We start from the raw sequence: 531,233 nt of genomic DNA, 5'->3' as shown, positions 1-531,233 counted from the left end.
CTAAATATCTTTTTTGGATGCATCAAACATTTTTTGAAAAATCGCTATTTTTAGCGAATTCCAAAAATGCGATTGCTTTTAAGGAATCGCAAATTTGCGATTCCTTAAAAGCAATGCATGATTGCATTTTAAATTGCGAATTCACAATTAGGGGGTGCAAATTACCACGAGGTTGAACCTCGTGGTAATTTGCGAAAAAGTTTAAAAATGCTCAAAATTGCATTTTAAACACTGTAATGTTACAGACACACATGTCCTTAGGACATGTGTGTGTGAAACATGCACTTAAAAATGCATTTCAGGGGTGCAGGGGGGGGTCATTTGGACCCCCCCCTGCACCCATGTAATGCATTAACATTTTGCGAATCGCAAATAGAAATTCGCAAAATGTCAATGCCTTCCCATTGATTCCTATGGGCCTTTTGGCCCATAGGAATCAATGGGAATTGCAAAATCGCAATTTAGAATTCGCATGATCCTTGCGATTCGGTAAAAATTGCGATTTTCACAGAATCGCAATAATTATGCGAATAAATTAATGCATCACATTTTGCGATTCCTTATTTGCGATTCCCTATTTTTCGCAAATAAGGAATCGCAAAATGTCCCGATGATGCATGTGGCCGATTGTGTGTAAAAATCATTTAAGGAGCTTTGGGGGGCAAGAAATGTTAACAAAAATGAATGTTAATTGCAAACTTTTATTTTCTATCAATGTGTATGGTAGAAGCCCTGGTCTTTCTTCTTGCCAGCGCCGCGTGCACCCTGGGAATCCCTGTGGGCAAGTGAGCGCCCTCAGCACGCCTGCTGCTCCACAGTTTGAAGACCGCTGCCCTGAATTCACACGGGGTCCTGAAGGCACTAAGTTCCCTACACTGTACACAAATCCCTCACTCAGTTCTGCTTCAGTCCCTTGGTGTGAGCAGCATGATGTGCTAGGTACCTCTAGCTTCTAACTTCAGGCACATCACTCCCAACTTTCTCCAGGTGCTGCCATTTTGATGCTAGGAGTAGGCGAAACTCAGTCTTAAAAATTGCAAAAAACGTTTGACGGGAATATTGGATTCATGCTGTGCCTGAATGAGCGAGACCGCAAGGGCAATTCTTCGTTCCCACTCTGTAAAAATTGGTACTTAAGTAGATGTCGTTAAGGTGGATTACAACGGGGTAGGTGAATGGGTCTACAATCCCAAGGACTAGGGCTAGACTTTCTTAGAGAGAGAACGACGACATTGCATGCAGGCCAATATTGTGTCCTCAGACTTTTGGGAATACTTACCAGTGAGCAGTGACATTTGAGGGATTTTGGGTCATGGGCAAGACAGGTTTTTGGGCCCTCTGATTGAAACCACTTTGAATCTTTATCCTGGTTTCAGCTAAGGTAAGCCTTTGTGATGCAGACACTATTGAACTGTAACTTTAATTGCTGTATCTTTGTAATAACGAACAATCCCCCTTGACAACTGGCATTCTTACAGCAACAGTAAAAATCAAAAGAATGTGCTAAGGATTTTTGACTTTCCATTTGCTTCAATTCTAATAATTTTCCTCCCTGCCTTTCATGAACGTCAATTCACCAAATGCCCGAGGTAGCAGAGGTGACATCACACGACATTTAACCTTTACTTTCAGTCATACACGCAAGCCTTCACATACACATACATTTATTCAGACACACTTGTTCTCACACACACACACTCTCACCCATAAGTGCGCACACAACATACAACACAGGAGTTTATCCCTCTGATCTAAAAAAGACATTACTTAAGCCGCTGCTGAAAAAACCAAACCTAGATAGGAACGAGCTCAAAAATTACCGACCGATTGCCAATTTGCCTATTTTGGCTAAAGTTGTCGAGAAGGCTTTAAATGTCCAACTCTCAGCCTTTATAGAATCCCATCATCTATTGGATGATTCTCAGTTTGGTTTTCGCCAACATCATGGGACGGAGACGGCCCTGATCAAGGCCACAGAAGACATCAGAATCATTTGTGATGCCGGTGGCACAGCAGTCTTGATACTGCTGGACCTGTCAGCAGCGTTCGACACGGTCGATCATGCTATTTTGATCGACCGTGTCGAAGATCTGGGGATCAAGCACAAGGCCAAGACTCTCCTGGCATCCTTTCTTGCCGAAAGGACTCAGGTGGTCACCATAGGGCCTTTTTCAGTCCACCACCCTGTCCCTGCCGTGCGGAGTACCCCAAGGCTCATCCGTGAGTCCGACACTCTTTAATATATACGTGTCGGACCTTGCCAATACCATCAGAGCTCACGGGATGAGCCTTACATCCTACGCTGACGACACCCAGTTGGGCTTGGCCATCAGAAATGACGGCCAAAAAATGGCCGATAATTTCAATCTGGGCATGCAGGCCATAGGGAATTGGATGGCCTCCAATTGCCTTAAATTGAACTCGGATAAGTCCGAGGTGGTCATCTTTGGAAACTTGTCCCCAGACTGGTCTTCCCGCTGGTGGCCACAGTCCATGGGTTCACCCCCCACTCCGGTCAGCAAAGTGAGGAACTTAGGTGTCATGTTTGATGACCGTCTCACTTTTCTCCCCCACGCAAATCAGATTGCCTCCTCCGCATTCTACAAATTACGAATCATTAAAAAAATCCTCCCTTTCCTTTCTACTTCAGCTGGCAAAACCCTGATTACGTCCTTGGTCTTATCCACCTTGGACTACTGCAATGCTCTATTCCTGAATTCCCAAGAGAAAGTCCTCAATAAGCTGCAAACCATTCAAAATGCTGCTGCCCGACTGCTGGGTGACATCCCCACATTTCAATCAGTCTCAGGCACCATCAGAGAATTGCACTGGCTCTCCATCAGGAACAGAACTAAGTTCAAGGCTCTGTGCATTGTCTATAAGGCGTTGCACAACCAGGGACCAGCCTTTCTCACTCAACAACTTGTTCCCTACCGGCCTACTAGGTCCCTACGGTCTTCTGATCTCCTCCAGCTGGAAGTACCCCGTACCAAACTGGTCTCATGGGGTGACAGAAGATTCCTAGTTTCAGCACCCAAGCTCTGGAATTCCTTGCCACTATTCATAAAGAACAGCCCCTCCTTATGGTCCTTTCGAAAACAACTCAAAACGTGGTTATTTGACCAATAATCACATCCTCCTGTAGGGCTGAATTTGGCAGATACTAGCGCCGAGATGCCCAAGGGCCTTCGTAGCGCTTTACAAATGTTTAAATAAATAAATAAATACATTAAAAATAGTTTTTTTACTCATCTCAGCTGCCAGGGAGGGTCATGTTACTGCAAATTGCAATTCATTCTTCATTGCAGTAATTGTGAATAATAAAATATTATTACTATTAGCCTAATGAATAATTGACAAGAAAAGTGTAGCTGCCCTTGTGGGCCTGGCACTCATTATGCCACCTCTGAGGCCAGGGGTCGCAAGGGGAAGCCAGGGGTTGCAGCTGCGACCCCTAAATGAAGTCCATGCTAGCTTTTGCCTCCTCTCCTCTTTCTATGTCTACACTTCTCAGACTAAGCAACAGCCCACAGCTTTGTTCAGTGAGAGAAATGGAAACAGGAGGGCAAGAAACATGAGAAGGACAGACGGGTAAAGAGAATTGTATCAAGAGAGGTGAAGAGGGAAAGGGACCATTGAGCTAAGGTAGGGGAATATGGAATGTAGAAAGAAATGTACGGTAAAGAGAGAAAGGTGAGGTAGCCAGAAAGAAAGGAACAGAGAGGAAGAGATAGGAAGCAGTAGGTAGAGATCGAGAGGAAGGCAGATAAGTAATCGGAGTGTAGTACGGAGACTCAAGATAGGGGTAAGTGTGAGATAGACCAGGAGGTTAGGTAGAACAGAGGTGAGATACACGTAGACGTACAGAGAGAAGTGAGGAATCAGGAGAAGCATAAAGAGGGAAGGCGGAGAGAGAGAGCGGTGACATAGGGAGAGGGGTGAAGTGAGGTACAGAAAGAGACGTCAGGTGAAAGTGAGGCAAGGAAAAGGTAGAGAGGATTGAAGAGTTGAGAGAGAGATGAGCTGTGGATTGAAAACAAGTGAGTTAGAGAAAGATGTAGGATTGAAACACAGGTAGAAAGATAGGGTAAGGTGGAGAGAGATGTCAGATAAAAGATGTATAAAGAGAGCCGTAGAGAGAGGGGATGTAGAGAGACGTGATGGAGGGGGGTGACTTAAATAGAGAAGGAGGTACAGACCAAGGAGAGCGAGAGAAGGGAATGATGAAGAAAAATGTTCAGAGGCAGTGAAAGAGATGTAGAGTTGTGGAGACTGAGAGGCAGAGAGTAGGTATGAGGCAGTGAAGGAGGTGTAGAGTTGTGGAGACTCAGACAGAGAGTAGGTATGAGGCAGTGAAGGTGGTGTAGAGTTGTGAAGACAGGAGTAGGAATGAGGCGTGAAGGAGGTGTAGATTTGTGGCAACTCAGATAGAGAGTAGGTATGAGGCAGTGAAGGAGGTGTAGAGTTGTGGAGACAGACAGGAGTAAGAATGAGGCGTGAAGGAGGTGTCAAGTTGTGGAGAATGTGAGACAGGAGTAGGTATGAGGCAGTGAAGGAGGTGTTGAGTTGTGGAGACTAAGAGACAGGAGTAGGAATGAGGCATGAAGGAGGTGTAGAGTTGTGGAGACTGGGACACAGGAGTAGGTATGAGGCAGTGAAGGAGGTGTAGAGTTGTAGAGACTGAGAGACAGGAGTAGGAATGAACCGTGAAGGAGGTGTAGAGTTGTGGTGACTCAGACAGAGAGTAGGTATGAGGCAGTGAAGGTGGTGTAGAGTTGTGGAAACTGAGAGACAGGAGGACGTATGAGGCAGTGAAGGTGGTGTAGAGTTGTGGAGACTAAGAGACAGGAGTAGGAATGAGGCGTGAAGGAGGTGTAGAGTTGTGGCGACTAAGAGACAGGAGTAGGAAGGGGGCAGTGAAGGAGGTGTAGAGTTGTGGAGACAGAGACAGGGAGTAGGTATGAGGCAGCAAAGGAGGTGTAGAGTTGTGGCGACTCAGACAGAGAGTAGGTATGAGGCAGTGAAGGAGGTGTAGAGTTGTGGAGACTCGGAGACAGGAGTAGGTATGAGGCAGTGAAGGAGGTGTAGAGTTGTGGAGACCGAGATACAGGAGTATGTATGAGGCAGTGAAGGAGGTGTAGAGTTGTGGAGACTGAGAGACAGGAGTGAGAATGAGGCGTGAAGGAGGTGTAGAGTTGTGGCGACTCAGACAGAGAGTAGGTATGTGAGGCAGTGAAGGTGGTGTAGAGTTGTGGTGACTCAGACAGGAGTAGGAATGAGGCGTGAAGGAGGTGTAGAGTTCTGGCGACTGAGAGACAGGAGTAGGAATGAGGCGTGAAGGAGGTGTAGAGTTGTGGCAACTCAGACAGAGAGTAGGTATGAGGCAGTGAAGGTGGTGTAGAGTTGTGGAGACTGACAGGAGTAGGTATGAGGCAGTGAATGTGGTGTAGAGTTGTGGAGACTCGGAGACAGGAGTAGGTATGAGGCAGTGAAGGAGGTGTAGATTTGTGGAGACAGAGACAGGAGTAGGTATGAGGCAATGAAGGTGGTGTAGAGTTGTGGAGACTCGGAGACAGGAGTAGGTATGAGGCAGTGAAGGAGGTGTAGAGTTGTGGAGACCGAGATACAGGAGTATGTATGAGGCAGTGAAGGAGGTGTAGAGTTGTGGAGACTGAGAGACAGGAGTAAGAATGAGGCGTGAAGGAGGTGTAGAGTTGTGGCGACTCAGACAGAGAGTAGGTATGTGACGCAGTGAAGGTGGTGTAGAGTTGTGGCGACTCAGACAGGAGTAGGAATGAGGCGTGAAGGAGGTGTAGAGTTGTGGCGACTGAGAGACAGGAGTAGGAATGAGGCGTGAAGGAGGTGTAGAGTTGTGGCAACTCAGACAGAGAGTAGGTATGAGGCAGTGAAGGTGGTGTAGAGTTGTGGAGACTGACAGGAGTAGGTATGAGGCAGTGATGGTGGTGTAGAGGTGTGGAGACTCGGAGACAGGAGTAGGTATGAGGCAGTGAAGGAGGTGTAGAGTTGTGGAGACTGAGAGACAGGAGTAGGTATGAGGCAGTGAAGGAGGTATAGAGTTGCGGAGACTGAGAGACAGGAGTAGGAATGAGGCGTTAAGGAGGTGTAGAGTTGTGGCGACTCAGACAGAGAGTAGGTATGAGGCAGTGAAGGTGGTGTAGAGTTGTGAAGATTGAGAGACAGGAGTAGGAATGAGCCATGAAGGAGGTGTAGATTTGTGGCGACTCAGACAGAGAGTAGGTATGAGGCAGTGAAGGAGGTGTAGGGTTGTGGAGACTGAGAGACAGGAGTAGGAATGAGGTGTGAAGGAGGTGTAGAGTTGTGGAGACTGAGAGACAGGAGTAGGTATGAGGCAGTGAAGGAGGTGTAGAGTTGTGGCTGTAGCGTAGTTCCTATTTTCCCAATAGGCTCTGCGCATTGGAATAACATAAACAGCAGTGTAGACGTAGGACTGAGGTCATCTAGGTCTCTACTGACTATCTTAAGCTTAATTTAGGTTTGCGCCAGCTAGCTCAGAGGTCACTGGAAACTTTCTTGAATGAATAGGGAGGGATAAGCTTCCCTGGCTCAGACAAGAAGGGATTCAGTTTCAGACAACCGCATAAACATGACAACTTTGCTCCCTCAGAATAAGAGTGTATCTCTAGAGTTGTGTGAAAACAATAGACAGCTATTTCACTCAGTCAGCAGTGCATACTTAGTTTCACCAGAATGCAGAGAAATAGAGAGACGGGCGTTTTCAATAAAAGGTGTTATTTATTGAGAAGTCTACTCTCTCATGCAAGAGAAATTAATTGCCACAATTGCAATATTTAAAGTAAAGTAAAGTGTGTACAGTAAAAGTAGTATTAGGAAATAATACTGTAAAAGCATTGATATGGTTTCTTAGCCATATGATACTTTAAAATGGATAAAATATATACATACATAAATACATTGACTAACGTACTCAACTGGTGCTTCTAACTAAGCCTACCCCGGTGTACCTGACCTAAGCCTAATACTTGGGATGGGACGAGTAAGTAGCAGTTTAAGTTAAGTTGGTTAAGATTATTTTGCCAAGAATCTGCATCAAGAATTCTCTTATGGGTTTAGTCAGCTCCGTACCTTGGTAATAGAATGTGGGAGGTCTGGTATCTCTTTCCTCAGGACTCGATATCCCAGCAACCCGCAAGGGTAGGCTGGAAACACCGGAGCTGGATTTTCTCGGTTGTAGAAAAAGACAGCGTCTCTCTCAGTGCGTCAAACGGGAGGGGCGGCTTCAGTGGGCTCTCGCATCAGCTGGGCTCTCGGGCAAGTAGATAGCCGCTCTGCTCCAAACCACCGTGTGTTTGCTTAAGGCAACTGTTTGTATTTTATACCTGGAAGGTGCCGGGTTTGACGTAAGGTTAGACATGAGACGTCACTAAGAACTAACAGTTCTTTGTGGACTTCAGGAGTTCTTGTTCAAATCAAAACAAAAGCAGGGGGGATTTCCCGGGCTGCTGGAGGCTTGATTTGTTTAAAGAACGCGTTGTGCTTTCTAGGAGTCAATGAGAGTAGCCGTGCTGTGCTTTGGACTGCATGGGCTATTACTGAATATGGATGTGATTCTTATGCCTTTATCAGGATAATATTGATTATAACCTCACAAGGGCATAAATCGGGAATATCGAATTAGGGTCCTAGATATAAACACGACACCCACTCCACGGATTGATGTCCATCATTACTAAAAAACTAAGCAATAGTAAACATTCAACAATGCATGTGTGTTTTCCGACCCACTCCAAAATACATATTTCCCATTTGAAATGGTATAAGGTAAATACACAAAAATTAGTGTTGGTACTGTACGCTTTTCAAGCAGTGTCATCATTCAGATAAATGCATATATATATATATCAGCTGAATGAATTGCGAAAATTACACATGAAATGGCTCTAAATATAGAAAAGAAGGTCGAGACCATTTCATCACATATTTATACAAATTGCTGTATATGTGCTAGAGGCTGAGGTAAGATATTGTCTCTAGTATCCTAAAAATAGAAGCTCTGTTCTCTAAGAATAGTTCTACTTTAAGCAGAGTACCGTGCGCCAAAAAAAAGTAAATATTTTGAAAAATGGGCAAAAATAATTTCGCTTTCAGGGGAAAATGAGTTTCAAATATTTTCTGTAGTTTTGTTTATCAAAAACTGAAGGCCGAATTCAGAGTTCAGGGAACTCTGTGTGCTCATTGTTTTTATTAAGAGTTATTCTCGTTGATTGGAGAGAACATTATTTCCGACAGACCCGCAAACAATTGGTCTACCACATCAGGTGAAAGTTCGACCAACTTCGAAAATACTGCAACTGTGCAGTTCTGTGCATGATTGCTATCATCGATGGTTGGATCAGCAATGCTCACAGAAGGCTGTGCCTGTTTGGTGCTGCTTTCCTCTCGTACTTCACCGCCACCTATTCGTAGTGGTGAAGTCTCAACGAATGCCGTCATCAGAATCGGTAGCCGCTGGGGACAACACGATGCATGAGTCGTTACAGGACCTAGCAAAGTATCAATATCCATTGGTACTGCTGATTGTAGTGTAAGACAGACGTCCAACACACATTCTTCTCCGCATAGCAGACATCGAAGCACAGGTATGATGCAATCTTGCCAGATCGGTCTGAATGAAAGAAACCTGGTTGTACTCAGATCTCTTAGCCGGGCCAATCCGAGGACCTTAGTGATACGGTCTCGGTATCGTATTGCTAGGATCGTTTCTTCCATCGTTGCTAGAGTCTTGTCTGGATTGGCTTGCCATATCGGTGCAGAAGGAGCAAAAATAAAATTCCTGCCACAAGTCCCAAGATTAAGGGTAGGCCGGCAAAGACAGAATGGACAAAATTCGGGAAGATGCCCAGAACTGTTTCAAAGGGTGCTAACAGTCCCGAAAAAATTGTCTTAAATACATGTGTGATGCCACTGGTATCAGACATGTTTAAGATTTGGCTTAGTATTTCTACGAAATGCACGGGGCAATTTGTCGATAAAAGGGAATGTATCTCTGCCGATGTCCTTGCCACTTGCAGATCATACATTTCTTTTGATGACGTTAAAGGCACAGTTGTCTGTAAAAGAATAGACTTCATTCTGCTTAAAGTATCAATTTGAATAGAAGAGATATTCAACCGAGGCCATAACGCAGCCCCCATATCTGGATTGCTGTGTGGATACAATACTTGCATACAGCAAACGGCCCTGGAAGTTACAGTTGTCAGATAGGCTTTTCCTGGCAGCATGCCGCAACAGCTGTGGTCACTTATTAAAACGTAACTGCCGTTAGAAAGTGGTCTAAAAAATGGCTCTATCCGTTTTGCAGGCGTGCCATGCAGGTGACATGAAAGGTTATTTGAAGACCCTTTGCAGGCTCCATGCAAATTAATACCTTGACACAGAAGTGTACCATTTAGTGATTTTTAAAAAATTTTACCACTAAGAAATACCTCCTTGTTCCCTTCACTATAACATCTGTGTGTATAAGGTTAATCCCAGGTTGATTTGATGTATTCTTTACCCAACCTTTCATACTGGCCTACAGGTATATACTCTTGACAGTATTTAAACGGGAAAGTTGTTATCGGAATTGTAATCGTTCCATGTATTATCCATTCAATGACAGGTCTCTCTGACATTGTCAATGGTAATCTCTCGAGTTTTTCAATGCTCAGAATCGTATAGTCTGCTCCTTTTTGTGCCAAACTGATTTGTTTATCAGTAAGGTTAAAGATACCGAATAATGACGTTGTGTTGATTAAACGCCATGGTACCTAGCCTGAACGCAGATTTTGCAACGTCCAACCAAGCTGTACAATAGAACGTAATTGAGACTGACCATGTTGTAACATTAGGAAGTCCTGCTCTATTATATCTAATTTACAAAAGGGGGTGGTGATGAACAGAGTGTCTGAATTGAGCAGACCACTCTTACCCAGTCCAAAGATCAGGGCTTGATCCATCACCGTTATTTATCTCACTGCCCCATCCCAGCTCAGAACCTGGCTATATGCAAATCAGTCTGTCCCTGGCCCAGTGCATCATGGGAACAGGGCAGACTAAACTACCAAGTCAATTCTTTACCAGAAAGGAGACAAGCTACCGGGGACCGGTTTCTGGCATTTCAGCCTCTTCGGCCCGGCTTGCTTGAATCCTGATGGAGCAGTGAGAAAGGGACTCATGTCTGAGTATACCCTGCCACACCTATAGCGGCCAAAATCGATTTACAAAAGGGGGTGGTGATGAACAGAGTGTCTGAATTGAGCAGACCACTCTTACCCAGTCCAAAGATCAGGGCTTGATCCATCACCGTTATTTATCTCACTGCCCCATCCCAGCTCAGAACCTGGCTATATGCAAATCAGTCTGTCCCTGGCCCAGTGCATCATGGGAACAGGGCAGACTAAACTACCAAGCCAATTCTTTACCAGAAAGGAGACAAGCTACCGGGGACCGGTTTCTGGCATTTCAGCCTCTTCGGCCCGGCTTGCTTGAATCCTGATGGAGCAGTGAGAAAGGGACTCATGTCTGAGTATACCCTGCCACACCTATAGTGGCCAAAATCGATTTACAAAAGGGGGTGGTGATGAACAGAGTGTCTGAATTGAGCAGACCACTCTTACCCAGTCCAAAGATCAGGGCTTGATCCATCACCGTTATTTATCTCACTGCCCCATTATATCTAAAGCAGATGATACAATGCTGTCCAGTGAATATATTCTGGAGGACAGAGTCGTTAACCCATTGTCCACAACAGAAAGTGATTTTTCCAAATTTATGCGATCAATTTCTCGTATATTTTCTGCTGTTTCAATTTGCATTACTTTCCATGCTTCGTTTGTACGCAGCGTATATACCGGCCGCTATGAAACGTTTTTGACGCTGTTTGCTTGGTCCCATTATGAAATCACGCAAGTAAGCACCGTCTTTAAGTAAAGTCAAGTGTTGCTTAATTTCAGCCAGTGTGGATTACTCTAGCCACTCAAGGCATAGTTTCCCTACACTGTATGTTGTAACTATCCCTGGATGTTGTCTCTGGGAGTATCTAGGGTCTGGTCTGGTCATTTTGAACCCCTGTATTTTGTTCAGGAATCTATCTTGACAGTTATTCATGTCTGTTGGCCAGATCAACCACTTTTTCCAATCAGGATGTGTTCTGTTTTGGTGTAAAATATGGGATACGTCTATCTCCATATCTGTATTGCTGTCACTATCAGTTATGGGTTTCGGAATAGACGGTGTATTTAAATCTTTTATCTTAGCTAGGCCAAGACAAGTAGTTTGTTGAATTGTGTCATTCATGAATATCATTTGTTCTGGGATCATGCATGCCCTAAATAATGCTTCTAGGCCTTGTACTTGCCAATCTTTGTAACCCCAGATCGTTTTTGTTTCAATGGTGTTTTTCCAAAATTTGAAACCAAATGTAGACATTTTGTCATAAAATGTTTCAGAATAAATCAGTTTAGTATTTGTCAACATTGTTTTCATTCCTGTCCTACTTAACATTTTGAAATGAAACGTTTCTGGACCACTGTTATTAAACCCTGAGAAGTATTGGAATTTCTCATAAAATGTTTTCGAACTGCCTTTTGGTGTAGTTGGACAGTGTTTCCACTGGTTATAAGATAAAACATTTCTAGGCTGAGCAGTTTTATGCAAATAGTGATCACCATAATAGTTGTAACAGTATAACTCTTCATAATTCAATGAACCCTGTAAGTAATCATGTTCTGTAAATTTGGCTGACATAACTAAATCTGACATCATATTATTAATGTTTTCAAAGTCCCAGTCATCAGAGAAGGTACTTGGTGTCACAAAGTCACTTAATGAAACCTTGAACTGGTGTGGATACTTCAAGAGCTCAACCGGGCCAAAAATGTCATAATCAGTTCTGTCCCATGCTACCCCACCGGGTATTAGTTTGGCTGAGATGTTTACAGATGTCAGTTCTCTTTTCTCGATGTGAGAGGATGTGTGAGGCTTTAGGACCAAGTTGATGTTCTGACTTGCTGTGTCCATTGTACTATATTTTCCATCAATGAATTTTCCCAAACAGAGAACCATGATGAGCCAAAGCAGGAGAGTAAGTACACCTAACACAATCCAAAATTCAATCCATGGTGAAATCAGATATGTTTCTTTTAGTTGGTGAAAAAGTTCAATTACTTTGTCTTTGAAAGTTTTTGTTGGAGGCGTTTCTTCATGCTCGCTTGGATCTTCAGAGAAGTCGTCAAAATTGATGAAGTAGCCAGATGCAGTTCTGTCAATTGTTGGAATTTTTTCCGGATTTTCATTTGCTTTTGCATTTTTCTTTGTTTCATTAGCATAGTCAGAAGCTACATCATTGTAGACTGGTGTTTCTTGACGAACTGTCGTTATTTGGGTTTCAAGAGGCACTAGTTCCATGGCATTATTGCATAGTCCTTTGTTATTCACTGCAGGTTTATCAAATGTGATTAGTCTCTCCTGCCAGCCCGTATTGCTGCCGTACCTGCAACCAGCTGATCCCTTGTATCCACAGAGCCTCGCAGTTTGTCGCGGACCCGCCCGCCAGTCTCCCGCTGCTCCCTCGCTCTAACACCAACTGGAGCGGGAGCCGCCGAGAGGAGACGGCGAGGGGCGGGACCACAACTCCCAGAAGCCCTACTGGGGTCCGCCTCATTCCTAAGCGCCAGGAGACACATAAATAAGACACTACCATCATTGAGAGTGGGAACCCCTGCCAGCCCGTATTCCTGCCGTACCTGCAACCAGCTGATCCCTTGTCTCCACAGAGCCTCGCAGTTTGTCGCGGACCCGCCCGCCAGTCTCCCGCTGCTCCCTCGCTCTAACACCAACTGGAGCGGGAGCCGCCGAGAGGAGACGGTGAGGGGCGGGACCACAACTCCCAGAAGCCCTACTGGGGTCCGCCTCATTCCTAAGCGCCAGGAGGCGCATAAATAAGACGCTACCATCATGAGAGTGGGAACCCCTGCCAGCCCGTATTGCTGCCGTACCTGCAACCAGCTGATCCCTTGTCTCCACAGAGCCTCGCAGTTTGTCGCGGACCCGCCCGCCAGTCTCCCGCTGCTCCCTCGCTCTAACACCAACTGGAGCGGGAGCCGCCGAGAGGAGACGGCGAGGGGCGGGACCACAACTCCCAGAAGCCCTACTGGGGTCCGCCTCATTCCTAAGCGCCAGGAGGCGCATAAATAAGACGCTACCATCATGAGAGTGGGAACCCCTGCCAGCCCGTATTACTGCCGTACCTGCAACCAGCTGATCCCTTGTCTCCACAGAGCCTCGCAGTTTGTCGCGGACCCGCCCGCCAGTCTCCCGCTGCTCCCTCGCTCTAACACCAACTGGAGCGGGAGCCGCCGAGAGGAGACGGCGAGGGGCGGAACCACAACTCCCAGAAGCCCTACTGGGGTCCGCCTCATTCCTAAGCGCCAGGAGGCGCATAAATAAGACGCTACCATCATTGAGAGTGGGAACCCCTGCCAGCCAGTATTGCTGCCGTACCTGCAACCAGCTGATTCCTTGTCTCCACAGAGCCTTGCAGTTTGTCGCGGACCCGCCCGCCAGTCTCCCGCTGCTCCCTCGCTCAAACACCAACTGGAGCGGAAGCCGCCGAGAGGAGACGGTGAGGGGCGGGACCACAACTCCCAGAAGCCCTACTGGGGTCCGCATCATTCCTAAGCGCCAGGAGGCGCATAAATAAGACGCTACCATCATTGAGAGTGGGAACCCCTGCCAGCCCGTATTGCTGCCGTACCTGCAACCAGCTGATCCCTTGTCTCCATAGAGCCTCGCAGTTTGTCGCGGACCCGCCCACCAGTCTCCCGCTGCTCCCTCGCTCTAACACCAACTGGAGCGGGAGCCGCCGAGAGGAGACGGCGAGGGGCGGGACCACAACTCCCAGAAGCCCTACTGGGGTCCGCCTCATTCCTAAGCGCCAGGAGGCGCATAAATAAGACGCTACCACCGTCTCGCGGGACGCGAGCGGGACGGGCTAAGCCCGGGCAAAGGGCGGGCCCTCTTAGGCCTGAGGAGACTGGACTGGGCCATACCCCCTGGTCGTGGGTCTTTAATTTGAGTAAGTTGTGCAAATTTAATATACTCTGGTGTAACACTGCCACTGTACTACAATGTCCACCATCGTGCATAGTCCGGCCATCGCAGTTTCTGATAAAGCAGGGGGCCTGACAAACGGAACCCTATTTTACTAAAGCTGCTTGTGATGGTTCGAAAGACTTAACCTTAGCAGAACGGCGGGCTGATCGCCGTCGTTCTATTGAACGTATTAAGAACAGGACCCTCTCTGAGCCCATTCCCGTTGTTACCCTGGACAACGAGCTTTGTCCCAATACTACGGATGCTACATCACCTGAGGCCAGTGTGCCCCTACTGCTTAGGGATTGTTTAGCACCCCCCATCGGTCTAACTCAAGCTGAAGCTGATACTATTCCTCTTGACTCCTCTAGTATACCTAAGGCATCAAAGGCCATGATTTCACCAACACCCAGGCGTGGGAAGGTAGTAAGAGGAATAATTATGAGGTCTCTGCCACATAAAACCTATGGCCCTCCGCCAACTAGAAAGAGACGTAAGAGGATGGACCCAACTAAGCCAAAGCTGAGCCATTCTGAGTTTGGGAAGAAGACTAACCTTATTAACACCGAAGCTATGGGAGCTATAGTTGTTAAGGAAGCTGTAGGAACAGCGCTAGATCCTCCTACACTCTTACCATCATCTTCCCACTCAGTTAATGAGCTTAATACCGTACATGATCTAACGGCTGAAGAGTCTCAAATAGCTCCTACCAAAAAACTACTGGACAGCATAGAACTCATTATGAGAAGCTATACACTAGCCAAAGTTGAAAGACTAAAAGGAGTGGAGCTAAGACTAGGGAAAATAGAGGCAGATCTGGCAATGCATGGAAATCCTACTAGGACCTCAGGAAATAAAGGGCCAATAACAGCACTAATCCCTTCTCAAGCCTCTATATCGGCATATATTCCTTCAACAGACGCAGTTGTTGCAACACCCTCTATTATCTCCTCATATAACAATTTGAACCCAGCTACGTCGGCCACTACCAATCATTTGACTAGAAGTACATCATCTATACTTAAACATCCCCCCAATCCTAACACAAACCAGCCAAAAATACCAACGACAAGACCGACCACAGCATTGAATCGCATTCCTGATACTCCAGTTAATAATCTAGCAAGGGAAATGGCCAACTCATTAAATGGGTTACCGAGATTGGAGGAGAAAGAAGCTAGATACACAAGAGGGGGCCAAGGCAGGAGACCACCCACTGAACTCCCGCCGGAAGCCGTACCGTATGTGGTGGTACTCACAGGGGTACCAGAGCTGTCAGGAAATAAGTGGGAAGGTTTCTTCCAAATAAAAAATAAAATAATGCACTGGTTGACTTCACATAGACCTATAGCCAGTAATATTAATGGCGAAATAGTCCATGTCCGACGCTTGCCATGGCTAGGTGGAAGACCAAAAGACATAGGGGGAGATGTGGTTGTAGTAAATTTTAGGGACAAAAATGCAGTACAATACATACTGAACTGGCCACATGGCAATGCGAATAACTGTATTATACCGCGCCCATTAACCTATTTTTATCCCAGATCTATAGTATTCCCACCCCAATCGGTAATCAGTAATGCCCTTTTTGATAACCATTTTTCCAATATGGAGATTGCTAGGAACCCTTTTTATATGTACCAATCAGCTTCAGCCCCTGTTTCATCCGGGTGGAACACCGTACCCCCCAGACACAATACTGGCGAATACAGAAGAATGGCTCATTTAATGCCATTCACGCCTTTGGAGTTATCGAATAGGTTTAACGTATTTAGTGGCCTGGATGCTTGTGATTGAAGCTCAATGAACAGGGAGGAAAAAAGTGGTGCTGTAAACATCTGTAGTACTGTTGGAGTTAAGGAGGAAGAAGGGAACAGATCCCCGAGGGCAGAAAATACTATTACTGTAACAGGCACTGGGACTAATAGTAGCCTGTCTTTATCTACACTTTCAGGCAACCGCGGGTCAAATGAGGGGCCCACTTTGATTTCATTAGTCTCATGGAATGTAGCAGGAGTGCGTGCAAAAATATGTGACCCTGACTGGAATACTTACATGAACACCTTTGATATCTGTGTGCTGCAGGAAATGTGGGCCACGGACCAGGTCCATAGAGTTGGTTATAAAACATACCAAATAGAGGCTGTGCCTTCATTAAGAGGACGAGCCTCAGGAGGTCTTTTAATATGGATCAGTGTATTTATTAACATTGGCATAAAAATTCTAAAAAGTGATTCCCTAGATATACTTGGTCTGGAAATAACCACAGAGGATAAAAGGGTGATTAATCTCATAAATGTGTATAACAGTCCTCATCCATCTTACAAGGAGTCACCATGCTTTGAAAAACTGGAGATTTTTATGGACACTCTAGAACCAGATGCAAGCGTAATCTTATGTGGGGACATGAACTGCAATTTCGAACTGATTATGGGCATAGTTAAATTGTATGAAGATGAGGATATCGCTAATGGGATACCTGCTTTGACTGACAATGGAACAGTTGCTGGTACCACATTGGCCCTTCAGATTACAAGGTTGCTCACAAGCCACGGTTTGAGGGCATGTAACGGGCGCATGCCATCTGATAGCCCGAAAGCACCCACTTTCAAGAGGGGAGATTGCGAAAGCAAATTAGATTATGTCATTGCTTCTTTTGACCTATGGCCATATATAAATGATTTAAAGGTCAAGGATAGATTCGGCAGTGACCATTATCCACTAGAAACTAGCTTTCTCCAAAGCTTATTAAAGGGGCCGGGAGTCATCGAGGGAGGTCACAGTCAAGCACAGCCACCAACAACAGATAATATCATTCTCAGCAACAACCGAAGGGCTGTTAAATGGGCATATATATACTAGAAAGAGAGGACTTATTGGCCAACATTTACTGTACCTTTGTAAAGATATTTGGAACATATTGTCCACATAGTTGTGATATAGGAGAATTTATCAAATTACATAAATCCCTTTTTAGTAAATTGCTAGATCTTCTTACAAAAAGACCAAAAAAAGGGACTGGTACAGTAAATGCGAAACCAGTAGGTAAACCATGGTACAATAAGGAATGCCGTGTTGCTAAAACCATTTTGATTGACGCACTTAAAAGAAAAGGTCCCACAGAAATTAAAGACAAAAGGAAATCATATAACAAGATAATGGTAAAAGCTAAATCTTCTTGGGATGAGGAAATATGGTCCAGCATGCTATCTGCAGCCAAAAACAAGGATCAGAGGCATTTCTGGGAATTAGTGACTATGGGAAACAAACGTGAGAAAGGCTCTAGAGAGGTTTTCTTAGATGAGGACACGTGGGTAAAACACTTTACAACGTTGTATGCAGCCAAATCTATCGAGGTAACATATATGGATGAACCCACCTCTATCCAGCCAGAGAAATCACATCCACTGGTACTCTTTGACCTGCAGGAAACCGAGTTAGCAATCACTTCTGTTAAACAAGGGAAGGCACCTGGACTTGATAAAATTCCAGGCGATCTTTATCTGCACAATATTGATGTTTGGGCACCCTATCTAAATCATTTATTTAATGCTATTGCGGCTGGTGTCCAAATCCCGGACACATGGGATGGTGCAGAAAATATTAAAATTTTTAAAAAGGGGGATCGAGGCGATCCAGCCAATTATCGCCCCATTAGTCTTTTAGACATAACTCAAAAGATATATGCCAGGCATATATTAAATAGAATAAACACGTGGTTGGATGAAGAATTAGTTTTATCAAAATATCAGGCGGGGTTTAGGGAAAAAACTGGGACCATAGATCAGGTATTAAGGTTATGTTGCTTGTATTGGAAATATGTCATCATTCGCAAGGGCCACTTGTATGTGACCTTTGTAGATCTACGAGCAGCATTTGACCTAATTCCTCGTGATCTACTCTGGAAATCTCTGGAAAGGCAGGGACTCCCTGGAGAACTATTAAAATTGGTGATGGGCCTTCACCAGGAGAACTATGCAAAGGTTAGGTGGGGCCCAAATGGGGAACTTACAGATCCAATCCCCATAAAAAGTGGAGTACGCCAGGGATGCGTATTGGCTCCCACACTTTTCTCCCTTTTTGTTAATGATATTGCAGCTTATATGGAGAACTGTGATAATGATTCGCCTCGATTGGGGGGGAACGAGTACCGTCCCTCCTCTTCGCGGACGATACGATCCTCAATTCACAAACTCCTCGGGGCCTCCAGATTCTACTAGATAGGTTCCAGCAATGCTGCACTTTAAAAGGGTTAGAAATCAATATAAAAAAAACGAAATATATGGCACTAAACCCGCACAAAAGTTTTAAAAGAAATCTAACGTTAAATGGTCAAAAACTTGATTATGAACAGAGTTTTACTTATCTAGGGGTATTACTAGATTCGTCAATGGGATGGAGACCACAGCTAGAAAAATCAAAAATAGTGTTCAAACAAAATTGTCTTCCAATACTAAAAAGACACAATAAATGTGTGAATAAGGCAGTTACCCCAGCACTAGAGATCTTTAGGTATAAGGTCCAGTCAGCCACTTTGTACGGGGCAGAACTATGGGGACCGGTATGTAGGAAGACCTTTGAAATACAGGAGAATAAGTTTATCAGGGGTTTATTAAAAGTACCCAATAACACTCCATTGATACCTTTATTTCTAGATTTAAACCTTAAAACCTTAAACATACTGACCACCATGCAATAGACTATGGACAACCCCCGAATTGATTGATTATAAAAATGGGTTGAAGGAAGTATTGGACGTAGATAGCGGCAATAAAATTTACTGGTTCAAGCACGTAAGAGCTTGGTTAACCAAACTAGGACTAACCCACTTTTGGAGTGAGCCGGAGTCCTTAAGCATGACATCTAAGAAAATTGTTAAATTGTCTTTCTGGTCTTACCTGAGCAACGAGTCAGCGTACATAAGAGCGCATGGACCTTTAACCGAAAAATTTCTAATGGTTAAAAACGTGGCTCATTTTGAACCATTTCTCGATGAGATTCAGCCACCATTGGCCAAAACACTTTATTTGAAATATAGATACGGGACATTGAGAACGAATGCCACTGAGAAAAGTTGGGGGAAGACAAATACCGATTACTGCACTTTATGCACAAATAATATAAGGGAAGACGTCCTACACATATTGTTTTTTTGTCCTAGTTATGGTAACGCAAGGAAAAAATGGATAGTGCCACTGTGTCACAACATGTATGTATAGGCATTTATATAGCGCACTACTTACCCGGAGGGTCCCAAGGCGCTTCGACCGCTGCAAATCCCTTCCTGGCTTCCCTGAGAGATGGTCCCTTAATGGGTATCTCCAGGGTGAGACCAGGCATCCCCGGCGGTCTGGTGGGGCCGTTAGTGAAGATGAGGCAAGCTAATGCCCAGAGTTGCCGAGTGTGATCGCTGATCAGAGTGGGCACCGAGGCGAGAGAATTATCGAGTCCGCTGACCCTGGTCCAGAAACCTGCCGCGCCGGGAATCAAACCCTGGTCCCGGGCCGTCCTCTGCTCTCGTAAATTTCTTCTGGCTGTAAACTTCATTAGACTGAAAATGTCTCTCCCTTTTTAAACTGCATACCCTATGGACCTGTACCAACCACGAATTATGTATGTCTTCTTTTTTTTTTTTCTTTTACTTGGATTACTAATTTAAATTTCTATGCCTTGGCTGTTATAAATTCTATTTAATGATTCTTTTTAAATTTGTAAATAATGTATTTTAACCTTTTTACACATATTTATTTAATATTCTGTGATAATCCTAACCATACCAGTGTGTCCTAAAATGATGATGTGTAGCATTGATTATTGATTTTTTGGTATTGTATAAGTACTTTTTATTGTGTATCTTTTATGTTGCAAAAAGCAACGAAATAAAGATTATTGAATTGAATTGATTAGTCTCTCAGTATGAGCCTCTTGGATTGTAGCAAATTTCGGTATTCTGCTATTTCTTGGGAGTCCACTTGGCCTACTACTTATTATTGGCCACATGATTTTGGTTTTACCAGGTCGATGGATACAACTCTGTTCTCCCTTTTACCAGCAAGGGGCGGTAGTACAACTGATCTTGTTCCGCTGATAGCTAAGACAAGTACTGCTTTTCTGTAAGAAGGCCCAAATTCCTTCTTTACCGCGATCTTTTCTCTGACCAGATCCCCAATCTTTGGAATCCAGACAGGTCTTGCTGGGACAGGTGGTTTTTCTTCAGTGGCTGTTGGCTGTAGTTTCAACTTCATGTTACTCAGGTTTTTTCTTGTTTCATTTAAATCCTGTAAAACAGCCAAACGATCTTTGATATCAAAGGATTTTTCTTCTACCACTGAAGTATGACTATCAAGATCCTGAATAAGCATTCTAGTCCCAAACAACAGTTCGTATGGAATGAGACCTTTTAGAGAATTTCTTGGCAGATTATTAAGACTACGTTGGACACTTGTTAAATGTTTGAACCACCCATCACCCGAACCTAATACCCTCGCCGTTATAGATTGCTTTATGTTCAGTTTTTTTCTTTCCACAACCGCATTTCCCTCAGGATGGAAGGGAGAAGAGTACCGCAATGCGATGCCCATGCTGTTCATGGCCTCTTTGTAAGCTCGAGAGCTAAACGCAGGACCCTGATCAGAATGTAGCAGGCCAATTGCGTATATGCCGATATAGACTCGCAAATCTTTTATAACAGTTCTGGCGTCAGCCGAGTGATAGGGCCACATCCAAATGAATCTCGTACAGGAATCCACTGCGACCATGATATATTTATAGTTGCCATCCCTTTGTAAGGGACCACAGTGGTCCAGGTAAACACATGCTAATGGTTTATCTGAGATTAGAAGGGGCGTCTGTGCTGGTCGTTTTACTGTTGATACTTTCATTCTTTGGCATATTTTGCATTCTATAACACAGTTCTTAGTTTGCTTCCTAATACCCGGCCACCAATATCTCTGTTTTAATAATGATGTTGTGGGGGAAATACCAGCATGTGCAGAAGCTAACCCTTTGTGTGCCGCTGAAATGAGTCCTAATCTGTGTTCCATGTTTGGAATTGCTCTATCCCCCACTCCAGGGATTCGAGCAAATGGAACATTGTTTGCATCAGTTATGTATGAGTACTTTACTGGAAAGCCTTTCTGGAGTGTTTTTCTGTCATCTTTTATTGACGCACTGACAGCTTGTAGTATGTCGCTGTCTATTTTTGTTTTTGACCGGGTGATTGCAGCTACGGAAGCCGTTTGCACAGCTGCCTTCGCGGCTTCATCAGCCAATGAATTCCCTGCAACGTGAACGCCATCACGTTTATGACTCAGTGGGTGTATCACATTAGTCTTTCGTAGTTCTTTCTTTACAAGAACTACTTGTTCCCAAAGCGTTTTATGCTTTATTGTAGCACCTGTGTCATCTTTGTAACCGTTTTTGATCCATGTCTGCTTGTCACTGTTGTATGATTTGATGCAGAAATACGAATCGCACACTATTAGTGTGGGGAATTCGCGATCGGCATTTTCAAGCGCCATCTTTGAAGTTCTTATTTCAGCTCGCTGAGCTGAACATTTCTTGAGTGATTCAGTTTTGGTAATCATTGGTTTGAATTTACCAGAGCGCCAGCGACCTTTAACAATCGTGCACGCTGCATCGTAGGATTTATTTTCTACATCGTAGTGTTGTGCGAATCTGTCCATATACATTACGCAGGTATATTGTTCTAGAGGCAGAATTTCAACTGGCAGAGGATATTCTCGTTCATATACTAGATCATCTAGTTTTTTTCAGTTTTGGGTCAAAATAGTATTTCACGTCTTCTGTAGCAAAAGAATTTTCCCAAAAGAGACCTTTTATTTTCCTAGTTTTATCTCCCTCTATACGTAATGTTATTTCATATAATTTATGGGGCACACTAACTCGTGTGTCTGCAGTTTCCACCTGAATGTACTCATTCGTGTCCACTGTCTCCAGAAGATTCATCAGGATATTGCGAGCTGTGATCAATTCTGCTGTGCTGTCTAGCATTGTCTGTGCCCACTCTCCGTTTTTCAGTTGTGTCCTCAGAATTCTCGGCATGTTTAATCTTAATACTTGCTACCTTCTTTCTTTGAAATTGTAATTTTTTATTTTGATGAGCAGGTTCCTTGTCTTTGGACTTGACGTGCTCTTCTCTGTGTTCTGACCGTCCTCTTCTTTCCGATTTCTGTGAGGAAGATCGAGAAAGATTGAGTGAGAAGGATCGAGAGGGACATGTATCAACATCTTGATATCTGTCTGGTTTTCTTATTTTATCCCTATCTCTAAGGTTATATCTTTTTTCAGAGGGCTCCCTTTGGGGAGACTTGTCTTCTCGGCCTGGAGATCTCTCTCTACCCTAAGGAGACCTTCCTCTGGACTGGAAATGCTTTTCCCTGTGAGTGGATTGTCTATTACCATCCCAACTCTTTTTTGGAGTTTTTAAATTATTTTTAATAAATGTTTTTTCAGGATTTTCAGTTAGTTGGGGTTTTACCGGTTTCCCACCCAAACTATCTCTTCCTAGCTCTTCATAGGATTTTTCTATGATTCTGGCAAGTTCAAATGGTTGGTCTGCTATATCTGTTTCCTTCAATTTTTGGCGGATCTTTATATCATCCCTTGCCAATTGAACTAATTCTCTATATGCCTTTGTTAATTCTTTTAGTTTAACTAGGAGTTCTTCGCTTGACATTATTTCGTAGTCTGGGTGTGTTGCATGATTGCATAGGACCGGCCCGTTGCTTCTGGTCTACCTAGTGGACCGAGCCTGGTGATGTGATTATTATGTTTTAGGGCGCCATTAAACCAGAGCAGGTGCTCTTGGTAATTTAGTGGGATTTCAACGTCCTCGAAAGGAGTGTATTCATCCAGAGGTTCCTCTATTTTGTAATAGTGGAAGTCTTTTGTCGTAGCGTGTGCTGCTGGAAAATTTATCCATGAATAGAATACCTCTGTCTGCCAATATTCATGTGCCCCTACCACGAATATGACTGTACCACCTCGTGGTGTCAGTCCGTTTTCTATAAGTTTAAGAGTTATTGTTCTTCTTATATTGACCGGAATGATTATAACACTCGGGTCATTTTCTTGGATGGTTGTGTCTTCCTCTAAGAGTCGAGCTGCTAAGGCTTCTCTTTCTCTCTCTTCGTCACTTTCTGACATTTTACTGACTGAAAGTTTTCTGTTGCAGATCGAGTTTCAAGGAAACAAAGATTAGGTGCACAATATTTTGGAACACTGTATCCTTCAACGTTGATCAAACCAAAAACTAATACATAGGATTCTCATCATACTAAGTTCTGGCGGATATTAACCTTTCACCCACTCCAGACGTCTATTGGAGTTTTTACTGGAAAAAGGGGTCTGTGTGAAAAAGCACAACTGAGTTACTCTAGTGTCTTGCGTTAGATTAACGCCTTACCAAACGTTGGGCGCCATGTAGTGTAGTTCCTATTTTCCCAATAGGCTCTGCGCATTGGAATAACATAAACAGCAGTGTAGAGTAGGACTGAGGTCATCTAGGTCTCTACTGACTATGTTAAACTTAATTTAGGTTTGCGCCAGCTAGCTCAGAGGTCACTGGAAACTTTCTTGAATGAATAGGGAGGGATAAGCTTCCCTGGCTCAGACAAGAAGGGATTCCGTTTCCAACAACCGCATAAACATGACAACTTTGCTCTCTCAGAATAAGAGTGTATCTCTAGAGTCGTGTGAAAACAATAGACAGCTATTTCACTCAGTCAGCAGTGCATACTTAGTTTCACCAGAATGCAGTGAAATAGAGAGACAGGCGTTTTCAATAAAAGGTGTTATTTATTGAGCAGTCTTCTTTCTCATGCAAGAGAAATTAATTGCCACAATTGCAATACTTAAAGTAAAGTAAACTACGTACAGTAAAAGTAGTATTAGTAAATAATACTGTAAAAGCATTGTTATGGTTTCTTAGCCATATGATACTTTAAAATGGATCAAATATATACATACATAAATACATTGACTAACGTACTCAACTGGTGCTTCTAACTAAGCCTACCCCGGTGTACCTGACCTAAGCCTAATACTTGGGAAGGGATGAGTAAGTAGCAGTTTAAGTTAAGTTGGTTAAGATTATTTTGCCAAGAATCTGCATCAAGAATTCTCTTAAGGGTTTAGTCAGCACCGTACCTTGGTAATAGAATGTGGGAGGTCTGGTTTCTCTTTCCTCAGGACTCGATATCCCAGCAACCTGCAAGGGTAGGCTGGAAACACCGGAGCTGGATTTTCTCGGCTGGAGAAAAAGACAGCGTCTCTCTCAGTGCGTCAAACGGGAGGGGCGGCTTCCGTGGGCTCTCGCATCAGCTGGGCTCTCGGGCAAGTAGATGGCCGCTCTGCTGCAAACCACTGTGTGTTTGCTTAAGGCAACTGTTGGTATTTTATACCTGGAAGGTGCCGGGTTTGACGTAAGGTTGGACATAAGATGTCACTAAGAACTAAGGGGCACGTGCATCAACCTATTTAGGAAGTGCAAACGGTGCGAATCGGTAAATTCGGCCGTTTGCGCTTCCTAAATACGTTTTTGGGATGCATGAAACAATTTTTCAAAATTCGCTTTTTTTTTGCATTTCCTAAAAATGCGAATGCATTTAAGGAATCGCATTTGTGCGATTCCTTAAATGCAATGCATCAATTTTTTTAAAAATGCGAATTTTGAAATAGGAAGTGCAAATTAACACGAGGTTGACCCTCGTGTTAGTTTGCGAAATTCTTTAAAAAAGCACAAAAATGCATTTTGGAAAGTGTCATGTTACAGACACACATGTCCTTAGGACATGTGTGTGTGAAACATGCACTTTAAAATACATTTCAGGAGTGCAGGGGGGGGTCCTTTGGACCCCCCTCTACACCCTTGCAATGCATCAACAAATTGCGAATTCCAAAAAATAGAAATGCAAAATGGCATTGATTCCTATGGGCCTCTAGGCCCATAGGAATAAATGTAATGCCATTTCTTAATTGCGATTCGCAATTAAGGAATCGCAAATTCCGAAAATTAAGAAATCCTAAAAAAATGTAGGATTTCTTGATGCATAGGAATTTGCAATTCCTAAATTGCGATTCCTTATTTTCGCAATTTTGGAAATGCAAATTCCTACAATGATGCATGTGCCCCTAACAGTTTTTTCTGGACTTCAGGAGTTCTTGTTCAAATCAAAACAAAAGCAGGGGGGATTTCCCGGGCTGCTGGAGGCTTGGTTTGTTTAAAGAACGCGTTATGCTTTCTAGGAGTCAATGGGAGTAGCCGTGCTGTGTTTTGGACTGCATGGGCTATTACTGAATATGGATCTGATTCTTATGCCTTTATCAGGATATTATTGATTATAACCTCACAAGGGCATAAATCGGCAATATCGAATTAGGGTCCTAGATATAAACACGACACCTACTCCACGGATTGATGTCCATCATTACTAAAAAAACTAAGCAATAGTAAACATTCAACGATGCATGTGTGTTTTCCGACCCACCCCAAAATACATATTTCGCATTTGAAATGGTATAAGGTAAATACACGAAAATTAGTGTTGGTACTGTATGCTTTTCAAGCAGTGTCATCATTCAGATAAATGCATATATATATCAGCTGAATGAATTTCGAAAATTACACATGAAATGGCTCTAAATACAGAAAAGAAGGTCGAGACCATTTCATCACATATTTATACAAATTGCTGTATATGTGCTAGAGGCTGAGGTAAAATATTGTCTCTAGTATACTAAAAAAATAGAAGTTCCGTTCTCTAAGAATAGTTCTACTTTAAGCAGAGTACCATATGCCAAAAAAAAGTAAATATTTTGAAAAATGGGCAAAAATAATTTCGCTTTTAGGGGAAAATGAGTTCCAAATATTTTCTGTAGTTTTGTTTATCAAAAACTGAAGGCCGAATTCAGAGTTCAGGGAACGCTGTGTGCTCATTGTTTTTATTAAGAGTTATCCTCGTTGATTGGAGAGAACATTATTTCAGACAGACCCACAAAAAATTGGTCTACCACATCAGGTGACAGTTCGACCAAGTTCGAAAATACTGCAACTGTGGAGTTCTCTGCGTGATTGCTATAATCGATGGTTGGATCAGCAATGCTCACAGAAGGCTGTACCTGTTTGGTGCTGCTTTCCTCTTGTACTTCACCGCCACCTATTCGTAGTAATATAACCTCACAAGGGAATACATCGGGAATATTGAATTAGGGTCCTAGATATAAACACAACATGGCGACTCAGACAGAGAGTAGGTATGAGGCAGTGAAGGTGGTGTAGAGTTGTGGAAACTGAGACAGGAGTACGTATGAGGCAGTGAAGGAGGTGTAGAGTTGTGGAGACTGAGAGACAGGAGTAGGAATGAGGCATGAAGGAGGTGTAGCGTTGTAGAGACTGAGGGACGGAGTAGGTATGAGGCAGTAAAGGAGGTGTAGAGTTGTGGAGACTTAGAGACAGGAGTAGGAATGAGGCAGTGAAGGAGGTGTAGAGTTGTGGACACAGAGACAGGGAGTTGGTATGAGGCAGGGAAGGAGGTGTAGAGTTGTGGTGACTCAGACAGAGAGTAGGTATGAGGCAGTGAAGGAGGTGTAGAGTTGTGGAGACAGAGACAGGAGTAGGTATGAGGCAGTGAAGGAGGTGTAGAGTTGTGGTGACTCAGAGACAGAGAGAAGGTATGAGGTAGTGAAGGTGGTGTAGAGTTGTGGAGACTGAGAGACAGGAGTAGGTATGAGGCAGTGAAGGTGGTGTAGAGTTGTGGAGACTCAGAGACAGGAGTAGGTATGAGGCAGTGAAGGAGGTGTAGAGTTGTGGAGATTGAGATACAGGAGTATGTATGAGGCAGTGAAGGAGGTGTAGAGTTGTGGAGACTGAGAGACAGGAGTAAGAATGAGGCGTAAAGGAGGTGTAGAGTTGTGGCAACCTAGACAGAGAGTAGCTATGAGGCGGTGAAGGTGGTGTAGAGTTGTCGAGACTAAGAGACAGGAGTAGGAAGGAGGTGTAGAGTTGTGGCGACTCAGACAGAGAGTAGGTATGAGACAGTGAAGGAGGTGTAGAGTTGTGGAGACTGAGAGACAGGAGTAGGAATGAGGCGTGAATGAGGTGTAGAGTTGTGGAGACTGAGAGACAGGAGTAGGTATGAGGCAGTGAAGGAGGTGTAGAGTTGTAGAGACTGAGAGACAGGACTAGGAATGAGGCGTGAAGGAGGTGTAGAGTTGTGGCGACTCAGACAGAGAGTAGGTATGAGGCAGTGAAGGAGGGGTAGAGTTGTGGCTACTTAGAGACAGGGGTAGGAATCAAGCAGTGAAGGAGTTGTAGAGACTGGGGGCAGGGAGTAAGTATGAGGCAGTGAAGGAGGTGTAGAGTTGTGGAGACTGAGGACAGGAGTAGGAATGAGGCAGTGAAGGAGGTGTAGAGTTGTGGAGACAGACAGGGAGTAGGCAGCAAAGGAGGCGACTCAGACAGAGAGTAGGTATGAGGCAGTGAAGAAGGTGTAGGTTGTGGTGACTCAGAGACAGGGAGTAGGTATGAGGCAGCAATGGAGGTGTAGAGTTTTGGAGACAGAGACAGGAGTAGGTATGAGGCAGTGAAGGAGGTGTAGAGTTGTGGTGACTCAGAGACAGGGAGTAGGTATGAGGCAGCAAAGGAGGTGTAGAGTTTTGGAGACAGACAGGAGTAGGTATGAGGCAGTGAAGGAGGTGTAGAGTTGTGGGGACTCAGAGACAGGGAGTAGGTATGAGGCAGCGAAGGAGGTGTAGAGTTGTGGAGACAGAGACAGAGACAGGAGTAGGTATGAGGCAGTGAAGGAGGTGTAGAGTTGTGGGGACTGAGAGACAGGGAGTAGGTATGAGGCAGTGAAGGAGGTGTAGAGTTGTGGTGACTCAGAGACAGGGAGTAGGTATGAGGCAGCAAAGGAGGTGTAGAGTTTTGGAGACAGACAGGAGTAGGTATGAGGCAGTGAAGGAGGTGTAGAGTTGTGGGGACTCAGAGACAGGGAGTAGGTATGAGGCAGCGAAGGAGGTGTAGAGTTGTGGAGACAGAGACAGAGACAGGAGTAGGTATGAGGCAGTGAAGGAGGTGTAGAGTTGTGGGGACTGAGAGACAGGGAGTAGGTATGAGGCAGTGAAGGAGGTGTAAAGTTGTGGCGACTCAGACAGAGAGTAGGTATGAGGCAGTGAAGGAGGTGTAGAGTTGTGGCGACTCAGACAGAGAGTAGGTATGAGGCAGTGAAGGAGGTGTAGAGTTGTGATGACTCAGAGACAGGGAGTAGGTATGAGGCAGCGAAGGAGGTGTGAAGTTGTGGCAACTCAGAGACAGGGAGTAGGTATGCGGCAGTGAAGGAGGTGTAGAGTTGTAGAGACTGTAGGACAGGGAGTAGGTTTGAGGCAGCGAAGGAGGTGTAGAGTTGTAGAGACCGAGGGACAGGGAGTAGGTTTGAGGCAGCGAAGGAGGTGTAGAGTTGTGGAGACTGAGAGACAGGAGTAAGAATGAGGCAGTAAAGGAGGTGTAGAGTTGTGGAGACTGAGAGACAGGAGTAGGAATGAGGCAGTGAAGGAGGTGTAGAGTTGTGGCGACTCAGACAGAGAGTAGGTATGAGGCAGCGAAGGAGGTGTAGAGTTTTGGAGACAGAGACAGGAGTAGGTATGAGTTGTGGGGACTGAGGGACAGGGAGTAGGTATTTGAAGAAGAAACTGAAAGAGCTCAGAGTGAGTCAGGAGTTGAAGTGTAGTAAGGAGAGAGACATGGAACAGTAAGAGATGAGGAAGATAGGTGTGGCAGGGAGAAATCACAGATGTAGATAGAGGGAGAGGTGTAGATGGAGAAGTTAGGTAGGAGAGAAGGGTGGGGATTTAGTGATTGGTAGGATGGAGATGAGAGGTACTAAGAGACAAAGGGGTGAAAGGTGATGTAGCAAGAGGGAAATGGCAGAGAGCAAGCATGAAAGAGAAAGGTAGTGTGAAGAGAAAGTTAGAGGGAGCTAGACAGGAGAGAGAGGTTCAAGAGGAGTGAGGTCAGGTGGATGGATGATAGAGACAGGTGGGGTAGAGAAAGAAAGGAAGGGAGAAACAAAGGGACCGGTGAAGTAGGGATTGGTAGAGAGAGAGGGTCACAGGCAGTGGAAGGCAGAGAGATGGAAAGGGGTCCAGATACAAAAAGAGACAGGAGAGGGTCAGAGATGGAGGGGGAGAGAGAATGGGTAGGTAGATGTAGTGACCTGCTGGTCACTGGTCTAGTTGTTGTGCCAGCCACTCCCTGCGGGCTGGCTTACAGCCCACCCCACACCCATCCAACACAGGTGTCACAGGACATGTGACCCTGTTAATAGAAGGGTCCGGGCACACGTACCCGTGGACAGTTCTACTCACTAACTACCTGTATCTGTGTCGTGGTCATTACTGCATGGGGGCCTAGGGCCCTATAACATTACATTGGTGATGAGCGGGTGGAACCGCATGTGTTCCCGCCTTGATGGTGGTTGAGGGGGAGAGTGTAGCCCTGTTGAGGTCACCCCCTGCCAGCGTGCGTAGGAAGCGCCTGACGGCCCACGAGGCATGTGAGGAGCCCGTTGGGAGAAGGTGGTGATCGGGAGCCCGCTCACACCTGATGGGCCCGTAAATGTATGGCAGCACCTGACCGCAGTCAGAGCATGTGGCGAGTGAGGGAGCCGGTGGCGTAACCCCTGCCAATGACCTACAGAGGCCCCAACCGGAGTGAGAGTGGTGCCGGACTTCCGAGGTGCTGGCCCACCACCGCATCCTGTGGTGCGAGTGCTAGCCGACCCGGTGGGCATGAGATGAGCCCGCGGTTTAAGGGCTGCCCAGCGAGGGGGTGTTCCCCCGATGAAAGGAAGGGTGGGTGAGACCTCCCTATGCCCATCTGATACGCCCCAGCAACTGCTATCCAACCAAGGAAGGATCGAGAGGAGCAGGGTGAGTGGAGAGACCTGCTGCGAGTGGAGAAGATGTGGAGGCAGCTCCAGCCCCGTCAGGGGCGGCTCTAGGCTTATGGCGGCCCTGGGCAGGGAGCATAGGTTGGGGGCCCCGGAAGAGCGGGTCCTGGCAGGGCGGAGCACGGAAGCCAGTGAAGAGGGGGGAGGTCAGGGTGTTTGGAAGTGGAACAGAGCCAGAGGCCGCCAAATCCCTGCCAAGGGCCGCCACGCAAATATGTATCCATCCTCAGAGGATTGTTATATTAAGGATATATATTGGCGTGGTGGCCCCTGGGGTTTGGTGGCCCTGTGCAGGTGCACAGCTTGCACATGCCTAAGGCCGCCCCTGGCCTCGTGCTGCTGAGCTGGTAAGAGAAGCTGCTGCAAAGAGCGTGAGGGCCCCGCCTGGAGGAGGGAGGTCTGCTGAGAATTGGTGCTGAGACAGGCGAGCAGTGCTGGTACTGTCAGCACGGACAATGACGTAAAAGGGCTTGAGTAGAAGCCCTGCCTAAATGGTGTGAGGCCCCACGTGGCGCTGATAAAAACACAAAACAAGAGAGTTAGACACTTAGCAGGACAGCAGGAATGCTACTGGCAGCATGGTGAGTCCAGAGGAGGTGCTGCCGCTGGGTGAAGACGACCTGCTGCACCAGCACAGTGCGAGACCCCAGCGCAGCCTGTGAGGGTGAAAAGAGTGCTGCGGGCGACAGAAAGTACTCCGACGACAGCCCGGCCAGGCAGAGGCTATGGCCTGGAGGTCGAGAATCAGAAACGGTGGCAGTGTCACCTTAAGGTCGCAGAAGGCACTGCAGCCTGACATGAAGTCAAATTAAATATTTTAAACAGGCAGTGCAAGGGGCATTAGGGCAGCTCAGGAACAGCTGCTGCGGTTTAAAGTTGATGGTGGAAAATGCAATTGCTTAAACAGAAGTGGCAGACCCCCTCAATACTCCGTCTTACTATGGGTGGAGAAAGAATCACAGCATCAGTCAGCAAGTGAGTCTATAAGGAAATCTCAAGAAGACAGGCTGCCACGGCTTGTGTGGTTTGCAGTGATATCTACTGGCCAGGGGTGGTCACTGCAGCAGTGATTAAATCCGTGAGTAATGCACTTGGACGGCAAGTGTGGTACAGGGCAACAGCCCCAGGCAGTAAGTCCCTGAAGGACTGAAGAATGCTCAGTGGCGAAAGGACACCACCACCAGTCGAAGAAGTGGGTGCGCAAGCCGACCGACGCAGGAGAACCATCAGACGAAGAAAGGAGAGCGCAGGGTTAGGAGTACGCCGAAGATCGTATCCTAGACACCAACGGTACGGGCTGGAGCCTGAGAGCGAGAGGGTGGTGAGGATGACCAGTGAGGTTAGAGAATATGTCCTGCCGGAGGTCAGAGAGAGGTGACCTGCCACAGGTCAGGGAGAGGATGACCTGCCAGAGGTCAGAGTGGAGATGACCTGCCAGAGGCCAGGGAAGAGGTGACCTGGGAGAGGTCAGAGAGAGGATGACCTGTCAGAGGTCAGAGAGAGGATGACCTGCCAGAGGTCAGGTAGAGGTGACCTGGGAGAGTTCAGAGAACCCATGACCAGCGAAAGGTCAGAAGGTGACGTGTGAGAGGTCAGAGAAGATTGACCTGAAACGAAGGATGAAGACTGAGTACAAGTCATGAAAGGTAGAAGGCTGTGACGAGTGGTCTGGCCACTGATGGAGGAGAAAGCATTGTGCTAGGGGAGGAAATGGCCCGGGAGACCCATGTGAAGTGCACGTCACATGGAGAGGCCTGGTCAGAGAAAAAGTGGAAGACAAGAGGTAACCAGACTGCGTCGTGAAGTGAAAGAACAAGGGAAAGAAAATCATGTGGCATGAGGCCACCGCAGAAGAAGTTCAAAGAAGAGAGGAGTGTGTGAGAAGACACCTGGCACACCTGAAGATAAAGAAGACAAACAAGTGCCAGAACAGCCGTAATGGAGCACAGTACCTTGGTGACATTTATTTATTTGAATGGCACAATGAGAGCCTAGCTGTCCAGGAGTCTTGGTGACTGCAGATGTGAGTAAGCTGGACCATTTGTGACATCCACCTTTAGGGCCGCACAGGAAACTGGGCGGTGAGACTGCTCAGACGTCCTGAGTGACTCGTCTGGGGGGTCTAGAAGAGGAGCAGACTACTCCACACCAGACCGTGGCGATCCAGGGGCAAAGGTGAGAGTGGGCCCCGCCACATGAGATGTCTGCAGCCGCTTCTCTGCAGGTCCCAGGAAGAGGAAGATCTTGTGCTGTAAGCGAGTTCTTCCAAGGCCATCCTTTGAATGTTGGTGCACCAGAGTCTAGGTGGCAGGAGTAATCCTATCAAGAAACAACTACCCTCCAGCTGGAGCAAGGGACATGAAGGTGGGACTTGTAGCATTTCCTCCACAAACCTAGAGGGTGGAGTTGTATTGACATGGCGAAGTACACCCAGTCCAGTGGAAGCCTAGTGAAGAAGGCCTCCAAGACATCCCGTGAGAGGGGAACACCCAGGAGAGGAGCATCCTGGTGAGAGAGGGATGTTTGTAACTACTCCGCCATTCTGTAGCAAGAAGCACTGCTGCCTCGGCGAAAAAGCAACAACAACCAGGACTGATCTGGGAAAATTGAACATCTACTAGATTCACTATCACTCCACCTGCACCGTCATGGCGAACTGTACATAAAGAGACTTTGGTTGTCAACTTCCATGCCATGAGTCCAGGGAGGACCAGATCAGCAGTGCACCACTAAACTCTGCTAGTTAGAACTGGTGATCCTACATGCAGTTGTACCATTGTCTTAGACTCAGTGGAAGTTTCTGTTATTGTTTTAATCTCTCCCACAGGTTTGGACTTTGTTGCCCCAGTTTGAATAAAGCCTTGAGACCCTCTGGGTAAGTAGTGCGCTATATAAATGCAATGATTGATTAATTGATTGATTGATATAGTGACCTGCTGGTCACTGGTCTAGTTGTTGTTGTGACAGCCACTCCCTGAGGACTGTCTTACACCCCACCCCACACCCATCCAACACTGGCGTCTCAGGACATGTGACCCTGTTAATAAAAGGGACTGGGCGCACATGCCCATGGCCAGTTCTACCCACTAAGTACCTGTGTCTGTGTTGTGGTTAATACTACATGAGGCCTAGGGCCCCATAACATTACCGTAGAGATAGCTGTGAGGATGAAACAGTGGAGAAGTGAGGTCGAGACAAAGAGTTTAGACAGAGAGAGGAAGAGGTGAGGAAGAGAGTAGTGAATTGGAAAGATGCTTAAGGTTGATACAGGGGAGACAGCACTAAAGGTTAGCTAGAGTGCCAGCAGAATTAAAGAGGAGCACCTTTTAATAAAAACTGTACAAAGTAAGTGTTTGTTCTGTGGAGTGTAATATTGTATATGTTGTATAAAACTATTTTATTCAGGAAGGTAAAAAGGACAGTTTGGGCCCCTTTTCTGCACCATCTGACATATATTTCAATCATGTAGTTCCACAATACATGTTGCAGCTGCGAGCCGTGTCCAGCAGGGGGCATTCACTCCATCACTCCATGAAGGCCCAGGCTACAGAAACACACCTGGCACAGCCCCGCTCCGGACCCTCCCCATTCCTGGCCCTGACAGAGGCAGCTGTGAGAGAGCTGAGGAGACCCCAGGTCCTGAAAAGATACATTCCAACACCCTCTTCCAATGTCAAGGGGGTGTGCTTACAAGAAATGACACTGCATGCCAACAACACATCTCAGGTGAATCAACCAAAGAAGCTTTGTGACTTGGCTAAAAAAAACGCAATTGTTGCCAAACCCTTAACACTACAGGATCATTTCATACAATGATGGACACAGAATTTACTCAGATGTTTACATTTCCTACAGGCTGGGATGTGGTCCATGAAGTGATTCACATATGGCCGCTGCCTCAGAGGTAGGTTCGGACTCTGGCTCGACAGAAGACCACCTCTGGCTATAACCCCGTCATAATGCATCTTGCGTGCTCATTACAGTACTGGACTGGTAGTGGTGGCTTCAACAGGTGTGTGTTGCATCGGAACCAGGAGATGGTTGAACTGACTGATTACTAAAGGTCACAGCCTTAAATCTCACCAGGCAAATTCTGAGTTTCATCCTTCCGAGGCTACCATTGAGTAGCACTAAATGGGGTAATGTATTTCTTTTCAACAGTATACATCTCATCTTATGCCGTGAAAGATCCCTTTGGCACTGACAGGGTGACAGTGATAGTAAATATAACTCAACAGATGCCAACCGACCTTGCTGCCCCCCCCTCCCCAGAGTGCTGCCTGCCCGCTCTGTGATGTAAGCAGTGTTGTCTCATCTTTTTCCAGCAGTCCCCCATCCTGATAGGACGTTTAGTGCCACAAGCGAGCTTAGTCACCTGATCTGATCAGGACCAGGAGGCCACAGCCCACACTGTGGACATGTAGCAGCACACCAGTGCTTAATTTGAGCAGGTGGTTTCCGTGCTAGGTACTGGCACTTAATTGTCAGCATTGGCACTTGTGATAGTCTGCCAGAAGGTGGCGCTGCCTGGCTAATATAGCAGTGACCACAACAACAGCTGGTTAATAATTCAATACACAATAAAAATGACTATTACCTGCAGCCAGGGCACGAGTCCTAGAAGTAGAAGTGGGTCGACTAACCTAGTTAGGCAGTATGTAAGTGACATCACGGCGCGCTACATCACGCCGCATAACATCACAGTGCACGACATCATGGTGTATGACATAACGGCGGATAACATCACACATGGCATCATAGGAATTGACATCATGGAAAGTGGCATCACACGCCATGACTTTACAGTAAGTGGCATCACAAGAAGTGATATCCGATCTAAAGCCCTCACATATATGTTTAGCAGGTCTATTGTGTGTACGTTTGAGCGCATTGCGAGGATAATAGCACAGTGAGCTATGGAAGGGGATATGTGACTTCTACACCTTACAATCCCCCAGTTTTATGTAACAAATCCTGTACATTCATGTACAAACTTATATAATTTATTGTACATGTAATATGCACATGTTGATGTAAAGTGCTCTGACACCCTGCATTGGGATGAGTAGGGCTATACAAGAAAAAAATAGTGGTACTTAAATTATTTCAACGCCTCCTTAGGAGAAGTAAGCTCTATATAAATGCAATTTGCATTGTGTAAATACTGGGAAAGACCAACACATCTGACATTGGGTATCTCCTAAACAGGGACTGCAACAAGTGAAAAGCTGCCTCTCTTAAGTTTATGTGAAGTGCAAACAAGGTGTTAGCCTTTGAATCAGGTGTGAGGCTCCTGACTGCTGCCAGCCAGGAGACTCAAACAAAAAGAGGCCTGGTGGTGACCCTTCAAATTTGGGCTTTGTTATGGGCCCAGCAGGAGTCTCAAATAGGAAAGCCCCGTTGTTGCTTGTTGCAGATGGAAAGCAGACAACGTGCAGGCGCTGCTGAAAGTGTCCCGGTGTTTGGAAATTACACCGGGACGAGTTCAGCACATTATTCAGTGGGGCCCAAATTCTTGGGAGGGTGTACCCCGAACTCGTGCCCTGCCTGCAGCCCAAGCTATGGGGGCCTGAAATAATCCAATTTGCCACACTTTTAGGAGTGTGATGGTCAGTGGTTGTATTGGTACTGTCATTGGCAGCATGGCAGGGGCAATGTGTGTTGCAAGCTGCAGTGGCCTCCTGCAGGGCTGGATTGGCCGTTGCGGGCACCGGGCAATCCCCCGGTGCTCTGCAAGGATGGGAGCTGGTTTTGGGCCCGGCCCTGTAACAAAATCGGCCGAAAACCGGCCCCGGCAAAGAGCTCGGTCTCACCCCCAACCTCCCCCCGGGGGCCAGCCGAGCACTTTGCCAGGTCCAGTTTTGGTTCCCAGTCCGGCCCTGGCCTCCTGACGAGAGCCCTGGCACTTATTGATTTTACAAATTAAACACTGCACACACGAGTCACCGCATGCAGACACTAACCCAGCTCTGCTGGGGGCCTGTGCTGCCGGCCTTAGCAGGTAGGTATAAGCTGTACAGGAAGTGTTCAGGGCCAGCCACCCCAACTTCCACCCTCCTGCTCTTAAATTAAAAGAAAAACCAATTGTTACACACACTGTTATTACGGTGGGAGTTCTGATCAAGGTAGAAGGCATCAAAATAGCATTCCCCACTTTGAACCACCCCCTGAATCATCTCTATTGACTGAGTGAACAAAGAGGCTGGCCAAAGCAAGTGACCACAGCTGCGCCTAGTAGGTTTCTGCCTTTCTACTTTCCTGTCACAGTCTCACTTTTATTTCCCACTTGTTTCTTTCTTTTCATCTTTCTTTCATCCAATATTTATTTGTATCCTTCTTTTTATTTTTATTTTCCTCTTTGTTTCAGTCTTTGTTTCAATTTTCGTCGTATGGTTCTGATGGAGCATGGACTCGTAGAAAAGAGACTTGCTCGGACGCAATCCTCTCAAGTAACCTTTAATCTGTATTAACCTTGTATTGTGAAAATTAATATTCACAACATTACATATACAAGAAAGAAAAGCTTGCCTATGTGTCTTACTAACCAGTAACTCGAGTAAGATTCTAAAATGGCCGCTAACTGAAAATATTTAGTACGCATGCGTCAACTGCATCTTCGTAGTATGATGTACTTTTGCTTGGAGGGAATTTCTAGCACTTGCGCAGTTGCTAACAAGATGGTGTTATGAAACTCACATGCTTGGCAGCTGCTTTGCTGAAAACGAAAACAAGTTATTTACTAATGTTAACGCGGGGAAAGCATTAATAAGTAAATGGGGTTAGAATAAAGATAGGTGGTATACAGTGAAACCATTTATTTTTTTAAATAACATTTGTTTTTCTGACTTTATTATTAGTACGTCTTTGGGCCTCCCAAGCTTGACAGAAGTAAGCAGAGTCACATGTTTGAAAGGTTTATCTGTGCATGCCCATTGAGAGTGAATCTGGAACGATGAAACACATTTGAATACAAGCCAAGGCCACTGAGTGTCCTGGCCTGGGAACCAAGTGGTGAAGCGTTCACCAGGATGGAAGAAACTGTGAAAGCCATTATAATTTTTGCAAAATAATGTGAATGCGAGTGGGAAATAAAGTTTGAATAAAGAATTAAGGGGATGGGTTTATTAACAAAGGGCGAAATGAAAAGCGTGATATGTAAGCATGGTGTGATGATCACCTACCCTTGCCTGTCCAATCAGAGTTAGGAGTTTCATGATATTGAAACATTTTTGGGAGGTATGTGAATATTGTAGGGTATAATTAAAGTAGTTGTTAGTTAGTTAGAGAGCATTGAGAAGCACTGAGCCAGAGAACGAGATGCTGCCGGAGTGACAAGAGATGCTGAAGAAGAATCGAATTACAGAACCATTAATCTTAATTAATTTAGAAGAAGATCGCAGAAGAATCTCGAGGCGGAAGAGAGTGTCAGAGAGGGGTGCTACGCAAGCGTCAGTGATAGAGAGGTCATATGTCCTGAAGCCTTTGGTAGCCAGATCTTTCCCCCGGGATCCCTTCCAAGCCCCTTGCCCAGGGGGTTGGTTTTCACACCATACTTTGTAAATATAAATGTATGTTCATTTATGTGCCTAAGTTCTTTTCTCTCTATCCTCTCCTTTCATGCATCAACATTGCGTAGTAAAATTGAATGTATTTTGTAATCGATTTATTGAACCATCCTCCCATAATTGAACGGAGACTGTTCTGTACTCTGTAAGTGATTCACATAAAATTAATCTTTTAGATAAAGATTTGAAACACTTCCTGACTCTGCTATCATTATTTACAGGTAAATTGATCTATGTCATTTCACCATCAACTAGTTCAACTAATGGTCCATCGACCAGAGGAAATAACTTTTTGATCAGTGAAAGATCAGTGAAAGATTAGTTAGGAGCCAGAAAGTAACTAATCTTGAAAAGGTAAGAAATTCATAAAAACGTGACCCCAGCGGTTATTGCCAGGTTATTGTGAATTGCATGTATGGGCCCAGGTGAGTATATAGTGTTGGATTATCTGTTGCTTGTAAGTCGCTGGATCAGTTCCTTCCATATTCCCTTGTTTTCTTACATCTTTTCCCCTTTTCTTCCATCTCTCTTTCCTTCTTTCTTCTATCTTTGCTCCATCGGTCTTTCCTTTATGCTCATATTTTTATCTCTATGCAGCTTTTTCTTCGTTCTCTACATGTTCAGTCTTTCCTTCTTTCTTCTTCTTCTGCATTTCTATCTCTTCCACTTCCTCTATTTTTTCTCTTATTCTTTCCCTTCATTTGCCCCATCAACGTCGTTTTTCTTTCTGTTTGTTGTGATTTCCCCTGCAGCTTCTTCCTTGATCACTGGATTTGGCCACTTTGAAACAAGTAGCCCCTTATTCCTGTCATGAATCTTCCAGTTTCTGAAGAAAGAACAGGCCGTAATGAGAAATTATCGTCATTTAACATCACAGAATGGCCATGGAGGGAACGCCCTCTCCAAGCAGCCGCTAATGAGGGTGGTTCACAGAGCCCTTGTAGCTCACTTTCCTGATCACTTTACCAGATGGGCCCTTGGAATGAGGGGGACTTGGCAATTGCCCACTCTGCCCATGTCTGCAAAAGTCAATCCAAGTGAGTTCTGCAGGAAGTTGGCTTTTTATATTGGGTACAAAAATAAGGTACACTATGAAGAAAGTCTGTCTAACCGTTATTGTCTTACAGGGCTCAAATTAATAATCCCAAATGCTGTATTTTGGGTTTGTGTGGGCAAGCCTTTTAGGCTTATCAGAGGGTGGCGTTAAGTATTTGTTGTACACACAGATTCAATAAATGAGACACACACTCAAGAAGTAACTTGAGACCCATTTAGAAAAGTAACAGGTATTTTTTATATCTTTTTTAACAGCAAGAACTTCATAATTGGGTAACTACTTTCTGAGCAATCAATTTTTACAGTTAAGCAAAAATGTCACACAACTGTGTTTTTATGCGGTAATGCTTTCCTATATCAAAAGAAACATTTACTGCATATAGGCATTTGCAATCGTATTTCAGGGGTCCCCTTTAGGACTTATGGTGCTAGGGGGTCCAGGTCACAAGATCCACCAGCGGTTCAGGCTTACTTGCCCTGGAGTGTCCCGGTGCAGAGGTGATGGATGGGTTGACCAACTCAAGTTCGGGGGCTCAGTCCGTGAGGGTCCTGGGAGCGGGGGGGCACAGTCGGTGCTTTTGGACTCAGGCTGGGTAGCTCGGGTGCAGAGGGTTTCGGCCCGCTGCTCCTGTCTGTCAAAGGTGCTCTCGGTTCTCAGTAAGACCTGTGGAGGGGGACAAAACAGGACAGCTAGGCCACTCGCAGTGTTGGCCTCTGCGATGCTGACGCCCCTGGTCGGAGAGTTAAGAAATCAAACATATGAAGCTGCTGTATACGGGAATAACTAAACCCCTGCCGGTGCTTTTGATTGCGGCCATAAAAATAAAAATAAAAATGGAATGGGGATGTATGGAGCTATTTAAATTGTTGCACAGAGAATAGAGTGTAGGAAGGTTTAAAGGAGAAGGTATGGGAATAATCCAGGAGACCTAAAGTCAGGGTCAGACCAGCTGATAGGGCACTCAGGAAGTGCCCAATGGGCGTGTCTGATTTCAGTGTGTGGAAGTTTTTTTTTAGCAATTTGTGGCCTGTTTTATGGCCAGGTGGGCCGGTTTTTACTGTTGATTTGTATGACATTACAACATGGATTGCCTGCCGCAAACACAAATGCAGCGCACGTACCTTGCAAAATACCCGTACAGCGTGTCTTTACAAGTTAAGAACTGGCCTGATTTGTAAAGATGGGCCACTTTTTTAGCGATCTTGGTCACTAATGGGGGCCACTTTTGTTTTAGTGTCTGGGCTATTTTTCATCCCAGTATGACCCTGCCTAAAGTGCCTGACACAATAGAGAATTGGTCAGGGGCTTGTCTTATATATGCTAGTGTATATTTCAGAAAATTAATTGAGTGGTAATAGCTGAGTAGTATAACATTTGTTCTCACTGTTCTTTCCCAGGTAATGTTGCTGGGCCAGCATCACCGGTTACTTCAGCACGGACATGCGGGCATTTGATCGCCAAATGGGCAGCTAAACAAGCAGAGCAAAGGCACTTTGGCAAACAGTTAGGATTTGATGCGATGAGGATGCAAATTATGGCGCGATAAAGCGGCCTGCGCTGCGGAGTCATCGGCAATGCTCACAAAGCTGTTTCAAGGAAGAAGTTGTCACAAAGTGCTAGTGATTCGTTTGGGGAAGAATGATTTGGTGCAGCTTAAAGGCCTGACCTTATTAACCCATTCGATGCTCATGACGAGCTCAGCTCGTCATGAACAATGGGAATAAATCAGGGTCAGCACCAGGAGGGGAATACCATCAGCATTGATGGTGTTAAAATGTATGAAAGGAACCTCAAGGAGATTAAGGGCCAAGTTTATCATAAAGCTGAGTCGCCCTTGCACCAGGCAACGGGGCACAAGGGCGATGCAACACTAAAGTTACATTTATCAAGTCATGCAACGCACCTTCCGCGGCCCTGAATGGCTCGATAAATCAGAGTAATGCAACAGAGCCAAAGCACTGCCTTGTGTCACTCTGCCCGTGAAGGCCTTTCAAGGGTGTAGAGTGGGGGCTCCCACACATCCACCCATGGATTTTGGCGCATCCCCAGATTGACCATGAGTGGTAGATCTGGGAATGCGCCAAAAAGACGCGCCTTCTAAAGGCGAGGCATAATGAGGAGAGAGTGCTTTATTTCTCCTTGTTTGTTCCTCTTTCAGCGTGCAGCGTTCTCCGTCACACATAGAAAGAAGAGCGTTGTTTTTGTGCAGGAAGGTGCGTCCTTCCTGCACAAAACAATCCTGCATGCACGGAGGGCCCTTGCACCACGGTGCAAGGGGGCTTGCATTGGCGCAAGGCGGCACATTGTGAGCCAACGGAAGAAAAGGCAGGAATGCGTCTATAACGATGAATAAATTCCTGCCCTTTTCCTTTCACGCAGGGCAGCGCAGCGAGGGAACGCGTTGCGCTGCGTGAAAGATTGATAAATATGCCCTTAAGGGTTTTGGGGCTGGCGTTATGGTTGTTTGGGCAGAGCTGACTTCGAGGCTAGCAGGGGAGGGAGCCTTTAACCAGACGTCGAATGATGGAGCGCGCCTCTAATGGGGAAAGGGGCAGCAAGGAGTGAGCAGGCACTTCAACCATGCAGACAAGAGAGACGTGTTAATGACAAGCAGTATCCTGGGGACGACGAGTGTTGGACTTGGTCCTTTTTGCAGGGTCATCCTTGAACTTGTTGCCTTACTCCTGTATTTTGTCTGACCCGTTGTTGGCTGTTTTATGACTCTGGGCACTTTACCACCACTGACCAGTGCTAAAGTGCATATGCTCTCCCTATTGTAAATTGATGTATGGATTAGTGACTCCATGATTGGCTGCATTGGTTTACTTGTCAGACCCTAGTGCAGCGCACTGAGTGTGCCCAGGGCTTGTAAACCAAATGCTGCTGGTGGGCTTGTGAGGCTAGCGTGGGAGGGGGCAGCAAGGGGCGAGCAGGCACTTCAACCATACAGGCAAGAGTAGGGTGACCAACCGTCCGTAAATTTCACGGACCGTCAGTCATTTTAGTATGATGTCCACAAGTCGTCCGTATTTGGGGATCCTAAATTACGGACGCCTTACAGACATCATACTAAAATCGGAATGGGAAATTTCAGTAAGGAATCCTGTTTCCCATGCGAGAGGCCCCGTGAGTTTAAAAGATTTAACTCGGGGCCTCTCGCACTTAGCTTTAAAAACGGACCTGGTGCAGACTGTGGCCTGGCCCATTGTCCTTCTGAGACTGCAGCTGATTAGCACTTATAGAATGACAATGGGCCCAATTGTAGTGACAGCATGTGGGGTGCCTTCTCCTGCATGGGACTAGGGCAAAGCATTTTGCTTTTGTCTTGGCACCATGCTGGAGAAAATAAAAATAAAATAACTAGCACCATTTTCACTATACATTTAAAAGACAGATTTCAACATACAAATAAAAAAATACTATTTATTAATCTGTATTGTTACTAGCACAAATCTTGATTGCAGAAAGGACCCGATGTCGCTTTGCAAAGTTGCGTGAATACTGAAAAACTGTGAAGTGCACGATTGGCTCAACCTTATATAAACTTATTTTGACTTGTATTTATTTTGGTTGTCTATTTACTTACTTATATTTTATTGTGCCACCTCCTCCGATATGTCTGTAAAACGTATGTTTTGTCCCAAATTTTTGTCCTGAATTTTGACCTTCTGTCCTGAATTTTTGTCCTGAATTTTGACCCTTTGTCCTGAGTTTTTACACTCACCGTCCTGAATTTGCAGCATGCCAGTTGGTAACCCTAGGCAAGAGAGACGTGTTATTGACAAGCAGTATCCTGGGGGGGGGAGGGGGCGAGGGGTTCATCTGTCCTTTATGGGCGTGGAATTGTACCTAATGGGGGTGTGGGGTACCTTAAAAGCATTGCTGCTGAGCCGATCCTAGGTCGCTGCGGCAGCCCCCCACAGCCTAAGTAACTCTGCCCTGCATAGGCGCACAGTGAAGCGGAACGACAGTGCCATCGCAGAAGTCCGAAAGCATGTATCGCGCGCAGTGCGCACAATGATGCACTTAGAACAAGCCTTGGCACAGACTCACATAGGAATTCACAAATGTTTTCCGATATTTGCAGGTTTCCAGGAATTCTCTTGGATGATGGAGACTAGTGAATGTGCATACGGGCAAAGGAGGGAATCTGAGGGCGCGGGTTTGAAGTTTCCAAATGTCTTGCCAAGGGGCCCCTGCGTTTTCTTTATCTGTGAGCGAGAACAAGTACTGAGGGCGCGCTCTCAGCAGGCTGCGCAGTTTCAACATTTGGCAATAGCGCCACCTTGTGGATGATACTAGAAATGTGTCAAATGTAGATAACAGTGATGAGACATGTAACATACACCTCTTTTTTATTCTGCGTCACTAGGGAATGGCAACTATATACACCTCAAGCACAGCTGCCAAGGTTTCAGATCGCTATGTGTGACATTTTCATAATTTCAGTGTAAATATGAGTCACATTCGAGGTTTATGAGTGAGACTTTCTCGCAAGCAAAATCAAGCAATGAAGACGAGGGAAACATATAAATATCAGAAACACCAGTTTGAGTAACACGAAACTCTAAGAATATCTTAAAACCGATGGAAAGCACCAGAAATGGAATGGCACCACGGGGCAGATTTATGTTAACTGGCGCATCCCCAGGGATGCGCCAGTTAACGTGCGCCACAGTGCGCCACAGCTCCGCCACCCATGGTGCGCCGCATTTATAATGCGGCGCACCATGGTGCAAAAACGGCACAGATGCGTGACGCATCTGTGCCGGAAATGTGGCACATTGCTGGAGTTGCGTCGCAAGCGCGACGCAGCTCCAGCAAGGCTCGGGGGTACGCCTGCATCAAGAAGGCGCAGGGTTTTGACGCAGCATTGCCCTGAAAGTTACTGAGTGAAATCTCATAGATTTCACTCAGCCACTTTCAGGAGGCGTCCCTGCGCAGGAACGCCCCCCCCCTGCGCAGGAACGCCTCCTTATGGCGCAGTGCTTTACAACGTGACGCATCTCCTAGATGTGTCACGTTGTAAATATGGTGCATTGTTTGCGCCGCAGTTGCGTCAAAAAAAGTGACGCAATTGCGGCGCAAAGAGGCGCAACGGCCTCATAAATCTGCCCCTTAGTGTCCAGTTTACACCGGCTCAGGATCATGATGCGCTAAAAGTAAATTAAATAAGGATTGGAGAAGGTATTAGAGACACTTACTAATCTGTAGTGAGCAGCACGTGAGTGGACAGACAATAATCAAACTTTGCAGTGAGTGTTAAACCCCTTCGCTGCGGCGGCAATTCCGCCGCAGCGCTGGGCGGGGGGGGGGGGCGAGCGGCGCTCGCATGCTCGTGACGGAGCCGCTCCGTCACGAGCCGCGGTTGCGCTGTGCTCATGACGGAGCGGTTCCGTCATGGCCCCGCCCGCTCAATAGGACGCGAAATCAGAGCCGCGCAGGCGCGGCGGCAGCGCCATGATGGAACCGCTCCATCATGAGCACAGCTCAGCCGATGCTCATGACGGAGCGGCTCCGTCATGAGCATGGGAGGAGTTAATTCCTATATCACCCTGGCCACTTATAGCTGCAACGTTTTCAGATTTCATATCTGTGACATTTTGGTGGTTTCAGTGTGTGCATAAGTGACATTATACTGCCAAATGAGTGACACTTTTTTACAAGTTAATCAAAGTAGTAACTAGTATTTTTGTGCTTCTCTGTAAATTTTCAATCCAGCTTCGGTAGTTAATCAGTGAAAACCAGTCGATGCCAAACAACTGGAAAACCTTGCAATACGAACAACTCCTCAACGTGTCCCTGATGACAAATGCATGAGATGTAACGAAGGCAAGCATGTGTCCCTATTATTATTATTATTATTATTATGTTTCTTATATAGCGCCAGAATCGACCCCCGAAGGGGTATCCCCGGCGCTTGCCTTGGGAACCCGTCCTGGCTTTTCCCTGTGAGATAGCCCCTACAGGGCATACCCAAGGTGAAAGCCAGGCATCCCGCCGCGGGGGGGGGGGGGGCCGTTGTGGAGATTAAGCAAGCTTAATGCCCAGAGTTGCAGAGTGTGAACCCATGATTAGGTCAGGCCCCGAAGCGAGAATTATCGAGTCCATGGACATTTGAGCTCAAGACCCTGCCGCGTCGGGAATTGAACCCTGGTCCCGGGTCTGACCTCTGCTTCAGGGTCTGCCTGCTCTAACCAGTGAGCCACACTTCTCCTATGTTTGTTATACCTAAAGTAGCCTTCTCGTAAAATGCCCCTGGGTTGCATAATTTGATCTCCAGAAAAACCCAGAAGTTCCTTCCACATAGAAATGACTAAAGGGTTGTGTTGAAAATAAAACTGCCCACCCGACCTATCAGGTGAGAGGCGCCAGCACGGATCTCAGCTGGCAGTATTTATTAATAAAGATTAGAAACCATCTGAAGTTTGGTAAAGTGCATCAGTCGATTCTAATGACTCATCCAAAGTACCATGACTAACATCCTATCAACCATGCACCCAAAGAAACCTCGTTGCAAGTATAAGCGCTATATAAGCACTATGTAATTGACAAAGGGGCACCTACGTACTCATCAATTTAAAAGTGCCCTAGGCCTATCATATGGAATGTGCTACATAAACTAACATACTACTTTAAAAAATCTATATTAACACTCACTTCATGTGTTATCTCTTTAATAGGCCGACAAGCCTGTGACCTTGTGCACATCTTTGAAATCATGCAGCCTGAACTGGCAGTGGAATATCTGAATGGAGGCTGCCCTCTTCTCCTCTTTTAATTGTCTCACCTTGACTGCCCCACCCTCTGACCCAGCCTCAGCACTGGAGTCCCGCACTTTACGACACCTCCAGCTTCTTCCATAGTCACACCCTGTTCACATCGACATCTTTTGCTTTGGGGGGGCTCACCGCGTGGGCTTTGCATTCTGCCCTCTCAGGCTACCAGTCACGCTGCCAGCTTCTGTCCCTCCCGCCGCCGCACCTGCAATCTCCAGCGGCCGCCGTGTGGAGGGGGACCAGGACCCGTGGACTACAATCCCCAGCCTGCTCAGTGGCGGAAGCCTTCACCACCAGCATCTCTCGCGCCAGGAGGCGCATAAGACGCAGCGCAGCGCCGGTGGAGCGGGCGACATCTTTTGGTTTGGGGGGCTCACCGCGTGGGCTTTGCATTCTGCCCTCTCAGGCTACCAGTCACGCTGCCAGCTTCTGTCCCTCCCGCCGCCGCACCTGCAATCTCCAGCGGCCGCCGTGTGGAGGGGGACCAGGACCCGTGGACTACAATCCCCAGCCTGCTCAGTGGCGGAAGCCATTACCACCAGCATCTCTCGCGCCAGGAGGCGCATAAGACGCAGCGCAGCGCCGGTGGAGCGGGCGACATCTTTTGGTTTGGGGGGCTCACCGCGTGGGCTTTGCATTCTGCCCTCTCAGGCTACCAGTCACGCTGCCAGCTTCTCTTCCTCCCGCCGCCGCACCTGCAATCTCCAGCGGCCGCTGGGTGGAGGGGGACCAGGACCCGTGGACTACAATCCCCAGCCTGCTCAGCGGCGGAACCCGTCACCGCCAGCATCTCTCGAGCCAGGAGGCGCATAAGACGCAGCGCAGCCCCGGTGGAGCGTGCAACATCTTTTGCTTTGGGGGGCTCACTGCGTGGCCTTTGCATTCTGCCCTCTCAGGCTACCAGTCACGCTGCCAGCTTCTCTCCCTCCCGCCGCCGCACCTGAAATCTCCAGCGGCCGCCGTGTGGAGGGGGACCAGGACCCGTGGACTACAGTCCCAAGCCTGCTCAGCGGCGGAAGCCATCACCGCCAGCATCTCTCGCGCCAGGAGGTGCATAAGACGCAGCGCAGCCCCCGCGTCACAGGATCGCATGCGGGACGCGCCGGGAGAAGCCTGGGACAAGGGAGGGGCCGTCTGCGGCCGTCCTAGGCAGACCGAGGCAGGGCAGGGGCACCCCCTTTACATGTGACATTTTGGACCATCCGTATTAACAAGGTACTGTGCATATTTGATAAGTTGACGGTCTCCTGACATATAAGACAGTGTGGGCCACTTTTGTGTTGTGTTGTTGCATATTGCACTATCTACTTGGATATTCTGCAGCCAGCAATGGGCAAAAGAAAGGCAATGGAAGGGGCGGGGGGCCATGTTACCACAACGAAAAAAATGAAGAAGTCAAAAAAATCGTTACATGCCGCCTCGAATTGTGTAATGTCAAGCATCAAATCTATTGTTGAAGACTGTGAGGACATTTTACTGATGGCCCCTACCCTAGGAAACACGGATAACCCTGACCCCTTGGTCGAACGTTTAATGCAGAAAAAGAGCAAAGTTATCCCAGCCATTTTCTCTAAGAGAACAAAATCCAATTGTTCTGTGGTTGAAATGCACCTTAACCCTGTTAACCCAATTGAGGCAAATGTTACAGAGGCACTAAGAGGGGTAAATATGAGTGTTAATATCGAACTTTCGGCTACACCAATTGGAAATATAGAAACGTCCTCGCAGACAATAGCATGTGACATGGGTATCACTTGTACTAACTGCTTTTCTGTATTGGAAGGGGAATCCAGGGAACTGAGGGGCATATTATCAAGGGGGTTTATCTCCGCTTTTTTGGCTTTAAAAGCCAAGAAAGCGGAGATAAAATTATCTCCCTATTACCAAGCTGTCGCTAACACCAGTTAGCGACAGCTAGTAGGAGATAGCGACCATCTTGGGCCCCACTTTGCATGTCAGTGATATTTATCACTAATGAGATGCAAAGTGGGCGTGCCAAGATGTTAGAGACTGAAAACAGTCGCTAACATCGCTATCTCCTATTACCAACTTTTGGAGATATTCGCGCTAAGCGGGAATATCTCCAAAAGCTAACACCTGCCCTGAGCAGTTCTTAGCCATGTTATCCAATGGGAGGTGGATAACATGGCTAAGAGCATTTGCTCGATAATGCATGAATATCGCTGACTTTTCAGTGATATTCATGCATTTCGGCCGTTTTTTATCGCATTTGCGATAAACCTTGTTAATAGCAAGGTTTATCTGCGATAGGAATCGCCGATGTGCGGCGATAATTTTTGTCTCTAAACAAGTTAGAGACAAAAATTATCGCTAGTTGTTGGTAATATGCCCCTAAGTGAGGTTTTATCACAGGGGCCTAGAAAGGCTGCTGAAGCTGTGCACAACCCAGGTGAATGCTCTAGATGTTCTAATTTTAATAATTCGATCATGATGAAAATGGAAAGCCTGGAAAGGGATATAGCTTTCATTAAGAAAATCATGATGGATTTTACAAAACGGGAGGAACAACTTACAACAAACACCACACATCCAGTGTTAGTATCCGTCCCGGTAAAAACCTCTAGTTTGCGAGCGGCCCCACTAAATCAAACAGTAGGAGTGGCCCTATCTAAATCGAACGTACGAACAGCCCCACCATGTGTTTCTAAAACCGTAGTAGAGCCATGACCTAAAATCCCAGCTCATAATCCCCCTGCTAAAACGATCCCTAAGCAAACCACCTCGGGTTCTTATGCTGAGGCAGCAAAACGGAGGGGGCCAACACTACAATGTAGAAACTTGCAGGGTGATAAAAAATATCATAGCAATATGGTTGAACCAACCAATTGGAGTAACGAGCAGATAAATACACTACACAGATCCCCTTCTGGTATTGTCTCCCTGACTGGGGTCAAGAAGCTGGGAACTGTAAACACCTACGAGAATAGCGAATCCATACGCAATAAAGCCATTCATTGGCTTCACCACGTGAAAGGGTGCCGATCAGTTATTAGGGAGGACATGATTAATGTTAAAAGACTCTCTTTGCCTTGCTCACTGACAGACTGTATTGAGATACAGTTTGCCAATATAGCAATTGCAGATAATTTAGTAGCTTTAGAGTACAGGACATGCCCACCCAGGAACTCTAATATACAAATTAGATACGCACCCCTATGGTCCAAATCTATGCCCGAGGAGGTATCGGGCCTTAATAACATAGACTGACCATTAAAGGATAACTACCCGAATAGTACTACACAAATATATAATATGCACAAGCCCTAGTGTCAGATCGATTCCATCACAAGTACACTAGATATGGAGGCTACAAAGACTAATGATGAGATTGCCCCTCAGGTGGAGGAAAGTCCTAATGAAGTGGTCAACGCTCGATATCCCCTAATAATAGCAGCTGGAAGGCCAGCCTTAGAAGCAGTGAACACAGAGAGGACTTCTAACACAAATATTATTAAATTGCTTTCCTGGAACTTAGCGGGGCTTCAAATAAATATGGCAAATCCAGAATGGAACGAATTTATAGACATGTTCGACTTCTGTAAGTTCCAGGAAACATGGAGTATGTCTTCTCTGCATAAAAGTGGATATTCCACCCATTTTATTCCGGCAACCAGCTCAGGGAAAGGTCGTCCATCAGGAGGACTGCATGTATGGTTTAAAGTGGCTTTAAACTGGGCACTCACTGTGCATACCTTACCATCGCAGGACATATTATATATCTCCATCAAGGGCCCCCATAATGGAGGCACGATGGAGCTATTTAATATTTATGCTAGAGGCTCCCCAGGAGATCAAACTTCACCTACCATAGCCTTACTTGATACAGCACTAGCAGGTACTCCCCCACTGTCTAGCGTTATTGTAGGGGAAGATTTTAATTGTACATATGAACCCCTAAACGAAGAAGACCTCTTGGGACTAATTGAAGAGGATTCTAGACAGTCTATCCCACCTCTAACTATAGCGTCAATCAGAAAATGGACGCCAAGAGCGATCCAATTAAACGCACTAACGTTAGAACATAACCTTTGTGCCCTGAATGGTAGGACAACCTCAGATCCAAATGGCAAAATGACTTATAACCGACTTAGCTGCCCATCCCGCATTGATTATATTCTGCTCGATACTAGTTCCTGGAGCAGACTAGTTGATATGGAAGTCAGACAGTCACAGGATAGTGATCACAACCCACTCTGCATGGAAATAAGATGGGAGGATGAGAGAGAAGCATCAAATGGCCCACTTATGCTTACAAAAGAAGTAGTCCCATCTAATTGCGAACGAGGATTAAAGTGGAACAGGGCGATGTGCCAAGAAGATAGTTTGACTTATATTAAAGAATTAGTAGAGGCAGAAACTAGGGAGCTCCTATCCCATACCCCTGTTCAGTCACCGGAACAAAGTCTAAATTTTTTAGACTCCTATAAGAAACTAATAGAAAAAATGGGCTCATTTTTCACTATAAAAGACACCAGTGGGCCAAAGAAGAAGAACCCAATAAAAAGTGGCTCTCTTTGGAATACGACAGGATGTAGGGAAAATAGAAGGGCTATAGCAAATGCCATTAGGAGAAAGGACGCCATAGCAGTAAGGACTGCTAGAAAGGAATATAATGATTGCATAAAAAGTGCAAAGAAGGAATGGGAGGAAGATTATTGGCAACAACTTAAGATGGCTGCCGGCCAAAAGAACTCCCCCCAGTTTTGGAACATGATAAACAAACTTAACAGGAGAGGAGTAGAGCCCCTCCCTAGCCACATAACGGAGCAGCAGTGGTTTTCCCATTTTTCAAATTTGTATTGTGGCGAAGATAAGCTAGACCAGTCATGGAGGGCACAAAATGATTTCATTAATGAGGAATGTATATCTGCAGAACGCTTTACAGCTCGGGAAGTTTCTGACGCTATTAGGATTATAATCCCCTCCAAAGCGCCAGGCCAGGATGGGTTACCGGGCGATTTGTATATACATGATCCCAAGCTGTGGTCTGAGTTTATTGCTCCCCTAATGTACATAATACTCTATGGATATCCGGTCCCAGACTCGTGGAGGGGTGCTGAAGTTGTCACAATCTATACGAAAGGCGATAAGGAGAACCCTGCCAACTATAGGCCGATTAGTTTAATCGATGCAGTTCAAAAAATAGTTGACAGGGTCATTATAAATAGAGTAGGTATGTGGCTAGAGGAAGGGAATATACTGTCCCACTTTCAGACGGGTTTCCACCAAAATGTGGGTACAATGGATCAGGTCTTTAGGTTTTGGGCAATATACTGGAAATCAGTTACCATCATGAAGGGGAATCTATATCTGGCATTTATAGACCTCAAAAGCGCCTTTGACTTGGTGCCTCGCGATAAGCTCTAGAGGGTGTTGCTGGAAATGGGGTTTCCGCATTACCTTCTGGAGTTTATAGTCAAACCTCACCAAGATAACTATGCCAGAATTAGATGGGGGAATCAGAGGCAGCTAACAGGGAGGGTGCCAGTGAATAGGGGGGTACGCCAGGGCTGTGTAATGGCCCCGACATTGTTCTCCCTCTTCATCAATGGGGTGGTAGACCATTTGAGGGAGGACAATGCCAATGCCCCGGTTCTGGCAGGGGAGAAAACACCTACCCTCCTCTTCGCAGACGACACCCTCCTGCTGTCCAAAACCCCTTCGGGGCTGCAGAAGCTCCTAGACAGATTTAGTCTGTTTTGTGATGAACGTGGACTGACCATTAACACATCCAAAATTAAGTTGATGGTGCTGCCCCCCTCAAAAAAAGCTAAGAAAATCAATATTATCCTTAATGGGTCGCCTCTTGAGGTGGTGGAGGATTTTGACTACCTGGGAATCAGAATTAACAATAGAATGAAATGGGATTCCCACGTTGCCAAGATGCTGTTAAATATCAAGAGGGTCTCGTGAGCTATCTTGAGGAGTCAACGTATATCTGTTAGTAGGCCAATAGCCCCGGCTCTGGCTGTATATGAAGGAAAGGCGCTGTCCTCTGCAGTATATGGGTCGGAATTGTGGGGATGTGAAAATGTAACTGATTTGGTCAAAGCTGAGAATAAGTTCATTAGGGCAGGGCTGGAGGGGAAGATGGCGGCCGGGTAGGACGCCCGGTCGGAGAGCTCCGTGACCAGACTGTAACCCGCAGGAAAGTAAGCGCCAAACTACACCGGGAGCACCGTAATCAGCAAAGAGAAGATGCGGTAAGGTACGAGACGGTACTGCTCGATATCGACATGTTCCAGGGAAAATAGGATGGCATAATAAAAAAAAAAAAAAGACGATACTGCAAACGCGGCGTAACGCAAAGGCGGGATAACGCTTTAAAAGAGGAAATACATGCAAGGAATGTTTTTTTACCTTGTATCCAGCGAGATCCCTCAACAAGGGGAGTGTGAGGAGCCCTGCGCACAAGTCTTGAACCGCGGAACGGCGGTTTGCGTGGGTGTTTGGGAGGCAGCAGGGAGAGCCAGAACAGCACTCAGGAAGGCTTCCGGGAGGCTTGGTTTTCAGTTCCGGGGGATAAGTGGCAGAAGCGACTCTGAGCAGGCTCTTACCTCTTGGGGGAAACACGAGCAAATAATTGAAAACTGGAGAGCCCCAATCTCAAAATCATACGACATTGGCAATATTAAAAGCACGAAGAAGAACATTGTTAACCCCTTAAACGCCTATCTTACAAACAGAGAAGAAAATTGTTCACAGCCACAACACATGAGCGAGGCACTGAGAGAGAGAGAGGAGGAGGAGGGAGGAGAAGAAGACAAGGAAGGTGTGGAAAAGTGGGCTGAAAAGAGTGAAGAGGTAAAACAAGACAAAGAGCAAGATATGGCTGAGGTTCCTGTTACTAACACTGAAACTAAGAGCTTGGTTATACAAGACACAGGAATTAAAAGGGGAGCAGAAGGAAAAAGGGGCCCCTCGAATATAGTACCCTGCTACAGTCTTAGGACCAGAAACTTTTTGAAACAGGAGCAGTATCCAAAGAACATTACTCCTAGGCAAGTTAACAAAAGAAAACCTCGGAATATCAAGAAGAAAACTCAAGAAGCCACCAAAAATATTACTGTTAATGGGAAACAAACCGCTGAAGATCAAACCGACACAACCTTGAAAATAAAACCTAAGATTACGCCTTCACTAAGAACGTTTTTTAAGGTTCAAAAACAGCAACAACTGCATACGGTAAGAAATAGAGAGAGTCAACTTGATCCCTTATCAGAAAGCCCTGAATCAGCATTAACGCAGTTGCAGAATAATCAATCCCCCATAACAGCAATCGCGACTACGCCTCAAACAGAGAGTTTTAAAGAACCCTCCAAGACGCAAAACATCGGCACTGACATAGTTGTGCAAAAAAAACCCAAAGACAAAATTCACACCTACACTCAGCCCATAAAGAAGTCAATAATTCTCCTTGTCTCGCAAAAAATGGCGGAGGCAGCTGCAGAAAATAGTACTCAAGAAAAAGCTAGCAACGAAGAAACAGAAATGAACGGAGAAACTATACAGAAGACACAAGAGGCTGAAAAAGAAAAAGAAAGTCCTAAAAACCAGACAAACGAGTTTTTGGAAAAAATATGGACTGAGATGAGAGATAAATTCACCATATCAGAAGCAAAACAAGACAAAATTCAAGAAGTATGTGAAAAACTGGATGGGAAATTAAATGCACTAGGGGCGAGAGTGACAGCTGTGGAAGGAGAAGTAAATGTCTTGAATAGAAGAGTGGAGAGTAATTGGAAAGAGCTGAAAGCATTAAAACAGGAGGGGAAATATTTAAGCGACAAGGTGGAATCGCTAGAAAATCAAGCAAGGAAAAATAATATATACGAATTCTAAATGTGCCAGAGAACGATGAAGGGAAGGATATCAAGAAGTTTGTGGCAGAACTGTTAGTGGAACAATTTCCCTGGATTGATGCAGAGCAATTAAAGGAGGACATGCAAAGAGTTCATAGAGACCCATTCGGAAAAAATAAAGAAAGGAAAACACCTAGAAAAATACTCATTAACTTCAAAACCTACACACTAAAAGAAAAAATTCTCGGAGAGGCGCTGAAAAAAGGTAGCTTCAGTAAAGGTACATGGTCCTTCAGGATTAGATCCGACATGTCAAAAGCTTCACAAGACAGGAAAATTCATACCAGAATTACAGTCGTTAGGCGCCACAGTGCAAATGAAGTTTCCACCCTCTCTAAGAATAATGTGGCGAAACAAAATGAGGAACATTAGAGATCCTGAAGAAGTAAAGAATCTCATCGACCTAATGAAAGACAATATTCGAATGGAAAATTCCACATGTTAAAGGGAAGTATCAAGATGAAGTTTAAAAAAACCGCATATAAGTAAATACAAAATAGATCGGTGTAGAGCGCGATAAGTTAAAAAAAATTAATACACACAGTCTAGAGTCAAGGAGCTACAAAGGGGTCAAGATGAAGACCCAGAGAAAAGAAAATGGAGGCTTCCCCAGGGAGGGCAAAGACAAAGCACAAAAACAAAATACACAAAAAAACACAGGAAACAAAAAATGGGTGGGGAGCATAATAGGGAAAAAAAATAAAAAAAATAATCCTCAAATATCGGGAAAATGGAAAAAACAAAAAGTAGAAGTCCCTATCAGAATATTTAATTTTCATAACCAAGATACACCAATAATAAACACGAAAGATGGGAGAAACCAGTAAAAAAATCAGAAAACTCTGCTGGAATGTAAATGGTATGAGGACCAAAAGTAGGAGGAGTAAAATTCTTGAATACCTCAAGACTACAGAAAGTGAGATCATTATCTTACAAGAGACACATGTTCTAAAGGAAGAATGGGATCAGGTGATGAAAAACCTAAATTGGGTGGATATGCATGTCTGCACAAATCAAGGGTGTAACATTAAAGGAGTATCCATTATCATCAAGAAATCATTAAAAGCAATTTTGGAATCTTCGGAAGTTGATAGCAAGGGTAGATGGGCAATAGCTAGTATAAAAGTAGGAAACATCCCATTCACAATAGCAGGGTATTATGGTCCTTATCTTGATGACCCCGAACCACTTCAAAAACTATATACACACCTGTTAACTGTCACTACTCCGGTAATCCTAGGAGGAGATTTTAATCTTATACTAGATCCTAGAATAGATAGGTCCCCTCCAGGAAGACAACCTAACTTACCAAAGATGAGGGAGTGGATTGGGATATACAGAAAAGATTTAGACTTGATTGATGTATGGAAGGAGAAAGGAGATAAAAGTCACCCGTATACATTACACAATAAAAAACTGGGACATAGGTCAAGAATAGACTATTTCTTGATAGATAGAAGCCTAATAGAAAATGTAAAAAATCTGACTCACATACCAGCCCATTTATCAGACCATTCCGCTGTGCAGCTAACCCTCCAATTTAGCATTGCTCAAACACAAAAGCGATATACAGTTGAGAGAGCTATGTTATTAGATCAACAAATCATACACGAACTCAAAGCAGAAACAGAATTTTTTTTTTTTTGAAGAGAATAAATTAGGCACAACTAAACAAGTCACCTGGAATGCATATAAGGCTGTAATAAGGGGCAAGCTACTTAGTTTAGGAACACATAAATCTAAGAAAATGAAACAAGAGATAACAAATCTGGAAAAGAATATAAATACCCTAGATGCCCAAATATGAACAGAAAGAGACCCAGATAAGAAAGACTACCTACTAAAAGAAAGACAAAAACAGAAAGATTCCATAAGTGATATTCTCGAGGACAGAGTGCGTACGAAGTGGGAAGCAAGTAAGCTGGCAAATCACGAGTACGGAGAAGGCTGCGGAAAATGGCTTGCATGGAAACTAAAAACCGACATTGCAAGAAACAAAGTGAAGGGCCTACACAAACAAGATCAATCAAGTTTGATCACAGATGAAGAGGCAATTAGAAGAGAATTTGCGACTTTCTTCTCAGAATTATATACTGAAGATATTAATTCATCGGATGAACAGATAGAGGAGTACTTAAGAGAAATATCGTTTTTAGCCTTAATGGAAGAAAAGAAAGACGAGTTAAACAAGGAAATCTCAATTATTGAAGTAGAAAACGCAATAAGATCCTTGAAGAAAGGTGAAGCCGCAGGTCCAGACACATTGCCAAATGAGCTTTACATGACTCTGATGGAAACTCTATCCCCACACATAACAGAGTTGATAAATCAATCTTTCAAAGAACATCATAAACTGCCTGATTCCTGGAACGACGCAATAATAACAGTAATCTTAAAGCCAGGGAAAGATCAAACTTAGGGGCCGATTAGGATGGAGGATTTTCCGCCTCCTCCGGGCCGGCGGAAGCCACCTCCGGCCCGGAGGAGGCGGAAAATCCATTGCGGGCTCACCAAAGACCCACCGCCACATTACGATGGCTGGTGGGTCTTGGTTTCTGTCCGCTGCTTTTCCGCCGCGGTCGGATTACAACCGCGGCGGAAAAGCTCTCATTTGGCTGGCAGTGTCTATCAGACACCGCCGGCCAAATTAGGAAGCATTTGAAAACATGCTTTTCCGCGGCGGTTTTTCCGCCGTGGAAAAGCATGTGTACTTTTGATTTTGGGGGCCCGTTGCGGGCCCCCAGGGTGTTGGTGGGTGGGGGGTGCACATGGGGGGTACCTATGGTACCCCCCAGCATTTACATGCACAATGCGGCAGGCACCGCGCGGTGCCTGCCGCTTAGTGCATGTAAATGTTACACATGCAATTTTAACATTGCGGCGGGTGCTGCTTCAAGCAGCACCCGCCGCAATGTTAAATATCCAGGATGTGACCGCCAGGGTGGCGGTCACATCCTAATCGCACATGAGGGAACGCCGCAGCCCATGCGGACGTTCCCTCATACTCTGGGGTCGCGGACGGACTCAAGTCCGTCCGCGATCCTAATCGACCCCTAAATGTGAATCCTACAGCCCGATATCTCTGCTTAACGCAGACTACAAAATATTCACAAAGATAATGGCAGCTAGACTGGGAAGACTCATGCCTCAGCTCATACACCCAAATCAGAAAGGTTTTATAAAAGGAAGGCAATTACATGAACTTACACATGAACTTTTGAGTGCCATAGACATCGCCACATTAAATAAGATCCCTCTAACGATACTGACTGTCGATGCTGCTAAGGCATTTGACAGAGTAAACTGGGCTTTTTTGAAAGCAATAATAATCAAGAATAATCTAGGTAATTCCTTCCTACATGCTGTAGAAGAAATCTATAAAACTCCAAGATGAAAAATATTGATAAATGGAAACCTCACAAATGACATTAAAATACAAAGAGGTACCAGACAGGGATGTCCCCTTTCCCCCTTGCTTTTCAATTTATATATTGAGCCCTTGGCAAATAAACTCAGAAATAACAAGGAAATAACCCCCTTCAACCATCTAGGCTGGGAAAAAAAGATTGCTCTTTATGCAGATGACCTGATGCTATTTACTGAAAACTACGCCAACTCAAAGTCAATCATAGAAAAAACCTTAAACAGCTTTGGGAAAGTTGCAGGATATCTAGTTAACCATTCCAAAACTGAAATAATGACATGGAACACAAATTTCAATAGCCCAAATGTTAAACAAGAGATAAAATATTTAGGCATCTTAGTGAATCAAAATTTAGAAAAAATTCCACAGAACAACCTCAACAGAGTAGCACATCAGGTAAGGAAATTATTAAAAGTATGGTCTAGTCTTCCCTTAAGTTTTATAGGGAAATCTAATATCATAAAAAAGACTGTACTACCTAAATACACATATCTCTTTAACAACATTCCGTTAGAATTTAAAAAAGATTCACTAAGAAAATTGCAAGGAGAAATCACCAGCTTTATATGGGCATCTAAAGGAATAAGAATATCAAAGAAAAAACTTAGGAGAAAAAAAGAATACGGGGGGATAGCAAGCCCAGACCTGATAGAATATCATAGGGCATTTCACTTCAAAAATATGAGAACACTCTTAAACATTCAGCTATACTATCCAGAGCATTTACAGGCAATGACAGCAGACGAAGATCACTTTCTTTTCAAGTTTGGACATCAAAAGTACTTTAAAAAAATCAAACTAAAGATACTAAAGGAGGCAGCTAAATTATGGCTTCAGATCAGAACAATTCTAAATATCTCATATTACAGCACATTGGCACCGGTATGGGATTCACCAGGAACCCCGGATTGTTTAAAAGACGCTATGGCTAATCCTCTGAAAAAAGCCGACATCAAATATTGGGGCCAACTTTTAAACGGAACAACACTAATCTCTTGGGAAGATTTACAAAAGATTTCCTGTGGAACGGTATCAAAATTTAAGTTCTACCAACTAAGTAGCTGGACAAAAACATTACCGGCACAGGATAAAGACAGAACTGAGCTTGAAAAAGAAATGATAAAAACTTTACCCATAAATAAGGAAATTGCAAAGTGGTACTGGATTTTTATAACGGCAGGAGACGAAAACATCCAGATTGAAGAGCAAATTTGGGGGAGAGATCTGCCTACGTTAGACCTAGAAAGATTATGGGAAAAGTCTCTACAGTTGTGTTGGTCCACATTAAAAACAGCTGCCTTGAAAAGAAATCATCTTTACACACTACACAGGGCATATTGGACGCCAAAAAGACTAGCAAAATTTAAAAATGCAGGAGTGAAAAAGTGCCCTAAATGTGGAGAAGAAAGAGCAGACGACATTCATATGTTCTGGAACTGTCCATCGCTGGAAACATTTTGGAAAGAAGTTGGTAAGACTTTAAGCTCGATCCTCCAAAGACAACTGAATGTAAGTACAAGTCTTAATCTTTTTGGGATTGGTAACTTAAGAGAGGGGCATGAACTAACAGTAAGTGAGACCAATTTACTTTTTGTATTAATGGTGATAGCAAGGAGGGAGATTTGTATTACATGGATCAGACAATTGCCTCCAACACATGAAGAGTCGCTGAATTCAGTTATTAAGATTAATAGACTAGATAGAAGAGGGAAAGCTAGCAAAAGATACAAATACTGGGAAATCATGGAAAACTATTTGACCTCTAACAAAAGAACAGAACATGCGGTCCCATGATTAATGCGAAAACATTTTCTGGTTGATGAGTATAATACTCATAGAGTAGCCAGGTTGGCTAGCTCCCCTCCCTCCGACAACAGAAATGTCAATATGTAATGGTTTAAAGGGCTCCTCTGATACATCCAACGAAGGGAAACTCCCCAACCAAGAAAGAACTAGGGGCAGTGAAAGCACCAAAGTACAGAGGTAGAGACCTGAAATTCCATACACATAGAATTTTCGCAATATGAGGATAAAAAAAACAAAAAAAAAAAGAGAATAAGTTTATTAGGAACTTAGTCTCTCTCCCTATCTCAACACCATTAAAGCCCCTTTTCCATGATATGGGCAAACACCCGAGTTTAGACATAGGTCGCCTCTGCCCTGTGCTGTTCTGGGTGCGCCTGAGAAGGACCCCAGAACTAGCAAATTATGCCTTGGTGATGGACGAATTGATAGCCCTGAATAGTGCGAACAAAATACAGTGGCTAAATAAATTGAGAGAAATGGTCACGCAATTGGGTCTGATCGAATCCTGGACCTCACAATCCCCTCCCCCTAAGCAAGTTGTTAAGAAAATCTGTTGGGAGTGGGTCCACACCGAGGAACAGAAGAGCACAAAATGGGGAACTCTAACCTCACAATTCTTGGAGCATAAGCCCACTAGAAAATTTGAACCCCTATTAGATTTTATTCAAATACCAAGAGATAGATCAATTTTCTTAAAAATGAGGTATGGGATTCTACCCCTAAATAAATTTACCAAGGGATGGAATGGAATATGGGCCTCGGATGGTACCTGTCCAAGCTGTCCATATGAGATTGAATCCCTACCACATTCCTTTTTTGGTTGTAAAGCATACAAGAGGGCGAGATCAAGATGGCTGAAACCAATATGCAGGGAGTTGGGGGTTAGAGATTTCAGGGTTGCCCCTCCGCATTCTCTTAACCGATACAACATCTTTGGTTATTGTATGCGGAGTTGCAAAGTACCTATCTAGTGCCTGGTTTACTCGGACTAGACTGCTAACTGCTATAAAAGAATAAGTAAAAGAAGGGGGTTCCCCGATGGGTTTTTAAGGATATAGGCATGCCATAGGGGGGAGAAAACTGAAAATAGAACAAAAGAAAGCACCCTGCCTAGGGATATAATGGTCCTAGCTAGAGGATCCAAACAGTATATAAGGGGTGATTCGCCTAGGAGCTGGCACTGCACATAACAAAAACAAAGTCAATCCAAGTATACTCAAGAGAAAATTATTAGAGATATATATATATTTTTATTTTTTTATATTCTTTGAGTTGAGGTAGCAAAATTGTACAAAAATAAATTGCATTTTAGATCCACATGATATTTTTAGAGCATAAAAAGACATACACTGGTGAGGGGAGGGAAAGAGAGGAAAATTCATGCTACATTAAGACCTACCCAGTACCAAATCACACTTCAATCATACTCACATACTCACTATTTTCGATTTTTAGTCTACCTAATATTCTAACATTCAACTTTCATTCTTCCATTCATTCTTCTAGTCCTGGCGTGTGCAACATATAGAAGGTCAATTTGTTGCATAAATCAGGATGTTATTCCAGGCAGGTGACATTAATACGGGTCCCGATGTAATAGGACAAAGTGCTGTATTCCTGGAAACACAAGCCGACGCGCGTTTCGGTGACAGGCCAGTGAGGCCACACCTTCGTCAGGGCTGGGAGTTGTATACTGGGAGGGAAACAAGTGTAAAATCTGAAAGGTCTTAGTAACGGCTTTTTGGTGGTTGTTAAAGTTGGTTACACCTCAAAGCACGGGGAGATAATAATTTCCAGAGATACTTCCTGGATGTATTAGCTATCAAGTAGCAATGTCCAACGAAATTCAATCTGAGAACGTAATGTCGTGGGAGTGGCCTGAAGACGCCGTGTTTCTAGTTGTTTAAAAAGGCAGGTAGCTATCAATCGGAGTTTTGTGAAACGAAAGGGCGTGACACCGCCGTATTCTCTGCTACGAAGGAGAACGGATAGCTGAGATTCCTTAAAGGATTAATCAGTCGTCCTTAGATGGGGTTCCGCCGACTCAACGGGTCGACCTACTGCAGCGGGAGACAGGATTCTCCTACTGCTACTAAAGCATAGACCTTGCCTGTACAGAAAGCCCATATGTACATTACTGTTGTTGCACCCTAGTATAGTCACCAGAACTGTTCTTTTAAATGTACATAGTATTTTAATTTTTAACTGTATTTTATTCTATGAAATAGGATATATTTATCATATATGTCATTTTTTACTAATTTGAATGTATGTATGTACTTTTATGATATGACTATATCGAATAAAGGTTGTTGTTGTATAGCTTTATTTCGAAATATTTCATTTCATAAAAGCGTTACAAAAAAGATAAGATAAGAGCAAGCATAAAAACAGTTGTACAACAAGCTGACAAAATCACAGATAAAATACTTAAAATATGCCACTTGGTAAGAGCAACTATTCTAAAAACATTAGTGCAAATACATAATTAGCAGCTTTAGGTGTGCATAATCGGAGGGGACACGTACAGGGAAGGGCCAGGCTACTGGAATACCAATTGGGATCCTTACTGGAGGACCATTCTCCTCACAGATCTTATTGGGATCCTTACTGGAGGACCATTCTCCTCACAGATCTTATCCTCCATGCCCACCCCAGGAATTTGGCCAGGCCACATGCAAGCAGTGGGTGAGGATCTGTTCTTAGTAACTGTAAGGCCTCCAAATGTGACCGAGTGCCCAGCCTCACGCAGAGCGGTTTCAGCCATCTGCGACGAGGAGCAGCATAGGCTGGGCACTCGAACAATAAATGAGGAATGGATTCATCCCTGGTTGGGCAGAAGGGGCAAGTTGCTATGGTTTGCCATGGTGGTTTCCATTTTGATGTCCTTGTGCCTAGGGGCAAGACCCCTGCCCTGAATTTAAAATACAGCGCCCTGTCTGTTGTGTTCAGAATTACATCCAGGTAGGGTTCTCTGCAGGGACGGCATTTGGTAGTCAAGAACTCCTCTGCTGATCGGCACAGATTTGGATGGGACACTCTCTCGCTATCTACCCATGCCCAGAATAATTTCTTCAGCAGCTGTTTGGGGGGTGATGACCTGCTGGCCCAAGCGTCCTCCAGGCCTAGATCGCACAGAAGGCGTTTTACTCCAAGGAGCCAACCAATCTTATTCCAGCCAGGGGTTGAGAGAAGTTCGTTTAACGCATCCGCGTAGCTTGAAAGTTCAGGAACATTCCATATGCGGGCCCACAAGAGGAGGGGACGTAACTTAGCCTGATCATCTATGGCTCGTGTTCCTGTGTCTAGTAATAGGGGTATGGTGGGCGCACTGTAGGGGAGCCGCATTAAGTCTTTGTGGAACTTATTTTCCAGTTGAGATAGAGTGTCAAATTTCTGGATGCCCCACAACTCGGCCCCATACAGTGCCGCACTCACAGCTTTTGCCTTATAGATGTCAAGTATCACCCCGATTGGTTTGAGGGGTGAGGCGCGGTGTTCTTTTAGGAGGGCGCCTGTCACCCTCCTATGAGTCAAGATGACTTTCTGACGGTGCGCCTTCCAAGACATGGAGTCGCAAAGCCTAATTCCTAGATAGTCGAATTCCCTCACCCTTTCTAGGGGTACGGCATCTATAGATGGAGGGTGGACTGTTTTCCTGGGGGGATTCAACACAAGGAACTTGGTTTTACCAATATTGATAGCCAAGCCCCTTGTGTCACAAAAGCCCTGGAATCTTGTTAGCAGGGTTTGAAGGCCCTTCGGGGATTTTGAGATCAGCAAGGTATCATCTGCGAACAGGAGCGTTGGTATTTTTCTGCCCGCCAGGGAGGGGGCATCTGCTGGTAGTTGGAGAAGATGCTCAACCACTCCGTTTAGATATAAAGAAAACAGAGTGGGAGCTAGCACACACCCCTGGCGGACGCCCCTGTCAACAGGTATCCGAGATGTTTTTTGGCCCTGCTGACCCCATCTAACTTGGGCGTAGTTGTTTTCGTGGAATTTCATGGTTAGGGACAGCAAGTACGCAGGCATACCCATGCCCTCAAGTACAGCCCACAGATGGTTGCGTGGGACGAGGTCAAAGGCAGTCCGCAGATCGATAAAGGCGAGATACAGACTGCCCTTGCCCAGAGTGACCACCTTCCAATAGAGCATTAGGAAACGGAATGTCTGTTCAATCGTGCCGGTTCCAGATCTGAAGCCGGCCTGAAAGTCAGACAAGACCTGCATTTCCTCAGCCCACTGCAGGATCCTGCCCAGAACTACCTTCCCTGCTGCCTTCTGGGTGGAATCAAGCAGGCTTATGGGTCGGTAGTTGGCAGGATCGTCCCTACAGCCCTTTTTATAGATGGGGACGACTTCCGCCCCCCTCCAAGAGTCCGGGAAATCGCCACCCATCATTGCCTCATTCAAGAGTTTAGCAATGAATGGGCTCCAGACCTCAACGTTGTTACGAAGTAAGTCACCAGGGACTCCATCTGGGCCTGCCGCCTTATTGGGGACTATAGACCTAATTGCTTTTTCCACCTCCCTAGAAGAAAAAGTGGGGCCAGGATGAGAGCTGTTGACTGACACTTTGTAGCTGGATACCCTTCTTGGACCCGGGACCCCCAAGGGATTCGAGTTGGAGTAGAGTTTAGAGAAGTGGGCTAGCCAGGCTTCCCCTGTAATGTTACACGTTAACAGGGAATCAACGGGCCTGTCCCTGCCTCTAATCAGGGCCCAGAAAGCCCTTGAGTCCTTTCTGGAGCCAGCCTCCATTAAATCACTCCAAAATTTGACTATATCGAATAAAGTATTACCATACCATACTGTTCACATCGGCCACACTGTTTTCTTGCTCTATCTGCCCTCATCATCCCTTTCCCAGCAGCGCAGCCTTTCACGTGAGGATCAGGGCTGTGCTTTTAGGCAGATTATGGCGGTGCTTCAAGCGGCTGCATGAGACCCCGCAGTCGGGCCTCTGGGGTGTGCGCTGGGACGGGGGGCGAGGTGGGGAAGGGACATCATTGCACTCAGAGCACTTCAAGCACGCAGATAGCAGAATGAGGCTTTTACAGTAACTGAATTGAGGGAAGTGGATTCCCAGAGGTGGTGCTGGTTAGGGACAGTAGGTAGGGAGGGGTGGCCTTGGCAGAGACGTAGGTGTAAAGCTGAGGCTCTTCAAGGATTGCTGTGTGAATGGCCAGCACATGCAGCTAGTCTTGACTTACTCAACCAGCTCCGTGTAGCCTCAACGTCTTCCCACAGCACAGTCCAGGTCAGGCACTTAGACCGACTCACACGGCAGCGGCATTTGGCTGCACTGGTCTGAGCATCACTCTCCAGCCGCCGTCCGGTCCAAATCATTACGACGGTGAGGCAGGTAGTATGAGCTGCCAAACAACTTTAAACTTTGCCTTGTGCGCCTGCTCTCGCTGACCCACCTACGCTGATTGGCCAATTGCATCATGACACTGAAGCCCGGCGTCCTGATGTCAGCTATTGCTGCATTATATGGTAAAACATTGTAGCCAGCTGCGAACTAAGCCACGCCCAAGCCTGAAGCATTCTGATAGCTAGGAGCTTTGGCAGTCAATAGGTGCTAACTTGCAGCGCTCCAGGTCAAGTCAAGTCAAGTCATAAAATTTATATAGCGCACTACATACCCAGAGGGTTTCAAGGCGCTTAGGAAGGGGAGGAGGATTATTTGTCAAAAATCCACGTTTTAAGCTGCTTTCTGAACGCTAGGTGATTCTAGCAGACAGCCGAGGTGCTATGAAGGCGTGACATCGTATTTCTCTGCGGTGATGCCGACCACCACACTGAAATGCGTTAGTCTAACACCTGATGTGTGGTACTTGGCTGCTCAAGCGTACAGTCAGTGCTTCATTTGTAATAAAGTAAGTGCCAGGGTCCTTCTCGGTAGGCCATTGAAGCCTACACAATCCATTGCCCCTGCCAGCGCTGCCAATGACAGTGCAAACACAATGACCAATCATCACACTCTTACAAGTGTGACAATTTAAACTATTCCAGGCCCCCAAAGCTATAATATTGACCTGAGTAGTCAGTATTATTCTTTTTTAACGTAAATTGAATTATCAAACACTGTGTATGTTCTCATCTCAAAATTGGACAGATAGCACCACCATGTGGCTCACTATCCCTAGAGCAGGTGCTGACAATTAAGTGCTGGTAGCGAGCACCGAAAACCACCGGCTCAAATTAAGCACTGACAGTTATCCCATTCAGGATGTGCCACGGAAGAGCAAACGGCAGGGTCGTGGGTGTCCTAACGCTGCCATCTTTCCTCTTTCTTTAAGAAAAATAATGACCATTGTTCACTTTTTAAGATTTTGAGAAGACACAGATAGGATGCCTAAATAGGACTTCATTTTTAACCCGTTCCGTGCCCGTGACGGAACCACTCCGTCACGAGCCACGGGCGTGCTGTGCTAATGACGGAGTGGTTCCGTCACCCCGCGGCTGGTCCGCCCACGCTGCATCAATTCCGCGCCTGCGCGGCTGAATTAATGAGCGGGCGGGGTCGTGACCGAGCCACTCTGTCATGAGCACAGCGCGCCCGTGGCTCGTGACAGCGTGGTGCTGTCACAAGCATGGCGGCGCCGCATGACCCCCCCCCCTCCCAGCGCCGCGGCAGAATTACTGTCACGGCCAAGGGGTTAACATGTCATTTCCTTCTTTGTTTACTTTCATCATTAGTCAGGGATCAGAAAGGCAAGTGACATAATGAAATGATAGAGTTCCTCTGCAGAATGTGATGATGGAGCCCTGAGTAGGGTGACCAGATTTTTAAAACCAAAATCCGGGACATTTCACAAAAAGAGAAGTAGGACTACAATTTCACCCGGCAGAGGGGCGCTGGATGATTTAAAGACAGCGCTCACCAACGTAGCAAACACAGAGGGACCTACATTAAATACAGGTATTACACAGACTATCATATGTGCAAACTTATTAAATTGATTTCTGAAAAGACTAGCAGCTCTTTCTGCACTGGAACTCACTAAAGCTTGTTCAGTGAAGTCTCGCAAAAAACCCGGGACAAGTGCTTAATTTACTGAAATCTGTCGGGACAGATAACCAACAACCAGGGCTGTCCGGGCAAACCCGGGACGCCTGGTCACCCTACCCCTGAGCCTCCCATAGCTCATTGATGTTCTTCGAGCGTGGACTGATTAGGGGCCTCAAAGGGCTGCTGGGCCCCTGAAGGGGTTGGGGCCACAATGCACCATAGGGATTTGTGTTATTCCCCTGATTAAGGTAGCTACAGGCACTTCTTAAAAGTGCTTTTTTCTTATATTTTCTGTTTACATTGTGTACTGATTATGAGAAAGAAATGAAGTGATTCTCCAAATTTTTATCCCAGCCGTGACATTGAAATACCAGCCGTGCAGGTAAAAACGATCCAGCTGGGAACCCTATCAGGGTCACAGAGGTGAAGTTGGAGACACTGACCCACGAGACCAATCAAGTTTGGAGTTTGCGAGAGTAGACTCAACCATGACTCCTGATCTTTATCCTACGTAGAGGTGGGCGAGGGAGACGAGAGCCGAGCCAGGGCCCAGCTCTGCAAGCCTTGAACGAGCCGAGTTATAACTTCTTTTTATTGCAGTGTGCTCAGACAACAATACATCAAGCATACAATGTCAACGTATCTTCTGACATGCCTTGATTTTTACATTCAGCAGTTCACTGGGTAATAAATGGATAATCAACATAGTCAGGCAACAGTCTCCCCTTATTCCTCGTATCCCCACCTATAGCCCTCTGTAAACCTGCCAGTTCCCATTTCTCCGGACACCCTCTACTCAAATATATTGTGTGTTCCGCTTACCAGCACCAGTCACGATCCTTTTTCCAGTCCTCCACTTTCGGCAAGGTGGCGGCTAGAGCAAGCCACCGTTTTGTACATTTAAGCCTCACTCCCGGGATCAGCAATAGGAACCACTTCGGCTCTACTGGTACCTCCAACAACAGCCAGAATCCTCCCAATTGCATTCCAGTATTGCTGTGTTTCCGGTCAGTCCCACAACTGGGGGTAGAAGGTTCCCTTCCGCACACATCCTCTGTTGCATAAGGCGTTCTTCACATGACCTAGTCGGTGCAGCAACATTTGGGGTAGTATATTCGATGGAAGATTTTCGAATGAATGAGGCGGAATGGGGAACGTATTGCTACCTCCCTCGGGTCCTGTATGGCCTCTGCCCACTCATTGTCCTCTATGTAGCCCACACCACTCTCCCAAGCGGCTCTCAGTGGCCTTCAGGGGTCCGGGCGTTAATGACTATTTTCTTGTTAATTAACAATATTGCTTTCCCCTCTAATGGGTCAGTTAATAGCCGGTCCTCTAGGGGGGATGCTCCTGCCAGGTCCCCCCTGTCATGAGTCTTTTTAGCATGTAAATCATGCAGCAAAGTCTCCTCAAAATTAAAAAAAGGATTTCTTTCACATGCTGAAGCGTTTCGCCTTAGAACACCAGATTCTATTACTGCCTTGAGAGTTATATATTAAAAGCAGGGCCGGCCTTAGGTATGTGCAAGCTGTGCACTTGCACAGCGCCACCAAACCCCAGGGGCCACCACGCCAATATAGATCCTTAATATAATAATACTCTGAGGATGGATACACATTTGCGTGGCGGCCCCTGGCAGGGATTTGGGGGCCTCCGGCTCTGTTCCACTTCCTAACCCTGACTCCTCATGAGCTCCGGGGGGCTCAGCCCCGCCCTGACCCCCTCTTCCGCGGCCCCCTACCTACGCTCCCTGCCCAGGGCCACCATGAGCCTAGAGCCGCCCCTGTTAAAAGGGATTGATTTTAAAAACATGAATTAAAAATATTCCAGCCTCCCCGCCTCTGATAACGTTAGCATTAGTGAACTAAGAGGCAAGTCGGTTATGATGTCTACCCCATATGTACCAACATTCTTATTATACATGTAACAACATGGCAGTCTTCTAAATCATCCACAATAGGTTTTTCTACAGCTCAAATTCTGACCTCACATATTTGACTCTGCTCTTATATGTAGTAATCAATTAAAAGAAGTCTCAGTAAAATAGAATATTCCCTCTCTCTCTCCCATTGTACATCAAACGTCACTGCTTTGTCTTAAATTCTTTGCGCTCAACATGGCAGCGTGGGTCGCCGGTAGAAGCCACACGAAAGTTCGGCTCGTTCAGGGCTCGAGGATCCAAGAGGACTTTGAGCTGAGCCAAAGCCAAGCAGCTAGCTCAAGCTTTCCGTGTCTCACCCACCTCTTATCCCAAGCGAGAGCTGTGAAGCCCTGAAGGGAGCCCACGGGGTCTCAGTGCTTGGCTTCGCTTTGTCCTCACAAGTTGTTCTCCAAATTGGCTACAAACAGGGTCGGACTGGCCTATAGGGCACTCAAGCAGTGCCGCTGGATGGACTGACAAGTCAGTGGGTGGGCCATCTTTTTGGGCTGTTTATGGGCCAGTTTTATGGTCTGCTGGGCCAGCGTTTACTGTTGATTTCCCTAATATGAAAACAAACATTGCCTGCAGCAAGCTCAAATCCATGCAGTCTTCAATACCTTGCAAAACATTTGTACAGGGTGTGTTTACAAGTTCAAAACAGCCCCAATTTGCAAACATGGGCCAATTTTTAAGCTATCTAATTCGCTCTTGAGGGCCACTTTCATTGTTGGCGCCCGAGCCAAGTTTCTGTCCCAGTCAAACCCTTGAAACAAAGAGTGGTAGTGGGACAAATAAGAAAGGCGCCAAGGTCTGAGATCACGCGGGCCAGGCCCCCACCAGAGTTTTATGTAAAAACTCAAAGATCAGGCAAGGAGCCTTCACATTACTATCCTGACTGGACCTGTCCAAGGCTCCATGACCTGGAATCCTGCCAGGCGCCTGCTTGGTGAGAGACCAGGTGTAAAATAAAAACGATTAGTGCTTTTAAAGGCTGCTGGGTGGAGTCGGAGACGCACACAAATCTGCAATGGAAATCTTTCTCTTATTTATCAAAGGGTTACCAACAAAACAGTCATATTAAATGTCTTCTTGTTGAAAAGGGTATTTTTAAATGTGGAAACCAAATGTACAATCCCTTTGTTGCATTAAAATGTTGTGACTTTGAGACGGATATCTCTTTAATATGCAGAAAATATGCATGTGGTTTTCAGTAGGTAAATAACATTACATATTATTTTTTCTCACTTCCATTTATAATTTCAAATTTGTCTTTGCATTGCTTACATGGGGCTGATTCAAGGCAAAAATAAAAGCATAACATGTTCACAAATTTAAGAATCTTATATCTAAAGCTGTACGCATGCCCCATGGCACGCTTTCTGTAATGTGTCACAGATGAGTGTAACTGATACTACATCATCTAAATCTATATTATCTAAAAAAAAATATATATATATATATTCCATATATAGTTAGTTGCACTAACTATATATCGCGCACCCGCAATCCACTGCTGATGATGTCACATATTACATCATTCATGACATGGTCAGTGACATCACTGATGACATCACTGATGACATCTCAAATGACATCACTGATGACATCTCATTTGACATTACTGATCACATCACTGATGATATCATTCATGTGATAATACGATGAACCTCTTCAGACTCTAATATAACCTTAGATACAATCAGTGTAAACAGACACTCACAGACTGTCACTCATCCATGGAGTTACTCACACACCTAGTCAGTCATGCAAAGAATCAATCACACCTCCATTTCCTCAACTATACAGTTATACAAACTTTACTTATTCAAACATATACTAACACATATTTACTCTCTTATACAATCCCTGATACAAGTTCACAATGATCCATACAGCCACTCACACATTCACTGGCTCTTATGCACAGTTATTTATATATGTCAACTCTCACATGTACTGTGTTTTACATATGTACTTACTTTGACATGTAGCACTGAGATATCCATTCACTCACCAATACACTCATGCACACAGTCAACCGCCCATACAGCTGTTTCCACATGCACTTTTGAAACCATACATCTAGTGAATCAACTGCTCACACATCTATGCACAGAGTCATACACCTCCCAGCCACCCACACACACACTCAGTCTCCCATACAAATACTTGGGCAACCAATCAATAACCCATATAGTTACTCATATAGCTACTTATCAACACATGCAACAGTTTACAGAACAACAGACATAATGATGCACAAATTAAGACAGTTTAGTCACTAACCCATGCACTCAGTGAGACACATTTAATCACTCACTCATACAGTCAGTCATGCACCTACTAAATCCTTCATCCAGACACTTATACATCCACTCATTCTTCAATATGTAAGACATATTTTAACTTTACAGAAACATACAGTCACTGGATGTTTTCATCAGTGATGTCATCAGTGATGTCATTTGAGATGTCATCAGTGATGTCACTGACCATGTCATATGTGACATCATCAGCAGTGGATTGTGGGTGCGCGATATATAGTTAGTGCAACTAACTATATATGGAATTTCAATGGTTTTGTGTGAGTAAAATAAGGTTTTGTAAATGCGAATTCCTAACTATATATGGTCTATAACCTATGGTTTTTTCAGTGAATTTTCAAGGTTTTGTAAATGCTAATTCCTAACTATATATGGTCTATAACCTATGGTTTTTTCAGTGAATTTTCAAGGTTTTGTAAATGCTAATTCCTAACTATATATGGTCTATGGTTTTTTCAGTGAATATATATATATATACATACATATATAAACATATATCATCTGCATATCTATATAAATACAAACATAAATGCATGCATACATATACTTATATGCATACAGATGCATGTTATTTACATGAAAGTTGAAAAAACACTAATAAAAGCAAAGCTAAAAAGCCACCTCATTACAAACAGAATGGCTTTAACTTAAACAAGGGCGAGATCTATTGCATTTTCAGTGCTTGTTTACTTTGGTTCCATCAAGAAGGCATTCAGATGTGTCACACATTTGCCATAAATTCTGAATGTTAGCACTCTAGTTGCACATTAGATCACTGTAGTAAAGCTACTGCTCACCAGGGACGTCTGCTGCTGGTATTCAAAGTGCATGTTTCAGTCTGCATGTCACAATTTTTTTAATGAAATAGAAGAGGATTTGAGAAGTCACTCAAAATGATCCCTAATTTTTCTTTCTGAAGCACTAATCATACTTTCTATGGCAAAATTAACCCCCTCATGTTGTTCCTTTTTAAATTGAGTGTTTTCAGACTTACCACTTCATTCCAATCAAGATGGCTTCTGGTGTGCCATACTTTTGTCATAAGTAAGACTGTTAGCGCTCTAGTTGTTCTTTAGAACACTCTGGGACATTCTGTCATTGGGCTATACTTGGGGTACATCTGGGTGATATTTGGGCTACATTTAGGCTCTTTTGTCTCTGGTGGCCATCTTGGGAGACTGTATGTCAGAAATTTTTAATGAAATTGAAGAGGGTTTGAGAAGTCACTCAAAATGTGCCCTAATTTTTCTTTCTGCAGCACTAATCATAATTCATATGGCAAAATATACCCCCTCATTTTGTTCCTTTTTAAATTAAATGTTTTAAGAGTTACCACTTTATTCCAATCAAGATGGCTTCAGGTGTGCCATACCTTTGTAATAAGTAGGACTGTTAGCGCTCTAGTTGTTCTTTAGAACACTCTGGGACATTCTGTCATTGGGCTATACTTGGGCTACATCTGGGTGATATTTGGGCTACATTTGGGCTCTTTTGTCTCTGGTGGCCATTTTGGGAGACTGCATGTCAGAATTTTTTAATGAAATAGAAGAGGATTTGAAAAGTCACTCAAAATGTGCCCTAATTTTTCTTTCTGCAGCACTAATAATACCTTCTATTGCATAATATACCCCCTCATTTTGTTCCTTTTTAAATTAAATGTTTTAAGAGTTACCACTTTATTCCCATCACGATGGCTCCAGGTGTGCTATACCTTTGTAATAAGTAGGACTGTTAGCGCTCTAGTTGTTCTTTAGAACACTCTGGGACATTCTGTCATTGGGCTATACTTGGGCTACATCTGGGTGATATTTGGGCTACATTTGGGCTCTTTTGTCTCTGGTGGCCATTTTGGGAGACTGCATGTCAGAATGTTTTAATGAAATAGAAAAGGATTTGAAAAGTCACTCAAAATGTGCCCTAATTTTTCATTCTGCTGCACTAATCATACTTTCTATGGCAAAATATACCCCCTCATGTTGTTTCTTTTTAAATTAAATGTTTTAGGAGTTACCACTTTATTCCAATCAAGATGGCTTCAGGTGTGCCATACCTTTGTAATAAGTAGGACTGTTAGCGCTCTAGTTGTTCTTTAGAACACTCTGGGACATTCTGTCATTGGGCTATACTTGGGCTACATCTGGGTGATATTTGGGCTCTTTTGTCTCTGGTGGCCATTTTGGAAGACTGCATGTCAGAATGTTTTAATGAAATAGAAAAGGATTTGAGAAGTCACTCAAAATGTGCCCTAATTTTTCATTCTGCAGCACTAATCATACTTTCTATGGCAAAATATACCCCCTCATGTTGTTTCTTTTTAAATTAAATGTTTTAAGAGTTACCACTTTATTCCAATCAAGATGGCTTCAGGTGTGCCATACCTTTGTAATAAGTAGGACTGTTAGCGCTCTAGTTGTTCTTTAGAACACTCTAGGAGGCTGCAGTAGAACACAAAGGAATCAACTGACAGTCTCTGTCCTTGTTGGATGTACATGTTTTACTGAGAATGTCAGACTTCATTTTCACATGACTGAGAAAGATAATGTGAATTTACAGAAAATATGCTTTCAGTTTAGCTTATAGATCCCCTTCCAAACCACTGTGGGAAAATCATGAGATATTAGTTTTCTTTCAAACAATATTCATGATATCACAGCAGAAGGTTTTTTCACATGGTAAAATCACCTTAGAACCCACCACAATTCCTAAAACGAGTATGGTACCATCAACAAATGATTTATAATGTAACTAAAGTCCTAAAACCCTCTATTAACTACAATGCTTTTTAATGAGGTGCTATCATGTATATTGGTCCCAAGATGGCTGCCAACACTTCTTGGATGAAGTGCTGACAGCCAATCAGATCAGATGTGTGGTTAGGCTCCGCCCAGATATATATCTTTTTTTGAACCTAAATTACTCAAAATCCACTGGAGCACATATATTGAGACCTAGCAAAGGCACATCGGGCTAACAGTCCCTACAATTTTGCCAAGTTTCGTGCAAATCCATTCAGCCGTTCGAGCTAAAAGTGAGGCCAACCGCCCTATGGAAATTAACATGGGAAAAACGCATTTTGGGACCCCCCTTTTTTCTCGGCCCCCCCTTGATGAAACCCCCCCAAATTGTCAGGGGCTGCTCAGAAACAAAATGTTCCATTTTCCTGAAAATTTCAGCCAATTCCGTCCACAAACGCCAAAGTTATTAGACATAGAATTTTCAAAAATCCCATAGAGAAAAAATCCTAACTATATATACCTTCTGGCGACCGCCAGTAGGTAATATATTCACTGACAAAACCATAGGTTTCACCCATGTTATAGTTAGCTGGACATTTCTCTCATACAAAACCATTGAAATTCCTCCGTTATAGTTAGTTCAGCTAACTATAACTCGCGCGCCAGCAATGCACTACTGAAGATGTCACATATTACATCACTCATGACATGGTCAGTGACATCACTCATGATATCACTCATGACATCGCAAATGACATCACTGATGACATCACTGATGACATCATTCAGTGAATGTGTGTCTTTCTGAAGAATAAATATTTTTTATATATGTATATCTAAAGGTCAATGGAAGAATAAATGGGTAAATAAGTGTCCAAATGATTGTTTTTTTGTAAAATTGATTGTATAACTGACTTATTAAGTGCATCCTACTGAATACATGTATTAGCGAGTAATGTTTAAATATATAAATATCTGTATCAGTGTTTCACTTTACAGCTATATGAATGTCAATATGGGGCTATTAGTTGATTTTTGAGTATCATTATGAGTGTCTGTATGGTTTGGTGGGGGTATTACTTAGCGTATAGATGCATGAATGACTAACTCACTGTTTGTATGTGTTTTGAAGACAACATGTGTGCAAGACTGTATGGTTAGATGAGTGTGTGTATGGGGGTGTTAGTGAGTGAATGACTGTCTCAATAGTATCTTTATGAGTAACTACATATGTTTTAAACTAGTATATGTGAATATTGATGTATATACATGAGTATATGTGAGAATGGGAGTTTGGAAGAGTTCCTGTATAAATAAGTATGTGTTTCTATAAGTGATTGTTTAAAAGAGTTAGTAGGTGTATATTTCTGTACAAATAAGTGTAGTAGTGTATGTATAGCTATGTATGCAAGCAAATGGATGTTTGAAAGTTTATTTGCATGTGTGAGTATGTGTGTGAGTAACTCTATGAGTGAGTGTCAGTGTGTAACAGGATGTATAGGTGTATGAGAACATATGATGAGTGAGTACATGTATGAGTGACTATATAGAACTGTTAGTGAATGAGTGGATATGTATGTAGATTTAGGAATTACTGAATAGGTTGTTGTAACTGATATTGGTATCTCCATTTTTTGAAAATTTTAGTTTCTATTTTTGAATGTTGGTATCAAGGGTTATATTACGCTGACAGGAGGTCTGCCACTCTTTCACAACGATGATGTCATCAGTGATGTTATTTGAGATGTCATCAGTGATTTCACTGACCATGTCAAGAGGGATGTAATATGTGACATCATCAGTAGTGCATTGCGGGCGCGCGAGTTATAGGTAGCTGAACTAACTATAACGGAGGAATTTCAATGGTTTTGTATGAGAGAAATGTCCAGCTAACTATAACATGGGTGAAACCTATGGTTTTTTCAGTGAATTTCTAAGGTTTTTTAAATGCTAATTCCTAACTATAACGTGCCTGAAACCTACGTTTTTTTCAGTGAATTTCTAAGGTTTTTTAAATGCTAATTCCTAACTATAACGTGCCTGAAACCTATAGTTTTTTCAGTGAATTTCTAAGGTTTTGTAAATGATAATTTTAAAATGTACTAATTATTATATTTCTTTCTTTTAATAGTAATTTCCTACATTTTTATTATAAATACTTATATTTATTTTATTTTTAAAGTTACATTTCATATTTTTAATGTAAAATAATAACAAAAGTAAATTAAAAAAGAATACACTGCTAGTGAAACTGCCTGGGTGAATTTGTAGGTGTTTGTTAGAGGCAGATTTACAACACCCTTGTGCCTCTTTTACACCGCCATTGCATCACTTTTCTGATGGAGCGGTGGTGCAAAAGATGCGCCATGGTATTTGGTATTCAGAATGTGACGTATCTGGAAGGTGCGTCACATTGTAAATCCCTGTACCAGAGAGAGACATTCCTACAGGGGGGGGGGAGCGTTCCGGCACAGGAACACCTCCTAAAAGTGGCTGACTGAAATCTACAAGATTTCACTTTGTCACTTTTGGGCTCATGCTGTGTCAAAACCCTGCACTACCTTGAAGCAGGTGTAAGAATTGACACAGCAGTCTGAGAATAGGGCCCCCAGAGCATTGCTGGAGATGTGTTGCACTTGCAAAATAACTCAAACAATACACCACCTTTACAGCACAGATACATCACATATATGTTCCATTTTTGTCCCATGGTACACATTGTAAATATGGCGCCTCCATGGTGGTGGTGTCATGGAGCACAATAACTGACATATTCCTGGGGATATGCCAGTTATTGTATATGTGCCCATTAGTGTTTTAATGTAGTGATAGGATTACTACATACGGATGAATGAGTCCCTACAAAACTAAAACAACAGTGACAGAGTGGGAGGAGGAGCTACAACGTCAACCAAGATGGCTGCTTAGGTTCCCGGCTCTGCCGACCTCCGTATTACGCCACGAGATCCTGTACAATATCCTGATCTTACACCCAGCCTCTACCTGGATGAAGTGTTCCTCACTCCGGTGGTGAAATCCCCAAGCTTTTATCATTTGATTTCACGAACTTACATCGAGTTAAAGATCGTGGCCTGTTCCAGCGGTGAAGCCGGGGCCTCGAGTAACTGTAAGGCCGGGTTGCAGTTCAACAACATCGGCTGAGAGACCCTGGCAGGGTCCGGTCTACCGACATGGAGACTTTATCTACGCCCGAATTTGATGGCTATTGTTTTCTGTGCCCAGCGTTGTGAGAGAAGTGACCTGCTGCTATTGATTGTGTGGGGGGATCCCTGTACCGCGGACCCAGTATAGATTCCTGCCGGGGTTCGGCGGGTCAGGACCCTGGACTGCGGTGCTGCACCGGGCTCTCCCGGCTGTGGATAACTACAGGTCGCTGTCCATGTTTGCCCCCTTAGTATCCTGCTCGTCCCCTCCGAAAATGCCTGATTCACTCGGGGATTCGAGTGTGACTGCCACCGAACGTGGTATAGTGGATCGAACGGCGTCTGGGCCAACGCTGGAAACAATAATGGCAGAACTTTGGGCGTTTCACTCGCAAGCGACTGTGCTCATGGCTAAAATGGATGTCAGTCTGACTGGGATACTGTTCGACGTGCCGGACCCTGCCCTACGGTCGTACCAGCAAACAACAACCCCTCAAGCTGTGGACATTTTGACTTCATGCGAGGACCCCGTGTGGGATCGAGAGTGGATGTCACTATCGGATTCAACTGAAGGCGCCCAGGAAGACGATGTCCTCGGGACCACGAGTGTATCGCAGTGCCTTTCATCATCATCGACTTCAGAGGTCCCGAAAGGCGCTCCCGCCCCAGGAAACTGTGTTGTGAACTCTCCCCCCACCTTGTGGTTGTATCCCCCTTTTCTGGACGTTCTGCGATTCCGGGGCAAGAACTATCGGGACAGTCCAATTTGGAGAGGGGAATTTTCTTCGCGTGAAGACCTCTTGGAGTCGCTAGCCACGTGGGGTAACGGACTGCCTTTCGATGCTTTCCATCTCGTCCATGACTTATTTGTGTCCTCGGGGGTTTAGCTGGGGAGGGTTCGTGTGATGAGTCGAAAGGGTCAAAGTTCAATCAACTGAACTGGGATGGCTAGGAACACTGGTTATGGAAGTTCAAATTGGTACTGTCTAATACTGGAAGCTGGGCGGTGTATCACGTGCCCCCTCTTGATTTTTGTACGAGTTGCTTCACATCCAACTTTGGCTGTAGGGGGTGTCTGTGTTTTGGCGGGGGAGCCAAGGGGCCAGGAACACCGTATGATCAGGCCCTCCTCCATTCTTCTTCTTTTCCCTTCTTTTAGGGGTTTAGGTTAGTAGGTCGACAGGCACGCTGCTAGTGGGGTTAGGCTATAGCCATCGGCAGGGGTGCAGGGTGGGGGGTTGGAGGGGGGGGGTTTATTTTTCCTTTTTTATTTTCTATGGCCTTTTTCTCCCTTCCCATATTTCCTTTAGGATCGGTATGGTCTGTGTTTTATTCTGATTTCATTGTGCTCGAAATTAGTGTCCATGCTTCTTATGTTATTCGTATTGTTGGGTGGGCGGGCCTTGAGAGCTGGCGGTCACAATGAGGTATACTGTTCTATTGTTCACAATGATATATAGGTATCAACGCCAGAGACCCACAAATGACTGTTTTCCCACGCATATCCTGTTTCCTTGGCCTGTCCCGTACCCTGTTGTTTAGATTGTATGGCACCTGATCCGATCATTTAAATATTATAAAAATGAAGACCTTTATTATATCCTGTGACTTATCAATGTGTCCAGATACAATATCCATCCTGAATCGCTGCCGGACCTCAGGGGTGTCGGCTGAAGAGCTGTGTTGTCTTATGAAACGTCAAGGTTTGCTACTATTTAGCGGCCAGCCCCTGCGGTTGTAGGCCCATCTTTGTATTTCTTGAATGCTGCACTAAAGGGTTTTTAAAAAAAAACAAAAAAAAAACAGTGACAGAGTGTTTGCTGGAAGTGTAATGATACAAACTATTAAATTGAACGTATAAAACACAAATTTGCAAGTACATAGAAGACTGCATACATCGTCTATAAGGGTTTTGAAGCAGTCTATGCCCTAAGGCCTATTTTAATGCATGAGTACTTAGATAGTGAGTGGATGATTACAAGACTGCAAGGAAAGAACCTGCTTGAATTTATAACAGCCTCAGTTGTACCACAGTATACAGATAAACACATACTCCTAATGGCTCACTACAATATTGAAACAGTAGTGTGAGAATGTTTGCTAGAAGTATTAGGATACACATTGAGGAATTGAAAGTATAAAACATATGTTTGCTGGTGCATAGAACAGTGCATAGAACAGTGCATGCACAGTCTATAAAGGTTTGAAACAGCCTATGCACTAAGGCCTCTTTTAATCCATGAGTATCTAAATACTGACTGGATCATTACACTTCTGCAAAAAAAGTTCCTCACTAAATTTATTACAGCTTCAGTTTTACCACGGTACAATAAAATAGAACATACTGCTGACTGGCTCACTACGATACTAAAACAGCAGTGTCACAGTGTTTGCAGGAAGTCTAAGGATACAGACTGGGCAATTGAAGGCATAAAACACAAGTTTGCAGCTGCATACAAGACTGCATGTATACTCCATACGGATTTTAAGCAATCAATACCCTCCACCCCACTTTGCATATTTTAAATCAATACAAACATTTAAAGAATATATAACAGAATCTACAACTACTTCACTTTTAGTACAATAAATACATTAGTAGATAGTGCTCAAACCTTTATTATTTTTCAACAATAAATGTATTCTTGTAACATCTCATAATTTAACAGACATTCCAATGCAACTTCATCAGATATGTCATTCAGATCAATTTCCTCGTCAGCAGTTTCAGATTTAATTTGTACTAAAATTTCAACATAATTTAAAAGTTCCAGAAAATCTCCATCAAAGCTTTCGTCTTCAAAATCACAATTCATGTCTGCAGCACTAATTTCTCCTTCTTCACTCTCATTGCCTGTGACAGATACGATTAGTTCTTCAATTATACTCAAAGTAATATCCAAAATCTTCTGAGTATGAGGCTGTTCTTTTTCCATAATTTTTCCTTTATGTTCTTGCTCCTTGTATAAAAATATAAACAGTTAATTTTGTCACTTTTCGTAATATATAGTACAAAACTACAGTTTTCACCTATTTTGGCCTACAAAAACTACTGTATAAATACTATTATCTAATAACATTCTATTAGTAGAGTTTTAGCCCTTTGCAAAAGTATGCAACTATAATTACGTAACATTCATTAACCTAGGCCTCTCAGTTTATTGTCTAATTTTTATGTTATTAATTTCCTCGTGTTCTTCTACTAATTTTTCTTTATACCGTTGCTCGTTATCTATTCTCTCAATCCTTCAATATCTTATGTTTTTCATTAATGTTCCTTCTTAATTCAAAAGTCTTCCTACTTTTCCAAACTCAATGTGTTCTTTTCCCTTAAGACCTTCCTTAACACAAATTTTATCGTTTCTTGTTTTAAGTTAGAGAAAATACATCGACTGAGTACATTCAATATTGACTATAATGTCAGGTTAGTTTACTTACTCACTAACTTGTCAAACAACGTTCTTTAACTCTCACAGAAATATTTCCACTTTCTCTTCACGAATGTCTAAAGAGCAATTGAAAACGGGTCTGAACTCTGGAACGTCTTCGGTGAAGTGCACACTCGTTAGTCAGCGTGCGCCTCACCAAGGATTCCCCACAACTCTGTGGTAAATGACTAGATCGCAACTGTGTCTTTCAGACGCGGCCCGTGGATGGACTTGCAATGGGGCAGGCAGGGGGGGCAGTGGAGGGGCAGGGTGAGGGGTGATAAACAACGGAATCTGGATGATTGCAGGTAAGTAAACAATTACATTAATAAAATGAATTTCAGGCCATATTATCAACAAAACGCGATATCAACAAAAGGCAATACATTATCCCCGCTTATATCAGCAGGAAAGTGGTGATAAAGCGGCGATAATCTATCTCGTTTTGTTGATAATATGGCCCGAAATGCATGCTAATGGCTTCGTGGTGACGATCAAACGTGGTTATGACCACGTTGTAATGGCTGTTTCCCCCCAGAACACTGCAGCAACCTGGTCTGGGCGTCGTGGACTCCAGGGCAGTAGGCGGAGGGCCACGCAGCTCCTCATACAATATAGAAATCTTTGTGGGGTGATTGTTTCCGTGGTTTGATGGGTATGATTTAGGCCCAAACATTTAATTTTGTAGGGGGGTAAGTTTGCATGGGAAAATGTTGCAAGAGGTTTGTAAATGTGGTACACATTGTTTCGTATTATTTTGATTTATTTTCTAAGTTGTAGTTTATTCAGAGGAAATAGAAGTCATTAGTTTTCAATCCCAGTCTTGAATATCTTACTATACTATTTCAACATTATTTCTATTGTGGACCGTCATACATCCCCCCCCCCCCACAAAATAAAAGAAGTATGTACTTTTTTTAATGAACTTTTATTAAAAAAATAACTAAACAAAACTTAATTATAACTATATTGCAAACAAGTAGAAAAATAAGTTTAATAACAAACAATATTATAAGGAAATTGTTAAATGGACTTCATAAGATGTCCAATTGGTAATCTGGAAAACAAAAAAGAAAATTAGAGTTTAGAATTATGTAGAAGTGAGTAAATGAGCTGAACCATTACAAGTCAAGGTAACTCTATGGTTTTACGTGTGCACTGTGCCTCGTACATTTCACTTGTTATAATGCCGCGTTCAAGTGGTGTCTATATGGAAGTGCCTACTGTGTTACTGACACAAAAGTGGCATAACGGGATTGTAAATATGTTGACTTATTTCTAATGCAATGCTATGAAGACTTTGTAGATCTAGGTCTCTGTGCTTACCGTTGTATAAACACTGCGGCCAAAGACTTCAGCCAGTGGAATTCACAACTTCAGTTGGGCTGTTCTTCTACATGTGCAAGTGGACAGCAGTGTCTATAAGCTTAAGAGAGAAAGAGAAATGATGTCACAGAGAGTGAGAGAGAGAAAAGAACATTAAAACTGTCTCGCAGAGTCTGGAGTTGAGATTTTTTCTTGAAAAGTGAGACGTAGATTTACAAGATCCATGCGTCACTTTACCCATGTTAAAATTGACTCAAAAGTGGCGTAAAAAGGTTGTGGATCTGTTTGTCAGACTGTTGTAAGGTATTTGTTGTCACTGCTCGAAGGAAATTATAGATTTTACAGAGAAGCTGCTGTACACTAAGCACTCTGGGCCATATTATCAAGCCTGGGTGACAAAATTATCGCCATTTTATCGGCAGGAAAGTGCCGCTAAAGTGGCGATAATGGGTTTGATAATATCAACACTCGAAACCAGGAAGTGTTGGCGACCATCTTGTGCCTCGGTAGCACCGAGTCACAAGAAAACATTAAAACAAAGTTGAGAAATAAGGGAAGGGGGCAGGGTAGAAACATTCTGATCCTTTACGGTTGCTCAGGGGGTCGTATACGGATGTTTAGTCTTTTATTTTGTTTTTTAAAGAAAAATCGCGCTGTACGCGTACAGAAATCCGTACAATTACAAGCAGGAGCTGAATGCTGATTGGCTGTCAATACTCCAAACCAAGGAGTGTTGGCAGCCATCTTATTTGTCACGACAGCCGAGTCACAAGGAAACAGTAAAACAAGGTTGAGAAATAAGGAAAGGGGGTAGGGTAGAAACATTCTGAACATATACTGTTGCTCAGGGGATGGTAGATTTATTGTACGCGTACCAAGCACGTATGGACGACGTACAGCTGGAATGTTGAAGTCATCACTTAAGCGTACGTAAGCAAGAAAAATAAAAATAATTTTTGATATTTATGAAGTGTATTTGTTTATGTGTTATGTGGCTCTTAAAAGAGCTATTGTGTTTATTGGGAGATTATAGTACCTACAAGTAAGTACTGATGCAGAGTTTATGTTTATGAGAAAGACTCTGTTCCCCTCATCTGTAAAATGTACACCATCTCTCCTATAGATGCCATGCATATTGAAATGCAGATTGTTGTTGGAAATGGACCCCATTCGGTAGTCTCGGAGAAAGGCAGAAACAGATTTATTCACATGTTTCCTAGCTTTTTCAAACTGTGAACAATAGTGGTTGGGCCGCTTCCATGTCTGCCATTGGCATATATTAGAATATACAAAGGCAGTTTTGGGGAACAGTGTCATCAATTGTGCAAAGGTGTCCTTCATAAGCATTTCCAGAGCTAACCCAGTCAAAGTGCCTAGGTCATTCCCACCACAGTGCACAATTATGAGGTCAGGGGGTTGGAGATGCATAAAGGATTTAACCAATGGCATCAATTGGTGACACGTTAATCCTCTCTGTCCAATCCATTTAATGTCCACATTTGGTAAACCTAGGTCCTTGCGAATTCTTTTCTGTTGTGCGTACCTTTGGCTCCAGAAAATATAGCTGTGTCCCACAATCCACACTGTAAGCATTTTGAAGAGAGGTCTGGATGCACTCTGATGGCGTCTGTAAATGAAAGCTACTTTTCCCTCCTGAGGCGGAAGCCGGGAGGTCTCCCTCTTTACCTTTTGCTATTTTGCACCTTTTAAGACTTCTGATAGTTCGTTCTACAGACTTGATTTTAATAAGTGTGTGGGACTTCCTAAGCGCTCTCTGGCGCTCTGTGCTCATTCCCCCCTCCCTTCGCCTTCCACCAGCTCTCGGCTGAGGATCGACGCCGAGGGCTGTGTCCTTCGGTTTTGGCTGCCATATTGGGTGTTGGTCGGGCTGGTGATGCGCTCTAGCAGTGCTTTAAAAGGGACTCTCAGGATCAAGCGTGTGATTCTCTGACTAAGCTGCTTTTCCCTCCTGAGGCGGAAGCCGGGAGGTCTCCCTCTTTACCTTTTGCTATTTTGCACCTTTTAAGACTTCTGATAGTTCGTTCTACAGACTTGATTTTAATAAGTGTGTGGGACTTCCTAAGCGCTCTCTGGCGCTCTGTGCTCATTCCCCCCCCTCCCTTCGCCTTCCACCAGCTCTCGGCTGAGGATCGACGCCGAGGGCTGTGTCCTTCGGTTTTGGCCGCCATATTGGGTGTGGGCCGGGCTGGTGACGTGCTCTAGCAGCGCTTTAAAAGGGACTCTCAGGATCAAGCGTGTGATTCTCTGACTAAGCTGCTTTTCCCTCTTGAGGCGGAAGCCGGGAGGTCTCCCTCTTTACATTTTGCTATTTTGCACCTTTTAAGACTTCTGATAGTTCGTTCTACAGACTTGATTTTAATAAGTGTGTGGGACTTCCTAAGCGCTCTCTGGCGCTCTGTGCTCATTCCCCCCCTCCCTTTGCCTTCCACCAGCTCTCGGCTGAGGATCGATACAGAGGGCTGTGTGCTTCGGTTTTGGCAGCCATATTGGGTGTGGGTCGGGCTGGTGACGCGCTCTAGCAGCGCATTAAAAACGGATAGAGATGACTCCGCGCAGCGGACGCGTACAGCGGACGTGCCGGACCTGCGCCGGAGTCGTGCCAGAGTCCTGCCAGTCTGCGCCCGTCCGCGTCTCGGCAGCGGATGGCGCGGCAGGGGGCGTTGGCTCCAAGCTCACTTATACCGTAGCGGATCTATTGTCTCTCAGGACTAGTGTCGACACCTGTCGGCCTGTCTTTCCAGGGCGTTGCAAAGGTAAATGCTGTTGTCCTGGCTGTGGGTGGCACTCTAATATCTTCCGGGCATCCGAGGGGCCTCGTCCTCTCCCTGTTGACAACTACAAGTGCCTATTACTTAACACCCGCTCTCTGGGCAGACATGCTCTGGACATCTTTGATCTGTTAACAACCGAAAAACCATTATGTCTAATGCTTACCGAAACCTGGCTTAGTGAGTCTTCCAACCCTGATATTGCTACTGCCATCCCGCCGGACTATATACTCTATAGACAGGATAGATCCTTGGGTAGGGGTTGCAATTGTAGTCCAAAGATCTGCCACTTGTGTGGTCGTGCCATCTATGTCCATCTCTGGCTGTGAGTCTCTTGTCTTTTCCATCACTTTGTCCCCCCATCAATTATTTTCTGGGCTCCTGATTTATAGACCTCCTGGTCTGCGGGGTCCCTTCTTTGATGAGTTACAATGAGTAATTACCACACTTTGCTTGAAGGTTGAACACTGCATAGTGCTTGGGGATTTCAACATTCACATGGACGTTGAGTTGGATGGTGATGCAATTAAAATCAATGACATCACCGCCCCCCCTAGGTCTAACTCCCTATTTGTCGGATGCGACTCATGATAAGGGCCACACTTTGGATCAAGTGTTCTCCACCGTCCCCCTTGTCATGACTTGTCCCATCCCTGTTCTTTGGTCTGACCATTTTTTGATCTGTTTTCTAATTCAGGGCAGAAGCAAATCATCCTGTATAAACTCTAACCTTCTCAGGCACCCTAGTAGGCCATACCATAAGATCACTCCCGAAAGTCTGGCCCAAGCCTGTCAGGAACACCCCTGTATCTTATGAGGTAACCTGGATAGTTTTATTTATTTATTTATAGTGTTTTGTATAGCGCAAACAAGACCCGTGGGTATCAGAGCGCTTAACAAGGAAAGAATTACATATAGTCATTATAAAAGCAGTACTGACAGCAAGAGAATAATGAGGTAGAAAGCGATATACTATATGGACGAGACTAAATACATATATTCAAAATGACTGTGCAATTAGCATTAGGTGGCGAGCAAGGTTTGGCTTATGTCATAGAAACAAACCCTGCTCGTTGAGGTAGGGTTATGAGGCGTCCCAGTGCATATCAAGGATAATGAGTATAAATAAATCGGTGTGCTAGAAGATATATAGTATGATTGTGACATATAGTTAACGGTTCCACATAAATGGCTAAATAAATCAAGTGAGAGAGAAGTTCTATAGTGTGACTGTGAGATATAGTTAAAGTTCACACATAAATGAGGTAGCAGCAAACTGTCAGAAGTTCTATAGTATGACTGTGGGATATAGTTAAAGTTCACACATATATGAGGTAGCAGCAAAGTGTCAAGTCTCGGCTTGCACACGGCATCACTTCCTTATCCGCTGATGATCTTCCAATTTTCCAAGAAGAGGGCGGCCCTTAGTTAGCTGAGTTGCACATCCCAGTGATCGGTAGGTTTCTCTAAGTAGGGTATTTACTCATCAAGTGGCTCTTCAGTTCTCGTTTGAATGTTGCTGTATTTTGAATCTTCCTGATGTTTGGAGGGAGTGAATTCCAGATTCTGGGGGCAGCTCCGGAGAATGCTCGGATGTAGGTCTTTTTCTTGTGGAAAAAGGCTGGTTGTAATAGCAAATCTTTTGCGCTTCTAGTTGATCTGTTACCTCCTGAGAGCTTAAGTTTCTTGGCTAGGTATCTAGGCGTGTTGTAATGTACAGCTTTATGCGTGATACAGGCCATCTTCATTTGAATTCTAGCCTCGTAAGGTAGCCAGTTTAGTGCTTTCAGGCGAGGGGATATGTGATCGAATTTCTTCGTTCCCGTAATGAGTCTCACCGCTGCGTTGAGGCAGGCTTTTAGTGGTGCTGTGGATGATTTTGGCAAGCCCGCTAATGTGGTGCAGCCGTATTCGATCCTCGAGATGACTAGTGATTGGATAGCCAGTTTTAGATCTGTCTCAGAGATAAAGGGTTTCAGCTTTCTTAAGTAAGACAGGTGGAAGCGGGCGCTCTTGGCCAACGAGTTAATATGGTTTTTCATGTCGAGGTTCTTATCTAGTGTAATTCCTAGTGATTTGGCTGAATTAACTAGGGTCGGGGTGCAGTCTAGCGCTGTCACCAATTTAGTCCACTCTTTAACTTCAGATTGGCTCCTTGTTGGTGAGATTAGTAGGAATTCTGTTTTCTGGGCGTTTAGTTTCAAATGGTTCATTGTTAACCATCGCAAAGCACTCTTTAGTGTCTTGTTCATTAAGTCAATGTCCTCAAGGGAGGCGATCTTCAAGTATAGTTGCGTGTCATCCGCATACATGTGATAGGATACCTGAGATTTTTGGAGGATCTCGGTGAGAGGTTATACATATAAGTTGAATAGATCTGGTGATAGCGTTGAGCCTTGTGGGACCCCGACTGCGTTGGGGCTCGGGGATGAGATTGCTTGGTTAACCAGGAATCGCTGAGACCTGTTCTGTAGGAAAGAGCTGAACCATTTCAGCACGTTTCCCGACAGACCCATCCTGTCATGAAGTCTGGTCATTAGGACTTCGTGCTTTACCGTATCGAATGCTGATGATAGGTCTAGGAGGATCAGTAGGCAAGATTGATTACTGTCTAGGGCTTGTAGGGCGTCATCAACAATGTGCAGGATCGCAGTTTCCGTACTGTGCCCTGTTCTGAAGCCTGATTGGCAATCATCTAGAAGCGAGAATTTAGCGATGTTTTGACTTAGTTGGCCCTGTACGCATTTCTCAATGAGTTTAGCCAGTAGAGGGATGTTGGTCACTGGCCGATAGTTGTTCGGGTCTGTAGCATCAGCTGTCGGTTTTTTGAGGATGGGCATCACCTGCCCTGTTTTTAGACAGTCTGGGAGGGTTCCTTGTGCCAGTGAGGTGTTTATTATCTCGGTCCATATTGGAACTAGAGTGTGGCTGATTTCTCTTACACACTTTCCTGGTAAAGGGTCTTGAAAGTGGTTATTCGGTTTGAGTTCCGCCAGCGTTCTGGCGATCTTTTCCTGGTCGAATAGCTCAAATGTGTCCCATTTTGCCTTATTTTTAGTTTGGAGACTCTCCGGGGAGATGTTGGTCTCATTACTAGGTGGAGGTAATGACTTGAGGTTAGTTGCTGCAGTAGTAAGATCATCTTCAAGCAATTTAGATTTTTCCGTGAAAAATGCAGAGAATTCCTCGCAGCTTATGGGAGTCTTTGTATTCTCTAAAACCGTTTTGGCTAGTTTATTTGATTGTTGTTTTAGAATCTCGAAGAGTTTTCTTGGTCTGTTTCTGGCATTGTTCAATTCAACTCTGATAAATTCTTTTTTGGAGTTGATTATTTTCTTGTTGTATTCTTTCCTTGTTTTTCTGAGTGCTTTCAGCTCGGGGGAGGAGGGATGTTGTCTCCACCTCCTTTCGGCCATTCTCAGTTTGCGCCTGTCCTCATTCAATGATTCGTTAAACCAAGGATTTTTAGGTTTCTCTGATTTTTTGGGGCATGGTGTCATTGACGATATTACCGATCGAGGTTATGTAGTGATCCGTCAACTCATTGACATTCTGCTTGTTGTTGGGTGGCTTCAGGTCTTTCTCACACCTTTTCACCAGTCGATCAATGTTAGCCTCTTTTGTGTCTCGGGTCAGTTTCTTGAGCTTGCGTGGTTGCACGGTCCTGCCCTTTGTCATTGTAGGTATCGCAAATGTTATGATGTGATGGTCAGACCAGTCACATGGGTCTATAGCAAGGATAGAAGTCTCATCCTTTCTTGAGATAATCCAGTCTAAGGTCGCTCCTCGTGAATGAGTGGGTTGGTTGCAAGCTTGTACAAGATTTAGCTCATTGAGGAAGTCTTTAAGCGAGTTGACCAGTTTGTCACCGCCGTCATTCCAATGGAGGTTGAAGTCACCTAGGAATATGTTATTGGCGTCCGAATTAGAGTTGGTCGTTAAGATCTCCATCAGTTGTTCGGTGAACTTTGCGTTCTCTCCTGGTGGGTGGTAAAATATATGCAACTTGCAACTTTGATTCTTTGGTGTTCTCACATTAATACCAAGGTATTCACAGGATTCTAAGGGGTCAGAATGGAAATGGCCGATCTCGATCTCCGACCGGTGAATGCAAGCTATGCCTCCTCCCACATTCCCTGGTCTGTCTAGTCTGACGATGTTATATTGTGGCGGTATTAAGAGATCCATGGTAGGAGAGGATGATTCATTGAGCCATGTTTCCGTGAGGATGGCCAGATCAATTTCCTTATTGATGATGAGGGCGGCTATGTCTGCTGCATGTTTAGTTGCCGAACGACAATTAAGTAGAAGGCAGTTCAGGGGTTTCTGTGCTTTAACTAGTTTTCCATTATCCGATTCAGATGCAATAAGCTGAATATGTTGTAGATTTTGGTGAATTGCTTTCCTGTCATTCTTTCTGGCCCTTCTACTAGAGTCGATAGGTACTGTTTTGATATTCTCCTCCTTACTACGGGCAGGTTGTTCATACGACCTGAGTAAGGCCCTAGTTTCTTCATTCGACAAGGGCTTGGTAGTGACCTTGATACGTTACAGAGATGGCTGACTGAGCGGCTAGATGACCTTGCCCCACTCTCTACGCCTCGCTCATCCACCAAGCGGAGCTCGGCACCATGGTTTTCCGAGTCTCTGGCTCTATCCCGGCGTAACTGTAAGTTAGCCGAAAGGTTATGGCGTAAGCAATATGATGCGGAAGCCAAGACCGCTTACAAAGCATCTATTAAGCTTTATCACGCCGATATTCTGGCTGCAAAAAAGAGTTATTTTTCCACCAGAATTGAGTCAGCATCCAACTCCTGTAAAGAAATCTTCACTATTGTCAAGGAGTTTGTCTCTCCCAAAGCTAGTGCAGTTCAGCACGAGTTCTCTGAATCATGGGTCACTGCGTTGGCCAACTTCTTTACTATAAAAATTAAACAGATCCAAGACTCCTTTCCCTCCTCTGGCCTGAGCTCAGATCTCATTGATAGTAATCCATCAACCTTATCCACCGAATCCAGTCCTGCCTTATCGGAGTTTCCTGTTATGTCCACTTCCACCTCTCTGGATCTCCTACTCAGGATCAAGTCAGGCTCTCCTCTGGACCCTTGTCCTGCGACCTTTCTAGCCAGTACCGCCAAGATTCTGAACCCTCTAATAAATCCTGTTCTCAATCTATCTTTGGCAAGTGGCACTGTCCCCCTGGCCTGGAAAAGGGCAATGGTTGTTCCACTTCTGAAAAAGCCTGGTCTTGACCCTGAGAAGCATGAAAACTATAGGCCAATATCCCTTTTACCTAGTTTGGCAAAGATTGTGGAAAAGCACGTCCACTCTGTGCTCTCCACTTTCCTGGAAGATCATGGTCTGCTCCACTCCACCCAGTCAGGCTTTCGCTCCAATCTGAGCACCGAGACCGCTCTTTTGGAAGTAAATGAAGCCATCAAGGAAGTTCTTGACTCAGGTGGAAGAGCTATGCTGGTGATGTTAGATCTGTCAGCGGCCTTTGACACCGTCCCCCATGAGGGTCTCTTGAGTAGACTCTATGAGATCGGTCTTAGAGGGACGGTGTTGAGCTGGCTTAGATCTTATTTAGCGGGTCGTCGACAGGTGGTCTGGGCCCCCCCGTACTCTGCCGAAGTACCGCCGTTGGAGGTCGGAGTTCCTCAAGGGTCGGTGCTTAGCCCGACCCTTTTGAACATCTTTATGACTCCATTGGCGGTACTGGCGGAGTCCTTTGTTGCCCAGATCATATCCTACGCCGATGACACCCAGCTTCTCTTCACCTGTAAAAAGGGTGTTGAGTTTGACGGAGAGAGCATCCGTGGCTGCCTTGGGGCTGTCCTCGACTGGTTTCAGCGAAGCAGCCTCAAGTGCAACCCTGATAAATCGGAGGTGCTCTTCTTTGGTTGTCAGGCAGACCCGCCTTGGCAGGACTGGTGGCCGGTGAATATGTTTCCTCCGTCATCTTCCTCTTCGGTGGCTAAAAATCTTGGGGTTAAAATTGATAACAATCTATCATTGAAGTCCCAGATAACAGGCCTTACCGGCACATGCTTCGGTCTCCTGAAAATGTTGCGAAAGTTCCTCCCTTTGCTTCCTTTGGTCCATAGGAGGCTGACGGTACAGGCCTTAATTTGTTCCAGGCTCGACTATTCTAACTTTCTTTATTTGGGTCTTCCGGACTACCTTCTGCAAAAACTTCAAGTGGTCCAAAATTCTGCAGCGAGGGCCATTTTTGGCCTTCCCCGCCATGCTAGATCATCGGAGCTATTACTCTCCCTTCACTGGCTTCCTGTCAGGAAGCGGATTGTCTTCAAGGCTCTTACATTGGCCCACAAGGCACTCCATGCGGTTGGGGCCAACTACATTCAGAAACGGCTTACTTTTTATAAGCCTACAAGATCCCTTGAATTTGAATCCCTTGGTCTGGCAACTGTCCCAATCATTAGAAAAGCTAGGATAGGTGGTCGCTCTTTTAAACATCTTGCTCCCAAGTTGTGGAACTCCCTCCCCTTGGAACTCCGTTGCACAAAATCTGTTTGCCTTTAGAAAGGGTCTGAAAACTTGGCTCTATAGTCAATAACAGGTCTGTTTCTTGTTTCTTATATTCTCTGTTTTCAGCTATGGGTCAGAAAGCGCCGGGACACTCCTTGGAGTAGCCGAGCGCTATATAAGACACCCATAACATAACATAAATGGTAGTTTGAAAAGAAAGATTTTTCTAAAATGGTGGACAACATGCAGTTTTGAAAAAGAAAAGAAATGATTGGTTGTTTGACAACATTTTACAGAATACTAGGTTGCATATTTCTGTTTTTTAAAAGCCTTATTATTATTGGTTAAGAAAAAGTGATAGAAAAGAACGTTACATAAAATAAGCTGGTATATTCTCCAGTCAAGCATACTTGCTGTTTCAATTTGCAACAATGTATGATGAACTTTTCACCTGTGTGCTGAGTTAGGTGTTCCCTGAAGTGTTTCTATGGTAACTGGCAGATGGTGGAATTGGGGAAGGGTTGAAAGTTTTGTTACTTGGAAAGGTTTGGAATGTTAAACCAATAGAAATGTGTGTTTTATTTTGAATTAATGTGTACAGGATTTTAATTGGTTATTTATATGTATGTATGTATGTGTAAAATGAGAGGGAAAATGTTCCATTTGACGGTTCTGCTGCAAACACGGAACTAGAGAGATTCTGTACAAGAATATCCACTGTGTGAGTGGTATTCTTCTTAATCTACAAATCAATTTGAAAGGTGATTTGATAAGTTGTATGGGAGTGTGTGCAGTGCATCTTTGTACATTAAGGAATTATGGGGTATATCAAGACAGGCGATAATATTATTGCCGCTTTATACGTAGAAAACCTCAGATAAAGCGGCGATAACGTTATCGCCTGTCTTGATAATATGCCCCTATATTTCTCCGTTGTTAAAAGTTTTATAGTAGGGAATGTGTTTTGCTATAATGCATGCTGTTATGTTTTTTTGTTTAATATCATTTTGTGCGTCTCTGTACATTAAGGGATTATGGGCCATATTATCAAGAAAGGGTGATACATTATCGCCGCTTTTATTGGCAGGAAACGGCCGGTAAAGCGGCGATAATGTCCTCGATAATATATCCTTGTGAATTCTCATAGAAGCCCAGGTTATGGGCTTAACCTGGGCTTCTATGGGAATTCACAAGGATATATTATCGAGACCATTATCGCCGCTTTAGTGGCAGTTACCTGCCGGTAAAAGCGGCGATAATGTATCGCCCTTTATTGATAATATGGCACTGACGGGCATATTATTAAGGACCGGTGTTAAAATTATCGACGTTTTATGGGCAGGAAACTACTGATAAAACGGCGAAAATGGGCTTGGTAATAAGGGGCATATTACCAACAAGTAGCAATATTTATTGCTAAATAGGCTTAGCGACGATTTTTTTATCGCTGCCTATCGCTGGATATGTTAGCTGAGAAAACATGCTATTAGCAACGTTTTTCTCCATTGTGCTAAAATATCCAGCGATAACAGCGAAATGCGTGAATATCGCTGAGAATACAGCGATATTCATGAATTAGCGACTAAATGCTCTTAGCCATGTTATCCACCTCCCATTGGATAACATGGCTCAGAACTGGTCTGGGCAGGTGTTAGTATTTGGAGATATTTGCGCTTAGCGCAAATATTTCCAACACTACGCCTGCCTTGCTAATAGGCGATAGCGACGTTAGTGACTGCTTTCAGTCGCTAACTGGTTGGGTACCCCCACTTTGCATGTCATTAGCGATAAACATTGCTGACATGCAAAGCGGGCCCCAAACCGCTCGCTATCGCCTATAAGCTGTCGCTAACATCAGTTAGCGACAGCTTGCTATTAGGGTGATAGAATTATCGCCCCCCTTGGTAATATGCCCCTAGGTTCTTGTAAATTGCTATAGGAGCCCAGGTTCTGGTGTTAACCTGGGCTGGTATGGGAATTCTCAAGAGCATATTATCAAGCTCATTATCGTTGCTTTATCGGCATTTTCCTGCTGATAAAAGCGGCGATAATCTATCGCCTTTTGTTGATAATATGCCCCAAAATTCATGTTATTAATTTAATTTTTACTTACCTGCAATGATTCACATTCTGTTGTGTATCACTCCTCATCCTGCCCCTCTCCTGCCCCGCCTGCCTGCCCCATCGCAACTCCCTCCACGGGCCGCGGTTGTTTCTTTATTCCGTTATATATCAGTGTCTATTTATACTCTCATTTTTTATTATATTATCCTTGTTTCATACTCCTTGTTCTTTTGTTGTAAGTCCTTTTATTTTTATAGTCCGAGGTTTGTCCTCATAATCCTCCCTCTGTTCTTGTAAGCAATATAATAGAATATTTGATATTTTTTTTTTGTAATGTTATATATATATTTTTATTATAGGTTGTGTTTATCGATACTGAAAATACTGTATGATGCCAACGAAGTTCCAAAAGCGCAAGCAACGAAAGAAAAGTGTGTATTTGAAGATAAGTCATCAAGAAGATTTACATGAAGAGAGATGTCTTAACAAAGAGAAAGAAAGTCCTGGTAAGAGCAGGAGCACTTTTTTGAGGAAAATATTAAAGACTAAGGGCCATATGTATCAAGCTAATTAGCATTCGCAAAGGCTGAAATTCGCAGAATTTCGGCCTTTGCGAATGCTAATTAGCTAAATGATATGTATGTAACATTTTTGCTGTAAAATAAGGAATCGCAAAATTTGCTATTCTTTATTTGCGATTGCACTTAAGGAATCGCAAATTTTGCGATTTTTTAAATGCAATGTATTAACGAAAAAAGCATGCAAAAATGCCCATAAGGATTCGCAAATTACCACCAACTTCTAGTTGGTGGTAAGTTGCGAATTTTTATAAAAAAGCAAGTCCCAAAAAAACAAAAGGTGCCATATGACGCTCATACATGCCCTTAGGGCATGTATGTGCGCCATATGCCCCCACATGTCATTTCAGGGGTTCAGCAGGGTGTTCTTGAGACACCCCTGCACCCTTGAAAATATTCCTAATTTGCGATTAGCAAATTGCTAATCGCAAATTCCCCCTTCATTCCTATGGGCCTCCTGGCCCATAGAAATGAATGGGTAATTTGCGATTAGCAATTTGCTAATCGCAAATTAGGAATGGTAAGGAATCGCAAAAAAGTAGCGATTTTGTACATACATACCATTTTGCGAATTCCAAATAGCGATTCCTTAATAATCGCTATTTGGAATTCGCAAAACGGGACTATGATACATATGGCCCTAAGAGTAGTGTTCAGAAAGAGAAAAATGTTTTTAGTGTATCAGCAACGAAAAAAAAATACTAATAAAGAGAAGAATAATGGAAAATCAAGTGCAGACAAAACTGTGTATAGTAAAAGGAGAAAAAATCAATTTATGGAAATTTGGAAACAAATGTTTTATAATAGATTTGTAACAAATTTAATTAAAGAAATTAAGGTATGTAAGAAAAAAACTGTATTTTATAAGAAGAAGAAAGCTATAGAAAATGTAGTTGAGAAAGCTTTGGAATTGAAAAGAAAATTGTTTATTTTAGTCATCAATAGAGTTAGATCACTAGATAAGCGAATCCATTTAATGAAGTCCAAAAGTAAGTGGAGAAGATTAATTAACAGAAGTAATTTTTGTGAGTTTTTTTGGGTGAATGGAAACATAGTTCAAGTTCCGAGCCTTTTTTAATGAAGAAAGTTATCTTCAGAGTAATGGTTAGTTGCATGCAGTTGACACCAGTGGTCGTGCTTATGAGGTTAGAAATGGTTGTCCTATTGAGAAAAAGAAAATTGTTTCTAGAAATGCAGAAGAGGTGTTAGCTGGTGAAGTTTTAGGGAGACGTCCTAAAGCTCCAGTGTACACTTGGAATTGTAGTAGTAGTTGCAGTGTGCAGCAAGAATATTAATTTTTTACGCAATTTATTATGTAATTATACTAAGAAAAGTGTTAAACAAAAGATTAAGATGTTGCAAGGACTAGACCCTTGCAGCGTGAGAGAAAATACTGGTTTGCAAGGTCATTCTCTGGCTTGTCTTTCTAAAAAAGTATGTTGAAGTGTTATCCACCATTTCAGGATGTTAGCAGTTCATCATACTCAGATGAGGAAATTAGTCAGAACATTGCATTACGCGAAAAGTCCAGCACTAATGTTAAAAATGTTGAACAGTGCTGTTTTGCATGGATCTGTATCAAATGTAACAAATGTTTGTGATGAAATTCAGATTTGGTCCTCAGGAAGATAGTGGAGAAAGTGAGAGATTAATAGAAAATGTAGAAGAGAATGTAGGACAGTGCAGTGTAGGACATTTTTAGCAAGAAATTATGCAGTTTAAGGTGATTTCAGGTGAAAGGCCACATTTTTCTTGTATCTGTTGTCCCCAATTTAGTTATAAAAATCAGACCAGAACTGTTGATCGGTATTTAAAAAGTGAAAAAGGAAATAATAATGAGTGGAAGGATTTTGCAACTTATTTGTTGGTAGAGAATTGTTTTGATTTGGGTTCTGATCAGCGTATTTGTAAATATTGTTATAACAAATTAGATGAGAACAAAATGCCTGCTAGAGCTGTGCATAATAATCTTGAGTTTGTAAATATTCCTTCGGAACTGATGGATTTAAATACCTAAGAGTCTATTCTTATTCAATGTGTGCATCCATTTCAGGCTGTTGTTCGTATGGAGCCTAAGACAGGAAAATTGCCTCCTTCTGATTTACAGAGAGGATTAAAGGGAAGAGTTGTATATGTGCCTCTAGATTTAAAGAAAAATATTGAAACTATTGGTGTAGAAAATGTAGAGGATGAACCTTTAGTTATTCTTGTTAATGGCGTTCCTATTAAGAGTAAGAAAGTCTGGCAAGAATTAGTGGATGTTAGGAAAGTGAAAAAGGCAACGTTGTATCTGGTAAGAAATAATCAATATTACAAAAATGTGTATGTGGGAGATGAAGAATTAACTGTACAAGAAGATAGTGACTTGCCATCTGGACAAATTGAAAAAGTGGATGTGTCCAGAACTGAAGAAATCTACGAACATTACAGTGTTCATCCATTGCATTCCAAAGAAATGATGGGGAATGCTATAGTTATTTCAAATGAAAGAAGCAAAAGGAAGTCCCATTAGTATATGGGAAAAAAGCTTGGAAGCTCGTTGTTTCCCCCAGTTGTTTCCTACAGGAAAAGGAGGACGATATGATGAACGACCTGTGCAGATTCCTGCATCTGAATACCGGACATCAAGATTATATGCAGAAGATCTAAGATTTCAACAATGTATTCCGTATTTGTTTCATCTTTTGTTTGAGAGTGATTTGTCTGGACTTTCTTATGCAGTAAACCAAATATTGAAAACAGATATGCATCTGCAAAATGTTTCGGCAAAGGAATTTATGAATAAAGTACAGCAGAAAGATAATGTTTTGGAATCTCAGCTGATTAATCTGATGGTATGTCAGCGTGGTACTAATGAGTACTGGTACTGTTGTCACAGAGAACTCAAATGTATGCTAAGGAACTTAGGAACTCCTACATGGTTCCTTACTCTAAGCTGTGCTGAATATGCTTGGGATGATTTACTTCAATTTCTTCGAGAGGCAAATCCAAATATACTAAATATCGAATACAAGACACCTGGAGAATTGTGCTATTTGGATCCTGTTAATGTATGCAGGTATTTCAATCATAGATTCGAAGCTATGATGTCTTTTATCACCAATAAAAAAAATCCTCCTCTAGGAGAGGTTCTGGATTTCTTTTAGAGAAAGGAGTATCAAGCAAGAAGTGCTCCTCACATACATATGCTATTATGGATCAAAGATGCTCCCAAATTTGGAACAGACTCAGATGATACTGTGTTGTCTTTTATTGAAGAATATGCTACATGTGAAGTACCCAAAACTACACAAAATAAGGACTTAAGACAACAAGTCTTACAATTCCAAAGCCATTGTTGTGGGAAATACTGTCGTCGAAAGTACAAATCTATGGACAAATTCTACAGCAAATGCCGTTTTGCATTTCCTCGACCTGTAATATTGAAAGGAAGAGTGAACAGTTTTATGTCATCTTTGCGACATACTATCACAAGAAAGTCTCCTAAAAATACCTACCACTTAAGAAGAAATGAAGAGTCAAAATACATAAATGACTACAACCCAGTCATTTTGTCCATGTGGAATGCTAATATGGATATTCAATATGTTGCAGACAATTCCATTGCTGTTGCTCGATATGTGACATCGTACATAACAAAGTCAGAAAAGACAGAATTGAAGGAAATGTGGGAAGAGATTTCCCGTGAGAAGAGTCTAAGTAAGAAATTATACAGTTACAGTTTGAAGATGTTATCTCATTGAGAAACTGGAGCGTATGAATGCTCGGATCACTTATCATCTGCAAGTCTGTACTCTAAATCTAGAAGAATCATTTGGGTGAGTCTAGGTCTTGCTGCAACACGAAACTGAGTTCTTAAATCTGTATAAGAAATTGAATATTTAGCTGAAAAAGAGCCAGAAAGTACAGATATTGTGAAAACTAATATGTTAAATACATATTATCCAAATAGAAGTCATCATCTTGAGAACATTTGTCTCTATGAAGTGCTGCAAAACTATATTTTTAAACGGAACATTACCGAAAACATCAATAATGGTATATATGCCGTGATTGATTCCGAAGGATGTCTGGTGAAACAAAGAAAGGGACATTTGATTAATCACCGTAAACTGAGTTGCGAAACACCTGACAAAAGGGAATTTTACTATTTAGCTCTTTTGCAACTTTTCAAGCCATGGCGTTCAGAATTGGAATTACTAGGAGATTTTGAGAGCTATGAAGATTTCTTCAATGCAACTAAAGATACTATAGAATGTCCTGTTTTTTGCTAATTATGTGAAAATGTTGAATGACGAAATTGAGCAAGAAGCTACAATTGCAGCTGAGATTGCTAGAGACAGTTCTCAAGACAGTCAAACTTCTTTTCCATTGAGTCAGAACCCATTAGGAGAACCAATTGTTCTAAATGAAGCAGCAACTGCTATGGAAGAGGTGGAAACAGCAATGTATGAACGTCAAGAAGATGTAACAAACTTAGGAAACTTGGAAGAACAACTAAATCTTGAGCAGAAAGAAATATATGAGCAAGTGAGAGAACAGATTGACCATGGATTACTTCATGAGAAGAAAGAATGCTCTTGCTCATCATTTGAACCTATCCGTATGTATGTGAGTGGACAAGCTGGAACAGGAAAAAGTTTTTTAATTAAAGTAATCACAAGTTTTCTACAGAAAAGAACTAAGTCACATTTGTCTTGTGTTGTCACTGCTCCAACTGGATTAGCAGCTCACAATATTAAAGGAATTACTTTACATCGTTTATTAATGCTACCAGTAGAGCATGACAACAAATTAGAATACCACAAGCTATCTGGAGAAGCTTCTTGTGAAGTTTCAAGAGTGTTGAGGAAAATGAAGCTTCTCATTATTGATGAGGAAAGCATGGTCTCAAACTTAATGCTTGCCTTTGTGCATTTAAGAATGCAGCAAATTCTTAAAACAGAGTATGACGTATTATTCGGAGGAAAACACGTCATAGTTTTTGGAGATCTTCTACAACTTACTCCTGTAAAAGGACAGCCAGTGTTTCAATCAATCAATCAGGAGTTTGTTAAAGCGCAACTACTCACCCGTAAGGGTCTCAACTGTAAAACACTGGTGCATGAAAATACTAGAAAGTCTTTGTCAATGTAAACATTTGGTCATATTTTCAGTATAAGGATATTACTACAAATATGCGACAGGCAAATGATGTTGATTATGGAACTATTCTTCAAGATATAAGAATTGGAAAATTGACCAAACATGGCAAACAAACTTTACAGAGACGATTAATTTCCAATTTTTTCCAAATGCAAATATTGTCCCAGAGAAAATATACATGAGAATTGCAGAAAACAAATCTGTCATCTGCTTAATGCTAACACTGCGTGAATGTTCTATATTCAATGAAGAAATGTTAAAGTTGGAAAATGAAGAAATTATAAAATTGGAAGCAATTGATAAAATAGAACATGAAGGAATCAGTATTATTTTGAGTGAAAAGTTGAAGAGGAAATTGGATTGTTTAGAGAAATCGATAAGTAAAACTGCTGGTTTAGAAAAGAATTTATATGCATGTGCAAATTGTAGGGTCATTTTGTGACGTAAATTGAATGTGGAAAAAGGTTTAGTAAATGGAGCAATTGGTAAAATTGTTGATTTTGTTAATTATGTAAATATGATCACTATTTTTACTCTCACTAACATATATTAAATCTCATGAACTTTTGATAGGAATTATAATTTAGACTATATATTTTATGTGAAAGTAATTTATTTAAGTGATGAAAAATGTATTGTGCGTATTTTAACGTTTTTAAAGATGATTTGCAATGGTTTTAATTACCTATGCTAATAAACTATTACTTACTTACTTACTTAATTATGTTCAAAGTTCAAGTTCAAAAGACCTTTATTCGAATTTCATAAAATTCATAAACGTACCGCAGTTAAAAACAATTCATTTACATTATACATTATTACAAAGATTTCATAATTGAAATGTCATAATTAAAATGTAATACAGTTCAACTCTATTGAGGCTAATTTCAAGGATTTTCCATCATTTTGCGCACTCGTGTTATCAGTCTCAGAAAAGTGCTTGTGCGGAAAATTAGTTCATCAGAATCCAGGGAAACCAACATTCTATAAGACTCATTAAGTGAAAGTGGTCTAAATATCTTAAAATAAGGAGTTAAAACCATTTGATATATCTGAGATAAAATTTACAAAAGAATAGGAAGTGCAAATCATCCTGTGAGCTAACACCATCGCATGGGCAAGGATTATAGTTAATGCTATGTCGGTAACCCAATGGGAAAGACAACAGAAATTTCACTGAACCCGCTCTTAGACGAAACAAAAGTGATCTCTCCCAGCTAGTCATGGGTAGGGAGAGGTAGGGCGGGAGTGGTTGTCTACACAATTCATTTCCCAAGTATTTTGCGACAGTTGATTTCGATGATTCTTTTCCCATCCGTTCAAAATTATAAAGTGCATACAGTGCATTTTTAACCTCAGCATTATCCTTGGGTTCGATCCTAGTAGGGTCTGAGAATAGATTGCCTCTGTCCACGGCACTCAGTGTTTTAAAAACTCCTGAGAGCCATGGAATCGCCATACCATGATCACAGTTTAAGCAGTCTTTTATAATATCTTGTGTGAGGGTAGCAGCGTTGTCCCTCCTAACTCTAATCCAGAAAAGTGCTGGTCTGGCTCTAATAAAGTCGCTTACATATGGGAGATTTAATTCATTATGGCAAATATAATCAGAGGATGAAATTGGGGCGCCCAATATTTTCCTGCAAAAACGGCTTTCTTCCCGCTGAATGCATGGGCTACTTCCCAACCCCCAGACCTCGGCTCCATATGAGGCAACAGGTAAGCACTGTAGTCTAAAAAATGTAAAAATAGCTTTAGTGGCACCTATTTTCTTCGGGCGGGGCAGGCTCAAAATAGAATTGGTGGCTTTCGAGAACTTGCTCGTGGCGTGGGCCAAGTGCCCACTCCACGAGCCGTTCGCAGCAAAAACCAATCCTAAATAAGGAAATGTGGGAACAGATTTGAGTTTATCTGTGCCTATCTGTATGGTATTGAGCTTTCTTTTCCCGGGGCCACATGACATAATGAAATTTTTTTTAAAATGTACCCGCATTTCTAATCCCTCCATAAAGTGAGCAAAACTATGAACAAGTAAGCGAAGGGCATTTGGTGTGCGGGCCATAAGCACCGCGTCATCTGCATATAAAAGCACTGGTAAAGGTTTCCCTGGGATTATCGGGACATCACAAGTGACTTTTTTCAGACTACTGGATAGGCCATTAATATAAATAATAAACAGCAGGGGTGCTAAAACGCAACCCTGTCTCACCCCCCTGCCTATATCAATGGCTCCAGAAACTTCACCGCCCATCCCAATTCTGACCCGTGCTTTCAGATCAGTGTGGAGATAGGCCAGGAACCCGACAAGGGCATCATCTAACCCGTTATTCAGTAGGATTGTCCAGAGTTTGGATCTATTCACTAGATCAAAAGCGGATGAAAGATCCATAAAAGCAAGGTAGGTGGGGGACGATCGAGCAATACTATACTTATCGATTATCAATTTAAGATTCAAGCATTGCTCCACTGTTCCCACCCGACTCCCGAATACCATCTGGCACGGGTCCAGTAAGTCTGTGTCTTCAGTCCATTCAAGTACTCTATTATAAATTACTTGTCCCAAAATGTTTAGGGTGTTGTCCAGAAGGGAGATCGGGCGATAGTTAACTGGTTCCCACCTGTCTCCCTTTTTGAAGATTGGGACGATAATGCTAGTTGCCCAAGTAACGGGCATAGCCGCTGTAGGTAAGCTGTTAAGAAGAATTGGTGCCCATTACTTAATTATGTAAATAGAGGTGGGATTGAATTTTTGAAATCAAATTCGATGAAATTGCTGAAGTACAACAAGTTAGACATTCTGCAGCTCGTTTTTTGCTTGTAAAAGATTTGTATGTCTGCAGAAAACAGTTTCCTGTTTGTTTGGCATATGCGGTGACCATTCATAAATCTCAAGGTTTAAGTGTAGATTGTGATTTAGTGAATATTGGAAATACCGTGTTTAAAGAAGGTTTGCCATATGTTGCTTTGTCTCAAGTCAGAACTTTATCTGGATTGTACTTGATTGATTTTGATGAGAGGTTTGTGCAGATGCAAATTGTGTGAAAGAGTATAATAGGTTAAGAAGAGAATATGCACCCAATTTAGGTCAATATCCAGTAGTTGAAAAGCGTGTGGTAGGTAGAAAAAGAAGATTTGAGAATATCTGTTGTGAAACTGTAGAGAAAGAAAAAAAACAAGATGAAGTTGCGCTTGCAAGCAAAAAGAAAAAGGACAGTGTTGAAGAGAATGTTGGTTATCGGTTTGAAAATAGTTGTGGTGTCAACTGCTATGCTAATGTAGTTGTTAATGTTGGTTTTTTTCTTGAAAGTTTGCAACTGCAAATTGTAGAAAATCGGTACAAAAGATTCTGTTTATTGTTGAATTCTGTTGATCAGAAATGTACTAGTGATAAAAGTAAAATACAAAGTGTTTCTGATATTCGAAATGTTTTGGACATTTGTTCTGGTTGTACTCAATTTACGCAGAATATTCAGCAAGATTGTCAGGAATTTTAATGTTTATGCTTGGTGTACTGGAAGATGAAGGTATAGATATTGAAAACCTTTTTGGCCTTTCTTATAAATGGCAACATGACTGTCAAAATTGTTTGTTTACATGTAGCGCTGACATAGACACTGAGAGATTCATATATTTGACTTTACCTGACTGTGAATCAGTGTCTTTTAACAATCAATTTAGAAGAGCAAGTCAAAACATGGAGTGTAGCCAATGTACATCAGAAATGTCATCAACATTACTTATACAAAGATATGGACAGTATGTTATTTTAATGCTGCAACGTTGTAGAGCTGATGGAAGAAAATTGAAAACTTTAATTAAAAATTTTGTAGCTGGTCAATGTTCAATATCAGGAAGAACTTTTCTAGCTGTTGCTATTATTTTTCATGATGGACCTTCTACCACATCTGGACATTACAGTGTTTATTTAAAATGTCTGAAAGGTTGGATACATTGTAATGATACTTAATTAGTTTTTAAGCAACGTTTGCCCAAAGAGTTACCAAATTCTTACCTAATATTTTTAAAGGCAACATTTTAAGATCAAAATTTGACCTTTAGGATTACTGCTAAGGTAGATTAGTCTGGTGTTACAGAGTATTTTGTAAGTGAGGGTAAGAAGCTTGAAGGTGATCCTTTTGTTGATATTGAGGCAGTGTAGGTGTATCAGGTGGTGGATTATGTGGGTGCAGCCGGGGAAATTGATGATCACTCAGGTGGAGGTCTTTTGGATTTTTTGTAGTTGTTGTAGGTGATTGCCTGCAATTCATGTGTAGAGTGTTTTGCCACAGTGTAGTCTGCTGCTGATGAGGGCCTGTGTCACTGTTCTTCTTCTTTTGGTTAGGATCCACTTGTAAATGTTGCGGAGCATGTGGAGGGTGTTATAGCAGTACGAGGAGACGGTGTAGACTTCGTTACACATGGAGAGGGAGGAGTTGAGGTTGAATCCTATGTTGTGGACATGGTTGGTAAGTGTTAGTACTGTTCACAGTGCAGTCAGGTAGCAGGAGTTGTCTGAGGCTGAGGGGGTGGGTCTGAGGATGAGTACCTTCATCTTGTGCACAGACAACATAGACAAGGCTTAGAAGCTGTTGAAAAAGCATTGGTATATAGTGATTACCCGGAGGATTTGCAAGTATACTTGATGGAGCTAATGGAGTTCCCGTTAATGCACAGTTGTTTTACCCATGACAACAAATGGTTTATTCAAAAGAGCGGAACCTCTATGGGCAATTGCGCGGCACCAGCGTATGCAAATCTGTACATGACTGCTTTTGAGAAAGAACACATTTATGAGGATGAGATATGGAAAGCACACACAAAATGTATGTTAGGTTTATCGATTATATATTTATGGCATGGAAAGGCACCAACAGAATACTACAAGAACAAGTGCAAAAACTGAACACTAAGGATGACAGGATCCAATTCACGTGGCAAATCAACGAGCGAAGTATTCAATTCTTGGATGTAGAAATCAATAGAACGGAAGGAAAGTTCACCACGAACTTGTACCGTAAACAAACGGACAGAAATAATCTTCTGAAGTATGAGAGTTAACATCCCCCAGCGTTGAAAAGACATCTCCCTTATTCCCAGTTTCTTAGGGTAAAACGGGTGGTCTCAGAGAAAGATCAACAACAAAACCAATTGATGACTATAGCAAACAAGTTTAAAGAAAGAGGATAACCAGAAACTATGTTACAACAAGCATTACAAAGAACTAACACCAAGACCAGAGAACAATTGTTAGTTACCAAGGAACGTCACAGTGAGAACCGATTAACATGTGTAAGTAAATATTCCAACATGAGCACCAACTTCAAATCAATCATCAAACGTCATTGGCCAATACTGAAATTGGAACAGGATTTTAAAGGGAGCTTTGCGAGTGAACCACTGTTTGCACACACGCGAGCTAAGAATTTGGGAGACCTTCTCAAACAAACAACTGATAACACCACGAAATCCACATATCGAGGAACCACCCCATGCTCTAATTGTAATAACTGCAACAACATTATGAGAGGTAATGTAATTACACACCCTATGAAAGGACATAACATATATTTAAGAGTCAACGCTACATGCGATACGATGAACATCATATATATGTTAAAATGCCCGTGTGAATCGATATATGTGGGACACACAGAAAGAAAATTAAAGGTTCGGTTGAACGAGCATAAGAGCAACATAAGAACAGGGGGAATTAAATCCACAGTAGCAGCACATTTTCAGGAGGCAAAACATCATATCAGCGAACTAAGAGCCTGCGTGTTGGAAGAAGTAATGAGAAAAGAAGGCATAGACAATAAGAAGAACTTGTTAAAAAGGGAAAATCACTGGATTTATTTTCTAAATTCCCTTACACCACATGGACTCAATAATAGGGTTTAATTTACATGTTATTTATAGAACTTCAACATCATTCCGTACTGTGTACCTAAGTATCTTTGAGCACTTTCAAAAGTAGTCATTACCGGTAATTTTATCATGGGAGTTGAGCATGGAATAGACCGCAACACTGTGCGAACTCAGGCTAATAAAGATTTCATTGAAAAAAACATTCAATGACATACACACAATTAGACGCATGCGCGTAACGTCACTTCTAGTAAAAAACCGCGAGAGACCGGCATTCGTTTGAAATGCCGGAAGAGAGGAACAGGAAGGAGTATCATATACACAAAGGTGAGTGCTGTACATGGAAGACACGGACATAGAAAACGTAAATACATTCACATAATTTAAAATAGAGCGGAGCGATGAAAAGAGCAGCGGCCGCGGCAAGCGCAATAAGAGGGTTTACGTTTTCTTAACGAACAGCAAGATTTCTCTGAAGAACACGAGGTTGTTTAGGCACCATTAGAATGGTTGGCGCGAGAGTTACGCATATTAGCAAACCAACAGGATGTGATACATACTAATGATAGACACATGTATTATCAATTCACAAACCAGAATAGCGGTATAGTCAAATGCAGTAGTAGCTATGTGTAGAAGACGTAAGATAAAGCATAAATATATGTTGATAAAAAGAGAGTACTGTTCAACTAATGAATGAATAGTCACAGTGTAATGTGTAATGAATTGAACCATGGGCACAGCTTGAGATTAAGTGGTAAAAAACGTTATGTTTATTTTTCTTTTAGAATGTTTCCCTGATGAAGGCGATTAGTCGCCGAAATGCATTGGATAAAGAAATACATTTTTGATGCATATAAGAACGAATGAAGCCAATACAATCATTGATTATATGTGATTACAACATGATCAAGAAAAAAGAAATGAAATAAAGGAGTCATTTATTATCAATGTTTGAGTGGAACCACAGTCATTAATGAACTTGAGCTGAAAGTTTCAGCACTAACCTGTGCCTGGGGAGACAGATCTATGGTACATGGAACTGCAACCTACCAGTTATTGAATACACTCCAGGTGGGGGGTGATTCCCGAGAGCACGGTAACTAGTAAAAAAATAGAATCATTAAAACAAGAGGCTGTGCACGACCAACACTTAAGCAAGTTCTACCTTCATCTTGTGCCAGTTTGTGTTTACAATGCTGCTCTTTATTTAGCGGTGACATCCTTCATTGTTTTGTGGAGGTTGCTTTTGGTGGTATGTGGCTTCTTGGTGAGGAAGAGGATGAGGTGGGTGTTCTTTGTGTAGCAGATGTTGTTGAAGTTGTGATGGTGGACTACTTGTGTTAGGGTGGTCATGTAGATGTTGAACAGCTTCGGACTGATGGATGAGTCCTGGGGACCCGTAGATGATGTCGGTGGTTTTGGATCAGAAGGCTGGGAGGCGGATGTTCAGGATTACTATTGAACAACTTCCAAACAAAGGACTTGATGCATACTATTTGGCCGTAAGGAAAAGTGTGTGAAACCATTAGGGAGTTTTTGCTGTGTAGTTTGTCAGCATATATTTGTAAGTAGCATTATTTACAGTGTAAGAAAATTAATCATAATGTTTTGTTATTTTATGATTGTTTCAGATGTGTCATATTTACGTAAGAAATTGCTCTTAGAAAAAAACATTTAAGATATTTGTATTTCTATTTTTTATATTGTTATTGAGAATGTTGACAGGGTTTTTTTAAGATATCCTCATGGATTGTCTTTTTTTTCCCCGCTGTTATGTGATGAGTACTATTGAACTCACTGTTTGTAGTGAAGTTCAAAATATTCTGAGAACAGCAAAAAAGGCAAATGAAATAATTTACAAATTATTTTGTGTTGTAAAATATATATTGTAACTATGTTTTTTTGTATCTTCCACAGGGGATAATTTTATAATATATATTTTTTTTATTATTTATTATGTTTAAGGTAAGTACAAGTAACTGACTCAGCCGCGGCGCCCAGAGGGAGTTGTGGTGGGGTAGGCAGGTGGGGCGGCAGGGTGGGGGGTTATAAACAACGGAATCTGAATGATTGCAGGTAAGTAAACAATTAAATTAATTAAATGAATTTCGTATCCTGCGCCCTGCATTGCAAAATGCGATGCAGGGCACGGAACAAAGGGGCATATTATCAACAAAAGGCGATACATTATTGCTGCTTTTATCGACAGGAAACTGATGATAAAGCGGCGATAATGGGCTTGATAATAGGGCCTTGGAAATTCCCATAGCAGCCCAGGTTCTGGTGTTAACTTGGGCTGTTATGGGAATTCACAAGGGCCTATTATCAAGCCCTTTATCAGCAGTTTTCCTGCCGATAAAAGCGGCGATAATCTAATATGCCCCATAGTTTTACCACGCATGCTTTTACAAGTACTATCCATTTACCACGCATAATCTTAATAATGTCTTTGTGTTGACGAACACGCGTTGTAATGCCTGTGACTTACGTCCTTCAAATTAGTTTTTAGGTATACGTGTGACCAAGCCTGATAACATCAGAGTTTAAGGACAAACACCGTGGTGTCCGTGCCTCGAAATCTCGTCGATCACAAAGAAAACACAAGGGCGATAAAATGAAAGTAACAGATATAATAAAAACAACGGTGAAAAACTACTAAAATGGCGCTGGACGGAGTACGTGATCAACATTTGGCGCCTCAGCACTACGTTCCAAATAAATCTAGATAAAATACGATTATTAATATATTACAAAAGTACAACAGCGCATGACACACACGACCCGGAAAAACAAAGCGGCAAATGTAATACCTGAAATAAAGAAAGGTTTGTTTGTTGAACTTGAAGAAAAAGAAAAAAACGTGGGCTTCGAAACGAGGCTGCGCATACGTACAGAGTACAGCTGCTACACAAAAAAAGGAAAGTTTTACATGCTATCATAGAAAGGAAGGGGCATATGATCAACAAAAGGCGATACATTACAGCCGCTTTTATTGCCAGTAACTGGCGATAAAGCGGCGATAATGGACTTGATAATAGGCCCTTGTAAATTCCCATAGCATCCCAGGTTCTGTTATTAACATGGGCAGCTATGGCAATTTACAAGGGCATATTTTAAAGACCATTATCGCCGCTTTATCGGCAGCCTCCTGCCGATAAAAGCGGCGATAATGTATCACCTTTTGTTGATAATATGGCCCATTGCTCTTTTTTTGACCAGTAAACTTAGGTGCATATTATCAAAGACCGGGGTAAAAATGATCGCCGTTTTATTGGCAGGAAACTGTGGATAAAACGGCGATAATGACCTTGATAATATTGCCTTGTTATTTCCCGCAGAAACCCATGTTAACACCAGGACATGGGCTTCTATGGGAATTAACAAGGACGTATTATCAAGCCCACCCTCCCAACATTAATAAAAAACCCCAGACAGGGCAGATACCCATAGCTGGAAGATCATTTTACATATTACTGCCCTTAAAACGTGGCATTCCCCTCGATGTGTACGGGGATAGAGGGAGGGAGAACTCAAAACATATTTTTTTTTTAAAAGACCCGAGGGGTGCTGCTCCCCGAGACTGCTGGGAGTAGGATCGTAACCCCCCCGCATACTTCAAAATAAAACCACAGCAGTGCTGTTCCCCAGTGTTAGAAGCACCTTACAAGCCCCCATTATGCAAAATATTTGACCCCGTAATTTTACCCCCGGGACCTAATGAATAAAACGGACTTCTAGTTTTTTTTCCACCTTTTCCACCAAGGACGAGTACTGGAGGATTACCCCGCGATTTTTTATTTAAAAAATAAAAATACAAATTGAGCCTAAAGATCCATGCACCACCCCCTGACCAACACTATAGGTTCAGAATGTTTCTACCCTGCCCCCTTTCCTTATTTCTCAACTTTGTTTTACTGTTTTCTTGTGACTCGGCTCTTGTGACAAATAAGATGGCTTCCAACACTTCCTGGTTTGGAGTATTCACAGCCAATCAACATCCAGCTCCGGCTCGTAATTGTATGGATTTCCATACGCGTACGCCGCGATTTTTCTTTATATAAAAAAAATAATAGAGCCTAAACATCCATGTACGACTCCCTGAGCAAGCCTAGAGGTTCAGAATGTTTTTAGCCTGCCCCCTTCCCTTATTTATCAACTTTGTTTCACTGTTTTCTTGTGACTCGATTCTACCGAGGCACAAGATGGCCGCCAACACTTCCTGGTTTTGAGTGTTGACAGACAGTTCACAGCCAATCAGCATGCAGTTCGCGCTCGTAATTGAACGGATTTCCGTACGCGTGCTGAACTTCGTCTCTAGATATCGCTATGATTTTACTTGCAATTTTCTCAGAAACTACTGAACGGATTTACACCATTTAACAAAAAGCACAATCTGCTAACAGAACTCTACCTCTCTGCCAAATTTCATGTAATTCCGTTCAGCCGTTCGGGCTGTAGCCCTGGCTAAATGTCCCCATGGAAAATTGCATGGGGAAAACATGTTTTGGGACCCCCATTTTTTCTCGGCCCCCACTTGAGGAATCACCCCAAACTTTCAGGGAAGGAGCAGAACCGAGCAGGCGGATTTCCTATGGAAAGTAGATCCTAACTATAACTACCTACTGGCGACGGCCAGTAGGTATATATATATATATATATATATATATATATATATATATATATATATATATATATATATATATATATATATATATATATATATATATATATAATTCATCACTTTGCACTTTCTATTGCTTAATTTGCACAATGTACAGGGCTTTGCACTGATTCAACGAGGCTATAACATTACAGCTATATACAATGAAAACATATTTTCCTATAGTCCATCCATCACAATCATGAACACCATGAATGGCAATGGTTCCATCATGACAATACTATTATATCAGAGTGGCAACCACTCGATTTAGAAGAAGATATAGTGGGTAATGGTTGGACACAGAAATCAGAGGCATTTGATGCCAGTATAGTACACTAGCCATATCCACCCAAGACTTCGTGAAACATACACTATAGTTTTGTTTTTCCACATAACTTGCCACTCTAGGATATTAGAGGAAATAGTATTGACACCGGACAATTCAATTGCTAACACTGTAGTTTTGTGGTTTTTTTACTGCATACATATTAGCTACTCAAAGATCAAGTGAGCACATGACTAGTTTAAGGCATTTAAGCTTCGAATATCGATGATGTATGCAACTCAGGGCCATATCAAGTAGTCACTGTGATTGTCAACACATTTATGCTGGCATTGTATACTTACATAGGAGACTATAGATAAACATCTCAGTGACAATATCTTCGTCAAACATGATGAAGAAAATGTCTCTGATACTTTAAGAATGTATTCTTAACATTGATTTATAGCAGGATCTAATATAATACCAGCTGGTGTATAATATTGCTTATAATGTGTTTTTAGCAATCCCAAGCCTATTTATACATTTGTGCATATGTATTTATTTAACGATGTATACTTACAATCAGCACTTTGGAAGTATGTCTTCCATGTCTATCGGGGGTCATGTGATACCATGGGTGGTACTTAAAACTATGGCAAACAACATTCCACTGTGTGATCAAGGCTGCTAAGCCAGCCGAAACGCGTTGTGACAGTTCTTGGTGAACAATAAAACAGCTTTTGCCAACCTAAAGCGGAGTTCATGCTGGTGTGCTTCATCGCCGTGTGGAGGTTGAAGGCAGCAAACTGGTTGTTATATATATACATATATATATATATATATTACCTACTGGCCGCCACCAGTAGGTAGTTATAGTTAGGATCTACTTTCCATAGGAAATCCGCAACATTCTATTGGGAATAACTTTGGCGCCGGTGGACAAATCTTCACAAATTTCTCAAAGTTCGTGGCCCGCTCCGCTCCTTCCCTGAAAATGTGGGGGGGATTCGTCAAGCGGGGGCCGAGATAAAAAGGGGGTCCCAAAACGTGTTTTCCCCATGTTAATTTCCAGAGGGCGGTCGAACTCACTTTTAGCCCGAAAGGCTTAATGGATTTCCAGCAAACTTGGCAAAATTGTAGGGACTGGTACCCCGATGTGCCTTTGCTATGTCTCAAGATATATGCTCCAGTGGTTTTTACGAAAATTAACTTTGAAAAAATATATATTGGGCTACATTGGGCAATATATATGTTAGAGCCCAAATGTAGCCCAATGTAGCCCAATGTAGCCCAAAGATGGCCACCAGAGACAAAAAAAACCAAATGAAGCCCAAAAATAAGCCAGATGTAGCCCAACAATTTACTATTAAAAAACCTATGAAATTCACTGAAAAAACCATAGGTTTCACACACGTTATAGTTAGGAATTAGCATTTAAAAAACCTTTGAAATTCACTGAAAAAACCATAGGTTTCAAACACATTATAGTTAGGAATTAGCATTTAAAAAAACCTATTAAATTCACTGAAAAAACCATAGGTTTCACACCAGTTATAGTTAGCTGGAAATTTTACTGACATAAAACCATTGAAATTCCCACGTTATAGTTAGTTGGACTCACTATAATTTGTGGGATACTTGTAAAGCGCACAGTTACTCTACCCGAGTGTCCCGGCGCTGTAGACCGCTGGGGAACCCGTCCTGGTTTTCCCTGTGAGATGGTCCCTTTTCTGGGTATCTCCAGGGTGAAACCAGGCATCCCTGGCGTCTGTGGGGGGCCGTTGTAGAGATGAGGCAAGCTAATGCCCAGAGTTGCCGAGTGTGCTCCCCGGTCGGAGTAGGCACCGATGCGAGAATTATCAGTCCGCTGACCCTGGTCCAAGACCCTGCCGCGTCGGGAATCGAACCCTGGTCCCGGGCCGTTCTCTGCACTCGGGTCTGCCGCCTCTAACCAGTGAGCCACACCTCTCCATTGCGCGCCTGCAATGCACTGCTGATGACGTCACATATTACATCACTCATGACATGGTCAGTGACATCACTCATGACATCACTGATGACACCATCCTTGTGACAGAGTGACAGACCTCCTTTCAGTGTAATGTAGCCCTTGAAACACTAATTCAAAAATAGAAACTAAAAATTTAAAAAAAATAGAGATACCGATACCAGTTTCAACAACCAATTCAGTAATACCACCATCTATATACACATCCACTCATTCACCAACAGTTCTATATAGTCACTCATACATATATTCACTCATCATATGTAGTGAAACACCTATACATCCTGTTACACACCGACAGTCATCCAAAAGTTACTCACACACATAATCACACATGCAAATAAACTATTGATCATCCATTTATTTGCATATACAGCTATACGCACACTATCACCTTACTTCTAAGGAAACTTACACATACTTACTCTCTTAAACAATCACTTATAGAAAAACATACTTATTTAAACAGGAACTCTTACAATCTCTCCCTCTCACATATATTCACTTATATACATCAATACTCACATATACTAGATTAAAACATATGTAGTTACTCATTAAGACACTAGAGACAGTCATTCACTCACTAACACACACATATACACACTCATCCACCCATACAGTCCTGCACATATGCTGTCTTCAAAACACATACAAACAGTGAGTCAGTCATTGATGCATCTATGTGCTAAGTAATACCCCCACCAAACCATACAGACACTCATACTGATACTAAAAAATATAAAACAACAAAAAAGAATTAAAAAAACAGTGACACCATCCTTGTGACCGAGTGACAGACCTCCTTTCAGTGTAATGTAACCCTTGAAACACATATTCAAAAATAGAAACTGAAATATAAAACATTGATTTTTCAGAAAGACACACATTTCCTGGATGGTGTCATCAGTGATGTCATGAGTGATGTCACTGACCATGTCATGAGTGATGTAATATGTGACGTCATCAGCAGTGCATTGCAGGCGCGCAAGTTATAGTGAGTCCAACTAACTATAACGTGGGAATTTCAATGGTTTTATGTCAGCAAAATTTCCAGCTAACTATAACTGGTGTGAAACCTATGTTTTTTTCAGTGAATATATATATATATATATATATATATATATATATATATATATATATATATATATATATATATATGTATATACATATATATATATATATATATATATATATACATATATACATATATATTGGTATACAAAGGAGGCGGCACAGCCAGGGTGCTTATTCAAGCCTTATTTATTTTCTGCTTCACCGCACCAACGCGTTTCAGCCACAACTGGCCTTGCTCACGGTCGGTTAGTCCTTCCACAGTGTTGCTTTTTGTACTGTCCCATTGTTGCCATTTAGGAAGCATTCTGGGAATTGTAGTTACAAACATTTTGAAAATAATATGAAAAAGAAAAGAAAGACATTGTGTGTGTTTTAGTTACAACATTAGTATGTTGTGACTTATTATTCACTGTGGCTTGTATATTACTGTTTGTCATTGTAATATACAATCCTTATGTGAATATGAAGAAGGAACATCCTGAAGAATGTAACCTGGAACTCTGATTACCTCTTAGCCACTATTGATGTGGTCTCACTCTACACGTCGATTCGCCATGAGGTCGGGATGAAAGCATGTGAATACTATCTACAACAACGTAGCATTACACAACTAGATCACTCAAGAATGTTGATAAAGATGGTTGATCTATGCCTAAAGAACAATATATTTCTCTTTAACAAACAACTGTATAAGCAAGTATGTGGTACAGCCATGGGCATTTCTCTATCTCCCAATTGTGGCTGAAACGCGTTGGTGGGGTGAAGCAGAAAATAAATAAGGCTTGAATAAGTACCGTGGCTGTGCCGCCTCCTTTGTATACCAAAATTCCTTTTGGGTCCGGATCCGACCCCTGGGCAGAGCACACACTGCGGAGCGCTCTCGTGTGGCTTAAGGATCACTTTGTGTAGCGAGAAAGAAAGCCGTGAGAAGCGCCCGATTTCCTGTTTTGAAAGACTGCTTGGTAATATTGCTATCGCTTGGAGCGGAGGAACGGAGGAGCTGCGAGGAGCCTCCGGCAGAGATCAACTCCGCGCAAGGTAAGCGGAGCACTAATCTTCCATTGACATTGCAGCAGTGAATCAAAGTGGCTGATACAAATCTCGAAACACGACGCCGACGCCGTAGACAGTACGGGCGGTCTTCGAACGTATCAGGCCAGGGGAAATGCCTTAAAAGTAACAAACATACACAATTCTCACCCTTAAAGTTAAAAGTGTGTGGAACAGGAATATCGTAAACATGGAAGCTCGCGTAGCTAAAAGAGCTTCGAAAGTGACAACCATGTTCAAAGCTGGGGCGAAACCAGATGAAACACCAACAGCTTCCAAAACGCCCGCAACAAACGAGATACTATCCTATCCTATCACCAGGAAACAAAATAGATCTGTTTTCAGATGCGATAACAAAAGAATTGGATAATCTCTCAAAAGTAAGAAACAATTCACGCGAAAATCTTTCAAAGACAGAACGCAATGCAATTAAAACTTTGATTGAAAATGACAAAATTACATAAAACCTGCGGACAAGGGGGGCAATATTGTGTTAATGAGAACATCGGACTACATGACAGAAGCGGAAAGACAATTGAATCAAGAGAATAATTACAAGAAATTGGAGACAAATCCTTATGTGGATATGAAGAAGGAATTGCAACAACACCTAGAAATGTGGTATGAAAAAGGTTTGATCAATGAAGAAGAGTGTCAGCCAAACCTGCCCTCAAGGCCTTGCACTGGCTCCCTGTGCGCCAAAGGGTGGAATTCAAAGCCATGTGCACGGCATACAAACTAATCAACGGATCTGACCCTGCGATCCTCAGTAACATGGTCACTCCCTACAAAGCACCCAGATCCCTACGATCCGAGAATGAGCACCTAGCTAATATTCCCAAATTCAAAAGGACACGCACAGGAGGCCGACGATTTTCTGTACAAGCAGCTACTAGATGGAACTCCCTCCCACGTACCCTCAGACTCGAACCCAGTTATTTGGCTTTCCGCAAAAAACTGAAGACACTTCTATTCCCCAAATAATGCCTCCCCTCTTCCTCCCCCTCATCTGGATAACAATGCTTTACAGCGCGGGGATGCCCTTGGGCCACCAGGCGCTTTACAAGTCGCTAAATAAAATAAATAAATAAATAAGAAGAGAAAAGATATTTAACGATTGATCACCCAACAACACCATGTATATATTTCTTACCCAAGATTCACAAAACTTTAGTAAACCCTCCGGGAAGACCAATTGCCTCCTCCTGCGGCTCATTGTATGAAAACATCTCCAATTATGTCGACACATTCTTGGCCCCTATTGCCCAAAGTCTGCCCTCCTACATTAAAGATACCGGAGATTTCTTCAGAATCCTGATGAATGTAACCTGGAACTCTGATTACCTCTTAGCCACTATTGATGTGGTCTCACTCTACACGTCGATTTGCCATGAGGTCGGGATGAAAGCATGTGAATACTATCTAAAACAACGTAGCATTACACAACTAGATCACTCAAGAATGTTGATAAAGATGGTTGATCTATGCCTAACGAACAATATATTTCTCTTTAACAAACAACTGGATTGGTGTCAGTACAACGCGTTCTTTTACGTCGCATTCCGTTACAACGCAGATTTTACAACGCAGGATCCATTACATCGGATGCCATTACAACGCATGGCATTACATAGCAGATGCTATTACAACGCATGGCATTACATCGTAAGTATAGGTAAGTATACCTTTTTTTAAAAATGTTATTAAGTTAATTTAATTAATTTTATTTAAACAATTTAATTAAAATACATTTTAAAATAGTCATTAATTTAATTTAATAAAATAATATCTATTTAATAAATGTAATTTTAATAAAAATTGTAATTAATTTAAATAAATTAAAATAATGAAATTAGTTTAATGTACATATTTTTAAAATTGAAATTAAATTAAATTCATATTAATAATTTATTTAATTTAATTAATTTAATTTAAAAATGTAATTAATGTAAAATAATTAATTTAATTTATTAAATATATTTTAATTAATTTAAAAATGGTAAATATAATTTAATTATCCCTAAACACAAACCTACCCCTGAACCCTAAAACACCCCTGTACCCCAAAACCCAAACCCTGCCCTAAAACCTAAAAACACCCCTGTACCCCAAAACCCAAACCCTGCCCTAAAACCTAAAAACACCCCTGTACCCCATAACCCAAACCCTGCCCCAAAACCTAAAAACACCCCTGTACCCCAAAACCCAAACCCTGCCCTAAAACCTAAAAACACCCCTGTACCCCAAAACCCAAACCCTGCCCTAAAACCTAAAAACACCCCTGTACCCCAAAACCCAAACCCTGCCCTAAAACCTAAAAACACCCCTGTACCCCATAACCCAAACCCTGCCCTAAAACCTAAAAACACCCCTGTACCCCAAAACCCAAACCCTGCCCTAAAACCTAAAAACACCCCTGTACCCCAAAACCCAAACCCTGCCCTAAAACCTAAAAACACCCCTGTACCCCAAAACCCAAACTCTGCCCTAAAACCTAAAAACACCCCTGTACCCCAAAACCCAAACTCTGCTCTAAAACCTAAAAACACCCCTGTACCCCAAAACCCAAACCCTGCCCTAAAACCTAAAAACACCCCTGTACCCCAAAACCCAAACCCTGCCCTAAAACCTAAAAACACCCCTGTACCCCAAAACCCAAACCCTGCCCGAAAACCTAAAAACACCCCTGTACCCCATAACCCAAACCCTGCCCTAAAACCTAAAAACACCCCTGTACCCCAAAACCCAAACCCTGCCCTAAAACCTAAAAACACCCCTGTACCCCAAAACCCAAACCCTGCCCTAAATCCTAAAAATACCCAAACACCCCAAAACATATACCTCAGTACCCCAAAACATATACTCCTATTCTCATACTTATTTAAAAAATTACTTAAATTAATATATTTAATTTATAATATTTAAAAACATAAATAAATATTTTTTTATAATTAATAATAATTAAATCAATTATATAATATTAAATAAAATAAAAAAATATATATATACTTACCAATACTTACGATGTAATGGTATGCGTTGTAATAGCATCTGCTATGTAATGCCATGCGTTGTAATGGCATCCGATGTAATGGATCCAGCATTGTAAAATCTGCGTTGTAACGGAATGCGACGTAAAAGTTGCGTTGTAAGTGTTACACACCCAAACAACTATATAAGCAAGTATGTGGTACAGCCATGGGCATTTCTCTGTCTCCCAACTATGCAAACATCACCATGGGCTGGTGGGAAAAGACCACAGCATGGAATCAAGACAACCAACCGGATCTGGATCGAATAATATTGTGGGTACGTTATATCGACAACCTGTTTATAATTTGGAATGGTACAAACTCTCAGTTTCAGAATTATTTCAGAAAGCTGAATGACAATGATCTAGGTCTACAGTTCACATGCACGACAAGCACAAAAGAAATAGATTTCCTAGACACCAAAATATATGTGTCCGATGGAAAATTGGAATCTACTCTATTTCGCAAAAAAACTGCAACAAACAGTGTGCTACATGGGACAAGTTTTCATCCCAAATCCCTCTTACACAGCATACCATATGGAGAATTCACACGGTTAAAGAGAAACTGTTCCATACCAGAAGATGCGAAAAAGGTGATTCAAGAGAGCAAACGAAGATTCACAGCGAGAGGATATGAGGAACGTGTTCTGAATAAATGCAAGAGAAAAATAGATCAAAAAACCAGGACACAAACACTAATTGAACAACCGAAAAAAACAGAAACAAACGCACCACCCAGATTCATAACAACTTTCAGTAAGGAAAGTGGAAACATTGCCCGTATAATGAAGAAATACTGGCATCTCCTATCAGGGGATCCTGATATTGGAGCAACAATTGGTGAAGTACCATCAATAACGTATAAGAAAAATACCTCTTTGAAAGATATACTGGTTAAAAGTTATTTTCAAGTAAAACCAAAATCGGACTGGCTGCAAAACCAGCGGAAAGGCTTTCAACCATGCAACACATGCAAAGCTTGTAAAATTGGAAAAAACATGAAAGTGATTCAAGAACCAGATGGCAAACTAATGAAAATTGATCAACAAATCACTTGTACTTCAAAAAATGTGGTATACATCGTGGAATGTAAATGTGGCATGAAGTACATTGGATGCACCACATGTATGCTGAGAAAGAGGATTTTGGAACACATCCGTGCAGTAAAAAATTCGAACATGCAATATGCTACCGCCAAACATCTGAGTACTTGCCAAAATGGAGATTGGAGACAAATGCATTTCTACGGAGCAAAGATGTTGAACAAAATGGAAAGAGGTGGTGACACAGTTCAAAAACTCCGCCAAATGGAGTCCCGAATGATAATCAGATTCAGAACAAAACACCCCAGAGGAATGAACTTTGGGGAGGACCTCCACATTCATCTGGAATAAATGTTCAATAATCAAATCAATCATGACAAGGGTACTATACCCAATAATTTGACAATGACAAACAGTAATATACAAGCCACAGTGAATAATAAGTCACGACATACTAATGTTGTAACTAAAACACACACAATGTCTTTCTTTTCTTTTTCATATTATTTTCAAAATGTTTGTAACTACAATTCCCAGAATGCTTCCTAAATGGCAAAAATGGGACAGTACAAAAAGCAACACTGTGGAAGGACTAACCGACCGTGAGCAAGGCCAGTTGTGGCTGAAACGCGTTGGTGGGGTGAAGCAGAAAATAAATAAGGCTTGAATAAGTACCCTGGCTGTGCCGCCTCCTTTGTATACCAAAATTCCTTTTGGGTCCGGATCCGACCCCTGGGCAGAGCACACACTGCGGAGCGCTCTCGTGTGGCTTAAGGATCACTTTGTGTAGCGATATATATATATATATATATCTATATATCTATATATATATATATATATATATATATATATGTCAAGAGCAATGCGCCAAGCGCTTTGGGAGGGCTACCCATGACTCATCTGACCATCCAGCCTTATTCTTTGTCCCGATGTCCTCACAGCCTCCCTCACTGTTTAAAGAAGAAGTCCGACGCGTTTCGGGGCAGACACGCCCCTTCTTCATGGACGTTGCTTCAACACGTTGCACAGTAGTTCACCAACTGATTGAAACGCATTTTGTTCCAACCAAGGCCGCCCTAAGTGGGTGTGGCTGTATGACGTTGTGCAGCCAGGCTTGCTGGTTGCTGTAGTTCAGTTGTTGGTGAGTTTGTAGTTCGCCTTAAGTAGGTGTGCAATCCGGTGTTATTTCAGTCAAATTGTTTGTTTCCTTGGGTTGCAGGTTGGGGGGGTGGGTTGCGAGGTCATGAAATCACAGTGATGTGTCACGCTGAATACGCGGGGATTCGTATCCCTGCTACAGTCTTCACCGGCTCCTGCATTTTAGATGGTCGGCGAAGCGGAGCCCCTCCCCCGGTTATGGCTAACCGTGGAAAATGTCAAGAGCAATGCGCCAAGCGCTTTGGGAGGGCTACCCATGACTCATCTGACCATCCAGCCTTATTCTTTGTCCCGATGTCCTCACAGCCTCCCTCACTGTTTAAAGAAGAAGTCCGACGCGTTTCGGGGCAGACACGCCCCTTCTTCATGGACGTTGCTTCAACACGTTGCACAGTAGTTCACCAACTGAATGAAACGCATTTTGTTCCAACCAAGGCCGCCCTAAGTGGGTGTGGCTGTATGACGTTGTGCAGCCAGGCTTGCTGGTTGCTGTAGTTCAGTTGTTGGTGAGTTTGTAGTTCGCCTTAAGTAGGTGTGCAATCCGGTGTTATTTCAGTCAAATTGTTTGTTTCCTTGGGTTGCAGGTTGGGGGGGTGGGTTGCGAGGTCATGAAATCACAGTGATGTGTCACGCTGAATACGCCGGGATTCGTATCCCTGCTACAGTCTTCACCGGCTCCTGCATTTTAGATGGTCGGCGAAGCGGAGCCCCTCCCCCGGTTATGGCTAACCGTGGAAAATGTCAAGAGCAATGCGCCAAGCGCTTTGGGAGGGCTACCCATGACTCATCTGACCATCCAGCTTTATTCTTTGTCCTGATGTCGTCACAGCCTCCCTCACTGTTTAAAGAAGAAGTCCGACGCGTTTCGGGGCAGACACGCCCCTTCTTCATGGACGTTGCTTCAACACGTTGCACAGTAGTTCACCAACTGATTGAAACGCATTTTGTTCCACCCAAGGCCGCCCTAAGTGGGTGTGGCTGTATGACGTTGTGCAGCCAGGCTTGCTGGTTGCTGTAGTTCAGTTGTTGGTGAGTTTGTAGTTCGCCTTAAGTAGGTGTGCAATCCGGTGTTATTTCAGTCAAATTGTTTGTTTCCTTGGGTTGCAGGTTGGGGGGGTGGGTTGCGAGGTCATGAAATCACAGTGATGTGTCACGCTGAATACGCGGGGATTCGTATCCCTGCTACAGTCTTCACCGGCTCCTGCATTTTAGATGGTCGGCGAAGCGGAGCCCCTCCCCCGGTTATGGCTAACCGTTGAAAATGTCAAGAGCAATGCGCCAAGCGCTTTGGGAGGGCTACCCATGACTCATCTGACCATCCAGCCTAATTCTTTGTCCCGATGTCCTCACAGCCTCCCTCACTGTTTAAAGAAGAAGTCCGACGCGTTTCGGGGCAGACACGCCCCTTCTTCATGGACGTTGCTTCAACACGTTGCACAGTAGTTCACCAACTGATTGAAACGCATTTTGTTCCAACCAAGGCCGCCCTAAGTGGGTGTGGCTGTATGACGTTGTGCAGCCAGGCTTGCTGGTTGCTGTAGTTCAGTTGTTGGTGAGTTTGTAGTTCGCCTTAAGTAGGTGTGCAATCCGGTGTTATTTCAGTCAAATTGTTTGTTTCCTTGGGTTGCAGGTTGGGGGGGTGGGTTGCGAGGTCATGAAATCACAGTGATGTGTCACGCTGAATACGCGGGGATTCGTATCCCTGCTACAGTCTTCACCGGCTCCTGCATTTTAGATGGTCGGCGAAGCGGGGCCCCTCCCCCGGTTATGGCTAACCGTGGAAAATGTCAAGAGCAATGCGCCAAGCGCTTTGGGAGGGAAGCACAGCGTGATGAGCCACGCCCACTTAGGGCGGCCCAACTTTGAATAAATTGCATTTGAAGTGTAGTGGTGAGTGTCTTGTGCAATTGTTTCACGTCCATGAAGAAGGGGCGTGTCTGCCCCGAAACGCGTCGGACTTCTGTGAAAATCGCTTGGAGGGAGGCTGTGAGATTGATTGGGGCACAAGAAAGCTGGATGGTTTGGTGCGCCGTGGGTAGCCTTCCTGAAGTGCTTGGCGCCTTGCTCTTAGACATTACTCCGGTCTGCCATGACCGTGGGAGGGGCTCCACCTCGTCACACGCCTTGAGCTCAGCATATGGCGAGGACTGGAGCGAAGATACGAATCTTTGCTTACACAGCGCGACGCATCAGAGGAATTAACATCATCCCAGAGCCCACCCCCCACCTTCAAAAAAGAGGAAAAATAACCAAGATGACTAATTGATAACCTTTCTGCACAACCTACTCAAGGGATACTTTTACACTCACCACTAATAGACTACAGCTACCAGGTTCCCTGTGAAGCACAGCGTGATGAGCCACGCCCACTTAGGGCGGCCCAACTTTGAATAAATTGCATTTGAAGTGTAGTGGTGAGTGTCTTGTGCAATTGTTTCACGTCCATGAAGAAGGGGCGTGTCTGCCCCGAAACGCGTCGGACTTCTGTGAAAATCGCTTGGAGGGAGGCTGTGAGATTGATTGGGGCACAAGAAAGCTGGATGGTTTGGTGCGCCGTGGGTAGCCCTCCTGAAGCGCTTGGCGCCTTGCTCTTAGATATATATATATATATATATATACCAACAGCAGTGGAGAACAATAGTTCCATTCTGTATTTTGTTTACAAACGCCTGGCAATAATGATAGAATGTTTGAAAATGCTGCATTGTTTTTATATGTAGATTGATGTATTTCCTCACACATGCTCTGCTTTGCTTGATAGGTAGATGGGCATGAACCAGAGGTTTCTATGTGAACTCATTCTACATGCATATGTAATATACACTGCAAAGGTTGCACTGCAGCTGTGACCGCAAGGGAGGGTGTGAAAGGTTGTCACAGCTCTCCCGGTGATACAGGGACGCCACTGCCTAGGTCTACTACTCTCCACCTATCTCAAGGACTTGTTCCTTCCTTGTCTCAAGGGTTCAGGGAGGGCAGCTTGACTGGCTTGAAGGAATGTCCCAGCCATGGGTCTGGAGTCAGGGGCACACCCCATGGGTCTGGAGTCAGGGGCACGCCACATGGGTCTGGAGTCAGGGGCACGCCACATGGGTCTGGAGTCAGGGGCACGCCACATGGGTCTGGAGTCAGGGGCACGCCACATGGGTCTGGGTCAGGGGCACGCCCCATGGGTCTGGAGTCAGGGGCACGCCCCATGGGTCTGGAGTCAGGGGCACGCCCCATGGGGCTGGAGTCAGGGGCATGCCACATGGGTCTGGGTCAGGGGCACGCCCCATGGATCTGGAGTCAGGGGCACGCCCTATGGGTCTGGAGTCAGGGGCACGCCACAGGGGTCTGGGTTAGGGGCACGCACCATGGGTCTGGAGTCAGGGGCACGCCCCATGGGTCTGGAGTCAGGGGCACGCCACATGGGTCTGGAGTCAGGGGCACGCCACATGGGTCTGGGTCAGGGGCACGCCCCATGGATCTGGAGTCAGGGGCACGCCCTATGGGTCTGGAGTCAGGGGCACGCCACAGGGGTCTGGGTTAGGGGCACGCACCATGGGTCTGGAGTCAGGGGCACGCCCCATGGGTCTGGAGTCAGGGTCACGCCCCATGGGGCTGAAGTCAGAGGCACGCCCCATGGGTCTGGAGTCAGGGGCACGCCCCATGGGTCTGGGTCAGGGGCACGCCCCATGGGTCTGGAGTCAGGGGCACGCCCCATGGGTCTGGAGTCAGGGGCACGCCCTATGGGTCTGGAGTCAGGGGCACGCCACAGGGGTCTGGGTTAGGGGCACACCCCATGGGTCTGGAGTCAGGGGCACGCCCCATGGGTCTGGAGTCAGGGGCACGCCACATGGGTCTGGAGTCAGGGGCACGCCACATGGGTCTGGGTCAGGGGCACGCCCCATGGATCTGGAGTCAGGGGCACGCCCTATGGGTCTGGAGTCAGGGGCACGCCACAGGGGTCTGGGTTAGGGGCACGCACCATGGGTCTGGAGTCAGGGGCACGCCCCATGGGTCTGGAGTCAGGGTCACGCCCCATGGGGCTGAAGTCAGAGGCACGCCCCATGGGTCTGGAGTCAGGGGCACGCCCCATGGGTCTGGGTCAGGGGCACGCCCCATGGGTCTGGAGTCACGGGCACGCCCTATGGGTCTGGAGTCAGGGGCACGCCACAGGGGTCTGGGTTAGGGGCACACCCCATGGGTCTGGAGTCAGGGGCACGCCCCATGGGTCTGGAGTCAGGGTCACGCCCCATGGGGCTGAAGTCAGAGGCACGCCCCATGGGTCTGGAGTCAGGGGCACGCCACATGGGTCTGGGTCAGGGGCACGCCACATGGGTCTGGGTCAAGGGCACGCCACATGGGTCTGGAGTCAGGGGCACGCCACATGGGTCTGGAGTCAGGGGCACGCCCCATGGGTCTGGAGTCAGGGGTAAGCCCTGATGTCTGGGTATTTCCCATGGGCCATCGGGCTTATCAGCTTTACATCCCAGAGCCCACGCTCTTCCTCTTCCCTCGATGAGCTGCACACATGACCTGGGACTGGAACCCTCCAGTAATGGGGTGAACATGGCTCTTATGGACTGGGATTCTGCTCTAGGGAGGTGTGGTTGTCGAGGGTGGGGTGGGAGGTATGTGAGGGATACTCTTGGGTGGTGGGACAGCCCCCCAATAAGTGGTGCATGAGGTTGAGTTGACTGCCACAACTAAAGCTACTCAAGACATAGCTGTGGGATCTATAGTGCTTAAGTTTTCAAACGTTCGGCGCTCCTGGGTGCGGGGCTGGCTGCAGGCTTTCAGAATCTTTTGTGGGATCCGGACCATAAACGTCAGCAGGAACATTGCTCAGCATAACAAGCATTTGCAATGCAATAGGCCTCGCATTTGCGAGAATTTAAGCTATTGGCATTGTAAATGACAATGCCTTTTATTTATCTGTTTTGATAGCTAACACACAAATAAAAGGCATTGTCATTTACAATGTCAATAGCTCATACTCTTGTAAATGCGAGGCCTATTTCATATCAAAGAAGCGGCTGCGATTGTCCATGGCTGCTTGGAAAGTGAAAGAGTGCATGGCACTCTCAATGTTGAAGGAAAGCATGTTGTGCCTGTGGTAGGGAGAAACCTGTTAAAGAAAATGTGCTTACAGACTAAATAAGACATACCATGTAACAACAGAAGTAAAAGGACCAGTTCTCAACGAAGGTTACAAATGGAGACAAGGCGGGACCAAGGAGGGACTAACAAGCCTATTACCGAATCAGAAATCAGCATTTAAGAATGACAATGACACAAGCCAAAGAAAAGTATGGGCGGAGAGTGGGTGGGGCTTCAAGTCCATACTTTAATGCATGCCTTGCAGAGCAGCTCATGCGGTGCCCAGGCTCGACCTAAAAAGGGGGCACAATCACTAAACTGAGCTCCGGAAAGAAGAGCATTGCGTGAGAACGAGTGGGAATGACCATAACTCTCAGAGGCATATTAGAGCATCTGTATAGGGCTTCGCGCTCTTGCCAAGGCCACCAAGCGCTGGGATTTGCATTGGTTCCTGGGTACCATTTTGGATGTGCGTAGTTGCAAGGCTATAACATATATGAGGATAAGCTTGTCAGAAGTTATGTAAAGGTCCGTAGCCAAAGCAATGTGATTTGGGTCTGAAGTGCTGTCTGAGTTTTAATAAAGAGAAAACCTGGCATCTGGCGCCATCTAGTGGTGTAGCTACCTGAGCTGCCGTATTAAGAATGAAGACAGCAGGTTTGCTTTCAAATATAAATCTGTCAATGCTCATTATTCTGGCGGGCAATGAATTTCAGAGTTTGGCTGTCTGGATAGAAATCATACTGTTGAAAGACCCTAACATGTTAGACTTGATTTTTTCAAAAAGTAGTAAATGCATAAGGGCATTTCAGATTAGAACTGGACGCAGTCGGGCCGGCATGACTCTCGGGTGGAGGACGGGGATTGGGGGAGGCGGGGGTTGGGTGTAATTTTAAATAAATGTAAAAAATTTAACTTACCTTCCCGGCCCAGTACTGTCCGGTCCCGCGTCTTCCTCTCCTCCACATAGGAAGCAGTTAGCCTCCCGCCCCTCCCCTAAGCCAATCACAACGCTGCAATGGCAACATTGTGATTGGCTGGAGCGCACAGGTGTTTATGGGGAGGCCATTTTCATCCTACATGGAGAAAAGTGCAGAGTGCGTATGACTGGTTTGGTGGGCCCTGGGGCTGACCAAACAGTCAGAGCCCACAACAGTGGGCAAGTCACTCCTCCCCTGCCTTGGATCAGGACCGCCCGCCCACCCACCCCCAACCAAACCCTTTGGCTTTCTCGCATTGCGAGAAGCAGAAACTAAAATGGTATTTATAATACCATTTGATGTTGCTGCTTCTTGCACTGCGAGAAAGCAGTGTGGCGACGCACCTCCGCCCACACGGAGGAGCCGCCCTTGATTGCACGTGAAAATAAAGAAGCGCTGAAAGACAAGATTACTAATTATAAGTGTGTAAAATGTATGTATTTAAACACATACACACTAATATATATATATGTATATATATCCTCCAAACTTTACAATGGTAAAGAATCGGGTCGCACTCATGGGTAGTCAGTCCCTTATTATCTCTTCATGATTTCAATAACCAAATCCTTGTGATATTTCAACGTGTTTCAGTCTCGCAGAGACCTTGTTCACGGGTATGTGATCAGTGGTCATGGCGCCTAATAACAGCATCATCCATCCTACTAATTTCCTGTCTTGGCCACTAGGCATGCTGGGAAATGTAGTTTATTGGTGTTAACTGTGCAATTGCTATACCTTATTGTCTTCATAGCACTATTGTGATTATAGTTTGAATAAAAATTAAATAAAAGTTGACTTTTTAAAGGAAAGCTTCAAAAGAGAGTGAAAATACCGGTATGGTTTTTGAGTTGCATCAATCAGGGCAGGTCTGACCGTAGCAGGCACCGGGCGTTTCCACGGTGAATCAATTTTAACCCAAACTGATTCATAAGCTTGACAACTAATACCCTCTCATGGGTTATAGTGATTATACCCCAATGGGTATAGAGGACCCCCTCAAATGGAGAGAATTTTGCCTTTTTTAGATTCAAGTACCCTGTTTACCCTTTATTTGCAGACATTGTGTCTCTTATTTGTTAATGGGTCATCTCTACAGAGTCTCCACATTATGCCCTTTACAGAATCGTGATTCCCGGTATGGAGCTGTTTAATTAATACACTCCAGTGTGTTTTTTACCCCAGAACGGACTCAACTTGATCATTTAGGACTTCAGGTTCATTTCAATCAAATTATATAATCGCTATTTGGATTTACTATTGTATAGAGTCCTAAGGTTTATTTTAGCGCTACTAAACAGAATCCTTTGGTGGGTGTCACTCGTATGGGTAGACGTGTAAGTGCAAATGTGATGTAAGCGATTCAAAATTAAAATTTCAAAATATTGCAGACAAAACCAAATGAGAAGTCAAATATGCAAATTCAAAGATGTATATACAGTTCCTCCTTTTAATTTAAACCCAATGGTGTCTGGGTTCGCAGATCCAGTATGTGCCAGGACTCTTTTTGTCTCAAATTCCGTTCCCGGGCACCCCCTCGTTCGTGTGGGCAATTCTCTCAATCCCATAGAAAAAATGTTCTACTCCTTCATGATGAAGTTCCATGTGCTTTGGCACAGCATTGCTGTGGTCCTTGTTTATAGTTGCTCTTACATGTTCCAAAATTCTCTTTTTTAGATGGTGCTCCCTACATATTTTTATTCACATGGGCATTCCATTACATATACCACATATTGACTTTTGCATGTGATTTATTGTCCATTTTTTTATTTGTCGCCATTGTTATTTGTTTCTTATTTACAGCTATTTGGCATACCTTACAATTGTTGCATTTAAAGAATCCAGTTTGTTCCAACGAATTGGTTGTTTTCTACTTTTTTGGTTTAAAGTGACTATGCATCAAATTGTCCTTAAGTTTCTTGCTCTTCGAAAGGTGATATTAGGATGATTAACTAATGGTTTAGCCACTGTTTCATCCAATTGTAATATGTTCCAATTTTTGCTTGAAATCTTTCCAATCCCCTTTGCCTCTGTTGAGAATATTGTTATTAAACAGATCACATCGTTTTTTTCGCTTGCATTTTGTTCCTTTTTCTTCAATAAATCCTCTCTGGATTTAATTTACATCCTGTGTAAACCATCTCTGATTATTTGCTGCTTGTAGCCTCTTTTTATAATCTCTGGGTTGTTTCTTGAGTATATTTTGCCAATTCTTCATCCTGTGAACTTATTCTGCGAATCCATAGAAATTCCCCATATGGGATGCTATTTATTAGGATTAATTGATGAAAGCTTTTCAGCATGTAAGACTGAATTGGTTGTAGTTTCTCATTTGTGAAGGGTAATGTGAATTTTGTTGTCTTTGATATATATTTCTGTATCCAGGAAGGTTACTTTCGAATCACCGATTTCCTACGTAAACCTCAAGTCTGCTTTTATTGAATTGAGGATTTTGAAATATTGAGCAAATTCTCCTTCAGTTCCATTCCAGATAATAAATAAATCATCTTTATATCGCAGCCACATGATGGTCTTGTTCATATATTTATCATTTTCTGGTTGCCACGCCACCTATTGTTCCCACCAACCCATGGTAAGGCATGCATAGCTTGGGCTGAATGAAAAACCCATGGCTGTCCCTTTCAATTGTTTATACAGTTCAAGTCCAAACAAAAATACATTTTGTGTTAAACAGAGTTTTATCATTTCTAGTAGCATCTCATTGTGATTGGAGAATTGTATATTCCTTTTATTTAAGAAGTAATTACAAGCATTTATACCGATTTCATTTTTAATATTTGTATACAATGAAATCACATCCATTGTGATAAGGTTGTAGGTTTCCTGCCAAGGAATCTCTTCTAGATGTATTAGTAAGTTCCTAGTACCTTTTAAATACGAGCTAAGAGCGTGAACATGGGGCATGAGGAAAAATTCAATATAGTTCGCAATTGGTTCCAGTAGGGACCCTTTAGTTGATATTATTGGTCTTCCTGGTGGTTTATGAATATTTGGTAGGAAGTCGATCATAGCTGTTACTGGGTGTTTTTTGTTCAGTATTTTAGTTTCTCTTCGTCTAGTAGATTCATCTTTACCCAGGTTTTAAGTTTCTCGGATGTTGGATTTTCTTTTATTTTCTCATAATATTGGCTGTTTAGGTCGAAGCCTAGAGCTGCGCACATGCGCAGTCCCGCTGACGAGATTTAATGATTTAGAGGGAGATTCACTAGCGGGCTTTAAGCCCTGCCCCTTTTTCCCATTGGCCGGCGTCACCGTTTATGCTAAACGATGGCCAGCCATTGGGAAAGAGGTTAGTGTGACGTACACTTTTCTCTTTGTCGGACGGCCCACTTGGACAGGCTTGTCCGACTAACTTCTGCTGCAAAAGCTTTGTTATCTTTATGGGGCCATGTGTTTGAAACACATGGCCCCATAAGCTTTCACGACGGACGAAAGTGAAAGTGGACCGTGCGTGTTACTTTTGTGCCTGGACCTTTGAAAGACAGTCCTCCTTTTATTTCCTACAGGAAACTACACTTCACCTTACGTTGTGTTCACAGAATGTCGAGAAAACAGAAACTACTGTACATCTTCTAATGTCCTTGATTGTATGTACTTGAAAGTAATGGCAAGGACAACTTTGCGTTCCAACAGATAGTAACAATTAATGGAAATCACTTAATTTCAAATAGGAATCCGTATCTGTTAGTTCATTAAGTTAATAGATCTGTAAAAAAAAATGTTGGACTTTATTGTTTCGTTTCCCCCTTAATGTTTGATGTTCAAATTAAACGTCAACGGTATCAATGAGAGAAGTGGACAAGTATCTTTTAGCCGTTTGTTGATTGTTAACCACTACGAACTCAAGCTCTAAGATGGCCACCAACCTTACACTTGTCATGTAAGCCTGTCTTTTGTTTCTAAAGGGCCACCGAAACCTGTTAGCTAGGACAAACGGGATGCCGTGGATTCAGCCGCCTGGGGCGAGCCTGCAGCGAGGAAGCTGTCATGTCCTTCGCTTACCTCACGCACCAGCAGAAGGTGCTGCGGCTCTACAAAAAGGTCTCCGTCACCTGGAGTCATGGGTGGTGTTCATGTACCAGAGAACGCACTAACGCTGCAGCATGACGATCTCCTATAGTCCCCGTCCGTGGTGTCACCTTGAGCGGCTTCTATGTCAGTCAGAGTGCGAGGTGCATCGCCTCAGGCAAGAGCACGCTTGGAGGTGCATCGCCTCAGTGTAGGCAAGAGCACGCCTGCGCTTACACCTTAGGGACTCCAGGGCAGGAGCGAAAGGTAGTGAGAAGTTCACAGTCATGTGCCCCAATTTCCTCGATCATCTACCCGAATTGTCCCCTTGCATTTTAACCTTTTATTCATTTTTCCAGGTCGTTATGTTCTGCAGTGGAGATCTGCACATAAGAGCAATCCATTTGAACCTTGCTTTTGCATAGAGGGGAAAAAAGTACCGCACATGCTCATCATTTTCACAGGTATTTTGGCAGCATGGAAAACAATCTGATTCCTGGTTTGCCTTCCTCCACTTTGCGGTAAAGGCTGCTATGGGTAAACACCTATCTCTGAATTGTAGTTGTAGGGTTCGCAGCCGGGCATGTAAAATCCAAGAACTCCTCAAAATCGCGCCCAGACTTATGAAGGAGGAAGGCGCTTGCCAGACTCCCTACGGAAACATTGTGATCTCTAAGGCGGATAACTTTATCTTCCATCATCTTTTTTTATTACAACGACATCCCTTCCCTTACTGGCCTGGGGCTCACTCCAGAATTTTCCTAGGCCCACATCAAGCCAGGTTTGTTTAAGCACCCTTAACCAACCAACTCTCCCAGTCCCATTGGCTGAGATAATATCCCTCAAACCCTCCTTGAGATGGCACAATTCATCTGTACTCTACCTTCGGATCCAGTACAACAAGGGTTTTAGCAAAAGCGCTGTTGCTAACTCATAAATTCCTAGATCTAGGCAGAGGGGAACCAATAGTGTGCCCTTTCTCAAACCCAACAGACCTGAAAAAGTGGTTTTCTGTGGTAGTCAGGGTGCTAGTATTAAAAAGACCCCCTAATTCTGCCCCGTAACGTGCTGCTCTCCTGGCTTGCGCTTTATGCATTTCTACTGCTGGGCGGGCAGGAGACCATGCGTTTTTTTAAGCAAAGTATTGAATGGCACCCGCCTGGTGTTTCACAATTAGGGCGCTTTTAAGGATGCACAGGTTCCCTTATCCCATCTAATCTGATACTCAGATATGCTCGCCTTACAAAGCACTTTCTCCAGAGATTCCACAAAGGAAAGATTAGCACAAACTTACACCTTCAAACTGCATCCAATGCCAATTTACAATCCTAGGTAAGTGAGGACAGCAGATCTCCAAATGCTCGGTCGTATATTCAGATTTGATGTTCAAACCTTCAAAATAGCAGTTTCTGCCATTAGGCAAGACTAGGCAGCCGATTGGGCGGCAAAAGGGGGAGGGCGGCAAAAAACATGCTTGCGTGAACGTTTGTTAAATAAAGAAACCCCTTTTACTTGTGCTCTACTCTTTAGAATAAAGTTTCACCTTGAAACAGAGTTCAGAGAGAGAAAATATAAGTGGACTCTCTCCTTAAAATGCAATGGTAATACTTTTTTCATCAAAGCTATGTATTATTATTTGAGAATGAAAAGAAGTTAAACGCTTGCTGATTTTCTGAAAATAAGACAAAAGCACACAAACATTGTATAGGAAAAATAAACTGAAACAAATGATAATTTGGTCTGTGTCGCCTCAGCTATGAGGCTCTCTCTGACGGGAGTTGTCGCTTGAATGATGTGCAGTGAGTGGGCTCGTGGTCGCAGCCTCGTCTTCTGTGTGTTGACTGCAGTCTTTTAATTGCAAATTAAGATAACTGAGAGGGCATCGTGGCGTCGAGCGTCCATTTGTGTAACCTCACTGCTCCCGGAATGCTACTGGGTGTTACAGCGCCAAACCAGCAGCGCTAATCCAAAGTGTTGGTAATCCCACTGCGGGCTCTGTAATCAATTGGTGTTTCCTGAACGCTATATTTTGGGATGGTAAATTGGGGGTAGTGCCTTTGTTTGACAGCGTTATTAATCAAGCAGCTTTCGGGTGAGAACCAATATTTGCAGTGAATGGATACACTCAAGTTGTACCACTGAAGAAGTTAAATTAAATAAAAATAGTTCTAAGAAATGAAATGCGGTGTTGCATAACCCTATAACATAATTCAAAAACCCTGCAAGTGTTTTAGCAGGTTTACATATTTTGTATGTATAAATGCGGATAAATATTGAACACAAATACATTTGGATAACATTAGAAAAGCATAGATATTCATGGAGACAGTCAGTCGCTTTCAGCTTCCAGTCTTAGTGGAGTTAGTCCGATTTCCAGTCGTTCGAGCACGACTTTGTCGTTTGGGTCCTCCGTCCCCTTGTCTTGCATTGATTGTCATTCTTGGTCCCACGCCCCGGCCGTATGCAGGAGAGATAGAGAGAGAAAGGAGCAGCACAGGTTTCTGGTGTGTGCACTATCAAAAGTTTGGGGTACTCGGCAGCTAAACCCCCCCCCCGGGCGTTTTTTTTTCTTCGCCTTTCTCTTCTCCTCTTCTTTTTTTCTTCTTTTTCTTCCTCCACCCATGTATATGTTATGCTCCATGTAAATATATATTTTTCTACAATAAAAAATTACAGAAATGACAAAAGAGAAAAAAAAAAGAAATATAGAAATAAGTCCACAAAACTGGGAACCTTATACAGTATCTGGTCTCCAACTAAAACCAAACAGATCCCATGAATCACGCATTTAATCTTCGACCATAGTACACCACAGATTGAAGGGCATCTGACGCTTCCGGCTCTTAAGTGAAAGAAAAGTGTATTTCAAAATACTTGACACATGAGTGACTGCACTGCTTGGAAATAATGATGGTGCAAAGCAACAGACTACACTGATGGGCAACCAGTCGCCAACTAGACATACAGCCGACAAGGGATGCAACCAATCAGAGTGGCAAGATGGCCAGAAGTAGCTGCAGTTCTTTGCTGCCTGCATTCTTAGTTCAACGTGAACGGAGAGGGTAAAGTATTCCAGGATTATGGGTCGGTGTATCTGCCTGTGTTGGGTGTGATTGGAGGTGGTAGAGGCCAGAAGCCCTACTGTTCTCTCAACTCAAGCCCATGATAGCATAACTGATTTAATACCCTCAGAACAGGGCAATAACACTTACATAGCCGCAATAATTGATACAGATGACTTACTTTAATATGGATTTGGCAGTCCAAACTAGATCGAGAGGCACCAAAGCAGGCCTCTATTTCCCAACACCTGGATGACAGGGGTCGAGAGTGATGGTAGTAAAAATGAGGGGGCAGCATTTTTCAATTCTCGCCTAGGGCGGCAAGACACCTAGAAACAGCTACCAGGATACTTTGTTGTTTTCTCACGTTATGTTAATGGACCTATACATCACATCCTCGCCATTAATAACCTCTAGATTCTTGTTGGCTAGTAGCTGTGATAGCAGTTAAGCAAGCAAAGTAGCTAAGTAGCTATTCTGGCGATAAATGTATTTTAAATTATTCCCTGAAGGGGTGAATATAATTGTAAGTTTTGGAACTATTTTAGAGGCAGATGCTTTTTATTTCATTCCCTGAAGGGCCCGTAGGGAGGAGTATATGTTTTGTGCGACCTGCTTCCCAGAAGTGACTGCAACATAAAAAGCTGGGTGTTTGTCTGTGAAACATGTGAAGAACTGGCGCAATATGCTACGATTTAAAATCTCATGGCCCGATTCACGTGTAGTAAAGTTACAAGTGCGGAGTCTGCAATTGGGGCTGCAGCTCCTGGAGTGCTGAGACTTTAATACACGGAAATACCTTCATACATCGAGCTCACGTTGTTATTTTGTTCTCTCTACTTTACGCATTTTATTGTTGTCCCCTAGGAGTTTTTAGCAAGTGGTGTGAGCAGTCATATTTTTTAAAGGATATTGATGTCTTTGTGAGTGCTGGGCTCTCCTCAAATAACTTTGGGCTAATGTGATGTCCAGTGATGGAAGGTTGCAAGTGTGGCATCTAGGGGAGAGATACACATATGCCTGCTATGTGTTTATATGTTTTTTTTAGTTTTCATTATCTGATGCAGCAATGCTGGGTTGGAGGAAGTCCCTTATGAGCACCCATTATTTAACAGGAGGACAGACAGCTGCACTACCGGACAGGTGTCCCTGCACTTTCATCATACTGTCCTGCTAATATTAACACAGAATGGCACCAGACAAGTAAAGAAATATCACTGCAGTGAAGGAGCAGTAGGTGGTGATGGTGGTAGGGAAGTGACTTCAGCAGGAGAGACGGTTGGCCTAATGTTTTGTGGGAGGTGGACAATAGTAGCAAAAGTGGGCGATAGGTTGTCCTGACGGCCAGAGTTAGTGATTCACAAAACAGGGTGTTTGCTTTAACTAAAGAGTGAGTGAAGGTGGCCCCATAGATAATGTGGTACATAGCTAAATACTTATAAGATCCCAAAGGCGAGACCATTGCATTGCAAATGCTTGTTTTTAATTGGGAATGTGATACTTTCACATATTCCTCTTTGACCATGATTATTATATTTTTCCCTTTGTCCGCCATTTTGACCTCCATCGAATCATCTTGCTGTAATTCCAGTAGGGATTTCTTTTCTTGGAATTCAAGAATGTTAGCATGTTTTCCTTTTTTCAATTAATAGAGGTCTTGTATTACTGCTTCGTGAAAGACATCAATTTTATTCCCGGGTGGTAATTGTGGATAATAGCGCGACTTTGATTTCTTTCCACTGATGCCCGCCCCAATTTGTAGACATTGGTTGTTGATTTGGGAGTTTCCTGATTTTCTCCTTCATTTTCCAAGTTAATCAATGTCTGTAGACTAACAATGTCCTCTACAGCGCTGCTCTACAAACACACAATATAAATATATAGATAGACACATTTTTATTTTTAGCTGAAAAAACCAGAGGTTAAAGGGCCGTTATAGTTGGGTGAAAATGTTAGTTAAAACATAGTGTTTTATATGAACAAACCCACTTAAATTCACCAGTTATAGTCATCCCAAATAGCTATATCTTGCACCCCTGCCATCCACAGTGTTGTCATCAATAATGTAATTTCAGATGTTGCCGTCATAATATCAATGATGTCATGGAACATGTCATGGGACATGTCATGAGTGATGCAATGTGGGAGGTAATTAGCAGTGCATGGTAAGAGCTCAACTTATAGTTACTTTAGGATTCAAGTGGAAAATGGCAAGGGAAAATGCTTTTTGGGCCCCCCCTCTTTTTCTAGATGGATCACCCCAAAACGTTCAAGGAAGGAGCTGAGGTGGATGAACTTTTTTTGGGAATGTTTTATAAAGATTTTACAAACGTCAAAGTTATTATAAACCATAAAAATGCTTTTCTAATTGAAATGTGATCGTAACTACCTAAGGCCATATTTATGAACTTGGATGTTTTGTGCTTGCACCCCACAACACAAGTGGTACACGCGCAACGCAACTCAGAAGTTAGATTTATGAAGCCACACAAGGCTACTATGCCCGGCCCTGTGTGGCTTCATAAGTCTTGAGTAAAGCAACGCAGCACAAAAAACTCTGTTGCCTTAATCTGTGCCAGGGAGGCGTTCCATGGGCGTTGCTTGGGTGTTCCATGGGCGTTCCATGGGCGTTGCTTGGGTGTTCCATAGGCGTTCCATAGGCGTTCCATGGGCGTTGCTTGGGTGTTCCATGGGCGTTCCATGGGCGTTGCTTGGGTGTACCATGGGCGTTCCATGGGCGTTGCTTGGGTGTTCAATGGGCGTTCCATGGGCATTGCATGGGCGTTCCATGGGCGTTGTTTGGGTGTTCCATGGGCGTTCCATGGGCATTGCTTGGGTGTTCCATGGGCGTTCCATGGGCGTTGCGTGGGCGTTCTATGGGCGTTGCTTGGGTGTTCCATGGGCGTTGCTTGAGTGTTCCATGGGTGTTCCATGGGCGTTCCACGGGCATTCCTTTGGCGTTCCATGGGCGTCCAATGGGCGTTGCTTGGGTGTTCCATGGGCGTTCCATGGGCGTTGCTTGGGTGTTCCATGGGCGTTCCATGGGCGTTGCTTGGGTGTTCCATGGGCGTTCCATTGGTGTTCCATGAGCGTTGCATGGGCGTTCCATGGGCGTTGCTTGGGTGTTCCATGGGCGTTCCATGGGCGTTGCTTGGGTGTTCCATGGGAGTTCCATGGGCGTTGCTTGGGTGTTCCATGGGAGTTCCATGGGCGTTGCTTGGGTGTTCCATGGGCGTTCCATGGGCGTTGCTTGGGCGTTCCATTGGCGTTGCTTGGGTGTTCCATGGGCGTTCCATGGGCGTTGCTTGGGTGTTCCCATGCAGCAGCAATGGTTTTTGATGCATTCCCAGATTTACCAAAACCCTACGCCTCCCCAGGTGAGGCATAACGAGGAGAAACATGTTTATTTGTCCCCGTGTTTTCCTCTGCAGCACACATAGAAAGAGAAAAATGCCTCAGGGGATTGTTTTGCGCAGGAAGGTGCCCCTTCCGGCACAAAAGCAATCCACCTTACAACGCAGGCACCCTTGCACCGTGGTGCAAGAGTGTCTATGTTGGTGCTAGGCAGCCAAAATGGCACCAGCACAGGGACAAATGCAGGAATGCGCTGTATTCTTTTAAATGCCTTGCACTGCTTCCCTTTCCTGTCACGCAACGCAGCAAGATGGCGCGCTGCAGCGCACTGCGAGACAAACCAGTAACTAGGCCCTTTAGTTATACATACACAGGTTCTAAACAATTTCCGAAGAGCTCACAGCTGGTGCTGCTGAATCCCAGGCAGCTCAGCCATTACCCAGCTCCTGTGTCTGTGACTGAGGAAACTGCTGGGGCATCAGTGGTGCCTCTTTCCTTCCACCATTAACAAGTTGCAAGAGCAAAAGAGTGGCTTCCTGCCCTCCCGGGTTAATGGTCCATCCTTAGTTGGAATCCCACCCCCTCTGCTGGGTCTCCTCCTTTTGCCAGCACAGTAGGCACCTGCAAGTAGAGGGGCACAAAGTGACCCACCCACACAGCAGGCAGGACAGTCTGTCTTGCCACACACTTCCGGCCTGCTCTGGTCACCATTTTGTACCATGAACAAGACATGTATCATAAAAGGGAATCCATGGTAGAATACTGGAGTTGGGAGAAAGCTCAAGATGTGGACAGGCAGGGAGAAGGGAGGGTTACTAGCTGGTCTTGGCTGTGCCCTTTGTGCACTTTCTCAACACAGGCCACCTTCCTGATCACCTGTGCACATGGCATCCATGTATTCCCTCCCGCAAACTGGAGTCGCTAGTCCAAGTGGTTCCTAAGATTCAAAATCAAGCACATGAGTCCCTTCTTGATTTGTGAACAGAAAAGCAGTACAGTTTCAATCAGAAATGCTGTAATACAGGCTCAACATAGGATCGAAGACTGGTCAGCCCCCTCCCAACTCTCCCACCTAGCTCAGGCCATGATGCAGAGGGGCCTATGCATATCAAAGGGGTGATGATGAATGCGGAGGTAGAAGAGTACTTGGGGGCGTATTTACAAACCCCTAGCGCCACCATTGCTTCACTTTTAATATGGAAAAATGTGACATACCGGCTGTGTAAGGTGCTTGTAAATAGGCCCCTTGGAGGGGGGATTGAAACTCAGATAACTATGCAAGCTTAAAGGTGTGTTTGAAACTGTGCATAGCCTTATATACTGCACTTCTAGTAGTGTTTGGATGCAACCTGTGTGTGTCATGGCAGCACAAAGTCAGAGCCGGGGCGGCAATCGTGAGCGTGCTTCCTCATCCTCTTTGTGCTACTAAGGACGCTCAGTGTTCACAACACGTGCTGCTCTACTGTGGGTCCTGTTCAAACCCTACATTCAGGATGGACAACAGGTGCTGGTGTTGTGAGGGTGCTTGAGGGTGAGGGCGACAACCCTCACTGTACGACCGGGGAGCCCTGGGTGCAGGGCACGTGTTACACCTGTGAGCATGCTCTACCAACCCTATGGGGTCACAGGTGGTGATCAGGGTGCACTACATTTGTGGAACTATTGTGGTGATCCTTAATTCTCAGTGTGTTACGTGGATATTTAAGCACGCAACGAGCTGCTCTACTGACCCTCATTCTGCACTATGCATGTTGATTTCATACGATTAGGTGGAGTGATGATTTGTGGTACAAGCCTGGAGCGCAGTGTCCAATTTTGAATTGAACTTGTAGGTATAGTGGTCCTTTTCATTGGAAGGCTCTGTGGACCATGCAGAGTTATTTGAATGTACCCATTCTAGCTCTATAGTTAGCTAGTAGGAGGATTTCAGGACTGGAGTCAAGCGTTCTCTTGAGTAAAGGCAGAAGAGGAATCTGGGGCAGTATTTTGCGTATGATGAATCTGGGTGCGTGTTGGACTAGTCAAGTTTAGAGATTAAAAGAGTGACTATGGCTTGTGGATTTTGCTGGTACCCAATGTATTGAAAGATGAGGCATAGTGTTTTCATTGTGTTGAAGACGCACCTTGTGATGTTGTTGACATGTGGCATAAAGATAGGTCAGAATCCATGGTCATGCCTAGATTTCTTACATCTCTTGATTTTGTTGGAGGGGCCTTGAGTTCCTTGTTAGGGTAGTATTTGTGTCATTGTCCACATGTCATGATTTCTGTCTTTGCTTTGTTGAGCTTTAGGTGGTGACTCATCATCCATGGGTTTATGGCACAAAGGTGGCTGTCAGGTTTTAAGTTCTAGAGGTCGTTAGGATGATTTTTATGTCATCTGCATAGTTAGTTTGAATGATTTAATCAGGTTTGGTAAGGAGATTAAGTAGATGTTGACTAACAGAGGTAATATGATGGACATTTCAGGGATGTTCCATGTGATCTGGGCCTGTAGTTTTTTGAGCCAGAGCGGTCGAGGTTTTACTTTTTGAGGAATGGTCTGATGTAGGAGGTTTTCAGCTCCCATGGGGAATGAAGCTAGTTTGAGGAACTTGTTGAGTAAACATCTAGGTTCCTCCCTTGCCCAGGTTGTGTGAAGGATATCTTTAACGACTTTGGGAGATTCCGGGTCAGCAGGTGATCCTAAAGGTCTGCTTGAGATGAGAATGTCAGGAAAATCTTTTTATGAGGAAGTATATAGTAGTGGAGGATTGCTTTAGTCTCTTTTGTGGTTGCTGGGGTGGTGTTGTGTGTGTTTTCCTTAACTTAATTTCTATTGTTCAAATTTTTTAGATCAATTCAGTGGAACTTTTGTTGCACAAGTCTTAATATTGTTGTGTTTCTGTTTTTTCTCACTTTGGATTGCAGAATTCTACTAGACTCCTGTGGAGTTCCTTAGCAAGACAGTTGGCTTCAGTTATGCGTTTACAGTAGTGGTATATGTTCGTGGTTCTGATGGCTCATCTGCAGGCGCTGATCTACTGGTGTATGTCTTGTTCATCTATTGATTTACTCCACTTATGTTGTTGTATGTTGAGCTGTGTTTTCATTCTTTTGATGTTGTCAATAAACCATGTGGTGTTGATTTTGTGGTTACCCTGGAAGTTATCTTTATTATGATCTATTTATCCAGTGCCCTGGAGATCCAGCTGTAGAAGGTACGTATGTTTCGAGATTGCATATTTATTGGGGATTGTTTCGAGATGGGAGCTGAGTTTATCAAGGTCTAGGTTCTCCACTACCTGTATGAGGGTTTGTTGATGTTTTTTGGTGTCTTTGGCTAGGTTTTGATGACAGATGTGTTGATCTTGAAGGTGATGATCAAGTGGTCACTCAAGCTTACCTTGCTGTAAAAATCATACTATAATAGATTTCCACCACAGAGGAATGGTGTAAGAAACCCAGCAGGAGATGAACATGAAGGGATTCTTTCATCATGGCCTGGGGGTTCCATGGTTGATCTGAGCAGCTGGTAACATGGGGGGAATATTACTTTATCCCGCTCAGTTCAAACAGTTACAGTAAAGTCAAACCAAAGCTGGCTACTACATTTGGATACTGTTAATGAAACTGTAAGGATGATTAAAATCACACAGAACCTTTGATGGCATTCACAGAGGGTACAGAGAGGCACACATTCTGGCACCAGGGGAAACAAGTCAAGTCAAATACTCTGCAACCTTTCCGGGGTATTACAAAATGCAGACTAAGAGACAGAACAAACATTGAGAAACCATCACAGACAAACCTTGTCTAAAAGCCTCCAGGTGTGCATGAGTTCAAGTATGATTCCTGGTGCGGGGAGGGCGGGAGTGGGGGCGAAGGCTGGGAACGCTGAGCCGCCCCCGGAACCCTTGTGTTTGGGAACATGGGGAGATGTTTGTGCTGAATGAAGTGTTTGTGTAACAGGTGATTAGGGAGCAGGACAGCACATGCACTGGTGAAGTATTGCTTACACCTGCATGAGTGCCTTCCACATTCTCCTTTCACACTCTGCTTGCAAAACAAATTGTGCAGACTGATGTTCCCTGGGCCTGTAAGCAATCCTAGTCCAAACTGCAGGAATGTACATCCGAGATCTTCAGATAAGATGAGGTTACCCACTGAAAGGCCAGTGACTGTGTCTGGTTTCCAGCCTGTGTCATGGCAGGACCCTGCATTACAGAGAAAGGGTGGCAGGGCTGGGGCAGGACCAGTACTTCTTATCTGAAAGTATAAAGGGTTCTGAAGCATGCACCGGGATGTCTGATACATTATGAAAGCTGCTCTTGGCAACGCCTTTCCTACATGTACAAACCATGCACTGTGGCAGTCTACTCTGGGGTTTCTTCCTGGACATGATATGGTCCTGGGGTGGATTGTCGAAGCGCTCACGTTTCGAGAGAGAGGACAGAAGAGCTGGTCTGGATAGAAGGCGCCTGGACATTGGCTGCTGCCAATCCGGGGGACATAAATAATAATAATAAATTTAAAAAAATCAGCATCCACTATATGTCAATATTCTCAGGATAACCTATCCTATTTCGACATCAATTAAAACACTACATCACTGGTTCTGGATCTAGTTCAGTCTGCTGAATGGACTTTAACATTTCTCATGTTCATTAAGAATGCTGCACACATGTTGTGTATTCAAAATTCTTTATTGATGGTTTATAGAAAAGTTTAGATCAGCATAGCCAACGCTTTTCGTCTCTTTTCACAAGACTTCTTCAGGGCTTTGTTCTTTTAAAGATGCATGTCTATGAGCCTACTTTTCCAGCCAGCCGCCGCGATCTTCTGATCCCGCGCTGAGCTGCTCCTCTGCTTCTTTCCCAGCACTACAGTTACCATGGGCACAGGCTCCCAGACTCCACCCAATCGCAGCACTTCTCCCAGCATGAGAGAAGCACTGGGATTGGGCACAGAGGGCCGATTTTAGCGCTCCAGCAGGGTCTGGGTGCCTGTGCCCCTAAGCATTAGGATATCTCCAAGGAACAGCCTGGAGATATCCAAGTGTGCGTGTAGGTATGGCCGCCTGTGCAAGGATGGCCAAACCGACATGCACACTTGTAGTGCCTACCACCACTCCCCCACTGCTTCTGATGCTGCCACTTGGCCCGCTCCACCCTCAACTCGGCGGACTGGAAGTAAAAACAAAATGACAATAAAATAGTTTTATTGTCACTTTATTTTTCTTCTGACTGCTGCATTTCATCATTGGGGCGACACTCCTCCGCCATAGTTGAGGAGCCGCCCCTGGACTTGTGACTGCATAATGTAGTCTATGTCCTTGTTACTCCTGGTCTAAGCAGCAGTAATAGGACCTGAAGGGGCCCTACGGACAGCCTTTACATTCTGTAGTTGCTACTCCTTGTCTTTTCACTAGCTCCCTGTCAGCAAATAAGATGCTGATGAAAAACACTAGCAGTAGTTGGGGTACCCGCTGACAAGTTGGGAATTGATTTCTCCAGCAACAAACACACACAAGGTGATAGGAGGAATGCTTGTAATATGTTTACCCCTGGCATATGATCTGGAAGCATTCCAATGTATCATTCTTTTGCCCACCATGCCTGAGTTTGGACCCAGCCATATGCAAATCATTACTGACCCTGCTCCAATAGAAACATTCTCACCTAAACGGCCAGCCAGGTCCCCCTGAACGGAAACACAAGCAGCTCAAAACCAGTTTCACTCTAATTGGGGCTCTTCAGTTAGGTGTAGCTTGGTTCCAGAGGCACAGTGAGCGAGGGACCCATGTCTGGGCAAACCGTTGGCCACTCAGGGTGAAACATCATAAGCACAACGGATGATGGGAGGAGCGCTTGCGATGAGACTAACCACTGGCAATTACTTGGCACCCCCATGCTACCTGAGGCAATGGCATATCTTGCCGGGACTCTGCCTCTGAGGAGCTGCAGTGCCGCTGTGGCAGCCAAGGCTCTCATTGGAATCTTTCCGGAGTCAGATTTCCTTGGACGGTGGTTTCCAATAAAGGAAACAACTTCAGATCCATGTACACCAAGGTCATGTGAGGGGAATGTGGTGTGAATTGCCACTTCTCCATACCTTACCACTCCCATAGCCTAGCAAAGCATGATGGGTGTTTTGAGCAGCCCCTGGGGAAGAAGATGGACATCCTCCTACTGTGCCTGCTCGTCACCGCAGAAAGGATTAGGGTTTCGGTGCATTTGAACTCTTATATGGGCGTCACAGACACAGCCTTGTCTCTTTGGTGATGTTATAAACCTGGTTGTGTCCTTCTTACAAAGATGGCTGCGTTAATACACAAGAGGATGGATACTCTTTGTAGCTGCCGAAATCTCATGAAATAGCAGGCGCAAATCCTCCGCTATGGCGGAGAAGCCTCGCCCCACTGCTAAAACGCAGCAGTAAGAAGAAAAATAAAACAACAATAAAACTATTTTATTGTTATTTTATTTTTACTTCCATCCCGTCGAGTCGGGGGCATGGCCCGGCTGCAGCAGCACACAGCAGGGGGAGTGGTGGTAGGCAGGCACTAAAAGTGTGCAGGTGGGTTTGGCCGGCCATCCACGGCCGATCAAACCCACATGCGGATATCTCCAGGCTGTTCCGTGGAGATATCCTAGTGCTCAAGGGCACAGGCTCCAAGACCCTGCTGGTCGCAAACCAGGCCCGCTCCGCCCAATCCCAGTGTTTCTCTCATGCTGGGAGAAGCGCTGGGATTGGGTGGGGTTCGGGAGCCTGTGCCCATGGGAATTGTAGTGTCGGTGGGCGGCAGCAGTGGAACAGCGCAGCGCGGGAGGAGAAAAACATGGCGGTGGGCAGGAAAGGTACGCTTCTATTTTTATTATTATTTTTTTCTTTCCCACCCCCTCCACCTCGAATCGACAGCAGCCAACCCTGTGAAAGAAGGGCTTCTCTAGAAGCTTCCCAAAGCTATGGAGAAGGACAGCAGATGCTGACTCTAGAACAGATTTGACCTCAAGCTTTGGAAGGGAAGCGGTAAGTGCAGCTTCTACTCAATCACTGACGAGAACTTCTTTGTTCACTTGGGTGCCACCACGGACACCGGCAGGGCATTCCAAGTAAACGAGCACCACCTACAGAGGGTGGTAATGGCAGTACTACTTGCAGCGCTTGACCAGGTAGAGGGCGATTGACCGGCTATATGAAACCTAGAAATAAACCTTAATGAAAGGAGGTTATCCTGCCTATGAACTTCCCCTGCCCAGCAGGGCAGTGCTGGGCCCTTTTGCCCACCTGTTCTCACTGACCCCTGGTTAACTACAGGTTGTGCCCATAACACAGTAGCCTTCCTGTCGATAACATAGTAACAATTAGAGCATGTCAGACCAGGTCCAAGAATGCATCAAGGCTGAAGAGACTAAGATTAGTTGAACAAGGGAAGGTTTCTGTAGACCTTGTGTAGCCTCAATGGTGTGAAGCTGGTCGGTGAGGAAGATGGCTGCGCTAAGCTCCAATGGCTGACACTGCATTGGCCCCGGTGTGCATGGCTACCGGGGTTTTGAATTGTGCACCATTGTCTTATTACAGGTGACTAGAGAAGCCACAACTCGACTATTAAGGAAATTAGAGATGGGTTTTTACACAAGGGTTGCAAGGTCTCATGTGTTATGAATATATTTACTGGTGTAACGTTCTGGGGCTTTGGCAGATGTTGTAGTGTAGTTCCTATTTTCCCAATAGGCCCTGCGCATTGGAATAACATAAACAGTAGTATCGACGTAGAAGTGCGGATCTTCCAGGCCTCCACTGACTATGCTAAACTTAATTGGGTTTGTTACCAACTAGCTCAGAGGTCACTGGAAACTTTCTTCTCTGAATAGAAAGTGATCAGCTTCCCTGGTACAGACAAGAAGGGATTCAGTTTTCCAACAACCATGCAACATGACAACTTTGCTCCTCAGATAAGAGTCAATCTCTAGAATTGTGTGAACAATAGACAGTTATTTTACTCAGTGAGTGGTTGTGCAGTTTACTTTCACAATATGTAGAGAATAGAGAGATGGGCGTTTTCAATAAAGGGTAACATTTATTGAACAGTCTTTCTTCTCGTACAAGAGAAATGAATTGCCACAATTGCAAGACTTGTTATTATAAAAAGTACGTACAGTAAGATGAGTATTGCGAAATAATACTGTAAAAGCATTGATATGGTTTCTTAGCCATACAATGGTTTAAAATGAATAAAACATATATACATTCATATATACAGTAGGCTAAAATACTCAACTGGTGCTTCTAACTACGCCTACCCCAGTGTACCTGACCTAAGCCTAATACTTGGGAGGGGAGTAAGTAAGTAGCTTTCAGTTAAGTTGGTTTTGCCAAGGTTTGCTTCAAGAGTTCTCTCTAAGGGTTTAGTCAACACCATACCTCTGGAATAGAATGATGGAGGTCTGGTATCTCCTTCAGGGGGTCGATATCCCAGTCACCCGCAAGGGTAGACTAGAAACGCCGGAGCTGGATTTCTCTGCAGGAGAAAAGACAGCGTCTCTCTCAGCGCGTCGAGGAGGAGGAGGGGCAGCGTCCGTGGGCAGCTTGCATCTGCTGGGCTCGTGCAGGGGACGGCTGTTCAGCTCCTAAGTTCACCACACCATCGTTCGCTAGTTAGCAGCGATAGCAGTAGCGTTAGCAGCTATGGTATCATCAGCATAACAGCAGCTTCTTCAGCAGCGATGGCATTGAGGCAGCTAACTTCAGCGAAATACAGCAACATCAGCATCAGCGAGACAGCGTTTGCTTAAGGCAACGTTGGTAATATTTATACCTGAAAGGTGCCTTGTTTGACGTAGGTTTTTGGACATAAGACGTCAATAAAGATGTCACTAGGAAGTGATCATCTATCAGTGCTCATTAGAGTTCTATTACTAATCAAAACATAGCAAGCGGGGATTTCCCAGGTTGCTGAGTTTTATCTTGTTGAAGAACTCGGAGTGTTAATCTAGGAATCTTAGATAGTAACTTCTGCTATGTCATTGCACTAATTGGTTGCAAAGGAAGTGGCAGAGTAAGCGATTCTGAAATGTGGCCCTGTTCGTGTGAGGCCAGAGACGAGTTTCTGAATATTGCATTTGAACAGTTATGCCAATATAGGGAATAAATGGATTTATAGCCGTATAGGGGCATAAGGTCACAGTATCGATCAGGATCCTAGATTAGAACGCTACACCCACTCCACGAATTTATGTCCATCAAATTACTAAAACTAGAGCAATAAGATGCATGCGTAACATTGCCCACCCCAAAATACATATATGCATTTGAAATAGGCGTATTTGTAATACGTGAAAATTTAGGTACTGTACGTTTTTGAAGCATAGAAATCATTCAAAAATTATAGCATATGAAATCAATGAACGATTATGCAAAAAGAATTACACATGAAATATCTCTGAATACAGAAGAAGGGCGATATAATTTCATCACATATAAATGCATTGCAATAAAATGTGCTAGAGGCTGGTGTAAAGTTATTATGTCTCTAGATGTATATAGAAATAGAAGTAGAAGCTTCTGTTCTCTATGAATAGTTCTACCTTAAGCAAAGAATTTTTCGTGCCATAAAAAAGGTGAATATTAAAAAAGTGTTCAATTCAAAAGAATTCTTGCTGAACGGGGAAAATAGAGTTCCAACGCTTTTAGCAGTTTTTGTTGTTCAAAACTGAAGGCCGAATTCAGAGTTCATGGGAACGCTGTGTGTCGGAATGCTTCTCTAAAGTTATTGTTTCTGTTCGGGTGAGAACATCATATCAGGCAGGCTCTCAAAGAATTGGTCTACAAAATCAGGTGGCAGTTCGACCAAATTCGATAGTGCTGTAACTTGGCAGGTGTGAGAATGATTGCTGTCATCAAAGGCTGGATCAGCAATGCTCACAGAAGGTCGTACCTGGGTGATGTTGCTTTTGTCACTCACTCCACTGTTACCACCTAGTCGTAGTACAGGAGTCTCAAAGAATGCAGTCATCAGGATTGGTAGCCGCCGGGGACAACACAATGCGTGAGCCGTTATCGGACTTAGCAAAGTATCGATATCCATTGGTACTGCTGATGGAAGTGCAAGACAAGTGTCCAACACGCACTCATCTCCGCATAGCATACATCGTAGTACAGGTAAGATGCAGTTTTGCCATATCGGTCTGAATGAAAGGAAACAGGTCATGTTTAGATCTCTCAGCCTGGCCAATCCAAGGACTCTAGTTATTCTGTCCCGGTAGCGCATTGCTAGGATTGTCTCTTCCATTCCCATAGGAGTCATGTCTGAGCTGTGGCTTGCCATATTGGAGCAGGACGGTCAAAAATAAAATGCCTGCTACAAGTCCCAAAAATAGGGGTATGCGGCCAAAAACAGAGTGGACAAAATTTGGAACGATTCCCAGAATTGCTTGAAATGGTGTTAGCAGTCCCGTAAAAATCGTCTTAAATATGCCTGGGATGCCTGTGGCACTAGACATGTTAAGGAGTTGGCTCAACATTTCTACGAAATGCACGGGGCAATTTGTTGATAAAAGGTCATGAACCTCCGTAACTGTCCTTGCAACTAGGAGATCATACGTCTCTTTTGATGACGTTATGGGCACTGTTGTCTGTAAAAGCACAGATTTCATTTTGCTTAAAGTATCAATTCGTATAGAAGAGAAATGCAGACGAGGCCAGATGGGAGTCTCTATGTCTCCAGGCCCGCTCGGGAACAATCCTTGCATACAGCATTTGACCATGGAAGTTACGCTTACGAGATAACTTTTCCCTGGCAAAAGGCCACAACATCTGTGATCCGTTCTTAGAATGTAACTCCCATTTGCGAGTTGCATAAAGAAAGGCTCTATCTGCGTTGCAGGTGTGACAAGCTGGAGGCATGAAAGGTTGTTAGTATTACCTTCACAGGCTCCGTGTAAATTAATACCCTGGCACAAAAGTATACCGCTTAGTGAACGTTTACAGTTTTCACCACTAAGAAATACATTTTTGTCGCTGTCACTGTAGCATGAATGTGTGTATGGTAATTTCCATGCTAACTTAACATAACCTTTACCCAATCGTTCATACTGGCCAGTAGGTATGTATTCAAGGCACTTTTTAAAAACGGAAAGTTGTTATCGGAATAGTGATAATTCCATGTATTATCCATTCAAGGACAGGACTTTCTGACATTGTCAATGGTAATCTCTCAAGTTTTTCGATGCTCAGGATTGTATAGTCTGCTCCTGTCTGTGCCAAGCTGATTTGTTTATCAGTAAGGTTAAAAATGGAAAACAATGACGTTGTGTTGATTAAACGCCAAGGCACATAGCCTGAACGAAGATTTTGCAGCGTCCAGCCTAATTGTACAATAGAACGTAATTGCGACTGGCCATGCTGTAACATTAGCAAGTCTCTGTTTATTATATCAAAGGCAGAGGATACAATATTGTCCAACGAATATATTCTGGAGGACAGAGTCATTAACCCATTGTCCACTACAGAAAGTGATTTTTCCAAATTAATACGATCAATTTCTCGTATTTTTTCTGCTGTTTCAATTTGTGTGACTTTCCAAGCCTCGTTGTACGCAGCATAGATGCTGGCCGCTATGAAACATTTTTGACGCTGTTTGCGTGGTCCCATAATAAAATCGCGCAAATCAGCAACCTCTTTAAGTAAAGATAAGTGTTGCTTAATTTCAGCCAGTGTGGATGATCCTAGCCATTCAAGGCAGAGTTTCCTACACTGTATGTTGTTACTATCCCTGGATGTTGTCTCTGGGAGTATCTAGGGTCTTGTCTGGTCATTTTTAACCCCTGTGTTTTATTCAGGAATCTATCTTGACAGTTGTTTGTGTCAGTAGGCCAGATTAACCACTTCTTCCAATCAGGATGTGTTCTGTTAAAATGTAAAATTTTAGTTACGTCTATCTCAATATCTGTTGTTGCATTTTCAGGTATTGGTTTTGGAATAGACGGTTTGTTTAGGTCTTTGATCTTAGCTAGGCCAAGACAGGATGTTTGGTGAATTGTGTCATTTAAAAACATCATTTGTTCTGGTATCATGCAGGTTCTGAATAGTGCTTCTAGGCCTTGTACCTGCCAATCTTTCGCACCCCAAATAGTTTTTGTTTCAATGTTATTTTTCCAATAATCAAAACCAAATGTCATAATTTTTTCATAAAATGCTTCTGAATATATTAATTTAGTGTTTGTCAGCATTGTTTTCATTCCTGTTTTATCTAACAGTTTGTAATAAAACGTTTCTGCATCACTGGTGTTAAACCCTGAGAAGTACTTGAATTTCTCATAGAATGTTTTAGAACTACTTTTTGGTGGTGTAGCACAATGTTCCCATTGATTATACTTAAAAACATTTCTAGGCTGTGCAGATTTATGCAAATAATGATCGCCATAATGTGTAAAACAGAACATCTGTTCATAACTAGACGAACCTTGTAAATAATCATGATCTGTGAATCTAGCTGACATTACTAAATCAGACATCATGTCATTAATACTATCAAAGTCCCAATCATCAGAGAATGTACTAGGTTTTACAAAGTCACTTAAGGAAACCTTCAGTTGATGAGGATACTTCAGGATCTCGACCGGACCATAGATCTCATAGTCAGTTTTCTCCCATACTACCCCACCGGGTATTGGAATGGCTGTGACATTTACTGTTGACAGTTTTCTTTTCTTCATGTGGGATGATCTGTGTGGTTTGAGGACTAAGTTGATGTTTTGACTTGCTGTGTCCATTCAATTGTAATAAACCTTCCTAAAATTAAAACTAAAAAGAGGCATAGTAGGAGTATAAATACCCCTGAAATAATCCAATGCTCAATCAATGGTGCATCCAGATATACTTCTTTGATTTGTTGAAAGATTTCTCTTGCTTTTTCTTTAAAAGTCTTTTTTATTTCTGGCATCACTTCAGGATTACTTTGATCCTCGGAAAAGTTGTCGAAGTCGATGAAATAACCAGAGGCAGTTTGGTCAATTGTTGGAAGTGTTCTTTCAATTTGTCTTTCTGTAGCACATTCAGATGCCACATCATTGTAGACTGGTGTTTCTTGACGAACTGTTTCAATCTGTGTCTCAAGAGGCACGAGTTCCATGGCATTATTGCATAGTCCTTCTCTGTGCACTGCAGGCTGATCGAATGTGATTAGTCTTTCAGTTTGAACCTCTTGGATTGTTGCAAGTTTGGGTATTCTGTTGTTTCTAGGGAGTCCACTGGGCCTACTGTTGATTATAGGCCACATGCTTGTGGTTTTACCAGGTCGATTGATAAAACTCTGTTCTCCTTTTTACCAGCAAGGGGCGGTAGTACTACTGATCTTGTTCCGGTGACTGCCAAGACAGGTACTGCTTTTCTGTAAGAAGGCCCAAATTCCTTCTTCACCGCTATTTTTTCTCTGACTAGATCCCCAATCTTTGGAATCCAGACAGGCCTTGCTGGGGCTGTTGCTTGTGGTGCCTCGTCAGTGGTATCTGGCTGTTGCTTTAACTTTATGTTGCTTAAGGATTTTCTTGTTTCATTCAAGTCCTGTAAAACAGCCAAACGATCTTTTATATCAAAGTCTGTTGTTTTTTCTTGTACCACTGATATCTGACTATCGAGGTCCTGAACTCTCATTCTAGTTCCGATCAATAGTTCGTATGGGCTGAAACCTTTTAGAGAATTTCTTGGCAAATTATTAAGACTGATCTGGACACTTATTAAATGTTTGACCCACCCAGCACCCGAACCTAATACCTTCGCTGTTATAGATCGCTTTATGTCTCGGTTTTTTCTTTCTACCACACTATTCCCTTCGGGGTGTGACAGACAAGAATACCGCAACCCAATTCCCACGCTGGTCATGGCCTCCTTATAAGCTCGAGAGCTAAAAGCAGGACCCTGGTCAGAATGGAACATGGCAATTGCGTATGTGCCGATAAAGACTCGTAGATCTTTTATAACCGTTCTGGCGTCAGCCGAGCGCTGGAGGCCACATCTTTTAAGTGTGTTTAGCCTTAACGATTAATAGGACGCAGGATGGGATGTAGACAGTGTTACGCTGTTTCTGATTGGTAGCCGGTAGCATAGTTCACTACTGCGATCCCTGTTACAATTTTCACAGTTGTTTGCATATATTTGGTGTTGTACACTCATTCCCGGCCACCGGTATACCGATTGTAGTTCAGTCAGGGATTCCTTGATCGTTCTGTGTCTAGGACCCAAACCCATGTGTGCGTCTGCTATTAAAAATATTCTCCTGTTCATGTTTGGAATTACCCTATCCCCCACTTCAGGGATTCGAGCAAAAGGAACGGAGTTTGCATCGATTATGTACGCATAATTGAGTGGTTAGTTCACGGGTAGTGCTGCACAGTCGCCTTTTACGGTCGTTTTTACTACCAGAATGGTTTCCCCGTCTATGTATTTTTCTGCACGCTTTTTTGTGGCTACGGAAGCCGGTTTAGTTGCTTCCGCTGTGGTTGTGTTAGCCAATGAATTCCCTGCAACGTGAACGCCATCACGTTGAAGACTCTGTGCGTGTATCATGTGAGTCTTTTGTAGTTCTTTCTGTAAAAGAGCTACCTGTTTCCATAGCAATTTATGCTTTATTGTGCACCTGTGTCATCTTTGTAATCGTTTTCAATCCAGCTCTGCAACTTATTATTGTAAGAGTTGAAGCATAAATGAGAATCGCACACGATTAGTGTCGGGAATTCACGTTCTGCATTTTCGAGCGCCATCTTTAAAGATCTGATTTCAGCTCTCTGAGCCGAACAGTTTCTTACTGATTCAGTTTTTGTTACTTTCGGTCTGAATTTACCGCACAGCCAATTACCTTTAACAATCGCACACGCTGCATCGTAGGATTTGCTCTCTACGTTAAAATGCTGTACAAATCTATCTGTATAGATTATCCAGGCGTATTGTGGGAGAGGCAGAAGTTCGATTGGCAGAGGATATTCTTCTTCATATTCTAAATCATTCAGTTCTTCGAATTGCGGGGCAAAATAGTATTTCACATCTTCCGCTCCTAGAGAATCTACATACTGTATCCATTTCGGATCCAGTGACACTGTAGGCAGGTTTACTGGGCTGAATAGCGCCTCGAAGGCGGATTCCGCTGTGAGGATATTAATCCGTTTACCATGTGCTAATTCTCGTTCATTTGCTAATGCAATTTGCACTGCTTTCACAGTTCTTTCTGTGTGACTGAATGTTTTTTCTGCTTGTGTGTACAAGTGAGATTTAATTGAAATTGGTACCGTTTCTCCCTCATTAGAGGTCAGGTACGTGAATCCGCATCCTCCTGGGATGACTCGGATTACAAGATCGTGTGTGTTGTCACGTGTATCTAATTTTGTTTTTGCTAACATGTCTGTTTGCAGTGATCTCAAAATTTCTGTGTGTTTTTGAGTCCAGGTGATTTGTTTAAAATCAGGTTTAATTAGTTCGTAGAGAGGTTTAACCCTCTCTGCGTAATTTAGAATGTATGTTCTTCCGAAATTCAGAAAACCTAGTATGGATTGTAAATTCTTCATCGTTTTTGAAGCTTGGAGTACAGCGCACTTCTCTAAGAAGTTGTCCGCTAGGCTTTTTCCTTCACTTGATAATTCGTATCCTAAAAATAATACTGTCAGATGGGCAATTCGGGACTTTTTAAAGTTGAATTTGTAACCCTCTGCTGCGAACCCAAGAATAATGGTGTTCACTCTTTTCAAGTGAGTATCCAAGTCGTCATCTGTGAGATAGATATCATCTACGTAAGATAATGCCTCATCATCATATATTTGTAGTAACTCTGTTACTCTAGCTGAGAATAGTCCTGGGCTGTTCTTGAACCCCTGTGGGAGCCTACAGAAATTTTTCTGAGACCCCATTACGGAGAAAGCGGTCAAGTATCTGCTTTCTGGTGCAATGTTTTGACAAAAGAAACCAATAGATAGGTCTAATGTCGTTTTATATTTTTTCCTAACTATGTTATTCATTAGGGCTGCACTATGCGAATTTTGTACTGCAAATGTTTTGCAACATGCATTAAGGTGTCTGTAATCCAAAACTAGACGATATGAATTGTCTGGCTTGGAGACAGGAAACAAAGGATTGTTCATTTGAGAGGTGCATGTTTCAATCACCCCCTGGTATTCAAGTTGATCTAAGATCTCCCTGACTTGTTTTTTAGCTTCTTGCTTAATGGGATGCTGCCGTTGGGCAGTTGGTTCACTTTTTAACTGGATTTTGTGAGGAGGTGAGTCCTCATCCCATCCTACATGATTTTTATATAATGCCGGTGCCTGGGCTACTGCCCATTTCCTTGCATAAGTATATTTTTTGTGAATCGGAATGTGATTCGAGAAGGCAGGCATAATCATTTCTTCGCCACGAGGGCACTCCCTGACAAACTCTGGGGGCCAATCTTTTTCAGCTAACAGAATGTCATAGCCTTTTGAGAGGTTATCCAAAAAAGAGACCCCTTATTTTCCTAGTCTTATCACCCTCTAAACGCAATGTTATTTCGTATATTTTATGGGGCTTGCTAAGTCTGGTGTCGGCAGTTTCAACCTGAATTTATTCATTCGTGTCCACTGTCTCCAGATGACTCATCAAGATCTTGCGGGCTATACTGATTTCTGCTGCACTGTCTAACATTGTCTGTGCCCACTCCCCGTTTTTCAACTGTGTCCTCAGTATTCTCGGCATGGTTGATTACTCTAATACTGGCTACCTTCTTTTTCGGAAATTTTTTACTCTGAGCAGGTTCCTTGTCTTTGGACTTGGTGTGCTCTCCTGGGTCTGACCGTCCTCTTCTTTCCGATTTCTGCGAAAAAGATCGAGAGGGACGTGTATCAATACTTTGATATCTATCAGGTTTTTTCAAATTATCCCTATTTCTAAGGTTATATCTTTTCTCAGAGGGATCCCTCTGGGGAGACTGGTGTTCTCGAGTCGGAGTTCTTTCCCTCCGTCGAGGAGACCTTCCTCTGGACTGGAAAACTTTTTCCTTGGGAGTGGATTGTTTATTTCCATCCCAGCTCTTTTTAGGAGTGTTTGAATTATTTTTAATAAATAATTTTTCAGGATTTTCGAGCAGTTGGGGCTTTACTGGTTTCCCACCCAAGCTGTCTCTACCTAATTCTTCATAGCATTTCTCTATGATTCTGGCAAGCTCAATTGGTTGATCTGTTATATCTGTTTCCCTCAACTTCTGGCGGATCGCCACAGATGCTGCTTCTCCCTTTATATTGGCTAATAATATAGCCGAGACCTGCTTGAAGTCTTTCAGTAATTTCATACCAAGAGTTAAAGCGGGCTCTGGACCGTATTCATTCTGAATCTGTTTTAGCACTTCTGGTATTACCGCCATGGACGGAACACCATGTGTTTTTGTGTAAATGGAAGCAAAAGACTATACCCCAAGTGTCACAGTCCTCCACGTGTGGTGCGATTCCCATAGGAAGGCAGATGGTCAAGATTCTGTGTCTCTCGATAGGGGTAGTATCCGGAAATACTGCCTCTATTTGAGTGATTTTTTGTGCTAACCAGAAAGGAATTTGTTCCCGTTTTACGGGTGTTTTACCAAGACATGATTGTATGTTCTGTGGTGTATTTTTATTAGTGTTCCCCTGATGAGGGGTCAGCTGTGGTACATTAACAGCTGGTTGGACTGTTGCAGTCTGCATTACATATCGGACTAATGTGGAGAAGCGTGGCTCAGTGGTTAGAGGCGGCAGACCCAGAAGCTGAGATCGGCCGTGGACCAGGGTTCGATTCCCCGCCTCGGCGTGTCTCGGGCTCAAAAATTCCACGGAGTCGACAATTCTCGCTCTGGTGCCTACTCGACTCACGGGGTCACACTCTGCGACTCTGGGCAATAGCTTGCTTAATCTCCACTACGGCCCCTCGTGGCGGGATGCCTGGCTTTCACCTTGTGGATACCCGGCCGGGGTATCTCACAGGGGAATACCAGGACGGGTTCCCTAAGCAAGCGCCTTGAGGCCCCTGGGTTAAAGTGCGCTATATAAATCGAAACATATTTACTAATTGCCTATGTATTCTTATAAGTGTTTTTAGCTGTACTAACAGCTCTTCTTTAGACATTTTTGCAATGTCCGGATGTGGTGTGTAGCTGGCTAGAACCGGCCACGTTGCTCCTGGTCTACCTAGTGGACCGAGCCTGGTAATATGATCATTATGTTTTAGGGCGCCATTAAACCAGAGCAGGTGCTCTTGGAATTTTAATGGGATTTCGATCTCCTCAAAAGGAGCGTACTCTCCCGGAGGATCCTCTACTCTATAGTAGTGGAACTCTTGTGTTGCGGCGTTTGCCGCTGGAAATTTTATCCATGAATAGAATACCTCTGTCTGCCGATATTCGTGTGCCTCTATCACGAAGACGACTGTGCCACCTTGTGTGGTCAGTCCATTTTCTATAAGTTTTAACGTTCTAGATTTTCTCAAATGTGCCGGGATGATTATCGCACCCGGTTCAGTAGTAGTGTCGGGACCCTGCTGAGTCGCATCTGCTGCGGCCCCAGTGGTTCCGTTTTCTCCTGGCATTGTATAAATGCGAGGTTTGCAGAGTAGGTCTCCAAGGAGACAAAGATTAGGTGCACAATATTTTGGAACACTGTATCCTTCAACGTTGAATAAACCAGAGCTTCACATAGGAATCTCTTCCTACTGAGTTCGGGCGGATTTTAACCTTTCACCCACTCCAGACGTCTATTGGAGTATTTACGGGAGAAAGGGGTCTGTGTGAAAAATGCACGACTGAGTTACTCTAACGTCTTGCATTAGTTTATCGCCTTACCAAACGTTGGGCGCCATGTAGTGTAGTTCCTATTTTCCCAATAGGCCCTGCGCATTGGAATAACATAAACAGTAGTATCGACGTAGAAGTGCGGATCTTCCAGGCCTCCACTGACTATGCTAAACTTAATTGGGTTTGTTACCAACTAGCTCAGAGGTCACTGGAAACTTTCTTCTCTGAATAGGAAGTGATCAGCTTGCCTGGTACAGACAAGAAGGGATTCAGTTTTCCAACAACCGTGCAACATGACAACTTTGCTCCTCAGATAAGAGTCAATCTCTAGAGTCGTGTGAACAATAGACAGTTATTTTACTCAGTCAGTGGTTGTGCAGTTTACTTTCACAACATGTAGAGAATAGAGAGATGGGCGTTTTCAATAAAGGGTAACATTTATTGAACAGTCTTTCTTCTCGTACAAGAGAAATGAATTGCCACAATTACAAGACTTATTATAAAAAGTACGTACAGTAAGATGAGTATTGCGAAATAATACTGTAAAAGCATTGATATGGTTTCTTAGCCATACAATGGTTTAAAATGAATAAAACATATATACATTCATATATACAGTAGGCTAAAATACTCAACTGGTGCTTCTAACTACGCCTACCCCAGTGTACCTGACCTAAGCCTAATACTTGGGAGGGGAGTAAGTAAGTAGCTTTCAGTTAAGTTGGTTTTGCCAAGGTTTGCTTCAAGAATTCTCTCTAAGGGTTTAGTCAACACCATACCTCTGGAATAGAATGATGGAGGTCTGGTATCTCCTTCAGGGGGTCGATATCCCAGTCACCCGCAAGGGTAGACTAGAAACGCCGGAGCTGGATTTCCCTGCAGGAGAAAAGACAGCGTCTCTCTCAGCGCGTCGAGGAGGAGGAGGGGCAGCGTCCGTGGGCAGCTTGCATCTGCTGGGCTCTTGCAGGGGACGGCTGTTCAGCTCCTAAGTTCACCACACCATCGTTCGCTAGTTAGCAGCGATAGCAGTAGCGATAGCAGCTATGGTATCATCAGCATAACAGCAGCTTCTTCAGCAGTGATGGCATTGAGGCAGCTAACTTCAGCGAAATACAGCAACATCAGCATCAGCGAGACAGCGTTTGCTTAAGGCAACGTTGGTAATATTTATACCTGAAAGGTGCCTTGTTTGACATAGGTTTTTGGACATAAGACGTCAATAAAGATGTCACTAGGAAGGGATCGTCTATCAGTGCTCATTAGAGTTCTATTACTAATCAAAACATAGCAAGCTGGGATTTCCCAGGTTGCTGAGTTTTATCTTGTTGAAGAACTCGGAGTGTTAATCTAGGAATCTTAGATAGTAACTTCTGCTATGTCATTGCACTAATTGGTTGCAAAGGAAGTGGCAGAGTAAGCGATTCTGAAATGTGGCTCTGTTCGTGTGAGGCCAGAGACGAGTTTCTGAATATTGCATTTGAACAGTTATGCCAATATAGGGAATAAATGGATTTATAGCCGTATAGGGGCATAAGGTCACAGTATCGATCAGGATCCTAGATTAGAATGCTACAATGTGGTGCCAACCAGTGAGTGAAACCTGAAAATGCAGGGCGGCTTTTAGGGCTACAGGACTGCCACAATCTGGAATTAGCATAAAATCGGCCTCTGCTGTACAGGGGATGTCTGGAGAGTTCCGGAGGCAAGACGCCCCTTTGCTGTGGCAGCTCTGCGCTCCGTAAAACCGCATAACCTAATATAACATGTGGATTTTTGCCTGATCTGGATTATGTTTTGGATTCTTATCTTCCAAAAGACCTTGAAGTGACTGGAGAGGGTATCTTTTGGGGGACTTCTAATGCTTTGAATTATGCAAGTCTAGCTGATGATTGGGTGGGGTGAGCTGGAGGCACAGAAAAGTTCTGATGTATAAAGAAAGGTAGGGGGATTATTGGAGTGTGTGTGTAGTAAACTCAAGCTGAGAAGGAGAAGGAGTCAGACTAGTTAGTGGCAAAGCAATGGCTTGTACTTGAAACAATGTCAGGAGACAGCCTAGTTACAGACACCAAACCTTGAATGTGTAGGAGAGATGAGACGTCATCTCCTTTCTGTAGCACAGCTCATGCAGAAAAGGAGTATAGTTTGTGCTGACAAGGGAAAGGCTTGGTATAAACAACCAGACCTTGGAATCTCAAATGTTCGAACAGAAAGAATATGTGATTCTGGATTTCTAATATATAGTCAAGATAGCTGAGCATGTACAACTAACCCTACGCTCCCTTTTACAGGCTGCCCCATCGACATGTTACCATCTCCTCCCTCATACGTCATGATTTCTATCCCCACCTGTAGTGACCACTGACGTAGGGCACTAGGACCCTGTGGGTCACAGGGCAGTGACCAGGTCACTGGACACGACATCCTGTAGGGGACAGGAAGTGGACAGACGACTGCAGACCGAGGACGAGGACAGACGTGCTGAGCCACGCTGAGATTGAGAACGAAATAAAGAAAGTAACTAACCTTCCTTGGTGTCCTGTGATTCTCTGATGATTGCACCTACAACTACATGACACCACCGACCCCTACAAACCATACTGTTCAGTGTAAAGCACATCTGTAACACGCTTATTCTAGTAACTAATGAGAATTTTCTCTGTAATACATGCCTCTGTCCCATGAAGGTTTGTGGTCAGGTATTGTAGGGACAGAAAGTCCCTTCCAAGTTGCAGGGCTCACCTATGCCCCGGAAGTTATGGAGCATACACCCTCTGGCCAGGCGCGGCCACAGGCTATAAATAAAGGGGTCTTGGACCGCACATGGTCTTTGCACCCGTGGAGTGTCTGATGTGCACGAGTGGTCATTGGTGTCCCCTCAGAGCATGGGCGCCCGCAGGGGAGGCAAGGATAGGCGCCTCGCCCCCCCTGGAGCGTCCCTCCTTGCCCTCCCTGCGGACGCCCATGGCGGTAATCACAGCTGAGCTGACTGGCGGCACCAGAATGGGCCATTAGCCTTTTCGTGCCTCATTAACCGGTGAGTTCCCTTCGGGGCGCTCAGTTCACACATGACTTCACCAAAAGTACAGAGTTCACCCGAACGTGTCTGCAAAGCATTCACCAACGCATCCATGGTACTTACAATGTGAAACTCTCTGATGCGCAGATCTGGACAGGACTGAAGCCCAGAAGCATGAATGAAGCACGCACCCCCACTAGCAGGGAAAAGACACTCAATAAACCGCTGCAGGAACCATGAGCCTCCTCCCCCGCCACAAACGTCCTGCTCAGCCCCCATTAAAGAACAGGGATTTCTCAATAAATCTTCTGCATGTGGGGGGCCCTTTTGTTGCCGATCTTCATCTTACATTGAAGTGACCCCTCAGCCGGGCTTTAAATGGCCGGGTCCCCCCAGGTCGCAGAGGACGTTGCAACAGGTCCCTATCGGGCTCTAACGTCATGCCCTTTATTCTGACATAAACACTGATCGATTTCTAAATAATGAATGTAAAAAGGCAATCCATATTAGCCGTTTAGTTCCTGTTTGTGTTTGACGTTTTACTTAATATTTCATTCCCTTAGAGTGTTAACGATTTCCCAGCTGTTGGGTTTCTGTATTTTGTCCGTGTAGCATATTACGCTTGTTAAGCACCTACTTTGATCTGAGCCACCACCAGCTGCTGAGAACGAGCCATGGCTGAATGCTAAGCATCCGAGAAAGTGATATTTATGACCCCTTCTTAGAGGCCCAGAACCAGCCCGCCTCTGAAAGGTTTCAGCGACCCTCCCTGCACCCACCCTTTGTTTTCTTTTAGACTAGTGCCACCAAGGTGATATCCTTGCCTGAAGGCAGGGGTTTCACCTAAGCACTTGATGTGTTGTGAATGTGAGCATGGGGTGGGAGTGGGAAGATGTGCACAGCGGGGGACATGGATGGCCAGTGCAGGTGACGCTTTTCTTTTGTATAGGAATTTCTGCTGGCATCATAGCCCAGGGTTTGCGGTCTGTGCACTTATATAGATGTGTATTCCATACAAGTGCACAGACAGCAAACCCTGGGCTATGACGCCAGCGGGAATTACTTTACAAAGGAAAAGTGTCACCTGTTGCCATACCTTTCCCCATGCGGTCTGTGCACTTGTATGGAATACACATCCACCAGATGAATGGTGAACTGGGCCATGGATCTGTCTCTTTTTGCATCCAAGGGCACCAACGAAAAAGTAGAGGAGGCCCAGGCAAGGAGAAACCAGGAGACATTTGACCCACATCTATCTACACATTGAGACCTTCGGGAGGGGCTGGATGATGCCAGGACGACAGTGCTGCTGATCAGCCTGGCTCCACTGAATAGTATCAGAAGAGAAGGCAGCAGTTTTTAAGTAAGTTCCAGTAACTTTAATGCATTCAACAGCATCAGCATTACCTACTGGCTGCATATCTAGGTTACTCTAAGTGAACGGTGTTCTAGACTTACATGCATGGAAACGTCAAGGACAGTCCCCTCCGAATATGTAAATGTAGTGTAAGCTTGTAGTGTTCAGGTTTTGGTGCCAGGGGGTAACTTTAGGGTTCAGGGTGGGTTAGGGATTGGGGTGCCAGGGGGTAATTTTAGGGTTCCAGGCGGGTATGGGTGTTGGTGTGCCAAGGGGTAATTTTAAGCTTCAGTGTGGGTATGGGTTATGGGGTGCCAGGGGGATAATTTTAGGGTTCAGGGTGGGTATGGGTTTTGGAATACCAGGGAGGTAATTTTAGGGTTTAGGGCAGGTATGGGTTTTAAGGGGACAGGGGGGTAATTTTAGGGTTCAGGGTGGGTATGATTTTTTTTGGGGGCAGGTGTAATATTAGGGTTTAGGGTGGGTTTTTGGGGTGCCAAGGGGATAATTTTAGAGTTCATGGTGGATATAGGTTTTAGGGTACCAGGAGGTCATTTTAGGGTTCCGGGTGGGTATGGGTTTTGGGGTGCCAGGTGGTAATTTTAGGGTTCCTGGCGGGTATGGGTGTTGGGGTGCCAGGGGGATAATTTTAGGGTTCAGGGTGGGTATGGGTTTTGGGATACCAGGGGGGTCATTTTGGGGTTCAGGGCAGGTATGGGTTTTAAGGGGCCAGGGGGTAATTTTAGGGTTCAGGGCGGGTATGAGTTTTGGGGGGCAGGGGTAATTTTAGGGTTTACGGTGGGTATGGGTTTTGGGGTGCGAGGGGGATAATTTTAGGGTTCATGATGGGTATGGGTTTTGGGGCACCAGGGGGTAATTTTAGGGTTTAGGGTGGGTATGGGTTTTGGGGTGCAAGGGGGGGGGACATTTTAGGTTTCAGGGTGGGTATTGTTTTTGAGGTGCCAGTGGGACAATTTTAGGGGTCAGGGCAGGAATGGGTTATGGGTTTTGGGGTGCCAGGGAGCTAATTTTAGGGATCAGGGAATGTATGAGTTTTAAGGGGCCAGGGGTTTGATTTTAGAGTTCATGTGTGCTCTAATTGTTGTCCAGTTTCAAATGCAGAATTCACCACTTTTTTTTCTCAGCTTGGCCTGAGCATTACCCGATCCTGCTTGTCTGCCATTTTAGCCCCGCCACTATTGATTAACATTAGCCACGCCCCTTCATTTGGCAGGTTAGCCCGCCCTGGAAAAATTTCTGCGGACGCCCATGCCTCAGAGCCCTGTGCACTGTCTTGACTCGCTGCCCCGCCCGTCACACGTCTGAGGTGCCAGAAGACAGCATGAATAAAAATAATTAAACAAGATAAATCCCGACTTTCAAGTCCTTGTTTCTGTTTTATTTAGTTTGTTAATTTATTTCAAACTTGCACTGCATTACAACAATAATTAGGCAAAATGCTTTAACCAAAGTAACTCTCCGTTAGGATTAATTAGTAAGCGAACCCGCTGCTAAAACGTGTTGTTTTCTGAATTTCACCAGTTCACAGGCCAACTCTTTCTGCCAAGGTCAATAAAGTGAGTACTATTACATTGCTTAAAGATATTGGTTAGTCACAGAGAGGCAGAAGCGCCACTAATGAATCACATTATTATTAATAAAAACTTCAATTTCTGTGTCAGTCAATAGGTTGCCCTGGTTGTTGGGTCTCACTTCAGACAAGCTGTGCAGTCACCGCACTGCTCTGCAATGAGGATAAAACACATTGGCAAAGCCAAGAGCTCTCGCCTAGGCGAGACCTACTGGCAAAGCCAATGCTTGTTATCAAATGTGTGGTAAAAAATAAGACCTTCTGAGCCTCGCTCAATTTCAGATCCCCCTTGTTGAACTTGTTCACCTAGAAGAGGCAGACACCACAGCTGCTGATTTACCATCACCTGCACATTCTCCTCTGAAATATATTCATTGCCCAGATGTGCATTTGATTTCTGAATTCAAATGTTTGATCATATCACCACAGTTTTTTTTTACAGTACACTGTCGCAGTTGTTAAGGCTCACCCCACCCTCAGTCAGCTAACAAAAAAGTCAATAAAAATCACTGGCAATAACTCTGGGTGCATTCCATTCTATCATTGTTTAACTTTCTGTGCCATTATACCTAGGTGGACCTAGACATAACGGTGCAGACATGCTAAAACGCTGGAATGGAATGCACCAAGAATGAGTAACAATGGATCAAAGAGATTCAAGCTTTTACATCCACCACTTTTGCGCTGAGTAAATGAGTCTCCCTTCGAGACACAGGTATGCCTAGATGTGGGGTCAATGTTCGGCGTTTCATTCACTCAACCAACCGGTCTTGCTCACAAGGTAAAGCTCTCCGGGCATCCCAGGGCACCTGGTAGGAAAGAGGTCTTCCATCACCAAATTCCCACATTTTAACCTACTGTCTTCTCAAAGTCAGTGGCGTAGCAAAATGAGGTGGTACCCGGTTCGGAAAATTTCTTGTCACCCCCCTTGAGGTTAATTAATTGTCAGACAAAGTTATTAAACTCGTATTAAATAATATTATCTTCTTTTTTAAAAGTGTTGTTGTTGGAAGTTCTGAAGAAAAACAGGACACAGCTGATAAGAAGAATACTCGTTTAATGACAATCCACTCTCCTCACTAGAGAACACTCCAACATTCCACAGGGAGCTTCAGGATGGGAGCACCCAACAGGGGTCAGGGAGCAGGGGTGGACGGAATGTACCAACAGGGCTAGTTGTAACACATCTCCCTTCCTTATAATGAGTACCAACAATACATATGGACAGATGCAGGGTAGCAACTGGTAGACTGGACACGCCAGAGAGGGAAACAACAGGCGTACCTAGAAAAACAGGTTATGGTTGCACTTTTACAATGTTGTCAAAACTCCACCATTGACCATTTTCAAACTGTACTACATTTTTCAACACTTTAACAATCTTGCTGGGAGAGTGAAACTTGCTGATAACAGTTCCCGATTTGATGATCCTTCTGGCTTGCGCCATGTCCCCCACTTACCACTTTTGAACCTTAACTCCATGTTTTTGATCGTACCACTGTTTGTACTTGGTTTGATGTTGTCTGACTTTCTCTCCTGCCTCCTCCCAATCTACATCCCTGACATCGCCACCGTTTAACCAACTGGGATTAAACTTGGTACTTGGTTCCCTCCCACGTAAAGACACGAAAGGAGAGACCCCAGTTACTCTATTGGGTGAAGTGTGATAAGCCCACAGACATTCCCTCAAAGAGTTCTCTACGTCTTGTCCATTTACGGTAGCTAGCTGGATATTTTCCTTAATGACCCTATTTGCTCTCTCCACCAGGCCATTTGCTTTCGGGCAATAGAGGGCTGTGGTTTCATGCCTTATGCCTGAAATTTCCAGAAAATCCTGCATTTCCTCGGAGGTGAATTGTACCCCATTGTCAGTAATTAATGTGGAGGGTATACCTTCTTCACATAACACTTCTTTGAGAAATTGGATCACTGATTTGGTATTGATGTTGTGCACAAACTTTTGCTTTATCCAGTGTGAAGTATAATCGATCAGAACCAACATGAATCTTCTCTGTACACCTAAATTCTGCATCGGTCCAATGATGTCCATTGCCAACTTGCTCCATGGCTTGTTCGGGACACTTACTGGAGATAGTGGAGACTTGTGTATCATTTTTTACTTATCACTTTTAGCACATGCCCCACACTCTTTTACAACTTCTTCCGTCATAGTGTCCATTTTGGGGAACCAGAAATTAGTTCTTACTCTCGCCTTGGTGGCACTACGCCCAAGGTGGCCTTTGCAGGGCCCATGGTGCTTAGCATTTCATTTATTACTGGCAAAGGGTGTCTTTCTACCCAGATACAGTCACTCGTCGCCAGTGTTGGAAGTTCTGAAGAAAAACAGGACACAGCTGATAAGACTGTTTAATGACCATCCACTCTCCTCACTAGAGAACACTCCAACATTCCACAGGGAGCTTCAGGATGGGAGAACCCAACAGGGGTCAGGGAGCAGGGGTGGACGGAATGTACCAACAGGGCTAGTTGTAACAGTTGTAAGCCCCAATTTTTTAAAATTTATTTAAAAAACATATTTTTGCCATTTTGTCACCCCCCCCTCCCCTCAGTGATGACACCCGGGGGGCCCACACCCACCGCACCCCCCTTCCTACGCCCCTGTTCAAATAGGCTTTTTCGAGAGTTCCAAGAAGGTGGTACGGACCGGTCGGGGAACACAAGGGTGTACTCAATCTCTGCTCAGACCTGCAATCAGTAACATGAAGTCTCTGAAGGAGGTGAGCAGGTCTTGGGCTCAGGGGGGTCCATGATGACGTGAGTTCATGGCCATTCACCCGAGGTACCGGCAATACCAACTATGGAAAACTATTTACAATACCACTTCTCCTTACAGTGAGCGACTACTGGGCACACTACACTCCAGGCATCCACTAAAGAAGTAGGCATTTAATTCAACTATTCATAAGGCTGCTGTGTGTCTGTAGTCTGCACTGAAGCTCTCACATATTGCTTGAGTTTGCAGTGTTTTCACCTTGTTTGTATCAGCACATTAGTCCATGACCAGCATATGGTTCAACGTTATGGTCTCCCGGTGCACACAGAACCTTTCGATTTTTTCCACTTATATATGTTGTATCAGAACCATGTTTTGGACCATACGCATGGCCCCCTGCTGTGGCTAAATGTGTTTCTTATCCTCAGGTGGATCCTCTTCTAAGGAAGGTTATTATGGTAGTGTACCGTGTATGTGGCATCATATGAATGATTAAATAAATACCCAGCCACCCTTTCCCAAAAGGGTATTAACAGGGACATACTGATCCAGATGAAAGCCACTGGATTGGGAAACGTTGCAGAAACGAGTTGATCATAATAAAGGGGCAAGGAATGATAGTAACTTCAACTACCCCATCTTCCCCAGTTTTAGGTCGAACCGGAAGTAGCGAGAACCGGAAGTAGCGAGATCTTATGTTTCTTAGAGGGGCTCTTTATCCCGCCTCTAATTTTGTCTCTCTCCCATTGGCTGGCTTCCTAAATGGAGGCCAGCCATTGGAGGAGAGAGCCGTCACTCCAAATAGGCTCCGTCCTTTTCGGATTTGGAGGTGTGTTCGGTGTTCTTCTTTCCACTTTTTGGCCACGCCCACCGAACGCGCCCCCAAATCTGAAAAAAAGATGGAGCTTTGTCACTTTGAAACCGCTTCCATCCAGCCCATTTGCTTCAGCACCCCAGCCGCCCGTCACCTCTGCCACTGCCTGCGCGCCATGCAGCTCTCATTACCTTTGTCAGATGTCAAAACAGCGCGATTAAAAATCAATGCCATGAGTCGAAACTAATACAAGGATCACGTAATGGCTGGAAGAGAAAGAGGAAACCGCAGGGACGGACCGGCCTTTCAGAAGCTTCCCGCAAACGCTCGCTGGGACGCTGCTTTCGCCTTTTCACAGAATGCCATTTTGTTTTTTTCCTCAATAGGTATACAGTTAGAATCCCATCTGCATTCCGATCTGGCAAGGCGCGAGGACGGGCAGGCAATTAGCAGCCCGACTAGAATTCTTGCCCAAGGCCTCAAACGCCCTGGAAGGGGCCACCCAGTTGCAGCCCCTGCTATTAACCAGCACAAACGAGGGCCTAACCCCACAAGAAAGAAACGGAGAACAGGACACAGCCACAGTGCACCCCACTAAGGGGGGGTTGAAATCAGGTCATTTTCCACAACATTTAATCAACAGGAATTATTACACGGTGCAAATTGATATTTGAGGAACATTTGCACGGAATGACCAGTGAAAAAGACATTTTGCACCAATACGTCAGTCCCAATGTCTGTGCAAACATTTCAGTACAACAGCCTCATGTTTACGATCGAGGGGCCAGGTTACCGGATGGGCAAGGACTTGTGTTATAAAAGCCGAGCACTATTGCTGTGTGTGTGGCCAGTGCGCTGTAAATTCTGGGGTCCTTGTTGCGGGTGTAGTTGGGGCCTGCGTGCATTTGCAGAGTACATGATAGGTGCACTATGGATTCTGGGTACTTGATATATTTGTGAGGGGCTTGTAATACATATTCTGAGTGTGTGGCCACGTGTTGTTTGCTCTGATGATGTTCTAAAGATTCAGGGGAGGGAGTTACTGTATGTGCGGGTGCAAGAGACATGCACTGTGAATTCTTGGAGTTTGGCCTCGTGTCGTTTGCACGAAGCATGTTCTATAAATGCGAGAGGGAGGGGGTTACTGGATGTGTGGGGTGCACTGTAAATTCTGATGGGAGTGTGGCTGCATATATTATTTGCACGGAGAGTGCGCTACAAATGGGAGAGGGATGTATTAGGTGCTTGAAATGGAAATACGAAGGTGTAGTTACTTATTTTTCCCAGAGTACCTGTTTGCTACAGAAAAAAAACTTTACTTCCCCATTAAAAGTATTGCATCCGTGGTAAGAAGTAGAGGCGTTCTTCCTTTCGATTTAAAGAAGTGTAGGTACTGGGTACCTGCCCATTTAAAGCACTGAGTACTGTACATTCTGTAAGTGTGTTGTTTACAGGAAGGGTGCTCTACAAATTCGGGGTGAGAAGTTACTGTATAAAATGGGTGCAAGGTGGTGTACTGTAATTTCCGGGTGTGTGGTCTTGTGTGATTTGCACGAAGGGTATGCTATACATTTGGGGGGAGGAGTTAATGTACATTCGGAGTGCTCCTGGCGCACTGTAAATTCTGGGTGTGCGGTCTCGTGTGGTTTGCACGGGGTGTGCTATATATTCGTAGGGAGAAGTGACTACATGCGGGTGTACTGTAAATTCTATGAGTGTGGCCTCGTGTAGTCTGCACGGAGGGGGTGTTGGAAATTTGGGGGGGAGAGGAGTATATGCGGAGTGCAAGGGGGCGCACTGTAATCCAGGGAGTGCAACCGCACTTGCCGTTTGCACGGGAGGGTGTTCTATAAATTCGAGGGGGTGGTGACTTTAATGAAGGGTGTGCACTGTAAATTCTTTGCGTGTCCGTGTGGTTTGCACGCAGGGGTTCTGTACATTTCGGCGGCAAGGAGTTCCGGTATATAGATTTCTGGGGCTACCACAGGATTGGTCCCCACCACTCCTTCAGTCTGACGTTACCTGAGGTGCCAGTCTCCCTGCTGTCTCTTTGTTCAGGGCCTCTCCCCAGGGTGAGCAGGTGAACACTCTGGGGGTGGAGAAGTGGATCGACGACCGGCTGGATGAGCTGTACCTGGGCAGGGTGAGTGCCGGGCAATACCTCCCCCCCATCACCTCCTTTCACGGGGTTGTTCATGTGGCATATCAATGCGTCCGAATGTCGGGGGTAGTGCAAGTTGGGGGTAACACAAATTGATATCAGGCAGGGACCATCAGACAGCCGATGGCGTCATCTGCTTGACCCACCTTTATCCCTTGAATAGCCTCGTGTTTACGATCGAGGGGCTAGGTTACCGGATGGGCAAGGACTGGAAGCCATAGCATCTACAGAGGGATCCGAGAACCGCATTTACTTCCTAATTGCGCTGCCTTCGTCCCCCCTGACACCCGAGATAGCAAGGTCCTTTCCAGGGGAACCGAAGGACAAATCCGGAGTAGCTGATTGATCAAAGGAAACAAAAAAGTGACGGGTGGGAGTGGACTGCCTGAAATAATCTCAGCCGCTAGTAATTAGTCGGGGCTGCATTACATTCCATCGTTTTGTGCCTGCCATTGCCGTCTGAGACAATGAACAAAATGAGTGACATCTGTGCCTAGCACACGTGTTGACTTACCTCGGTATGGCTCTGCCTACCTTGGTCCACGTGAGCTAGTGTGGGTAGCCTGGAGGAAGTGGCTGTGTTGGGGGCGTGGGGGTTCCAGTAATGGTGGTGGGTGTGAGTGTGGGAGTAAAGTATGTCTAGGGGACTGGAAAAGACCTGTCTCTGTGGGTGTCTCTGGGTAGTTGCGCTCTCATAGAGAGTCCGGGGATATGACTGTTAGGTGAGTGGGAACAGGATATGTTTGTGTGTGTTTGTATGTTCATCTCCAACAATGGTGCAGAATTCGGAAGAGACGCAGGGGGGCGCTGCTTTCCCCACACCGACTCAGGCTGAGGAGATGCACCCTTACCAGGCGTCAGACGCAGTCACATTTTACTTCACCACCAGTTATCATATCTGCAGTGTTTGCTGTCGAGTCCTCTCAAAGGGCATTCACACGGTGCTTTTTATTACATCTGCTTCCCGCCCACAGGTCGAGCCTGAGGGGACATGGGTGTCACTTTTTCTCTGAACAAGACACTGCTCACAATTTCAACTTTTGTTGCGGTCGGGGTTCAGAGAAAATAATGACGTGAATGGTTGGCCTCTGTGCTTTGAGAAAAAAAGTCAAACAAAAGCATTCTGCTTTCTCAGCTAATGGTTGAGGCAGGGCATTTTCAAATTCGTTCTGTGGCGATTTATTTGTAGCCCGTTACTTGGAACTTTATTTGTGTGAAAATAGTACTGTTTAATGTTTGGTATTCATCGAGTTAGTAAGAAAGGCTGACTTGACCTTGCCGGGATCTGAAACTCTGCTGACCTGCAGGTCACATCTTAGTGGTGGGCCATGAACCCTCCTAGTTGGTTTGAAATAAGCATGCTGTCTTCCGCGGCAAGATCATATGTGCACGTGGCAACCAGCACGAGATTAATAAAGGTTCCTAGGTGAATACACTGCACACCAGGCAGTAATGGACTGGAAAGAAGCTATGTCACACCTATATGCTAATTAGCACGCTTACTTTATTTTTTATTTTTTAGGTGTGGGTGGAAATCTTTTGGGACAAGTTAAATAAGTGTCACTTGGCTGGATGAGGGTGTGCGCGGAGGGACACAGCTTTGTGTTTGTCTTGGTAGATAAGGGGGGGGGGGGAGTGTGAGCTCAAGAACTGTAACTAATAATCTTGTCCTGGGTGGGTGTGTGTGTGTGTGTGTGTGTGTGTGTGTCTGGCTCTGGGTGGGTGTGTGTGTGTCTGGCTCTGGGTGGGTGTGTGGCTCTGGCTCTGGGTGGGTGTGTGTGTGTCTGGCTCTGGGTGGGTGTGTGTTTCTGGCTCTGGGTGTGTGTGTTTGTGTGTCTGGCTCTGGGTGGGTGTGTGTGTGTGTCTGGCTCTGGGTGGGTGTGTGTGTGTGTGGGTGGGTGTGTGTGTCTGGCTCTGGGTGGGTGTGTGTGTGTGTGGGTCTGGCTCTGGGTGTGTGTGTGTGTGTGTGTGTCTGGCTCTGGGTGTGTGTGTGTGTGTGTCTGGCTCTGGGTGTGTGTGTGTGTGGGGCTCTGTGTGTGGCTCTTGTTGGGTGTAAATGCAATAGGTCATGCATTTGCGAGCGATTAACATATTGGCATTGTAAATGACAATGCCATTTATTTAACGATTAAGCTATTGGCAATGTAAATGACAATGCCATTTATTTAAGATTTAAAAAAAATAATGAGCTATGCCAATAGCTCTACCTTTAATAATGCCGAGACCATTGCATTGTAAATGCTTGTTTAACCTTTCAGACGGACCGTGAATAAACACTGATTCGGGCACCGCCTAGGCATTTTTAAAAATCACCATATAGAGATCCCACACCCTTCAAAAGTGCTCCTTTGTAAGTAAGGAGGTCGCAGCACGCCCGGACCCGCAGAGGGTCGGGAAGAACTTGATGATGAAGCATGTCACTGGATAACATTCAGTGAGTGAGAGTTCCTTTAAGAAAATGGTCTTTCCCCTATATCCACTGGGCCCATCCTCGATGACTCAAGGATGACTCACTCTTGATTGTAACACTTTGAGAGTAGCATCACTTTTGTCACGTACGCAACCCTTAAAGAGTCATCTTCTCCAGATCATCCATTTCAACAGCATTTAAAAAGTCATTTTTCAAACATACATTTCCCTCTTATTGCGTTACTGTTAGTGCACTCTATTTTAAAATGTTTTCCTTTTTATTTTGGTTTATTTGTTGTTCTTTTAAAAACATTAGTGCTTATTTATTTTAATTTAAGTGTGTACAGATTTCCATTACTCTCTCTTTCGGGAAATCATTCTGCTCCTCCAAAGGGATCTTTCTGACAAAGGCATTGATCGTGTTCAGATGGACTACTGTGATGTAGTGTACACTGGGCTCCCAAAAACAGACTCATCATTAAATTGCTAAAAGTACAAAATCATGCATCCAGAATGTGTCTACATGCATGGGTCCGGCACCAAATTAAGCCAACTCTGAAACTCTCCACGGACCTCCGCTTAAATTACGGATCAAATTGAAGCCCCTATGTATCACGCGCAAGGGTCACAGTTGCTAGCCCACTAGGCTCCAAGGGTCACAGTTGCTAGCCCACTAGGCTCCAAGGGTCACAGTTGCAAGCCCACTAGGCTCCAAGGGTCACAGTTGCTAGCCCACTAGGCTCCAAGGGTCACAGTTGCAAGCCCTAGCCCACTAGGCTCCAAGGGTCACAGTTGCTAGCCCTAGCCCACTAGGCTCCAAGGGTCACAGTTGCTAGCCCACTAGGCTCCAAGGGTCACAGTTGCTAGCTCTAGTCCACTAGGTTCCAAGGGTCACAGTTGCTAGCCCACTAGGCTCCAACGGTCACAGTTGCTAGCCCACTAGGCTCCAAGGGCCACAGTTGCAAGCCCTAGCCCACTAGGCTCCAAGGGTCACAGTTGCTAGCCCACTAGGCTCCAAGGGTCACAGTTGCTAGATCTAGCCCACTAGGTTCCAAGGGTCACAGTTGCTAGCCCACTAGGCTCCAAGGGTCACAGTTGCTAGCCCACTAGCCTCCAAGGGTCCCAGTTGCTAGCCCACTAGGCTCCAAGGGTCACAGTTGCTAGCCCACCAGGCTCCAAGGGTCACAGTTGCAAGCTCTAGCCCACTAGGCTCCAAGGGTCACAGTTGCTAGCCCACTAGGCTCCAAGGGTCACAGTTGCTAGCCCACTAGGCTCCAAGGGTCACAGTTGCAAGCCCTAGCCCACTAGGCTCCAAGGGTCACAGTTGCTAGCCCACTAGGCTCCAAGGCTCACAGTTGCTAGGTCTAGCCCACTAGGTTCCAATGGTCACAGTTGCTAGCCCACTAGGCTCCAAGGGTCACAGTTGCAAGCCCACTAGGCTCCAAGGGTCACAGTTGCTAGCCCACTAAGCTCCAAAGGTCACAGTTGCAAGCCCTAGCCCACTAGGCTCCAAGGGTCACAGTTGCTAGCCCACTAGGCTCCAAGGGTCACAGTTGCTAGCTCTAGCCCACTAGGTTCCAAGGGTCACAGTTGCTAGCCCACTAGGCTCCAAGGGTCACAGTTGCTAGCCCACTAGGCTCCAAGGGTCACAATTGCTAGCCCACTAGGCTCCAAGGGTCACAGTTGCTAGCCCTAGCCCACTAGGCTCCAAGGGTCACAGTTGCTAGCCCACTAGGCTCCAAGGGTCACAGTTGCTAGCTCTAGCCCACTAGGCTCCAAGGGTCACAGTTGCTAGCCCACTAGGCTCCAAGGGTCACAGTTGCTAGCCCACTAGGCTCCAAGGGTCACAGTTGCTAGCCCACTAGGCTCCAAGGGTCACAGTTGCAAGCCCTAGCCCACTAGGCTCCAAGGGGCACAGTTGCTAGATCTAGCCCACTAGGTTCCAATGGTCACAGTTGCTAGCCCACTAGGCTCCAAGGGTCACAGTTGCTAGCCCACTAGGCTCCAAGGGTCACAGTTGCTAGCCCACTAGGCTCCAAGGGTCACAGTTGCTAGCCCTAGCCCACTAGGCTCCAAGGGTCACAGTTGCTAGCCCACTAGGCTCCAAGGGTCACAGTTGCTAGCCCACTAGGCTCCAAGGGTCACAGTTGCTAGCCCACTAGGCTCCAAGGGTCACAGTTGCTAGCCCACTAGGCTCCAAGGGTCACAGTTGCTAGCCCTATGCCACTAGGCTCCAAGGGTCACAGTTGCTAGCCCACTAGGCTCCAAGGGTCACAGTTGCTAGATCTAGCCCACTAGGGTCCAATGGTCACAGTTGCTAGCCCACTAGGCTCCAAGGGTCACAGTTGCTAGCCCACTAGGCTCCAAGGGTCACAGTTGCTAGCCCACTAGGCTCCAAGGGTCACAGTTGCTACCCCACTAGGCTCCAAGGGTCACAGTTGCTAGCCCACTAGGCTCCAAGGGTCACAGTTGCAAGCCCTAGCCCACTAGGCTCCAAGGGTCACAGTTGCTAGCCCACTAGGCTCCAAGGGTCACAGTTGCTAGCCCACTAGGCTCCAAGGGTCACAGTTGCAAGCCCTAGCCCACTAGGCTCCAAGGGTCACAGTTGCTAGCCCACTAGGCTCCAAGGGTCACAGTTCCTAGATCTAGCCCACTAGGTTCCAATGGTCACAGTTGCTAGCCCACTAGGCTCCAAGGGTCACAGTTGCTAGCCCACTAGGCTCCAAGGGTCACAATTGCTAGCCCACTAGGCTCCAAGGGTCACAGTTTCTAGCCCTAGCCCACTAGGCTTCAAGGGTCACAGTTGCTAGCCCACTAGGCTCCAAGGGTCACAGTTGCTAGCTCTAGTCCACTAGGCTCCAAGGGTCACAGTTGCAAGCCCTAGCCCACTAGGCTCCAAGGGTCACAGTTGCTAGATCTAGCCCACTAGGTTCCAATGGTCACAGTTGCTAGCCCACTAGGCTCCAAGGGTCACAGTTGCTAGCCCACTAGGCTCCAATGGTCACAGTTGCTAGCCCACTAGGCTCCAAGGGTCACAGTTGCTAGCCCACTAGGCTCCAAGGGTCACAGTTGCTAGCCCACTAGGCTCCAAGGGTCACAGTTGCTAGCCCACTAGGCTCCAAGGGTCACAGTTGCTAGCCCACTAGGCTCCAAGGGTCACAGTTGCTAGCCCACTAGGCTCCAAGGGTCACAGTTGCTAGCCCTAGCCCACTAGGCTCCAAGGGTCACAGTTGCTAGCCCACTAGGCTCCAAGGGTCACAGTTGCTAGATCTAGCCCACTAGGTTCTAATGGTCACAGTTGCTAGCCCACTAGGCTCCAAGGGTCACAGTTGCTAGCCCACTAGGCTCCAAGGGTCACAGTTGCTAGCTCTAGCCCACTAGGTTCCAAGGGTCACAGTTGCTAGCCCACTAGGCTCCAAGGGTCACAGTTGCTAGCCCACTAGGCTCCAAGGGTCACAATTGTTAGCCCACTAGGCTCCAAGGGTCACAGTTGCTAGCCCTAGCCCACTAGGCTCCAAGGGTCATAGTTGCTAGCCCACTAGGCTCCAAGGGTCACAGTTGCTAGCTCTAGCCCACTAGGCTCCAAGGGTCACAGTTGCTAGCCCACTAGGCTCCAAGGGTCACAGTTGCTAGCCCACTAGGCTCCAAGGGTCACAGTTGCTAGCCCACTAGGCTCCAAGGGTCACAGTTGCAAGCCCTAGCCCACTAGGCTCCAAGGGGCACAGTTGCTAGATCTAGCCCACTAGGTTCCAATGGTCACAGTTACTAGCCCACTAGGCTCCAAGGGTCACAGTTGCTAGCCCACTAGGCTCCATGGGTCACAGTTGCTAGCCCACTAGGCTCCAAGGGTCACAGTTGCTAGCCCTAGCCCACTAGGCTCCAAGGGTCACAGTTGCTAGCCCACTAGGCTCCAAGGGTCACAGTTGCTAGCCCACTAGGCTCCAAGGGTCACAGTTGCTAGCCCACTAGGCTCCAAGGGTCACAGTTGCTAGCCCTATGCCACTAGGCTCCAAGGGTCACAGTTGCTAGCCCACTAGGCTCCAAGGGTCACAGTTGCTAGATCTAGCCCACTAGGGTCCAATGGTCACAGTTGCTAGCCCACTAGGCTCCAAGGGTCACAGTTGCTAGCCCACTAGGCTCCAAGGGTCACAGTTGCTAGCCCACTAGGCTCCAAGGGTCACAGTTGCTACCCCACTAGGCTCCAAGGGTCACAGTTGCTAGCCCACTAGGCTCCAAGGGTCACAGTTGGAAGCCCTAGCCCACTAGGCTCCAAGGGTCACAGTTGCTAGCCCACTAGGCTCCAAGGGTCACAGTTGCTAGCCCACTAGGCTCCAAGGGTCACAGTTGCAAGACCTAGCCCACTAGGCTCCAAGGGTCACAGTTGCTAGCCCACTAGGCTCCAAGGGTCACAGTTCCTAGATCTAGCCCACTAGGTTCCAATGGTCACAGTTGCTAGCCCACTAGGCTCCAAGGGTCACAGTTGCTAGCCCACTAGGCTCCAAGGGTCACAATTGCTAGCCCACTAGGCTCCAAGGGTCACAGTTGCTAGCTCTAGTCCACTAGGCTCCAAGGGTCACAGTTGCAAGCCCTAGCCCACTAGGCTCCAAGGGTCACAGTTGCTAGATCTAGCCCACTAGGTCCCAATGGTCACAGTTGCTAGCCCACTAGGCTCCAAGGGTCACAGTTGCTAGCCCACTAGGCTCCAATGGTCACAGTTGCTAGCCCACTAGGCTCCAAGGGTCACAGTTGCTAGCCCACTAGGCTCCAAGGGTCACAGTTGCTAGCCCTAGCCCACTAGGCTCCAAGGGTCACAGTTGCTAGCCCACTAGGCTCCAAGGGTCACAGTTGCTAGCCCACTAGGCTCCAAGGGTCACAGTTGCTAGCCCACTAGGCTCCAAGGGTCACAGTTGCTAGCCCTAGCCCACTAGGCTCCAAGGGTCACAGTTGCTAGCCCACTAGGCTCCAAGGGTCACAGTTGCTAGATCTAGCCCACTAGGTTCCAATGGTCACAGTTGCTAGCCCACTAGGCTCCAAGGGTCACAGTTGCAAGCCCACTAGGCTCCAAGGGTCACAGTTGCTAGCCCACTAAGCTCCAAGGTTCACAGTTGCAAGCCCTAGCCCACTAGGCTCCAAGGGTCACAGTTGCTAGCCCACTAGGCTCCAAGGGTCACTGTTGCTAGCTCTAGCCCAGTAGGTTCCAAGGGTCACAGTTGCTAGCCCACTAGGCTCCAAGGGTCACAGTTGCTAGCCCACTAGGCTCCAAGGGTCTCAGTTGCAAGCCCTAGCCCACTAGGCTCCAAGGGTCACAGTTGCTAGCCCACTAGGCTCCAAGGGTCACAGTTGCTAGATCTAGCCCACTAGGTTCCAATGGTCACAGTTGCTAGCCCACTAGGCTCCAAGAGTCACAGTTGCTAGCCCACTAGGCTCCAAGGGTCACAGTTGCAAGCCCACTAGGCTCCAAGGGTCACAGTTGCTAGCCCTAGCCCACTAGGCTCCAAGGGTCACAGTTGCTAGCCCACTAGGCTCCAAGGGTCACAGTTGCTAGCCCACTAGGCTTCAAGGGTCACAGTTGCTAGCCCACTAGGCTCCAAGGGTCACAGTTGCTAGCCCTATGCCACTAGGCTCCAAGGGTCACAGTTGCTAGCCCACTAGGCTCCAAGGGTCACAGTTGCTAGATCTAGCCCACTAGGGTCCAATGGTCACAGTTGCTAGCCCACTAGGCTCCAAGGGTCACAGTTGCTAGCCCACTAGGCTCCAAGGGTCACAGTTGCTAGCCCACTAGGCTCCAAGGGTCACAGTTGCTACCCCACTAGGCTCCAAGGGTCACAGTTGCTAGCCCACTAGGCTCCAAGGGTCACAGTTGCAAGCCCTAGCCCACTAGGCTCCAAGGGTCACAGTTGCTAGCCCACTAGGCTCCAAGGGTCACAGTTGCAAGCCCTAGCCCACTAGGCTCCAAGGGTCACAGTTGCTAGCCCACTAGGCTCCAAGGGTCACAGTTCCTAGATCTAGCCCACTAGGTTCCAATGGTCACAGTTGCTAGCCCACTAGGCTCCAAGGGTCACAGTTGCTAGCCCACTAGGCTCCAAGGGTCACAATTGCTAGCCCACTAGGCTCCAAGGGTCACAGTTTCTAGCCCTAGCCCACTAGGCTTCAAGGGTCACAGTTGCTAGCCCACTAGGCTCCAAGGGTCACAGTTGCTAGCTCTAGTCCACTAGGCTCCAAGGGTCACAGTTGCAAGCCCTAGCCCACTAGGCTCCAAGGGTCACAGTTGCTAGATCTAGCCCACTAGGTTCCAATGGTCACAGTTGCTAGCCCTATGCCACTAGGCTCCAAGGGTCACAGTTGCTAGCCCACTAGGCTCCAAGGGTCACAGTTGCAAGCCCTAGCCCACTAGGCTCCAAGGGTCACAGTTGCTAGCCCACTAGGCTCCAAGGGTCACAGTTCCTAGATCTAGCCCACTAGGTTCCAATGGTCACAGTTGCTAGCCCACTAGGCTCCAAGGGTCACAGTTGCTAGCCCACTAGGCTCCAAGGGTCACAATTGCTAGCCCACTAGGCTCCAAGGGTCACAGTTTCTAGCCCTAGCCCACTAGGCTTCAAGGGTCACAGTTGCTAGCCCACTAGGCTCCAAGGGTCACAGTTGCTAGCTCTAGTCCACTAGGCTCCAAGGGTCACAGTTGCAAGCCCTAGCCCACTAGGCTCCAAGGATCACAGTTGCTAGATCTAGCCCACTAGGTTCCAATGGTCACAGTTGCTAGCCCACTAGGCTCCAAGGGTCACAGTTGCTAGCCCACTAGGCTCCAATGGTCACAGTTGCTAGCCCACTAGGCTCCAAGGGTCACAGTTGCTAGCCCACTAGGCTCCAAGGGTCACAGTTGCTAGCCCTAGCCCACTAGGCTCCAAGGGTCACAGTTGCTAGCCCACTAGGCTCCAAGGGTCACAGTTGCTAGCCCACTAGGCTCCAAGGGTCACAGTTGCTAGCCCACTAGGCTCCAAGGGTCACAGTTGCTAGCCCTAGCCCACTAGGCTCCAAGGGTCACAGTTGCTAGCCCACTAGGCTCCAAGGGTCACAGTTGCTAGATCTAGCCCACTAGGTTCTAATGGTCACAGTTGCTAGCCCACTAGGCTCCAAGGGTCACAGTTGCTAGCCCACTAGGCTCCAAGGGTCACAGTTGCTAGCTCTAGCCCACTAGGTTCCAAGGGTCACAGTTGCTAGCCCACTAGGCTCCAAGGGTCACAGTTGCTAGCCCACTAGGCTCCAAGGGTCACAATTGCTAGCCCACTAGGCTCCAAGGGTCACAGTTGCTAGCCCTAGCCCACTAGGCTCCAAGGGTCACAGTTGCTAGCCCACTAGGCTCCAAGGGTCACAGTTGCTAGCTCTAGCCCACTAGGCTCCAAGGGTCACAGTTGCTAGCCCACTAGGCTCCAAGGGTCACAGTTGCTAGCCCACTAGGCTCCAAGGGTCACAGTTGCTAGCCCACTAGGCTCCAAGGGTCACAGTTGCAAGCCCTAGCCCACTAGGCTCCAAGGGGCACAGTTGCTAGATCTAGCCCACTAGGTTCCAATGGTCACAGATACTAGCCCACTAGGCTCCAAGGGGCACAGTTGCTAGCCCACTAGGCTCCATGGGTCACAGTTGCTAGCCCACTAGGCTCCAAGGGTCACAGTTGCTAGCCCTAGCCCACTAGGCTCCAAGGGTCACAGTTGCTAGCCCACTAGGCTCCAAGGGTCACAGTTGCTAGCCCACTAGGCTCCAAGGGTCACAGTTGCTAGCCCACTAGGCTCCAAGGGTCACAGTTGCTAGCCCTATGCCACTAGGCTCCAAGGGTCACAGTTGCTAGCCCACTAGGCTCCAAGGGTCACAGTTGCTAGATCTAGCCCACTAGGGTCCAATGGTCACAGTTGCTAGCCCACTAGGCTCCAAGGGTCACAGTTGCTAGCCCACTAGGCTCCAAGGGTCACAGTTGCTAGCCCACTAGGCTCCAAGGGTCACAGTTGCTACCCCACTAGGCTCCAAAGATCACAGTTGCTAGCCCACTAGGCTCCAAGGGTCACAGTTGGAAGCCCTAGCCCACTAGGCTCCAAGGGTCACAGTTGCTAGCCCACTAGGCTCCAAGGGTCACAGTTGCTAGCCCACTAGGCTCCAAGGGTCACAGTTGCAAGACCTAGCCCACTAGGCTCCAAGGGTCACAGTTGCTAGCCCACTAGGCTCCAAGGGTCATAGTTCCTAGATCTAGCCCACTAGGTTCCAATGGTCACAGTTGCTAGCCCACTAGGCTCCAAGGGTCACAGTTGCTAGCCCACTAGGCTCCAAGGGTCACAATTGCTAGCCCACTAGGCTCCAAGGGTCACAGTTGCTAGCTCTAGTCCACTAGGCTCCAAGGGTCACAGTTGCAAGCCCTAGCCCACTAGGCTCCAAGGGTCACAGTTGCTAGATCTAGCCCACTAGGTCCCAATGGTCACAGTTGCTAGCCCACTAGGCTCCAAGGGTCACAGTTGCTAGCCCACTAGGCTCCAATGGTCACAGTTGCTAGCCCACTAGGCTCCAAGGGTCACAGTTGCTAGCCCACTAGGCTCCAAGGGTCACAGTTGCTAGCCCTAGCCCACTAGGCTCCAAGGGTCACAGTTGCTAGCCCACTAGGCTCCAAGGGTCACAGTTGCTAGCCCACTAGGCTCCAAGGGTCACAGTTGCTAGCCCACTAGGCTCCAAGGGTCACAGTTGCTAGCCCTAGCCCACTAGGCTCCAAGGGTCACAGTTGCTAGCCCACTAGGCTCCAAGGGTCACAGTTGCTAGATCTAGCCCACTAGGTTCCAATGGTCACAGTTGCTAGCCCACTAGGCTCCAAGGGTCACAGTTGCAAGCCCACTAGGCTCCAAGGGTCACAGTTGCTAGCCCACTAAGCTCCAAGGTTCACAGTTGCAAGCCCTAGCCCACTAGGCTCCAAGGGTCACAGTTGCTAGCCCACTAGGCTCCAAGGGTCACAGTTGCTAGCCCACTAGGCTCCAAGGGTCACAGTTGCTAGCTCTAGCCCAGTAGGTTCCAAGGGTCACAGTTGCTAGCCCACTAGGCTCCAAGGGTCACAGTTGCTAGCCCACTAGGCTCCAAGGGTCTCAGTTGCAAGCCCTAGCCCACTAGGCTCCAAGGGTCACAGTTGCTAGCCCACTAGGCTCCAAGGGTCACAGTTGCTAGATCTAGCCCACTAGGTTCCAATGGTCACAGTTGCTAGCCCACTAGGCTCCAAGAGTCACAGTTGCTAGCCCACTAGGCTCCAAGGGTCACAGTTGCAAGCCCACTAGGCTCCAAGGGTCACAGTTGCTAGCCCTAGCCCACTAGGCTCCAAGGGTCACAGTTGCTAGCCCACTAGGCTCCAAGGGTCACAGTTGCTAGCCCACTAGGCTTCAAGGGTCACAGTTGCTAGCCCACTAGGCTCCAAGGGTCACAGTTGCTAGCCCTATGCCACTAGGCTCCAAGGGTCACAGTTGCTAGCCCACTAGGCTCCAAGGGTCACAGTTGCTAGATCTAGCCCACTAGGGTCCAATGGTCACAGTTGCTAGCCCACTAGGCTCCAAGGGTCACAGTTGCTAGCCCACTAGGCTCCAAGGGTCACAGTTGCTACCCCACTAGGCTCCAAGGGTCACAGTTGCTAGCCCACTAGGCTCCAAGGGTCACAGTTGCAAGCCCTAGCCCACTAGGCTCCAAGGGTCACAGTTGCTAGCCCACTAGGCTCCAAGGGTCACAGTTGCAAGCCCTAGCCCACTAGGCTCCAAGGGTCACAGTTGCTAGCCCACTAGGCTCCAAGGGTCACAGTTCCTAGATCTAGCCCACTAGGTTCCAATGGTCACAGTTGCTAGCCCACTAGGCTCCAAGGGTCACAGTTGCTAGCCCACTAGGCTCCAAGGGTCACAATTGCTAGCCCACTAGGCTCCAAGGGTCACAGTTTCTAGCCCTAGCCCACTAGGCTTCAAGGGTCACAGTTGCTAGCCCACTAGGCTCCAAGGGTCACAGTTGCTAGCTCTAGTCCACTAGGCTCCAAGGGTCACAGTTGCAAGCCCTAGCCCACTAGGCTCCAAGGGTCACAGTTGCTAGATCTAGCCCACTAGGTTCCAATGGTCACAGTTGCTAGCCCACTAGGCTCCAAGGGTCACAGTCGCTAGCCCACTAGGCTCCAATGGTCACAGTTGCTAGCCCACTAGGCTCCAAGGGTCACAGTTGCTAGCCCACTAGGCTCCAAGGGTCACAGTTGCTAGCCCTAGCCCACTAGGCTCCAAGGGTCACAGTTGCTAGCCCACTAGGCTCCAAGGGTCACAGTTGCTAGCCCACTAGGCTCCAAGGGTCACAGTTGCTAGCCCACTAGGCTCCAAGGGTCACAGTTGCTAGCCCTAGCCCACTAGGCTCCAAGGGTCACAGTTGCTAGCCCACTAGGCTCCAAGGGTCACAGTTGCTAGATCTAGCCCACTAGGTTCTAATGGTCACAGTTGCTAGCCCACTAGGCTCCAAGGGTCACAGTTGCTAGCCCACTAGGCTCCAAGGGTCACAGTTGCTAGCTCTAGCCCACTAGGTTCCAAGGGTCACAGTTGCTAGCCCACTAGGCTCCAAGGGTCACAGTTGCTAGCCCACTAGGCTCCAAGGGTCACAATTGCTAGCCCACTAGGCTCCAAGGGTCACAGTTGCTAGCCCTAGCCCACTAGGCTCCAAGGGTCACAGTTGCTAGCCCACTAGGCTCCAAGGGTCACAGTTGCTAGCTCTAGCCCACTAGGCTCCAAGGGTCACAGTTGCTAGCCCACTAGGCTCCAAGGGTCACAGTTGCTAGCCCACTAGGCTCCAAGGGTCACAGTTGCTAGCCCACTAGGCTCCAAGGGTCACAGTTGCAAGCCCTAGCCCACTAGGCTCCAAGGGGCACAGTTGCTAGATCTAGCCCACTAGGTTCCAATGGTCACAGTTACTAGCCCACTAGGCTCCAAGGGTCACAGTTGCTAGCCCACTAGGCTCCATGGGTCACAGTTGCTAGCCCACTAGGCTCCAAGGGTCACAGTTGCTAGCCCTAGCCCACTAGGCTCCAAGGGTCACAGTTGCTAGCCCACTAGGCTCCAAGGGTCACAGTTGCTAGCCCACTAGGCTCCAAGGGTCACAGTTCCTAGCCCACTAGGCTCCAAGGGTCACAGTTGCTAGCCCTTTGCCACTAGGCTCCAAGGGTCACAGTTGCTAGCCCACTAGGCTCCAAGGGTCACAGTTGCTAGATCTAGCCCACTAGGGTCCAATGGTCACAGTTGCTAGCCCACTAGGCTCCAAGGGTCACAGTTGCTAGCCCACTAGGCTCCAAGGGTCACAGTTGCTAGCCCACTAGGCTCCAAGGGTCACAGTTGCTACCCCACTAGGCTCCAAGGGTCACAGTTGCTAGCCCACTAGGCTCCAAGGGTCACAGTTGGAAGCCCTAGCCCACTAGGCTCCAAGGGTCACAGTTGCTAGCCCACTAGGCTCCAAGGGTCACAGTTGCTAGCCCACTAGGCTCCAAGGGTCACAGTTGCAAGACCTAGCCCACTAGGCTCCAAGGGTCACAGTTGCTAGCCCACTAGGCTCCAAGGGTCACAGTTCCTAGATCTAGCCCACTAGGTTCCAATGGTCACAGTTGCTAGCCCACTAGGCTCCAAGGGTCACAGTTGCTAGCCCACTAGGCTCCAAGGGTCACAATTGCTAGCCCACTAGGCTCCAAGGGTCACAGTTGCTAGCTCTAGTTCACTAGGCTCCAAGGGTCACAGTTGCAAGCCCTAGCCCACTAGGCTCCAAGGGTCACAGTTGCTAGATCTAGCCCACTAGGTCCCAATGGTCACAGTTGCTAGCCCACTAGGCTCCAAGGGTCACAGTTGCTAGCCCACTAGGCTCCAATGGTCACAGTTGCTAGCCCACTAGGCTCCAAGGGTCACAGTTGCTAGCCCACTAGGCTCCAAGGGTCACAGTTGCTAGCCCTAGCCCACTAGGCTCCAAGGGTCACAGTTGCTAGCCCACTAGGCTCCAATGGTCACAGTTGCTAGCCCACTAGGCTCCAAGGGTCACAGTTGCTAGCCCACTAGGCTCCAAGGGTCACAGTTGCTAGCCCTAGCCCACTAGGCTCCAAGGGTCACAGTTGCTAGCCCACTAGGCTCCAAGGGTCACAGTTGCTAGCCCACTAGGCTCCAAGGGTCACAGTTGCTAGCCCACTAGGCTCCAAGGGTCACAGTTGCTAGCCCTAGCCCACTAGGCTCCAAGGGTCACAGTTGCTAGCCCACTAGGCTCCAAGGGTCATAGTTCCTAGATCTAGCCCACTAGGTTCCAATGGTCACAGTTGCTAGCCCACTAGGCTCCAAGGGTCACAGTTGCAAGCCCACTAGGCTCCAAGGGTCACAGTTGCTAGCCCACTAAGCTCCAAGGTTCACAGTTGCAAGCCCTAGCCCACTAGGCTCCAAGGGTCACAGTTGCTAGCCCACTAGGCTCCAAGGGTCACAGTTGCTAGCTCTAGCCCAGTAGGTTCCAAGGGTCACAGTTGCTAGCCCACTAGGCTCCAAGGGTCACAGTTGCTAGCCCACTAGGCTCCAAGGGTCTCAGTTGCAAGCCCTAGCCCACTAGGCTCCAAGGGTCACAGTTGCTAGCCCACTAGGCTCCAAGGGTCACAGTTGCTAGATCTAGCCCACTAGGTTCCAATGGTCACAGTTGCTAGCCCACTAGGCTCCAAGAGTCACAGTTGCTAGCCCACTAGGCTCCAAGGGTCACAGTTGCAAGCCCACTAGGCTCCAAGGGTCACAGTTGCTAGCCCTAGCCCACTAGGCTCCAAGGGTCACAGTTGCTAGCCCACTAGGCTCCAAGGGTCACAGTTGCTAGCCCACTAGGCTTCAAGGGTCACAGTTGCTAGCCCACTAGGCTCCAAGGGTCACAGTTGCTAGCCCTATGCCACTAGGCTCCAAGGGTCACAGTTGCTAGCCCACTAGGCTCCAAGGGTCACAGTTGCTAGATCTAGCCCACTAGGGTCCAATGGTCACAGTTGCTAGCCCACTAGGCTCCAAGGGTCACAGTTGCTAGCCCACTAGGCTCCAAGGGTCACAGTTGCTAGCCCACTAGGCTCCAAGGGTCACAGTTGCTACCCCACTAGGCTCCAAGGGTCACAGTTGCTAGCCCACTAGGCTCCAAGGGTCACAGTTGCAAGCCCTAGCCCACTAGGCTCCAAGGGTCACAGTTGCTAGCCCACTAGGCTCCAAGGGTCACAGTTGCTAGCCCTAGCCCACTAGGCTCCAAGGGTCACAGTTGCTAGCCTACTAGGCTCCAAGGGTCACAGTTCCTAGATCTAGCCCACTAGGTTCCAATGGTCACAGTTGCTAGCCCACTAGGCTCCAAGGGTCACAGTTGCTAGCCCACTAGGCTCCAAGGGTCACAATTGCTAGCCCACTAGGCTCCAAGGGTCACAGTTTCTAGCCCTAGCCCACTAGGCTCCAAGGGTCACAGTTGCTAGCCCACTAGGCTCCAAGGGTCACAGTTGCTAGCTCTAGTCCACTAGGCTCCAAGGGTCACAGTTGCAAGCCCTAGCCCACTAGGCTCCAAGGGTCACAGTTGCTAGATCTAGCCCACTAGGTTCCAATGGTCACAGTTGCTAGCCCACTAGGCTCCAAGGGTCACAGTTGCTAGCCCACTAGGCTCCAATGGTCACAGTTGCTAGCCCACTAGGCTCGAAGGGTCACAGTTGCTAGCCCACTAGGCTCCAAGGGTCACAGTTGCTAGCCCTAGCCCACTAGGCTCCAAGGGTCACAGTTGCTAGCCCACTAGGCTCCAAGGGTCACAGTTGCTAGCCCACTAGGCTCCAAGGGTCACAGTTGCTAGCCCACTAGGCTCCAAGGGTCACAGTTGCTAGCCCTAGCCCACTAGGCTCCAAGGGTCACAGTTGCTAGCCCACTATGGTCCAAGGGTCACAGTTGCTAGATCTAGCCCACTAGGTTCCAATGGTCACAGTTGCTAGCCCACTAGGCTCCAAGGGTCACAGTTGCAAGCCCACTAGGCTCCAAGGGTCACAGTTGCTAGCCCACTAAGCTCCAAGGTTCACAGTTGCAAGCCCTAGCCCACTAGGCTCCAAGGGTCACAGTTGCTAGCCCACTAGGCTCCAAGGGTCACAGTTGCTAGCTCTAGCCCACTAGGTTCCAAGGGTCACAGTTGCTAGCCCACTAGGCTCCAAGGGTCACAGTTGCTAGCCCACTAGGCTCCAAGGGTCTCAGTTGCAAGCCCTAGCCCACTAGGCTCCAAGGGTCACAGTTGCTAGCCCACTAGGCTCCAAGGGTCACAGTTGCTAGATCTAGCCCTCTAGGTTCCAATGGTCACAGTTGCTAGCCCACTAGGCTCCAAGAGTCACAGTTGCTAGCCCACTAGGCTCCAAGGGTCACAATTGCTAGCCCACTAGGCTCCAAGGGTCACAGTTGCTAGCCCTAGCCCACTAGGCTCCAAGGGTCACAGTTGCTAGCCCACTAGGCTCCAAGGGTCACAGTTGCTAGCCCACTAGGCTCCAAGGGTCACAGTTGCTAGCCCACTAGGCTCCAAGGGTCACAGTTGCAAGCCCTAGCCCACTAGCCTCCAAGGGTCACAGTTGCTAGATCTAGCCCACTAGGTTCCAATGGTCACAGTTGCTAGCCCACTAGGCTCCAAGGGTCACAGTTGCTAGCCCACTAGGCTCCAAGGGTCACAGTTGCTAGCCCACTAGGCTCCAAGGGTCACAGTTGCTAGCCTTAGCCCACTAGGCTCCAAGGGTCACAGTTGCTAGCCCACTAGGCTCCAAGGGACACAGTTGCTAGCCCACTAGGCTCCAAGGGACACAGTTGCTAGCCCACTAGGCTCCAAGGGTCACAGTTGCTAGCCCTAGCCCACTAGGCTCCAAGGGTCACAGTTGCAAGCCCACTAGGCTCCAAGGGTCACAGTTGCTAGATCTAGCCCACTAGGTTCCAATGGTCACAGTTGCTAGCCCACTAGGCTCCAAGGGTCACAGTTGCTAGCCCACTAGGCTCCAAGGGTCACAGTTGCTAGCCCACTAGGCTCCAAGGGTCACAGTTGCTAGCCCTAGCCCACTAGGCTCCAAGGGTCACAGTTGCTAGATCTAGCCCACTAGGTTCCAATGGTCACAGTTGCTAGCCCACTAGGCTCCAAGGGTCACAGTTGCTAGCCCACTAGGCTCCAAGGGTCACAGTTGCCATCCCTAGCCCAGTTGCTAGCCCACTAGTGTCCAAGGGTCACAGTTGCTAGCCCACTAGGCTCCAAGGGTCACAGTTGCTAGCCCACTAGGCTCCAAGGGTCACAGTTGCTAGCCCTAGCCCACTAGGCTCCAAGGGTCACAGTTGCTAGCCCACTAGGCTCCAAGGGTCACAGTTGCTATCCCACTAGGCTCCAAGGGTCACAGTTGCTAGCCCTAGCCCACTACGCTCCAAGGGTCACAGTTGCTAGCCCACTAAGCTCCAAGGGTCACAGTTGCTAGCCCACTAGGCTCCAAGGGTCACAGTTGCTAGCCTTAGCCCACTAGGCTCCAAGGGTGCAGTTGCTAGCCCACTAGGCTCCAAGGGACACAGTTGCTAGCCCACTAGGCTCCAAGGGTCACAGTTGCTAGCCTACTAGGCTCCAAGGGTCACAGTTGCTAGCCCTAACCCACTAGGCTCCAAGGGTCACAGTTGCAAGCCCGCTAGGCTCCAAGGGTCACAGTTGCTAGATCTAGCCCACTAGGTTCCAATGGTCACAGTTGCTAGCCCACTAGGCTCCAAGGGTCACAGTTGCTAGCCCACTAGGCTCCAAGGGTCACAGTTGCAAGCCCTAGCCCACTAGCCTCCAAGGGTCACAGTTGCTAGATCTAGCCCACTAGGTTCCAATGGTCACAGTTGCTAGCCTACTAGGCTCCAAGGGTCACAGTTGCTAGCCCACTAGGCTCCAAGGGTCACAGTTGCTAGCCCACTAGGCTCCAAGGGTCACAGTTGCTAGCCTTAGCCCACTAGGCTCCAAGGGTCACAGTTGCTAGCCCACTAGGCTCCAAGGGACACAGTTGCTAGCCCACTAGGCTCCAAGGGACACAGTTGCTAGCCCACTAGGCTCCAAGGGTCACAGTTGCTAGCCCTAGCCCACTAGGCTCCAAGGGTCACAGTTGCAAGCCCACTAGGCTCCAAGGGTCACAGTTGCTAGATCTAGCCCACTAGGTTCCAATGGTCACAGTTGCTAGCCCACTAGGCTCCAAGGGTCACAGTTGCTAGCCCACTAGGCTCCAAGGGTCACAGTTGCTAGCCCACTAGGCTCCAAGGGTCACAGTTGCTAGCCCTAGCCCACTAGGCTCCAAGGGTCACAGTTGCTAGATCTAGCCCACTAGGTTCCAATGGTCACAGTTGCTAGCCCACTAGGCTCCAAGGGTCACAGTTGCTAGCCCACTAGGCTCCAAGGGTCACAGTTGCCATCCCTAGCCCAGTTGCTAGCCCACTAGTGTCCAAGGGTCACAGTTGCTAGCCCACTAGGCTCCAAGGGTCACAGTTGCTAGCCCACTAGGCTCCAAGGGTCACAGTTGCTAGCCCTAGCCCACTAGGCTCCAAGGGTCACAGTTGCTAGCCCACTAGGCTCCAAGGGTCACAGTTGCTATCCCACTAGGCTCCAAGGGTCACAGTTGCTAGCCCTAGCCCACTACGCTCCAAGGGTCACAGTTGCTAGCCCACTAAGCTCCAAGGGTCACAGTTGCTAGCCCACTAGGCTCCAAGGGTCACAGTTGCTAGCCTTAGCCCACTAGGCTCCAAGGGTGCAGTTGCTAGCCCACTAGGCTCCAAGGGACACAGTTGCTAGCCCACTAGGCTCCAAGGGACACAGTTGCTAGCCCACTAGGCTCCAAGGGTCACAGTTGCTAGCCCTAGCCCACTAGGCTCCAAGGGTCACAGTTGCAAGCCCACTAGGCTCCAAGGGTCACAGTTGCTAGATCTAGCCCACTAGGTTCCAATGGTCACAGTTGCTAGCCCACTAGGCTCCAAGGGTCACAGTTGCTAGCCCACTAGGCTCCAAGGGTCACAGTTGCTAGCCCACTAGGCTCCAAGGGTCACAGTTGCTAGCCCTAGCCCACTAGGCTCCAAGGGTCACAGTTGCTAGATCTAGCCCACTAGGTTCCAATGGTCACAGTTGCTAGCCCACTAGGCTCCAAGGGTCACAGTTGCTAGCCCACTAGGCTCCAAGGGTCACAGTTGCCATCCCTAGCCCAGTTGCTAGCCCACTAGTGTCCAAGGGTCACAGTTGCTAGCCCACTAGGCTCCAAGGGTCACAGTTGCTAGCCCACTAGGCTCCAAGGGTCACAGTTGCTAGCCCTAGCCCACTAGGCTCCAAGGGTCACAGTTGCTAGCCCACTAGGCTCCAAGGGTCACAGTTGCTATCCCACTAGGCTCCAAGGGTCACAGTTGCTAGCCCTAGCCCACTACGCTCCAAGGGTCACAGTTGCTAGCCCACTAAGCTCCAAGGGTCACAGTTGCTAGCCCACTAGGCTCCAAGGGTCACAGTTGCTAGCCTTAGCCCACTAGACTCCAAGGGTGCAGTTGCTAGCCCACTAGGCTCCAAGGGACACAGTTGCTAGCCCACTAGGCTCCAAGGGTCACAGTTGCTAGCCTACTAGGCTCCAAGGGTCACAGTTGCTAGCCCTAGCCCACTAGGCTCCAAGGGTCACAGTTGCAAGCCCGCTAGGCTCCAAGGGTCACAGTTGCTAGATCTAGCCCACTAGGTTCCAATGGTCACAGTTGCTAGCCCACTAGGCTCCAAGGGTCACAGTTGCTAGCCCACTAGGCTCCAAGGGTCACAGTTGCTAGCCCACTAGGCTTCAAGGGTCACAGTTGCTAGCCCACTAGGCTCCAAGGGTCACAGTTGCTAGCCCTAGCCCACTAGGCTCCAAGGGTCACAGTTGCTAGCCCACTAGGCTCCAAGGGTCACAGTTGCTATCCCACTAGGCTCTAAGGGTCACAGTTGCTAGCCCTAGCCCACTACGCTCCAAGGGTCACAGTTGCTAGCCCACTAGGCTCCAAGGGTCACAGTTGCTAGCCCACTAGGCTCCAAGGGTCACAGTTGCTAGCCTTAGCCCACTAGGCTCCAAGGGTGCAGTTGCTAGCCCACTAGGCTCCAAGGGACACAGTTGCTAGCCCACTAGGCTCCAAGGGTCACAGTTGCTAGCCCACTAGGCTCCAAGGGTCACAGTTGCTAGCCCTAGCCCACTAGGCTCCAAGGGTCACAGTTGCAAGCCCAATAAGGCTCCAAGGGACACAGTTGCTAGATCTAGCCCACTAGGTTCCAATGGTCACAGTTGCTAGCCCACTAGGCTCCAAGGGTCACAGTTGCTAGCCCACTAGGCTCCAAGGGTCACAGTTGCTAGCCCACTAGGCTCCAAGGGTCACAGTTGCAAGCCCTAGCCCACTAGGCTCCAAGGGTCACAGTTGCTAGATCTAGCCCACTAGGTTCCAATGGTCACAGTTGCTAGCCCACTAGGCTCCAAGGGTCACAGTTGCTAGCCCACTAGGCTCCAAGGGTCGCAGTTGCCATCCCTAGCCCAGTTGCTAGCCCACTAGTGTCCAAGGGTCACAGTTGCTAGCCCACTAGGCTCCAAGGGTCACAGTTGCTATTCCACTAGGCTCCAAGGGTCACAGTTGCTAGCCCTAGCCCACTAGGCTCCAAGGGTCACAGTTGCTAGCCCACTAGGCTCCAAGGGTCACAGTTGCTAGCCCACTAGGCTCCAAGGGTCACAGTTGCTAGCCCACTAGGCTCCAAGGGTCACAGTTGCTAGCCCTAGCCCACTAGGCTCCAAGGGTCACAGTTGCTAGCCCACTAGGCTCCAAGGGTCACAGTTGCTAGATCTAGCCCACTAGGTTCCAATGGTCACAGTTGCTAGCCCACTAGGCTCCAAGGGTCACAGTTGCAAGCCCACTAGGCTCCAAGGGTCACAGTTGCTAGCCCACTAAGCTCCAAGGTTCACAGTTGCAAGCCCTAGCCCACTAGGCTCCAAGGGTCACAGTTGCTAGCCCACTAGGCTCCAAGGGTCACAGTTGCTAGCTCTAGCCCAGTAGGTTCCAAGGGTCACAGTTGCTAGCCCACTAGGCTCCAAGGGTCACAGTTGCTAGCCCACTAGGCTCCAAGGGTCTCAGTTGCAAGCCCTAGCCCACTAGGCTCCAAGGGTCACAGTTGCTAGCCCACTAGGCTCCAAGGGTCACAGTTGCTAGATCTAGCCCACTAGGTTCCAATGGTCACAGTTGCTAGCCCACTAGGCTCCAAGAGTCACAGTTGCTAGCCCACTAGGCTCCAAGGGTCACAGTTGCAAGCCCACTAGGCTCCAAGGGTCACAGTTGCTAGCCCTAGCCCACTAGGCTCCAAGGGTCACAGTTGCTAGCCCACTAGGCTCCAAGGGTCACAGTTGCTAGCCCACTAGGCTTCAAGGGTCACAGTTGCTAGCCCACTAGGCTCCAAGGGTCACAGTTGCTAGCCCTATGCCACTAGGCTCCAAGGGTCACAGTTGCTAGCCCACTAGGCTCCAAGGGTCACAGTTGCTAGATCTAGCCCACTAGGGTCCAATGGTCACAGTTGCTAGCCCACTAGGCTCCAAGGGTCACAGTTGCTAGCCCACTAGGCTCCAAGGGTCACAGTTGCTAGCCCACTAGGCTCCAAGGGTCACAGTTGCTACCCCACTAGGCTCCAAGGGTCACAGTTGCTAGCCCACTAGGCTCCAAGGGTCACAGTTGCAAGCCCTAGCCCACTAGGCTCCAAGGGTCACAGTTGCTAGCCCACTAGGCTCCAAGGGTCACAGTTGCTAGCCCACTAGGCTCCAAGGGTCACAGTTGCAAGCCCTAGCCCACTAGGCTCCAAGGGTCACAGTTGCTAGCCCACTAGGCTCCAAGGGTCACAGTTCCTAGATCTAGCCCACTAGGTTCCAATGGTCACAGTTGCTAGCCCACTAGGCCCCAAGGGTCACAGTTGCTAGCCCACTAGGCTCCAAGGGTCACAATTCCTAGCCCACTAGGCTCCAAGGGTCACAGTTTCTAGCCCTAGCCCACTAGGCTCCAAGGGTCACAGTTGCTAGCCCACTAGGCTCCAAGGGTCACAGTTGCTAGCCCACTAGGCTCCAAGGGTCACAGTTGCTAGCCCACTAGGCTCCAAGGGTCACAGTTGCTAGCCCTAGCCCACTAGGCTCCAAGGGTCACAGTTGCTAGCCCACTAGGCTCCAAGGGTCACAGTTGCTAGATCTAGCCCACTAGGTTCCAATGGTCACAGTTGCTAGCCCACTAGGCTCCAAGGGTCACAGTTGCAAGCCCACTAGGCTCCAAGGGTCACAGTTGCTAGCCCACTAAGCTCCAAGGTTCACAGTTGCAAGCCCTAGCCCACTAGGCTCCAAGGGTCACAGTTGCTAGCCCACTAGGCTCCAAGGGTCACAGTTGCTAGCTCTAGCCGACTAGGTTCCGAGAGTCACAGTTGCTAGCCCACTAGGCTCCAAGGGTCACAGTTGCTAGCCCACTAGGCTCCAAGGGTCTCAGTTGCAAGCCCTAGCCCACTAGGCTCCAAGGGTCACAGTTGCTAGCCCACTAGGCTCCAAGGGTCACAGTTGCTAGATCTAGCCCACTAGGTTCCAATGGTCACAGTTGCTAGCCCACTAGGCTCCAAGAGTCACAGTTGCTAGCCCACTAGGCTCCAAGGGTCACAATTGCTAGCCCACTAGGCTCCAAGGGTCACAGTTGCTAGCCCTAGCCCACTAGGCTCCAAGGGTCACAGTTGCTAGCCCACTAGGTTCCAAGGGTCACAGTTGCTAGCTCTAGCCCACTAGGCTCCAAGGGTCACAGTTGCTAGCCCACTAGGCTCCAAGGGTCACAGTTGCTAGCCCACTAGGCTCCAAGGGTCACAGTTGCAAGCCCTAGCCCACTAGCCTCCAAGGGTCACAGTTGCTAGATCTAGCCCACTAGGTTCCAATGGTCACAGTTGCTAGCCCACTAGGCTCCAAGGGTCACAGTTGCTAGCCCACTAGGCTCCAAGGGTCACAGTTGCTAGCCTTAGCCCACTAGGCTCCAAGGGTCACAGTTGCTAGCCCACTAGGCTCCAAGGGACACAGTTGCTAGCCCACTAGGCTCCAAGGGACACAGTTGCTAGCCCACTAGGCTCCAAGGGTCACAGTTGCTAGCCCTAGCCCACTAGGCTCCAAGGGTCACAGTTGCAAGCCCACTAGGCTCCAAGGGTCACAGTTGCTAGATCTAGCCCACTAGGTTCCAATGGTCACAGTTGCTAGCCCACTAGGCTCCAAGGGTCACAGTTGCTAGCCCACTAGGCTCCAAGGGTCACAGTTGCTAGCCCACTAGGCTCCAAGGGTCACAGTTGATAGCCCTAGCCCACTAGGCTCCAAGGGTCACAGTTGCTAGATCTAGCCCACTAGGTTCCAATGGTCACAGTTGCTAGCCCACTAGGCTCCAAGGGTCACAGTTGCTAGCCCACTAGGCTCCAAGGGTCACAGTTGCCATCCCTAGCCCAGTTGCTAGCCCACTAGTGTCCAAGGGTCACAGTTGCTAGCCCACTACGCTCCAAGGGTCACAGTTGCTAGCCCACTAGGCTCCAAGGGTCACAGTTGCTAGCCCTAGCCCACTAGGCTCCAAGGGTCACAGTTGCTAGCCCACTAGGCTCCAAGGGTCACAGTTGCTATCCCACTAGGCTCCAAGGGTCACAGTTGCTAGCCCACTAGGCTCCAAGGGTCCCAGTTGCTAGCCCACTAGGCTCCAAGGGTCACAGTTGCTAGCCCACCAGGCTCCAAGGGTCACAGTTGCTAGATCTAGCCCACTAGGTTCCAATGGTCACAGTTGCTAGCCCACTAGGCTCCAAGGGTCACAGTTGCTAGCCCACTAGGCTCCAAGGGTCACAGTTGCCATCCCTAGCCCAGTTGCTAGCCCACTAGTGTCCAAGGGTCACAGTTGCTAGCCCACTACGCTCCAAGGGTCACAGTTGCTAGCCCACTAGGCTCCAAGGGTCACCGTTGCTAGCCCTAGCCCACTAGGCTCCAAGGGTCACAGTTGCTAGCCCACTAGGTTCCAAGGGTCACAGTTGCTAGCCCACTAGGCTCCAAGGGTCACAGTTGCTAGCCCACTAGGCTCCAAGGGTCCCAGTTGCTAGCCCACTAGGCTCCAAGGGTCACAGTTGCTAGCCCACCAGGCTCCAAGGGTCACAGTTGCAAGCTCTAGCCCACTAGGCTCCAAGGGTCACAGTTGCTAGCCCACTAGGCTCCAAGGGTCACAGTTGCTAGCCCACTAGGCTCCAAGGGTCACAGTTGCAAGCCCTAGCCCACTAGGCTCCAAGGGTCACAGTTGCTAGCCCACTAGGCTCCAAGGCTCACAGTTGCTAGGTCTAGCCCACTAGGTTCCAATGGTCACAGTTGCTAGCCCACTAGGCTCCAAGGGTCACAGTTGCAAGCCCACTAGGCTCCAAGGGTCACAGTTGCTAGCCCACTAAGCTCCAAAGGTCACAGTTGCAAGCCCTAGCCCACTAGGCTCCAAGGGTCACAGTTGCTAGCCCACTAGGCTCCAAGGGTCACAGTTGCTAGCTCTAGCCCACTAGGTTCCAAGGGTCACAGTTGCTAGCCCACTAGGCTCCAAGGGTCACAGTTGCTAGCCCACTAGGCTCCAAGGGTCACAATTGCTAGCCCACTAGGCTCCAAGGGTCACAGTTGCTAGCCCTAGCCCACTAGGCTCCAAGGGTCACAGTTGCTAGCCCACTAGGCTCCAAGGGTCACAGTTGCTAGCTCTAGCCCACTAGGCTCCAAGGGTCACAGTTGCTAGCCCACTAGGCTCCAAGGGTCACAGTTGCTAGCCCACTAGGCTCCAAGGGTCACAGTTGCAAGCCCTAGCCCACTAGCCTCCAAGGGTCACAGTTGCTAGATCTAGCCCACTAGGTTCCAATGGTCACAGTTGCTAGCCCACTAGGCTCCAAGGGTCACAGTTGCTAGCCCACTAGGCTCCAAGGGTCACAGTTGCTAGCCCACTAGGCTCCAAGGGTCACAGTTGCTAGCCTTAGCCCACTAGGCTCCAAGGGTCACAGTTGCTAGCCCACTAGGCTCCAAGGGACACAGTTGCTAGCCCACTAGGCTCCAAGGGACACAGTTGCTAGCCCACTAGGCTCCAAGGGTCACAGTTGCTAGCCCTAGCCCACTAGGCTCCAAGGGTCACAGTTGCAAGCCCACTAGGCTCCAAGGGTCACAGTTGCTAGATCTAGCCCACTAGGTTCCAATGGTCACAGTTGCTAGCCCACTAGGATCCAAGGGTCACAGTTGCTAGCCCACTAGGCTCCAAGGGTCACAGTTGCTAGCCCACTAGGCTCCAAGGGTCACAGTTGATAGCCCTAGCCCACTAGGCTCCAAGGGTCACAGTTGCTAGATCTAGCCCACTAGGTTCCAATGGTCACAGTTGCTAGCCCACTAGGCTCCAAGGGTCACAGTTGCTAGCCCACTAGGCTCCAAGGGTCACAGTTGCCATCCCTAGCCCAGTTGCTAGCCCACTAGTGTCCAAGGGTCACAGTTGCTAGCCCACTACGCTCCAAGGGTCACAGTTGCTAGCCCACTAGGCTCCAAGGGTCACAGTTGCTAGCCCTAGCCCACTAGGCTCCAAGGGTCACAGTTGCTAGCCCACTAGGCTCCAAGGGTCACAGTTGCTATCCCACTAGGCTCCAAGGGTCACAGTTGATAGCCCTAGCCCACTAGGCTCCAAGGGTCACAGTTGCTAGATCTAGCCCACTAGGTTCCAATGGTCACAGTTGCTAGCCCACTAGGCTCCAAGGGTCACAGTTGCTAGCCCACTAGGCTCCAAGGGTCACAGTTGCCATCCCTAGCCCAGTTGCTAGCCCACTAGTGTCCAAGGGTCACAGTTGCTAGCCCACTACGCTCCAAGGGTCACAGTTGCTAGCCCACTAGGCTCCAAGGGTCACAGTTGCTAGCCCTAGCCCACTAGGCTCCAAGGGTCACAGTTGCTAGCCCACTAGGCTCCAAGGGTCACAGTTGCTATCCCACTAGGCTCCAAGGGTCACAGTTGCTAGCCCACTAGGCTCCAAGGGTCCCAGTTGCTAGCCCACTAGGCTCCAAGGGTCACAGTTGCTAGCCCACCAGGCTCCAAGGGTCACAGTTGCTAGATCTAGCCCACTAGGTTCCAATGGTCACAGTTGCTAGCCCACTAGGCTCCAAGGGTCACAGTTGCTAGCCCACTAGGCTCCAAGGGTCACAGTTGCCATCCCTAGCCCAGTTGCTAGCCCACTAGTGTCCAAGGGTCACAGTTGCTAGCCCACTACGCTCCAAGGGTCACAGTTGCTAGCCCACTAGGCTCCAAGGGTCACCGTTGCTAGCCCTAGCCCACTAGGCTCCAAGGGTCACAGTTGCTAGCCCACTAGGTTCCAAGGGTCACAGTTGCTAGCCCACTAGGCTCCAAGGGTCACAGTTGCTAGCCCACTAGGCTCCAAGGGTCCCAGTTGCTAGCCCACTAGGCTCCAAGGGTCACAGTTGCTAGCCCACCAGGCTCCAAGGGTCACAGTTGCAAGCTCTAGCCCACTAGGCTCCAAGGGTCACAGTTGCTAGCCCACTAGGCTCCAAGGGTCACAGTTGCTAGCCCACTAGGCTCCAAGGGTCACAGTTGCAAGCCCTAGCCCACTAGGCTCCAAGGGTCACAGTTGCTAGCCCACTAGGCTCCAAGGCTCACAGTTGCTAGGTCTAGCCCACTAGGTTCCAATGGTCACAGTTGCTAGCCCACTAGGCTCCAAGGGTCACAGTTGCAAGCCCACTAGGCTCCAAGGGTCACAGTTGCTAGCCCACTAAGCTCCAAAGGTCACAGTTGCAAGCCCTAGCCCACTAGGCTCCAAGGGTCACAGTTGCTAGCCCACTAGGCTCCAAGGGTCACAGTTGCTAGCTCTAGCCCACTAGGTTCCAAGGGTCACAGTTGCTAGCCCACTAGGCTCCAAGGGTCACAGTTGCTAGCCCACTAGGCTCCAAGGGTCACAATTGCTAGCCCACTAGGCTCCAAGGGTCACAGTTGCTAGCCCTAGCCCACTAGGCTCCAAGGGTCACAGTTGCTAGCCCACTAGGCTCCAAGGGTCACAGTTGCTAGCTCTAGCCCACTAGGCTCCAAGGGTCACAGTTGCTAGCCCACTAGGCTCCAAGGGTCACAGTTGCTAGCCCACTAGGCTCCAAGGGTCACAGTTGCAAGCCCTAGCCCACTAGCCTCCAAGGGTCACAGTTGCTAGATCTAGCCCACTAGGTTCCAATGGTCACAGTTGCTAGCCCACTAGGCTCCAAGGGTCACAGTTGCTAGCCCACTAGGCTCCAAGGGTCACAGTTGCTAGCCCACTAGGCTCCAAGGGTCACAGTTGCTAGCCCTAGCCCACTAGGCTCCAAGGGTCACAGTTGCTAGCCCACTAGGCTCCAAGGGACACAGTTGCTAGCCCACTAGGCTCCAAGGGACACAGTTGCTAGCCCACTAGGCTCCAAGGGTCACAGTTGCTAGCCCTAGCCCACTAGGCTCCAAGGGTCACAGTTGCAAGCCCACTAGGCTCCAAGGGTCACAGTTGCTAGATCTAGCCCACTAGGTTCCAATGGTCACAGTTGCTAGCCCACTAGGCTCCAAGGGTCACAGTTGCTAGCCCACTAGGCTCCAAGGGTCACAGTTGCTAGCCCACTAGGCTCCAAGGGTCACAGTTGATAGCCCTAGCCCACTAGGCTCCAAGGGTCACAGTTGCTAGATCTAGCCCACTAGGTTCCAATGGTCACAGTTGCTAGCCCACTAGGCTCCAAGGGTCACAGTTGCTAGCCCACTAGGCTCCAAGGGTCACAGTTGCCATCCCTAGCCCAGTTGCTAGCCCACTAGTGTCCAAGGGTCACAGTTGCTAGCCCACTACGCTCCAAGGGTCACAGTTGCTAGCCCACTAGGCTCCAAGGGTCACAGTTGCTAGCCCTAGCCCACTAGGCTCCAAGGGTCACAGTTGCTAGCCCACTAGGCTCCAAGGGTCACAGTTGCTATCCCACTAGGCTCCAAGGGTCACAGTTGCTAGCCCTCGCCCACTACGCTCCAAGGGTCACAGTTGCTAGCCCACTAAGCTCCAAGGGTCAAAGTTGCTAGCCCACTAGGCTCCAAGGGTCACAGTTGCTAGCCTTAGCCCACTAGGCTCCAAGGGTGCAGTTGCTAGCCCACTAGGCTCCAAGGGACACAGTTGCTAGCCCACTAGGCTCCAAGGGTCACAGTTGCTAGCCCACTAGGCTCCAAGGGTCACAGTTGCTAGCCCACTAGGCTCCAAGGGTCACAGTTGCTAGCCCTAGCCCACTAGGCTCCAAGGGTCACAGTTGCAAGCCCACTAGGCTCCAAGGGTCACAGTTGCTAGATCTAGCCCACTAGGTTCCAATGGTCACAGTTGCTAGCCCACTAGGCTCCAAGGGTCACAGTTGCTAGCCCACTAGGCTCCAAGGGTCACAGTTGCTATCCCACTAGGCTCCAAGGGTCACAGTTGCTAGCCCTCGCCCACTACGCTCCAAGGGTCACAGTTGCTAGCCCACTAAGCTCCAAGGGTCAAAGTTGCTAGCCCACTAGGCTCCAAGGGTCACAGTTGCTAGCCTTAGCCCACTAGGCTCCAAGGGTGCAGTTGCTAGCCCACTAGGCTCCAAGGGACACAGTTGCTAGCCCACTAGGCTCCAAGGGTCACAGTTGCTAGCCCACTAGGCTCCAAGGGTCACAGTTGCTAGCCCACTAGGCTCCAAGGGTCACAGTTGCTAGCCCTAGCCCACTAGGCTCCAAGGGTCACAGTTGCAAGCCCACTAGGCTCCAAGGGTCACAGTTGCTAGATCTAGCCCACTAGGTTCCAATGGTCACAGTTGCTAGCCCACTAGGCTCCAAGGGTCACAGTTGCTAGCCCACTAGGCTCCAAGGGTCACAGTTGCTAGCCCACTAGGCTCCAAGGGTCACAGTTGCTAGCCCTAGCCCACTAGGCTCCAAGGGTCACAGTTGCTAGATCTAGCCCACTAGGTTCCAATGGTCACAGTTGCTAGCCCACTAGGCTCCAAGGGTCACAGTTGCTAGCCCACTAGGCTCCAAGGGTCACAGTTGCCATCCCTAGCCCAGTTGCTAGCCCACTAGTGTCCAAGGGTCACAGTTGCTAGCCCACTAGGCTCCAAGGGTCACAGTTGCTAGCCCACTAGGCTCCAAGGGTCACAGTTGCTAGCCCTAGCCCACTAGGCTCCAAGGGTCACAGTTGCTAGCCCACTAGGCTCCAAGGGTCACAGTTGCTATCCCACTAGGCTCCAAGGGTCACAGTTGCTAGCCCTAGCCCACTACGCTCCAAGGGTCACAGTTGCTAGCCCACTAGCCTCCAAGGGTCACAGTTGCTAGCCCACTAGGCTCCAAGGGTCACAGTTGCTAGCCTTAGCCCACTAGGCTCCAAGGGTCCAGTTGCTAGCCCACTAGGCTCCAAGGGACACAGTTGCTAGCCCACTAGGCTCCAAGGGTCACAGTTGCTAGCCCACTAGGCTCCAAGGGTCACAGTTGCTAGCCCTAGCCCACTATGCTCCAAGGGTCACAGTTGCAAGCCCAATAAGGCTCCAAGGGACACAGTTGCTAGATCTAGCCCACTAGGTTCCAATGGTCACAGTTGCTAGCCCACTAGGCTCCAAGGGTCACAGTTGCTAGCCCACTAGGCTCCAAGGGTCACAGTTGCTAGCCCACTAGGCTCCAAGGGTCACAGTTGCAAGCCCTAGCCCACTAGGCTCCAAGGGTCACAGTTGCTAGATCTAGCCCACTAGGTTCCAATGGTCACAGTTGCTAGCCCACTAGGCTCCAAGGGTCACAGTTGCTAGCCCACTAGGCTCCAAGGGTCGCAGTGGCCATCCCTAGCCCAGTTGCTAGCCCACTAGTGTCCAAGGGTCACAGTTGCTAGCCCACTAGGCTCCAAGGGTCACAGTTGCTATCCCACTAGGCTCCAAGGGTCACAGTTGCTAGCCCACTAGGCTCCAAGGGTCACAGTTGCTATCCCACTAGGCTCCAAGGGTCACAGTTGCTAGCCCTAGACCACTAGGCTCCAAGGGTCACAGTTGCAAGCCCAATAAGGCTCCAAGGGACACAGTTGCTAGATCTAGCCCACTAGGTTCCAATGGTCACAGTTGCTAGCCCACTAGGCTCCAAGGGTCACAGTTGCTAGCCCACTAGGCTCCAAGGGTCACAGTTGCTAGCCCACTAGGCTCCAAGGGTCACAGTTGCAAGCCCTAGCCCACTAGGCTCCAAGGGTCACAGTTGCTAGATCTAGCCCACTAGGTTCCAACGGTCACAGTTGCTAGCCCACTAGGCTCCAAGGGTCACAGTTGCTAGCCCACTAGGCTCCAAGGGTTGCAGTTGCCATCCCTAGCCCAGTTGCTAGCCCACTAGTGTCCAAGGGTCACAGTTGCTAGCCCACTAGGCTCCAAGGGTCACAGTTGCTATTCCACTAGGCTCCAAGGGTCACAGTTGCTAGCCCTAGCCCACTAGGCTCCAACTCTGGTGCACGCAGATCAAAACGGCTTCATGCCGGCGCGGTGCACGTCTCGTAATCTACGCCGCCTCTTCCGGATTCAGGAAGCGGCTCTGACGCATTGGCCTAGATCGGGGTGCCTGGTCCTGGACCTGGAGAAGGCCTTCGACTCGGTAGAATGGCCATACCTGGGAGCCGTGCTGGACAGATTCGAGGTGGGTGAGGCATTTGCTGACATGGTCGGACTGCTCTACCAGAGACCCAGTGTCCGAGTGAGGACGGGAGGGCTGCTGTCGGAGAAGATCGGGGTGCGTAGAGGCACCAGGCAAGGCTGCCCCCTGTCGCCCCTCCTCTTCTCCTTAGCCATTGAACCACTAGCGGCTCTGCTACGGGACAGAGGAGCGGAATGGGGGATCCCACTGGCTGATGGAACGCACATAGTCTCACTCTACGCAGACGACCTGCTGCTTTATGTGCGGGACCTCACCACGGTGCCAGCCGAGCTATCGGACGTCTTCCAGACCTTCGCAGAGGTCTCGGGCCTCAGGGTCAATTGGGCCAAGTCCGGGGCATACTCGTTCAGCCGTGTCCAGGAGGAATGCGATGTGCATCTTGGAGGGGCCAGGCTCGCTTGGTACCCGACCACGTTTAAATACCTAGGGCTGCACATCTATAGAGACCCACAGGACTTACTGGAGGGCAACCTGGTGCGCGCCATTTCTTCTCTGCGAGCTCAGATGTCCTTTTGGAAAACCCTTCCGCTGAACGTGCCCAGCCGCATAGCTCTTACTAAAATGATAGCGCTCCCTAGGCTGCTATATCACTTCGCGAATATCCCCACGTATGTCCCCACGCGGATATTCCGCGATCTGGAATCAATGCTTCGTGGCTTGATCTGGAACACGGGGCGACCTCGAGTGGCGCTGGCTAAACTGTACTCCCCGACCGCGGAGGGAGGAATGGCTGTCCCCAACATGGAGCTGTATTACCTGGCCGCACAGCTCCAATGGGTGACGTACTGGCTCAGCGATGCACATCTGGACGATACGGCCACTGCGGACTACCAATGGACGCATTCCCAGACCTGCGCCCTGTTTCACCCTGTTGGACAGGCCACATGACGGGCCGCTCTCCCCCGGCTCGACCAAGCCCGAGCCAGTCATACAAGCACCACACACCACCATTGCACGTCCTACGTCCCCTCAGGGACACCTGCCCTCGAGCATGATAACCTCGTGGGTCCGATCCACGGCCGACCCACGCGCCCAGCCCGGGCCGCCATCTTGGACACTTCGCCACGAGGCCGCCTGGCCCCCGATCGACCTCAACCCTGGGCCTAGCCCGGCCTCAGACATTCCGGCACCACCCTCCACCCAGGAGGCGAGCGAGCTACTTGGCCAGTCAATGGGAGAAAGAGGTGTCGATGGTTCTCCCCCGGCCAGTGCCGCTCGCCCATCGCCTCCCCGGGCGCTGGCTCCACCCCCCTGCTGGGTGTCTGGACTCCCTCATCCCGGACCTCCCGACCTCCAAGTGCGAGGGTCCGGACATCAAAGCACGCCAGCCCTATAACTGGGGCAGCTCCAGAACAGGAAGGCAGTTGTATCTTGGAGTCGAGAGACGAAAGAAGAACTCATCCTGGACGGACCACTGGCGCTGCCGTAGCTCTGTCCTGTGCACCATCATCCTGCCTGTTGGCGCTGCCACAGCCGTCGTAACCTTCATCCTTCACCGTCGTCCGGATCTGCTGGCGAGGCCGCGGACCGTTGTAACTGTCATCTGCATCGGGACCTGCTTGGCTTCTCCACGGCCCGTCGACCATCCTTCATCCATATCGGGACCTGCTTGGCTTCTCCACGGCCCGCCGACCACCCTTCATCCATCTCGGGACCTGCTTGGCTCCTCCACGGCCCGATCAGCAACCACGCCGAGCTCGAGGATTGAGAGCTATTGAACTCATTGGTAACTAAGACTGTCCCGCTACCCTTTTCCTCAACCAGAGATCAGAACCGAGGGGACCCCCGAGTCCAGACCTCCTTGTATTATATCAACGTAACCTAAGAAGTGCATATAAAATCTCGTTAACCTTCAATCTTGTGTGGTGTCCGTCTGTGGGGGGGAAGTTACTTATCTGTACAGTCGTTGGAGACGGCTCTCCCTGGAGACCTCTCCCCGTAATCTCGGCCGACCCTCCCGGTCCGTCTAACATTGGTGGCCAGCGGCGCGATCCGAATCACCGCATAACGTACAGAGAGTAGCTCACCCCACAACGAACAACAATGTCGACTAAAGAGAGCGGATCAACTGAGAAGTTCCAAATGGAAAAGCTAGAGGAATACAGCCATCGTGAACTAAAGCAGTTCTGCATCGAACTAGGTATCGCTACCACCGGACTAAGTACCAAGGACGATTTTAAGCATGCCCTAGAATCTTGGGCAGAGACCGGGGATGTCGAAGCCCCGGAGCAAAGCACCGCGAAAAAGACCAACACGGCCCCTGAAGAGCAAAGAACGGGTCTCTCGCAAGACGAGATCCAAGAAAGAGAAAAAGCCCGACTACACGAACTTGAAATGGCCCGACTCAAGATGGACATAGAACTCAAATTGGCCGAGCAAAAAATAAACTTAGAGCACCTTCGCCTCCGAGAAGAAAGAGAGGAGAAACAGAGGCAAAGGGAGCTCGAGGAAAAAAGACTAACGTACGAGCACGAGCGGAACCTAGCCGAGATCAACCTGCGCAAACAGAATAAAGAATTAGGGGTGCCCGACAGACCGTCCACCCCCGGGACCACGGACAAAAAAGTGCACATCCCCAAGGATGTGGTCCGAGAATATTTTCGAGAAGACGACATCCAGCAATGGTTTAAGGCATATGAAATCGCGATGACTGCGCACCGGATCGATAGAGCCGACTGGGGAGCCGGCCTATGGGGCAAATTCCTCAATGAGGGCCGCGATACTCTGTTACAGCTCCCAGACCACCAGATGACCTCCTACGACCATATGAAAGCGGCCCTCCTCACTCGATATGGCCTCACGCCCGAGATGTACCGTCAGAGGTTCCGAGACTGCACACGCATTCCAGGTACAACTTGGGTGGACTATGTAACGTACTTCAGCCGAGCCTTCGAAGGCTGGATCAGAGGGAACAACGTCACGACCTACGAGCAGTTGTTCAATCTGATGGTATGGGAGCATCTGTCCAACAACTGCTTCATTGAACTACGCCAACACCTCCTCGACAGCAAGTTAACCGATCCCCGGCAGCTCGCAGCCGAAGCTGACCGGTGGGAGATCACCCGAGTGGGCCGGAATGGGTCCTACGAGCAGAACAGGAACAACAATGGTCACCACCGATCCAGAGGAGGAGGAGGGGGCCAAGGACGAGGAAGAGACAACACTCCGGCCGCCCCCACTACCAGCACCACCCCCCCGGCCAACCGGGGCAGCACCCCGGCGCGACCGGGATACAGAGCCAATGTTACATGTCACCGATGCCAACGAGTAGGCCACTATGCAAATGACCCAAGCTGCCCGCAGTATCCGAGCCCAAGACCCCGCCAGGTGGCCGCCGCGGCACTAGGGGAAGAACAGATCTCCGAGGAACCAGAAACAGACGAGCAAGAGTATCAAGGGTGGGAGCCAGCCGCCATGACTCTCGCGTGCTTAGGGGGAAGAGACATGGTCCCGCGGGTCCCCCTACCCGCTAACACCCAGAAGTACAGCCAATGGGTGAGCATCAATGGACAACGGGCCGAAGCCCTTCGAGACACCGGGGCCAGTGTGACAGCCGTCCGCTGTCATCTGGTGACCCCAGAACAATATCTACCGGACATTCTCTGCCCTGTACGATCAGCCGACAACTCGGAGAGTCTGTGTCGGATGGCCTGCGTCCCCTTTGAGTGGGGAGGGGTCTCCGGCATGTTGAAAGTAACGGTCCGAGACGACGCCCCCGTGGACTGCCTCCTCGGAAATGACCTGGAAAGCTCCCCGTGGGCAGCCGTGGAGCGAAAAGAACACTTGGGGATGTTGGGCGTCCCAGACTGGGCGTGCGTCACCACCCGGTCTATGGCCGCCCGTGCCAACCATCACCCGGAAGAACCAGAATGGCCGGCGCCTCCGCCTCCGGTCGCCCCCGCCGAGACCCCCGACCAGGGCATCCCCCTCGAACCTGCTCAACCTTCCGACCTTGCTAATCTCGACCAGTGGGCTCAAGAAGGGGGGCCCACACAAGAACAATTTCGTCAGGAGCAGAAGACCTGTCCCTCCCTTGAGGGACTCCGACAACAAGCGCTCGCCCAAAGCGCAGGGGATACCTCCGGAACTCATTGGGTCTACTGGGACAATGACCTACTGTACAGCGAGCAACGAATCGCCGAGCTGGGGGCCAACCGAGTACTAGTGGTGCCACTCCGCTTTAGAGACTTCCTGCTAAATCTGGCCCACGATGTCCCCCTGGCAGGGCACCTGGGACAAGATAAAACCTACAGCCGCCTAGTGACCCACTTCTTCTGGCCAAAAATGAGAAACGATGTGCACCAGCATTGCCGATCTTGCCCCACGTGCCAAGCCAGTGGGAAGAGCGGCCGCAAATTAAAGGCCCCCCTGCAACCCTTTCCCGTAGTCACGACCCCATTTGAGAGGGTCGGAATAGACATTGTGGGACCCCTAGACCCACGTACAAGACAAGGCCATCGCTTCATCCTAGTACTAGTGGACCACGCCACCCGCTACCCTGAGGCTATTCCTCTCCGGACCGTCACAGCCCCAGTGGTCGGCAGGGCCCTGATGGGGATCTTCTCCCGTGTGGGGTTCCCCCGAGAAGTCGTCAGTGACAGAGGCACGAACTTTATTTCCAAATACATGAAGTCCCTCTGGCAACAGTGTGGGGTCACCTACCGCTTCACGACCCCCTATCACCCCCAAGGAAACGGACTTGTTGAGCGGTTCAATCGCACTCTAAAAGGGATGATCGGGGGATTGGAAGAACCCCTCCGTCGCCAGTGGGACGTGCTGCTGCCGTGCCTCCTCTTCGCCTACCGGGAGGTCCCACAGAAGTCCCTAGGCTTCAGCCCATTCGAGCTGCTCTATGGGCACCCAGTACGGGGGCCACTCAGCCTGATCAAAGAAGGCTGGGAGTTGCCTCCGGCCAAGAGTCCTCCAGATGTCTTCCGGTACCTCCTCACCCTCCGCAACCAGTCCCAGCGGTTCAGAGACCTAGCGAAAGCCAACCTAGAGGCCAGTCAAGAGGACATGAAGAGATGGTATGACCAGAACGCCTCATCTATTGAATTCGAGCCGGGGCAACAGGTCTGGGTAATGTCCCCCACAGAACCGTGCGCTCTCCAAGACAAATGGACGGGACCCTTCAAAGTAATCGAGCGCAAGGGACCCGCCACCTATCTGATCGATATGGAGTCCGCCCGGAATCCGCTCCGAGTCCTCCACACCAACAGACTGAAACCCCACTTTGCACGAACAGAACTCAGCCTCTTGATGGCCACAGACAACGGGGTTGAGGACGACTCCGAGCCTCTCCCTGACCTCTTGCGGACCCAGGAGCAAGACGGCTCCGTGGATGGGGTCCGACTCTCGGAGACCCTCTCCCAGGAACAACGCCAAGAGTGCCAAGCCCTCCTATCACGGTTTGCCAGCCTGTTCTCCCTCACCCCAGGTGTCACTTCCTGGTGTGTGCACGATGTGGACACCGGAGACAGCCCTCCTATCCGCCACCGGGCCTACCGCGTACCTGATCGGGTACGGGCCTGCATCCAGGCGGAAGTAACTAAGATGCTCACGCTCGGGGTCATCGAGCCCTCCGACAGTCCATGGGCCAGCCCGGTCGTACTGGTCCCCAAAGCAGCCGCCCCCGGAACCACACCCGAACTCCGGTTCTGTGTCGACTACCGGGGCCTGAATGAAGTCACCAGAACGGACGCACACCCCATCCCCCGGGCAGATGAACTGGTCGACCGAATGGGCGCTGCCCGCTACCTCAGCATCTTCGATCTAACGGCAGGATATTGGCAGATCGGCCTCACACCCCGAGCACAAGAACGTTCTGCCTTCTCCACCCCCGATGGCCACTATCACTTCACGGTCATGCCCTTCGGCATGAAAAATGCCCCAGCGACGTTCCAACGGCTCGTCAATCAGGTCCTGGCGGGGCTCGAAGAGTTCAGCGCCGCCTACCTGGACGACATCGCTGTGTACAGCCACCACTGGACCGAGCACCTCCACCACCTCCAAGCAGTGTTGCAAGCCCTTCAGCGAGCTGGCCTCACGATCAAGGCCAGCAAATGTCAAATTGGACAAGGGTCAGTGACCTACCTCGGACACCAAGTGGGAAGCGGTCTAGTGGCCCCTCTTCAACTGAAAATTGCCGCCATCCAGAACTGGCAACCCCCTAACACTCAAACTGAGGTGCGAGCCTTCCTGGGCCTCACGGGCTACTACCGAAGGTTCGTGAAAGACTATGGTACCATCGTGGGGCCTCTCACCGAACTCACGTCGAAAAATCAGCCCAAGAAGGTGAACTGGACCCCAGAGTGTCAAGCGGCCTTCGAACAGCTAAAGGCCGCCATGTGTTCCGCTCCTGTACTCCAGGCCCCAGACTACAGCCGGGAGTTCGTCGTCCAGACGGATGCCTCCGACCAGGGCATTGGGGCGGTCCTGTCCCAGGTGAACACCGAAGGCCTTGATCAACCGGTGGCCTTCATCAGCCGGAGACTCCTACCACGGGAGCAACGCTGGAGCACCATAGAGAGGGAAGCCTTCGCTGTGGTATGGGCCCTCAAGAAGCTCCGACCCTACCTTTTTGGCACCCACTTCAGGGTGCAGACTGACCACCGACCCCTGCAGTGGTTGATGCATATGCGGGGGGAAAACCCAAAACTGCTACGCTGGTCCATCTCCTTGCAAGGTATGGACTTTACCGTTGAACACCGGCCTGGGTCTGACCACGCCAACGCGGATGGCCTGTCCCGGTTTTTCCGCCTCGACGAAGAGAGTCCCCAAGAGGATGGGTAACTCTCCCCGCCTTCAGCTGGGGGGGACGCATGTTGGACAGGCCACATGACGGGCCGCTCTCCCCCGGCTCGACCAAGCCCGAGCCAGTCATACAAGCACCACACACCACCATTGCACGTCCTACGTCCCCTCAGGGACACCTGCCCTCGAGCATGATAACCTCGTGGGTCCGATCCACGGCCGACCCACGCGCCCAGCCCGGGCCGCCATCTTGGACACTTCGCCACGAGGCCGCCTGGCCCCCGATCGACCTCAACCCTGGGCCTAGCCCGGCCTCAGACATTCCGGCACCACCCTCCACCCAGGAGGCGAGCGAGCTACTTGGCCAGTCAATGGGAGAAAGAGGTGTCGATGGTTCTCCCCCGGCCAGTGCCGCTCGCCCATCGCCTCCCCGGGCGCTGGCTCCACCCCCCTGCTGGGTGTCTGGACTCCCTCATCCCGGACCTCCCGACCTCCAAGTGCGAGGGTCCGGACATCAAAGCACGCCAGCCCTATAACTGGGGCAGCTCCAGAACAGGAAGGCAGTTGTATCTTGGAGTCGAGAGACGAAAGAAGAACTCATCCTGGACGGACCACTGGCGCTGCCGTAGCTCTGTCCTGTGCACCATCATCCTGCCTGTTGGCGCTGCCACAGCCGTCGTAACCTTCATCCTTCACCGTCGTCCGGATCTGCTGGCGAGGCCGCGGACCGTTGTAACTGTCATCTGCATCGGGACCTGCTTGGCTTCTCCACGGCCCGTCGACCATCCTTCATCCATATCGGGACCTGCTTGGCTTCTCCACGGCCCGCCGACCACCCTTCATCCATCTCGGGACCTGCTTGGCTCCTCCACGGCCCGATCAGCAACCACGCCGAGCTCGAGGATTGAGAGCTATTGAACTCATTGGTAACTAAGACTGTCCCGCTACCCTTTTCCTCAACCAGAGATCAGAACCGAGGGGACCCCCGAGTCCAGACCTCCTTGTATTATATCAACGTAACCTAAGAAGTGCATATAAAATCTCGTTAACCTTCAATCTTGTGTGGTGTCCGTCTGTGGGGGGGAAGTTACTTATCTGTACAGTCGTTGGAGACGGCTCTCCCTGGAGACCTCTCCCCGTAATCTCGGCCGACCCTCCCGGTCCGTCTAACACACCCATTGACCAAAGGACCCCGTCCCCTGCCCATGCATGTGGCCGTGGCCCGCAAATGTTTTCTCCGCAGCCTGAAGCTGACGCACACTACCAGACCATATGCTCCTGCCCTCCCCCTGCTGGGCACCCCCAGGAGGAGCGGGATGGTTACGCCGCGCAATCTGGACCACTGGGTCACGGCTGGAGTAGAGACCATGGGTGACCTGTATGTTGACGGGGCCCTGCTCTCATTCGCGGAGTTATCTGACACCACGGGACTCCCGGCCGGGCAGTTCCTACTCCATGCGTCGGTACTGCGGGCATACACTGACTCCTGGGGTGACATCCAGGATGAGCCGCCGATGCACCACCTGGTCCAATATCTACATGTAATGGGCAGAGGCTCGCACATCACGCATTGGTTAGCGCAGGCGCTTCTCATCCACACGCAAACACCCACACAGCAGATTAGGGCTAAGTGGGCGGCGCACCGTGGGAGGGATTGGACGGATAAGGAGTGGAACCTGGTACTAGCTAGCCCCGTAAACATCCCCCGCAATTCCCGCTTCCGCATCATCCAACTGTACATATTGCACCAGGCATACCTAACGCCAGATAGAATAAACAGATACTTCGCGATCGACACTGCCGTTTGTCCCAGATGCGACCTGTTGGGCGCAGATATCCTGCACATGCTTTGGCACTGCCCAACCCTGACCACGTACTGGGGGGAGGTGACCTCACTCCTGAATCACAGCACGGGCCCGGGCCTGCCGGACACGTGGGAGGCGTGCATTCTCGGACTCTATAAAAGAACCAAACTGAACAAAACACAGGCACGATTCTGGGATTTGGGCCTCATCACGGCCAAACGGCTGCTTACGCGACACTGGAAACGGCGGGAACCGCCTACCCCAAAACACTGGTTCACATCCTTTACAAACTGGGCCAGGGCGGAAGGCACGGCGCTCCATCGGGAAGAAATAGCGGGTCTGCGGCAGTTCCCGATAGCACAGCTCTGGGATGGCATCCTGGGGTCCATGCAGGGGGAGGGCACTGCCAGAGGGCTCACGTAGAATAAGTGAAACCGGAGGTGGGTCACAGAGGCTAATGCTGTATCGCAGGAACCACCGCAAGCGGCGCCCCCCCCCCCCCTGACACAGACAAGAATCAGCCAGCGCGTAGACCTCGGATACGACCCAAAGCCCATGCGGGCGCCCATCAGCGGCCATTGCCCAGCAGCGCGCCCCAAGCACAGAGTTGCTGACATCGCCCCCGCAAGCACACTCCACCGTCCCCCCCCACCCACTTTCACATATATGTTTGCATGTTTGCAGTATCGGACCCCTGCTCACAGACGGTGGCCTCTCTGACCCCCCGTGTTGAAGTGGGTAGGAGCCGCTGGCGGCACTACAGACGGCGACTGCAGGCGTAGACGCCGATAGCCACACCGACAGCGAGGCTCCTCCACCTGATTGCAACATGCTCCACTAACAAGGCCGGCGACCGATGACACACCATGGCCCACAGGGGCTGTCCCACTCTAAGTTCAGGCACACTTGCGCACACACACCTCTGACCTCCAGTTGCACTGTAACAGCATCGGCAAACAACACACCGATCAGAGGTGGTTCCTACTAACACCGTGCAAGTGGGGCGGACTTCGAGTGGGGAAGTCGCGATAGGAACATTGGGACATACCGATACGAACTGTTTTGTTTAGTTTGCCGATTTCATGGCTCAGTTCTAGAAAAAAAAAAGAAAAACAAGGCGTCATTTATGGACTTTTCCTTTCTAGACTTACGAAAATGTGACTATCTTATCCATGTCCTAGCACACCGGGGACACAAGGGACGCAATGACATGCCCTTTTATGATGGCCCACACCCTCACGATTCACCGTTCATTTGCAGCCGGCCCGCAGGGTTGTAGGCTTTGCTATATGTACTGTACCTTTGAACATTAATAAACGTCTTAAAAAAAAAATAAAAAAAAATCTAGACAAATATATACTACTTGGGGCTGCCAGAAATCATGCTGGCCAGACTCCAACTTCTTCAAAATATGGATTTCAGACGTCTGGCCATGGCAGCTTGCGCTGGTAGCCAACTGGAAAACAAATTGAATTCAAATCTCTATGCCTAATTCATTGAGCGTTTCAAGGCACAGGAGCACCGGCCTTCATACCCGCATCACACGCTCCTTTATATGGCAATGGTTCTTTGTTTCAAGCATCCTCGCCTGGAAGGCAAAACCTTTTCTCCAATGGCACCAAAACTCTGGAGCAAATTACCAATCTCCCTTTGCTTCGTTTCTAATCATAGCCTTGACAATCCACCTCTTTCTTCAAATTTGTAACACTCCCATTTAGATGTATTTCGGTGCTAGCACGGAGATAACCCATGTGGTGAATTTGCGCTGATTAACAAGTGACGTACCTTCGGTAACACCATTTCTGATGGATACTCTATCTACCTGCAGATTCCACACATTAGAATATTCCCCAGGCACCAGTCTGGTTGTGGAAACCTTTGTACAACAGTGCTCCAGTGCGCTGCTAGGTGGTGCCATGAGGCTCCATGTTGGCTCCGTACCTCCTGGAACGGACAGAGCAGAGCCGCATATAAGCACCACTACTGCGCATTGATGTTAGTTTCTTATTTCCCTATCCGCGCACTCAGACACAGAGCAAGAACAATAGTTGGCACCAATGAGCTGATCTCCAAATTGGGGTCTTTTTAGATGTTAAAAAGAGCCACTCCACAGAGCTAGGAGTCTGCAGTTTGATAGCGTATCCATTAGAAAGAGTATTACTGAAGGTAAGAAACTTGTTCTTCTGATGGATTCTTCTGACTGCAGATTCTCACCTTGAAATGGATACTAAGGCATTACTTCCCCAGATGGGGGGTCTGAGGAGTGGGCTCAAACCAAAACGTCCTTCAGGAGTAGATAACATTTCCTCCCCCACCCCCAGACCTGCTGTCAATACAGTAGTGCTTGTGAATGTATGCACTGACACCCATGTTACAGCCTGGCACATGTCAAAGAAAACAAGATGTCATGAGCTAATGAAGGTGGACAGCCTTAGCTCTGGAGGGATGGCCTCTCACAACTTCAAGAGTGCATAGTAGATCTTGTTGCAGAGGACTAATTGCCTCAATAGGATCCTCTTCTGCACAGCTTTCCTTCCCTTAATTCACCCTGGGAAACCCCTTAAAAAGCTGATCGTCCAGTCTATAAGCTTAAAGTCCCTTTGGGGGTCCAGCCAAAGGATCCTCTTTTTTTCGAAGGGTGGAACAAACAAAGCAAGCAGGACGATGGATTGCCCACTGCGAAAGGGAGTAGTGTATGGTGGTTGCACTGAATGTGCTTGTAGTTCACTCGAGCAACAAATTGATGTAATCGCGATGAGAAAGAATCTTAAAATGTAATAAATTCAGCGAGCAACTACGCATCAGCTTGAAAGGTGTACACATGAAAAATGTCAAGACCAAGTTAAGGTCCCAATGTGGAGTCACAAAAGGATTGGGAGGGAACATGTGTCATCATAAAAAATTATTTATTCGATCAAATTGATGACCATAAAAGCACACATAAAATATGCGTACAACATACAAAAATGAATCCTCAATACACAATTAAAAGTTACAGCATAAAAAGCCAATTTAAACGGTAGCTCCCCAAAAAGGCCACAACGAACAGATACAGAGAAACTTACGGCCAGATTCATGAAAGACCCGTTTTGCGAGTCTGAAATAGCGATTCATAAGGAATTGCTATTACAGACTCGCAAAACGGGATTCATGTAGGAATCGCAAAATTAAATGCGATTCCTACAGATTCCTTATTTGCGATTAGAAAATTGCTAATCGCAAATAAGGAATAACTCCCCATTCATTCCTATGGGCCAAAAGGCCCATAGGAATGAATGAGGAGTATTCCTTATTTGCGATTAGCAATTTGCTAATCGTAAATAAGATATCGATTTGAAGGGTGCCAGGGGTGTCCAAAAGACACCCTGTAGCACCCTTTAAATGCAAATTTCAACAGGTGTTGCGCACACACATGTCCAAAGGACATGTGTGTGTGTAACATGCAACTTAGAAAAATGCTTTTAAAAGCATTTTTCTAAGTTTTCGCTATTTACCACGAGGTTTGACTTCGTGGTAAATAGCGGCCGAAAATTGCGAATTCGCAATTTTAAAATGTTTCAAGAATAGCATTTAAGGAATCTCTAATAGAGATTCCTTAAATGCTATTCCTCGCAAAATTGAGATTTTCTAAATAGCGAATTTTACATTTGGGATGATGAATCGAAATTTGCCTAGCTTACGTAACGGTAAGTTTCAATTATATTAAGGACACGGAGGCGAGGATTATGCTATATCTTCCTTCGCTTTATTAACATAAAGACTCCACAGCAGCTTAGGAAAAGATATATGATAGTAACAAAAAATGCTTTAAGGCCTAAAGCATTTGACGGAACGTTCAACAGATCAAAACAACAACTCCCAAGAGTCTCTTTGTATAATGACAGTCCATAGTCCTTCCACTCTGTCCATCACCGCTATAAACCCGGCCTTCTCTTCCTCTTCCTCCTCTTTCTTCGCGCAGATCACGCCTGAACCTCATTGATTCTGCTTAGCACCCTCGTTGCCTGTCGAAAAAGAAACAGCGTAAGCGAGGTGGCCCAGGAATGCAACAATAAGGCGAGGAGCATTCAGTGACTAATACAGCACAGACAATGTAAAGGAAAACGCTTTACTTACTGCCATACGGGTGGGTAGAGACACCACTGTGTAGCCTGGGTGGGATAATCCTCGCCTCCGTGTCCTTAATAGAATTGAAACTTACCGTTACGTAAGCTAGGCAAATTTCGATTCTATGTCAGGACCGGAGGCTTCAGATTATGATAGTTTAAAGCTTACTTACCACCAACTGGGCCAAATCCACCACCGGCTTAAAATAAAACCTCTTAAAGGTGGAATCCGAGGACCAATCCGCCGCTCGCATTAGGTCCTCCAAGCGAGCACCCACCGAGAACGCCTTAGAGGCCATGGCCCCTCTGGCAGAATGTGCTCCAAAGAGAGTAGTATTGATGCCTGCTTCTTGCATGACCCACCGCACCCACCGAGCAATAGTGGGGGAGGAGACAGCTTTGTGTGGCTTCCGCAGAGCAATCAACAACTGACGTTCGCCCGGGGGGCGCAAATCCAAGGTCAGATCCTCATATGCTTTGAGGCATTGCACAACACACAACTTAGGAGTGTCAAGAAAAGCTGGATAGGAAATGGATCGCGACGACGTTTTGGTGCGTCGACCCACGGTAAAAGTGACCCCATCCGGGGAAAAAATGCGTGCAGATATATCCAGCGCGCGCACGTCAGAGACGCGTCTACAAGAAATCAACATGGCCAACTTTGCCGACAGTTCCTTAAGAGACAGATAGGAATTGGCCGGCCAGGACAAGAACAAGTTCAGAACCAAATTGACGTCCCAAAGGACGGAGTACCTGGGTTCAGGAGGCAACGCGAGACGAATAGCCCGCAGAAGCCGGCAAACAAAAGGATGCTCCCCTACTGGGTGGCCATCGATGTTGTCATGGCCTGCCAAAATCGCCGAGCGAATAGCATTGATCGTTCTATAGGCCAAGCCCTTGTCGGCTAGGTGAGCCAGGAAATTCAGCACGGGAACGAGGCCTGCGACCAAGGGATCCAAATCCCTTCGTAGACACCAACGCATCCACTTAAGCCAAGCGGATCTGTAGCGCTTCGTCGTACTATCAGCCCATGCTTTGGAGAGCAAGTGTTCAGCAGACCCCGAAAGGCCTGGGAGCGACCAGCGTCTCCTGAGAGCCTCCATGCCACGAGGCGGAGAGAGCTCTGCGTGATGAGAGGATGCGGTTCCCGATCCGGATTTGTCAGGAGCAGAGGAAACAGGGGGAGTAGGATTGGAAAATCCCAAGAAAGTTCCAGAAGAACCGGAAACCACACTTGAGACCTCCAGAGCGGTGTAACCAACACCAACTCCGCTCCTTGGCGGCGTATTTGGGCCGCCGCTCGCATTATCATGGAGAACGGGGGAAACGCAAACGGCTGTTCCCGACTCCAATCCTGTAGAAAGGCGTCCGTGGCCTCCGCCAGAGGGTCCGGCCTCCAGCTGAAAAAACGCGGCAGCTGGTGGTCGAGACGGGACGCAAACAGGTCCACTGAAAAAGGACCCCAGAGAGTCTGTAACCACCGGAAGACCTCCGGATCCAGTTTCCACTGACTGGCGTCCCTGAGGTGTCTGGAGTGCCAATCCGCTACCTGGTTGGCCTGACCCGGTAGATATTCCGCCGTCACCGCAATGTGACACGACAGGCAGTAGTCCCAGAAGTCCTTCGCCAGATCCGCCAAAGCGCGGGAACGAGGACCTCCTAGATGGTTCACATAACGAACCGCCGAAACATTGTCCATCCGTAAAAGGACACAGGCCTTGACCGAATCCTTGGTCCAACAACGGACTGCGAAGGAGCCCGCCAGGAGCTCCAAACAGTTGATATGCAATCGTTGTTCTTCTGAAGACAAGGCGCCGCCGGTGGAAAAATCCCCGCACCGGGCGCCCCAGCCCGACCTGCTGGCATCGGACTCTATGACTAGGTCCGGGGCCGATCCGAAGATCGCCCGACCATTCCATGCCTCCATGTGAGACAGCCACCAAGACATTTCCTCCTTCACCTTTTCCGTGAGGGGAACCCACTGATCGTAGCTCATTCCACCACGTAGGTGTTGCGCCTTCAGGCGTTGGAGCGCCCTGTAATGCAGGGGGCCTGGGAAAATCGCTTGGATGGAGGACGACAGAAGTCCTACCACCTTGGCGATATGGCGCAAAGGAGTGCGATCTTTGGCGATCGTCTGCCGGAGCAGGTGTCGTATTTTCGCGACTTTCCGACCCGGCAGGCTCAAGACAGCCTGCACCGAGTCCACTACGAAACCCAGGAAGATAATCCTCTGAGTGGGAACCAAAACCGACTTGGAGCCGTTGATAACGAACCCCAGTCTCTGAAGAAGGTGCACGGCCTGCCGAAGCTGGCCCGCCAACACCTCCGGGCACTGCCCCATGAGGAGGGTGTCGTCTAAGTACACCAACATTCGGACCCCCTGACTCCTGAGAAACTCCACTACCGGGTGGAGCACTTTCGTGAAGCACCAGGGGGCCGACGACAGACCGAACGGTAGCGCGACGAACTCGAACACCCTGTCGTTCCATATAAACTGAAGGAAACGACGATGCGGGGGGTGGATGGGGACGACCAAATAGGCATCCTTGAGATCCAGTCTCACCATCCAATCCCGAGGGAGGAGTACGTCTCGAAGGAGGTGGATACCCTCCATCTTGAAATGTCGATAGACCAACCACCCGTTGAATTCTTTGAGATTGATCACAGGTCTCTTGCCCCCATCTGTCTTGTCCACTAGGAAGACATTGCTGAGGAAACCGTTTGGATGGCGGGTTGATAGGCGGATGGCCCCTTTGCGGAGCAGTTCCGAGACCTCTCCGTCTATCAACCGCGCGTCGGACTCTGAAAACACCATTGGACGTGGGGGCACCGCTTGCGTGGGCTGGTCGTAGAACTCTATGTGGAACCCACGTACAGTTTGCAAGACCCAAGCGTCGGCAGTGAGCAACTCCCACTCCTCGTAAAAGGTTGCCAACCTCCCCCCAATCGGAACTTGATCCAAACAGAGTACCCTTACCGGAGGCATTTCCTTATCCAGAGTTCTTCCTGAACCCTCTGCCGCCGAAGCGCTGCCCTCTGGTGGGGTAGAAGTTGTTAAAGTTTGCTGAGGTCTGGTATTGGCCTCTGCCGGAGCCTTGTCCTTTATTGTTGGCTTGCTGGCCACGGCCGGTCGCGCGGCCCCTACCGCGACCGGCCCCTCCGGAGAAACGTTGGTGAAACACCCGTTTAATGCTGGATTGAGCCTTGTCCAGCGATGTGAACGTGTTCACGAATTTGCCCAGCTCTCTGATAAAGGGCTCGCCAAAGAGGCCACCCTGGGCAACAGCACCCGCCTCAGACGAGGCCAGGTCCCCCAACTTCGGATCCAATTTAATCAAGAGCGAACGCCGCCGCTCAGTAGACAGTGCGCAGTTGGCGTTGCCCAAGAACACGATCACCCTCTGGGCCCAATTAGAAAGCACCTCCGGAGAAATGACGGTGCCATTTGCCTTCGCCTCCTCCGCCATATCGAGGATCTTCGTGGCAGGCCCTACCGCATCCAACAGCTTATCCTGGCAGGCCCGCCAGGATCGATCGATGCCCTTCCTGGGATCCTTCATAAATTTTGCCAAGAAGGTGGCCATCTTGGCATCCAACTCCGGGGTCATGGCCACCTTACCCTCCAAAGTCGGTCTAGGGCATTCCCCACGCAGGCAACCCCTTGCCTCCTTCTCCAGCGGCTTGCGTAGCCTGCCCGCTACAAACTTCGCCACCGTCTCCCCCGGTGTCCAAGCCGCGGAGCGAGGGTGGACGATCTCGTCCGGGTCCAGCATGCCCGACTCATCCCGTGGCATCTCCTTGGCAGAGGACGCCGGAAGCCAAGATCGGGTCGACTCTCCGTCGTCATCGGTGTCCGGAGAGTCGTACACAGGAGAAGCGGGGGCCGTCGACACGTCCCCTGAAGCACCCGGATCCGCCAAGGGAGCAGGGGGCACCGCCGTTGCCTTCGCCAGGAAGGCGTCCCGTAGACGCTCAAACGCGCCCCTGTCCACTCCTTGGGCCTCCGAGGACGGGCCTTCCCTACAGGGCTTCTTCGGTGCGGGCGGCAACCCGCCAGATGTCCCCGGGAGTTCGGGGGTCGGAGGCACATGCGCTGACGCCAGCTTCGCGCATTCTTCCACAATGCGGGCGGAGAGGCGGTCCTCCATAGGCCCTACCACCTCCGTCACGCAGCGATAAATCGAATTATCCACCGCCTGGTAAAATTCGTCGGCCTGCAGGTAGGAGTAGGGTTCTTCCTCGTACTCCCCTTCCATCCTGAAGCACAGGGGTAATTCCGGGACACCCTGGAGGGCGGCAGTCGAGATAAGTCTCGGATATGGGCAGGCCAACTGGCTGCGATCACTTTGTGGGCCAACTGACGTGGCAGGTGGGGCAGCACCAACCCCCCAGCGCGCAGACTCTCCTCGCCGGGACCGAGTCTCCGCACCCCTCAAGCGCGCCAAGCCACACACGATCAAAAGAGGTGCACAAAGTTCACCCGAAGGTGTTTTACGCGGTCAGCGCCGCAATACAGACCCCAACGGGGCGTCAGAACAGGGAGGTACAGGCCCGGAGCACCAGGTGTCAGAGGGGTACGCGAGGGTTGGCTCCTGCGCAAGCAGACTCCACGGCGCGGCTCCTGCAACTGCGGAGGCGCGCCGAAGAGTCGGCGAGACGTTAGGACGCCCCCTGGCGGCTTACTCACTCACCGCACACAAATGGGAAAGAAAGATTGCGTAGGAACGATGGAACGTTCCCGCGACTGGGGACTCTGCAATGGAAAAATAAACCACGGGGTGAGTCCCCCAACGATCGTACATATAATACAATCAGTAAACACATAAAGGAAACATGAAAAGCACTTATCTGGCTGCGGGAGCAGCGAAGAAAGAGGGGGAAGAGGAAGAGAAGGCCGGGTTTATAGCGGTGATGGACAGAGTGGAAGGACTATGGACTGTCATTATACAAAGAGACTCTTGGGAGTTGTTGTTTTGATCTGTTGAACGTTCCGTCAAATGCTTTAGGCCTTAAAGCATTTTTTGTTACTATCATATATCTTTTCCTAAGCTGCTGTGGAGTCTTTATGTTAATAAAGCGAAGGAAGATATAGCATAATCTGAAGCCTCCGGTCCTGACATAGAATCCCAAATGCAAAAATTGCACTCGCATAGGGCCAGATTCTCAGAATCTGGCCCTTTGCGAGCGCAAATATGATTGATGAATCAGGCTGAGCTACGTTATCCAAAAATCTCTATTGTATGGTAAACTATTTAGATATACCTTTAAAAAGGAAATGTGATTATCATCATAAAACTATACACGTGTACAGAACGCAAGACTCAGTCATAGTCAATTAGCGTACATCTTCCTTAATTTTAAAGCGGAGACAATAAAATATAAACCCGTATGTCACAAGCAGGGGACTCTAGGCACTGAATATACTGCAGCCCTTCCTTATGTGATCTAAAATTCCTGGCCGGTAAAAAACAATTTAAATAATGGGCTCTGAAAGTGCGATACAGTGAGCAAAAAAGCATGAAGTGCAAGGTAGATTTAGTTGAAATGCCTTCACATGGGCAACACAGGAGTGATTTAAACCAAGACCCTGGTTGAGGAACATGTGTCAAATTCTCAGTAAGTCTCATCACACCAGTGCACTGAAGGCAGAGAAGCCAAAAGGGCTGACAAATAATCTTATTAAGGACCCACAGTAAGATCTTGCTGGGCTAAAGATAAAACAAAAGGATGTCTGACAGTTTGCTGGTCAATCTGACGAGCGCCACTGCAGCCCACAAATTGGTCGAAGCTTCCGGCATTAATGAATTTCATGGAAGGACACCTGCTACCTCAGGCAGCAGGTCAAACGCAGTCAGTTTACACCACTCAATCTCCTCACATGTGGGAGCAGATTGAGCAGAATCAGGTGTAGGAGACTGCCCTATTGCTGATTCAGAAGATCCTCCGAAAGTGGTAGTCTGATCAGGGGACAGATGCTCATAACTAAAAGTTCCGGGTACCAAAGTCTACTTGCACAGTTCAGAGTCACTAGGATGACTAGGCCAAGTTGTCTGTGATCTTTTTTTATAACTCAGGGTAGGAGAGGTAGGGACAGGAAGGCATATAGAAGTTCCATGCTCTATTTCAGCTGGAATGAATCAGCAAAATATAGTTCCCATAGAAGTTCCAGTGCGCAAAACCTTCGACATTGCACATTTGACGGTGGCAAAAAGGTCTAGCCAGAGCTTTCCACACTGCTAGAAGATGCCCTGCCCCACCTTGGGAAGATGCACTGTCCCCTCATCCTGTCCCGCTATAACTGGAACAGGGTCACCAAAGAACTCCTCAGCGCCACCCTCAGGACAATGACACTGCTGCCATCCAGAGACACTAATACCACAGCACGCATCCTCCACCGATGGATCTCCAACTGCTCTGACAAGCTGGCGCCCCTCAAGAAAGCATCTGGCAAGCAACACTTCAAGAAAGCCAGTTGGTTCACTGCTGCCCTCCACAAGTCTAGACGCACCTGTAAATGGCTCAAAGAAATGGAGGAACAACAAACCCCGTAAGCACAAGCAGACTTCAAAGCCGCTGTCATCGCACCCCACCTCCTCCTCAAAAATTCTAGGAAAACAGCCCTCCAAAACAGAATCAACGCCAACACACACAACAGCTAAGAACTCTTTGCCATTGTCAAGGAGTTCGCCAAACCCAAAGCGCAAGACTACAGAAGTCCCACCCTCCCAAGACCACTGCAACAAACTCAGCACCTACTTCCACCACAAAATCAAGCATATCTAGGAGAGCTTCGACACCCAAGACCGGCCCATCACTCCCGCCATCACCACACATGATGACAATGCCCCTAACAGATCCTGCTCAACTGCACCCCGCTCCCCATGGATGACCCTCTCAAAACCATGAAGAGCATTCACTCCGAAGCACCGTCGGACTCCTGCCCGCACCACATTTTCCACAGAGCCACCACCTCCATCACCCCCGAATTAAATTGCACCATCAATTGCTCCATCGAGACAGCCACCTTCCCCGATGACTGGAAACACGCTGCGATCAACCCCCTACTTAAGAAACCGCCCGCCAACCCGACAGACCTCAAGAATTTCAGACCCATCTCCCTGCTCTTGTTCCCAGCCAAGGTAATCGAGAAGGCCATCTATGCACAACTCTCGAAGTTCATCGAAGCCAACCACATCCTGGACTCCTCTCAAATTCGGCTTTTGAAGCAACCACAACATCAAGAATGCTGTCATCGCTGCCACTGATGACATCCACTCCCTCCTCGACCAGGGAGAAACAACAACCCTCATCCACCTACACTCTCAGCCGCCTTCGACAAAGTCTCCCACTGCTCCGTAATCAAGAGACTCCACAATGCTGGCATCCGTGACAAAGAATTGAACTGGATCATTTCCTTCCTCACCGGTAGAACACAGCGAGTCAGACTACCACCTCTCAGAATCCACAGAGATCAGCTGCGAAGTCCCCTAGGGTTCCTCCCTGAGCCCCACCCTCTTCAACGTCTACATAGTTAGGAACCTACAAGGTGGTGGCAGCTCCTTGACAGTCTGTGTTACAAGAGCTCGTGCAGATTGCGAGGGGCTTCTCCTCTGCACGCTGGAAAGCTTTATTGGGATACTTTTAAACTGCATTTTTACTTGGTTTTAAAACGCACATTTACTTGCACTAGAATTGTTAGATAAGACGCTCTGAAAACTTATGTACAAATTTACCTGTAAAGCTATTGCTTAGTGGACCCCCAGCCCCGTTCCATCGCGGCTTCGTGCCGTTTGTGTGGAGGGCAGGGCTAGCTTCAGAACCACAGAGCCGCCTCCCCGAGCAGAACGGAGTTAGCGTTCCAGCTGGGGGCGTGGCTTCAAGTATAAAATGGGCACTTTAAAGCGCAGCGGTCGAGCGCAGCGGGAGCGCCGACACCGCGCCGAAGCCGTGCCAAAGGGGTGCCAGTCTGCGCCAGTCCGCGCTGGTTCCGCGCTCTGCGCCATACCCCCTGCCTCATGCAACAACCATAATCTTCCTAAGGTAATAACTTACACTCGATCTCAACTTCTTTGTATTGGCAATACTTTAACTGATAAAAGATGTTCCCATTTCTGTGCAGACTCTCTAGCCAATCTGCCTATTAATCCCTGCCCAAACTGCTCTTTTAAATCCACTCCTCCCCACTCTAATTTAGCTGCCCCTAGGTTGCCACTAACCCCAGAAAAATCTATACATTGCTCTCTTATTAATGCCCGATCCCTTGTTAAACATAGGGATGAGGTCGCTGAACTTATAGCCACTCAAAATCTTGACATCCTGTTTATAACTGAGACCTGGGCTGACTCTGCTTCTGGCCCGGATTTCAAGATTGCTACTCCTGATGGCTATTATGTCACCCGACTAGATAGATCTTCGGGGAAACGAGGGGGTGGGTTAGCTATCATACATCGTGCTAACATAGCTCTAAAAACTGAGCCAATGATCCATGATTCCATGGAAGCCTTATGTTTCACCTTTACTCTTTCCCCCACTCAAACTTTTAAAGGCACATTACTATACCGACCTCCCACCCCACGCACATCTTTCTTGGAAGCTCTCAATCCTCTATTAGAACCAATAGCTGCCTACAAAGAATATACAATACTGGGTGATTTTAATTTTCATTTAGAAAATCATTCAGATAAAGATACCATCAAGATTATCTCTGATTTTCAAGCTGTAGGCCTAGAACAACGAGTCTCCTCACCCACACACCAAGCTGGTCATACCTTGGACGGACTATTTACAAATAATCCATACATGAATCAACCTACAGTGTTCCCACTTATATGGACTGATCATTCGGCAGTCCTATTTTCTATAATAATTAGGAAACGCAAACACGACGCGCCCTCTGCACGCTTACAGATTAAATGTCGTGACTGGAAAAATATCGACCACCATGCCTTTAATAATGCATTAAAAACTACTAACCTCAAAGACTCAAATGACCCAGGTGAGGCATCTAACAACTATGTGCACTGGCTGAACAACGCACTAGATCATGTGGCACCTCTTAAAAAATTACAACCTAACCGTAATAAACCCTCTGCTCCATGGTTCTCTGAATCATTAAGGCTTGAAAGACAACATTGTCGCAATCTAGAGAGACGTTGGCGCAGGAACTACGACAACAACGATAAAGATAGATACAAGACAGCCCTGCATAACTATAAGAAACTTATTACAAAGGAAAAATGTAATTTCTACACCACACAAATAGAATCAGCTCAAAACTCGAGTAAACAGTTATTCCAGGTGGTAAAAAAGTTATCCAACCCGACGGTTCCCGATTCTATAGAACCTTCTCAAACCTTTTGTAATGAAATCGCAGACTTTTTCAAAGGAAAAGTTACAGATATTTTTAATAACTTCACACAAAAAATCTCTGATGCTATAGTTGGCCCAACTGCTCATCAGATATCTACCAGACCAATCCTGGATACATTCTCCTCGCTTCCTCAAGCATCTATAGAAGAAATCATGAATGCGGTCAAATCAGGATCTCCTTTGGACCCTTGTCCCCCAAGTATACTTAAACTAGTACCTGATCAGGTAGCCCCGGTGCTTACCCACATTTGCAACACGATGTTCCAGACAGGAGATTACCCTAAAGTCTGGAAGAAAGTCATCGTGAAGCCCCTTTTAAAAAAATCAACACTAAACCCAGCAGAGTTAAAAAGCTATCGACCCATTGCCTCACTTCCTTATCCCTCTAAGGTATTTGAGAAGGCAATTAATTTACAACTCTCTAGCTTTATTGATGATAACAACCTACTAGATGAGACCCAATTTGGGTTTAGAAAGGGTCATGGCACCGAGACCGCCTTGATAAAAGCAACTGAAGAAGTTAGAATAATTCTAGACCAAGGCGGTACAGCAATCCTGATACTCTTAGATCTATCGGCTGCATTCGACACGGTCGATCATAACATCTTGATCGACCGTGTCGATGCCATGGGTATCCAGGGCAAAGCAAAGACTCTTCTGGCATCTTTTCTATCAGACAGAGTACAGTCTGTGAAAATGGGTAGCTATTATTCGCCCAATTTCACCTTACCTTGTGGAGTTCCTCAAGGCTCCTCGCTAAGTCCGACGCTTTTTAATATCTATGTATCGGACTTAGCGAGGGTGATCAAGTCATTCGGCATAGGAATAACATCATACGCCGATGACACTCAATTAGTCCTGGCTATTCATAGGAACGGAGCTGCAGTGGCCGCTAATTTTCAGGAAGGAATGAGAGCAATTTGCACTTGGATGGACCAGAACTGCCTAAAATTAAACTCTGACAAGACGGAGGTCATGCTCTTTGGTGATCTGACCCCGTCTTGGTCACCAGTTTGGTGGCCAGCAGAGCTGGGAGATCCTCCTCACCCTGTGCAAAAAGTTAGGAACCTCGGAGTTCTACTCGACTATAAGCTTACTTTCCATAGCCATGCTAATGCAGTGGTCTCGGCGTCCTTTTATACTCTGAGAATGGTAAAAAAGCTTCTTCCTTTTCTTCCTCCTAACTCAGGCAAAACCCTAATGTCTACACTAGTCCTTTCAAAGATTGATTACTGTAACGCACTATGGCTGAATGCACAGGAACAAGTCATGAATAAACTACAATTAGTGCAAAATGCTGCAGCAAGAATTTTAACTGGCACACCTAAATTCTCATCCATATCGCCCATCATTCGCCAACTTCATTGGCTACCAGTGAGAAGCCGTACAAAGTTCAAGGCCTTGTGCATCATTTATAAAACACTGAACAATACCGGACCGGACTTTTTTAAAAAATCCATCACTCCATACAAACCCAAGCGTTCTTTACGCTCTGAGGCATCCCAGCTACTCCATATTCCACGCACTAAGAAAGCAACATGGGGCGATAAGCGCTTCACAATTGCTGCTTCAAAATTGTGGAATAAGCTCCCTCTTAATATTAGATCAAGCTCCTCCCTACTCATATTTCGGAAGCACATCAAAACATGGCTTTTCAACCAGTAAGCTATGTAGGAGCTCTCTGCAATCTTAACGAACTCTAGCGCCGAGACACCGGAAGGTATTTGTGCGCTCTAGAAATTTTATAAATAAATAAATAAATAAATAAACCACTGACTCAACATCGTCACCTACACCAAAGACATCCAGCTGATCTTCTCCACCACTAATGAGCCCACAATCACCAGAAACTTCCTTGACGGGATGAAAGCAGTTGCGACCTGGAAGAGAGACAGCTACCTCAATCTCAACTCGGACAAGACCAAAGTCCTCATCCTGGCACAAGACCCACAAGACACAGGACCCCACTCCACCCAGTTTGCTGCAATACTATAGGGCAGTAGTGTTGTCATTGAGAACCTGAAACAGCCTTCTATTGATGGATGTCAGGGAAGCCTTCAGAGCCAGTTGAATGGCCTGCTACTCCAAAAGACTAATGGGGAGCCGAGCTTCTGTTGGAGACCAAAGTCCTCTAATCTCCACCGCCCCTAGACGGACTCCCCAGACCAGCAGGGAAGCGTTTGTCCCCGTCGGCTCTGAATAGGAAGGGAGAGAGGTCTGCCACTGGACCAGTCACAACTACAGATTGCAAGCTGTCTTCTCCAAGATCTGGATGACATCAGTCAGATTTCCTTGGTGCTTTGTCCATTGGAACCTCATACTCAATTGCAGAACCCACATAAACCACCTGGTGTAGCTGACAAGAAGGATGCAAGAGGTTAAGAGGCCACAAAGTCTCAGAGCTTTATCCAGGACTGAGGCTGAAACATTAGGATCATAGCCTGAATTTCCTGGACTTGTTGCAGCAGGGGAAAGGCCCGGAACTGTATTGTGCCCAAGATGGCTCGAATGAATGGAAGCCTCAGGTGCAACTTCGCCTCACTGATAGTGGACCTCAATGACATCAGGAGGTTTGCGGTCATCTGCAGTTGGTCTAGGTCTGTCTTTGGCAAGCCCACCTTCAACAGCCAGTCACTGAGTAGTAGACTGATATCCGACCTCTGAAGGTGGCTGCGACTGCCATCATCACTTTCAAGCACAACAGAGGGGTACCGGTGAATGGGAGCACAGCACTGAAAATGCTCCTGGCCTACCTTGAACTTAGGTAACATTAATGGGACTGCAGGACTGGTATACTAAAATACACCATCCACTTGCCAGAGTCCAGTATAGACTGGATCTGGGCAAGTGTGGACATTTTGAATTTCAGAAATCCAAGGTCTAAAATAGAACACAGAACCCGTCTTTTTTCGGCAGAACGAGTAACAACCCTCTCTTCTTCCCGAGTCCAGTACATTCTACATAGCACACTATAAGGGTCATTCTCACAGCTCTTGCAGAAGAATGGACAGGTGATCTTCTGAAATTCTCTCTGATGTAGAGGGAATATTTGGCAGGACAAAAAGAAAAGGTAGGGCATAGCTATGCTAAACACTTTGTAAGATCAACTGTTGGACGTGATGGATCGCCACACTAGGAAGAAGTGCTGGATCCTGCCACCCACTGGATGGGCATTTACCACTAAAGATGAACTAAAGCACTTTGGTGGCTGTTGCACAGCGGAAGGAATGGGAGGGCCGATGCCCCTGCTTGCTGCCACGCTGAATTCCAGACTCACGTCCACAGCCTCAAAAAGACTGGGGTGACTGATGGACTGGTTGTGGAAAATGTCCTTGCCTGTATGCCAACCCTCTAGAATAGCCTGTGAACCTACAGAATTGGTAAGACTACTGTTTGACAGGGGTCAACAAACCCAGGGAGCGCTCCCGGCTCTAATTTTCTTAAAGCATTGCAATGCGGAATCGACCTTTTCACCATAAAAACGTGAGCCATCAAAATGCATATCCACGAGAGCAGCTTGTACATTGCTAAAAAATCCTGTGATCGCATCTATGTGTGTCAGCGAAGGCCAGCACTGATGCCAAGTGACCTCCCCAGGCAATCCCTAGCATCTAAGGCAGCTGGGATAACATTTGGCAGTGTCTTGACCATTAATAAATTGTCTGTGCCAGGAAGGCCCTAAGGTCCATCTCACTAGCAATGTCCAGCAGGACATGTGTGTAGTGACCCAACAGACAAACAACATTAACTGACTGAAATGCTAGACTGGCAGCGAAAAACATATGCTTGCCAAAAATCTCAGTCCCCCTAGACTCGGTATTCGGAGGAGTCATGGGGAATGAATTGGGATTCACTTTACTGGTTAAAGACTTGAGCTGTAAGGCTCTCTGCAGACGGATGTTCATAAAACAAAAATCAGGATGTCCAGGAGCCAGTCTGTGATGTCTGCACACCTGCCTATTCACATGTGGGCAGGAAAGGGTTTTGATAAGGTAGTCATCAAATGATCAATGAGGGCCTTGTTAAAAGAGAGCAAAGGCTCAGACATGGCTGGCTAGACTACAACGTTTCTGTAAGGATGTTCTTGGCTGAGGGCAGCTGTAAATCTAGGACCTCAGTTGCCCATCGGACCACCACTGCAAAAGAGGCCCTTTCTTCCCCTCTCCCTAAGTGGCTAGTTGTCAAGTACGCCAGGCTCTTTTTAATCCATGTAAAAGTTATCATCTGTGTAATGAGGGAGAGAAGGAAACATTCTCCATCTCCACCATCATCATCTCAGCGCCACAGCAAGCTAAAAAGATAATAGAGCCTTTGCTGCAGCGCTCATCCTGGTCTAGGCACCCGGTCGGAGTCAAGATGTAAGACAACTGGTTGCATTATTTGTAGTCTCATAGCACGACATTCATCGGGATCGAGATGAAGTCAGCTTAGTGCCCAATATCTGAATCAGTACTGGATCATCCTCAGGCGTCATTGGCTTTGGTACCGTCATTGACAATGCAGGCACTTGAGCAAGAGTGGAGGCTTGGACCGGATTCGGTATGGCGGCCAAAGTTGGGATCCACAGGGTCAGACAGATCCAAGGAAGTATTTGGTGGTGATAACCCAAGTGGGAGTCCTCTACAGTTCCTTAGAGCCCAAAGACCCGCCAGGAGGAGGCGGAAGCACACCAAATATCTGAAGCATGGCCTCCATAAAGGCTTCGATCTGCAGCGGCATCGCCAATGGCTCGGGAAACTCATGGTACACGAGGATAAGCTTAGGAATTGGCTCAACGACCGGAGACCTTGAGACTGAAAGACTCATCTCATCATGCCCTTGCGCCTTCTCTTTAGATTCAAAGTGGTGAGATGGGGTTGAGTACCACTTCGCTTTTTCATGTTTCCAACTTTGACTTAGATTTACCAGAGGACTTTTAGTGCAAACTTGGCCACTCGCGGAAACAGCCTCGAAAGTGGGACCGCGTCTGCACCAGTGACCTGGGACAGGAGTGGGATTTGCGCAAAGGCGACAAATACTTCTGATGTTTGTCCACATTCAGTTTTCCCTCCCACTACCAGATCACATATGAGTGCATAAGGGTGCATTTATCGCACAACTTCAAGTTGTGGTTCGAGTCCTGACACAAGAGACACAGTTTGTGTGAGTCTGTTGAACCCTATAGTTTATGTTACACTAGCGCACTCAAATTCGATTTAGAAGTAGTCGGAAGACCAACAAAAAGGGGAGTGGAGCCCCAGATCCACATCGGAAGGGTTAGAAAGAAAGGAACTGAAGTCAGTGTGCTGGAGCGGTACTTGTACGCAGCTTCGCTCCATCACTTCCAGGATGGTTGGAAGCAAAGTCAGAGCTGCACAACGTCACATAGTTGCACACAGGAGCAATACTGAAGAAATGTTTCTGGATCAAGGCGTGCACCTGGGGAGTATTCTAAGGTGAGGAATCTGCAGTTAGAAGAATACATCAGAAAGAGTATCTATCTATTCATTCATTAATTCCTTAATTCATTCATTCGTTCGTTCAATAATAGGATAGACATTGCAAAAGTGATTTTCCCATCACATTATTTAGATCTCTAGCAATAAGCACTCTCCCAGGTTGAGAAACATTGTGCTTTTTATTAAAATAGTCAGCTCATACAAAACCTCCAAAAATGAACTAGGACCCCCTCGTCGAATCGCCCAATTTCCGCCTACAAACCTAACGTGCAATCCGACAAGGTAGAGGAAAGTTACTGGAAGGCAGCACATAGACTGTATGCTTCTTCCAGCTGCATCGGCACGTGGTTATCTTGAAGACTGTTCTTCACAGTGGTTTTTCTTCTTCTGTGCATCACTCCTGGGAAGAGAATGTAACCCTCTTCTCCTTAGTGCCTTACTAGTAAGTGGAGGATGTTGACTGTTGCTGTTTTGCCGGCTGATGTTGATAGCGCCTACATCTGTTACTAGTTTACTTTGTACTTGGTGGGGAAGAAAGGAGAGGACACTGACCATCTTACAAAGACTTGTAAACACATAATTCCAACTGTGCTTAGAGGGACATGCCTTGCCACAGGGTGCGGCGTAGAGCAACTTCATGATCACCAACTAATCCACTTCTTTGCATAGAGCTTCAGAGCAGCAGACAGGTTTTCTAAGCACAGAATTACAGTTCATTTGACAGAGATGGAATAAACTGATCGCCCTAGAAAAAGGCTGAGATTGTCTGTAAACAGCCAGGATCTGAACCTTGATGTCAGACTCGGTGACAAACCCAGTCCTCTTCAGGAAGCCTTAGCCAGATAGGGTCAGAAGCTCATTTTTCCCCACTGTGGATTAAGTGGAAAAAGAACGAATCCGGTTTGTCGGAGAGCACTTTGGGGGAGTCCAACTCTGCCACCTTCCCAGCATGCATCACCAGCACCCGGTCTGAGTCCATGATAGTGTTTAACCTGCAAGACAGAAAAGGCAGGAAGTCGTGTTCGGGCCAGTGAGGATATGATGCACTAAAAGTCGATAGCAAAGTTAGGAGTACTTGGGGCATTTTAGAATAACCAAGAGACACAATGTGCTTTCAGCAATGCTAGCCATAAAGATTGCAAGGGTTACCCACATGTGGTCATCTGGCCCACATAATGGCCTTGTCGATGGACGAGGTGTATCTAGCAGGCAAATGCGGACCTTTGAACCCGGAGATCTGGAGTCTAATCCAGGATGCAGCCCTTGATTACAAACTCTGATGATTCACATTAAACCAGTTCATGTCTCTTGGATTCAAATTGCAAAAATAGATAAATATATGTAAATCCAAGATGTTCCTCCTGTCATGGTCACAACTAGCCCCCTAACCCACATTTTTCTTGTAGCACCTCCTGCTATACAAATGTTTCCTACTAAACGTTTTGATGCACCTGGACATTAGAACATTAGAATTTCACTATGTCAAATAACTAATTAGAGACAGCCAACCAGAAGACAGGTTTATCCAGTCATTTCACAACTACTCCAGTCCAAATACCCCTTGCTAGGCTTATACGCAGATATTTGAATTCTGGTTCTGATGCAAACTTTGAAAAGAACCCAACACAACCACATAGCTTTAGCTTGAAAAGCCTTGTTTTTTTAGTGGCTTTGGCTGCCCAGTCATGACTCCCCCTCACTGTCCCAATCTATCCAAGGACATTTGCTGGCACCAGGCCTGTCCCTTCCACAAGTCCTTGGCAATCTATAATATTCACTTCAACTCTGTCCGCCCCCTGTGCTGGACTGACATTTAAGTTGGCTGTTTTAAGTAGTAGGGGAGGTTTCCCCATCAATGTGGTCATCTCTAACAGCATGAGAGACATTTAAGGCCTGAGAAGTGTGGCTCAATGGTTAGAGCGATTCAGAAAAGGGGGTGGTGATGAACAGAGTGTCTGAATTAAGCAGACCACTCTTACCCAGTCCAAAGATCAGGGCTTGATCCATCACCGTTATTTATCTCACTGCACCATCCCAGCTCAGAACCTGGCTATATGCAAATCAGTCTGTCCCTGGCCCAGTGCATCATGGGAACAGGGCAGACTAAACTACCAAGCCAATTCTTCACCAGAAAGGAGACAAGCTACCGGGGACCGGTTTCTGGCATTTCAGCCGTCTTCGGCCCGGCTTGCTTGAATCCTGATGGTGCAGTGAGAAAGGGACTCATGTCTGACTATACCCTGCCACACCTATAGTGGCCAAAAACGATTCAGAAAAGGGGGTGGTGATGAACAGAGTGTCTGAATTAAGCAGACCACTCTTACCCAGTCCAAAGATCAGGGCTTGATCCATCACCGTTATTTATCTCACTGCACCATCCCAGCTCAGAACCTGGCTATATGCAAATCAGTCTGTCCCTGGCCCAGTGCATCATGGGAACAGGGCAGACTAGACTACTAAGCCAATTCTTCACCAGAAAGGAGACAAGCTACCGGGGACCGGTTTCTGGCATTTCAGCCGTCTTCGGCCCGGCTTGCTTGAATCCTGATGGTGCAGTGAGAAAGGGACTCATGTCTGAGTATACCCTGCCACACCTATAGTGGCCAAACACGATTCAGAAAAGGGGGTGGTGATGAACAGAGTGTCTGAATTAAGCAGACCACTCTTACCCAGTCCAAAGATCAGGGCTTGATCCATCACCGTTATTTATCTCACTGCACCATCCCAGATCAGAACCTGGCTATATGCAAATCAGTCTGTCCCTGGCCCAGTGCATCATGGGAACAGGGCAGACTAAACTACCAAGCCAATTCTTCACCAGAAAGGAGACAAGCTACCGGGGACCGGTTTCTGGCATTTCAGCCGTCTTCGGCCCAGCTTGCTTGAATCCTGATGGTGCAGTGAGAAAGGGACTCATGTCTGAGTATACCCTGCCACACCTATAGTGGCCAAAAACGATTCAGAAAAGGGGGTGGTGATGAACAGAGTGTCTGAATTAAGCAGACCACTCTTACCCAGTCCAAAGATCAGGGCTTGATCCATCACCGTTATTTATCTCACTGCACCATCTCAGCTCAGAACCTGGCTATATGCAAATCAGTCTGTCCCTGGCCCAGTGCATCATGGGAACAGGGCAGACTAAACTACCAAGCCAATTCTTCACCAGAAAGGAGACAAGCTACCGGGGACCGGTTTCTGGCATTTCAGCCGTCTTCGGCCCGGCTTGCTTGAATCCTGATGGTGCAGTGAGAAAGGGACTCATGTCTGAGTATACCCTGCCACACCTATAGTGGCCAAAAACGATTCAGAAAAGGGGGTGGTGATGAACAGAGTGTCTGAATTAAGCAGACCACTCTTACCCAGTCCAAAGATCAGGGCTTGATCCATCACCGTTATTTATCTCACTGCACCATCCCAGCTCAGAACCTGGCTATATGCAAATCAGTCTGTCCCTGGCCCAGTGCATCATGGGAACAGGGCAGACTAAACTACCAAGCCAATTCTTCACCAGAAAGGAGACAAGCTACCGGGGACCGGTTTCTGGCATTTCAGCCGTCTTCGGCCCGGCTTGCTTGAATCCTGATGGTGCAGTGAGAAAGGGACTCATGTCTGAGTATACCCTGCCACACCTATAGTGGCCAAAAACGATTCAGAAAAGGGGGTGGTGATGAACAGAGTGTCTGAATTAAGCAGACCACTCTTACCCAGTCCAAAGATCAGGGCTTGATCCATCACCGTTATTTATCTCACTGCACCATCCCAGCTCAGAACCTGGCTATATGCAAATCAGTCTGTCCCTGGCCCAGTGCATCATGGGAACAGGGCAAACTAAACTACCAAGCCAATTCTTCACCAGAAAGGAGACAAGCTACCGGGGACCGGTTTCTGGCATTTCAGCCGTCTTCGGCCCGGCTTGCTTGAATCCTGATGGTGCAGTGAGAAAGGGACTCATGTCTGAGTATACCCTGCCACACCTATAGTGGCCAAAAACGATTCAGAAAAGGGGGTGGTGATGAACAGAGTGTCTGAATTAAGCAGACCACTCTTACCCAGTCCAAAGATCAGGGCTTGATCTATCACCGTTATTTATCTCACTGCACCATCCCAGCTCAGAACCTGGCTATATGCAAATCAGTATGTCCCTGGCCCAGTGCATCATGGGAACAGGGCAGACTAAACTACCAAGCCAATTCTTCACCAGAAAGGAGACAAGCTACCGGGGACCGGTTTCTGGCATTTCAGCCGTCTTCGGCCCGGCTTGCTTGAATCCTGATGGTGCAGTGAGAAAGGGACTCATGTCTGAGTATACCCTGCCACACCTATAGTGGCCAAAAACGATTCAGAAAAGGGGGTGGTGATGAACAGAGTGTCTGAATTAGGCAGACCACTCTTACCCAGTCCAAAGATCAGGGCTTGATCCATCACCATTATTTATCTCACTGCACCATCCCAGCTCAGAACCTGGCTATATGCAAATCAGTCTGTCCCTGGCCCAGTGCATCATGGGAACAGGGCAGACTAAACTACCAAGCCAATTCTTCACCAGAAAGGAGACAAGCTACCGGGGACTGGTTTCTGGCATTTCAGCCGTCTTCGGCCCGGCTTGCTTGAATCCTGATGGTGCAGTGAGAAAGGGACTCATGTCTGAGTATACCCTGCCACACCTATAGTGGCCAAAAACGATTCAGAAAAGGGGGTGGTGATGAACAGAGTGTCTGAATTAAGCAGACCACTCTTACCCAGTCCAAAGATCAGGGCTTGATCCATCACCGTTATTTATCTCACTGCACCATCCCAGCTCAGAACCTGGCTATATGCAAATCAGTCTGTCCCTGGCCCAGTGCATCATGGGAACAGGGCAGACTAAACTACCAAGCCAATTCTTCACCAGAAAGGAGACAAGCTACCGGGGACCGGTTTCTGGCATTTCAGCCGTCTTCGGCCCGGCTTGCTTGAATCCTGATGGTGCAGTGAGAAAGGGACTCATGTCTGAGTATACCCTGCCACACCTATAGTGGCCAAAAACGATTCAGAAAAGGGGGTGGTGATGAACAGAGTGTCTGAATTAAGCAGACCACTCTTACCCAGTCCAAAGATCAGGGCTTGATCCATCACCGTTATTTATCTCACTGCACCATCCCAGCTCAGAACCTGGCTATATGCAAATCAGTCTGTCCCTGGCCCAGTGCATCATGGGAACAGGGCAGACTAAACTACCAAGCCAATTCTTCACCAGAAAGGAGACAAGCTACCGGGGACCGGTTTCTGGCATTTCAGCCGTCTTCGGCCCGGCTTGCTTGAATCCTGATGGTGCAGTGAGAAAGGGACTCATGTCTGAGTATACCCTGCCACACCTATAGTGGCCAAAAACGATTCAGAAAAGGGGGTGGTGATGAACAGAGTGTCTGAATTAGGCAGACCACTCTTACCCAGTCCAAAGATCAGGGCTTGATCCATCACCATTATTTATCTCACTGCACCATCCCAGCTCAGAACCTGGCTATATGCAAATCAGTCTGTCCCTGGCCCAGTGCATCATGGGAACAGGGCAGACTAAACTACCAAGCCAATTCTTCACCAGAAAGGAGACAAGCTACCGGGGACTGGTTTCTGGCATTTCAGCCGTCTTCGGCCCGGCTTGCTTGAATCCTGATGGTGCAGTGAGAAAGGGACTCATGTCTGAGTATACCCTGCCACACCTATAGTGGCCAAAAACGATTCAGAAAAGGGGGTGGAGATGAACAGAGTGTCTGAATTAAGCAGACCACTCTTACCCAGTCCAAAGATCAGGGCTTGATCCATCACCGTTATTTATCTCACTGCACCATCCCAGCTCAGAACCTGGCTATATGCAAATCAGTCTGTCCCTGGCCCAGTGCATCATGGGAACAGGGCAGACTAAACTACCAAGCCAATTCTTCACCAGAAAGGAGACAAGCTACCGGGGACCGGTTTCTGGCATTTCAGCCGTCTTCGGCCCGGCTTGCTTGAATCCTGATGGTGCAGTGAGAAAGGGACTCATGTCTGAGTATACCCTGCCACACCTATAGTGGCCAAAAACGATTCAGAAAAGGGGGTGGTGATGAACAGAGTGTCTGAATTAAGCAGACCACTCTTACCCAGTCCAAAGATCAGGGCTTGATCCATCACCGTTATTTATCTCACTGCACCATCCCAGCTCAGAACCTGGCTATATGCAAATCAGTCTGTCCCTGGCCCAGTGCATCATGGGAACAGGGCAGACTAAACTACCAAGCCAATTCTTCACCAGAAAGGAGACAAGCTACCGGGGACCGGTTTCTGGCATTTCAGCCGTCTTCGGCCCGGCTTGCTTGAATCCTGATGGTGCAGTGAGAAAGGGACTCATGTCTGAGTATACCCTGCCACACCTATAGTGGCCAAAAACGATTCAGAAAAGGGGGTGGTGATGAACAGAGTGTCTGAATTAAGCAGACCACTCTTACCCAGTCCAAAGATCAGGGCTTGATCTATCACCGTTATTTATCTCACTGCACCATCCCAGCTCAGAACCTGGCTATATGCAAATCAGTCTGTCCCTGGCCCAGTGCATCATGGGAACAGGGCAGACTAAACTACCAAGCCAATTCTTCACCAGAAAGGAGACAAGCTACCGGGGACCGGTTTCTGGCACTTCAGCCGTCTTCGGCCCGGCTTGCTTGAATCCTGATGGTGCAGTGAGAAAGGGACTCATGTCTGAGTATACCCTGCCACACCTATAGTGGCCAAAAACGATTCAGAAAAGGGGGTGGTGATGAACAGAGTGTCTGAATTAAGCAGACCACTCTTACCCAGTCCAAAGATCAGGGCTTGATCCATCACCGTTATTTATCTCACTGCACCATCCCAGCTCAGAACCTGGCTATATGCAAATCAGTCTGTCCCTGGCCCAGTGCATCATGGGAACAGGGCAGACTAAACTACCAAGCCAATTCTTCACCAGAAAGGAGACAAGCTACCGGGGACCGGTTTCTGGCACTTCAGCCGTCTTCGGCCCGGCTTGCTTGAATCCTGATGGTGCAGTGAGAAAGGGACTCATGTCTGAGTATACCCTGCCACACCTATAGTGGCCAAAAACGATTCAGAAAAGGGGGTGGTGATGAACAGAGTGTCTGAATTAAGCAGACCACTCTTACCCAGTCCAAAGATCAGGGCTTGATCCATCACCGTTATTTATCTCACTGCACCATCCCAGCTCAGAACCTGGCTATATGCAAATCAGTCTGTCCCTGGCCCAGTGCATCATGGGAACAGGGCAGACTAAACTACCAAGCCAATTCTTCACCAGAAAGGAGACAAGCTACCGGGGACCGGTTTCTGGCATTTCAGCTGTCTTCGGCCCGGCTTGCTTGAATCCTGATGGTGCAGTGAGAAAGGGACTCATGTCTGAGTATACCCTGCCATACCTATAGTGGCCAAAAACGATTCAGAAACCAGAAACCAGTCCCCGGAAGCTTGTTTCCTTCCCAGTGAAAGAATTGGCTTGGTAGTTTGGTTTGCCCTGTTCCCATCATGCACTGGGACAGGAACAGACTAATTTGCATATAGCCAGGTTCTGAGCTGGGATGGTGCAGCGAGCTAAAAAACGGTGTTGGATCTAGCCCTGATCTCTTGACTGGGTGAGAGTATTCTGCTTAATTCAGAAACTCTGTCCATCACCACCCCTTGTTGTTTAATTATTTTGTCCACCATAAGCGTGGAAGGGTATACTCAGATGTGAGTCCCTTGCTCATTGCACCATCAGGATTCAAGCAAGCCGGGCCGAAGACGGCTGTAATGCCAGAAACCGGTCCCCGGAAGCTTGTTTCCTTCCCAGTGAAAGAATTGGCTTGGTAGTTTGGTTTGCCCTGTTCCCATCATGCACTGGGACAGGAACAGACTAATTTGCATATAGCCAGGTTCTGAGCTGGGATGGTGCAGTGAGCTAAAAAACGGTGTTGGATCTAGCCCTGATCTCTTGACTGGGTGAGAGTATTCTGCTTAATTCAGAAACTCTGTCCATCACCACCCCTTGTTGTTTAATCAATGGTTAGAGCGACAGACGCTGATGCAGAGGTCTGGCCGGGACCAGGGTTCGATTCCCGACGCGGCGGGTCTTGGGCTCAATGTCCACGGACTCGATAATTCTCGCCTCTGTGCCTACTCTAATCATGGCGTCCCACTCTGCGACTCTGGGCAATAGCTTGCTTAATCTCCACAACGGCCCTAAAGCGCTGAGATGCCTGGTTTCACCTTGGGGGTGCCCAGTAGGGAGCATCTCACAGGGAAAGCCAGGACGGGTTCCACAGCGGTATACAGCGCCAAGATGCCTGTCAGGTGATAGTGCGCTTTACAAGTATACATACATTTACATTTACAAGGCCTGATTTAGATCTCGGGGGACTGGTTACTCCGTCACAACGTGATGGTTATTCTGTCTGCCAAAATTCAAATTTGATCAGAACATTGGAATGTGGAGCACTCCATTGCAGACAATGGAGTGCTCCAGACTTCTACGGGCCGGTAAAGGCCCGCAGAGCAACATTCCAATATTGTTTGAACCAATGCCTCTTGAGCCCAAGGGGATAACAATCCCCTCGGGCTCCTGAAGCCTTTGTTTTATTTATTAGAACATTCTGCCCTCTAGTGGTAGAATGTTCTAACAGCCTTATAGCCCTTCTTAGCGGGCTATACCGGCCATTAAAGTCCAGCTCCCTTGGTAAAGGCCTGAGCAAAAGGGGCTCGGGTCTTTAACGCTGGTGCAAGCTTTTAATGGCTGGTATAGCCCACTACAGCAGGCTATAAAGCTATATTATATCCTATGGGATTTATATTTTGGTGGACGCGATTTCGGTCACCGCTGTGACAGAGTAACCCACCAGCCAAGATCTAAATCCGGCCCTTAGTCTAGAACCACTTTCATGGAAAAGCACACCTGGTGGAGTTCCTGACAGAAAATGCAGACACTAGAAATGTAGCCAGAAACTGCAGTTCCACTTTTAGTGCCAACACACGAAGAGACCAATATGTTTATGAGGATGGTACACAGCATGTTACAAGCATTATTCTTCTCTTTTCCTTAAAGTTCACTACCGTTTGCTGAGCAGATTGTCACAGATGTCACTCTTGACCAGTTAGCTGATCCGCCACCCTTTTAAGAAGCACAAGTTACTTACCTTTGGTAACAATATATCTGTAAGAAACAGTAGTTAGTATTAGATTCCTTACCTTAGAATATCCCCAGGCATCAGACTGGATCCGGAAACTTTTGCGTAGCAGTACCCTTGCGTGTCGGTAGGCGTTGTCTGTGGCTCCGCGTCAGTCGTCGGCGTCGTTGGCGCCGGGATGACGTCGCCGGAGTACTTAGACGCCGCCCTCACGTGCTGACGTCAGTTCTTATACACAGCTTTTCCGCGCCAGAAACGCAGAGCTATGATAAAAACCAACACTGGGCCATGAAACTAGGGCCCTGAACGGGGATGACCTCAACCCTAGATATCGGTTCGCAGAATGGGGAGAATGGGTTTGGCGGTAAGGAATCTAATACTAACTACTGTTTCTTACAGATATATCATTACCGAAGGTAAGTAACTTGTGCATCGGAAAGAAACAGGTTAGTATTAGATTCCTTACCTTAGAATAGATACCCCAGCAATACCAACCCCGGTGGTGGGTCTGCGAACCAATAATCACACCAGAAAGTCCTGGAGGACGGAACGGCCAAAGAAGCCATCCCTCCGGACTTGGCTGTCCAGGCAGTAGTGTCTTGCGAACGTGTGCAGCGAGGCCCACATAGCTGCCTGACAGATGTCCTGCAAGGGGACTCCCTGGCCCAGGGCAGTAGAAGCCGCCGTGGCCCGAGTGGAATGGGCCCTCAGCCCAACAGGACGCTCCTTCTTAGCCAAAGAGTAGCATGCCTTGATTCCCAACACGACCCACCGAGAGATGGTCCACTTGTGCATCGCCCGACCTTTCTTAGCGCCCACGTAACCAACAAAGAGTTGGTCATCCACCCGGAACTGGCGTGTGCGATCCAAGTAGAATGAGAGTGCACGTTTTGGGTCCAGACGTTGGAGCCGCTCTTCCTCTTTTAGAGGGTTGCGGAGGCGCAAAGAAGGTGGGCAAAGTGATGGACTGCCCGATGTGGAAGGCTGTGACTACCGTGGGCAGGAAAGAGGGTCTTGTCCGCAACACAACCTTGTCCGGATGGACAGAAAGGAAAGGAGGCTTGGAGGAAAGAGCCTGGAGCTCACTCACTCTCCTGGCAGAGGTGATGGCAACCAGGAAAACAGTCTTAAGAGTAAGAAGACCGAGAGGACAGTTATGAAGCGGCTCAAAAGGAGCACGCACATCAGTTAAGTCAGAACCAGGTTCAAGTCCCAATGGGGCATCACGAAAGTAACAGGGGGAAACATATGAGTGATGCCCTTCAAGAACCTACTTACAATCGGGGACTTGAACAAAGAAGGCTGATCAGGTAGCCTTAAGATGGTGGAAAGGGCAGAAAGGTAGCCCTTGATAGTGCCCAGAGCAGAGCCCTGCTGGGCAAGAGAAACAAGCATTTACAATGCAATGGTCTCGGCATCATTAAAGGAAGAGCTATTGGCATTGCTCATGACATTTCTTTTTTTTTTCTTTAAATCATAAACAAATGACATTGTCATTTACATTGCCAATACACAGCACTCTGCACTCAACAGCACACAGCACTCTGCACTCAACAGCACACAGCACTCTGCACTCAACAGCACACAGCACTCTGCACTCAACAGCACACACCGCTCTGCACCTGCACTCACTACTCTGCACTCACAACTCTGCATTCTGCACTCACTACTCTGCACTCACAACTCTGCATTCTGCACTCACAACTCTGCATTCTGCACTCACAACTCTGCATTCTGCACTCACAACTCTGCACTCACTACTCTGCACTCACTACTCTGCACTCACTACTCTGCACTCACTACTCTGCACTCACTACTCACTACTCTGCACTCACTACTCACTACTCTGCACTCACTACTCTGCACTCACTACTCTGCACTCACTACTCTGCACTCACTACTCTGCACTCACTACTCTGCACTCACTACTCTGCACTCACTACTCTGCACTCACTACTCTGCACTCTGCACTCACTACTCTGCACTCACTACTCTGCACTCTGCACTCACTACTCTGCACTCTGCACTCACTACTCTGCACTCTGCACTCACTACTCTGCGCTCTGCACTCACTACTCTGCACTCACTACTCTCTGCACTCACTACTCTGCACTCACTACTCTGCACTCACTACTCTGCACTCACTACTCTGCACTCACTACTCTGCACTCACTACCCTGCACACTCACTACTCTGCACTCACTACTCTGCACTCACTACTCTGCACTCACTACTCTGCACTCACTACTCTGCACTCACTACTCTCTGCTCAGCACTCACTACTCACTACTCTGCACTCACTACTCACTACTCTGCACTCACTACTCTGCACTCACTACTCTGCACTCACTACTCTGCACTCACTACTCTGCACTCACTACTCTGCACTCACTACTCTGCACTCACTACTCACTACTCAGCACTCACTACTCACTACTCAGCACTCACTACTCACTACTCTGCACTCACTACTCACTACTCTGCACTCACTACTCTGCACTCACTACTCTGCACTCACTACTCACTACTCAGCACTCACTACTCACTACTCTGCACTCACTACTCTGCACTCACTACTCTGCACTCACTACTCTGCACTCACTACTCTCTGCTCAGCACTCACTACTCACTACTCTGCACTCACTACTCTGCACTCACTACTCTGCACTCACTACTCTGCACTCACTACTCTGCACTCACTACTCTGCACTCACTACTTTGCACTCACTACTCACTACTCTGCACTCACTACTCACTACTCAGCACTCACTACTCACTACTCTGCACTCACTACTCAGCACTCACTACTCACTACTCTGCACTCACTACTCAGCACTCACTACTCTGCACTCACTACTCTGCACTCACTACTCTGCACTCACTACTTTGCACTCACTACTCACTACTCTGCACTCACTACTCACTACTCAGCACTCACTACTCACTACTCTGCACTCACTACTCAGCACTCACTACTCTGCACTCACTACTCAGCACTCACTACTCTGCACTCACTACTCAGCACTCACTACTCTGCACTCACTACTCTGCACTCACTACTCTGCACTCACTACTCTGCACTCACTACTCTGCACTCACTACTCTGCACTCACTACTCTGCACTCACTACTCTGCACTCACTACTCTGCACTCACTACTCTGCACTCACTACTCTGCACTCACTACTTTGCACTCACTACTCACTACTCTGCACTCACTACTCACTACTCAGCACTCACTACTCACTACTCTGCACTCACTACTCAGCACTCACTACTCTGCACTCACTACTCTGCACTCACTACTCTGCACTCACTACTTTGCACTCACTACTCACTACTCTGCACTCACTACTCACTACTCAGCACTCACTACTCACTACTCTGCACTCACTACTCAGCACTCACTACTCACTACTCTGCACTCACTACTCAGCACTCACTACTCTGCACTCACTACTCTGCACTCACTACTCAGCACTCACTACTCAGCACTCACTACTCACTACTCTGCACTCACTACTCACTACTCAGCACTCACTACTCACTACTCTGCACTCACTACTCAGCACTCACTACTCTGCACTCACTACTCAGCACTCACTACTCTGCACTCACTACTCAGCACTCACTACTCAGCACTCACTACTCACTACTCTGCACTCACTACTCACTACTCAGCACTCACTACTCAGCACTCACTACTCTGCACTCACTACTCACTACTCAGCACTCACTACTCACTACTCACTACTCTGCACTCACTACTCAGCACTCACTACTCACTACTCTGCACTCACTACTCAGCACTCACTACTCTGCACTCACTACTCAGCACTCACTACTCAGCACTCACTACTCACTACTCTGCACTCACTACTCAGCACTCACTACTCTGCACTCACTACTCACTACTCAGCACTCACTACTCACTACTCACTACTCTGCACTCACTACTCAGCACTCACTACTCACTACTCTGCACTCACTACTCAGCACTCACTACTCTGCACTCACTACTCAGCACTCACTACTCAGCACTCACTACTCACTACTCTGCACTCACTACTCAGCACTCACTACTCACTACTCTGCACTCACTACTCAGCACTCACTACTCACTACTCTGCACTCACTACTCAGCACTCACTACTCTGCACTCACTACTCTGCACTCACTACTCAGCACTCACTACTCACTACTCTGCACTCACTACTCACTACTCTGCACTCACTACTCTGCACTCACTACTCTGCACTCACTACTCTGCACTCACTACTCACTACTCAGCACTCACTACTCACTACTCTGCACTCACTACTCACTACTCTGCACTCACTACTCTGCACTCACTACTCTGCACTCACTACTCTGCACTCACTACTCACTACTCAGCACTCACTACTCACTACTCAGCACTCACTACTCACTACTCTGCACTCACTACTCACTACTCTGCACTCACTACTCTGCACTCACTACCCTGCACACTCACTACTCTGCACTCACTACTCTGCACTCACTACTCTGCACTCACTACTCTGCACTCACTACTCTGCACTCACTACTCAGCACTCACTACTCACTACTCTGCACTCACTACTCAGCACTCACTACTCTGCACTCACTACTCAGCACTCACTACTCAGCACTCACTACTCACTACTCTGCACTCACTACTCACTACTCAGCACTCACTACTCACTACTCACTACTCTGCACTCACTACTCAGCACTCACTACTCACTACTCTGCACTCACTACTCAGCACTCACTACTCTGCACTCACTACTCAGCACTCACTACTCAGCACTCACTACTCACTACTCTGCACTCACTACTCACTACTCAGCACTCACTACTCAGCACTCACTACTCTGCACTCACTACTCACTACTCAGCACTCACTACTCACTACTCACTACTCTGCACTCACTACTCAGCACTCACTACTCACTACTCTGCACTCACTACTCAGCACTCACTACTCTGCACTCACTACTCAGCACTCACTACTCTGCACTCACTACTCACTACTCTGCACTCACTACTCACTACTCTGCACTCACTACTCACTACTCAGCACTCACTACTCACTACTCACTACTCTGCACTCACTACTCAGCACTCACTACTCACTACTCTGCACTCACTACTCAGCACTCACTACTCTGCACTCACTACTCAGCACTCACTACTCAGCACTCACTACTCACTACTCTGCACTCACTACTCACTCACTCTGCACTCACTACTCTGCACTCACTACTCTGCACTCACTACTCTGCACTCACTACTCTGCACTCACTACTCACTACTCAGCACTCACTACTCACTACTCAGCACTCACTACTCACTACTCTGCACTCACTACTCACTACTCTGCACTCACTACTCTGCACTCACTACTCTGCACTCACTACTCTGCACTCACTACTCTGCACTCACTACTCTGCACTCACTACTCACTACTCTGCACTCACTACTCTGCACTCACTACTCTGCACTCACTACTCTGCACTCACTACTCTGCACTCACTACTCAGCACTCACTACTCTGCACTCACTACTCAGCACTCACTACTCAGCACTCACTACTCACTACTCTGCACTCACTACTCACTACTCTGCACTCACTACTCTGCACTCACTACTCTGCACTCACTACTCTGCACTCACTACTCTGCACTCACTACTCACTACTCACTACTCAGCACTCACTACTCACTACTCTGCACTCACTACTCAGCACTCACTACTCACTACTCTGCACTCACTACTCTGCACTCACTACTCACTACTCTGCACTCACTACTCACTACTCAGCACTCACTACTCACTACTCTGCACTCACTACTCAGCACTCACTACTCACTACTCTGCACTCACTACTCTGCACTCACTACTCTGCACTCACTACTCTGCACTCACTACTCACTACTCTGCACTCACTACTCACTACTCTGCACTCACTACTCTGCACTCACTACTCACTACTCTGCACTCACTACTCTGCACTCACTACTCTGCACTCACTGCTCTGCACTCACTGCTCTGCACTCACTACTCTGCACTCACTACTCTCTGCACTCACTACTCACTACTCTGCACTCACTACTCTGCACTCACTACTCACTACTCTGCACTCACTACTCTGCACTCACTACTCTGCACTCACTACTCTGCACTCACTACTCTGCACTCACTGCTCTGCACTCACTACTCTGCACTCACTACTCTGCACTCACTACTCACTACTCTGCACTCACTACTCTGCACTCACTACTCTGCACTCACTACTCTGCACTCACTACTCTGCACTCACTACTCACTACTCTGCACTCACTACTCACTACTCTGCACTCACTACTCACTACTCAGCACTCACTACTCAGCACTCACTACTCAGCACTCACTACTCTGCACTCACTACTCACTACTCTGCACTCACTACTCTGCACTCACTACTCACTACTCTGCACTCACTACTCTGCACTCACTACTCACTACTCTGCACTCACTACTCTGCACTCACTACTCTGCACTCACTACTCTGCACTCACTACTCTGCACTCACTACTCTGCACTCACTACTCTGCACTCACTACTCTCTGCACTCACTACTCTGCACTCACTACTCTGCACTCACTACTCTGCACTCACTACTCTGCACTCACTACTCTGCACTCACTACTCTGCACTCACTACTCTCTGCACTCACTACTCTGCACTCACTACTCTGCACTCACTACTCTGCACTCACTACTCTGCACTCACTACTCACTACTCTGCACTCACTACTCTGCACTCACTACTCTGCACTCACTACTCTGCACTCACTACTCTCTGCACTCACTACTCTGCACTCACTACTCTGCACTCACTACTCTGCACTCACTACTCTGCACTCACTACTCTGCACTCACTACTCTGCACTCACTACTCTGCACTCACTACTCTCTGCACTCACTACTCTGCACTCACTACTCTGCACTCACTACTCTGCACTCACTACTCTCTGCACTCACTACTCTGCACTCACTACTCTGCACTCACTACTCAGCACTCACTACTCACTACTCTGCACTCACTACTCTGCACTCACTACTCTGCACTCACTACTCACTACTCTGCACTCACTACTCACTACTCTGCACTCACTACTCTGCACTCACTACTCACTACTCTGCACTCACTACTCTGCACTCACTACTCTGCACTCACTGCTCTGCACTCACTGCTCTGCACTCACTGCTCTGCACTCACTGCTCTGCACTCACTACTCTGCACTCACTACTCTCTGCACTCACTACTCACTACTCTGCACTCACTACTCTGCACTCACTACTCACTACTCTGCACTCACTACTCTGCACTCACTACTCTGCACTCACTACTCTGCACTCACTACTCTGCACTCACTGCTCTGCACTCACTACTCTGCACTCACTACTCTGCACTCACTACTCTCTGCACTCACTACTCTCTGCACTCACTACTCACTACTCTGCACTCACTACTCTGCACTCACTACTCTGCACTCACTACTCTGCACTCACTACTCTGCACTCACTACTCACTACTCTGCACTCACTACTCACTACTCAGCACTCACTACTCAGCACTCACTACTCAGCACTCACTACTCTGCACTCACTACTCACTACTCTGCACTCACTACTCTGCACTCACTACTCTCTGCACTCACTACTCACTACTCTGCACTCACTACTCTGCACTCACTACTCTGCACTCACTACTCTGCACTCACTACTCTGCACTCACTACTCTGCACTCACTACTCTGCACTCACTACTCTGCACTCACTACTCTCTGCACTCACTACTCTGCACTCACTACTCTGCACTCACTACTCTGCACTCACTACTCTGCACTCACTACTCTGCACTCACTACTCTGCACTCACTACTCTCTGCACTCACTACTCTGCACTCACTACTCTGCACTCACTACTCTGCACTCACTACTCTGCACTCACTACTCACTACTCTGCACTCACTACTCTGCACTCACTACTCTGCACTCACTACTCTGCACTCACTACTCTCTGCACTCACTACTCTGCACTCACTACTCTGCACTCACTACTCTGCACTCACTACTCTGCACTCACTACTCTGCACTCACTACTCTGCACTCACTACTCTCTGCACTCACTACTCTGCACTCACTACTCTGCACTCACTACTCTGCACTCACTACTCTCTGCACTCACTACTCTGCACTCACTACTCTGCACTCACTACTCTGCACTCACTACTCTGCACTCACTACTCTGCACTCACTACTCTGCACTCACTACTCTCTGCACTCACTACTCTGCACTCACTACTCTGCACTCACTACTCTGCACTCACTACTCTGCACTCACTACTCTGCACTCACTACTCTCTGCACTCACTACTCACTACTCTGCACTCACTACTCTGCACTCACTACTCTGCACTCACTACTCTGCACTCACTACTCTGCACTCACTACTCTCTGCACTCACTACTCTGCACTCACTACTCTGCACTCACTACTCTGCACTCACTACTCACTACTCAGCACTCACTACTCACTACTCACTACTCTGCACTCACTACTCAGCACTCACTACTCACTACTCTGCACTCACTACTCAGCACTCACTACTCTGCACTCACTACTCAGCACTCACTACTCAGCACTCACTACTCACTACTCTGCACTCACTACTCAGCACTCACTACTCACTACTCTGCACTCACTACTCAGCACTCACTACTCACTACTCTGCACTCACTACTCAGCACTCACTACTCTGCACTCACTACTCAGCACTCACTACTCAGCACTCACTACTCACTACTCTGCACTCACTACTCACTACTCTGCACTCACTACTCTGCACTCACTACTCTGCACTCACTACTCTGCACTCACTACTCACTACTCAGCACTCACTACTCACTACTCTGCACTCACTACTCACTACTCTGCACTCACTACTCTGCACTCACTACCCTGCACACTCACTACTCTGCACTCACTACTCTGCACTCACTACTCTGCACTCACTACTCTGCACTCACTACTCTGCACTCACTACTCTCTGCTCAGCACTCACTACTCACTACTCAGCACTCACTACTCACTACTCAGCACTCACTACTCACTACTCAGCACTCACTACTCACTACTCTGCACTCACTACTCACTACTCTGCACTCACTACTCTGCACTCACTACTCTGCACTCACTACTCTGCACTCACTACTCTGCACTCACTACTCACTACTCAGCACTCACTACTCAGCACTCACTACTCACTACTCTGCACTCACTACTCACTACTCTGCACTCACTACTCTGCACTCACTACTCTGCACTCACTACTCTGCACTCACTACTCTGCACTCACTACTCACTACTCAGCACTCACTACTCACTACTCTGCACTCACTACTCACTACTCTGCACTCACTACTCTGCACTCACTACTCTGCACTCACTACTCTGCACTCACTACTCTCTGCTCAGCACTCACTACTCACTACTCTGCACTCACTACTCTGCACTCACTACTCTGCACTCACTACTCAGCACTCACTACTCTGCACTCACTACTCAGCACTCACTACTCACTACTCTGCACTCACTACTCAGCACTCACTACTCACTACTCTGCACTCACTACTCTGCACTCACTACTCAGCACTCACTACTCTGCACTCACTACTCTGCACTCACTACTCAGCACTCACTACTCACTACTCTGCACTCACTACTCAGCACTCACTACTCACTACTCTGCACTCACTACTCTGCACTCACTACTCTGCACTCACTACTCTGCACTCACTACTCAGCACTCACTACTCTGCACTCACTACTCAGCACTCACTACTCAGCACTCACTACTCTGCACTCACTACTCTGCACTCACTACTCTGCACTCACTACTCAGCACTCACTACTCACTACTCACTACTCTGCACTCACTACTCAGCACTCACTACTCACTACTCTGCACTCACTACTCAGCACTCACTACTCTGCACTCACTACTCAGCACTCACTACTCAGCACTCACTACTCACTACTCTGCACTCACTACTCACTACTCAGCACTCACTACTCAGCACTCACTACTCAGCACTCACTACTCTGCACTCACTACTCACTACTCTGCACTCACTACTCTGCACTCTGCACTCACTACTCTGCACTCACTACTCTGCACTCACTACTCAGCACTCACTACTCTGCACTCACTACTCAGCACTCACTACTCAGCACTCACTACTCACTACTCTGCACTCACTACTCACTACTCAGCACTCACTACTCAGCACTCACTACTCAGCACTCACTACTCTGCACTCACTACTCACTACTCTGCACTCACTACTCTGCACTCTGCACTCACTACTCTGCACTCACTACTCTGCACTCACTACTCAGCACTCACTACTCTGCACTCACTACTCAGCACTCACTACTCAACACTCACTACTCTGCACTCACTACTCTGCACTCACTACTCTGCACTCACTACTCAGCACTCACTACTCACTACTCACTACTCTGCACTCACTACTCAGCACTCACTACTCACTACTCTGCACTCACTACTCAGCACTCACTACTCTGCACTCACTACTCAGCACTCACTACTCAGCACTCACTACTCACTACTCTGCACTCACTACTCACTACTCAGCACTCACTACTCAGCACTCACTACTCAGCACTCACTACTCTGCACTCACTACTCACTACTCTGCACTCACTACTCTGCACTCTGCACTCACTACTCTGCACTCACTACTCTGCACTCACTACTCTGCACTCACTACTCTGCACTCACTACTCTGCACTCACTACTCACTACTCTGCACTCACTACTCTGCACTCACTACTCTGCACTCACTACTCTGCACTCACTACTCACTACTCAGCACTCACTACTCTGCACTCACTACTCTCTGCACTCACTACTCACTACTCTGCACTCACTACTCTGCACTCACTACTCACTACTCTGCACTCACTACTCTGCACTCACTACTCTGCACTCACTACTCTGCACTCACTACTCTGCACTCACTACTCTGCACTCACTACTCTGCACTCACTACTCTGCACTCACTACTCTGCACTCACTACTCTCTGCACTCACTACTCTGCACTCACTACTCTGCACTCACTACTCTGCACTCACTACTCTCTGCACTCACTACTCTGCACTCACTACTCTGCACTCACTACTCTGCACTCACTACTCAGCACTCACTACTCTGCACTCACTACTCACTACTCTGCACTCACTACTCTGCACTCACTACTCTGCACTCACTACTCTGCACTCACTACTCAGCACTCACTACTCACTACTCACTACTCTGCACTCACTACTCAGCACTCACTACTCACTACTCTGCACTCACTACTCAGCACTCACTACTCTGCACTCACTACTCAGCACTCACTACTCAGCACTCACTACTCACTACTCTGCACTCACTACTCACTACTCAGCACTCACTACTCACTACTCACTACTCTGCACTCACTACTCAGCACTCACTACTCACTACTCTGCACTCACTACTCAGCACTCACTACTCTGCACTCACTACTCTGCACTCACTACTCAGCACTCACTACTCACTACTCAGCACTCACTACTCACTACTCAGCACTCACTACTCACTACTCAGCACTCACTACTCACTACTCTGCACTCACTACTCACTACTCAGCACTCACTACTCAGCACTCACTACTCAGCACTCACTACTCTGCACTCACTACTCACTACTCTGCACTCACTACTCTGCACTCACTACTCTGCACTCACTACTCTGCACTCACTACTCTGCACTCACTACTCTGCACTCACTACTCACTACTCTGCACTCACTACTCTGCACTCACTACTCTGCACTCACTACTCTGCACTCACTACTCTGCACTCACTACTCTGCACTCACTACTCACTACTCTGCACTCACTACTCTGCACTCACTACTCTGCACTCACTACTCTGCACTCACTACTCTGCACTCACTACTCACTACTCTGCACTCACTACTCAGCACTCACTACTCAGCACTCACTACTCACTACTCTGCACTCACTACTCACTACTCAGCACTCACTACTCTGCACTCACTACTCTGCACTCACTACTCTGCACTCACTACTCTGCACTCACTACTCTGCACTCACTACTCTGCACTCTGCACTCACTACTCTGCACTCACTACTCTGCACTCTGCACTCACTACTCTGCACTCTGCACTCACTACTCTGCACTCTGCACTCACTACTCTGCGCTCTGCACTCACTACTCTGCACTCACTACTCTCTGCACTCTGCACTCACTACTCTGCACTCTGCACTCACTACTCTGCACTCTGCACTCACTACTCTGCGCTCTGCACTCACTACTCTGCACTCACTACTCTCTGCACTCACTACTCTGCACTCACTACTCTGCACTCACTACTCTGCACTCACTACTCTGCACTCACTACCCTGCACACTCACTACTCTGCACTCACTACTCTGCACTCACTACTCTGCACTCACTACTCTGCACTCACTACTCTCTGCTCAGCACTCACTACTCACTACTCAGCACTCACTACTCACTACTCAGCACTCACTACTCACTACTCTGCACTCACTACTCACTACTCTGCACTCACTACTCTGCACTCACTACTCTGCACTCACTACTCTGCACTCACTACTCTGCACTCACTACTCTGCACTCACTACTCACTACTCAGCACTCACTACTCACTACTCAGCACTCACTACTCACTACTCTGCACTCACTACTCTGCACTCACTACTCTGCACTCACTACTCTGCACTCACTACTCTGCACTCACTACTCTGCACTCACTACTCTCTGCTCAGCACTCACTACTCACTACTCTGCACTCACTACTCTGCACTCACTACTCTGCACTCACTACTCTGCACTCACTACTCTGCACTCACTACTCTGCACTCACTACTCTGCACTCACTACTTTGCACTCACTACTCACTACTCTGCACTCACTACTCACTACTCAGCACTCACTACTCGCTACTCTGCACTCACTACTCAGCACTCACTACTCACTACTCTGCACTCACTACTCAGCACTCACTACTCTGCACTCACTACTCTGCACTCACTACTCTGCACTCACTACTTTGCACTCACTACTCACTACTCTGCACTCACTACTCACTACTCAGCACTCACTACTCACTACTCTGCACTCACTACTCAGCACTCACTACTCTGCACTCACTACTCAGCACTCACTACTCTGCACTCACTACTCAGCACTCACTACTCTGCACTCACTACTCTGCACTCACTACTTTGCACTCACTACTCTGCACTCACTACTCTGCACTCACTACTCTGCACTCACTACTCTGCACTCACTACTCTGCACTCACTACTTTGCACTCACTACTCACTACTCTGCACTCACTACTCACTACTCAGCACTCACTACTCACTACTCTGCACTCACTACTCAGCACTCACTACTCTGCACTCACTACTCTGCACTCACTACTCTGCACTCACTACTCTGCACTCACTACTCTGCACTCACTACTTTGCACTCACTACTCACTACTCTGCACTCACTACTCACTACTCAGCACTCACTACTCACTACTCTGCACTCACTACTCAGCACTCACTACTCACTACTCTGCACTCACTACTCAGCACTCACTACTCTGCACTCACTACTCTGCACTCACTACTCAGCACTCACTACTCAGCACTCACTACTCACTACTCTGCACTCACTACTCACTACTCAGCACTCACTACTCACTACTCTGCACTCACTACTCAGCACTCACTACTCTGCACTCACTACTCAGCACTCACTACTCTGCACTCACTACTCAGCACTCACTACTCAGCACTCACTACTCACTACTCTGCACTCACTACTCACTACTCAGCACTCACTACTCAGCACTCACTACTCTGCACTCACTACTCACTACTCAGCACTCACTACTCACTACTCACTACTCTGCACTCACTACTCAGCACTCACTACTCACTACTCTGCACTCACTACTCAGCACTCACTACTCTGCACTCACTACTCAGCACTCACTACTCAGCACTCACTACTCACTACTCTGCACTCACTACTCAGCACTCACTACTCACTACTCTGCACTCACTACTCAGCACTCACTACTCACTACTCTGCACTCACTACTCAGCACTCACTACTCTGCACTCACTACTCAGCACTCACTACTCAGCACTCACTACTCACTACTCTGCACTCACTACTCACTACTCTGCACTCACTACTCTGCACTCACTACTCTGCACTCACTACTCACTACTCAGCACTCACTACTCACTACTCAGCACTCACTACTCACTACTCTGCACTCACTACTCACTACTCTGCACTCACTACTCTGCACTCACTACCCTGCACACTCACTACTCTGCACTCACTACTCTGCACTCACTACTCTGCACTCACTACTCTGCACTCACTACTCTCTGCTCAGCACTCACTACTCACTACTCAGCACTCACTACTCACTACTCAGCACTCACTACTCACTACTCAGCACTCACTACTCACTACTCTGCACTCACTACTCACTACTCTGCACTCACTACTCTGCACTCACTACTCTGCACTCACTACTCTGCACTCACTACTCTGCACTCACTACTCACTACTCAGCACTCACTACTCAGCACTCACTACTCACTACTCTGCACTCACTACTCTGCACTCACTACTCTGCACTCACTACTCTGCACTCACTACTCTGCACTCACTACTCTGCACTCACTACTCACTACTCAGCACTCACTACTCACTACTCTGCACTCACTACTCACTACTCTGCACTCACTACTCTGCACTCACTACTCTGCACTCACTACTCTGCACTCACTACTCTCTGCTCAGCACTCACTACTCACTACTCTGCACTCACTACTCTGCACTCACTACTCAGCACTCACTACTCTGCACTCACTACTCAGCACTCACTACTCACTACTCTGCACTCACTACTCAGCACTCACTACTCACTACTCTGCACTCACTACTCTGCACTCACTACTCAGCACTCACTACTCTGCACTCACTACTCTGCACTCACTACTCAGCACTCACTACTCACTACTCTGCACTCACTACTCAGCACTCACTACTCACTACTCTGCACTCACTACTCTGCACTCACTACTCTGCACTCACTACTCTGCACTCACTACTCAGCACTCACTACTCTGCACTCACTACTCAGCACTCACTACTCAACACGCACTACTCTGCACTCACTACTCTGCACTCACTACTCTGCACTCACTACTCTGCACTCACTACTCAGCACTCACTACTCACTACTCACTACTCTGCACTCACTACTCAGCACTCACTACTCACTACTCTGCACTCACTACTCAGCACTCACTACTCTGCACTCACTACTCAGCACTCACTACTCAGCACTCACTACTCACTACTCTGCACTCACTACTCACTACTCAGCACTCACTACTCACTACTCACTACTCTGCACTCACTACTCAGCACTCACTACTCACTACTCTGCACTCACTACTCAGCACTCACTACTCTGCACTCACTACTCTGCACTCACTACTCAGCACTCACTACTCACTACTCAGCACTCACTACTCACTACTCAGCACTCACTACTCACTACTCAGCACTCACTACTCACTACTCTGCACTCACTACTCACTCGCACTCACTACTCAGCACTCACTACTCAGCACTCACTACTCTGCACTCACTACTCACTACTCTGCACTCACTACTCTGCACTCACTACTCTGCACTCACTACTCTGCACTCACTACTCTGCACTCACTACTCTGCACTCACTACTCACTACTCTGCACTCACTACTCTGCACTCACTACTCAGCACTCACTACTCTGCACTCACTACTCTGCACTCACTACTCTGCACTCACTACTCACTACTCTGCACTCACTACTCTGCACTCACTACTCTGCACTCACTACTCTGCACTCACTACTCTGCACTCACTACTCACTACTCTGCACTCACTACTCAGCACTCACTACTCAGCACTCACTACTCACTACTCTGCACTCACTACTCACTACTCAGCACTCACTACTCTGCACTCACTACTCTGCACTCACTACTCTGCACTCACTACTCTGCACTCACTACTCTGCACTCACTACTCTGCACTCTGCACTCACTACTCTGCACTCACTACTCTGCACTCTGCACTCACTACTCTGCACTCTGCACTCACTACTCTGCACTCTGCACTCACTACTCTGCGCTCTGCACTCACTACTCTGCACTCACTACTCTCTGCACTCACTACTCTGCACTCACTACTCTGCACTCACTACTCTGCACTCTGCACTCACTACTCTGCACTCTGCACTCACTACTCTGCACTCTGCACTCACTACTCTGCGCTCTGCACTCACTACTCTGCACTCACTACTCTCTGCACTCACTACTCTGCACTCACTACTCTGCACTCACTACTCTGCACTCACTACTCTGCACTCACTACCCTGCACACTCACTACTCTGCACTCACTACTCTGCACTCACTACTCTGCACTCACTACTCTGCACTCACTACTCTCTGCTCAGCACTCACTACTCACTACTCAGCACTCACTACTCACTACTCAGCACTCACTACTCACTACTCTGCACTCACTACTCACTACTCTGCACTCACTACTCTGCACTCACTACTCTGCACTCACTACTCTGCACTCACTACTCTGCACTCACTACTCTGCACTCACTACTCACTACTCAGCACTCACTACTCACTACTCAGCACTCACTACTCACTACTCTGCACTCACTACTCTGCACTCACTACTCTGCACTCACTACTCTGCACTCACTACTCTGCACTCACTACTCTGCACTCACTACTCTCTGCTCAGCACTCACTACTCACTACTCTGCACTCACTACTCTGCACTCACTCTTACTCTGCACTCACTACTCTGCACTCACTACTCTGCACTCACTACTCTGCACTCACTACTCTGCACTCACTACTTTGCACTCACTACTCACTACTCTGCACTCACTACTCACTACTCAGCACTCACTACTCGCTACTCTGCACTCACTACTCAGCACTCACTACTCACTACTCTGCACTCACTACTCAGCACTCACTACTCTGCACTCACTACTCTGCACTCACTACTCTGCACTCACTACTTTGCACTCACTACTCACTACTCTGCACTCACTACTCACTACTCAGCACTCACTACTCACTACTCTGCACTCACTACTCAGCACTCACTACTCTGCACTCACTACTCAGCACTCACTACTCTGCACTCACTACTCAGCACTCACTACTCTGCACTCACTACTCTGCACTCACTACTTTGCACTCACTACTCTGCACTCACTACTCTGCACTCACTACTCTGCACTCACTACTCTGCACTCACTACTCTGCACTCACTACTTTGCACTCACTACTCACTACTCTGCACTCACTACTCACTACTCAGCACTCACTACTCACTACTCTGCACTCACTACTCAGCACTCACTACTCTGCACTCACTACTCTGCACTCACTACTCTGCACTCACTACTCTGCACTCACTACTCTGCACTCACTACTTTGCACTCACTACTCACTACTCTGCACTCACTACTCACTACTCAGCACTCACTACTCACTACTCTGCACTCACTACTCAGCACTCACTACTCACTACTCTGCACTCACTACTCAGCACTCACTACTCTGCACTCACTACTCTGCACTCACTACTCAGCACTCACTACTCAGCACTCACTACTCACTACTCTGCACTCACTACTCACTACTCAGCACTCACTACTCACTACTCTGCACTCACTACTCAGCACTCACTACTCTGCACTCACTACTCAGCACTCACTACTCTGCACTCACTACTCAGCACTCACTACTCAGCACTCACTACTCACTACTCTGCACTCACTACTCACTACTCAGCACTCACTACTCAGCACTCACTACTCTGCACTCACTACTCACTACTCAGCACTCACTACTCACTACTCACTACTCTGCACTCACTACTCAGCACTCACTACTCACTACTCTGCACTCACTACTCAGCACTCACTACTCTGCACTCACTACTCAGCACTCACTACTCAGCACTCACTACTCACTACTCTGCACTCACTACTCAGCACTCACTACTCACTACTCTGCACTCACTACTCAGCACTCACTACTCACTACTCTGCACTCACTACTCAGCACTCACTACTCTGCACTCACTACTCAGCACTCACTACTCAGCACTCACTACTCACTACTCTGCACTCACTACTCACTACTCTGCACTCACTACTCTGCACTCACTACTCTGCACTCACTACTCACTACTCAGCACTCACTACTCACTACTCAGCACTCACTACTCACTACTCTGCACTCACTACTCACTACTCTGCACTCACTACTCTGCACTCACTACCCTGCACACTCACTACTCTGCACTCACTACTCTGCACTCACTACTCTGCACTCACTACTCTGCACTCACTACTCTCTGCTCAGCACTCACTACTCACTACTCAGCACTCACTACTCACTACTCAGCACTCACTACTCACTACTCAGCACTCACTACTCACTACTCTGCACTCACTACTCACTACTCTGCACTCACTACTCTGCACTCACTACTCTGCACTCACTACTCTGCACTCACTACTCTGCACTCACTACTCACTACTCAGCACTCACTACTCAGCACTCACTACTCACTACTCTGCACTCACTACTCTGCACTCACTACTCTGCACTCACTACTCTGCACTCACTACTCTGCACTCACTACTCTGCACTCACTACTCACTACTCAGCACTCACTACTCACTACTCTGCACTCACTACTCACTACTCTGCACTCACTACTCTGCACTCACTACTCTGCACTCACTACTCTGCACTCACTACTCTCTGCTCAGCACTCACTACTCACTACTCTGCACTCACTACTCTGCACTCACTACTCAGCACTCACTACTCTGCACTCACTACTCAGCACTCACTACTCACTACTCTGCACTCACTACTCAGCACTCACTACTCACTACTCTGCACTCACTACTCTGCACTCACTACTCAGCACTCACTACTCTGCACTCACTACTCTGCACTCACTACTCAGCACTCACTACTCACTACTCACTACTCTGCACTCACTACTCACTACTCTGCACTCACTACTCTGCACTCACTACTCACTACTCTGCACTCACTACTCTGCACTCACTACTCTGCACTCACTACTCTGCACTCACTACTCTGCACTCACTACTCTGCACTCACTACTCTGCACTCACTACTCTGCACTCACTACTCTGCACTCACTACTCAGCACTCACTACTCACTACTCACTACTCTGCACTCACTACTCAGCACTCACTACTCTGCACTCACTACTCAGCACTCACTACTCAGCACTCACTACTCACTACTCTGCACTCACTACTCAGCACTCACTACTCACTACTCTGCACTCACTACTCTGCACTCACTACTCTGCACTCACTACTCTGCACTCACTACTCAGCACTCACTACTCTGCACTCACTACTCAGCACTCACTACTCAACACGCACTACTCTGCACTCACTACTCTGCACTCACTACTCTGCACTCACTACTCAGCACTCACTACTCACTACTCACTACTCTGCACTCACTACTCAGCACTCACTACTCTGCACTCACTACTCAGCACTCACTACTCAGCACTCACTACTCACTACTCTGCACTCACTACTCACTACTCAGCACTCACTACTCACTACTCACTACTCTGCACTCACTACTCAGCACTCACTACTCACTACTCAGCACTCACTACTCTGCACTCACTACTCAGCACTCACTACTCAGCACTCACTACTCACTACTCTGCACTCACTACTCACTACTCAGCACTCACTACTCACTACTCTGCACTCACTACTCACTACTCAGCACTCACTACTCAGCACTCACTACTCTGCACTCACTACTCACTACTCTGCACTCACTACTCACTACTCAGCACTCACTACTCAGCACTCACTACTCTGCACTCACTACTCACTACTCAGCACTCACTACTCACTACTCACTACTCTGCACTCACTACTCAGCACTCACTACTCACTACTCTGCACTCACTACTCAGCACTCACTACTCTGCACTCACTACTCAGCACTCACTACTCTGCACTCACTACTCACTACTCTGCACTCACTACTCACTACTCTGCACTCACTACTCACTACTCAGCACTCACTACTCACTACTCACTACTCTGCACTCACTACTCTGCACTCACTACTCACTACTCTGCACTCACTACTCAGCACTCACTACTCTGCACTCACTACTCAGCACTCACTACTCAGCACTCACTACTCACTACTCTGCACTCACTACTCACTACTCTGCACTCACTACTCTGCACTCACTACTCTGCACTCACTACTCTGCACTCACTACTCTGCACTCACTACTCACTACTCAGCACTCACTACTCACTACTCAGCACTCACTACTCACTACTCTGCACTCACTACTCACTACTCTGCACTCACTACTCTGCACTCACTACTCTGCACTCACTACTCTGCACTCACTACTCTGCACTCACTACTCTGCACTCACTACTCACTACTCTGCACTCACTACTCTGCACTCACTACTCTGCACTCACTACTCTGCACTCACTACTCTGCACTCACTACTCACTACTCTGCACTCACTACTCACTACTCACTACTCAGCACTCACTACTCACTACTCTGCACTCACTACTCAGCACTCACTACTCACTACTCTGCACTCACTACTCAGCACTCACTACTCACTACTCTGCACTCACTACTCTGCACTCACTACTCACTACTCTGCACTCACTACTCACTACTCAGCACTCACTACTCACTACTCTGCACTCACTACTCAGCACTCACTACTCACTACTCTGCACTCACTACTCTGCACTCACTACTCTGCACTCACTACTCTGCACTCACTACTCACTACTCTGCACTCACTACTCACTACTCTGCACTCACTACTCTGCACTCACTACTCACTACTCTGCACTCACTACTCTGCACTCACTACTCTGCACTCACTGCTCTGCACTCACTGCTCTGCACTCACTACTCTGCACTCACTACTCTCTGCACTCACTACTCACTACTCTGCACTCACTACTCTGCACTCACTACTCACTACTCTGCACTCACTACTCTGCACTCACTACTCTGCACTCACTACTCTGCACTCACTACTCTGCACTCACTGCTCTGCACTCACTGCTCTGCACTCACTACTCTGCACTCACTACTCTGCACTCACTACTCTCTGCACTCACTACTCACTACTCTGCACTCACTACTCTGCACTCACTACTCTGCACTCACTACTCTGCACTCACTACTCTGCACTCACTACTCACTACTCTGCACTCACTACTCACTACTCAGCACTCACTACTCAGCACTCACTACTCTGCACTCACTGCTCTGCACTCACTGCTCTGCACTCACTACTCTGCACTCACTACTCTCTGCACTCACTACTCACTACTCTGCACTCACTACTCTGCACTCACTACTCACTACTCTGCACTCACTACTCTGCACTCACTACTCTGCACTCACTACTCTGCACTCACTACTCTGCACTCACTACTCTGCACTCACTACTCTGCACTCACTACTCTGCACTCACTACTCTGCACTCACTACTCTCTGCACTCACTACTCTGCACTCACTACTCTGCACTCACTACTCTGCACTCACTACTCTGCACTCACTACTCTGCACTCACTACTCTGCACTCACTACTCTCTGCACTCACTACTCTGCACTCACTACTCTGCACTCACTACTCTGCACTCACTACTCTGCACTCACTACTCACTACTCTGCACTCACTACTCTGCACTCACTACTCTGCACTCACTACTCTGCACTCACTACTCTCTGCACTCACTACTCTGCACTCAATACTCTGCACTCACTACTCTGCACTCACTACTCTGCACTCACTACTCTGCACTCACTACTCTCTGCACTCACTACTCTGCACTCACTACTCTGCACTCACTACTCTCTGCACTCACTACTCTGCACTCACTACTCTGCACTCACTACTCTGCACTCACTACTCTGCACTCACTACTCTGCACTCACTACTCTGCACTCACTACTCTCTGCACTCACTACTCTGCACTCACTACTCTGCACTCACTACTCTGCACTCACTACTCTGCACTCACTACTCTGCACTCACTACTCTGCACTCACTACTCTGCACTCACTACTCTCTGCACTCACTACTCTGCACTCACTACTCTGCACTCACTACTCTGCACTCACTACTCTGCACTCACTACTCTGCACTCACTACTCTCTGCACTCACTACTCTGCACTCACTACTCTGCACTCACTACTCTGCACTCACTACTCTGCACTCACTACTCTGCACTCACTACTCACTACTCTGCACTCACTACTCTGCACTCACTACTCTGCACTCACTACTCTGCACTCACTACTCTCTGCACTCACTACTCTGCACTCAATACTCTGCACTCACTACTCTGCACTCACTACTCTGCACTCACTACTCTGCACTCACTACTCTCTGCACTCACTACTCTGCACTCACTACTCTGCACTCACTACTCTGCACTCACTACTCTCTGCACTCACTACTCTGCACTCACTACTCTGCACTCACTACTCTGCACTCACTACTCTGCACTCACTACTCTGCACTCACTACTCTCTGCACTCACTACTCTGCACTCACTACTCTGCACTCACTACTCTGCACTCACTACTCTGCACTCACTACTCTCTGCACTCACTACTCACTACTCTGCACTCACTACTCTGCACTCACTACTCTGCATTCACTACTCTGCATTCACTACTCTGCACTCACTACTCTGCACTCACTACTCTCTGCACTCACTACTCTCTGCACTCACTACTCTGCACTCACTACTCTGCACTCACTACTCTGCACTCACTACTCTGCACTCACTACTCACTACTCTGCACTCACTACTCTGCACTCACTACTCTGCACTCACTACTCTGCACTCACTACTCTGCACTCACTACTCACTACTCTGCACTCACTACTCTGCACTCACTACTCTGCACTCACTACTCTGCACTCACTACTCTGCACTCACTACTCTCTGCACTCACTACTCTGCACTCACTACTCTGCACTCACTACTCTGCACTCACTACTCTGCACTCACTACTCTGCACTCACTACTCTCTGCACTCACTACTCACTACTCTGCACTCACTACTCTGCACTCACTACTCTGCACTCACTACTCTGCACTCACTACTCTGCACTCACTACTCTGCACTCACTACTCTCTGCACTCACTACTCTGCACTCACTACTCTGCACTCACTACTCTGCACTCACTACTCTGCACTCACTACTCTGCACTCACTACTCTGCACTCACTACTCACTACTCTGCACTCACTACTCTGCACTCACTACTCTGCACTCACTACTCTGCACTCACTACTCACTACTCTGCACTCACTACTCTGCACTCACTACTCTGCACTCACTACTCTGCACTCACTACTCTGCACTCACTACTCTCTGCACTCACTACTCTCTGCACTCACTACTCTCTGCACTCACTACTCTGCACTCACTACTCTGCACTCACTACTCTGCACTTACTACTCACTACTCTGCACTCACTACTCTGCACTCACTACTCTGCACTCACTACTCTGCACTCACTACTCACTACTCTGCACTCACTACTCTCTGCACTCACTACTCACTACTCTGCACTCACTACTCTGCACTCACTACTCTGCACTCACTACTCTGCACTCACTACTCTGCACTCTGCACTCACTACTCTGCACTCACTACTCTGCACTCACTACTCTGCACTCACTACTCTGCACTCACTACTCTGCACTCTGCACTCACTACTCTGCACTCTGCACTCACTACTCTGCACTCACTACTCTCTGCACTCACTACTCTCTGCACTCACTACTCTGCACTCACTACTCTCTGCACTCACTACTCTGCACTCACTACTCTGCACTCACTACTCTGCACTCACTACTCTGCACTCACCTCTCTGCACTCACTACTCTGCACTCACTACCCTGCACACTCACTACTACACTGGGCAACTCCAGAAATATTTTTCTCAAGCAACCGGACAACCACGCAGACTATACCGCACAGAAGATAAACTGTGAAATATGGTTCAAAACTGTATTAAATGTCTAGGAAAAAATACGATTGCTCAGTCCTCACTCAGGCTTCTTCTGTTTGTTTGCGGCGGCCATCTGACAGCATCTGCATCACTTGATGTGAAGTTCACTCACACAAGCAGGACTGACAAACAGCCACAGTGAAACAGCGTTTTGTGACTCCTTTCAGAAATAATTGCTTCTCGTGGGTGGGAATCTCTGCACGTATGGTGCTATGCCTAACACGATCACAAAAAAAAACAAGCCGTAAGCGTGCACACTCCCGAACTTCCGGTTTCGGGATGTGCAAGCTCACGGCTGTCGTGGGGCGGGACTTCCGTCTTTGCGAGAAGCCCGCGCCCATGCAGTGGATGGCCCAGATACTGGTGGCAGCAGAAATCAGGAGTGGCGGCTGATGCGGTAAGTGGGGCTTGGGGGGCTTGGCACGTGTGTGTGTGTGTCTGCGCGCGTGTGTCTGCACGTGTGTGGGTGTGTCTGCGTGTGTGTGTGTGTGTGTGAGAGACTGCGCGTGCGTGTGTGTGTGCCTGCCTTCGGCCGGGCCGGCCTGCATAAGCGCGTTCACAGACCCTGGTCGGCGCGTTCACAGCTCTAGGTCCCTTCAGAGCGAACTCCATGACAATAGGTCTCGATGCCGAGACCTAAAAAGGAAGAGGAGAACCTCAGAAAGGGGGGCAGAGAGTGGATCCACAGCCTTTGCTGTGCACCATGCCACAAATCTGTTCCACCTGTAGGCGTATACCGACTTTGTGGAGGGACGCCTGGCTGCCAGAATCACATTACAAACTTCAGGAGGCAAGTCAAATGGCCTCATCTGTCGCCGCTCAATCTCCAAGCATGGAGGTGGAGACTGGACAGGTTTCAGGTGGGGGACCGTCCCCTGCTGCTGTGACAGAAGGTTCTCCTGAAGAGGCAGATGAATCAGGGGATCGACAGACATGCTGAGTAGCTCGGGATACCAGTATCTTCGTGCCCAGTCCGGAGCCACAAGGATGATTTGGGCCCAGTCGCGCCTGATCTTCTTCAGCACTCTGGGCAGAAGTGGTATAGGCGGAAAGGCGTACAACAGACCACTCCACTCGCGACGAAAAGCGTCTCCGAGCGAGTGCCGCCTTGGAAATTCCAACACGCAGAACTGATGACATTGCTCGTTCTCTTCTGTGGCGAATAGATCTAGCCAAGGCTCTCCCCACTGCTGAAAGAGGCCTTGCGCCACGTCCGAGTTCAGACGCCGTTCGTGATCCATCATGCACCGACGGCTGAGTTTGTCCGCCCTGGTGTTCAGGGAACCTGCCAGGTGTTGAACCACCAGGGTCACACCCTGATGTTCCAGCCACTGCCAGAGGCGCAGAGCCTCCTGGCATAGGGTCCACGACCCCACCCCGCTCTGTTTGTTGCAGTACCATATGGCGGTGGTGTTGTCCGTGAACACCTGCACTACACTCCCCCGGACAGAGCGGAGGAATGCCTTCAGTGCAAGCCGGATCGCCCGCAGCTCCAGAAGGTTGATGTGGAGCCAGGACTCCGCCGGAGACCAGAGGCCTCTGATCTCCGCCTCTCCCATGTGGCCCCCCCCAGCCCTGGAGGGACGAGTCCATCACAACTACGTGCTCTGGTTGGGGTAGGGAGAGGGATCTGCCGCTGACCCAATCACGGTCCGTGAGCCACCACTGCAACTGTCTTGCAGTGCCCTCCGAGATCAAGACATGGTCGGACAAGTTGCCTTGATACTGGGCCCACTGAAACTTCAGATCCCACTGCAGAGCCCGCATCAGCCACCTGAAGTGATGCACCTGAAGGATGCAGGAGGCCATCAGCCCCAGAAGCCGCAGCGTCAACCTGACCGAGACTCGGGATAACGGCTGAAAGATCGGAATCAGAGCCTGAATATCCCGAACCCACTGTTCGGGAGGATAAACCCGAAACTGCGCCGAGTCTTGTTGGAGAACCCCAGCATGTGCAGGAGGTCGGCCGTAGTCTGGAGGTGGCTGAGGACTGTCTGGGGCGAGCCCGCCTTCAACAACCAGTCGTCGAGGTAGGGGAAGACTGAAACCCCTAACCTGCGCAGATGAGCTGCGACCACCGCCATCACTTTCGCGAACACCCGTGAGGCGCTGGTACGGCCGAAGGGGAGCACGGTAAACTGAAAGTGCTTGTGGCCTACCGTGAACCGCAGGTAACGCCGGAGGCCTGGCAGGACGGGGATATGAAAATAGGCGTCCTGCAAGTCCAGCACTAACATCCAGTCTCCCAAGTCCAGGGCAGCTAAGACCTGAGCCAGTGTCAGCATCTTGAACTTCTCCTTCCGTAGGAAGCCGTTGACGTTCCGCAGGTTCAAGATAGGGCGTAGGCCTCTTTGCCCTTCTTGGGTACCAGAAAGTAGTGGGAGTAACAACCACACCCTACTTCTGACCCAGGAACGCGCTCGATGGCCCCCTTGGCCAAGAGGGCCGTAACTTCCTCTTGTAGAAGTTTCAAGTGATCCCCCGACAAGCGGTGGTACTGCGGTGGCATGGTTGGAGGGGACGCCTCGAAGGGGAGGGTGTAGCCCCTTCAGACGATTTGCAGCACCCACCTGTCTGATGTGACAGTGCACCAGTGGAGGTGGTGATGGCGAACCCTGCCCCCCACTGGCGTCACATGGGCCAGAAAGATCAGACTAGGAGGGCATTGAGGCGGATGCAGGGCAGGTGTGGACTGGCCTCGCCGTTGTCCCCGACCGCCACCACGGCGGTTTCCACGTCCGCCACCGCGCTGGATGGTAGTCTGCGGGCCGTGGCTGGCAGGACCTGTGGGGGCGCCCCTTCCTTGGCCACGAAAGGAGCGAAAGGCAGCCGTTTGCTGGCGCAGGGCCGCGAGGCCCAAGGACTTGGCCGTATCCCTGCAGTCCTTAAAGCGCTCAAGCTCATGGTCTGCCTTGTCGCCAAAGAGGCGACGGCCATCAAACGGCATGTACATAAGGGTATTTTGGACATCAGCGGAAAAGTTGGTGGACCTCAACCAGGCATGGCGACAAATCGCCACCGTAGTTGCCATCGCTCTGCCCAGTGAGTCCGTGGTATCCAGCCGACACCGGATGGAATACCGTGCCGCATCTCGACCCTCCGCAAGGGCATGGGCGAGCTTAGTCCGGACCCCCTCTGGACATTGTTGCAGCACGTCCGCGACCATGTCCCACAGAGAGTGGGTGTAACAGCCCAAGAGGCACGCGGTGTTGACTGACCGCAACCCCAAACTCAGGGAGGAGAATACCTTTTTCCCGTATTGCTCATACCTCTTGGATTCCCGATCGGGAGGAGCCGTCGGGAATGCAGTCTGGGAGTTAGAGGCCTGGATGACCAGGCTCTCGGGGTGGGGTGGGTGGACAGGAAGCAAGGGTCGCCCGAAGCCGGGCGGTGGCGCTTGGCCACGTTCCTATCTACAGGCGGACCTGTAGCGGGCTTGGACCAAGTGCCCAGAAGAACGTCTGACAAGGCCTCATTAAATGGCAGCAGAGGCTAAGCCGAGCTTGCCTGTGGTTTAAGGACATCAGTGAGGAGGTTAGTCCTCACGGCCGCGACAGGGAGCTCAAGGCCCAAGGCCTTGGCAGCCCGCGTCAGCACCACACTATAGGCAGCCCCCTCCTCCGTAGCCACGGTAGGAGGGGAGACAAAACCAGTGTCGGGCGACGTGTCCAGACCACTGGCCTCCCCAAGCTCACCTGTCCAGTCCTGAGAAGACTGGCACTCACGTGCCAGAGGGTCCTCGGACCCCTCCCAATCCTCCTCGTCACCCATCACCTGGTACTCAGGTTCAAAGGATGGGGCCGGGTAGTAGAAGTAGAAATCTACAAGCGGCGTCGAATACGGCGCCGCTCCGACGTCGGACCCGAATCGAGGGTAGGACCGGGGACGGCGTCATCCTGGGACAGCGCCGGTGGCAACACCCTGGGGGCCGGCGAGGTCGTAAGGTCGACCGGCGACGACCTGGATCCGGAGCCGGATCCGGCGGGGCCCTGCGGCCGAAGCACCCGGCCCGCGTGGGGACCCAGTCGGGTCAAGCTTGGCCCGAAGGCGCCGCGGAACCAGACGGAGGAGCGAACGACCTCATGGCCACAAGGACGGCCTCTATCTCCTCCGGCATCCCGTTCTGCCCAGGGACCGGTGGGTGTGGAGCAGGCCACGACGCCTGCGGCTCCGGCGGAGGCGCGGGGGCGGTGTCACCCGAACCCCCGGCCGCGTCATGCGAGCCTCGGGGGGAGTCAGAAGAGCGATGTCGCCTCTTCGACTTCTTGTGCCTCTTACCTGAGGACTTCAATCTGAAGACTGATGACGACTCCCGGAACTGTGGTGACTCCGGCTCCACGACCGGTCCCTCAACCTCCTTGCGGTCCCGGTCTAGCTTTGGACGTCCGGCAGTCGGAGCAGGACTTGTCGTCGTGGTCAGGGCCCAGACAGTGAAGGCACTGGCGATGTGGGTCGGTAACCGACATCAGTCGGTTGCAGTCGACGCAGGGTTTGAACCCGGGCATCCCTACCCGCGCCGTCGGAGTCGATGAGACTTCGAAATATGATCAAAAAGGATCGAAAAAGTTAGTCAAAAATTGACTAGGGTACAACTTTTTCAGGATCGGCGTTGCTGGCGCGGAAAAAAGAACTGACGTCAGCGCGGGAGGGCGGCGTCTAAGTACTCCGGCGACGTCATCCCGGCGCCAACAACGCCGACGACGGACGCGGAGCCGCAGACGACGCCTACCGACGCACAAGGGTGAAATGAAATGAAATGAAAATAGATTTCTAAAGCGCATGGCTGCCCATGAGCGTCCCAGCGCTAAATGTACACTCAGACGGAACTCCTCTGATCAACACCCTGAGATGTTAGTCGTTATGGGGGAAAAGAAAAGTTTTCAGAGTTTTTCGAAACCTGGCCAAGCTGGGTTCTTTCCTCATTGCTGTTGGGAGGGAATTCCACAGCTGGCCAGCATTTATTGAGAAACGACGTCCCCCAGTCCTTGCTCTTTTTGCACTCGGGATTACCACCAGGTTCTCCTCGCCAGAGCGGAGCGTTCTTGATGATTTGTAGGGGCGGATCAGGTCTTTTAGGATCGGAGGACCTGTCCCTTGGAGGACTCTGAACACGGTACAGAGCGCTTTGAATTTCACTCTCGCTCTTATGGGCAGCCAATGGAGCGCTTTCAAGGCCGGTTTAGCTGATGCTCTTCTGGGTGTATTAGTCAGAAGTCTGGCAGCTGCATTCTGTGCCCTCTGGAGCACGTTCAGGGTGTACTCTAGCGCTGCTAGGAAGAGGGCGTTGTTGTAATCCAGTCTTGACAGAATAAGGCCCTGTACTAGTAATTTTCTGGATTCTGGGGGAAGAAGGGGCATGGCTTTCCGTATTAAACAGAGCAGACCGTAACAGCTCCCTGCAGTTTTTTTCGCCTGAGTGTGCATCGACAGTTCCGGTTCTAACCAGACGCCAAGACTTTTTATGGATTCTTTCGGGGTCGGGGGCTCCCCTAGACAAGAAGGCCACATACATTTGGGGAGGGAGGTACAGAAGTTTCCCAGAAGCATCACCTCTGTTTTAGAGCCATTAAGCTTGAGTCTCGAGTCTGCCATCCATGCCATGATGTTGGTAAGGCAGGCGGCAAACTTTTCTCCGTGGCTCTCTGCGAGCGATAGCGAAACAATCAATTGGGTGTCATCCACATACGTTGCGAGTTTCACTCCAAAGGGTGCAACCTCCCCCTCCAGTGGGGCCATATAGACGTTAAAAAGCGTAGGGCTCAGCGATGAGCCCTGCGGGGCACCACACTGAAGGGGGGTGGGCACTGATCTTCTATTGCCCTCGCACACTTGATACGTTAGCTCACTCAAGAAAGACGTCAGCCAGGTGAGCTCCAACTCTCTTACTCCCAGCTCTTCCAGCCGGTGGATCACGATCTTGTGATCCACCGTGTCAAATGCGGCACTCAGATCCAGGAGGACCAGAGCTGCTGATCCTCCTGAATCTAAGATGCACCTGCCCTCTTCTACCATAGCAATCAGCGCCGAGTCAGTGCCCTGACCAGGCCGAAAGCCAGTTTGGGAACGACGCAGCAGCTTGTTGGTTTCCAAGAAGGACGAGAGCTGCCGGTTGACCCATTTCTCTGCAATTTTTCCCATCCCTGGCAGTAAGGAGATTGGCCGAAAGTTGGAAAAATCGACGGGGTCAAGCCCAGCTTTTTTCAACAGGGCTTTTACTATGGCCCGCTTCCAACTGGGGGGGACCTGGCCAGAGGCGAAGGAAGCGTTAAGTAAATCTACTGCCGGTCCCGCTATGACATCCGTAAAATGCTTTAGGATGTGCATAGGCATGGGGTCCATCGGTGAGCCACTTTTTTGCGCGGCCAGCTCTTTACAAAAAGCTTCCCTGGTATTCGGGACAAAGTTGTCCAGCACAGCTCTGTCGGCGGCCAAGCAGATCTCCCCTGAGACCAGTCTCTGTCGGGGCTTGGGGAGGCCGGCTATGATGTTTTGGATTTTTTAGTCGAAAAACTGGGCCAGAAGATTGCAGCGATCCGAGCTCCCCTCTGGGAATCCTGAGGGCACTGGAACTTTGAGCAGCTCTTTGAGAATTTTATAAGTTTCACTCGAGGAATTGGCTGACGATTTTATCCTGTCTTCAAGGTAGGCCGCTTTGGTGGAATTGCGTGCCGCTTTATAAGTTCTCATGGCTGCCCTGTACTCTTCTTTGGTATTTACTGCCCAGTTTTTTCGCCAGTCCTGTTCTTTCTTTTTACATATTTTCCTCAGGAGACCTAACTCGGGGGTGAACCATGAGGATTTAGGGCCCCCAGACTTCCTACTAGCTATTTTCAGGGGAAGTACAGCATCTAAAGCCGTACCGAGCCAATCGCAAAAGGCATCGTCGGCTTCTAACGGGTCCCTACTAAGTACCGGGATGGTCTGTGTCAACTTGCAGGTTAGATCATTGATAGGGAGTACTGCTACGCAAACGTTTCCGGATATTCTAAGGTAAGGAATCTAATACTAACTACTGTTTCTTACAGATATATTGTTACCGATCTTAACGTTACTGCTACATCTTGGCTTAAGAGAGGAGCTGGAAGAGTTCCCTATCACAGGATGTCTGAAATTAGTCAAACGTAAAAACGGGATGATATGCTGCCAGAGTGGCACATGCTAAACACAATGCATTTTACAAGGTTTTCATTTCCTCGCCTCCTCTAAATTAGACTGAAAGGAGTCTTACACCATGATTTTTGGGAGCTTCAAAGACTTAAAAATATGTGTCCATTTGAGAGTTTGAGAGAGGAAGCCTCGGTACCTGTGGGCGATCGTCAGCACAGTTTTATCAGCGAAGCGCTCGCGGATGGTCTGCTGCAGCACCTGGTCGGTCTTCTGGTCCACGCTCGCTGTTGCCTCATCGATGCACAGCACCTAACAGATGAAAAGGGGAAAAGTGAGGACAGCAGTGAACGTCCATCATGTCTTTAGACAAATGCACTGTGATGACAAGAATGGCAGTGAGAAGGGGAGAATCCAGTGCTGCAAATGGCAGAAAGTGACCAGACAGCAATGCTCGTATCTCCGAGCTTGTCTGCATCATTTCATACACTTGACCATGACTATCTGGTAATACATTTTGAGATGAATCTGGTGAGCGTGGAATCTAGCTACGCTTGGTTCACTTGATCGCTCTAAAGTCTTTCCTAATCCTTTTTAACATCCTTCTCTGCAGAGGTTCCATGATTTTATGAGCAGTTTGTTTCTGACCGTCTGAAACTGTAAGAAACACAAATACTTCAATCTACAGATGGCACACAGTTCTATCTAATGACCTCTAACTCAGGTGCGATATTCAGGACACCCTCAGCAGCTGTCGCAAAATCACAACATCATGGATGCAACCGGTTAGATTACGTCCAGACGAAGAGTTATTCGCATGGACTTAGAGTTACTCCTGACAGAACTACATTCTCACCCCTACTTTCAAAGCAGCTCCATCACTTGTCAAGGAAATGGTTTCATATCTTCCTTTCACTGGAGTCTCATATCACCACCACTATATGCTCAACCTTTTCCCATGGAAAATATGACATCATAGTCGAAGTTCTTAGTAGTTAAACCTGGATGACAAGGATGAGAGTACCATTTTGAAGCTGAAGTTTCATCACACAGACTGCCACTATTCAAACACACCCTTCTGACCATCAAGGACATATTATTGCAGGGCTTCACAACAACACTGGATAACCACCTAAAATGAGTAAATAAAATCCGAATTACTGACCCTTTATTTTTCTCATCCTTTTTGTTTTCCCCCTCTTTACTTCATTGACAAAAAGCATCTAGTGCATACCCGGTTCTAGCAGTGGATGGAGCTGTATGATACAGCATCAACATTGCAGCCACCAGAACATGGAATTTAAAAGGGCTCAGGTCAGCTTTCTACACCCAGTCATTCCATGTCCCCTCAGATGACACGTCAGGTCATGGGAGGAGCTTCCTCCCTTACAGGTCCCCTGACTTTTAGCGAGCTGAGAAAACAGTCCAGTTACTTAAACACATGTTGATTGGTTCATTACAAAGTACTTCTGACTTGAAAGGAAGGGGGGATGAAACTATGAGGATATAACGTGAGGTACAAGGCAAGGCAGACCGTCCCCTTGTGGTGGTTCATGAGAGTAAGTAACTATCGGTGTGTCCAGTAAAAAGGATGGACACGAGGTTTAGCTTGCAGCAGCATGGAGACGATAGAGAGATCATATGCTGGAAGGGGTTGGGTAACACAGAACAGATATACATAATGCAACTATCTCATTGACAACATAGATTGGAGGCTCAGAACAAGGCAGCAGCAACTAGGGTTATGTGGATAATTTTCAATCTTAATGATCTGTTTATGTTTGCAAAGTTGTTGGTGTGTCAGATCTGAGCGAAATCTTTTACTTTTGAAAAACTTTATGTGACAAATCTCCTTAGAATGCTAACAAAATTGGTTTGTAGGAAATAATGTTTTTGCGCATTGTACATTGACAAGATATAAAAATAAAGTTGGGATACATTTTCCACCTTGGTGTGAGTAAAGTAAACATTATTGGGCCAAGCAGATAAAATTATCTAACAACAAGAAGTGTGCATGGGAGAGGCTGAAATTAATCTGTGAAGCTTTGCAAAGTGCAAAAATGTTGACTTTTGCAAAACTTGAATGACTGCACATTCCTTCTTCATGGGTTGGGTTGTAGCCGTACAAAGGAGAAGGGACACTCAGGGCATGGAGCGGGGACAGTAACCAGAGCATATCGAACACATGAGGATGTGGGCTAAAGAATGGTGAATAAAAGATCGAAGTAGCCCAGTGTAATGGCAGAGAGAAATAGGTATACCAGTGTAACGGGGAGGGAGTGGCAATGTTAAAATGAAGGTTCTAAAAGTGTTATGGACAAAAGAAGGGAAAACTAAATTGAATACCGCCTGGTTTCACGAGTTCTCAATGGAGGCCGAATATCTTTCCTCTGACATCTAGCGCACACTTTAATGTTTCTAAAAATCACCTTCAGGTTTTCTTTTTCAAGTGCGGAGAGTAGGTTGTGTGAAAAAGACCTCCTTCCAATGCCCCAGAGTATGGATTATTCCTTTGAGTAGGTAACCTGGTTGCCGAACAAGTTTGAGGTCGCCATACAGAATCTCAGCAGACAGTCACCTACCTGTGCGGTATCCAAGTTCCTACATTGGAGCTGGCCTATCAGAAGAAAGGCGCTGGAGTGAATAGCAAGGTTGATTTTTTACTCACCTTGCCACTCTTTTCTCCAGTTTCTCAATTCCTGGATGCATGAAATATGATATTTACAATTTCCCAATTTTAATTGATGTACTTTTTAATATAAACGTTAAATATTTTTTGTGATAAATTTTAAGGCCATACCCTGTTATTTACTTCTTTTGAGTAACCTTCTATAGTACTGACTACTGGGCATTGGGTATCCTTAGGTTATGATATAAGTAAAGTTTGTTTTATTGCTCTCTGATTTTTTAACTTAATACATGTACTGTATTTGTCTGGTACCAGATCAAGCAAAAAACAAGTAATAACAATCTGAATACCTACCTATGGCAAGAGTTTAAATCCCAAAAGAATTCCAAAGCAAATCAATTTCTCATGCAGGCTTTGGAGACAACCTGCTCAAAAACCCTATGGGATAATAATCTGTCATTTGTTGTCCTAAAACAGACCCTAAATAAAGTGGCCAAACTTCATTCGTTAATCTTGGACAAAGAAATGTTCTCCCATCGTTCGCATTCATGGGCTGTGATAAATGGCTATAAGACATTGACAGCTGCAAAATACCTGGAAACAACTTATTCTATTTTTATTAAGAAAAAGCTGATGGCGTTGAGACTTGGGGACTTTCCCACACGAGCAAATAAACCTGCCTGGAAACTGCTTGACGACGTTTCTTGTCGACTGTGTGGTAGCCCTAAAGAGGATCTAATACACATAATTTGTCACTGTAAGATGCTATCCAAGGAACGGTCACACCTAAAGGAATGCTATCGGTCCATGAAACTACAAACATGTAGATCAGCCATTATTGGAAGCCTGGATACTACTGCTCCAAGAATACACTGCAAGCTGGTGAAGTTCTTGCAGGCATTTGAGAAACGTATAAAAACAATATGAACAATGAATGCTTTGAATTTTTTTTAACATTGGTACATTTTTTTTTTAGCGACAAATTTATAAATTTTATAACTATGTGTGACATTCATCAAATTGTTATGGTTTTAATTAACTAAACAATAAAGTTTAAATTTCAAAAATTTCAAATTGTCTGTGTACCTTTATGGGCAAAAAGCCCTAGTAAAGTATTTGATGATGATGAACATAAATACCAAAAATTAAAGGAAACATATCTGTGAATGTAGAGGATGTACAGTCCTGACTGTTGATCCGAAGGAACAGAGAAGAAGCATAACGCATAAAAAGCACAATCATTAGAATACTAGCAATACATAACACATTATAGAAACAAAAATTAGAGAAGTGATAAAACTGGATGTGCAACTAAACTAATGAGCAAGAGCAGATCAAAGGATGACTACTTAAAAGAAATGTAAACCTCAAATAGGAAGATGTCGAAGCAAAGATGGGAGGTGATAGGACGGAGTAAACTGACCACAAAACTCGAACAAAAATCTGGGACGAAGGAGTGAGAGAAGGATTTATTAAGCATCAGGAACAATTAGCAACTCTTTCTCCGAAATCTATGACCTCCTCAATACAGCATCCAAGAATATCGACCTCTGCGCATCCAACCTCCCAGAAGATGCTGGTGTGAGGGAAGCATCATTCCTCAACCCCCCATAAATCACCAACATCAGACAACACATCCATCATCCAACAATAACTGCACTGCTTTAAAGACTTACAGGAAGACCTGAACACTTCTGCAGCAACCCCAGGCCCAGCAGACAGGCATCACACATCCTGCTTGATGCTCTCAAGGACATGCTCTAGGTGAATGGGGACACCCACTTATGACTGAAGTCCCCCTTCCCCGAATTCAAGCGAGCTTCTGAATGTCCCAAGAGTTGTTGCGCCCCAGCATGCTGAATGGAGGCCAAAGATCCTATGACATTCACAGCTCCAAGAAGAGCTCAACGTTCAGAAGACTCTGCACAACATTGAGAGAATTATCACAGAATGCCCTACATAATCAACAGTCTCAAACTGAAGCACAGCTCTATTAAAGGCCAGCAAACACTCCGAAACCCTACACCAGACTCGATATTGTGCACCGCTCAGGAAGTACAAAGAGATGACAACCGACATGTTTCAGTAATGCCTGCAGTGGTCTGGACATCAGGGAGCTCTGCCGGCAAAGCTGCTCTGGCCGGCGGTGGAGATCCCTCCGCCAGGTGTACTGCTGGCAGTGGCCTTCAAATGTTTACGACAATATTTCAAAGGACCGTAGGAGCTACTGTTGGTAGGGCTCCCACATTGTGACCCGCTTTCCTTTTTTACAGATGTACAATTGGCTCCAAGGAAGGACGCTGGACTAGCGACAGTGGGTGATTGTTATCAGCTGGGAACACTGATCTCGCTAGACCACTTAGTGACCCAGTATGACTTATCCTCTGGTAAATGTTTAACATACGAAGCACTGGACGAACCTTCAGGGATCTACGGTGGGGTGGCTGAGACGAACAGGAGACACATGCAGCACTACAACTGCTGGTGTCTATGGGCACTGCACAACATCTGGTGAAATGGTTCTATAAGTGACTATCGGAAATGGTTCGGAAGTCGCTGGTGGCAATCCAAGCTCAATGGCAGGGACTGTTGGAGCGAGAGCTCACTGACTCAGAGCGGTGTAAGATCCTGCCATTCCCCAAGAGGGTTTCCAGGAATATGAGACTGAAATACAACCAATTTAACTATGACCACATGACCTACTTGACAGCTCACAGACTTCAGGTCATTGATGGCAGGGAGTCACAGACCTGCCCCAAATGTGTATTCCTAGACGTGGATTTTGGAGCTGTCCCCATCTGTGACCATTCTGAGAAACAGTGATAGGCACCCTCAATGCAGCCATGGGCCGCACTCTTGACTGCACCGTAGAAACCTGCCTGCACCTTAAAAACCTGCTTACTGGGTTGTTTCCTTGGCACTAATTTCTTAGACCTGGCCCTGGCTCTGGCCAAGCGACACACAGCAATGTCATGGAAATCCATGGGGGGACCAGCTGCTTCAGCCTGGGTGAAGGATGTCATGGTTTGGAATAGAGCTGAAGAGAGAGTCCTGGTCAAGGAGAATGCCAGTGGCATGCAAAGACACCCAATCGCGGGCTGATGAGCGTAAATACTAGAGTCTTGGGAACACCCAGTGAGTGATACAGAAGACGACGTGGAGGGATAAGACGAACCAGTGGATGGAGTTGGAGATGACCCCCCTGAGGAAACCGATGGGGAGGATGGCATACACCAGGAGAAATGGGTGGCTTTATCTCTCGGGAGAGGCACACCGACCCCCCCCTGATTGCAGAAATGTGGGAGACGAGAGGTAGCGCCCCCCCCACCAGACGTCTTTTCATAGACAGCATGCCAATAGAGCCTCTTCATCCCCCCATAGGCCGTTATGGGCCCTTTTGCTCTCTCCTTTTAGGATGCCCTGATATCCCCGCACCAGTTCAGTTGACCGATACCTGTGACAGTTTGGTTTGCTTCCTTTCTTTCACAATATACTGTCCTCTGTTATTCTCCTTGTACATAGAGATTTCCCTGCAGGGTACCCACATCATTGACAAATGTTTGTATTATGTCTTATATGCTGACAATAAGGCAAGTTCTTTTCGATATTTCCAGTATGCAGATATTCCTTCTTGTATCGTATACTTTAATTATGTTTAAAATAAAAACCATACCTGCAGTAGGGTGAGCATGGCATCTAGTGTACATACCTTGGCCTGGGTGAGGAGGGCTCTTGCCAGGCACACTAGCTGCCTCTGTCCCATCGACAGACTCTTTCCTCGCTCTCCTACCTCCGCGTCCAAGCCTCCTGCAAGAAGAAAGAAAACACCCCTGAGGATTTAACCAGACCACGAAATGACCCATTAAGTTCATCTTCCTCCATTGCCTACGTAACCTTGTAAACCTATCCAAGTTGGAGAGATAGGGCTCCCTGTTAGGTTTAACTGATTTTCCAAATAACTTCATAAACCACGCAAAAATATCAAGACAGTTTAAAATGACCTATGAGCCTAAAATGATTTTCATTTTTACTTGAGGGTCAGATGTGTTGGGAATGACTGAGGTGTAAAAATATAATGCTATGGAAGATCTTCTTAAGAAAATGTTTAACAGGGTGAAAAATGCTATACTCAGGATGAGCCAAGACAAGGAAAGGAGTGGGCAGCACAGAGACACAGTGCAGAAATGCAAAGTAATATGTTATCCGTCTCCTCGACCTGCCGCTGCGAAGACACGTCCCCAACTACTACTGCTACATGCTTACCCGTCCTACGAATAAACAGCAGTGGTTCTCTCTGATTCACTACAGGCAATAATGTTTATTATTGGGAGCCCAATTGTGTTGTGCATTTGATGGATTTGAATAAAATCAGATGAGGGCGCTGTGTTATGGGTGTTGGATATAGGAGCAGTACACAGGGAACCCTTCCACTATACGTGCCTATATGTAGGACTATCAGCCCATAGGCTGTGCTACTCTGGGACCTACCCACGACCCTGTGTCCTCTTAGGTGGATCAGATGGTCCCTGAGGTTATACAGCAAACACAGTGTACCTGACCTCAGTTTCTTTAACATCTTTTGTTATAAAACTGGTAACCTTTCCTTTTGATAGTGTGCTTAATATACTAGAATGATTCAGAAAAGGGGGTTGTGATGGACAGAGTATCTGAACTAAGCTGAATACTCCTACCCAGTCAACAGATCAGGGCTTGATCCATCACCGTTTTTTAGCTCACTGCACCATCCCAGCTCAAAACCTGGCTACATGCAATTTAGTCTGTCCCTGGCCCAGTGCATCATGGGAACAGGGCAGACCAAACTACCAAGCCAATTCTTTAACTGGAAAGGAAACAAGCTTCCGGGGACCGGTTTCTGGCATTACAGCCGTCTTCGGCCCGGCTTGCTTGAATCCTGATGGTGCAGTGAGCAAGGGACTCACATCTGAGCATACCCTTCCACGCTTGTGGTGGACAAAACGATTCAGAAAAGAAGGTGGTGATGGACAGAGTATCTGAACTAAGCAGAATACTCCTACCCAGTCAACAGATCAGGGCTTGATCCATCACCGATTTTTAGCTCACTGCACCATCCCAGCTCAGAACATGGCTACATGCAAATTAGTCTGTCCCTGGCCCAGTGCATCATGGGAACAGGGCAGACCAAACTACCAAGCCAATTCTTTAACTGGAAAGGAAACAAGCTTCCGGGGACCGGTTTCTGGCATTACAGCCGTCTTCGGCCCGGCTTGTTAGAATCCTGATGGTGCAGTGAGCAAGGGACTCACATCTGAGCATACCCTTCCACGCTTGTGGTGGACAAAACGATTCAGAAAAGGGGGTGGTGATGGACAGAGTATCTGAACTAAGCAGAATACTCCTACCCAGTCAACAGATCAGGGCGTGATCCATCACCGTTTTTTAGCTCACTGCACCATCCCAGCTCAGAACCTGGCTACATGCAAATTAGTCTATCCCTGGCCCAGTGCATCATGGGAACAGGGCAGACCAAACTACCAAGCCAATTCTTTAACAGGAAAGGAAACAAGCTTCCGGGGACCGGTTTCTGGATTTACAGCCGTCATCAGCCCGGCTTGCTTGAATCCTGATGGTGCAGTGAGCAAGGGACTCACATCTGAGCATACCCTTCCACGCTTGTGGTGGACAAAACGATTCAGAAAAGGGGGTGGTGATGGACAGAGTATCTGAACTAAGCAGAATACTCCTACCCAGTCAACAGATCAGGGCTTGATCCATCACCGTTTTTTAGCTCACTGCACCATCCCAGCTCAGAACCTGGCTACATGCAAATTAGTCTGTCCCTGGCCCAGTGCATCATGGGAACAGGGCAGACCAAACTACCAAGCCAATTCTTTAACTGGAAAGGAAACAAGCTTCCGGGGACCGGTTTCTGGCATTACAGCCGTCTTCGGGCCGGCTGGCTTGAATCCTGATGGTGGAGTGAGCAAGGGATTCACATCTGAGCATACCCTTCCACGCTTGTGGTGGACAAAACGATTCAGAAAAGGGGGTGGTGATGGACAGAGTATCTGAACTAAGCAGAATACTCCTACCCAGTCAACAGATCAGGGCTTGATCCATCACCGTTTTTTAGCTCACTGCACCATCCCAGCTCAGAACCTGGCTCCATGCAAATTAGTCTGTCCCTGGCCCAGTGCATCATGGGAACAGGGCAGACCAAACTACCAAGCCAATTCTTTAACTGGAAAGGAAACAAGCTTCCGGGGACCGGTTTCTGGCATTACAGCCGTCTTCGGCCCGAATCCTGATGGTGCAGTGAGCAAGGGACTCACATCTGAGCATACCCTTCCATGCTTGTGGTGGACAGGATTCAAGCAAGCCGGTCCGAAGACGGCTGTAATGCCAGAAACCGGTCCCCGGAAGCTTGTTTCCTTTTCAGTAAAAGAATTGGCTTGGTAGTTAGGTCTGCCCTGTTCCCATGATGCACTGGGCCAGGGACATACTAATTTGCATATAGCCAGGTTCTGAGCTGGGATGTTGCAGTGAGCTAAAAAACGGTGATGGATCAAGCCCTGATCTGTTGACTGGGTACGGCTTAATTCAGATACTCTGTCCATCACCACCCCCTTTTCTGAATCATTTTGTCCACCACAAGCGTGGAAGGGTATGCTCAGACATGAGTCCCTTGCTCACTGCACCATCAGGATTCAAGCAAGCCGGGCCGAAGACGGCTGTAATGCCAGAAACCGGTCCCCAGAAGCTTGTTTCCTTTCCAGTAAAAGAATTGGCTTGGTAGTTTGGTCTGCCCTGTTCCCATGATGCACTGGGCCAGGGACAGACTAATTTGCATATAGCCAGGTTCTGAGCTGGGATGGTGCAGTGAGCTAAAAAACGGTGAAGGATCAAGCCCTGATCTGTTGACTGGGTACGAGTGTTCTACTTAATTCAGATACTCTGTCCATCACCACCCCCTTTTCTGAATCGTTTTGTCCACCACAAGCATGGAAGGGTATGCTCAGACATGAGTCCCTTGCTCACTGCACCATCAGGATTCAAGCAAGCCGGGCCGAAGACGGCAGTAATGCCAGAAACCGGTCCCCGGAAGCTTGTTTCCTTTCCAGTATAAGAATTGGCTTGGTAGTTTGGTCTGCCCTGTTCCCATGATGCACTGGGGCAGGGACAGACTAATTTGCATATAGCCAGGTTCTGAGCTGGGATGGTGCAGTGAGCTAAAAAACGGTGATGGATCAAGCCCTGATCTGTTGACTGGGTACGAGTGTTCTGCTTAATTCAGATACTCTGTCCATCACCACCCCCTTTTCTGAATCGTTTTGTCCACCACAAGCGTGGAAGGGTATGCTCCGACATGAGTCCCTTGCTCACTGCACCATCAGGATTCAAGCAAGCCGGGCCGAAGACGGCTGTAATGCCAGAAACCGGTCCCCGGAAGCTTGTTTCCTTTCCAGTAAAAGAATTGGCTTGGCAGTTTGGTCTGCCCTGTTCCCATGATGCACTGGGCCAGGGACAGACTAATTTGCATATAGCCAGGTTCTGAGCTGGGATGGTGCAGTGAGCTAAAAAACGGTGATGGATCAAGCCCTAATCTGTTGACTGGGTACGAGTGTTCTGCTTAATTCAGATACTCTGTCCATCACCACCCCCTTTTCTGAATCGTTTTGTCCACCACAAGCGTGGAAGGGTATGCTCAGACATGTGTCCCTTGCTCACTGCACCATCAGGATTCAAGCAAGCCGGGCCGAAGACGGCTGTAATGCCAGAAACCGGTCCCCGAAAGCTTGTTTCCTTTCCAGTAAAATAATTGGCTTGGTAGTTTGGTCTGCCCTGTTCCCATGATGCACTGGGCCACGGACAGACTAATTTGCATGTAGCCAGGTTCTGAGCTGGGATGGTGCAGTGAGCTAAAAAAATGGTGATTGGCTTAGCCCTGATCTGTTGACTGGGTACGAGTGTTCTGCTTTATTCAGATACTCTGTCCATCACCACCCCCTTTTCTGAATAATATAGTAGAAAGCAATCACCAGACTCCATGGAAAAAGAAGAACTTCCCACAGATGTCATAACACCTCCAACCCCTGTGCCTGCTTCTCACCAGTGCCCCACTCACCCATGCGCGTCACCACCTCCTTCAGGTGGCACTGCTCCAGGACTTCATACAGCTCAGCATCGGGGTGACCTCCCCACGGGTCCAGATTCTCTCGAACCGTCCCACTGAAGAGGAACGGGTCCTGGGGAATGATGGCCAGCTTGGACCTTGAGGAACAAACAGACGCTATTTAGGTGGATGTGAACTTTGCTAATCCAAATCATCTGGAAAGAGGTCCCCTTAGCTTTCCTGCCACAGAGAGTGATTTTCTTTATGTCTTGGCACACTCAGTGTAAGTATAACCACTGTTGCATTATCCCTCAAGCCCAGGGGCAGCTCCTCCGCTAAGGTGCAGGAGCATCTCCCCACAGCTCTCAGAGTAGGAAAAAAAATGCTAATAATGTTTTTATTATAAATTTTGTTTTCCATAGGTTAGGGGCTGGGTTAGGGGGGCGGGGCTGTGGCACGGGGGGAGGAGTGGTTTGCACACTCCAAGTGTGCATGACTTTTTGGCTGGCCATCTTGGGCGGGCTAAACAGTCATGCGCACTTTGCATGTTCCCCACCAGACTGTGCATGTCCCCGTCTGAGTTACGGACATGATAACACACGGTTTGAATATTCATTAACACCCACTGCCGCAGTATATTGATAATTTTACTTCAAGGCTTATTAGGCATTGTGTTTGCAATCTGCCCATCTTGACTTGTGACAAGTCTTACAGACTCATGAGACATGGCCAAACTGTCTTGGCAGTATTTGTGCGCATGAACTCTACCAATCGTACCTCAGTGCTTCTAGGCCAACGAGCTGTGTGTTGACGTTGTCAATGAGGATCTGCCCCTTGTCCAGCTCCATCATGCGGAAAAGTGCCAGGAAGATGGTGGACTTCCCAGAACCAGTCCTTCCAACAATGCCAACCCTCTCACCGGGGAAAATAGTAAAATCCACTCCATCCAGGGCATTCGGGAGTCCAGGGCGGTACGCCAAGAAGGCATTTCGGAACTCCACATGACCTTGGCTTGGCCAATCAGAAGAAACCTGAAACAAGGGAAATGGATTACACAGAAGGCCTTCTAATGATGAACTGTCCTTTGCAGCGGCAGCAGCACATTCAGCCACTACTCCACAGCTTACATGGAATAATCCAGCTGAATTAAAAAAAACAGTTTGAGCAACTCTTGTGTGATATACCATGGAAACAACATCTGTGCATGTGTAGAGCCTGCAAAGCAACTTGGCTAAATCCTTATGCTGTCAAATATATCAATGCAGCAGAGTTCAACAAGAGTGGATGCAAAGACTGTTAAAAATCAAGTCTCATCAATACTCACTAGGGAGGATTCCTTGTGCAAATCCTTGCAACCTGCTGAAAAAGCAACGATGAAGGTCTGCAAGGGGCATTTCTAACAGAGGGCTGCAAGTTTTTAAAAAAATGCCCTTTGTGAAAGAGAAATTGATGAGGACCTGCAGCAGCTCATGTAAGTGCTGTCTGCCAACCACCCCCACCCAAGCCAAAAGCGGTCATTGGCACATGGAAGTGGCCACTCTTGGCCACCTTATAGACAAGGGCAGACAGAAAACATTCAATGCTGTGCATCCCTCTCATTAATTCATGTCCTTTTGAATTGCAAGGAAGGATAGAACACTCCTTCGCCACTGCCTTCTATATGAAATTGAAGCAACCTGGCTCCATGAGAAATGGGCTATCGTTCACTATCTATTTCATCATCGACCTGTGGGCGAAGCGTCTGGATGGCAAGCCTCCCAGGACCTTGGTAAAAGGTTAGGGTGCAGCAGTTTGGTGGGAGCCTGAAGACAGCAAATGTTGATGTCATCTGAACAAAAACTGTTTTTCAGACGGTATTGTATTGTATTATGTACAGACCCCCGGGACCACGCACACAATTCAGCGAAGACATCGCCGACTTCGTCAGCCCGCACGCCCTCCTCTCCGCTGACTACATCCTCCTCGGGGACCTCAACTTCCACCTGGAGAACAACAACGACCGCAACACCACCACCCTGCTGGACAACCTTGCAAACCTGGGACTCAAGCAGCTGGTGACCACCCCCACCCACTACGCCGGACACACACTCGACCCCGTCTTCTCATCCAACAAGGACATCACCTTCAGCCACGCCACCGGACTCCACTGGACGGACCACAGCTGCGTCCACTTCAGCTTCAGAAGGACCACGACCCACCACCACCAGCAACAGGTTGCACGCAGAAGCTGGAACAAGATCACAGCCGACCAGCTCGCGACTTCCCTGAGCAAGAACCCACCCACCAGCGCAACGAACCCCAGCCAAGCGGCCACCAACCTCACAAAGTGGATCAGCGACTGCGCAGACGTCCTCGCCCCCCTGAGGACCCCGCCTAGCAGACCCGGTAGCAAGAAAGCCCCATGGTTCACCGACGAACTCAAGAGCTCCAAGAAGAACTGCCGAGCCCTCGAGAGAACCTGGCGCAGAGACCCAACACCGGACAACATGACTGCCCTCAAGCTCGCCACCCAAAAACACCACCAACTCATCCACGCCACCAAGAAAACTGCATTCAAGGAACAACTGGACAACAACGCACACAACAGCAAGGAACTCTTCAACATCGTGAAGGAGCTCTCCAACCCCAACGTCGGAAACAACGACATCACCCCTTCGCAAGACCTCTGCAACTCCCTCGCCTCCTACTTCCACAACAAGATCGCGGACATACACAACAGCTTCAGCACTCAACCGACGCACGGCACGACCGAACCACCGCCCCCCACCACCACCCTCCACGCCTGGACCCCGATCAGCACCGAAGACACCGTCCGCACGATGAACTCCATCCACTCCGGATCTCCTACCGACCCCTGCCCTCACCACGTCTTCAACAAGGCCGACGCTGTCATCGCACCCCACCTGCGGGACATCATCAACACCTCCTTCGACACCGCTACCTTCCCGGAGAGCTGGAAGCACGCCGAACTCAGCGCTCTACTAAAGAAGCCATCAGCCAACTCCACCGACCTCAAGAACTACCGCCCCATCTCGCTGCTCCCGTTCCCTGCAAAAGTCATCGAGAAGACCGTCAACAAGCAGCTGGCCGCCTTCCTCGAGACGAACGGATCCCTCGACCTCTCGCAGTCTGGCTTCAGGGCCAACCACAGCACCGAGACCGCCCTGATCGCAGCCACAGATGACATCCGAGCACTGCTTGACAACGGAGAAACAGCAGCCCTCATCCTCCTAGACCTCTCCGCGGCCTTCAACACTGTCTGCCACCGTACACTAGTGCAGCGACTCAGCAACGTCGGAATCCAGGAGAAGGCCCTGGAGTGGATCATCTCCTTCCTCGCCGGAAGGACACAGAGAGTCCGCCTCCCCCGTTCAGATCTGAAGCCACCGAAGTCATCTGCGGCGTTCCTCAAGGCTCCTCGCTCAGTCCAACCCTCTTCAACGTCTACATGAGCCCCCTCGCAGACATCGCACGCCAGCACAACCTCAACATCATCTCCTACGCCGACGACACCCAGCTGATCCTCTCCCTCACCAACGACCCCGCCACCGCCAGAGCCAACCTCCACGAAGGGATGAAAGAGGTAGCCGAATGGATGAAGAACAGCCGCCTGAAACTGAAATCGGACAAGACGGAAGTCCTCATCCTGGGATCCTCACCCTCCGCCTGGGACGACTCCTGGTGGCCCCCTGCCCTAGGCAGCGCACCCAAACCAACAGACCACGCACGCAACCTGGGCTTCATCCTGGACTCCTCCCTCTCCATGACCAAACAAGTCAACGCCGTCTCCTCGTCGTGCTTCAACATCCTGCGCATGCTACGTAAGATCTTCCGGTGGATCCCCACCGAGACCACGAAGACGGTCACCCAGGCCCTCGTCACCAGCCGTCTGGACTACAGCAACTCCCTCTACGCCGGAACCACCGCCAAACTCCAGAAGAGACTCCAGCGGATCCAGAACGCCTCAGCACGACTCATCCTGGACATCCCCCATCGCAGCCACATCTCCGGACACCTGAGAGACCTGCACTGGCTCCCGGTCAACAAGAGAATCACTTTCCGACTCCTCACCCAAGCACACAAAGCCCTACACAACCAAGGCCCAGGATACTTCAACAGCCGCCTCAACTTCTACGCTCCCAAACGCCAGCTTCGATCGACCGGCCACGCCCTCGCCCTCGCCACCGTCCCCCGCATCCGAAGAGCCACCACAGGGGGACGGTCCTTCTCTTACCTCGCCGCCAAGACATGGAACTCCCTCCCGACCTACCTCCGCCTGACCCAGGACCACCTCGCCTTCAGGAAGCAACTCAAGACCTGGCTGTTCGAACAGTAGCGGACCCCCCTCCCCTAGCGCCTTGAGACCCTCTGGGTGAGTAGTGCGCTATATAAATGCTGTGATTGATTGATTGATTTATAAAGCGCAGCTATCGCTCCGAAAGGAGCATCCTGGCGCTAGATAGACAGTGTGCAAAAGTTATGATTTGGAGACTAGATGACAGCCATTACATAATCATCTGGGAGGGAGTAGATCCATGTTTTGAGTTGCTTCCTGAACTGGTTTTCCTGACTCAAGGATCTGAGGTTATTGGGTATTGTATTCAAGGCTTTGGAGGATAGGAAAGATAAGGTCTTGCCTCCTTTAGTTTTATAGTTTAATTTCGGCAACTTAATCAAGTTTTGGCCTGAGGATCTTACAGTCCTAGGAGGATTATAGTGAGGGAATCGCCTGATAAGGTAAGTCGGGCCTGTGCGATTGAATGCATGAAAGGCTATGACTAGGGTTTTAAACAATATCCTCTTGTGTAGTGGCAGCCAATGGAGGGACTTCAGGGCGGCCAAGCCTGACGATCTGCTGGGTAACTTGAGTACAAGTCTGGCAGCTGCATGCTGTACGCCTTGAAGCTTTTTCAGTGTGGCTTTTTTTTTACGCCTGCCATCAATCCGTTGCAGTAGTCAAGACGTGCAAGAATTAAGGCCACTGCCACTGCCTTTCTTGAGTCTGTGGGGAGGAAGTCAAAAAACTTTTTCAAGGATTTATTAATGTTGAAACAGCTTCCTGCAACATTCCTAACGTGCTGGTCAAAGGATAATTCGGCGTCAAATAGGACGCCCAAATTTCTGGCTGATACCACAGCTTGAGGGGGCGCAGGGGAGTCCTCAGGCCACCATTTGCTGGGACAGAATTGTTTTTTTTTCCCATGGGAAGAATTTCTGTCTTATTGGTGTTGCATTTAAGGTGGTTACAATCTATCCAGCAGACTGTGTCCTTGTTTTGCTTCTAACAAAGGAACAGCGTTGGAAAGCAGTGAAAAGGAGAGCAAAGTATAAAGAGACATCAAAGCCTGCCGTGTAAGGGATCTGTAGGACCACAGGTGGGCACTAATGCATGTGACTGAGCGCTGAGTGATCCATCAGTCTCTTGATACACGAACACAAACCCCTCTTTTATCCTAGAAACACACAGAGCTGGCACGGCACCGCACACTGATGAAACGGTCTGTGGCTGATCAACCTACTAGAGTAGCCATTGTCCCCTGTGTGAAGGCTGATCTCTGAGACCAAGGCAATCATTCAGCAGGTACAAGCTGTGTACACAACAAACTCCCTTAAATACAATGATGTTTCAGTGCTTGAACCATTGGTCTACTACCCTGCAAATGTTTTTTAAGTGAACTCTCCGCTGATCTCTAAGTGGAAGTTCTACATTAGGTGCAGACTTCCCCAGGGAAATGTCCATAAATTCCCAATAGTTTTGTTTGGGATGCGCCTCATGTTGCTTCCTTCCTCCGGCTCTGCCAGGAGTTCCAGTTCTCCAGCTCAAGCTCTTGGAAGCAGTTCCTTGTTCCCCCAGGATGGCTTTTAGCACGTGAATGTATTTGTCAAGGAGTGCAGACTGACAATGATCCATGGGGCATCAACAGACCCCACTCTCAGCGCCCATGGATCCCATGTAATTGTTAAGGCAGAGATCTTGAAGTAGCTCAGCGGACAGGGTCATTGCATCTTATATGACCACTGTAGCATCTGTGGTAAGGGCTGGAAGGCCAGCAGTAGCCTATTGTTTCTGCGGGATCACATTTGTTCTGCTGGAGGGGTTAGTGAGGCGCAGAGGCAGCCTACTGCGCATGTCTCATCTACCACTTCACACTGCAAAGCCATTTACCCCATCAACCTTACTGATGGCATCTGGGCTCTTAAGGGAATTCCTTATTTTATTCGGTCTAATATAAAATTATTTTTAAACCTTTATACAGACCTGTGTGGCGTATGATTCATGCAACGTATAATATAGCTGTCAATATATGGTGTATTTTAAGCCTAATAAACTTGGTTATGAAAATAAAAAAACCTCTGTAGAGACGTCACATGATGTGCCACACTTCGCACATTAAGTGCCACATCATGTACAGCTGTCAAATCAAGTTCCACACTACAAACAGCCGTCACATATCTTTTTTGTTTATCTCTTATCTAGTTTGTGTATATGCCCTGAGTGTTTTTTTCAGATTTTTTTCTGAATTTATATATAATATGTTGTGTTTATTAAGAAACATAGGATTTTTTCTAATACATAAACCTCAAAATTGATGTAAATCTAGGACTAATTTGTTCAGTCTGAATCTGTGTTTGTTCTAATAGTCTGAAGGACATTCAATGTAATCCCACAATATTTTGGGGAAAGAAGAATTAATTGTGTGAAGTGTGTGGTTGCAGAACCACTGTTCATTTAATGATATAGTCCCCAGGTTCTGCATGTTACTGGGTAACCCCATTGATTAAAAGTGACACTCTGTACAGCCGTCACATCAAGTGCCACACTCTGCACATCAAGTGCCACACTCCGCACATCAAGTGCCACACTCCGCACATCAAGTGCCACATTCCGCACATCAAGTGCCACACTCCGTACAACCGTCACATCAAGTGCCACACTCCACACATCAAGTGCCACACTCCGCACATCAAGTGCCACACTCCGCACATCAAGTGCCACACTCCGCACATCAAGTGCCACACTCCGCACATCAAGTGCCACACTCCGTACAGCCGTCACATCAAGTGCCACACCCCGCACATCAAGTGCCACACTCCGCACATCAAGGGCCACACTCCGCACATCAAGGGCCACACTCCGCACATCAAGGGCCACACTCCGTACAGCCATCACATCAAGTGCCACACTCCATACAGTTGTCACATCAAGTGCCAAACTCCTGCAAGTTGGTGCACGAGGGTTCCCAGGGAAAAAGTATTTTACAGATTTTAGAGGCACTTGGCAGTTCGGGTATTACAAAGACACATGTTGCTCAATCACACTGCTTTACCTCTCGAACTAGACGCAAAGAGGTTTGAACTTGTTTCTCATCACACCTCATCTGGCCAAAAAGCCCACCATCTATAAATACTGCTCCAGTTCTGTTATAAGAAGTGCGGGATTCCCTTCATGTTGAGATTGGCCAGGCTTCGAACCTCCGTTCATAAAACCTAAAACCCTGATTCCCATCCAGTCTTTTTTTCTCAGCATGTAAATGTACCTGAGACTAGGAGTGGTGAGGAGGTTTTAAAACATGAGTACAAAAATGACTGTACAGAGCTTTCAACCTAACTGCTTGTGAAAGAGTACAACAAAACACCACTGAGTGGCCTGTTATCCACCGGGGGCGAAATCGTGCAATGCATAAGAGCTCTGGTAGGTGCAGCTATGGTAGATGTTTCCTCAAGGAGAAACCAACAGGGAGAGCCCACATTTGTGTCACAGAGTGAATACCCTGCTTCCCAACAGGGTTCATGGATACAGCTTTCTACCTTTGGATGATTCCTCAGCCCACCAAGGCAGGTGACCCCTGACATGGTGTGACAGGCTTGCCTTTTTCCAAGCATCTTGGGGTAGTTTTGCTGCAACTCCTTTGAAACGACGGTCCACAAGCTCTGCTCTAGGTGGCAAGAGGATGGTACAGACAATCCTACAGGTTGATTTCAGAGAGATAATCCATAGCTTAAGAAGGATTCTCCAGGTAAGGCAGACGGTGCAGAGCCCGTTGCATCCCACACCTGGTGGCTATAAGGACACAGCATAAATACCTGGAGGTCGTCTTCCTGCGGCTCCATGGGAAGGTCCGAAGAGTACTCCTCTGCTCGCTCCACGCTCACCATCATGGTCTCCGTCTGTGTGAAGCTGGTGATGAGACCCGACAGCAGGTTGGTTACAGAGAGGGCGTATGAGAGCGCCAGGCCCACGAGTCCTGCGGAAACAGGGTAAAAGAAAGAAAAAACATGTCACTTGGGTGAAGTGATTACCAAGTTTGGTGGAGACTACAGCGTTTCGGCCATCAGCAAAAGGGAGTTTCAGTTAATACGTTTTATAGTGAAGGGGTTCCCCAGCAAAGCTATACATTGGAGCGGGAAAGGGAAATAAACCAGAGAACAAAGAAAAACAAATGCCTCCAAATCCAGCTCAGCAAGGAATCAACAATATATATACATAGGCCCGACAAAGCAATTCAGAATTGTTCAGAAAAAATGTTTGAATAATGTTTTATCTAGATTTCAAATGATTTTTTTACACTCCGATTGGTGTCCCCAAGGCTCTGGTGCTGGTGGGTAGGCACCAGCACTAGAGCCTTGGGGACACCAATCAAAGTAAAAAAAAATTGTACAAAGTGTGTATCATTTACGTTAAAAAAAGAAGGAAACAAGTGAATTTATATGTAACAAAGTGTTATAACAGACTAACTATTGACACACTTTCGGATTTGATTACTCTTTCAGTATGTTCCTATGCCCCCTTCCATGATGGTTTGCTTAAGGATGTTCCATGCAAAGGCCCTGCACATGTTTTGTTTTTATTGTATTTAGTGATTGGGAGACACAAGGTTGATTGGTGGGAGGTTTAAGATTTTGAGTAATATTTATTTTTGATTAAGCACATGTATAGAATGTCTATATGAACAGAGAAAAAGTGAATAATTTGAAATATAAATAAAACAGTATTCAAACCTTTTTTCTGAACAATTTTGAATTGCTTTGTGGGGCCTAGATATATTGTTGATTCCTTAACTTAGCTTGATTTGAAAGTGTTTTTTTCTTTTTTCTCAGATAATACATTTACGTTTTAATAATTTTACCAAAACCCTAGCTTACAGAACAATATATGAAAAAAGGAAATCAAGTGATTTGCCCAATATCTATGTATATGTCCTGGAGGAAGAGGAATTTCAACATTAAATCTCCTTCTTCACACACAAGGGTCCCACTTCCTTAAGCTATGTGGTGGGGAATGACAAGACTACAAGGTGCAAATATGTTACTTTGAAAGCTATGCAGGGCACACAAAAACAAGATTTACAGGGCCGACAAGCATTACTACCAAGAGGCCAAGTTTCCCAGCGTCTTCGTCACTTACTATAGCCTTATAGCCCAAAGTTGTGCGCTATACCGGCCATTAAAGGCCTGAGTCGAAGGTGAGGACCTTTAACAAGGTGCAGGACTTTAGTAGCGGTATAGCCCAGCTACGGAGGGCTATAGGGCTATTAGAACATTCTGCCCTTAGAGGTCAGAATGTTCCTTCAAATAAAACAAAGGCCTCAGGGAACCACAGTCCCCCCCGGTCTCTGTCAGGCCTTTGTTAACAGCAACAGCTATGAAGGACAACACAGGAATGTTGCAGCTCCAGGCTTCTACCAGCCATTATAAGCCCGGAGCACTCCAATGTTTTCAATGGAGTTCCCAACATTCCAATGTTCTAATATAGCCTTATAGCCCGCCGTAGCAGGCTATAACGGCTATTAAAGGCCAGCTGAATCGTTAAAGGCCCGAGCCAAAGGCGAGGGACTTTAACGAGACAGGGGGACTTTAATTGCCGGTATAGCCCTGCTACGAAGGGCTATAAGGCTATTAGAACATTCTGCCACTAGAGGACAGAATGTTCTAACAAATTAAACAAAGGGTTCTCGAAGCTCGAGGGGATATAAATCCCCTCGAGCTTCGAGAAGCCTTTGTAGAACATTGGAATGTTGCTCTGCGGGCCTTTACCGGCCCGTAGAAGCAGGGAGCACTCCATTGTCTGCAATGGAGCTCCCAACATTCCAATGTTCTAATGGCATTTAAGTAACATGCTTTATCATCACCTCTCCCCTGGAACTTCATAGTGAGATCTCATCCATTACTCTGATTCTAAGCTTCCAATTACAAAACATTTGAAAGACTTCATCCTTTGGTGCCTTTCCTGGTGCTACACCTCCCTTGCAGACTCTTATTTTCTTTTGTTCACCTAGTTCTCCTCTCTAGGTCTGTTTGCCTCAGTACACGCTACCATTCTTTCATTCTGCTGTTCACACAACTGTCTGCACTCTCTTTAAGTTTCAGCTCTTATGCCTGAGATTGTCCTTATGTGCTCCACTTTAATTGTTCCTACATTCCCTTTTGTTTTCAGATTCATCATTTGACTATAGCTAGGCTGGCTGAAAGCCCCTGTAAGTAAGTATATCATGCATATAATGCAAGTCAAATCAAAAGGTTTTTGCTAAGATCAGATCTAAAAAATGGGTAAATAACCTCTTATAGGAAGAGAGCAAAGGTCAAGTATTTAAATAATTGAAATAGGAGTATGATAGCATTTTAGGAGGCAAGTTCACAACATGAATAGGGGAACAAGCGGAGATGGGGCTAAGAACAACACCAGTGGTGGGAGGGAGCCGCTAAACATACCTGTGACTGGAAGGAGCCGCTAAACATACCTGTGGCTGGAAGGAGCCGCTAAACATACCTGTGGCTGGAAGGAGCCGCTAAACATACCTGGATCTCCAGATTCCTTTTGGTGCTGCGCGATTGCTATCACAGCTATGGCTGTAACCACGATGACACCAATCATCTGTAGACGTATATCCAACCACTGCATGGCCGTATTGCTGACGTAAAGACAGCGCTGATTCCTCTCCAAACGGTCTTCATTATCTTGCTCAAACCTGAATAGGGCACAGGATTCACAGATTAGTGGAAAAGTTCATTACAGATTTATCTAGCATTTGTAACAGGTTAATATAACAAAGATACCATTCCAACAGCTCAACAGAAGAAAAACCTGTCATTTGGAGAGGTGTATGGACCACGATTCACGCGGTTAACGAAGAATAATCAAGGACTGTTACAGATAAGTGTATCACAACTAAGGCTCCAGGTTTTCCTTTTTTTCCAGAAACAAGGTGTTTTCGGTCTGCATTTATTTTTAAAAGTGGATAAATACAGAATATTGTGCTGCTTTTAAGTGACTCTCTGTTCTGTCTTTCATGAATTATAGCCCAACACTTGAGCAGATGGAAATCATGGGAAATTAAAAAACAGGATGACATTTCTTTAAATAAAGACATGTCAATATACATTTGTGGTATAATGCTAGTATTTACCAGTGGTTGTATTGTTATGTATTATTATGTAATATTTGACAGCTTAAATAGTTAAAGCATGACAGACATAGTATGAGTGCACGTCATAAAACCGGAAGCCCTAATCGCACCCCACCATGCCCAGCGTTCCGAAAACTCAGTGTAGCGAGAGCAGAATTTCAGAAGGTCAAAGCAAAAAATAAGCATGATGTAGACAATTGTATGTATGGACTACCCAGCAACCCAATGACTAAGCTAAGGACAACTCCGTATTGAACCCACAGATCATCGTATAAACAAGCTAGCATTCGCACAGGTCCTTGTACCAATAACCCAGTTGTTATAATTCCATGCAGTTGTTGAGTCAAATGCGGTACATGCAGGATATGGCTTTCTTCTTTCAATAAACTGAAACTAAGATCTACATCATGGCTCCCTTGCGGTTTTCCATGGTCTATATGTTTATGCAAACCAGGACAGTCACCGCCCCATGTCAACCAATTAAAAGAATAGTCACCAGAACAGCGCACAGACTCACAAATAATCCGGACTCTACTTCACCATCATTTAACTTTCAACAGCACAGCACCCCGGGAGATTGACATAACTTTGACAGAGGTGGGGAACCTTGATGTCCCTTTAAACCAGGGGTCTCCAAACCGGTCCTGGAGGGCCGGATCCATGCCATATTTTTTAAATTACTACATGTATCTCAATGGGGATATCCAAAAAATCTGGAATGGATCCGGCCCTCCAGGACCGGTTTGGAGACCCCTGCTTTAAACACTTAAGTCCTGATTATGACTGTTGGCCGTGCAAGTGCGAGCGGCTTGACGCTGCCGCACCTACACACTGCCAAGAGTTGCCGCCACCTGCCGGATTACAGGTTTTTTGTAGTCTGGTGGGTGAGCGGTGTGACGGTTCCTTGGCATTGTGGTTTAAAAGGCTCTTTGTGAGCCTGAAACAGCACAGCCGCCGGACCACCAGTGCACGTTCCTGCACAGGAAGAAAAGCACCATGTCGTGCGTGCATTCCTTCCTGTGTAGGAACTGAGGGTGTAGAAATATAGGGAGCACAACACGTGTCTCCTTGCATGCACCTCTGGGCACAGAGGCAAGAGGGGGCCCTCACCACCAGTCTTTTCATGGAGGAAGAACCTCCATGACAGTCCGGGCGGTGATGAAAGTCGTAATATGCTTGGCAGTGCCTCAGGCCACCACCAAGCATATTGCGGCCCTCGGACTGCCGCTGGACCACCAGGGAACTGTGGTTCCCTGGCAGCGGTGGCAGTGCAATTGCGGTCCGACTGCCAAAGTTATAATAGAGCACTCAGACCACCCGTGCGGCAGTGGCGGGACCACCACTGCCAAGCTCCCACGAGTCTGGTGGTCTCTTAATTAGAGCTGAAGTAAGGTTTAGTGGTAAGCACACAGCCCCCCACAATTAACTCCCAGGGCTTAACTCTTCTTTTAATATCAGAATATTGTTTAGCAGCAGTCGGTTTCCTAAGAACGCTTTCAATCATCTCAATCATCACCAACATTGTCAACACACCCAGACTTTGACGCTGTAATCCACAAAGGATAGAACGTTGTCTTCAGTTCTCTTCCCCAAAATAACTTAAAAGGAGACACACCAGCAGTACTATGTGGAGTTGTGATGTACCCCCACGCCTTGTGCTTCATGTAGGAATCCATATTAAAGTCGCTCCAGCCATTTGGACCCCTTCTTTCAGGAAATGGTTGGCTACCTCTACCAAACCATTCGATGAAGGGCTATCCAAGGCAACATACAAGTGTTTGATACTATTCATACCCAAAAAATGATGCACTTGCACTGATAAAAAATAGTGCAATTTTTCTTAGGTGAACTTTCAACACCAAAAATACTATTAAGAAATGTGATCACACCCTCTGTTGGCAGATTCAACAAATGAGAAGTTAAGCCATTTAGACTAAAAGCCTAGTAAGACGGTCATATATTTCATACTCATCTGTAGCAAATTGTATGCACTGAAAAGTCCAAAGCCAATTTTTCCCAGGGACCTCCAGGTACAGCATGCAATTATTTCTCTGTTGTTTCTATTGTTTGTCAGCCATCAAACATTCCGGCTAATTTTTCACCAGCGTATCACATGTGCATCTACCAATAGCCACCAGTAAATTGCTTACATGCTTTGCTAGTGGCACTCATACCTAAGTGATCTTCATGTGCAATTTTACCAAGTTTTTCTCTCAAATTCACAGGGAGAACAAAAAGATTTTGAGTGATGACCATTGATTGACGTAGGTAAGATCAGTTATCATCTGTGCATAACACCTGAACTGAACACTTCAATACCTAGCCTTAGGCCAGCCTACCTTGAAATACTTCATGACTTTGTCCTGCTAAGAAGCAGCACACCATTAAACTCTTGCACTGCGTCCAAGGCTGCCTCCACACATTCATGATACTCTACTTTCTCTTCCAGTAACTAGCCTGTAGGGGCATACGTGACAAACTAATCGCACTAAAATCTTTCCTTCCCGCACATACTAAATTTGTATCCTTTAGGCTTAAACCGTATCACCAACCCTGCTGAAACTTTGCCAACAACATTACCACTCAATAAGTAAACACAGTGGTTGGTGATCTGTAAGTCTTGAGTTTTTCAACAGTCTGTGTGCAGGTAAGGGCGTCTCGTTCAATGCTGCAATTATTAGTTTCTGCCGCATTAAGAGGTTGTGTCACAAAATCAAGTCTGCTCCTTCCCATCTACCTATTTTTCTAAGACTGCATCTAAACCATGTAGACAAGTGTCAACGTTGATGATACATTTTTTATCAAATTCACATAGTTTCAAAGCGGATGTTGATATAACTACATTTTTTACCTTTTCGGATAACATATAGCCAGGAACTTTTCCTACGGAACAGGGGTGGTGGGTTGGGAGATGAGCAGCGGAATAAAAACAAGAACACCACTTACCTAGGTAGAGAGGTGTGGCTCACTGTTTAGAGGCGGCAGACCTGTAAGCAGAGAACGGCCCGAGACCAGGGTTCAATTCCCGACGCGGCAGGGTTGTGGACCAGGGGTCAACAGACACGATAATTCTCGCCTCAGTACCTACTCTAACCTGGGAACACACTCGGTAACTCTGGGCATTAAGCTTGCCTCATCTCTACAATGGCCCCCCACAGACGCCAGGGATGCTTGTTTTCACCCTGGAGATACCCAGTAAGGGACCATCTCACTCGGTTAGAGTAACAGTGCGCTTTACAAATACCCCACATTTACATTTACATTTAGATACCACCGGCTGCTGCCTCTCCTCCGTCCTCTTCTCCGCAGAAGGAAGCACCCTGCCTCCAGAATCCTTCAACCAATCATGATGCTGCATTACAGCAATGTTGTGATTGAACTTAGCCATATTGCTGATGGTTTCATTGCTAACACGAATAACAGTGGTGACACTCCATTACTCTCGAGCTACTGGGTATTCGGCCGCACGACCTGACTCTGACGACTAGATCTTTACACAGGACCTCGTCCATCGCAGGAAATCTGGTCCAAATCCCATCCTGGGACCTTGAACCTTGAACATGTACTTTCAGCTAAGGGAGTGAAATACCTTGTCAATGTCGAGGGCCACTAAAATGCAGTCCTCCGCAGATTACTCTTTCAAGGCAATGACATTGTTCAGAGGTTTATGTACATGAGCATATTGCGACCTAGGATAAAGCCACTTTGGTCCTCATGGACCAAGGCCCCAACCCTGGTTTGTAATCTATTAGCTAATCCCTTAGAAAGGATCTTCGTATCTACATTCAGCACTTGACAATGGCCTGTATGAACCAAGTTCCACCGGATTTCTGTTAGGTTTGGGCATCATTACAGCACTGGCCTCGCTCATGGAATTCAACAGTGTCTCTCTGTTTCACTTCCAAGCATGCCTCTAGGAGCCAGCCTACCACTATTTCTACATATGCTAGATAGGAATGCCTGACATAGTATCGACAGACAGAATATCGAAATACAAAAATATCGGCACAAAAATATCGAAATCAAAAATATCTGAGTCATATCTTCATAAAGGTAAGTACAAAAATATCGAAAAATTAATATCGTAGTACAAAAATATCGAAATTAAAAATATCGTTTTTTTAAATGTATTAATAATAATGTAAAAATCATTTTAAAATACATATAATTTTACAAATATTAAATAAAAATATTAAAACAAAATTAAAACTAATACATAAACATTTAAAATAAATAAAACACTTAATAATTTAATGTAATTTTATTTTTTTTAATTTCATTTAATTGATTTAATGTAAATTTATTTTATTTTTACCCTGTACGCCTGTACCCCAAAAACCCAAAACTGACCCTGAACCCTAAAAATATCCCTGTACCCCAAAAACCCAAAACTGACCCTGAACCCTAAAAATATCCCTGTACCCCAAAAACCCAAAACTGACCCTGAACCCTAAAAATACCCCTTTACCCAAAAACTGAAAACTGACCCTGAACCCCAAAAATACCCCTTTACCCAAGAACTGAAAACTGACCCTGAACCCAAAAAATACCCCTTTACCCAAGAACTGAAAACTGACCCTGAACCCTAAAAATACCCCTTTACCCAAAAACTGAAAACTGACCCTGAACCCTAAAAATACCCCTTTACCCAAAAACTGAAAACTGACCCTGTACCCTAAAAATACCCCTTTACCCAAGAACTGAAAACTGACCCTGAACCCTAAAAATACCCCTTTACCCAAAAACTGAAAACTGACCCTGAACCCTAAAAATACCCCTTTACCCAAAAACTGAAAACTGACCCTGAACCCTAAAAAAACTCCTTTACCCAAAATTAAATAATATTATTTAATTACCAATTAATTATTAATTAACAATAACAATAAAGTAAATATATTAGCACATTAGCTGTAATTAATTTAATTTAATAATTAACATTATTTTTTCCCAATTAATTAAGAATAACAAACAAATTATATATAAAAAACACTCTAATTAATGTAATTAACTAATTAATATTAATTAATTAACAACTAATTAATAATTAAACAAAATTATATTAATTAATTAACTAATTAATATAAATTAATTACCAATTAATTATTAATTAAAATATTTACAAACATATTAATTAATTAATTATTATTAAATTACTTCCCACCCTATTCCCCTATAAACCCATAACCCGCTACAGCACATATTTATCAATTAATCAATTAATTAAAATTAATTAAAAATTAATTCTCAATTAATTAATTAATAATTCCTACTAATTAATAATTAATGTAACATAATTAAATTACTTCCCACCCTATTCCCCTATAAACCCACAACCCGCTACAGTACTAAAAGACAATATTTAATTAAATTACATTAAAAATAAATAATAAAACATAATAAATACAATATAATATACACTAAATTTATTTAAAAATTGATATTAGTAACATCGAAATTATTTATTTCGATATTATTGGCATCGATATTTAAAACTTCGATATTACTGATATCATACTAATATCGATATTAAGATTGTCGATATTACTTACCTTCTATATTTTGTCCCATCGATATTTAAACTTTGATATAATTGTATATCGAAATTTAAAACTCGATATTTTGTCTGTGTACCGCTAGATAGAACTCTGAGGGGAATCCATCCCCCCTCAAGAGTCTTACCTGCAGGTAGGCTGGAAATTTCTGTGAATAACTCCTCCCTAGTAATGTATCATTCCAGTTCTTCTGTGTCCTACCAACGTAACCGTGGGAGCCCAAGGGGCTCCAGGCATGTCTAAATCCGGGATGTGGCCAATATTTGTGGGCTTTCATATAGGTAGGTCAAATATATAGATAGGGTGTCATTAATGCTAGACTGCTTCATTGCAGTTGATTCATCAAGCCTATTCAAGGTCAATCTCACCGGGCAGGGGATTCTCTTTTAAGAAGCCAGGCCAAGCCTTTTCCTGATTTGTCCTTGTATACTGTTTGCCTGTAGTCTTTCAGTGTATGCTTATCCGGTGTGTTCCAGGTGTCTGCTAACTCCAGATTAAATGACTGATTTATTATTTGGTGGGCAGAGTTAACTCCGTCAGGGCAACGGGAGCCTATTACCCTGTTGCCCTGACAGAGTCCCCAACCTCTACATTTCTAAAGCATTGTCAGGAACCGCCATCAGGTCGGTTCTTGTTAATGCTTTTTTGGCGAAGGGCTCCGTCAACATGACAGAACGTCCATCAAACGTTTTTGAAATTTTTTTTATGGGGGCATTTTTTGTTTTTTACTGTCCCTAACTGCCAGGGTTTAACTGGCGGTGACGGGTAGTAAAGAACAGCGATATGTCTGCCCTTCTAAATTAGGTGGGCAGACATATAGCCAATTCTCCGACAGCGCTTACTCTGTTAGGCCGTCAGAGATATCTGGCGACAGAAGAGTAGTTTCAGCCATGGTCAATCTATAGTCCGCCTGCATTTAAATCGGGTGGACGGACCATTATCTTGGCGGTAAGGATACTCCGTGGCAGATGCGACAGAGTATCCTTACTGCCAAGATATAAATCAGCCCCCAAGATCATGTCTGGCTCGTGCCTAGACAGCATCAATATCATTGTGTGCTTGAAGCTGCACTAATCTAGTTCCCTGCTGGGTCAGGGTGCATTGTAGATGCTGTTTTATGCTATATGTTTTCGACATGCATTCGGCCCTGAGCACTGCAGTTGAATAGATATCTGTAGATCCCATGCATTTCTTAGATATCTCCCCAGGCTTGCCCTGATCTGAACGTGGTGCCGGTGATGGCCTCTGGATTTAACCACCATGCCAGCGTTCATGCTTGTTCCCCACCCTCATCATAGCGTAACATTAACGGAGAATGATCGGAAAGGAACCAATTTAGGTATTGGACTCTTCGATCTGGTCTACTGTAAACACTTTGAGTCAACAAATGACAGGAGTAATGTCTCCTCGTGGAGTGCATGATTCACCAGATATCAATTCAGTCCAGTTTCGCCATTACCTCAGAGAGTGTAGCAGTCTTTCCTGGTTTCTTATATCGCTTACAGGGGTACCTGTCCATAGAGGAGCCAAGGACAAATGAGGGAGCCAAGTTCAGCACTCTAAAAACCATTAATACAAGAATGCTTGGAAGGGGAATGGAGGGGTAATCCTAATACACAAAAGATACATAAGGAGAACAAATGGGAAGAGAGCAGATGTTTTTTTATAGCATGGTAAATAGACCAACAGGAAGAATGTATTTTGATTTGTCAGGATGAAGGTGTAGCAATGTTTTCCATATTAATTATAACATTTGGGTTTCATTTTGGCAGGATAAACATGTTGTAAAGACTTGTGGTGTTGGTACGTATGCCTAACATTATATGCTCTGTATTTCCACTGGATGCACTACTTGCAGTATACAACTAGTGCATCATATATATTGATGCTTTCTGCACCATTTGTAGCTTTTGATCACAAAACTCACTAGCCACTCTAGTTGCCAATGTTAAATCAACTTTTGATGAACACCGACCAAAGAGAAGATGATTAATAAATTCTTGGTTGTTTTCATAAAGGTTTCTTTTTTATCTCACCTTTCGGTTGCCCGAGATGCACGGATGGTACTCAGTCCAGTGAGGGTCTCTGAGAAGTGGGTGTAGATGGGTGACAGGGTGATGCTGTATAGCCGCTTCAGCTCCCGCGAGGTGTGGCGGTAGTACCGCTGGATGTAGAAGTAAAGAACCGCAAGCGGCACCATGACCAGGACGATCCAAGGTAGACCGTAACTAATCATCACCACCATACCCAGGAGACCAAAGACATTGGCCAGGAAAATGTTCAGAATGAAGGGAAGGCTGTCGTCGATGCAGTACAGGTCCGATGAGAAACGGTTAATGATGCGGCCCATTGGCGTGGTGTCAAAGAAAGTCACAGTGGCCTGTAAAAGGCAAAGAGGATTTTAAGCATACCATGGCTTTAATTTTAAATTGGTTCTTTTATATGTCCTAAAGTGAACAGTAAAAATGTACTAATGTCTCCCTTCCTGTTATTTCCTACCAAAACCTTATATTCTCATACATATTTGTACATGTGCAATGCTGGTCAGAATCCTCAGCATTCATATGCTGTCTACTGAAATTTAGCTTTCTGTATGGCACAAAAGAAAGACAACATAATTCATATATCTAACATATATATCATTTATCTAACACAAAAACACACCACCCATGCACCATTCGGAGTGCGTTACACAGCAAAGCTAAAAGTGCTTGATAATTGAAGTGGATCTTTGTCACTGGAAATACAAAATATGAGGCTATCTCATGCATACTGTCAAATATTACAAGCCTATCACAAGTACACAATTGTAGGGGGATATCCCATTTCACATCACGCCAATCAAACCCAACACTCTGCATGCTGGAAAGTTAAGGTAGTCATTCAACCTAGGATGCAGATTAGCATGGGCTTATACGGATGACCTGCATCATCAAGTATACAGATTAGCACCGGGGTACGCCGCAACACCAAGTGTACAACTTATTCAGGGTCTACGGTGATGCCCTGCAACATCAAGTTTATGCATCTGAGTGGGCGTATACCAATAATATGCAACAGCTAATATAGAAGATGAGCGCAAGTCTCTTAGAACATCCCCCAGCCAAATATACAGATGCACATGGGAGAGTGAGAATGAACTTCCAGGAGGAGCCTATTTGATCCAGATGCCTGAAAGATTCTGGTGTTTTCTCTAAAATACCGTGTCCCAGTAAGCCCTAGTTAAACCAACGTCCCCAGCGGGTACCACCCCATCAGATAAACTGAATTACAACTGAGGGCTTGTGAGAGTCAGACCCCAGAAGCAAAAAAGGCATTTAAGGACCAACCTAGTGAGTACTGGCTTACTAGAGTTGTTGGGACGGCAGTTACTTGCGACTCTGATTGACGGTGGTGTGTACCTATGGGTCCAGGGGATCACTTGGGTCTCCATGATTTTACCACCATGAGGTCAGTCCAGCACCTAAAATTTGTTGCTGTGTGATGTTCCAGCTGTGTGTGTGGTGAGTTTTGTTAGGACATTTTTAAGGCATGGCACCTTTTATTCCAATCTTGAGACCTGTGTGGGAGCCGATTTTAGTCCAGGACAAAACTGTGTCCAGAATCCATCCATTCGCATCACTTGCTCACTTACCAGACCTATTTCCAGCAGAAACTATGCTGTTAAATAACCAAAGCACCCCTGAAGATCCCAGATTCTGCCCAAAGCCAGCCTCACAGGATATGAATGGCAAGATAATCAATAAAAACTGCAATCTAGCATCTGGCACTTAGATGCCGAGCAAGAACCTAGAGCCTGGATACCCTCGCGGGTGAGTAGCCACACTTTATTAATCCGAGTTATTATTTTTTTTAAAAGATGCCATAAAACTGTTGGTGATGCTTAGCTTGGCCTCAGATGGTTCAAGCACATTCTGGTTTTCTGTAGATATGTTCACTTTAGCTGCCCTTCTTACTTCCTTCTTACTTGCCTGTTAAGTACAGTAAAGTATGGAGTAGTCATTGATGATGGAGAGTGTTATTTACTGTGTCACACTGTGTCTAAGTTTGTAACCACGTTCACCTCCTACAGTAACCACTGATTGTTGGTGTCACTACCCAGAGAGAGTTAAGTATGCAAAGCAACCACTTGGGGCTGAGGATCAATAAAACAAAGGGGAATATTCTGTAAGATGCTCTGAGCCTGGTAGTGATTCTGCAAATTTAAGCAGGAGCTGTCTGTATTTGTTTATTACAGCTGCAAGAAAACAGACAATGTTTGAGTTGACAGTACAGATCCAGTGTCACTCTGAGGGAGAGAAGATCTGATTTAAAGACCTCCTTTTTAACCTGTTCTTGGCACATTTATGAAGTACCACGGTTCACCAGCCAAATAAAAGAAATACATTGTTCTTTTTGGTAGCAATGCCTTCCCAATACCAGCAATAGCTCTGCCTCTGGTAGAGGGAGAACAAGGTGTGACACCAACTGCAGACAGAGGTACGAATGCATTTAGTGGTCGCAAACCCTTGGAATCCATGGGTCCCCGGATGCCAATAATGAAACGGGGTGGGGGAAAGGAAGAGTCCTGGGTTCCAGTAATGACTTTGTGAGGGTCCCAGGATTCCAATGATGAATTGGGAGGGGGGAGTCCCCGGGTTCTAGTATGGTTAAGGGGGGCATGGCACAGAAGTCAAAAGTTTAAGAACCACTGTTCTAGAGAACAGGATCCGGGACTCCCAACTATGAGCCTATAGCCGAACATGAGGCGATTGTGAGTTTGGTGTTCCCAGCCATCCCTTGAAAGACACCCAGTAGGTCACTGTGCAAGGCCTTGCTTTGCCACTTTCCATCATGTTTTTTTCTTCCCATAGGCCTCAGGGTATGCGACCAGGAAATTGGTTTTTCGAATGTACTAAACCCTTTTAGTGATTCGGTTACAGGTTATTGAATTGCCAAGTGGGTTTAGGATACCATGCCGAATAGGTGTGTGAAAGGTGTATATTCCAAATACGGTTTCCGTTTGGTATGAATTAATGTTATGTTATGTAATGTTATATGTTGAATTGTATCGCGCTCTGTTAGTCGGGACTGTCCTGGCGCGGTGAGGAAACGGTGTCAGAGTGAGCGAGGAGACAGCTATTCAGATTGTGTGAAGAGGTGGGTTTTTAACAATTTTTTTAAATTGGTCAGGTTGGGGGAGTATCTTAGAGCATCAGGAAGGGTGTTCCACATCTGAGCTCCCCGTACCGTCAGAGATTGCCCGCTCAGGCGAACTCTCTTAAATCTGGGGACAACCACCTGCCTTCGGGAGGCAGATCGCAGCTGACGGGTCGGTATGTAAAAGGCAAATCTTTTTGCGAGGTAGGGCGGACAAGGTCCATGCAGGGCTTTATAAATGAGTACCCGAGCCTTAAAACGCACTCTTTGGGCCACTGGAAGCCAGTGTAGCTCCCTCAGTTGCTTACGAACTCTGAGCCTCCTAGGAATGTTATAAAGGAGTCTCACCGTCGCTTTCTGGACTACCTGTAGCATTCTAATCAGAAAGTCAGGCGCCCCGATGTAAAGGGCGTTCGCATAGTCCAGGCGGGAGAGCACGAGTGCTCTGGCTACCGTTTCTTTGGCCGCTTGGGGGAGAAGGGGAAAGAATCTTCGAAGGATGGTCAGGGAGCCAAAACAAGTCCCTGCCAGTCTGGAAATCTGGTCACGGAAACATAGATCGGCACCAAACCAGACTCCTAGGTTCTTTGCAATCCCACCATCTCCTTTGGGGCAAGGTGATCTGATGGGCCAAATGGACTCCCTAAAGTCAGTTGGAAATTGGCCATAGAGCAAGATTTCCGATTTGTCCTCATTGCACTTGAGGCAGGCTCTTGCTAGCCAAGCAAATACATAGGACAGGCATTGACGGACTCCTGATGTGCAGATATTATCCTTGTACCAGGTAAAGAGAAGTTGGGTGTCGTCGGCGTATGCCATTATCTTCGCACCCAAGCTCTCTGCCAACAGAGTCAAAGGGGTCAAATAAACATTGAATAAAAACGGACTCAAGGTCGACCCTTGTGGTACTCCAGTCCCTACCCTGCGGTTAGAAGAGTGGAAGGAGGGTAGCCAGATTTGTTGAGACCTGTCTGAAAGGAAAGAACTAATCCACCTAAGGGCCGAGCCTGTAATGCCAATATCTTCCAGCCTAGACAGAAGCCTTGTGACCAAAATGGGTGGCTAAAATACTGATATTTTACCGTTTACTTAAAGGAAGCGGTAAACCATTTGTAAAAGGAAAGGGGTCCCCCAGGGTCACTTTTCCCTTTGTGAATGGTCAAAAACATTTTTTAGGAGTAGGCAGTGTACACTTAAACAAAAGTTTTCAAAATGTAATTTTTCTATGCTGCACATTTTTCTTTAAGAAAAACAAGCGTTATCAAATAAAGAAGGAACACGACTGCTTTATTTAAAAGCAATCACAGACAAGGCCGACTGCTGGCCTCCGGAAGGTACTATCTCTGAAAAAGCAATGAATCGTAGTGGATGTCCATTTGCGCCCTACCTCATCAATATACACAAGGAAGGTCAGATTTCACCCACTCTGATTCCGTTTTTTTAGAACTGACCTACTAGTACAGTATCAGTATTTTGTGACCAGTAAACAGTATATATGGTCCCCACTTCTTTCTAGAGAACAGAATAGAAAATAGGTCATGCTTTAGCACCAGAACCCAGAGGTTTGACATAAAGCCTTCCAAGGATGGATGACGTAGCTCGTAAAGCACCTCCCTTTGTTGAGGCGGGGTTTCATATTTGATATGTATATTTCCTAGAATGACTTGATCAAAGGGCATCATGAAAAAGTCTGGTGTTGCTGAGAATACGAATATCCTTGGAAGGATTTATTCTGTAGAATGCCGTCAACACTACGTATCACGCCTGCTGTATGATGCGAAGTGCATTCCACTCCCCTTGTCTTCTTGCTGAGAGACACTCTCACTGATCCTTTAGTCCATTAGGAAGCGTGTTTGGTCACTAGCGCGGCCATCTTGAATGCTGTTGTTACTGAATTACAGCAGTGGACTGATATGACCCTTTTCCTTTCCATAGCTGTAAACTCACTTTTTAAATATTTATGTTAGTTAGTGTAGATATTTATGTAAAGAAAAACTCACAACATATAATTCCCTACAATACTTCTAAAATATTTTTCAATGATGGGATTAAAACCCATACCAGAAAGCATATCAGTGTGTCTGCTCTTTCACACACTTAACATCAGCTGCCTCAGCACACCAAAGCTTATGCTGCACTTTATTCAAATGGAAGCTGCATCAAGTTCCCTTTGCTGGTGCACAGTGCTTGCGGCATTTCAGGTGCCATTTTATGCTGTTCTGTGCTGATGCTTCTGCGCTCCATCCTTGTGAGGATAAGAAATGTTTTGTGGCCTACTAGCTAGGTGCAAAGATGCTGGGCAATAGGAGGTTTTTACCGCCACAGAAAAAAGGCAACTTTTCAGCTAGAAATGTTTTGTACTTGGGAAAGAATAAGTCCTCTGTTGTTGAGAGTCTTTGAGCCAGCAAGCTTTAAGTATACAGGGATGGCTATTGAAAGAAAGAAACAAAGCAGCGCATACCACACTGACATACTGAGTGGCTGTCAAGGGATGGCTGGGAACACCAGACCTGCAATCTCCTCATGTTTTGCTATAGGCTCATAGTTGGGAGTCTCGGATACTGTCCTCTAGAACAGTGGTTCTTAAACTTTTGACTTCTGCGCCCCAGTTAACCATACTGGAACCCGAGACCCTCCTGAATCATTATTGGAATCTGGGGATCCTCACAGAGTCATTACTGCAAGCCTGAGGCCCCCGGACTAAGCTAAAGATTTGAATCTCAAAACAATTCACACAAAAAACTTAAACGAGCATTCATCAAGTAAATACACAAAAAATAAATGATTTATTTAATTTGCAATCAAATATGTAAGCAAACAAATTTACATTTTAATATGAATATTGGAGCTTTTCTCAATTCGATTGAGGCAACTCATTGTCCATACTACCAATCTTTATGAGGTCTGATGCACTTGCAGGATAGTAATAACATGTTTAGCCTCCAATTTCAAATTCCTTCACATTTACAGAACATTTAAAAAAAATGTATTGTACATTTTGCTTCTTTGTTTATATACACTTTATTAATTTGTTAATACTATTACATTTTCTAAGCAGTCGTGGACCCCCTGGGTAGGCTCTGTGGACCCCGAGAGGTCCCCGGACCACAGGGTAAGAACCAATGCACTAGAAGATACAAAGATGTTCTCAACATCCAAATGCTGCTATCAGCAGCAAATTTTTTCCTAAAAATGTAGATTTAAACCCAGATTTAATTCAGTGATATCAATAGAAATGCACTTGATTCAGAAAGGAGAAAACCATAACGAGTACAAAATCTTTGAGGGGTTATTGGTCCCCGCCAGGTCTTACTCTACATTTCTATTCCAGGAATATTTCAAAGGGATATCTTCCCTTCTCTGCATGGTGAGGTAACTATCGCCTGTGGCACAGATTGGGACAAGTAAAAGCCAATTCAAGTTCATTTCTGGGAGGCTCAGACAATGAAATGTATGCTGTGGTTCTCCCCTTACCTTCAACAAGCGCCTCAGCAGCTTGCTGTGAATGACCGTTTATGCAGTCGTTCTACCCTTACCTTCAGCACGTGGCTCAGCAGCTTGCCGTGAATGACCGTTTATGCTGTGGCTCTCCCCTTACCTTCAGCACGCGCCTCAGCAGCTTGCTGTGAATGACCGTTTATGCTGTGGTTCTCCTCTTACCTTCAGCACGCGCCTCAGCTGCTTGCTGCGAATGACTGTTTATGCTGTGGTTCTCCTCTTACCTTCAGCACGCGCCTCAGCTGCTTGCCGTGAATGACCGTTTATGCTGTGGTTCTCACCTTCAGCACGCGCCTCGGCAGCTTGCTGTGAATGACCGTTTATGCTGTGGTTCTCCTCCTTACCTTCAGCACACGCCTCAGCAGCTTGGCATGAATGACTGTTGCTGCGCGGATGGTTCCGAAGGCGAACAGGAAAGCACGAAGGGCTGTGAAGACCGTGTTAGCCACAGCAATGCCGCCGTACACTGTGAGGTAGAAGTCCACTTCCGCAGAGCTGTTCTGGTAACTTGAGTGCACTCTTGTGATTGGGGACCTAGAGACATCAACAGCATGTACAATAATTAGAGCATGGCACACTAGGGAACTGGGAAGGCCCTCACAGCTCACAAGCCTTTCATGATATGTGTATCTCTTTGCTACTGCATTCTGTGAAAAATTACATATTAGCTGTTATACTGCTTGACCGAGTGGAAGAATATAAAACTAGCAAGAAGCTTGCAAGCTGCTCTCTGAAGAAGAGGAATGTCCAGCAAATGGGAAGATAGCCGAATGCTGCCCAGAAGGGTCCTAAAAGGAAGTAGCACATTTGCAGCATCAACCATGTGTACTTAGCCAGACAATATTTGAGAGTTAGTAAATTATAATCTTCAGCATTTGCACTTCCATCCCCATTTTAGGAGGCACGGTTTCTTACTTCAGAAAGCACGACTGGCACGTTTACAAACTCAACAGAAACAAGAGAAATCTTCCTCTTTGTAGGATACATATAGAAATCAAAGTGGTGTGGCACAGGTGCCCTGAGCAGAGATTTGAAAGAAGAGTGCTCCTTCATGGCAGCTAAATGAAGAACAACAACGTAAGCAGGTAAACACAGACATGGCTCCCTCAGGGATACACAATGGGCATGTGATTCTGGGAATACAAAACTCTCTGAGTCTCAGCATTTGTGAAAATGTCCCACACATAAGTTTAAATAATTTTTATTAGTTTCATTAAATATACCTTAGTGCAGTAGTGACAGGCATATAATACAGATCTTAAATGATGTGCACGACATATACAGTCATCTGATTTACAAAAGGTACACAGATAATTATAATAAATGGATTAAAATATATATGTGAATATGAGTGCTAAAAACATCAGAAGTGAAACTTGAGGTCTGCAGTGCACCTCAAAGTAACATACCTGTGATTTATTTATTTTGAATGTGCCCATAAGGTGTCTTGTGGTTCAGTCGTGTTTAAGAATGTTTGTGCTTTCCGTCCACAGACTGCTCCTCAATTCAAGACGTAAGCATACTCCTGAGAGGCATCTCCGACCATCCCCCGCTGCTCCTTAGTATGGGCCCCCACCCTACTCACGCCCAATGTGGCGGCTGAACACCTGGTTTCTTCAAGACAAAGACTTCAAGAAGGTGGTGGGACAGGAGCTGCGATACTACTTTGACACCAATGTGGGGTCGGTCCCCTCTTGGGGTACCCTGTTTGAGGCAGGTAAGGGGACCATTCGTGGATATGCCAAAGGCCACGTCCAATGGCAACGGCGGACCCAGCTATCACACATCACCTCATTGGAGGCGAAGGCTCTATGTCTCGAACACTCCCCCTCCGCGGAGGACGATGCTGATCACGAGCGGCGCCTTATGCATATTCGGAATAAAATCAAGCATCTCTCCCTGGAGGCCGCCAAACTCTTGTGGAGATCGCCTGTGGCCAGAGTCTATGGTTGAGGGGACAAGAATGGCACAATCCTGCATAGGCTCGCCACGTTTCCCAGAATGAACCGTATTATTCCAGAGATACTGGACCAAGAGGGGTTGATACAACGATCCCCGGTGGCTATGGCCGGCACATTCACCACCTTCTACCGTCAGCTCTATGCCAAGCGGACTCCGCCGCGGTCTCTCTACGAGCTGCTAGGATCGACGGGTGCCCACCTCCCTCAACTGGACTCTTCTGCCCTGGCCGACCTTGACCTCCCAATCTCACACAACGAGATCAATGAGGCTATCGCCCACACCTCCTCGGGTAAGACTCCTGGCCCAGACGGCCTTTGCCAGGAATATTACGCAGCGTACCTCGAAGCCCTCGTGCCTCATTTGGCAGAGCTGTATGCCGAGGCCTTGGTCCTTTCCGCCCGAGAAGGATATGGCTACCATTGTGGTCCTCTCGAAGTCACAACCGCCATTTCCTCACTGTGCAGACTATCGTCCCATCTCTCTTATTAACACAGACGTTAAGCTCTTTGCAGCAATTCTCGCTCAACGGCTGAAGCCCCATCTTACAACATTGGTCCACCCGGACCAGTGCAGTTTCATGCTCCAGCGAGGCACGAGACACGGTCTCTGGCGGCTTCATATGGCCCTGGCTCACCGCCAGGTGCTCTCCCCTTACTGGGCGCTCCTTCTGATAGACTTTGAGAAGGCGTTTGACTCCGTGGACTGGATGTACGATGATGTACTGGTGGCAATGGGCTTCGGCCCCCATTTCCGTCGGCTAGTTGGTGTTCTCTACACCCGGCCTCAAGCGCGAGTCTTAGTTAATGGGGCTCTTTCTGACACCTTCCCCGTTCAAAGGGGAACGAGACAGGGATGCCCCCTCTCGCCCCTTCTCTTCGCCTTGGCGATGGAGCCCCTAGCGACTTTGATCCTGTCCGGGAGCCTCATGCAGGGATGTGAATGGGCCAATTCTGAGGTGGACAAGATCGCTCTTTATGCAGACGATGCCCTGCTCTTCCTAACGGATCCTGCCCAGTCAAGTCCCCGTTGTCTCCAGATCCTGAGTTCCGTCGGACAGGCCTCTGGCCTCCGAATGAACCCTAACAAGTCGGTCTTGGTCCCGCTCCACCTATCCAGAGAATGTTACGACTGGCAGTCCACGATACCGATTCGGCGTCAGTCCTTTAAGTATCTTGGGATCTGGGTAGCTCTCCTCCCGGAATTGGGTTGGTCCCTTAACGTTGCCCCGCTCGTAAAGAAAGCTAAGGAGGATCTCCAAAGATGGCAGACACTGCCCTTGAACCCCTTGGGGAGGGTCGCCTTATTTAAAATGATGATCCTTCCCAGATTCCTCGACGTCCTCAAAAATACCCCCTTCTGCTTTCCACTGGCGTGGTTTCGGGAGCTGGACACTATGGCTACTAAATTTCTGTGGCAGGGAGGAAGGGCCCGGTTGGTGCTCAGGACCTGCCAGATTCCATCATTTGACGGGGGCATGGGGATGACACATTTATACCTCTACTAAGTGGCAACCCGTCTACTGAGTATACACGACTGGTTCAACGGGGGCTGGTCCGACCCTGCCTATAGGTTGGAGTTCAGTGTGCTTGGCCTACCCAAGATCCAATCCCTAATATTCGGGGCGTCTCTTCTGTCCAACCTGCCCGACGTCTCGCGCTCGGTACTCCTAGCCTGGCGGGCGGCCCTCCGACATACCAATTGGACACACAAGCTCACTCAACACATGCATCTATGGCACGGGGCGTGGCTCGGGGAGGTCAGTGGACTACAGGGGCTCAGAACATGGGATCTTATTGGGATCTCTCAACTTGGCGACGTGTGGGTGAGTGGCCACATGCGCATCTTTAAAGAGCTCCAGTCCAGATACTCCTTGCACCCATCGCAATTTTACAAATACTTACAATTACGACACGCCCTTCAGGTACACATACAAGACGGCACCAGGATCCCTGAATACAGTCCCCCCGAGGCTCTGACCATGCTGGGCGACTTGGGGAAGGGGGGCATCTCTTGCATCTACAAGATGCTGGTCAACCACACCCCGACCTCACAAGACCGACTCAGGGGCCAATGGGAGGAGTGGGTGGGACCGCTGGATGGGAAGGACAGGCGTGACGCCCTCATGTCGCCTAAGTTGGTCAACACGTCCGCTATGCTCCGTCTGATCCAATTATACTACATACACACGGCTTACCTAACCCTGCAGGGCCTACACTGTGCCTACTTTTCCCCATCTGCTGCATGTACGAAATGCGGTCAAGACCCGGCCGATTTCTACCACATGGTGTGGGCGTGCCCCCGTCTGACTCAGTTCTGGGAAGAGATCGAGAGTGAATTATTTGAGGTCCTGGGTGGGAGGTTCCCCTTGACCCACGTCAATCCCTTCTTGGGATCACAGACGGACTAGATGGGGCCAGGAATGACAGGCAATTCTACAATACGGCCATGGTTGTAGCTAAGAGGAACATTGCCGCCTCCTGGAAACTTCCCACTAGGCTCAGAGAAATGGCGAAAGGGGGTGGATTGGTGCGCCGCACAAGAAAAAACTGTGTACGAGGCACGAGGGTATCCGAAGAAATACCGGAGGGTTTGGGGCAAGTGGCTGGGAGCCATGGGGTGACATACTCTTTATACAAGACATTTGTATCTACCGCTGAAGGGTGGGACTAAAGAAGCGTTACTTATGTCTTTTTCATTGTACTATGTCAGTGTTGGTGCTCTTCATGGTCGTGCAGTTGGTGCTTGTACTTTGTAAAACAATAAAGTTGTTTATAAAAAAAAAAAAGAATGTTTGTGCTGATGTTCAGGGATTTGTTTTTAAAAATGGAAACGAGATCAGTATTACTATTTACATTTTTTTTATTTAGCACATGTGGAGTTAAGTAACATCATTGCATGTGAACATGTGCAAAAGTTAAAAGGATATAGAATATATTACATACTCAAAATTTTCAAATTGTAACATGAATGTCTTCAAGAATGACCTTCCAGTTTTTTCCCGGCTAAACACAGGAACCTGACAAATAGTGAATTCAGGCGGGTTTTGTTCGCATTTAGGGATGCAACCACGGCCTGTCTGCACAAGTGTAGGCCCATTAGGTTGAATGATTGTCTTAAAAGGGATCTGCTTTTGTTTACTAGGGCATGGCAAATACATGCAGCGTGCATGATTGTCTTCTCTGTTAGTATACACAATCTACAGTCATTACTCGCCCTTGACTTAGACCATGTTGGAATAAAATCTAAGGTAGGCGGCTTCCAAAATGTTAAGCCATAAATGTATTTTTTATTGCTTTGAAGAACTTTCTGAGTAAGGTTTGATTAGAAAGGGTGGAATAGTTCTTGATAATCATCCATGCTTGTGAACCCTTTGCCTTGTCATTTTTGTCTTGGAGGAACGGGAGTGAAGGCATGTTTTAGTAAGACGCTTTTTGAATACGTTAAAAGAGACTGGTACAGACCATAGCTCCCTTATTTGCAGATTATTTCCATTTTCTTTAAAAAAGGTCTGAAAGTGTTTTTCTAATTTTGCTTAGAAGCCCTAAGTTTGAAACACAAATGCCTCCTGTCTGGTTATTGCTTGTTTTAGAACACCAAATTGTAGACGAATTTCAGCCGAGGAGGCATTTCTTGGGAGGTACAATATCTGTCTGCATAAGACAAGAATGACAGTGCCAAGAAGCTTGACTTCTCTCCCATGCAAAGCTTCACAGCCCTGGGTGATACTGGAGAGCAGCTAAGCACTGATGATGTTCAGCTTGGGTTCCGCAGTCGGACACCATAAATACTTGTGAAGAGCAACAACACGACACCAAAGAGGAAGCTTTAGATGCAATACATTGATTGTGTTATGGGGCATGAAGGTGCCCCTAGAGTTGATTAGGACTCCTAGGTATTTGTATTAAGATTCTTTAGCAACTTGATGTCCATTTAAATGCCAGGAACCTAGTTTTTTTATGTGGAGACCCACAAGAAACCAGTTACTTACCTGTAAATATGGTCTTGCAGTTTGAAACTCTTCTAGATTCCATGCTTTGCACAATCGTACCGACTAGTGGCTGGGTTTGGAAGTGTTCTTAGTGTTCAAGGTTTTTAAGTTTGCGGATGGGGTTGACATGGGTGGAGTACCTATAACGTAGACTGTAATCCCACAGTGCCCATGTACGTGCCCACCATTTTAGATTCTTTTTTTTATCTCTTCCACTAACCTCCTGCTGATGGGAAGCGGGAAGGGTTGCATGTGAATCTAGAAAAGTTTCAAGCTGCAAAACCATATTTCAAGGTAAGTAAGTGGTTTCATTGGCAGCATAAAATATCTTCTAGATTCACATGCTTTGCACAGATTGTGTAGAGGTATTGCTTGTTTTGTGGCGATTAGCAGGAAACAGAGTGGAAGCAAAAAGTTCTTTAGCATCACCTGACCCATCTCCACTTCAATGTGTGAATGTAAGTCCACACAGTAATGTTTAGCAAACCTATGCTGGGAAGTAGCGCTTTGCATATCTCCTGAATGGAGACATTATCTGTAAAGGCCACTGTTGCTCCCTTTTTCCTAGTGGAGCGTGCCTTTGGTTTGTTAAGCAAAGATTTGTTCTCTACAAAATAGCCTAGTCAGAACAATCCATCAAGCAATAGTATTTTTGGAAACAGATGTCCCTAAACCTGGATCTGAATGGTTCACAAAGGAGGACTGTGTGTTCCTGATGTTGTGCGTTGTTTGATGTCATGATTGTCCTCCTGACATCTAAGGTGTGAAGGGCCCTCTCTGTAAGTTTATGGAAGGAAGCTGGTTTAGCGATACCCTGATTTATGTGTCCTCATAGTTGTGTATGACTATGTAAGCCTCTTACATGGGGCCGGAATCTCACTCGCCTTGGAGATGTATAACAACCAGGAATACTGTTTTAGTGTCAGGCGTTTGAGTGCGGTTTTATGCATTGGCTCATAGGGTGACTTCATCAACCCTGTCAACACCAAGTGTACATTCCACTGAGAAGGAGGCATCTCCTTTGCTGGAAAAGGTCTCTTCACGCCTTCCATAAACCTTTTGATCAATGAGTGTAAGAATATGCTCATTACATGTAAGCCTTTTAGGAATGCTGTGATGGCTGATAAATGTACTGTCAGCGAGGCACATGAGAGTTTACATATTGTAGATATGTCAAATACTGACCTATTATAGTGTCTTGATGGATCCTATGTCCCAATTTTTTTAATTGGCACCATGTAATATAGGTCTTCCATTTCAAGGCGTAGCATCTCCTGGTAGCTGGTCTTCGGATCTTATTGATAATATGCATCTCCCCTGGGTGTGGATGGAATAACCTTCCCTGCTGCACGGCCAGGGCGTCTTAGTGTATTGGAACCCCCATATGTTGTTGTTTCGACAGTTGTATTAGGTTTGAGAACCATGGCAGACGAGGCCATTGTGACACTATGAGAATCATTGTCATGTTTGAGATCGTAAACTTCTGTATAGCTGCTGGGATTCTTGGTATTGGTGGAAAAGCATATGCAAAGATCCTGTACCAACTTTTCGACATGCCATTTCCCAGTGATTCTGGATGGAAGTGGTAGCGAAACACACGCAATTTATTTTTTCTTCTGTTGCGAAGATATCTATGTGTGGTGTACCCCATAGACTGAAAATGTCGTCTACTATGGATTATTTGACCTCTCATTTGTGTGCGCAGTTTTTTGTTTGCTTAGACCATCTCCTTGAATGTTTTCAACTCCTGGGACGTGACTCGCTAGGAGTGATATTGTTGGACAGGCCACATGACGGGCCGCTCTCCCCCGGCTCGACCAAGCCCGAGCCAGTCATACAAGCACCACACACCACCATTGCACGTCCTACGTCCCCTCAGGGACACCTGCCCTCGAGCATGATAACCTCGTGGGTCCGATCCACGGCCGACCCACGCGCCCAGCCCGGGCCGCCATCTTGGACACTTCGCCACGAGGCCGCCTGGCCCCCGATCGACCTCAACCCTGGGCCTAGCCCGGCCTCAGACATTCCGGCACCACCCTCCACCCAGGAGGCGAGCGAGCTACTTGGCCAGTCAATGGGAGAAAGAGGTGTCGATGGTTCTCCCCCGGCCAGTGCCGCTCGCCCATCGCCTCCCCGGGCGCTGGCTCCACCCCCCTGCTGGGTGTCTGGACTCCCTCATCCCGGACCTCCCGACCTCCAAGTGCGAGGGTCCGGACATCAAAGCACGCCAGCCCTATAACTGGGGCAGCTCCAGAACAGGAAGGCAGTTGTATCTTGGAGTCGAGAGACGAAAGAAGAACTCATCCTGGACGGACTACTGGCGCTGCCGTAGCTCTGTCCTGTGCACCATCATCCTGCCTGTTGGCGCTGCCACAGCCGTCGTAACCTTCATCCTTCACCGTCGTCCGGATCTGCTGGCGAGGCCGCGGACCGTTGTAACTGTCATCTGCATCGGGACCTGCTTGGCTTCTCCACGGCCCGTCGACCATCCTTCATCCATATCGGGACCTGCTTGGCTTCTCCACGGCCCGCCGACCACCCTTCATCCATCTCGGGACCTGCTTGGCTCCTCCACGGCCCGATCAGCAACCACGCCGAGCTCGAGGATTGAGAGCTATTGAACTCATTGGTAACTAAGACTGTCCCGCTACCCTTTTCCTCAACCAGAGATCAGAACCGAGGGGACCCCTGAGTCCAGACCTCCTTGTATCATATCGACGTAACCTAAGAATTGCATATAAAGTCTCGTTAACCTTCAATCTTGTGTGGTGTCCGTCTGTGGGGGGGAAGTTACTTATCTGTACAGTCATTGGAGACGGCTCTCCCTGGAGACCTCTCCCCGTAATCTCGGCCGACCCTCCCGGTCCGTCTAACATTGGTGGCCAGCGGCGCGATCCGAATCACCGCATAACGTACAGAGAGTAGCTCACCCCACAACGAACAACAATGTCGACTAAAGAGAGCGGATCAACTGAGAAGTTCCAAATGGAAAAGCTAGAGGAATACAGCCATCGTGAACTAAAGCAGTTCTGCATCGAACTAGGTATCGCTACCACCGGACTAAGTACCAAGGACGATTTTAAGCATGCCCTAGAATCTTGGGCAGAGACCGGGGATGTCGAAGCCCCGGAGCAAAGCACCGCGAAAAAAACCAACACGGCCCCTGAAGAGCAAAGAACGGGTCTCTCGCAAGACGAGATCCAAGAAAGAGAAAAAGCCCGACTACACGAACTTGAAATGGCCCGACTCAAGATGGACATAGAACTCAAATTGGCCGAGCAAAAAATAAACTTAGAGCACCTTCGCCTCCGAGAAGAAAGAGAGGAGAAACAGAGGCAAAGGGAGCTCGAGGAAAAAAGACTAACGTACGAGCACGAGCGGAACCTAGCCGAGATCAACCTGCGCAAACAGAATAAAGAATTAGGGGTGCCCGACAGACCGTCCACCCCCGGGACCACGGACAAAAAAGTGCACATCCCCAAGGATGTGGTCCGAGAATATTTTCGAGAAGACGACATCCAGCAATGGTTTAAGGCATATGAAATCGCGATGACTGCGCACCGGATCGATAGAGCCGACTGGGGAGCCGGCCTATGGGGCAAATTCCTCAATGAGGGCCGCGATACTCTGTTACAGCTCCCAGACCACCAGATGACCTCCTACGACCATATGAAAGCGGCACTCCTCACTCGCTATGGCCTCACGCCCGAGATGTACCGTCAGAGGTTCCGAGACTGCACACGCATTCCAGGTACAACTTGGGTGGACTATGTAACGTACTTCAGCCGAGCCTTCGAAGGCTGGATCAGAGGGAACAACGTCACGACCTACGAGCAGTTGTTCAATCTGATGGTATGGGAGCATCTGTCCAACAACTGCTTCATTGAACTACGCCAACACCTCCTCGACAGCAAGTTAACCGATCCCCGGCAGCTCGCAGCCGAAGCTGACCGGTGGGAGATCACCCGAGTGGGCCGGAATGGGTCCTACGAGCAGAACAGGAACAACAATGGTCACCACCGATCCAGAGGAGGAGGAGGGGGCCAAGGACGAGGAAGAGACAACACTCCGGCCGCCCCCACTACCAGCACCACCCCCCCGGCCAACCGGGGCAGCACCCCGGCGCGACCGGGATACAGAGCCAATGTTACATGTCACCGATGCCAACGAGTAGGCCACTATGCAAATGACCCAAGCTGCCCGCAGTATCCGAGCCCAAGACCCCGCCAGGTGGCCGCCGCGGCACTAGGGGAAGAACAGATCTCCGAGGAACCAGAAACAGACGAGCAAGAGTATCAAGGGTGGGAGCCAGCCGCCATGACTCTCGCGTGCTTAGGGGGAAGAGACATGGTCCCGCGGGTCCCCCTACCCGCTAACACCCAGAAGTACAGCCAATGGGTGAGCATCAATGGACAACGGGCCGAAGCCCTTCGAGACACCGGGGCCAGTGTGACAGCCGTCCGCTGTCATCTGGTGACCCCAGAACAATATCTACCGAACATTCTCTGCCCTGTACGATCAGCCGACAACTCGGAGAGTCTGTGTCGGATGGCCTGCGTCCCCTTTGAGTGGGGAGGGGTCTCCGGCATGTTGAAAGTAACGGTCCGAGACGACGCCCCCGTGGACTGCCTCCTCGGAAATGACCTGGAAAGCTCCCCGTGGGCAGCCGTGGAGCGAAAAGAACACTTGGGGATGTTGGGCGTCCCAGACTGGGCGTGCGTCACCACCCGGTCTATGGCCGCCCGTGCCAACCATCACCCGGAAGAACCAGAATGGCCGGCGCCTCCGCCTCCGGTCGCCCCCGCCGAGACCCCCGACCAGGGCATCCCCCTCGAACCTGCTCAACCTTCCGACCTTGCTAATCTCGACCAGTGGGCTCAAGAAGGGGGGCCCACACAAGAACAATTTCGTCAGGAGCAGAAGACCTGTCCCTCCCTTGAGGGACTCCGACAACAAGCGCTCGCCCAAAGCGCAGGGGATACCTCCGGAACTCATTGGGTCTACTGGGACAATGACCTACTGTACAGCGAGCAACGAATCGCCGAGCTGGGGGCCAACCGAGTACTAGTGGTGCCACTCCGCTTTAGAGACTTCCTGCTAAATCTGGCCCACGATGTCCCCCTGGCAGGGCACCTGGGACAAGATAAAACCTACAGCCGCCTAGTGACCCACTTCTTCTGGCCAAAAATGAGAAACGATGTGCACCAGCATTGCCGATCTTGCCCCACGTGCCAAGCCAGTGGGAAGAGCGGCCGCAAATTAAAGGCCCCCCTGCAACCCTTTCCCGTAGTCACGACCCCATTTGAGAGGGTCGGAATAGACATTGTGGGACCCCTAGACCCACGTACAAGACAAGGCCATCGCTTCATCCTAGTACTAGTGGACCACGCCACCCGCTACCCTGAGGCTATTCCTCTCCGGACCGTCACAGCCCCAGTGGTCGGCAGGGCCCTGATGGGGATCTTCTCCCGTGTGGGGTTCCCCCGAGAAGTCGTCAGTGACAGAGGCACGAACTTTATTTCCAAATACATGAAGTCCCTCTGGCAACAGTGTGGGGTCACCTACCGCTTCACGACCCCCTATCACCCCCAAGGAAACGGACTTGTTGAGCGGTTCAATCGCACTCTAAAAGGGATGATCGGGGGATTGGAAGAACCCCTCCGTCGCCAGTGGGACGTGCTGCTGCCGTGCCTCCTCTTCGCCTACCGGGAGGTCCCACAGAAGTCCCTAGGCTTCAGCCCATTCGAGCTGCTCTATGGGCACCCAGTACGGGGGCCACTCAGCCTGATCAAAGAAGGCTGGGAGTTGCCTCCGGCCAAGAGTCCTCCAGATGTCTTCCGGTACCTCCTCACCCTCCGCAACCAGTCCCAGCGGTTCAGAGACCTAGCGAAAGCCAACCTAGAGGCCAGTCAAGAGGACATGAAGAGATGGTATGACCAGAACGCCTCATCTATTGAATTCGAGCCGGGGCAACAGGTCTGGGTAATGTCCCCCACAGAACCGTGCGCTCTCCAAGACAAATGGACGGGACCCTTCAAAGTAATCGAGCGCAAGGGACCCGCCACCTATCTGATCGATATGGAGTCCGCCCGGAATCCGCTCCGAGTCCTCCACACCAACAGACTGAAACCCCACTTTGCACGAACAGAACTCAGCCTCTTGATGGCCACAGACAACGGGGTTGAGGACGACTCCGAGCCTCTCCCTGACCTCTTGCGGACCCAGGAGCAAGACGGCTCCGTGGATGGGGTCCGACTCTCGGAGACCCTCTCCCAGGAACAACGCCAAGAGTGCCAAGCCCTCCTATCACGGTTTGCCAGCCTGTTCTCCCTCACCCCAGGTGTCACTTCCTGGTGTGTGCACGATGTGGACACCGGAGACAGCCCTCCTATCCGCCACCGGGCCTACCGCGTACCTGATCGGGTACGGGCCTGCATCCAGGCGGAAGTAACTAAGATGCTCACGCTCGGGGTCATCGAGCCCTCCGACAGTCCATGGGCCAGCCCGGTCGTACTGGTCCCCAAAGCAGCCGCCCCCGGAACCACACCCGAACTCCGGTTCTGTGTCGACTACCGGGGCCTGAATGAAGTCACCAGAACGGACGCACACCCCATCCCCCGAGCAGATGAACTGGTCGACCGAATGGGCGCTGCCCGCTACCTCAGCATCTTCGATCTAACGGCAGGATATTGGCAGATCGGCCTCACACCCCGAGCACAAGAACGTTCTGCCTTCTCCACCCCCGATGGCCACTATCACTTCACGGTCATGCCCTTCGGCATGAAAAATGCCCCAGCGACGTTCCAACGGCTCGTCAATCAGGTCCTGGCGGGGCTCGAAGAGTTCAGCGCCGCCTACCTGGACGACATCGCTGTGTACAGCCACCACTGGACCGAGCACCTCCACCACCTCCAAGCAGTGTTGCAAGCCCTTCAGCGAGCTGGCCTCACGATCAAGGCCAGCAAATGTCAAATTGGACAAGGGTCAGTGACCTACCTCGGACACCAAGTGGGAAGCGGTCTAGTGGCCCCTCTTCAACTGAAAATTGCCGCCATCCAGAACTGGCAACCCCCTAACACTCAAACTGAGGTGCGAGCCTTCCTGGGCCTCACGGGCTACTACCGAAGGTTCGTGAAAGACTATGGTACCATCGTGGGGCCTCTCACCGAACTCACGTCGAAAAATCAGCCCAAGAAGGTGAACTGGACCCCAGAGTGTCAAGCGGCCTTCGAACAGCTAAAGGCCGCCATGTGTTCCGCTCCTGTACTCCAGGCCCCAGACTACAGCCGGGAGTTCGTCGTCCAGACGGATGCCTCCGACCAGGGCATTGGGGCGGTCCTGTCCCAGGTGAACACCGAAGGCCTTGATCAACCGGTGGCCTTCATCAGCCGGAGACTCCTACCACGGGAGCAACGCTGGAGCACCATAGAGAGGGAAGCCTTCGCTGTGGTATGGGCCCTCAAGAAGCTCCGACCCTACCTTTTTGGCACCCACTTCCGGGTGCAGACTGACCACCGACCCCTGCAGTGGTTGATGCATATGCGGGGGGAAAACCCAAAACTACTACGCTGGTCCATCTCCTTGCAAGGCATGGACTTTACCGTTGAACACCGGCCTGGGTCTGACCACGCCAACGCGGATGGCCTGTCCCGGTTTTTCCGCCTCGACGAAGAGAGTCCCCAAGAGGATGGGTAACTCTCCCCGCCTTCAGCTGGGGGGGACGCATGTTGGACAGGCCACATGACGGGCCGCTCTCCCCCGGCTCGACCAAGCCCGAGCCAGTCATACAAGCACCACACACCACCATTGCACGTCCTACGTCCCCTCAGGGACACCTGCCCTCGAGCATGATAACCTCGTGGGTCCGATCCACGGCCGACCCACGCGCCCAGCCCGGGCCGCCATCTTGGACACTTCGCCACGAGGCCGCCTGGCCCCCGATCGACCTCAACCCTGGGCCTAGCCCGGCCTCAGACATTCCGGCACCACCCTCCACCCAGGAGGCGAGCGAGCTACTTGGCCAGTCAATGGGAGAAAGAGGTGTCGATGGTTCTCCCCCGGCCAGTGCCGCTCGCCCATCGCCTCCCCGGGCGCTGGCTCCACCCCCCTGCTGGGTGTCTGGACTCCCTCATCCCGGACCTCCCGACCTCCAAGTGCGAGGGTCCGGACATCAAAGCACGCCAGCCCTATAACTGGGGCAGCTCCAGAACAGGAAGGCAGTTGTATCTTGGAGTCGAGAGACGAAAGAAGAACTCATCCTGGACGGACTACTGGCGCTGCCGTAGCTCTGTCCTGTGCACCATCATCCTGCCTGTTGGCGCTGCCACAGCCGTCGTAACCTTCATCCTTCACCGTCGTCCGGATCTGCTGGCGAGGCCGCGGACCGTTGTAACTGTCATCTGCATCGGGACCTGCTTGGCTTCTCCACGGCCCGTCGACCATCCTTCATCCATATCGGGACCTGCTTGGCTTCTCCACGGCCCGCCGACCACCCTTCATCCATCTCGGGACCTGCTTGGCTCCTCCACGGCCCGATCAGCAACCACGCCGAGCTCGAGGATTGAGAGCTATTGAACTCATTGGTAACTAAGACTGTCCCGCTACCCTTTTCCTCAACCAGAGATCAGAACCGAGGGGACCCCTGAGTCCAGACCTCCTTGTATCATATCGACGTAACCTAAGAATTGCATATAAAGTCTCGTTAACCTTCAATCTTGTGTGGTGTCCGTCTGTGGGGGGGAAGTTACTTATCTGTACAGTCATTGGAGACGGCTCTCCCTGGAGACCTCTCCCCGTAATCTCGGCCGACCCTCCCGGTCCGTCTAACAGATATCTTTCGTGCTGTGGCCCACTTCCAAATGTTCTGTGCTAACTGCGACTGTGGTTGAGATACTGTCCCCCCACCTCCTTGTTGATGTAAAACATTACTGAGGTATGGTCCATTAGGATGTGTACAGTGTTCCCTTTCTCTGACTTTGGAAGACTTTCAGAGTGAGGAATATGGTTTTTAGTCCCAGGATGTTGATGTGTTTGGTGGAGTCCTGCTCTGACCATAACCACTTTAGTCTTAATGCATTCATATGTGGCCCCCAGCCTGCCATTAAGGCGTCCACGGTAATGTTGTCTTGTGGTTGGGGGCCTTCAATGGCCTCCTCTTGAGCATGTTCACTGCACTCCACCACCTCAATCCTTGCTGACCTTGTCCGATATAACTAGTAGATCCTACCAGGTACCTGACCCCTGGTCCCGTTGACAGTGTAACCATTCCTGCACAGGTCTCATGTGAAGCCCAGTATTGAGAATGAGGTGATGCTGGAAGCCATCATCCCTCACAGTTTCATCACCTTCCTCACTGTGAGAGCTTGCGACATATGGAAGAGGAGAATTTGAGTGAGTATGGCCTGAACCCTGCATGTCGTAGGTTAAGCCCTTGCTGGTTGCAAGTCGATGTCTGCACCCAGGAATGTTTTCCAGGTTTGTAGATGTTTTTTTCGAGTTCACTGTAAACCACAGCATGTGCAGAAGGGACACTACTCTCATCACACTCGCCTGGCTAAGTAGGACGATGTCTGCCTTGAGCAGCCAATCATCTAGGTATTGGTAGACATCTATTCCCTGTCGTCTGAGGTGTGCTGGTTCCACTGCCAGTGTCTTGGTGAAGACCCTTGGCGCAGACTTTATTCCAAAGGGAAGGGCCTTGAATTGGTAGGGCTCCTCTTCCAATAAAAATCTGAGGTGCTTTCTGTGTGCTATGTGAATCGGTGTATGAAAGTAGGCATCTTTGAGACTTACAAATGCTAAGTACTCTCCCTTTTCTATCAAAAGGATTACATCTTTCAATGCGGTCATTTGACATTTTTGTGTTTTCGAAACCTGTTCATGAATCGCTGGTCTAAGTTAGGGCGCGTGGTTAGATCTGGTTTCGGCACAAGAAAATAAATTGAGTGCACTCGCTTGTTTCTCTACTCTCCTGGCACATTTTCTACCGTCTTGCTTGCAAGGAGCTCTTGGACCTCTTTGCGTAGGATTTGCAGCTGGGCTTTCATGTAGTTGGTGGTTTCTGAATGAGGTCTATGTAGTAGCTGTTAATAAACAATATTTACAACCTACTTGGAAATGGCTTCCTAATTTCTTAGGAAGTCCTATATTATCTCCACTAATGGTGTGTTGTGACGGAGGAGAGTGAATTTCGAGCACTTTGTAGATTCTGAGGCGGATTCTCTAGAGTTTTTGCCCCTTTTTTCCGTCTGCCTTGAAAAGGGAGTTTCGGCTGTTTTTGTTGCCAATGTCCATGGCCTTGAAACTGGCTGGATCCTGGCTACTTTTGGCTTTGTGAAGTAAAAGTTTGTCTCCCTGGCCTCTGGTCTCTCGTCTCGATTGATGCCTCTTTAAAAGGAGGGTTTGAAGACCTGTAGGGCCCCATTCGCTCTGGCAGTCTTGATTGCCTTTTTCATTTCCTCCAGCACGTGGTCTAACCCTGGGATAAAGAGCTGGTTTCCTGTGAGGGGTCTGTCAATATTTGTTGGTTGTACCTCAGGCTTAAACCCAGAGATGCGTAGCCATGCATGTCTCCTCGTGACGGTCCACGTAGCCAGCAGTCTACTTGCTGTATCTGCAGCATTGTAGGCCAATTTTAGGCATGAATTTTCAATGTTTTCCTTCCCCCTCCTATAATGCTCTTCGGTCTTTTATGATATTCCTCCGAGGTCTGGCATACGGTCTTCCATATCCTCCCAGTATTGCTGAGCATGTCTTTTTAGCAGCGCCATGGACATGGCGATCTGCCACTGTGTGGCTGCAGCTCTCTCCAGCATGCTTACTATTGCCTCCATTATTTTCCTTTCCTTGTCTGGTGGGGGCAGCATGGATGCTGAGGACATTGCTCTTTTCCTTGATGTGAAGACAACTGTCAAACCTAGTGTGAGAAGTTGGCCTGATATATGATGCTCACTAGTTCTAGTGATCACCTTGTATCAGTCCAAACAACCCTTATGGTGATTGGTTGTAAGTCAACCTTACAGACCAGCTATCCTAATGGTAGCATGGACAGAGCATTCTTAGGCTAAACTCTTTTGGCATGTGAAGCCAGCTGTTTTACCTCATATAACCCATTGAATACCAAGTGAAAGGACACCACACAGGTTGTTATGAAAATAAACAATATATTTATTACTAACAAACACCTCTGAACTCCTTATGAGATCAGAGGGTTAAGCACATAACAATACTCTTCAGAAAAATACAATAAGTCGCACAAATTACAATGGTGCCCTAGGGGCACGGCAAACCATAAACTAAGTAAATGATATAAGTAGAACGATAGAAGAAATGAGGATGCCCAGAGGCTGTAGAATCGCTGGGGCTACACTACCCTAACCTTAGGTAAGGAGCAGGAGGCCCACGGGACGCGTGCGCAGTGTTAGAACACACACACGGGTTTCAATGCAAAGTCAATGGGCACGGACAATTTACAAAATAGGTTAGTAAGGACAGTTCCGACTGGTTGAGACTGAAACTACAGGATACCTGGACACTAGGAGAGTCACTCTACCTATGAGCACCGAAATGCTCTAGTTACCTCACCCACGGGCTGCGGGTGCATAGGTGTGAAAGTGTGTCGGGTTTCCGCGTTGAAGTCAATGGAGCCTCGGAGAAAGATGCTGCAGGCGACCAGGAGGAAGATGTCCGGAGTGATCCAAGGGCGTATCAAAGAAGATGGAGACCTGAAAGCAGAGGGGACAGTGTTCAAAGTCACTAGCCAGTGACCGGAGTAGAACCAGGAAGGAACCATATGATGTCGTCGCGATCAGGTGAAGAGGTGACGCTTGACTCTGCAGCCACGTGAACCAGGAGGCGTCTTCGACGACCAGGATGGAGGCACGAGCTGTCCCACGCAGGCTCTTGCTGTAGCCGGTGTCTGTTCCAGGATCGGAGTCAACATGCCTTGGCAAATGCAACCCACGCGGCAAGTGAAGATGGCGTCTGGTGCGGACCAGGAGGGTCCGTGGTGCTTCTCTTTTGGAAGGAAGCAAGGGCCAGTCTGGAGCAACCAGACCAGCGGTGTAGATTTCAAGGTTCGTCGTCTAGGAGGCCACTAGCCAGCCGGCAAGTGACCAGACAACGCGTCGAGTAGCAATCAAGCAGAAGGGCCCCACGCAGATCTCATGGATGCTGGAGGGCTGGTCTTCGGTGCAGGAGCTGCTCGGGGCTAAGGCTTTTCGATCCCCAAAGCACTTTCTCGAGGGTGCCTCAGAGGTCGTGCTGGAAGCGAAGTGCAGTTCTTCAAAGATGGCCGGTCCCACGAGTCTCGTCGCACCCACGGGTCTCAGCTGTGCTGCAGATGTGAGTTAAGGTCGGAGAGGTCTGGAAGTCCGGATCTCGTCGGGCTCTGAAGTCTGGTTCCGGCAGGAAGGACAACAAAGTTAACCGCTAGGACGCTTGATGGTGCCTGCTTGTGCAGGGTGGTCACTCCTTGGCCACAAGGGAGATTTCTACAGTCTTCTGTGGAGCAGAACGTCGAAGTCCAGAGTTTCTTCTTGCAAAGTTTCAATTCAGGATAATCTAATTTGGAATGGGACCAGCTCCTACCTTTATTCTGCTAAGGGTGGCTGTACTAGCGACTAGGTCCCTACCATGGGTGGTACCAGGAAGGGGGGTGGTTACACCCCCTATCGTTTGTCCGGTTTCGGACCAGAGCTGGGGCTGGAGTGCCTCTGCAACTGGTTTGAACCGGGGTATGCACAGGGACACCTTGTGTGCCCCATGCATGTCTCATTCCTTTCAGCCCTGCCTATCTGGATACACAAAGTCCTGTCTGGGGTGGTGCTGGCACCTCCCCAGGCAGGAAACCCTTTGTCCAGGCCTCCCTCGCTGGAAGGACTCCCAGCAGTAGGAGGTCAGACTTGTGTCTGTGGCAGCAGCATCCATTTTGTGATGTTGAGGCTCGGGTTAACTTTAACCGGGGTTACAGTTACATACATGTCTTATCCCTCTAGAAGGGTGAAATGCTACCCCCGTCGCCAGAACTGGTGAGGGGGTAGTATTCCAAAGCGTATGACACCTTACACGATTGTTTCGATAATGCTATGCCAAAGTTAGCAATAACCGCGAGGATTATAATGCACTTAAGAGTATATGGTATAGCGTTATCATGGAACAGCTATAAGGACATGGTTCCCAAAGCTGCAGACAGGCTCAGCTCATGCTAGAGCACCATCTCACATAATTCCAAGCACTCTGCCCTCAGGATTGAGAAGGCCTGCCATAGGAGTGACTTATAGGAATCTATGTGTCCATTTTGGGTTAGATACAGATATACTATATCTACAGCAAAGGGTGATTACACCACCTTGCCCCAGCTGTGTTACCATCCAGTTGTGTCTGTTTAGATGGCCAGCCAGGGGTGGCATAATACATGCTGCAGCCTCTGGTAGGCCTTGGGTGCACTTATGTCCTGGGTACCTATGGTACACTGTACAAGGACTTATAAGAGTGACCCAATACCAATTGGTAAATGCACCTAAAGTACATGTGTGTCAATTCAGAGAGAGAATAGCTGGGCTGTGGGTCTGATTAGCAGGCCCACAGCCAGGGAAAGTCGTAAACCAGTGAAGCAAAAAGCAAAAATCTGGGGTGACCATAGGATTGCAGACACTACTCTCCTACACCTGGTTCTTCATGTCCCTGGATATATTTAGGGTCCTGTGTTGAGGCTCTGTGGTTTTTTTCTATCCTTGCTGTAACTGCCTTAGATGTGGCTGCTGTAGCAAAAACTTCCTTTCCCTGTTGTATGATGCTGGGAAGCAGGGAGAGATATTTGTTCCTCTTATACAAGGGTGTCTCCTCATTTTCCACCTCTATCTCTATTCCAAAAGGTGAGTAAGCGCTGCAGTCACATTAGTATTATTATGGTTTATCCTTTACACCTCTGCTCTCCATCTATCGTAGAGTACCAATCATCGGTAAAGGTAAGGAACTGAAATCACAAGGCAATGTAAAGGATTACAATCTTCCTGTGCATGTTTTCACATTTATTCAACTTCAGACTATGGAAATTATTCTTGTGAATGGGTCATTTCCAATACAAGGCCCATATTACAAATAGGGTGCTCTGCCCTAGTCTACACCGCACTGCACCGTTAACTGGGTGTACCAGGTGCAGAACATGTCATTGCCTCCCATCACCTTGAATTCGCTCTCTCAGCAGTCATGAATTTGCACCTGAAGGAGCCGGTCCAACTTTCACTGTGCAGGCAGCAGCCTGGCCTGCATTGGAAAGGGAGGCAGGCGGGTGCACATACCTTCATGGGGATGTCTGGGGGGTCCCCCTTTCAAGAGCCACCCTTGGAGTTGCACTGACTGTGCGCTACCTCTTGGTGGTGCACAGTCAATGCACCTTCGGACCACCTCACTGCTTCTGCACCCGCGTTTATTAAACAGCGTGAGCACAGAGGCAAAGTATTTCCTCATTTGCATGGGGCCCTGCGAATGAGCAGACACCACCTTTATATAGCACAGGTGCTACTTGTGCACCAGCACGATCTGCATTACAGAGGTAACCACACAAGCATCTGTGGCCACTTTCTATTACCAAAGGGGCCGTAAGTGCATAAAGCGGGCACATATGATGGCTCCACCCCAACAGCACCTTTGATAGTACAGCCCAGATGTTCCTTAAATTCATATGCTCTGCATGAGGCATCTGTACTGGATGGTAAAAGAGGATCTTAACTTACACAAGGCCTCCTGGGAAGAAGAGCAGCAGCTGCGGTGAAACACCGGAGGCGCCAAGATCACTCGTTGAGACGTTCCCTGTCTTTGTCTGAAGGTTGGAGATCCAGTGTGACAGCCACCAATCAGAGACATTTCTAGAGGCTGCAACAAAGGGAATAGGGTTAAGTGTGTACTTGGGAGATGAAGTCTTCCTGAGGGGTAAAGATACAATGATGAACACTATCAGGGGTATCATCTCTTATGCCTGGGAGCAAGGTTGTACCATTTCACCTTCTGGGTCACAAGCACACTTCATTCAGTAGTTCTTGCATGTCCGGCATTCTGTCCGGAAAGCTAATCTCAGCTGTATAATTACTTTCTCTCTCTTCATCAATTTATTAAGACTCTGCTCCAACTCTACCCCAGACTACTCAGCATTCACAATGCCCTTTGGCTGCTATAAGCCCAAAGTGAGCCTCTCTTCCTCAGCCCTCCCTCTTTCATGGACCCTTGTCCCTCAGTGCTGTGGTGACTCTGCACTGAGGGACAAAGTGACCTCTCTCTCAACCCACGCAGTATGGTCCAAGTGAAGGGGTCTTTTTACTTTTACCCCTGCGGGGAGACTGTCTAGTGGTTAGGACATCACAGTTAGTCCCCAGAACGTCATTGTGTATAGGGTATGTATGAAGGTTGTCTGTTGTGTGTATGTATATGGGCAAGTGTTGCACAGATGGGCTGGTGAATGGCAAACGTCAATAAGATGAGTTCCTTGCATTAAATTAATTCAATAAAAACATCAGTTCTTTTGGGCAGTGGCCCACATTATTCAGGCAGTGTGGTGCGACCACCATGCATGTCTCGTACCTTGCATCAAGAGAAGCGCCAGAAGGACCGAGGCAGACAGACAGGTGCCCACGGCCTTCCAGTATGAGGTGTAGACCATGAAGGCCACCGCACCTTCCTTCTTCTCCTCCTCCGCTGCCAGGGCCAGTCCCTCAGGGTGCTCCAGCTCCATCACTCTCTCTTCCTCCTCTACGCCCAGCTCTTCTGAGGCTGCAGAACCAAAAAATAATGGTAATGAACCACAGTATACACAGGTATCCCAGGACAGTTATTGCAAACAATCCATGGGACAACTGCAAGAATCAAGCAGCAGCTGTCCCTCCTGCTTATTGGTCCCTTTTCTGCTCTAATCCAAGATAATGAGAATAGGATACACACAAGTTGTTCACATGGATTCAAGAACAGAGAACCACAGGTCATACAGGTCATGTTCCAACTATTACTAAAAAGCAGTTTTATGAGCTATAAGAGATACGGAGAATAAACATAGCAACAAGGTTAAATAAAGGCACCATTGGGTGTGGCCTAGTCCAATATGGAGTGGGACATGGGACGAGTCTCCTTCGCCTCGGCCTGCTGGTATCTAGAGTATTTAGCGATCCCTTCGCCCTACTGGAGCAACCTGAAGGGGGCATGAGATGGCGAGACTCAGCTCATAGCTACAGAGCCCTTGGTAAGAACAAGAAAGAGAGGTCTGCAGCACAATGCTTCAAAGACAGCAGCCTGCGGATGAGGGGCATCAGAGCTGCGCAGTGAGAGGGGGCACCTCCAAGCTGGCACAGGGGCCCACTTTCCAAGACACTCCAGGTGCACCATGAAACAGAGGTGCGAGAACTCCCAGGAGATGGTAGGGAAACTAAAAATAGATGATGAGTAGCGCTCGGCATGGAAATAAGACAGATTGCAGCTACGCGGAGTCAGGCCCTTGGGCTGAAACAGGGTACGATACCAAGGGGCACAGTGGAGACTTGGTGAGATCCTGCAGAAGAATTTCATAAGGCCCCATGTAGACAAGATGGGGGCAGACACAAAGTGGAAGGGGACAATGTGATCGGCAATCTGTGAAGCCTGGAGGCCAGGAACTATAAAGCAGACCTAATGAGAGGGCCACGTGCAAAATAGAGCCTGGCGGTGGCTCCTGAGTACTAGCATTATAGCCCAGCACCAAAGTCAAAGTGCCACAAAGCCCCTTGAGGAACTCTGGGACTCAGTGGTGTCACAAGTGACTTGAGCCAGATCAAAGGACCAAAGAGAGGCCACATATTATAATCAACCCGTAATTGTGGAAAGCACATGTCGCGCACTTAAGCTGTCACCTCTCACGAAAACAGAGGAGAACCCCTGGTACTTTTAAATATCCTAAGTCGTGCTGAAGAGAACCCAGGAGCACAGCAGGCGCAAGAGGCTGAGCCACAAACTGCACCAGTCCGTGGAGGGTCTGACTCTACTATAGCAAGAAGGACCCTCGGGGAAAACTGCTTCATCTTCATGCCTCGCTTCCAGTTAACAAAAGACACACAAGTGATGGACAGAATGCAGAACAAATCAAAACATTCACCCCAATCAAGAGATCTGGGTTAAATCCATCCATCTTTTGCTCACCATGACACCCCAGTTTAGACCCGGCCATATGCAAATCAGTCTTGACCCTGTGCCTCATGGGAATAGTCCAGCCCGAACTGCCAAGCCAGGTCCTCCCTGGACAGGAAACAAGCATCCTAGGACTGGCTTCGGGATGGATTTAGGCCCAGATCTCTGTACTTTGGGTGATTGTATGACATTATTGTGCATTCTGTCCATCAATTGCTGTTTTCGCTTCCAGTTAACAGCTCTAAATGATGGCAACAGCAAATGAGTGAAAGGAAGTAAAAGTAAAGGACTTGCTTTCTGCTCTGAAGAGTGACCAAAAGCGAAGATCAAAAAAGCTCCTTAGGTTGTAGAGCAAAACTCCTCGCCAATCACCAAAGATTTCATGGATAACCCGTCCCAAAGATTAAAAGAAGATAACAATTCACTACAGACAAGGCTCTTCAAAAAGTGAAGAAGGACATCTATGCCTTAGGGGACAAAGTATCCCATCTGGAAGCAACCACTGGCAAAGGCTCCATGGACCAGGGGTTTCTGTGACAAGAGGTGGACACCCTACAAGCACAGAACACAATGGATCTAGGACAAGATCCTCAAGAACATAACTAGAATCAGGGGCTTTGTAGTTTAGACTTCAGAATTACCCTCAAATACTGGACTCTTACTCGCCTCTCAATATGCAGCTAGGGCTCTGGACTGTCAGATCTTTAGCTAATGAACATGTCACTGCTTTAGATGCCTTCCCGTCCTTAAGACTTCAATTTCAGTGTGTTACAGAAACAAGGCTAGGGGAGAATGATTCCACTGTCTCTGCTGCCTTAACTACAAAGGAGTATTTTTTCTCATTTCCCTTGGAGTGGACAGCACAGGAAGGTCTACTCAGTCACTGTCAGTGGATTGCTTCTACAACTACTGCATCTTTTCCGTCATTTGAATGTCACTTTAAATCTCTTTTCCCCAGCCTATACCTCTGACCTCTCTCATTATCTATCATCCACCAGGCCCCCAACCTCATTCATTGGGGATCTGGATACTTTCATTGCTTGTATTTTGGCACTTCGTCACTATTCAAACCTACAGCGATGATATTTCTAACTTCGGCCAATTTCTCAACTTATATTCATTGCTTTCTAAAATACTGGAATGCATTGTCTTTTCCCAGCTCTTTTTCATTCTTCGGACTAATGATCTTCTTCCTTCTGTATAATCTGGCTTTTGTTCTGGCTATTCGACTGAGTCTGCACTTCTTTCTCTATCTAACACTGTCCTTCACACATCACAATACAGTCCTCTATATTCTTATCTTCCTTGATCTTTCTCCTGCTTTAGAGAAGGTGGATCACTGTTCTTGTCCACTCTCTCTCTATTCTTGAGATTTCTGGTACCGTTCTTGGATGGTTCCAATCTTATCTCGCTAAATGCTTCTTCTCAGTTCTTTGGAAAGGGGCACTGTCCTTTTCTGTGCTCTGTCCTATGCCCCAAAGGCTCTGTGCTTGGCCCACTTCTGTTCTCCATATACACTATTTCTTAAGTTTTCATTATCTCTTCTTTTGATTTTAACTCACATTTCTACGCTGACAGCTCTTAGACCCATTTCTGATTCTCTTCGTTTACTGATTCTGCCAGTAATCCGATCACTGCCTGTCTTTCTGCTGTCAAATACTGGATGTTGTCGCATTCCTTAAAATGCAGCCCTAAAAAAAGAGATTATCTTCTTCCCTATTTCCTCAGCTATAACTACCTTAACTTCTATTCACTTTTCCCTAAACCTTATTCCGTGTTCTCCTTCAGCTAGAAATCTTGGAATCATCTTCAACGTGTCAAACGTGTCTTTCAAAGCAACTTTTATCTGCAGTTGAGAAATGTTTGCATCTATCTAAAATCCATACACCTAAACCCTGTCTTTCCTTTTCATCTCTTAAACTGCTTCTTCAATGCTTGTTTTTTACCCACATCATCTATTGTTCTTTACTTTATGTTGGGCTTCTTAAACATCTTCTTCATCCATTTCATTCAAAACTCCTGTATCCGTCACCTCTTTAATTTTCGACTGTCGTCCTCATACTGCTTCCTACCGGGCACAGGTTGGTTGGCCTCCAATCACTGGTCAGTTCAGATACCATTGTCTCTGTATTGTTTTCAGATGTCTACACTTACTTGCTTCACCTTATCAATCCACCTTGATCGCCTTATACACACTTTCTTGCTCTCTTTGTTCTGGCTTTCAATTCAGACCTCCGTCTGCCCCTTCAAGCTTTTATTCGTTTACAGTCCTTGCACCACACTTCCGGAACAACCTCACTATCCATCTTCAGGACACCAACTAACTTTGGCAGTGTGAGGATATCTTGTAACGTTGGGGACTTTTTATCATTACTTTGAAATGTACAAATAATGTAATTGTATGTGATGCACCTTGGATAAAGGCTCTATAATAAATTAATAATAAAAATAATATTAACAAGAATAGTAATAATAAGAGTTATATACTCAGCTCCAATCATTTTATTAGGGAGGCTACCCAATGTGAACGGAGAATCAGGGAAGGGGACCAGGAAACTGGTACTGATGTTCCATTTGTTGGCTAAATAGACACTCGTAGGCAGATGGCGTGGAGCAGATCCTCTAACGGGGATAAACTGGTATCACGGACTATGGGAAATCTCGAGAATGGAAAAGGTCACTGTTAGCATCACAGGCACACAGCACGAATTTAGTGAACAATGGCGAGCACTATTAGATTTATTTTACAAATAATTTCAGACTACTCACCTGGACCAGAGCCTTATAGTTCTCAGACTGTTTCGGAAATGGGCAGCCGGGAGGGGTGGAGAATGAAGCAAGGTGGGGAGGTCTCATACCTACCAAGCGGAATTCTAAATCCTAATCAGACAGCGTAACCAAGTTTTCTTTTTTCTTTTTGGGGGTCTGAAGCATTGCATTGTGGATCTCTCTAGGTGGTGAGGTGGACAAAAAGGCAAACGGAGAAAGGGCTGGAATGGGGAACTTGTTGTTATTGCAACTTGTTAATTAAAAAATATATGTATATATAAATGCTGAATCATAAAAATGCATCACACACACAGGGAAGCAGCGTGAGGTGATGAGCTTGAAACAGCAGCTACAGGGAGTTTTAGATCCACCAGTGTACGTTAAATAGGTGGATAGCACCAATGCAGCCTAGAATCATGCTAAGATCCCCAGAGCACAGCAAACTCACCTTTCTCCAGCTTCTTGTTGACTTTCTCCCTCTGTTGCGGGGTGGTTTCAACTAGTGGAAGGATTTCAGCTGGGGTCCCTGCAAGTTTTAGCGTGAACATGTGAGAGACAGAGAGAAGACAAAAAGGAGAATGAAACAAACAATGCGACAAAGATAAGGAATGATAAGAGAGATAAAGATGAGAGAATCACAAAGTAACCAAGGGTGTGACAAGCATATGGGATAAGGTAGGCACAAGAACCAGAGAAAAAGTGGGTCTTCGCTACAATACACGCTATCATCTGATTGCACATTATATATTGGCTGAATGACAGAACCACGCATGCCATTACCACACATGCAGTTACCCAGCAGTCATTACAACAACCGCAACACTACCACGCAAGTCTTTGTGACGCATATGTATTTAGAACAAATTTTCGTTGTAAAGGCATGTATGGGAAAGGCATATGTGTGGCAACACACACACCCTTACCACTCTAAACCCTAAAAACCCATTACCACCCTAAGAACCCAAACTCACCCTAAACCCTAAAAATACCCTTGCCACTCAAAAACTCATACGTAACCTAAATCCTAGAATTGCCCTTGCAACCCAAAAACCCATACCCACCTTAAACTCTAAAAAGTACCCTTGTCACCCAAAAACCCATACCCACCCTAAACCTCTAAAATTACCCTTGCCATTCAAAAGCCCATACCCACCCTAAACCCTAAAAATACCCTTGGGACTCAAAAACCCATATTTCAGAACATCAACCAGATGCAGACACATAGAAGTTGAAGTTGAAATTATTTGTAGAGCGCGCTGCGACCAAGCGGTTTCCTAGTGCTGGGTGATTACGGGTGGCGGAAAAAAAGAAAACATCGGTGATCAGTGAGTGGAAAATGCTTGGGCAAACAGATGGGTCTTGAGCGCCTTGCGGAAGTGCAGATAGACTGTGATAGATCTAATGGTAAGTGGAAGACTGTTCCAAAAGCGAGGGGCAAGAGTGGAAAACCTAGTACCACCCGCTCTAGACTTGCCATTAGACTAGACATTAGACTAGACATTACCTATCTGTAAAACTTTCCCATTGTCCATCAGTACCACAGTGTCTGCTTTCTCTAAAAACTCTGTTCTGTGGGTGCAAAGGATTCTGGTCTTGTGTTTCAGGATCCCCAAAAAACACTTCTCAAGCAGGTGGCGAGCAACGTCAGCATCTACAGCAGCTAGAGGGTCATCGAGTAGGTAAATATCTTTATCCTGAGAAAAGAAAAAGGAGAATAGAGGGAGTTAATCATAAATGAAGGTCCATAAACGACTTTATGCCAATCAGCGATTGTTCCTCATATATTCATTGTATAAAGTCATGACTCTCCCGCTGTGAAACCAGCATTCGAGTTGGATACCCAAAAATATATGAGGCTCTGCTTCAACTTCATGAATTTAAGTCCATCTTTAACAATCCGGAATCTTGCCCCAGACCAACTATGAATGAATGAATGACCTGTATTTGTACAGCGCACAGCTACTCCTTCCTTAGTGTCCAGGCGCTGGCAATTAACAAGTGCATACCTCACGCTGCTTAGTTTTTAAATAGCCACGTTTTTTGCTGTTTTTTAAAGTGGGAGAGCACTGTTAAAGATCTCAGAGCTGCCGGCAGTTAATTCCAGATGTGGGTTCCCAAAACGCGAAAAGATCTGCCGCCTCTGCGTGCCAGATAAGCTTTGGGGATGCAAGCCAGGTCTGCGTTGGATGACCTAAGTGTCCTGGTGGGCACATAACGGCTGACTCGTTTTCTAAGATAGTTGGCACCTGTTCCATGGAAGGCTTTAAAAAAATAACCAAAGCCTTAAATTGTATTCTTTCCATAACTGGGAGCCAATGTAAGGACTTCAGATGGGGGGTCATATGTGATCTGGGTTTAAGTTTAAGAATTGGTCTTGCTCCTGCATTTTGCACTACCTGGAGACGCTGTAACAGATAGTCCGGCAAACCCAGATAGAGGGCATTAGCATAGTCCAGTCTGGACGTGATCAGAGCCTGAACCACTGTCCTCCTGGAATCCTGGGGGAGAAGCTGCAGAAATATATTAAGCATCCGTAGTACTTCAAAACAGGTTCCTACTAGGGCTGGAACTTAGGTCCGCATCGAGAGCTCATTGTCAATGTTGATGCCTAAGTTTTTCACTATCGATGTCCAAGGAGGAGGCTCCACAACCCAGCATCAAACTTCAAATTGAATTTTTTAAAGTACACCACACAACTGAACAACAATTTCCAAATGATGACAGTATCTGTTGCCACATAATGTGATACAATTGTACACATTTGTATTCCTAAGCTACATTCATTTGGAGAAAAGCAGAATACGTTTATCACCACCAACATTCTTAGAGCTTAAATCTATCCTAGACACAATCACTTTGGAATTGCCATAAGCATGTCAATATGTGGTAATGTAGTATAGTGTAAATTGGATTTCCAAAGCGCTCTATTATCTCAAAAAGACCTGGTGCTAAGAGAAGAGAGCTACATTGATCTACTGGGAATATAGCCAGGTTTTCAAACCTTTCGTTAAAGTCATAAATTGCTTGCGTTATCGCAAATGGGCACGCAATTGGTACCAGAGTGGTGCCCTTCTGACTTACAATGCACAACCGCCAATTCTAGAGCAGCATACTCAGGGCACTATCAGGAAATTGGTAAGATGTTTAAGTGTGCATTTATGTTGCTACTTTTGCATTGCCCCATGTAATTTTGCACAATGCATAGTTTAAAAGATATTTAATGTTTTCACAGCCACACCTTAAAATAGTGTAAAACTATAATTTCTTAATCTTTTTCCAGTTCGTGGTTACTTTCAAAAGTGAAAAAGTCCTGTTGTTTCCAAATGCGTTTCATTAAGAAAAAAAATCGTTTTCTCAACTGGTTTTAAAAGAAAGTAGGTTCCACTTTTCTAACTGGTCTTCAAGATTCAAGAGTTCTTTTTCCTCTTGTTCAAATTTTGCCAAAGTGACCTCAACAAATATTTGTTTTGAAGTGAATTTGTAGTTTTATTTAAGTTCTTCAACCATGCAACAAATATCAAGAAGTCAATACCGGTCCCCTGAATTTGCTTTGAGTTTGTAGAAAACCAGACCACAGTTGGTTGTTCATTCTGCTCTTCTGCATATCAGCTGGACTGCTACCCACACCTTTGGAAACCTCCTGAACTCAAAGTCTTTGAAAGCAGAGCAACAGCATTTGAAAGAGTGTGATTTAAACAGGTCAGTGGTCAAGATTATTGTGATGAGCCAAAAAAAAACACAAGGGTTCCTTAAGTCTTTCCGTTCTTGCAGGGACTTTCATTCCACCGCAGAACCTGAGATACAACAATCAAGGGGCGTTAACAAATGAAATGTGGAAATGTTTAGCACTGGTATGGATCACATTACTAGGCACATTTATTTAGAACTATAAGTTCAAGTTCAAGTTCAAAGTGCTTTATTTCGATAAAAACATATCTTAAAAGCATAAATACAACTCGACAATTTAAGAACCATAAAAACAGTTTGTTGAAACAACCATAATGACTATTACAGAATTCAATCGATTAGAAAGTGCACATAGTCCATTCTGCAATCTATACATATAGTCAGGTACAAAAAGCACATGGTTTCAATTCATTACATCAGTATTTAAAACTTGTATTAAACAATAGCCTTTAACCTTTGAGATCTGATGGACCAAGCCCATCTTAAGAACTTTGCAATACCGCATACGTAGAGTGTGCAAGTATCTGATTTAAAAATAGGAAGTGCCACAGAGTGTTGCCTAGTTCCTAATTCTTTACAAAGAGGCTTTAACCAGCAATTCCTTGGTGATCGGTACAGTGGGCATGCAAAAAAAATATGAGCCATTGACTCTACCTTCGTGATACAAAATGGGCAATTTGGTAAAGTCTGGCGGGGGGGGGTTCCAACGGGCAGTAAATTCACAGATTGGTAGAGTGCCAATCCTGAATGTAAAATACAGTGCCCGGTCGAATGGATTCTGAATGGTGTCAAGATAGGGTTCACAGAATGCAACATCTTTAATCCCCAAGAAGCTTTCAGTAAGTCTGCCTAGATTTGGGTCAGAACATTGTTTGGACGCTACCCAGTTCCAGAAGATTCTCTTCAATACTAACTTTGGAGGGGCAGATTTAGTTGCCCAAGCGTCCTTACGGCCCAAGACACATAAGAGTGTTTTAACGTCCTTGAGCCACCTAACTTTGTGCCAACCAACCATAGACATGACTTCTGACAAACCCTCTGCATACTTAGCTAACTCAGGGACACGCCACAACCGAGCCCTTAGTAATAATGGTCGAAGTTTGGCGAGATCGCGTATCAAATGGCATCCCAAATCCATGAGCAGGGGGTTCATGGGCGTGCTCTGGGGGAGCGCCATTAGGTCCTTAAAAAACGTATTTTCCGACCTTGTCAACAGGTCCACGTTACCCAATCCCCACAGCTCTGCACCGCACAAAGCTGAACTAGCTCTCTTGGCCTTGTATATAGCTCCACCGGGGCAATAGGCTTAGATGTTGAGGAGCGCTGTTCTAGAAGGATAACATCCCCCCCTACTCTTTTGTGGCATAATAACATTTTCTGTAGGTGGGATGTCCACTGCATATTGTCAGAAATGCGGATGCCAAGATAGTCAAAGACTGTAACCCTCTCCAGTGGCACTTGATTCAAAACAGGGCCCCTGATGTGTTTTTTTGACGGGTTTATTATCAAATATTTCGTTTTGTCGGTGTTTATCACCAGGCCTCGCGTGGTGCAGAATGACTGGAAACTATCTAGGAGGGTCTGCAGGCCAACAGGGGACTTAGAGATAAGTAGGGTGTCGTCAGCGAACAGGACTGTTGGAATTTTTTCGCCCGCCAGGGATGGTGCATCAGATGGACTTTGCAATAAGTGCTGCACCACCCCGTCCACATCTAAGGAGAATAGAGTGGAAGTCAGAACACATCCCTGGCGGACACCCCTGTTCACTGGAATTCTGCTAGTCCTTTGCCCATGCTGGCCCCACCTTACCTGCGTGAAGTTACCATTGTGCATCCTCACTAGTAGTGATAAGATGTACCGGGGGATCCCCATGTCCAAAAGGACTCCCCACAGGCGCTCCAAAATAGATTATCGGGTCTGAGAAGTTCTTTAACTCTTTGGACGAAAGATGGTGTTCTGTTGATATAGGAACTATCAACCATAAGCCGATTTGTTTTTAAAGCTTCGAGGTACGTGAGCATAGACCCGTTTAATATAATTTGGGTGTTGTTGCTGCTCCCTCATGTGATTCTCTTCAGGATGTACTCACTCATCATTTTTTAGTGGATCGATGGGCTATCAGATGCGAGACAGGCTTATACACACTTTGGTCCACTGTGTGAGCATATGTTAATCATTTGTCAAAAGGGTTAATCTATAAATAAGTAGACATAAAAATGGAAGTATGAATTAGTTATACCCTATGTTAGAAGTTACTGCAATGTCTATGAGAACTTATTATATTATGTCACACAACTTTTATCTATTGGTCGGGCATAACAATATGAAATATTTTTCTTATTAAATGTGATAAAACGTGATGAAATGTTTTTGATAGTATAGTCTTATATCTGTCTTTGTAATAATGTTTTATGTGTATGTAATACTGTTGTAGAAAGCTTGAGGCAATGTAACAATGTCATTGTGAGATTTTTTGTACAAAAGTTTTTTTTAAATTGGAACTGATAGTGTTGTAATTTGAAAAATTTAAACCACACGAATGCTTTTTTAAAGATAATTTTTCTCGTTTTCAGAAATTTTGGGGAAGAAAATATGTATAAACCTGATGAAGGTGGTCTGACCATATGATCCACCGAAACGCGTCGCATGACAAAAGGAGGATTGTGTATTATAGGGTTTAGAAAATAATTCTGACGTCTACGCTGAATTTAATTTTCTGTCTACACCACCTTTTTTACTAATAGGAATTTATGTTTCCTTTTTTTAATGCTCTTCCCCGTCATTTTAATTATTGTTGAAATATTATGTTTTAATATTGCACTGTGTAATAAATTGTTCAGGATTTTTCATAATTTAGTTTTGAGGGTGGCCTGGCAAAGGGCTGCCTACCTCCCGGATGGATTCCATAAGACTGTTTGCCTGACTAGAGTAATCAGGACAAGGGAAACTTCCAGGCCCACCAAATTGGCCCTGAAAAAGTACACCCAAGGGAGGCGGGTCCTGACAGGAACCTGCCATAGTGTTCGCCTGGAACCCATGCAGTTCCTCATGAGAGGTTCCCCCCGTCTAGGTCTGTCACCTGGTTGGTCGTATTATTACTTAAACGGTAAGGATCATGTCAATACCTAGAATCGGCCCCATGCGGGTTAGTGTCAAAATGGGCATTGTAAGGGTTGCGCACCAGACTGGATGATTGCTGTGAATAGGATTGCCCTGCCACCACCCTCCATAGAAAGACTGGGGAGCATGCAATTGCTGCGGGAGTACTGGTCGAGAATGGAAATAGCTCAGATCGTAAGTTCTAATACCGCTGCCCTCCTGACAACCCTGCTGAGAGGATATGAACCCTGAAACTCTAGCATCTCTGAAATTTACAAGGATGCAGTCTCCCGGAATATCCTTGATCCTATTCCCAACCCAGTGGGTTCTTCTCACATGAAGAATCTGGCCGTTCATATGAGGTTGCAACAGTCTATTATTGTTCAACCAATGGGTTGTTTTATTTTTAAGTTCTTGATAGGATTCCTGCCTGGCGGGTTCTAGCTGCAGGACTCCAGTCAGAACCACTACACTGTGGTGGTAAATTAGCATATCTGGGGATTTGTTGTGATGACGCTACCTTGCTTGTCTCTTGGCACTGTGTCACACTACCATTACCCGACTTAGATGGTTTTTTCAGATTATTAGCAACTTTGGGACTACGGGCAGTTGCCTGCTGCGAGACATCTTTCTTCTCTTTGTGTGTAATAGAAGATACGGGTTTACTGCCTCCCTTCGCATTGTTTTGTGCGTTGTTAGGGGCTCCCAAATTGACACCAGGCTGGAAACTAGAGTTTGCATTGGTGTTTTCTTTGTCCTGCAACAATACAGGCATAGTTGCAGGGTCTAACTCGGGCGTCTTCCCATGTTCACAAGCTTCTTGCCCAGATCTAGAATGTAATTTGATCAGTGTTTTAAGTGAAAAAAAATTGTCAAGGGTCGTTAGCTCGAATCTGTCCAGTCTCGCTGTAAATACCTTTACCCTCTCTAATATCGGGAGAACAAGAGATCTTACAACTTGCTCAATTTGTGCTAAAGGGGGGCCTGTACTGTAGACTCTATGGGGATGGTAGGGATTGCCGGTAGGATAACTGGCTGTAGTCCGTTAACGGTAGATATGCTGGCTGTCGGCTTTCCAAGACTTGGAGCTAGCTTAGCTGGTTTTCCCACCCTCTGCTTTTCCTTCTCATGTTCGCTACTTTTATACACTGAGGCCTTAAATTTTTTGGTAGATTTCTGGCAACCCCCCTTCTGATCACTACCTGCTCTCTTTCTTTTACTCAAGATGTTATTAGACCTGGAGGGATCTGAATTCTCAGTGGGGATTTGGGGTCTCTGGGCGGGGCTAGCGTGGCACCTAAGCTCGTGTTCCCCGTATTCAGCACTTGTGTTCTCCGGGGTCGATGGGTCCTGAGGGTCCGGCCCAGATATGTTGGCAGATACGACGAGCCTCTCGGTCTCTGCCTCCTCGATAGTACACCCAATGGAGACATTATTAGGATCAGTTCCAGTACTGGTCTCTAAGGTGGGGGTCGGTGAGACTGCTAACGCCAGTAACCCTAGTGATGAGCGCTGGTTTGATAATAACTCAGTAGAAATCCTTCGCTCGGTAATGGCTATTTCTTTCTCTAAAACAGAGAATGCCCGCGTTATAAAATTATCTAGTGTGCCACAGACAACACTCCCTCCCCCAACCTTTTTCCCTTGCTTGCTCGCGGAGACATTGGCATTAGAGATAACTCCTAGGGAAATTGAGTATATAGGACCTGTAGCACAGTAGATAATATAAAACACAACTCAAAATTAAGGTCGGGGTTTACAAGATAAAGTCTCAGGGGGGTGGCCCAGCCCGGCCTCGGACGGTCCCAACCTTGTCCCGGGCTTCTCCCGGGACGCTCCCGCGCCGCGGCAGCCCTAGACTTGCTTTATGATGCTTGTGACGTCCTGTGGGCGGGGCAGACAGGCAGCGCGGACTAGGTAATGGCAGCCGGGCAGGGACTCCTGGGAGAGTGAGTCCCTGCAGCGCCGCTCTCCAGACCTGCCTCGGTAATGGTTGAAAACACCGACAGCGACTTAAGCAGCTCGTGCCCAAGATTCCAACAGCTCCCGGTTGTGTAGCACGAAGCGGCACCCGCGAAGAGGCACCCGCGAAGCGGGTAGTGGCGAGAGGTAGGTGATAGTGCAGTGTTCAAAGGGAAGAGTTTCCACTAGCAATCAGCGGCAGTGGACTATAATGAAAATGCAATCACTCAAAGTTATGAATAACAATCACGGTACAACTTCTAACTAATTCCGCTTGCTATTTAGTGTCTTGTTTCGCCCTAACTAAGTCCAAACGAGCTACTACTGTTTCATCCTCTAACCAGGAGATTCTCACATTGTCTCCCTGCACCTGCCATCTAGATTCAGAGTTTTTGAATTTGCTTTCTTTACCTGGTAAACTGCCCTGGCCAGGGCAATCCGAGCCTTCTGTCCTCCACTGAGGGTCACTCCATTTTCCCCTACCTCGGTTTGGTCGCCTGCTGGCAAAACCTGAGGAAAAAAAGGAACAGCATAGAAAAGCCTTTAAGACGATAACATTCTGCTAAATATAGAGTTTAGAAAGCATCAGAGGTCTCAGGAAAGCAGACAGAAGCAGGACAAAAAAATCCCAAAACACTTCAGTATCATCAGTTCACTTTAGTAGAATTGTAAGTACCCAAAAGTAGAATGTTGTAATCACCATAATATTTCTAAAAAAAGAAAAAGAAAGAAGAGCAAAAAAGGGGCACTTTGAAGCCCTACACTCTTCTTAGCAGATAGTCAAAATTGAGAGCAGAATCAATGGATCTTCTAGAAGGGAAGTGACATGGTTTCTGTTAAGTCAGTCTTGCTGTTTTAATAGTGGCCAGTGTGTGAGTCTTCACAGGGCACACCAATAGTGAAAGTGGCAGGAAGAAGGCCTCTTCTTCCAACTCTTTCGAGAAGGTTCATCCAGTGTGCAGATGGCATTAATTGGGACATCATGGTCATATTGTCACTTCCTGATTTGCAAATATGGGAAACATCCATCACAACACAGTCATTACAGCACACTACCTTTACAACGCAACTGCTACAACGCAACTGCCTTTACATCGCATGCCGTTACAACGCATTCCAAACAACGCATTCCATTACAACTCATGTCACTACAACGCATGCCATTACAACGCATGCCCTTACAACGCATGCCCTTACAACGCATTATAAGGTAAGTAATGGCGATTTTTTCGTTTTAGGGTGGGTATGGGTTTTAGGGTACATGGGAATAGTCATTGTTACCCCTACACTATCCAACACTTACCCTACTGTTGCACTCACTGGAGTGGAAATAGTAAATGTTACCCCTACACTATCCAACACTTACCCTACTGTTGCACTCACTGGAGTGGGAATAGTAATTTTAACCCCTACACTACCTAACACTTACCCTAATGTTGCCCTAAACGTATTATGTGTTGTAATGGTATGAATTATAATGGCATGCGTTGTAATTGTAGTTTTAAAAAAATGTGTTGTAATGGTATGCGTTAAAAAATCATGCGATGTAATGGTAGTCGCGATGTAAAAACTGCCTTGTAAAAGCATGAGTTGTGATTGTTTGCATTGTAACATCATATATTCTGCAAATACTCAAACAGTAAATCGCACAGTCAACATTATACCAACACTAATGATAAGCAAAAATGTATTAACCATCATTCTGAACATATGTATCCTTGAGAAAATGTCTTCTCACTTCTTCTTTGTATCAAGGCAGCTTTTCCTCTGGTGGTTCTCACTGTAAGAGGAGGAATCACAATCAATGTGCAACAACAGGGTCTTTCCTACAAAAGCCAATCTCTGGAATGTAGGTATATAAACAATCTGTGGCCCTTTAAACACACCTTATCGGAAACAATTTCATACAATGACGCCGTTTATTTGTTTGTTTATTTTGCTTTTTCTAAAGCTTTTGATTACCCAATGGATAGAGTGTCCAGGCGCTAAGCTATGTGATGCGGGTGAGGGCAGGAAGAGGGAACTGTCGGTGTATTTGCACTTTTGATAGCGCGTATATCCTACTGCTTTACAATATTAAGCAGTGCTGCAAAGTTTCAGAATAGTCTACAAGGTTTTCATTGAGGAAAGTTATCTTTATTATTTCTTTTTCCATTATTTCCCTATGATAAATTAGGTATTGGTGGCAAGAATAGGTGTAAAATATCCTTTTCTCTCACCCTGGTGCTATGCCTACAGCATTTATTCTAAATGGAATGTATAGATCAGTGTGAAACTTTCCAAAAAGTTTGGCTTTCAGGCATTTCTGGAAGCTCATGCCAACTGTATGGACAGAGAGAGAGAGTTGCAAGCTTTTATCGTGAACCCTTGAAGAGATGTATCTCTCATTCGAGCACGACGAAAGCAAGGGACGACCACAAGGCTATCCCCCATAGACAGCAGAGACCTCAAGAGTATGTAATGAAGGTGGATCCTGCGTAGGACGATAGGTGCAGTCCTGTGGCTGATGCACATTGGCACCTTGTGGCTGATGTAAACTGTTTCAAATTGATATCATTTGTGGATAGGCAGCCAATATACATAAGATAAATGAGAAGACATATAGGCTCTTTGATTCAAACTGAGGATTATCTAAATAGCAGCATTGTGTCTATTTGTAAGGCAGGCCATAGACTGAACTACAGAGAACAGCAGTCGTCAAGTCTTAAAATAATGCAGACTGGACCACTGCCTTTCTGCGCCTAACTAGAAGCAAATGAATGATTTGTTAATGATGTGAAGTATATACAAGCAAGTGGTGGAATCCTGTCTATTTCAGGAATGAGTATGAGTTGCTCAACAAAAACAATCTCTAGATTATAAGGAGGAAGGGTCAGGGGAAGGGCCTAGTTCAATTGGCCACCTGTTGTGCGACCATGCATAGTCAGGATCCTCCAATACTACAATGTTGGTCTTATTTGCGTTTAGTGTCAACAAACTGGAGTTCATTCATCTAAGTGGGGCCAGTGCACAATCAGTCTTTAAGGTCTGACTCGGAGCAACTTATCTTTTGAATATAGTGTGGCTCAGAGGTAAGAGCACTCCACAAGAACATGCTTGGAGTCACAGCACAAGTAAGCTAGAGTAACTACTTGTATGCATGTTATCTTCCAATGCAGCCTCTGTAATGTGTGACAGAACCTGGCAAGGTGGTCAAAGGCCACCTGAAGGTAGAACAGCCTTGTTCAGGTGAAATGTCCCCTAGTTTCACAAGAGAGCACCAGTGTTTTGTGTGGATGCTGGTGGTTGAATTAACACTTTTGAAAATTGCAAGGAGAAGTGAAGCAAATAGTGCAGTGAATACAAAACACAACTTTCAGTTCACTGGTACTCACACTGAGATCGTCCGTAAGCGCACAGGCCTCAATAACTTCCTGGTAGAAGCGAGCATTGAACCCTCTTCCAAAGAGAATGTTCTCTCTCACGGTGGCAAACTGAATCCAAGGCTCCTGCGCTGCAAGGCCAAATCCTTGTTCCCGGCCTGAGATGTACACCACGCCACCCTTCCTGAAGTTCCCCACATGATGTGGTGAAGGGCAGGAAGAAAGCACAGAGTGAGTAACAAGGTAAGCAGAAAAACACATCGCAAATGTCAAATACAAATATTAGTAGGTTGCCATGAGGAGTCGCTCACAGTGTGAGATCCTGGATGAATAGATAAGGTACCTGAAAGAGATGAAGCAACTAACTTGAAGGTTGTGATTAGTGTATAGTTAGCAAAGAGATAGTAAATTCCATCTATTTTATTAGATGAAATCAACGTAAATACTGATATCCCTTGAAGGCAATGACGTGGCTTAGGGAGGACCAACAATGGCTGGTACAAACCTTCTTCTCAATCATTCCAATGTTTGTTTATATGTTTCTCCCTCCTAAAAAATATACCTTCAGCAGGTGGAATGTTCTAATAGCCTTTTAGCTCTTCCGCCTATAAGTGTATAATGAAGCTTCAGGCCATTTAACAACCAATATAGTCCTTGGCAGCAAACTAATAATGCTACATTAGAAAATTGAAAAGTTGAGGGTGTCATGAAAGACAATTAAGTGGGAGACGGCCAATAATGACGGGTACAAACCCTCGGCTCTGACATTAAAATAGTTATCTTCTTGTTTCACAGTGTTTAATTTAGAACATTCTACCATCAGCAGGCAGAATGTTCTAATAGCATTCTTACAATGTCTCAGCTAAACAAGTCACTAAAGTCCCTCTCACTCTTTATAAGCCCTCGTCTGGGAGTGAAGGTAGCGGGGGATTTAACAGACAATGGTAGCCCCTCTGCTATAATGCTACACTGTTTAACTACTAACTTGCCGAATCAAGTGATGCTCCCAGAGAACTGACATGCTCTGTAAGATTTCCTCTAACAGTTTGTTACTGGGTTTTCTTTTCAATACATGATGGAGTAATGAGGGTGAAAAACAAAATGCTTCATGAAAATGCCAGTCCAGAGCACTTTGGGTTACTTTACTTTATGCTTATGTAGCCCTAGCCAAATGAAAGGGTTGGGCCCTTGGAAAAATGTTGGGTACTTTCATGTATTTATAAAGCGTGGACCTAGACACCAGACAACAGAGTTCTTTACAAGTAACAAGAGTACTGAGAACAGTTACAAACAAAGGAGCAGTGAAGTGGTGAAAAGTGAGTTCAGAAGTATAGCCTGGATAGATGTGTATTATGTCTTTCCTTGAAGGGAGAATGTTGGGAGTTAGCCTTATGTGGCCCGGAACAGAGGCTCACAGCATAATTGTGTTGTCTTGGCTTTTTTGGTTTTAGGGATGTACAGAATGAAGTGCTTTCTGTCGCTGGTTTCCCAATTTCTGCCCATGTGGCAAAACTTATGAGGATCTAAGGGTGCAGATAAGCGAGTAGAGTACAAAATGTGTGCACCTGCACAAAGCACTCACAGTAAATAGCATGAGACTGGGAACACACAGATAGCTCATTTCCAACATACAGTGGATGGCCTTGGTTCATACTGTAGTCATGAACTGTAAACAAGCCCTTGTAATCCACCACTGAATGGTGAGGTGTCTTCTCTGATAAAGATGCAAACATTCTTGTTTAAAATAATGAAATCAAGAAGGAAATAGAGAACCAGAGAGAGTCAGAACCTTCACATGAGGGACTGGGTATACAACTGGATCCCAGTAGAATATTGCTTGCTGCTACACGAAAGATGTTGGCTGTTCTCTAAGTAGCTAGGTCCATGGTTTCTGGAGTGTATTATTTCATTTTTCAGTGTTGAGCTGTACTCTCCTTCAGAGGAGTTCCCCTTTCCTGCTGCACATTGTTTTCTTGGCCCTAGCTGAGAGGAGAAGACGAGGGACGGGCAAGGCCAGGTTCTTCACAGGAATGAACATAAGGTACAGTGATAGCATTACCTGTTCAGCTCTCCTGTGATTGCCGCAAGCAGAGAGCTCTTCCCGCAGCCGACTTTTCCAACAACCCCTACCAGGGAACCCTGAAGGCAGGAAAAAGCAATAAGTGAGACGACAGTCAACAAAAGCAAAGAGAATGGTGCGATTGTACAGAGAAAGACAGTGATATGGGCAGGGCTTAGAGATTCAAAAGTATTTCAGTCGATTCCCCATTCTGGTAGAATTGCCCCTAATAACTTTAAGAGGGCTGCAGTCTTTAGTGTGGTTTATGACAAGGAAAATGAAGACACACCCATGCCCAGCAGCTCTGCTGGATTGGATCGGATGGAGTCCTCAGAATCAGCATCTCCTCAGAGTATAGCAAGCACCCACACAGCTTGAGGCCTGCAGCTGTACCTGGTCATGATAGGAAGTGAAGTAGCTGCTGAATCACTGACCATAATACCAGCAATGAAACTGAACCTCTTCTCCATAGTTTCAGAGGATAAGAACATTTCTAAATGGGACCGTGTAAGGACACCCCACACCGTTGAGCTGCAATGCTTCTGCACCTGCTGTGCTACTGATAGGTAAGGAGAGCAGGAAAGAGAGATCAAAGGCCCTGAAAAGGAGCAAGTAGCTGTTTTGCAAGCACTGTGACGGGCCAGATGGATGATCCTGCACAATAAAAGGGACAGAGATGTGCGGGAACAATCTGGTACATGAGTCACTGCCACAGCACAGTCTCACATAAAACACACTGTGCCACTGGATTAAAGATATACCCGGTGGAAGAGTCCTAAAAAGGGCAAAACTGCTCCTGGATTGCTTGTGTTCCGGTTCAGGAAGGACATGGCCTGGCAGTTCGAGCTGGACTGTTCCTACTGGAAAAGGGTCAAGATTAATTTGCATATGGCTGGGTCCAACTTCGGTCGCATGATGGGTAAAAGAATGGGGAATGGGATGCAGCCTGAGTAATTACTAGTGGCTGCGATTAATTCAAGCATTCCTCCCATCTCTAGTGGCTGAGATTAATTCAAGCATTCCACCCATCACTAGTGGCTGTGATGAATTCAAGCATCCCACCTATCACTAGTGGCTGAGATTAATTCACGCATCCCACCCATCACTAGTGGCTGAGATTAGTTCAAGCATTCCTCCCATCTCTAGTGGCTGAGATTAATTCAAGCATTCCACCCATCACTAGTGGCTGTGATTCATTCAAGCATCCCACTCATCACTAGTGGCTGAGATGAATTCAAGCATCCCACCCATCACTAGTGGCTGTGATTAATTCACGCATCCCACCCATCACTAGTGGCTGAGATTAGTTCAAGCATTCCTCCCATCTCTAGTGGCTGAGATTAATTCAAGCATTCCACCCATCACTAGTGGCTGAGATTAATTCACACATCCCACCCATCACTAGTGGCTGAGATTACTTCAAGCATTCCTCCCATCTCTAGTGGCTGAGATTAATTCAAGCATTCCACCCATCACTAGTGGCTGTGATTAATTCAAGCATTCCACCCATCACTAGTGGCTGTGATTAATTCACGCATCCCACCCATCACTAGTGGCTGGGATGAATTCACGCATCCCACCCACCACTAGTGGCTGGGATGAATTCAAGCATCCCACCCATCACTAGTGGCTGAGATTAATTCACGCATCCCACCCATCACTAGTGGCTGAGATTAATTCAAGCAGCCCACCCATCACTAGTGGCTGAGATTAATTCACGCATCCCACCCATCACTAGTGGCTGTGATTAATTCACGCATCCCACCCATCACTAGTGGCTGAGATTAATTCAAGCAGCTCACCCATCACTAGTGGCTGTGATTAATTCAAGCATTCCACCCATCACTAGTGGCTGTGATGAATTCAAGCATCCCACCCATCGCTAGTGGCTGTGATGAATTCAAGCAGCCCACCCATCACTAGTGGCTGAGATTAATTCACGCATCCCACCCATCACTAGAGGCTGTGATTAATTCACGCATCCCACCCATCACTAGTGGCTGAGATTAATTCAAGCAGCTCACCCATCACTAGTGGCTGGGATGAATTCAAGCAGCCCCCCCATCACTAGTGGCTGAGATTAATTCACACATCCCACCCATAACTAGTGGCTGTGATTAATTCAAGCATTCCACCCATCACTAGTGGCTGTGATTAATTCAAGCATCCCACCCATCACTAGTGGCTGTGATTAATTCAAGCATCCCACCCATCACTAGTGGCTGTGATTAATTCAAGCATCCCACCCATCACTAGTGGCTGAGATTAATTCAAGCATCCCACCCATCACTAGTGGCTGTGATTAATTCAAGCAGCCCACCCATCACTAGTGGCTGAGATTAATTCACGCATCCCACCCATCACTAGTGGCTGTGATTAATTCAAGCATCCCACCCATCACTAGTGGCTGTGATTAATTCAAGCATCCCACCCATCACTAGTGGCTGTGATTAATTCAAGCATTCCACCCATCACTAGTGGCTGTGATTAATTCACGCATCCCACCCATCACTAGTGGCTGTGATTAATTCAAGCATCCCTCCCATCACTAGTGGCTGTGATTAATTCAAGCATCGCACCCATCACTCGTGGCTGTGATTAATTCAAACATTCCACCCATCACTAGTGGCTGTGATTAATTCAAGCATCCCACCCATCACTAGTGGCTGTGATTAATTCAAGCATCCCACCCATCACTAGTGGCTGTGATTAATTCAAGCATTCCACCCATCACTAGTGGCTGTGATTAATTCAAGCATTCCACCCATCACTAGTGGCTGTGATTAATTCAAGCATTCCACCCATCACTAGTGGCTGTGATTTATTCAAGCATTCCACCCATCACTAGTGGCTGTGATTAATTCAAGCATTCCACCCATCACTTTTGTATGCTTCAGTGCTTCATCCAGCTGGCTGGAGCAGGTCCTTCCAGTCAGCTAGGCGCTAGCTCTTCTCTATGGATCAGGTCATTCCTCTTGACAGCCGCATGTCAGTGGTCCAGCACCAAGATAACTCTGGGATTTTGGCCCAGTCCAGAAGCAGAGAAAGGAAACTAACCCAGGAATCCACTCCTGGATCTTCAGAGTCTGCTGGTGCACCCGATCTCCTCCGTGACTAGTCGAATACTTGAACCCAGTATTGTCCAAGGAAACTAGTATATATTCTGCTCTGGTGACCAGGCATGACCAATCAGAGAGGTTGCACCTTTTGAACATCTAGAGGATCCTCCAATTCGGAGGAACATTCTTCAAGAATGTAGGCTTTCCCAGGGGCTGTACGAAGAAATGGAAAAAGGTATAGGGGCCTTGGCGGAAATATCGCGACATAAGGGGTGGATCTGGGCATGGCATATCAGTGTAACTAGTTCAGTGTATGCATATTGTTGCCTTCTACTGTATGATGAAATGTTGGTCCATTTCATGACATATGAACGATACTGTCAAATGTATGCGATCATGAGCAAAGTTAATAAAAAGATTTATAAAAAAAAAAAGACGTAGGCTTTCTGCCCTGCGGCCCCACCCGATTCCAGTTAAGGCTGATGTCAGGGTATGAAGGACTTACCGGGGGTTTTGCCTTGGTCCCCCCACTCCCCAACCCCCTCCAGACTGAAGGAACTCCCACTGTGTATACTATGCTGCCGGACACTGTATGGAACATACCTAGTCCCTTTAAAAATGCCTACTCCTTTGGGCAGGGGTGTGGCCATTAGGTGGAGCCGCGGACAAGCAGGAAGTAAAACCGCTGAGGAAGGAAAAGGTCAGCGTCTTCAAACTCCCAGGAGCGGGAGCCTGGATGCTTCGAGAGGAGGTCGTAAAGATCACCATCAAGGGGTGGGAGGGGGCAAGAGGCTGAAGATCCAGTACTGAGACCAGTTTTCTTGTTGACGCGGACATGCCGAAGTTTGAAGTCCCTCTGCTGAAGAGGAGAGACGCAGTGGTTAATTTGTCAAATAAAAAATGCTGGGGCTCTCCTCAGAAGGCAGTGCTAACAGGAGAAATGTGCTGGTGCAAATTGCATCCTGACTAGAGCCCCGGCACTTATTATTCTGGAGAGGACTTGACTTAATGGCTAGAGCTACCGTTTTCAGAGCCGGGGAACCAGGTTTGAGTCTTGGTGTGGCTCAACATCCTGTGATTCTGGGAAAAATCACGTGCTTTACAAATGAGTGTGTCCTTAATTGGTGTTATAAGCGCCGGTGCTGAGGATTAGGTGCCAGTGCTGAGCACCGGAAAGCACCGGCTCAAATTAACCACTGGAGAGATGCCACTGGTTGGACACACATGCAATGGCTCTCGCAGATTCATAAGCTAATTAGAGCCTGGAGAGACCGTGCCAATCTAGAAGGGAAACCCCCATATTGGGGTTCTCGCTGTAACTGGGTGGAGGGCATCCTAGCCGGCAACTCTGTTTGATAAAAGATTTTGCACTTAAGTGTATTCCTCCGAAGAGCGAGTCATGTCGATATCACATTCACTGAGCTCCTTTTAGTTTGTTTTGAGCATTGTTGAATGTGATTCTGGGTTTAAGGTTTTGTCAAAGCTAATTCCTCACTAAAATCCAAGTGTGCATGGTTCAGGTTGGTTACTCACCTACCCTTAATGTTTATTGTACCGAGGGAAACCAGCGGACGTCAGACCCAGCCAACAACTAGATACAACAAAGTGCCCCAAGGAGAACCTGGAATCTTCTGTCATTCGCCCCTATATTTGCCCATTTTCTTGAACAACAAAGCAGACTATCACAAGAACTATAAAGTGTCTGACGTTTATTCTAACGCTAGAGGAGCCCCAAACCTCACAGCTGACTAGGGTGGATAAGCAATAGCTTTCTATGGAATTTTGATCCGTGGTCAAGAAATATGGGCCCCTAAAGTTTGATGCTTTGAACCAGAAAGGTAGTAAATGTACTCCAGCTCAGAGCTGTAGTAAATCCAGCACCACACAGGGCTAACCACTGGTACTGCAAACACCCCCCCCCCCCCATAGAAAATAATGGAGGCAGGAACTTAAACCATACTTCTATAGGAAAGAATGTTAAAATAAATAAATGTATTTGAACTTTTTAATAATAAATATTATTTTAATTCAAAAAATATATATAAATAAAAATATGTATATTATTTTAGGATAAACTATTTTAATAACTTGTTTTTGAAAACGTTAAGGTGTTTTATACCTAATTATATCATTTTAAATTAACTTTATACATAACCTCTTATAATTTTTGATGAACAGTAAATAAACAAATATTTTACTTTAAACAAGATTTTTTTTAAATATTTTAAATATTTAAAATATTTACTAATTTGAAATTAAGTTATGCATTAACTTTTTTATTTTGTTTTACTTTAATATTTAACATACATATCTGCCCCAGTGGTGGAAAAACATCAAGTCTACACTTTGTAGTCAAATGTACACTAAGAAATGGTGAATAGCCAAAAGTAGTAAATTTAATACAAAGTGGAAGAAAAGGTTTACACATGTTGGTCACATATAATTTTGCCTTTGTGAATAGGCCCCTATATGTCTGCCAAACTGACTCACTGGGTGTAAAAAAACAACAGTACACTAAACGACTTCCAAATGCAGTTAAGAATGCTTGAAGAGGAGGAGCCAAGCATCGGACCAAGTGCTCGCGTGAAACCTCGGCTCTGCCACTACCGTCCCCTAAGCCCAACATCCTTGATGATCGGCAACCGCGAGTGAGGAGATAGGGTGCCGCTTGCCGAAAACCCAGTTTCCTGACATCGCTGGAAACCGGAGCTTCGGACCCCCAAGATTGGGCCTGTCTGCGGGAGTAGAGTTGGGGACTGGATTGCATTGATTGCTGACACGGAGATAAGCAACCTTGGCGGCCCGGACCGGAAGTCGCAGGTTGTGCCGGAATCGCCGCCCATCGTTGCATCTGCCCCCTGTGGCGGCACATACGCTGTTACCGGAGGGGAGGGAGACGGCCCGCCCCGTTCCTTGCGCCCGCTGCCCTTCTGAGCCGGGCGTGGAGAAAAGCCCCAGTGATGCTACAGCGCCCGTGCTCGCCGCGCTGCTTTAGCGGGACCGGAACGCTGCGGGACCACATGCGGAGTGGGGGCGAGTGACTCTGGTTTACCCCCCTTCTCAGAATTGCAGAGTGTTGTGATCTGAGACCTCTTTTTCCTGTGGCGCCATACAGGCCGGCCGGCGGCTATTGTTCCTGACCTGGCAGAGCTGCGGGCTGGTGACGGTGCCAGGGAGCGACTGTGACCCCTCAGGGCCGATCCATAGCCGCGAAGGGAAACACTAACATTGCGCGTGCTGGGGGACAGCGGCTCCGGGCCGGGTGTAGAGGAGTGGACCTTGATATTCCTGCCGGCGGGCACCTGACCTGGGTGGGGGTTTAAACCCCCCCCTATTGGCGTTCCTCTGAAGTATATGCAATAGTTTGCGGGATGGTGTTGGATAAACAGCTACTGGGATTCTGGGCTCTATCGAATGGCCCGGGGTGATCGGAGGCACCCCCATCCTACGCGGTTACTGAAAATTGACTTGGGCCCCCCGAATTCTGTCGGACTGACCGCTCCCGCTGGACTGATCACCGCGCGGAAGGCCAGCCTCGTTCTCGCTGGCATTTGACCTTAGCAGCAAGGTTCATTGGGCATGCGCCACTGGTCTACCTAGCGCCTCAGCCTACAAATGGCGAACAAACCAGATGTAGATAAGAACCAAGATGACCAAGGGATTGAGACAGGTCCAGACTAACAAATTGGATCGCGATACCTTATCCAAAGGCTCACCAACGGATCCGCATCACGCCCTTACAGTGGGGGGGGATTTCACGAGCCCCGCTTCGGAACTGACCTTGCATGATGTTATGGCTGCCATAGACGGGGTCGAGTCATCTTTAGGGCACAAAATGGAGTCCCTGGAACATAAACTGGACACAGTCTCCAGAGAGGTGAATCTCATTCGAGCGGATCTTGCCAAGGTCAATGAAAAAGTCAAATCCCTAGACATAAAGACGGCCAGTCTTACGGACGATGTGTCATCGTTCCAGCAGGAAGTAAATGACCTCAAATCTTTTTGTGAAACGACCAAACGGAAGTTGGACGACTACGAAGGGAGATCAAGACGCAACAACATCCGCATCCTGGGAGTCCCCGAAAAATCAGAAGGGCCAGCCCCTGATCTGTTCATGGAGGAACTTATCTTATCACACCTTAAGCCCAAGGGAATGGGTAAATTCTTCGCCATTGAACGTGCACACAGGGTCCCAGGTGGGCGCCCAAAGTCCGGGGCGCCCCCGTGCCCTATGATTGTACGGGTCCTAAACTTTAGAGACAGAGACGCTATTCTGCAAACTTGCGCTATGAGAATGCCGCCCTCTCTGTCTTTCCCGATTTCACGCAGTTGGTGCAGATACAACGCAAGAACTTCCTCGCCGTCAAGAAGAAACTTAGGGACAAAGGACTTAAGTACGCCATGATGTTCCCAGCGTGTCTGCGTGTCGAGGTTGAGCGTGGTTTTTCGACAATCCTTAAGTGGCGTCTGACTGGCTGGACAGTCGTCCCCCCAGTGACTATGGGACACGTGACTGAGGCGGAGATCGGGCGGCACAGGACCAAGATTGAGATCCGGTGAATAAGCTTGCAGACTGTATGAATGTTGTCAGGTACAGGGGTCATAGACACCACGGTTGGACATAAACTCTCACCATATTATTGCACTTCAGACATGCATTCTATGATCTTCAAGGGACGATTTGTAGAAATGTGTAGAAATGGGTTTGGGGATGGAGGGATGGAGGGATGGAGTGCTGGCCTTCCCCCTCTTTACTACCTTTAGTTATCGTTATCTATTAGTATTAGTGTGTAGGGCGACAGGCACTCTGCCAGTTTGTGATGAGAAGACACCGCGAGCAGGGGTGCAGGGAGGGGGGGGAGTTGGGAGGGTTGTGTGATGTTTCTTAACTTTGAATTTGCATTGTTTATACCTTTGATTTCTTCAACACCATCAAAGAGAAAAGCAGTGCTAGGGCGACTTCCGTAGAGACATAATGATGAGCAGTAAACAGGGATCAGGGGTCAGAGTCCTCAGTTGGAATTTGAATGGACTGGGGGATAAAATAAAGCGAGGTATGGTCAACCAATTTATCAGAAGACACGCCCCAGTGGTGATCCTTTTACAGAAAACTCACCTAATAGGAAACAAATGCATGGCCTTACATAGGGGAGGGTATAAACTGGTGGCACACACTGGATTTACCTCTGGGTCACGAGGGGTGGGCATACTAATCAAACATTTGCTCCCATTTACAGTACAGGCCACATGGTCAGACAAAAGGGGTAGATATTTAGGGGTTTCGGGCCAATGGGAAGGGAAGAAGACAGCTACATTCGTCTCAGTATACGTCCCGCCTGGCCTACAGACGGAAACATTCAAAGACATGGGCTCGATTTTCTTGACATTCCCACTAGGAATCCTGATATTGGGAGGAGATTTCAATGCAGTGATGGGCGGGGACCTAGACCGACATCCGCCTCGTGCAATCAGACCCGCTCAAAGGTGGCTGCCTGAATTTTTAGATACAGTGGGGCTGGTGGATGGCTGGCGAACACACAACCCAGACAGAACACAATTCACGCACATATCTGGTGCACACCTCAGTTTGTCACGCATAGACTATATCCTTGTCCCGGTGACACAGGCCCATGCTATCCGAGAGATACATCATCTGGGACGGGGCCTTTCAGATCACTCCCCTGTGTTGCTGAGAATGGAATTGGACCACGTGAGCGTTGGCAGAGTAGCCCCCATTAATCCGTGGTATTTGAAGGCTCCGACTACCCGGAAGTACATTGTCAAAGCCACTGATAATTACTTTCAAGAAAATGAGGATACGGTCGACTCCGCACAGACCCAATGGGAGGCGTACAAAACAATTATCAGGGGAGAAATGCTCTCCCTGATAGCGGGGAAAAAGAGTGAAAGACAGGCTGAACTTGAAAGAGCAGAGGAGGACGTGTTAAAGTCAGAACAGGAGTTAGCCCGAGCAGCAACCCCTGAAAGCCTTCACCTCCTGTGGTTAATGTAAGATGAGTTCAACAGCATCGCCAGAGATAGAGCCAGGGCGCAGAGTAGAGAGGTCCAGGGCAGAATCTATGAACATGGAGACAAAGCAGGAAAGCTGATAGCGTGGCTAGACAGACCGGAGTGGGCATCGAGACTAGTGCCCGAGGTGCAGGGAAAAGACTCCGGTCCTATAACAGACCCGCAGGCCATAGTGGACACGTTTGCAGACTATTATCGCACGGTGTATAGTACAACCGGCAGCTTCTCTGAAGCTGAAAATAGTGAGCTGCTTAGAGATGCAAGACTTCCCACGCTCTCAGACAAAAACAGGGAGTACCTGGATTCCCCGCTGACGGATGATGAGGTGGCGCAAACTATCAGGGGTGTAAATTCAGGAAAAGCTACAGGGCCCACCAGTATCCCCATTGAACTATATAAACTGAGGCCTAATAAGCTTGCCCCCTACATCCGTTCTATGTTAAAGGAGAGTAGAGAGAAGGGACTGCTCCCATATGACCATCGTGTGGCCAACATAGTGGTCATATATAAAGAAGGCAAACTCAGAACCAGCTGCGCCTCCTATAGGCCAATATCGCTTCTAAATGTGGAGCCCAAAGTCCTTGCAAAATTGCGAGTGACATGGCTGATTAAAGTCATTATCACCCTGGTCCACCCAGATCAGTCGGGCTTTATGCCTCATCGCAATACGGTCCTTAACCTGCGTCGACTACATGGAGTACTGAGTAGAACACCTACCATACTGGAGCCGGCAGCTCTAGTATCATTAGACGCCACCATGGCGTTCGGCATGGTTGAGTGGCCCTATCTATTTGCGGTTCTAGGCAAATTGAGATTCGTCCCGGAATTCATAGGCTGGATTCGCCTCCCGTACTCCGGCCCTATGGCCCGGGTGGCAGTAAATAATCGCAAATCCCCAGACTTCCAGCTGAGCAGGGGCACTCGGCAGGGCTGCCCCCTGTCTCCGCTCCTCTTTGCGTTGGCATTAGAGCCACTGGCAGCCTGGATCAGGCAGGACCGATCCATCCGCAGAATGCGGTGGTCACTGGATTGGGAGGAAAAGATATCCCTATATGCAGACAACATTCTTCTTTACTTCACTAATCCAAGAGCATTATTGGTCTGTCTCCTAGATGTGCTGGCAATATTCGGAAGATACTATGGATTCACTGTAAACTGGTCCAAATCAGTAGTTTACGTCCTTCAGGTTGACCCGCCTATCATACCGCGAAACTGCCCGATCCAGATTGCACCTGAAGGTTTCCGATATCTCTGTATCTATGTGACGCTGGAATCGAAACTCTGCTTTGCCCGTAATTTGGACCCACCCATGCAGAGACTTAAGAACGATGTCGCACACTGGAGATCCCTTCCTCTTTTCATGCTAGGTAGGGCGGTCCTTTTTAAAATGATGGCTCTGCCTCGTTTTTTATATGCACCCCAAAATACGATGGGTCCGGTCCCAACGTCCTACTTCAAAGAAATTGAGAGTCTCCAGAGGCAACTTCTCTGGGATGGCAGGTCCCGCATAGCATTCTCAAAGTTAACTCTTAACTGGTACGATGGGGGAATTAGTCTTCCCGACCTAAAGAAATACTATTGGGCATCTCAGCTTGCGTCTATCAACCACGGGATCTATGGCTGCCCGGATGATCCCGGATGTGCCATGGATAGGTGGCTGTTCCCAGGGGGAGACTATACTAGGGCGTTATACGCCAAACCCTGTAGATTCCCACTGACTGGACCAACAGCGCATGCCGTCCATATATGGCATGCAGTCAATAGACACCTGAAGTGGGAGAACAAACTCACACTAGCCACACCACTGTGGAATTCGGAGAAACTGGGGAACCTCTGGAAATCCAAGGGTTCCCTTATACGGATCTAGCGAATCAAAGACATCTGGGGGGAAGGAACGGTTCATCCATTTGCGTCACTCAAGACACGGTGCAGCTTGGCAGACACTGAGTATTACCGTTACCTCCAAGTCCGCCATGCGTTACTCACTCAGATCCCTAGTGACAGGACACTTCCGGAGGCCTACCCCCTGGAGGACAGGGTGCTGGACGGGCATCTCCCAGAGAAGACCATTTCCCTCATATATAGGAAGTTGATCAACAACATGGAAGATCCATTACTGACCCTTAAAGGAAAATGGAATGGTGATGGCTTAGAACTTGATGAAGAGGACTGGCAGGAGGAGATATCTTCCCCACAAGTGGTTGCAATCCAGGCCAGGCTGAGATTAGTGCAGCTTAAAATACTACATAGAACCTATGTAACTGGACCCTGCCTGGTTCGAATGGGACAGACAGAAAGCGGAGAGTGCAGAAGGAGGTGTGGGGAATTGGGAACATTCATCCACATTCTGTGGAACTGTAAACAGATACAATTATATTGGAGGGACATCCACCACACACTGCGGGCAGTATTGGGGGTTGACATGCAGCCAGAGGCACAAAGGTGCATACTAAATGCCTGGGAGCCCACGGATCTCAACACATACACTACGCAATGGGCAACATTGACATATGTGGTAGCAAAAAGAAACATCGCACAGCTGTGGGGCGCTAGTCAACCGCCTCAATTGAGGAGGTGGAAGGAAGATCTAGACTGATGCATGTACAGGGAAAAGTCAGTCTTCATAGCTACAGGATGCCCTGGGAAATGGAATTAGGTATGGGGAGCTTGGAACTGCTACAGAGGCGACATTTGTCTCCCACCTGTTCAGCAGATTGACACTGACACTCTTGAAACCGCTTGATCTAAGCAATACGATAACTGTAATGTATTCCGAAAGTATATAATGTCACTGAGAAATGATGAAGTCGCCTGCTTGAAATCAATTGATGTGCTTTGGTCAAAGTGTTTAATAAATAGAAATATTTTTAAAAAAAGAATGCTTGAAGAACCCCGTAACATTGGGAATAACGTTGGTCACAAGGCCCCATATTGTAAAATTGTAGCGGACAAAGAGGTAACCCAATCTGCTCTTTGGTATACCATTTTAACTGCATTATTTTACTTGTAAATGTATCCTTATTCAACACTGTACTATGATTTTGAGCTCTGTCAGGCCATTATTTGTCACAGTCCATTCTCCTGCCACCATTTCGGATTCCTTTCCACCTTTGTTTGCTGTTATTTCGGGTCCTGTATCCCATTACCACTCGTGCTTTCTACCATCCTACCCGCCATTCAGGTCCCTTAATGTTCAGTGCCCCTCAGTATGGCACCTGACATTTATTTAATTTATTAGGGAGTTAAGGGATCATCCCAAACCGACTAATCCCTTGCTCTCTAATCACAAATGTAATCTTGTAGCAGATTTCTTCAACAGCAAAAATCTCTAAAATCCCCTCCAGTTTAGCCAATCATCAAGTTGTGTTCTCCCCAGCCTCTCCCTTTCTTAACAACTCAAAATGTTTATCCCAGTTCTGTCCTCTGGCTCAGAGGACATTGTTTCCTTGGTTCATAGTAAATCATTGTGCTCATCTGTAGCTACTCTTTTCCCTAGGATTCATAGGGATCTTCTGTTAGCGGAGCAATCCCACCTGGAGTTAATCTCAATGCTTCACTCTCCTCTGGCTGTACCCGAAAGATTCTGACGTTTTCCCAGGTGACTCGCCTTTTAATGAAGCCATCGTTGGACCCTGATAACTTCGTAAACTACAGCCCCATCTCCTTACTTCCTTACTACTTGGTTAAACTTTTGGAAACTGTTGCTTCTCTTCCGCTGAATCATAATATGGAGGCTAATCAGCTTTTACATCCTTTGCAAGTGGGTTTTTGTTATATATATATAAGTCACAGGTTGCCCCAAAGAGAACACCACAAACAGAGGGGTTGCGCACACCAATCCGCAAGCGTCAGAGAAGCAGCAGTCCACTCGCATTCCCATGTAGCCATACGCGTTTCGAGCTTTATCGTAGCTCTTGATCACTGGCAAAGAAGCAGGAAACTACATGTGTAAGAATAGTTGATTTTATTCATGTAATGAGTCCCGCCCCAATGGGCGCATGGCATGCTGGTTATCGTAGTTCCATATGTTGCCAAGAAAGGACTCCATGTTGTTCATTAACCAAGTGGATGCGGTTTCTGCTTCCCATAAAATAACAATCCCGAGTCAGGTGGGAGCGCGACAACAGCTTCGCTTCCGCTGCAAGTCTCCAAACGGATGAGGCCCCCTCTTTCCAATACAGCGCTCATGTCGCATAGACCAGGACTACCCATTGAAGCAGGGGCATGACATCAACTGAGAACGATAGGGCTCTGATCATTTAGCAGACATAGGCCCGCATTTCAGACTCATACGAGCAATATTTAATCACAATAACGCAGCACCATCTCCAGCGCGTAGTTGTTTCTGATGCCCCACACAAACTATTGTGTTTGACACTTAAGTAAATAATTGCCGGTCCTGCCTCATATGCGATTGAAGTACATTTAAGTCACCCAAAAATGACAGTCGGTTTTGTATATGCACATTACATTTCTCAATGTTATTGTTAGTTTTAATTTTAATTTCATTTTGCGCGTATGTGAATCCTTAACATATGCTGCTTGTGTCGATTTGAAAAGCACTGTAAATAATGTATCATGGAAAATGTAAACAGACTAAGCCATGACTAATGAGAAATCTTTGTTTCAAGAACTCTTCTATGTCTGTCAATAGTGTCATGAAAACATCACCATGACAACCACAATACGAGTTGAAACCTGTCAGGCAATCATGTTACATGTAATCCTCTATATATACTGTGAAAAAAGTCTATGCAGATGTAGTGAACAAGGCGGGAGCAAGCCGCCGAAACGCGTCTAGCAGCAACTGAGAAAATAAATTTTGTTTGGATTATGATTCACGGAGTCAGCGCCTTTCTTAATTGAGAGTTTGGACTGGTTTTCTATACGAAGGGTTTCTTGTCCTGGAAGCCCAACGCTGACCCTCCTCGATCTGGATGCGCTGTGTTTTTCAAGGACACCTGGCGGTTTATCTTTTGGAAAAAGACACGCAGCGCCCCCCGAAACCGATACCCTGGGACCAGAGTATACTGTGAAACCGACACGAAGCTGACTGACTGAGAGTCTGCGATCGCTGGAGAGTAATCGGAGATGGTCAGGTAAGACGGCGAGTGTTGTGTGAAACAGTGAGCGGGCTAATGTAGTGGTTTATGGGAGAGTGAGTCCCGGTGAGTGAACATTCAGGCACACGGGCAGTGAATCTTTCTAAATAAAACTACATTATTCTCGGCTTGGCTGCGGAATGGGAAAAGGAAAGAGAAGAGGCAGCACTGGACATTTTTACAGACACTGACACAGGCAAAGGAGGCAAAAATAAACCATCAGCCCAAAATGAAGCTATAGTAACAGATGACACGAAAAAATTACTAACTGAACTTGAGAAACTGCGGAAAAAGGAGGTGGCCAAATGGTGGGAAGTAAAATCCCTCAACAGATATCTCGATGTTGGGCGAGTACCCAGGGGGCTCAGGATAATGGTGGCCCCGACTTACGAAGACCCTGACCCACAGATGCTACAAGACTGGGCAGACAACAGCGCCCAGTCACAAAACATGTTAAAAATCCTGGTGAAATATGCAGCGAGTGATGGGGAAAAAATGATAACAAGAATTGAGGAAATACTCAAAGAATTGGACACAAGAGAGAATAAAGAGGAGATCGCAAATGGCATGAAAGAAATCAAACTGAGGCTAATAAAACACGAAAATGAAATTAAAGAAAGAAAGGCAATAAAATTTCAAAGGGACAGAAACGATTACATAAAAGGCAGAATATATACCTTTGCAAGGAAATTCGACCAAATAAGGCGCCAACCGGCGGAAACAAAAACCGGGGCACAGCGAACTGTGAAAGAGCAAAGCGAGAATGAGGTTAGCTCTGAATATGACACAGATGCGGAAAGCAATCACAGCGCCGGGGCAACAGGCCCTGCACCCACCCCATACAGGAACTGGCTTTTTTACGACTACAACGCCTAAGAACGCTGAGACCCCGACTACCAAGACAGGAATGGGTAAAAGCCCAACAAAACCAAATATGACACAGATGCGGAAAGCAATCACAGCGCCGGGGCAACAGGCCCTGCACCCACCCCGTACAGGAACTGGCTTTTTTACGACTACAACGCCTAAGAACGCTGAGACCCCGACTACCACGACAGGAATGGGTAAAAGCCCAGCAAAACCAAAATCAAAGACAAAAAGCAGACGGAGAAAAGACAGACAGTGGGGAAAAACAGGCACAAAAACAGACAAAGGCCCAATACAGACGAAACAAACGTCGATGATGGAAGAAAACATAATAATAAAAACTGACAATACAGTAATCAATTTAACAAATATGGAGCTATCCCCACATGAACTAGAAATGTTATCCCTTGGCTTGACGTATTGCAGTAACACTAACTTTGACTACGCACAAACCCGGATTGATTTACTTCAATACGTCCGTAAATTGAAGCTTCACAAATATTTTTTCAATTCGAGTGAAAAAGCGTTAGATACAAGAACGCTACAAGATCTAGGCCAAACTCTAAGCGTGGCTAACATGGAAAGATTACAAGACTTAATTGATCTAGAACAGCAAAACGACGAAAACCCCATAACACCCAGTGCAGCAGCTGCAATTTCAGACTTAAACATTTACCAAACTGTAAGAACTAAATTCAAACCAAAGTCGGTATTCATGCCGGTAACTCCAAAAGATGGATTGGACCTCTATTCAGAGTATGTAATAAAAGATTTGAAAGAACTGTCCATGAAAAGCACCAAGGAGTTCATGACACAGAACCATGACCACATGATGAAATACAACAACTCAATGGAAAAAATAAAAGCTAGATCAGATGTGGTGGTAAGATGGTCTGACAAGGGGGGCAACAATGTCCTATGGCCATTAGAAATGTACAATAAAGAAGCATTATCACAACTCCAAGACCATGAATGCTACACCAGAATCAGTCCTACCTACACCATAGGAATACAACAGAAATATCACAACGAACTTTACAGATGGAAAGGAATGGGACTCTTAAGCAAACAAGAATTTGAGTTCTTAAAAAATGATTATCGGGTGACTCCGCAGCTTTACCTAATCCCCAAAATTCACAAGAATGACAAAGAACCATCGGGTAGACCGATCATATCAGCCATTGGGAGTCTTTTTGAGAATACCAGTGTTTTTATAGACCATTTCCTACAGCCCGAAGTAAAGGCGCTACCGCCTACATTAAAGACACAGGAGACTTTTTGTGTAAAATATTTGATGTGGAATGGAAAAAGGACTATGTATTCATGACTTTGGATGTACAATCATTATACACCAGCATACGGCACAAAGATGGTTAAACACTACTTGGCAAAGAGACCAATCACTTTGCATAAACACACCTGTATGTTATTGGAAACGACGGAGTGGTGTTTAACCAATAACACTTTCTTATTTGACAGACTCCATTATAAACAAATGCTAGGGTCAGCCATGGGAACTTGCTTCTCCCCCAGTTATGCGAATCTGCATATGGGCTGGTGGGAGAGCAAGTACTGAATGTCACACAGTCAGAAAAAATAACACCAATGTTATTTTGTATAAACGTTTTATTGACAACATTTTTATCCTGTGGCAGGGTAGTGTTGAAAGTGCAGAGAAATTTGCTCGGGATATAAATGAAAATGCTTTAAACGTGAAGTTTACCTGTAACACCAGTACCACCACGATACAATTCCTAGATCTAGAATTATTAATTGAAAACAGTAAAATACAGACACGCACGTACCGCAAACCTACAGCGGGCAACGCACTACTGTACGCACAGAGCTTCCACCCTAAATCACTCAAGGAATCAATCCCATACGCAGAATGTTTGAGGATGGCCCGCAATTGTAGTACCGAGAAAGGACTGACAGTAGCAAAAGAGAACTTATTCTCTAGACTCCAAAAGAGAGGGTACACCAAGAAAACCTGTCTAAATGCAGGACTCAAATGTAAAAACAAAGCTAGGAAAGACCTCCTTTTTCCCCCTAAACCAGTCAGAGGTACCGAGAAAAAGGAGCCCCAACTACCTAGATTGATCACAGGTTATAACAAGTACCATACAAACCTCCGAAAAATCCTCACGAGACATTGGCCCCTGGTACGGAATGATCCGACCATTGGCAAAACGTGTGGGAAAACCCCTTTGATAACTTTCAGGAAAGCCAAATCAATGCGCAGCCAATTGGTTTGCAATGCCCCAGCTATCAGAAAACCCAAAAACTGGTTACAAACGCAAAAAGGTTTCAAAAAATGCACCAAATGCAAAGCGTGCAACCATGGGACAAATACGACCAATGTCGCAGTACCCTTTAGACAGAAACCCTACAAAATCAGAGATTTGTACTCATGTAAAACAGAGTATGCGGTGTACGTGTTGGTGTGCATATGTGGTAAAAGGTACGTGGGGAGCACCATCCACCCAGTACACGCCAGAATACTCCAACACCTCCGGGCAATAGCCAATGACGATCAGGCTTACCCAGTAGCAAGACACATAAACCAGCTACATGCAGGTAACACCCCAAACCTGTCTTATTTCGTCATCGACAGTGTCCCGAAAAACATCAGGGGAGGAAACCATAAACTGGCTCTACGACGGTTAGAGTCCAGATACATAATCCTACTAAACTCCAAGAACCCCTATGGTTTAAACGAGGACGAAGCCCTTAATGTACATCTGTAGCCCAGTCTGTACTGTCTCTGACCTGAGTATCATTCCTACAGAACATCTGCAGTTCACCTACATAAGTAACAAGCACTGGTGTTGCCAATAGGTCTCGCAGTAGGAAAGTTGGAGGTATTAGAATTGCAAATAACAATGCCTTTTATTTTTGTTTTCATTTTAAAAACATAAAGGGCTTTGTCATTTACAAAACCAATAGCTCCAACTTTCCTACTGCGAGACCTATTGTGCACTGCACAGTGTGGGTGAAAGTGGCACTGCGTGGGTGTGAATGGCTTTGAGTGAGTGGCGTTGCGTGGGTGAGTGGCGTTGCATGTGTGAGTGTTGTTGCGTGGGTGAGTGGCGTTGCGTGGGTGAGTGGCGTTGCGTGGGTGAGTGGCGTTGCGTGGGTGAGTGGCATTGCATGGGCGAGTGTGGCGTTGCGTGTGTGAGAGTGGGCTTGCGTGGGTGTGAGTGGCGCTGTGTGTCTGAAAGTGGTGCTGTGTGGGTAAAAGTGGCACTGCGTGGGTGTGAGTGGATTTGCGTGAGTGAGTGGCGTTGCGTGGGTGAGTGGCGTTGCGTGGGTGAGTGGCGTTGCATGTGTAAGTGGTGTTGCGCTGGTGAGTGGTGTTGCATGTGTGAGTGGCGTTGCATGTGTGAGTGGCGTTGCATGTGTGAGTAGCGTTGCATGTGTGAGCGTGGGTGTGAGTGGCGTTGCGTGTCTGAAAGTGGTGCTGTGTGGGTGAAAGTGGCACTGCGTGGGTGTGAGTGGCTTTGCGTGAGTGAGTGAGTGAGTGAGTGAGTGAGTGAGTGAGTGAGTGAGTGAGTGGCGTTGCGTGGGTGAGTGGCGTTGCATGTGTGAGTGGTGTTGCGTGGGTGAGTGGCGTTGCATGTGTGAGTGGCGTTGCGTGGATGAGTGGGGTTGCGTGGATGAGTGGCGCCCTGAAGCCTTCAAGGAGAATAAAATAAAGCAGGGTTACCACAGAACTCGAAATCAGGACACTTGTCAGGCAGAACCATCACTTTTTAAATCTAAATTGATGCACTGAAGTGGAAGCAGCTTTCATCGGCTGCAGCTCGTCAATTTCGAGGGAAGCAGAGTAGGAGAGGGCATGGCTGAGAGGTGTGCGAGAGGCGGAGGAGGAGCAGAGCAAACAACACAGGCTGGGTCAGAGAGGGTCCACGGGGGGGCGTAAAACAAGTGTAATAAAAAAAAAGTAAAAGAGACACGGAGGGTACACACAGCGCTATATAAAAGTCTGAAATGAAAGATATAATTTGCAAATAAGTAAACAATTGAATTTACATATCTAGTTGAACACGGGCAGAAACGAGATGTGTCGCATTTCATGAAAACATGGAAACAAGTAAGAAATGTAGAAGGTAAACTGATTTACATCCAAAAAGTTCACTGCTCTTAATTTTCGATTCAGTTAGAGGACTGGCCAGTGAAAAGGGAGGAGGGAGGAGAAGCTGCCGAGTAAGGCTGTGTGCGGGGAGAGAGAGGGGAGGTGCTGGCGGCTGGGGAGGGGGAGGAGAAATGCGAGTAGGTGAGAGGACTGGAAGAATGCAGGGGGCGGACGGAGCGGGAAGAGCTGCTCTTGGCAGGCTGGGGAACAGATGCTGCTACATGGAAACAAGTGAAAAATGTAGAAGGTAAACTGATTTACATCCAAAAAGTTCACCGCTCTTAATTTTCGATTCACATCTAAACCGCTCAATCACTGCATTAACCGAGTGACGGATGGAACACGTGCGCACAAAGGGCATTTTGAAGATTATTTTGAATAGAATAAAATGTCACCAAGAAAGAAGGGCCAACCTTGAGAGAGACTCGTGACTGGTTGCCCTGGGATGAGAGCGCACGGGGGGGCGGCAGTTTAAAGGATGCTCCTGTAAGAGCTGAAAGCCTTGACATTTCCCACTCTGCAGATTACACGCCTGCTCGTTGTACCATCAGGTGGCATTTAATTGTTCCCGGATTATTTTGAGGGGAGGAAAACATGAAATAACTAGAAAGGATGAAAAGGGTCGAGAACAGAGGATGAGTGACGAAAAACCGGAAGGCATGGAGCATGTAAGGAAGGGGGAAATGAGGGAGGAGACAAATGAAAAGAGGGAGGTTCGAATGAGGGACACGAGGGAGAGATGGCTGGATGGAGGGTGAAGAGAGGAAGCAACGGATGGAGGGGAGAGAGGTGGGGGGCTGCCTGGCTGGGCAGTGAAAGGGGAGGAGACGCTGCCAAGATTTGAAGAGAGGGGAGGTGCTGGCGGCTGGGGAGGCAGGGGGCGGAGAGCCGAGGGCGGAGCGGGAAGAGCTGCTGGCGGAGCTCGGGAACAGAAATACGAGGCACAGAAAAGCGGCAATGAAATGTGCACCGAAACAGCAATGGGAGGAGCGTGGGTGTCATTCCATGAGCAAGTAAAATTCACTCCAACGAAAACATAAATTAAAAAGTCACTGCAACGAAAACATAAATTAACAAGGCTGTGTTTGCGGGGAGAGAGAGGGGAGGTGCTGGTGTGGGAGGGGGGAGGTGCTGGTGTGGGAGGAGTGCTGCTACGGCAAGGCTGTGTTTGCGGGGAGAGAGAGGGGAGGTGCTGGTGTGGGAGGGGGGAGTTGCTGGTGTGGGAGGAGTGCTGCTAGGAAAGGAGAATCCCTGGCCGTGAATGCGCGTGCATGTTTGCTCACGTGATTCACGTGAACTGCAAGAAAACCGCGGGGCTGAAAGCCCTTGGTTTGAAGAGGATTTTACCAACTTGAATTCTCCCCATTTCCCATTCCTGCGGAATGGTAAAGGCGAGACCTAAAAATTATCACATGTACATATGAGCACTACACTAGCGTTTCTAATATATATTTTGTTAAATCACCAACTCGACACAATATATTTTTTTGCTTTTAAAAACAGTGATTTCTAACACAGACCGACCGTAGTTCCATAGCTCCACTAGGAGACGAGGTGACATGTCGCATACTTAGCAGACCAGGACTACCCATTGAAGCAGGGGCATGACATCAACTGAGAACGATAGGGCTCTGATCATTTAGCAGACATAGTCCCGCATTTCAGACTCATACGAGCAATATTTAATCACAATAACGCAGCACCATCTCCAGCCCGATGCCCCACACAAACTATTGTGTTTGACACTTAAGTAAATAATTGCCGGTCCTGCCTCATATGCGATTGAAGTACATTTAAGTCACCCAAAAATGACAGTCGGTTTTGTATATGCACATTACATTTCTCAATGTTATTGTTAGTTTTAATTTTAATTTCATTTTGCATGTATGTGAATCCTTAACATATACTGCTTGTGTCGATTTGAAAAGCACTGTAAATAATGTATCATGGAAAGTGTAAACAGACTAAGCCATGACTAATGAGAAATCTTTGTTTCAAGAACTCTTCTATGTCTGTCAATAGTGTCATGAAAACATCACCATGACAACCACAATACGAGTTGAAACCTGTCAGGCAATCATGTTACATGTAATCCTCTATACATACTGTGAAAAAAAGTCTATGCAGATGTAGTGAACAAGGCGGGAGCAAGCCGCCGAAACACGTCCAAGCAGCAACTGAGAAAATAAATTTTCTTTCGATTATGATTCACGGAGTCAGCGCCTTTCTTAATTGAGAGTTTGGACTGGTTTTATATATATATATATATATATATATATATATATATATATATATATATATATATATATATATATATATATATATATATACATACATACATACATATATACATACATACATACATATATATATATATATATATATATATATATATATATATATACTAGCAGCCCGCCCCAGCGTTGCCTGGGGTAGAAGGGGGCTGGGGGCTGCATTTCAGGTCTGCGTGCTCTCCCGCCCAGGCCCCCGCCCGCCACGACATTGTCTGTGTCCCAGACAATGTTGTGGCGGGCGGGGGCCGGGGCGGGAGAGCACGCAAACCTGAAATGCTGGCTTCCCCTACCCCCGCCTGCCCTGACATTCCCCAGCAGCCCATGCCCCGCCCACCCTCCCCGACCCTGGCTGCCCCGGATTCTTACCTTGCCTCTGCTGCTCACACTGCCGGTCCATATTTCTCCGCTCCGCCGCTCTGCCACTCACCACCTGTCCGCCACCGCTCCTCCCCGCGCCATATCCGCCTCTCCGCTCCGCCGCTGGCCTCACTTTACCGCTCCTCCCCTGCGCACCATGTCCGCTGCTCCTGGGACGCTGCTCCTCCCCTGCTCCTGACGTGACGACGCACAGTCGCGGCTGGCGCTACTTTGGGGGAACTACTTTTTGTAAAAATTTAACTTTTTATATAACGTTTATTTTTAAAAAATTTAAAGCCTATGACCATCTACACACCTTGCCGATTTCAACGGTGTATCGGGTGTGTAGATTGGCGCTGTGGTTCCCGAGTTTACCTTGCCTAAAGGTGCAAGTTCTCTCTTTATAATAGTAGTATAGATATATATATATATATATATATATGCACAAAACTCCACACACCACTTCCGAGTCAGACCAGGGGTCAGGTCGGCGCAGGAACAGAGGAGACGGACCAGCTGATGCGCTACACAGGTTCTTTATTTGCCTTACAGTCGGTAGCAAGAGGGCACTACGCGTTTCGGGCTTCAAGGAGCCCTTGTTCACATGCAAGTGAACCAGTTAGATTTTTTTAATTTTATAATGCAGTGTTACACAATTAGCCCGCCCAGACACGTGATGTTGCAGTCTGATAGACATAAAAGACATACTTTTATATATATTTCGAATCAGTTGTTACATATGGCCTTTAAACATTATCGCAAAAAGAGTATGTGTAAAAAGACATTCTTTAAAACAACATACCATAAAATATAAATAAATGCAATGATAATGTCATATGATCCCACACATATAATTGATAGGAATTTCATATTTTTAGGATAAATCCCTTAAAACAAAGACCAAATATGACATATGTATAAAATCTTTAAAGTGACTAGCGGACTAATGTATTAGTGTGAATATATTTAAATAAGACCGGTTCTGAGCCTGCGTCAAGTGGAGTATATTAAAGTGCATGAGGGAATAGGGAGGATGGGAATAAAGTGCTAAGCCAACATATTGCACAGAAGTACCATGTGTATACAATGCATAAATGCAGTTTAACAGTTAGAGATGGGACATTGTCCTTTGCTATATCTCATATTAAAAACTGTAAAAACATTTGATACTGGTATTAAAACTACAATATGTAAAATTCATTATGACTAAAAACACCCAGTGTAAAATACGTGCTGATTAAATAACATAAGGTAGTAAAAAAGTGTATACAAAATTGTTAAATAGTAATTAGGGTATATTTACAAAATAGGAGGAGGTAAGGAGCTATCTGTTTTTATGAAAAGGAGGCCAACAAGGAACTTGACTGGCCTCCTATCTTACCTATCAGGAAAGTCATATTCTAGTTCATGTTTGATATTTTTACATATACAGACATATACAGATACCTATATATTTATATGGTCCACTAGGTAACAGGGAACCTGACTACCTAGGGGAAGATACATCCAGAGCTGATACTTTGTATGCAAGGACTCCATGTTTACATCATAAACCTTATTATATAAAGTGACGAAGATCCTCTGTGATGTTGAGCCCATTTGGCCACTTACTGTCATATTCGAGAATCATACGTGACTCCAATTGTCGGAGTTTTAGTTCTCGATTACCCCCTCTTCTTGATTTGGGAACTGAAGCCACAACATAATATGATAGACAATTGATGTTTTTGTTGTGTGAGCTCAAAAAATGGCGGGCGACAGGATAAGCAGGATCTGAGTGTAAAATGGCCCGAATATGCTGCAAGATTCTGACATGCACCGGTTGTATAGTACTGCCTACATAATTGAGGCCACAGGTGCATGTCAGTACATATACAGCATATTCTGTTTTACACGTAAATTGGCCCTTGATGGGAAACTCAGTGTCGCTGAAGGGAGTTTTATAGTGTGTTTTATTTATTCCAAAATTGCACGCTCTACACGTAGAGCATTTTCGGAATCCCTCCTTGATTAGCCAATTGGGTTTCAGTTTGAGCTCTGGGCTGCTTTGATCTAGTGTAGCTCCCATATTTAGTGCCCGGCGAAAGGTAACCAAAGGTTTGTCGGGAGGCTATATATATATATAGCCTCTCCTGAGCATATTAATAAACTTTTGAACTCATCTGATGAGTGCCGACGTTGTTCTTCATTTAAGCTTCCTTGATCCTATTGAATGCCTCAGTGGCATCTGATACTGTTAAAAACGAAATCTTGCGAGTGCCGACGTTGTTCTTCATTTAAGCTTCCTTGATCCTATTGAATGTCTCAGTGGCATCTGATACTGTTAAAAACGAAATCTTGCTTGCTAGACTTAGGTGTTCAGGACATGGTGCTGCCTTGGTTTTCTGACTGATTAGCAGACTGGACCCATCAAGTGTCTATTTCCACTTTTGCCTTCATGTTATGTTATGTTATGTTAAGCTGATTTATAAAGCGCACGGCTGCCCCAGCAAAGGGGCGTCCCGGCGCTGAAACCAGATTAGCGCCGCTGGTAAACAACAGAACAACTTATAGCAGAGGGAACAAAAACGTTTTAATGGCTTTATGGAAGGGCAAATAAAGCTGTAGACTGCGAATGGAAATGAGTGGGGGCAGAGGTCTTCAAACTTTTGTAGGGTGTGCCCCCCCAGCTGTTTTTTTTTAAATTTTGGGCTCCCCAGCCACCTGACACAAATTTCTGGAATCTCGTACACGACATAACCGACCGCCACCTTCATATCCCGGGCCATATCCGGCAAATAATGTCCAACACAATAAGTGTGTTAGGCTAACTGCAGGTTTGTGAGTGGGTGTGGTTAAATGACAGAGGCTTATTACACAGCTCAAAACTCTATCTTCCAGCAGGTACATTAGTCACCAGACCCTGGTGAACCACAACTGAATATTTGATGCCGCTTTTATTGTTGCCTAAAGAATGCTGGATATACAAGGAACTTTGCAGTGTCAGACCCCAGTAACAAACACGCCCCCACCTTTCCAGCCTCTCAGAGAAATGCCTGATACTCGGTGCGGCCAGTCCGCCTTGCTACCACCCTCCAATGGTGCCCCTCATCTTCGCATAGACCGTCCCTCATGTGCATTTGATTTCTTTTATAGTGCTACTCATCCCAAGTATGTACAGCAGGGTGTTGGCGTGCTTTACATCACACACATATTATGTAAAGATAATGACTCATATAAATGTGAAAGTCAATGTTCTGAAGATAATGGGGCTACAAGGTGTAATCATTCTTTCATCCATCATTCAGTCATTTCACCATGTCCTTCCATCTGTGTGCCCATCCATGGCCACACATATTAAACCATTTGCAAACCTATCCATCATATATCCTTCAATCCATCGTTTCACTCATCCATCCATCCACCCTTTCACCCTATCCATCTGTATACTCATCCATCCATCCAGTCATTTACCCTTTCACCCATCCAGCCATTCTTTCACTTACTCATGCATCCATCCAGTCACTCACCCTTCCACCCATTCACCCTTTTAGTCATCCATCCATCCTCCCTTTCTCTCTCCATCCCCCTTTCTCTTAGGCATCATCCAGCCTTCCATCCATCCACCCAACCATCTACTCATCCACTCATGAATCCATCCATTGACCCTATCACTCATCCGTCCTCTCTCATCTATCCACCCTTTCACTCCTTCACTCATCTACCCTCCCTTTCACTCACTCATCCATCCTTACATCCACCCTTTCATGCGTCCATCCACCCTTTCACTTATCAATCCATCCATCCTCCCACTCACCCATCCATCCTTTCTCTCATTATCCATCCATTCACCCTTTCATTCACCCTTTCACTAAACCACTCTGACATCCACCCATCCCTTCACTTACTCACTCACCCACCATCGAAAACTGGGCAGCACTAAATGGCCCAGCAGTATATTAAGGTGCAATTCCATTACAAAAGCCCACTCCACTTACCTGTTGGTGATCTTCCAAGGCGTCAAGAGACCAGCAAACTACTTCACTGCATGAAATTAAGTGCTTCTTGCCAAAATAAAGAAGATCCAACTAAGCAGGTTTGAAGATAATTTGATGATTTATTTAAGTATAATGAAGTCACCACTGGAGTGCGTCATTCCTCCTTGAAGTCCAAACGGAATCTGTAAGTTGAGACCGTTCATACTTCAAGGAGGAGGTTGGAAGCACGAGAATGCTTTTTCAACACTTGCTTGTTTAAATAATAATTACACAGCATGCGCGTATAACAACTATTACGCACATGCCAATAACAGAATGAACACACATGAGAGCTTGTGAATTTAAGGCAAGCTTAAACAATAACTAAGTACAGAAAGTGTGTACAATCTATATTACACTGCGCTGCGTTAAAACCGCAAAACAAACAGCAGGAATGAAGAAACAAGTTGGTGTATGCAGCAGTTACTTGCAAGCAAATTTCGCGGCACTTCCTGCCATCTATGCTGCTGCAGCCTCATTGGTGGAACGTCAGTGGGTAAAGAAATACCGTAAAGAAAACGACTTGCGAGGTGGGAAACAATGATAAATGTTTAGGATGGCGTTGCGCCCCCCCCTGGGATGCCGTCGCGCCCCCCCCAGGGGGGCCCGCCCCACAGATTGAAGAACACTGCCCTAGGGACTCCTGCCAAATTCAATCAATCAATCAATCAATCAATCAGGGAATTTGTAGAGCGCGCTACTCACCCGTTAGGGTCTCAAGGCGCTGGGGGGGGGGGGGAGGGGGTGGTTGCTACTGCTCGAACCTGCAGGTCTTGAGTTGCTTCCTGAAGGCGAGATGGTCCTGTGTCAGCCGGAGGTGGGTGGGGAGGGAGTTCCATGTCTTGGCTGCTAGGTAGGAGAAGGATCTTCCTCCGGCGGTGGGACGGTGGCAAGGGCGAGGCTGGCGGAGCGGAGCTGGCGGGTTGGTGAGTAGAATACGAGGCGGTTGTTGAGGTACTTGGGGCCCGCGTCGTGGAGGGCCTTGTGTGCGTGGGTGAGGAGTCAGAATGTGATTCTCTTGCTGACGGGGAGCCAGTGCAGATTCTTCAGGTGGGCAGAGATGTGGCTGTGGCGAGGGATGTCCAGGATGAGTCGTGCAGAGGCGTTCTGTATGCTCTGGAGTCTTTTCTGGAGCTTGACTGTGCTTCCAGCGTAGAGGGTGTTTTCGTAGTCTAGGCGGCTGGTGATGAGGGCATGGGTGACCGTCTTCCTGGTTCCGGTGGGGATCCATCGGAAGATCTTTCGCAGCATGCGCAGGGTGTTGAAACAGGACGATGAGACGGCGTTGACTTGCTTGGTCATCGTGAGAGAGGAGTCCAGGATGAAGCCCAGGTTGCGAGCGTGGTCGGTGGGTTTGGGGGCCGTGCCCAGGGCAGGTGGCCACCAGGAGTCGTTCCAGGCCGAGGGGGACGGACCCAGGATGAGGACTTCCGTCTTGTCTGAGTTCAGTTTCAGACGGCTGAGCTTCATCCATTTTGCGACGTCCTTCATTCCTTCCTGGAGGCTGGCTCTGGCGGTGTCCGGGTCGTTGTTGAGGGAGAGGATCAGCTGTGTGTCGTCGGCGTAGGAGATGATGTTGAGGTTGTGTTTGCGTGCGATGGCTGCGAGGGGGCTCATGTAGACGTTGAAGAGGGTGGGGCTGAGCGAGGATCCTTGTGGGACGCCGCAGATGACTTCGGTAGCCGCGGACTGGAACGGGGGGAGGCGGACTCTCTGGGTTCTACCAGCGAGGAACGAGATGATCCATTCCAGGGCCGCACCTTGGATTCCGGTGTCGCTGAGACGTTGTATTAGGGTGCGGTGGCATACCGTGTCGAAGGCTGCTGAGTGATCCAGGAGGATGAGTGCGGTGGTTTCCCCGTTGTCGAGCATGAACCTGATGTCGTCGGTGGCTGCGATGAGGGTGGTCTCGGTGCTGTGGTTTTCTCGGAAACCGGACTGCGACGGGTCGAGGGATCAGTTTGTCTCGAGGAAGGCGGAGAGTTGTTTGTTGACCGTCTTCTCGATGACTTTGGCAGGAAACGGGAGGAGTGAGATGGGTCGAACGTTCTTGAGGTCCGTAGGGTCCGTGGTGGGTTTTATCAGGAGGGCGCCGAGTTCGGCATGCTTCCAGCTCTCCGGGAAGGTGGCTGATGTGAAGGCGCTGTTGATGACGTCGCGGAGTTGAGGTGCGATGATGGAGCCGGCTTGGTTAAAGACGTGGTGCGGGCATGGGTCGGTGGGGGAGCCGGAGTGGATGGTGCTCATCGTGCGGGCGGTGTCTTCGGTGTTGATCGGGTTCCAGGTGCAGAGGGTGGCTTTTGGGTGCGCTGGTTCGGTGGTTGGGTGTGTGGTCTGTGCGCCAAAGCTGTTGTGTATGTCGGCGATCTTGCGGTGAAAGAACGAGGCAAGTGCGTCGCAGAGGTCTTGCGAGGGTGTGAGGTCGTTGTTGCAGGCGTTGGGGTTGGAGAGCTCCTTAACGATGCTGAAGAGTTCCTTGCTGTTGTGGGTGTTGTTGTCCAGGCGCTGTTTGTAGGTGGTTCTCTTGGTGGTATGGATCAGTTGGTGGTGCTTGCGGGTGGCCTTCTTGAGGGCTGTCATGTTCTCTGTTGTCTGATCCTGGCGCCAGGTTTTCTCCAGGGATCGGCAGGTTTTCTTTGAGTTTATGAGGTCGTCAGTGAACCACGAGGCTTTCTTGCTCTGGGGTCTGCAGGGTGGTTTCTTCAGTGGTGCGAGTTCGTCGGCGCAGTCGGTGAGCCATTGTGCGAGGTTGCGGGCTGCTTCGTTGGGGTCCGTCGTGATGGTGGGCGGGTTCTGGCTGAGGGAGGTGGTGAGCTGGTCGTCGGTGATCTTGCTCCAGCTTCTGCGGGGGGCTTGTTGCGGGTGGTGGTGGGTCGTGGTTTTCTTGAAGGAGAAGTGGGCGCAGCTGTGGTCTGTCCAGTGGAGTCCGGTTGAGTGGCTGAAGGAGATGTGCTTGCTGGAGGAGAAGATGGGGTCAAGCGTGTGGCCGGCGTAGTGGGTGGGGGTGTTCACTAGTTGCTTGAGTCCGAGGTTGTCAAGTAGGTGTTGCTGTCATAATTGTTCTCCAGGTGGAAGTTGAGGTCTCCTAGGAGGATGTAGTCTGAGGAGGTAAGGGCGTGCGGGCTTACGAAGTCTGCGATGGCTTCGCTGAATTGGGTGCGTGGTCCCGGGGGTCTGTAGATAAGGGTGCCTCTGAGGGTGGTCCTGGGGTCCGTGTGTATCTGAAAGTGCAGGTGTTCGGCGGCTGTGAGGGTGTCTTCTGAGTTGTTCGTGATGCGGATGGTGTTTCTGTGGACGATGGCAATGCCTCCTCCGGTCTGGTTGGCGCGATGCCTCCGGGTGATCTTGTAGCCGTCCAGGATGGCTATAGCGATGTCGGGGGCTGAGGACGCGTTCATCCAGGTTTCTGTGAGGAACGCGATGTCTGGTGATGTTGTGTCGAGGAGGTTTCAGAGTTCGACTGTGTGCCTGTGGACGGAGCGGGTGTTGAGCAGGATGCACTTGAGTTGATTCTTGTTGGTGGTAGGCTTGGCGGGTGCTGGCCCTGGTCGGATGCAGGTGAGTTTGCACTCTTGGCAGGTGAAGGGTCCATGGGTGTGTCTCGGGGTGGCCAGGTAGCAGGCGGGGTTACGGCCGGTGTTGAGTGCGAGTAGGCTGGCGGCGTTGTATGTTCGTCAGGTCCGTTGACATCGGTGAGATCCAGGGTACCTGGCGCTGGGCGCGGTCCAAGCGCGGACGGGCGCGGACGGGCGCAGACGGGCTTGCCTTTGGCGCGCCTTCGGCGTGCAATCAGCGCGCCCGCTGCGCGTACGTGCGGACTCTGCCATAAGTGGAGAGTGGGAGGGAGGATTGAGGGAGGAGCAGCTGGGAGGCGGGAGTGGGGTGGCGAATGGGAAGGGGAGAGGTCCTAAGAGAGAAGGGGGCGGGCCGCAGGGGAGCAGCGGCAGGGAGCGGGGAGCGGGGTGCAACGGCAGAAAAGGCGGGAAAAACAGCAGAAAAACAGGACTCACTCAAACAGGGTCACCACACGGGGGGGAAGAAAAAACAACAGTCAGGGTCACCACACGGGGGGAGAACAGCACAACTGGCACAGTGAAACAAAAGAAAGGCACAGGGGTCACTACCTCAGGAGAGGCGGCGAGCAGTGGGAGCAGGGAGACCGGGTGAACTTAGGAGGAGCCACGCGGCGGGTGGAGCGACCGTCTCTGACGAGGTCAGGTCAGGTCACCACCTGTCCTATGGAGCGGACTTGGCCGGAGGGGGTATAGAAAGAGTGCAGGTTTGACAAAATGCTGGGCGATGAAGAGTTGAGGATTTTAAAAGTAATATAGAGGGCCTTGAAATCAATGAGCCTGGCAACCAGCAGCAAATGAAGGCGGCGTAATGCATTTGAGATAGAAAAATGCCTTGGCAAGCCAAGGAGCGCTCGGGCTGCTGCGTTATGGACCCTTTGAAGTCTGACAATCTCAGTCTGATTAGCCCCGATGTAGAGGGAGCTAGCATAGTCCAGTCTGGACAAAATCAAAGCCTGGACGACAACCTGCCTGACTGAGGAGTCAAAGAAGCCCAGAAGGGGTTTAAGCGCCCGCAGCAGCCAGAAGCACGTCCCAGCCAACTTTTTAGTTTGAGTTCTAAAGTTAAGGGCAGTGTCAAGCCAGACCCCCAGGTTCTTTACCACCTGTTTAGGGGCAGGTGCCAACCCCAATGCAGCGGGCCACCAGTATTCATACCACAACTCTGGGTCTCTCCCAACCAACAAAACCTCAGACTTACTAGCGTTAAGTTGTAAACAGCTGCAGTCATCCACCCAGTGACAGACTCGAGATTGCTGCAAAACTTGCAAGCGTCTTGAGTAGTGTCGTCTGTGAGAGTGACTACCAACTGGGTATCGTCTACATACAACACCACTGTGAGCCCTCTGTTTTTAGCCACCGCTGCCAGTGGTTGCATATACAGATTGAACAGGGTGGGGCTCAAAGCCGAACCCTGAGGAACCCCCTGCTTGATGGCATAGACTCTAGATGAAAAAGAAGGGGGGGTCAACTGGAAGGTCCGCCTAGACAAAAAGGAGGCAAATTAATCCGGGGTCCCATCCGCTATGCCTGCCTCCTCCAAGCACCTGAGCAGGATCTGATGGGAAACCGTGTCGAACGCGGCACTGAGATCAAGCAGAATCAGTGCCAACGTACGACCGGCGTCTAAGGCCCATCTCAGAAGTTCGGTGATTGCAAGAAGAGCGGATTCCGTGCTGTGACCAGGACGGAATCCATTCTGAGATGGGTCTAGAAGATTGTTAACCTCCAGATATTCCATCAGCGCCAAGAAACCGTTGGTGAACGAGCGCTATATAAATCCCTTTTATCATATCATATCATATATCATATCATAGTATTGACGTGGACCTCCGAAATTTTCGAGACCCAGGGCAGGAGGGAGATGAGACGGAAACTCTCCAACTTAGTAGCATCCAGGTTAGGTTTCTTTAATAGGGGAACCACTTTAGCATGCTTCCAAGTGCAAGGCACAGTCGCCGTGGAGAGGGAAAGATTGATCACATAGCACACCGGGGGGGTGAGCACAGGTTGAATTCTCAACGCATATGCTGGCTTCAGAGGGTCAGACGGGGAACCGGACTTGACCTTCCTGCAAATCACTGAGAGCTTCTCCTGAGAGATGGCGGGCAGAGTAGTCAGCGAGTATGAGGTGGGGGACCAGGCCATGGGGGTGGGAACTGATGCAACCTGGTGAAAAGATTGATAGATCTTCTCCACCTTCTCCACAAAGGCATCACATTGATCATTAGATGACAACAGGGTGGCAGTCAGGGCTGTAGATGATTGCAGCGCTTTCAGTATCGAGAAGATACTTTTAGATGGATTAGTGCTGTTCATGGTCAGAACAGTCACCTGTGGAGTTCTTCAAAGCTCTAAGTTAGCTCCTCGCTTCTTTATTTTGTACATGATACCTCTTTCACATCTAATCCAATCATTCGGGTTTGAACTTTTTATTTGAGCAGATGGCACACAAATTATTTTGAAACTCTCCAGTGATGTCGCTAGCACGGTTTCCATTTTACATGATTGCTTGTCTAATGTTGAGAACTGGATGTACACTGGTTTATTCCTTGCACCTGGCTCTCTACCTACCCCGGTGCTCCTCCTGTGAGCCTCCAGCTATTTGAGCCCAGTGAGTGCAGCGGCTGCAACCGACTTGGTTGTTGACTCATGCTCTGTCGCATCCTTGCTCTTGTGATACCTGGTCTGCCTTTTGATATAGTTTCTATCTCTTGTGTTCCTGCCTCCTTATTTCTCGGATTGTCTTTGTTCTTAGTCTTGTCTGTACTGTTCCTGATCTATCCTGTTACATGTAAACTCCTTGCCTTATGGTCTGTGTTTTCCAGCCCTGAACCTGACATTTATCCCTGTCCACCTTGTTTGAGCCCAGTTTCTGTGTCTGTGTTCGCCTTGCCTTGAGTCCTTGTATTCCAGTACTGAATCGGACCTGTACCCCAGCTCTACTCCTGATCTTGATTCCAATCCTGTTTTCCCTGAGCCCAGTTTCTGTTCAGATGCCACTAGTTCTGTTTCTTGGTGTCCTGTCTTGTGATTGTACTGTAATTTTGGTCGTCATTGTTTTCTAAGGGTGCCAGTGAAAGTCCAAGGTTTGTGCTTTTGGCATAGAGAACCACCCACCGCTCCTTCTCAACAGGAGCTGCTGGGTGTCTACCCGAACTCTGTGAGATTAATCTGCTCTTTGCTTTCGTATAAGATCTTTTCACCTCATGGAGAGATCACTATCCAAGGAGCACACAAACTATCATGTATGATAGATTGTCTGTCGTGTACCATGTTCCCATTTGTTGTAGAACGTATGCTATCTTGTAGTTTCCCTTTACTGTCCTTCAGTTTCCTGATCAAAGCCTGTCCCTGCCTTCTCCGGTTCTCAGCCTCTGTACTCACTTCCTTCCCAGCCTGCAAGTACTTACTTTTATATGCATTACCTCTGCACTGGAAATCTGTTTTACCTACAGAGGTCGCACCCCGTATATTCCAGTCTCGTCCTGAACTCACCAACTCGACCCTTATCACAGAGACAGACAGGCAAACTAAGAAGATAACAGTGACAGATGAATTGTGACAGACAGACTGAGATTGAAAGGATTGTTCTTTGGGTCCTGTGTAAACAGGGCTGCTGGGCAGTGTCTATGGTTATTGCTGAAATTTGCCACTGGTGTCTCGGGATCACACATACTTAGTTGCACTACAACAAGACAGTCAAGTTCTTTTCTGTAAGCACCTGACTCTCCAGGGGCGTGAGATGAGCAGCCAGGGAGTCAGGGCTTCCTGTAGGTGATGGGGAAAAACACTCAATAACTGTGATGTTCCGTCAGAGATACCACTTGTTAAATAAACAGGCCTTTATTTAGACATACGCAATAGATGAAATTAAAGATTAAGGGCCTATTTTCGAGTATGGCGGTTCATAGATCCGCCGTACCCATGGTGGCGGTCAAACTGCAGGACTGCCCACAGTATTATGGCTGCGCCTGTCGGACTGCCACACGACTGTCGGCACCCCCAGGATCAAGGATCCCACTGGGATGGCAGTCTTTTAGCAGCAATAATGTACCAGTGGTGCCGCAACCGACACTGCAGAGCGTATTCAGAGTTGCCATTTCACCGTCCTTCACATGGCGGTGAGCCCGCCATGAAAAGAGTGACAGAATGGCAACAAAGGGGGCCCTAACATGGCCCCTGCCAGATTTGGGCCTGGGGGTGCATGCGGGGTGGGAGGCACATGTAGTGTCCCGCTGGACTTGCACCCACCCTTCCTGCTTGGTGTGGCATATATGCCACACTGTGCAGGATGGTGCAGTCAGTGCTCTGAGAGCAGAGGTCTGCATGTCAGGCTCTTCAATGAGCCTGACAGACCGCCGCCACCTCACACTGATTTAACTGCTAATATGGCGGGCAGCAGCTCTACGGTTTTGGCGGTCCTACCGCGGATGGCGCATTGCACCATCCACTGTAGGGCTGCTAAAGTAGAAATTAGTTCCTAAGATATACAGATGGCAGCACCTTTTGGGGACACCTTACAACCCAAACACTATTTTGAAGCATTTTTGATGCAGATGCTAGATTTTTATAACACGTGACTTCACTGACAAAAGAAAACCTTCACACCAGATTTCCTTTAGCTTACTACTATATTTGTTTTCTCTAGTCAGTCTGTGGGAAGAGGTGTCAGACAGAATTCCACAAAGTAGGGAATTTACCAAGATATATCTGCCTTTATCTTATCCCACATGTGCAAAGTGGGAAATCTCAATGGGGCCTATTCACAAACTACATTTTTAGTACGTTTAATAGTACTATAGTAGTAAAGCTAATAACATACTACACCTGCAGAGGTCTATGCCTCCACCTCTCCTGTCTGTATGTGTAGTGTTCTCTGCTCCAACTCTGGCGATCTCTTCACACTTAAGCATACAGTTTGGAAGTAAACGCGGGAGGGTCAAAGGGGAGTGGCTGGAAAATGGTGAGTACTTACTAAGAAAGGTGTGGGGCTAAGGGGGGAATAAGAAGGGGTTTAGAAAGGGTTAAGGAGGAATTTAGGGAGGGACATGCATCTGCCCACAAAAGAGTAAGCTCACTGCTATTCAAAAACTGCCCTTCCTTAGTTACTACAGCCAAAAACAACCCAAAACAGTTATAAATTTACTCCAGATACGACAGAGTAAGTCTATCACCACACATAGCCAACCACTGGTACTGGAATACCCTTCCATAGAAAATTTCGAAGGTAGTTACTTAAAATAAAACCCCACAGGAAATAATGTTAAAAAAATCAAAATGTTTATACTATTTAAAAATAGAAATAAATTAATTTTAATGTTTAAATTTTTTTATAAATGAAACATATGTATCATTTTTAAATGTTTTAAAAAATCTATTTAAATTAAAATTTTAATGGAATGTTGATTCATATTAAAACAATTACATTACTTTTAATTAATGCTATACAACACTGTCCAAAACATGATAAAATATATTTTCTTTATTTTAGGTGGGAATTTTGTTTCTTATTTTAAAGTTAAAAAACAATTCTACTCTAATTCCATATATTCAAAACACTTAAATGTTTAATTTAAAATGAAGTTATTAATGCTGTGACATTTTATTATATTACGCTACATTTAAAATGTATAAAATTAATATTAATAGTTAAGATAAAAATATCTTTCTTATATTTTTTTAAAGTTCAATAAAGTTTTAAACGTTTCCCTCTACTTTACCAAATCTCTGCCCTGATTACGGGGATCTATGAGGGGGACTTTAAAACTGCTGTAAAGTCACAACTGGCAGTAACTCTAGGGTCATATTTGATGTTCTTCCTGATTCAATCCCCTATTTCATAGGGTGGGAAGAAATAGGTCTACACTTTTGAGTAACTTTACACGCATAAATGGTGAAAAGCCAAACGTAGTAAAGTTACTCAAAAGTGTAGGAGTAATTTTACACTTGTAGATATATTCAATTGTACGTATACTTTTGTGAATAGGCCCAAGTGTGTCCGATCATGTGCTGCAGAGTTTCCCACAAAACAGATCCAAAACAGTTAGCAGCAAACGTATTCCTCTTAAAAACATTAACAAGCATTAGCTGGAGAACTGAGTCGCATGTCAAGTTACACTGGCTGTCAGGTGCCAGTTGTCAGGGATCAGATGCACTGAGATTGTTCACTGGGAGGTGGGGGAGCCTACTTGGGGTCTCTACTTGTCACAGATCTCTGAGGGCATTAAACTTCAGGTGCCCACTTCATGGAAAAGGCTGGTCATGGTCTAGAATTTTAGCGGTGAGGAGACCAAGAGTTTGGGACGCCCACTGGGCACACACACCTGAGAAGTCAAGTTTGGGAACTGGAATTTGGGTAAGTAGACAACCACAACTTTAAAAGCAGAGATCTGCAGAACAGTACCTACCAGTAAAATTGATCAAACTCTACTGGAATCAATCCGCCCAAAATTACACATCTTCAAACCCTGAAGAGTGAAGAGTAAAACCCTGGGTGCCACATTGTCTCACCTTTTTCACTGTCAGGTGCTGGATGACGGCCTCCAGGGCCCCCTTGCGCCCCTGCTCCTCACTGGACACTTGCAAACTATCACTGGCCAGGCCCGGAGGGACCCATGAAAAGGTGGCATCATGAAGCTCAAGCACTGAGCCCGGATCAGAGGGAGCACCTGAGAAAGGAAAAGGAACACCCAAAATAATATTACAACAATGTATTACAACACCTCGAGCCATTTAAATAGTTCAGATTCATCTCGAGCTAGTTTTGATGTATAAGTTTGTGTTTCTTGTGTAGCACCTGGATGTCCATTCATGGCACTTAACATTTGTGTCGGCAAAAGGATTGGTCAGTGACCATATTATCGCTCTCCTCAAGAGCACACTGTCTGCAGGGAGACAACAATGAGGAACAAATATGGTACATATATCGTGCACATTGTTAAAAGAATGTCACGCCTCCATGGCAGACACATTTTTGGATTCAAGCGAGTCCCAGTGACCTTGTCCAGAACTCAGGACTGGAAGCGATTTTGTGATCGCCCATCTATATATTGACCCAATTCACCAACCCGGTGTGCATATGCTTGAGTGTTCAACAGAGTGCTAGGTGGTAGCTCCACCTGTTTGAGGATGAGGGAACCTCATTAGGCTCTGGGATCTAGGAGCTGATGGAAGGAAAATGACTTCTGCACCAACAAACAGCAGTGGGACCTGGTCAGTTACCCTGAGAGGGCATTTATACTAAGCTTTTACCCATTCCATGCACGTTTCCAAGAGGTGTTCCTGGAAGGGCATTTACTCCCCATTATGTGATGATGGAGGGGTCACTCTTCAGATGATCTACAGTGCTCGGAACAAGGGAGAAGTTACTTCTTGTGGACAAGATGTTTATTGAAGAGGACAGGATTTACTTCCAATCTGAGGTGGAGGTACAACGGTGCAAGACATTGTTTGCAATAATGTTAGTTTAGGTCCCAGAGGATTAACAAAAGTCTTGTTTTCTGTTCTTCTCCTTCTTGTGCCGCTTGGTGGCAAACCCAGCGATATTAAGGAATATCTGCTGCTCTGGATACCTCAGATCTTTTTTTGTCTGCCCCCTTTGGAGGAGTGTGGGATGCTACCGCCTTGAAGAGGAGATGACACATTTTGAAGATGACAGGGGCCAGGCCACTGGAGTGTTAATGTTTTGCAGTGATCAAGTCATAAAAACTCAGCACCTTCTTCTTCATTGGCTTTGGAAAAAGTGATGTGCCCTGTTCACCCGTATGTGGGTGGACCCTTCAAGAATCAGTGTAAAGAAATCTCACACGCTGCCCTTTGCCACTCAGAAGGCTTTCAATTATGCTCTGTGTCGCCCCAGGATGCATTAACAGGCTGCTTTGTGCCCTTTCTATAGCATTAACACCCCATTCAGGATCCCTCAGAGGGCGATTCACACACTAATTGACCCCCAGAGAGGAGTCACACTCTCCTCTATGCTACTCTGTGTGCATCAAGAATCACTTACACTATCCTCTGTGGAGGGCATTTACAAAGAGGCCTGTGACCTCAGAAGAAACACACATCAAGGTGTGCACCTCTCAGATAGTGTTGATACCTGGACCTGTACTCCTAGGAGCATTCGTGTGGAAAGCCATGGCGCTCACTGTTATGTTCCTGGGTGTGGCACGCCCCTGACGCCAGGAGCGTGCAGCGTTAAAGTCATGTGACTCCCTATAATAAAGAGAGGCCTCGCACACACGTACGGCATTCAGACGCGCGCACAGAGAGCCACCAAGTTATTCCCAGAGTCCGTCTCAGTTATTTCTAGGGCCACGTGTCAGGCCTAGTTAGACTTAGATGCCCAGGAGAGTAGGCCCCAGATTGTTATCCCTAGGGCAATCACTCCCCCACAGAAGAACACAACAATTGGCGACGAGGGTGGTTGCCGAATCCTCGCTCGGGGTGCGTGTGTGCCCTCCTTCTCGTGGGGCGGCTGAGAGCCTGTCCCTTGGCTCGTGGTGCTCGTGCCTTGCGGTGCCACACGCCCCCGCACAGTGTGCCTGGAGGGAAGACTTCCATCCCTGGGAGATCGCAGGTGAGCCGCGCTGCCCAGCGTCCGCCTGCAGCGCACAGTGGTGCGAGTGGCCGAGTGCCGGACTACTCCCGCAGGAGATCTCGACCCAGCGCCGCACAGGGCCCCTCGGCACGTGCGTGAAGCACGCTTCGATCCGCCTGGCCCGACGATCGGGGAGGCACCCCGCGTCGCCCCGCACTTCGATCGGACGCGGCGCCGGCCAGTCCCGCTGCTGGCCTGACTTGCCCGTGGTAAGCGCGCCGGTCGCACGCGCCTTCCCGGACCCACTGAGGTGCCCTCCTCAGCTACGGACCACCCCACTTGCGGGTGCCACCATCCCTGCACACGGACCAGGTCCTCAGCCGGCCCCCTCACGCACCGGCTCTGGTGCTGCCCCGGCCCGTCGGCGGTCTGATCAAGCGCGTCCCGGGCGACGGCTACCATTCCGCCCATTGAACCGTTTGTGGTGGAGGGTGCGCCCTCGACTCTTGCCCCGAAATGGAAGGAGTGGGTGGACAGGCTCCTAGTCTTCTTTGAAGCCACAAAAGTCCACAAGGAACAGAAGCGAGCCATGGTGCTTCACCTAGGTGGCAAAGACATTCACTCCATTGCTCGGACACTCACAGAGGCGACCCCCAAAACTCATCACACCTTGATTAATGCCCTAAACGCTCATTTTGAGCCCATGGCGAATCAGGATTATGAGCGTTTTGTGTTCCGACAAGCACGGCAACTGCCGGAAGAGTCGCTGGACGCATACCATACCAGACTCAAAAAGCTGGCACTAACATGCGGGTTCCAAGACATAACCGAAGAAATTCGAGGACAGATTATACAGGGCTGCGCCTCTGCCAAACTGAGAGAAAGAATACTGGAGGAATCGGGCAAGCCGCTGGCCGACATCCTTACTCTCGGTCGCACGAAGGAACTTTCCAAAGCCAGAGAGGCACATATGGAGGCTGCATTACAAGCCACAGTCAAGGTGGAACCTGTTAACAAGCTACAAGTCCAAACACCATCCAAGTGGCACAAAAAGACTACACCCGCCCAGGGCGGGGCATCTGGACACTCATGCAGATACTGCGGAGGCCCGCGCCACCCGGCGCCGGAATGTCCCGCACGGGGAAAACGCTGTTCCGGATGTGGCAAGATGAACCACTTCGAGAAAGTCTGCCGATCGAAGAGGTTCCGCAAACCCCGCCAGACCATACAGACCGTCACGGAAGGAGATCCGAGCCATAGTGACATGGATGACGACGAAGAGGAGGAACGGTCAGTGCACAAAGTACGTATGATCGGCACTGCCACACGGCGCACCAGAACGCTGCCTCAATGCTCAATCCAGGTGGCGGACCAGGACATAATGGCGGTAGTGGACACGGGAGCGTCCATAAATCTCATGAGCGCCTCGCTATACAGAAACATGGCCACGCCTCCGGCACTCAGCCCCACTCCCATCGTTGTTTTTGCATACGGACAGGACATTCCCCTCAGGATTCGGGGAAAGTTCCGGGCAGCAGTTCGTCATGGGGACAAAACTATCGGAACAAATATCTTTGTATCGGAAGAATGACAAGGCATGCTACTAAGCTGCCGAACGGCCGAAGACCTGGGCGTGGTAACGTTTGCCTTTGGGGTCCACGAGGAATCAGTACAACAACTCCTCATGGACTTCCCGGACCTTTTCGAGGGCATTGGACGGTTCAAGGGCCGTGAGATACACCTACACGTAGACCCCACTGTGCAGCCGGTAGCTCTGCGACGACGCCGCATTGCGTTCCACCTTCGGCCGTTGGTGGAAGAGGAACTTCATAAACTGGAAGCGGCTGGCATCATCGAGAAGGTCTCTGGCCCCACCCCTTGGGTGTCGCCCATCGTAGTCACCCGGAAACCGAAACAGCCAGGGGCGGTCAGGATCTGCGTGGATATGCGTCTCCCCAATGCGGCCATAAAGCGGGAGCGTCACATCACCCCCACAATCGATGACCTCATTGGATAAATGGCTGGGGCCTGCTGGTTCTCAAAGCTAGACCTACGAGCGGGATATCACCAGCTGGTGCTAGACAAGGAGTCGCGAAACATCACCACTTTCTCCACCCACGTTGGTCTTCGGAGGTACACCCGGCTCAGCTTCGGGGTCTCCAGTGCGGCGGAGGTGTTCCAAAATGTCATCCAGGAACTGATTGCTGACATACCTGGGGTGATAAATGTCAGTGACGACATAATGATACACGCCCGTACCATCACTGAACACAACCACCGATTGTCTCAAGTATTTCGCAGACTCCGAAGTGCAGGGCTTACACTTCATCGGGAAAAGTGTGAATTCCTACGGACCAAAATAGGGTTCTTTGGATATGTCTTCTCGGCAGACGGTGTTCACCCAGATCCCGATAAAGTAAAAGACATCAAAGATGCACCACCTCCCACGACAGTCACCGAGGTCCGGAGCTTCCTTGGCATGGTGAACTACTGTGGCCGATTCATCAAAGATCTAGCCAACCTGACCCTTCCTCTGCATGACCTCACCAAGGACTCCACCCCGTGGACCCGGGGACCGGAGCAGGAGAAAGCCTTCCAAGACATCAAGGCCTCCCTTTCCAGCAACACCACGCTGGCATTCTTTGATCCTCAAAACATCACCCTCATAGCAGTGGATGCTGGGCCGGCAGGACTTGGAGCCGTCCTGATGCAGAGGCCGCGGGATGAAATGGATTGGACTCCAGTTGCCTTTGCAAGTAGATCCCTCGCAGACACTGAGCAGAGGTACTCCCAAATTGAGAAGGAAGCCATTGCAATCCACTGGGGGTGCCGGCACTTCCATCTGTATGTATACGGCAAACCGTTCACCGTGGTTACTGACCACAAACCGCTAGTGGCCCTGTTCTCAGGTACCTCTTCAAAGCCACCCCCGCGCATCGAAAAATGGCTGCTCCAATTGCAGGAATACAACTGTAACATCGAGTACCAGCCCGGAGCAAAGAAACCGGCGGACTACCTCTCACGCCATCCCAGGCCAGCCACACCAGAGGAAATGGATAAGGCCAAATAGACCGAGGCATATGTGAAGTGGGTAGTCGCGCTGTCATGCCCGCGAACCCTCTCCCTAGAAGACGTTGTGAACGCCACCGCCCAAGACGCCTGTCTACAGAGGGCCAAGGAGATCCTACGAACGGCGAACTGGCATAAAGCCAAGGAGAGTTGGAAGGTACTCACCCCAGAGGCTCAAAAGATCATGGAAAGTCTGCACCACGTTCGGGAAGAACTCAATGAGGACGACGCGGGGTGTCTGTTGAGAGGGCATCGCCTGGTAATACCCACAGCCCTGACTGACCAAGTAATACAACTAGCACACGTGGGCCACCAGGGAATGGTCAAAACCAAAGCACGGCTACGGACAAAGGTATGGTTTCCTCTAATGGACGACATGGTAGAGAAGGTAGTGAGGTCATGTGCTGCTTGTCAAGTCACAGGGGATGCTCCCAGGGAAGCCCCAATCATAGTGGAGCCCCAACCTCAACGACCATGGGAGAGGGTCAGTATGGACTTCGGTAGCCTCCCAGATGGAAGACACACATTGGTAATGATCGACGACCACTCCAAATACCCGGAAGTAGAGATAATAGCAAGCACAAACGCTGAATGCGTGATCCCGAAGATGGAGAAAATTGTCGCAACTCACGGGGCTATGCGTGAGCTCCGCACGGACACTGGACCCCCATTCCAGGGACAAGAACTGGCCACCTACCTATCATCTCTCTGGACCCGTCACAGACGCATAACACCACGCTGGCCTCAAGCCAACGGGGAGGCTGAGCGATTTATGAGAACCCTGAATAAAGTCATCCGCATAGCCCATGATAAAGGTCAGTCAGTGGAGATGGCCATCTTCACATTTCTCAGGAGCTACCGACAAACCCCTCACTCAACTACTTGGATGGCCCCGGCTCATCTCCTCATGGGGCGGGTGGTGATGGACTCTATTCCCCATCATCCGCAGTGGTCACCCGAGGAGGTGAATGAAGAGATCATTGCAAAGAAGAGAAAGACCACCTTCGCTACGATCAGCCAGAAAAGAAGGGCAGTGGTGACACAGTTTAACAGAGGGGACGTAGTGCTACTCCGCAACAGGGTAACGAGTGGCAAGTTCAGGCTGAACTATGAGAGAGGACCGTGGCGAGTGATCGGCGTAAAAGGCACCCGCCTCACAGTGGTGAGAGGACGAGAGACTGTAACTCGCAACGTATCACATTTCAAACATTTCCATTCGGAGCCCACCGAATCATGTCCCCCACCGAGTGCTGAAGGAACTGAAACTGCAACCAATCCACCACACTCTGAACTAACACCCAGCCACGAGGTCACACAAAGTAGCAATTTGAGAGCTGAGAGTGAAGAGGCGGGAGGCGGTGCTGAGGCCCTCGAGGGGATGCCAGATCCGGATGGGGCCGACAGAGAGGCGCCAGGGCCGGCCCCAGGCACCGGAACAGACATGCTGAGTCAAAGAGGGTTGCAACACAGGCTGAGAGTCAACCCCACACCCTCCTGTCGGCTGCGCGACTATTTCACGTAAGACTGTTCCAAGTAATGTTCATATCATTGCAGTGCATATGACCCGGTGTTACGAGGTCCCCGTTTGAGGTTTGAACGCTGAAGATGCCCATCAAAGACAGTACAATAGACCGTTTGATGATACTGTTGTTGTTGTTGTTGTTTTTCCTTGTTTTAGGAGGAATGTTATGTTCCTGGGTGTGGCACGCCCCTGACGCCAGGAGCGTGCAGCGTTAAAGTCATGTGACTCCCTATAATAAAGAGAGGCCTCGCACGCACGTACGGCATTCAGACGCACGCACAGAGAGCCACCAAGTTATTCCCAGAGTCCGTCTCAGTTATTTCTAGGGCCACGTGTCAGGCCTAGTTAGACTTAGATACCCCGGAGAGTAGGCCCCAGATTGTTATCCCTAGGGCAATCACTCCCCCACAGAAGAACACAACACTCACAATGCACTCAAACTCCTTCGAGTGGCCATCATTGAGGATTCTGACGCTTCTCAATGCCTCTTAGAGGGTAGCTGGACTTGGCCTTTGTACTCCACAGGTTCTCCCCACTGGTTGCAACCCTCTCACTTCTGAGCAAGCTTCCATCACGGAGCATGTGGCTCTTAGATCAGACTGGGTCCTCTGCACTGTGCCAATCAGACACATCAAATGCCGTGACGGCTTATCCACCGCACTCTCTAAGCCCAGCAAAGGGCATTCTTTACACATTGTCTCTATGGAAGCATCTCGACCCCAATATGTACCCTTTGAATTACATTATCACCCCGTCCCTCAAAGAGTGCTCTATACCCACACTGTCCCACATGAGGGCATGCTGCTCACTGCCCCTTCCCTGCTCTTACCTGCACTATAATAGGCCGCCAGGTCCTGATCTGACAACTCAAGGAAGCGCTGGATACGGTTCAGAGACACCTTGGCTTCCAAAATCCCATTCAGAACCCATGGGAAGTTATTGAGAGGAAGAATCAGCATCCCAACGAGGGCGAGCGCCGTGAAGACCTGGCGAAAGGAGAGTCAGGGGCTGTCAGAGGAACAGGAAGGGCAGAATAATAAGCACAGTCAGAGGGGCAGGATGAAAAGATAAAAAGGTGAGGACACGAACAGGTAAAAAAAAAAAAAAAAGAGGTGGGCGAGGACAGAAGGAAAAAGTCTGATATAGAGGAGGATTCTCTCAATGCTAATGAAACTGATGGCAAAAAAAGCTGCAAGCTGCATGCAAGAAACCATGGAGAGTACAAACCAGAACGCATAAGGGTACAGAGACGCCAAACCATTCTTCCACTAACCTTGGCTGCAGTGAGCTCGTGCCCCAGGAGCACGTAGGTGATGAAGGTGAGGATGGAGATTACCACTGGAAGAGCCGCCCAGAGATACACACACACAGCATCCAGGTACTTGAGGGCCCGCAGCCTCTTTAGCTCCTTCTCCCGGAAGCTGCTCACCTTGGCGGCAAAGTGCTTTTCCCAGGTGTAGAATTTGATCACCCTTATCCCGTAGAGGACCTCGGTCATAAGCTGTGGGGAGGAAACCACCAAGAAGAACTGAAGGACTCTGAATCAAATCATTCCCAGCATCTCCTGTGGAGGTGGTGTGGACAAGTGCCTGGGCTGTTGAGTGAGGAACCCTAAGACCCAAGCAGTATTCCCGGATTCCACACGGTGCCACCATTCCACTAGCATCCAAAACTAAAAAGACTTAGAAACAATATCTGCTTCTGATTTATCTGCCTGCCCGAAGCATCAGCATTTAAACGAGTTGTAAACATTATGGATGTCCACTATTTCAAATGGACATTCATAGGGATCACCTTGGGCCTACAGACCACACACACGCGGCCAACAGACCACTCACCATGAGCCCACAGACCATCGCAACATTCTAGATAGCTTTTTCTAGAAATAATCTTCATCACCCTTGATATCTTCATGACAAATGCATAGTACAAAATAATAGACAAAATAATAAGGGACTGATTCTTTCACAATGATATTTAAAAGTGTATGAAAGATGAAGGGTGTACCACCTGACACTACTTGCCAGTATGTTTCATAGAACTCAGGAGGGCGAGGGCCAAATTATGAGTTGCGCAACGACAAGCCTCATGACTCTACTGTCCTCGATGCCACAGAATTCTCAAATTCTGGTTTACCTTTTGGAGAGGCAAGTATGCAAAGGGCTATTCTTGTTGATGGGTGGGTAAAATGTGCACGTGTCAGGACTGGGAGTGAGGTAACCTCTGTTGCATTCAGTATTTGATTCTGTTACGTACATATGGATTTGCTTTCTACTGTATTCTGGATAAAGAGTTGGTTGAATCAAGGGATTAAACTCCACAAAGTGTCAATGAAGGAAACAGCCGGATTACCAAGACCTTCCCATACACCTGTGGGTCAAAGCTGTGAAGCACATGTCCCATGAGCTCAATCTAACTGTTTGACAGACTCAGAACAAATGCAACAGCGATAACTTCTCTAAAGAGAAGCATATAAAAGTTAAAAGATACAAAAAAAGAACATAAAAATTAAATCTATGCATCAAAATGTCATCTTGGACAGAGCCAGGCGACTGAAATTAGACAACTGAAAGGCAAAAGGGATTCAAGACAATTGTGGGAATTAATTACCAAAGGAATATTGTACAGCCACTGCTGCCAGCCAGTTTCAAACATAGGAAAGGAGGAAAATATCAGTAGGGGAACTCACTTTAATAAATACCTTTACAAACCTCTCTGGCAAGATTGCCTCTATGGTGCCTCATATATGTGACATCTTGCAGGGGACATTCACGTACCAATAGACATACTCATCCCCTGGCAAGCACAGTTGTCAACACCTTATCTAGCTCAGTCAATCAACACGACCTCATCCCTTCTACCTACCATAGTTCTCAGAGTTTTACAGTGACTTCTCCACCAACATCACGAAGTCCTGGCCACCAAAAGAGAGAAGACAATTCCAAAAAAAGGGAAAAGAGGGAAGAGGGCCAAGAGACCATGAGATCTTCAAGCAAATTAGTGAATGCAGCAGCAAAGGGTCTGACCAGTGCACTTCCCTGTGATACACTAGACTACCACCTACAAAGGCCATAACACCCAGACACAAATACAGGTGGGAAAGCAGAGTTTAACCCTCAATCTCTGATCTACAATGGAGACGCCAACAGCATCACCACAAAAGACTCCCGGGGAAATCATAGTGAAAGATAAGCCAATGGACAAGGCAACAACAAGCAACGAAAATGATCACTGCCACAACAAAGTGCTTCAAGCTATTCTGGAAAGAGGTGAGAGTAGAATGAGCAAAAGATTGGAAGACATCTACCAATCTACTTTTGAAACATTTGGCCCCATTGCAATGTCCACTGAGAGGCCCGACCATACAGGGAACTCCACGCCTCCCACAGCCCTTCAGACGGCTACTGGAAATAATACAACAGTACAAGTAAACAAACAATCTCAACAGAATATCACAAATGGCAGTAACCCTGAATTTGTATGCCAGACACACAAACCTAAGCCTACCAGTACCAGGAATTAGAATAAAGCACAAGCAATCAGAGCAGATCAGCCACAGAAAGTGTGTACTGGAGACTGGCAAATAGGCTTCAAGTATTTCGACCTGGCTGTGAACAAGGTAAATAAACCCATCAAATGGAAAACCAAAACAGAAAATATAATTAAAAAAACTTAAAAATTGCTAAAGTCATGGCACACTTCAGCAGTGGCTAAAGCAAAGGTCCCAGCGAATTGCTTGTGAGCAAAATGTTGCTAATAATTCAGTCTTAATCTGCTTGAACTAAACAGCACAAATATTTGGGTGAAAGAGAACATAAGAAGCAAGTATTTATCTGTGGAATTCTAGAAACCAGAAAACATGTGCTTGACTTTAGGAGAGCTATATGTGCCTGCCCTTTGGAAATCTACATGTACCGGCCCTTTGGAAATCTACATGTACGGGCCCTTTGGAAACGTATATGTGCCAGTTCTTTGGAGAACTACATTTGCCAGCCCCTTGGAGACCTAATTGTGCAGGCTCTTCGGAGACCTACATGTGAAGGCTCTTTGGAGACCTACATGTGCTGTTCCTTTGGAGACCTACATGTGCTGTTCCTTTGGAGACGTACATGTGCTGCCCCTTTGGAGACCTACATGTGCTGCCCCTCTGGAGATCTACATGTGCCGGCCCTCTGGAAACCTACATGTGCCGGCCCCCTGGAGACCTACATGTGCTGGCCCATTGGAAACCTACAAGTGCCGATCCTTTGGAGACCTACATGAGCTGGCCCTTTTGAAACGTACATGTGCCAGTTCTTTGGAAACCTACATGTGCTGGCCCTTTGGAAACGTACATGTGCTGGCCCTTGGGAAACCTATGTGTGCAGGCGCCCTTTGGAAACCTACATGTGCTGGCCCTTTGGAGACCCTCATGTGCTGGCCCTTTGGAGACCTACATGTGCTGGCCCTTTGGAGACCTACATGTGCTGGCCCTTTGGCGACCTACATATGGAGACCATTTAGAAACCTACATGTGCTGGCCCTCTGGAGATCTACATGTGCCGGCCTTTTGAAGACCTACATGTGCTAGCCCTTTAGAAACCTACATGTGCCAGTACTTTGGAAACCTACTTGTGCAGGCCCTCTGGAGACAATTTGGAAACCTACGTGTGCCGGCCCTTTGGAAATCTACATGTGCTGGCCCTTTGGAGACCTTCATGTGCTGGCTCTTTGGAGACCTACAAATGCTGGCCCTTTGGAGACCAACATTTGCCAGCCCTTTGGAAACATGCATGGGCCGGCCCTTTGGAAGCCTGCATGTGTTAGCTCTTAGGAAACATACATGTGCTGGCCCTTTGGAGACCTACATGTGCCAACCCTTTGGAGACCTACATGTGCAGGCCCTTTGAAAACCTACATGTGCAGGCCCTTTGGAGACCTACATGTGCCAGCCCTTCGGAGACCTACATGTGAGGGCCCTTTGGAGACCTACATGTGCCGGCCCTTCGGAGACCTACATGTGCCGGCCATTTGGAAACGTACATGTGCCGGCTCTTTGGAAACCTACAAGTGGTGGCCCTTTAGAAACCTACATGTTCCGGCCCTTTAAAAACCTACATGTGCCGGCCCTTTAAAGACCTACATGTGCCGGCCCTTTAAAAACCTACATGTGCTGGTCATTTGGAAACCTACATGTGCTGGCCATTTGGAAACCAATATGTGCCAGCTCTTTGGAAACTAACATGTGCCGGCCCTTTGGAAACCTACATGTGCCGGCTAATTGTAAATCTACATGTGCCATCCTTCTGGAAACCTACATGTGCTGGCCCTTTGGAAACGTACATGTGCTGGCCCTTTGGAGACCTACATGTGCCGGCCCTTTGGAGACCTCTATGTGCCGGCCCTTTGGAGACCTACATGTGGAGACCATTTGGAAACCTACATGTGCCGGCCCTCTGGAGATCTACATGTGCCGGCCCTTTGGAGACCTACATGTGGAGACCATTTGGAAACCTACATGTGCCGGCACTCTGGAGATCTACAAGTGCTGGTCCTTTGGAGATCTACGTGTGCTGCCCCTTTGGAAACCTATGTGTGCTGGCCCTTTGAAAACCTACATGTGTTGGCCCTCTGGAGGTCAACAAGTGCTGGCCCTTTGGAAATCTACATGTGCCGGCCCTTTGGAAACCTACATGTGCCGGCCCTTTGGAAACCTGCATTTGCCGGCCGTTTAAAAACCTACGTGTGCCGGCCCTTTAAAAACCTACGTGTGCCGGCCCTTTTAAAACTTACAAGTACCGGCCCTTTAAAAACCTACATGTGCCCGACTTTTAAAAACCTACATGTGCTGGCCATTTGGAAACCTACATGGGCCAGCTCTTTGGAAACTTATATGTGCCAGCCCTTTGGAAACCTACATGCGCAGGGTAATTGAAAATCTACATGTGCCAGCCCTTTGGAAACCTACATGTGCTGGTCCTTTAGAAACGTACATGTGCTGGCCCTTTGGAAACGTACGTGTGCTGGCCCTTCGGAGACCTACATGTGCCGGCCCTTGGAGACCTACATGTGATGGCCCTTTGGAGAACTACATGTGCTTGCCCTTTGGAGAACTACATGTGCTGGCCCTTTGGAGAACTACATGTGCTGGCCCCTTAGAACCCAAAGTGTGCCGGCCCTTTGAAGACATGCATGTACAGGCCCTCTGGAGACCTACATGTGCTGGCCCTTTGGAAACCTACATGTGCTGGCCCTCTGGAAACTTACATGTGCAGGCCCTCTGGCGATCTACATGTGACGGCCCTTTGGAAAACCTACATGTGCCGGCCCTTTGGAAAACCTACATGTGCCGGCCCTTTGGCAAACCTACATGTGCCGGCCCTTTGGAAACATACGTGCTTGTCTGTTGCAAATCTACATGTGCAGGCCCTTTGGAAACCTGCATGTGCTAGCCCTTTGGAAACCTACATGTGCCGGCCCTTTGGAAGCAGCCCTTTGGCAACCTACATGTGCCGGCCCTTTGGAAACCTACGTGCTTGTCCGTTGCAAATCTACATGTGCAGGCCCTTTGGAAACCTACATTGGCTAGCCCTTTGGAAACCTACATGTGCCGGCCCTTTGGAAGCAGCCCTTTGGAAACCTGCATGTGCTAGCCCTTTGGAAACCTACATGTGCCGGCCATTTAGAAGCAGCCCTTTGGAAACCTACATGTGCCGGCCCTTTGGAAACCTACATGTGCATGCCCTTTGGAAACCTACATGTGCTGGTCCTTTGGAAACCTACATGTGCCGGCCCTTTGGAAACATACGTGCTTCTCCGTTGCAAATCTATATGTGCAGGCCTTTGGAAACCTGCATGTGCTACCCCTTTGGAAACCTACATGTGCCGGACCTTTGGAAACCTACATGTGTTGGTCCTTTGGAAACATACATGTGTCGGCCCTTTGGAAACCTACAAGTGCCGGCACTTTGGAGACCTACATGTGCCGGCCATTTGGAGACCTACATGTGCCGGCCCTTTGGAAACGTACATGTGCCTGCCCTTTGGAAACATACAAGTGCTGGCCCTTTAGAAACCTGCATTTGCCGGCCATTTAAAAACCTACATGTGCCGGCCCTTTAAAAACCTACATGTGCCGGCCCTTTAAAAACCTACGTGTGCCAGCCCTTTTAAAACTTACAAGTACCGGCCCTTTAAAAACCTACATGTGCCCGACTTTTAAAAACCTACATGTGCTGGCCATTTGGACACCTACATGGGCCAGCTCTTTGGAAACTTATATGTGCCAGCCCTTTGGAAACCTACATGCGCAGGGTAATTGAAAATCTACATGTGCCAGCCCTTTGGAAACCTACATGTGCTGGCCCTTTGGAGACCTACATGTGCCGGCCCTTTGGAGACCTCTATGTGCCGGCCCTTTGGAGACCTACATGTGGAGACCATTTGGAAACCTACATGCGCCGGCCCTCTGGAGATCTACATGTGCTGCCCCTTTGGAAACCTATGTGTGCTGGCCCTTTGAAAACCTACATGTGTTGGCCCTCTGGAGGTCAACATGTGCTGGCCCTCTGGAGGCCAACATGTGCTGGCCCTTTGGAAATCTACATGTGCCGGCCCTTTGGAAACCTACATGTGCCGGCCCTTTGGAAACATACCGGCTGGTCCGTTGGAAATCTACATGTGCAGGCCCTTTGGAAACCTGCATGTGCATGCCCTTTGGAAACCTACATGTGCCGGCCCTTTGGAAAACCTACATGTGCGGGCCCTTTGGAAACATACGTGCTTGTCTGTTGCAAATCTACATGTGCAGGCCCTTTGGAAACCTGCATGTGCTAGCCCTTTGGAAACCTACATGTGCCGGCCCTTTGGAAGCAGCCCTTTGGAAACCTACATGTGCCGGCCCTTTGGAAACCTACGTGCTTGTCCGTTGCAAATCTACATGTGCAGGCCCTTTGGAAACCTACATGTGCTAGCCCTTTGGAAACCTACATGTGCCGGCCCTTTGGAAGCAGCCCTTTAGAAACCTGCATGTGCTAGCCCTTTGGAAACCTACATGTGCCAGCCATTTGGAAGCAGCCCTTTGGAAACCTACATGTGCCGGCCCTTTGGAAACCTACATGTGCTTGATACTTTGTTGCATGTCCTTGGTGGATACTTCGACATCGCACTGCAAGCTATAACTATGGCCCCGAAAGGTAGAGGCACGAAAAAACCCGGCGCTGGGAGTTTGAATCCAAATCTGAATCCACCAAGCACGGCTCAAGCTTCGAATCCCCCTGATCTTACATCTGGCAATTCAGGGGGCAGCACGGGACTTGTAACTGGAACAACAGTGCCTACCAAGGCTAGTCAAGGTGAGCCAAGCACTAGTATGAATTTAAGTGTAAATGGGAGTGGGAAAGGCTCGAAAACTCCTGTTGTACACGCAATTTTTTTGAAGAAAGGTACTAGCGCAAAATCCGCTACTGCGATAAAAGGCAATGCTGGTAACACTGGGGTTAAGAACGGCCTGGCTCCCCCTGAGTGCATTATTAATGCAGAGACTGAGTTGAATCAGCAAGTAGTAAATGAGAATTTGGCTGATTTGGCTGATACAGAGTCTGCAATTTCAGAGGGCAAGTTTTATTCTATGCCAGATCTCTCAGTTGTTTCAGAAGATGATTGTAACAGTCTGCTAGGGGAATGGGGAGGTGAGGAGGCATTTACGGAGGAAGATGATGATGAAGAAGTGGACGCAGAGCAGTCACCTTTACAGGTTAAGGGCTTGGTTGATTATCAAGATACTCTCAGACGGAATGCTGATGCAGAGAGCCTAACTCAAGTGATGACCCCCCTTGAACAACCCGCCTGGGAAGGCGAGGAAATTGAACAACAGGAGCAAGTGCAAGGTCAGAATCAAGGCTCAATTGAGGAAGAAGCTAATGGGGTCACTCTGGATATAATTTATAAAAGCATCATGGCGCATAGGGCAGAGACCAAAGCCGAAAGTAACCGTACTCAGGGAGCAGTCCGGAAACTTCAAAACACCATGCGCCGAATGGCTAAATCATTTAACGAGCTCACTTTGCGAGTTACAGAAACGGAGGAGCGCATCTCTAGTGCTGAAGATTCACTCACAAAACAACATGCGGCTATAGAAACTTTACAGGCGACAAGAACAGATGTGGAGTGGAAGTTGACGGACTTAGAAAATCGCGCAAGACGCAATAATTTACGAGTTTTAGGCATTCCTGAAATGAAAGAAGGGAAAGACGCTCGTAAATTCATCATTGAGACTTTCACAGAAGCCTTCCCTGAGTTAAGTGACTGGCAATGGGAGAACGAGATCGTCAGGGCACACCGATTCCCGTTTACTCAGCGCAAATCTCATGGAACCTCTAACTCAACAGCGGGACCTAAGGCGCAGCCACGTGCGATACGGATATGCTTAAATAATTTCATCTTGAGAGAAGCACTATATGATTTAGCTCTGCCGGATAAGCGTCGCACAGGCAGTGGGTGAGAATTTTTTGTCCGCCCGGATTTCTGTCCTACAACTGTGACACTAAGATGGCAATTTCGACAGCTGTTCTCGCCATTTCAAGCCAAGGGGGCGCAAGTATTCCTCCTAAACCCAGCGAAACTCAAGGTGATTTACAAGGGGCAATCACATTTTTTTACATCGGAGCCTCAGGCACAAGCGTATCTGAAGACTTTAGTCACAAACAATGGAACATCTTAATCTGAATTTGATAATGTAGAATTTGGCAAATTTAATTCACATGGTGGCAGTTGGTATCACAAAAAAATTCTTCGATTTAAGCCTGCACTAAGTAGCATGAAATAAGACTGTTATTTGACATTAGTATGGTTTTCTGGGACACTTATAACTAGAAATATATAGATATGTGTCTTTTGATTAAAAGTCTCGAATAGGTAGAAAGATGTTTTTTTTTATTAATAATTATTATTATTTACTTTTTTTCTCTCTACCTAACATTTAAAGGCAAATTTTGATTAACCGATAGTTTCGGGAGGTTAGACATAACTGCCTATTTCTTTTTCTAGTGTCCAATAGTGCCCAATATTTGTGGTAAAAAAAAGGGGGGAAAAGGAAGGAAATTATAAAAAAAACAACAACAACAAAATTTTTTTAAAGGGTGGCAACCTGGCTGGCTTCCTGTGGAGGTGGAACTTGCACACCCGCATCACCAAGGACTATGTCCTTTTGCCCTTTTTTGGGTGGTAGGGGAGGGAAAGGTGGAAGAGAGGAGGGGGATGGTTGGGGGCAACCTGGGAGGGGGGGTTAAATACAAAAAGAGATCACGAGTACAGTAAATATTCTTTTTATTCAGAATGTTTGGTATGCAGGGCAGTGGTGGAACGGCATTTTGATAATTTTGAGACTATGGAATGGCAGCCAGAATGTTGAGATTAGGTACACTGAATGTTAGGGGCCTTAATGCTGTTAATAAAAGACAACGGGTGGCCAGGGAACTGCAGTGGCTTAGCTGCGATATTATTTGTCTACAAGAGACGCATGTAGCGTGGTTTAACCGGAAATTCCTGACTGAGCTCGGGTATAATGTTCTAGTATGTACTAAGCAAACTTCTACGATCCGAGGGGTCGCCATATTAGCTAGAAAACATGTTTCTGGCTCTGGGCGGATTCTAGAGGACACCGGTGGTAGATGGGCTATTACAGAATGTATTATTGGCATTTTTAAATGTACTGTGTGCTCTATTTACGGATCCAATTTTGATGATCCAGCTGTTCTAGAATACCTTAACGCTGAACTTGCAACCTGGCCTACCCCAGTAATAGTGTGTGGGGATTTAAATATCAATCTCCAGTCAGACTCATTAGGTAATGAGAAATATATATATGTAGGTAGGAAACCTAAAGTATATAGAGCATTACAAGCATTATTTACCTCACACGGATTGACTGATGCTTGGTCTTATCTCAGGGGGGGTAATCCTGGCTACACTTTCTTCTCGGCACCTCACAAGAAACTAGTGCGCTTGGATTATTTTTTACTACCACAAAGCTTACTCCATGGCGCACAAATGCAAGTATACCCTCGAGTCACATCTGATCATGGTCCTGTAGTCCTTTCCATTCAGATAAGCTGCCCTCTTAATAAGCCCCGGGAATTTACTTTTGACCGCAAGTTGCTGTTAGATACAAAATTTCAAGAGTATATGAGAGACTGGGTTACAGAGTTCTTCAATTATAATAGAGAGAGTACTGAGAGGGGGATAGTCTGGGACTCGTTTAAAGCGGCTTTTAGAGGGGAGGTCCTTAGTTTCGGGTTATATGCGCAAAATCAACTACGCGCAAAACTTCAGGAACTCTATAGTGATCTAGGAAAGGTCGAGGAGCGCTTGGTTCAGGATATAAGTTTAAGTAGAGATATCCAAGATACTACAGCAGAGATAGCCCGATGTAAGGCAAAGGTGAACTATTATTGGAGTAAGGAGGTGGCAAAAACTTATGCCACTAAGCGTCAGTTGCTATATGAGTACGGGGAGGCAAGTGGCAGGTGTCTGGCCCAGAGAATGAGAACCAGGGAAGTGGCACAGAGAATCAAATGTATTAAAAATATAAATGGGCAAATTGTAGACACTGAGATGGAAATCGTGGAAGTCTTCAGGCAATTCTATACTCGTCTATATGCTAGAGAAGACTATGACAGTAGCAAAGCTAACGCTTTATTAGGACAATTCTCTGGGCAAAACTTAGATAGCGAGACTGCAACTAATTTAGAGGCTCCAATAGAGATGTTCGAACTTGAGGCTGCAATTAAGGCATTACCTGCAGGCAAGGCAGCTGGCCCCGACAAGCTTCCGCTGGAGGTTTATAAGTCCTTCTTTCAAGTTTTGAAACACGATATGTTAGCCACATTTAGGATGGCACAGACTGGGAGGTATCCTAAAACGTGGGATGAGGCCAGTATTGTGGTTTTTAGAAAAAAAGGGAAACCTGAAGATCAGCCAGCTTCATACCGGCCTATCTCATTGCTTAACACTGATGGGAAAATCTATTCGAAAATATTGGCGACAAGGCTCTCGAACGTGATGTCCCCACTGGTCTCAGTATATCAACATGGTTTTATTCCTAGGCGGGGCACAACTGACCATGTCAACTGGGTGATTGCTTTAATAGATTATGCAAACGGTCTGGGAACACCTTTGAGCCTTATATTGCTGGACGTTGAGAAGGCTTTCGACCAAGTGTCGTGGGCCTTCCTATGGGATCTGATGAAGCATCGAGGGTTTGGGCCAAAATTTATAACATCAATACAGACATTGTACCAACAACCTAGTGCACGTATCTATGTAATGGCACTACAATCAGAGCTGGTTTAAATACAAAGGGGCACAAGGCAAGGATGCCCGTGCTCCCCGCTGTTATTCGCCCTCTACATAGATCCGTTCTTGAAAATGATAGAGAACAGCCCTCAGATCCCCCCAGTTAAGATACAACATCAACAATATCGGGTCCTAGCATATGCTGATGATGTAGCCGTGATTTCTTCAAGACCGGCATTTGCTATGCCCGAGATTGAACATTTAGCAGCGGTATATGGTGCTGTATCAGGATATAAATTAAACACTGCTAAGACCCAGATATTATGTGTTAACATCAAGACTTTTCATGATACCCGGGTTCTAGCAGAGGTTACATATCTGGGGATACAGATTAACGCCTCGGCTCTGGCTACTGTTAAATCTAACTGGCAGAATCTGCTTAGCGAAATACGTAAACAATTGGATCAATTTGAATGTTTACATCTAACGCTTGTAGGCAGGTGCAATACATTAAAAATGATGGTATTACCCAAGATTTTATATTACTATCGCTGTGTACCATTAGAGATTCCCCTTCTATACATCACACAGTTGCAAGCGATTTGTATGAAATTTGTATGGGCTTGAGGAAAGGAGCGGCACGCTAAAAAGTATATGGTACTGCCAAGGACGGTTGGGGGCTGGGCGGTTACCGACTTTCTTTTATACTATTATGCCTGTATGCTTGTACGTATGAATATTTTGCTTACAGGGATAGGACCCTTAGAGCCAGCACTACAACCATCGATATATGGTCTGTTATTGGGTGCTGAAGTCAGGAACCGTCTTTTTCTTAATATGGATTGGAACTACTACAAACGCACCAGATTTAAGGTGGTAGCGGCTGCATATAAAGTCTGGAAGGCAATAAAAAACTATTATAAAATCGATAAGATTTCTATATATACACCATTGATTTCCCCAAACTTACAGCCCAGTATTTGCTGGGACAGCATAGTGGTGAGCTGGCGCATAAGAGGGTTAACTACAATAGGGGATTTATATACAGGGGATGGTTTAAAATCATTCAGTCAGTTGAAACAACAATATCAACTCCCAACTGCACATTTTTTTAAATACTTACAAATCTGTGAGTATTTAATGAAAAATACTATAAGCATGGTATCCAACCCTCTTATAGAGGCCAATAGGAAAGGTGCTCGGATTGGGGTACTTTATAATGTAATGCTAGAGGCTATGCCTAATGATTTAGAAGCACAAGTGACTAAATGGGAGAATAGGTTAGGATGTCAAGGAGTACCGCTGGAAAAATCAATTGAACTTGCTGGAAGAATACTTATGTCTGCTAATCTTATAACCCAGCATTATAAAACCCTGTTCTATATGTACCATACTCCAGATAAAATATCAAAGTGGGGTGGAGACCCAGAAGGAAAATGTTTCAGATGTAACGCCCAACAGGCGGATGTAAAGCATATATTTGCCACTTGTGTAAAACTAGGGGAACTGTTTAAACACGTAAACAAGTTCATATCTGAGATTTTGCGTACCTCTTTTCAGCTCTCAATAATGCAGATTTTGTTGGGTATAGATGAAGAATCTGATCAAGTAGAGGCTAGCGATAATACTGACTATCTGATCTTCTAAGACTCTGTATTGCCTCATGTTGGTTACAAAGTGAACCTCCTTCGTTTGAAGCATGGCGAACTCGGTTTTTATTTACTTATAATATGGAATATAATCTGTACGCCATGAAGGGAAGGAGGAAAAAGGCATTGGGACAGCAAATATGGGGTCCGGTTAGAGCATATATGGATGCAGAAGACTGATCAACCCTGACTTTATATGTATCACTTGTAAAACCTATAATTGATTTATTGTAGGACTGTTTTTGAAATACTGTAATATTCAGCTCAATATACAATCTATGAAACAGTGGATCTAATTTAATATAAATCTGTCTAGGTTTGACGGTTTGATCAGGCTGTACCTTTATATCTCTTTTTATTTACTTTTTTTTTTTGTGTGCCATTTATTGGAAAATAATGCCTCACTCATTGTTCTTGCAACCCTACAACTGTTTGATGATAAGCTGTTTGCTTTATTTTGTACACGTGATCTCTACCTCAATAAAGAAATAACATTTTTTTTAAAAAGGAAACGTACGTGTGCTGGCCCTTGGAGACCTACATGTGATGGCCCTTTGGAGAACTACATGTGCTGGCCCTTTGGAGAACTACATGTGCTGGCCCCTTAGAACCCAAAGTGTGCCGACCCTTTGAAGACATGCATGTACAGGCCCTCTGGAGACCTACATGTGCTGGCCCTCTGGAAACTTACATGCGCAGGCCCTCTGGCGATCTACATGTGCCGGCCCTCAGGAGACCTACATGTGGAGACCATTTGGAAACCTACATGTGCCTGCCCTCTGGAGATCTACAAGTGCTGGTCCTTTGGAGATCTACATGTGCTGGCCCTTTGGAAACCTATGTGTGCTGGCCCTTTGGAAACCTACATGTGTTGGCCCTCTGGAGGCCAACATGTGCTGGCCCTTTGGAAACCTACCCGCATGTGCATGCCCCTTGGAAACCTACATGTGCCGGCCCTTTGGAAACCTACATGTACCAGCCCTTTGGAAGCATCCCCTTTGAAACCTACATGTGCCGGCCCTTCGGAAACCTACATGTGTTGGCCCTTTGGAAGCCTACATGTGCCGACCCTTTTGAGGCATACATTTGCCGACCCTTTGGAGACCTACATGTTCCGGCCCTTTGGAGACCTACACGTGCTGGCCCTTTGGAAACCAATATCTGCCTGCCCTTTGGAAGCCTGCATGTGCTAGCTCTTTGGAAATGTACATGTGCCGGCCCTTTGGAAACATACATGTGCCAACCCTTTGGAAACGTACATGTGGAGACCATTTGGAAACCTACATGTGCCGGCCCTCTGGAGATCTACAAGTGCTGGTCCTTTGGAGGCCAACATGTGTTAGCTCTTAGACAACATACATGTGTCGGCCCTTTGGAAATCTACAAGTGCCGGCTCTTTGGAGACCTACATGTGCCGGCCCTTTGAAGACCTACATGTGCCGGCCCTTTGGAGACCTACATGTGCCGGCCCTTTAGAAACGTACATGTGCTGGCCTTTGGAAACGTACATGTGCCATTTCTTTGGAAACATACAAGTGCTGGCCCTTTAGAAACCTGCATGTACCGGCCCTTTAAAAACCTACATGAGCCGGCCCTTTAAAAACCTACATGTGCCGGCCTTTTAAAAACCTACATGTGCTTGTCATTTGGAAACCTACATGTGCTGACCCTTTGGGGACCAACATGTGCCGGCCCTTTAGAAACTTACATGTGCCGGCCCTTTAAAAAACTACATGTGCCGGCCCTTTAGAAACTTACATGTGCCGGCCCTTTAAAAACCTACATGTGCCGGACCATTGGAAACCTACATGTGCCAGCTATTTGGAAACCTACATGTGCTGGCCCCTTAAAACCTATACCTGCTGGCCCCTTGAAACCTACACGTGCTGGCCCCTTGGAAACCTAAATGTGCTGGCTCTTTGGAAACCTAAATGTGCCGGCCCTTTGGAAACTTGCTTCCTATGCAGATGCAATTACAATGCAGTACAACGTTTCACCTGGGGCAATATACACACTAGGAGCATTGAGGAAGCTTGCAATGGAGAATATGCTATCACATGCCTCATGAAAACTTCAATTTTAAAACAGTTATCAACAATGGTCTATGGCCCCAGACTGTTAACTATTTCAGAGGCCTATCTGTGCAATGATGGGGTTGCCAAAGCTTGAACCTAAAAGCACTGATTTCATAGAGGGAATACTATTGTTCCCCTTAGAGAAATGCAGCCAGTGCTCTGTACTATTTATCTGCTACTGACCTTGTGAGGGCGTCTTATCATTTATACGCTTGTAACTCTTATGTGCGGTTTGTAAAACACTGGCTTGTTGCATCCCCACTTGCTAAAGTAGTCAATCTTGGTCGCGTGGTTTAGTTGTTGAATTTAGAACCTCGCTAATTTGGTTTAAATCCCAGCTACATTGTTTGACTGGAAGTAGTGTGAAAATTGGCAAATCAATTAATCTCTAATATTAAATGGGATTCAATACAAAATATTGTATGTAAAGTCATTGTGAGCTAAGCTTGAACTATATAAACGATTAGGTAAGAATGGAGTAACCCTGTGTCCCTCAGAACCTGGGTAAGTTTTAGTTAAACAAAAAATTGGTTCTGTCGCGTAGAAAGTACATTACATAAAAATTGCTCAACTACAGTGTGGACTGCCTATGTATAGGTAAAATGGTAGGCCAGATAGCAATTTCACGACTAGCGAAATAAACAGACTAATACCTGTTGGGTCCCCACTTGAATATTCCTTGAATGCCCGCACCCCTCGGCTGAGGTTGTTCCGGCCGACCAAGGGCTGTCAACCTCTGAAACCCCCCCATCTTGTCCTGATGAAGGCCCGCTGTGAGCACCAACCGGGGCACTAACAGGGTTGAAGCGTCGACGGACACTTTAGGTCCAGAATTACCAGGACTCCACACAACGCAAGATATGAATCATTGGAGTGAAATTGCTATCTGGCCTACCATTTTACCTGTACATAGACAGTCCACACTGTATATATTGTACACTTTGTGAGCACTGAAGCACTATTGTCACTATATCCACCCTGCATTCGTGTTAATATCTCGTATTGACAGTTTATGATTTTTGTTTACTGTAAATATTATCGAATGAAGTAATTCTGATAAAAAGGAACAATATCCAGTTTTCTATCTCAATCATTATTCAAGAAATAATTGGTGTTTTTTCCCCATAGGCGTGCTACAGGTTGCTATTATTGCACTTTGAGCAATTTTTATTTAATGTACTTTCTACGCGACAGAACCAATTTTTTGTTTAAGTGAACCATATAAACAGCAGTATGTATGTATATTTAAATCCAATGAGGTTTTCACAAGTGAAGCACACCATTTGGTATTACTTTTTACAAACGTTTATTGAAGGAAAATCGCGTACATTTCTTGTATACCAGTATTTATTACACGTTTTACCAATTGTTAATGACAAAATGACACTTCAAAAGCATCATATGTGACTAAATTGCCTACAGAGACCATTGTGAAATCTGCTACCATCCCCCTTTATTAAGAGGTCATTAAATACTTTATTGTTTAACCAGGTTACTGATAGAATGCCAGAATGTATTTTAAAGCACATCTTTTCACAGAATGTATTGGGAGGATAGTTCCAAATCTCCACAGAGTACCAGATTTGCCTACTTTTTATTGCCTATTGGAAACTTACAATTTACAAATTGCCATTCTTTTTCCAAATGCCTACTTAGTAATAACCTGTAGCCCCTGGTAACTTGGCCCTTAAGTCAACTTTTATCCAAGGTTGCTGGTCTTCACTGTATTTCAAAAAGTATTTTGCATTTTGTAGTATATTCCATGAAGCTTTTTGCTATTGTTTCTATCGTTTGACCAACACATTTACCTAAGTTAGTTCTGTTGCGCTTCTGAAGTCATTTTACACTCATAGGAGACGCAATCCCCACCAAAGGGTGGGTAAATCTGGACTGAAGAATAGCATTTGAGGGAATAAGGGGAAAGAAATGGTTATTTCCATGCAGGACACAGACCAGCCAAAGAAAGCCCCTCTACAGCCTCAAGAAACTTTCAGATATTGGTCTGAACATTTACAGATTCATACATAACACTGGAAGGAACAGCCTCAATCTCTAGGCCTTTACCTCGCCCGGTCCATGGCAGTGGTAATATACACCACCAGGCCAAAAAGTAGGGGAAACTTTATGAAATAAAAAAGTTAAAATGTTATACGATAAGGAGGTGTAAAGTAAGGCTTGGCAAGAACTGGGACCAACATAGCCTCTGAGAATCGAGAGGCCCCCACAAAAATAAAATCTTGCCTGGGGATCAAACCAGCCAATACCTGATAGAACCTTACTCTCAACAGACAGTGCAAAGGATGTGCCCATTGGACACCTTCTCTTTTACTTCTGGCTCAACACCCAGGCGAGGTGCTCAAAACTAGTGGGGTAAAGACAAGTCAGACAAAAGTGGTGAAATGGATTGCTGGCATGGATTGATGTATTGCTCTGAAGACATATAGTCACAAAGTATGTGGTTGTCCCATAAACCGCGACAAAATACAAGAGCCATGGAAGTCTTTTTTAAAAAAAATTGTATAGATTTTAAATTGCATAATTGTACAATCAACACAATGGGAACATTGATTTGAAATAAGGAGAGCAGGGTTCGGCCTCACGTGGCTTCACTTCATTTCTTAACAGCTGCAGTGTCTGCAGTGGGGTGGTCCACGGGAGGCTTCGATGTTGAAATCCATGGGTGGTGGGACATGAGGCCCCGCAGCACGTGAAGGATATTCAAGACCAGGTGTAATGTGTTTGTGGTGCCTGCAGGTGTGTATGTTGCTCAACGTATGTTGTCTGTGTGGGATCTGGCACTGGTGCTCTGTGAGATGTTGTCCACCTCGGTGTGTATTCAGAGGTCTATCCAGGGGTCACCTGTCTCTGAAAACTATATGTTCCCATTAATGTCCCCCTTTCGGCTTATGTCCAACAACAAGTTGTTTCACAGAGGTGCATTTGCTTATCCCAGTATGTGTTCTAGATGGGAGGGGCCTCCTTTCCACCAGGTCAGTGGGACGCAGAGGGTACTCATCTTATTGCAGGATGAAGCTTTCCAGAATTACTTTCAGCACATGTAGGGTGTCATATTTATCTGTCCCTAGGGCTACTCTACATGGGGAATGCCTTCTCAGCTGCAACTCACAAACCCATCTGCTCGCCATAACTGACCATCCGCTGCATGGGCAGTTTTCGAATATGCGATGTTACATTGCATGCGCTGGAACGCATGCGATTACAATGCTGTTGTGACAACGACCGTGTTGTTTAAACGTAAACCATTACTTCGCAAGTCGTTTCTACGACTTGCTGTAGGGGGCGCGCTGGACTTAGGAATAGTATAATTTACTACTCCAGCGTGTGCAACAGTAGGGAGGGTGTTGAAATAGTAAATTATTCTATTCATTAGTTTAGCGCGCCCCCTACAGCAAATCGTAGAAACAACTTGCGATGTAATGGCTTGCGTTGTAACAACGCGGTCATTGTAACAACCGTGTTGTAATCACATGCGTTGTAGCGCATGCAATGTAAACGCTGTTTCCTGCGGTTTTCCCTCCTATCATCATCCTGCTTTCTGCCAATAGCAACACTAGACATGCAAATTTATCGTCATGTTTTCACCAACTGGATTCTATGGAGCTGGCCTTGAGTAGCTCTGCTAATGTCACAAACTACTTTCATCCAGAAATCCTGCATTGCTGGGCAGTTCCACACCAGGTGGAAGCTGGCGTTGTCCACATGGCTTCTAGTGCTGTAACCTGAGTAGATGATGACATTTTACGCAGCCTGAGTATTTAAATGTTTCTGGACACTTGCAGTGTATATTCTAGTATCCAGTGCCAGTTGCCACCATTTTCCAGTTCCAGCATTTCAGCTTGTCACCGGTTTGTTGGTGGCCTCTGTCAGTGTCCTGTTCAGGTGACTGATTGAACTCCACCGCCTGTTGCGCGGTATTAGAGTATTAAAAACTCTATTGAGCGCAGGTTCAATCAGTCCATTAGTTCATATTCCTCCATCATGCCATAAAATATTCTTAAGACACCAGATTTGTACACATCTATGAAACAAGTGTATGTCCCATAGTGTCAGTTCACGATTAGTCATCACCTCCATGGGCCTCAGCACCACCACAGGTATCAGGGCCTCCACGGGCATCAGGGCCTCCACGGGCATCAGGACCTCCACGGGCATCAGGGCCTCCACGGGCCTCAGCACCACCATGGGCATCAGGGCCTCCACGGGCATCAGGGCCTCCACGGGCATCAGCGCCTCACCGGGCATCAGCGCCTCACCGGGCATCAGCGCCTCACCGGGCATCAGGGCCTTAACAGGCATCATGGCCTAAACAGGCATCAGGGCCTAAACAGGCATCAGGGCCTAAACAGGCATCAGGGCCTAAACAGGCATCAAGGCCTCCACGAGCATCAGCACCTCCCCAGGGTTGCCAAACTTAACTTGATCGGGTACCTGACCCAGGTGATATTCCTGAGCAGTTCCTGCTTTAACTTTATCCCTGGGACTACAAAAGACTTGTGTTGCGCCCACCATCACAGCAGTCCTGTGAACTGTGTCCATGCATAAACTCTTGCATATCTGTGAAAATACCAATACAGTTCTTTATAAACAGGCATTGGCATAGCCAATAGTTCTCGCCTTTAGGACCTTATAAGTGTTTAGCCATGCCGCGCTGAGTACTGGCTTACTCTTGGGTCTTGTAGTCCTGGTGAATCACAGGGAGCCCGTGGTAACATAGAGCCTCAGATTTAAGCATGTGTCCCTAGTGAGGCGCGTGGTGATTGTCCTTTCCCTTGCCATCCTGTTTGTGGGATATACATGCCCCAACTGACGTCAAAAACAGCCAGCACAGTGTATTGGTCTCTTTGACCTTACAAGCTGTGAAACTTGCGTGAGCGCCGCTATGATGTCACAAACAATGTAATGCAACGTTTTATTTGGGTAATACCCAACGGCCGCTACAATACACCATGCGCCTCCTCTGACATCTCCAACAGCAATGGAGGGTACCGTTCTAACCTTATGACATCACAAACAGGCGTGGTAATTAAGAAGTTTAAGCTTGTGTCATCACAAGCACCAGTTGGAATGGAGCATGATAAGATCGTGACATCACAAACAAGCAAGTACAATGAAGCGTTCAAAGCTAATGACATCACAAACAGCTGGTGATATGCACCGTTCTAAACTCATGACATCACAAACAGCCGTTGGAGTGACGCAGTCTAACCTCATGACATCACAAACAACCATTACATTTAAGCGTTCCAATATGAAGTCATCACAAGAAGCATGGTGTGTAGCGGCAGCCCTTATGTATGCACTTTGGGAATTTATGTAAGTAGTGATGGCTGCTCAAAGGCTGCTTCAGAGTGCCTGAATGTCTTTTGGACACCCGTTGTGTACAGGATGCTGCCCAAAGGAGGGTTCAAGGTGATTGCAGAGTGAGAGGCAATACCTGTGGGGGATGTAATGAATATATGTGCTAGGGTCAGCTGGCAGCAAGAGGAGACATGTGTACCATTCACAGGTCTCTCTCTCCACTTCACAGTATCTAGGTAAACAATGACATTCTAGTGTCCACCTGTGTCATAACATGTCAACTAACCTAGGTGAAATTTCAGTGCCCCTCACCAAATTTTGCCAAAGGGTGGTTATAATTTTGAGTTAAATCACAGGTGCTTGTAGTACAGTGGCGGACCGTCTATGTCAGGTTATATATTTGATAAGTGTAATTTACCAGCAATCTATTGACTGTTAGGCGAGTCTTCCTGCAGGGATGCCTACAATACAAGATGCCCACAGTCAAGAACACAAAAGAAGAAAAGTGAGCCGAACCCTCAGGAGGGAAGTGGGGAAAGGGGGCAGGGAGGCGAGTGAGGGGATACATTGGAGGGCTGAGGGGAAACAGGAGCGGAGGAGAGCAGGATACGAGACTGAGAGTGGAAGACGGAAACTGGGGGTGGGGGGGATTTAAAACCAAAAGTGGTTGAGGAAAATAGGAGGTGAAATAAACGTAATGGATTTAAAAAGCAAACACTAGAGGGTAGTTGTTAAGAACAGGGTGGAAGGAAAATCGGGGAAAAATGTAATCAAGATTGCTAGACCTGTCTGCTTCTGAGGGTCCTCTCACAACTATGATTTATTTTGTCCCCTTTGGCCCCTGAGTGTTATTATTTTTTTTATGTCCACCCAGATTTTTGGTTGTCAGCATTGACTGTGGGGCTAGGTGTTCCTTGAGTAGGACGTTTTGCCTTACCCTTGAGGCCTAGTCATCCACATGAAAATTTAGTGAGATCCAAGAAACCTAAAATGGAGTCCACCAACTGTCATAACGGTCATCACAACCAAGCTGACCCATTGAGTTGCATGAGGAAGGTTCTGGAACCTGCCAGCACTTTCTTAAGGTCCAGGTCCAGCCTATAAATAGCCAAGTCCAGGGCGGCCATTTTGTAGTACACACTGACCAGAGAAGCGATAAGTGACCAGCGCGGAGAGAGGCAACCTATTGAGGAGGATTGTGCACTGGTAGGGGAGAGATCGACCTGTGAGCCGGCTGCTTCCTGCATAGATGTGCCCCCTCTTGGGATGACCAAACCCCACTGAGTCTACTAATGGAACCAAACCCCCGCAATCTTTAACAAGACCACGAAGCTATTGGCGACTCGGGTGGCAGAACCACCGTGGCTTTGGCGTAGTGATTGGACGCCAGTGAAACCGAGAATTTCCCCCTCTCTATTGGCGGAAGGAGAGTGAATAAGGGACTGGAAGTACAGTCTCAGCGTTCGTCGCGCGTGTAGCGCGGTGTACTCACAGAGCAGAGAAGTGACGGAGTCCTCCGGTCTCCCTTCAGTGTATCGCTGCCCTTCGCCTGTGAAGATTCTGGAGGCGGCAGCAGCGGTAGCGGAGCCCAGCGGTCCCGTGTAAACATCCGGGGAGATCCTGTGGTGACGTTGGAGGATGAAGGAGGAGAAGTAGGCGGGCCAGCGTGGAAGGAGGCCGGGCAGAGGAGGAGCTATCACGGAAGACGGCGGCGTGAGGAAGCTGGCGTGCGCACCTCCCAGGCGCTGAGGAGACGAACGTCGGACTTCCTTCAGGCCGGTACAGGGCTAAGTCAACAGACTCGCAACTCAGCAGCAGCACAGACACCGGGAACAGAGCTGCCGGTTGGGTTTGACCCCTCAACTAAAGAACACACACCGTCCCAAAGTAAGCCGGGATATTCGGGAGAGGGCGGAGGTCAAACCACTTGCTACTGAACTCGGGAGGGTGACGAACTGGGGCTGCATGGACATTCACCCCGGGACCCTGACCTAATTAACCCCTGAAGTACCCACTGAATAGAGGGGACACTTGAAGTGGGAGCAGTGGGAACTCAGTGGCCGGAAATAGATCTTGTAGTGAAGCACCATTGGGGGCTAAATGAAAGGTCAGAGTTCACTGGTGAAGTGAATAAGTACAGGTTCTAGAGTGGTTACAGGGTTGCCCAGACAGAGCATGTAAAAGAGAAAGAATCTATATGCTACAGTGGGAATGTTTTAATCTGCCTGTTCTTTCCTAGTGGTGCAACTGTTCAAGCTATTGATAAAAGGTGTTGAAAGCCAGTGCTCGTGAAACCTATGTGACCCTGCCAGCCCAGGGGTAATGTATAAACCTGTGAAGTAACAGCAACAGTCTTATTTTTACTCTCTTGGCATTGTATTGAACTACTAGTTGTAAAGGAGGGTAGAATAAATTAACTTCCTGGAACCTTTCCTATAGGGGAAGTAGTGTGACCCGAAAAGCATTGGGAAATGAAATGAAATGTATTAAGTGATATAAACTGCATTAATGTGAAAGGTGATGTACTAATGTAACAAAGGAATTATCAAAGCAAAGAGAACAGAGTCTATTTTTATAAAGTACGAGCCTTATTTTCCTAAAAAGGTGTAGTGTCGTTTTTGGAATGGATGGGCGCTGAGTTCCGGAGAGGTTTTACGCAAGCTTTACACATTTAGCCTTTGGAATTAGTTTTCCCCTCTGTGCCATACTACCCACGTGTTGGCTAGGAAATCCCTAGGTCTAACAAAGATAGAGACAGAAAGATAGACAGGATAAATAAAGACAGACTTTGGGAACTAAAGAGAATAAAGAAAGTGACACATTAGAGGAGGGAGTGAAAATATCTTCCGATTTCCGCTTCCAGAGCTGCGCTGTTCATTCACGATGACGATGAATGCCATGAGGTGACTGAGAGCATAAACGCAGACAGGCTGAGGATGGAGGGAGCGGGCAGCGTTCACTGTTAAACACAGGGATCTTATTGGAGAAGCGGTGCCTCAGAGACGAAGCAATGGTGGGAAGCGACCATAAACAAGTCCTCACCCAAAGGGAAAAAAAACAAAAACGTGCGGCCGCGAAAGTGAAAGAGATCGCGATCATGCGGGCCGCGAGCGCTGCACTTAATGAGCATGAGGAATGCCATGTGGCACCTCTGCTCAAGCGCGCGCCCGCACACATGCACTGCAAGCTGTAGCCAGTGCATTTTTTGGGTAGCACTTTTTTAAGCCCTTCTTACTTAAGGTCTGGCCAGACCAACCCAAGCGCTGGGTCAGGCTAGACCTAAAAAGGGAATAAGCCGAGAAGAACTGGAGGATTGAGGGAAGCTATCAATTAACCCCTTCCATGCTCATGACGGAACCGTCCCGTCATGAGTCCATAGGTTCTTTAGAACCTTCAGCACTGCAGCGGAATTCGCGCAGTGCTGAAGGGGTTAAAACCTTCCTCAGTAGCTAAGCACTTGGCCTCAATGGGATCTCTATGAACCTTGCTTTCAATTTAGAAGCACTTAATCCATGTTAGGAAATAAGAAAAGCAAAGAAAGCTATAACTAGATCCATTCTGGTATCTGCTCATAAACCAGGTACATATCTACTAGACTGAAGCTCTCACAGCTCTGCGGAGTGGGGTCTCCAACACCAGTTTGCAAATAATGTATGCGGATCTATGAAATGAAATGAAATGAAAAAGAGATTTATAAAGCGCAATACAATTACCTGAAGGTATCAAGGCGCTAACTCATCAAGTAAACATATGCCGTAGGTTATTGACTCAGAGTCAAAGGTTAAACAGCCAAGTCTTTAGCGCTTTCCTGAAGCCCAACAGGTGAGTTTCATCTTTTAACCTTTGGGGAGGAGAGTTCCAAAGTCTGGTCGTACCGACCAGAAAGCTTTTGCCGCCCCAGGAGCTTTTCTCAAACCAAGGTACCACCAAATTGAAGGACTGAGCTGAGCGTAGATGGCATGTGGGAATGTATAAGCGAAGATTTTGCTTGTAAAAGGTTGGCCCTATGTTATGCGTTGCTTTAAATGCTATGCAAAGGGCTTTAAACTCAATACATCACTTCACTGGTAACAAATGTAAGTCTTTTAGGATGGCAGATGCAGATTGGTGCTGGGAATGTTCATCAACAAGGATGATTTCAGCACCGACTCAACCGAAGCAAGTGGGCTAAAATAACAAGGCAGATAACATGCAGAAATTTGGTACTCCTACAGATATTGTGATAGAAAACTAAATCCCACTACGTTATTGTTACGTTAAGCAGAAAAGGCTTTTACCCAGTTAGACAAGGGTACTCCATAGAGCCAGCTCAGGTCGGAAACTAATCGGTTAATTTTCTTGCAAGTTTACACATCAGCAAGGCTCTCTCTCTCGAAGCATGATGCAGGACTGTCTGATTTCACTACCCATCTTTGATCCAATGATACTACTAGTTTGAAAGATCAGACAAAATGCAGCAATTAAAAGAGCAAGGACTTCTTGAGACCACTAAGGGCCATATGTAGGTAAATCAAGAATACCGAATCCTTAATACCGAATTGTACCAAATCGGTATTAAGAATTCGGTAAACGCGATGTCGATAAAAAAAATCGGTAAACATTACCGATTTGTTAAAATTCGGTAATAAATACCGAATGTGAACGAATCGGTAAAAAAAAAAAAAAATACCGAAAGACGAATACCGAATCGGAGTTACAGAATACATTACCGATTCGGTAAATACCGAATTGGTAATTCAAAAAAATCGCAATTCGTTGAATTAGCCAATCCTGCATCACCCAATTACCTCCCAAACAGGAAGTGGCCACACCCAGGCAGCTGCACAGGACCTGGAGCTCACTGTGAGGCAGGCAGGCAGGTTAGCTGAGGAGCCAGCAGCAACAGAGCCTCACAGCTACAAGCAACAAAAATAAAACAAGATAACAAGCATTGAAATGGCAAGCCAGGACAGGGAGAAGGAGGGAGGTGACAGGAAAAGAAAACTGAAGTTCAGTGACAAGGAGCTGGAGGTAGTGATCCAGGATGTCAGCCAAGACCATCACAAGCTTTTTGGAGCCCAGTCCCACCAAGTGCCCGAGTCACAGAAGAGGCAAATCTGGAGTGGCGTTCGGGACAAAATCAATGCCGTAGGTGTGACCCAGCGCACCATAGAGGACATCAGGAAGAGGTGGTACGACCTCAGGAAGACAGCAAAACTAAGGATGGCAGAGAGACAGAGGCAGGCTGCCAAAACAGGTGGAGGAAAGAACCGAGCACCAGCACCAACACAACTGGAACTGATGGTGGAGTCCACCATCCAGCCAGAGAGTGTGAGTGGCGTGGGAGACGCAGACAGCTCCGCCGGAGCAGCAAGAAAACAAGGTAAGAAGCATGCCCAGCATGCTATGCTACCCCCTCCCCAACCCTAATCCCCATAGTGGCATTGGGGCTCCCACTCCACTCCATGTCTTACTGATTACCTGCAATGCATTATGGGTGATGTAGTCAGAGGGAACTTATGTATAGGACAGTCAGGCTAGCAAACACAATAGCTTGGTAAAGTAATTGGCTACCTCAGGACAATCACTGTGCTCTGTAGGCATGATGTTTAATGTAATTCCATTGCAGACAGAGCAGTGAGTACATCTACATTTGTAAAAAAAGAAGGGAGGCCTCCTTAATAATCCAATGGGGGGAAAGGAGAAAATGAGTGAAGAACTTAACAAGTCCCGGTAATCAACTCTTGAAAAACCTTTTTGTATATCACCCTCATAACTCAAAGTGCCAACTGAATACAAAACCTTCCTCAGTAGCTAAGCAAAAGTTTACATATGATATTTTTAAAAAATATCATATGTAAACTTTTTTAATTATATGGAATTGTATTGATTTTAACCATTACTGATTTTATTGATTTGTAATAAATTGTGAAACTTTTTAACAAACAAATATTGTTTTATTAATTTAGTGCAATTTTCTTGTTTTCATTGTTTGTCTTATATGGCACACGCTTCTATTCAGTTGGCACTTTGAGTTATGAGGGTGATATACAAAAAGGTTTTTCAAGAGTTGATTACTGGGACTTGTTAAGTTCTTCATACATCTACATTTGTGTCATTACTGGCGAGTTATCTCCCAGTGCAGCAGAGGGCAGCAGAGCTACGTCAGCCAGGCCAGAGGGGAGGCAACATGAGGATAACAGCATTCCTGCAGGCGACCACAAGCTCGGCGCCATCACAGCCATCAAATCCTCCACCACAGCCATCACCACAGCGCCAGGGAAGGCCGCAATCCCCTCTCACCCAGTCCCCACTGCGACGATCACCACCACCACCACAGTCAGGCAGGAGGCATGCCGTGGCCACCCTCCAGCAAATGGAGGAGTCGTCAGAGGAGGGCACAGTGGGCGAACAAAGTCCAATACATGAGGGATCCAACAGGGAGAGGGCTGGTACTCCATCGGAGGGCGCCCATAGTTCATCCCGACGCCGCAGGGCAAGGCCGGACAGTCCAGAAGCATCCGAGCAGGGTGAAAGCGTGTTTGCTGGACTGGAAGGCAACATGCTGAAGGTCCAGCGCCTGCAATGGAGGGAGATGAAATCAATCCACAGGGAGGTGGCACACATCAACAAGCGCATGCACAGGATGGAAAAGGGCATCACTGCAATGGGAGACAACTTGTGTGCGGGAATGGAGAGAGTAGCAACCTCTGTGGACAACCTCTGCAGCCAGCTTGAGCAGGACCGTCTTGGCAGGCGCAGGGAGAGGCAGAGGCTCCAGGCCTATACCAAGTCCGTGAACCGGCTGGCCACCGCAACATCACTGATGTGTCGCAGGTCCATCGCCATGCAGGAGGAGATGGCGCATTGCAGCAGGGATGTGGCCAGGGGGATGGTGTCTATGACCTCAGCTTTAGAGCTCCTGCAGAATGCTAAGGCGGCCACAATGGAAGGGGGGGGGGGGACAGTGAGGAGGCTACCAGCCGTGGTAGCATTACGCCCTCACCCACCGAGTGCATGAGGCGCAGTGAACGTCACGGGGCTGCACAGGAACAGTCCAACACACCAGACAGTGTTGCTAGGGAACGTAGACGTGCAGCGCGTGGACGCAGGAAGTAGAGACCTATGCCTGTTGCCATACATGAGATGGGTGATGTAACCCATGTCCGATTGGACATTGATCACAATACTGGAGGTGTGCTTAATGAACACCTTCACATGTAACTGTTACTGGCTCTGTCTCGTTACTCACTCAGAAATAGTTTGACGTATTCTCTGCCCATCTCGGTCTCCCATCATGTTCATTTGCAACACCAGCTGCGCAGGGCTCTGGCTGAGGGTTGTCCTCGTCCTCTGAGTCAGTTAGTTCCACTGCTGTTCCTTTTTTTGTGGCCAGATTGTGTAGCATTGCACATGTAGCAATTATCTTGCAACATTTAATGGGGCTGTACAGACGTGCACCTCCAGTTTTGTGGAGACAACGGAATCTGCTTTTGAGCAATCCAAAAGTGCGCTCCACCACGTTGCGTGTGCTCCTATGTGCCACATTGTATCTCCTCTCCCTTGGGGTGGTTGGGTTGAGATATGGTGTGAGTAGATAAGGCCGGAGGGCATATGCGCTGTCACCTATATACAGAAGTAAGTGCCATGAATTTGTGTGACCAACAGCTTGAGCCATGGTGTACATCAGGGTGTGTCACATTGACTTACCTAGTAGGTATCCATCTCCGAATTCACCAGCAAGCAGACGTGTATGGCTGCCACTGTTCCGGAAGTTGTACGAGTCGTGGCTACTCCCGGGGAATTTGGCCACGATGTCAGTTATAATGTACTTGGCATTACATATCATCTGCACATTGATGGAGTGGGTGGACTTGCGGTTTCTGTAGATGTATTCACTTGCTGCAGGGGGCAGATGGGTTCCATCGATGCAGCCAATTACGTGTGGGAACTGCACAAGTTGGTAGTACTCCAGCTTGGTCCTCTGCAGCTCCGCCTGTGTACTGGGGAAGGTAATGTAATGTTCCATTCTGTCCATCATGGCATCCAGGAAGGTGTTGAAGAAACGGGATAGACAGCTCTGTGACACACCACCCACTGTGGCTATCACAACCTGGAAACTTCCTGATGCAAGGAGGTGCAGGCAACAGAGTACCTGGACATGGGTTGGGATTGCGTGGGCCCTTGGTGTCTGATGCTCCAGATAGGGTTTTAGGTCCCGTATTAGGTCAAGGATGGTATCTGGGTGCAGTCTGTACCTTTCATGGATTTCAGGTTCAGTCAATTGGAACAATGTGATGCATAGTCTGTACACCCGCTCTTCCCGCCTCCAGATCCTCACTCCTGCTGCTCTCAAGCGTAGCCGCCTTCCTATGAGGTAGAGGGCCACCATTGTGTTCACACGGATGCATTTTGGGCGTTTTTATGCACTGCACCTGATTACCACCTGCTCAGGAAAAGTGGTAAATACCGATTCGTTATTACCGAATTTGGTCATATTCGGTAATAACGAGGTTTGCTACATCGCGTTTTTGGGGTTTTTACTGATTCGTTATTTCCAATTCGGTATTCATTGTTTCAGTATTCTCAGATCGGTAAATAAGGAATCGGTAATTGTTAAACGATTCGTTATTATCGATTCAATTCGGTATTACGTACATCTCACATGGCTAAATACCGGTCGGTAACGCCAAAATCGACCCGTTTTCGGTGTTACCGACCGGTATTTGGCCACCTACATATGGCCCTTAGTGATCTATTTGCAGAAAATGTGCTGGTGAAAATCACCTAAACTCCTAACTGAAAAGGAATTCTTTCCTAATGTTTTTACCAGTATCTATTCAAATTTTACATATATAGAACAGTCTGTTACAGAAGTTACAATATTGTAAAGTAGCTTAATCAGCGATCTCAACAGTAGGCTAATGGTATATTGTATGTAATCAACAATAAAACAAATAGAGAAAATAAAATAAAATCAACAGAACCACATAAACTAAACAGCTTAACATCAAGGCCATGTTAGAAGCAGCTTTCGTAAAAGTTCTTACTAGGCAACCATTCTTACGAGTATTTTACCTATGGCTTTTAGTGGGGTGAAAAAGAAAAAAAGTGTGAGGTCTCTAAAAGAGGCACAGAATGGGTAATGAAGGGTGTGGCTTAATAGTGTCAACTACATTTCTGTAAGTCCCATAGTGTTCCATATATTTAACTCAACTCACATCCACCTAAAACCACCCAGGAGTAATTGGCTTAGGCAATGGTTATTAGCTATTCAAGGTAAATGAGTAACAATAAAGACTTTGTTGTAAATATTGTTAAAAGGGTTTCAATTCAGTGTGAGACTGTGAATGAAACATTACTGAGGCCTATGGGAGGGAGAGTGATGTTCAGGGTGTCTCAGTCACTCCTGTCATGATCACTCCATGTTCGACATGCACACCCTTTTTCTCTCCACATCTTGTCTATCTGAATTTGTAACATCGTATCTCTTTCCTCATCAGCGCCCTCTTTTCACTGAATGCACGTCCTTGCATCTCCTTCACTTCATCACCCCTCAAACACACAATGCACCCACGTGCCTGTCTCAAGTATTGGGTGACTATGTATTCTGAACACCTGGCTCACTGACAGGCACTGAGAACCTCTCACTGCCTTTCAACCTCAACTCCAGAGCTCTCAATCGTGGCACGTTATAAACACCCGACGGGGACTCAGTTCAAAGTATGCATTGTACAAGAGTAATATGCTGCACGAAAAAATAAATGCAGGAACACCACATCCTAGAAATAGCTAACACGCTTAGGGAATGCAAGATTAAGTTAAACGTGAAATATAAACAGGGACGGAGCATGGGTTACCTAAACATTTCTACATTCATAGTTCAGGAATCAATCAGAGATTTTCCCATTCGACTTAATGAAATGAATATAGGGCCAAATATGGATCCGTTTCAATGTCTGCTTTTAATTACTGCTGGGTCTGAGACCTGGGGGGACCTGGCCAGTTTAAAGCTCCGAATTCTACTTGAATTAGCAAACATGTGCATACCATTCAGAGAATCCGATGTTGAGCAGTGCACACTACAGTCACTTACAAGGCAGCCAACAGGAGAAGTTGTTACATATCTCCTCGATTGTCTTCCTGTCCCAGTTCTAACGAAAAGCAGCCTCCGCGGCTCAACCGCTGCGTCAATCATCTGCTGGAGTGCTGCAAGTGGCGGAGGCTCAGCAGAAGTACCTGCCATCTTGTCCATAGTGGTGATACAGGAAGTGGAATCACGCTGGATCAGGGCACCATCGTTCCTGATTCCAACTTGTTTCTAAGTATATGAGACAACGCGACTTGAGTAATCTCAAGACCAGCCAACCTAAGGCCGGCCAGTAAGAGAAAAAAAAAACAGGGAAAATAGCAAAAAGGGAGTGTTAAGCGCTGTGCACCCCACTCTAATATATGTGTTCTTCTGGTGTGCACCTGCTCTGCAGGGCGAAACAACCAAGTTAGATAAAAAGACTGTTCTAGCAAGTCTCTGCAGGGAATGAAAAGGAGTAATACATGATGAAATTAAGGCACAATATTACCAAACTTCAGACTTGCTAGGCAACATATTCAGGTCGCAGAAAGAAACCTAATCAACCAATTACAGACAGACGAGGGCCCCAATACGTTGCCAGTGGTACCTGTCCCTTGACAAGTGAGTGACTACAGGGAGGTACCCCCTCGCCATATCCATGGTGTGAGACTATCCCATTATTCTTGACAAGATTGGTCAGGTATGATGATTAACACATTTCACATTGATGCATGAGTTGCATTTATGATTAGGCAGGGATTATGGCAGCCCCGACAAAGGCCAGCGACCCTGTGGCGATATTGATGGCCAAAACATGTTGGCTAAATTATATGGATTGATGACCCATTGTGTTCATTGTGAACCCTTAAAGAACGGTTCACCAATCAAAAAAAGCATGCCACAAATGGTGGGTGCGGTGACCTATCCAATTCTTATTGGATTCCCGTGAGTAAAGAAGGGTACTTGGATTACTGCTCCTTTGGTAGTAAACACCTTAGCACTTGATGTCATTTGTTCTTAGGAAGGACGTGTATAGGTCTAAACAATCTCTCCAACTCTCCCAGATTGTGTGTACCTGTTACCTTTGAAGAAATACCTAAATTGTAACCTATATTATGTTGTGCCAAGTAAGCTCCCTGGGAAATGGTCTTCTTCAGTGAATCAAACAGACTTCCTCCAGTGTGGTTGGCAGCACTGGCATGCAACAAATGTCTTTATTCTGGATACAAGTGCATGCATCCCTCTTTCATTGCAAGGTGCACAGAGTTCACCTGTATGTAGTATCATGTTAAATCCATCCTTGTCGCATGCTGGCGGGAGAGAGATGTGGGGCCAAAGATTGGTGGCAAAGGAGACCTCCTCATGGTGGCCTTCAACATCTTCCGCCAGAATGCCTCTTCTATCTCACCAGGGCATTTACACAACCCACTGATGCACCCACCTGTGCAAGCCAGCTCAGCCCTTCTGCAGCCTCAGCACCAGGTGAAGCAGGTGGAGTTTGTTTTTTTACCTCACCTCAGAGAGAGAGTGAAGGATGAGCAGGGAGGCTCTCACCTGCTGGAGCGGGATTCGGTTCACCGGAGAGCCAGTAAGCAGCCTTCACTAAGCACTGTTTTTTTTTTTAGTTTTCAAAAAACCTTTATTTAAGGCATGCTTTGTTGAACACCGCATGATGCCTACAACTTCTTACAGGCCGGCTGCGTAAGATTCAAGCCAAAGAAAGCATTATTGTCAACATAAAAATACCAATCAAGCCTTCAGCAATCACACCGGCTACTGGTGGTCCAATTCGAGTTACAGCGGCGGCTTACAGTAAACCAGCAAGTGGTGCAAACATTGGCCGTCTCACACTCTTAAGCAGTATAACTTGAACCCCCCTCCCACCCCCCCAATACCCACCCCCCCTACCGGGCCCATCCAGTCAAAAAGGATCCCATCACACCTTCTCAAACAGGGGCGACCTCCCGCTCCCCCTCCTGTCTGGGGGGTGCAGTTCCCTCGTGGCTAACAGAAGAGGAACCTGTCTGCGTAGAATCCAGGGCGCTTCTCCCAATCTCCTGGATCATTGACCCCCATGCCTGCAATACCTCCAGGAGTTTGGCATCCCTCCTTGTGCTGCGTATGTGGACCTCCTCCGCCAATACCCACTCCCTCAGATCTGCAGTCCAGCTCTCTTCCGACAGTCCAGCTGGTGACAGCCAGTGTATTGCTATCCGCCTTCGAGCTATAACCAGCCCAACATCAGGAATTTCCGGCTAGTTTTGCGTTTCGGGTCCCGGGGGAGCAATCCCAGGAGACACAAACTTCACTAAGCACTGTTGCCACAAGCATTCAATATTAATAGGCAAGGAGTCTTCTCATTTGGCTGGGGTGGGGGAGTTTTCAGCAGTTCCTCACTCCCTATGTGTTCTAAAACCCCTACAATTGTTTGGGATTAACAATACAATGGACTCCTTTCTCCAAAGAACCTATTCAGGATACTTTTTAGGATTTCAGTAGCTCAGACCCATAGCACTTTCCTTAGATTGTCTCTGCTCTCCAGTGGCACACACTCACCGGCACAGATCATTAATATCTACTTTAACTGCATCACAACAGAAAATCTCACCAACTCAGGTACCAAAACCGCAGCCTTCCTGCTTCGAATCCATAACATTGTATTGCTGCATCAGCCACCCGGCCAAGGCTCATATTTGCGAAGTGCAGTGGTCTTCGACCACCACAGCTCTTGACAACCTCAGACCATGCTCTTCTCAGAGACTTTCATGTGCACCTATGGTGGATGCTTTCACACTGGGCCTGTTCAAGACTGAGGCAGGCATTGATTTACAAAGGAAAAGGAAGGGGCACCACTCAGGTCAGTCACACACATGGTGACTGGATGGACAGTTTAATGTGTTTATTGTATTGGGACTATTTATGAAGCCACTGGACAAGATGGGCTTAAAGGTAAAGTAACAGAGCTGACTCAAGTGTAGTGCCTTTTAGAGCACACATCAGACATTCTGTCCTACAGATAGAGCAAATGTAGTTTGGTTGTAGGGGAGATGTGCTTGAACTTGCTGTGCTTGGTGATTAGACAAACAGCTTTCATTGGTGTCAGAGAGTGCTCTCTGAGATTAATGGACCTCCTCTGACGATGTGTGACAGGATGAGGGTCTCAAATGAAGACCAGGCATAGTTCGAAGGAGGAAAGGGCTTGATTTGAGCAATAAGGTAAGCTGGCATCATGCTCTTTGTGCTGCTTACATATATATGGTGACTGAAGGACACAAAAGGACCAATAAAAAAAAACAGGAATTTGGAGGAGGCTGCATACGCCTTTTAAGTTCAAGTAGTTGAGCCACTCCTGAATGAGGAGGACAAACTCAGCCATCTCTAGGTGGATGGTCAGTTACAATGTATACATCTAGTTTAAAGGATATCCAGGCAGGGACGGAGTGTAAAGATGTCAGCAGCCAAATACAGTTTAGCGCGTGGTTGGGTGTGGTCTGTCCTCTGGTGGATTGCATGGTCTTGCTGGCCTAGTAGAACTCCCAGCGGCTTAATGTACAGGTTAAATTCACAAGAACAAGAATAGGTCACCATAAACTCCACAGTATACAGCAAAATTGTGAATATGGAGAGGATTCATCTGTGTTAATCATTTTCGGTCCTAGAGGTACAAGGTGAACCAATGTAAAACCATTTCAGTGATGCAATGTTCAAAGCTTCACACTGAAGCGTGGATCAAAAATGATTTGAAATGCCACTTGATTCGTGTTATAGATTTTTATGACAAAGGGCATCATAATGTTTTTTCCAGTCTGTATCTCCAAGGAAAAGGCCTTAGTGTGTATGGGTTTTAATTCTCAACATGACCCGAGAGCTTATCAGCTTAAAATGATCTCCCTTTTCCCCCCTATGTCTTGCTCAGAAATCTACCACAACCCACGAGCCTACAATCCGCTTTCATATCCTCATTCATACATTCAACCCTGCTCTTCTTACCTCTACCCCAGAGTACTTATGCATCATTCCCTTCTTACCCCAGCATTACAGTCAATTCAAATTCTACCCTTACCTTGACTCTGGAGTCTTTGTGTGCCAGCATTTCCTTGTTGTTTGCCATTATCCGATTGGCAATGTACTTGTTGAGCGGCACGAGCAGTAAGGCGATAGCCAGTCCACCAAGAAACGCCACCCCCACCTGCAAGTACAGCAGATAGAGAGTGATCGCAAACTGCACGGGGAGGCTCCACAGCTCGTGGAAGCTTGTGCAAAAATTTATGAGCCGGTCAGTGTCGGTGCTCATGAAGTTCACAATCTCGCCAGTGGAGAAATGAGAAAGCGTGGTGCCGTTGACGCGAAGGGCCTTGCGGTAGATGGCGGAGACCACGGCAGCTCGAACCATCAGCATCACCTTGTTCACCTCATAGGTGAACTGGTTGCGCAAAACAGCACCTACGAACGAACTGGCGAAGAGCCCAAAGGCGAACAGGACTCCATGGCTCAATGGTTCTTGTCGAGTCTCCATAAAATTCACCAACAAGTTGAGCAGCAGCGGGCCCGCAAAGGCCAGCATGGCGCTAGCCAGCCGGAGCAGCCCCAGCGAGTAGTATCTGACACCAAAGCTTGCATTGAGCACTGAGAGGAGATGCACCCTCTTCTGGAAATCTGGTGGTGTGGCAATATTACTGTCCATACCCTCTGTGGCTGCTTGGAAGTGATCCCTAGTTCGACCACCGTCTGTTGCAACACCAGGCATGAGCTCCGAAGCGGCCATCTTTGCTTGCCAGCAAGCATTGAAGCGCTGTCTGATGGTCACAGTGCGGAGGCGGCGTGGGAGGAGGTAGACATCCTGTGGTCTATTTAGCTTCTTTTGATATCCACGCTTCATCAAAGGGTTCAACCAAAGATAGAAGAAGCGCGACAGCCAGCTCTCGCCGTCTTCCCCGAAAGAACCCCAGTCGGGGAGTAGAACCCCAGAATCAGTGAGAAGTGGTGCGTGGTCTGAGGGGTCGTTGATGGAGCCGAAGCCTCGCTGGGTGGGAATGGGAGCCAAGAACGCCAGTAGATAGGCCACCAAGCAGGTCAACTGGAGGCCTGTGATGGTGAGCTTGGAGATGGGTCCAGGTTGTAGGGGATGCGAGGCCAATCCATTCTGGCTGTACCACACTAACGTGATGACCAGTGTTGGCACCGGAAGGAGCACCATGGCCGCCAGTGCCCAGGGGCCTCTGCAGATGCGGTAAGCGGACCTGTAGAGCTTCAGGAGTGCAATACCGTGAGTGGTCCATGCCAAAGCGGAGATGCCGCCAACTAACACCTCCAAGGAAATAGTTCCCTGCTGGGGAAAGACAACCCCCAAGACGATACTCATGACAGAGAGGACAGCAAAGAGAAAGGACACCGCGATCCGGCACTTCCAGAAAGGCCTGGGGAGGTCTTCAGATCCAGGAAATCTACAAACATTGGGAGGAAAATGGAGGAGAATTATTATGCAACAAGGATAGCACAGAATGATACAATAACAGTGGTAGCAACTGCAATAGAAAGAAAGCGGCAGGGAGTGAGCAAAAGACAGGAGGTGCAGGAAACAAACAGTGGATAGAAGACAGGAAGCAAAGAACTGAACGGAGGATGCAGAGAAAAGGATCCGAGAGGAAAAGGCAAATGGAGTAGATTAGGGAATGGGGCTAATAAGAGGTAAAGAGAAATGTCAGAAAAAGGTGCTTTAATTGAACACAATAACGTGGTTTAAACCCCACATTTAACATTCAGAGGATGTCCTTTCATAGACACCTGTAGAATATGGATTTCAGCCAATGAGAGGCCTAGATTCTGTCTATTTTAATCCCTCCAGCTAATCAGTCCCCAGGCATGAAAGGCTTTAGACAATGACACCCCCAAACCAGTCTGCAAAGCTTCGCCTTGGCTCATTGTTTAATTAGCAGCTTCTTAAGGACAGCTAAAGGAAACCTGGATATTTGCATTGCAAAGGGGGCGACCGATGGCTGAACAGTGCAGGGGTCGCTGCAAGAATCTAGATTAGCCACCGTCTTGTTTAATCAACTGTCTAGACCTGAACTTTGAACACTTCCATTGAAATCAGGGTCTCCTCTTTACTCGGTGTTGCTGCAACAAGCTTAAACAAATCTGACTTCCACAGATAGAAGGAGGTTCTTTTCTTAACAAAGCACGTTTCCTCACAAGGCTGCATTCTTAACTACATAATAAAAAAAGTTCCCCTAATGTTTACAACAAGCAGTACAGTATTGTCCTTACTGTTTTTAATATTACCATTCAAAAACATCGTTTTCATTATAATTTCAGCAAAATAAACATATTACATAAAAAAACGATACCATAAAATGTGTAATATTGTTCTACAACGCTGTCTCAAAGGTTCTGGTGACGTTTACAAACTACGACAAGTACAGATACACCCCACATCTGGAAAAACTAAAGTAATATGGAAGTAAAGGTTAACTAAAGTAATATGGAAGTAAAGGTTGACAAGCTTGAGATGTGACCACGGTAGCTAGCAGGTTGGGCGAAGGGTGTTTGCAAAGCGTGCATGCAGCAGACTGTGGAAATGTCCCAGTCACAATGTATTGTCGAGATTGTACAGGATGCTCCACTGGGAGATAGACTGCTTCCGGGTGGAGGGTCAGAGTGGGCACACCCCTCTGAGATGCCGATCTACAGTTGCGCTCTGCCCAGAGGTTCCATGGATAGTAGTTGGGGAGGGGATGTAGCATAACGGTCAGCGTTGCCGACTCTGGAACTGGGGAACCAGGTTCGCGTCTCGGCGTCAGCCCTGTCAAGGGCCACGCATCTCATGGTAGACCAGCGTATTTCTGGGAATGTTCCCGCATTACCCAAATGACAGATTGTCCACATAAAAAACAAGCATTTGCAATGCAATAGGTCTCGCATTAGGAAAGTTTGAGCTATTGGTATTGTAAATGACACATTTTTTATTTATGTGTCTGTTTTGAAAATAGCGAAATTAATAGCTTTGTCATTTACAATGCCAATAGTTTTAAGTTTCGCAAATGTGACACCTATAGCATTTGTAATGCAATATTTGTTGTATTTACGTGACTTAGATGTATTGATATTCCAAATAAAAATGGCTTTTAATTTTTTTAATAATTAATAATTTAAAATATAAGAATAGAAGTGAAAAATTAACATCTTTTTGTGACATTTGTAATAAAGCTTAAAACATTGAGAGAACATATTTGAACTAGTTGTTGAATGGTTGCACAGATTGATGTTGTGGTGGCGCTGAGTGATGTGGTGGCGACGAGTGATGCTGTGGCGTTCAGTGATGCTGTGGTAGTGCATAGTGATGTTGTGGTACCCCTGAGTGATGCTGTGGTGGTGCTGAGTGATGCTGTGGTGGTGCTGAGTGATGCTGTGGTGGTGCTGAGTGATGCTGTGGTGATGCGATAGATAGAGTGAGGGCAATAGATAGACAGATGGATAAAGTGTATTTATGTTGCATTGAGTGGAGTGTAAGTATGAGGTGTGTAAGTATGTGGCACTGAGTGGTATTTGGAGTGTATGTTGCATTGAGTGCAGTGTAATTATGTGGCACTCAGTGGTATTTGGAGTGTATGTTTCATTGAGTGCAGTGTAATTATGTTGCATATAACTATGTGGCAATGAGTGGTATTTGGAGTGTATGTGGCATTGAGTGCAGTGTAATTATGTGGCACTGAGTGGTATTTGGAGTGTATGTTGCATTGAGTGCAGTGTAATTATGTGGCGTGTAATTATGTGGCACTGAGTGGTATTTGGAGTGTATGTTGCATTGAGTGCAGTGTAATTATGTTGCATATAACTATGTGGCAATGAGTGGTATTTGGAGTGTATGTGGCATTGAGTGCAGTGTAATTATGTCACGTGTAATTATGTGGCACCCGCACAAATGTGTGCGTTAGCAGGAGCGACACATTTTAAATTAAAGCGCAGTTGAATGAAACAAGTTTTATAGGAGGAAATAAAAGTGCAAAATAGAGAAAGTTACAACAAAGTCATAGTTGTTGCTTATTTATCTTATGTAACTAACAACCATTGACAAAGCCACCAGTCATGGCTTGTTTAGGTGTAATGTTACTTGTAGTATATGTCTGGATGCAAAGACAGAAACATTAAAATACATGGGGGCACACTCTGGTAAGAACAAATTAGCTTAGGTGTTTTTAAGCCATGCCCTTAATTATATGGACCACGCACATTTGAGAGACCCCCCCCCCCCAGTTTTTTCATCTCACTTAAAGCTCTGGCTATACCATATGTAGCATTCTAGCGAATAGGTCATCCACGGCAAAATGCTAAATCACAAAAAGCCGTCATGTGGCTCGGTACTGGGGGCAATTTCTGACTACTTTTTCCCCTCATTCAGCTCAGCTGATGACCTGTCGAATATGATTATGTAGGTGATGTCATGGACGAATCCACTGCCATGCCATAAAATGCACGGAAAAGCAAAAAAGAGATTCTACATCATCACGGAGAAAACGGTGAAGCACGGAGGAGCAGGGAGGCCGGTTGTATCGAAGAAGAGGCATATACTGGCTTCTTGAACCCAAAGAAGAAGAGTCATATCAGACAATTATCAAAAGCCGTGAAATTATCAGAGGCAACCTGAATCAAAAACAGGTTTTTAACCAAATCAACTTCGGTGGCTCCTCCGGGCACTTTGAATTTCTGTACTTTTCTAAAAAAGTTTGACGCGAGTAATAAACCGCCACGAACAGATCGTCTGCCGAATGGTGTGATTACATTGATTCATCCCACCCCTTCAAAAGACATCAATTCAGTTGTGTGAACGTCCTGAAGAAGGTGTGAAGACAGAAAAACACCGAAACGCTGCATCGACTGTGTTCACTTGTGTAGTTAGGATTGTTTTTTATAATAGAATTTTGCCATACCACTCTTGGGTGGTGTGTTTGCATTGATTTTAACCGTGTTTTAGATTGTAACCCGTTCGGGAGGAAATAAATTTTATGTTTGGAATTCAAACAATTTTTGTTTAATTACTGTTATTAGTTTTATTCTCTTCGTCCACTTGTCTACTTGGTATTGCCCTGCTACAGTTACCATTAGAGTAACTTTATTGCATAAGTCCTTAAGTATTGAATCTTCCTTGTTGACAGATGAGGATATTTTGATTTAGAACCACAAAGACAGGGCCTCCACTCTTTTTCTAGTGTTCAGTTCCCCCACCTGTCGCAAGCAACAGGGGTACCTCCAATTTTTGTGACTAATGGACGAATCCACTGCCATGCCATAAAATGCACGGAAAACCAAAAAAATGGGACACATTGGAGAGCGCTGGACGCATTACTTAGACACACGTAGGTGCAGGATTCAGAATAATGCAGATGTGTTTAAGGACATCGGAAAAGATGCTCGGGGAGCACACGTGGAGCCTTGCAGCGCTGCGCCGCTTCCAGGCACGCATTAGCGAAGCGCTCCTCTAATTATTTCTGACACTCCTCGGTGTGGGAGTGAGCATACGGAACATGGGGCACTCGCCAGGGGGCTTTAGGGCAGGGGGCTGCGTTGAGGGCTGGAGGGCGGCCCTCGGCCCCACCAATCGTGAAAGCAGCCACAAAGTAAAATGTCACTGGCACATTCATGTCTCAGAACTTGCTAAACCGAAAATCTTTATTTGAAAATAATTTTTTGGCGTGATTTAAAAATAAATATCAGGTAAAAAAAACCCTAGCCTCCCATGAGAGGATCAGAATGTGGCACAGAGCACCATCAGGGCCAGGGCTTGTCTGAAACATGCCGCCGCGCCGCCCGCGGCGACCCGGAAGCTCTTATCCGGCCGGCCAATCTGCTCGCGGCCGACCGGAAGTCCCGCCTCCCGAGGTCCGCGAGCCGCAAGCTGCCGGCGCATGGAGAGCCCTGCCGGTCCGGGGTAGCCCGGGTCCCCAGGAGGGGGCCGGGGAGAAGGAGAAGTGTGGCGCCTGTTGCGGGGCTCCTCTGACCTGAGGGAGCCCCGATTTAGAAGAGGAGACACGCCGTGAGGAGGAGGAGCGGAGCGCGAGAGGAGCCCCGCCGGAAGAGCGCAGTCGGTGAGTGCGTGCCTGTGTGTATGCCTGTGGGGGAGGGGAGGGGAGGGAAGGGGAGGGGATGGGAGTGTGTGCACGCGTGTGTGCATGTGTGTGCGCATGCGTGACTGTGTGTGATTGAGAGAGAATGCGAGGCGGGGGATAGTGTGCCGTGTGCCTGTATGTGTGCCGTGTGCATGCGCGCGCCTGTGTGTGTGTGTGTGTGCGTGCGTGCGTGCATGCAGAGGGGTGGGGGCTGCCTGTGTCTGTGTGAGAGCAAGAACTTTGCGCATGCGCAGCTACCAGACGCTCGCTCCTGAGGTGAAATCTGACCTCGTCAAAGCGCGCATCTGGTAGCTGTCCACATTCCTAAATACGGGACACATAAGGTCTGAAGCAGACACTCTCAATGCTCACGCATTTAGAGTAGGTCTGCTCGACCTAAAAACCGTGATGTTCCATTTTATCGCTTTGTTGGGATGGACGCATAAAAGCTGAGCTCGTTTCTCAAAGGCCACAAGATGGCGCAGGTGTACAATGGCAGCCGAGGCAGACGCTACGCTCTGACTAAGCTACGATAGACGGGTCACAGACTCTGATTAATCCATTCCTGCTACGGGGACACGAGACTGACTTCCCTCAAATCGAGATTTGGAGTGGTCCCCAGCCCAGCACCCGGATCGTTTCGTTCCTCATTACCCCTGTGGGATATGTATTGTACTTTTCCAAAACTTATTGCTTATATCGACCCCAGCTAATTAACTTAACTCAGCAACACTGATTAAAACAGGTTGCTTGCCCCGCCACCCTCTTCCCGTCCTGATGAAGACCCACCTGCAAGGATTTGAAGGTTTCCTGCCTCCCTTGGGTCGAAACGTCGACTTTCTCAACTCCCACACAGCCTCCTCCTACCCCAAATTGTGCATAGTACGGATCTAGGGGCATGTGTATTTTGAACTTTCAAGCTGATTTAATGTCTATATGCTGTCTAATTGACATTTAATCTATGAGAATGTCTGAATAATACGTGCTTTTATTGTCACTAATTCCCTCCTCACACTACCCTCACGATTGCACGTCCCCCTTACCCCCAGGGGCACTGATACGATTTTGTATTGTACATTTGGTTTTGACAACTCCTTTCCTATAATGTGAATAAAACATTATAGATGTATTTATGCCTTTTTACTTTGTCTTAAATTCTTTTCATTCATACGTCCTTCTTACTGGGACCCCTTCTTCTCAACGGTGTACAATGGGAGGTATAGGAATCTCAATATATTATGAAGTGAAATATCCTGCATTTACAGAAACTCGTATGCAAGCCAAACAAACGTCAGAACTTTGAAGACCAAAACACAAAACCACACACCGCCTAATTAATGTAAAAAAGCACCCCCTGCTCAAACATAGTATTAAACAGATGTGGATGTCAATCAATCAATCAGGGTTGGTAAAGCGCAACTACTCACCCGTGAGGGTCTCAAGGTGCTGGGGTAGGGGGGGGCGGGGCGTGTGGGGGAGGGGGTCTCTACTGAGTGTTTGGGTCATCCGAAGAGCCAGGTCTTGAAGTCCTTCCTGAACCGGGGCAATGTGGGCTCTTGAGGGAGGTGGAGGTCGTTCCAGGCCTTGGCTGCGGGCTAGGAGAAGGACTTTCCTCCCGTTCTGGTCTTGTAGATACATGGGACGGTGGACAGAGAGAGCTCGGCTGATTGGAGGTCTCTTTTGGGTGCGTGGAAGGAGAGGCGGTTGTTCAGGTATGCGGGTCAGGTGTTGTGAAGGGCCTTGTATGCATGGGTGAGGAGTTTGAAGGTTATTCTTTCGACTGGGAGCCAGTGGACATCACAGAGATGTTGGGTTATGTGATTGTGATGGGGTATGTTAGAGCTAATCTGGCTGCGGCGTACTGGACAGTCTGGAGTTTGCAAAGGAGTTTCTTGTTGATTCTGGCGTAGAGAGCGTTGCCGTAGTCCAGTCTGCTGCTGATGAGAGCATGCGTGACAGTTTTTCTGGATTTGGGTGGGATCCATCTGAACGTCTTTCAAAGCATGCTAAGGGTGTTGAAGCAGGTCAAGAATACGGCATTGAGAAGTGGTGGCATGTGAAATACGGCAAGATAGGCGGATAACGGGTTTTAAAATTGACCAAGGTGATGAATACGAAGAGAAAATTTTGCTGTACACGGATGACATCCTGTTATACATCACTTGCTCACTTTGTTGGGCCGGTATGGGTCACGCTCAGGCTATACTATAAATTGACACAAGTCGGTCCTATACAGCCCCAGGGGTGAGAGCATGGGGCCTGCATTGCCCACAGCGCTATGGGTGACGACTGAGGGGTTTACATACTTGGGGATCTATATGACGAAGGACCGCACTATCTCGTATACGAAAAATATCCACTAAGTTCTCACAAATTTTGCGGAGGACGCGCTCAGATGGAAGGCCCTCCCCTTCACAATATTAGGACAGGCGGTAATGTATAAAATGATTACCCTGCCGCGGTTCCTGTATGCATTGCAAAATGAGTACTACCCCCCTTCCTCAACAGGTTTTTAAAGAGATAAACGAGGGGCTTCGAGCGTTGCTTTGGCTGGGGAAACAGCCTAGGATAGCCCTGGAGACCCTACAGAGGAACCAATATAATGGGGGGATCTCCCTACCCAATAGTGAGGCATACTATTGGGCGGAACACCTGGCGCCGATAAATGACTGGCTACATGCCCCGGCAGATCACCCACATATAGACCGGAACGGGGAAAATTGGAGCGTCGCACATGTCTACACTACATATACGGTGGTAGGGGGAAAGAAACGCTACTATCCGTGACACGGGTAACTGTAGAGCTGTGGGAAAGGGCGACAAGAAGGATTGGTTGGCAGCACAAACCGTCGAGACAAACCCCGATATGGCACTGTACGTGGCTACGGGAGCTACATAAGTTGAGAGGGTTCAAAAGGTGGGACGACATAGGTATTTCAGCACTGGGTGACCTACAGAAACAGGGAGCTTTGAAATCCTTTCAGGTGTTGAGGGCGGAATATGGTTTGCACCACACTCAGTTTCTGAAGTATGCGCAGGTACGCCTCGCCTGGCAGGCGGAAGAGGTGCTCTCGGGCCCCTTGCCGGAGTATGCTCCACTAAAGGGTCGACTACTACAGGACAAGGTCCCGACTAAATTAGTTTCCTTGACTTACAAAACCCTATTTACAATATGCCGGACGGGCTGGCGAAACTGAAAAGTATATGGGAACCGAACCTGGGGGAGATGGACACACTTGACTGGGAGACTGCCCTGATGCACCCTAGGGAAGTGGCAATAAAATCCCGGCTCCCGACTCATCCAATTTAAAATTCTCCATAGAGTTTATTATGATAGATATCGCTTGCAACAGATGGGACGAGCCAGTGACCTTAATTGTCTATGGTGTGGACATGCCAAGGGAAACTTTCATCATACCATCTGGACTGTGGGGTCCTCCGGAGTTACTGGGCCAAGATACTGTGGGAGCTTGGTGAAATACTTGAAACGACCCTACCGTTGGAGCCTAAATTGGTTTTATTTGGGATAACGAACGAAGTGGATTTGACCCGACCCCATTTAATTTTTCTAACACTGGCCCTAGTGGTGGCTAAGAGGGATGTGGCTCGGGCATGGGGAGCTCCAAACCCCCCGAGACTAGACGAATAGAGGACGGGAATGGATATTTACAATGCAGCCGAAAGGGTTACATATAAAGCTAGAGGTTGCCCGAAGAAGTTTAATAGAGTGTGGGGGAAATGGGGACGTTACTATGGTTTGGATGGGGGCTTTGAGGGGGTGAGAACGGTCCTGTTTGCAGCCATGGCGCTCGGGGGAGGGACTCAGATGCAGCGACATGTTCCAGAAGTAGGTGGCATGTTACCATATACAGATGAGGCGATATGTTTTGTGCGACGCCGGAGATAGTGGGTGGTGGGTGGGGGAGGGCAGGGTATGATGGACAATCTTATGTAACATGCTGGTTATGTTTCTATGGTTTGAAAATGCAAATAAAAATAATAAAAAATAAAAATAAAAAAAATAAAAAGAATACGGCGTTGATTTGGCGGTTCACTGTGAGCGATGAGTCTAGTATGATGTTGAGGTTTCGTGCGTGGTAAGTTGGGTGGGGGGGATTTCCGAGGGCAGGTGGCCTTCAGGAGTCGTCCCAGGTGGAGGCGGTGGAGCCATGGATGAGGACTTCTGTTTTCTCTCAGTTGAGTTTCAGGCAGTTGTTCTTCATCCAGGTGGCGATGGCTTTCATCCCTTCTTGGAAGTTGTGTTTGGTGATGTTCGGTTCATTGGTGAGGGAGAGGATCATCTGTGTGTCATCGGCATGGGAGAGGATGCTGACCCCATGGTTCCTAACGATAGTTGCGAAGGGGGCCATGTAGACATTGAAGAGGGTGGGGCTGAGGGTGGAACCCTGGGGCACTCCACAGTTGATCTCTGTCAGATCAAAGAAGTAGGAAGGGAGTCTAATCCGCTGAGTTCTGCCAGTGAGGAAGGAGCGTATACAGTCGAGAGCCTTGCCATGGATGATGGCGTTGTGGAGTCTGGTGGCTAGGGTGCGGTGGGAGACAGTGTCAAAGGCAGCAGAGAGGTCCAGGAGGATGAGGGCTGCCATTTCTCCCTGGTCGAGGAGGGAGCAGATGTCGTCAGTGGCGGTGAGTAAAGCAGTCTCGGTACTGTGATGGCTGCGGAATCTGGATTGGGAGATGTCCAGGGCGTTGTTAGAGTCGAAGAAGTTTGCTAGCTGGGTGTTAACTGTCACAAAACAAAGCTTCTGAATACATGCCAAACAATGAGTCAGTCTAAACTACAGAAAAAGGAGGGGCCTAATTGGAAAACTGTACAGGGAGAAGATCCCCCTGGGGCCTCTCTCACATCCTGTAGTCGGCCTGCCTCGGGCTCCACATGGCAGAGAGCCTGGACAGACTCTGTCAATTGATTATGATCTGATCATGCCAATAATTTGGTTGGTTGCCAGCCAGGGAGGTGCAGCCAAGGTAAGGCAGGGAATCCCTGTTCAATTTATTGTTTCTCATCTGTCTGACCTAGGCTGTGGACTGTGTCATGCTACTATTAAGTGTGTGTGACATTATTCTGTTCGCAGGAAAGTGTCACTCATGGTCGTTGAATGTCACTCATTATTGCAGTGGAATTATGAAAATGTCATACATAAGCAATCTGAAACCTTGGCAGCTATGCGGCATAGGCTCAACATTTGGTGATTCTGGGCAAATCACATAATCACCCCGTGCCTACAAAAAATAAACGCGTCCTTGTGTAATGTATCTAGTGCGCATGCAAAATGCTCCAATAACTTCGGGTCGAGTTTGTGCTATATAGAACTGAAAACAACTCTGACTCTGGATGTGGGGAGAGACGCAGTATTGGGCATGGTTAGAATGGTGTTTGCCTACCTGGGAGTGCCCACATAGCAGGCACTTATCACAGCCAGCAGCAGGTGTGGGAGGGCACTCAGCAGCAGCTGGTTAAAGCAGTACCCGATGCTGCCATCCTCCCAGACTGGAAGCGGGTCTGAGGGGCTGGACCCACAGAGCTCGGGCAGGAGCCAGTCCATCGCGAAGCAGCGCCAGCGGAAGACCCTACGGAGGAAAGAAAAGAAATGTGACTGCAAGGCAGGACCAGCAACCACAAATCACACTTGCAACCATTAAACAGCTTCACTCACAAGCTAGCTACTGATTAACTGTGGAGGAAATGTTTAGACAATGGTATTTGTCCATGTACGTAAAGCAAAGGAATTTACAAGGCGATCATGGCTTATGGCAATCTAGAGGAGCAGCCGAACCATGTTTGACAAAAGAGGTTATTTAAGTTAGCATTATTCCACCTGCATGTCCAAGGCTGGATGACACTGTGCGTTTCCTTAGAGATAATCTGGATTGGGACCTAGTGTTAGACAACATTGTCGCCTATTGTGATAAACATCAACAATAAAATTTCACAATAAACAATAACATTTCACAGTAAAAGTGGTGTCTGATTAGTCAGGGGAAATCTCCAAACCATTCAGTATCTGTACCTTTAACATAATATTCTAAACTCCAGAGTTTAACTCTTATTGTTCAATATCAACATATGGTAGTTATTCAATACACATATGCAAATAAACTGAACATATTATAAATACTAGTAATCTTTCAAGCAGTGTTTGCTATGGCATATATAGTACAAAACCTTCAAAGGAATTAGGGGTTCTCCAACCTTTTCTGCAACCAGGGCTACTTATGTTCAATGAAAATCACCCCGAGCTACTAATACTAGTGATGTAAAAGTGAAGACCCCATCTTCACAAGAGTGTCAGCAGTAATCACATTAGGCAGGATTTCCAGCAATAATGTCAAAAAGGCTATGACTACTTAAACTGAACTAATACATGGGTGGTACATACAACCCCCCTGGCACCAAGGTATAAATAGGAGTAATACACCTCTCCAACTCAAATAATAGCTTTAAACACATTTGGAAAATCCAACTATTTTTCTATTGAAATCAGCTTATGAGTTGTGAAAATACACACATATGCATCTTGAAGTCATGCTTTTTAATGTTGGTGTACCTAAAATAATTCAGCCAAGCAAAAGCTTCGATAGTCGTTGGCTGGGCTGTACACAGGAGAGCTACTCACAGGTAGCTGTAGAGCTACAGGTAGCTCATGAGCTACTCCTTGGATACACCCATATGAAATTGCAGACACTGTCCTTCCAGTCCAACAAATCATCACATAGTTTATCACCAGTCCTATATATTTACATACGTACTTCTTCAGCTACAGACCACCCTAAAACATCCTTGACCCAGTCGTATACCCGTAGGACCCTGTTGAAGAGCAGTGTGTGCACACCTTTTCTCTTCATCTTACTGGCTTACTAGCCAACAGGCACATTTTCAGTGACATGTTAACATATTTCTGATATCTATCTGCTATTTTACCCCAATTAGCGGACACTACATAGCATGATGAGGACAAATGAAGAGAATCTGCATCACCCACGCTGCATTGAGGGCACCTACAACTTCTATCTGGATTAGGTTTATGCAGCACAGCAGCTGTAATATGGGCCCTATGGAGAATGTCAAAGTGTATTTGTCTAATCCTGGTATTACTAGCTGCATTATGTAATACTTCTAACAACCCGTCTCCTTCCTGTGTTGCCAGGGATCTGCCGCAGCCTGTTTCCCACTTTAGCCTGATCAGTAGCAGGTTCTTGGGTGTGTGTTCCATGAATGGGGTCTAACCCCATGATCACTCTTTTTGCCTGATCAGCATCCACCACTATCGCTAATGTTGGAGATACAGGACGTGTGCTTGTCCTCGTTACCCACAAGTGGATAACTATATATAGTATACGAAGATTGGCTCTTCATCTAAATTGTAATTAGTACCAGCCTAATCATGTGAGTGTATCATTTGCATATAAATTCCCTAAGTATAAACAGCTGCCCCCTCCCACTTAGACGTGTCCATCGTTTTGTTCCTCAGTGGAAATCTCAGAGGAGCCGGTAAGCATCTCGCGCAACAGGTTTATGTTTCTGGAGTTACATCTTCCATGCGTCTGTCACTATTACCACTAAGTTAGGCTATGTCCCTGATCCACCTTCTTCTGGATGAATGTAGTCCAAGCTTGTGTGCCCTTCAAACCAACCATGGCCATAGTTCACTTGGGTGCAAGGTGGCACCCTACAGACCTGGAAGCATCCCTCTTCAGTATCACATTGCCTGTGTCCACCTTTACTCTGCTTCGAATACCTTTCCGGACTAGAGCCAGTGGGAGTAAGGGCAGCTATAGAAACAGTGTGGTCACAAAAGGATACAAAGAGCACTGGAATAAATATAAGCAAAAGGGTAACTTTAGCTACTGCTATCCTGCCAGAAAGAAATAGTGGTGAGCTTTGCAAGAAATCAAAGGATTTACATATATTTTAATTTGCCTTTACTTGTGTTGAATTTATACCATGCCTTGGTTGTGCGGGTTACGTTAATTCCTAAGTATCGGAAGGAGGCACATTCTCTTGGTAAAGCAAAATGTAGCTGAGATGCTCCCAAGACAGGTCTTAATGAACCCACTGGAAACAGAACTGCCTTTTTTTATTGAACTGAAGCTCAGACAATATCGTAAAACATTCTATTATAATTAGTGGCTTTCCCAGCGATCCAATCGGCCTTGTAGATTAACAAGCATTTTGTCTGGTATGTGTACCACCAACAACCTCTATGTTCAAGTCTAAGAGTTTACAGGCCAGAGATTCTGGGGCAAACCTGCCTCATGTCCCTTTGTACTTCCCACTCAGCTCATATTTTATCACTTGTCTTACCTCTTGCCAGATATCAAGGGTATAGTAATATTATCATCTCACAGTACGGAATTCATGAGATCAAGCAACTCAAACAGATATTGTAAAGTATATATCTAATGTGTATGTAGTTTTGATTTTAATGTGTGTGTGTGTGTGTGATACAAAGACTCATGTTTTGTACATACGGTGTGGAGTCTTTTTGTATCATACACAGTGTGCTGCGAGGATTGGGTTGTGCCAATACTTTACACTTTGACCCAAAGGATAAGCCTGACTACTCTGTGCAAGCTACCCAAGGGTGAGCACAGGTTATTGGACAAGTGTATCATACTCATCCTATTTAGGACAGTGGATTCTGCCTGGCTTCGATGAGTCCCAGCGGGCCAGAAACTACTGGGTCTAACAGGTATGTATTTCACTTACCATATGCAACATCTCAATCCCAACTTCGCCTAGAGTTTAACTTAACAAGATGTCAGCTGATGCTCCAGACAAGATATCGGTCTTATTGCCTCAAGCTCAAAGAGGTGCAAGCAGATGCTGTGAGAAGTAATAATGGGCCTGTATAAGGAAAGCTCCTTCCACACAGAAGTCGTATCTGGAGGTGTCATGACAGGACCTAGAGGCTGAGGCGCTCTGGAATAGCGCCCTTCTGAGCAAACTAATAAATAAACTATTGAATAAAAAGGCAAAGCTACTATCAGGCATACTGGACAGAAAAGAATTTAGCCATAAGTCTCCAAATTAGCTCCTGCACTTTATAATTCTATTAATGTTGCATCATATCTGAAGCAACCATGGTTGTAAGGGCTAAAAAGGCAGCTGATGCGCTACAGATTTGTTTTGAGCTCACTTAAAGCTCATTGTTATGGCAGAGAAAACAAGCATTTGCAATGCAATAGGTCTCGCATTAGGAAAGTTTGAGCTATTGGTATTGTAAATGACAATTTTTTTATTTAAGTTTTGTTTTTGAAAATAGCGAAATTAATAGCTTTGTCATTTACAATGCCAATAGTTATAACTTTCGCAAATGTGACACCTATAGCATTTGTAATGCAATATGTGTTGTATTTACGTGACTTACATGTATTGATATTACAAATAACAATGGCTTTTAATTTTTTTTCAATAATTAATACCTAAATAAAAGTTATGTTAATTTATAATGGCAATAGCTTAAAGTTTTGTAAATAACTTTTGTGAAGATTATGTTCAGTGTATTTTATTGTGACGAAAATCCAAGAACAGAAGTGAAATATTAACATCTTTTTGTTACATTTGTAATAAAGCTTGAAACATTGAGAGAACATATTTCAACCAGGTGTTGTTAAATGGTTGCACAGATTAATGCTGTAGTGGGGCTGAGTGATGTTGTGATGGCGAACGAGTGATGCTGTGGCGTTCAGTGATACTGTGGTAGCACATAGTGATGTTGTGGTGCCCATGAGTGATGCTGTGGTGGTGCAGAGTGATGCTGTATGCTATGCTATGTTTTGCTATCCTATGCTTTGATTTGTTATGTTATACTATGCTGTGTTTTGTTATGCTATGCTATCTTTTGTTATGCTATGCTATGTTTTGTTATGCTATGCTATGTTTTGTTATGCTATGTTATGTTTTGTTGTGTTTTATTATGCTATGCTTTGTTTTGCTATGTTGTGTTATGCTATGCTATGGTATTTTTTGTAGTGTTTGGTATGCTATGTTTTGCTATGCTATTATATGATTTGTTTTGCTATGCTGTGTTTTGTTAAGCTATGCTATGTTTTGTTGTGTTTTGCTATGTTTTGGTATGCTATGTGTTGTTGTGTTTTGTTATACTATGTTTTGTTATGTTATGCTATGTTTTGTTATGCTATCCTATGCTTTGTTTTGTTATGCTATCCTATGCTTTGTTTTGTTATGCTATGCTATGTTTAGTTTTGCTATCCTATGCTTGGTTTTGTTATGCTATGCTATGTTTTGTTGTCTTTTGTTATGCTATGCTATGTTTTGCTGTGTTGTGTTTTGCTATGCTATGGTTTGCTATGCTATGGTTTGTTATGCTATGCTATGTTTTGTTGTGTTTTATTATATTATGCTTTGTTTTGCTATGCTATGTTTTGTTATGCTATGTTTTGTAATGCTATGTTTTGTTATGCGATGCTAAGCTTTTATTTGTTATGCTATGCTATGTTGTGTTTGGTTATGCTATGCTTTGTTTTGTTGTGTTTTGTTATGATATGCTATGTTTGCTATGCTTTGCAATGCTATGTTTTGTTATGTATGCTATGTTTTGTTGTGTTTTGTTATGCTATGCTTTGTTTTATGTTATGTTATGCTAGGTTTTATGTTATGCTATGTTTGGTTCTGCTATGTTTTGTTGTGTTTTGTTACGCTATGCTATGCTTTGTTCTACTATGCTATGTTTTGCTATGCTTTGTTATGTTATGCTATGCTTTATTTTGTTATGCTATGTTTTGTTATGCTATGCTATGTTTTGTTGTGTTTTGTTTTGCTATGCTATGCTTTGTTGTGTTTTGCTATGCTATGTTTTGTTTTGTTATGCTATGTTTTGTTTTACTATCCTATGCTTTGTTTTGTTATGCTATGCTATGTTTTGTTATGCTATGCTGTTGAGGGTGCGTGAGTGTGTGTGAGTGTGTGTGAGGGTGAGTGAGGGTGAGTGAGGGTGAGTGAGGGGGTGTGAGGATGTGAGGGTGAGGGGGTGTGAGGGTGAGAGGGTGTGAGGGTGAGAGGGTGTGAGGGTGTGAGGGTGAGGGGGTGTGAGTGAGGGTGTGTGGGGGTGAGGGTGTGAGGGTGAGGGGGTGTGAGGGTGAAGGAGTGTGAGGGTGTGTGGGGTGAGTGGTTGAGTGAGGGTGTGTGAGGGTGAGAGGGGGTGAGGGTGTGTGAGGGTGAGGGGGGTGAGGGGGTGTGAGAATGAGTGAGGAGGTGAGAGGGTGTGAGGGTGAGTGAGGGTGTGTGATGGTGAGTGAGGGTGTGTGAGGGTAAGGGTGTGTGAGGGTAAGGGTGTGAGGGTGAGGGTGGGTGAGGCCGTGTGAGGGTGTTTGAGGGTGTGAGGGTGAGGGTGTGTGAGGGTGAGGGGGTGTGAGGGTGAAGGTTTGTGAGGGGGTGTGAGGGTGAGGGGGTGGGTGACGGGGTGTGTGAGGGTGAGGGGGTGGGTGAGGGTGAGGGGTGCGAGGTTGTGGGGGTGTGAGGGTGAGGGGGTGTGAGGGTGAGGGGGTGGGAGGAGGTGTGAGGGGGAGGGTGTGGGGCTGTGAGGGTGTGTGAGGGGGAGGGTGAGGGTGAGGGGGTATGAGGGTGAGGGTGTGATGGTGAGGGTATGAGGGTGAGGGAGGTTGACGGGGTGAGGGTGTGTGAGGGTGAGGGTGTGTGAGGGTGAGGGGGTGTGAGGGCCAGGGTTTGTGAGGGTGAGGGTGTGTGAGGGTGAGAGGGTGTGTGAGGGGGTGTGTGAGGGTGAAGGGGTGAGGGGGTGTGAGGGTGGGGGGTGAGGGGGGGTGAGGGTGAGTGGGTGTGTGAGGGTGATCGGGTGTGAGGGTGAGAGGGTGTGAGAGGGTGTGTGAGGGTGAGAGGGTGATTGGGTGAGTGAGGGTGTGCGAGGATGAAGGTGTGGGGGTGTGAGGGTGAGGGGGTGTGAGGGTGAGGGGGTGAGAGGGTGTGGGAGGGGGTGAGAGGGTGTGTGAGGGTGAGAGGGTGTGTGAGGGTGAGAGGGGGTGAGAGGGTGAGAGGGTGTGTGAGGGTGTGTGAGGGGGAGTGAGGGCGTGTGAGGGTGAGTGAGGGCGTGTGAGGTGAGGGTGTGTGAGGGTGAGGGTGTGTGAGGGGGTTGAGGGGAGGGGGTGTGAGGGTGTGTGAGGGTGAGTGAGGGTGAGTGAGGGTGTGTGAGGTGAGGGTGTGTGAGGGTGAGGGTGTGTGAGGGTGAGGGGGTGTGAGGGGGAGGGGGTGTGAGAGTGTGAGGGTGTGTGAGGGTATGTGTGAGGGTGAGGGTGTGAGGGTGTGAGGGGGTGTGAGTGTGAGGGTGTGAGGGTGGGTGAGGGTGGGTGGGAGGGTGTGTGAGGGTGAGGGTGAGAGGGTGTGTGAGGGTGAAAGGGTGTGTGAGGGTGAAAGGGTGTGCGAGGGTGAGAGGGTGAGAGGGTGGGTGAGGGGGGTGTGAGGGTGAGGGGGTGTGAGAGTGAGGGTGTGTGAGGGGGGTGTGAGGGTGAGGGTGTGAGGGTGTGGGGGTGTGAGGGGGTGTGAGTGTGAGGGTGTGAGGGTGGGTGAGGGGTGGGAGGGTGAGGGTGGGTGGGAGGGTGTGTGAGGGTGAGGGTGAGAGGGTGTGTGAGGGTGAAAGGGTGTGAGAGGGTGGGTGAGGGTGGGTGTGAGGGTGAGGGGGTGTGGGGGAGGGTGAGGGGATGTGAAGGTGAGGAGATGTGAGGGTGTGGGGGTGTGAGGGTGAGAGGGTGTGTGAGGGTGAGGATGAGGGGGTGTGAGGGTGAAGGGGTGTGAGGGTGAGGGTGTGAGGGAGGGTGAGGGGATGTGAAGGTGAGGAGATGTGAGGGTGAGGGGGTGTGAGGGTGAGAGGATGTGTGAGGGTGAGAGGGTGAGTGAGGGTGAGGGGGTGTGAGGGTGAGGGTGTGAGGGTGTGAGGGTGAGTGAGGGTGAGAGGGTGAGGGTGTGAGGGTGAGAGGGTGAGTGAGGTTGAGAGGGTGAGGGTGTGAGGGTGAGTGAGGGTGTGTGAGGGTGAGAGGGTGAGGAGGTGTGAGGGTCCTAAGTAAATGGTGGCAGGGCAGACATCATAAGACAGAGAGAAGAGACTGCGTGGTGACTGCGTTGGTTAGTTTCAGAATCAGGAGGGGCAGAGTCAGCACAGTCTGCGAGGGATCAACGTGTCTAAAGGCTAAGCATAGCGAATGTAGCATGGCAGCTAGCAAGTCGAGTGTTTTCAACCTGAGTGTCCCTAGAGAGATGGCAACACAGCAACAGCATTTGAGGAGCAAGGCTACTGTAAACAAGCACGGTAGGCTTTCACTTTCGTCCCGAAAAAAAAACCGAGAAAGGTGCGGAGAACGCCGAACAAAACACTGCTTCCCGCGAAATGGATGCAAAAAAAACCAAGCTCTCGGCATTGCTGTGGCGGGGGAGCGGGGGAGCGGGGGAGCGGGAGCGCATTCCTTTGAAGTCTGATGCCAAGGCTCAGACAAATGGTGGTGTGCGATGTGCACGCGGGGGCGGGGGAGCGGAGCCTTTGAAGTCTGATGCCGAGGCACAGACAAATGGTGGTGTGTGATGTGGCTGGCTCTGCGCACGCGCATAGCTCACATGAACTGTACGCGATCCGCAGGCTAGGTAGACTTTTCTTTTCCGCTTACTATAATCTCGCCTATTTATCCTTGCGGGATATAATAGGCGAGACCTAAAAAATGGCATGAATAGGTTCTGTAGGTAGGTTATGTAGGGCAGTGTCTGAAGCAATAACTCACATTGTATATATTTTTCCCAAATCTCCTGGGGCTTTCACAAATTTTTGTTAAGGCAGATATTTAGTTTGTTAAATATCCACTTTAGTGCCCTAACAAAGGAACTCTGGGGCAGATGTATCAAGATACCTATTTGCGATTCACAAATAACGATTTTTTGAGAATCGGTATTTGAGAATTGCAAAATGATATGTATATTAAAAAAAAAAAAAAAATCGCAATTTTTTAGCTATTTCTTAAAATTCCTTAATTGCGATTAGCAAATTGCTAATCGCAATTAAGGAATAATTTCCCATTCATTTCTATGGGCCAGGAGGCCCATAGGAATGAATGTGAAGTTATTCTAAATTTGCGATTCGCAATTTGAGAATCACAAATTGAGAATAATTTCAAGGATGCAAGGGTGTCATAAGGACACCCTGATGCACCCCTGAAATTTACATGTGTGCGCATATGGCGCACATACACGCCCCACGTGCATGTATGTGCACCATATGGCACCTTCACAAATGCCAAAAAGTGCATTTGTGAAAGAAATCGCAAATTGAAGTTGGTGGTAATTTGCGATTCTTAAGGAGAAATCGCAATAATTTAATGCTTGATGCATAGCATTTAAGGAATCGCAATTTGCGATTCCTTAAATGCTTACGCAAAACTAAGGAATCGCAAATTTTGCGATTCCTTAATTTTGCTATGCAATTTCCTTCATACATACCGTTTAGCAAATTTTTTGTCGCAAACGCTGCTTTTTTGCGACTAAAAATTGCTTTGATACATCTGACCCTTTGTCGGGGGATTCAGCTAAATTAACAGCAAGGTTCTTGAAGTTTATGAAGCAGGCAATCAACGTATTGAACGACAAAGCCCTTATTGAGCAGCACAGTGAAGCGAGTAGCCCAAAGGCAGAACTGTGCTGCATATGATGCCTCAAGAAACTAGTGAAACTGCATTAAATCGAATGATGAGTTTAATGTGTCTGTAATAATATTACACCATTACTCTTGGTGGACTTATATTTTTAGGAAAAATCTTTTAATTAAGGATTTTAATAAGGATAGCATGTTGGCGATTTCAGTTGATATGTTTTTTAACTCCTCCTTCACTCTCTTTTTACGATAAGCTGGTAATAAGATAGCAATTGCCCGACTGTAGCCTTGAAACCCTCCCAGTGCATTGCTATATCTGTAGAGTTTACATTTTGTATAAAATAATGTTCTTTATCAGTTCTCAATGTAAGTTTATTAGCATCATATGTTAACGGTATCTTGTCCATTACCCATTTAGTTGGTTTTCTCAAGCAATCCATTGTAAAGTGGATGCTTACCATAGAAAGGTCTGAGAGGGTTCCAAAATTATACTGATGGAGATCTCGAGAAGTGTCAAAAGTGACAAAAAAGTCAGTTCTAGAAATTGAACTTAATTGTTTAGTAAAGCATGAGCATGTTTTACTCTTTGGGCTTGGAGCTCTCCATACTTCTTGTACTCCTGATCGCATGTCCTTTGTGTTGTCGACGGTTAGGATTGGAAGAGTCCAATCTTGCAGGTGCGGATAATTAAAACCCCCACAAATAATGTTAATACCGGGACGATTCCAAGGTTTGTAGAGGTTGAATATTATCATGCTTTTGGACTGTAATAAGATACAATATTATCCTTTATTTTTTCTAACAATAACTGATAGGATGATCGATAAAGCCATCCTCGTCTGTGATCGAGGTAAGGCAGCTGATACTGAAAATCCTATTAATAATGATGGAGGTCCCCTCTTTGTGGAGCCAGAGATAATGAAAAAAAGCAGTTTTGAACTCAGGAATATTTCAGGGTATCTTTCCTGAATAAGGCGAATAGTAAGGTTGAATTGTAGCAGCCACATAAAGATGACACTCCTTTTTGGTGTGTTATTTAAACCATTGGTATTATAGTTAACAACCGACAATCTCAGCATTGATTTTATCTTTTGTGTTCGAAAGAAATTCTACATATCTAATACTGCTTGAAAAAGGAAAATGTCTGAATGCAACATAAAAAAAGACATCCAACATAACAATATAACTCCTTCTAAAACACTTTTTCCACTGCAGTGCACCTCACAGGCTCCCTCTGTGACACTCTATGGCCATTATCATCCGTTACCGCGCCAACACCCCACCTCCAGGAACCTCCCAAGCCCTTGCGGCCAGAGGAGGGCAGGGCCCATCCTTACCCTCATGCTGTAAATGGTAATCCCCTTATATGGTGCCTGGAATTGCACCTTCATATGCTTGCTTGTAGGGGGAACAGAACCCCATCATCCTCCACAGAATCAAAACATTTCAACAAAACCGAAAAAAGCCTCCCTATCTAGCAATGAACCATAATAATATCATGGTACATTTCAATCCAACATCATCAATTCACCAGCCGGGGAAGCAATGTCAAACAGTGTAAAGTACATCATGTGCAGACATCACACTGGTCGATTACATGACCCTCTTATATTTGTACGGATAGAGACCCCTTAAGCTCCTTCAGGAAATCCAGAGCTGGAGGGACATGCAGAGAAGAGATGAAATCCCTCCTCATAAAAGACATTCAGTTTAGACTGTTGATAAAGTGTAGCCTGAGTGCCTAAAGCCTTTTAAGAGTCCATCATATTCTTGAAATCTTTCCTGTGTCGAGCTGAACTCATTGTCAAGTTTGAGAAAATCTGCAACCTAAAATCCACAGCTGTCCCAAAAGATCTGTATTAGATTGCTTTCGATAATATCTGATCTTTAATGTGAGAATAAGAAAGTTTACCACATCATTATGCGGGTCTTAGCTTGAGAGTTGCGCAGAACTCTATGCTCCCTCATTATATCAAAATCGCATGTTGAGCTGGGTAAAAAACATTTATTAGCTTCTCCAGTAATGGGATTATTCGGCACTTGTTCTTCTTTCCCTCCAGAACACCGAGAACCTAAGGATTCGATGACCGAGAGGGATTCTCCAGTTCTTCCTGTTTATCCTTTTGCATGGCAATCGCTTTCTCATAGACACCAGAACTGGGATGGCACTCTTAATGCTGCTTCAGGGATGGGAGGCGCCCATCCTCCTCCTCGGCTTCTCAGAGCTCTGATGATAGTGTAATGGCTCCATGTTTATAAGCTTTGGTGTCTCACCCATAAAGCTCTCTATGGCACGAGCTCCACCTACCTGGCAGATACATTCAGAGTCTACTGTCCGAATCGCCATCCTAGATCGGATGGGAAAAGGCTGTCAGTAATTCCCCGGTATAAGAAACTTAGGACAGGCGTCAAAACTGTTGTCTATCTGGCCTCAAAATTTTGGAACACTCTACCTGTGGAGCTGCGTAGTTGCTCGAATCTTCTTCGCTTTAGGAAACTCTTGAAAACTGCACTATTCAGAGTGTAATTTCTATCTGCACATGTTCGTCTGACTTTCCCGTTAACATAGCGCGGAGATACCCCTTTGGGGGTGGTTCCTGCGCTTTATAAATCCTAAACATACAACCATACATACATACATACATACATCTATGAAAGCCATGCTCTGTGCGAGCTGTCGGTAGACAACGCAATCGCAGCTTCAACCACTACACACACTGGAAGTCGAATAGAGTCTCCATTGTGAAAGAAGGGGTCTGGGCTCTTTCTCTCGGCATAGATCAAAGGACTAGTATTCAGTAAAGGACTGCTCTCTACTGCTGGTGCAACATCACTGGGGAATCCCAGAGGAGGATTCTGCAGAGTTACGTCAAGGTAGGTGTATACTTTGCTTACTCGTGGAGTTGGGAGACCGGAGTACCGCTTGCCAGTGAAGCATCAAAGTACGGTAGTCTTTCTTGGGTCTCTGTGCGCCCCTTTCTTTTTGTCAGGGGTAGTGAGCCCCCGCCCTCCCCACTCCCTCCCAAGAATTAAATCTGACCCTTAAGTATGGGATGACCAGGCCTTGCCTGTACGTGAGAGGTGTCACCTCGAAATCGGTCCGGTCCTCGGATGCTTGATTCTGTTCTGGGAAGGACATGGCTTTTGTAGTTCGGACTGGACTGTTCCCATGGGGCACAGGGTCAGAGCTGATTTGCATATCGCCATTGTCTAACCCAGGGTGGTGTGGAGTGCAAAAAAATGATGGATTTGGGCCCAGATCTTTGGACTGGGGTGAATGTGTGACATTGATCCACATTCTGTCCATCACTTGTTTTGTTTGCAATTGCCGCCATAAGTGCGCTGGGGATGCTCAGACGTGGGTCCCAGGCACTCCACACCACTGGAGTCAAGCTAGCCGGGCTGATGAGAGGTGTTACCTCGAAACCGGTCCGGTCCTCGGATGCTTGATTCTGTTCTCGGAAGGACATGGCTTTTGTAGTTCGGACTGGACTGTTCCCATGGGGCACAGGGTCAGAGCTGATTTGCATATCGCCATTGTCTAACCCAGGGTGGTGTGGAGTGCAACAAAATGATGGATTTGGGCCCAGATCTTTGGACTGGGGTGAATGTGTGACATTGATCCACATTCTGTCCATCACTTGTTTTGTTTGTACGTGAAAGGGGGCACAGAAACAAGGGATTCAATTGAGAGAGGTTCAGTAGACTCCAAAGAAGTCTTACAGCATTCTTAATTCTTCTTGCAAGCATAAGCAATCCTCCGATTTTTCAGCTAAAATGCGTCTCTCATGGCTCCCTAGCTGTATTGACCTAGACTACAAGAAGGAACAAAACAAACAAAAAAACAACTGAGAAAGAACTATTTGTTACAAGGAGATGCAGTGCAAGCACTAACCAGCGACCTGTCAATCAATGAGGACTCCTATTTTGAGTGAGATTAGTGGTCTTAAGTCATCCCTAGCCAAGGTAATGATCCAATTGCAAGGACATTTGAATAAAATGGATGAGAGACTTTCTTTTTACTGAAAAATTAGAGGAGCTGCAGCAGAGAGACTCATCTTCAAGATCAAAAGAATACTCTCTTGAACAATTCTGGTATGACATAGTTCGACTGAAGGTAACAACAATGAGGGTCAAGGATCGGACATATTGAGAAGGTGTTTGAGAAGCATTAAAAGGCCCATCCATGTATTTGAAAGACTCTGAACACTTTTTCCATTGCCTTCTCATGGGAAACAACCTTTACAACGCAACTTTTACAACGCACTACCATTACAACGAAACTTTTACAACGCAACATCCATTACAACGCATGCCATTACAACGCAACCATTACAACGCATGACACTACAACGCATACCACTACAACGCATGTCATTACAACGCAGTCATTACAACACATACCATTACAACGCATACCATCACAACTCATAGTACCCTTACACTATCCAACACTTACCCTACTGTTGCACCCCCTGGAGTTGGAATAGTAATTTTTACCCCTACACTATCCAACACTTACTATACATGCAATGTAATGGTATTTGTTGTAATGGTATGCGTTGTAAAGGTAGTATGCGTTGTAATGGAATGCGTTGTAAAGGTAGTTTTAAAAATTTGTTGAAATGGCATGCGTTGTAATGGATGTTGCGTTGTAAAAAATGTGTTGTAAAGATATGCGTTGTAAAAGTATGCGGTGTAACGTCATACAACCCCTTCCCATGATGATACACCTAAGGAGCTTAAGGGTTTCCACTAAGATTTTTTTTTGTATGACAAAACGTTTTGTATTTCTACATTACTGTCGTAATTAGTTCTATCTTTTGTTTAATTCTGCCCACCCTGTCTATGTATTTCTCTGTTCCATTCCCCATTGCATGCTTTTTCCATTTCATCATTGCGAGTTCATTCTATTTCTGTATGTTCTCCTGCAGTTTCAGAAATGCGTTAGTTCTAAGGAGCTACCTTCGTTTACGGATACTACTGAGCTGGGGGCTTACAATTCAGGGGTAACACTGTTCCCAGCTTTGTCCGATTTCCACACAACCTTTGCTCATAATTAAGAGGTAGGGCCTTTTGTCTTGGTGGATGAATGAAGTACTACATCAACCAAAGACAAAAACCTGAAGGATTACCTATAGCACCGAAGCAGGGCACAGGCTCGAGCTGAAAGCTGATAATTTGAGACAAATTAAGTGCATGTGTGTAGGAAGCCGGACTTCTTTGCAGAAGTCTCCTCACTTTTTGCCCCCATTTGAAATGCTAGGTGCTGGTTTTTCAACTCTGACAGTGTACTGAATCCAGCTCACCAGGCCCTAATGCCAGTGTTTATCCCCTACAAATGAAATGTCTATGTCTAATTATAACCCAATTGGCAAGGACTTTTGCGCCCTTGTAAGTCCCTCGTAAATTGAATCCCTGGTATCTGGGGCATGGATACTAAAGAGGGTACCTAATGGCTGCAGCATGTCTTTTGCCACACTAAGGGACCGACACAAAAATCACATGCAGACTGCCACTGCAGGGTAAAAACATGACATTGCACACTACCTGTGTGTAATGCCCATGCACTTCATGTACTATATGTAAGTCACCCCTGCAGCATCATATTACGTGAGGGCATATCCGCATGAGCAGATATGCCCCTGTGAGGTCTGGTTCTATTACTAGATATTGCAAGTGAACAGAGAACCCATCTTAAGTATAAGTACTGGGCATCGGTCATCACAAGTGCCCCAGCTACATAATGGCTTCACTTAAAATAATGGTGTTTGGTATCTCCAGAATGCTCCGCGAAAACCTATTGCCCCTTACGGCGCTGAAGTCCAAATGGGAAGCTGACCTGGGTAAGGATATTCCTGAAACAACTTGGGCCCGACTTGTGCGCCGAGCCCGAAACAGCATGAGAAATGCGAGATTTCAGCTTATCCATTACTACGTGCTACACAGGGCCTACATGACCCCTGGCAGAATTAAGAAATATTTTGGGGTAGCTGAGTCGGTGTGCCCCCGCTGTACAACGGACGGGGCGGAGCTGGAGCATATGCTGTGGTCTTGCCCGGCCCTCCGGGAATACTGGCAGGCCATAGGGGAGACCTTAAACGAAGTAACAGAAAGAGCCATTGACTTCAATTCGGCGGTATGCATTCTGCATTGGTTCCCTCACACACCCAAAAATAAAACTTCCAGCAAGTTCGTGGATATGGGGCTGATGATAGCCAAAAGAGAAATAACAAGACAGTGGAAGGCGAGAACAGGCCCAACTCACAGGAGATGGTATAATGAATTCCTCAAATGTGCGGCTTGCGATAGCACATACAGGTATCAGTTAGCGTGCAGAAACCCTGACCCTAGAGCATTGGAGATGGCGACAACCTGGGAGGAGTTAGTACAGGCCCTTAGAGATGTTAACGGAGGACGAGGAAACGCTCAGCGCAGACAGGAAGAGCACCCAAGATTTACCCAGCGCATCGCACACTTAGACATTGACAAACTTAAGATCAAACCCTAGCTTGATTTAACACGAGACCCTATGAGCAGATGGTGGGGGGGGAAAGGAGGGTGGGAGACGGGCATTATTTAGGGGCAGTTTGAGGGGGGGTTACATAGTTTAGTTAGGTTAGGGAAGAAAAGTAGACATTCACACTTTAATGCAGACTAAAACAATCCTAAAAATCGCATCCAGACAAAGAAAGATCGATCAATTATTGCCACCCGACCTCCGGGTTGTGGGCCTGCAGGCTGTGTATAACATGACAAAGAAAGAATATTGGTGAATGACTAGAGCAGCATTGTAACTGTGTGAATCCTGGTCTGTGCACAGTATGTCTACAATAAAAATTACTTTAAAAAAAAAATGGTGTTTGGTATCAAACCCCTGGTCTTAATGAATCCATACAGATGCCAGTAGTGGATTTATTAAAATGAATTAAAACATGCACCCAGAGGGCACCTTAGTGGTGCCTCTCAAAACTTACCAGTCATCCAGTGTGCTGGCAGGCTGATATCGACCAGTCTGCCACCACAGACAGGTTTCTGACCCCCTGTGCTCCGAGAGGACAGGAATATTGCCTGCTCTGGAAGAAGGCGTCCTCTAGCAGGATGGCTAGTGATTTAGTATATCAAGGCCAGGGGCTTCAAAGCCCCTACCACCTATGATATGCGACTCCAGCTTCCCCCAAACCTGGGAGATGCCACCACCCCCTGCCCTGGGGCCCAATTGGCACCAGAGCAGGCAGGGAAATTAGCTAGTCAGGAGGAGTGTCACACTTACAGGCTAAACACACCCCCAAGGTGGGCAGCCTGAGGTGGACAGACAAAGAAGGGATTCACCATCTTGTTTTTGGAGAAACTAGGAACTCAGGTCAGGGTTATGCCCACTCCCCACAACAAGTGGTCAAGTAGGGGTTTAGTCACTTCAGGGGTAGGTACCCATTGGCTACTAACTTGCACTCCCCGTTACGCCCCTAAACTGAGTATTTAGGTGGGCCCCTGACACCAGGAAGATCGATTCATCAAGAAGAGCTGAAGAAGCAAGAACTGCGCATTGCTGTGGATGATGGTGCCAAACCCTGCTTGCCTACTGCCAAACCCTACTTTCCAGTCCCGACAATCGTGACACAAGCCTCTGTGGGTCTCCAGCACTTTGAAAAGCTACCTGCATCTCCCTTGGAGTGGAGGAGCCACTTCTCTGCATCCTGCAAGCACTGACAGCAACATCGGATTCACCGTTCGAGTCCACAGACGCAGCAGACGCCCAGTAGGAGGTCATCATGCTCCCAGATGTTAGATCCATCTCCTCACCAAAGACCCCAGGAGCCACCCTGCACCAATACCCGGGGTACTGGACTCATTGCAGCAGCCAAAGCTTGCTCAAAGTCCGATCCAGACTCCAACACCGAAACGACCGAACAGCCGACGAGGGATGTCAGCATTGCAGAGGCCAGCACGGTGAGTGGCCCAGCTGTCCTGTTTTGCCCTCCCCCCACCCTGCAGGTCTAACCTAGAACATTAAGTGCATTTGATACTCGGCCCAGCCTACCAAAACCTTGTGTACCCGAGCTCTCCGGCCTGGGTCCATGACAACCGACTGTGCACCCCTGCTCCCAGGACCCTCACAAACTGAGCCCCCCCATTGGAAGCACCCAGGCTTATCCTCAAGTCCCCTTCTCCAGCCTGTTTCTAGGTGGCGCCCCTATTTGAATACGGTGTAGCATGCAAGGCTACCAACCCGTTCAGCACCTGGACACTCCAGGGCAGATAAACTCAAACTGTTGGTGGTACTTTGGACCTTGGCCCCCCAGCACCTTAAGTTCTGAAGGAGAACCCCGGAACACAATTGCAAGTACCTTTATGCAGTATATGCCTTTTTTCCAGAGGAAAGCATTACGTCGTCAAAAAGCATTTGTGCTACAATTTTACATACCTGTAAAAATTGATAACCTGAAAAGTACTTACCAAATTACGAAGTTCTTAGTGTTCAAATATATATAAAAATACTTGTTATTTTTCAAATTTGGTCTTGAGTTTCTGCTTGAGTGTGTGTTTCATTTAAAGTCTGTGTGTTCAACAAATGCTTAACACTACCTTCTGATAAGCCTAAATTGCCCGCCCATTCTACCACAAAAGAGAGCATTTAGGATTATTAATTTCAGCCCTCGATGCCAATAAGGGCTGTCTGGACTTTCTACATAGTGTACCTATTTTTTAGTACACTACATAAAAAGGCAGCTTCCTACAAAGTACAACTAGCGAACCAAGGAGTGTGCTCCAAAAATATTGCACATACTAAAATTGAAGTCTCAAAAGGAGGAAAAAAATGTAAAAAGACAAAGCGTGTAAATCTTTCCTTGAATGCCACCAAAACACTCTGAGATCCCTATAGGGTGTCCGACAAGAACTATTATACAAATGCAAGGGTTTATTCTAAGAGACAAGGGCATCGTGATCCCTGTCACTTCCTACATATGTACTGCAACACCCTTTTTCACAAACACTCTGTCCTGTCCTACCAGGGACTTCTTACTTTGATATGAAATGTGTATTAGTCAAATTATCTTTAATCGAAGGTTGCTGTGGGGCAGCAAGTGATCCTTATAGGCTGCCAGAGTGGCTGTGTTGTTCTTTGAAGCACAGGAATAGCAGGATTGCTGCTTAGAGAGAACCAGGAAGGCTACTTATGTACTAGCGGAGAGCCTAGAGGTAGCAAATGAGGGTGATTTTCTCACTGCTGTACTGTTTATATTCTGTGCTGTTATAATTCAAAACATATGCACTAAATTGGGTTTTTAAAATAAGATTTTAAAATACACATTCTGTTTCTTTGTGCTCCTTAGTGTGCGATTCATTTATGAAAAAGGGTTTGGGTTGCCACCAAAGTGTCCCTGTCTTGTCTCATGAGACTGATCGTTACCAGAAACACATCTTATGCAAATATTGCTCACTGAATTGTGTAATGGCTGCAGTCCAACTGAACTTCTAGTTTAAGCTGGCACACTGACTGAACACTTATTGCCAGGCTGCCAGAATATTGAATACAGATGTCTAGAAGGCTCTAGAAACGTATCACTCTCACGTCATTGTTTGACGCACATGGGCCATCATGCTCTATGGCCAGGCAATAAATGCCATATCACCCACCACTGAAGGGTGGACACACACAACCCCGACCCCTTGAAAACAGGAACTTTAGGAGAAGGAATGGAAACATTCACATGAGTAGCAAGCAGAGAGAGCGCCCATCTCTCTCCAGAATAGGAGACTAAGGGACTGGTTAGGAGTTTGGCGGTCCTGGAGCAGTCTGCCACCCCATCACCCCGCTCCAGGACCGCCAAACCTGAGCCAGACTGCCCGCCAGCTTAGGAGTTTTCTCCTGGTCTGGCGGATGGTTCATTGGTGTTCCCTCGGCGGCGACTATTGAAAAGACACTGAAAGAGGAACGCCAAAGCCCATTCCAGAAAGGGATGCACTATAAAGTCCATGACATGCTGGAACAGGAGGTGAATGCACATAGGGGGGCACAACAGGTGCTCCCCTGCAGGCCCCCTCGGCCCGGAGGCTACAGGTGGCTCTGTTGAGCCCCCTCTGTTTCATCACTGCCATAGTTTTCATGGCGGTCTCAACACCACGAAAACTGTGGCGGTGGGGAAACTTCAAATAATATGCTTGGCGGTGCGGCAGCGGCACCTCCAACCATATTGAAGCCTCTGACCGCCGCGCCACCACCAGATCATCAGTATGGCGGTTTCCGCCACTCCACTGCAAGTATGGCGGTACTACGGACCGCTGTACTTGTAATCAGGCCCTAAATAATAGTACAAAACCGAAATACCCGAGGAAGCAATGTGGGATGCCCTTTGATGTGCTCCTTTGACTGTCCCAGTACAAAAGGGCATCATGACGACCGCAGAGGGGCAGGTTGTAAGTATCATAAGAGAACAGCTCCATGTTTTTTTAAACACTTTTTTATAGATTTTTAATTCAAACAGGTGGTAAAGTGGCCAGCAACAGCGAACAAAGTTGTGATGCATACCGGTCCGGTTACAGTAATAATGCTAGCTGAACCCCTGTCCTACGCACTGGTGGGCTTAGGATTGAGTTCTTAATTCACTTATGAACATGCAATGGCATTTCCACATTCCGTAGTATAGAACCTCACTACTTCCAACCACCCACCCAGGACTCCTGCTCGTACCACCCACTAGGGAACAGTTGCTTCGACGCTCATCCATGGGCCCCATAATTTCTCAAACTTCCTTGTGCAGTCCCATGCCTGGTCCAATAGTTTTACCGCCCTCATGCACCAGTCCATATTGGACTCCCAGGCATGTAGCATTGGGATGTTATCTTGCCCCATTGTCTAATCGTGTCACGTGTGGCCACCATTAGGGCAAAATGACAAAAGAGACTGATGCAGGGTTTCGGGGTTTGCTTCCTCCAAATAACCAGGGTTATCAACCGCAGATGGAACTCTGGTGTAAATTCCAGGACTGCAGTTAGCCCTGCGGCACAAACAGCTCCATGTTTAAAAGCATAAAGAATTAAACCGAGGTGATTGACATTCTACCCCCCTTCTGAATTACCCAACGCAGTCGAACAGGACGAGGATAACGATAATAGATCTGGAACAGCCTGGAGCTTCTCAGTGCCCCTCCACCTTCAGACCTTTACATTCACAGAATATTACACACTTCAGCTGTAGCTTCAGGATGAGACTTTGCCCCTCACACGCCCCTGTTAGAGATTAGTTGATTATGAACTGGGATTGCCACCATCTTTAGAAAAAATATTGGCCATTTGTTTTCCTTTTGCTTTTCCAGAACATCCAGGAACTGGTAGGTTAAAAAGAATGTGTGTAAAATTGTCAAGATTCTTTTGTAGCATCACAATTATCAATCTGTTTGCTCTGATAGGACATTTTACATTTTCCAGCTTTAATTGGCCCAAACTGCATTTCCTAGCGACATGTTCTACTATTTCAGGGAGTGAGCCATCAGAGACTTCAACAAAAAAGTAATTGTCAACAAAAAAAATCAGTCAGCGAGCAAAGAGCAGGTCCCATATCCTCCAACTGACCCCCAAGTTAAGGATAGGGTTGCCACCTGGCCGCTTTTTTACTGGCCTTGAGTGTATTTATAAGACCAGGCTGGTAAAAAATATTAGGGAAATCTGGTATTTTTTCCTCCTTCTGCAACATAAATGTAAATCAGGAAGCACATAAGTAAATCAGTTAATAAGTATGTGAGAGCTGTCTCAAACGTTTCAGCAAACAGACGGCTAATTGCTGTTACAAGAGAATCCTGGCAATTGTGCAGGAATTTCTTTTCTCCTAACAGCTGTTGGCTAGTGTAGAGTATATCCAAAAGTGAAAATGGCTGGTGTTTTTGTCTAGGAAAGGTGGCGACCAGGGCCGTTTCTAGGTGTTTTGCCGCCCTAGGCGAGAATTGAAAAATGCCACCCCTCCCTTTTACTACGATCACTCTCGCCCCTATCATCCAGGCTAAAATAATTAATGAATTTTGCTGTGGGAATTTGCCACTTTTTCAACACAACCCTAGAGCAACATTTGCTGAATCAAATAATGTGCTTAATGCACTCATAATATACCTAATAAAAACCAATGAGTGGGACCTTAACTTATCTGATGTACCTTCTTCTTGTGATGTCACTTACTGTAATGCTACACATTGTGACACCATGGGCTATGTGGCCTAATAAGCACTTGTCCTGGTGACAATGTACATACATATATATATATATATATATATATATATATATATATATATATATCCACACAGCGCAGGTTTGCCCAAAGCGGAGAGACCACAGGAGGTTTACAGTTGAGCTTGTATTCTTTTAATGAAAGCTTGCCAGCAGTCTCTGCAACAGTAAAGTTACCCCAGAGTTTTAAAATAGCCAGACGCGTTTCAGGACACCCATAGTCCTTTCTTCAGTGGCTTAAGTTGAAAGGAAACAGGAAGCACATTTATTCACGCACTGAGTTAATTAGCAAACACCTGCCTGTGAGGGCGCGGCCGTGTGCACAGCCTTCTGGTTGTTGAAGTGCGTGATAGTTTTCTCCAAGTGGGTGTGCTGCATGAGTCCTCAAAATTACTCCTAATTTACTTCCCAAGTGGGTAGGAGTAAGTTGCTGTGCGTTGTCTGCCATGCTCTTGCGCTGCCATTAACAAGCGATCTGACCCCCTCCTGCAAGGCGCCAGATCCTCTCCTTCCGTGATGCTGACATCGGTAGTGTCAGCTCTGGAGCCGCTCATCAGCGGTGGGTCATCTCCCCGACCGGGACCGGCCGGAAACATCCACACAGCGCAGGTTTGCCCAAAGCGGAGAGACCACAGGAGGTTTACAGTTGAGCTTGTATTCTTTTAATGAAAGCTTGCCAGCAGTCTCTGCAACAGTAAAGTTACCCCAGAGTTTTAAAATAGCCAGACGCGTTTCAGGACACCCATAGTCCTTTCTTCAGTGGCTTAAGTTGAAAGGAAACAGGAAGCACATTTATTCACGCACTGAGTTAATTAGCAAACACCTGCCTGTGAGGGCGCGGCCGTGTGCACAGCCTTCTGGTTGTTGAAGTGCGTGATAGTTTTCTCCAAGTGGGTGTGCTGCATGAGTCCTCAAAATTACTCCTAATTTACTTCCCAAGTGGGTAGGAGTAAGTTGCTGTGCGTTGTCTGCCATGCTCTTGCGCTGCCATTAACAAGCGATCTGACCCCCTCCTGCAAGGCGCCAGATCCTCTCCTTCCGTGATGCTGACATCGGTAGTGTCAGCTCTGGAGCCGCTCATCAGCGGTGGGTCATCTCCCCGACCGGGACCGGCCGGAAACATCCACACAGCACAGGTTTGCCCAAAGCGGAGAGACCACAGGAGGTTTACAGTTGAGCTTGTATTCTTTTAATGAAAGCTTGCCAGCAGTCTCTGCAACAGTAAAGTTACCCCAGAGTTTTAAAATAGCCAGACGCGTTTCAGGACACCCATAGTCCTTTCTTCAGTGGCTTAAGTTGAAAGGAAACAGGAAGCACATTTATTCACGCACTGAGTTAATTAGCAAACACCTGCCTGTGAGGGCGCGGCCGTGTGCACAGCCTTCTGGTTGTTGAAGTGCGTGATAGTTTTCTCCAAGTGGGTGTGCTGCATGAGTCCTCAAAATTACTCCTAATTTACTTCCCAAGTGGGTAGGAGTAAGTTGCTGTGCGTTGTCTGCCATGCTCTTGCGCTGCCATTAACAAGCGATCTGACCCCCTCCTGCAAGGCGCCAGATCCTCTCCTTCCGTGATGCTGACATCGGTAGTGTCAGCTCTGGAGCCGCTCATCAGCGGTGGGTCATCTCCCCGACCGGGACCGGCCGGAAACATCCACACAGCGCAGGTTTGCCCAAAGCGGAGAGACCACAGGAGGTTTACAGTTGAGCTTGTATTCTTTTAATGAAAGCTTGCCAGCAGTCTCTGCAACAGTAAAGTTACCCCAGAGTTTTAAAATAGCCAGACGCATTTCAGGACACCCATAGTCCTTTCTTCAGTGGCTTAAGTTGAAAGGAAACAGGAAGCACATTTATTCACGCACTGAGTTAATTAGCAAACACCTGCCTGTGAGGGCGCGGCCGTGTGCACAGCCTTCTGGTTGTTGAAGTGCGTGATAGTTTTCTCCAAGTGGGTGTGCTGCATGAGTCCTCAAAATTACTCCTAATTTACTTCCCAAGTGGGTAGGAGTAAGTTGCTGTGCGTTGTCTGCCATGCTCTTGCGCTGCCATTAACAAGCGATCTGACCCCCTCCTGCAAGGCGCCAGATCCTCTCCTTCCGTGATGCTGACATCGGTAGTGTCAGCTCTGGAGCCGCTCATCAGCGGTGGGTCATCTCCCCGACCGGGACCGGCCGGAAACATCCACACAGCGCAGGTTTGCCCAAAGCGGAGAGACCACAGGAGGTTTACAGTTGAGCTTGTATTCTTTTAATGAAAGCTTGCCAGCAGTCTCTGCAACAGTAAAGTTACCCCAGAGTTTTAAAATAGCCAGACGCGTTTCAGGACACCCATAGTCCTTTCTTCAGTGGCTTAAGTTGAAAGGAAACAGGAAGCACATTTATTCACGCACTGAGTTAATTAGCAAACACCTGCCTGTGAGGGCGCGGCCGTGTGCACAGCCTTCTGGTTGTTGAAGTGCGTGATAGTTTTCTCCAAGTGGGTGTGCTGCATGAGTCCTCAAAATTACTCCTAATTTACTTCCCAAGTGGGTAGGAGTAAGTTGCTGTGCGTTGTCTGCCATGCTCTTGCGCTGCCATTAACAAGCGATCTGACCCCCTCCTGCAAGGCGCCAGATCCTCTCCTTCCGTGATGCTGACATCGGTAGTGTCAGCTCTGGAGCCGCTCATCAGCGGTGGGTCATCTCCCCGACCGGGACCGGCCGGAAACATCCACACAGCGCAGGTTTGCCCAAAGCGGAGAGACCACAGGAGGTTTACAGTTGAGCTTGTATTCTTTTAATGAAAGCTTGCCAGCAGTCTCTGCAACAGTAAAGTTACCCCAGAGTTTTAAAATAGCCAGACGCGTTTCAGGACACCCATAGTCCTTTCTTCAGTGGCTTAAGTTGAAAGGAAACAGGAAGCACATTTATTCACGCACTGAGTTAATTAGCAAACACCTGCCTGTGAGGGCGCGGCCGTGTGCACAGCCTTCTGGTTGTTGAAGTGCGTGATAGTTTTCTCCAAGTGGGTGTGCTGCATGAGTCCTCAAAATTACTCCTAATTTACTTCCCAAGTGGGTAGGAGTAAGTTGCTGTGCGTTGTCTGCCATGCTCTTGCGCTGCCATTAACAAGCGATCTGACCCCCTCCTGCAAGGCGCCAGATCCTCTCCTTCCGTGATGCTGACATCGGTAGTGTCAGCTCTGGAGCCGCTCATCAGCGGTGGGTCATCTCCCCGACCGGGACCGGCCGGAAACATCCACACAGCGCAGGTTTGCCCAAAGCGGAGAGACCACAGGAGGTTTACAGTTGAGCTTGTATTCTTTTAATGAAAGCTTGCCAGCAGTCTCTGCAACAGTAAAGTTACCCCAGAGTTTTAAAATAGCCAGACGCGTTTCAGGACACCCATAGTCCTTTCTTCAGTGGCTTAAGTTGAAAGGAAACAGGAAGCACATTTATTCACGCACTGAGTTAATTAGCAAACACCTGCCTGTGAGGGCGCGGCCGTGTGCACAGCCTTCTGGTTGTTGAAGTGCGTGATAGTTTTCTCCAAGTGGGTGTGCTGCATGAGTCCTCAAAATTACTCCTAATTTACTTCCCAAGTGGGTAGGAGTAAGTTGCTGTGCGTTGTCTGCCATGCTCTTGCGCTGCCATTAACAAGCGATCTGACCCCCTCCTGCAAGGCGCCAGATCCTCTCCTTCCGTGATGCTGACATCGGTAGTGTCAGCTCTGGAGCCGCTCATCAGCGGTGGGTCATCTCCCCGACCGGGACCGGCCGGAAACATCCACACAGCGCAGGTTTGCCCAAAGCGGAGAGACCACAGGAGGTTTACAGTTGAGCTTGTATTCTTTTAATGAAAGCTTGCCAGCAGTCTCTGCAACAGTAAAGTTACCCCAGAGTTTTAAAATAGCCAGACGCGTTTCAGGACACCCATAGTCCTTTCTTCAGTGGCTTAAGTTGAAAGGAAACAGGAAGCACATTTATTCACGCACTGAGTTAATTAGCAAACACCTGCCTGTGAGGGCGCGGCCGTGTGCACAGCCTTCTGGTTGTTGAAGTGCGTGATAGTTTTCTCCAAGTGGGTGTGCTGCATGAGTCCTCAAAATTACTCCTAATTTACTTCCCAAGTGGGTAGGAGTAAGTTGCTGTGCGTTGTCTGCCATGCTCTTGCGCTGCCATTAACAAGCGATCTGACCCCCTCCTGCAAGGCGCCAGATCCTCTCCTTCCGTGATGCTGACATCGGTAGTGTCAGCTCTGGAGCCGCTCATCAGCGGTGGGTCATCTCCCCGACCGGGACCGGCCGGAAACATCCACACAGCGCAGGTTTGCCCAAAGCGGAGAGACCACAGGAGGTTTACAGTTGAGCTTGTATTCTTTTAATGAAAGCTTGCCAGCAGTCTCTGCAACAGTAAAGTTACCCCAGAGTTTTAAAATAGCCAGACGCGTTTCAGGACACCCATAGTCCTTTCTTCAGTGGCTTAAGTTGAAAGGAAACAGGAAGCACATTTATTCACGCACTGAGTTAATTAGCAAACACCTGCCTGTGAGGGCGCGGCCGTGTGCAGAATACAAGCTCAACTGTAAACCTCCTGTGGTCTCTCCGCTTTGGGCAAACCTGCGCTGTGTGGATGTTTCCGGCCGGTCCCGGTCGGGGAGATGACCCACCGCTGATGAGCGGCTCCAGAGCTGACACTACCGATGTCAGCATCACGGAAGGAGAGGATCTGGCGCCTTGCAGGAGGGGGTCAGATCGCTTGTTAATGGCAGCGCAAGAGCATGGCAGACAACGCACAGCAACTTACTCCTACCCACTTGGGAAGTAAATTAGGAGTAATTTTGAGGACTCATGCAGCACACCCACTTGGAGAAAACTATCACGCACTTCAACAACCAGAAGGCTGTGCACACGGCCGCGCCCTCACAGGCAGGTGTTTGCTAATTAACTCAGTGCGTGAATAAATGTGCTTCCTGTTTCCTTTCAACTTAAGCCACTGAAGAAAGGACTATGGGTGTCCTGAAACGCGTCTGGCTATTTTAAAACTCTGGGGTAACTTTACTGTTGCAGAGACTGCTGGCAAGCTTTCATTAAAAGAATACAAGCTCAACTGTAAACCTCCTGTGGTCTCTCCGCTTTGGGCAAACCTGCGCTGTGTGGATGTTTCCGGCCGGTCCCGGTCGGGGAGATGACCCACCGCTGATGAGCGGCTCCAGAGCTGACACTACCGATGTCAGCATCACGGAAGGAGAGGATCTGGCGCCTTGCAGGAGGGGGTCAGATCGCTTGTTAATGGCAGCGCAAGAGCATGGCAGACAACGCACAGCAACTTACTCCTACCCACTTGGGAAGTAAATTAGGAGTAATTTTGAGGACTCATGCAGCACACCCACTTGGAGAAAACTATCACGCACTTTAACAACCAGAAGGCTGTGCACACGGCCGCGCCCTCACAGGCAGGTGTTTGCTAATTAACTCAGTGCGTGAATAAATGTGCTTCCTGTTTCCTTTCAACTTAAGCCACTGAAGAAAGGACTATGGGTGTCCTGAAACGCGTCTGGCTATTTTAAAACTCTGGGGTAACTTTACTGTTGCAGAGACTGCTGGCAAGCTTTCATTAAAAGAATACAAGCTCAACTGTAAACCTCCTGTGGTCTCTCCGCTTTGGGCAAACCTGCGCTGTGTGGATGTTTCCGGCCGGTCCCGGTCGGGGAGATGACCCACCGCTGATGAGCGGCTCCAGAGCTGACACTACCGATGTCAGCATCACGGAAGGAGAGGATCTGGCGCCTTGCAGGAGGGGGTCAGATCGCTTGTTAATGGCAGCGCAAGAGCATGGCAGACAACGCACAGCAACTTACTCCTACCCACTTGGGAAGTAAATTAGGAGTAATTTTGAGGACTCATGCAGCACACCCACTTGGAGAAAACTATCACGCACTTCAACAACCAGAAGGCTGTGCACACGGCCGCGCCCTCACAGGCAGGTGTTTGCTAATTAACTCAGTGCGTGAATAAATGTGCTTCCTGTTTCCTTTCAACTTAAGCCACTGAAGAAAGGACTATGGGTGTCCTGAAACGCGTCTGGCTATTTTAAAACTCTGGGGTAACTTTACTGTTGCAGAGACTGCTGGCAAGCTTTCATTAAAAGAATACAAGCTCAACTGTAAACCTCCTGTGGTCTCTCCGCTTTGGGCAAACCTGCGCTGTGTGGATGTTTCCGGCCGGTCCCGGTCGGGGAGATGACCCACCACTGATGAGCGGCTCCAGAGCTGACACTACCGATGTCAGCATCACGGAAGGAGAGGATCTGGCGCCTTGCAGGAGGGGGTCAGATCGCTTGTTAATGGCAGCGCAAGAGCATGGCAGACAACGCACAGCAACTTACTCCTACCCACTTGGGAAGTAAATTAGGAGTAATTTTGAGGACTCATGCAGCACACCCACTTGGAGAAAACTATCACGCACTTCAACAACCAGAAGGCTGTGCACACGGCCGCGCCCTCACAGGCAGGTGTTTGCTAATTAACTCAGTGCGTGAATAAATGTGCTTCCTGTTTCCTTTCAACTTAAGCCACTGAAGAAAGGACTATGGGTGTCCTGAAACGCGTCTGGCTATTTTAAAACTCTGGGGTAACTTTACTGTTGCAGAGACTGCTGGCAAGCTTTCATTAAAAGAATACAAGCTCAACTGTAAACCTCCTGTGGTCTCTCCGCTTTGGGCAAACCTGCGCTGTGTGGATATATATATATATATATATATATATACATACATATATATACACACACATATATATATACACACACATATATATATATATACATATATATATATATATATATACATATATATATATATATATATATATACACATACATATATATACACACACACTCCTGGGGCAGGGCAGACGTATACTTTCCCTGCCTGGGGGAAGGGAAGAGCCCAGGGGGGGAACCTCTTCTTCTCCATTTTGTAATTTGGTGAAGCAAATGATAGCCTAAGACTTTTGAATAACATGCTTTTGCCGTTCAAATATAATAAGTATACAGAAGAGCATGGATTTGTGTGTTTGGATGGATGTCATGTTGTATATCAAGTTGCCCATGTGTTTAAGCAGAAGGCAGTAGTGCATGTTACCATGTGATTAAGGCTCACTGCTGTGACTCCATCCAACATCATTTTAGTGTGCAGAGGAGTTGCATGTGTGGCTCTTTTCCTATCTGCCACAGGCAGTGATCCACCTACTGCACTGTAATTTACCTTAGCTATATAGGTGGCATGACTACACACAACACACACTTGACCTACTGTGCGCCAGCAATCAGCAATCCTGCTGCAGAACACAACGCATGCTTCTCATTGTCATGGTCTGAAACAAATCACCAGTCAGCTTCCCGTTACATGCATGGACCATTGGGGCCTTGTTAGGTTGAACGACGACATCAACTCCAGCATGTGCAACACCATCCACTACCTGTACTGTGTGCTCCTACCTGTCCTGGACTCAAAACTAAATGACATGAGTGCTCAGCCGATATGATAAATGTAGCAATATCACATAACAGCAGACCAGAGGGTGTTCCTCTTGAAGAAGGATGAATATTATTGACACATCATCCACTGAGGGTCCTTCTTCCCGTTTCAGCTAAGAGGAATTAAAATGAATTCTGATGGAAATAGGTTAAATAAACATTAAAAGCTATATGCAGTGGCAGCAAGCCACAGAGATCATGCAAATTAAAACTTTCTATCCGTGTTGAACTGTCTGGGCCTTGTGTCAAGAGTGCGGAGCGCCAGTGCCACCGCATTTCACCACTGCCAGCCCTTCCGTGGTACAAATTAAAAGATTTAGGAGGATTATGTAGGATAATTTGGACTATGGATAGACCTCAATTGGAGCCCGTTCATCATGATTAGAACCCGGCCATGCCCCCTTGTGGTGCGTTCTTGAAATTGGAATAAATGATAAAAATTACATTATTTTCATATTTCACAAATACTAATTTGGTAGATCAGAAAACACATTTTTAAAGAATGATTCCCCCAGATAGAATGTCTTAATGTGCATGATCTCTGTGGCTTGCTGCCTCTGCAGATAGCTTTTAATGTTGTACCACGTAAGGGCCTCTGCACTCTTGACACCAGGCCCAGACAGTTCCACACGTTGCTGGAATGCGTGCAGCGCAAGGGAAGGGGGGCCTCAGACTTTAAGGCAGTGAAAGGCACACGCTCTTCGCAGCCCCCTCTCCCGTGTCCTGACCTCGACCCAGAGACCCCTTTCCTTTTGCAAAAAAGCTCAATGCTTGTTTTATTTGGAAAGGACACCTACAACACACGTCTTCCAAATAACAATTACAAAGGAAGTTCCTACGCCGGTTTAGAAGATGGTAGTACTTGACTACTAAAATAGGGTTTGTACCTATTAAAACTGTTCAGTCCCAATTGCTGTTTGCCACTGTAAAACGTCTGTATATCTGACCTCACTTACTTTCATTAGATTGTGATTTATTTGAGTTGTCAGCTTGAGCCTCTGGTGAACTGACATTTACCAGTCACCACCCTGTCCACCCACCAGAAGCCCCCGGGTACCTCTGTTTACCTCACGTGCAAGCACAGGTGCTTATGCCAGCTCCCTAAAACTCTCATTCAAAAATAAACTTAATATTCCACAGGAAGCCTGTTGCTAATATTCATTGAAGGGACCCAGCCTCGCCCACATGGACAGTGGTGGCGGGAATCTATCACCTCACGGACTGGAGCCAAGGCCTGCCGCCTGGACATGGGACCGCGGCCGCCAATCCCATTGCCCGCCATTTTATGATTTTTGGATCTGGGCTTCTGCTGCAACAAATAATTTATAAACGAAACCCAGGCCAACATCTATATCCCTAACAGTTGTGCGCCCGTCTCTGGGGCCGTGAGGACCGAGATGATCTCAGAGACTCACTCACAGGCCTCATTTAAAATTACAGTACTCATTACAAATATTTTGCACGTTCGCACGCAGCAGGCCTGCATGATGATGTTCTTACTCGACTCACATGTTCTCGGGTGAAACAGTCACATCCACGCGCAGAACAGACCCCGGAATCGGATGTGCAGTTTGCAGGCTCTGAGGCTCGTGCACTGCTGGCCTCAGTATGAAGCTCCGCGCCACCACCGGCACTACTACCAGGGTGAGACTCTGGGGTCTCAAGCAGCAGGAGCCGAGGATTCGGGGTAGAAGGCCGCCGACCGGGACAGGTGACAGGTCTGTGTTGTTGTGGGGCAGTGGCAGCAGTCAACAGGTCAGGAGGCCTGCCTGGCAGTCAATTCTCCATTAGCCAACAGCGCCACACACACAGTCCGGCCGTCCCCCACGCACCGACAGCAAGAGGGGGGTGCGCGTCATGCCGTCACCATCAGTAGCTGCTGAAGCACCGCTCAGGGATTGGCCGAAATTATGATGCCCAGGGCTGTCATTGGTAGCGCTATCCCACGCTACTAGATTGACGGCTCTGGGGAGGTACCTGCACATACAACACTGGTAGTGTGTATCGCCCGCCCGCTCCTCTCCACACACCCCACGATCCACCACTATGCTGGGGTGCGCTCAGCGTTGCGCAGCAATGTACAAGCATAAAGCAGGTGCGCTTGCACTCCACTTATAGGTGCTGCTTCTGCCTGCATGTTTTTTGCCGCCCTCCACCTTTTGCCGCCCTAGGCGACCGCCTAGTCCTGCCTAATGGCAGAAATGGCCCTGGTGGCGACCATAGTTGGGGTAGAGATGTGGCCAGCACTGTTAACTGTGAAACCTGTAGAGAAACAGGCTTAGAATCCTGGCCTCGACCCAACAGCCAGTGATTCTGATCAAACCACTTGCAGTCTCGCTGTGCCTAAAAAAATGTGTAACAGTCTGTTTCTGTTGTAGTGTTCTTATACCTTTGAGCCACATTCAAGCTATTTTTATTTTTTAAAAGGCAATGTGCAACACCGTCATCAATTCATAACAAGTTGGTAGTTTCACTTTTGGGACTTCTAACAGCATGCAGTGCACTATTCGCAATAAATCCACAATAGAGAGGCGTTACCTGTTGGCAGCAACTAAACAGCTCTCTAGCTTCCCAAGTTCATGACAGTAGCTCAGCCATACAAGAACGTTTAATTAGCATGGGCTTTGTCACATTTATAAAATAATGAAACTACAAGTCCCAGAAAGAATACAAAGAAAAACCATGAATGGACAAGTTGTAGAAAATGACAGCCCTTCAGACCCTATTAGGAGCTTTAGACTATTCCCATTCTAAGAAATCGTCCAGCTCAGGGTCCCCTAACACCAAACACACGTGTACGAGATAAATCTTTTCGAATGCATGAAGAAAAGACTACAACTCCCAACTTCCTTTGGCGCGCTGCGTCACCACAACGCCCGTTAAGGCGGCGTCACGCAGCGGCCCCTTCTCACAAGTCTGTCAGACATGGAATAATAAACATGAAAAACGGACACTCGGAACGAGCACTACTGTACCCGGAACTGACAGCGCCGGCCCTGCTGTCACCTGGCGGCCGCTGGACCCATCCTCACGGGCTCTCTCGAGCACATCGTGGGCCGGTGACTGCCCTTTCGAAGCCGCAGCCGTCCGCTCCGGACAGTCGAGCAACCCAAGAGGCTGAGAACAGTTCGTTCCAGGAAGTACTTACTGTATGCTTCATCATAGAGTTCAAAAGTGGCACGAAAGTACAGCAGGTAGAAAGAGCGCCTCTAGTTGTGAAGATCCGTATGACACCTTAAGTAGAGGCTTCATAAAAGAAGTATGTGGGTAGGCTTCTCCACCAAGTTGCTGTCCACTTCAGCTACCAGTGAATTGTAATTAGCTCTCCTGTGTGCAGTCAGACCATCCTACCAAGTCAGAAGGTTTTGCTTGGCTGAACTAATATATGAATACCAACATTTGGAGTGTATATTTGAGATCAAAATTTGTGTTCTTTCGGAACTCATAAGCTGATGTTTGGAGAAAAACACCAGCATCCCCTATCAAGATCCGATGTCTGAATGCTACATTTTCAAAATATATTTAAAGCTAATATTTAAGCAATAAATCATGTGGTATTGGGCAGACTTATTACTAATGTCATAACATTGGTTCGGGAGTTATTGCACCTATGACTATGATGCACTTTTTATGCAGCGGCATGTGAAACTCGCCAAGCCTTTTGTTTTTTTAACATTGCTATTGGGAACCCTGTCTGATGCACTGAGGTGATCACTGCTGGTAATCTTGCATATGATGGACATCAATGAAATCTCGTCTGATGTGGTCACTATTACAACACTAACAATATTAGTAGCTCGGGATGATTTTCACTGAAAATAAGTAGCTCTTATTACAGAGAGGTTGGAGATCCTTGATGTAGTTTACAGAACAGTGCTGGTGGAAATATAAACTAATATTACAAAGAATCCAAAAATTGTTAGTGTGTCTGTTTGTGGGGAGTTTGGAGGAATCTACCAGAATCCTTTTATGGACTGCTGTTATATAAGCCTTTTTATTTTTACATGTTCTCCCCTGCAGTCAAAGTCCATAAAGAAAGTATTGGAACTGTGATCTGGGTACAGTGGGTGCGTGGTCAGTGAGTGTTGGGCGAGGGATCAAAGGTGTGGCTAAAAAGAACAAAATATTCAATCAATCAAATCATAGCATTTGAGGGTCTCAAGGCGTTAGGGGGGAGGGGGGGGGGGTGCTGCTACAGTTCGAAGAGCCAGGTCTTGAGAAGTCTCCTGAAGGTTAGGAGGTCTTCGGTCTGCCGTAGGTGGATGGGGAGGGTGTTCCACGTCTTGGCGGTGAGGTGGGACAATGATCTGCCGCCGGCGGTCAATCTTCGAATGTGGGGGACGGTGGCGAGAGATCGGTCTGTGGTAGGTCTGGAGTCGTGGAGTGCCTTGTGTGAGTGGGTGAGGAGCTTGAAGGTTACCCTCTTGTTGATGTGGAGCCAATGCAGGTCTCTCAGGTGGGGTGTGATGTGGCAGAGGATGTTGAGAATCAGGCGGACGGAGGCATTCCGGATGCTTGGAGCCGTTTCAGGAGTTTGGCCGGGGCTCCTGCGCAGAGTGCGTTGCCGTAGTCCAGTCTACTGCTGACGAGGGTCTGGGTGACCGTCCTTCCAGTTTCGGTGGGGATCCACTTGAAGATCCTGCAAAGCATGCAGAGGGTGTTGAAGCAGGAGGAGGAGACGGTGTTGTACCTGCTTAGTCATGGAGAGTGTCGATTCGAGGATGACCCCTATGTTTCGTGCGTGGTCGGTGGGTGTAGGGAGTGCTCCTAGTGCCGACTTCCACTAGGAGTCGTCCCAGGCCGAGGGGGTGGAGCCGAGGATGAGGACCTCCGTCTTGTCTGAGTTCAGCTTCAGTCAGCTGTTCCTCATCCAGTCGTCGACGGCCTTAATTCCTTCGTGGAGATTGGTTTTGGTGGTGTGGGGGTCCTTGGTGAGCGAGAGGATCAGCTGGGTGTCGTAGACGTAGGAGATGATGTTTAGGTTGGGCGACGTGGGTGAGTGGTGCCATGTAGACGTTGAACAGCATTGGGCTGAGGGATGAGCCTTGGGGTACGCCGCAGATGACCTCAGTGGCTTCAGAGCGGAAGGGGGGAGGCAGGCGCTCTGGGTTCTCCCGGAGAGGAAGGAGGTGGTCCAGTCCAGGACTTTCGCTTGGATTCCGGTGTCGTGGAGGCGTGCTCTTAGTGTTTGGTGGCAGACTGTGGCGAAAGCGGCTGACAGGTCCAGGAGGATGAGGGCTGCGGTTTCTCTGTTGTCGAGCAGGATCCTGATGTCGCCGGTGGCGGCGATGAGGGCAGTTTCAGTGCTGTGGTTGCTGCGGAACCCGGACTGGGACGGGTCCAGGATGTTGTTCTCTTCGAGGAAGCTGGTCAGTTGTTTGTTGACGGCCTTTTCGATGACCTTCAACGGGAGCAGGGAGATGGGTCGGAGGTTCTTGAGATCCTTGGGGTCCGCCTTGGGTTTCTTCAGTACAGTGTTGATCTCTGCGTGCTTCCAGCTCTCCGGGAAGGTTGCTGTCTCGAGATGTGGTGTGGGCAGGGGTCTTCCGGGGGTCCGGAGTGGACGGTGTTCATGATCTTGATGGTGTCGTCGTCCTTGATTTTGGTCCAGGCGAGCAGGCGGTGTCGGTGGTTGCCGGGGTGGTGACGGTGTTGAAGCTGTGGTGGATGTCTGCGATCTTGCGATGGAAGAAGGTGGCCAGCGAGTCGCACAGGTCTTGTGACGGTGGGATGTCATTGGTGTTGGAGCTGGGGTTGGAGAGTTACTTCATGATGCTGAAGAGCTCTTTGCTGTTGTGTGCGTTGTTGTTTATGCGGTCTCTGAAGGCGGTCCTTTTGGCGGATCTGATGAGTTGGTGGTGTCGGCGGGTGGCGTTCCTGTGAGCTGTGTAGTTTTCCAGTGTTCTTTCACGGGTACAGTTTTTTCTAGTTTCCGGTAGGTTCTCTTGGAGGCCTGGAGGTCTTCGGTGAACCAGCTGCCTCTCTTGCTGGTGTGAATGTTGGGGGCTTCTTGAGCAGGGCAATGGTGTTGGCGCAGTCGTTGATCCATTGTCTGAGGCTGCGGCGTTGGGGTCGGTCGAGTCTGCGGGTGGGCTCTGGGCGAGGGCAGTGGTTAGCTGGTCCTCGGTGATCTTGTCCCAGCTGTGGCGAGGCATCTGCTGGGTGCGGTGGTGTGTGGTGGGTTTCCGGAAGGTGAAGTGGATGCAACGGGGGTTGGTCCAGTGGAGTTCGGTGGTGCGGTCGAAGAGGACGTGGGTGCTTGCTGGGAAAATGGGGTCAAGCGTGTTTGCCGGCGGAGTGAGTGGGTGTTGTGACGAGTTGTCTGAGTCCGAGGTTGGCGAGGTTGTCGATCAGGGTGGAGGATTTGAAGTCGTCGTTGTTTTCGAGGTGGAAGTTCAGGTCCCCGAGGAGGATGTAGTCTGAGGTTAGGGCGTGTGGACTGATGAAGTCAGCGATGGAAACGCTGAACTGTGGTCAGGGTCCGGGGGGGTCTGTAAATGAGGATACCTCTGACGGTGGTGTTAAGGTCGGTGTGGATCTGGAAGTGCAGGTGCTCGGCGGTGCTGAGGGTGTCGTCGGTGTGTGTCGAGATTTTGAGAGTGTTTCTGTGGACAATGGCAATTCCTCCTCCTATTCCGTTGGTGCGATCCTTGCGGGTGATTTTGTAGCCTTCCTGGATGGCTATGGCGATGTTGGGTCCCGAGGAGTGGTTCAGCCAGGTCTCCGTCAGGAAGGCGACGTCTGGGGCGTTGGTGTTTGAGTAGGTCCCAGCGTTCGACGGCGTGTTTGCAGGCGGAGTGGGTGTTGAGCAGGATGCATCTGAGGAAGTTGGGTTCTTCGGTAGGTGGGTCGGCTGGCCGCATGCTGGTGAAGCTACAGTTCCAGCAGAAGAAGGGTCCTTGGATGCGCTTCGGGCGGCCAGGCAGCAGGTGCGTGATCGTCTGGCGTTGAGTGCATGGAGGGTGCTCGAGTCATAGCAGAGGCGGGAATCGCAGCATTTGCGAGGGCCAGGGGTCCTGGCGCTGAGCGCGGTCCAGGCGCAGAAGGGGCTTGCCTTAGGCACGCCTTCGGCCACTGTGTGGCCGCTGCGCGGCCTCCATTTAAGAGGGTTAGGGAGGGAGGAGCAGCTGGGAGGTGGGAGCGGGGCAGCGAATGGGAGCTGAGGGGGCGGGGCGCAGGGGAGACAGCGGCTGGAAAAGCGGCAGGAGTGGGCACAGCGGGAAAGGGGGAGAAAAGGAGAGAAGCACGTAAAAACACACAACAGGGTGGAGAAGTGTGGCTCACTGGTTAGAGGAGGCAGACCTGGAAGCAGAGGTCAGCCCGGGACCTGGGTTCAATTCCCGGCTCGGTGGGGTCTTGAGTCCTAAAAAATGTCCATGGACTCGACAATTCTCGCTCCGGTGCCTACTCGATTCATGGGTTCACACTCTGCGACTCTGGGCAATAGCTTCCTTAATCTCCACAACGGCCCCTCGTGACGGGATGCCTGGCTTTCACCTTGCAGGTACCCTGCCGGGGTTATCTCACAGGGGAATACTAGGACGGGTTCCCTAAGCAAGCGCTTAGAAACCGCTCTGTGATTTGCGCTATATAAAATCCTGTACATTTACATTTACATTTACAGCAGGTACCAGGGGAAGGAAAAAAAAATTCAGTAACTTTTTGTGTTGGCCTGTCATCTACAAGTAACTGCATATCAAATATAATGCACCTCAAATCAAAAATAAATGCAACTTAAATTTCTCTGTGGAAAATGCAGTTTTCTGGTAGGACAGCTCGGCTGGTTAATGCTATCTCTTCAGAGGTCAGTGGGTGTAACCTGAAGGTCTCTGATTTGAATTCTGGTGGGTGCTCTGGGAAACTGGGATGTGTACTTGGAAGGCTAAGAGGCCCAAGCTTGTAACAGAAAGCACTGTAACCAGCAAGTTACTTGTTTAAAAAAATATATCACTGTATAACATAGGTTATATTCCAGATTCTATCAACTGACGCTTATACTGGCTCCCAAGTCTTCCGATTTGCCGATTGCACACATTCATATTTCTTTAAGTAGCAGGTAACCTGGAGTTCCTTCTTCTTCCCTTTCAACCTGCGGCAACTCAACCTTTCGTGTTTTTTAAATGAAAAGTATAGGATCTGTTTAGATCAAATGAATAAAGCTTAGGACAGGCATTCCACCGTTACCCTGCCCACTTCGATCTCTGCTTCCCCCCCAAGGAAACAATTTGTAGAGCTAGTTTGACTTAGTTGCTTACAAAAGAAAGCGCTTCAAAATAGCAAAATGACTGAAAGTGTATGCTGCAGATCAGTATCTAGCTAGTTGGAGAGTATAATGCTGTCAAAATTGGTCTGGTGATTAATGCACCTACTGGAGAGATCTGTGTATAATTTCTGGTCACAGGTTTAAGTAAAAGAAAATAGTTTGCTAAAAGTATTATGAGTCATACATTTGTATTCTATACAACAGAGCATAGAGTTCTTTATAGTCTGTCATCATTTTACTTTCAACAACTGAAACAACTGTTCCCAGCCAGGACATAACTAAAACGAAAGAAACAACCAATTGCTCATAAAGGGAGTTTTATGCAGACCGGTAGGGAGCAGGAGAGGAAAGCGAGCCTGCTATGCTTCCAACTCAGGAATATTTGCTGGGGTATGGAGGAAAAGCAGGTTCCAAGATGGAACCCCCTGGCATATCCTGACACCCCATCTATTTTATAGGGCCTTCCTCTCGATCACAGAGTGCTTTTGTACAGTGCCACAGATGCAACGAGACGAACATATAATCGCCCTCTCTTTTTTACCGAACCTCTGTATCAAAATTCCACACAGCCCCATACCACTCGTGTCAGTCACAATAATTGTCTTTGTTCTTTGCACAAATGGTTGACAGTTAGGTCCTCCAGCAAGTTCCTCCGTAACAACTCAAATTAATTCCTGCATTCCTTGCTACATACAAACCCCACACCCTTCTTCTACAACTTCCTCAAAAGAACAGATTTTCTGGTGATGCTAGGTATACAACAGCTATAAAGTTAAATGATGCCAAGGAAGGACTCTGCTTCTTCTTTACCTTCCAGTGTTGCTGATGCACTTTTGGAATCAACAAGTTCCTTTATTGGCCTCACTTCCCCAGGTTATCTCATGTCTGCTAAACTTGCACTTATCAACCTTTAAAGTCAGACTAGCATCCTCCAGTCATTTGAACACCAAATGCACTTTGTGATCATGTTTTTTTTCATGGAGCTGACGTAGATCAGAACATCATCCTATAAACACTTCTCACCCACAAGATCTCCCACCAGACTGTACATGACCTTCTGGAAGACTGATGCCTCTGAGACCAACCCAAATGGTCTTCTTAGAAACTTGAAAGACCCCATGGGAGTTATGAAGGCCATATGCTCCTGAGACTTCCCATGCCCTCTGATCTGGTGATATGCAGATGCCAATTTCTGGGTGGTGAAGAACTAAGCTTCCAATACTGTTGACAGCAGGACCACCAGACTTGAAAGAAGGGATTTGTCCAATACAACCTCTTCATTGAGACCTCCGAGGTCTATGCATAGTCTAATGTTTCTACTGGGTATGCAGGCCACCACCGTGGGGGCCAACTATTCGGCTGCTTCCACATATATAATAACCTGTGCATTGCACAACCTCACTAACTCACCTTTTACTGCATCTTGCACATTCAAGGCAGTGATGGCTGGTGATCTTTCAAACTGATGAGGTGTAATACATGCACTGAATTCCAGCGAGAGACGTGAGGTAACCCAAATAATTCCAGGCTCTTATTCTCATTCACACTCATTCTCACTCACACTTATTCTCACTCCCCAACCCTTGCCACTCTCATTCTCAATCACTCAGGGTTATTCTCACTCACTCTCCATTACTCATTCACATTCTCACTCACATACATACCCACTTTCCTCGCCATTGAACACAGAAGCTTATTTTCTGTGACTGCTGTATATACCTCCTTTACACTTTCACATAAAATGGTTAATTGCAATTGGCACGTATGTGAGCAGTGCTCTGTGTACTCAACAGTGAGGCCATATTAGGAACTGGATGAGTAAATAGTCTGCGCACATTTATGACTGACTGAAAGGCACTGTGAGGATTTCGAACTGCCTTCAGTCTCAGTTCAAGTTACCTCAATTTTGACCTGTTATGAACACCTACCTGAACTCACCCAGATTCCTAGAGGCGACTGTAATATGTTGCATGAAAAAAACCTCTAGAAAAAGCAAATGGTCTCCACGAATGTAATAAGAAGTATAATGTGAAATTGAAATGGGGACAACATCGCTCAATTGGATTACCTATTATAGTTATTGTTGGAAAATCTGAGGCCTGTTTCAATTGCATACCATATAAGGCGACTTAAACTCTGGTGATGAATTAGAATATCATTGTGTAGGCCTAGATTCATGGAAATTTATTGCACCATTAGGCCTTTCTCTGCACCAAATCCGGCCTTGCTGAGCTCATGGCAAGGGCTGGGTACACAATGGACTGAGGTATCGAGTAAACAAATTAGCCAAGCCAAGTGTCTGTGTATGAGCCAAACACTGAAAATATTTGATTTGCGTCTCCTGATTGAACAGTGGCACCTCTCTTGCATCATGCGGTGACATTCAACAACTCAACAATGGCTAACACATAACCATCTGTTACTAAATTCCCTCAAAATAGAATTTCTCCCGATTACCCCCTGCAACCACGAGGCCCCCATGCAAAACTGGATCAAAAAAAATCTCCGCACTCAACTCCACCCCGCATATGGCGAACTCCACTTGCTCTTTAGGTGTCACCCTGGACAATTTTCTAAACATGCAAGGTCACATCAGTGCCACCATTAAGAGTACCAATCATCAGCTTAACTCTCTAGGAAAATCAAACCTTTCCTACCTCCCAAGGACATCCAGTCAGCTGTTCAATCCATAGTTATCTCACGAGTAGAATATGGCTTGGTGACCCTAGCTGGGCTTCCTAAATCTAGGTTAGCTCCGCTAAGAACTACTCTGAACGCCTCTGCCAGACTAATCACAGGTGCCAGAAAGCATCATCATATTACACCTGACTTAATTCAGCTTACCTGGCTTCCCATTGAAGCAAGGATCCGCTTCAAGATAGCCTGTTTGACACATAAAGCTATTCACATCAATAGCCCTGTGTACCTGGCAAAAAAACTCGAGCTGTCCAGTGCCAGACGAAACTTAAGAAGCTCCAATACCCTACTACTGAAAGCAACTAAATTCAACAAAAAAGAACTTACAGTCGCACCTTCTCAGGGCTAGCTCCAAGAATTTGGAATGCCCTTCAGAAGGAGATCAGAGCCAACCCCTTGACTGCTTCGTTAAAAAAATAGGTCAAATGGCAACATTTGGAAGAACTTCATCAGCAATAGACTCTATGTCATTTGCTAGACACTTTCCTCTCGTGCTTGACAATCATTTTTACTTTATGTGTTGACATGTATGCTTGACAATCATTTTCACTTTGTGTTTTGAAATTTGTGCTTGACAATAATTTTTACTGCGGGTATGAAATGTATTTTTATTCTTTGGACGCAGTACGATGCTAAAACTGCACAGCCTTGTCTAGTAGGGCTTTTACTTGTTTGTTCACTTGCTACCTCGTCTTTCCCTAGCACCCACATTTACTTTTATGTTTCAGGTTCCTCTTATGTTGCCTTACTGTTTTGTATTTATACTGTTTCTTCACGTCAACGTTAGTCTTCCTCTTTGTACAGCGCTCTGATACCTGTCTGGGTCTTGTTCACGCTTTATAAAACTTTTCAAATAAATAAATGTAGCGAATGCTACGTCCAACTTGATTGATGGGCTAATCTCGCCAAGCTTCCTTTGGACCACTACGTTCTAGTGACGTGTCGCAGTGACATTAGAATACACGTCATCTCGCCTAGGGAGCAGGTAAAAAAACAGCCTGGTTTCCTAAAAAAATATAAGTACCTCCTAAAAATCATAAATCTTTAGTCCAAAATGCAGTGTTTCATAAGGGTTCAAACAGGCTATGCTGCTTGACAGCTACGTCTTTCTTACAGCGCCTTGTGTAAATTGCAGCTCAGCATACGTTCCACAGCTCGTCGCCCAATTAGAAGGTGCACAGACACGTGCAGTAATTACTAAGCAGGGCCACTTTCAAGGACCTCAGCCACTAACAGTATAACACAGTCACAGCTAGAATCCTCACAGCCATGGGCAACCAGAGGAGTCTAGAAGGCCAGCAGTAGGTAAGATAAAAGAGATAGATGCATAGCGACAGTAGGATCATGAAACAAATGATATATTATATCACAACACCGTTTCCCAAGGTGCACAGGTACAGCTGGACAAATAAACAAGGGTACTCTGCCATACGGCTGGTGGATTTCACGGTCTGCCACAATATTCTGCATTATGGTGCTACGACAGGCTTTGTGTATGCTTCAACTAACAACTGGTTAGTGGAGGAGTGCAAGTAGTAGAGTAACTTCACTCCATGTCATTGTAAATGAACTCACCTGATGTCAGACGGAATGGAAACAGTTTCCATGATGACATGTGAGGTGTCCACCCTAGATAAAAATGCTTCCCAGGAGAAGACACCTGCCTGGGTGAAATGACAAGGCAGTTGTAGCTGCAGCCAAGACTAAATCAGTACATGTGGTAATGTGGCATTGGCCTGCTTGTGGACCTCTCAGTGCACAATTTGAACCTAATGCATGCAATGGCATAATGAAACTTTGGGGGGCCTGCAAAGTACATGGAGAGGGCCCGCATGGTCTGGACCCAGTGAGGAGCTCTCAGGACAGGGGCCTGCCACCCATAAGCAGTGCCGGAGAGGCACCCTGGAGCTTGCCCCCCCCCCCCCCACAGCAGGGAAGGCTGTAGGGGCTATTGTTACACCACTGAGCAAATGCACCTTAATTGTGTCCTTGAGCTGAGGTGTCTGGAGGAATGTAGAGGATGCGGGGCTACAGCATGAGCATTAGAGCATCCGAAGACCCTGTCTTCTTCGTGCCAATTAAGCATGGTAGACATGGTTGTATTGGGATTAAAATCGGACCGGGCACGTTAGAAAACCTGGCCCACATTTGCATATTGTCTTTCCGCAAAACACTACTTTGGCGAAATTTTATTTAAAAATAAAAAGGGGGGTTTAAACAAAAATGCACAGATTCGTTGACACTGGTGAAACACACCTGAACACAAGTGAGGCCGCTTCTGCTCAGGCCCGCTGCCCCCACTCAATATGCATATATAATAATGGGCCGGCCCAGTGAGAGAAAGGGAGTAACATCTCTGCCCGTTGATAAAAGGGAGATAATGGTCGCCCATCTGCCTCCAGAAACTCCATTCAGGCACCCACTGGGCCGCTGGCGGAATCGAACAATGCAGATATTGCCAAATCAGCACCCCAGACTGCTCAAAAGAGCAGCCCACAGCTGGACCTGGGACTCTGGACCCTCAGGCATTACCAGAATACAGCGTTCCGAATCAGACCCTGATGACAGACCATCCAAAAACAGTTTACCAGCACTTTCAACAAGTCCATAGTGTCCTACCCCTCCACTCTCTCTTTTTTACTTTATTGAAACGATTCTAAAAGATATTGGAGGTCAGGTACTTTAATAAGATGAATTACCTTAGAATATGAAGTTAATTTTTGTGCAGTTTATTTAGATTAGGAACTTCATAATTAGGGTTTTGAAATATTTATGGGGGGTGGAGTTGTCGCATTTCTTTTTTTTGATAATCAATTTTATTAACATTTTTAGAACCCAGGACACATGAAGACAGCCAAGGAGTGTACAATATAGCAAAGACCATCATCAGCAGACAACAGGAGGCGTGAGCCAAGGAGACTGCCCATAAACACAATGTTTCCTGCAGGGGGAGAAGCAGCCATGGAAAATGGAGTTGTAGCATTTTAAAGTGAAAAATACGATGATTGTTTCTCTTAATATAAGAATTTAAACTGCTGCAAAATTATTTGAAATAAGTAGACAGCACAAGAGGTAATTTGTAAGTCAACCTCCATCGTAAATAATGCTCTAGAAGTATAATTTAACTCTAAATGTCACAATATTAATGTTAAAAAGGAGTCTTTTGCATACCATAAAATCAAATAAATAAGCAACATATTGACAAAAAATGTTGCTGCATAAGTCAGCTTTGCAGTATCTCCCAAAAGACCTATATCCCTCGGCTTAGGGCCTGCATTTGGAATGGGTGAACCGAGCCCCTGACCCAGGACGCCAGTCTTCAGAGGGGTGCATGGAGCTGCCTGCATTAAGGTCGTGCGGAGTGCAGCATCCTTCTCCCTTGGTTCCAGTGATTCCTTTTATAATGCTTTACATTTTATTTATCATGCCAGCTGCACTTCTTTTAGCACATTCCTGTGCCTTCCTATCTCTCTGTCAGCCACTGCCGCTACACACCAACAATCCCTTCTTCTCCTGTTGTGTTCAATTTTAGATTCCGTATGCAGTTCCCGATACATGCCCGTATATAGGTATATTTCACATTGCCCTTATATAGGCATAGATATGCAGTCCTTATTTAGGCATAGCCCATGCTGCCCAAATACAGACATGGCTACTTCCATTCGTTCATCTACGTCACAACGATTTCTTGGAAAACCAGACTCTTAAGCCGTTAGGGACTTCCCCTTGCCTGAATATTGATTTCTCCAAGAACTCATTATTATGCATGAACATCTATTCCTTAGTGGTTCATTCATGACGTTCATATGCCCGACTTGACGTCAAAGCTGGCATTCCTAAACACCTTCAAGGTATAAATTAACAAGCGCCCCCCACGACTAGGGGAGGGGCGCCCTTAGTTGCGCCACGGGGCTGAGCCTCCTCCTTGGACCAGAGAAGTAGGTGGAGCTGGCTGGATAGGAAACATATCAGAAACAAAAGTTACCATAGATATTTAAGGCTGTACTCCGAGGGTTTTGTTCTCTTTGTTCCCTCGGACCACAGCCTGGCTACAGGAGCGTCATCGACGTGGAGAGCGGTGTCTGGTTGGGGGCCGTGGCGTAGTGTTGATTCGGTGTATTATTTTAATTCAAATAAACGGTATCATATTTTGCGGTGTTATCGTATTGTTAATGGTTTGGTTGTTTGATGACTGTTACTTTGTGTTCCGTTATTAAGGGGCACCCGCGGGGTGGTTAACTGGCAGTACATGCAAATGAAGCAGTTGCCCCTGTTGCTTGAGTGTGGAGACAGGCAGTAGAAGCCTGGTGGTGCCACGCCAAGAACAGTGGTTGAGGGTTGGTTTGCGAGAGGCGCCTGTGCATTTCGCTCATTTTAAAGGTGGTTGGGTCTGTATTTATTGCTGCACGCAAATGCGACAACGATAACAGTCCGATGTTAGTGCTTGGTTAGAATGTGGGCGGAAGTGTATCATACACTCACTATTGGGTGCAAAGAAACTGTATGTGAAGATTATGAAAAACAGGGAAGGGCGGATGGTTTGGGAAGATGTCTGGTGTGTCCGGAGGTAGTCGGGCAGCCTCATGGAGGTGGAAACAGAAGCTGGGAGAAATTTGTGCCTGGGGCAAGCTTTAAGTTTTGGAAATGGTTGTTTTAAGTATTGGTGGCCGAGCGTTCTTCCGAAGGGTGACTGCCAACATTCAGATATATATGCACTGGGGTGTGGCGCGTCGTTCAGGTGGAGCATTCTCGTGTACCTGCATTGTGGCATTGAGTGCAATTCTTCCTGATTTCAGCAGGAAATAGATACTAACTGGACGGTAAAGCATTCTTGTTGCCCGCTTTAAGCGTGGTATTTGCAGCTTTGGGTTTCGACAAACTGATGTCTGAATGTCATGTCTCGGCTACATAAAATTCGTAGGGAGGAGCTTCGCGCACATCCAAGATGGACGCGTGAGCACAGGGCTCCCGAGACCCTTTCCGCCTCCCGCATCTAACCTGCAACGTATCATGATTTGGAAGACGGGTACTTTTAGTGGATGCCCTGCTGATACTACATCCTTTTTCGAAATTCGATTTGGCCGCCGGGAACCGGACTTACAGAACTTTGAAACTTGCGGCCTACACCGAAGACCATCCACGGACTTGAGTCCCCGAGGTACCCAGGTGGCAATTGAACAACAACGGCCTGTGCGACACGTCCACTGCCCCTGTGGTACTTTCGGTTTCGCTTTTGGTCATTGTTGACGGCGACTTGCTGCCGGTCGACACGCCTGATCTGACTCTTGCTGCCAGCTCTACGCTTGTTTTTTTGCCCTCGACCCCTCACCTCTACAAACTTGCTGCGGAGGGAACCATTCTGACCAGATCCCAAAGGTTCCGTCAGAGCTCGTCGCCCATTATGGCGGGCAAGGCGGATACCGAGAAGTGTGCAACCAGAGGCGCACACCGAGGGGGGGTTGTCCAATCCCACACTATAGATCGCTACACCCGCCCGAAAGGATCCCCTGGCGGTGTGAGTAAAGTCTTTGATGAGACTGGTGATGGCTCTCCTGCAACTGAGGAGCTGACACTGAAGGACGTTATGGGCGCCATCGCAAGTGTCCAGACATCTATGGGCCAGCAGTACGAAACGCTGGCTGCTAAGATAGACACGGTGGCGATCGAAGTCAATCTTATCAGGACGGACTTGGGGAAAACCAATGAGCGAGTCAACTCCCTGGACATCAAGACCGCGAGCCTTACTACGGATGTCTTGGATCTTCAGACCGAAGTCCGCAATCTCCGAACGTCTAACGACTTGTTTGCCCGTCGGCTGGATGATTTCGAGAGCCGGGCCAGGCGCAACAACGTTCGCATTGTTGGTGTTCCGGAGAATTCCGTAGACTTATCCACGGACCTTCTGGTGGAGGACCTTGTTCTAAAGCACTTGGCACCAAAGGGCCTCAGTAAATTGTTCATGGTGGAGCGTGCTCACTGAGTCCCCGGCGGGAAGCCCAACCTGGGGGCCGCTCCGAGGCCTATCATAGCCAGGATTTTTAATTTTTGGGACAGAGACGCTATTCTTCAGGCATCACGCACCTATGGTCCCACTAAATTTGAAAACGCGTCGATCAGTTTTTATCCTGACTTTACACAGGCGGTGCAGAAACAACTTATGGGCTTCACGGGGGTGAAACGGCGCCTCAGGGACATGGGGCTGAAGTAGGCCATGCTTTTCGCGGCCCGCCTGAGGATTGAATATGAGGAACGTGCGCTCTTCTTTGACCGCCCCGAGGTAGTCAGTGACTGGCTTGATACATCGTACCAGCCCTAAAAGATCGAGGGGCGCTGAAGTTGGCCTGGAAGAACAGGAGCAGTGAGTCTGCGCCGGCGAGCCAACTCTATGGACTTATGGCAGTGGCTCTATGACTGTTATGTATATACAATGTGAATACCCGGGGGTGGGGGGAATCGGGACTCTTCCTCCTCTGGGGTTTTTTTTCTCTCTTTTTGTAGGTTAGTTCAATGGGGCGACAGGCACACTGCAAGTTGGGGTGGTTTTTTGGTCTACCGCAGGAGTGCAGGGTGGGGGGGTGTGTTTTGGGGATTTTCTTGGGGGTGGTGGGGGGGGTATTTACTTTTTTGTTTTGTTTCGAGGCTGCGCTTTGTTGCATATCTTATCTCTTGTGCCTGTTTCTTGGCGGGGTGGTCGTTGTTCTTATTTCTGGGATGGGGGGTAGGGGGCTGAGGGTACTGAGCTGGAACGTCAATGGTCTGGGCGATAGGATAAAGCGGGGGATAGTCTTGCAATACTTGAAGCGTTGCTCCCCAGATATTGTTTTACTCCAGGAGACGCATCTAATAGGAAACACGTGCCATGCACTGGACAGACGGGGCTACCGCCTGGTGGCTCACTCTGGATTCACCACTGGGTCGAGAGGGGCGGGCGTCCTGGTTAGGAACTCCCTCCCCCTGGAGATGGATGACACTATGCTGGATGATAGAGGCCGATATGCGGCGATTACGGGCCGCTTGGAGGGGAAGACGATCTCCATTTTATCTGTGTATGTCCCACCCGGCATACAGTCCGCTACATTTTCTGATCTGGGTAGGGTGGTTCTGGGGTTGCCTGAGGGCATGTTGGTTGTGGGTGGTGACTTTAATTCGGTTGTCAGTGGTGATGAAGATCGTAGCCCCCCCAGACTTCTCCCGATATCGTAACTATGGCTGGGCAACCTTTTGGATACGTTGGGTCTAGCGGATTGTTGGAGGCAACTGCACCCCGGACAGCAACAGTATACCTTTTACTCGGGAGCTCACTGGAGTCTCTCGAGGCTTGATTATATCCTTATACCGGCGGTGCAGATGGTTTCTGTAAGGGAAATTAGGCATTTAGCTAGGGGGATCTCAGACCACTCCCCACTTTGGCTCACTATTGACGCACAGTTGGAAACCGGGGGTCGGGTGGTGCCGATTAACCCCTGGCATCTTCGAAACCCTAAAATAAGAGCTGAAATTGTTAAGTGCATGTATTACTACTTCGCCGAGAATGAGGGATCGGTGTCTTCCCCCATCTCCTTGTGGGAGGCTTATAAGACTGTGATTCGTGGTCAAACTCTGTCCTTGATTGCTAGCGAGAGGAAGCGTAAGAACGCGGAAGTGGTTGGTCTGGAAAATGATATTACTGCATTGGAGGAGAGGATGGAGTCTGGGGCTACACCCGAGGGTATACATTCTCTGGCCCTTAAACAGTCTGACTACAGAGCTCTGGTGACTGACGCGGCCAAGGCAATGAATCGTGAGCAACAGGGGCGTCTGTATGATGTTAGTGATAAAGCTGGAAAGTTGATTGTTTGGTTGGAGAAAAGGGATAGATTGAATCGGGTGGTGCCTGTTGTTGAAAAGGTGGATGGAACGCGAGTGGTGGACCCGGTTGAGATAGTTGAGGTCTTTGCCCAGCACTTTCAGAAGGTTTATGCGCCGGTCTCGGATAGGCCGGAGGAGGACTCGCACTTGCTGCTTCGGGATATTGCATTGCCTAGCCTGTCGGATTCGGACAAGGAGCTTATGGAGGCGGACTTTTCCACCGATGAAATAGCGCTCGCTATCCGTTCCCTTCGTTCGGGGAAGGCTTCAGGCCCGAATGGCATCCCGGTTGAACTGTACAAGCTGTGCCCTGATAAAATGGCGCCGCATCTTCGTCGAATGTTTTCGGCATCGCGAGATCTCTGATCCCTTCCCCGGGATCAGAGACTGGCGTCCATTGTGGTCATCCATAAAGATGGAAAGCCCCGCGAACAATGTTCATCGTACCGGCCGATTTCGCTTTTTTTTTTTTTTTAAATTTATTTTTGTTGTTGCTATCACATGGTACAGAGTAACGGTGAGTCGTTCTTCAGAGCAGCGTCAACATTCAGCTGCCTACAATCAATAGAGCAACTTTTTACATTTTACCCCCCCAACTTTAAACTTGCTACTTCAAGGGTCAAAGTTCGCGATCCGTGACAGGAATCTATTGTAACATTGGTGCGTCTAGAGGTATCTAGCGGCCTTTTAAGCAGTCACTGATAATAACACTCTCGCCTGCACTTACAGTTCCCAGGGCCTCGCGTCGTGTGCTGCTTCTGATTCCTACTCCTCGCTCCCTCCCACTACTCCATATCCTCATCATCCCCTGAGCTGTCCCCATCTTCCTCTTCAGGCAGAGGCTCACAAATGTCCCCTCTGTAAGTGTTCCAGGGTGTCCAAATTTTGTTCCATTTGCGTGGATTAAGTCTCTGTTGGTACACTGCCCTCTCTGTCACCATAAGCATGTCCATGTTTCTGCACCACTGCGCCAGTGTCAGTGTCTCCAGTGCCCCCCAATTTTTCGCGATATCCCGCTTTGCCAGCATCACACCAATGATCTCCCATCTTTTCGCATGCAGTGACAAGTCTGTTGGGCCCCATACATTCAAGAGGCAAACTCTAGGGTCAGGCGTGAACGGGTTCTGGAGGGTCTGGCTGATCGTGCGTGTGACACGCCTCCAGTAGTCTTGTATATTAGGACAGGTCCATACAGTGTGGAACAGTGTACCCTCCTCCCCACAATTCCTCAGGCAATATGGGTGTTCTGCCCTGTGTATTTTATATAGTGTCGTGCGGGTGTAGTAAACCCTATGTAATACTTTGAATTGGACCAATCTGAATCGGGTGGAAATACCTGCCTCCCTGGGTGATGCCAGAGCTGCGTTGCAGTCTGCCTCATCCAGGTCCCCTATCTCGTCTTCCCAATATTCCTTCAGCTTCCCTAGTGGATCCGGTAGGTTGTTCAGTAGTTTGCGGTAAGTGAGGGAGGTTGCGCTTGACTCCATGTAGTCCGTAAGCAGTCGGTCCTCTAACGGAGCCGATTCCGGAACTGTCACACCTGGCTCCAACACAGACATGAGTGCGTGCCTAATTTGTATGTATCTGTATGTTTCAGTCACCTCAAGGTCGTACTGCTCCCTCAGGGTCGCAAAGGAGAGCACGCCCTCTCTTGTCCATAGGTCGCCCACCGTGGAGATCCCGATGTTATCCCATTGATCAAATCCTTTAGAACTGCGCAGGTTACCGAGGGCCTTGGCATCCCATAGTGGTGTGAGTTTAGTGATCACTCCCTCCCATGCCAGCCGCCTCTGAGCTTTGTGCCATATAGATACAGTGTGTCTGGTAGGTCCTTCCAACTTCCTCACCATTCCTTTGTTGTAGAGTGGGGCCAGAAGGGTGGTTGCGCCCAGTTGGTGTCTATCCGCCATGTAAGCCGGGTCGTCCTGTGCTGCGTGGACCCACTGGTTGATCACCTTAAGGTGAGCTGCCCAATAGTACAGTTCAAGGTTGGGGAGGGCTATCCCCCCACTGTACCAGTCTCTAGTTAATTTCAACTGCGCAACCCTGGCCGGTTTGCCTCCCCACAGGAGGCCTGACAATTGCGCCGACACGTGGCGGAAGAATGATACGGGGACCATCGCCGGCGTGTTTTCCAGAACATATAGGAAGCGAGGCAGCGCCATCATCTTAAAGAGCGCCGCCTTCCTAGAAGTGTCAAGGGGAGATTCTTCCAGAGGCGCACGTCTGCCTTCAGCCTGTCCAGCTGGGGCTTAAGGTTCAGGTCAAGGAAGGTTGTGTGTTCCCTTGTAATTTGGATCCCTAGGTACTTAAAGGAGATGGGTTCTACGAGCAATTGGCAATCCGTAGGTAAGACCGGAAGGTCGCCCTGCACCATATAAATTATGGATTTGGACCAGTTAAGTTTATAGCCTGAAGCTGTACCGTGGCTCTCGCACAGTGCCAGTAAGACCGGGATACCGTTCGTGAGGTTCATGAGGTAGACGAGCATGTCGTCGGCATACAGGGAAACCCTATCTTCCCATCCACCTCCCCACTGTATGCCTTTCAGCAGCTGGGTGGTTCTGATAATCGTGGCCAGGGGTTCCAGCACTAAGGCGAATAGCAGCGGCGAGAGCGGGCACCCTTGTCTCGTGCCCCTTGCCAGCGGAAGCTCCCTTGAGATGTGTCCGTTTGCGGTCACCCTTGCCCTGGGTTCGGTGTACAGTAGTCTGACCCATGATATGAATTTCGAGCCAATACCCATGTGTTCCAGGACCGCAAAGAGATAGCGCCACTCCACCATGTCAAACGCCATTTTGGCATCCAGTGACAGCACCGCTGCCGGCTCCTCTAACTGTGGGGCTCGGGCCAGTACCCCGTGCAGCCGTCGCAAATTCAGCGCCGTACTCCGGTGTGGCATAAAGCCCGACTGGTCCGGGTGTATCAGGTGCGCCAGATGGGGCAGTAGCCTGGTGGCCAACAGTTTTGCCAGAATTTTACTCTCGGCGTTGAGGAGGGAGATCGGGCGGTATGATCCGCACTCTTCAGGGGGTTTGCCGGGCTTAGGTATTGCGATGATTGTGGCCGTGCGCTGATCAGGAGACAGTCGCCCCTGTTCCTGACATTCCCGGAACATATGGAGCAATGGTGTGAATAGCGTTTCGGACATGAGTTTGTACCATTCTATCGGCACACCATTGGGGCCTAGCGCTTTCCCTGGGTGTAATGCTGCTATGGCTATCTGTATTTCTTCAGCCGTCAGGTCGGAGTCAAGCTCGTCCCGTTGGTCTGGTGGGAGAGTGCGGGTCGGCACTCCTATGAGAGAGCCCTCCGCCATCTCTCGTGTGACCTCATACTCAGGGGAGTATACGGAGCGAAAATGGTCTGCCAGGAGTTCTACTATTCGCGCCGGACTGGTATGTATCTCACCACTAGGGTCCTTCAGTTGCAGTATGGCCCTCTGGCCTCCCCGTGTCTTCTCCAACCACGCCAGGAGCTTTCCTGCTTTATCTCCTATGTCATACACCCTACTCGTAGTTGCTGACATACTGTCCCTCACCCTGCGGCGTAGAAAGTCGGTGTGACGCTGCTGGCACAGTCGGAGCGTGTGTTGGGTGACCCCAGTCGGGTTCCCCTCGTGGTCCTGTGTTGCCTTGTCAAGTTGTTCCTCTAGATCTATCAGTTCCTGACGCTGTGTGCGCTTGTGCTGTGTGATTACTGAGATCGCCTGCCCGCGAAGAACCGTCTTGTAGGCCTCCCACAGGATTGTATGTGACGCCACCGATCCTGCATTTTCGGTGAGGTAAGATCGCGTACCTCTCTTCAAAGCCCTGGCTATGCCCGGTTCCCTGAGGTAACCCGGGTAGATAGGGTAAACTCGTCTATGGGTTCGTTCCTGACTGGACAGAGTCAGTGTCAGCGGGGAGTGATCGGAGACCCCTCGCGGTCTGATCTGAGAGTCAGTGAAATTGAGGCGACCCCCCCCAACGTCAGGAAATAGTCAATCCGCGATAGGCTGTCGTGAACTGCCGAGTAATATGTGTACTGCCGGTCTTCTGGGTGGAACCGCCTCCATATATCTACTAAACCCTGCGCTTCCATGAAGTCATGTAATCTGGAGGGCCCCGGTGTTTGTGTACGCACTGGGTGGCGGTCTAGGGAGTCGTGTGCCACTGCATTGAAATCACCTCCCACGATAAGATCCCCTTCTGGAAGGTCTAACAAAAATTTCCCCAGTTCTGGGAGAGCTATGGTGTGCAGTGCCGGCGGGATGTACACCGAGACCACGTTAAGCGGCTTTCCCTCCCACTGCCCATGTATCGCCGCGAAGCGCCCCTGAGTGTCAACGTTAACTGATTGGGTTATGAACCTGGACGAGCGATGCATTAATATCCCTGTGCCCCGGGACCCTCTCGTAAACTCAGAGTGGACCACCATGCTGTAGCCTTTCCTATCTAGGGCCCGTGTGGCTGTGCCGGTGAGGTGTGTTTCCTGTAGTAGGACCAGGGCGGGAGTCAACCTTTTAATACTCTGCAGGACCAGCCCCGTTTAATTTTGTCTCCCAGACCCCTCACGTTCCAGGACATGAGGCTTAACGGGGATGCCTGCCCTATATTAGTGCCCCCCCCCCATCATGTTTGGGTGTGCGGACGGAAAATTTGCGCGCGTGGAGGACCAGGAAGCCTGTGAAGTGAGCCTGTGCGCTGTATCGCGACACTACCATTCTACGCTCATGTGCCCCATCGTAGCTGTCTTGACCCTGTGTACAAACTAAGAACCAAAACCCCATCCTACCCCCAACTCCCCCCCTCCCTGCCCCCCTGCTCAACGGACTCAAAACTGGCCGCCCCCCCAACTCAGCAGAGTGCCTGATCCCAACCCATAACATAGTACTTGCTCGCTGGGGTGAAGGACTCTCCGTGGTCAGCGGCCCCCTTCCTCAGCTGCGGAGGCCCCTCCGCCCAGTGTCCAAGGCGGCCCTGCCGGTCGTCGTCGTCATCAGTTCAACCAGACATTAGCAGTGACTCATTGTTCTCCGTCGGCACTTTCCTCATGATGTTCAGCCAAAGGGGAATGTATCTCTGCATCCTCGTCGTTGGCTTGGGAGCCCTGTCGGGATCCAGCAGTACGGTGTTTGTTCTGCCTGTTGGAGCGACGAGGGAGGCCCGCCGTCCTCCATCCCTCTAGCCATTCCTGCGCCACCTCCGGGGAATCAAAATACCAAGTCTTGTCTGCCACGACCCGAAGCTTGGCCGGAAAAAGCATTGAATACGGGATTTCCCTGGCTCTCAGTTCTTTTTTGACTTCGAAAAAGGTTCTCCTCCTCCGTGCAACCTCGGCTGTGTAGTCCGGAAAGAATGCCAGTGTAGCATTTTGGATCTTAATAGGGGGCGAGTTCCTTGCCGCCTGTAGGATGGCGTCCCGATCCCTGAAATTGAAGAGCCTCGCTATGATCGGTCTGGGGTTAGCGCCCGTCTTATGGCGTCCCCCCGGGACCCGGTGTGCCCTTTCCACTGTGAAGAAAGCGGAGAGTCCTTTGGGCTTTAGGGTCTCCTTGATTAGGTTCTCCACATATAGGTCCATCGCCCTCGTGTCTTCCGATTCCGGCACACCTATTATACGGATGTTGTTCCGCCTCGAGCGCCCTTCCTGGTCATCGAGCTTGTCGCGCAGTTCCCTATTTTCTTTTGAGATGCGCTCCATACTAATCTGCAGCTCCGACACGTCTTCAACCAGGGATTTGGTCACCACCTCCATATTATTCACCTTCTCTGTCATCTTATGAAAGTCCGCCCTTATAAGTGTGATTTCGGCTGAGATCGACCCCACCGTGGCTTGCACCTGCGTGAGGGCCCACATGACGTCGTCTATGGTCGCCTTCTTGCCACCGGTCGCTTCGGCCGTCTTGCCCGATTGTGATTTGGCGTCCGGTGAGGGAGAGCCGGGCTTTTCGTATGCAAACCGGTCCAGGCGCGACTGCGCCGCCACGTTTTTCGGCCCCTTGCCGGCCATCTTGGGTGCGGGTCTCGCCAAAAGTGATTGTATCCGGTGTCTCCTGGGCCGGTCTAACTTTGTGTTCGCGTTTTACCCCTGGTTCCTCTGGGGTCGTTCCAATCTTCCCTTCCCCAGACAGCTACCGGGGACAGTCCAGTGGCCCACGCTGTGTTTAGGGGTTAGGTGTACCCCCTGAGAGTTGTTTGTGGTTCCTGTGGCCAGTGACGACAGCAGGTATGACAGGGTCTCCGTAGTCTGGTGGTGCCCTTACAAGTTCGGTGGGGTGAGGTTGCCAGCCGAGTCTCAGATTCTTTCGTGGGGCAGGCAATAGATTGTTTTCGCCCTGGAAGAGCGTCCTCTGCTCCCCTCCAATTCCACCTGCGCCGCCCTTGTCCTGTGGCCGTCGGATCTACCGCCTGGTTCCCCTGGTGCTGACGTGGGGCCCGTGACACCGCCAGGCAGATCTGACTAGATTTAGGGTGATTGCCCCGCGTGGACGCTCATCCGCTCTCGGAGCCCGCACTGGGTGGGGGCGTCATCAGGTCTATTGTGCACCCGGGCTCCCCGCCTCTCAGTGCGCCCTTGGTCAGCGGGGGGGCCCAGGAGCTACAGTGCGGTCAATTAGGCAGCGCGGGTTCCTCCGCCGCCTGTCCCAGCACTCTGGCTGCCGCGCCGGGTCTGCAGCGGCTGAAGCAGGGCTTTACAGTGACTCAAGATGGCGGTCACTAGTCCCGATGTCGCCGCACTGAGCGCCGTTCTCCGTCCCTGCCGGCCGTCCGGGTCTGTCTCCCCCTCACCTCAGACGGGCCCCCAGGCACGCACTCCGGGCTCCTGAAGTCCGGTGGTATTGGCTGGATGCCCCGGTTTCTTTTCCGCCGTCGCTGTCCGCGGCCGGGCACTTCCGGTGAGTCTCTGCCCGAGACGGGCCGCTTCCTGCCAGGTCTGCAGCGCACTCTGTTCCCCGGCCCGGATGTTGCACACAGGCCCACACGGGGTACGGTCAAAACTGCTCTTCCCGACCTCGGATTGAGGTCCCGCTGGTCTGATTTACTGCCGCCCGGTCCTGGGCTTCGTTGCCGTCCCGCTGGGAAGTTCTGTTGAAGGATAAATGGACGGATTTCTCTGGGAGCCGCTTCAATCACGGAGCTCTCCTTCTAAGCTGCCGCCATCGCCGGCTGCTAGCCACGCCCCCCGATTTCGCTTTTGAATGTGGAGCCCAAGATCCTGGCAAAGCTTTTGGCGAATCGGCTGATAACGGTGGTTAGTGACTTGATACACCTGGACCAGTCTGGATTCATCCCCCATCGAAAAACCACGCTTAATCTTCGTCGTCTTCACGGCGTCTTAGCAAGGGCGGGGTCTCTTAGTGAGCCGGCCATCTTGGTTTCACTTGACACCTCGATGGCCTTCGACACGGTGAAATGGCCATATTTGTGGGCGGCTCTTGCCAAATTTGGCTTTGGCCCTAACTTCATCGGGTGGGTCAGGCTTCTGTATGAGCAACCGCTGGCCCAGGTGGTGGTCAACGGCAGGGCTTCGGAACCCTTTGGACGCGGCACGCGGCAGGGATGTCCTTTGTCGCCACTGCTCTTTGCGCTTGCCCTTGAACCACTTGCCGCGTGGCTCCGATGGGAACCCTCGCTCAAGGGCATTCAATGGTCCCCTGACTTCGAGGACTGTATATCGTTGTACGCGGACAATATTTTGCTGTACCTCACCTCTCCTCGTAAGTCATTGGGAGTCTTGTTCAACGTTTTGAGTTCCTTTGGGAAAAATTCTGGCTTGGTCATCAATTGGGCCAAGTCCTGTATCTACCCTCTTACAGGAGAGTTGCCCTCTCTGCCCCGCATCTGCCCGATACCGGTCTCGTGTGTCGGCTTTAAGTACTTGGGGATTTACATATCGTTGGACCCCAGAGTACGCTATGAGCGGAATTTGCTGCCTCCGCTTGCCCGGCTTAGATCGGATGTTGCGGCGTGGTGTGACTTGCCGTTGTCCCCCTTGGGTAGAGCAGCCCTCTTTAAGATGATGTCTCTCCCCCGATTCCTGTATGCCATCCAAAATACACTTGACCTGGTGCCTGCTAGTTATTTCCGTGAAATTGAGAGCCTCCAGAGGAAGCTGGTATGGGGCGGGCGACCCCGCATAGCATTGGCAAAATTGACTCTGCCCTGGTATGATGATGGTATAGCGCTGCCTGATATCAAACGCTACTACTGGGCATCCCAACTGAGTGCGGTCAATCATGCTATGTACGGTCCTGTCCCGAATCCCGCATTCGAGATGGATAGGTGGCAGCTACCCGGGGGCGACTATAACAGGGCGCTCTACTCCAGAGCTGCCAGGAAGAATCTGAGGGGCCCCACCGGGGTGGCGGTACGAGTATGGGGTAGTGCGACTACGGCCACGGGGTGGACGGACAAGCTAACTAATTTTAGAACCTTTGGGTCTCTTTGTGGACTATTTCATTAAAGATTTTGTGCCTGCTACCCAATGCTACATTCGTGATAGCACGCACATGATCAACCTGCTAGAGGAACACCCCTTTGACTCCACGTCCAACGTACTCTGTACTCTGGACGTGGAGTCCTTATATACCAATATACCTCAGAATGACTCTATGTTAGTCATTGAAGATATTTTGAACAGCCGTCCCAGACCCCATCTCATACCTACATTGTTCATTTTACAGCTCCTGGAAATTTGTCTATCCAAAAACTATTTCTTGTTTGACGGTCAATATTATGGCCAAATCAAAGGCACTTCCATGAGGGCCGTTTTTGCCCCCAACCTGGCGGTATTATACATGGACAGCCTTGAATGCGGGCGTATTCTGACTCCGTCTAACCCCTTCCATAGTGGCATTGCCCTATAGAAGAGGTACATTGACGATATTTTTATGATCTGGAATGACTCTGATGACCTGCTACCCCAATTTCTACATTGGCTCAATTCCAATTGCAGTGGTCTCACCTACACCTTGACTACAAGCCACTCAAGTATTCCCTTCTTAGACCTTAACATACAGGATAAAGAGGGCACACTCATTACCAGCCTCTATAGGAAGCCCACAGAGCGCAACACTTTGTTAAGTTACAAGAGTAACCATCCGAGAGCGCTTCGTGATTCCCTCCCTTATTCGCAATTCTTAAGGTTGAGAAGAAATTGTTACCTCAGAGACGATTACTTTAAGGAAGCACAATTACTTAGCGCCAAACTTAGCGCTAGAGGCTATCCTCGTAGATTGATAAAAACTTCACTTAAACGAGCGTGGTTTTGCCCAAGGGAAGTGTTGTTGGAACCCAAACCCAAAAAAGCACAGAACCGACTGGTCTGTGTGACCACCTTTTCCCCAGCATCTAATTCCCTCACCGAGAGCATTAAGAAATACTGGCCCGTGTTGAATGCAGGCCAACTCCAACTAGACAAACCCTTGTTTGCCTTTAAGAAGTCTAAGAATTGAGGAAATAGAAATTTTACGTGGCAAATGTGTCCCCTGCATGTACCCCACGTTTAGTGTATGTTCATGTCACCCATGCACTTTCCCTCTCATGCCTGTAATAATAATGCCTCTGCATTTCCGTCCCACATTAGAATGTCAGTTACCAAGCCTTCCATGAAAGAAACGTTAATTCTGTACTGAGGCCTATGTTGCCCATGTTGCCAATGTATTTGCATGGTGCACGTTTAAAAGTCGAGATGAACCCGTTTTGTGGCTCAGCTGAGCCAGGACCCGAATTCAGGCTCCATGCCTCCAGTCCCTCTGAAAGCTGCAGCTCAGCTATGTATCCCTGACCTCTCGCATACTTTCTGCTCAGCCAAGAGGGGCCCAGCCTGGCCTGCCAAGACAGTATTTTGCTTACAGTTATCTGCTCTGCTCCACAGAAACACATTCCTGCCTAGCGAAGAAGGTAAACAGAACCCGTCCACAGAGATAGAGCCCAGCCTTTCTGTCTCCGTTTATGTGATTTACAGAGCTCGCATCCATAGAAAGCCCATGGCCCCCACACAATGCACGAAGAAATATATGCACACACTGGCTTTTAGTGATGAGCAACCTTTGCTCAAGCGACCTTTATTTCAGATAATACATCCTCCAAACTTAAGATATCAGATAATATTAGATGTACAGGTCGCCCTGACACTCAAGGCTTCTCTACTAGAACGAAAGTCAGCTTCCCCCAGTTACACGTCAATTGTACGTCATAGCCAAGTGGCGCACACAAGTAGGGTAAAGGTTCCAGCTGACCACGCAGACCCCCTCCATGTATCCACCCACCTGTGACACACCTATGACTCCTTAAGGGAACGCCCATGTGTACGCCTTCTTACACGCCCTTTTGCACGCCCATGTGCTCTTATCTCTCTCTTTCACTTGCTCCGCCTTCTCTAATGCAACGTAATGTATGTTTAATGTATAAATAATGTATTCTGTGAATAAAGTTCAGAAGACCCTTCCTGAACCTTTGTGGTGATGGAACCCGATTCTCCCTTAACTCGAGTTACTGAAATAAAGCCCTTTTGAATCGGACACCACGGACTCTGCCTCTCATTATATGCATGACCCTTTGTTTAAGTATAGAAATTCCGACAGGGTAATATTTTATTTACCACAGAATCTGAAAGACCATTTGGTGCGTGCAGCATTACCCGCTCCTGAACAAATGACTACAATTGATAAACTTTGGGGGCTACCAAGACTCACTGGGCATGCTAGGTGTGGTAACTGCTCCATGTGTGACAGTACTATAGAAGGCAGGGAATTCATGCACAATGATATCAAGTATGAGCGTAAAGAATTCTCCAACTGTAACAGCACAAATGCCATCTATGCAATTGTTTGTCCGTGTTCTATGATCTATATAGGGCAGACAACTCAGAAGGCGCGCACAAGAATGTGCCAACACCGGAGCAGAATACGATGCAGGACTGCTAATGCCCCCCTTGTGCATCCTTTCACTGAACGATCCCACACGGAAATGGACTTCAAATGGACTATCATCTCTGTGATAAGACTCCCCAGCCGCGGAGGCAATTTGCAGCAGTTGTTAAACAAAGAGGAACTACGTTGGATACTGAAGACAAAAAGTCTGCAGACTGGCCTGAATCGGACTGAGGATTGGACCTCATTGATTTAGGCACCAGCAAATGGAACTTCAATATGATTCTGTTCTGATTTTGAAATTACTTCTGCTCAGTATGCTCTGACTGGTTTATGTGTTTTTATCTATAACCTCCTTCCGCTAATTTTATGCCATTAGGTTCACTGTAATTCGATTTTTCCCCAAAAAATGTTTTTAACTTTGGCTGTTGATGTGGTGTTTTACCTTGCAACTTTGTCACTGTATGTCTGGTGTGGCTATCACGAAAGGCACTTTTTCACTCGTTTTTGTCTAAATCACGGACCTTCCGACCGTAGTACACCTAAGATGTCCGCCACTCTTTCAACTTGTGCCCAATCCATAATGGCCGACAGCTTTTGCCATGTTCCTATTGGTCCCTAGCCCCCACGTAATTACCAAACTTCCCCATATCGCGTCTACCTTTACGAGTGCACGCCGTGCTGATTTTTCATGCCTGCAAGGACCCCTATTGCGGACCTGCTCATGACATTGCCAGTTAAGACTACGGCGACCCCTGGCAGGATCATTTACTTGATCTTCTAAGACATGCCGGCATTAATGCCCCTTATTCATTTTCTGTTCCTACAGAATTCAAAAACGAGGGCATCTTCCCTTTCATTAAGCCTTAGTAGCGAAGCACTTATGCTTCAACCTGTTTACTGCTCACTGACTTCATTATAACCCCTTCCCTCCCCTTCCCTCACAGATTTAATTGAGTCAATCCCCGGATATTCCCTTTGGTAAGGTTTTTACCGACTATTACGGCAATATGACTCAATGTTTATTGGATCGACCTCACTGACCTGATATATTCTCCCTCACATTCCCCCTCCTTAGAATACAGTTGCATATTGATTCTCGGGTTGAATCCTTTTCAGCCTCACCACATCGGTAAGCTACCTTTTTGACACCACAGATCCTGTATTTTGTGCCCATTAATTCACCTCTTTAGCTACCGGTTTGCACTGCCATAGTCCTCCATCTTTGGCATAATTTAAGACACAGCTCATCTGCACAATTACGAATTAGCATTTCACTTTTCCCCTCAACCAGTCTGAGTTATTATTCGTCACCAATGGGACGTTGTGCCACTAGCCTTGCTCCCACCTTCTAGTACACTGCTTGTATCCAGCATGCATCACACTCCGTTGCCGTTGACACCTTGGCATGGTATGAGTCGTGCACTGTTTACGCAGTTGTAACAATGATTTGCTGACATGTTTCATTCTTTTATGTTTCCCTTCTCTTTTTATTTTTTCTCTTCTATGGTATGGCATATTGATCCCCACATAGTGGGGACAACTGTGAATGTTAACTCTTTAGGCAATTATTCTTTGTCCTGAGGTGAACCGATATTGTTTAAGGTTCGAAACGTCGTCGACCTAAATGCATAGTTGATGCAAATTTTTCGTGCATATGTGTATGCTTTGGATTATCTGCTTTATGATTTACAATGACCAGATGACCTGTTATTGCCTACTACTCCCCCTTGTTTGTGCTCTCTTAGTGTGTTAGTCGGACATCGGCTGGTGTCCCGCTTCCATCACACTTTGTGGTTTATTGTTTTGTGATCATTTTCTATCAAGGTAATTAATTGTCCGGCTGGACATTTCCAAAATATAGTTCCATTTGGTCTATATTCATTCTCCTTTAATCTTCCCTTGTCTAAGGACCTCTGTTTTTGAAAATAAGTACCTACCCATGGTCCTTAGCATATTACGCCCTGGGTTCCCTTGTCTAGTTTAAATAATAGGACAAGCTAACTAGAGCAACCCCCTTGTATGCTGCGGAGAGACTGGGCAGTCTATGGACGGCGAAGGGTTTCAATAGATGGGACCTTATCGGTATCAGTAAAGTCGGTGACCTCTGGATCAAGGATAGAGTCAAGACATTCGACGAATTAAAACACGAATACAAATTGAGTGATAGGGAATACTTCCGATATATCCAGGTCCGCCACGCGCTTAAATCGGTCTTCCCGGCCGGGTCTGCTATTCTGGAGTCCTCTCCCTTGGAAGATAGGGTGCTTGGCAGGTACGTCCCCGATAGCACTATATCTCTCATCTACAAAAAACTCATTAACGACCGCTCGGACCTTCTTGTACAGCTTCGTGAGGCTTGGACCGACGATGGACTGGAGTTGGACGATGAAGACTGGCAGGCTGCGATATCCTCCCCCAAAGAGGTCGCGATTCCGGCGCGTCTCTGGCTGGTGCAATTAAAGATTTTGCACTGTGTCTATGTCACGGGTCCACGACTGATGCGTATGGGTTATTCTGCGGATGGGCTGTGTAGGCGTGGTTGTGGTATGCTTGCTACCTTCCTTCACATTATATGGGAATGTCCGGAGGTTGTGGTTTTCTGGAATCGAGTACATGCTGTGATGGGAGAGGTGACGGGTGTGGAGTTATTGCCTGAGGCCAGACGCTGTTTGTTGAACATCTGGGAACCAAATGATTGCAGTGTTGCTCAGACTCAGTGGGCCACCCTCGGTAACATGATCGCAAAAAGGGACTTTGCCCAATTGTGGGGGTCTCAAAGCGCACCTTTAGTCTCAACTTGGAAAGAAAACAGGGATGTTCAAAGAAAAAATTGTATATGTCTCCCGTGGTAGGCCCAAGAAGTGGGGAAGGATATGGGGTCAATGGAATTCGTACTGAGGAGAGATCTGCACTCCCCCTTTTGTAGAAGCTTCTGACATTCCCCTGTCCCCTTGACTGTGCGTTTTCAGGTTATTTGCTTCCTGTTGTCTGTGATTTATTGGTTTGCTCTCGCCCCCCGCCCCCTTCTTAAGATCTTCATCCTTCATAAAGTTGCTCCCTGATCAATTAGCTCCCCCCTACCGCATGAGACAGCCAATACACTGTATAGTTTCCGCCTCAAACCTTTTTTGTGTTTTCTTTTTGTTCGTTTATAAAATATAAAATGTGTAACCTTTTATTTATTTTCCTACCGCCACAGGTTCTCTACAATGTCGTACACTATCGCTGCCGGGCCCTCGGGTTGTCGGCTGATGAGCTGTGCATTGTTGTGCTTTTGATATTTATTGCTACTGACCAGCCTCTGTGGTTGTAGGTCTGTAACTGTACTCCTTTTCTTCATAATAAAGGTTTTCCAAAAAAAAAAAAAACATTTGTAGCTTTATAAATTGTGCAGAACAGCCTTTAGGGTATGCAAACACGTTACGGGGTTTGTGAAGCCACTTTGGCAAGAATTCTTGGTTCTGATGCGGACCGGTTTATCGTCGGGATGGGCACTCTGGGGTTCGGATCCGTGGTTGGGCAAGGGACGGCCTTCAGTTGAGCAGGCTTACAGTAATCTGTCAATACTATTTACTTTGAACTGTTTAAAAGAGGCAATAACTAACAAGGCGGGCGTTATAAGTCAAACGCCCGAGTACTTCAGCAATGCAATGAATGAGGTGAATGCTGCAAAATGGGAAAGCAAAGGATTGATTTACTGCTGCGTTCATAGCGGAATGAGGTATGGGGGGCTGGCAGTAAACAATTTTTATGACACCGAGTACTTACCTGTACGTCTCCAAATTCTGAACAAAATAGTGTGAACGCCTGCCAGCACATTTATAAGCAGCTAGGTGAAGAAAACAATGAGGCGATTGATGGTTTCACACAGGGCGCGCGCAGTGCCTACGTTGCCAGCTATCATAGTGAAAATAGCATTTACGCGGTGGGATTTTGGATTGCAAGAGCTGCTGGGCATAATGCAGACAGTTCTTGGAGAAATCAATACTCAATGCAATGGCAAAGCACGGTGTGGTTCGGTGCAGTTCGACTACCTACTTGCACAATGCAGCTCGCTACAGCAAGTGCAGAAGGAAGCCAACTCTCCAGCTGACGCACTGACCAAGAATCTGTCATCCTCCTGCCAAGAAATCCAGATCCAGTGGTTCCCACTCCCCTTGCGGGGTGTTGGGAAATCGCAGGGGCGGCCTTAGGTATGTGCAAGCTGTGCACCTGCACAGGGCCGCCAAACCCCAGGGGCCACCACGCCAATATATATCCATAATATAATAATCCTCTGAGGATGGATACATATTTGCGTGGCGGCCCCTAGCAGGGATTTGGCGGCCTCCGGCTCTGTTCCACTTCCAAACACCCTGACCCCCTAATTTTCACTGGCCTCCTCACTCCGCCCCGCCCGGACCCCCTCTTCCGGGGCCCCTACCTACCCTCCCTGCCTAGGGCCACCATGAGCCTAGAGCCGCCCCTGGAAATCGAGTCCCGAGACAGAGATACCAACCTCTCATCTAAGGTATGGAGCTGATTAGAACCTAGAGAAACCTTTGACAATTCTTGGCAAAACTAAACCTATGCTAAAAGACAAACACCTACTTCTTCCCTCGTACTAGACTTAGGTTAGGTACACTGAGGTGGGCGTATTTTAGAAGCACCCGTTGAGTATTTTAGCCTGTGTTATTTATGTATTTATGTTTATATGGCATAGCAACAGACAATGCTATTACAGTATTATTTTATATTACTGTTTATGCTGTACGCATTATACTTTGCATTCTATCTAACAATTGTAGCAGTTCACCTCTCTTGCATGAGAAAGAAGACTGTTCAATAAACCCTTTTTATTGAAACGCCCGTCTCTCTATTTCTGTGCAAATTCTGTAGAAACGAAGCATGCACAATTGACTAAGTGAAATAGTTATCTATTGTTCCCACGACTCTGAAGATATGTTTCGATTCTAGGGGAAACAAAGTTGTCATGTTTATGCGGTTGTCAGAAACTAATCCCTTCTTGTTTAGTCGAGAAAGTTTCTAGTGACCTCTGAGTTAGCTGGCACACACAATTAAGTTTAGTATATTCGATAGAGACATACTGATCTCAGTCCTATGTCAAATCTATAGTGTATATTACTCCAATGCGCAGAACCTATTGGGAATATAGGAACTACACTACACAGCACCCAACGGTTTGGTAAGGCACTAATTTAACGCTAGATACTGCAGTAACTCAGTCGTGCTTTTCTCAGAGACCCCTTTTTCCGTAATACGCCAATAGACGTCTGGTGTGGGTAAAAAGATAATATCCGCCATAGCTGAGTAGGACGAAAAATCCTATATATTCGCTTTTTGGTTTCTTCAACGTTTCCTTGAAACTTGCTCTGCAATTTTCATTTCACAATGACCGAAAACAAGGACAACAACTCGACTGGGGCTACAGGGTCTGCTTTTAACTATACAGGTTTCCAAGAAAACGACGAGGATGCTGTAGCCATTACTCTAAATTTAAGGAAAGCCATCACTATAAAACTTATAAAACATGGCCTAACATCAGGCGGTTGGGCAGTTTTTGTGATAGAGGCACATGAATATCACTAGACAGAGGTATTCTATTCATGGATAGTCTTCCCTGAAGCAAATCCAAGAACACATGTGTTTCACTTCTACAAAGAAGATATATTGAAATTCCACTCACAAACCAGGAGGATGAGCTCTGGTTTAAAGGTGCCCTAAAACATTTAAATCACATTACCAGGCTCGGTCCACTAGGTAGACCAGGAGCAACATGGCCGGTTTTAGACAGCTATATACCATATTAATGAAATGTCAGATGTAAACTTACTAGCTCAACTCAAAGAGTTAATCAAAATCTATAGACAATTGGTTCAATATCTCATGCGGACTCTCACAGTCAAACCTACAATAGTTATTCCCCAACAAAATTCTCACCAAGGGAATACACTAACAATGATACCACAGACTTTACACTCAGTCATAGGTTAATTACCTGCAAAACACGAACAAATTCCATTTTGGATAGCTCAAAAAATTACTCAAATCGAAGTAGTATTTCCTAATACTAGCCCTCATGAACAACACAGGATTTCAACAAACTGTTTACCAATGGGGATCACACCACAGCTGGAGGACTGCACCACTTAGGGTACAGTCTTTGCTGCTATATACACTAAAACACATGGTGTTCTGTCCATGGCGGTAATACCAGACGTCCTGAAACAGATTCAAAATGAATACGGGACAGCGCCTGCTTTAAATTTGGGTATGAAACTACTGAAAGATTTCAAACAGGTCTCAACAATAATATTAGCTAATATTAAAGGTGAAGCAGCATCAGTGGCGATTCGCCAAAAATTAAGGGAATTTGATGTAACTGAGCAACCTCAAGAATTAGCCAGAATAATTGAAAAATCCTATGAAGAATTAGGCAGAGACAGTTTGGGTGGGAAACTAGTGAAGCCGCAACTGTCTGAAAGTCCTGAAAAGGTCTTTTCTAAAAACACTCCTACTTCTTCTAAAAAGAAGTGGGAAAATAGCAAACAAACTTCTAAAGAGAAGCGTTCTCATTCCAGAGGTAGGTCTTCTCAAAAGGAGCCCTCTGAAAGGAGGTATAACCTCAGGGATAATTTGAGAAAACCTGATAGATATCAAGATACTGATACACGTTCCTCTTGTACCTTTCAGACTTCGTCACAAAAATCTGAAAGAAGAGGACGGTCAGAACACAAGGAAGAACGCGTGAAGTTCAAAGACGATCAACGCGTTCAGAAAAACAAGAAACCTCAATTCACCAAAACGAAGGTAGCAGATCTACAAATCAGACATGCCGAGGATCTTGAGGACACAACTCAATAACAGAGAATGGGCTCAGACAATGTTGGACAGCGCAGCAGAAGTCACAATAGCTCGCCAGAACCTGAAGGATCTTCTGGAGACAGTGGACTTGAATGAATTAATTAAAGTTGAAACTGCGGAGACCAGGGTTAGTTCTCCACATAAGGTATATGAAATAACACTCCAGATGGAGGGAGACATACCAAGAAAAGTGAGAGCACTCTTTTGGGAGCGACTTTCTAAGGGTTATGATATACTTCTAGCTGAACATGACTGGCCACCGAAATTTGTCAGGGAGTGCCCACATGGAGAAGACATCATTATGCCAGCCTTCTCTAATCATATTCCAATTCATTTAAAATATAATTATGCCAGGAAATGGGCAGTTGCCCAAGCTCCTGCATTATACAAAAAGCATGTAGGATGGGATGAGGATTCTCCTCACCATAAAATCCAGTTAAAAAATCAACCAACTGCATAAAGGAAGTACCCAGTTAAGCAAGAAACTAAAAAACTGGTCAGGGAAATCTTAGATCAACTTGAATACCAGGGGGTGATTGAAACATGCACCTCATCAATGAACAATCCTTTGTTTCCTGTCTCCAAACCAGACAATACATTTTGTTTAGTATTGGATTACAGACATCTAAACTCTTGTTGCAAAACATTTGCAGTGCAAAATGCACACAGTACGGCATTAATGAATAACATTGTGCGTAAAAAATATAAAACCACATTAGATATTTCAAATGGGTTGTTCTGTCAAAATATTGCACCAGAAAGTAGGTATTTGACCGCTTTCTCAATATTGGGGACACAGTCTCACTTCTGTCGTCTCCCTCAGGGATTCAAGAATAGTCCTGGGTTATTCTCAGCAAAGGTAACAGAGTTACTTCCAAATTATGACGAAGCATTGTCATATGTCGATGACATCTATCTGACAGACGATGACTTGGATAGGCACTTGAACAGGGTGAACACCATTATACTTGGATTCGCCTCCGAGGGGTACAAATTCAATTTTAAGAAATCAAGAATTGCCCACCTCAAAGTCCTTTTCCTAGGATTTGAATTATAAAGTGAAGGCAAAAGCCTGGCACATAACTTTTTAGAAAAGTGTGCGCTGCTCCAACCTCCAAAAAAGCTGAAAAACTTACAGTCGATTCTAGGTTTCCTGAACTACGGAAGAACATACATTCTAAAAAACGCAGAAAGGGTTAATCCTCTCTACCAATTAATCAAACCTGATTTTAAAACAGTAAATTGGACACGAAAACACACAGAAATTCTGCGTTCATTACAAACAGACATGTTGGCAACTAAACATTTGCAAAACCACGTAAACGTACGCAACTTAGTGACCCGAATCATTCCAGGACAATGCAGATTCACGTACTTAACTTTTAACAAAGCTGAAAAAGTGCCAATAGCTTACAAATCACACTTGCACATACAATCAGAAATGAAATTCACTTCTACAGAAAAAATTCTGACAGCTGTTCAAAGTGCTGGAGCAAAAGAAATAGCCCTCGCACAGGGAAAGCGCATAATGGTCGTAACACCTGTACCTGCCTTAGAAGCAGTGACAAAAGCGAGCATTCCTAATGCTAAAGCTTTACATGCGAGATGGATACAATGGGTTAATTCTCTTGCTGCAACTGATGTTGAATACGTTTTTAATCCTTATTTGAAAACACAAACATTTCTACAATATGAACAAGAATGTCCTCTGCCTACTGAAATTCTGTCTCTAGACCAGTATGAATTTATAATTTATACTGACGGATCAGCTCAACCCACTACGGGGGGTAAACAAGCCTATAGTGCGGCGTGCGCAATCGTTTAAGGTCATTGGCGCGATGGCAAATTCACACCAATGGTCACTAAAACTCAATCCTTAGGAGATTGTACAGATCAGCGAGCTGAACTACAAGCATTCAAGATGACACTTGAGGATACGGACAGCAAACTCCCCACACTCATAGTGTGCGATTCGTATTATTGTGTTCAATCCTTCAATGAATACTTGCAAAACTGGCTTCAAAATGGTTATCAAAGATGCAAAAGGTGGCACAATCAAGCATAAAATGCTTTGGGAACAAGTAGTTCAGTTACGAGAAGTACTACAAAACACTCACGTGATACATACACTGAGTCATCAACCTGATGGCGTTCACGTTGCAGGGAATTCATTGGCTGATGAAGCCGCGAAGGCAGCTGTGCAAACGGCTTCCATAGCTGCAATCACTCGTTCAAAAACTAAAATAGAAAACAAAATAATGCTGGCTGTCAATGCTTTAAGCAAAGACAGTGGTAAAACATTAACAAAAGGGTTTCCACTCAAGTACTCATATATAACTGATGCAGACAATGTTCCGTTTTCTAGAATCCCTGTAGTGGGGGATAGGGTAATTCCAAACATGGAACATAGATTAGGACTAATCCTAGCATCACATGAGGGACTCGCCTCTGCTCATGTAGGTGTTTCCGCCACAGTGTCATTATTAAAACAAAGATACTGGTGGCCACGCATGAGGAAACCAGAAACTATGTTTTGGAATGTGAGACATGCCAAAAGATGAAAGTCTCTACTGTGAAACGTCCTGCGCAGTCGCCCTAATTTCGGATAAACCATTAGCTTGCGTTTACCTAGACGACTGCGGTTCCTTACAAAGGGATGGTAACTATAAATATATCATGGTTGCTGTGGACTTGTGTTCAAGGTTCATTTGGATGGGGCCTCAGCGCTCGGCTGACGCTCGAACTGTTATAAAAGATTTGTGAGTCTTTATCGGCACATACGCAGTTGGCACGCTACATTCTGACCAGGGTCCTGCGTTTAGCTCTCGAGCTTACAAAGAGGCCATGGCCAATTTGGGCGTTGCATTGCGGTACTCTAGTCCATTCCATCCTGAGGGAAATTCGGTTGTGGAGAGAAAAAACTGGGACATAAAGCAATCTATAACAGCTAGGGTATTAGGTTCGGGTGACGGGTGGGTCAAACATCTAATAAGTGTCAAAAATATTTGCAAAGAAATTTCCGTACTTTTCAGGGTTCAATGCATCCAATGCTGAATCATTTTACTTTAAAAATGTAAACAAAACAGGCATGAAGAGTATGTTAACAAATACAAAACAGATTTATTCTGCAGCCTTTTATGCCCAACTAAACTAGGTTTCGACTTTTGGAAAGACAACATTGAGATGAAAAATGTCTGGGGTACAAAAGATTGGCAGGTGCAGGGGAGAAAAGGTATGTTTAGAGCCTGTATCATCCAAGAGCAAATTATGTTTTTGAATAACAACTGTCCAACAGACGTCTTGTCTTGGGTTAGCCAAGATAAAAAAGACCTGAACAATCCGTCCATACCTACACCTGAAAATAATAACACTTCAGAGGGGGAGGTCGACGTACATACTATTTTGTATCACAACGGAACAGATCCAGATTGGAAAAAATGGTTGATCTGGCCCACAGAATCCAACAACTGTCAAGATAGATTCCTGAACAAGACACAGGGTTTAACATTCAATAGGCCAGGCCCAAGATATGTTCAAAGACAGCATCCTGGAATAGTTACAACATACAGTGTAGGGAAGCTGTGCCTTGATTGGCTACACAGATCTACACTTAAGGATGTAAAGCAACACTTATCTTTACTCAAAGATGGCGCTGATCTTAGGGAATTCTTGCTGGGACCAAGAAAAACGCGTCATAAACGTTGTATATATGCCGGTATCTATGCTGCTTATAATGAAGCATGGAAGATTACGCAAGCAGAGACTGCAGAAAGAATACGAGAAATTGATCGTATTAGTTTAGAGAAAACTCTCTCTGTAGTTGAGAATGGGTTAACGACTCTGTCTTACAGGATATATTCATTGGACAGCATAGTGTCTTCTGCCATAGACATCATGGAACAGGACTTGGTCATGCTGCTACATGGTCAGTCACAACTACATTCTATCATGCTATTAGGCTGGACGTTGCAAAACCTTCATTCGAGCTATGTGCCTTGGCGTTGAATCAATACTACGTCACTGTTTTCAGAATTTAATCTCACTGATAAACAGATCAAATTGGCACAAAGGGGAGCAGACTATACGGTGCTGAGCATTGAAAAACTGGAAAGATTGCCATTTACGGTAGCAGAGAAACCAGCTACTCAATGGATAATAAATGGACCAATCACTCTGCCTGTTACAATTTTCCATTTTCAGTATTGCCTAAAACACATACCAGCAGGCACATGTGAAAGGTTGGGTAAAGAATACATCAAGACATCCTGGGAACTACCATACACACACAGATGATGGAGTGGGGGACATGAAGTGTTTATTAGCGGGAAAAACTGTGAAAATGCACGAAGGGGCTCTCTCCTTTGTCAGGGTATAAACTTACACGGGGCCTGTGATGGTTCCTATAACAACTTTTCATGCCACCTTCAAGGTTCACCTGCCGCGGTGATTGATCCAATTTTTGGACAACTTTCAAATGGAAGTTACTTCATGTTGAACGATCACAGCTGCTGTGGCATGTTGCCAGGTATACTATATCTAGTAACTGTGTCAGCCAGGGTCACTTGCTGTAGGCAATTATTGTTTCCTAAAACTAAGACAGACAGGGAGTCGCCTTTATGGCCTTCACTTCACATCTCTTCTTTACGAATTGATACTCTAAGCAGAATGAAAGCCATTCTTTTGCAAAAACTGTGCCACTGACCTCGGCCATGGAGACCTATGATCTGCAAATCGCAAGGACTTCTGCCGAGATACATGCCCTCTTAACTACAAACTGCCCTATACATTTCTCAGAAATATTACGTCGAATCTTAAACATGTCTGATACGAGCGACACCCAGTTCTCCATGGAGACAACTCTACTGGTGATGAAGTGTCGTGAGCGCATCGTCCAAATTTTGGGACTACCTCGTCTATGAGAATTAAATACCACATGGTTTCTGTCATTCAGACCAATTTGGCAAGATTACATCTTACCTGTTCTACGCTGCCTGCTATGCGGAGAAGAATGTGTGTTAGACACATGTCTCACATTCCCATCAGTCATGCCAATGGATGTTGATACTTTGCTTGAACCGGTAACAGCCCATTCTCTGTGTTGTCCCCAGCGGCTACCAATCCTGATGACGGCATTCATTGAGATCTCACATACGCAAATTGCAACTGCTGAGGTACGAGAGGAAACAGGCAGGCAGGTACCATCCATTACGAACATTGCTAATGCAACTAATGCTGACGGCAATGCTTCACATCTATGTGCGGTTAATCTTTTAAACGAGGTAATCCAACTTTCACCTACAATGGTAGACGACTTTTTGTCAACAGACATAGAGGATTTCATGTTTTCTCCAAGCCCTAACACTGACTTTTGATTTTGGCACAAAGTGTTCTGAGAAACATTCATTTTTCAAAACACGGTACTATCTTTTGAACTCTTTTTCCTATGATTAATTTTTTTTCTCCAAATTTGTATTTTTCATTTTTTGGCACAAGTAATCTGCTTATAGTAGAACTATTCATAGAGAACAAGATTTCTTTGAGTACATCCAGAGACAATACTTGTCCTTGTCCACATACAAACAGTTTTATGTAATCTGACATAAAATGGTTTCGGCACCTTTTTCTTCTGTATTTACGAGCCATTTCATAAATGTATATTTTCATGATTCTTTCAGTTAGCATTCACATGTCAAAAAACTGTTCTTCGAATGAAACATTGCTTTAAATGCGTGCAGCACCAATGTATCTTTTATGTGTACAACCAATTCGAAAGCATTATTTATGTGTATTTTGGGTGGGATTTAACACTTCATGTTTAGATTTGTTTTACGTGTTTAGAACTTAGTAATGTCATACATAAGAAAGTGGAGTGGGTGCTGTGTTCTATTTTAGATTCCGTCTGCATTTCCCGATACATGCCCTTATATAGGTATATTTCACATTGCCCTTATATAGGCTGCTGAACGGTACTCGGGAGAACTGCGCCGCGAGACGGTTTTGAACATAAGAGGGGTATATCATAGCCCAAGAGCTTGCGACAACTTGAAACTAGATAGTAACCAGTAGACGCAATACACACAACACGTGACGCGTTCTTCCGCCTCAACAGAGACCTTGAATATACATAGAATTCAACAGGACAAGACGACTTTCATACTAGAAATCTGGACACCTTTACATGTAATCTGTGCACAAACTAATGTGACACAATGACTGAAGCCTTGAAAAAGTTTCTTAGAAACGAAACACGTGTCGGCTGCCGGTTCAACGCCTAAAAAGGAGGACTGTCATACCAAGCTGTCTATCCCTATTTATATTGTCATTGCTTTGGGAATTTTAAAACCTGTGATTTAAGATTTGGTGACCTATTTATAATAAATTGACATAGCAAGAACTGAATAGACTTCCTGCTGGTACTTTAAACTGTTCATTGCTAAACAGCTATATGAGATTGATACCTGAATTATACTAGAGTGCCGAGGTTTATACATGTATTTATAGGCATAGATAGCCAGTCCTTATTTAGGCATAGCCCATGCTGCTCAAATACAGGCATGGCTATTTCCATCCATTCATCTACGTCACAATGATTTCTTGGAAAACCAGACACTTAAGCCATTAGGGACTTCCCCTTGCTTGAATATTGATTTCTCCAAGAACTCATTATTATGCATGAACATCTATTCCTTAAGGGTTCATTCATGACGTTCATATGCCCGACTTTACGTCAAAGCTGGCATTCCTAAACACCTTCAAGGTATAAATATACCTTCACTTGCTATGGCAAAGCACAGTGTGGTTCGGTGCAGTTCGACTACCTACTTGCACGACGCAGCTCTTTACAGCAAGTGCTGAAGGAAGCCAACTCTCCAGCTGACGCACTGACCAAGAAGCTGTCATCCTCCTGCTGAGAAATCCATCTCCAGTGCTTCCGACTCCCCTTGCGGGTTGTTGGGAAATCGAGTTCCGAGACAGAGATACCTACCTCTCATTCTAAGGTATGGAGCTGATTAGAACCTAGAGAAACCTTTGGCAATTCTAGGCAAAACTAAACCTATGCTAAAAGACAAACACCTACTTCTTCCCTCATACTAGACTTAGGTTAGGTACACTGGGGTAGGCGTATTTTAGAAGCACTAGTTGAGTATTTTAGCCTGTGTTATTTATGTATGTATTTTTATATGACATAGCAACAGACAATGCTATTACAGTATTATTTTATAATACTGTTTACACTGTACGTATTATACTTCGCATTCTGTCTAACAATTGTAGCAGTTCACCTCTCTTGCATGAGAAAGAAGACTGTTCAATAAACCCTTTTTATTGAAACGCCTGTCTCTCTATTTCTGTGCAAACTCTGTAGAAATGAAGTATGCACGATTGACTAAGTGAAATAGTTATCTATTGTTTCCACGACTCTAAAGATATGTTTCGAATCTAGGGGAAACAAAGCTGTCATGTTTATGCAGTTGTCAGAAACTAATCCCTTCTTGTGTACTAGAGAAAGTTTCTAGTGACCTCTGAGTTAACTGGCACACACAATTATGTTTAGTAGCCTCGATAGAGACATACTGACCGCAGTCCTATGTCAAATCCAAAGTGTATATTATTTCAATGCGCAGAGCCTTTTTGGAATATAGGAACTACACTACACATCCAACAAACAACCTGGCGCCAGCATGACAGGGCTACCTATGAGTGAATCAGGTGAGTTAGGGGAAGTGTGGAGATGTTTGTGTTCAGAGGCCAGTCACTGCTTTGATGCACTCAGCCATGGACCAACCTGTGAAGACAAATGTGTCTCAATCTGCCTCATTTTATTCACCAGCAGCAGTGAGGGCACCAATTTAATTTCTGCCATGGTGCTATCGAGCAAAGAGCTCAAAAATGCTACAATTACCCTGTTTGATGAAGAAACGCAATGCTGATCCTAAGTCATTTACTAACTAAAGGCCAAACACCAGCACCCCTTATCTGGACAAGATCCTTAAGTCTGTAGTTAAATCCCAGTTTTCTGCTTCTCTCAAAAAGAATAATCTCCTTGGTAATTTCCTGGGGGCATTCCGACTGCTAAAGAGGACACAGACTTAATTGAGAATTGCTTATGTAATGGATCAAAGCTAAGACTTCACTGATATTTCTAAACCTTTTCAGAAGGCATCATCATGACCGTCTGCTAGTTCCTCAAAGTTCAGCCCCAACACTTTCTATCAAGAGTTGTGCAATAACATTTCTCAATTTTTCGAGGATTGGATCGACACTATCTACAATAAAATCCTGGCCAAACAGCCCAATAACTCGGAAGACCTTAGTACCTTATGCAAAAAAAAAACACAGAGACCTTCAATGACATCCCAGAAGTCACAGAGAGTGATATTCTATCACTACTGAGCAACATGAAATCTGGCTCCCCTCATGATCTTCTCCCTGCCAGACTGACAAACAACCTGAGCAGAATACTATGCCCAATCATTCAAAAAATCCTCAACCTCTCCTTTAAAGAAGGTAAACTTCCCCAGCAGTGGAAAGAGGCAGTAGTGAATCCGATACGCAAAAATACCACCTCTCCTTGGACGCAACTCTCCAACCTCCGCCCCATCTCTCTTCTGCCCCTCCTGAGCAAGCTGGCTGAGAAATTTGTTAACACCAAGATTTCCAGTTTCATAGAGGCGACAGGGGGCCTGGACCAATCTCAATCTGGGTTCAGACCCAACTACAGCACCGAATCAGCACTCCTCTCCGTGACCGATAACATCAAGATGTCACAGGATAGAGGAGGCTCGATGATTCTGGTGCTGTTAGACCTGTCGGCCGCTTTTGATACTGTGTCCCACAAAATCCTGTTGAGCCGACTGTAGGGAGTGGGCATTGGAGGTCAAGCCCTTGCATGGTTGGAAAGTTTCCTCTCCGGACGCTCACAATCTGTCAGCCTGGGCCCCTACCATTCCATCTCTAGGGCACTCACGAACGGGGTGCCACAGGGCTCATGCCTAAGCCCCACATTATTTAATGTGTATGTGGCCCCCTTGCTGAGATTGTGAGGAAGTATGGAATCACACCAGTGTCCTACACCAACGACACTCAACTCCTTTACCCTTTCCATGCCCTTAACTCTAATGTTAGGGAAAATTTTGCTGAAGGTATGAGGGCTGTTTCAAATTGGATGGCCTCCAACTGCCTCCAATGTAATGTCGGGAAGACAGAGGTAATGCTCTTTGGGAAAGCTAGCATACTCTGGTCTCCCGACTGGTGGCCTCTGGACTTAGGACCAGTACCCTCCCCAAAACTGACTGTCAAAAATCTGGGTGTGAAACGGGACCAAAACCTAACCCTAAAAGAACACGCAAACGTGATTGCAGGAGCTTGTTTCCGCACCATTGGCCTGCTCAGACGAGTTTTCCCTCTCCTACTGGACACCTACAGAAAGACCCTTGTACAGGCCCTGGTAATAAGTCGATTAGACTATTGTAACGGGCTCCTGATACAAGCTAATGAGGATGCCATTAATCGACTACAGGTGGTCCAGAACACGGCGGCCAGATTGATTCTGAACGCTCCCACAAGAACATCTTCTAGACCCCTGTTGAGAGAACTTCACTGGCTCCCAATACGCCAACGTGTCAAATTTTAAATCTGCTGTACTGTCCATAAGTGCCTGTTTGGTAACGGCCCCAACTACTTAACCCAAAAACTACAGCTTTACAAACCGGACCGAGATCTGCGGTCAAGCAATCAACTTCTGTTAAAACCCCCTCTTATCAAAAAGACCAGACAAGGCGGCCGAGCCCTCTCTCTAGTGGGACCGACCTTGTGGAACAATTTGCCCCTTAGCCTCAGACAGATCACAAATCACTTATCATTTAGAAAAAGGCTAAAAACCAACTTGTTCGTAGAGGAATAACTAACTGTAGCTCCACCATTGTAACCTCAGCTCATCTGTAATGCCCCTGTTTTTCTCCATCTTAGCGAGCAAAGCGCGGAGATCCCCCCGACCGGGGTCGATTCTTGCGCTATACAAGAAATGAAATAAATAAATAAATAAATGTACTTAGATGTCAAAGCAATAGCCATTGTGTTGTAGTGTACTGAGGAATTTATATAGTGCTACATAATCTGACGATACCAGAGAACACTATGATGATGCATCACAGGTTGCCATCTGCTACCTTGCTTGAAAGTACACTTTTTATGATCTTGGAAAACTTTGAAAACATATCTTTCTATACCAGAATTCTGACTTTTCGTTTTTTCTGATCATCAACCAGTTGCTAACATAATACTTGTAATGATGTGATGCTCACAAGTGTTTTCTTTAAACTCTTTTCTTGTCCTGTAATGCACTTTAAAGCAGCTCCTAGCGGATTTGCTAGCACTCAATACCAGACGCCATCACAATTGCTGCCCCAGCTCCGTGCCGCATCGCATGACAGGACCTTTCTCATGTGCTCACTGATGCTTCTCTTGCAGCATCTCTCCCACATCAATTCCCAGATATCCTCTTCCTTGTCGAAACCTGGTTTAGCCCATCATCCACCCCCACTATCGCAGTGGCTATACCCCTGGCTACAAAAACGTCCACCACAACGGGTTCCTCCAACCCGGAGGAGGTCTTGCAATCATCCACAAAGACACCATCACCTGCACAACATCGGGCAAACCAACCGCTCTCATGGAACACTTGCACATTCAAATACATCTCAGCCACTGCAAGACCATCTCAGGCACCCTCGCTTTTTTCGACAGCCAGGACCCCCCACTACTTTCAGTAACCTCACTGACTTCACTCCCATCGCTATTAGATCCAACTACTTCCTTCTGTTCGGCGACCTCAAAACTCATTTAAATGACCCAATTGACTGCAACGCTGCCGACCTCCTAGAGAGGCCCAACAACATCAGACTTGCATAGCTCGTACAAGGTCTGACTCACATCGCCGGACACACGCTCAACCCAGTCTGCACAACCAGCAACAAGATTAACTTCAGCCACCACACCCCTTGTTGTGTGTTTATTGTATGGCCTATTGTCGTTTTCCCAATGTTTGCCTAATTATGTAAGTTGCAAGCTGCTTTTGTTGTGCACACGTTACTAAATATCACATTTGTTTTTTGTGCCACATTATATTTTCACACAGAACAAGCATAAGTTTTTGCATTTTATTTTTTTCCTGGGATTTAGTACGAACAGCCTAGGCAAGATCAATCAATCAATCAATCAGCAGAATTTGTAAAGCGCGCTACTCACCGGTAAGGGTCTCAAGGCGCTGGGGGGGGGTCGCTACTGCTTGAACAGCCAGGTCTTGAGTTGTTTCCTGAAGGAGAGATGGTCCACGGTCAGCCGTAGGTGTGTGGGGAGGGTGTTCCATGTCTTGGCTGCCAGGTAGGAGAAGGATCTACCTCCGACGGTGGCTTTGCGGATCCGTGAGGTGGTGGCGAGGGGGAGGCTGGCGGATCGAAGCTGGCGGTTAGGTGGGTAGAATGTGAGGCGACTGTTGAGATACTTCGGGCCCGTGTCGTGGAGAGCCTTGTGAGCATGGGTGAAGAGTCTGAACGTGATCCTTTTGTTGACGGGGAGCCAGTGCAGGTCTTTCAGATGAGCAGAGATGTGGCTGTGGCAAAGGATGTCCAGGATGAGTCGTGCTGAGGCGTTTTGAATGTGCTGGAGTCTTTTCTGTAGTTTGGCTGTGGTTCCAGCGTAGAGGGTGTTCCCGTAGTCCAGGCGGCTGGTGACGAGGGCCTGGGTGACCGTCTTCCTGGTTTCGGTGGGGATCCATAGGAAGATCTTTCGGAGCATGCGCAGGGAGAACAACAACGATCGCAACACCACCACCCTGCTTGACAACCTCGCCAACCTCGGACTCAAGCAGCTGGTGACCACCCCCACCCACCTCACCGGACACACACTCGACGCTGTCTTCTCATCCAGCAAGGACATCGTCTTCATCCACGCCACCGGACTCCACTGGACGGACCACAGCTGCGTCCACTTCACTTTCAGAAGATCCACGATCCACCACCAACAGCAACAGGTTGCTCGAAGAAACTGGAACAAGATCACAGCAGACCAGCTCGCCGCTTCCCTGAGCCAGCATCCTCCCGCCAGCTCAGCGAACCCCAGCCAGGCCGCCAACAACCTCACAAAGTGGATCAGCAACTGCGCAGACGTTCTCGCCCCAATGAGAGCCCCGCCTAGCAGACCCGGCAGCAAGAAGGCCCCATGGTTCACCGACGAACTCAAGAGCTCCAAGAAGAACTGCCGAGCCCTCGAGAAAGCCTGGAGAAGGGAGCCAACACCGGACAACATGACCACCCTCAAGCTCGCCACCCGGAAGCACCATCAACTGATCCGCACCACCAAGAAAACATCATTCAAGGACCGGCTGGACAACAACGCACACAACTGCAAGGAACTTTTCAACATTGTGAAAGAGCTCTCCAACCCCAACGCCGGAAACAACGACATCACCCCGTCGCAAGACCTCTGCAACTCCCTCGCCTCCTACTTCCACAACAAGATCGCGGACATACACAACAGCTTCAGCCCACAAACAACGCTCCCAACGACCGCACCAACGCCCCCCACCACCACCCTCAGCGCCTGGACCCAGATCAACACAGAAGACACCATCCGCACGATGAACTCTATCCACTCCGGATCCCCGACCGACCCGTGCCCCCACCACGTCTTCAACAAGGCCGACGCTGTCATCGCACCCCACCTGCGGGACATCATCAACTCCTCCTTCGACACCGCCACCTTCCATGAGAGCTGGAAGCACGCCGAACTCAGCGCTCTACTAAAGAAACCAACAGCGGACCCCACCGAACTCAAGAATTACCGCCCCATCTCGCTCCTCCCATTCCCAGCCAAAGTCATCGAGAAGACCGTCAACAAGCAGCTGGCCGCCTTCCTCAAGACGAATGGATCCCTCGACCCCTCACAGTCTGGCTTCCGAGCCAACCACAGCACCGAGACCGCCCTCATCGCTGCCACCGATGACATCCGAGCCCTGCTGGACAACGGTGAAACAGCGGCCCTCATCCTCCTAGACCTCTCCGCGGCGTTCGACACTGTCTGCCACCGCACCCTAGTGCAGCGCCTCAGCAACACCGGAATCCAGGAGAAGGCACTGGAGTGGATCATCTCCCTCCTCGCTGGAAGGACACAGAGAGTCCGCCTACCACCGTTCAGATCTGCAGCCACGGAAGTCATCTGCGGCGTTCCTCAGCGCTCCTCGCTCAGCCCCACCCTCTTCAACGTCTACATGAGCCCCCTTGCGGCCATCGCACGCCAACACAACCTCAACATCATCTCCTACGCCGACGACACCCAGCTGATCCTCTCCCTGACCAACGACCCCGCCGCCGCCAGAACCAACCTCCACGAAGGGATGAAAGACGTAGCCGAGTGGATGACGACCAGCCGCCTGAAACTGAACTCAGACAAGACGGAAGTCCTCGTCCTGGGCTCCTCGCCCTCCGCCTGGTGGCCCCCCGCCCTGGGCACCGCACCCAAACCGACAGACCACGCACGCAACCTGGGCTTCATCCTGGACTCCTCCCTCTCCATGACCAGACAAGTCAACGCCGTCTCCTCGTCGTGCTTCAACATCCTGCGCATGCTACGGAAGATCTTCCGGTAGATCCCCACCGAGACCAGGAAGACGGTCACCCAGGCCCTCGTCACCAGCCGACTGGACTACGGCAACGCCCTCTACGCTGGAACCACCGCCAAGCTCCAGAAGAGACTCCAGCGGATCCAGAACGCCTCCGCCAGACTCATCCTCGACATCCCCCGGAGCAGCCACATCTCCGGACATCTGAGAGACCTGCACTGGCTCCCCGTCAACAAGAGAATCACCTTACGTCTCCTCACCCACTCACACAAAGCCCTGCACGACCAAGGCCTGAGCTACCTCAACAACCGCCTCAACTTCTACGCTCCCAAACGCCACCTCCGATCGACCAACCACGCCCTCGCCGCCGTCCCCCGCATCCGAAGAGAGACAACAGGAGGAAGGTCATTCTCCTACCTGGCCGCCAAGACCTGGAACACCCTCCCTCCCGACCTTCGCCTGACCCAAGACCACCTCTCCTTCAGGAAGAAACTCAAGACCTGGATGTTCGAGCAGTAGCGGCACCCCCCCCCCTCCCCCAAGCGCCTTGAGACCCTCCGGGTAAGTAGTGCGCTCTATAAATGCCTTGATTGATTGATTGATTGAGGGTGTTGAAGCAGGATGACGAGACGGCGTTGACTTGCTTGGCCATCGTGAGGGAGGAGTCTAGGATGAAGCCCAGGTTGCGAGCGTGGTCTGTTGGCTTGGGTGCGGTGCCCAGGGCCGGGGGCCACCAGGAGTCATCCCAGGCGGAGGGGGATGGTCCGAGGATGAGGACTTCCGTCTTGTCTGAGTTCAATTTCAGACGGCTGTTCTTCATCCATTCCGCGGCGTCTTTCATCCCCTCCTAGAGGCTGACTCTGGCGGTGGTTGGGTCGTTGGTGAGGGAGAGGATCAGCTGGGTGTCGTCGGCGTAGGAGATAATGTTGAGGTTGTGTTGGCGTGGGATGGCTGCGACGGAGCTCATGTAGACGTTGAAGAGGGTGGGGCTGAGTGAGGATCCTTGCGGAACGCCGCAGATGACTTCAGAGGCCGCGGATCGGAACGGGGGGAGGCGGACTCTCTGGGTTCTTCCGTCGAGGAACGAGATGATCCATTCCAGGGCCGCTCCTCTGATTCCGGTGTTGCTGAGGCGCTGAATCAGGGTGCGGTGGAATACGGTGTTGAAGGCTGCTGAGAGGTCCAGGAGGATGAGGGCCGCAGTTTCCCCGTTGTCGAGCAGGGACCTGATGTCGTCGGTAGCTGCGATGAGGGCGGTCTCGGTGCTGTGATTTGCTCGGAAGCCTGACTGTGAGGGGTCGAGGGATCCGTTGGTCTCGAGGAAGGCGGAGATCTGTCTGTTGACGGCCTTCTCTATGACTTTGGCTGGAAAGGGGAGGAGCAAGATGGGGCGAATGTTCTTCAGGTCCGTGGGGTCCGCGGTGGGTTTCTTCAGAAGGCGCTCAGCTCGGCATGTTTCCAACTGTCCGGGAAGGTGGCGGATGCGAAGGAGCTGTTGATGATGTTCCGGAGTTGGGGTGCGATGATGGCGTCGGCTTTGTTGAAGATGTGGTGTGGGCCGGGGTCGGTAGGGGAGCCTGAGTGGATGGTGTTCATCAGGCGGGAGGTGTCTTTGGTGCTGATGGGGGTCCAAGTGCAGAGGGTGGTGGTCGGGGTCGCTGGTTCGGTGATTGGGTGCGTGGTCAGCGCCCCTAAGCTGTTGTGTATGTCGGCGATCTTGCGGTGGAAGAATGAGGCGAGTGAGTCGCAGAGGTCTTGGGAGGGTAATATGTCGTTGTTGCAGGCGCTGGGGTTGGAGAGCTCTTTCACGATGCTGAAGAGTTCCTTGCTGTTGTGGGTGTTGTTGTCCAGTCGTTCTGTGAATGTTGCCTTCTTGGTGGTGCGGATCAGTTGGTGGTGTTTGCGGGTGGGTGGTGCAAGATCCAACAACATTGCCCCTCCTTATTCTCTCTGGTCAGACAGCTGCTGTTTTGAATGCACATACCTTGTCATATAACTAAGGACCGGGTTCTGAAAATACACACAGAGCGATAGTCCTGAGACAAGAGTGGTGCATCACCTGAGATGTAGAACATCCACCTATGTATGCTAAGGTACAGGGTTCGTCACTAAACCCAGAGATCTATCATTTATAACCACTTAGCTTCAGTAGTGGGGGAGAGGTAAGCAAATCTATCAGACAGCCTGACAGGACTCTTTATTGTATATGGTTCATTAACCATACTGATGACATTCTTAACAATCATTTGTTTTTTAATTGTGGCGTATTATTGCATTTTAGAGCATGATAGTTTCAATAAACATTGTAACCTTCCTTCGTGTCTATTTTCTATTTTATTGTGGACAAGCATGAGTGAGAGAACAAAATCCCTGAGAGGGTCAGGAGTGTTGAGTTCTGGGGTGCCAAATCACTTATCTCTCTGGAAAGGTCAGTAGGGCAAGTGAGGCACTATGGCTAGTCAGACTCTGGCTCATAGAGACTGATGTGGTATGGTGACTCAATCCTCTACGTACTGATGTTCTATGGTTCCAAGCATAGTTCTGATCCTGAGCAGAATCCCTGCAACACCCTCACATGGACAGACCACCCCATCGTACACTTCTGTAAATTGTAAATTGATACTTTTATAGCGCACTACTCACCCGCAAGGATCACAAGGCGCTTGTACGAATACCGCTGTGGAACCCATCCTGGCTTTCCCTGTGAGGCGTCCACTCCTGGGCACCCCCGAGGTGGAGGCCAGGCATCCTTAGCTTTGTGGGGGCCGTTGTGGAGATTAAGCAAGCTATTGCCCAGAGTTGCAGAGTGGGACTCCGTGATTGGAATAGGCACCGAGGCGAGAATTATCAGGTCCGTGGAATTTTTGAGCCCAAGACCCGCCGAGGCGGGGAATTCGTCCCGGGCTAGACCTCTGCATCAGGGTCTGCCGCTCTAACCATTGAGCCACACTTCTGCATCAACGCATCCCTCCAATGCAAACCAAAACCAGCCATTAACATTAGCCACAACTGGAACAACATAACAGAAGCAGACTGGACTCACACTGTCATGTAGTTCCTACTTATCCGTAGGATATGCACATTGTTTGAACAGCATAAAGTAGGGGCTTGATGTCAAGACTGAATCCGGACACTCCCACAGGATATGTTGGCCTATAGACCAGTTAGCTCACAGTTCCACTGTAAGTCCCCCTAACTTACCAGGAATTAATGTTTTCTGGCAACCACTGAACATGACAACCATGTCCCCTCAGGGATCGTGGAAACCGAACAGAACTTTTCGCTCAGTCACTCGTGCTATCTTATTCTCAGAGAAGTATACAGAGTATAAACAGTAGGACGTTTTCAATATATTTATTGGACCAACGTTATTTTAGTATAGAATACATGTGCTGTAACGATTAGTAGACCGAAGCAGATAAAAGTGATTTCAAGCACCAAAATGTGAATAGTAGATATAGTTCCACCATGATACTAAAACAATGTATATATGCAGGCACATAAAACAAGACGGTAATCCAGCGTACTCCTACTATGCGATCTCTACTTTAACTGTACCTAGAGTGTGTGTAGGTTTAGAGCCAAGAATCCGCCCAAGGGACGATCCGACCCCATTGCCTGGTGGAAGAAAATGAAAGACCCCGCTTTGGTCACGAACTGGACACCCCTCACAAGATGTCAGACTGCTGCATGGTAAATTCTCATCATGAACGGACCTCTGGTATCAGCTGGATGAAGATAATGATGACATTTGTACATAGTGAAAAGTGAGGCCTTGTACATGACGTTCAGGGCTTTGTGATAAATTTGTGTGAAGCCAGATGTGTAAAGAAGTTTAGTTTCGGGGAAACTAATCCAACATTGTGCACGCAAATATGTGCAAAAGGTCACAGCTGAAAATGTTATTTGTGAGGACAATGTAAGAAATAAGCTGCTTCGCTACATGGGCCTAACTTGGGAATATAACAACACCTTTAGATCCAACCAGCCTATCCTCACAGGCAACCTACAGAACAACATATCCACCTTCAAAGAAATGGATCTCAGACTGCGCCAAGTAGGTCAAACATACATGAACTTGCACTCAAGGATGCTGGTACACAGAAGACCTAGGAGACTCCAAGCACTATTGCAAATAACTGGAAAGAAGAAGAAGAACCAGTTGAGACGACACCCCTCAGAGACACCTACAAATCCACACTCAGAAGTTACCATGCACAGATCCAAGAAGCCAGGAAGGCTGTCCTCGTGCTCAGACTAGAATCCTGCTGCAACTTCGGCAAAGAACTCTTCAACATTGCAAAGAATTCACTAGTCCAACAGCAGCCTCCAATACCATCATCCCCTCACAGATCCTCTGCGATGACCTCTCTGACTTTTTCCACAACAAAATACTCAAGATCGACACCAACTTCGCACCCGAACCCACCATAGAAGATTGCATCACACAACCCACACCACCACCAGGAACACCTACCTCCTAACAAACTGAAGCCCTCACCACAGATGACACCACCAGAATCATACAGGTTATTCACTCAGGATCCCTCACATAGCCCTGCCCTGTCCATATGAACAACCTGGGAAGCACACTGACCAATGCCAACCTCAACACCTTTATCATCTCCTCTGTCTTCAGCTGAAACTTCCTGGACAAATTAAAGTAAGCAGAAGTCATAGCTCTCCTGAGGAAACCTTTGGCCAACCTAAAAGATCTCAGCAACTGCAGGCGCATCCCGCTCCTGCCTTTCCCAGCCCAAGTCCTAGAGAAAGAGATCAACAAGCAGCTCCCAGTCCATCTTAAACAGCACCACCCCCCGGACTCCACTCATTCAGGGTTTGGCAGCAATCACAGCATAGAAACTGCCCTACTGGCAGCAACCGATGACATCTGGTCCAACATGCACAGAGGCTACACAGCTGCTCTCCTTCTGCTTGACCTCTCAGCGGTTTTCGACAATGTCTCCCATGGCACCCATATCGCCAGACTCCAGGACTCAGGAATCCAAGGGCCGGTCCTGAGTTGGGTCACTTCCTTTTTCTCCAACAGGACTCAATGAGTCAGACTCTCCACTTTGATCTCTGGGTTACAAGAAGCTCATCTGCGGGGTCCCACGGGGCTCCTCCCTCAGCTCAGCCTTGTTCAACGTGTATATGGCACCCCTCACCTGCATCACAAGAACCCACTGCTTCAACAATATCTCCTACACTGATTATGTAGATGACTACGTGGAGAAGTGTGGCTCAATGATTAGAGCGGCAGACCCTTATGCAGAGGTCTAGCTTGGGACCAGGGTTCAATTCCCCGCCTCGGCGGGTCTTGGGCTCAAAATTCCACGGACCTGATAATTCTCGCCTTGTGCCTATTCCATTCATGAAGTCCCACTCTGCAACTCTAGGCAATAGCTTGCTTAATCTCCACAACGGCCCCCACAACGCTAAGGATGCCTGGCCTCCACCTTGGGGGTGCCCAGGAGTGGACGCCTCACAGGGAAAGCCAGGATGGGTTCCACAGCGGTATTCGTACAAGCGCCTTGAGACCCTTGCGGGTGAGTAGTGCGCTATACAAGTATCAATTTACATTTACATTACACTCAACTCACCCTCTCCCTCACCAACCCGAACACCACCACCAGAACCAATTTCACCACTTGGATAGCTAACGTGGCCAACTGAATGCAAGAGAAATGCCTCAAACTTAACACAGACAAAATGCAGATCCTGATTTTTGGAAACAAGAGCTCCCCTTGGAATTCCTCACATGACGTAGGTCCCACAGACCATGCCAGAAACTTCTACATCATCCTTGATGATAAATTCAGGATGAACAAACAGGTCAACGCTGTGATCCTCATCCTGCTGTCACATCCTCAGAATGCTTTGCAAGATTTTCAAACGACTCTCCATGCACACAAGATGCATGGTCACCCAGGTTCTCATAACCAGCAGGCTAAACTATGGCCACACACTCTACTTCAGCATTTCAATCAGTCAAAAACTCCAGACCATCCAAAATACCACAGCCAGATTCATCCTAGGCATCCCCAGAAACGCTCACTTCACTCCCAACCTCACTGAACTGGCTTCCCACCCAGAAACGTAGCAATTCAAGCTGCTAATTTATGCCTACAAAGCCCTCCACAACAGAGGACCAGCATATCACAATGACTGACTTCAACCCTACCAACCTTCCAGACAGCTACGCTCCCTCTCCCTCTCCCTTGCACCAGTGGCGGCTCCTCCGCTGTGGTGGAGGAGCGTCGTCCCCCTTGCCATCCTCAAAACATGAAAAATAGCACAATAATAAAACAGGTTTATTATCGGTTTATTTTTCAGGTTCTGAGGGCAGGGTGAGTATTGAGGACGGAGCCTTTGTGAGGGCAGTGACAGAGGGAGTGGTTGCACTGTGATCAGTGCGTAAGTCAGTTTGGCCGGCCGTCTCAAGCTGGCCAAACCCACATGCACACTGAGCTGTCCAACTCAGCTGCGTTGCTGGGTTGGAGACAACAAAGCACAGACTCCCAGTCTGTCTGGGAGCACAAATTCACAGTGTTCAAGCCAATCCTGACGCTGCTTTCAAACATGGAAGCAGCGTCACAATTGGCCGCAGGGAGCCTGTGCTGCAGCGAGGACACAAAGAAGGGCGGCAGGTAAGTTCTTGTTCCCTATTTTATTTGTAATGCTTCCTTGTCTGTTTTCCCACCCTGCCACTCCGCCCACACAGCAGCCACTACTGCAAGGAGCACCTCATTGGTCATCAATAAGGAATCTCCTATCTTCCACTCTGAATCTCAGGCACAATACAGAGGAGACGCTGCCATCTCACTCCCGGCTCCTGTTACGTATACAATCGATAATCAAGGGCCAATCCTTCCACCAGTTTCGATGCCCAGCACCCTTCTGCTCCACATAAGGGTCTGTGCTACAGTATATCAAAACATGCATATTATACGTACTGACATGCAAAGCAGCTCACTGACCAGTCACTTACAGACAATATTTTCCCAACATGAGAGTGCACTGAAGATTTGCTTATTCAAAAATAGCAAATGAGGATTTGAAACTTTATACAACTGACCTTTGGAATACAAAGTTATACACTAGATTAGGGCACACACCAGCAAATATTCAATCTTCCATCCAATGATCTTCATGTCCAGTTTTGATATTACTGAAACTATGGCCAGGTGTTTAACCAGCTTTTGACAAATGTCTTACCCCTTTTCCTTGACCAGGGTCATAGTTCATGGCAGGATGAGTATCAGGCAGTCTTTGGTCTCATGGTGGGATAAAAGAACCATTACAGGCACTGAATGAGTGGAAGTCAGCTGTACTAGTTTGTGTTAAGGTCTATGATTCCATGAGGTTCTGCTGTGCTGTCTGGAGGCACCAAAGAAAACCATGAATACCTTTATTCTTAATTGTCCGAATTCATTCAACATCGGTGGCCTCTGTTTAATGCATTTTAGAAGTAACAATAAAGACATGAACTTGTTACTTTGCTTCCTGATGGATGCAGAAACTTGCTGTCTGTCACCTTGGGATGTTGGAGCTATACAAGAGTGCCACCGAGATCTGGGCGAGAACCAGCCGACGTCCCACCATAACTGATCCCGAATATGGGAACTTCTTCCAAATCTGGGCTAGTGTACTCAAAGTAAGGAGGCCAGGTGAAGAATGAGGTCACAGGGTGCATCAAAGCTAAAGCTGCCCTTATCAAACAAAGGACCATTCTGCAATCCCTATGCTTGATGATTCTTAGAAATGCAGGACTTGGCAAAGAGCTCTGTGTTTTTTTTCTTCCCTGGATGGCTTCTTTGAGGTTGAACACTAATGCCACCTCTGGTGTCCTCGAGTGTACTGATGTGTCTCCCATGGTATTCAAAGTGTCTAGCTAACCCTGCACCTCTGTTGTTACAGGAGTATGTTATCTCCGCTGGTATTCAGTGTGTTTCGGTCCCTATGCATCTTTGTTATCCCAGGAGTCGGTTGCCTCTCTGCTTGCATTCAGTGTGTTTCGGTCCCCATGCACCTCTGTTGTCCCAGGAGTCGGTTGCCTTTCTGCTTGCATTCAGTGTGTTTCGGTCCCCATGCACCTTTGTTATCCCAGGAGTCGGTTGCCTCTCTGCTTGCATTCAGTGTGTTTAGGCCCCGTGCACCTCTGTTGTCCCAGGAGTCGGTTGCCTCTCTGCTTGCATTCAGTGTGTTTCGGTCCCCGTGCACCTCTGTTGTCCCAGGAGTCGGTTGCCTCTCTGCTTGCATTCAGTGTGTTTAGGCCCCCGTGCACCTCTGTTGTCCCAGGAGTCGGTTGCCTCTCTGCTTGCATTCAGTGTGTTTAGGCCCCCGTGCACCTCTGTTGTCCCAGGAGTCGGTTGCCTCTCTGCTTGCATTCAGTGTGTTTCGGTCCCCATGCACCTTTGTTATCCCAGGAGTCGGTTGCCTCTCTGCTTGCATTCAGTGTGTTTCGGTCCCCATGCACCTCTGTTGTCCCAGGAGTCCGTTGCCTCTCTGCTTGCATTCAGTGTGTTTCGGTCCCCATGCACCTCTGTTGTCCCAGGAGTCCGTTGCCTCTCTGCTTGCATTCAGTGTGTTTCGGTCCCCATGCACCTCTGTTGTCCCAGGAGTCAGTTGCCTCTCTGCTTGCATTCAGTGTGTTTCGGTCCCCATGCACCTCTGTTGTCCCAGGAGTCGGTTGCCTCTCTGCTTGCATTCAGTGTGTTTCGGTCCCCATGCACCTCTGTTGTCCCAGGAGTCGGTTGCCTCTCTGCTTGCATTCAGTGTGTTTCGGTCCCCATGCACCTCTGTTGTCCCAGGAGTCGGTTGCCTCTCTGCTTGCATTCAGTGTGTTTCGGTCCCCATGCACCTCTGTTGTCCCAGGAGTCGGTTGCCTCTCTGCTTGCATTCAGTGTGTTTCGGTCCCCATGCACCTCTGTTGTCCCAGGAGTCGGTTGCCTCTCTGCTTGCATTCAGTGTGTTTCGGTCCCCATGCACCTCTGTTGTCCCAGGAGTCGGTTGCCTCTCTGCTTGCATTCAGTGTGTTTCGGTCCCCATGCATCTCTGTTGTCCCAGGAGTCGGTTGCCTCTCTGCTTGCATTCAGTGTGTTTCGGTCCCCATGCACCTTTGTTATCCCAGGAGTCGGTTGCCTCTCTGCTTGCATTCAGTGTGTTTAGGCCCCGTGCACCTCTGTTGTCCCAGGAGTCGGTTGCCTCTCTGCTTGCATTCAGTGTGTTTCGGTCCCCGTGCACCTCTGTTGTCCCAGGAGTCGGTTGCCTCTCTGCTTGCATTCAGTGTGTTTAGGCCCCCGTGCACCTCTGTTGTCCCAGGAGTCGGTTGCCTCTCTGCTTGCATTCAGTGTGTTTAGGCCCCCGTGCACCTCTGTTGTCCCAGGAGTCGGTTGCCTCTCTGCTTGCATTCAGTGTGTTTCGGTCCCCATGCACCTTTGTTATCCCAGGAGTCGGTTGCCTCTCTGCTTGCATTCAGTGTGTTTCGGTCCCCATGCACCTCTGTTGTCCCAGGAGTCGGTTGCCTCTCTGCTTGCATTCAGTGTGTTTCGGTCCCCATGCACCTCTGTTGTCCCAGGAGTCCGTTGCCTCTCTGCTTGCATTCAGTGTGTTTCGGTCCCCATGCACCTCTGTTGTCCCAGGAGTCGGTTGCCTCTCTGCTTGCATTCAGTGTGTTTCGGTCCCCATGCACCTCTGTTGTCCCAGGAGTCGGTTGCCTCTCTGCTTGCATTCAGTGTGTTTCGGTCCCCATGCACCTCTGTTGTCCCAGGAGTCGGTTGCCTCTCTGCTTGCATTCAGTGTGTTTCGGTCCCCATGCACCTCTGTTGTCCCAGGAGTCGGTTGCCTCTCTGCTTGCATTCAGTGTGTTTCGGTCCCCATGCACCTCTGTTGTCCCAGGAGTCGGTTGCCTCTCTGCTTGCATTCAGTGTGTTTCGGTCCCCATGCACCTCTGTTGTCCCAGGAGTCGGTTGCCTCTCTGCTTGAATTCAGTGTGTTTCGGTCCCCATGCACCTCTGTTGTCCCAGGAGTCGGTTGCCTCTCTGCTTGCATTCAGTGTGTTTCGGTCCCCATGCACCTCTGTTGTCCCAGGAGTCGGTTGCCTCTCCGCTTGCATTCAGTGTGTTTCGGTCCCCATGCACCTCTGTTGTCCCAGGAGTCCGTTGCCTCTCCGCTTGCATTCAGTGTGTTTCGGTCCCCATGCACCTCTGTTGTCCCAGGAGTCCGTTGCCTCTCTGCTTGCATTCAGTGTGTTTCGGTCCCCATGCACCTCTGTTGTCCCAGGAGTCGGTTGCCTCTCTGCTTGCATTCAGTGTGTTTCGGTCCCCATGCACCTCTGTTGTCCCAGGAGTCGGTTGCCTCTCCGCTTGCATTCAGTGTGTTTCGGTACCCATGCACCTCTGTTGTCCCAGGAGTCGGTTGCCTCTCCGCTTGCATTCAGTGTGTTTCGGTCCCCATGCACCTCTGTTGTCCCAGGAGTCCGTTGCCTCTCTGCTTGCATTCAGTGTGTTTCGGTCCCCATGCACCTCTGTTGTCCCAGGAGTCGGTTGCCTCTCTGCTTGCATTCAGTGTGTTTCGGTCCCCATGCACCTCTGTTGTCCCAGGAGTCGGTTGCCTCTCTGCTTGCATTCAGTGTGTTTCGGTCCCCATGCACCTCTGTTGTCCCAGGAGTCGGTTGCCTCTCTGCTTGCATTCAGTGTGTTTCGGTCCCCATGCACCTCTGTTGTCCCAGGAGTCGGTTGCCTCTCTGCTTGCATTCAGTGTGTTTCGGTCCCCATGCACCTCTGTTGTCCCAGGAGTCGGTTACCTCTCTGCTTGCATTCAGTGTGTTTCGGTCCCCATGCACCTCTGTTGTCCCAGGAGTCGGTTGCCTCTCTGCTTGCATTCAGTGTGTTTCGGTCCCCATGCACCTGTGTTGTCACAGGAGTCGGTTGCCTCTCTGCTTGCATTCAGTGTGTTTCGGTCCCCATGCACCTGTGTTGTTACAGGAGTCGGTTGCCTCTCTGCTTGAATTCAGTGTGTTTCGGTCCCCATGCACCTCTGTTGTCCCAGGAGTCGGTTGCCTCTCTGCTTGCATTCAGTGTGTTTCGGTCCCCATGCACCTCTGTTGTCCCAGGAGTCGGTTGCCTCTCTGCTTGCATTCAGTGTGTTTCGGTCCCCATGCACCTCTGTTGTCCCAGGAGTCGGTTGCCTCTCTGCTTGCATTCAATGTGTTTCGGTCCCCATGCACCTGTGTTGTCACAGGAGTCGGTTGCCTCTCTGCTTGCATTCAATGTGTTTCGGTCCCCATGCACCTGTATTGTCACACGAGTCGGTTGCCTCTCTGCTTGAATTCAGTGTGTTTCGGTCCCCATGCACCTGTGTTGTTACAGGAGTCGGTTGCCTCTCTGCTTGAATTCAGTGTGTTTCGGTCCCCATGCACCTCTGTTGTCCCAGGAGTCGGTTGCCTCTCTGCTTGCATTCACTGTGTTTCGGTCCCCATGCACCTCTGTTATCCCAGGAGTCGGTTGCCTCTCTGCTTGTATTCAGTGCGTTTTGGCCCCCATGCACCTCTGTTGTCCCAGGAGTCGGTTGCCTCTCTGCTTGCATTCAATGTGTTTCGGTCCCCATGCACCTGTGTTGTTACAGGAGTCGGTTGCCTCTCTGCTTGCATTCAATGTGTTTTGGTCCCCATGCACCTGTGTTGTTACAGGAGTCGGTTGCCTCTGTGCTTGAATTCAGTGTGTTTCGGTCCCCATGCACCTGTGTTGTCCCAGGAGTCGGTTGCCTCTCTGCTTGCATTCAGTGTGTTTCGGTCCCCATGCACCTCTGTTATCCCAGAAGTCGGTTGCCTCTCTGCTTGTATTCAGTGCGTTTTGGCCCCCATGCACCTCTGTTGTCCCAGGAGTCGGTTGCCTCTCTGCTTGCATTCAGTGTGTTTCGGTCCCCATGCACCTCTGTTGTCCCAGGAGTCGGTTGCCTCTCTGCTTGTATTCAGTGTGTTTCGGTCCCCATGCACCTCTGTTGTCCCAGGAGTCGGTTGCCTCTCTGCTTGCATTCAGTGTGTTTCGGTCCCCATGCACCTCTGTTGTCCCAGGAGTCGGTTGCTTCTCTGCTTGCATTCAGTGTGTTTCGGTCCCCATGCACCTCTGTTGTCCCAGGAGTCCGTTGCCTCTCTGCTTGCATTCAGTGTGTTTCGGTCCCCATGCACCTCTGTTGTCCCAGGAGTCGGTTGCCTCTCTGCTTGCATTCAGTGTGTTTCGGTCCCCATGCACCTCTGTTGTCCCAGGAGTCGGTTGCCTCTCTGCTTGCATTCAGTGTGTTTCGGTCCCCATGCACCTCTGTTGTCCCAGGAGTCGGTTGCCTCTCTGCTTGCATTCAGTGTGTTTCGGTCCCCATGCACCTCTGTTGTCCCAGGAGTCGGTTGCCTCTCTGCTTGCATTCAGTGTGTTTCGGTCCCCATGCACCTCTGTTGTCCCAGGAGTCGGTTGCCTCTCTGCTTGCATTCAGTGTGTTTCGGTCCGCATGCACCTCTGTTGTTACAGGAGTCTGTCCTCTCCCCTAGTTTTCAGTGGGGCTCATTTACCAGCCCCTTGCACCACTCTTGCGTCATTTATCCCACATTAAAAATGAAGCAAAAGTGGCTCAAGGGGCTTGTAAATCTGCCCCAGTGTGTTTCGGTCCCCATGCACCTCTGTTTTTACAAGCGTCTGTTGTCTCTGCTGGAATTCAATGTGTTTCAATACCCATGCACCTCTGTTGTTACAAGAGTCTGCTGTGTATTCTCTGGTATTCAGAGTGTTTAGGTCCACATGCATCTTTCTCCCAGGAGTATATTGTGTCTCCCCCTTGTGGTCAGTGTGTTTAGGCCCCAGTGCACCTCTGTTGTTCCATGAGTTGGTTGCCTCTCTGCTTGCATTCAGTGTGTTTCGGTCCCCATGCACCTCTGTTGTCCCAGGAGTCGGTTGCCTCTCTGATTGTATTCAGTGTGTTTCGGTCCCCATGCATCTCTGTTGTCCCAGGAGTCGGTTGCCTCTCTGATTGTATTCAGTGTGTTTCGGTCCCCATGCATCTCTGTTGTCCCAGGAGTCGGTTGCCTCTCTGATTGTATTCAGTGTGTTTCGGTCCCCATGCATCTCTGTTGTCCCAGGAGTCGGTGTCCTCTCTGCTTGCATTCAGTGTGTTTCGGTCCCCATGCACCTCTGTTGTCCCAGGAGTCGGTTGCCTCTCTGCTTGCATTCAGTGTGTTTCGGTCCCCGTGCACCTCTGTTGTCCCAGGAGTCGGTTGCCTCTCTGCTTGCATTCAGTGTGTTTCGGTCCCCATGCACCTCTGTTGTCCCAGGAGTCGGTTGCCTCTCTGCTTGCATTCAGTGTGTTTCGGTCCCCATGCACCTCTGTTGTCCCAGGAGTCGGTTGCCTCTCTGATTGTATTCAGTGTGTTTCGGTCCCCATGCATCTCTGTTGTCCCAGGAGTCGGTTGCCTCTCTGCTTGCATTCAGTGTGTTTCGGTCCCCATGCACCTGTGTTGTTACAGGAGTCGGTTGCCTCTCTGCTTGCATTCAGTGTGTTTCGGTCCCCGTGCACCTCTGTTGTCCCAGGAGTCGGTTGCCTCTCTGATTGTATTCAGTGTGTTTCGGTCCCCATGCATCTCTGTTGTCCCAGGAGTCGGTTGCCTCTCTGCTTGCATTCAGTGTGTTTCGGTCCCCATGCACCTGTGTTGTTACAGGAGTCGGTTGCCTCTCTGATTGTATTCAGTGTGTTTCGGTCCCCATGCACCTCTGTTCTCCCAGGAGTCGGTTGCCTCTCTGCTTGCATTCAGTGTGTTTCGGTCCCCATGCACCTCTGTTGTCCCAGGAGTCGGTTGCCTCTCTGCTTGCATTCAGTGTGTTTCGGTCCCCATGCACCTCTGTTGTCCCAGGAGTCGGTTGCCTCTCTGCTTGCATTCAGTGTGTTTCGGTCCCCATGCACCTCTGTTGTCCCAGGAGTCGGTTGCCTCTCTGATTGTATTCAGTGTGTTTCGGTCCCCATGCATCTCTGTTGTCCCAGGAGTCGGTTGCCTCTCTGCTTGCATTCAGTGTGTTTCGGTCCCCATGCACCTGTGTTGTTACAGGAGTCGGTTGCCTCTCTGCTTGCATTCAGTGTGTTTCGGTCCCCATGCACCTCTGTTGTCCCAGGAGTCGGTTGCCTCTCTGATTGTATTCAGTGTGTTTCGGTCCCCATGCATCTCTGTTGTCCCAGGAGTCGGTTGCCTCTCTGCTTGCATTCAGTGTGTTTCGGTCCCCATGCACCTGTGTTGTTACAGGAGTCGGTTGCCTCTCTGATTGTATTCAGTGTGTTTCGGTCCCCATGCATCTCTGTTGTCCCAGGAGTCGGTTGCCTCTCTGCTTGCATTCAGTGTGTTTCGGTCCCCATGCACCTGTGTTGTTACAGGAGTCGGTTGCCTCTCTGATTGTATTCAGTGTGTTTCGGTCCCCATGCACCTCTGTTGTCCCAGGAGTCGGTTGCCTCTCTGCTTGCATTCAATGTGTTTCGGTCCCCATGCACCTCTGTTGTCCCAGGAGTCGGTTGCCTCTCTGATTGTATTCAGTGTGTTTCGGTCCCCATGCATCTCTGTTGTCCCAGGAGTCGGTTGCCTCTCTGCTTGCATTCAATGTGTTTCGGTCCCCATGCACCTCTGTTGTCCCAGGAGTCGGTTGCCTCTCTGATTGTATTCAGTGTGTTTCGGTCCCCATGCACCTCTGTTGTCCCAGGAGTCGGTTGCCTCTCTGCTTGCATTCAGTGTGTTTCGGTCCCCATGCACCTCTGTTGTCCCAGGAGTCGGTTGCCTCTCTGCTTGCATTCAGTGTGTTTCGGTCCCCATGCACCTCTGTTGTCCCAGGAGTCGGTTGCCTCTCTGATTGTATTCAGTGTGTTTCGGTCCCCATGCATCTCTGTTGTCTCAGGAGTCAGCTGAGTCTCCCCTTGTATTCAGTGTTTTTCAATCTATCAATCAATCAATCAGGGGTTTATAAAGCGTGCTACTCACCCGTGAGGGTCTCAAGGCGCAGGGGGGAGGGGTGTGCAGTTCCGGGTGCGTCTCTGCTTGTATTCAGTGTGTTTAGGTCCCCATCAGTCGATTGGCCTCGGCAGGGACCCATAGTATACCAGATGTATGCTGCTGATGCCCAGATACACATTTGAAGTGAGGGAAGGGGCTCCTGTTGGCCAAAAATACTTTTGTCCCTTTAGCTTTAGGTCTACGGTTGTCGACTGTGTTAGGGGATCAGGAATCACTTGTGCACAATTTTTGTGCAAAAGTGGGTGTGTGTGTATGCGCGTTACACACAAGGGTTCTGTTCAGATCTCTCCACGACCTGTCTATCCCGTGTCACATGGTTTCTGGCGGCATTGAGAGCTGGTGGTGGTATGATCAGAAGACCTCCGTTTACAGTGAAAAAGGCACCCTGTCACTTCTTGGTAGCACTAGCATACAGAGGTGTGTGGGGCGGCGCCTGGCTCTGACTGTACCCTGCAGCTGCTTCCCCTTGTATACATGACTTGGTGCATGAAAGAGGCGGACTCTTGTGCACAATAATATGAACCACCGTGTGCTCTTGGAGATTTTTGGGCAGATTTACAAGCCCCTTGCGCCACTTTTACGTCATTTTTAACATGGGAAAATTGACGGAAGGGTGGCGCAAAGGGCTTGTAAATAAGCCCCATTGCTTGTTGTGAAACTTGGGCCCTGGGCAGTCGGGACCCCTGCACGTTTTGTAACATTGCACATTGCACAAGGGAGGTGTGCCTTGTATTACACACAACAGCTGCTCACACATTTGGGCTAATATCACAGTATGTGTGTTTGTCTGCCCAATGGCTTACTGGCCGCTGCCCCCTGTGGTGATTGCTTGCCTGCTGACACTCTGTGGTGATTGCTTGCCTGCTGACACTCTGTGGTGATTGCTTGCCTGCTGACACCCTGTGGTGATTGCTTGCCTGCTGACACCCTGTGGTGATTGCTTGCCTGCTGACACTCTGTGGTGATTGCTTGCCTCCTGACACCCTGTGGTGATTGGTTGCCTGCTGACACTCTGTGGTGATTGCTTGCCTGCTGACACTCTGTGGTGATTGCTTGCCTGCTGACACTCTGTGGTGATTGCTTGCCTGCTGACACCCTGTGGTGATTGCTTGCCTGCTGACACTCTGTGGTGATTGCTTGCCTGCTGATACCCTGTGGTGATTGTTTGCCTGCTGACACTCTGTGGTGATTGCTTGCCTGCTGACACTCTGTGGTGATTGCATGCCTGCTGACACCCTGTGGTGATTGGTTGCCTGCTGACACTCTGGTGATTGCTTGCCTGCTGACACCCTGTGGTGATTGCTTGCCTGCTGACACCCTGTGGTGATTGCTTGCCTGCTGACACCCTGAGGTGATTGCTTGCCTGCTGACACTCTGTGGTAATTGCTTTTCTGCTGACACCCTGTGGTGATTGTTTGCCTGCTGACACTCTGGTGATTGCTTGCCTGCTGACACCCTGTGGTGATCGCTTGCCTGCTGACACCCTGTAGTGATTGCTTGCCTGCTGACACTCTGTGGTAATTGCTTTTCTGCTGACACCCTGTGGTGATTGTTTGCCTGCTGACACTCTGTGGTGATTGCTTGCCTGCTGACACCCTGTAGTGATTGCTTGCCTGCTGACACTCTGTGGTGATTGCTTGCCTGCTGACACTCTGTGGTGATTGCTTGCCTCCTGACACCCTGTGGTGATTGGTTGCCTGCTGACACTCTGGTGATTGCTTGCCTGCTGACACCCTGTGGTGATTGCTTGCCTGCTGACACTCTGTGGTGATTGCTTGCCTCCTGACACCCTGTGGTGATTGGTTGCCTGCTGACACTCTGGTGATTGCTTGCCTGCTGACACCCTGTGGTGATTGCTTGCCTGCTGACACTCTGTGGTGATTGCTTGCCTGCTGACACTCTGTGGTGATTGCTTGCCTGCTGACACCCTGTGGTGATTGCTTGCCTGCTGACACCCTGTGGTGATTGCTTGCCTGCTGACACTCTGTGGTGATTGCTTGCCTCCTGACACCCTGTGGTGATTGGTTGCCTGCTGACACCCTGTGGGGATTGCTTGCCTGCTGACACCCTGTGGTCATTGCTTGCCTGCTTACACCCTGTGGTGATTGCTTGCCTACTGACACTCTGTGGTGATTGCTTGCCTGCTGCCCCCCTGTGGTGATTGCTTGCCTGCTGACACTCTGTAGTGATTGCCTGCCTGCTGCCCCCTGTGGTGATTGTTTGCCTGCTGCCCCCCTGTGGTGATTGTTTGCCTGCTGCCCCCCTGTGGTGATTGCTTGCCTGCGGACACTCTGTAGTGATTGCTTGCATGCTGCCCCCTGTGGTGATTGATTGCCCCCTCCCTCATGTTGTGATTGATTGCCCCCTCCCCCCTGTGGTGATTGATTGCCCCCTCCCCCCGTGGTGATTGATTGCCGCCTCCCCCCTGTGGTGATTGGTTGCCCCCTCCCCCCTGTGGGGATTGATTGCCCGCTCCTCCCTGTGGTGATTGATTGCTCCCTCCCCCCTGTGGTGGTTGATTGCCTTTCCCCCTGTGGTGGTTGGTTGCCCGCTCCCCCCTGTGGTGGTTGATTGCCCTTCCCCCTGTGGTGGTTGGTTGCCCGCTCCCCCCTGTGGTGATTGATTACCCGCTCCCCACCCCCGACCCCGTGGTGATTGATTGCCCCCTCTCTCCAGTTGTGATTGGTTGCCTGCTCCCCCCTGTGGTGATTGATTGCCCGCTCCCCCCTGTGGTGGTTGATTGCCCCCTCCCCCCTGTGGTGGTTGATTGCCCCCTCCCCCCTGTGGTGATTGATTGTCCGCTCCCTCCTGTTGTGATTGGTTGCCCGCTCCCCCCTGTGGTGATTGATTGCCCCCTCCCCCCTGTGGGGATTTATTGCCCGCTCCCCCCTGTGGTGGTTGATTGCCCCCTCCCCCCTGTGGTGGTTGATTGCCCCCTCCCCCTGTGGTGGTTGGTTGCCCGCTCCCCCCGTGGTGATTGATTGCCCCCTCCCCCCTGTGGTGATTGATTGCCCGCTCCCGCCTGTGGTGGTTGATTGCCCCCTCCCCCCTGTGGTGGTTGATTGCCCCCTCCCCCTGTGGTGGTTGGTTGCCCGCTCCCCCCTGTGGTGATTGATTGCCCGCTCCCCCCTGTGCTGATTGATTGCCCGCTCCCCCCTGTGCTGATTGATTGCCCGCTCCCCCCTGTGGTGGTTGATTGCCCCCTCCCCCCTGTGGTGGTTGATTGCCCCCTCCCCCCTGTGGTGATTGATTGCCCGCTCCCCCCTGTGGTGATTGATTGCCCGCTCCCCCCTGTGCTGATTGATTGCCCGCTCCCCCCTGTGCTGATTGATTGCCCCCTCCCCCCTGTGGGGATTTATTGCCCGCTCCCCCCTGTGGTGGTTGATTGCCCCCTCCCCCCTGTGGTGGTTGATTGCCCCCTCCCCCTGTGGTGGTTGGTTGCCCGCTCCCCCCTGTGGTGATTGATTGCCCCCTCCCCCCTGTGGTGATTGATTGCCCGCTCCCGCCTGTGGTGGTTGATTGCCCCCTCCCCCCTGTGGTGGTTGATTGCCCCCTCCCCCTGTGGTGGTTGGTTGCCCGCTCCCCCCTGTGGTGATTGATTGCCCGCTCCCCCCCTGTGCTGATTGATTGCCCGCTCCCCCCTGTGGGGATTTATTGCCCGCTCCCCCCTGTGGTGGTTGATTGCCCCCTCCCCCCTGTGGTGGTTGATTGCCCCCTCCCCCCTGTGGTGATTGATTGCCCGCTCCCCCTGTGCTGATTGATTGCCCGCTCCCCCCTGTGCTGATTGATTGCCCGCTCCCCCCTGTGCTGATTGATTGCCCCCTCCCCCCTGTGGGGATTTATTGCCCGCTCCCCCCTGTGGTGGTTGATTGCCCCCTCCCCCCTGTGGTGGTTGATTGCCCCCTCCCCCTGTGGTGGTTGGTTGCCCGCTCCCCCCTGTGGTGATTGATTGCCCGCTCCCCCCTGTGCTGATTGATTGCCCGCTCCCCCCTGTGCTGATTGATTGCCCCCTCCCCCCTGTGGGGATTTATTGCCCGCTCCCCCCTGTGGTGGTTGATTGCCCCCTCCCCCCTGTGGTGGTTGATTGCCCCCTCCCCCTGTGGTGGTTGGTTGCCCGCTCCTCCCTGTGGTGATTGATTGCCCCCTCCCCCCTGTGGTGATTGATTGCCCGCTCCCGCCTGTGGTGGTTGATTGCCCCCTCCCCCCTGTGGTGATTGATTGCCCGCTCCCCCCTGTGCTGATTGATTGCCCGCTCCCCCCTGTGCTGATTGATTGCCCGCTCCCCCCTGTGCTGATTGATTGCCCCCTCCCCCCTGTGGTGGTTGATTGCCCCCACCCCCCTGTGTGGTTGGTTGCCCCCTCCCCCTGTGGTGGTTGGTTGCCCGCTCCCCCCTGTGGTGGTTGATTGCCCCCTCCCCCCTGTGGTGGTTGGTTGTCCACTCCCCCCTGTGGTGATTGATTGCCCGCTCCCTCCTGTTGTCATTGATTGCCCGCCGCTCCCCCCTGTGGTGGTTGATTGCCCGCTCCCCCCTGTGGTGGTTGATTGCCCGCTCCCCCCTGTGGTGGTTGATTGCCCCCTCCCCCCTGTGGTGATTGATTGTCCGCTCTCCCCCTGTGGTGATTGATTGCCCGCTCCCTCCTGTTGTCATTGATTGCCCGCCGCTCCCCCCTGTGGTGGTTGGTTTCTCCCTCCCCCCTGTGGTGGTTGATTGCCCGCTCCCCCCTGTGCTGATTGATTGCCCGCTCCCCCTGTGGTGGTTGATTGCCCCCACCCCCCTGTGGTGGTTGATTGCCCCCTCCCCCCTGTGGTGGTTGATTGCCCCCTCCCCCCTGTGGTGGTTGATTGCCCCCTCCCCCTGTGGTGGTTGGTTGCCCGCTCCCCCTGTGGTGGTTGGTTGCCCGCTCCCCCCTGCCGTCCGGCCGCACACTCTCATGATGGGTTTCACTTTATTTCTGATTCATCTCGAGGCGTCGCCTACCTGCTGCGGCTGGCTCCCCTGCAGGACGCGCTCCCTCGCCACACCTCGGCTGCGGTTCCTTGCAGCCTCTGAAACCGGCTGAGCTGCACTTTGTGCCTTTAATGAGCATCCGCAGTTGATGATTGGGGCAGATAAGGGGCAGGGTTGGTACACGGGACTCCCCGTGCCAAAGGTACAGCACTGAAGGGCCCGGGACACCAAGGTGGCACGAGCCGAGCTTCGAATTAACAATAACTCAAGAACAGTTTTTTCATGGTCTGGTGTCACAGCATTTGAAGACCACACGTGTGACTTGTGTCACCACCAGCAGAAACCCTTCACAGGGCCCTGGGCCTCGGCGCACCTGCAGCGCGAGGACACACTCTAAAACACAGGGAAAAATCGCCTGCTCTGATCACCAAACTCCAAAACCTTCAAAGGGAAGAAGTCAGTTCAATCTGCAAACAAGGGGTATTAAATCTCCTTCATCCACTCTTTCCATCCTACGAATGTTAACTGTGAGTAACTGCGAGGCTACACAGCTAACACTCACAGGCCTTCCCTCACAAACTATGCACACTCCTTTCACTAACATTTTACAGAAATCGAAACCCCACTGCCGGCCACCTTGAATGAGCCCTGTGCAGCGATGAACATGTTCAATGGGCAGCTGTCCCCAAGTGGGCGGAGCTCCAAGGGCCTGATTTGGGTCTCGGGGTTTGGGTTGCTCTGTCACTATGGTGACAGATATCATGTCCACCAAAATATAAATCCCATAGGCTGTGATGGCATTGATATTTCGGTGGACGGGATATCCGTCGCCGTTGTGACGTAACGGCGACGGATATCCCGTCCATATGTCATATGTGAAAATCTTGTGAAAATCTTCCTATTGGCAATTACTCTGCGCACTATTTATTCACCTCATCACTTCTCGCTGCTCTTTCACCAAAGAGGAGCACCGCTGTTAAGTATTTGGTGTTGCTTTATGTTTGGAACAATAATTTGTTGGAATGAGAATAAAGACATTATATGCATAAGCAAACCTTACTTGTAAGAAGGGTTCCTTAGGAAACTATTGCAGTGGAAGTCAAGGGCTACACTCCCCCTTAGGGACCATTTGTGTTATTAATCATTGTCTACCAAGATCCTTGTGTTACTGGGTTGCCCCCTTTTTTCCAGTTCGTAGTACTAGCTTGTGGTCATTTCATTGACAGCGGCTGCAGTTCATTGACATCCGCTGAAGGATAAACGTTCTACTTTAAGTCACCAGTTGTGTTGTGTTTTTTGAACGGGTTTACAAATAGGTTTCCTCCTGCACATTTTATGTTGCTGTGGTGGGACCTAAGTTTGTCTCTTACCTTCTTTATGTGCATGCCTTTCGAGCCTATGCACAGCTGTTGACCCTTGCAACTGTCTTTCCCCACTGACCATTTTCCATCGTCCAGAATAGATAGAATTTGTAGATGGACTGCAAGTAGCCAAGATAGGATCCACCACTTCCGCAGGTAGATCAAAGTTGGTTCCTCTCAACCTGCACACTGGCGGTGTCGGTTGTGGAGGTTTGGGCGTAAAACCCTGGCCTGTTGAGAGGGCGGGTCTTCAAGAAGAGGCAGATGAAGCGGCAGCCAATGCTTTATTCAGCAGTCAGGGTATTAGACTCTGAGAGGGATGGGACACTGAAGGTGCATAAAGGATAGAAATCTTCCAATATAAATATACTATTGCCAAGCTGGGTCAGCCACAATACGAGAAAGACCAGAGCAACACTAAGCCCGATATCACTAGATTTATAGGACCTCCCTTCTCCCACGACCCAAGTCTTCTAAGAAATTTTACGCCCTGAAGAAGCCCCAGGCTGGATGGCCATGTAAAGGGGTGAAACACGTGTTGGCTGTCAGTCACTTCTTCGCTCACTCTCACGGAAAGAGTCACAACACCTACATAAAAACCATCACTATGAATCCTTGTTTCATTGGAATTTTTTCCAGAAATAGTTTGAGAAACCAGACCGAAAATAACTGTAAGAGCCGAGGTTCAGCGAGGGATCGGTGCATAACCGCCTCCTGGATGAAACTAGTTGTTGCGAGCCACTTGTGCCGCGATGAGGCCTAGAGTCCACTATTTCAACCATGCCTGCATGTTTACTGTACATGCCTACTATTGTGTACAGGTTCATTTACCATGCTCCCCCAATGCATCACCTGACACATTTCCAATAGAAACTTATCATTACAGACTATATTATTATGGACAGCTTGTTGATATCCTACAGTACACTGTCCATAATAGACATTCTGAACTGACCACGAATTTCTGTTCAACCTTAGATCTCATATCGCGTGTAATAATTGCAGCAACTGTTTATGCATACTGTCTGTATACCTGTGGAGCCACT

The 531,233-nt window shown here is 47.3% G+C and overlaps 1 protein-coding gene across 8 annotated transcripts; it reads right to left on the bottom strand.

Moving 5' to 3' along the window:
* Window positions 1–78,381: 78,381 nt before the first annotated feature.
* Window positions 78,382–528,961, bottom strand: ABCC10 (ATP binding cassette subfamily C member 10). Of its 8 annotated transcripts, none has more exons than XM_086925983.1 (23): window positions 528,857–528,959; window positions 497,351–497,460; window positions 429,744–429,929; window positions 418,298–419,678; window positions 384,141–384,368; window positions 383,697–383,853; window positions 376,251–376,408; window positions 340,306–340,385; window positions 338,259–338,430; window positions 335,296–335,394; window positions 327,641–327,830; window positions 326,585–326,662; window positions 321,799–321,987; window positions 320,958–321,096; window positions 300,614–300,803; window positions 293,669–294,012; window positions 285,473–285,642; window positions 282,761–282,921; window positions 275,453–275,706; window positions 274,688–274,833; window positions 270,293–270,390; window positions 264,154–264,266; window positions 78,382–78,740 (listed from the first exon to the last, which is right to left on the bottom strand). In XM_086925983.1, exons 2-23 carry the CDS (start codon window positions 497,392–497,394, stop codon window positions 78,668–78,670), a joined length of 4,650 nt encoding a protein of 1,549 aa, XP_086782109.1. In that variant the 5' UTR covers window positions 497,395–497,460; window positions 528,857–528,959; the 3' UTR covers window positions 78,382–78,667. The 8 variants fall into 8 exon arrangements, with proteins under 8 accessions (XP_086782109.1, XP_086782114.1, XP_086782113.1 ...); XM_086925987.1 differs by lacking the exon at window positions 78,382–78,740 and adding an exon at window positions 208,111–208,391 and having other exon boundaries at window positions 528,857–528,922; XM_086925986.1 differs by lacking the exon at window positions 78,382–78,740 and adding an exon at window positions 223,464–224,295 and having other exon boundaries at window positions 497,340–497,460; window positions 528,857–528,927.
* Window positions 528,962–531,233: the final 2,272 nt, after the last annotated feature.

This window comes from Lissotriton vulgaris, chromosome 6 (genome assembly GCF_964263255.1).
Source record: "Lissotriton vulgaris chromosome 6, aLisVul1.2, whole genome shotgun sequence".
Classification (NCBI taxonomy): Eukaryota; Metazoa; Chordata; class Amphibia; order Caudata; family Salamandridae; genus Lissotriton; species Lissotriton vulgaris.
This window is presented reverse-complemented; position numbering and strand designations above follow the sequence as displayed.

Excerpts from the sequence above, each read along its gene's own strand:
- ABCC10 (XM_086925982.1), bottom strand. The coding sequence starts at position 497,394 with ATGAATTCCCTGCAACGTGAACGCCATCAGGTTGATGACTCAGT. Across the intron at positions 384,369-418,297 it reads ACAAAGACTCCAGAGTCAAG|CTTATGACCGAGGTCCTCTA; the intron begins GTAAGGGTAGAA and ends TCCTCCCCACAG. Across the intron at positions 275,707-282,760 it reads CGCAGGAAGACGACCTCCAG|GTTTCTTCTGATTGGCCAAG; the intron begins GTATTTATGCTG and ends CCCTTGTTTCAG.